General features: G+C 41.6%; 2 protein-coding genes across 4 annotated transcripts; both read left to right on the top strand.

The window, feature by feature from the left end:
• Window positions 1–19,051: 19,051 nt before the first annotated feature.
• LARP4B (La ribonucleoprotein 4B) lies at window positions 19,052–76,331 on the top strand. Of its 3 annotated transcripts, none has more exons than XM_082319447.1 (17): window positions 19,052–19,328; window positions 37,895–38,029; window positions 51,510–51,657; window positions 51,850–52,011; window positions 54,055–54,136; window positions 55,051–55,187; window positions 55,774–55,877; window positions 57,693–57,803; window positions 58,300–58,353; window positions 58,705–58,914; window positions 62,095–62,201; window positions 62,704–62,958; window positions 64,493–64,538; window positions 67,730–67,894; window positions 71,022–71,146; window positions 71,797–71,908; window positions 72,481–76,331. In XM_082319447.1, exons 2-17 carry the CDS (start codon window positions 37,949–37,951, stop codon window positions 72,760–72,762), a joined length of 2,181 nt encoding a protein of 726 aa, XP_082175573.1. In that variant the 5' UTR covers window positions 19,052–19,328; window positions 37,895–37,948; the 3' UTR covers window positions 72,763–76,331. The 3 variants fall into 3 exon arrangements, with proteins under 3 accessions (XP_082175573.1, XP_082175572.1, XP_082175574.1); XM_082319446.1 differs by lacking the exons at window positions 19,052–19,328; window positions 37,895–38,029 and adding exons at window positions 47,852–47,894; window positions 47,984–49,600; XM_082319448.1 differs by lacking the exons at window positions 19,052–19,328; window positions 37,895–38,029 and adding an exon at window positions 50,017–50,126.
• Window positions 76,332–140,139: 63,808 nt separating this feature from the next.
• On the top strand, window positions 140,140–464,898 carry DIP2C (disco interacting protein 2 homolog C; the record flags this gene model as incomplete). Its single annotated transcript, XM_082316598.1, has 37 exons — window positions 140,140–140,224; window positions 317,241–317,312; window positions 329,676–329,786; window positions 347,009–347,134; window positions 347,992–348,201; window positions 354,494–354,625; window positions 355,963–356,082; window positions 357,029–357,226; window positions 367,183–367,274; window positions 371,194–371,304; window positions 381,735–381,858; window positions 382,497–382,606; window positions 383,970–384,072; window positions 384,452–384,516; window positions 386,347–386,440; window positions 386,558–386,677; window positions 387,474–387,588; window positions 392,089–392,228; window positions 393,845–393,981; window positions 396,223–396,431; window positions 397,301–397,415; window positions 401,823–402,024; window positions 404,111–404,220; window positions 404,985–405,065; window positions 408,804–408,927; window positions 410,564–410,685; window positions 413,406–413,517; window positions 413,637–413,746; window positions 416,187–416,317; window positions 426,994–427,162; window positions 428,126–428,296; window positions 437,600–437,661; window positions 454,917–454,974; window positions 456,109–456,183; window positions 457,290–457,464; window positions 459,324–459,447; window positions 464,360–464,898. 37 exons carry the CDS (start codon window positions 140,140–140,142, stop codon window positions 464,610–464,612), a joined length of 4,668 nt encoding a protein of 1,555 aa, XP_082172724.1. The 3' UTR covers window positions 464,613–464,898.
• Window positions 464,899–476,552: the final 11,654 nt, after the last annotated feature.

Genomic DNA, 476,552 nt, shown 5'->3' on the forward strand with positions numbered 1-476,552 from the left:
CAGCTTTCATTTGCCTTGGTAGCTTAAACTATGTCAGGTATATTGATTATCTGACTTTCAGGCTATTAAGGGCACAGTAAATCTATTAAAACATAGACTTCAGTTTTGCATGCATTTTCTGTGCCTTAGAGAACAGTATTTATTGCTTGTATTGTAGCTAATAATATTAGCATAAAGCATATTAGCATGTAACATGATATATTAATAGCTAACTATTAATATATATGGATACAGTGTGTGGCTCTTTTTGCATGCCTTTATGCTGCATCATTTCAACCTTTTCATATTACATATAGAATAAATTAAATTATGTACTAATCCTGGAAACAGGCATATGAAAAATTCACAAGTTTTCATACCTTCTGAGCCTTAGCTATAGCAGGTCTGTGCCTTTCATCTGAAACACAGAGAAATGACCTTTCAGTTATATACAACATGATTTTCAGCTTTTTATGGCCTGTGAGTTTGCTTCTTCATAGCCTTGCTACAGTGAGCTCAGCAGCAGCAGAGATAAAACTTCCAAAAGCGCTTTGTTTCTCTGACCTGCTGACAATACAGTGTTTGATGCACAGTTTCTGTTCAGCTCATACGCAGATGTATCACTGAACATGCATGTCCACCAGCTTGCTAGGTAGGGTGGGATTCAGCTCTCCCCAAACTAGACGCCAACACTGGTCAGCCAACTCGTGCTTTGTGGTCTACTGCCTGTGTTGATTGAACTTCCATTGACTAGAGTGAGTTAAGACACCTGTGGGGTCTTTAGCAAAGGGGAAAGAATAATGAATGCTGAATCATGCATGAATAATGAAACCATAGCCCTCCCCTGGTCTCTTTTAGGTTTTATACAACATAAAAAAGGCAAATGTCCCTTCCAGGTCAATGTCTTAGGGGACTGTTAAATCAGAAGTTCCAAGTTGGCTCAGTGCACATTTCAACCCACTGCAATTTGTGCATGAACGTTCACTCCGTGTTGGAAAAGGAAGTCATCCATGAAAAATTGTGAATGAGCATGTAGAGACTACAAGCTGAAAAACTATCCCCAAAATCTAGCTCACTGTATAGTGGCAGTGAATGTAAAGCAGAGGTGGGTAGCTGAGATGTTCTAGAAACCCTTGTGATGGGTCCTTGGATGGACCTTCCCAGAACATCTCAATGACGATTTGGATTAAAAAAAAAATAAGTTTTCTTGTGAATGGCAGGTAACTCCACTGGCTAAAACTCTCCTCTTGCAATATAATTCATCCAGTGCCTGTATTTGCTAGACTTAGAAAGACCAGGTTTAATTTTTGTTCAGTCCTGTATTGCATGTGAAAAGGTATAAACGGGGATGAGTATACTGAATCTGTGCACAGGAGTCAGGGCCTTATTAAGGCATTAGGCGGGCATTAGATGGGAGATCGCAGCACTCTAATAAAAAGGCAGTATGCAGTTTGGATATATCCCAACTAATCGGTGTTACTCTACATTTCATTTCATACCATCTCCTATAAACCTGAGATGAGCTTGTCCTGAAAGTAGTCACTACTTAATAGCCCTATCATTTCTCTTTACAATCACGCTGTTGCTGTAATGCCTATAAAACTACCTGACAATGGTTAGGCAGCTGGTGTCATCTGATTGACGCTCATTACACTAATTATAGATGTCTCACCAGTGTCTTCTGCATCCCTGCCATCAGCTGGGCCACGGACTTTTGTCTCTGCAAGTTCTTTGGGGAAGGAACTAACTTCTGGGAAAAATAATCCTGGCTTGCACAACAGGACCTTGACCTTCAACTGAAATCCCTGGACACTGCGACTTATTGTCTAAGAACACAAACAGCCTGCATACACCCGGACAAAGCCTTCTGGTAAGAGGGAACATAGAAAAGAGCTCCTTCCTATGTGTCTGAAACCACCCATGGTAAGAACAAACCATGAAGAATCTATGAACATGCAGGACTTGCGCTGCTGCTGTTCATTGACAGTTTTGGATGAATTTATCAAAAAGACAGAAAATCTTTACCCAATAAAGTTAAAATTCACCTAGAAGAGAGGCTTATGGCCCTTCTCCAAAATGAAGAAATCGATAAGTAGGATACTCCAGACAAATCCTCTCCAATTTTGCTGTTTCCTATCCACATATCCTGACCGTTCTAGCAACCACCTCTCCCACTTCCTTCCTCCCTGCCCCACCCCATACATTCCCTCCTCCAGCATTGCTTATATACTTCTGGGTGTATGTGTATATAAGCAATGGCAGCTTTTGCCCTTCTGCTTGCTGAAATCTCTGTGAGGGCTCCTCAGGATCCTCTTGCAACCAGCACAATGCAAGGACTTCCAGCATTCCACCTCCCGTGGCAGCAGGCCTGGGCTGCAGCTCTTCAGGAGAGTTGTATCCCAGTATGATTCATAAAAGGATGTTTTGGTGTGCTGCCATGACGTCAGTAAGCCACGAGTGACAGAGCTGCCTCTGCGCTCAGAGCAGGCAGCCGCACGCGGGCTTGCCCACGCACTGGGCGGCGGGAGCACAACCTGGCTGCACATCAGAAGCTTTGCAGAAGTGACAGGTGACATCCCGCAGGGTCGTGACTCCAAAAGGACACAGTACCAAACAACGTCACAGTTATTAGGCACTAATACTACCTGTAGTGCTAGTAGTACTACCTGTAATACCAGTCATATGTCCTACTCGGCAGTGCTGAGTGTGGCCCCGCTCTGAGCCACCTTGATGGCATGGTTCCTCCCTCTTGCGCTCCTCTGTGGGGACACACAAACTGCCTTTCCCTCCAACCCTTCCTGCTTCCTTACCAGCAGCATTCCTCCCTTTCTTTAATACACAGGAGGAATCAGAGGAGCCCAAAGTGGTCCTGGGTCAGGATGACTGATGGATTCGAGTCCCCGCACAAGGAAGTGGAGAGGGTCAGAAGGCGAGCGGTTCCTCCTGTCCCCTGTGACATCCTGTGCTATGGCTTCCCATGATGAAGTCTCCAAGGCACGGATTGTGTGTCCCAGCAAGATGAGATTACCTGATGACTGGAGGGTTTGGTGAGGAAAGAGAGCTTTCCATCTATGCCCCCAGCCCCAAAGGCTTACTAGCATTGAGCACTATTAGTATCCCTATAATTAAAGATGCATAGCCATAGAGCTGCCACAGCAGCAGCAACCGTGCAGTGCTACCAAGTTCAACTGAAAAGCAGGATGAGCACAGGCACAGTGACAACACAACAATGTCCCAGCTCTTCAGAGCATGAACGGAGCTAGTGCATGACTGCACAAAATTAATGTGCCCCAAGTCCTCTCCTGGTTCAGTTCTGCAGAGGATTTTATACATCTGTCTAGCTGAACTGGAGCAAAACCTGAGCCAATAAACCATGGAACTGAACACTCCCAAACTCTGAGAGGTCCAGATGAATTTGCCCAGCCCAGAAATCCCAAATCCAATCTTCTGTGAATTCTGGATCTAGAGACCAAGTCAGAGCTATACTTCATGGCTTGGTGCCATCTTTAATATACAGAGAAAAAAATATGTCGGACCTTAAAGCAATTCTTTTTTGTCTTGCATGACTGCCTTTCTGATTTCAGGACTTCAGTGATGACTAAAGACATGGTTGTTACCGACTTGACCTCTCCCAGCGGAGGCATCTTCTTACCTATGTGTTTCTTTGGGAGGCAATTATTTTCTTCCTGCTTCTGAGGTTTGCAATTTTGGAGCTAGTGCTTTCTTTCAAGCTCCCACAACCCTCTCAGGAACCTCTCCAGGTAAAAGCAAATGTTATCTCAAAGGGGTACTGAGGCTTTTATTACATCTTGACGTCACTTCTGTAATTTGTTATTTGCTGATCTGCCTGCCATTTCCCTGACGCATTTGCAGCTCACGTTGAACTTCACTGCTGAAACCTGGATTTCTGAGCATTTTGCTTCTTTCCTGAGATAAATTCTCCGATTTCATCCTGGTAAACTGGTGGTTTGAGGCTGAAATTAATTTTCTACTTATCAGCTTTCAATAGGTCATTTGCACTTCTCAACATTTTATCTTCTTGTTACTTCACTTGCTGTGTCTCATCTAGTACTGGTGACAGCCTTCTCCTCCTCAGTTGCTTTTGATCTCTTTCTTCTTTCCAAATCAGTTTTACTGGTGCACATGTTGAAAACTGCCAAAGCCCCATACTGTGAGCAGGCCCCACAGTGACTGAGTGCCCTCACCTGCTGGTTCAGGTTACCCAATGTAGAGTCTGGTAAAGAGGGGGATGGACCAGGACTGGTTCCAGCCTCTTCTTCAATTCTTCTGACATTCTTCTTGCCTCTTCCCTCCTTTCTGTCTTTGTCAGTGGTGAACCTGACACCTGTACAAAAGCCAAGCGCATGGCTTATTTGCCACACAGCTGGTATGATGGACAATTTCTGCTTCAGTTGTCTCCAAAGGCATAGATATATATATAACAGACTGTGAAAGACATAAATGCTAAGTCCATCATATGGATTTTCTAGCAATAGCTGGAGAATCTAAGAAGCCTCATTTGGGGAGACAATACTTGCATAGCTGTTTTGTTGCACACTGAGCTTTGCTACAGGCTAATGAGCAAAGTTTAGAAATGCCTTTCAAAGACTGTAGGTTTCTGTGTAAGCACCATGTATAAGGTCAAAGACTGCCCCTAGTTCCACCTCCGTTGTGCAGGTCCTCTCAAACTGCAAAGGAAAAAGAGCACTTACTTTGGTTTATCTAGGGGGAACAGTCAGGGGAACAGCCACAAAACTGGTGTTGCCTACCTCAGCCCCTCAGCCACGCCGAGACGGTGGGTGCATTTGGTAGTGACCCTTGGCTGGGAGATCCTCCCAGTCGGTGACCAAGGCTGTTCTGAGACTTCCTCTACTCTGCTTCTGGAGGTGAATGGTGATGGGAAATCAGCTGTGCCCTACTTTTTGAGCATGCTGAATTCACTTCAGCTGGGCTTATGGATGATGTAGCTTCTGGAAGGCATTCAAACAGTCCAGATATGTCTGCTGTCGCACATCTCCACCTGAGAAGCAGAGTAATTCCGCTGGCATAGAGCCAGACCCACATTACTCCTGTTGAATGACTTGGGACACATCAGCTCACCCACTGCGACCCAGCAGAGTGTCCCCAGCCTGTGGCACTGGCACTGGGCATGCATTCCAGAGTGCTCAGCATGGTATAAAAACCTAGACGGAGGCAGTGGAAGGGAGTGGGAAATCCCAGGATGCCATTCCTTAAGCAGGCATATCCACACCACTCTTCAAAGAGGCCTGAAGGGCTTCTAGCCGCTGCCCAGAAATGGGGCCCAGAGTAGTCAGACCTGCCATCTGCTCCAACTTGCTAGAATGCTAAATATGAGCATTGGGAAACCACAACAGTTTGCTTCTAACTCTACAGGCATCTGCTTCCCAAGCATAGATCAAAACCACCCGGGCCACTGATTGTGCCTCCCCAGCGCAAACCCATCCTGCGCTTTCTTCCCGCTTGGTTGTGCCTTCATGCATGCGGACGCCCACACCCTCCCTCAGGACTGCACAAACATCTACCTCTGCTTGGTTTGTTTTGCCTCTACCTCCTGATAAATCTTGCCTGCCTCTCCTTTCCTCGCAGAATCCCAGACATCTGATTTCGTTCCTCCTGTCTGGTCCTTGTTGCCAGTGCTGTTGAGTTCTGCCTTTTCCATACTTGCTCCACAAATAGAGGGGCAGCCTGTCCATGGAGACTGCACCAAGCCAGATCTGTGATCTCCAGATCACAGACCTAGAGGCACAAGCAGGGGCATCTCTTCTGCTGCTCCCTAAGAAAAGCCAGGACCACACCACGGCACACGCATCTCCCCTGGCATGCCCTGACAGCCAAGCTGAGAAACTATGCGAGATGATCGTTCTGCACCGGGGGGTTGGCAGGACTCCCCAGCTGTATCTCCAGATTTTGTAACATTTGGATGGCTTACTGAAGACAGTGGAAGTCTGATTTCGAAAGCTGGCTGGATTCCACAGGAAAACACTTTTAAAATTAGCTCTTTTTAACCATGCTTTCACATTTCAATGACTGCTGCATCAGTAGCAGCTGGGCTTTGCACCTAACTCCTGACTTGGTTTGAATAAACGGAATGCTTACTGATCGGTCCACTTCCAGTCTTCACATGGAAGCAAAATACAACAATGAATAGTAAAAGGTATATACAAAAGCTTTTGGGGCTTTGCCTTGATGACAGCAACGAGAGAATCCATTTTTATTAATATTTTCAATTTTTAGCACTTAGGCATAACATTTAAGAAAATATGTAGGTCAGATCTGGGTCTCACTTAAAGACAGGTACAGCTTTTCTACTAGTTTCGAGGAAGAAGTTCGATGCATTATCACTGGTGTATCAGGATCTTCCAATTTGTATCCAGCATTAGCATTGCTAATAATTTTATGGTGAATGTTACGATCTATAAAAGGTTTTTTACATTCAACTACTACCAGAATATGACATTTTAAAATGTTTCTAGCTGATACATGTACAGATAAGTGTGAACCCTCAGTATTTTAATGTAGAATATCAAGAACAACTCAAAGGTAATATTTTCGTATTTCACTCCTTAACCCAGTTTTGGCCTATTTTGGGGTTCCATGCACAATTTTTTAAAGCCCGTTTTTGGCAGAACAGCTGATCCTTGCTGTGAACAATTGGAATAATTATTCCAACACCAGGAAGTCATCGTTCATTACCTCAGACTTCTTTAGTTGATTTTCATTTTTATTTCACGGATCCCTGATATAAACAGCCTTGATGACATATCGGTAGTACCCTAAATTTTAGGCAGGTCTGCCACTCTCCCCCAAAACCAGGCAATTCAAGAAGTCCGACAGTATTGCCCCCAGCTTCTCTTGCCCTTTTGCTGCTAGAGGCCACTTGCACAGCAGACACCTGCATTGGTACTCGCAGCACCAGGTCATCCCTGTGTGCTCTGAGCCAGGCAAGACCCTGGAGGGGTCTGACACAGGCACCTGTGTCATGGAGCAGATTACTAATCCCAACTACTAACAAAGAAAGAAGAAAGCAAACAAGAAATGTAGCCTGGGAAGGAAGCCCCTTGTCACGCTGCAGTTTTTACACCTATTTATGTACCATCTGTTGGTCTTGTACTTGCCTACGAGTACAGACTAGCATTTGATTTGAATGGGCCTGGAAAAGCAGAGCAGAGGGATCGTAAAGCAGTGGTGGAGAACACAAGCATCATTTTTTGCAGTGTGATGCAATAGCGACTTGATATCTTACTGCATTTATTCATTCATTCATTCATTCATTCATTCTAAGGGGAATTTTTCAGCCGCCTTTTCTTTCCTGTCTGCAGTGTGAACCACAGCCCCGTTCCACAGCCATCTAACGAAAGCTATGCAGATCTCTCCATGGATACCCATTTAAATACAGAAGTCACAGGACAGTTGCTATTTGTGTGCCTGAATGGAAGTCTATTGTGTTATTTTTTTTGCTCCAGTGAAGCAGAACAAACCCTTCTTTTTCTTTGTTTATATGAGGTGAAAAAACATACTGGTACTGACTTTCAGATAAAAACTCTTAGTAGTAGTCAGTTCCTGCTCACTTTGAGAACATCTGGGAATACAGACACAGTCAGTCCATCTGTCCTGCTCCTACACTCAGGCAACATACCTGTGATGCTGAATACTCTTCTCATTTCCTTTGTCCAACTACACCTCACGCTGTAGTCCCTTGTGGTCAAGGACTGTTTCTTTTCTCCATTTGCCTGCATCTAGAAAACCCAGCAACTTTCAGGCACTACCCAAATACCAGGTTTTGAGATATATATATATATATATATATAAAATATCATGCATGGAAGTGAAAATTTTTTTAGTTGAGGTATTGAATCAAACCTCAGAAGACCTCAGCCTTGTCTCAGAGGGCCTGTGTCATCTTTGGCGCACAACCTCTCTCTGCACTTTGGCTTTCTATCTGTATTTTTGATTTGTTTTGCCACAGTGTCCTTGTCAGAGACTAGGTGCCCCTTGTGTTTGCGTTGTATAAACATATAAGCGAAAGAGAGTTCTTGCTGCAGTAAATTCACACACTCAGGAGGAGACACCTTCTGAGAAAAAAAGTAAAATTAAGCAGAAGGAAAAAAATACGGAGATGCATAACGTATCTCCAGTAACATCTGAGAAGATGTATTCTCTGTACAGCCCTCTGCACAAGTCAGCGTACAATGCAAGGCCAGTGGTTCTGCACGTGAGCTAATTCTGCCCTGCCTCTCAGCACGACTGGCTAGCCTGCCTGGTATCACACCAGTATCACACCAGCATCACCAGACTGCTTCTGGTGCTGAGCCAGCTCAGGTGTCCCTATCCAATGTGCGCTGGATTCATTCATCTGTTCAGAGGGGGCACGCTTACTCAGAGCAGATCTGAAGCCTACATTCTCACATGCAACTTCGGCTCATTTTAAGACCTCTGATTTTTAAAAAGGAGATTAAAGCACATTCACAATGTTAGCATTAATCAATTTTTTATATATTATCTTAAAGGACACTAAGATAAGTCTTGCCTTGGGGCACATCTTAAAGGACACTAAGATTCACCTTGCAGATTAAGACACCTGGTAGGTATCCACATGTGAATTGGATGTCCAAGCTTTCGTTACAGTCAGTGGAGTCCAGAGATCTGCCCACCTCACCCTAAAGCAGACCTCTCAGCACACAAACCAGTTTGCTAAGCTTAGATGTCTAGTGCCAGCTTTGCCTGTGGTATCCAAGACATTTACATAGAATTGCCAAATATTAAACGTGACCTTTCTCCTTCTGAAGTGGCAGCTGGAAGTTGGGGCCTATCCCAGGGCATCTAAAATGGCACTAGACAAATGTATGTGGGCAACTGAATCAGTCAGCTGGATAGCTCTCCAGGTTTCACTGCCTATGATGGGAGTTTGGATATATCTCACACACAGACATTTAATCCATGAGATAAATGCCCCCCTGAATGTCACATAAGAAGAGGACTGTCTGACAATTTTTTTCCTTCCCACAGGGTGGGAAGTTTGGCTCCAAGTTCCAAATCAGCTTCTCCCCAGAGCATCCTTCCTCCCAGAGGACATCATGGGGCCTACCCAACTCTTCATGGCTTTCCATACCTCCAAGAAATATCCAGCCTGCCTTTAGCCGATGAGCTGACATGGTTTTGTATACTGCTAGAGTTAATTTAACTATAATGTAAGCCGCTGGAAAGGAACAGTGTTTATCCAGGACTCGGCATCTCTCAGGCTTTCTCATTATTCACATAGTGTTTATATTGCTCAGTGGTGCCAATCAGGGTAAGTATTTATTGCTGCAGGGTGTTTACTGCTCCATATCTGAATATAGCTTCTGCCCTGAAGAGCTTACAATTTAATTATAAAACAAGATGCTGGGAGTTTAAAGAAGAAAGTTGATGAGCAAAAGAGGTAACAGTACTAGTCACAAAGTCAGGAGAAGCAAAGTATTTTTTATACCACTCTGTTTATTTTTGAAAATTATATGCTTTTCAATTAAAGAAAAAACTGCATGCTTCATTTCTCTCTTTCCCCTTCCTGGTTCTCAATGCAATTTATATTTCTCAGTAAAAAGACTGCACTTCAAATAATTTTAACTTTCTATTTGATCCTATTCAGGATTCTTTTTCATGTTTATAACCTCCATCTACTTACATACCATTGGTTCAGGTCTGTCTCTCACAAGCTGGATTATCAGCAGGGGCGTACAAGGCCTTTCTTTCCCTGGTGGTCTATGAAGCGAGGCAGTTCACATTCATCCATTTTGCCTCAGTTCCTCTTGGATTATTTGCCGGCGTGTCATCCAGCCTCCAGGCTGGACCATGTATCAACACGTAGGTTTCCTACTGGCCTCTCAGCAAGACCTCCTCTGGATCTCCTGGGACTATCAGTCCTGCTGTGCTGTCTCGGGACATCACCCACCGTTATCCCACACACTCCTCCCCACTGAGCTCCAGCTCATCTCTGTCTGCCACCCACCTCACTTCATAGGATCCAAGGATACACTTCCTCAGACACAAGATCACTTTTACCATTAATTTAAAAAGATAATTTGCATTATCTCTGCAGGATACCCCCATTTATTACTCAATTTGATGAAAATCAGGAACATATGACTGCACATATTATCCATATTACACCAAAATGTGCTATTACTGTGCAACATACAGGAGAAGAGGGGCCAGAAGTGCAAAAGGCATCAAAGGCAGCATTAAGCTTTTTAAAAAATCACTGTCTATTGAAAATCAGGGTTTAGATGTACAGGACATGCACTTGCACAGTTCATGTCCTATTCAAATTTCACAGCCGTACTCTCAGAGCTGTCCTCTCTCCAGACACAGAATAGGCACAGAAGGCTGGAGGGAAACACTTTGCTTCTGTGCTAGGAAGCTAGTTGTGAAGAAAAGATCTCTTAGATGCATAGGTCATATAGCATTTGTCTCACCTGGGCTCATGTTTTTGCTACCAGGCACTGGCCTTTGCCAGGGAGCCTGGCAATAAGGCGGAATATTTTCTGATGCATATATTTGTCCAGTAAACACTGAACCACCCACACATTTCACAGAAGCTACCAGATATGCTCCCAGTCCCACAGACCTAAATCAAAACTGACCTAGCTGTATTGCGGAGAGAAAAAAAACAGTATAAACGTGTTTTTCACTACTGGGTAGTTCTCATGGTGATTTTATCCATCTATTGTAATACCAAAAGGATGAATGATATTAAGTTTGTGTCCAAAGTCAGTGTTAGCTGACGATGCCAGTAACAACAATCACGGCTGCCTGCCACCAGGAGAGAAAAGCTATGTTATTTCTCTGATGCACTGAATTTTCCAGTGTTGCATTTAGCTTAGTAAACAGCCCGCTGGAGCTTGCTATTCATGCTTCCTATAGTATAAACCGGGTTTGCTTTTGCTTTTAAGAGAAATTTCTATTTCCTCTCTTACACTGAAGGGGAAGTTAGAATTGAGACTGCACAAAAACTCTGCTTAAATGATACTGTCTCTATGTGTACCCTGAGGTGCACAGTGATTTCCACACCGACCTAAGCATCCCCAGTTTAGACGTCTAACACATGTCAGTAGGTTACAGTGAGACATCTGTAGCAGTCACCATTTGTGGGGGTTTCCTCCACTCCTTTTACAGGTCATTCCACTCCCAAAGTCTGGCACACTCAGGGGTGGCCACAGCTCTCAGCCTGGTACACCCAGATAGTTGTACTTTCATCTCAGTGTATCTTTTCTGATTTATAGTAGTTCAATTTTGGTTTATCTTGATGCACTGGGCTGAAAACTGTAGTGATACAGAAACTCATTCTCTTATAAGCAGATCAGACATCCTTGTTTCATGGGCACCTATGACTGTTAGGGCAATATGGGCATCAGCATAGCTTCAGCTCCAGAGTTAATCCATCGCCACCAAGTGCTTGGCCCTGCTCAACCTGTGGATGATTTAAAAACCTGCATTTCTCAGCCTGGATGATGCCATTAACCAGGCAGGAGCTACAAATACTAATCAAACAGTGAACACTCCTTTCCGCCTGCTTGGAGCCATGTACTCTGATAAAGCATGACAGAGACTTAGCAAAAAACCTCCTTCTGCCCTATACTAATTCAGATACTTGTGTGTAAATACAGGTTTGAGTAGGATGCACACCCAGCACACATTTAATGACGCACCTATCATCTGAATACATCCACTTCTGTAAAAGACAAGGTGAGGACTCCAATTTCCCTGTCCTTCAACACTGTACAGTCATTTATACAATGAGAATGGAATATCTCTATAACCAATTAGCACTACAGTTTCCAAGCTCAAATGGACATTCAAGAAAAGTGAGCACAGAATCTGATAACTCTTCATTACTAAGTTTTACCATTTTCAGATGTGTTTCTTTATCAATTGAGGAATATATGCCCATGAATAAGAGCTAAAGGATCTTCATTATCCCTATAATTGAACAGATACACTTCTGATGAATTGTCTTTTAAAAACTCTTCTGCATTTCTGTGTCACAGAGAGATAGCTGATGCAGAGTTAAAGCAGAAAACCACATTTGTCCAAGTAAATTGAAGATTTCGGAGAGCTCTGTGATTTAAATTGTGTTCTATGTTAATAACACGCCATAATATTTAGTGATATGACTAACGCTAGATTCAGGGAAGTGTTGCTTTAGAACCACATTTTTTGTAATTAATGTTTCATTTGGCCTGAATAAACTTCAAAAAAGAGACACCTGCCGAGTTATACGTTTGGTCATTTTGTACATAATACTCTGTTACGATGGGCGGGTCATACTAAAAAGTCTATCTGATGCTAAATTGACTAATGGCTAAATAAAATCATAGAATCATAGAATTGTTTAGGTTGGAAAAGACCTTAGATCATCAAGCCCAACCATTAACCCAGCACTGCCAAGTCCACCACTAAACCATGTCCCTAAGCACCACATCTACCCGTCTTTTAAATACCTCCAGGGATGGGGACTCAGCCACTTCCCTGGACAGCCTGTTCCAGTGCCTGACTGCCCTTTCGGTGAAGAAGTTTTTTCCTAATATCCAACCTAAACTTCCCCTGGCGCAGCTTGAGGCTGTTTCCTCTCATCCTATCACTTGTTACTAGGGAGAAGAGACCAACCCCCACCTCGCTACAACCTCCTTTCAGGCAGTTGTAGAGAGCAATAAGGTCTCCCCTCAGCCTCCTCTTCTCCAGGCTAAACAACCCCAGCTCCCTCAGCCGCTCCCCATCAGACTTGTGCTCCAGACCCTTCACCAGCTTTGTTGCCCTTCTCTGGCCACGCTCCAGCACCTCGATGTCCTTCTTGTAGTGAGGGGCCCAAAACTGAACACAGTACTCGAGGTGCGGCCTCACCAGCGCCGAGCACAGGGGCACTATCACCTCCCTGGTCCTGCTGGCCACACTATTCCTGATACAGGCCAGGATGCCATTGGCCCTCTTGGCCACCTGGGCACACTGCTGGCTCATGTTCAGGCAGCTGTTAACCAGTACCCCCAGGTCCTTTTCTGCCAGGCCGCTCTCCAGCCACTCCTCCCCCTGCCTGTAGCGTTGCATGGGGTTGTTGTGACCGAAGTGCAGGACCCGGCACTGAGCCTTGTTGAATGTCATGCACTTGGCCCCGGCCCAACGATCCAGCCTGTCCAGGTCCCTCTGCAGGGCCTTCCTACCCTCCAGCAGATCGACACTTCCACCCAACTTGGTGTCATCTGCAAACTTACTGAGGGTGCACTTGATCCCCTTGTCCAGATCATCAAAATGTTAATATCAGTCAAGGTGTACATTTTTCCCAAAAAAATGGAATCAAAGATGCCACAAATATGTTTCTATAGAGGATATTTGCTTATTTTTCAAGTCTTCAATATTTAAGTTATTATCTTTCAACTTTTATCCCAGCTCACTATTACGCCTTATACAATATATGCCTTGTATAACTAGAAACATTCGATACCCATAGCTTTGCAAATCATTCATCTGGTGGCCTGAAATTTTTCATGTAATTTTCTTCACAGATCTCCAACATAATTGAGGAGAGAATCAAAACTGCATCCAAAAGCAAAAACATATAGAAACAGAAAATTGTTTTATAATCTATGAGAAGAAGAGCAGGAAATACAACTAAAGATGCTCATGTTTGAAATGGGAAGTTTGAGGAATAAAAATAAATGCAGACATGGTCCCCACTGTATCTTAGTATGGGACTCAAGAGGACAGAAGTACAAAATTATAACTGTTTTTCAGAGCAGACACAACTTTTGCACAGGGTCAGTTACAAGACTGAGCTCAAACATCTTCATGCCTTAGTTTGCCACCTGTTGATTGAGGATAAATGCACTCATACTTTACACAGTGGTTACAATGATATTTAAAGAATGTTATGAAGTGCTCAGAAACAATAGTGACACAATAACAAAAATAAGTACAAAAGCAGAAAATTGCTAACATGCTTACTGCTAAGAAAATTTGAGTTGATTTCAGATCCCTTCAGAAAATTCTTACTCAGCCACAAAATTTATATAAATTATATGATTTCTCATTAAATTTTAATTAGCTTTTAAAAATGGGTTCAAGCTAAAGAAACAAATATTGTCACAGATGAACAATAACTAAATTGAAGACAGTATATTATTGCTCAAACCTAGAACATGAGAGATCTGGTTTCAAGTTCTGGCTCTGCTACAGACCTGCTATATATAGACAGAGTAAGGCCTGTATGCTAGTTGGTTTGATGATAGTGTAAACTCCATGAAATGGGATGGTAATTTTCAGACTTGTGATTATGCCCAATTAACAGTAATTATTACCATTAAACCATCTCTTGAAAGTTTGTAACCAGCTGCTGTTAACAATGGTTTTAATATTTATGGTACCATCTACAGCTTAGACTTTTTTACACTGTGTTAATGAAAACCAAGGTTTAACGATAGCTGGCAACTACACCACAACCTTATTTTAAAATGATCTCTATGTCTTAAAGAAATACGACTAACCTGCTGAAGAGACAAGGCTAGAAGGGAAAATCTGCGAAGTGTGGTTTTGTTTGAACTAGTTCTATGGCAGCACTTTACAATGTTTGTTACCAAACACAGCAGCTGATCCAAGAAAGTCAGAAAGTGCACATGTTCACGTTGTCAATCATATGTGTAGGTACTCAGCGTTGCTACCTGTGCATTGGACTATCATTGCAGTCAAACTGAATTTTGGCACTGGATATAACTAAGAAATTGTCTCAGGATAGCCTCGCCACTATGCAATACATGATTCTTCAACTAGAGAAGAAACAGATCCAAATTATCACATCTGTTTTTATCAGGACTGAATGCCCTGTATTTAAACATCTGCACTTAGTTGAGAAAATGAAGATTATGTCATTAAAAATTAAATAAGAAGAAAAGTTATATTGGAACATATCTCTGGGTACCTCGTCTGAATCTGGATCATTTCTACAGTTAGAGATGCGTGAGTAACAGGGATCTATGTGAGCAATAATGGACTTTTATAAGTTTACTTTATAACTAATTTTCATTTAGCTACAAAGGAAGCCTGAACATTTCACTAAACTACAGGAGTCCACATAGAGCTGAGACTCAAATGCAGACAGCTGGTGTAATCTTTTGGCAAGTCACTTAATCTCTCTTACTTTGCCCTCCCTTTGGAAGCAGTATTTAGTTTCTCCTCATCTTTGTCTGCTTTGACCATTGAGATGGTAGTCTGCTTGGAATAGGGACTGTCTTCCACACAGACAGTCAACGATTTACTTGCGACCTATGAAAGATACTGACGTAGAAATAATATATACTTAAAACGCCACTCATCAAGGCGATGCAGTGCAGAGTGATTACTGGATTCTATTTAAGTTGCAGTTTTATGACAGGAATAGCCCATTGCGTGCAATCATGTAGTATCTTACGTTTGAAAAGATCTCTCTCTTCCTGCAAAGCTGGGGAACAGCATCAGGAATTGTAAAATATTACTTGGCTTATAAGATTTCACTAACTGCAAAGTATTGAGTGGTTTGTGGGTTTTGGCAAGTGTTCCAGGTCAGCAATTCTTAAATACTGGTGATTCATGAAGCCTTATCCCATAGATCTGCAGGATAAAATATTTTGAGAATGCAACTACTAGAGTGTGTTTTAAAGGAGTGAAAAGGGGAGGGGAAAAAAAAAAAGGTAGCCCAAACCAGGAACCTCCTTACAAAGCAGAAATCTAGTCCTGTTTCAGTGGAAGTTTTTATCATGCCACTTGAGTGCCTCACAAACTTTAATGAATTAATCCTCTATGCTCTTGTGAGGAAGGAAATATTAACCTTTGTATTATACTTAGAGGAAATCATAAAGACTGTAAAGCTGAAGCGTTCCAGTACATTCAGTGATTTTAAAGGGTTTTTGAGTTTCTGACTGCTCAATTCTAGGTTTAGCTTCCAGGAATACTGTATTTTTTGCAGTTCCTCTTCATAAGGAGTTATCTTCTTAAGTATACTAAATGCCTCATTCTTTTTTGCTGAACTAGGAATCCCGATTACAAAAACCTTATAAAATATAGTTTTAACAATATATCACTAATATATAGTCCCTTCTACATCTACATCTGACAACAGATCAAGAAAGAACCAACTAGTTAGTCTAACCTTGCTTGATTTTTGTGGACGAACAATCCTATTGTTCAAGCACATTGTTCCTTCAGAGATGCATTCTCTCTCCAGACTGCTAAGTTTGAGCTGTATAAGAAATAGAAGTAGTTTCTATTACCACACAGCATCCATTGTTGATTTGTAATATTTTACCTGTATTTGTGCACATATTCCTCAGCTACCAGCATACCAAGGAAAAACTCAAATCTCTCTGATCTCAGCAGTATACCATTAAAAAATGGGAGCATTCAGGGATTAATTTCTGCACACACACCCCCCCCCCCCCACCGAGAACAGGATTAGAAGTGGCCGAGGCAAGCAGAAAACTCTTATTACTTCATGGAAAAAGTGCACCAGTTTGACTGTTACTCAACCACAATAAAACTTAACAATAAGGAAATAAAAATCATAAACCCAACACACATGTATTGACATATCTATCAATACATAGCATTTTTAGAACATTGGGCTTTTAAAAAATTTAGTCTCAGAGTATTTTTCTCCTTTAATAACACAGTTAAGCTGCCTTGGGAAAAAATCCCAAACAAGCAGAACAAGCCCTATCCATTAAAGAAAACCGCGACCTACAATGAGGCTGTCTTCATGTGCTGGTTTTTGACAGGAGTCAAGTCGTTTTCTCTCTCTCACACACTTCTTCAGTTACAGAAAGGGAGAAGATGAGCTCTGCAATGATCATAAACCCTGAGTTAGCAGAAGGAACAATACAGTGCAGTCTTCTCATTGGTCTGATGTGTTTGGTTTTCTGCTCAAGTGTTGCATGGGGGTACGGCCTGGGAGAGACATGAAGACTGTATGTTTAAAGGGGTAAGTATCAGGAATTTTGAGGCCCCTCTAGAACAGGGTTTAAGGGGGCTCATGATGTTTGAGAGCTTAAAATTAGACCTTTCTTTTTTTCCTTTTCTCGATAAGAACTGTAGTCTGCTGAAAAATAGTCTGGCATTAAAGAACATATTGAGCTTCTTTATAAAATAAAAAAGAATTAGGAATAGCAACTGTTTCACTGTTTTAGACTTTTAAGTAATTAATTCTTTATATAGCAGCTGCATGGTGACCACCTAAGGGATCAGTCATACTTCCTGCACTGCTTGAGTTATCTTCTGTCCTTGTAAATAGCTATGCTCAAAGCTAAATTTTATTCCTTTTCCTGATCAGGCTCTACCCTAGCCATCTTCCTTTGCTCAGGGTTTCTTCCTCACAACAATTCTGTAAAACTGAAACAACTTACTAAGGAAAACACCACCTGTCCTCACAGAAGCACTTGTTTGCCCAAGAATGAACGCTGAGACACACTTCCCTGGGATGAACAGTAAAGCCTCGTGTCTGATAAGACCTGACCTCATTTCAGGCACTATGATGTGCTTTATTGCCTCTACTAGCTAGGGATTTGGAACAATACAGCAACCTTGAAAACAGTTCCAAAGGGTACGCTGGTGTCATCAGAAGAGGTCTTCTAAGTTAATTGCAGTATTGTCTCTATGGGAATTTCTAGCAGATACCCTGAAGGCAGGAATATGACTCTTATCAGTAAGGATTAAAAACAGGATCCAGAAAGCCCTATCTGGACTCATTTCTGACATGCAAAGACAGGCAGCAATGCATGGTACAGATAATTATTGCCAGTTGTTTGTGAGGTGGTATAGTTTTGCCACGTTTGAGGTAGATGGCAAGCTGAGGACTGGGAGCAGTCCTGGAAGATGATTCTTTCTAGTGTTTTTTTTTTAAAGTCCTGAGAAGAAACCACATTTTCCATTTGCCTAATTAACTGTAATTAAATCATAATCTGTACGAAATAACTAGAACTGTTTGACAAGACTTGTTTGTTCTTTGGTCAAACAAAGGAAACTCTTGAATCTCTTGGAATTCACTGCAGTTTCATGTAACTGAAGATATCCTCTATTCCCCTACTTGGTAAACTGAGGCCGAGAAGTCAGCAGAGTCCTACTGAGAGAATGCTCTCCTGGCTTTCATAACCCCCGGGAAACAGAAGGCTCTTTCATGGTATATTCTTCTCCTAAAATCCTCCTATTTATGTTATCACTTCCTCTTGAAGCCACAACTACTCAGCCTCACTCGACAGAAGCTGCTATATTAACAGCTGGAATACGCTGTGGTAGGGCCTGTAATTTCGGACAGGCACCTGGATACTCCCACGGCTGCTGTGACGGCGCTTCAGAAGGCGACAACAGGCCCCATGTCAACGGCAGGACCTGACGGCGTTCCCAGACTGAGAGCAAAGGCAAGCAGCGGCCAGGCGCCCTGCCTGGCCCCGCCGCCACGGGCCGCGGCCCGCAGGACCAGCCGTTAAGACCCGTTCCGTCCCTCCTCAGTCCGAAAGGGAAACCCTGCCTGAGCGCCTGCCGCGGCGGGCGGGCCGCGCTCCCCCGGGCGCCGCACTGAAGGGCTGTCAGGGCTCCGCGGGGAGGCCGGGCGCTCCCCCCGGCCACAAGGTGCGCACCGGGCCGGGAGGCGCCACTTTCCCGTCACCGGGGAAGCGACCGGCGCGGCCGGGGGTGCCGCCGGGGAAGGCCCCGGCTGAGGCGCCGGGCCCCGGCCCCGCCCCGGCGGCGGGGCTACGGCGCGTGCGAGGAGACAAACAGCCTCGGGTGGGCGGGCGGCGCCGGCCCGCCTCCGCGCGCTCATTCAGAGCGGGCGACGCCAGGCGCGTCACGTGCTGCCGCGCGTCACGCCGCGCGCGGGGCCCCGTCCGCCAATCCCCGGGCACTGGTGCCGGCCGAGCGCGCCGCTCCGCGCGGCGCCGCCGGCCAATCCCTTCCGCCGGCGGAGGAGGGACTTCCGCCGGGAGCCGGAAGCGGGTCTCTCATGCGAGCGGGTGGTTGAGTCTCGGCTCGGAGACGTTTCGGGCCCCGGAGCCGCCGCCGCCGCCTCCTCCGCCTCCGCGCCCCCCTCCCCGCTGTGCTGCCGCCGCCTGCTCCTCCTCCCGGCCCCCGCCCCGCTCTCCGCTCTCTTCCTCCTGGCATCCGGCGGCGGCGAGGCCCCGGCGGCGGCGGCGGCGCGGCGAGAGGCCCCGGCGCTAGCGGAAAGCCCGGCAGGAGCGAGAGGCCCCGGCGCCGGCGGAGAGCTCCCCCCGCCCCCCGTGCCCGCCCGCCTTCTCCCCGTCGAGGCCCGGCCCGAGGGCGGCGGCGGCTGCTGGTGACAGGTGAGTGCGAGGGGCCGCGGGGGCCCGCGCCCGCCCGGCGGCGGCGGCCGCTTGGGCCGCTCCCCCGCCGCTCCCCCGTCGGCCGGCGCGAGGGGGAATGGCGGAGCTGCAGGCGGGAGGCACCCCCTGTTCCGCCACCCCCCTCGCACCGGGGAGGCGGCCGGAGCCGCCATCTTCCCACCCGAGGCGGTTCCCGGGGGAGAGAGAGGAGGGAGGAGGAGGGATCCCGGCTCGGGGCCGCGATGGTGGCGGGGGGGAGGGCGAGTCGCCGGGCTGGGCCGCCGGGGCCGCTCCCGCACTGCGGCCTCGCCGAGCGGCGGTTGCTGCCCGGGCTCGGGCCCCGGCCCCGGATGGTGGCCGGGCAGCGGCCGAGCGAGCTTTGCCCCCCGCGCCGGTCGGCGTTGCCGGGGATCTCCGTGGGCAGCGGGTGCGAGCGCCTTGGGAGACGGCGGGGAAGGGGAGCGGGGGGCGAGGGCACGCCGGGGGCACCGGCTTCACCGCGCTCGCCGGCTGCCCGCCCTTGGCGGAGGGGGAGCCGTGACCCTCCCGGGGAGCAGGGCGGCGGGCGCGGGCGGTACCGGCCCTGGGCGGGCGCTCCCGGTAGATGCAGGGCAGCTCTGGCCTCTCATGAGAGCGGCGTCCTGAACTGGGGATTGGTTGTGCAGGAGGCGGCGGGGCAGCTGTGCTGGCGGGGTACGAAGCACCAATTGCAAAAGCAGCCGCCACACAAACGGTGTTTGGCCCCTGGGGTTTTGTTGTCGTCGGGCCTTCGCTGGCTGCGGCAGCCAAGTTGTTTTCACTCTCGGTTTCAGTCTGTGCAGATGCTCAAAATTACTACGTAGCCTTGTCCACAGTTTAAACAGATGTGCACGTGCCAAACAATGTTTTACAAGATTTCCGTGTGGCAGATAAGTATAATTATTTTTATTCTGCAGGTGAGGGAATTGAGGCAGAGTGGTTAAGACTTGCCTGTGGCCACAGAGAGAGAGCTGTTTTCAAAACCACTGTTTAAACTTGAGTCACCGTTGGGGTAAAACCATGGGAATTCTGGCTTCCAATCCTGCGTCTTGTCTCTGGCCTAGTTTTGTTGGCCTCCGTCTGAATCCTTAGTAAAATTGGAGTAGGAATCTTTCTTAAGTCATGTCTCAAGATTGCTATTGAAAGGCTTTAATCTTTCATGTGGTTAAAGTTTCATGTCAAACTTATCTGTTTTTTAGGAATTAGATAAATTTTCGAAGGTCAAAGCATGTTGTGTTCTTTTTTTAAACTTGCTGGGATTTCACAACTCTAGCGTTTTGATTCTGATCTGGTAACTGTTTTTATCAGTTGAACTTTCACTTGTTTCCTGCTGACTTGTAAGCATTTCTTCAAGTTCATTCTTGAGATATGAAGCTAATCAGCTTAATCACTCTAGCTATTAGAAGAACATTGGTATTTTCTAATTTTTTTATTATTATTGTTTTTTCCGGGAAGTGAAAGGGAGGAGAAAACTAGGGTGAGGCCTGATAAAGCACATACAGAAAACAGTACGTATTTTATATGTAATGTCCTTAGGGAATTTTATTATTCTAGGTGTGTTGGCATTTATATGTGTATACTATTTATATAGAAGCCGAAATTACTCTTATGTTTAATCGGTCTTACGTTTTGGGGGACAAAAAAAAATCCTTATTGAAACTCAAATAAAAGGTTTGCATAAATGAATTAATACAAAACATGTGACTTCTTGGATGTTCCCAAATAAGTGATTCTATATTTTCATGGTATATAATCAGGTCCTTACGTGCACACAGTGTTCTGGGTTAGATTGAATTGTTTCCTTTGTAATTCTTTCTGTTTTTTCAAGTGTTTACACACAAACACCTTAAGGGAATAGAGGTGTCAGCACAAGTGTGTTCTGCCTTGGTGCTTTTTATGGCTTGCTCTAATGCAAATATACACATAAAAAGGTACGGATAACTGATATGTACATATATTTAGTTTAGATATGTGGCTGGAACTTAAATCTGCTTCAGTACAGAGCAAGATGGAATATTGGGAACTGGAAGCAGTTGTGGAGGCTTTGGGATTTTGTTGTGTTTTTTTTTTTTTCCTTTCTTTCTTTTTGAGACATGCAGTAACCATGTAGACAATTTCTGTCTCTGATGGTTTACTTGATTAGAGTGAAAGTAACTACTTTGTTTATTTTACTGAAATGCAAAATAAATAGAGTCAGGTATGCTACATGTTCTGTGGAGATCTCTTGCTGTGTCTCTTAAGTCTCATATCTGGCAGTGGCTTCGGCTTTAAATCAGTTGTGAGCTTAATTGGCATGGTAATATAAACTCTTTGTTAAATATTTATTACATTACCTCACAAATGCACATGCTAGACACAGAAAAGGCATGTTTGTGGCCATAGTGCGTGACAAATCTAAAGTGACAGCTGAAAAGTAGCAAGAAAGGATTTATAAGGAACAAAGTAATTAGTTGTAGATGTGTTTCATCAGTTTAATTTTTTTAAACTAGGTGCCTTTTTGGCCCTCCAGCGCTATTAATGTTTAATTCCATGGTGCTTGTATATACTCATCAGACATTCACATTCTCGTAAATTAACAGGTAAGGTACACAAATAAGCATGTAGAGCACTTATCTTTTCTTGTGCCTGTGTTGGAAGGAGCAGGTTTTGTCAAGGGCAACAGCCTTATCGATCTTCTTGAAGAAGAGCATTCTTGTCTTGGAGATGCTCTGTGAAGGAAGGTGCAAAGGTGGCTGTAGAGGTAGCTAACAAATGCAGTGTCAAGAAGGCTGTCGCTGGTACAGAGAAAAAGGCAAAAGAGACCAGATGAAGAAAGCAAAGAAACACGGTTTCAAGCCTGGAGAATGTCAAGCTTTGGGAATGTGATTTTTTTGTGTGTGTGTGTGTATGTGCATGTACACATGCGAGGAACTGTTATATGACATAAGACGATGTAAAAAATGTGGTTTACATAGTGTTCTGTGCCTTTAAGCATTTACTAGCAAAAGGACCTTTTTAGACAATGCGTTTGTGTAACTCTTAGAATAACTGCTGAAAATAGTCTTTGACTGCATTTATTCCTGTATGTAATCAGTGATATTAAACTAACGTGAGTATTGCCAGTCTCTCGTATTTGCATTCAGAACGGGCACACAGGTACGAGTAGGAAAGGAAGGATGTTACAAAATAGGACATTGTAAGGAAGAAAATTAACCCCTCCCCCTGCAGTTTTGTAAGAGGCAGTAGTATGTGGAGAGCTGTGTAGAAGATAAGAGTGAAAGCTACATTTGTAGTAAAGGCCCCAGAAAGGTATTTGAACCATATTGTTCCCAAAGCAAGGCATATGCACGCTGGATCTAATGCTATCGTTTTAGTCCATATAAAACAAGATCTAGACAGGTGGATTTCACCACGTAGGCCGGGCATTAAATTAGGGAGGGGAAAGTGATGTAAAACTTAAACTTTGAAATAATGCTCATTTTATGTGATACCTCAAAAGAGAAAACACGCACGCATGCACCCCCTTCTCTCCTGAACTGGTAATATGCTTTATCAAAGGTACCAGTTGAAAATGTTGTAAACACAGTTGTAAGCTAGTGCTTTGAGGAAGTTCTGTTTTCTTTTCCTATTTATTGACTCCTCTGTGTGAAATTCAAGGCAAGCTAATGTATCATAACAGTCAAACACAAATAGAATACCTCTGAGCACTTTCTCTGAATGTAAAACTCAGTGATATTTCACCTGGTTAATAAAAATTAATTTGGTGCTGTAAATACTGGATAATTGAAGACGACCTATTGCTGTTCCAGCAATCTGTTTCTTTCTCTTTAAGGATATGCTGGCTTTGACTGGCTCATGGTAAAAATTTATCTAAAACCAGTAAGTTTGAGGAACTTGTTAGAAGCAGGAGACTAGAAGTTGATTTCTGTACCACCCATTCATTTAAATTAATCTAGCCAAGTTCCACAAAGGGGTGCAAGAGAGAAACGAATTCTATTAATTGGTTTGTAGCTGATATTTCTTAAGTTTTTAGTGATGTGATGGAGCCAAGGATTTATAATCTGTTTTTTCATTGGTCTTTTACATTTGTGTGTTCTGTGTGTGCGTTGCTGTTACATGCTCTTTCTAAAGGGGGGTGTCCCCCCTTCTGTTAGGAAGCAGGCGCTAAGGAGTAATACCTGCAGACAACAGAGGTGCTTTGGAGTACTTAAATTAGGCGTGACTGTAATAGAGCATAATTGTGTGATTAGGATACCATGGCAGTGTTCGTTCTGTGATGTGTGCTGCTGCAGGTATTTTGTGTCTGGCTATGTGTTTCAGGAACAGCAATTAACTCCAAAATTGGAAGCCTGACAGGGGTTACTAATACGCGGCTAGCTACTTGGCCTAGAACATTGCAGGGAATTGGGGAAACGCTGTTTTGACGCCCTGATGAATCACCAATTTCTTTGAGCCTTAATCTTTTCTAACGCTCGTTTACCGTGGAGGGCTGGGCTACGCGTATTCTGGATCCTGTCAGTCCAGCTCCTTAATGGGTAGTTGAATGATGTAATACAGAAAGAATCATTCGTTCATAAGCTGAATGGATTGCCGCCTCTGCACTTCCAGCAGCTCTGTTGTTGTTCGTGTGAGGCTGTTGGCATGTAAGGAGCTGGTGTCCCCAAGAGTATATCCTACAGTAAAGGTTTATTCTGGATTGCCTTTATGGCCATCTAGAGTTCACAGATATCTGGAGGTCAGTGTATGTGTGTTTAAGGTAGTAGTAGCTATACACAACTTTAAGTTCCGGACTGTTGCACATGTAGATAGAAACATAGATATCTATAGGCATCTATCTGGCATGGTAGCTTATGATGAATGAGACCCAGAATTGCTTGATCTGTTAGGGACTCCTTCCTAAAATGCCTATATCACTTCCACTATTGAAAATAGCAAGCAGTGGCAATGTAAAGACTTTGGAAATTACACTTTCAGATGCTATCAGGAGTTCACATGGGACTTGTTCAGGAATATACTGAGTTTTGAGTGCGGTGATAGAACATACAGTTATTTTATCTAAAGCTTGTGCTGGGCTTTTTGCAAGTCTAAATACTGTATCGCTTAACTCTGCTTTTAGATTTCCTGTGTTTTCTTGCACAAGTATCAGAACAGTATTTTCCCTTTGCCTAGATTAATTCTTCCTCAACTTCATACTGGCCCTTCCCTGCTAGCTTCTGGAAATAAGCAACAATGATGTATATTGATACTTTATTGATGGTATTCATAAGTCTGACTTCCGTCTGTCTTGGTAATGGAGTTACAAACTTACTTCAAAAAATTGTATATTTCTGTTATTCTATTAAAGTGTTTCTCCATATTTCTCGGCAGGCCTAACATTCTGCAATCTATTTTCAAGTATTTTATAATCATAGGATGCCAGCGATCTGACAGGGAATCTTGAGAAACACAATATTAGTTAGATAGTAATTAGTTGAGGAAAAAATATTTAACCATTTGATAAATCTCACCTGTCAAAAACTTAATGAAATGCTTGAGAAGCTTTACAGTGAAGTCTTCGCAGCTTTATGGTTTTGGTTTTGGTCAGTGTTGGTATCCATAAGCATATTTTTACAGGTTGTGATGCTGTCACAGGTTGCCCCACAACAGAGTCTGTTGTTCAAACAAGGAACTGATGAATCAACAGGCCAATGTCCAAAGTAGCTTGCTTTTTCATACCCTGGCGCTGAAGGTTTATGCTCAAACGTTTTGATGTATCCAACTGGCTTCTAATTCTTGTTCTAGGAATTAGAAAAATAGAGTAAAAGTGAAGAATGCACTGGGGCGCAGTTACTTGAAGTGCTGAGGACCAAAGCTTATGAAATAGCTACCTATATGTGCAGAATTTGCATCTTATCTCAGAGTTTCATTCCCATTCAACGTTGTTGCTGCCTGGCAGATAGGGACAGAAAATGGTCAACATGTTGCTGTTTAAAGCAGCAAGGCAAACAATTCGGGCAAAATATCATTGCCTACATTGGCATGTCTCCAAGAACTTGGGTTTGTGTCCCTGTTCCTGTTTAAAGTTTGTTGTCCAATTCTTTATAATAGATGTCTAAAGGATTTGTATTATAAAGGGGGGGACACCTTTTTTTAATGAACATGTTGCAGTTTAGCTTATAACCTATTTTGTTATGATTATGATTTTCTGTTTCTTAATTAATGTTGTGTATTTTAACTGCCTGGATTCAAGGAATCAGTGGAATTTTTAGGAGGGTCTGTGCCCAGTTATTTTGACTTTCAAGGAAGAATTATTGTCCTTAAATCCAAGCTCAAATTTTGGAACAGTTCATTGTTTGACAGTGAGTCGAAACCTGAATTACCAGTAGTTTTGATTACAGTGATACTCTAAAAAGGTGGGGTGCTCTGTGAACAAATGTGCACCCAGTAGGTGATAGTCTTTCATACAATGTTTTAAAAGTAAGCAAGAGTTGCTTCTGATTTCGATGAAGCTTGTAATGGAAGATGGTGGCTTTTTTCAAAAGAGGAAGGAATGCTAAATGACTGGATTATTTGGGTTAAATTCTATTTTTGGCAAAGAGGTTAATGAAATAATCATTGGCAAAAACAGTAGCTTCCTTTTCTTATTGCAAAACCTCAAAGTTAAATGACGCTTCTTCTGTAAGTAGTTTAATTTCACTTTAGATCTGGTCCTGAACACGTTTCAAAATTTAAACTAACATATTTTAGGTAAATGAATGCTTTTCAAGTCATCCGAAAAAAAAAAAAACAAACCCCAAAGCCTGAGGGGAGTTCATCCTAGGCTGTTTGTTTTGCAGAACAACTGTTTATTAAAATAAATTTGTGTCGGCAAGGATTATTGTATACGTTCGTGTTGGAAGGAAACTCTTCATTGTACCTTTTCATTCATCACTGTAATTATCAACATTTTATTTGGTTCTGTATCTGCCTCTCGCCTGGACTTTATGTAGGCGTAAGCCCTTTTCTCAGACCTGTTCTGACTGAAGATATATTCTAGGAGCACTGTAACATCTATCCCATCAGTCTGCATCAAATCTTTTCCAGAATCCTAGTTCTGCATGCATTTGAATTTGAGATCCTTGGTGTAAGATTTCTGCTTCCCTGAATTAGGTGTTTATTGTGTGGTCCAAGAATGTGGTGATAAAGAACTTGGAACTTAGCAAATCAGCTGTGAAGCGATGTGTGTGTCTTAAAGAATAATTCAAAGCACTAAAAATATTAAGTGTCCTAGAAGTTCCTAATACAGTTTTTGACCTCTTCTTGCTTAAGCACAGCACTGATTGCAGACTTGAAACATGGAATCCAAATAATAGCAATATTGCAAGATAAGCTTATTAAGACCTGCTAAAGTACGTCAGACTTCTAACCTCACCCTTGGAACTGCCCTAAATATTAACCTTATAGCTTCAAGTGATGTTTTTAGTCTTGCCTTTCATCATAAAATACTGCATCCTCTTCTGCCAACTTCTGAGTTTCTCTGAAGAAGGTGCTGTCCATAAAGCCCTGCCCAGCAGAGCTGGGTTAGTTATTTCCTTTGCGAGCTCTGCTGCCTGGGGTCACAGGCAGCATCGTGAGTGTGCGTTGGCCGCTCGCTGGTTAGCAGTGTAGTGAAGTATGTGGACAACTTAAAGATCGTATTGGTAAATCGGGAGGAGGAACATTGAGTAATTGAAACAAGGAAGTTCGTTGTTCCCAGCGTTGCTAAACTGACACTCTTCATGCACAACATTTAACTTGTTCCCTCCCAGCAAGTGCTAAAGCTGCTGGTACTTTGTCATGCGTTGTATCTTTTGAAGACTTTGTGTTTCTTTGAAGAACTGGGAAAAGCCAAATGGACCATCAATCGCTGCATCTTAGCTTTAAGAGTTTGAATCAGGAAGTGCTTGCAGTTGTTTTGTGAAATAAACATAATTTGTAAAATGACGGGTTCACTTATTGCAGGACTGACACGCTGAGATGCTGGCAAGTCCATTAGCCAGCAAAGTTCAGTATCTTTTCTACTCTTCACTCCAAGTCAGGAATCAGTTTCCGGCTTAGAATGAAAACTGCCTCTCATGATGAAAGTGCAACAGCTTCTGTAAACTTTACTGTTCTGTGTGAGCTGTTGGCATACTTCATTGTTGCTTCCTTCAGCAGTGGCATAGGAAGATTAATCTCTCTGACTTCCCTTCAATAGATACTTTGAAGAAAAGCAAACCCCCAAAAAAGCCTTGGTTAAGTGAAAGCAAGCCAGCTATGTAGGGAGGGAAGGGAAACAAGGAAAATATATTATTGTGCAAGATACTATCCTTGCATAATAATTCCTCATGTGTGCATGAGTTCAGAGAAGATATGATAGAATGAGGCAGACTTAGTATCCGGAGTGCCAGAGTAAACTCATTTGCTGGAAATAAGGTGTGTGTCAAAATGCAGAACTATAGTTTATAGGAAAAAAGATCTGAGAAGTCTTTCATGTGGCTTTTACTGATAGCCATGTTAATCTCTTCATGTGGTGTCTTGGTTGGCTATAGGAAGGAATAATATAGGCTGAAGATACGTGGAAGTTTTTGAAAAGTTTCCCTTATTTCAAGTAAATTGGAGTTTAAGAGTTTAAGTTACCATCTAGTGTTCTGAAAATGCCTATTTACAAATAGTACAGGAATGAACAATATTTTGTGAAATCCATAGTCATCAGTACCAATAGGTATCACCTCCTGCCTTATCCACTGCAGGGCAAACTTTAATTTTCTTTCCAATTCAGTTTACTACTTCTAGTCAATTGTGTGTGCAGAGGTGGTGTGCAATTTTTAACTCATGTGACCTCAGTGCAGACAAGAAACATGGATGATGATAGTTGATGAATTACATGAGGTTTTGCATTTGATAGTGCTAAAATTCAGAAGCAGATTTTTCTCATGCTTTCCTAATGTTTGCATTAAGTGAAAAAAATTAATTTCTGCATCAGTGAAGAGTATTTTACATTAAATATTGGTATTACATTAAAAGCCTGGAATAGTCTCCCAGCTAATTTGTAGGCATAAAGATATCTGAAGTTATTGAGAAGCTTTGACTTTCAGAGAAAAGTGCAGTTAGCTTATCAAAGATCACACCAAAGTGTCTAGAGTTAATATTTGTGTAGTAGGTAAATAATTTTAGCGGTTAAAAAGATGTATATTAGTAAAAATACCAACACTTTTATTTGCATTACCTCAGCTGTGACTTGTCTTTGCAGATCTGAATCCCACTGCACTGGACACTGTGCAAGCACAGACTGTCGCCTCGTAGCTTAGTCAAGCGTAACAGGTAATTGCAGGTGGATGGCAGCGTTGCAAGAAATTAATGTGAGCAGTGGGTTAGTATAATGTATGATGCCTGTGCTCTGATGAAAAGCTCATCATTTTTTAAAATATATTAATTTTAAAAAATCTTGTGGAAGGAGGGAGCTTCCATCACATTCTACAGGTTCTGTTAACCCATGTTAGGCATAAACTTGGGGGTTTTTTTATACTTGGCCATTATTGAGGCTGACTGTTTTTAGAAGATTATATGAAAAATCAGTCTCCCTCTATGGTTAGGCTCATTTAACAGATGTATTCTCTGTTACACAGCTTGGAAGCGGAGGCAGATGTGAAATACTGTGCAGTGTGGGGTCTGGAACTCCAAGCTTGTCCTTCTGTAGGTACTTTGAAGCATTGTTGCCCTGTGTTCAGGCTTAATTGGTTTTCTGTTTTTTTTTCAACGCAAAAGAGCGGTGGTTTGCATTGACCTGTTCTTTCACTCTTTAATTCAGTACAGGCATTCTGCTGGGATGTCTCTTGTGAAAGCCCTGCAGGTATGTTACTGTCGTCTTTTCTTTCTTTTTTTTTTTTCCTTTCTGTTGTAGTAGGAGCTACCTGTGATGTTTTGTGGGCAGGGGTAATAGCAGCAGCAGCAGTGACGTGGACTTGACCTGTTACGTTTCACTCAGAACTGCAGTACTTGGTTTGCAGTGTCTGCTGCTGCTGGTTTCCTAGAGAACAGGAAGAAAGGAAGGATTAATGGCATCAGTTGTTCAGCTTGGGTCCTCTCTCCTCTACTACTCTTCTGGTGGTCCCAGAACTGAAGTGTGTGTGCAAGCATCTACTGTGTAGTTCTCTATTTAACTGTTTGTAGAAAAGGGGGATCGTTCAAATTTGTTCCAATTCTTTTCTTGCTGGTGATGTTTTCTGTCCTGGAAAAATAAAAACCCCACCAGGGTTGGGAGGTAGGGAGGAGGTCAAATGCTCATGAACGTAATTGAGGGCAAGTGGTAGAGTATTTTAGTGGAAAAACATCATACTTTGAGGTACTTGTCTAACGTGCTTGAGTGGCAAATTCCTGATCTCTTTCCTGAGAAAGATAAAAGACCTTTTTCCTCCAGTGTGAGATGTTTTTTGCTTTTTGTAGGCCCTGGCGATGAATGTAGAATTTGTGATTCTGTGTTCAATTAGATAAAACAACTTTTCAAGAGAGGATGGGGTTATGGAGAATTATGATCATAGATGCTTTATATTAAGGTAGCATCCCACCGTTGATTTCAGAATTATCATGGTTTGGCTGAGCTGCTAACAACTTTAACTCTGCCATTTGAGGGGTTGCTCAGGATAATGCACAAATGGAAGAGTGAAGGGTTTATTTTAATTACCAGTTTGGTACTTTTTGAAATCATCGTCTGATAGAAGAATATCTTATCTGACATGATAGTTAAATAGAAATTAAATATGCGTCTTTATGGATAACCTGCAGGGTGTGTGCTGTTAGTCCACTTACAGCAAGGAAAACAAGCTTGTGGCTTTGTGATGGATGTGCTACATGAAGCAAGCCCAGTTAATTAATGAGTTGGGTTTCTTAGTGTTATGTGCTTCAGCCTGCAGTCAGGAGAGTGCTGCTTCAGATTTGAAAACTGGGTTCAAGCCATAAGCAAACTGAAAACTCTTCAAGGCACATGATACCCTTATCAGGCACAAAAATTTCTTCCCAGTGAGTTATTCCTGTCTTGGTAGGCACTCCTAGCATTCTTAAATGGTAAGTTTTTTTAGATTATATACTATTAAACACCTGGTGCATTACATTACTGAGGAGGATGTAATCCACAAGCTTATTAGTCCATTTCTTGAGTGATATTTGAGTGTGCATCAGATAGTACCTGTGTGTAAAACTTACCTTCTTGGTGTGCAAGAGGACTGTGGAAATCATGTGAGACCTTTCAATACAGTGAAAAGATTTCCTTTTATTTTAATCATATATATTTAAAACACAATGCATAAAAGGCTAGACATAAAAAAGATAATCAGGATTATTTGTTGGTAGGGGTCATCCTGTTATCTTCTGTGTACTGTCAAGATGTTTCTCCCTGTTGTTTGAGATTAGGTGAGTGAATAAGGTTGTAACTTTACGCCCTTCCCATTTTTCTTGCTCTTCACTGAAAGAGTTTTTCTGTATACAGTCTGTGTAGAGTACTTATCATTTACCACTATCAGGTTTCTTTGGTATTTATCACCTTTGTTTAGTAACTTATTGCTTGGTATCTCTTGGACAACTAATTACTGTAACGATCTGGATTTCTAGACTTGCGGAGTAATCAGTTCTGGTGTGTGGTTCCATCGTGTGGGTTTGTGTGCGAGTTAGAAAGCTCAGTAAATGATGGAGTTGCAAATTGCTTGTGAAGCCTAGTGCAGAAGTGTTTCATAGATCTTTAAATAAGGAAATGCAGCGTTCCCTTTAAATAGCAAGGCTTGCTGTTTCTCTTGAAATCTCAGCCATTCTTCGAGGAGAGACTATGTTTGAAGAGATAATTAATAGAATTGCAGGACAGTTTTGGAGGCTATCAACCTTATAAAGAACAGACTTGTTTTTAAAAAAACTTCTGAAGTAGATGCAGCAGCAGCTCTAAACAATTTGAACTGGTGTTTTCTATTGCAGAATGTTAAAAAAGTACAGTATTAAGGTTTAGGTGGTCTTCTGACACAGTGCATTTCTTGCTAACACCCAGTTGCCATGTGGATTTTAAAATGCCTTGCACTTGTCAAGTGTCCAATTGCAGGTTCACTCCCCGTGCTTATGTCCGTGTTCCTCTTTAAGAACCAAAAAGTTGTGTCGTTCTGGGTGCTGCCTGGGGGTGCCCAGGCATAAGCAATTTTCTTGGCAGGAAGGAAAACTGAAACAAATCAGGTGGTACTTTTCTTGTTTGTTTGTTTTTTTTTAATCTAACTTTCCAGCCACCATGCTGGCATGTACACTGGACACATGTACATTTTGAAGCCTTCATCTAGTAGACTTTGATAAATGTCTGGGTGACACTAAGCTCCAGAGGTGAAAATTTCAACTTTTCCCCCCAACTACTTAGCTAAGTAGGAGTTAAACAAATTCACAGCCTTGTGATGATTATTAAAATAGTGGTGTATTCAGTATTTAACTTCTGTAGACAAATGCTGTGACTAAATATTTGTCATGTCAGCTTTTAAATTGCTGTTGTGTAATACAGAGTTTACAACTGACACAGGCACAATGATGATTGCAGAGATTGCCACTGACAAATGTGCTTTTTGGGGTTGTTAGATTTTTTTTTTTCGCAGCTATTTTGTCCACTATGGTAATGTAACCACTTCACAGTATATTTTCTTTTAAATAATGCCATCCTTTGAATGATAGAGTGCTTGTCACGTCTGCTCTGTAAAAAGAATGATTTCCTGCTTTGAAAGGAAAGGTGGAAGCCCCTGAGTTTTGTCACAGGCTTTCTGTATCAGAACAATACAGCTTTGTAGGGTTATTCACCTACAGAATGGTAACGTGCCCCGTGCAGTGGGATGATGGTGCAACTCGTACATTAACAGCTGAAATCTTTCTTTGAAAGTCTTTTAAAACAGCCATCTGATTAAAATTGCAAGCTCCAGTTTGTATCACTGCTCATAATGCTAAGACAGAGGGAAACTTGCAGCCTTTCAGGATTAGGATTTGTCAGTTTTTCTTGATGATAAGCTTAACTATCTTGTATCTGAGTTAGCAGCTTTACCTGGACTGAGAACATGAATGACTCGACATATTACATGTGCCTTGGGTATTGTGAAAGTAATAAAAAAAAAAGAAAGGTAAACTTTGTTTAAACAGGAGTTAATGTATTAAATTAATAGCGTACTTCTGGAAGAGGCTTCTGTTGTTTCTCATATCAGCTAGGTGATGTATTCAGCAGGTGTTAAAACTCTTTCCAAAGCTGAAGTCAGTGGTAGTTCTGATTACTTCTGCTGCTGTGTCGTGATCCTCGTGGATACATAAGGGTGTGAAAGATGGTGAGAAAATATGTTACCTCTGACAGTACAAGAGGGTTTCTGGCCTGCTACTGGAAGTTTGTTATGAGGCTTAAGTCAAGCAGTGCACTTCTGTTTTGAAAACATTGTAGGCTTTCTCATGTTACTGGAAGTGTATTTCTGTATTAGCCTTGTGAAAAGTTTATCTTAATCTGTGTTTAAAGTTTCTGAAATGTTTGCTAGGAAGAGTTCTGCACAAAGCCAAACTCAAATCTATTTTTGTTTGTGCTTGCTGGAAGAGCAATGAAAAGATCTTTTATTCTAGTGAGCTTTTTTGTTTTATGGCGTTGCTGTTTGCAGCGTGAAAGTTAGTTGTCAGCACTTGCATTTGTAAATCTCTTTTTAAGGGCTGATTACTCTGGGCTGAAAGTTGGCAGGCAAGATCTCAGCCCTAAAGCATTGTTTGGGGTTTTGCATGTTTTTAAATAACAGATCTATCTGACTGGTTTGATTGAGAGAACCGCATGCTGGTACTCATACTCTTGTAACTCTAGACAGCAAAACAGACTGCATAAAAGCACACTTTGAATATTAATTAGAAAAATTAGAGACTACTACTTGCTTTCTAATGAAAGCAGAGGTGGGAGGATTGGGGGGCTACACTCGAGGGAGGTTTTGGGGGGCTGTCGGGGGCAGTAGTGGTTTTCGTTGGCTATATAACAATTGAGTAGATGTCTCTTACCAGCTGTTTGTGAGGTTGTGGTGTATGTGGATGCAGTGTGTATATAAATATCCTCAGACAGTTGAACATTAACTCTGCCAGTATTATAAGATACCTAAACCTGAACTAAAATGCAGCGTAAAGGTTAGCCTGATGTTGGCACCACAGTAACGCACACGTGTGGCTTTTGGATGAGCGCGGTCCCAGCTCTGCTTGGCTTGGCACCCAGACAAGAGTGATCATGTGGTTGCGTGCACTTATCTGTATAGTCATCCTGTGGACCATTGCTGGTTTGTATCTAGTATCTTCTGAAATGATGGAATTCTTATAACAAGGTGCATTTGAAAATATTTGTCAGTAAAGAACCATGTTGTCAACTTCAAAAAAAACCCCAACCAAACAAAAAACCAAAACACAACAACAACAACAAAAAGCCTCAACCAACCAAAAAAAAAACAAAACCAAACCCACAAGTTCTTATTTGTGAAGGTGGTTGTGGAAGTTGCAGAGGGAAAAGAGTAGACTGTGTCACTTGCCAGGTGGTCTCAGTCCCTCCTGAGAATACTCTTGTAACTCTTCAGGTTAACCACTGCTGACCAGGTGCCCACAGGGGCAGATCTGTATGAGTAAAGAGTTACTGCCCACATTGTCCTCTTTCTGTAATAAGGCGCTCTTCCCCTTCCTGTTGCAATTACTAATTTAGCAGACTGAGCAGTGTATTACAGTTCGAACTGCTTCTGATAAGCTGCAGTAAAATCCATGCAGTTTCTCTTGGATTAGGTAGTTCTGGAAATAAGTATTTGCATGTCTCGATAGTAACGTTGCTCTTGACATAATGTATCTGAAGTAGTTGAACTTGACTAATTAGTCTGTGGTGACTGAATGGCAAGCCAGAAGGAAAAATAAAGATTTACTATATGCATTTGCAGAATTGAAATTATAAATAGTATTAAAAAATTATAATTGTGTACTTCTAAATCAATTCATAAATGTAGGCCATTCTGTAGACTATATGACTAGACATAATTTGTGGAAGACATGGGTTTTCTTATGAATCTGTTTGCTGTAGACTAGAAATATTATTTAAAAGCTTATTTAAGAGATTGCATGCCTCTGAAGGTTTTTCTTGTGGGTTTGGTTTTTTTAATAACTTGAATGAAAAAAAATTGCAGTCCACATTTGATAGGTCAATGTTCTACCATAGGTATTGCTATCTCTATCCCAAATGGGTCTACCGACTTGCATTTTTCTCTTGAATGTCTCCTACTTATTGCAGCAGCCTCTATTTATGCAAAGGTATGGTTTACCAATCAGCAATTCAGTGTATCTTTTAAAGTGATGGGCATTAACTCTTCAGTGGGATGATGATTTTTATTGCTGCATTAAAATGCCACATGTAACTTGCTTGCTAATTTGACTATTAAACTAGCATGAGAAGAGGATAGACTGTCTTCCAAAATATCAATCCTGATCTGTAGTTCCTAGTACTACCAGATATTGATTGTGGTTCTTGTAAATAAGCTTGTGTATGAAAATATGTATCAATACTAATGAAAAACATGCTAAAACACGTCCTGTGAAGAGCCTTTAACATTTTGTGATTTTTATTGTTTTTCTCCCTGAAGTAGTGCTGCCTTTTGCACAAACACTGTACACTTTGACATGATAGTCATGGAAGCCTGCAGTCATATAAGTTTTATGCTTTAAGAGACTGGTAAGTGGCAACTCCAGGGTGGAAAAGTTGATGGCACTAACTTTCCAGAACAGCCCTGCACATGAAGTTGTTTTGAACTGTATCATAACAGATGGGATTTTGCAGCAGAGCGCTTGATGTCCTGGGGACTTGTAGCAGCGTGACATACTAAACGAAGAAAATTGCAGAGGAAACTCCTTCATTTGGGGTCTTTCCGTATGGCTTACCCATTTGCAGAAAGGTATAGCTGATTGTTGTTGAAAGCACAGGACTTAGAAGGCAGGTTGAATATCCTCTTTAAACAGATTATAATAGTATCGCATTTGTTTTGGGAGCCATTTTGATCCTTAATGATCAAAATGCGACTTAAATATATGGGTTTGGCATTGTAGCTATTAAAAATAATTTGTTCACAAGGTGAGTGGATTTAGTGTGGTGTGTATCACAACAGATCTATGTAACTAATGAGAATATGATTATTAGTCTGAGTAATCCAAAGAAAGTTACCTAGAGCTTCAATCTGGACCTAGCCTGAGATAAACGTCTTGTGTAATCTCATCAAAAGGACTTCTGAAAAGGAGCAGAATGATGTGCTGCTCTGATTGCTGGTGGCTTGCCTAAGAAATTTGAAGTTGCAACGTGCACATTACAGTCATGTGTTATCTATCAAGTTGGCTGACAACTTGTCTACCCTCAGCCGAAATTAATGATTTAGCTGAATATTTTGTGCTTGATGGCCAGTCAGCAAATGCTTTAAAGGACGTATGTGTAGTGGAACTTTACTCTTGTTTGTTAGACTCACATGATCTTAGCTGTTTTCCTTCCACAATCCATAGATTTACAAAGTACTGGTGCTAAGACTACATTCCAGAGGATGGAAGAGATTGCAGCATGACTGGGGACGGGCTGATCCTAGAACGGAATGGGAATGGGAATGTGTGAGATAAGCAGGTGACACAGAGGGATGCAAAGAAGTACCTTGGCAATGATTTGGGGATCAAAATGCTGAGTAGATAACATCATTGCTGACTGAAACACATTTGTCTTTCTTTAAAGTAGACTTGAGCTTGTGAATCTGGACTAATGTGCATGCTCAAGGTTAGCATGAACAGCAATGGAGATTATATACAACGAACAAGAAGTGTGTAATAAGTGTTGTGCTCTTAGAAAAATATTAATCCAAAATTTTAAAAGGCTAAAACCAATTTCTTTAAAGAATATTAACAGAATATTCTCAAAGAAGCTTAGACACCTTCCGCAGTGTTAATGTGCATAGAGCTTCCCATGCGTGGGTTTGAGCAACACAGAGTTTAGCTATTTAATGCTTGCTTTTGAGAAATTGCTTTCATCCCGAGCATGATTTCTGATTATTTCATAAAACATAATATCTTGAATGAATTCCAGACTTTCTGCCATGTAGACTCTGTATGTTCATGTGTGTGTAACACTGTATGTGAGGGGCAGTATAACTTTATTTCTTTTTTTGTGTGATTTTTTTTTTTCTGTGTCATTTCTCCTTTACTTAAATAGTTTCTATTCCAAGATGAGAGGCAGGGTGTTAGGAAATAAAACTTCCGAGAATATAAAAGTGACACAGTGCATGTGTTTCTTTCAAAAGCACGTTTTTCATGCTGACTTTACATCAATAGCATGAAGTGATAAGCAACTAAGCTGAATGTTTCATCCTGTTGGGGATGTCAGTATATTTGTTTCTTCAACTGTGTGTGCAAAATATCTGATCTTCTGCATAATACCCTAATACAGACACTTGAATCAGTTCATAGGTGAATGTCATAATTTTAGTTGAAAACTTTGGAATGTATTCAATCAGTTGTATGAAAGGCTTTTGCTTTTGTCCATTTCAAAATATAGTGTAGAGGCGATTCCGTGGAAGGCCATAATGCCATAGACTGAAAGAAACACTTTTTAACTCCAGTCTTTTGAAGTCAAGGTACCCTAAAAGGAGCTTATGCTGCTAAAGAATGGAATCATACTGTTACCTTCCATGCGCTGCGAATCATGACTTTTTTTTTTTTTTTTAAAGAGATCATAGAGAATCTCACCCTGAAATTTGGTGTCACCAACTTGAAGGCAATAAATTTCTCTCACACGTTGTTACAGATGCAGTACTGGAATTTCCGTGTGAATAAGTGACTCAAAAAGCATATTACAACTTGCTCATACTCCTTTTAGAAAAGAAAAATTAAAAAATTACCCTGATTTTACACCCCAGTATTTACTTTCTGAGACTTCATGCTTTAAATGAGCTTTCCTGTTTTTTAAAGACTATTTTTTTAAATAACAGTGTTAAATAATAGCATCAAATTTCAAAGTGAAGTCGTCAGACTTTCAACTCTACTCAGTTTTCTACTTGTCTAATCAAATAAAATAACATTTTAGGATGATGGAGCAGAGCAACTTGTTGAGCGTTACTAATCTAGCGGAACTGTTCTAACATGCTGCTTAAAACTTGCAGAGATTAAATGACTATCAGAGTAGTTGTAGAAGACAAAGGTTGGTTTGTGACTAAATGCTTCTTACTAAGTTAAGTAAGTCTGCCAGGTGGTATGAAGAAGTCCTGATTTGAAAACCAATCTGAATAATTAAGGTGAGAATCAAGTGAAATTTTCCCAGTGGAATTTCCCTGCCCGGTGCTATAGCAAGTGTTCATCTGCACTCCTGAGGCAGCCAGCGACTGGGAGCTGAGCGTATCTGCAAGATCGCTTTCTCCTCGCCTTCTGCCATAACGTTTTCTCTGAATGCGTAATCCTGACCGTGTTGTGTGGAAGTTCTTCGGACTTTTGGTCTGAATCGGCATGGCACGTCTGGAATGGCTGTGAGTTCTCAGGAATTCCAACAACCACTTACAGAATCTTTTGTCTTCCTATTTCCGCAGCTTACAAAGGTGACCAGTAAAGTTCTCTCTGAGCAGCCAAAAAGCAGACAGCTCATGACTTCTGATCAGGACACTAAAGTTGTGGCTGAACCGCAGGTGCAGCAAGTACAAGAAGTTAAAGACGGTTCTCATCTAGTAAGTATTATAATTACATATTCCCCTGGTATAAGTGTTGCATGAAACAGGTTTTTTTTCTATGTCTTAATCAAAATTGTATATTGGAACATTTTAGAAGACAGTTTGGTGATAACATTGCAACATAAAATGCTGGAACACAGCTGTTGAAGGTGGCTAATTCTCCGTACCAAGTGGGAGCTTCAACGTGACTTTTCTTCATCCCTACAGGGGATTTAAATAAACTCCAGATTACAACAGTTTGCACTCATTTAAGGTACAGGGCTTTTTAGGTTATGCAGGAATTGTACTACCAATCTTGAGTTAGGTTCTAGCTCACACATTAACATGTGAGGAAAATGCAGGAAATGCACTTGGCAAGTATCTGTAATTGAAAAATGTACAAACCCATACAAATAGGAAATTTTATTCTGTAACAGGAATTTTGCTCAGTCAGTTCTGCCAAATGGCACGTGTTGCTGCTTCTGTACTACTGTGTGGCATCCAGTAAGTTGCTTTATGGGATGCTTTTGGCAGATCATACAGCAGATAGTACTGTGTGTATATATGAGTTGCAGTAAATGTTACCTACGTCTTAAAGAAGACTGAATACTTGTGTGTAAGCTCTACTCATTGTATTTTCATCTTTGAATGTTAACTATATATTGGGAGGAATGTTTTGTCTTGGGACATCTTGAAGGGTTTGGTTTCAGTGTGTGTTCTGCTAGGCACTTAGCCTGTGCTACGCTAAGCAGCAAATGCTTGCTGCTTCAACTTACCTTGCAACAAGCACTAAGGAGCATTTTGAAAAACACTGTAAACTTGTACTTTGCTTTGCTAAGCAAACTGGTGGGGTTTTTGTTTGTTGTTCCCCCTCCCCCTCTTTTTTTTTTAAATTGGTTTTCTGGGTTCTCTTCTGCTCTGTTTTACCTTTCTCAGATGTGAATTTTGTCTATTTGACAGTAGAGGAAAAGGTTGAACCCACTTACATGCCATACTTTTGAAAGTTGAGCTTTTGTGATTTTTTTTATTTTTCCCCTATACTCAAGGTGTTAATTCCAAGAAACCAGTGTGCAGGCTTGAGTAAGAGACTCTTGCAGATTTGCTTCAAAAACTTGGAACTGTCAGTGCACTTTCAACAGGTGCATTAGTATTAAAGGTTGTTTGATTAGTTGTCACATTGATGCTAGTTCTTTTAATTTGGCATACTAAAATTTTTATAAAGCTTCATGTAAACTTGGATCTAAATCTTAATTTCTGTTCTTTCATACTTACTTGGAGAAAGAGAATAATAATTTGTTTTGAATTCAGAAAATCTGTCTGCTCTTTTCCTTAGTAGAGGAGACTAATGTCAGTTTGGATATCTTGGAATGTATCCATAGTGCTGTAATGGTGCATTTCCAATAACTAATTATTTTGAGATTAAAGCTTTTCCTTTGCTGAATATTTTATTCCAAAAAGCTGAGACCTGTAGCTGATTAACCTTTTTTAAGTTATACCAGTATCATACTTTTATATGCACAGCATCAGAAGGTCATTTTATTGTATGAGAACCATTGCCAATATATGCTGTTAAAGATGTTGTTTTCAGGATGGTCCCTTCCGTAATGGCATGCTTGCATGAGTATGTTTTGCCAGGGCTTCAGGGCTTCATTTGCCAGTTTTGGGAACAAGACTATAGTTTGAGGAAAAACTTCATGGAGTACAGGAAGAAGTTAGCAAACTAAAATCATTAAGACATTTTGATCCTTCCAAAAAAGTGACAGGAAGAAGAAAAACTTCTGAAGTCCTGACTTGATTGCATTTAGCAAGTACATGCTTCAGGTTAACTGAAAACCACCTGCTGTTGCTTGTGTGTTTTAATTATTTTGAGATCAGAGGGACAGACTGCATAAAGGTATAGATTCATGTCTGTGGTGATCCCTGCTTCAGTGTGTATTTGATGTGGGGCCATACTGCCACGGTATCTAGTGAGATTTCGAGAAGTCTTTTTTCATAGACGTAAAGGAAATTTGCTGAATTACATTCCCTAGCTATTTTGGCTGTGCTGTACTGCGAGGATCTGGTGATACCTAGTCAGAGTGCTTTTGTGGCAATTCAGGAGGAAAGTTGTAGAATTTCTACTGAAAATTTTGATATGCTGTATCAATACTGATACTCTGTAGATCCTGGAAGGATAACTCCCTGAATGCTAGTCTTAATTGTGAAGTGATTATATAAAGTATTTTTTGTTATATCTTTAAATATTAACAATAAATAAATTTTCCTAATAATGACTTCAGTCAGTCTGGGGTTTTTTGGCAGGAATGAAACTTAACACGTGTTCTACTGTTAGTAATGTTGAACAGGTAGTCAGTAGTGATAAAACTAGAGTAGCTATAAAACTGAATGCTATTTAATGCCTGATGTAGATTGATTGCAAGCCTAGTATAGTTCCGTGAACAGCTCCTCTTGAATTTGTCTGATTATAGTAATATTTAACAGCAGAATTTCAGTAGTTTGGCTTGCCATTCAATTGAAGAAAATTAGCAACTTGAGGATCCTCATCATTTTTTGTGTAAGTGTAAGCTAATAGTAGCTTACACTTAGGAGTTGGAGGTAGATAATTTAGAGGATACTAGCAAATTCTTAGCTTTGATAAATTTGGGAGTTAAATATGCTGATATTTCTGGCTTTTTTTTAACCTAGAGGCAGGCTTTGTCACTTCAGGTGACATCTGTCATTGGATTTTTTTGTATCCTGATTGACAATTACTCTTTCTGAGAAAGCCGTTGTCAGACTGGACCCAGGAATTCAGTGTTTAAGAAACATTTTGTTCCCTTTTGACTCACTTCTCTGTTTCCTTTTTGATCAGTAATACTTTACTGCTAGAAATTCAAGGTTACTCTCTGAGGGAAGAGGCCAAGACCCAAATCCCATGGTGGAGGTAATTTATATGGCCTGTCTCTGCCAGGCAGGACTTAACTAACCTTTAGTGCTAAAGGCACGGTCCTTTTTTCTTGCTCATGGATCCTAAACTCTTCCCCTGCCATGCCCACATTTGAGTGTGTGGCCTCTCAGAGCACTTTCCAAGGACAAAAGAATTTTCTTTCCTTGGTTGGCTGAATCGAAGACCTGATCTGGGAATTTGGAATTAACTTTAGAAGGGATTCTTCTCATCAAGTGGCAACAGGTTCTGCAAACATTGGTATGTTCCAGTGAAGGATATTACCATGGGGCCATTTAAACTTGCTGTCTGATGGCGATACGAGCATCGCTCTTTCTCTAGTTGAATAATTATCAGATGCTGCCATGGGCTTCTGTTAATGGGAATTCAAACCGACGTGGTGTTCTGGTTTTTGTCAATGCTTATAGGTATTGTAAAGACTAGTTCAATCACATTGTTGGTTCTAAGCGTAAGAAAAATAGCTATCAAGTCAGACAACTTCAGGTGGGACTTAATTGTACTTCCTAAAATGTTTTTTGTAGGAGGTAGTGTGGAAGGATGTCTCGGGTTTAGAGCTGCTAGGTTATGTTGTTCAAAAAACTCATTCAAGAATAAGCCTCATAGAATAAAAAGGGACTGAGGAAATGAGATTTACTAGTTTAATATAGGACCCTGTGTAACAGTTTATTGAAAATTCAGCATAGCATATAATCCTCAGATCATTTGGCACAATACACAGTATTACATACAGTATGTGCCAATTAAGAATTAAGTAGCAGTTTCTATAACAGGTAGGTGATATTTAATAATTTGAGAGATCATGAATAGTTTTAAATGAGAGATGGGAGGATTAGACCTTAAACTGAACATGGACGGTATCAGCATTATGAAGGATCAATACTGCTCAGTGTTTGCTCTTTCTGTCACATTATTATAGATTTAGACGATAAGAAAAGTGCTGAATAGTTCTGCACCTGTAGATGACTTCTAATGCTAATGTTTAATTGCTTTAATGTGTGAAATGTGTATTTAAACTCTTAACAGTCCCTTTAACCTTGATATATTGGAGGGAAAGTTAAGCAATCTGTCCAGCTGTTTCCAAAAGCCTGTGGTACTGATGCTGTGATGTCTGTTGTGATGCTGCTTGTCTCTTTGCCCTTAACTGGCAGTGGGCATGACATCAGGTATGGCCTGGGAGTGCAGGACAATCACAGTTTCTTCAGGCCTAGTTATGATTGCATGACTTCTTTATAGAAAAAGGATAAATAAAGTTACATGTCAGAAGGTTGTAAGGACTGTTTTAACATGTGCTATTGTAACTTTAAAGCCAGACTGTATTTTAAAACTTAAGTCTATAAGATTATATATGGGATAAACCCTTATTCCTTGACAAGGAATAGGTACATGTAGAAATGAAAGTAGATGGGTAGGTATATTCCTGTTAATAAGCATGTTGACTTTTTGCCTTCTGTGTAGGTGTGTGCAGGACATAAGGCTAAAATACTTATTAAAAAAAAAATTTTTCAAGTTATGAAACTGCTGCTTCAGAGCAGTTTTGTTTCATGTAGAGGGAAAACTTAGGCTTTGAGTAGCTGAGAAATACACCAGAGCGAAAGTGTATATATATATATAAAGGAAAAAACCAAAATAAACAAAACCTACCCCCCCCAGCCGAGCTGGGCTCTGAAGTGGCAGAGCACAAATTCTGTTAGTGTTTTTCATGTCAGGTGGTGGTGTTTAGCTTAGCCAGAAGGCTTTTAAGACTTATGGAGTCTTTGAAGTTAAACAACCAACCTCAGGTAATGTAGCATAACAGTGTGGCATTTTCTGCTTACATTTACATTGCTGTTGGTTTGGGGTGGTTTTGTTTGTTTGTTTGTTTAATGGTGATCCCACAGTAAACAGTTTTGAGAAATGTGACTTAATCAATGTTCACTATAGGTGCTTAAAAATAGAAATTATCCCTGGAACCCTTAGATAAAACCAAAGGAACAAGTACAAAATGTGCCTTTGCACATAAGGAAGAAGGGTTTGGGAAAACTGGAAGTAGTTTCTACTTGCCTGAACTGCGTCACCCTTTTTCTCCCCATTAGTTGATAGCAGAAGTGCTTGTTAAGGCACTGGAAAAGTGGACTTTGCCCTGGTCCGTCTCTTGAAGGCACTTAGTTCCTCTCTAGAAAGCACGTTGTTACTAACAGCTAAATCACAGAGGGGAAAAATCTTGCTATTTGTTTACCTGATGAGGGTGTTTTCTGAATAGTTGTAAACTTTGCAAGTAGTATTATGACTTTATCCTGACATTAAAACCGGTTGAATTGTTTGCTCATGGCATTTCTTCAAAAAAACTATTCTAAGTAACTCCCTCCCCCTTTCCCTGTACTTGGTTCCAGGGAATGCTAAAGAGAGGAGTGACTTGGCATAGTTTTAAGTCTGGATCCAAGCATGTTGAATAACTTTGTCCCACGGGAGAATTAAAAAAAATGCAGCAGATGGCAGCAATGATGCATCAGACTTCCTATCCTTAAGAACAATGTATCTGCAGGCACTTTGAGGCTTCACGTATTGGATGAGCTGGGGGGGCAGGGTAGTCTTCCTCTTTTCTTACTTTGCAGTTTCAAAGCAGACTTGCTGAGGAGGGGATGTGTTCCCTAGCCAATTCAGCAATCTTTTTTATGGTCAGAGGATTAGCGGTGAATAGGAGGTTTCCCCTGAAAGTTAGCCAATATGGTTCTTTCATGTATACAAATCTGAGTCTGCCTATGGCATTTAAATTTATATGGCATTTAAATATATGGTAACCTGTGTTTAAGAATCTAAAGCACGTTATTTTTTTGTGATTTATTTGTCCTATGAGCAGAACATTTGTCTGGGGAGAAAAAGCTACATTGGCAGCTATATTACAGCTTTGTAGTTTTTTGTGTTACACGGACTATTTATAAAGAGAAGTAGGATAAGAAATGACTGAAAATAAATATTCTAATACCTTGCAAAAGCTTCAGGGAATAGAAGCACTTTGTGCTGTATAAGGAAGAGGTTCACCTCTAGTCTGTGTTATGCTGCTAAATATGAACTCTACCACTATTACAGCAGGAGTGCTTCATAGCGACTGCAGTGCAGACTAAAGTGAAATATTTTAATTTCTAGAGTGCTTCTGCACTTGCTCAGTGCTACCGTGTACTTGCAAGTTAATATCATAAGATTGTGAACAGTTAGGGATAGCAAGAGGTTTTGTTTTTTTTATATTCTCTTCTACCTGATTTTAATCCAGCCTGGTTCTGGTTACTGTGGTTCAGTGCAGCATCATTTTTTCCTCAATCTTCAGGTGACAACAGGAAACAAAATAGGCTTGCTTCTCTTTTGGTTCATTACTCTAAACAGATGTGAACTTAGTTTACCAACTAGATATGAATGAGTAAAAGAGGAACTGATGCTTAATTTATTTCTATGTTGTTTCTAAGATTTTCTGTAAAGTAAGCGCAGGAGATTGAAAGGAAAAAGTGACTGTGGGCTTCTCTGGTAAAGATGGTTTGGGTTTTTTTTTGCCTTGGAATTTTGGAAACCAAGCAGAAATCTTGTGGTCTGGCGGTGACAGCATATAGACAACATAGATAAGACTGAATCGTGTCTTAAGCCTTATGTAGGCTATGAGACTAGCCGTGAAAGCAGCTGTAAAATAAGTCAGAATGAGAATCATGCAAAAAAAAAAAAAAAGTAATGATAGTAGAATATTAGAGCATGGATCCCTGTGTGGTAAGCAGCCTTTACCCTACAAGTATAGTTTACAGTAGAAGTTAAAATAGATCTCTTACTAGTTAGTTGAAAGGCAACTGCTTTATTTAGCCTTAATACCCCTATACACTGCTATATGAATACAATGAAGTCGCCTTAAAACTCTAGCTCAAGTACATTGATTAAACTTGGCATAAGGTGCACAACCAATTGAAAAATAGCACTCAGTTCAATGTACAGCTGAAAGAACACTTGAAATAGAGTGCACGGGTCTGTCTTCTCTTACTTTCATCTGTGTTTTCAGTATCTTTTCACAGAGTAGAGTGGTGCCGTAGTAGTACAGTCTGCAAGCTCTCTGAAGGATGGGGTCCAAATTTGAAATAATAGCAATGGATTTGAGGGGAGGTCTGAGTGATATAAGTTTATGTAAAGGTGAATAAGAACAACTGTTTAGAGCAGAAAAGATAGCCGGGTACTTACAGCTTTTTTACTGGGTCTTTATTTTGAAGAAACAGAACTTCAGTAGTGGAAGTCTTCCAATATGTAAATGCATGTGTAGAAAGATGTTCTTTCTGTCATAAAGTCAGAAAGAAGTCTGTTTACATACAAAAAAAGCAAACCTACGCTGGGGACAGACTTTTGGAAGAAGTATCATTTAGTGAAACTACCTTTTAAATCCGTCCCAGTTTTGTAAAAGAATACACACAAATTTTTTGGAGGTTAAGTATAATTAATCCTGCCATAGTACCATGAGATGGCTAGATGATCGTGAGGCCCCTTCCAGTGCTGTAAGTCACTGAGGGATTATGTATTCTTTTTTTTCATGCAGATAACGAATGAAAAAAAAAAAAAAAACAACCGCTTGGAACAAAATTAGCTTCTGATAACGTACAATGACTGTTCAATGGAATACATGAGGTCTTATCTATCTTTAGCCTGTTTTTCCTAAAGAAGTAATCTTGGTGTAGGTTCAGCTCTGGGGGAAGGGAGGAGAAGGAGAAATTGGTCCAAAATGTGTTTGATCTAATAGCTTCCACTAGTTTAATCTCCAAATCAGATTTAAACATGTGAAGCCAGACTGCATTTATCCTTTTATAGAAAGCAGGAGTTATGTTAAATATGAAGGCAAGCAGTTTTTTGGCACACATGGACATTGTGAAAGACGTCATTTAAATATTCTAATGATTTGGATGAAGGAAACTCTTCAGGAAATTAAACAATGGAAGTTCATAAGACTTGGTAATACTTGTAAACAGACTGTAATCTCATTAGGAGAATTATTTGGCTTGAATATTACTGTGCATATGATGAAATCCTAAAACATTGCTCAGCAACTGGGATTTGGACTTTGAGTGGCAATGACATATGAACCCCTGCATGGTTTTAAAGTGTGCTATTTTTGGCAGCTGGGTGTTGGCTTGTCTCCTCAGTACCAGCAGAAAGTTAGTTTAGTGTATAGAGGAACGTGATTTGCAATGAGAAGACTCCTCTGACACTACTTATTAAACATGGGCTGCTGCTTCAGTAAAGAATTGAGTAACAGCACGAATGAGGAGAAAACCGGCTTGTTACAAAAATCTGTGGAAGAGGAAGCACCAGAGTCAAGGATAAGTAAAACTTTATCTTCAATTTTAGGAACTGTGGAAAGCCAGGATCTGCATACAGTGGGAAGGACAGTTAATGGGGCAGCTGCAATAGTTGGCATTGAACGTGTTCATAGCGATGATTGCATAGCGTCAAATTCTAAATCTGGGTTCTGGGATAGAAAAGCAAAATATCCGTCATACAAAAGCGTGGAGCATACTCCCCGTGAGAGCTCTAGGAGAACGTATGACAGACCCTTTAGCTTCTTTAATTCCTTTAGTCACCTCCTGAACGTCTCTGGTACATACAGAAATCTGCAGAAAAGTGAAGAAAAGAAAGATAGGGTTATTAAAAAAAGAGCACCTAAAAAATCTAGTAGTAATGGTCAGCACATGAACAATACAGAAAATATTAATAGTAATATTAATAATGAAAATGTAGCTGCAGAAGAGCATTGCTTGTTTGATCGTATTTCTACTTCACATGTACCAGACATAGCAGACAAAGGCTTACGGGGTGAAATTTCCTTAAATAGAAATTTTCTGGAGGATTATGCAGTTACATGTGACCATTCAAGGCAGAATGGAACAACAGTAAACATTGAAGACAGCAAGAGTGACAGCCTCCAAAAAGTTTCAAGTTCACATAGAGAGATGTTTCCAACATTTTCCTATCTTGATGTAGACAACAGACAAAATACAAAAGACAGGGAGTTTTACAGTATTTGTGTTGTAGATGCTGAAGATCTGAAAGGGGATGAAGAGGTGCCAGCTACTGTGCGTGAAGAGACTGCAGCAGACGTAGATAACTCAGCTGTTACTGATGAAGGAATGTGCAGCATGGCACGACCTCTAGACACTGGGGAGGAATTTCCAATGCAGCAATCGGCACAAGTGGAAGCTATTAATTCACAGAAAGAACTGTTTGAGTATAAAAAAGAGGATAGGTCAAACATGCAGAAAAAGGAAACAAAGGAATATGGTAGCATAGACATCCAGTCTTCTTATGATAACTTACTGGCTAACACGTGTCAGGTGCATAGGTTAAATACTGACAATACGGTAACAGATGGCTTAAGAGCAAAAGCGTGCAATGAAGTCATGCCTGAGAATCGAAAAGAGGAGGTATATACCATAGGTAATGCTGACAGTTGGAGTGAATCACTTCATGGAGGTTGTGATTCTGTAAAATTTGCGGATGCTGCTGAAGAGGACCGATACAGCCCTAATTCAGAAAACATGAAACACAATGATTGTGTTTCCAGTGTATTGTTAAACACTGGAGTATGTAATTCAGGAAAAATTGAGGGAAGTCATGGTTCTGAGGTTGTACCGTTTGGTTTAAGTAGGCATCCTTCCAGTGTTGTAAGGGAAATCAATACTGAACAGGGGGCAGAGAACATGAAGGGTAACTTTAAATTATTATTAGAGTTACATGAAATGGACAATGATTCTTTTTTGGTGAGTCAACATGTAGAAAAACTTGCTGAAGAAGGCTACTTCCTAAAGCCAGAAAGTGAAGTAAACTCAAGTGTGGAAAAGAGAACATTTCAAAGAGTGTATGGTGATAGCCAAACGTTTGCACCTGGCTCTAGTGAACATCACAGTGTTTCGGAAGAACTCTTGAAAGACAAAGAGAAATGCACAGGTACAGTTTTGCATAGCTGTGAAGCTTTGAATATGACTGAAATGCATGAAAACTTGGAAGAAAGTTCTGATTTTCAAACTCAAATTAAGGGTTACACTGAAAACAAGACATCAACTGAAGTTGCAAACCATAGTTGCATGGAGGAAGAAGATGTCTGTGTGAGTATCACTGAGCTAAAAGGCGACGTGGTTGAGGAAGCTGGTAGCTTGAGCAGAACTCGATTATGGGTAAGTGATGGCACTTTGACATCTCATGAACTACATAATGCAAGTGCAGATGAAATGTTCCTAAAGAAAAGCAGCCTAGAATCTGAGATTTCACGGGAGTCACCGGGGAATAAAGGTAAAGTGTGCAAATATTCAAATTCACATAACAAAAACAGTGTTTCTTCTGTGTCTGTGGAACATGAGGATATGAATAAAATGGACATGAACTGTAGACAAGATGAGCGACAGGTTGTATGTTCCTTCCAGGCAGTGGAAAATCAATGGAATGTGGGGACTGACTCAGCCAAAATAGCTGGGGATGTAGCAGAATCTGTAAAACAGACAAAATTTGAAGTTCACCTAAATGAGACAATTGATAACAAGGCAGAAAATATAAAACAGAATTTGGATGCTAACACTGTTGATCCTGATAAAAACATCTTAAATTGCAATAAAGGCTTGACTCACGGTCAGAATACTTACTCTAGCTCCACTGTACCTGTAGCTTTGGACAATTGTATGTACAAGAGCGTAAAATTGATAGATGACACTAAAAATCTGGAAGATGCCAGTAATCTCCTACATAAAGGCCATAATTGTTTACCTTCAGTGTGTCAAAATTCATATTCTCATGTGCGTGATAAACCAGTGGAAGAGCCTGAATTATGTCACTGTGCCAGTCCAGAGGCAGAGGTCGGGAGCACCCAAGTTTCTGTTGTGTCTTTTACTGAAGTAGGATCAGAAACTCATGAAAAAAGTGTGTGTGATGTAAACGAATATAGTCTTCAGGATGGTGAAGTAAATCAGTGTGTCAGCATCCACTCAAAGGAGGAGAACCTCCCTGGTTTTAGTACGTCAACTGGGAGTCTAGAAGCTTTCCCCATGGGGAATTTAAAGCAGTTAGAAGCCGAAACTACTGAACTGCAAAACACCAGTTACATATTAAATACACCAATGAATGACTTAACTACAAGTTGGGAACAGATGCAGTCAGATCACAAGATTTTCTTAAACAAAGAGCTTGGAGTTTTTGTTGACCCAAAGCAGGTAGACAAATACGCTGCTACTCCTTCCTATGAAATACACAGTGCCTCTCCTGGTGCCGCAGGATTTCAGCGAGGCAGTGAACAGTGTGTATTAGACCTGATGGAAGATGTATCAAGTGACCAAGAGCACTCCTATGAACTGGACAGACAAAATCCCCAAGTTGAAATATGGTCACATTTCATCAGTCTTCAGACTGGCAGTGCTGATTGGACAAATCAGCTGTTTTCTGACACTGTTACTGCTGGTAACGGTGAATATCTGATGGGCTTTTTATGGAATAATACAATGTCTAACAATACCATGAAGAATGACAGACTATGCATAGTTAGTGAAAACCTCCAGAACGAACCTGAAGATTTAACAGGTGCTTCATATGCAGTGGAAAGATACCCGTATCAGCTGCTAGCACCAGAAAATGTTGGTGCTTGGGGATGGCAAGATAAAGACGAATTTGTAAGTATTTTGCAGAAGTGATTTGATGTTAAAGCTGAAGCTAGGAATTGGATAAGCCAAAACAAACTGTGATTTCATTAGATAGTTAAATATATCATGTTATTTAGTCCTGAAGCTGACCACTCTCTCTTTCTTTTTCAGAACCGAGTGCTATAGAGAATGTAGTAGTTCAAAATGTTGCTGAATATTGATATGCGTTTGTTTTTTTTTCTTTTGGTTATGTTTACCTTGTGTGAAAGTTTAAACATTGTGCAAAGTATCTTGATTGCAGATTCTTAGTTCTAGATGAACTTGAGATGAACATTTCAGTATGTGGAAGGGAAACTTTCTACAGACTGTCAATAGTGCTCTTTACCTTCATATAGGAAGAAATGTTTGTGGATTTCCTGAAATCTTAAAGTTCTTGCTTGGTAGCAATTAGGAAACCTTTTGCTCGCTTCTGGAGATGATCTTCTGAAGTGCTGTAGAAAGGAGTGGCTGCAGGAGAAGCGTGGGGATGAGCTAGACTGGATCTTGGCTAGCTGGGGTAAGAAAGAAAGAAAGCCGCCTGCGGCAGCTGCTGCTCCTCTTCCTTCCTGCTGAGCAGAGCCAGGGCGAAGTATTGTTCTCCGCACCGACCGCGTTACAGCAGCTGCTCCGACCTTGCCCAGCAGTTGCAGTGTTGGCAGTGGATTCTACAAGAGGCTACATTTGCCATCTCCTGGGGGAACTTTTTGTATTAAAAATGGAAACTAATGGAACTTGCTGTCATCTTTGAATCTTTACTATTCAAGTAGTTATGTCGACCACTTCCACTTTTTATAAGTCTTTTCTCTGTCATTCAGTACATGTCTTTAAGTTGAGATTCCTTAGATCTTTTTACCTTCTGGATGTGTTTTCTATGCACTACAATAATGACTGAGTGCACATGTTTCAGAGTAACTAAAGCTTTGCAGGGTTTTGAAGTGCCTGTCTTAAACTCTGTAATGTTCCTAGCATCCTTAAATTCACAAAACAAATTTTAATAAGTTTTTTTAGTATGTGTTATCACACAATACTCTTTCCCAGTATCATCATCATATTAAAACACACCAAAGATATTCTGGGTATGGAATAACTTAATATGTTTTGCTCAAACATTAGCAAAACAAGACAAAACTGTCTCATGTTACTACCAAAGAAGTATTGTAGATGTTGGCACTGCAGAGAGCAATCTCTCCAAAGCACAAACATAACCATTTATATAATGGTTATAAACAACCATATATGATCATTAAATGTATCCGTTTCCAATGCAGGTTAAAGGAGATTGGTCTAAGATGATTTAACTGGATCTGGTAATTCATTCTTTTTATCCTGCCTAGGGGAAAACTACCCTAATTTTTTTGTTAATGCTGTGTTTTTTTCTCTTGAAGTAATGACAGTAGTTGTCATGCACAACTCATTGCCTTCAATTTTCCATAATGCTTCCTTAAAACTATTACTCTTTTATATAAGTCCAAAAAAAAAGAGAAAACTCCTGTGTTTTTGTATTTTCTCATTTTTTTAATGTGATTTTGCAGAAACAGATACAATAACAATATAATCAACATCGAGTTAACATGTATATTAGAGAACTGCCTGAAGTCTAGGGCAAGTACAGGTTGAGTTTGTCTGTCAGAGGCGAAGAATGAAATCTTTGTTGTAGTTTGCTCTGCTTGGCTAGCCTTTTCTGGTGATTCTTAATCAGGGAAATGAATTCTGTGCTGCACAATTCAGTCGTTTTTGTACCTGAAATGATTATGGGATGGCAAGTCAGTTAATATATTCAGATGTGAAAAAAAACTTGACAATACAATCTAGAGTTGTACATCTGATACTGTACATATATACGCACAGATACGCGCTGTGCATCCACAAAGTGCATAATCAAAGAAATTTCTTTTTGTAGGAGTCAACCAAGGTTTCTGAGTTAAATCCTAATGCAAAGGTGTGGGGAAATCATATGTTACACTTGGAAGCAAGTGGTGCCACTGATGGTAGCGTGAGCAAAACGTGGGAAGAAATACCTGACCAACCTCCAGATTCTTGTAAAGAAGGTACGAGTAAGAATTTCTAGCTGTTGCTCAAGCAAAAGGTAAAATTCAGTGCAGAGCTTTCTCAATTTTAATTTTCTGTTAAAAAAATGAATGCAAATTTGTAAGCAACTTTACTTCAGGTTTAGTTTTAACTCTGATGTTACTGTGATTAGAATGAATGCTTTTTGAGTGTGTTTGTCATCTCTGCTGCAGGCCTGGATGCCAATGGTGATGGCGACAAAAAGCATCAGAATGCAGTGCTGACAGAGCTGCAGGAGCCGTCACCAGCTGTTTCGGTGTCAGACCAGACAGATATGAACCCTTTGGCTCTCGATCATTCTGAGTATGAGTCTATGCATGAAACCACCCAGACAGGTAAGAGAAAGCTGATATTTGCTTGACATATTTGGAAACCAGTCTCCTGTTTGAGTATAGGCCTTATGAGATACTGCACAGAAATGATCATAAGTTCTGGATATAACTGAGTATTATTTTCTGAAATGTTATTCTGAATGCAAATCCCTAGTGTAGATGTTTACATTTAGATATCTACTTGTCTAAGCTGCATATTTGTAGTTGGGTCAGGTACCGAGGTGAAATTCACATACCATTTGTGCCTCAAGTAGTAATGTCGATGTGTTGAAACATAAGTCTTGTACTTAAAATGCCAAAATAAGCAACAATTTAGTCTAACTTGTTTGCATTCTTTTTTAATGAACTCTCATGATTTTTTTTCAGTGCGACTGTTAGTAGCTGTAGTCTATACCAGATGGCGTGTTTTAAGAAACTTCTGTAAACTAGCATAGAGATTCAGCCATGCTTATATTTCACTGAAAGGGACAGAAGGTCTGCAAGATGGATGTAGGATTACTACTTGAACTGAGATGAGGGATGGGAAAGAGTACGTGCTGGGTGTTTCTTGAGATTCCCGAGAGGTCTGCTCCTTGTTCATTGTGCTTAGCTGATTTTATAACATGTATTTTAAAATGACCAGTATAGCATCCATAATAGTTGGAAATCAAGACAACTGAAATCAGACACAGTTGTGGCATCGTCCTTGCTTGTGTCAAAAACTGAAAGTTCTCTTTGACTCTTCTACTTAAGGGCAATATTGGGGAATATTAAATGATAACTAACTGGCAAATAGAAAATGACATTAATGGTGCCTAGCACCCTAGAAGGGAACAGTATTCCTCAGGTTAGTGTTAGAACTTGTCAGCATGTCCTTTACGTGCTCAAAATTGTTAACTTTTAACAGGAGTCAAGTAGTGTTGCAAAGCAGCTGAACAGCAGGTCAGATCTATTCCACTTGATGAATAGTAGCATAGGTGGTCCCAACTCTGAAATCTGATTTTTATTTTTTTTTAATTATTATTTTTTAAAAATGAATAAAATTTTGGTCTCTGCTAGGTTTTGGGCAAGGAAGAAAGAGGAGATGGGGAAGGGAAATAGTGGTTAGTACATGATATGTGTATTTCTCAGGTTGGCATTATCTACATCAGAATAGAACACGTGAAGGACAAAACAGTGGGAGGAAATTAGAAGTTGCTTTAGGAAGAAGAAAGGTTAAGGAGAGCTGAAGAAAAGGATGAAAGTTACTGAAGAAGGGAAGGGTATAGAGGGTAATAGCTGGTGTGAAATACTTTTTAAAAAAACTAATTATATTTATGTAACACGTTACTAAATGTTTTGTAAATCTCTAAAAGCCACACTAAACTTGTGATCTTTAAACAGTTCTCCCACTGACACAATTAGTTTACCCTCAACTGACTGTAGTATATTGGGTCTAAACTAAAATGAACATGAAATTAGTGTTTTCCATGTGATAATTTTGAAAATTCCAGGTATAAAAAAAATTCATTTCTCCTTCTTAACCAAGAGTTTAATTGATCACACATCTGTTGTTAATTGATTGGATATCTGCTGATATTTCATAACTATGTTCTGAAACTCTCTTTTCTGAATTAGTGTGTTGGGAATTTAGAGTGAGGCCAGAAGTACAAAGTGCCTCCGTTACATTGCTCGCTTGCTGTGTTACTCAGCTGCATTAGTCAGGGTTTAGTCAGCTAGAAATTAGTTCGTTTCCTAAGATGGGAAGACAGATATATGAGCTAAATCAGTTCCGTATTTACTTTGAGATGTGTTTGTAGCTGCACTTCTAAAACGGCTTCAAGTTTTTCTGTATTTGGAGAACAGAGGTTAACAAGTGAAGTCAGATAGGTTTTTCTTTTTTTCTCTTAAATAAAAAGTGTTTCCATGCAATTTTGGTGGGTGGTGAACTAATACACAATGAACACTTATTGAATTGGAAAATTTGTTACTAGCTATACAGTCAGTAACAGATATGATGGCTTCATTAAAATATCTATTGTGTAATATAGCAGAACTATATTTAAACTTAAGTATTTTAATTATTAGGTGGAAACGAACTGTTGCAGCCAGAAGGTCAGGAAGATTTACGTGAATTACTGAAAAAAACACTGGAATTCTGCTTATCTAGGTATGTATATACCAAAATGTAGCAAAGTGGAGGATAACTAATGAGATCCACTACCTAACTTGGGATGTATGTTAATATATTTCACAGCTGTCACTTAAAACTGAATGGAAGGGATGAGAGTTTGGGGGAAGTAACACACAAATTCCAAAATATCATATTGATGTACTTGTTAAAGCTTACCTGAAACTGCTGGGCCTAAAACATAAACTAGCAAATACATTGTTTTGAAGTGAGAGTAGTTACAAGCAATTACAGATCAGGTGAATTTTTGACTGTTACTGGATTTTTGCAAATTAAAACTGAGTAGCTTAAGCCATTTGGTAAGCTTTGTTTAAGCTAATAATTTTTAAATTTCCATTGATACAAACTAGGATTTTTGTATGTGCATCTGTAGATCCCTTTATATTTCAAGTTAAGGATCAATTTAAAAAGAAAAAAAAATAAAGGTCTCTGAATCGTACACATTCCAGTATAGACTGATGCAAGATCATCAAAGCAGTTTACTTGTACTTAATTATTCTCAGTGCTTGTGTCTAGATAAAAACACCCTAAACACATGTCTTAATAACCTAGAACAATTCCTAATCTGTATACTCCTGCATAACCAGTTGCAGTCAGTGGTCATTTGAAGTAATAAACTCCTGACAATATTACATGTTTGTGGGGGTGATGTGCTGCCTGAACAGGAAGATGCCAATACTGTTGCATGAAGGGGGGGAAAAAAAAACCAACACATTTTCATGTTTTCTAGGAAGTGACATATAGGAAGTGAATGGAGTGGGGAGTTGGTGAAAATGCTGAAAACAAAATTTAGTGTAGGAGTCTGCCTTCTACTATGTGATGAGTTTTTGTCTCAAGTTTATTGGCAAAAGTTACATCCGTGACATTTTCCCATTCTTTTTCTCTCCCAACAGAGAAAATCTTGCCAGTGACATGTACCTTATATCACAGATGGACAGTGATCAGTATGTGCCAATAATGACAGTAGCAAACCTTGATCATGTCAAGAAACTCAGTACTGATATGGATTTGATTGTTGAAGTGCTGAGATGTAAGTAAAAATCCCTCAATGCTAGAAAGCATTTTGGTTATTGCTGTAGGACTATTAATCCAGATTTTCAATCTCTCTTCCTTTTTTTTGTTATGTATTGCAATAAAATGCCTTCCTTTTTCTGTAAAGCAATAAATAGAGCAAGCAGCTTCCAGTTTAGACCATCACAATTATAAGACTGCACTTTTATCAAAGCCACTTCACATTTGAAATATTGAGTAATGATCTGTGTAAATGAGGATAATGTAAGTTTAAATTCTCAGAAGAGGCTACTGGACATTACCACTACGGTAAGAATCAAAAAAGAACATGACTCAATGTGTGTCTTAGAAGAAAAAGCTAATGAATTGCGATTTTTCTAGGCTGGAAGAGTAGGAAGAGTGTAGCGATTTTAAGGAACATGTCTACTCAGTTTCATGTGTCTGAAAGTATCCTCAGTTGTATCTGCTAGTTTCTTAATGATCAAAAATACTTTCAACTTAACACAAAAAGCTTTACCTTGTAAAACTGTCCACAGCATCTTTCAGTATGCAAAGCTGTTATGATTGCTGACAGCTAAAATACGTTTTTGTCTTTTCTCTCTTAGCGTTGCCTTTAGTTCAAGTGGATGAGAAGGGAGAAAAAGTTAGGCCAAATCAGAATCGCTGTATTGTGATTTTACGTGAAGTACCTGAATCTACCCCCATTGAAGTAAGTGTTTAATTGTTCAGTAAAGAATGCTTTTCCCTTAGGATTTGGAAGTTAGATTTCTTCCAGATTTGAATAAGCATATCACATTTCTTACTACGTTGTTAGTTAGTTTCTAACAATGCTTTTACACCTTAGTTTATTGTGTGTGTTTGGATAATAAATACATGTGATAGAAGCATGTTGCTCATAGGAAGACTGTGGTAAAACCTGTAGCACTGCAGAGAGCTGAAAAAACTGATAATGCTGTGTTTGGTAGAGATACTACAATTTTCTTGGATTCTGGTTTATCCATATGCACTTAGCGCTCAGCTCCTTGGATAAATATCAGATGAAGATGAGGGAAGGTAAGTCTTAGAATGGAAAATGCCACTGCTGCACCTTGAAGCTTGTTAGGATGAAGTACTTAAAGCTTTGCAAACTTGCGTAGTGCTGAGGGTAGAGGTGTCCACAAGTCGCTAAGGATCTCTGCTGGCTTGTGGAATGAGTGCGAGAGTGGAGAACTTGATTCTTTGAAAGACATTCAATGCAACTCCAGTGTAGCTGGGACTATGACTAGTGGAAGGACTAGAAAAAAATGTTTGGGCCATAGAGTAAACCATCTTGAATTTTTAAAAAGGAGGAGAAGGCACAGATTCTTGATAATGGGGAGATATTTTAATTTCCCCTCTGTTTAATTTTACAAGGAAGAATAAAGATTCTGAAAGAGTTGCTCTTCTTGGTAGTCTTCGTACAAAAATAAAAAGTACTGCAGATTAAAAGTTATAATAAAGAAGTGGCCTTAGTAAACAGGAGTGTGAAACAAAATGCTAAAGGGAATTGGAGGGACAAGATAGATATGCTAAACACATAGCTTAAAAATATCAGGTGCTTTTAGCTTTCTAAATGAAACGTAACCTTTTAAAGACTGCCTAGCTTTTAATATTACAGATTTTTTTTTTTTTTCTGTTTTCAGTTTGTCAGGTTGGATATATTAGCACTGGGTGGTCGCTCTTAAATGCTTAACAACAACAAAGTTCTGAGGAGTCTTTATTTTCAAAAGAGATGGTCCGAAGTGAAGTGTTTTATACATTATGTGTTTAAATTTGCCAGACTGGCAAATCTATACTTAACCTGACAGATTCAATAGGATACACTTTCTGGTGTAGCATGGTCAGGCTTTATTTAAGCAGCAAAGTTCCAAAAGGCCTCCCGAGTTGCATTGCTTTTTGATGCTGCTCACCTCAACTTTGTGATGAAAATAAATGATATGCAATTGGGTTAAAAGAAATCTAAAGTCCAAGGTGTGTGTTTTCTGTAGAAACTAGCTGATTGTTTTTAAGGTAAGATAAACCCTGTTTGAAATGTATTCATCTGTAGACACTTGAGTTAAAGTGTATCTCCAGGTTTCTGTTGAAAGGGTGGGGTTGGTCTGTCCCATGCAGTATGCAGAGGCTTTGGTGTGGCTCCATGGTTTTGGGGACGGGAGAAATAGACATTTTTCTGCACTTCATGCCAAATTTAAGTGTCTTTCTATGGCCTGAATAGCTTATCTGTGCGGATTGAAAGGGAGCAGGCAACTTCTACTTGCAGTATGGCCTTAGATGGTGCTTGTTTGAATTCCTTTTAGCTAGTGGGGAGACTGGAGAGAGCTAACACTACTGCAGGTGCTCTGAAGTTCTCAGTTCTGTTTTGTAAGCCTGAAAGTGCTTTTTATCTTTCTTACCTGGAGTTTCCAGAGTTTTGCACTTTAAATTGATGTTTTCTTCTGTCCATCCATTTTTTTTTTTTCTTCTCCCACCCTTTTTTCTCCCTTCTTATCAAAACCACTTTCCTTAGGAGGTGGAAGCACTTTTCAAAGGAGATAATTTACCTAAGTTTATCAACTGTGAGTTTGCCTATAATGACAATTGGTTCATCACATTTGAATCAGAAGCCGATGCACAGCAGGTAACACTATTTTTTGATGCATTTTAGAATATAACAGTAAACAAGGCTGGGATGAAGGTGGATTGATGGGTTGTAAACTGTATTACAAATGTGTAACAATTTAAAAAGAAAAATACCCAAACCCCTAATGCAGTAATGCTTCCCCTTAGCTAATATCCAGTTATCAGTACTGTAAAACTCTTACAGTGTTATGTTTAAACTTTTTCACATATCCTGGCTTCCTGGCCAAAGCTATAATTTTTTTGTACTAAGAACATTGATATTTTGGATGACACACTGAAATGCTTCAATTGTAAGAATTAAAATCTTGTTTTAATGCTACTGAAGCATTTCTGCAACGATAACTTAAATCTTGCCAAATGCGCATTACATATGAGGGTTTTCTGTAGTCTAATATTAGCAGACACTTCAAGAATTATTGTTAGGCTTAGCCTGTCAAAACGTAAGTTCCTTTGTTTAAATTATATTTGACAAATTTTGTAATTACTTTTTAAAGGCTTACAGATACCTTAGAGAAGAAGTGAAAACTTTCCAAGGAAAACCGATTAAGGTAAATAGAGCTTTATGGTTTTGGGGGGGCATGTGTGTATATGTTCTGGGTTTTGTGGGGCTCAATGTTTTCTAATATAAATTTAAGTGGTCCACTCTCAGCAGCCACTTGACCTGCAGATGGGTTTTGAAATGTAGCACATGCCATTTGATTTCTCCTTTTCCTCTTTCTGGCAGCAATATATCCATCCCGGCATCAGGCCAGCAGGGAAGCATTCAGCTGTTCCTGCCTTCCCTGAAAAAGAAAGCAGTGACTGACAAGTGTCCAGTAAAAGTTTGAGAGCTGCTAGTTTGAACCATCCTGATTTAATTTGAAAGGCTGCTGTAATAAATAATCTAATCTCCTTTGCAGGCAAGAATAAAAGCAAAGGCAATAGCTATAAACACATTTTTGCCAAAGAATGGATATAGACCTCTGGATATGAACCTCTACACGCAGCAGCGTTACACAACATCCTTTTACTTACCTCCAGTATACAGTCCCCATCAGCAGTTTCCATTGTACAGCTTAATTGGCCCACAGACCTGGTCAGCCACACACAGCTACCTTGACCCTTCGTTGGTAAGTCTCTTGATAACGAAACAGTTGCATTCTTTTCAAAGTTGGTATTTTTTTCTTATAAGTCTTGAGGTGTAGGAAGCATATGTATCCTGAAGAGGGGAGTTTAAGATACTGATTCTTCTACAAAAACAGTTCTTCAGAATTCTTCCCATGGTATACATGATTAATTATTTGAAAATTGCATCTAGTCTCAGACTGCGGTGTGATTTTCTTCTTGACCTTTTAGTTTTTGAGGCAGTTCTTTACTAAAGGTTATTAATTAACCATTAACAAAAGAAATCTTTAGTAAAGACTTCTTTTAGTAATGGTTAAAAGCCTTTTTAGAAACTATCTTCAGAATATGTACGTGAATACCAGAAAAAGCAATTCTGATATGTACTGAATAAACTTAATGGAATCAGATAAATAAGGATAACTTAGCATCTTGATCTTCCAGCAAGAAAATAAGTTCTAGGTTAACATGCTGAATTGCCCTATTTGGCATGTTCTTAACACAGAATATTTTCTGTGCATAAGTAACATCTTTTTTGGCAATAAAAAATAGAAATACTTTTGCTAATAAAAAAAAAATTCACTTTTAAATTGCTTAGTTTTTCAGAATTTTTTTAAAGGGGCTATCGGTAAGCCTTAGAGCTAGGGTGGTAGCAGTAAGTCCTTACATACTCTAATGGGACATGCGCTGCATCCTGCAATGCTGCTTCCATCTTATCCTCCGTTGTGACAGTCCCATCAGAATTACCTTGGCCCCTTTTAGTCTGCCTTTGTTATCCTACAAAAACTAATGTGAATATAGTTTTCTGTAATGACCGGGAGACTAAGGTTGTCCTATGTGGAACCTTTTTTTCCGCTCTGTAAAAATGCCTCTCTGCTTGCGGCTAAAAGAAACTAGGGTAGCAATACTCAAAATTAGAAGCTTTTTAGAGGTTTTTTGGCAGAGGATTAAAGTGTCCTTGAACAAACTTGAGCAAACTTCCTGTGTACTGAACAGCGAGCTAATTAAAAAGTTGGTGTGCTAAACACTTCACACACAGGGAAGGTAGCCAGAGGCCTTGCAGGGGAAGGCTTTTTAAGGGGGATGAAGAATGCGGAGGAGACAAGGTAGTGTAGTGAACAATGTTATTGCAGGAGAAAGCCACCTTATTAAGCAGCAACGAATGTGATTCTTCCTCTAGATAAACTGACTATTGCACTGTCTTGCTGTAGGACAGTGAAGTATTTGCATGGCACTGGTGTAGCTGATGTAGATTAATTTGCCACAGGTTCAAGCACAGCATAGTGTGTATCTGCCTTATGTCATCCTGGAACTTTATGTATTCCAGAAAGCTTACTAGTCCTGGCCTTTGGGGGAAGACATTACAAGTTTGCCAGCATTAAAGATCTCATACCTTTCTTAGTAAAAACAGAAAATTAACTGGCAGAGCTTTGCCTCCTGCTGTTTTCCAGCATATTGTGATTAGTTAGCTGCATTTTGTGTACGTTAATGTAATACGATGTTTCTTGAACCTTTTCTAGGAAGAGCTATATTTGAATAGAAATTACTTGTGAGGAGAACAGGGACCATGAGGAACAATGACACGGGAATAATTTTCATGAGACAGGGTTGCATTTTGTACGTTGAGACTTGTGTGCAAGTATAGCAGAAGTTTCTCTCTTCTGCTTCAGCATAAACACTAACAGTGCTTTGTCTCATCTCTAATTTGAGATTATGCCCACAGTACTGGGTGTACTTACAGTTTTAGTTCTGAAACTAGAATATAGCAATATATCCTCAAAATTCTAAAACTACCTACTTCTTCATCAAGTACTTAATAGTATTTGAGGAAAGATCTAGTTTGTCCTGCTCGTGGGGGGAAAAAAAAGTGTACTTTTGATGAGCCAGATGACTTCTGTGGAGAAAGCAAATTGATGCTTTTGATATTATTGGAAAATGACATTTTTTTCACTCTAAAAAGATTACCTATCCTTATAAAGAAAGAAAGGGGGGAATATTGCTAGTGCTTTAAGCAATGAGTTAAACTGGTTTTCCTTTATGTTAAATGTTTTCTCGTTATTCAGGTTCAGTAGTTGCTTACTAGCTTTGACTGAATTTTACAGTGTTCAAGTTGTAACTATTAAAGCAGAAAACACTTCAAAGCAGTATTTTGATGAAAATTTGTTCCTACAAGAGCTTTATTAAACTCCAGATGGCCTGTTTTGAGGTAACATTTGCTGTCATGTGTGCTAGGTTAGGCTAAGAGTAGTTTGGCATGACAGCTTTGGTGTTAAATTTTATTTTTCATTGATCGGTGATTTGCTTTAACTTTTGCAAGAAAGGTTAGACAAGCTTAAAGATACCTTTATAGGAAACAGTCTTAATCCCAGATGTTTCTCATCATTTAATTAAGTGTAGAATGAGTGCTACCTAGAAGTCATACTGTTCTGCATTTTAATTGTTTTAGGGGGAGAAGACAAGCAAGTATTTGCTGTTGCTAATAATAACATTTCCTAAATTAAACTCATTCATGCATTTTAAAAAAAAAAAAGTGTGCTAGTGAGGTTGGAGAAATTACTATGAACATGCTTCAAATTTTGATATCTTGTTAATACAAGACATTGATATGCATCCACCCCAAAAAATCCTTTGCTAATATTGCTGCTTTGGGCAACAAGACAGTAATTCACATGTAGAATAAGGTGGTAAGATGTGAAAAGAATCGGAGGTCCACGTAACATCCACTTATTCTCTATACTTTTATTTAGGTGTCACATGGAAGATAAGTAGAATGAGGAACTAAAAAGAATTTTTTTTCTTTTTGGGGAGGGATTCACATATAAATTATAAGAAAAACAATTACATGCTATGTAGGTTAGAGACTCTCTGATGAAGAAGTATCTCTGTACTCTGAAATGTAAAAAATACACTGTGAAATAGAAGGAGCATTACTTAACTTACAGCCAAGAATTTTAGCTCGATGTTTTTCAATCCTCTTAACAAATTATCAGAACTTGAATATGTGTAGTGGCTCTCTTCTCAAAAGATTGGCTCAAACAGTGATAGAGCATTTGTCCAGTGCCTTGTAAGAAACTTAACAAAACACTGTTTTTTAAGTACTGCCCTGCATAGAATGACATAAAATACAGGGTTAACAAAAAGTAGTACTCAGTTTATTTATAATTATGAGCATGCAATATATTCTTTAGGTAACACCATTTCCAAATACTGGATTTATCAATGGGTTCACATCCCCAACCTTCAAGCCTGCTGCTTCTCCATTGACTACACTCAGACAATATCCTCCCAGGAACAGGCAAGTTCAACCATCTTTTAACAATATACATACTATTTTATTACCTGGCATGTGGGGTTTTAATCTGCTTATTTTAGTAACATCAGCAAACTTGAAAATACTTGTGAAATTGAACTTGGTGCAAGGTTAAGGGAGGCCAAAGGGCAGATGGTGCTGCTGCTGTTAGTGGATGAACTGTTTCTAAATGTAAATGGACTGTCTGAAAGCTGAGAACTTGTCTGTTCCATGATTTAGCATATTCAGAATGATGGCATGTGATCAGCAGGATTATTCATATAGTATTTTCAGTTTCAAGTAGTTTTTAGTAAAGCCATAGTTGAAAATAGACAGTGAAAAGGTTAATTTTGATAATTCACATGACCTGCTAAAATGAATATCATTCTTATAAATGAAAAATGCAAAAAAGGACTAAAGATCTTGCTTCTTCTGAATTCTGTGTGTAGACTTAGGCCTCAGAAGATCTCTCATAGTACGTATGTTGAAATGACTTTTGAATTTGTAGGAATCCTAGCAAGTCTCATATACGACATACAATACCCAGTGCAGAAAGGGGACCTGGGCTTCTAGACAGTCCTACAATATTCAACTTTTCTGCTGATCGTTTAATCAATGGCGTCAGGAGTCCACAGACGCGGCAGCCGGGACAAAACAGGACACGGATGCAGAATGCTACTACGAGTTACACCAAGAGGGAAGTAGGAACTGGACGGATGGAACAGACCAGCGTTGACTCGTCTCCTGGATTAGGTAGAGGAAGGTGAGTGTACTCTGGAGTTGCCCTATGAACAACCTGGTATTGCTGCTTCTAAACTACTTCTTTTAGTAAAGAGATATGGTACTAGTACAGTTCTCATTACTATTTTAAACTGAGACTCTCTCCTCAAAACTAAAATCTTTGAAAGTACTTTAGAAAAAGTGCTAAATATAGAGCAAATGCAAAGTAGACTTGCATACTTTCCTACCAAATGAAAATCATTAATGGCAACCGATGAACAATTTACAGCCATAAGATCTAATCCTCTATCCTTTCTTCATCTAAGAAAGTTTTTTTGCATATTATTTGTTTGACTTTAATGAAGCAGTTCTGCCCATCCCATTGTTGAGCAGTGTAGATTGTGCACCTGAACCTGTATTAGCAGTGCTCATTGTTAATTTTTTCAGTTGAAAGATCAGAATTTTGCCCAAATTAAACATTTACAACAACAAAGATGATGGATTGGTATAGAGAAAGGAAAAAGGATTACATGCAATGAATAAAACTACTGTTATGCAGTTAAAAAAAAAACAAAACAAAACAAAAAAAAAACCACAAACCAAAAAAACCAACCCAGACAGAAACCCCACCTGGGGAGCTGAAAATTGGTGGCACCAATATTAATGTGAGAATTTAGCAGGCTAATCTTAGAATTTTTTAAATACAGTACAGTTCTAATAAGTGCTTTATAAAAGTACTGTGCAGCTTTGTTTAATGATGGCTGTGTTTGTGAGTCCAAGTAAATTACATTTTGTGACCTACTGAATTGGAAGATAACTTGAGTCTTTTGCAGATGATCCTAGATTAGACCTGTATTTTATCATTGCAAAATTAAGTGGGAATTTTGTGCGAGGATTATACTACTTTTCTAAATCTAATTTGCCAAATTGTGTTATAACTAGTGGATGAAAGTATGATTAAGGACATAGGAAACAAGATTGCTTAAACTGTAGATGATAAAAATGTACAGGAATAGTCAGTATTTAGGTTTATATTCTGATGTTTTGGTATTGAATACATTTAGAATATTAAAAGTCAAACAGAAAACTTAGAAAATATATTGAAACCAAGTTAGAATGCATTGCAAATTTTAAACTGCTGCTTGGAGGGGCTTTACCTGAAAGCAGGGCTGGGGGAGAAGCACTGAAAATGTTTTGGAGGCGCTTTACCTGAATTGAAAAAAATAGTTAGCCATATTTCAAAAGTTACATAGGTATTAAAAAAAAAAAAAAAAAGACTAAAACCTTTACTTTGGATACTGAAAGGTTTTGTTGAAGCCTTGTATGTGATTGGCACTGAGATGCTTTTAATGCAGGAGTTATTTGTAACCAGTGTATTCTTATGCTGACTTGTATAAGATCCATACCTTTATTTTAATGAGAGCTTGCTAGAAGTTTTTCCCCAAAACATCTTTTTTAATAACTTGTCTAGAATGAAGATGGATGAAATAGCAATTTGAATTCATTTCTCCTGTTTTCACCAACTGCCTTCCATTCATTTATAGGCAAGGTTCTGATAACTGCTTTCTTTCCCTTAGGAAAAACTCATATGGCTACCGAAAGAAAAGGGAGGACAAGTTTACAGTGAGTGTTCATGATTGTATTCATCTATAATAAAAGTAGGGTAACAAGGCAATAGTATGGATATTATGTGGAGTAGCAGGTGAGATAAGTTATTGCACAAGCGATTGTATGTCACAGTTGACTGAAGACAGCAGCTCATTAGTCACAGGAGTTTACTGCATTTGGTTGTCAGAGAAGATTGTCCATTAATGCAGAAGCCAGGAAAAAGTTAAAATTACTCTTTTATAGTAGCAAAAAATTTCCATCTTAGTGTTACTTTGTCAGCATGCCAGTGTTCAAGTTCAGGGAGAGCTAAATAGCTAAGCTAAAGTTCAAAACACTTGATACTTGATTATCGTTCATGTAGCCGTTGAAAAACATTTTATAGATCCATGTGTCATAACGTATAGCTAGAATGTTACTTATTAAGCGGTCAGTTCTGTTTCTTAAATGCCTTTCCAAGTACCACTTGGTAAGGGTGCACTAACCCTACTGAAACATTACAGTTTTGAAATTCAAGGTGAATACCTAAATAGACTTGATACTTGAAAGGGCTGGACTAGACATTGCGTAGAAGAAAAAAATGTAGTTTTTTTGTAGGACTTAAGGTTTGAGTTGGTAAAACCAGGCACTTCTCTGCCGTTCATTTTTGCCATATATGGCATGTTCATGAAGTTGAACCGCATTATTTCCTTATTCATGTTACAATTGCAAAGTAACCCCACTGCATAAGCCATAAAACTTTTCTAAAGGTCTGGAATTGTTGCATTTGTGTATTTGTGGCTCCTGCTGTTGGGGAGTCTTAGGGGACTTGGCTAAAAGGAGCATCAAGGTTTGGAAAGCATAGAACGACAAGTGGTTCCTTCCCTTTGGTTGCTTTTAGTTCTTTTCAAACTTCTCAAAGCTCAGTGAGATCAGATTACATGTAGGATTCTCAATACTTTTTTCTTTTGCCCTTTCAAAGCTGCTTGAATTTTTAGATTGATGTTTTCCTATCAACATCTTTTTCTGTCTTTGAAAGAACAAGGAAGCGGTACAGGTTAGGCATATAAGTGAGTGGCTGGAGTGAAAGGATTACCTTGGACACTTACTCAGCAGAGAGGCTCTTCTGACTCAGCTGACTTTAAAGGTTATTTTAACTTTGAATGTAAAACTGATAGACGTGACTTCTTTGGAGACCCATGGTTCCCTTCTCTCAGCACCAGGCTTTAATTGCAGCCTGTGCAGCCAGGTTCCTTCTAGTCTCTTCTGGCCAGTGAATCTTCAGTCTGTGCTGTCCAGTGATGCAACTTCAGCAGAGGCGAGAGCTGCTGCACACCCACAACTGTGTACGCTGGGAAGGAGCGTACTCTGAAGTGAAAGATTAAAATTTCACCCCTTTAGGCTGTGGAAATAATTAGGATCCTGGCTTAATTTCTTGTGTGATGCTGTAGTGATCAGATAGCGTACACAGGACATCACTACAACCAGTTGTATTTGAATGGAGTGATGCCTTATTTCGATTTTTTTTTTTTTTTAAAAGGAAAAATTACAGAGAGTATGCATGCTTGCATGAGAAAGAGCACGAACCTTTTTGATCAGATTGTATCTGAGGCTATAGACAGAAGCCAATTACTCAACTTGTTATGACAAGTTGACTTGAGAAATTTTATGCAGTTGGCAGCTTAAAATCCATTGAAGTCCTCCCTGGTGTCACTAATTTAAGATGTTCATGCTACTTGTCTCTTAGTATGTTGGATTTTTTAGGACTCATCTGTATAACTTAAAATGTTTGTAACAAATACAATAGCATAATCTATATTGCAGGACTTCAGTCCTCTTTAAGAAAACTATGTGCTGTTATTTGAAGAACTGTTCTAAAAAAAAAACAAACAAAACAACCCAAACCCACGATGTTCCTCTTGCAGTTTGAGCTGGCTAAGTGTAGTTGCTCTCCATGACCCTTTGACAGGTCATCGGACTTCTGGTTTTGGAGGTTTGCAGCCTCCATTGGTGTAGCACTGTTAAACTGTGTTCTGAGGAGTAATGCTGGGTCAGTAGCAGTTCTAGGAGTTGCAGTTGTTCTCACCTCTGTATTTATTCTTTCCCTACTTCCCTCCTGACATGCACTTCTTTTGACATAAACTGTGGTTTGTGAAAAGACCTCAAGGGTAGTTTTGTATCTGTTGCTCTTCATGAGAAGGAAGGGGAAAAAACAGTAAGTAATGCAACACCTTTTTATCCAGAAGCATTGTTCTCTCATTCAGACCATCTTGGCTATATACCCATAAATATTTTCCTTTTCAAAATGGGAATCGTCTCAAAGATTGCTTTGCATTTGGTATTCTGCAGCAGAGATCGTCTTAGCACAGGCCTGAGCACAGTCATGAGCCAGTTACTTCTTTGTTCACGTGCTGTAGATGAAGTTAATGGGTAACTTCAGTTACAGCATATTACAAAAGGAATTTTATTTTTTCAGTGTAAATAGAATTTAGCTTTACAAATCCTTACAAGCAGTCCTCACAAGTGATCTTTAACTGTGGTACTCTTAACTCCTGAACTGCTGACTGTAGTGCACAATAGTTGCATTTAGCCCGTTGATGTTTTCTTGCCTGGGACATTGTTTTTCTTCTTAGATTTAGTTAGAAAAATTCTCCCTGTTTCAGAAATAGCTTTGACATCTATCTTTGCATTTTTACAAAGTGACCATATAAATTCATATTAATTAGATGAAAATTGCCATTATCTACACTACATGCAAGGCATGCTGTCTTACAATTTCTCAATATATCTGAACATGATATAAGATTCTTGTCGACTCCTGTCTTTCATTTAGAATGTTATCAACTGCACATAGATGGGCTTTATATTTTCACTATACTGTGATACCTAAACCAGTCTGTTTTCCTTTCTATGTCAGTCTAAGTGTCCAGCCTGAAGGAAGGGTCAGCAAGAAGACTTTTCTCACTATACTAGTATCACTAAAGCTTATGCATATGAAATTTTTAAGGATGCTTATGCCATCCCATTTAAATAATAGTTAAATATTTTAAGGGCAACAGTGGAAAATGAAAGCATCTATTCCTTAGTACCCTGTGGTTTTCTTGGGAGGTGGGATGGGGGAGGCCTTTCTAGGGCTTCACAGATATAAATTAAATGCAAAATACAGTTGAGAGTCCCATGTCTTTTTTGTCATCCAGTGCAGTAACCTCAACATGTTATTTCTATTCCAGAGAGGCCAAACACAGTCTCCACCACCCCCAAAACCTCCATCTCCTAGCTTTGAATTGGGTTTATCCAGCTTTCCTCCATTACCTGGGGCTGCTGGCAATTTAAAGACTGAAGACCTTTTTGAAAACAGACTGTCCAGTGTGGTAATAGGAACGTCAAAAGAAAGAGTGAGTAGCCAGTGTTCATTTTTGTTGGGAAAACAAAGAATTGCATACCTCTTTTTTTCAGATTTGGTGGCTTATACGTAGAAAAAACTTGTGGTTTTACATGAGTCATAAGAAATGCCTTTAAAAAACAGCTGTCAAATGATGTGCCGCTGCCTTCTTCACTTATATCTTAGAATTTGTCGGGTATTCTCTTTGAAATAGTGTGGAATATGAGCACCAGTGTAAGTAGATGTTAATAGCAGAGATTAGAAAAATATGCTCTTAGCTGTTCATAATTGCCTCAGGCTTTCTGATACTCAGGTGAAAAACCAGTGATAAATTTTCCTCCTGTTTGAAAGTCAGACTTCTGAGTTGTATATACAACACTTTAAAGTGACAGAGACAAACTTTTACGCACTGAAATATAAAGAAGCTGCCTACGTAATCTCAGTACGCTAGGCATCATAGCTGGAATGAGAACTGTTACCAAAACCAGCTGAATCGCAGCATTGTCTTGTCATATTGCTTGGAAAGATTAAAAATATACCAGAATGACTTGGGAACCACTGCTTTCTCAATGCAGAGATGCAATTAATGTTCAGTAGTTGTTCATAGATTTCATTCTTAGAACTGTCTCTGCCATGCCATCTGTGAGTGACGGTATGTTCTCCTCCATCAAGACTCATAACCCCGTGCACTGTGGAACAGCCTAGGTTATGGAAGTCTGTATTGGCTTTTATTGCTAGCTCTAATTTAACTTGTGTTTTTCTAGCTGTCCACAACTGAAGAAGTTAACCCCTGGATATAGCAGTGCAAAGCAAACTGACGAAACACCAAAAATCTCTCTTGGGTCTCATCTCTACAACCCGTCTATTGCAGAAGTGATTTCTTTGGTGCCCATGTATCAGGGTGGATAGGGAGGGTATTTAATCATAGAATCATTAAGGTTGGAAAAGACCTCTGAGATCATCAAGTCCAACCGTAAACCATTTGTTGGTAAAGGAAAGAGGAAGCAGCAGGGCAGCCTGCACCCGAAGCAGTGATTGCGCAGACAAGCCATCTATTCTGTCTCCTGCAAGTGGTAATAGGGACAACTGCATTCCCGGGTTGCGTTTAGGGGGAACGTGCAGGACAGTGCTGTGATAAGAGCAGTATTTAACTTACTGTTAGCCAGTACTCCAGACTGTAGTCTGTTCTTGGCCAAGATCTATTTTTAAAGTATTTTACCTCTATTATTTCCGAAGTGAATTATTTTTTGACTATTGTATTTCAGGTTTTAAATATAATTCCAGCACTTGCTATTGCTACTGCAGCTGAAAACCCATTGCTCCTCCCATTACAAATCTAGTAGTTGCTTTGCACTGTACTTACTGTAAAGAACTTATACTTCTGCCCTATAGAGGCAGTCTTAATATCAGTCAGGCACTGAGGTTTTATGATAGTGCAATGCACTGTCACATTAAAAAGCTTCCTTTGATTGCCCAGTTTCTTTTTCTGGCTTGCATGAGTTAGTCTGTACCATTGTGTGGAAGAAAGGGATTGCGCTGCCTTTCCTTGTTGGCAGTAATAAGGAATAAGATAACAGCAACTGGCTCCAAAGAGCAATTGTGTTCTATTACAAAGGTGTTTGAGTTAACATTAGAATCTTGCCAATGTATACAGGCTGCTTTTCACCTTGATCTCGGCATTTTTTCATGTCACCTGATGTAGAGTTATGAAGTGCTGAAGTAGAGTTACACAGCGCTACTCTTGTCTTATCGATGGGCAAGTCCAGTGTACAGAGGCTGAGTGAACTTAGGTTGTATAATTTCCAACAGTTGTTATCCAGGCATCGTATCTTTATGCTCTTTACTTTGTGGTGCCCTTCTAGATGTAGCTCCAGGGAATGGCAGGTGTTAATCATCCCACATTTTCTAGCTAGGAAACTGCAGTGCTGTCAGATCAGGGGCTGAGTGTTTTGGCCTAGGAACAGCACTTGCTTGTCTGCTTGGCTTCAAGCTATTCACACTTAACCATGTACCTACAAGTTTTGATGAATTTGGGCCAGAATGCTCAGCAATGTGCAATTTCAAGCCTTTGCACACACTATTATAGTGAGTAAAACTGTAGAAGCCATTCTTTTATTTCTAAACATCCACCTTTTATGGTTTTACTTTTACTTTGAGTAAAACTAGGCTTAGATCTACTGCAGTAATCTGTGCTGCCTGACTTAACACAGTGTCATCAAATACCATTTTCCTTTCTAACAGTGACCACAGGAGTCTCATGTTTTATGACCTTTGAATGGCGGCTGGGCTAGGGAAAAGGGGTGGCTACGTTGTTCTTTCTGTGCTTGTGTTCTCCCATTGCTCTCCCTTCTGCTTACCAGAATCTGTTCTGATTCTAGAGTCAGATGGGTCAGAAGCAATATGAAGAACACAGCACTTTTTAAAACAAACAAAATGGTCATAAATGTCAGAAATATTTTTCAATATAGAAAGTCTTCTTTCTCTTCTTATTTTGTGACAATTTAAATTCATGCATGCATCTTGTACCTATTTGGCCTTTATCTGGAAGCACAGTATCACTTGACACTAGCAGAATCTTTTGAGGGCTATGGAAAAAGCCTCTTTTGCTTGGTAGCAAATCATGCTATAGCATAAGAAAGGGACTTCTAAATGATGGTCATATCCTAGTTTGCGAGAACTATTTTTTTTTAAGGTAAGGGGTTTTTAGCACAGCTGTTGGGATGATGTAGAGTTAGAGCTTTGAAGAAGACATCTCCTAGAGTTATGCACTAAGAACTTTTTGTCTTAATAGGCTAACTATGGTTATGTGAACAGGCACAAAGCCTACTTTGTCACCAGCAGGTGCAAAATTCACAGGTTGAAAGAAGTGATTTTTGTCATCCAGATATGTCCCAAAGGGAACTAAGCTTCCAGCTTTTTGGGAAAGAGCCACAGTGTGTGATTTATTTGTGTTTCTAAATAATTGTAAAGGAAAAAACTTGTTTGTTACAATACATATATTGGATCCTTCTTTATCTTCCTATAGTTAATTTACCCTTATAAATCAAGTTGTAAACTGTTTCCTGATTATGTTAATTTTCAGGCAAACCATATTAATTGCATATTATGATTGCCCTTCTGTGCCTTTTTTCCTCCTTCAGAACATTAATGTGGATGCAAGTACAAACACTATTCCATCAGGAATTCCTCGAGAGCCGTTGTTGCCAGTTTCTTCTACATTGCCCAGGACGTTTGAAAGGTCTCCTTCGCCATCCCAGTCTTCTGAGTAAGCACTTAGTTACATGGCTATAATTATTCAGCTCTGCATCACATTTGCATTTTCTTTTATCAGAAGGCTAGGTGGAACACTAAATAGCTATTAAAATCTTAATCAGTGAAAGAAATAATATTTTGTTTTATGTTGTACTTGTAGTAAAGGCAATAATGCTTAATTTCTGAACAATATCATAATAGTTATCCAGCAGACAAAAGTTTAGTCTTGTGTTTTAGCCTCTGCAAGTATTTAAAAGTTAATAAATACCTTACTGTCTCGTATTTAAATAGTTTTGAAGCATAGAGCGTAAACCCATGATCTTGTGGGCAGTACCATTGTCCATACAATAAAGAAAGTTTTCAGTAAGACTTTATTTGGAACCTGCAGGTCAAACTGAGGTGTTTCAGTAGGAGGAATAAGGTAACTGAATAACCAAATGCTATGAGAATGTCACAAATTACAGGTAGTGTCAAGTTCCACGGGAATATCTTTTTTTAATATTTGATAGCATTTTTAAATGCAATTCTAGTCATAATGTACTAGGCAAATTATAGCTGTAATTTCTTATAGTCATACTCAAAGTTTTAGACCCACTATTAGATCATTCATTTATCCTGAAGTTTCACTTCTCATGAGCTTTGCTTCCTGCTGGATGCTTACAGGGACTCCAAGGTTGTGGATAAACAGCAGAGAGAGACACAGAGTACAGAAAGGCTTTCTTCTTCCACACTCAGTACTGCATGTAAATCGGTACAAGTCAATGGGGCTGCCATAGTAAGTGACCTTATTACTTCACTTTCTCTTAATGATCCAGTTTGATGCATTTAACAGAATATTGCTTCCGTTGCTACCCAGTGTTGCTTAATCATGTAAGCCCAGCATCCTTAAATTTGCACAGCATCCTTAAATTGGCGTGTTGGTGGCCTCATGATTACTTGCATGATACAATTATGCAATTAACAGTGCAAAAGTGTTGAAGATAACTTGGTGAATGATAGCTCTTTATCTGAATTCTCCTCTTGGTAGTATCCTTGAGGTAGAAGTATTAATACATATGTTGATATTTACACCAGAGTACGTCTTTCAGCTGTTTTAGAGTTCGCTTGGATCAGAAGTATTTTGCGCTATCACAGTATCCCATTTTTCTGGCATGCTGTTTTGCATTTTACCATGTCTTGAACCTTATTGTCTGTACAGTAAACTTCATACTCAAGCCCTCATCTGCTTATTTTAGTGCAGCAGTCTTCTGGGACAAAGACTGTACCTTTTTTGTTCATAAAAGCAAATTATTTTTTCTCGGGACACCTTGTTTAACTCAGCTGTCCTGTTTGCTTTCAATTTCACAGGAACTGCGAAAACCTAGTTATGCAGAAATTTGCCAGAGAACAACTAAGGATCCTCCTACATTGCAACCCCAGAAAGAACAGAAGCCAAACACTGTAGCATGTGGGAAAGAAGAAAGAAAGCCCACAGAAACAATAGAGAAAAACAGAGAACCTCCTCCTGCAAAGTCACATCCTGGACAACCCAAAGACCAGAGGAGACAGTCAGGACGCAGATCGTCCCCTCCAGCCGTTGGCAAACGCTTAAATAAAGAACAGAATACCCCTCCAAAATCTCCTCAGTGAAACTAACACCTGGGAGGGATTTGAAAAGAGGTCTGCTTCCCACAAATTAAACCCATGTTCCCACTGAGACACCTGAGAATGAGTTGCTGGTTAGGAGCTTGCAGTGATACTAGGCATACAACAATGCCTGCAAGTTATTTTTCTGTGAAATACTTTTTCCCCTCTTGAACAAACATTCTATTTTTCTGAATATTTCTGGATAGTTGTTCTAAACCTTACATTTAGGTTGGTGCTTAATTGGAGGTGAAGCTTAGTGTGATTATTTTTTTTCAAGATGTAAAATATTTGTCTTTAAAAAAAAAATCAACTTTTTATTAAGCCTCTCTGTGGCTGTGTGAGTGCAAGCTCTGTATAGTGAGTTTTTTCTAAACTGTTAAGCAGAAATGTGCTGCTGCAATATTTTTAATAAACTGGTCTGCAAGTACATATCTAAAGTGTCCAAAAGACTGATAACGGCAGCTAGTGTGTAGAGTGCAAGGAAGTAGATATATTTTACGAATTAGTATGTGACCTTGAAGATTTTTTTTTTATTGGGCTGCTGTACTAAGTGTCAGCAAATGAACTTGCACTTTTAGGTTAAATGAGTAGTTGTTTCTAGTGTTTTTAAAAATTTAATCTTTTTTTGATGTTTTGCACACACAAAATGAATCCTACGGAGCACCATAGCAGTCTTTCTAAAACGTTTCCTTTTTTTTGACTTACTGCAAGCAAGTAACCATCTTCTCACTCCAGAATAAAACTGATGTTATAATTTGCAAATACAAAGCACATTGTGAATAGAAAGAATTAAGTCTGTGAGCTTCTATGGTGGTGAAGCCTGTTAGTGGATGTTATCAGGAGAAAGCCCTGTAGCCTTCTTGTGATAACCTTAGCTTCCCTGTGCTTGTAAGGGAGTTAACTGAGTCAGCGCTGTATGTTCTGGTTACCCCTGTGCTCTGTGTAGACTTTTTTTTAAACTCTGCCCCAAGTGCTCTTTGAAAGAGTTCATATCTTAGTCAGCCTTGTGTTGACGTCTTCCTGTAACTACAAGCATTGGCATACGGATTTAAATTTTTCAAGACGTGAGATAATGGTGTTTGTTTTGTGTGGTGGAGGAAGAGATCCCTGATATTTACCTCTGGGATGAGGTTTCTCACACTTATTTACTTTAGAAGTGATGCGCTTTCTGAAGGACAAGGATGCACTAAATTAGCAAGTTTCTAATAAAGTTAAATATAAATTATTTTTGTTTTAAAATGCCTAAAGTTTTTCTTTAAGTGTTTAAACTGCAGGAAGTTCAGACAAAACTCATTCCTGCTGACTATGACAGTACAGTTTATTCCACAAAAATGTTTATTTAAACAACTGATTTTTTTAAAGAATTATTTCCATCCAATATTTAAAGACTTGAATTTTATTTAAACTTGAAAATGACTTTGCCTTAACTTTTGTACAAGACAGCTTAGAGTTAATGAGGTCTGACCCTGTGGAGGGTTAGCATGAGTGGAATACAGAATTACTCAGTTACAGTATGTATCTATTGTCACTGGTCTTACTGGGTAAACATACTGTAGTACAGGAACTAGCAGCAGTTTTTGTAATATACCTTAAAGATCTTAAACAGTTGATCTTTTTCAGATTGTTGAAAAACCTGTAAATGCAAATAGTCAATACTGTATTAAATATGTGCACTTGGAAGTGTGTGCTTTGCTTGTACAGTTGTAAATAATCAGAACATATAAAAAGGTACCCTAAAGAAAAAATCTGATAAAAATTATTGATATTATAAATGTTGCTGTTGAGCTGGATGTAGATAAACTAAATGTTGTGGTTTGAATATTACTTTAATTTGTTGTTTTTTCTTTTTCTTATTTTATTCTGGTGTGCTGAACTGACTCTGCCTCTTCACTGCAAAAGGGAAATGGAACGAAAGTCTTATTTGAAAGCCCTCAAATGTTTTCCGAAGTCCCTCTAAAAACAAGCGATTTAACCAATTCAAAAGTGTTCTGCAATGTAAATAGTGAATTTCAGCAGTCAAACTGTAATTACAAGTCATTAATAAAATCAAATTTAATTGGAAAAACTTGACTGCTGCAGAAATATACACTGAAGCTTACTTGTCTGCTTTCAAGAGTATCAGTGCTTTCCTTAGTGTGTTATTCATAGAACTGTAAAGTAACTATAGAAGTTGACTCCTGATAAATTTCCTATTACAAGCACCAATTGGTAACTAGTTGACCTTTTAAATCCAGCCTGTTGTATGCTGCAGAATTGGTCAAAATAGGGCACGCTGGAATCTGTTGACTTTTCTTGTTTAAAAAGCGCACTTTGTGAATGCTGTGGGAGGAGGTAGGACTCTCAGAACATCACCGAAACTGCTCAACTAGTTCTGTCATTGGATTTTTAACACGCTTCTCCTTTCCCCAGCGGCAGTGAAAACGGTAGCTAGAGTTGTGTATGGTTTAGGCCAGCTGTATGATTCCTTTTGTTTGTCTGCTGCAAGTGAAAGGCTTACCAGCTGCAAACAATCACAAGTGGTTCCTTACAGCGGCTGTGTACAGCTAGTCATAATACTCACCTGGTACCTAAGGTAATATATCGAGACCAGCGGGATGTGTTGTGCTGTTCTAATGTATTCTGCTGCCATTTGTGTTAGGTCGATACACTGTAATTACTGCTTACCCAGCAACAGTCTGTTGCATTGAAAGTTTAAACCTTCTTCTGATGTGGTTTTATAGCTTTTTTTTTAAAAAAGAAAAAAAAGTGACATGCCAAATAGCTGTGTAATATACAACTTATCCTTACTGCATTTTACTTTGAGGTTTTTTTTTCCACTCAGTGACAAAATGGAGTTTTCGGAGTAGAGTTGTGAAGTTGCATGCAGACTGTTGCTACGATACATAGAGAGATTAAAATGTGGCTTTTAAAATGAAAAATCTCCCAAAAGCAGTAGCTGAGTTACAGGTTCAGGGATACAGTAATTAAAATTGGCATTTTACCTTGTAGGATGGTGTGGTAATGCTTTTCATTTTGAAAACAAGTCAAAATGGGATCTGAGACTCTTCTTCCAGGAATTAAAAAAAACCCCAAAGGTTGCTTTTAAAACTTAATGTTGTTTCGGATCAGTCCCCCACCGTAACACTGTTATTTGCCACTTAAAAATCAGTGAACAGTGGCAGTTTTTTTGTGTTGCTGCATAATCCTTCAAAGACTTCAGGAGCTGGCATGGAAAGGTCTGTGTCTGAGCGTGGTGCAGTGTATCACGAGCAACAGCTGACTGTAATGGTGCATACCTATCTCTGTATCTCCTCCAGCTAGCTATGGTTAGGGATTTGTATGTGCTTTGTAACCTATTACACTAATAGCAGCAGACAATCGAAGATTTCTAAGGAGACCTAACAGCTGCCAATTCATGAAATAGAAGTGTAATATGGGAGCCTTCTTGAGGGTTTTTGTTTTTGTTCTTCTTCCATTAAGACTGGAATCAAGCTTACATGTAAACTATCAGTAATTTAAGTTTCCTTTTGTGTCATAAAATGTAAAACTGTCTAATTTGAAAAAAAAAAATATGTAGGTTATGAAAAATAAAGATTTAGGCACTGTTGAATTCCTGATTTTTTTAATTAAACCTTTCTTCAGCAGTATTTTTCATTACCTTTTGTCTTTTGCTCCCATTTTTGGAAATGGTATATTTCTAATTTTGGGAAAAAAAAAATAATCTTTACTGTTCAGCACAGCTGTCATAACCATCACCTAAGGCTGTGTAGCAGCAGCCAGAACACCTATAATATAACTGAAAGCAGCAATGTCTGTCTCTATTAGGTAACTATGACTGGTTAACTTTTTTAAAACAAACGAAAAAAGCTGATGTGATGTTTTGTTTACTAGAGGTTCTCACCTTCATTAGTGGTTTCCTTAAATTATTAGATAAGGACTTGACTTGGTCTTAAACATGGATTTTTAAAGTTTGGGGTAGTGCTCTGATTGCATGGCTCTTGAATCTGGAGATGTCCTGGCATTATTTTTGGCTTTGGCTGGTTTTAGAGGTTATTCTGGTCATGCCTCTAGGAAAGAAGAGCTGCAATATCTTCCCTCTAAGTAAAAGATCTATTTTGGAAATACTTGAAACCCTTTTCCTTTTTTTTTTTTTTTTTGTTTGTTTGTTTGTCTCTCATTCAGCTATATCTGGTCAAGTTTATCAACATGTAAGCATGGAAATATTAACAATTACTGTGTTTTATAAGCATCTTGGGAAGTATTGCAGTATTTTTCTTCAGGCTGGGTGTTCCGTAAGCTTCTGGACAGGTTAGGCTGCTTGCCGCTTTATTTCCCCCCACTGTCTGCTCAACAGCATATGGCAACGCAGGCATGCCAGCGTACACTGGGCACTGCAGGTCTCTCCATGTTGGAAAAGCTTGGTGTATCAGTTAAACATTAGGCTTTGGTGGCAACGTGGACTACAAGCGATTGAAGACAACCAATTTTCACTTCAGCATGGAGCATCCTATTCTGCCCTTGGAACTCAGTTTTCTATTACTTAACGTGTAAAAATGCATGGAAATTTGTCGGCAATATTGCCTTGATCCTAGTGTGGCTCTTCAGGACCACCTCAGCTTTGGCAGAAATCAGGGATTTATTTCTTCACGCAACAAAATCGGGCAGCGTCCCCTTTGTGCTAGTTTTTCCCAATAGGAGGTGATGTTCGATGGTGGCTGCACCAATGCTCGTGCTGAGCAAATTGTTTCGTTTCCTCTCGGGCACGGGGAGAACGGGTGAATAGGGAAGATTACATGCGACTGAGTATCCAGAGATTACTTACTGTCACAGAAACTGACTCACTGCATTTTCACCCTAAGGCTTCTTTAGAAAAAAAGATTTTATGAAGTTTTAAGTTTTCTAACGTGCTTTTACTTCACAAACATCTGGAAGTTAGAACCTCCTATTCTGTTGATGATCATGGCTGGGCTTTTATGAGTGCACCTGCTTAAGCCGGGGAAGTGATTGAATTTCAAGTTTTGCTGGTTTATAGGTGGAAGTAATGTTACCCACTTCATCTCTGCATTTGAGAGAATAAGCTGTGTGTAGCTGTGTAGAGCCCTGGTGCCACCCGGTTACAGTAGCTCAGTTACTGCAACATCCACTCTCAGCATGGATATACATCTTATATTCATATAATTCAATGTTCAACTTAAGTAGATCAAATAGAAATTTGCTCCTATTGAAGTGGTGCATGGAATATTCTTACTGAACTGCTAGGCCACATAAGCACAAAAATGCTGTGAAGAGGCTGGCCTACCCGAGCTGTGCCACGACCTTCCCTTCTGTCAGCTCCCGCACATCAGCACGCTGGCCTGTCTGAGAAGTAACCAAGACAGGTTTGTGTGTGTGTGTTTGTTTTTAATAGGTCAGAAGCTGTTGTCATATCAGCAGAATGGAGGAAGGGGCAGGAATACACCGTTGGCGCCCAGAGGAGACTGGTGTGGTAACGGCCCTGGCAGGGACAGCGTCTTACGTGAGCTGAAGCAAACTGAGTATTTGTACAACTAGCTTATGATGAATGGAAGGTAAAAGGTCTTGGCTTAAGCACAGCCTTGCTTGTGCTTAAGTGTGTTTGTGTTATCCTAGCTCAGGTGAACGTGGCTCAACCCATTAAGCTAGCTTGGTCATTTTTGAGCCTTATTTTCACAATGGAGAGAAGAAGGGTCTGGTTTTTGCTTTAGCCATCTTGGTTAGTCTTATGTATGAGCTGTAAATGTGCTAAATCTTAAATCTGTCTCATGTTGATAGACTATCAGAAGTCTTTGTGCATCGTCCTGTCACAACTGGTTTGGGAGCCGTTCACTGTTTTGCAAAATGGAGGGCGAGATGTGTATGTGCTGGGGGAAGGGAGTCTGAGATAAAATCGCCCCCTAATCCCTCTTAAATTCTCCTCAGTTTGAAGAGCAAATTGCTTTGGATGCTTGTGTTACACACATACGGTGTGGAAACCATCCTGCAGTCTGATAGCTTTACATCCCATTTACTGTAGGCAGACGGTTGTCTGCAGAGTAGTAAATCTACCATGGCTAAGGATGCTCTGAGGAAGGAGGGATAAATGGCTGAATTTAGCATTGTAAAACATACCGAGGCTGGAAAGCTCTATGAAATCCACATGGATGGAATTACTGTTACCTAATAAAATGTCTCCAATGCTTTCCAAAGCTGGAGCCGAAGTCGTATGTACGCTCTCCGTGCAGTGTGAGATGTCGGCCCAGGCAGAACAAGCGCATGAGGTTCAGCAGGTCTAACCTATCCGACTGCCTCACCTCCAAGGCCAAGAGCCTTTTCCAGGAACTGCAGTTCATAGGCTGTAGCACACGTGAGAAACCTTTGTCACTCTTGCTTTTTGCCTCTGACTTCAATTTACTGGGCTTGGGACGTCGGCGCGCCGCAGAGCCGGCTCTGCGTGCGGCAGGGGCTCGCGGCTCCCACCAGCCAGCCCTGCGCGGTGTGGGCGGGAGGGCGGCAGGACGGCTGCCTGCTGGGAACAGAGGTTTGGAGACGGGCGGTTACACAGGCTCTCCGGGGGAGAAGGTCTCTTTCCTACATGACACTCCTCGGGGATCCACGGTATCTGTGGCTAGCCTTGCCTACGCAGTCTCTTACTCCTCTGCAAGGAGGAGTGTGATTTCTATCTTGTTTCCCTTTAGAAATAGGATGTGTAAGATTTTTAGTCATTTTCCCTCTCCTGGTATGTTCTCCCTCTTCCTAGTGATTCATTGGTCTCATTCTTGAGAGCTGCATCGCTTGTGGAAGCTGGCAGCTGTTGATCCCTGCTCCTATTTTCAGAAATGCAATAGGCTCAGCATTTTGATACATTTCAGTTTGCGGGAGTTTTATTTTTTTGTCCCACTTGTTAAAGGAAATTTGGTACTCAGAGGAGGATTATCTTGATATGCGCCAATTCCTAGGCTCTAGGTTCCCAAACTATAATGTATACAATAAATTCAAAAAAGTATGCTCTATCTTTGAACATTTATAGCTGTTGCTGGGTTTACGGTGTTTGTCTGATACTAAGTTCTTCATTTCTGTTTGCTGGAATCTGTGTCCTTCCTACATACTGGCAAATGCTAGCTCCATCTTCTCTAGTATGACTCATGGTGGTACTGAGGGAAGATGCCTGCCTTGAAGCTGTGGCAAATAAGCGCTGGAGAGACGTGTTGATTCAGACAGTAGACACTGAAGTGACCCATTTGCTAGAGTGATTTTCTTAGGGGATTTGATTGCTTGGACTGGCAATAAATGCTTCCTTGGTAGCAAATCCTGTTTCAGATAAACCTTTGTATTTTACTTTTTGTTTGAATGAGCTCTTCCCATGGAGACCTAAGCTCAGGCATGCTGGCTGCCCCCCGGCGTGCTGATGCACGCTTTCATCCTAGCCTAGAAAATCTGAAGGCAGCCGCGCTGGGTTGGAAACATGGAAGTTGGGTGCCAGGTTTAATGTACATTGAGCCTGAAAATAAAAAAAACTAGAGATGCCCTTTGGAACTGGTTTTTAGTTCTGACACAGAAAAGGGGATGTAGGTACCACAAGTGGTTCCGGAATGGGAAGGTAGGGAGGTACAGCGGAGCTGGACTGAGCAAGTCACGCAAACAGCACACCGCGTGCTTCACCATTCAGCCGTGGCAGGTGCTGCTGCTGCGTCAGTGGCTCTGACAGCCCAGGGCGCAGCAGACATTAGCATTGTTTTGGTGTGAAAAGCCTCTACTTTGTTTCTACATCAAATGATGTAGAATTGTCTGAAACCAGATGTACTAACCCTTTTTCCTGTAACTTCAAGCTGTAGTTTCTGTTGAGGGTTGCTCTTCCATGGCTATCTATGTTGCCGTCAACAAGTGTATGATAAAGGTGAAATCTTCTAAAGAACATATTATTAGATAGCTTGTTTTAAAAACATCTAAATTGAATGACCAAATCTGAATAAGAACTTGTATTTCTATGGAAAATTGCAATATTTCCCAATAATATTTCCTCAAATTCCATCCAACTGTTCCACTTGCCTGTTGAAATGGAAGCTGAGTTACTTGCATAACTAGTCCAAATTCTGACTACTGACCACTTTACAGCACTTACCATCATTGTCCGTTTAGGAACAAAGGTCACATAAAAGAATGCCCTGGATAGGTAGGGCCAAGGACTGATGGAAGATGCTGGTATTTTATGGCAGCATGTGGGACCTGCCGCTGTCATTACCGAATAAATACCAAGCAGCTGGAGAGTCTTGCTCGTGTGATGTGATGCTTGCATGCAGAGGGGATCTCCCTGTGCCTTCCAAGTTCTCCAAGCATGTCGTGAGACGGGACACGTTTGTCTGTGGGCCCTCAGGCCGTGGGCAATCCTGGTGATTCAGCAGCACGAATGGTGTGCGCCACAACCACCTTTGGGTGTTTGGCAGCATTTCCAGGGACATCTAAATGTTTTCTGGCTTGATTCCAGTTCTGTAAGAACTGGTGGTTTAAAAATAAATAAAAGGTACTGTCTAGTAAACAGAAACAAAGCAGAGTGCAGGGGAAATGACATGCTTTGCACCAGGAAGAGAATGGCAGGCCTAGCCAGGTGACTGTAGGGTCTTCTCATGCTCTATGGAGACACGAGCACCACGACTACAAGACAATTCTCCATTGAGATGTATAGAAAGTTTTGTTGGTCTCCTCTGCTTCTTACAATGTCTTCCCATTCTTTACCCACAGCTGCCAAGTCACTGAGCTTAGCATTGTAAAAACTCGCAAGCAAATGACACTAGAATTGCCTCATAAGCAGCTAAATGGGAGATTGTCTTAGGCTGTTGTCTGCTAATACAGCATAAAAGAGCAAGGAATGTGTATATAATATGCAGAAATTAAGTTATAAACTACTAGGCAGTGGTTGGGACTCAGCTTGCAGATGTACATAAATTTAATTGTCTGCTTAGTCTGTGGAGATTGAATCAATAGGCAATGGAGCCTGGGGAGCTGTTCATCTGCATCTTGGTCAGCTGAATTTTGATCCTGCATCTTGAGTAGCTCTTCAGGCTCCACTGAAATATGAGAACATGCAGATATGCATGTATAGACACCTATACCTGGATGTCTTGATCTGTGAACTCAATTCCATACATGAATATGGCTAAGTGATACACTTCTTATATATATATTTCTTATATATATATAGTTCTTAATATAAAGATACATGGCACATTTTCAGTGGTCTGAGTGACAGTTAATTGATAGTCTTTGTTTGGAAGTGGCTGCAACTCAGAGCATGTTTTCGGATTTGCTATTAAATCTTTTCCTAGATGCAGATACAGTAAAACTACAGAATAGTAGAGTAACTCTGGTCTGAAGGGATCTCATGATGTCTTCGGTCCAACATCTTGCTCAAAGCAGGATCAGAGCAGGTTTCTCAGGCCATTATCCAGTTGGGTCTTGAACACCTCCCAGGATGGAGACTGCACAGCCTCTCTGGGCAGTCTGCTCCAATGTTTGACTGTCCTCACGGAGAATGTCCTCCTCCTTAAGTGTCCTTGTCCTCCTCCTTAAATCTTATGCCTGTTCCCTCTCATCCTCCCCCTGCCCAGCTGTACAGAGCCCAGCTCTGTTTTCCTAATGGCTCTCCATACAGAGGGCTGCAGGTGGGTTTCCCCAAAGCCATCCCACCTCCAGGCTGACAAGGCCCAGCTCCCTCAGCCTCTCTGCCCAGGGCGAGTGCCCAGCCTCACCACCCCTCTGGTGATCCCCTCTGAACTGGCTTCAGTTTGAACTGTCTCCAGTTTGCTGATGTTTTTATTTTATTGGGAGCTCAAAACTGGACCCAATACTCTAGCTGCAGTCTACCTTCTAGCACTTCTCTACACAAAGGAGAATAATCCCAGATGTCCTTTGCCTTTGCATAACTGGAGATTTAGAACATTTCTTAAGTCCGCTTCTTTTAAGAGGTGGTGTAATACTTGACAAAGTCTAGTAAGGCGTGGTGGCCACTTATAACCCTGATCACCACTTCTCAGAGTTGGTAAGTACTTGGGTTTTTTTTTTTTTTTCTTGTACCCAGTGGCTCCTATTATGAGAGAGTAAATTTTTGAAAGTACGAATTGCCATCTTGGTGTAATAGGGGAAAAAAACTCTAGAAGGGCCTTCAGGAAATGAGTCTATTGCCTTGCTTTTGTTCCCTCCATGCCAGGCAGATTATTTGTTATGTTTACTTTGTTTCTGTGATGGAAACTACCTTCCCAAGCAATTTAGTTCAGTGTTGTCCTGTCCTTACCCTGCTCCCAGCCTCCTCCCCTATCCCCCTTCAGCCAGCCACCCTGGCCCTTCTCCCTGCTCCTCTGGGACACAGTGAAGGAGTCTGAACCAGGCACGAGCAGGGGCAAGGAAGGGACAAACAGGGAAAAGCTGAAGAAAATTGCAGTTCTGAAGAAGGAGGAGGCTTTTTGCTCCTCTTGCTGTGAGGAGAGTTTCAATTCACCGTACAGCCCTGTGTGCCAGCAGTAGCGGAGAGCCATGGCCAGCGGTGGAGGGAGGCTGCACAGGCTGGCTGATCGTGCTGACCTGCTGCCCCGCCAGCCCCGCAAAAATGGGTGAAAAATGTGTGGGTGTGGTGCTTAGGGACATGGTTTAGAGGCGGACCTGGCAGTTAGGCTAACGGTTGCACTCGATGATCTCAGAGGTCTTTTCCAACCTTAACGCTTTTATGATTCTATGATTTTGTTCAATGTCTCTCCCAGCCAGAGCTGGCTCAAGTGAGATGCCTTGCTGACACTGAAGTAAGAGGATCATTCCCTGTTGAAATTTTAAAATCCAGTTTATAGAAAATATTGTAGTAGTAGTAGTGCTGGTTTGCATTTTAGCTGCTATTTAAGCTGGTGAAAGAGAAGCAGCAGAGAACTTGTACAACATGATTTATGACATCTTCAGGGTTTTGGCACTTATTTCAGCTGGATGTATTATAAAACCCAAAGACCGTATCTCTTCAGCCTTAAGAGTGACTTTTGGCCAAAGATGTATCATAGTAAACTAATGCTCTGAATGCCTTTTTCACTGCATCTGAGAATACTTTGCTAGATGGAGCAGTTGCTTTCTCAAAGTATTCTTCTTCAAGGACTAGGAAATTAGCCCTGCGTTATAAATACACTTCTAGTGTATTAAACCATTGACAAATGCAGCGTAGCCATTCTAAACTAATTTGTCTTAAGTGGGCATCTGATGACTCAATTTATCTGAACTTAGTCATTTGGATGTGGCTCGGCTACTGTGTTCAAAGGATGCATCTGCTGTTTCTTGCTCTCAGCACTGGCCTAGGACTGTGCGAAAGAGGGCTGTGCTAACTCAAATAAGCTTGTATTTGACAAAGAGCACACAGGGGGTCAATTACTGCACATTGCCTCTTCCCTGGTGGTAACCGTGAGTCCAAGCCCAGAGGCCTGGAGAGAAAGCAGTATTCTTTTAGGAGAGTGTCTTTCAAAAGAAATAGCCACCAATATTGCTAAATCAACTAAGTGTCTCTCAACTACTCTACTTTTAGTTAAGGTCATCCTTAAAAAAAGGGATTTGCCAGAGCTAACAAATTGCCATGCTATTTAGAGTATATTGATTCTTAAAATTACTAAAATGTGGCATTAAATACTAAATTATCAGTGTCAATGCTCTTTGACCATGGGCAATGTGTTTTTTACTAAGCAAGAAATCTGCAGATAAAGATTTGTAGGATCCTTTTTATGTTTTATAGTACTTAAGAGATTGTGTATTTGGACAAATATTCTTGGACATAAATTGCATAGCAGCCTGGCATACCAGCCTTCTCCCACCGGCCTCCAGTGGAGAGCACTACGTGTCGCTTCTCGATGTTCTTCTCCGTGGGAGGCCCAAGTGAACTATCCGCAAGATGTCAGCTGCTACCCAGAGAGATGCCGAAGCCGTTTGTTGCTAGTGATACAAAAAGTCATTTTATGAAGCACTTCACAGAGATGCCTGCAGTATGTTCTCAAGCATAGATATCTAAACGAACACCATGTATCACACTCTCTTTTTTAGAGACTTAGCCTGTACTGGGGAAGCTTTAGTGACATTTTAAGAAGGAAACACCAATTCTTTGACTAAAAGACTGTTTTTATAAGAACAAAAAAATTAATACTTTCATGCACGTTTTTAATGAGTTTGCATTAGCTTCTCTTGCCCTTTATTTAGGGAGACAACTGGCTGATTAAATCACCCCCTCAGCCCCACTGCAGGCTCTGAGTAGAGATTAGACCCGTGCTGCCGGGCTTCTGCTTTGGATATTTTCTGACACCAAGGAAGGAATTTCCAGACCTCTCCAGGCTAATGTTATTTTTGGTGATCTGGGCTATAATTAGGCTTTTGAGAAGCCTTGCTGGGAGATGTGACTTGAGCTAGTAAGAGCTAGCTTATTGCCAGGGCCAAATAAGAGTCTACTAGCTATGGCTGTGGGGTGAGGAGGCTTTAGTCTTCCCCATGTCTGGCAGTGTTACTGGAAGGCAGGATTAAAATGGAGACATGTAGGACACCTAGTAGAGCCAGGATTGGGCAAATATCCCTCGGCTGGGAATAGAGCATAGCGGACTTCCACCTAGGTTAAGGTTTTTTAGGTTCTTCAGTCAGCTGAGGCTAAGGAATGCTGATCATCTTTCCAGGTTAGGTGAGCTGAAATGACAGCTTTTTGGTGGCTGGGAGCAAAGCTGGATCTGTGCTTGCGGGCGTGCAGCTACCCAGCACCAGCAGCTGCAGAGAGCTCTTTGGGGTAACCTTAGTCATGGGGCCTGAAGGGCTTGTGAGCCACGGGCTGGATGGCAAGGTGGCATTCGTTCCTGCTCCGGTGGGTATCATTAGGGCTTCTCCCAACAGTGTTTGGGCTGGCGGGAATAGGAGGTTCCTGTTACACCGCCTTGGGTTTGTGCAAGGGATTACCTTCAGCATGGCACCAGCTCCTGGCCTTGTGGCTCTCCCTGAGGAGATGGGTATCATTATTTGTTGGAACAAAACATTTAGGAATTTCAACATGTTTTATGGGATAGAATTATTTTTTAATTAAACTGTGCAAGCTTAAAATGCTAGGTCTGTGTGTACATGTACCTGAATAACTGCTCCTCTCCTGAGACTTTACAGTCTTCCCAAATCTGATCATTAAGATTTCCAAACCTTAGCTGTCCTCTCCCTGTAAAGTTATATATTTTCATAGCACAAAAAATATTTTAATTAATGCCATAAAAAAAAAAAAGGCAGGAAGGTTGAGTCTTCCGTGGTTAGGGAGAGTGCACTGAGTGATGAAGGACTTGCTGTGGGAACTGCTGCCTGGTTGTCTACAACATTTATTAGGCATCTGATCTAGATCATGCTGGTTCCTTCTGGCCTTCAGTCTACAAATCTCTGCAGAAACACCCCCTGCCCCGCGCTCTCTCAAGCAGATGGTTAGGCAGATGAAGAGCAGAGATGTGCTACTTCAGCAAGCGCCTTGTTGGTGCCAGAAATTTTAAAAAGCAAGTTGGAGGAAGGAAAATGTGCAAGAGAAGTGCAACAGAATGGGCTGAAACTTCCCGGCGAGGAGCTCTGTGCTGGAAGGATGCGCAGGATGGTGACTGGGGAGGAGCGAGGTCTGTGGATCAGTGAATTGACTCTAACTGAAAGAAAAATAGGAAAGGAGGGAAAAGAGTGACACTGAGGTGTGAAGGGCTGGGATGGTCTCTGCTGGGCTGGGCATGTTGCTCATCACCCACTGGCATGGGAGATGGGGAGTTTGCACTGCTTCCCTATGTTAGATGAGGATAAAAACACCAGTTGGGAGTCCCTTTAAATACTGTGGCACAAAGGACACATAAATATCTCAGACAAGTGTGAATTTTGATACGTCAGGTGGGAAAATTAAAATGACAGAGAAAGCAGCTGAGAAGAGGGATGGTAGCTAGGATCACAGTGATTTTAGCGATGTCTAGCAGAGAGGAAAGGATACTGAGAGGTCAGAGAACAATTGAGGATACAGAAAGTGGTTTATCAGCTGAGACAGAGGAAAGCCCTCTCTAAGTGCTGTAGCTCTGGGATTTGTCACGGATTTGGGAGGACAGTGACTTATAGCTGGTCCTCGAGCTCTGAGCAGCAGGAGAGATGATGTCTTGTGCAAGACACCTTCAGCACTTTAAACCAAAGTCCATTAATAAATACCACAGCGCTGAATGTATTTTGCTGTTTATTGGCACGAGGAGAGAAGTGACCTTTTTGCTTTCTTCCCCTCTCCCTGGGAGCCTGATGGGCTGCGATAACCCACTTAGCGGGCGCGTGGGCGGCGGGTGATGGCGTCAGAGTGACGAGAGGGAAGCGGCTCATGCCATAGCCTTAGTGCTACGGCACTCTAAAAATAAATGCCTTCTCACGTCGGGAGCCTCTGGCTGTGCCTCGGCTCTTCTCGGCTGTTCCTCTCCCCGGCCTGTCTGTCAGTGCTGCTCTGCGGCAGCTGATGCACTGCGCTGCCTCTGAAGCATCTGAGTCACCGGGGACCAGGCTACAGGGAATCGGATGTTTTTGCACAGCAGGGGACATAGAGGAGCCGTGGAGCCGTCATCAGGCCCCACTGCTGAAATTTCAGGGATTAGGACACCCACAGCAAGCAGATCCGCTGGGTGCCAAGGTGGGAAGCAGAGATTTGGCCTCATCCCAAATCGGCACCAGTGGCAATGAATGGTAGAGTGGGTTTAACTCAACGCATCTGGCACAGGTCAGCAAAACCGTGCTGCACGAAGGGAGCATCTTTGCTGCGGAGCTGGGGCAGGCACGCAGCTGAGCCAGCTCAGGTAGGAGGAGGTCCTAGGCAGGGCCTGACCAAGGACAGTGCCAGAGGTGGCGGAAGGTGGCTACCTCCATGGGCCAGGTCGGGTCCCTGCTGTACTTGCCACTCAATGCTCTCAGCACGTGCAAACAGGGGCTGTGGCAGCACGGTCCCCGCTGTGCAGCTCTAACTGTCAGCACGCGTAAACCCCTCCCCATGGGGTGCAGCAGCAGAGGGCACGACACGGGGCTTGGGGGCATCTGGCGCGTTCAGCCTGGGACAGGAAGGCTTATCTGGAGAGGCAACACTTCAACAGGTGACTTCTTATTTACACATAGCAACTGTAGGATGCTTTCTGCAAACACAAACATGAGGTGTGAAAGAGAACAAAACAGAAAATAAAACCCAGAAGGACAACATTGCTATAAGAAAAACATATGCACCGTCACTGTAAGAAAAGCACACACAGCATCGTCTCCCTTTCTCCCTTGCTTTCCTTGCATTTCAGCAATGGGCCCAGTGCCTCAGCCACCCAGAGCACTCCAGCCCCAGTGCCTATGGGCGACCACTGGGGCAGACTGGGCTGGGCTGGGAAGAGGCTGCATTTGGGCTACGGTGCTCACGCCATCAGTGAGACTAGCAGCCGCTCAGTGGGACCTGCTGCTGCTGAGACCCTCCTCACCCTGCCCGTGGAGTTGTTGCTGTCTCTTTACTCATCACCTACATGGTTCCTGCTGCATCCTTTCTCCAGTCCTGAGCTGGGACTGTTCAGCCTGGAGAAGAGAAACTGAGGGGGATCTTATCTCTGTGTATAATACCCGCTGGGGGAGCAGAGAAGACAGAGCCAGGATCTCCTCAGGGTATCAAGAGAATGGACAAGAGGCAATGGACACAAATTGAAACACAGGAAATTACACTGAAACATAAGAAAAAGCTTTTCTTATGGTGAGGATGGTCAAGCACTAGAGCAGGTTGCCCAGAGAGGTTGTGGAGGCTGTGTCCTTGGAGATATTCAAACCTGATCAGACGCAGCCCTAAGCAACCTGCTCCTGCTGACCCTGCTTGAGCGGGGGGTTGGACTGGATGATCTCAAGAGGTCCCTGATGTTCCCAGCCAATGTGTGGTTGTGTGGCCCTGATCCCTTATCCTCCCCCAGCTCCTGCTGACCATCTGACCTGCTGGCACAGCCATGCAGAGTTTTCAGCAAGCTGTTTCTGGTGTGGTCTTTTTCCCTGTGAAGGCCCTGGGTCCTCCCCTTATTGAGCAATGTCAAGTGAGATGGATGCCTCACCTTCACTAAAGTGCAATAGACTGGCACATTATCTTGGGACTGAGGGAGATTGAGTGGTAGGTGAGGGAGAAAGGATCTCATGTGACATGAAGGCAAAGCTTATGACTTCCAGCACTGCTCTCCCTGAGCTGCCCTATCTCAGAGTTTGTCCCTAAGAAGATAACTAGAAGAGGCTTGGTGTTTTAAATAAAATTAAAAAGGCTTTAACTGGTAGCAGGTCAGAGATTTTAACATCATTTCAGGCTGAGATGGCATTGGAATATACCAACTTGCTGAGGAGAAAGACATCAGTCTCAGTTAGGAAACTTCCCTTGGCTGCTGTGGTACTCGTTTGGCCAGGCAGGTTAATGATGGATGGGAACCGGCACTGCCGGTCAGTGTGGGCAGGCTGTCGTGCCTGTGGACCTGGTACAGCACCGGTGGAGCTGGGACTCCATCTCGTGGGGCAGGGAACAGGGTGCTGACTTAACCCTCAGTGTCGTCCAGCGTGCTGCTGTGACCATTGCCGTTCCTGGCGAAGGCAGCGGCACATCGCCCGAACCACATCTGAAATGTTCTTGTGTGGGTGCGAGTGCAAGGAGCACACACGCATGTGTACGTGTATTACTCTTTATGTGACCTGAGAGTTGTCCAACCATCCTGAGAACTGTTTCCATAAAAAGGAGAAAATTATGTCGGAAAGCTCATTTCCGATGATGCTACCCTGTTTATTCACAAAGAGCATGTAATGCTTTCCTGCATCACAACAGTAACTGAAGTGAAGGTAAGCTCCAACCTCTGGCAGGCAAAGATGAACCTCAGAAGTGCTCTTCCTCAGCTTTTCCATCCAAGCTTGCTTGTACAAGATGCTTTTTCTCTGTCCTCTTCCATTTTTTCCCCCATGTTTCACAATCTTCAGAGAACCCCCCCGTACCTTGCCTGTGCCATGTTTCGGGTGAATACAGGTCTTGGCATTTTGCTGCGGAATAGTGACTATTTCCACAACCTGATACTGTAAGAGAAGGCTGGGGTTTCCCACAACTAGCTGGAAAAAGGAGCAATGAGCATGTACTGTGCTTACAGCACAGCTTGGGGGGGGTGGTATTTGAAGGCATCACTAACATCCCTGAAATGTCCTCCTGTTCCAGCCTGCAGAAGCAGCTGCCACAAGCAGTTCTCATATGTGGTGGGTTGACCCTGGCTGGATGCCAGGTGCCCACCAAAGCCGCTCTATCACTCCCCCTCCTCAGCTGGACAGGGGAGAGAAAATGTAATGAAAGGACAGGGAGAGATCACTCACCAATTACCATCATGGGCAAAACAGACTCAACCTGGGGAAATTAGTTTAATTTATTACCAATCAAATCAGAGTAGGGTAATGAGAAAATAAAAATGAAATCTTAAAACACCTTCCCTCACCCCTTCCTTCTTCCCAGGCTTAACTTCACTCCTGATTACCTCCTCCCCGCTGAGTGGCACGCAGGGACAGGGAATGGGGGTTGTGGTCAGTTCATCACACGTTGTCTCTGCCGCTCCTTCCTCCTCAGGGGAGGACTCCTCACACTCTGCCCCTGCTCCAGCGTGGGGTCCCTCCCACGGCAGACAGTCCTCCATGAACTTCCCCAGCATGGGTCCTTCCCACAGGCTGCAGTTCTTCACAAACTGCTCCAGCGTGGGTCCCTTCCATGGGGTGTAGTCCTTCAGGAACAGACTGCTCCAGCGTGGGTCCCCCACAGGGTCACAAGCCCTGCCAGCAAACCTGCTCCAGCCTGGGCTTCCCACAGGGTCACAGCCTCCTTTTGGGCATCCACCTGCTCAGGCATGGGGTCCTCCAAGGGCTGCAGGTGGATCTCTGCTCCAGCATGGACCTCCATGGGCTGCAGGGGGACAGCCTGCCTCACCATGGTCTTCCCCAGGAGCTGCAGGGGAATCTCTGCTCCAGCGCCTGGAGCACCTCCTCCCCCTCCTTCTTCACTGACCTTGGTGTCTGCACAGTTGTTCCTCTCACATATTCTCACGCTTCTCTCCGGCTGCAATTGTGCGGGGTTTTTTTTTTCCCCCTTCTTAAATATGTTATCCCAGAGGTGCTACCACCATTGCTGATGGGCTCGGCCTTGGCCAGCGGTGGGTCCATCTTGGAGCCAGCTGGCGTTGGCTCTATTGGACATAGGGGAAGCTTCTAGCATCTTCTTACAGAAGCCACCCCTGGAGCCCCCCTGCTACAAAAACCTTGCCATGCAAACCCAATATACCATATTTCACAGTTTCTTTTCACAGTGTGTAAGTCCCTGAGAACAGTAGAGAGCAGAAGAAAAAAGACAGAAAATGAGCATCCTCCTCAAACTCCAATTTCGATGTTGGAGAAAGGACCTCAGCAGACCCGTGACTAAACTGGGGTGTTTGTATTGTTATCTTTTGTCCAGTAGCAACGCCATAGCCAACTCCTTGCATCTTAGCTGAAGCTGCACTGCTGTGTCCTCTCCTCTCCTGCATCATGCAGTTGCAGACCGCCATGGATCCTGGTTTTGGCAGGGCCGTAGGCACCCCAAAATGGCAGTGACTTCCCTGGAGAGCTTCCCCAGCACCTTGCACTGCCTGTGCCCTGCGCGGGCAGGAGTCCTGTTTGTAGGAGGATGTGAGCAACCAACTGAACAAATAAACAGACTGAGAGAAGCAGAAATTTAAACCTGAATGTCTCATCGTGTGACACTGAACAGCTCATCACCTTGCAGGGCTTGGAGTCGAGAGGGTAACACGCTGGAAAATTCATGCCAAAGTTTCAAAACATGCTGATTAGGGTACACAAGAGAAATAGATCAAAAACAAGAATAAGCATTTTGAAATTGAAATTGAGTAGTTAGGCAAAACGTACGTCATCACAACTTGGTTTTTCAAAGGGAGGATGTGGCCTAAAGCTTTTGTTTTGTCAAGCAACAAAGACAAGAGGGAAGACTTGGTTCTGGTCACTCCTCCTAATTGCTTCCTCTGTGACTGCAAGATGTGCACAGAGGAGGAAAAGGGAGAGGATGTGAAAAGACTGGGGGGACACAGCATTTTTGGGATGTTGTTGGTACCTGTGGCAGCTCCACGGGAGCCATCGGTGGCGGCCAGGCCCCTGGGCTGGACAGGATGGGTCAGGGTCTCACCTTGCTGGCCCAGGTGAAAGGCAAAGCAGCAGGAGAGGAAGGCAGGAGAAAAACAGTTGGGTATGGAACAAATGCAAGAAGGAAGAGTTCATGTGTCCCAGGGCAGCGCCTTTTCAGAGGGACGAGCGGTTAGTCAGGAACCCCGATCCAGTGTGTTGCCTTGAGCATCAGAAGGACGTTAGAGCTTCAGAACTGCAGCCTGATGGGAGTTGAAGCTGGTGCAACGCTGCTCCGTGGCTCCAGGAGTGCTGCCTGTCCTCCCACGGGCCCCTTGTCCATTTGGTGGCCAAGCCTGCTCAGCCACGTTAGTCCTCATTAGGCTTGCTTGGTATCAGTCACCTTGGGGCAATTGATTTCCAGGCCCACGCACTGGCTTACCAGGTCCTCAGCATCATCCTTGGGCTGCATCAGTCCACCCTGTTGTTCAGATTGAGCCAGTCCTTTATCTCCCTTTCATGTCTTCTCCTGTCGATGTTTGTACTTGGGATGTCCTGGAGCTCTCATCTACTTTTGGCAGCTGAATATGCAGGTGACGGCTCCCGTTTTACAGAAGCTGCTGAAATTATAGCAGTGTGGCTTTTCCTTTACACCTTTGGTGAGCAAAAAGACGTCAAGTACGGAAGCACACAAAAGCAAATGCTGGCACTGTGAGCGCTCCCCAGCACAGCCACCTTTCCCACCGCGCTTTTTGGAAGAGAGCAGTCAGGGTAACAGGTCTGACTCAGCCCGATGAGGTGGTGTTCAGAGGCAGAGATTAAGAACAAGTGTGAATTAAATGAGGTTCAAAGTGTTAAACAGCAGGCACTTCCCTAGTGTAAATATTTTGGCACAGAGCTTTGTCAGGGTTTTAATCTAAAGGAAGCAGCGAGACCGGAACAGACACATCTTCGGGCAGTTCCGGAGCTACACCCGCCCCGACCCGCGGCACGAAGCGGTGAGCACCTGCCTTGCTTGGGAGCCTCCATCGCTTTTGGCAGGCTTGGGTCCAGTTCAACAGCAGGAGCAATACCACCGTGTCCTGTCCCCAGCACGCCCTTTGCAGCGGCACGGCTGCCTCCCAAACGGCACCATAAACCCTGCCTGACAGTGGCCCCCATGACATTACTTTTTCTGGCATGTTTTACCTTAACCGGAATCAAAGCATGCAGCTACGAATAATGTTTTCTCCCTCCTCTTCTATTTATCTAGTGCATTGCAAGAAGAAAATTGCAGTCTCCTTTCTTTACATTTAATTTTTCTATCTGGCACTAGAGGGCAGATGGACGGACGGTGGAGCCTTGCAACCCAGACCTGCCTCTTCTCAGCAGCTCTCCGAGGGTGCAGAAATAAATCTGGCTTGAAAAGCTTCTCCCTTTGCCCATTACGAATGCGCATCAAGGGTTTCATGCCCCAGCCTCTTTAGTGCTATTAAAGTTTAATAGTTCAATGTTGCATTTCAGAGGTAACACAATGCGAAGCAACTCTACGTGCTCCTCGGCAGGCACGGTGCCGAAGCGGCACCCCCGTTTGCTCTGGATGTAAAGTGGGCGTTTGTGGTTTCTGCAAGTTGGGAAATGACTTTTTGTGATGGAGAACTTGCTTTCTCCCTTGCGGCAAGGCTGTCTGCCGGCCCTTAGCATCCCCTTACTTTGCAAGCCTTGTTCCCCCAGCCCAGCGCCTGCGAGAGCGTGTTTCGCAGCTCCACAGCAGGGTAGGGGGGAGGTAAGTGGGACGTACAGGGTGTCATTTGCCCGGAGGCGGTGATGGAGCCAGGTTATGAGCCAGGAAATACCAGCTCTTCACAGGCTCGAGGGGGTTCTCATTAAAATGAATGAAGATAGAGGCATTTTCATGGTGCACACAGCTGGATGCCTCATCACATGTTTCTTCTCTCTGCCAGAGAAACGCTGTCTGGGAGCCACCAGGGCTGTGGCCCAGAGGATTAAACCCCGCCGTGATGCCCCGGTTCCCAGACCGCCTTTGTCGGGAGGAGAAAAGAGCATGTGAGCCTGCAGGCTGAGCACCGCGTGCCCTGGTCAGGAGGCCCCGCGGCCACCGGGGCGTTTGCTGCCGTCTGTAGATAGGGAGGGGTCACCATGGGAAAGCCACAGCGGGTTTAACGCCAGTTCTGCTCTGGGATGAGGAGAAGCAGAAACCAACAGACCCAGCTCTTACGTGTCCAGCTGCCACTATTTGATGGCTAAAGTGCGAGGGGCAGATGGCAGCAGATAGCAACTCACTGGTTTTACGCCCCTGTTGCACTAATTCATTTTATTTTTCTGCTGATTTTTGCAACGTCTGTAATTAACACGCATGATATAAGTAGTTATTTAATTGACAAATAAGACTAAAAATATTCTTCCTTTTTATTTTTCATTCGTCTCATCTCTTCAGTGTATCACTTACTAGGATGAAACGATCTGAGAGTTGTGGGTAGTGGAGAGAAACTAAACTTCTTAGATTCAAATGAAACTGTGCTGAAAAGGGTTTTCACAGTCTGCCACACTTCTTGAGGTTATGAATTTTATTCTGTTTTCCACAGAGGAAAAGGAATCTTTCATATGGTGACAGCAAAAAGGACACCAAAAGAGCTAGTAAATAGTCCACTGGTCAGGACACTTAATTTGTTGAAGAGCTGACATTGGGTTTATTGTCTACTCATTTTGACCACTTCTGCACAGTTTTTCAAGAAAAGCACTATTTTTTTCAACCAAATTTTCGTTTCAGCTGATCAGCATTTCCTGAGTGGAGAAAACAACTGTCAAAACTCCTGACCACATCCTACCGCAGGAGCACTGAATGCTGAGAGAAGCGGGACCGAATCCAGCACTCTTTTCTCTCACCACGCACGGCAGCAGCACCTGGGAAAGAGTGATGTCCTAGGTCCCAGCTGTGCTAAAGCTCTGTACAGACCCATCGCAATAGTGGTCTTTTCCTGAATTACCTGGCAATGTCAGTATGCTGATATTTGCGTCCGGAAGCTAATTTAGCAGCTCGGTTTTATTCATGGTCTAATGCGTAGTTCTTCATTCCTGGACTGGCAGGGCCCATGCTGCTGGCCCTCAGGAGCCACTGCAGTGTCCAGCTCCTTCTCCTGGCCCTAGGGAAGATGAACGGAAGGACAGTATCAAGGACGAGGTGTGCGTTATACCTGAACGCTTCTTCATGTTTGAACAGCCGACACTTCTGCAGTGAGGCCTGATTGTTGAATTAGACTTTGCTTAACTCAAAGACTATTGTCTTTCTGAAAGTGGTTGACAAATGATCGACACTCATACACAGATTTTCAGGTGAACAAGTAATCCATTGGCTGAAATGGATTCGTAAGGGTTGTTCAGCACATAATGCATATCTTGATGGGAATTAGGATTATTTCTCAAATAACATGAAAAAAAATTGTCATAAACTGTGAATAGAGAGTAATCCAAAGCGTAATGTGTGCAAGGGACATCCAGGCTGGGGTTTCTGTGTAACGTCAGCAAACATTCAGGAGGCTGAGTAAGTCATTGAGTGTTTTATCCAGGATAATATTTGGAAGATATCAGGAACATGTGAACATAAACAAAGAGATGTGGGACAGGCATAGGAAATGATCCTTACTCAGAGGGAACGAGACTTATTCCTTCTCCAGTGGAAATAACCAATTTCAGGCAGAAGGTGTTTGTGTTCAGTCCTGTTGGCCTTAAACAACCACTGAGCACTCTATGTTGGCTCTGCTCCTTAGCAAATGTGTTAGACATATGGGTCCTGTGGACAAGAAACATCAATTTTACCTCTAACAGTATTTATACATAGCATAAAAAATACCAACTAACTCAAAATCGCTACAGGGAAACACCTAACAGCGTGACCGTCTCGTGAGATCACTCTATGGGACAGACGCACATCCTTCCTAAAATTTCTAGAGTCTGAGAGTCACCAGCTCCTCTTACTGTTGGTCAGAATAAACCAGTGCTTCACTGGTCATAAACTTCTCCATGAAATATTGTGGTTAATAGAACATTTGCACATTTCTGTCCTATCTTTTTCCTTCAGCTGGAAGCTCTTTAGGACAGACTTTATTCGCTTTACTCCTTCATCTTCAGCTCAGGGGACTCCTAATAAGGTGGAAACATGAAGGAGGATGGCACAGGCTGCTTTGATTTGTATCGCCTATGGAACTGGTAGCTCCCCAAATCGTTTTGTGGTGCAGTAAGTGTCTCACAGAAACCATGCCAAAGGACAAGCATAGCCCTGGCTTACCAGGGCTTCCTCCAGCCCCGCATGTTAGCCTAGGGCTCCGTCTAACCCAGCTGTGGCATCTCTAGCACATAAAAGCCATCATCGTGGTTCATAGTGCGACAGTGCACTCAAGACAGCTAGAGAAATGCAAGCTGGGTAACTACTGCATGTTTGCTGGGGAAAGTCATAAAGGAGAGTAAAGAGGACTTCTGCGAGTTTCCCTCACGTGGGGTGCGATACCACAGCTCTGTTGTTCTGACCAGTTTTTTGGAAATGAGAACACCACCTCCAGTGTCATTCACAATGGCAGCTGGGGGCACAGAGTGACTGTTGGCCTGGCTCCAGCTACCCCAGGGCACGGGAGGCCCCCCAGCCTGTCCCACCACCTCTCTCGCACTATTGCGGCAGAGGGTCACCTCCGCAGACCTGTACGTGCCACTGTTCCACCTGCCCCTTCTGCTCCCAAACCCCACCTGTTAAAGCCTCTGCTGAAAATATTCAAGTCAAAAAAGTGCTTAACTTTAATGGACTGGTGAGAGTTAGGGATCAGCTGCAATCCCTGCCATGCCGGCAGTCCCAGTGGTGGTACTCCCCAGAGAGGAGACGTAGCTCTCGGCAGCCCAACCCAGCCTGGCCCCGCCGCAGCTGACAGCTCGGTCATATAGGCCTGAGGAGATGCTAAGAAACCTTTCCAGGTGTCTATCACCTTCATGTGTTTCAGAGACTGGCATGGCTGTCAGTGGAGCAGCTGGGTGCTGGTGGGCCAAATGGGCTCCTCTACACGATGCAGCTCAGCACCATTATGTTGGGGGCTCCTTCTGTGCAAGATGGCAAGGGGAGGAAAATCTGTATCTATCTCTGAGCAACCGTCACTGTTTCTTTTTTTTTAAAGGCTAAAGATAGACTCCATATGGGCTGTGCGCAGTGCAGTCTGACCATACCTACCGTGGATCTTTTCTCCCGGCCTTTTTTCAGGCAGCAGTAAGCCTATGGTGAGAGGTATCCCAGTGGTTGACCTACTCCTCCAACAGCCTTGACAATGAGTGCATCGGATGGCTTTTCAGTCAGGTCAGGGCAATAAATACACTTTTATTTTATCAACTATACCTTACAAATATGACCTGATACTGCTCTCACCAGTCTGGAGAGGAGAGATGCACACAGGAAGGGAAAGCAGGAAGGGTTTTTTTCCCGCAGCACATGGGATGGATGCAGGGGAGGACATCAAATCCAGGACTGCCTGCTGCCTGGCAGGATGCGGCCGGGCTCACCCAGGCAGCCCCAGTCTCTTGCACAATGCAGCAGCACAGTCAGCTTCTTTCCTCTTCTTCTTCTTCCTCTTCTTCTTCTTCTTCTTCTTCTTCTTCTTCTTCTTCTTCTTCTTCTTCTTCTTCTTCAGGAGAGAGCCAAAGCTGAGGGAGGTATGGGGCTCATGGGTGGGGAAGGGGACCCTAAGGTCTGATGGCATTTACCCCTACACGGGGGAGATACGAGAAGGTGACGCTGGTGCTCAGCACCACTGCCCTGCCTCTCCTGCAGCACCACGCTGCAGCCGCCCATGCAAGCACAGTCCCTCAGATTTGTGCTCTGGATATTTGCAGCAGACGGCATCCCTGTGCAGAAGAGAGACCGTGCTGCTCCTCGTGGTCTAACCCCAGCCGGCAACTGAGCACCACACAGCTGCTCGCTCACCCTCCCCCCCCAGCCCCAGTGGGACGGGGGAGAGAATCGGGGAAAAAAAAGTAAAACCCATAGGTTGAGATAAAGACAGTTTAATAGGACCGCAGAGGAAGAGAAAATAATAATAGCAATAGCAATAGCAATAACAATAACAATAACACAATAATAATGATAAATGAATATACAAAACAAGTGATGCACAATGCAATTGCTCACCACCCACTGACCGATGCCCAGCCCGTCCCCAAACAGCGATCGCTGCCCCCCAGCCAACTCCCTCCAGTTTACATACTGGCCATGACGCCATACGGTATGGCATAGCCCTTTGGCCAGTCGGGGTCAGCTGTCCTGGCTGTGCTCCCTCCCAGCTTGTCGCTGGCAGAGCATGGGAAGCTGAAAAGTCCTTGACCAGTGTAAGCACTACTTAGCAACGACTAAAACATCAGTGCGTTATCAACATTGTTCTCATCCTAAACCCAAAACACAGCACTATACCAGCTACTAGGAAGAAAATTAACTCTATCCCAGCCTAAACCAGGACACTGCTGCTGAGGGCTGCGATACCCAGCAGGGTGGCTTGTGTCTGGTGTATTCATCAGCCACAGCCCCTGCTGCACCCATTTCGGGGTTGCTTACCCCAAACCACACAGTCACCATGTGATGGAAATGCAGAGCTTCCTCTGTGGGGAGATGAAAGCGGGGATTGCTGAGTAACTCTCATCCCAGTTTGAAAAGCCAAAAGAGAAAAATAAAAAGAGATCTCTTTCATGTGTTTTCGCTGACCTGGTTCTGTTAGCAGGGCTTGTATTATTGGTACTGTCCAGTTACAGAAAATAAACAATTCCCACCTGACTGTTACTGTTTCCACTACAATTTTTTCAGCAGTCTTTGACATCTTCAGCGTCCTGCTGAAATGATTTCTGCAGTGATGGAGAGAGGAAGACTGTTGCAGGGAATGAGAGACTGTTTCTGCTTCTGTTTTGTCTTGTTTTACCTTGACATTTCTGTACCTCAGATATGCAGGCAGCAAGCAGACCTACGGAAAGGTGCTCTCCAGCTTCTAAGTCCTGTTAATAACCGGGGACCCAACACCGTGAAGGTTTTTGCATGTTCCAGGCATGGAAATTGGAGCAAACCCTGGGGCTGAAGGAGGCAGCTTTGCCTGCAAACAGCGTTTGCAGGCCTGGTTCTCCCACCGCTGCTGCTTGGTGTCTCTTGGTTGCACTCCCGGCTCAGCACGGAGCTGGCCTTCTGCATGTGCAGGCACCGGGCAGGAGGGGGAAACCTGGTCCCAGGCAGAAACACGGGACAAACACGCAAGGCAGCAGGAAATTGCAAAATTCAAAATCCAAGTGTGGAGACTTCCTCCTCTGATCATGCATAGCACGACATGGCATTTTTTACGGAAATAACCGGTCATGGACTACATGTACCTGGAGACATGACAGTTCCAAGACATACCTTCGTTTTTCCCTGTGTATCTGTAGTATCTGTGGGTTTGGATCTCAAAGACCCTCTTCCAAGGGGAACCACTACTCAGTACAGGAGAGTTTCTCAGTGGCCGCAGTGCACCAGCAGGATGTTTCCTCCTGTCGCATGTCTGATGCGCATATAAAGGTACATGTTCTGGAGACAGCCACCTGCACGCAGCCATTTTCCACTGCTCATTTTCTTTTCCCCTACCTACTGAGCTGTGAATTCCCTTATGCACTGGTGGAGCTACTGCTCATTAAAACTAATCAGCTGAGCAGATGCTGAAGGAAATAACGGGATGGGAATAAAGAGGATGTTGGTCATACATCGCCAAAAATGTCTGCAACAGGCTTTTGTAGTACAGTGAGTTTTCATTCTATTCCAAATCAACATGCAAACCAGCTCCACCGGGAGGAGAGCAGTTCAACGAGGAAAGGGAACTTCAAATTATGAAGGATTGATTGCCAAATGATACAGAAGGAACCCATCATATAAAATATTCTGCACTGAACAAAACTTGCAACACAGTAATGGATGTAAGTGCAAGTCAATCTCATCCTACTGCCACCGCAGCCATAATTGGCAAAATGAAAACTCTCTCCCTGCCCGTGCCCTGAATGCGTACCTGTGATACGGAAAGCTAAAGATGTTCTTGCTTTCAGCAAATTGATATATGTTGCAGAGAGGAACCAAGCTCAGAAAATGGCCTACATTAAGTTACTATCCGAGTATACAAATAACTTAGGGCCAAAATTACCCTTCAGTTGCATTAGTGTAAATGCAGCATAGCATCACTGGGTGGATGGACATTCTGGACTGTAAGTGGAGGGTGGATTTGGCCCTTAGAAGACTGTAACGGGAAGAAGAGAGAGTGAATCCCATTATCTGGCTTTGCAGGGGAATTGATAGCGGTTTCTGTACGAGCGTGCTGCTCCAGATGGCACGCTGGTGAGAGCCCTAACGCGCATCAAAGGCAAGGCTCAGGTATCAGCCTGCAATGCAGGAGCACACCGATGAGACTGGAAAAAATACAGCAACAAAAGCTGTGTTTGCTAAGGTCATTTTTTCTAACGATTCCAATTAAAAGTCAACATACTGGTGGCACATTTTTAGCATGTCAAACATAGCCGCTGCTTTTCTGGCAGGGATGTAGAAGGGGATTTCATATTTCATCTGTTTACCTCGGTGATGCTGCCTGATGCTCTTGCACATCAGATGCCCAGAAAAACACATTTTCAAGCCTAACAAAATTCTGTCCTTTTGCTTTATAACTTTAATTTTTAATAAAAATCATGGAGTTTCTTTCGATTGTGATTCACATCGGCAACTTTTTGAAATGTTGTATTTCTCATCAGTATTTTATTTAGTTACTGAACAGAAAGAATTTTTGGTGAGGTTTTATGTGAAGACAGCAAAAATTTCTGGTGACATTTTTACCAAACTAGCTCAAACAGCTTCAGGAATGAATCTCCTCTTTCTGTCTTTTCTTGGTTTTTGTTGCATGTTCCTGATTTTTTATTTCTCTTTGTTCTTTTTTGCATGTTTTAAAAATCATTTTTTATAGCCAAGAACACAAATGATTCACAATCAGAGCTGTGCAAAATAGCAAGTTTTCCAGTTTAGTGGCCAAGCTGGAAAACAAAGGGTTGGTGAACTACATGCATTTGGAGCTGAGCTGAAACACAGTATTTCATCAGAAGCTAATTTTTACCCCCTTTAAGAAATCAGCTTGGCATCAAACGAGAGCAAACATTTTATTTTGCAAGGTCATGAATCCACCTCGCCTGATTTTTTTTTTGTTGTCTGAAACACTTTGCTGGGCTTTGTTCCCCAAAACCGCGCTCCGTGGAGGTGAATGCAAGACTGCTAGGAGGAGAGATGATAATAGCACAGGATAAGGAAGAAGACGCTTTCTTGGAAACAGATTTCCTGGGGCTGTAAATTGGGAGTGAGGCCAGACTGGAGGATTAAGGTCTGAGTGTCCTCGTGCATTTTGTGAGTTCATCCAGATTTCCACATTGGGGATCTGTCCTTCTGTAATTAATGGGCCTGAAGCTCAAGTCTGAATGGGAAGCTTGTGAACAACCTTTCCTGGAGCCAAACTTTCATAACCCCGGGGCTCAACTCTACTCTGTCTCAGTGTTGCTTAAAGCAAGTTTTTCTTTTTGTGGAGCTGCCAAGAGGAAGCACGCGGGACTGCTGGGAGAATTGAGTCCCCAGTGCAATCTTAGAACAAAGACTTTGAATCCCCAAATCCCCGAATTCCCTGAATTCCACATGTCCTCTTCTTTCTGCTTCCCATCTCCCTCTACACGTTCCTCTCTCTGCCTCTTCTCATTTCCTTCTTTTGCCCATGAGAGGCTTGGTTTACTCCCTCAAGCTAGGTGTGGATGGAGCAGCCCCTTCCTTCCTCTGCAGCCAGAAACGGGGGGTGGCATGGGCCCCCTTTGCTTTTTATATGAGAAGTATGAGGGTCATATAGGAACAGCTGTTTCCCAAATAATTATTATTCCCAACGAGGCTCAAATATACCAGGCCTTTTTGCACATATGCTGCAGGTCTTAGTGGCTTCCTGGTGCCTCCTGAAGGAGACCACAGAGAGGTCAGATGGCTGGCACGTAGATGGCTTAAGAAGACAGGACCTGATTCTCATACCCTACAGATCCCTTTTCCTCATTCATAATACCACGCCTGGGCTTTTTTTCACCACCCCATTCACTGTCATATCCCGTGTCTACAGCATCTCTCTTTCTTCCATCAGCAACTCTGTTTTCTTTTCTAAGCCTGTTTCTTTCTGTTTACTTCACTCCATCATCCCTGCTTCTCTTTACAATATTTTTTTTAATGTTTTGCCACCTTTTCTCTGTTTGCATTTTCAGTAACCTCGATCTTGGGGTGGGGGAGAAGGAATAAAAATAACAACAAAATCCCTTACTCTTTTCATTTTTTAGATCAAAGATGACTGAGCAACCGAGGGGGAGAATTCAGGGCAGCCTTTGATGCACAGTATTGATGTTGGCTTAGCATGAAAATCTCCTTGTGCTATATTTGGGCCAATTACCAGAGGTCCACACAATTAACCTGAGACACACTAGCCCCATGTGAAGCAATGAAATTTAAGGCCTCGGGAGGTTAATTCAAATCTTAGATGTTTCTATGATAGGAGATTGCTTACCCCGTTCCTTTGTATTTGCCAGGAATCTTTGTGCTGAAGATGTTGATATTCTGTTGAAGTTGTGCTCTGGCGGCATGCCTCTCTCTGTGATACATGATTGCTTGCCTGCGCTGCTGGACTCTCAGCACTGTAACTGGGTTGTTTCTATACGAGAGGTGCTTTTGCTCTCACACCTTCCAGCTTCCCATGACAAACGCTTCCCAGACTCCTGAAATGGCCTCTGAGCTTCTGCGGCACTCTTCATAGCAACCCCTCTTCATCATCCCAGTTCTGCTGGATTTTCGCTTTTTCTTCTTTGTACAGAGTTTCTGCTGACCAAGTTTTGGTCAAGACAAGATGTCACACAGCAGATAGCAATCTCTGAGACCCATCTGCAGACTGACGCAGCTTCATCTCCGGTGGGTGCCAGGGTTTTCTGACTCCAGCCGAGTGGAGTCAGAAAAAACTCAGTATTTGCTGTAGCTATGAATGTAATTCTTCTGTAAATGAAAATGGCCTTTATTTCTCACCTGCCCTAGAATGAAGTAGTACCAGTCCCGGCACCCCCTGTACTACATGATCTATACAAAAGGAAAAGCTTCTGGTTTGGACAGGAACTCTTGACTGAGCTCCAAAGCAGCAAGGGACTGCAAAGAAGGTGGAAACAGGGACAGGCTGATATTACTGGGTTGTGTCTGAGTTGCATTACAGAAAGCGCAGCCAGCAGGTCGAGGGAGGTGGTTTTCACAAGTCCTCCATGCGGGACTTGTGAAACTGCACTGATGTCCAGTCTGGGGCTCCCCAGTACAAGAGAGCAGCAGACTGGAGTAGAAAGCTACCAAGTCAGTCAGGGAGACTTTTTTTTTTTTAATTCTCAGGCCTCAGTGTGTAATTTGATTCTGTAGGACATCATGGCTCAGATCCACAAAATCATGTATCCAGCTGCCTGAGTCTCTTTGGGACCATTGATTCAGAGCTGCTGTGAGAAAAGACCCCTCTGGGACTTGCCTACTTGGAGCTGGCTGGTGTTTCCACAAGACCAGGTATGTGAACACCTGGAAGATGGCTCCCCCTCCTCTCTTGGTGCTTACTTCTTTACAGCTGTCTCTCCCCATGCTCGGAGGCAGGATGGCCAACCTCTTGCCTCTCCCTCACCTCATCTTTGAGAACAGAGCTGGTCACATTCATCCGTGCTCTGGCACTGGTTCAGTGCTAAAAGCCAGCCCCAAGTATGCTACTCAGCCTCCAGAGGAGGGGACTGGAGTTACAGTCCAGCAAGAATACTTGCCTTTGCAGGTGTCCTGAGACTCCTCCTAGAAGAGCACAGACAAGGTCTGGACTGCATCAGAGCAAGATCCTTACACACATTCCCTCTCAAGGGGCTTAAGAAACTCCTTTTATTGCTTGTAGTCTGGCATGGAGCCTGCTGGCACACACAACCCTCCTCCTCTTTCGTGGGCTCTGAGGCAACTGGCAATGCTTTTATCTCCATCTGACAGGCCTACGGTCAGACCTCGGCTGGACAGCTGATGTGGTTTCTTACGAGGACTTTCTCAGGACCTGAAACTTGTTTCTGCCATCAGGTTTCTTCTGCTGGAGAAGGAAACATTCCTCTCGAGCCCCTGGAGCATAATCCCATATATCAGTCATGGACACACCTTTTGTGGGCTGGAGGCTCCTTATCTCTTATTCCTTTCATGCACTACTAGGCTATGATGAAAGCTTTGTCAGCACTTTGACTTTTTGTCCTTCTTTTTTCCTATTTGTACAGTCAGTTGCTTAATAAGCGGTGTGATCCCACTCTGGCTTGAAGAGAGCAACCTGTGTTTTAGGTGGACTCAGTTCACTTTTGAGATTTCAGATTGCCATTTGCATCACTGAATTAAGCAGCGGTGATGTGTTGTCCTTAGTCCCTAGACTAAAGATAATACAGTCGCAGTTTAGACTTTTGCTGCACTTATGCTAACAAAATCACCTCAAATTGAACAGGTTTGCCTTCTGTCTTGGTCCTGTGTAAAAAAAAAAAAATGCATAAAGAAAATTTTTACCTGTTTGTGCCTTGGCATATGGTAGCCATGGATTTCCTTAGCCCTTCTCTTGTTTATTGTATCATTTTTTGTTATATGTTTGACTTTGACCATATGGACAGAGACTCATCAGCTTATTTAGCTGCAAAGCACATACACGGACTGGGCTTTACAAATCTGAAGTGTTTCAGAAGACTGGATGGCTCATTACTTACAGGATCATTAAAGCTGGGAGACAGATAATAAATAATCCATTAAATCATCCAGCCCCACCCCTGGCAACAGGCGATCTCTTTTTTTACTGATCACTGGACATTTCACCTTGTTGAACCAGTTCAAACCCACGGCTGATCCACTGTCACGTTTATCAGCAACCTGCCAGCAGAACATGCGAAGGACGAGCACGCATCAGCCCTTCTGCCGGAGGAGAGCTGGGTCTCTGCCTCGTCTCTCACACCACGCATCGCCCTCATCACGCGTTGCAGCAGGAACACCCAGGGCTGCACGGGCAGGGTGGCAAAGCAAACCTGTCCCCCTCGGGGGCAAGAGCTCCAGCTCAGGGATCAGGCAGTCGCAGGAGCTGCCTGTAAAAGGAGCTTGGCAAATTTGTCACTTTTTATTCTATGGCAGTTTTGCAGATAAAAAGAAGACTTGAGTCCCCAAGGCTCTCCATCTGGCACCTTTCATGAGCACTAAATAATTTAGTAAAGAAAGTCTTTACATGTTCAGTGCTCCCTTCCTATATCTGACATCGTTCACCCAAAACCCTCTTGAAAATAAAAAAGCCTGCAAATAATGCTTTCTCAAAATAGTCTGAACCCCAAATATTTTTAGAGTTAACATCTTCAGACCTTTGGTCACCCTTCTTTATTAATGGCAAATCTATATAGTATTAAAACCAGAATTATACCTGTTGTAATAAACTTGTCTTTTTGTTAATTGCCTATGCAGCAATTTGGATGTCTTCGCAGGTACAGTGAAAGTAATTTTCTTTGTGAATAAGTTCTTTATTTCTTTTTATATTCTGCATTTTTCTTAAGCATAGCTTGTAACTGCCATTTTTCTATGCAAAATAGTTTCTTTTTTTCCCCCATTCATCATGTTCTTTCAGTTTTATATAGAGAAGGAACAGGCTGCCTGAATTTCACATCCTAAATGCTCAAAAAAATGATTGGTATGTCTGGACAGCCAATTTGAGAAGTCTTCAGAGAAACCTGATTTGAAAACTGGGGGTGCTCAGTACTTTGAAAAGAACCCTGAAAACCAGAAAACAAAAGACACGCCACTGTCAAGGTATTTCAAGCAGGGAATCTATCGCCATCGGTGTTTCTGAAAGCTTTTATCCACTTTCCTTATGTCTTCTCCAGACACAAAAGATACAAAGAAAAAAAATGACTGCTACTTTTAAATACTCATAAATTTCCAGTGTACGTGCAACAATGGTGTCTGGATTGTGGGAACCAGTGATGGGATGCCCAATTTTTAGGGCTTGCCAAGAGGTGTGAGGCCGTTCATCCTGGAAGCCAGAGGAGGGTCCATTCTCTGGGGAGGGAGGTTGCCGCGCAGGAGGGATGTGAAGCCCTACTGAGAGGGGCCCTTCGTGGTGAAGTGGACCTTCTCCCAGATAAAACCACATTTATATTCCAGGAAAGGATTCGGACAGACTGTATTGAGATTGTGTGGGAGAAAGAGACAGCATTGACTGCAGATGTTCAGAGGAGCCTTGTGGAAAACCATTTTTAATGAGCCACAAGATGTATTTTTTGAACCTGAAAGAGCTTATTATTTCTCTGTCCAAGTTTAATCCACGTGTATTTACCCCAGTCAGAAGCCCTATTCAGCATGTCCTTACAGCCCACTGAAGTCTATAGGAGTTGAACACATGCTTCAATGCCTTCAAAGCCATAGTCTTTCATTTTTTTTTCCAGTTTCTGTGTTCCTCACACACTAGTCCATACATGTACCAAAGCAACACAAACAAGTCAGTAGAGCTGCCTGCAGATCATAGCGCTTCATCCCCCGCTTGTTTGAAACCCGCGGCCCGTGCCAACTCCAATCTCACCAAAAGTCGCAAGGAAATATTATGCGACGCACTTTGCCTGTGACAGACACACAAAACAGGTCTTCAAAGGTTTGGTGGTGCGTTAAGTCAGCAGACACTCACTCAAAATGTGTCTGGGGAAGGTCACAGGCTGGGAGAACCAGGCAGAAAGAGTGCCGCGGGAGCGGAGGCGCGTGCTGAGGTGCACGGGAAAGGCTTCAAGGCGCCACGCGCCCCGTTGGTGTGACCCTATGCAAGGCTGGTGGGAGCAGTCACCTTGCATGTGACCTGTCCCACGTCCAAATTCTGACCTTGTCAGCTGCCCTTCTCTTCTCACAAGTACTAACTGCTCTCCAAGAATTGTCCCCGTCCCCAAGACAAAAATTTTAAGGAGTCATCATTTTGCCCCTCCATCCATCTATGCATTTCATGGTAGAACTGGCTTATCTACAGCCTAAAGATTTGGGTCTCTTGGAAATCATCTGCCCAGTCTCTTTGATAGGGGATGTGCTGGATAAGTGCTGCCATGCCCTAGTCCGGGTTAGGAAATTGTATCTGTTTGGCACAGGAACCACCTCTTAATTGAACTCTCTGCCCCACCACGAGCAGTTGCATTTAGAAACCAAGAAACATGTATGGTGCTACAGTTATCAGAGCACAATGTGGGTGAACTAGGCCGCACAGTGAATATGAGGTATATTTATACTGCTCATCTCCCCACGGTTCAAATTCCCTCTTGGAATGAGAAGCTCCAGCTTTCTGTCACACAGACCATTTCAGAGATGTTGCTAGGAATATTGGAGGCTTACCAGGAGACACTCTGCTCCAAGCCCTTCCCAAGCTCATCAGAGAGCAAATGAAAAACAACAGCTTCTGGAAATGCACCTTTCGGGAGCCGGGAGCAGCGGAGCAGCGTAGGTAAAGTGCAGGAGCTTTGCAGGGGTTTGCGGGAGCCTAGCCTAAAAGCTGCGAGATCGCAAGATGGCCCGAAACAGAATGCTCTTGTAAATTAACATAATTTAACATAATTACACCTTTGATCTTGCCCATATTTATGAAATAGTGAATGTGGAACCCTGAAGGAATTCAGGGAAGAACTGACTTTATACAAACCCTCCCCGTAAACTGAGGTCCATTGTAAATCGCCTTTCTCAGCTGCCAGTACCTCACCAGAAGGGCTGAACCTGCCCTCAGTGCTCCCAGCCCCGTTAACGTCAGCTCTGCAATGAGCTCTGCCAGGCCAGTGCTGGCCAGGCTACATGCTGAAAAATCACAGGAAAAGCAGCCTAAAATGACTACTTAGACTGCGTGGGTCTGGGGACAGGGGCTAAATTTTTCTCGTGTCTCAGCACCCCACAGTGCCATGATACTAATCCCTAACTACCATCTACCTAGGATCCCAGACACTGCTCTACTAGCTATTCTTGCAATTATAACTACAAAAATTAAGAGAAACCCACATCATTCAGGTATTTAAAAATAAGGCCTTTTAATTTTAACCTTAATTTCCTTGAGAGCTGGAAGGTTATGTGTATATGCTTGTATAACCCTCTTACTGCAGTGCAAAATGTTTATTATCCCGATATGTGTTTTGAGAACACCAGAGGTAGTTTTGCTGCACAAATAAACAAGCAGAGGAATGAATGGAAATACTGTTCAATCAGGAGTCCCTCATTGATAAAATACCTGTCACATACCTCTGCCTAAAGCACACAGACACACTTCTATAGCAATGTGGCAAGTGGCCCACTAATCATATTCCAAGTAAGCCCTAAAAAGGAAAATTTTTACAGTCTTCAAATCTATAGAGGAGCAGATGGATGATGGTAAACTCTAAGTGCTTTACTGGCTGCCTGCCTGCCATCCTCTGAACAAGGGCTAATAATAATATCACTTAAAAGAGCCGCTGAAAGGTTAGATTAGTTTCACTGCTGCAATTTGCAAATAATCCAATATCTGAGTTTACTACATCCCTTGCTATGACCACGGTCAACAAATTCCTGGGTGCAGTATGTTTACCCACTGATACGAGCTTGTGCTTACCTTTCAGGAGGAAGAAATCAATAGAGTGGATCTGGGTCCTATTGAAGTCACTGGCAAAATACAAAGTTTCACCAACCATTTCTTTTTACAACAGCTCCACAGTCTCTTCAGTCAAGGGGCAGGGAGGAAAGCATGCTCCCACTCACCTTATGGCTTTTTCTGCAGCTTTTTAAGTCTTTCTTGGTGGGAGTTCAGAGCCATTGGTGTTGCACGTGAATCAAGGGAAGCACAGTCTCACCTTGAACTCCTGGGCAGGCACGTGGTTAATCCTGGAGTGGTTGGCACAGCTCTGCCATAATGCAGAGCTCTGCCACGATGCACAGCTCTGCCACGGCCAGGGACTACGGGGACCTGCTCTGCAACCTCCCTCCACCCATGTGCCTTGGGGCTTCGTGCTGCTGCTGGCCTGGCCTTGTGCACAGCCTGGTCAGTGCACAGCCAAAATATTGCAGCTACTTTCATCCCCAGCAGAAAGTCCTGCTCCGAAGGAGGCAAGCACGGTGTCAGCAATAAAGGCGATGAACTCTCTCATTGGACACCAAGCTGACACAGGGCTCAGAAGTGCTACTGAAATGAAATAGCTGGCAAATAACTCTGGATATATGGGTTCCCAAATTAAGAGGTTTGATTCCCCTCTTTTTTCTCTTCCTTCATTTCTTACATGATGAGGTCTGTGAATGTTTGAGGTCAGAGCCATGAGCCCCCACTTTGCCCTCCCTCCCTCTGAGGGTTAATAAACTCAGATGTTGATTTTACTAACTGGGTGAAACACAGAAGGCCAGGTTTTTACATGAAACAGTCATCATAGAAGCTACATCAGGGAATAAAATGATCTTGGAATGACTTAATTCCAAATATCTTCAGAAAACATCTGAACAAAAGAATAAGGAGGCTTGGCACCTAGAAAAATGACCGTGGTGCTTGGATCTGTTCAAATTGACTAGTGTAATATGGAAAACACTTTCCTGAACCTGAGATCTGAATAAGGCTAAATGGCCCATCCTGCTCATTCTGTTTATTTCTTTACTTGTTTTCCTCTCTCTAATCAGCTCTTTAGAAATAGTTATTGCTTCCATTTTAATTGTGACTAAACAGGAGCCATGCCAGCTGCACCCTCCTTATCAGTTCGCACTCAGACCGTTGGCTTTCTTGGTGAGAGGAGCAGGTTTGGTCCATTCGCCAGGAGTTTGGTCACCGTGTGACTCCTACAATCTCCTGGGCAGGCCAGGCAGGCTGTGATGCTCTTGTCACCAGATGATGTTACCAGCAGATTTTCAATCCTCTAGATCATCTTACTTTTTGATACCGATATGACATTTCTGCCTGTTGCCAAGCAATCCCAACACCACAGGCAGGGTAGGCATTTGCTGTACAAGGGCTTTCTTATACTGTTGTTTAATACCAAATGGAAACAAAATAAATCACAAAACCCACCCATAATGCCACACTGACCCACATTTTGCAGAGTCAATGAATATTTTCTTTCCCCCTGCAGCAAGAGCTGCCAGCACTCCCTCGGGAAGAGCATCAGACCGACACACCCCACCGCATTCGGTTTCCACAGCAGAGCAGGCCGATGCAGAGGGGACACACACCCCAGCACCCAGTGACACCCAGTGACACCCACGTGCACAAAGCACGAAGAAGCTCAGCAATCTCACACTAACCTAGGGACTGATTACAGCAACATCCAAACGGACTGGTGCAGGACTGTGTTGTTACCACTGCTGTCAATACTAACCCATCTATTTTGATCATTTAATACTTTCTGTTGCTGAGAGTTCTGCATTGCTGGTGTTTGCAGACGGCCTTTGAAATGTTGCAGAAGGAATCCCTGGAGCTATTGAAATGCATTTTCTTTTTCCATAAAAATTCATCTAGAGTTTGCTGAGTTATGAACTTTGAAAACAGCAATTTCTTTTCTGTCCTTTCACTTTTCCCCTAGAAAAAGTTACTTGTGGATTTTCAAACCGATTGATTATGCCTGTTCTTGTGTCCCAAAGCACGTCTGTGTCTATGCAAGGGCTGCGAGCACCAGCTCCAGCCCCACCGATAGGACACGCTCCTTCAGCGAGGGCATTGCTGGGGCCTCCAAGTTAGCAGAGCAAGGGTGGGTTGGAGTGGCCTTAGCTGCCAAGTGAGGCCCTTACAAGTCTGATGACCAGTTCTGACTTGATCAGATGTTGGGGAAATGGCAAGAAATAGAGACTGGGGTTCTTCAATCCTCCCCTCTCCTCCTGTCTCCTGGTGGGCCACCCCTCAGCCCGTCAGCAGCACCCTACATGGCAGCCTTGTACAAGCACCACCAGGTGTAGACAGACACTGGCAGAGGTGGTAGAGGTGGTAGCAATGCCAAGTAGTCAGCATGCCCTTTCTAGTAATACTGTATAAAGAATGCATATAAAAAAAGACATAACAGTTAGACATAAATCAATTGAGTTTTTACCTCTTTATTTAAAATTACATAGAAAGTGACGTTTAGCAATACATTAAAAAAGAATTCTATTTAGGCTTCAAAGCCAAGCATTGGAGATAACAGAAAGAGGTGATTAGTGTGCAACCTTAATTCTGTCCCCTATCTACATTATGTTACAGAATTTAATTGTCGAATCACTTGTGCCTCAGGGAGAGTCCAAAATGGAAGTTCAAGAGGCACAATCAAGACAATTTTAATGCAGTATTAATTTCCCAACTTTGCAGTATGCATAGCTTTTTTTGAATACAATTTATAAGACAAAGCAAAAGAAAATCTGCAGGAACGGAAGAACAATTGTTTATGAATGGGAAACTGAGACATGGAGCAATTAAGGAACCTGTTCAGCATCACACAAAAAACAATGGCAGTGGAGAGGGAATTGAACCTAGTTTCCCAGCAGAGTTTTTGATCACAGGAAGCTGACCCATGGTGGAATACTTCTGTGCAACTGTTGTTTAAATTAAGATGATTTTTATAAACAACTTTTAGCTATAATGCCTGTATTTTTATAGAGTGTTGGACTGTCACTTTCACTTTCTTCTGTACTTTAAAAGAAAAAAAGCCCATGTCCTAATTCATGTGTAATGATGACTAGAGTAATATAGGTACCTCCTTTCTATATTTTCTATTCTCCAGTTTATTGCCCATCCAGGATTTTACTTGCATTCATTTTCTTTACTGAAAGATGAGTTAAGAAAACGATGGTGCTGGGACAAGCCTTTCCTGCAGGCCAGCCTTTCCTCCACACCGCCCTCGTGACTGTGGGGGCCCTGTGTGATGTGGAAGGCTTTCTGCGCTTCTGGTAAGTGATGCTCAGCACCATTTTCCAGGAAAAGTAATTGCCCATTAGTTTTCCATCTTTGCACGTGTGCACACAGAGAAGGAGGGCCTGGCAGGCATGAGCTGGACGTGGTGAAGAACAAGGTGCTGCAATTCAGCTACTTGCAGCCCGTACCAGGACCCCACTGGCTCCCCTGTCTGGCATGGATGGACATGACCAATGAAACAAGCATGTCTGGAAAGCTGTTGTGAGGTCTGGTTGTCTCAAAAATCCTGCTCAGTAGATAAAGGCTTTTGTGTTGTGCTGGGTGTCCTCACTGAGACCTTTCTGGGGCCAGGAGCTGCTGTGAAGCTGCTCTGACCACTGAGTGTGAAGCCTTGGCGTCGCGCAGGAGGCTCAATGGTGGGGTCTCAGCAGCTTCAGCAGAAATGTCGTTGCGGCTACATCCCTCTTTCGTCCTTCTCCTGCTCATTTGCAAAATGCCCCATCCAGGAGCTCTGTGGCCAGCACAGCACCTGCAGCCTCCAGGGAAGGACAGGGTAGGAGGGCCAACAAAAGTATTGGAGGGGACATGAGGCATATTGCTCCCATCACTCTTACCCCACTCTGTGTTCCCAGCTCACAGAAGGAGCAGAACTGCATTTCTCTGCAGTTAAGGAGCTTCTTCTCCTTCCCTTCTTCTGCTGAGTACCCAGCCCTGACCTCTTCGTGTACGGCAGACCCTGGCTAACCCTGCCCCTATAGGCACCACGTACGTGAGCGCCCTTCAGTGATGAGACCCCTCGTGCACGCAGCTGGGAGCCAGGGCAGGGCAGCACCGAGGGGATCCCCTCAAGCAACAGAAACCTCCCAGCCATTAAATCCAACCTCCTCCAGGACCACAGCCCTGTACTTCGTTCCAGCTTTCTCTAAGAAATAGCTGCGAGCTTTGGGGATTTTGTTCCATCCAGGGATGCAGTTACGCAGCCTCTGTTTGTTTGCACAGATTTGTTCTGCCGTTAGCATTGTGCTTTGTACAAACAGCAGGGAAGCACAGCTGACGGCAGGCACGGAGGTTCCTGATGCTTGGGCAGAGATACTACACTGTGCTCACAAGGACTAACGCTAGAAGGGTTAAGATGGATGCCTGAGCCAGCAGGGATAAATCAAAAAAATCTTCTCCCTTCTTTATCTACATATATGGCCTTCAGCTCTGCTTCCCACCAGATTACAAACACATCCCCGCAGCTCCCTGTGAAAGAGCCAGGGCTTGACTGAATCTCTCAGAATACTTTAGGTACAAGATCATCCTCCCCTTAGCCTGAACTCTGAATGAAACTGTCCCGATGCTTGGAAAGCATCACTTAACCAGTGTTTTTATTTTCTGCATGCCTCAGTTCTGCCATCGGGATACCTGGTACACACTAAAGCCTTTATTTACTGCATGGGATTTATGACAGTCAGAAATGGAAGGGAAATGCTGCTCGATGCCTTGAGATCACTTTGCAGCTCCCACCCCACACAACTACCTTGGAAACTATTAACTGCTTTGTGACCCCTTTTGCAGAAAAAAATCCATCTTTCCTAGTCTTTCCCAGTCTTTCCAGGTCGCCTCTCTCTTCCTTTGCCTGCCCTGAGGATGCAGCTATATTTCCTTTATATGCACAGATGAGTAACTCTGCAGAAAGCTGGAGGCCCTGCTCAGTATTGTTGGGTAAATGAGAAGTGAGGAAAGCTGGGTGACCATTTCATGCCATGAAGATCTCTGCTGTGGCACAGGTGTTTTCCTGGAGCCCAGTACAACTCACTGAAGCGACTGGGACACTTGCCAGCACAAGAGGATCAGCTCTTTTATTTACTCCTAGAGTTGCTGTGTCTCCCTTCTGGTGAGGTGCTGATCGTGGATTTTTCCTGCAACAGGCAAGGGGTTGGACAGCTGACGCAACACACGCTGGGACCAGACACAGAGCTTCGAAGTGGGTAACAACCTAATTCAGGCATTTACACTGCAGCTCATCCCAGGGGGAGCCAGGGGCTCCTGCATATGGTGAGGATCAGCCATGTGCTCACACCCAGAACAAGAAGCTGGACTCAGTCACCCCAACGTGGCTCCCATTGGGATGGACCCCAGCGATGTGTCAGCCGACTCGGGTATGCGGAAGATGTAGGTTCCAGCTACCTCCGTTTGACACTGCAGATGTATGTCCAGATGGCTCCATTCTAAAGCAGTAGCAAAGGCACTGCTGAACTTCCTTGTGTGTTTTAGGTTGCTACCTTTACATGACCAAATGGAAGTTGGACAGTTTGGTCATAAACTCCTGGGAATGTGTGGAAATTAATGACAAATTCCACCCAGTTCATAACTTAACTAATGAGCAGTTAATTATCTTGGATGGGAAAGTCTAGCTACAGGACTGCAGCATGGAGAGACACTGTGCACTGTAAAAATAGAAAAAAGAGAAAACTGTGATATTAAAAAAGCTAGTTTTCAATGAAACAGATGCTAAAGTATTACAAACAGCCTGACAGACTAAGCAAAGCTACAAGCTGAAAAGGAATCATGTTTGTTAAAAAGAGGCTTTGACACATCGTTCTGGACTGTTTCTTCATCAACTCTCTTTCCTCAGCAGCAGGGTGTCTGGGTTGGGCTACAGTCTCTCCAAGGATGTAGTGCAGCCTGTGACACAGGCAAAATTAATTCCTACCCAACACTGAGCCCAGACAGTGCTTTCTGCTTTTGCAACAGTGTCCCGCACTGATTGCAGCAGGGCACCAGTGTAGCCCCAGGCTGGGAACCCATCACCTGCACTAATGCTCACCCAGGTGGCTGGTGATGCTCCAGCTCCAATATCGACCCAGGGGCATCTCTGCCCTCGTCTGGGGGCCAAATCCAACTCTTGGGCTAAGTCATCTTGGGATTTATAATACAGTGCTTGGGTTGGAGGCTGGAGGTTGGAGGGGCGCCTCAAGGTGTGGGGAGGACCACTGCCTTCTCCTGACCAAGCTGCCCTGTGGGCACAACCTGCTATTTTTATTTTCATAACCCCCATGGCAGGGCCCTCTGTGGTTTGCATGTGTGAAATGGCTGCTGAAGCACAGCTCGGTCTTGTTGTCTGTCTCCTGGGCCTGCCTCAAGGGCTGGATGTGGTGACATTTCCATGTTATCTAAATTAGACCCAACTTCATCAGACCCCGACTGCTTCCAAGAAAGTGCAGCATCACGTCCGCTCCCTGTGATCTCCTGGGCACACACCACTGGAGGGGTTTCTTCTTACCACAGCTGACAAAATCTGGTTCTCACTGCACTTTATCCCAGGCATGTTTACTGTTTTATTTTCTCCCTGGCTTTTAAAGGGCTCCTCACCTTACCGCCTGTATTTATGACTGGCTCATAGGAGTGATTGCTGGGCATGCCGTGGTACATCCACCTCAAGTCTGCGATGCAGGCGGCTTCACTCTTCCCATTGTTTCATTGCTAAGTCACTAATTCATTATACATTAAAATGTCAGACAAGATTCTGAAAGCCTTACTCACAAACAGGAGCATTTATTTATATGAATAAGCTTCCTTATGTTATGGGTGTGCTTCTATGCCCACTGAATGAATTAAAGAGTATGACCTCTCAGTCATGCTATTAGGAGGCAGATCTAGCTCTAATTTTGGTTTTACCCATTCCTTATTCTCCCAAGACTTCCAGAAAGTCATGTCTACAGGTGATTCTTCCTGAGACAGGCTGGAGGCATGTAGAAACACAGGCAAGGAGCTCAGCACCAAGGTACAAAGCTCTCATGCAATCTTGCCAGTACACACATAAGGAAAAAGGGAATGTGGTATGTTGTTGGGCCAAATTTTTCCTTCACATCAGCTACGGCGTAGATTTAACCGTAACCACTTACCACTTCTGAGTGCCATGCAGAGCACAATTTATGCTGCTTGACTCTAATTTGAAGAAAGGACATAATCTTTTCTTAGGACTTTCTCAAAGTCTGAGGAAGCGTAGAATAACTATAAGGTTAAAAACAGGGGGCAAAGCAATTATGGCTAACTTGCAGTCTCATAATTCTATGGAAGATCAAAGTAACCTATGTATTCCAGGAAAGACTAATTCCCAGTGTAATGTTTCTTACCATTTCCGCAAATGCTACTCTGTCCTTGATTTAAATTAGATTTTTCTATGGGAATCATTCTTCCAGCATCTTATATTCACATGTGTTTTTGTCTCCCATATATATGTATTTTTTTTTTTAATTCCAGCTGCATCAGTCCCATCTCCTCTTCATTTTTTAGAAGTTGCTCTTGCTTACACAGAAGTAACTGCATCTTTGGGAAACGGTCCTAACTTGGCAGGTATTTTATTAGGAACATGGTGGGTTTTGACCATCTGAAGAGACATTACTTATAATGAACACTATTGCTCTAACTCATTCAAGATGATTCTGGAGATTTAAGAAGCTAAGAAGCATCATCTTAGAGTAAAAAAAAAAAATCTCAATATTTAAAATGGTGCTGGATTAGTGTCAAAGACGTGATACGTTAGCCATAAGAGCAGGAAACTCAGCTGAATTCAGTAACCCAAGTAGGCCTGTCTATCCACCTCCAGTGGTCTATAAACCATCCCTCCTCCATAGCCAGGCAACCAATAGCTGTGACTAAGGCTGAGATTACACACAGTGAAGCAATGACTAAATAAATCTATTTATTTGGAGTACAGATGATGGCTATGGATCCATAGTGTTGAGGAACAAGTCAGTAACATTCTGTATTTAATATTGATCTTAGTTTATGACCTCAGGTAATTTGCAAGAGGAGTATGGATTGTAGCTCTGAGCTTCTTGTTTTGATTGTAAGTTCACAAGAAACGAAATTAAAATTTCTTTAAAAGATTGTTTCAGTCATTAAAAAGACGGTACTTCTTTCCACAGCACATTTCGCTAGCCATGACGTTTATACATTGTACCAGCATACATGTCCCATTCAGATTTATTAGTGTGGGGTGCTAAATAAATTTGCTCTAGCAACTGAGCTGGAAAGTGGGCAGACTTCAGCCTTAAACTCTTAAGTCTGACACTCCCTCTCTTTTCTATGTTTGAGCAACTTGAACAACTTTATTTTAATACAGTTTGCATACACAACACCTATTCATGTTGTCATTTTAACTACAGTTACATTTTGGCAGCAGGGTGATACAGTGAATGAGATGCGATAAAAACAAAGAGTCGTTGGTTAGGCTCTAAATAACTGACTAAGGCTTAGATTTTATGTCCCCTTTTAACTTTCACTGGCTTGAAGTAACAGAACGGGTCAATTAATCCTCATAACAGGAAGTAATTGCATTGCTGTTCCAATCCAGTCTGCAGAGAAAAAAGACCGTGCTGTTTCCAAAGAAAGCAACTGCTGTACCAAGCCAGGGTCCTGGACAATTTATTTAGTGTCAATTGGTGACAGCCTCCAAGATCTGTGCTGCCACGTCTGTGCATTTAATGTCATGGACCTGGACATAATTGCTTGTCATGAGCGTTGCAAAGTCCATTAAAGACCTTATTCCCCCCAGGAGGGAACCAAACCTGCACCTGTGATCTGTGTGGCAAGGGCTTTGTCTGCATAGACCTCATGCAGGACTTGCACATCATTTGTTCTACGGCCCATCAGATATCATGGGATATTCCTATCAGCTTAAGCAGCTGACAGATTTCTCCTGATGACTTGTTGAGGAGCGTGCTCATACAGGGTGCAGCTATTTCGTGATGCATTATCTGTATTGCAAGAACGGTCCTATGCATTAGGTACTACAAATTGTTTATACTCTGCTCTAAAGAAAAAAGATTATTGGATAGGAATTTAGCCTTCCTACTATGCTCACCACAATAGTATCTGAGGTCTATATCTAAATAAGGAGGCGTGAACACACTGAGTGTGGTGGTGCCTGGCTTCTAGAGAACTAACAGACTGAAGATGTTTCCTACTTGCAGGTAGGAGCTGGGTAACACCTGGGCACATAAAACAGGAGGTACCAACACTAAGGTGAGATAAAGGTGTAATTTAAATTTTTTTGCACCTTCCTCAGGTTATTGTGCCTTCTAGTCTTGAGTCCCCTCCCGGAAAAAGTGAGGACTAAACACTGTAAGAAGAAGATTGCTACATATGCTTTTATTTTCCTGAAGAGGAGGCAGTTCTCATTACAGCCAGTAATGCAATGTATGGAGCATTCGCCCAGGATGTAGGTCACAGATTAAACTCCTTTTTCTTACTGTGGAAATGTCCCACTAATTTCACATATATTCTCAGTTCTTTGATCCAGTGAATGTACATGGAGATAAAATCATAGAGTCATAGAATCATAGAATGTCCTGAGTTGGAAGGGACCCACAAGGATCATCGAGTCCAACTCCTGTCCCTGCATAGGACAAACCCAAAATTCACACCCTAGGTCTGAGGGTGTTGTCCAAATGCTTCTTGAATGTTGTCAGGCTTGGCGCCGTGACTGCCCCCCGGGGAGCCTGTCCCAGTGCTCCACCACCCTCTGGGTGAAGAACCTTTTCCTAATGTCCAACCTACACCTCCCCTGGGATATCTTCCTGCCGCTCCCTCGGGTCCTATCACTGGTCGCCAGGGAGAAGAGATCAGCACCTGCCCCTCCTCCTTCCCCTGTGAGGAAGCTGTAGACCGCAATGAGGTCTCCCCTCAGTCTCCTCTTCTCCAGGCTGAACAGACCGAGTGACTTCAGCCGCTCCTCACCCTCTGAACCCTTCACCATCTTTGTGGCTCTCCTCTGGACACTCTCTCGTAGCTTCGTATCCTTTTTGTACTGTGGCACCCAAAGCTGCACACAGCACTCAAGGTGAGGCCGCACCAGTGCAGAGCAGAGCGGGACAACCACCTCCCTCGACCAGCTGGCAATGCAGTGCTTGATGCACCCCAGGACACGGTTGGCCCTCCTGGCTGCCAGGGCACACTGTTGGCTCATGTTCAACTTGCTGTCAACCAGAACCCCCAGATCCCTCTCCGCGGGGCTGCTCTCCAGCCTCTCGCTCCCCAGTCTGTACGTACATCCAGGGTTGCCATGTCCCAGGTGCAAAATCCGGCACTTGCCCCTGTTAAACTTCATACGGTTGGTGATTGCCCAGCTCTCTAATTTGTCCAGATCTCTCTGCAGGGCCTCTCTGAAGGTCTGATAAGACAGAAAGGTCTGATACCATACAGTTTGGGGCAACCCCCAGTATCAGTAGAGGCCGGGGGATGAAGGGACTGAGAGCAGCCCGGCTGAGAGAAGCACCTGGGAGTACGGGTGGATGAAAAGCTGGACACAAGCCTGCAATGTGCACTCTCAACCCAGAAGGCCAAACGTATCCTGGGCGGCATCAAAAGAAGCATGGCCAGCAGGTCGCAGGAGGTGATTCTGCCCCTCTGCTCTGCTCTGGTGAGACCCCACCTGCAGTACTGCCTCCAGCTCTGGGGTCCTCAGCACAGGAAGGACATGGACCTGTTGGAGCAGGTCCAGAGGAGGGCCACAAAAATGATCAGAGGGATGGAACAACTCTGCTATGAGGAAAGGCTGAGAGGGTTGGGGTTGTTCAGCCTGGAGAAGAGAAGGCTGCGGGGAGACCTTATTGCAGCCTTTCAGTACTTAAAGGGGGTTTATAAGAAAGATGAGGACAGAGCGTTTAGCAGGGCCTGTTGAGATAGGACAAGGGATAATGATTTTAAATTAAAAGAGGGCAGATTTAGACTAGAATCATAGAATTGTTAAGGTTGGAAAAGACCCTTAAGATCATCAAGTCCAACCGTTAACCTAGCACTGCCAAGTCCACCACTAAACCGTGTCCTCAAGCACCACGTCTACCTGTCTTTTAAATACCTCCAGGGATGGGGACTCAACCACTTCCCTGGGCAGCCTGTTCCAATGCCTGACTGCCCTTTTGGTGAAGAAGTTTTTCCTAATATCCAATCTAAACTTCCCCTGGCACAGCTTGAGGCCGCCTCCTCTCATCCTATCGCTTGTTACTTGGGAGAAGAGACCGACCCCCACCTCGCTACAGCCTCCTTTCAGGTAGTTGTAGAGAGCAATAAGGTCTCCCCTCAGCTCCCTCAGTATCCTTGGGTGGATCCCGTCTGGCCCCATGGACTTGTGAGCATCCAGGTGGAGGAGCGGGTCGGTGACTGCCACCTCTTCGACGACTGGGGCTTCATTCTGCTTCCTGTCTCCATCTCCCAGCTCAGGGGCCTGAAAACCCCGAGGATGACCAGTCTGACCATTAAAGACTGAGGCAAAGAAGGCATTAAGTACCTCAGCCTTCTCCTCATCCTTCGTGGCAATGTTTCCCTCCGCATCCAACAAAGGAGGGAGATTCTCCCTGGCCCTCCTTTTGTCGCTGATGTATTTGTAAAAACATCTTTTGTTATCTTTAACGGCGGTGGCCAGTTTAAGTTCTAGCTGGGCCTTCGCCTTTCTAATCTTCTCCCTGCATAACCTCAAATCAAATTCTGTGTGCTCCTTACAAACTGTCCATGTTTGCTGGCTTTACCTCCTTCTTCCCACATAGACTTTGCATCATGCCTTGTCTTTTCTGAAAGTATTAATACTGTCTTTGCCATACCTTGATGCTGGGAGCCAGCAGTAGACCCAAACATAAATCTTGTCAGAATTTATTTAGACCATAGCTTGTTTAATTTTCTGTTTTATAATTTAAATAAGCCATCTTTCATATACATCTGTTGCTCTGCATGAAACTTTACGTATGTGGGCCTGCGAGTAGTGCTCCAGCAGAATATAAGTCCCTGAGGTTTGTTTCCCAGCGTCTTTCCCTGTTACAGGCAAGAGTAGATGGTCACTGGGCAGCATTAGAGAAATGAGAGAGAAATTCCCATGACAGCTGCCTGCAGAGAGGAAAGAGGGCTCGTGGCTGATGTTTTATCGATTGCAATGCAGACATACACTTTCCTATGAACCGATGCAGTGTCACTATAGAGCAACATGGGAGAGTTTTTCTGCCGGGCTCTGATGCAGGCTCAGAAGGTAGGATGGCCATCTACCTGCTGAACATCAAGTATCTTGCTTTAGTGAGTATGCAACTGGAAAGCTAAAGGTGCAAAGTTTAGGCGATTACTTTTGAGGAATGGGCTGCCTTCCACAGATTCAGCACTTTCATAAGCATTTCACCTATGTAAAGAGTCTTATGTCCCTTTGCAGGACCGACAGCTTTTGACTGATGTGCGAAGCAGCAGCAAACAAGGCGGCTCAGGATTTGTCTCAATAAGAACTCTTAGTTTTGCTGGAATTTCCATGGATTGCCAGTTACATCTAATTAGCCAGCACAGTTACCAATGCTCGTCCAGATGAGAGTGAACTGGAGGAAAGCTGGTGTTTCTAACTCATCATTTGCAACTGTATGAGGGAAGATTCAGATGTCCTTTTATGAATATGACTGACAAAGTCTAATAATTAATGTCTCTAAAAAATGAGCTGATGAGACGAACAATGCTTGTTTCCTTCAACGAAAAATCAGCCTTTGTGGTATGAGCTAATTCATAATCATCTGCCTTGAATTGCAACACAACAAAAATTATTTCTTCCAGTCTTCTATGTAGAAATAGGAAAAAAAATAATTAGCACAGGATGACACAACTGCAAAGGGTGTATTTAGTTCAACCAGTCTGCTACACTAGCCACATGTGGAATTCAATATTTTGATGACAAATGAGAGCACTTACTACACTCCTCATGTATAAATGACTCTGCAGCCATTGGTAAATAGGGTTACGTAAAGGCCTGACTCATGGGATGCTATATTAAAAAGAATAAATTGATGGGGAAGATCCCATGAAAGGCTTCAACATTTCTGCAGACTGAATAAAATTATCAAGGAATTTGAATCACAAGTTTTGCTAGAATATTTTCCTTTTAATACTGGATGACAGACTCCCTTAAAGTAACATGAAAAGAGAAAATAACAAGGAAAAGAGTCTATTATCCTAAATTGATTCTTAAAGCATGAAACAGTTTAGGAAAAAAATAGGAGGAGGAAAGGAAAAATTGGGCTGCCAGGAAAACATTCTTCTCAATTTCCTAACTAGAAATTGTATGAAGAGTGATACACAATAATCTCTTAGACTGGCTCTCTAAAATTATACATCCAGTTCTCATCAAGAGTGGTTCAGAAGAAAAGACTTTATGCAAAGCTGATACTGCTACTTGACAAATCCAAGATCTGAATGGGACACATCATTGCTTTCTGAGTACTATGAAATGAAGGAGAAAAGCTGCTGTTGGTGTTCCTGCTTCTTCTATTATCCTTTATAATGAAAGAATGACATCCTACTCAAATACACTTTAGTTCAATCACTGATGAATCAGGAGTCCCTCCCATACTTCCATCAAAGATTCTTGAACATCTGCAGAACCTGAGCTTTGATTTTGAAACAAAATCATTTCTAGTCTCTGTGTTTGAAGAGAAAAAAAACTTTCAAGTGTGAACTGAGTGCAAACTGGTGCTATTCTCTGCTACGAGCTGAGCTAGTAAATCGATAGTGGTATGAAAGATGAACTCCCTCCCCATCTCCCACCTTTCATCTCAGTAGGCTGAAGACTCTGAAGATTGTCTCTGAAGGGTGATTTTAGTGTCAATGTTGTTATCAATTCATTTTTCTGACAAAGACTGTGAGGAACGTGGAAATAGGACTGAGCAATCCTTCTGGGTCACTGAACTGACTCCCTTGCCATGGCAGTACTGCTACATACAACTCTCCCTGTAAATACATAGTACTCTTTTTTTTTTTTAATCTAATGCTATTTTTTGGCCCCCACTATTCTGATTAAAGGCTTCACTGCTCCAGGGTAGCAGGCACTTTCTTCTAAAACCAAGGTCAAATATATTCACAAGCAGTTTATACCCATTTGATCGTGTGCCAGTATCACTCTTCAGTGTAAATAGCTTTTCTCCTTTCTTGATGTTAACCCCACAAGGTATTTAACAGTAATCATACCCCTCTCAGCCTTCATTTGCCAGACTAAACAAGCAAAGCTCTGTGAGTCTCCTCGAAGCTGGCCCCACTTCCCTGATCCTGATAGAATGGTACAGGCCATTTCCAATGCAGACTTACCAGTATATTGCATAAGTGGCAATAATATTTTCCTAGTTTTGTTGGGAAAAGCCTCCTGAGAGTCTTTCTTTTCTTAATTCTGGCAGGTCTGAGAACAAGAAACTGATGAGAATTACCCAGACTGTTGAGGCTATTTAAAATACGCTTATGGGCACCAGGCTGATGGAGTGGCAACCCTTTCGACTGCCAAGAGAGAAATGGTGAGGCTGAGGTCCCCAGGCATCACAGCCCACACACAGTCTGGAAAGAAAAAGGGAAACAAGAAGCCTTAGTTACTATTTCTTAAGTAATTGTTTTTGTAATATATATTTTTTTAAAGTCCAAATGTTCTTATCATATTCCTTTTCCCTGCCCTGCTGCTTCACAACAGAAACCAGTAAGGAAAACCAGGAACTGGGCAGGGCAAGGAGGAGGCTGGGCACAAAGGGACCTGGCGAGCCTGGCAGGGGGGACAGGGAGCTGGCAGAGAGGTCCATCCCGAGGACATTCCTTGTCCCAGCAGTGCGACCGTGGGTGCTCCTGTCAGCCCAGTGCTGTGTATCACCTATCCGAATGGTTGCCTTATGCCATCAATATTAGTTTCCCTGATGTCTCCACCATGATGGGAATTTTCAGAAAATATACATTATAATAAAATGCAAATAGCATATTATCTCTGAAAATGCTCATAGCTGAGTGGGCAGCATAATGGTATTAATTCAAGCTTCTAAACAACATCACTGCTATTGTTATTGATCTGACACCCATAATTGATATTAATGGGTTGTATATTCAGTTTAGTTACTCCCTTCTAAAATATCACCTTGAAATTTTCCACTGCTGATAGTACACAGCGGTGAGTCCCTTTCCAGAAGAGGTAACTGAAATGTGGTCAGAGACAGAGAAGTGAAAAGCAACAGAGATAGAGATAGAACGGCTATGGAAGAGTGTCCTTGAAAAGAGAGGGGAGGAAAGGCAGAGGAGAAAAAGGAACTAAAATGGGCCATACTATAGATTGGCTATATTTATATATAATGGTCATATCTCTTGCTGGGGATCTCTCAGTGACGCAGATAGAGGATACCAGCCTGCTTTTGCTATTAGCTTGGCCCAGGAGAAGAGCACTGGCCCTCTCACTAAGGCAAAGCTCCAATAGAAGAAAAAGGAGCCAAGCATGGTTGGTGCCCCATCTCACGCAGACCTGACCACTACCAAAGAGCTTTTGTCAGGCTGCGGTAACGTCACTGTTGGAGCTCTCTCACGCGCTGCACCGCTTGGAGCACCAAGTCACCACCAGAGAGAGCACTTCCAGATCTTTCAGTCAGACAACACACAGCTTGGATTCTAGAACTGAAGTGAGTACTTACACTTGTGACCTATGCAGGCCCGCTTCACGAGTGAACAGTTTAAGTATAACTGATGTGTAATGCATGCCATCCGCTGGAGTGTGCTGGTGGAGGTGCAACTCAAACTCCATTATGGCCAAGTCCATAAAGACACCTCAGCCTGAATTCAAAAGCACTTTAATAAATCTTCCATCCCTAGGTATGAATTCTAGATTAGGCTTAAAACACAAGTTGTGTGGTTTGATCTCCGAGAGTGAGCACTCAGGACCTCTTTCCCAACGTTTCATATTGGTCTAGGGGCAGATAGAAGTACCAAGACTTGATCTTGGGAAAGTGAGTGCTGGAAGCTAAGCTCAAGTAAAGAAACAGTTCCATTGCAATATCTTCCCCAACCTTATGATGAAGCAAATTCACAAGCTTGCTTCCACGGGTTTTCCACAGTTGTTTCACACCCCCCTCCCCTTTTTTCTGGCTCAATATTTATTTTCTCCACCTGTACTAGCTTGAAACTATAATTGCAAAGGTTATAGTCTTCCAGTGCCCGCTTTCCATAATTATTGACCCTGTTGAGGATGACAAGGGAAACCAAGGGTTTGCTGTCCTCATATACCTCCCAAAATGTGTCTAAATGTGTCTAATGGAGATATAGCACTCTGGAAAATTTGCTGATCACTTGTAATCTTCAAGAATCCCATATAAAAAATAATCCATGTAACCAGAAATAAGAAGGAAAGATGCATGTTATCTGCATGCAGTTCCAGTGTCCTCAGAACTAATTGCTTGAAGTGCTTGAAAGAAATCTGATGGAGTATAATAGTTGTTGAGATGTTTGCCCACTGCCCAGGAAACACAGTGCTGATTTTACTGGGCTTTGCATGTCAATTATGTACACTATTACTGATAACACTCAGAAACCTCCTGCTGTGTGGGTAGGATTAATGCAAGACGGCACTGATGCAAATATAGCTTGCTTGCTGAAAGCGAACTGGAAAATTGTTTCGCATGTTTGCTAAGCTACACCCTGTTAGGCACATATGAAAATGTGTTCAGAAGTTGATGTTATTTCTGTGCATCAAGAACATAAGTTAGAATCCAGATTTCATAAAGACAGCAGAAGACATATCTACCAGAATGGGAGAGGATATAGCTTAAGGCACACAATTGAGTTTCCCCGGTTTAATGAGTCACCACAGACCACCTGAGCCACTGCAGCTAACCAGGTACATGCCCTTCACCTGTGGCAAATGGGAAGTAAAACCCTGTGCAGAACTGATTTGCAAGCTTGCAGGAGTGAGTGTATGCTCCAAGACAGTGGCCCAGCTGATGTTTAGTCCAACCAGGAGTCACAGTCCATGGAAGGTAGGAACGGACATCCACCTTGCTTCTCTGCAAGGCGGATGCTTCCCAGTTTTCTGGTTTAGACTCAGTGAAAATAGGCTGCTACCAGCACTCTCAACCTCCAGTTCTGGGAAAAAAGGAGTGCCCGGCAGCATTCACTGAAGGGCTGTCAGCCCCTTTGCTGGTAGCTCTGTTGCGTGTTTGAGACATGGATCTCCAAAGGTTTTTAAAGATTGCTTTGATCTCTAGTTGTGCTGAATACAGCATCTTGCTGTGAATTTAATGGGATCCAGGAAAGCTCAGCACTCCTGGAAAATGGTCTGCTTGAATCTATTGATGTTAAATATATTCAAGGTTTTTTCCTTGTACTAATTACTTAGGATGTTGAGTCAGCATCTTCATATCAGGGATAACAGACAACCTTCTGAAAGCAGTTCTACCTCTGCACTGAACCAGTCATCCTTTACATGAAGTGATTAGGGCATATAAACAGCAGAGACAAGAGCTAAACTGATGCCATACAAACCTTATCTGAAAGGATAATCACAGTTAGGGTACCTAACTGATACCACTGTTGCTAGCTTACAAATACAGCACTGGATATCTCACGAGCTGTCGTTACCTTTTCACTGGATGATAAATTGATTTTTGTTCTTCAAAGAGAGATGTGTAACTTGCTAGCTGGATGCTCCTGTGGATTTGGAAATACCCTGGAGTACCAGCAACCCCAGCTGCTGAAGAGCGCTCAGGCTTCAGGGCTTCCTCCGTGACCTTTTGTACATTACTGAGCATGGCTTGACTTTTGTATGAAAAAAATCATACTAAATAATAGTCTACATCCACTTTTTGTAAGAGACATGGCCAAGTATCAAGGTAATTTACATACTGAACTCTGTATTAAGGTTTGTGATGAGCTCTATCCCATGGTCTCTTTTTAACCATTATCTCCATTTGCCGACCCTGCCCCTCCTGTGCTATCTCCCAACATGAACTGCACAGGGTCCGATTTCATTACACTCATTAAAGACAGAAACCATCTTGTTACATATCTTAAAGACAGTTCTGAACTAAGAACTATATTTGGTGTTTCTCTCTGAAGGAATTCCTACTCGATGTATGTAAGTCTTGATGAATGTATATATATATCTGATGCAAGAGCAGTACCAAATATTCTTCACTGTAGCCTTTTACAGCATGATTTTTCTACAATATGTCTTTGAATATTCAGTGTATTTAGAAAGCCTATTTAATGGTTACAGTTTGGAAACATTTTAAACTGATGAGATGATGATTTTTCCACAAACCAATAGCTTTTAATCATGTGTTAACCTTTTTTGGCATTGGATATCGTCTTTTAGCTTTTTGATTGCAACTGACCCACAAAGAGAAGAAAAACCTTAAGCTTCTTTTTGTTTCTGTTCAATTTTCTTAAGAAACCTGTCTTCTTGCCTTTATCCCTTTCTGCTGAATTTGGCAGTGGAGGGAAAGACACTGGAGTCCTCCAGACTTCATGGAAATGGATAGTGGGCAGAGGACGGAGACCCAAATGACGGTCTGTCCCAGAGAGAAGGGCTGTGGGTCAAGCCCACGGGTGCTAAGGCGAAGAAGTGCCCCGCGATGGGGACTGGACACTGAGGAGGAACTGGGGTTGAAACTCCCACTCCTTTACTAGGGTAGGAAGGCAGTGAAAAGGTGTCTCTCTCTCAAGCCCTCCAGCAGGGAAAGCCAAACGTAACAATTCTGATATAAATTTACCATATGAAAACAACCAGAGGAAAAAACATTGTACATTTTTTATCTTATATCGAAACAAAAAGGATATAAATCCAAGCCAAGCAAAAATCCCAGTAGTCATCTAGTTCATCATCCCACAATATATTTAACTCCAGTTGAAAACAGTAGGTATTTACTTTGTCTCCCTAAGAAAAACTCAGGCCCTTAATATACTACCAATTACTGTTAGAATTATGTATGGATTATTTGAATGGTTTATTGACATGCTAGCGAACCAAGTACCTTGTTGCATTAGTATCATTTAAGTCTGCATTAGAAAAAACATTATAGAATTTCACTCCTAATAACAATAATAATATAGATTTTTGAAGGAAAGGCAAAACTGTCTATATGTCATTTCCACGATACAGCCACATAACAAGACATGATCCTAACAGCATATGAATTCTGAGCTGATCACAGAATTGATAGCGGAGTAATTCAAGAGTTTTTAAATGCCACTTTGTTCACAGTGGTAATTTACCCTTCATGTGATATCCCTATAATAATCAGTCATATCTGCATTGCACAGATAATTTTTTCTGATGTATGCCTTTCCACAAATTTATCCATCGTAATTGTGCTCCAGAAACTACCTCTTTCCCTAAATTGCACTGTTTTTGAAGTAGTTTCTGATAAAAAAAATTAAAATTGTCCATGAATGGATATACTGTAATGTACAAAAAGAAAGGCTATTTCACTGAAGAGTATCCATTACATACAGTAACAGTGATTTGTTTTGCAACATCTATTTTATGCTTTCAAGCTACATAAAAAGCACTCTTGTCCTGTGGTAATTAAAAACAAGACAACACAGACAAGCGTTTCTACTCCCCTCTCTGTAACAGAAATGAGCCTGAAGGGACAAAAGTTTCGTTCATCCTTTTACGTGCCTGGGAAAATGGCAGTTCCAATACTGGGGCTGGTGGTGAGCGACTCAGCTGCCACTAGGAAAGGGTGAACTGATGCCACCAGATCTTGCCATTAATATTATCTGGGAAGGTGAGTAAATGGCAGTTCCTAGGAGCAGGAGCATTTGACAGCCCTTGCTTTGTCCGAGACCGAGAGCCGGCAGCTCTCCCGCTGCAGACCTCCTCACCCACCAGCAGCTCCTTCAGCATCAGTCCCGAGGGACCGGGCCCCTGAGGGCTCAGGGCTATCTCCTGCTGGCCACTTGAAGGTCCTAGACTATTCAGACCTCACAGCCCAGGCTGATCCCTCGTTCAGGCCATGCAGAAGGTGCAAAAAAACCCCTGGGGCTGGAGATGCGCCCTGCCCAAGGCTTCGTGTCAAAGAGCAGGGGCTCTTCAGAAGCAAAGTCAGGAGGACCACAAGGTCCCCAACCCAGCGGCAGGGCCCCAGGGCACAAGGGGGCTGTGGGAAGTGGGGATTATGAGTGGCAGTGAAGATGAAGACATCTGGCTGAAGTACTGACTGAAAAATGAAGTCGGGGATCTGGGAGAAACAAAACTGCCTGTGAGTTGTCTATTGTGCATTCAGAAAACACGGTCTTTGCTAAATGAAAACATTACACGAAAGAATATATCAAATTCATGTAATCTGTATTTTCATCCTGCAAATGCACTCAAGCAAAATATCGACCGACTACTGCGGCTAAAGAGGCGGGAATATCCTCTTCCCCTGTACGTGTGAAATTGTCCTGTCAGGATTTTTTTCAGATGGACTCCCAGAAAGCATTATAAACAATCTGGAGTTACCTCACCAGTGCTGAATCAACAGCACCACTCGGAGAGAGGTGAAACCTTGGAAAAACTGTGAATCAAATGCTTTCCTGCAATACAAACTGTTTTTTTTTTTTTCAGAGGAATTACTTCTAAGAAACCCGAGAACACAATTTAACTCCAATGGGAAGAAATTTTTCTTACCAATAACAAAAAAAGTGACAAAGCATCAGGACATTTAGCAAACTGTCTGTGCAAAGAAGTTGGGGAAAATGAAGAAATTACTTGAATCCTTCCCCTGGGCAGAATTTCATCTGAATAAATCATTTCAAGAGTGCATGACACTAAGCCTTCTCTATTAAAGACAGTCACACCAATTAAACTGGTGTAACCACTTGTATTTTGGATTAAGAGTACTTTTACTTCATCTTAGTTTTGATTTGTTCCAAACTGATGCAAGCTAACTGATACAACTCCAGTTTAATTTGAAATAAAAGTTTAGATAAGTTTTGACTAAAACTGCTTAGAAGCAGCCTGTAAGTTACTCCCGTGTGACCTGGAGACCTCACATCAAAATAAAGGTGTTCAGATACCGACTTGCACCAAAAATATCCAAAGGTTTGAATTTCAGCCCATCTAGTTACTTGCCTTCTTGTTATCACCCAGACAAACCTGTGGTCATATACGCAGTTATTCTCAGTGGTTTGGCACTACGTACATCTGATAACGTTGCAAGTCAAGGCAAGAGTCCTCCTGAAGTGATGCAGGAGAGTTTTCTAAAGGTCAGTAAATAAATCAGTTAAAAATCAGACCAAGAAACAGTAAAAACAGAGCAAGAAAAGAGAATGAAGCAAGATCAAAGCATGTGACTGAAAGATTACTGGTTCTTGGGATGCAGCGTTGCCCTACTTGGAGAATACTAAGCTCTCCTGCTTTCTCCAAAAGCCAAGGTTTAAATCCCAGAAATTGAAATGCTTTCCCTCTTGATTATGTTGAAAGGGCATTTTTGTAAAATCTCAAGGACATTCTTCTTGAAAACAGAAGAAAATACTGCAGGCATTTAATGCATAGAATTGTCTTCGTTTTCAAAAACACAGAGTCAAACTGCATCAAATAGAATAAAATAGAATAGAATATTTCAGTTGGAAGGGACCTACAATGATCATCTAGTCCAACCGCCTGACCACTTCAGGGCTGACCAAAACTTAAAGCATGGTATTAAGGGCATTGTCCAAATGCCTCTTAAACACTGACAGGCCTGGAGCATCGATACCTCTCTAGGAAGCCTGTTGCAGTGTTTGACCACCCTCTCGCTAAAGAAATGCTTCCTAAAGAACTGCTTTCTTATATTGCTAAAGATGTTTGTCATTAGATAAACATGGCATCTGTGGCATTCATGGCATTTCCTACAGAAATGCACAAGTACTATTAAATAACTGGTCCTCACAACACCTGATGAGGTAAGTAAATATTATCCTGTTTCTATGTGACTAGATGTTACCCCGTTCTCTGGATGATGATGACCCAGAGAAATTAAGTGATTTCACTGTCAGCTCCAATGTCCCTGGAAGCCAACAGAACTTAGATGGGTGCCTGTACTTAAAAGCATTAAGAAGATGAAGAAGAAAGTAATTTTAAACTTGGAAACTGAAGTTCCTAGCTGTCAATCCTGACCTGAATTTCCCAGACTATTTAAAACACAAATGTAAAAGCTTGTCACTGGAAGTTAAACAGTATAGGGATGATTAATCTGAGCCGCTGACATGGGGTTGTAGGCCAGTGATGTTGTGTTTGTGGAGTTTCAGCCTTTTCTGGTAAGAATAGCTCCCAGGGCCAGAGAGAAGAGGGGGCAGGAAGCACTGTCTACTGTTATTAAAATGGTCCACTGATCTCATGCCTTTAAGGAGGCTCAGACGAATAAATAGTCAAACATTAACCTTTTAACTTAGAAAGGGAAAAAAAACGTCCACGCACAATGAAAAGCAGTAATGCGGTGAGCCATCCTCTGTCTGCGGCTCTGACCGGTGCTGCCCAGCTGCTTGGTACCCTGCCGCTGCCAGATGTGACTGCTCACAGCGGCGCCCACCGTAGGGTGCGTTTGTCCACATGTCAGGGACACCAAGCACCAGTTTCTCATTTGAAGGGTACACTTTAATTCATTAATCTGCTGTGTAAACGAGGTGAAGACTAAATTAATGACTTAAGCATTTGCAGAAAGCACACAGAAATCAAAAGAACTGCTGGTTAATCTTGTTTCCAGCACTGAATTCAACATCCGTCTAATCAATTAGCAAAAAAAAAAATGACACGAAGGTCCTCTTCTGTGCTGCCTTGAGGTACTGCTAAATCACGCACCTGAAATAAAAATTGGGGATGTGGCTTCATGTTGGAGTCAGCTCCTGCAAGACCATGGTCGTATGCCACCCCTGGTTTTGCACTCATAAACCAAGTAAGGAAATGGCATGCAAAGAAGAAAACTTCGGGGCTGTTTTGTTAATGGCTATGTAAACAGCAAACACTTGCCACTTAAGCCCTGGCAGGATTTTTCTGCAAAGGGTCAGTAAGAATAGTTTTTGTAGGGTAAAGTTTTAAAAGACAGTAGCAAGCCAGCTCTTTCAGGAAAGCATTTCTACAGAGACGCTTTAGTACAGTTTTCTGCAAATTTTCTCCTGGACTCAGAAAGCCCTAAAGGACTTCAGCTTGTAGAGAAGCTGGTGCTGCAAACTTGAATAGAGAGAAATGCTACAAGACATCCTTCAGAGCCTCACGGTAACAGTGGAAGGAAGAAAAGGCTCCTTCTGAGACAAAAATAAGGGTGGGAGTTTCAGGACAGGATAAAATCAGACGAATTTCTCAAAAAAACTATGAGCTTCCCTACGGAGACAGCTCAGAGGTGAAGATCCTGGCCAGAATGAGGCAAGGATCTCAGGACAACTGAGAGGAATATCGTGAGCGTTGACTTCCCAGAGAGCGTCCTTGAGTCCGCACTACGTTTGCCGAAGGCTGACCAAAATGTGTACTTGCTTTTTGGAACAAGGATCTGGATCTGTTGAGCCAGTACCAAGGTGCACACACTAGACCGTGATAAAGACCAAAGAACGAGTCTAAGTATTATTTATTCCGATTTAGCAGAGTTACATTCTTACATGGATTGCGACACTGCAAGTGACGGTGACGGCAATATTTTCTCAAATGTCAAGTTACTGCCTCAGAAAAGAAAGGGCTTTCTAGCTTCCAGAAAGACAGAAGAAATTACTTCATGCAGTTAAATAGTGATCAGTAATTGTCATATGTTTACTGCCATTTGTGCAAAATTGCTAATGGTAGACGTCCGATGTAAGATAGTGTGCAATTGGAGCAGACTAAAGACAGTTCAGTTTGTTCAGATGTTCAGTTTTAGACTCAACACAAGGAAAAAATTTTTCATGATGAGGGTGGTGAACCACTGGAACGGGTTGCCCAGAGAGGTGGTAGATGCCCCATCCTTGGAAATGTTCAAGGCCAGGTTGGACGGGGCTCTGAACAACCCGATCTGGTTGAAGATGTCCCTGCTCACTGCAGGGGGGTTGGACTAGGTGACCTTTAAAGGTCCCTTCCATTCCAAAGCATTTGATGATTCTATGATAATTATAACACAGCTTCTCAGAACAAAATTCAAGCATTTTTTTTGGTTGCCAAGTAAGAAAAAAAATGAAAATGTAAAGGTGGTGCCACAGACATTGGGAAAATGTTCCAGAATATTTCCACTATTGTTCAGATGGGTCATTTGGATGTGGCAGCAGGGAACTATTTTTGCTTCCAAGAGTCATTGATAATTCAAATTCTACACCTTGGTGGCATAAATGCTGCAAGTCTTACCAATAGTAAACCACCTCCCATGTCAGCTGGGAAAATAATTCAAATAAGATTGAGAAGAGTGTATTTTTTCTGTGATAACTGATACTTCAAATTACAGAATTATTCAAATGTTTTGGATATATATATGTTACTCTGCACTAACAGAGAGTAACATATCATCTCCTTGATTATCTTTAAGAAAGCATGAAACTCTTAGGACTATCTCAAAACATCAAAAACATTCAAAAGTGGAATGTTTTGAATTTTTACAATTCATCATTATTGTAGACGGTGACCTTAATCCTAACTTTGGGTGACAACAATCGAGCTGAAATGGATTTAACCTATCCCAGATAGTGCAAATTGGGCAAAATGCTCAATAGTTAAAATATCCTTTTGTTTGTAATAAAAAATTGTAGTAATTTTTCCTCATTTCCCAAAGAATTTCACATTTGTAAAGGACATTTTATGTTGTATGCTGTGAATCTATGAAAATATTAAGGCATGTCCAATGAGGAGTTTATCCATGTTGTAGTAGAAAGAATCTTAAGATGTTTTCCAGGTATTAAAAGTTATTTTTGTACATTAATTGAGCATTGACCTTTTGCAATTTTAATGTTCTTTAGGAAAGGTGAAGGTGGGGATCACAGGGAGGCATATTAAGTGACAGAATATTACTTATATTGCTTTTACAGTGTGTCAACAGTTTTGTATGACAACATCTTAAAGCAACAATCTGATTCTTTGTTGCTAAAAATATGATATAATGCATTAACTGGAGGGCAAGCTATTAAAAATTTTTAGTTCTTTTTCCATACTTGTATGTTTTATTTAAAAAAAACATTACAGGAAAACAGAAAAATGGAAAAGAATTTACTCCAGGAAATTTGCTCTCAAATACTCAGTTTCACATTTTAATTTCAGTAGATTGAAAAATTCACTAAATCTAGTTTAAGAAATTTCGTTGAAGAAAAACTGCTGACTTTTCAGAAAACTGTAAGCATCACTGAAGTTTCAAACCCTGATGAAAGGGCTGACAACCATTATTCCTGTAAGATGCATGGTGCAGTGAGAGACCGGCTGTGCGTGTGCATGTGTTGGGATCTTGTAGGAGAATATTGGGACATTTCCTATCTTCAGATGCTGGGTCCCTCAAGTTCTCTGAGCTTGTGAAATGTGCTATCAATTCCTACCTCAAATGCAGCAGTGGAGAGGATCTTTTTTTCTGTGTAAACAGGCTTTGCCAGACTGCAGGAGCCTAATAAACACTTCTTATGTGAGACTAACTTTCAAACCAAAGTTCATTTAAGCTGTGCCAATAAAGGCTTTTTATCAGATTTTTGCTTTTAATAAAAAGATGGATGTATGAAAATTATTAAAATGCACAAAATACCATTGTAAAAAAAATACTTTTAAATTCATAATAATCAAATTGGCCCTCTAAGAACAATGGAAATGCAAAGTGGAGAGAGAAGTATCTAATATATTCAGGGAAATTATATTTCCCAAGGTTTCCTTTTCTTTCTTTTTCCTGTGTGGTACCTCACTTCTAGCCAAGAAAGCTCCCTTTTATGCATCTTAGCTCAAATCCAGTTTCATCAGCATGTGAACTAATATGCCAAACTATGTGCAGAAGGAGCTCAGGCATGAATTTATGCTCCCTGCTGCCAGCTGCGCTACGAGGCCAGTAAGGTCTGGCGCAGGGACAGACGGGAAAGGAACTTCTCAGTTCCCCCATGACCAGAGCTCATCTGCAACGATGTTAAGGAAGAGAATGACTGAAGGTCATAGTTCCTCTCAGCTGTCCAGGATTTGCTCACACACTTTTCTGTACACCGAGGTAGGTCAGTCTGTCTACAGTCTTCATTTGACTTCCCTCGGCTTCACTTCCATAAACCGTAGTGAATTAAGAGAGGGACATCTACATTATTTTAAGGTATTAAAGCAGAGAAACAGATGCCAAGATATGCAGCAATTTACATCTGTCACATACCCATGGTAATTAAAGGGATCTAAGGTGTCTAAACAGCTTGGAGAAATGGGCCTTGGTATTTGCCTGGGTAGCCGAACAGAGAATGAAAATCATATGTGAGAAGTGCTGCGTGCCTCATCCTTCCCCTTCCCATCCCCTTCCCCTTCCCCTTCCCCTTCCTCTTCCTCTTCCCCTTTTCCTCCCCTTTCCCCTTTCCCCTTTCCCCATTCCCCTTCCCCTTGCCCTTCCCTTCCCCAGGAGAGGAATTGGAAGATGAGATTGGCTTTAATTTTTAAGTGTTAAAAGAAATTAGAACCCAACTTGGAAATAGTTATGGAACCATTTGCATTCCATTCGGAGGTAACTTGATTAATGCATCTAATAAATTATTTTTTGCTATTTGCGGTATGGCAGCAGGTAGCCATCCAGCCACATTTGTGGTAGATACTATAAAAGAATAATACATTTCATGACCTGCATATGAGACACAAGCAGACAGATGCAAATAGAGGGAGTGGAAGTGGAGAGGTGAAGGGGTTGAGTTCAACAGGAAAAAAAAAAAAGCAGTACATTTTCGCATAAGCAGTGCCAGACAAGCATGTTCATCCCATCCCACAGTAGGATTATTTCCTACAGCATATTCATGATGGCTTTGTCTATTCTGGTTTTAGTGTTTCAAATTATGGGGATTCCATCATCTCCTTTGAGAGCCTCTTCTGCAGTCTAATGCTGCTCATCCCTTGGAAGCTTTCCCTGATACGTGTTTCGGCTCCCTTTCTTATTTCCATCCAATTATTCAAAGTTGTATCGTCTTCTCCCCACTTTTTTTCCCCCTTCAACTTCCTCGGTGCTTCCACCTTCCAAACAATCATGGGCAGCTATCTGGCCCATCCCTTGGTGTTGCTTAGCAAGCTCAGCAAGCACTCTTGTAATCTCTCTTTATAACTCAGTCCCTCCAGGTAGCAGATTATTTTTGTTGGTTTTCTGTGAATGGTGTCCAGAACACACACACATAATTTTAGGTACTTTAGGTCAAGGTAACAGTGTCTACACAAGAGTTTTTTCTTTTTTCTAAATGTCCTTAGTGCCTTGCACCCTTCCTGAAGTTATGATGCTGGGAATGTTTTCTAGTATAGACCTGGCTTCAGGCTAAATCTCTGCAAAACTGGATACATCTTTTGCTGTGAGAGAGCTAGGAAAGACAATTTTTATCTCGTCAAGGTCATTTCTATGTGGTCCTTCAGAGGTTTCACTCTGCTACTGACACCATAAGGTCATCTGTAGGGAGCATAGTCTCCAGTAGGATTTGACCACTAAAATAGGTATTGTTAAGTAAAAATACACTTTTTTTCTTTCTTCCATGAAGATACACGTGTTCAAACAGGTCATTGCATGTAAATAATCCAAATCATTGTAACGAAAGCATTTGTGTACAAAGTCACTCGTAAGCTGTGTTGACCAGGGCCGCTGTTGCAAAGGCATAACCAACTCGTTTCTTCTCTTGGAAGCCGATGAAACCGTATGCAATGCAACTATCACCATGCCAGTCGAAAAGCATGTCTTGATAGAAAAGCATTCTACAAATCCTGACCATGCTAGTTAATCACTACATTCAAAATACAAATAACATCCTGCTTTTCTTGGAGTCAGGACCATTTCTACCCCTCATTCCAGGGGATGATAAGGATGCAGCCTCTTATCTATAAATCTGAAAGGATCCATGAATTAAGACCAGCTAGGTCAAATCTCCTGACTTGCTTCTTTTTCATTGGAATTTGAGCTTTTCATCAAAATGATCATGCAAATTTATATGCTTGAGATTTCATTCCTGGAGCCTGGGCCCTGATACTTTGTGTAAGTAAGAAATCTCTCCTCTTGAGATCTGCCCTAAGGGAAAGAATGGGCCTTCCAAGGGAGGCTGCCACGGCCCCGTGCGCATCCCCGTGCCGGGGCTTGGCTGATGGAGCCCCAGGTCAAGGTTCCCAGAGCGCTCGCCCCTGTCTGCACCCAGCCCCAGGTGGTGGGATGGCCCTGCCTACCCGGGGGGCCCCCGCAGCCCCCCAGACTCCCTCCACAGGAGCCACCACCCAGCACATCGTCCTGGCAGACAGTTTGCTGAATTCAGCCATTTCCATTTCTGTCGGATAAGTTCCAACCCCAAATGATTGCTCTTCCTTTAAAAGCACCCAATGCCTGAAACACAGGGCTTGTCGTGGAAGCACGAGGAACATTCCAGGTGCAATGATGTGAATGTTCAAATATTTCTCTTTGGGTCCCTTTATGTAACTTCACAAAAAGAAAAATTTGGAAAATGGGGTGGACACCTCTGGTACAGATGCTGTAATGATCAGATAACGAGTAAAATAATCAGCTCCTATCAGGACTGGACAAGTAAAGGTGCAACTCAGAGATAGGCATTAGCGAAGGAAGCTGGATCACCGCAAAGCCTCCCCTTGCCTCCCTCTTGGCTGCCTCCACCATACTTGAAAAAGCCGCTCCTGCAGAAGGCTGATACTTTCAGCCTATTTCATCCCACGTAACACAACTAACAAACAAAACTCAAACACTCAGGTAGGAACCCTGGAGCACATTTGGATTTAATTGCTTTTCATTGTTTAGGTCTTGACATAAAGAACAAGAAAGACCTGGATAATTTGTTGAATGTCTGTATTTGAAACATGCAGTCCTCAACAAAAGGTAAAAATCTTACCCCTGTGTAGCACAGCGCCGCGGGAGAGGCATCTGTATAGCCCTAAATGGCACGCAAGTTGCCACGCTGCTAAAAGTTATGGCCCTGCTAAAGAGAGGCTAACCAGATGGCTTTCATCTTGCAGTGCATTAAAGAGGAACCCAGGAGTGGCTACTAGAAATCAACATATAGGACAATAAAACAAATAACAGCACCATAAAACTAAGGGACTTTGTGTGTTCAAGCCTTATTTATGGCAGGCAACCTCGCTGAAGTATCCCAACCAGTTCTACCACTGGGCTGGCTGAAGTAATGCTGGCATCGGCCACGATCTGGGTGTAAACAGCTCTCCCATGTCTGGGGCTGGTAACCAGCGAAAACAGGAGAAACCACCGGCCCTACACACGCTGCAGGAATCGCTCCAGTGTTGACGCCGGTTCAGCACAGCTGGTAATATGATGTAATTTGTTTTTGTTCCACAACGTATTAAAAAATTACATTGTTTAGTATAGTTGCAGCCTAAGCTTTATCTTTTGAAGAAACTCCTACATCCTTGCTTTTCTTCCACTGACTGAAACGGTAAGCCAGTAAGGCAAAGTTGGCCTGGGGATGATTACGCCTTTTTCTTTCTGCTAACGTTGTGCCCCACTGAGACCTGTTCTACCATTGGGACTCCCAAGGATTTTTCAAACGATAGGTGCTGTGGTATCTTGCTCCTTCCTTCTTGTGAGAGATTTACAAAAAACCTCCACCAAAACCCAACCCAGCCTAAACAAAAAAAGGAAGACAATATGTTCAGGCAGAAAAAGACAGAAAGGAAGATGTTCCTTGTGAAACATAGTGGTTGATCTGAAAGGGAGTTTTATCAAATGTTTTCAAAACAGTTCCTTCTTATGTTGGGGCAGTGTAACTAAGAGTACTGGTGGGTCAGTCCTTTTTACCATGTTCTCCAGATATGGGCTCAGTGTCACCTGGTGCACGCTGGTGCTGAGCATGGACACACCACCGCGTCAACGCTTTTTCTATGATATCAAGATTATGTTACTCTTTCATGGAAACGTGCACCACGGGTTTAGTGATACACAGACCAGAACTGCCACGGCTTGTTTGGAATAGAATAGAATAGAATAGAATAGAATAGAATAGAATAGAATAGAATAGAATAGAATAGAATAGAATAGAATAGAATAGAAAATAGATAGAATCACAGAATCATCATAGAATGCTTTGGGATGGAAGGGACCTTTGAAGGTCAGCTATTCCATCCCCCCTGCAATGGGCAGGGACATCTACAACCAGATCAGGTTGCTCAGAGCCCCATCCAGCCTGGCCTTGAATGTTTCCAAGGATGGGGCATCTACCACCTCTCTGGGCAACCCGTTCCAGTGGTTCATCACCCTCATCGTAAAAAATGTCTTCCTTATATCCAGTCTGAATCTGCCCTCTTTTAGTTTTAAACCATTACCCCTTGTCCTATTGCAACAGGCCCTGCTAAAAAGTCTGTCCCCATCTTTCTTATAAGTCCCCTTTAAGCACTGAGAGGCTAAGAATCAAATCGAATCGAATCATTCAGGTTGGAAAAGACCCGTAAGAGCATCGAGCCCAACACTGCCAACTCCACTGCTGGCTGAATGCAGAGAATGTGGGCGAACACAGGGGTACGCTGGAAGGTGCTCAGCAGGTGGGGAAGGAAAAGGGGTGTCGGGGCGCGGCTGGCCCTGGTGTTGAGCTGCCGCCTGCCTCCAGCACACGCTCCCGCCCCCGTCCTCGGGCGCGCAGGCCCACTTGCAGGGCGTGCCGGGGGGCGAGCAAACGACGAAGCGCTCTACCAGCCTCGCCCTGGCGCCGCGGTGCACGTGCAAAGCGCCGGAGCGCGGTCGCCCGGGGCCAGCCCGCGGGGGCGGGCGGAGGCGCCCGCAGGGCCGCCGCCGGGGGGCACCACCCCGGGGCGGGCAGGGCCGGGGCCCGGCGGGGGCGGGCAGGGAGCGCCCCGCGCAGCGGCGCCGGGGCTGTGGCGCCCCCTGGGGGCCGGTGGCGGGGGCGCGGGGCGGCGCGGTCACGTGGCTGTGACAGCGGCGCCGTGCCCGGCCAGCGGCAGTCGCGGCAGCGGCACCGCAGCGCCAGGCGCCGCCGCCAGCCCCAGCCGGGCGGGGAGGAGCGGGCCGGGGCCGGGGCCGGGGCCGGGGCCGGGGCCGGGGCCGGGGCCGGGGCGCGGCGGGGCGAGGCGAGGCGAGGCGGGGCGGGAGCCGCCGCCGCGGTCGCGGTGCCGGGCGGCGGGGGGTGGGGGGTGGGCCGGGCCGGGCGCGGCGGGGAGCCGATGCGGAGCGATCGCGGGCGGGCGGCGGCGGCGGGAGCGGCCATGGCGGGGCCCCGCTGAAGGAGGCGGCGAAGGAGGAGGAGGAGGAGAGGGGAGGAGAGGAGAAAACCTCCGCATTCCCTCCCTCCGCGCCCCGTCCCCCCGCGCGGACCGCCCGCCCGCCTACCCCCTGCATGCCCGGCTGAGACCGCGGGGAGGACCCAGCCACCCGCCGCGGCCCCGCCGCCTTCCCTCTCCCGGTGCCGCCGCGGACAAAGGGGGAGAGCGGGGCAGCCAGAGGAGGGGAGAGCCCGTCCCCGCCGCGCGAGCATGGCGGACCGCAGCCTGGAGAGCGTGTCCCTGCCCCTGGAGGTGAGGGCCCGGCTGGCCGAGCTGGAGCTGGAGCTCTCCGAAGGTAAAGGGGCGGCGGGGCGGGCCCGGCCCTGGCGCGGGCGGCGGGCGGCGGTCGGGGCGGGCGGCGGTTGGCGCGGACGCGCGGCGGCGGAGCGGCGGCCCCCGGCCCGCTCCCCCCTCACACACCCTCCGCCCTGCGGCCCTGCTGCCCGCCGGGTGCCGCGCTGCGCGCCCCGGCGCCGCGGGCTCCCCTGACGGCCCCTGGCCCCGCCGGGCCGCCGGCGGGCTGGCGGCCGGTACCGGCGCGGCCGTTTTGTTCTACCTGTGCGTGGCCGCTCCGCCGCGGCGCTGGCGGGGGCGGGCGAGGGGCTCCGGCGGCGGGGCTGGCCGCCCCAGCCCGGCACGCTGCGGTGCGGGAGGTGGAAAAATCCGTGGGGCTGGCTCGGAGGGGAGCCTGCCCCGCCACGCAAATGCAGCTTCACGGGAGGCTGCCGTGTACCTGCCTGCAAAAATCCCCCCTTCGGCCGCGCCGAGGGACTCGCCACGGAGTCCGGGCAGCGTGTGTCTCGGTTGCAACAAATACCCCGGGGTAGGGTCGATTTGGACAATACTAGTTAGGTCGCTTAGAGGAAACGATTTTTTTTTTTTTATTATTATTATTAATTTTTCCCAATATGTGTAATGGAGGGCTTGTGGCGATCTCCTTGGCGTGGGTGATCGTGACGCTCCGCCGGTTGCCGGCTCGGGAAGGCTCGCCCGCCGCCCGCCGCCGCGGCTGAGCGGAGCCCCAGCCCGCCGCCCCCCCCCCCCCGCCCGCCCCCGGCTCCCCGCGTCCCCGCCTGTCAGCTCCGCATCAGGAACGGGGGGCAGGCAGCGATCGGTGCCGGTCGGGGTCCCTCGCTGGTGGGGACGGAGCGCCCAGGGTGCCATCGGTCTTGGAGGCGATTGTAGTGTATCAGATGTAATCTGTTCCTCCCAGAGGAAGAGTGTGGGGAGTATTTATATATACTGATGCTAGGGTTGGCTCTTTCCTGAAATGCAAATCTGCTGTTAGCTGCCCCCCCCCCCTTTTTTTTTTAATAAACCCCCCCAAATATCAGGGTTTGTTCACCACCGAGAGGCTACAGCACTTAACAGAAGGGGCAAACGACCCAGCGTGTCCCAAATTAGTTATTGGAAGTGGTCGATATATTGAGCCGTCTGTTTGTCTTTCTGTCTTTTTGTAACGGTTTGTAAGGGCTCCAAGCCAGAAAGTAAAATGCGCTCGAGCCAGTTTCATCAGCAGGGAGGAGCTGATGTTGACATTGTATTTTTCTTTTAACGCTTTGAGGGTGAAGAGGAGAATGAGCTACTGGGATTGCTTGTGGCTCTCATTTCTGTGCCTCCCCCTCCCCAAGGGTGCCCTGAAAACCTGAAATAAGAGGAGTTAAATACAATATTGCCTTTCCGTGATGCACTGCCCGTCGATTGGCCCTTATCTGTGGTAGTAAGGGTGGGAGGAAGGACTGATTATATCACGGTATACGTAACGTTCTCGCTTTATGCAGAAAATGCTTCTTGGTGTGTATCGCATCATTGTCTACACACCAACAAGATACTAATTAAACCAGCTGTTAGTAAATGCTTGCAGAAGACCAAAATCAAGCTGGCATAGACCTTCAATAAGAAATATGCTAATTCCGTGTGCTAAAGTTGTAATACAGTTTTACGGCGCAGTTTCTGTTGCTGTAAGCATAATCCAAGACGGCTCTGAGGAAGTGGGACGTGGTTTGCAATTGGACATCTGTATCTGCACTGCTGTAACTTCCCTGCAGCTAAAGCTGGAATGAATTTAGCCCACTGACAATTATCTTTCCTTCTGTGCCACTGATGTTACACCCGGTAAATGGCATGGCTCCTGTTTTCTGACACTGGCAGCCTAAATGAAGATCGGTTGGAATTGGGAGGCAGGTGGAGAAAGGGTCAGTGTCCCGGGTTCAGTGTCTTCTCCGAAGCTGCTCTTGATGTGCTCTTAGTCGAGTACATGACAGTGCTCAGTGCCTGAGAAAATGAAATAATTCATTGCTTAAAGCTCTAGTTTTAGGCATCCGTGTTGCCGCTCCTGGTCTGTTCCCAAAACTAATCCCCACATATAGTGGGATCGCTGACTGGTACAGTTTGATGGTGCTACAGAAGACTGGTCGTACTCTGGCCAGGCTAACTCTCAGTTAAATGGTTTTCAAGGCAACTTTGTGCTTCTTTACACCCTGAATGTGCAGCGCCTTACGTATGTGCTTAACGTAGCCATTACGAGCCAGCCCACTGGCTTCAGCAGAGTACATTCGCTGTGATACGCTTACGCACGTACACGAATATTCACAAGGCTGAGGTTTTAACACGCGTTACGCTCGTGACGTGTTAGGGTGTCTCTGCTGCCTTCGTGAAGCAGGAAGCTGTTGAAGGCAATGGGCACCTGCATGCCTCAACATGTGTTTGCATCCCATTGATACCATTGGGAGCTGACTGCCTGCTGTAAATTGTGCCCCTTTTTAAAGTGCTTTCCTGAGTCAGACTTGCTAGGAAAATGTTTTTCAAATGCTGGATGCCTGAAACGGTTGCTGTATTGTTCATGAGCGTGAGTTTTTCAGTTCTGGTGCCGCTGGACGCTGTGGGTTGTGAATTGCTGCCGCTTGTACCCAAGCAACCCAGTTCTCCGGTGCCAAACCCCGTTACGGACAGTGCAGCCTTAGGAGCAGCTTCTGAAAGCAAGCTGCTGCTTTGTGGAGAAGAGAGAGGGGCACCGGCAGGATTATTGCAAGATCGTTTCTTGGCTGTGAGCTAAAGCTGTCTCCTTCTGGTTCTTGGAAGCGTCTTGTGTGTTAGCGTGTCCTACCCACGCAATGCGCCTCAAAACCTAAGATAAAATAGCTGGTGTCCGTGTGACCAGACCGCTAGTTACTGTGTCACTAGCACAGCCGGCACTGTGCAGATGTTGTAATTACAGTCTTCACTGGTAGTCATCATGCATTTAAATTTGGCCATGGTATTTCCCCCCCCCCTTGTAGCCAAAATCTGAGCTCCTTGTTGAGCTGCGCACTAGGCATAGCCTCACTGGCGGCAGGAATGCTGGCAGGAGAGCCTCTGGAAGCAGCTGCCGGACAGGTAGCACCTACCTTTTAGATGATAGGGCAAAGTGCCTTTTTTTGTGCGAGCGTGTCGGCAGTTGGGCGCTGCTTGTTGGTTGAGAGGGAGGAGCAGTTCATCAGGAAGGTGTTTACCTGGTGTTCTGCTAAGATCAGTCTCAGTGGCAATCCTAACCCCTTGGTTATTGTGGGCAAGCCACATGCCTTCTACCTCCCTTTGTTGTGGTCCGAATGGGCTTTTTTGTTTTGAACATAGCTATTTAAAAGGTACTATGGATGCAAATTAGGGTAACCATTTTAGATTTCGTTCGTTTCATTATTATGGTTTAGAAGGTGAAGATCAGTCAGAGCCCGACACGCTTCCCAGTGTCCTCAGCTGGTGGCCTGCCCCGCGCAGGGAGAGCGTGGCGGAGGTGGCCTGGCACGCCGATGAGTGCTGAGAATGACTTTGCGTTGATGGGTTGGCATGTAACGTTATGTTCAGCTTAAGGCATCAATGGCACGCTTCTTGACGGTGTTTTTGCATCCTTTTGGGAGGGGGAAAATGCTTGTGTGTTTCTCAGAACGTAGGGGCGCGGCAGTGGTTTAAATTTTATGAGTATTAGAAGTTGTGGAATCATCCTTATCCCACCAGATATTCTGAAGACATTTGTTCTGCTGTGTTTGAGTGAATGTGCCTGATGCTGGCATGTTACATACGTGTTCTTTGACACTCCGTAGTAGTTTCCGCTGAGTGTACTAAAGCTTGCATTGCTGAAAACTGTAGCCCTTCTAGGCTGATGCAATCAACATGTCACTCTGCAGTAGTTGTTCTTTAGGACTGCTTAGAATTTTACGAGGCTTTAGTTTTCTAGTGATGTATAAAATTGTACTGGGTGGAAATAGATGAATCATCTTGTTTTTTAGAATAGCTTGGGGGTTGTTAACTGAAGAACTGATTTAATAAAACCAGGAGTCCTGAAATGGGCTGTCTTATTTAAAAAAATGTAATTCTACAACCCCTCCATTCTTAAAAGCACTTAAAAATTTAAAGAAAAAAGCCCCCCAAATACTTTTATCATTTTCCCCTCAATTTAAGGGTGTACATGTTTATATTGCCCTTCCAATTATTTATTGAACCAAAATTAATTGGGAAAAGATGCTCTATAGTTCCTCCAGTATTTTATCCAAGTGTCAGATAACATAGCAGAAACACTTAAAGAACCACAGACGCCACATGGAAAATGTGAAAACCATCCTGTTCAGAAACTATTCTCCCTATATTCCATACTATACTTCCAGTCCTCTTTCATTTTAAACATTTGAGGCATAGCAGGTTTTGTTGGGTTTTTTTTTTTTTTTTGAAAGGCTGAACTTTTCTCCAGAGCACTTTCAAAACAGTGTCAGCAGATCTTTAATGACTGGTTACTTATTCCCAAAGGCACTGGACACTCACTCAGCTGATTAATTTGGTCCTCAGCTTTCGTTGCATTGACTGCCTCGATTATTTTTGGTAATATTGTTTGGGGTGATTGGGTCATTGTCTGGCCAGGTTTATTATTTTATTAGGTATAAGTTCTGTCTTTTGTTGTCTGCCTGTAGTCACTTGGTTGGGGTCAGAGAACTGTAGTTAGCTCCTCTAGTTATTATTTCTCCGTAACGTTTGCCATCTGACTCTTCACCCGTGGAGAGGTTTCAAAGTGTGAAAATTTCAATAACTACCACACCTCTGTGATTTGGGACACAAAGTCATCCTTTTAATTTGCTCCTTGAGAGATAGTGCTCTGCTTAGCAAGTGGGTATCACCTGTGCAATGACAAAGTGTTAATACTCTCTGAGTTTAGGTGAGAAATGAACTAAGAAATTCAATACTCACATTTGCTTCTTGTTGTTTTTTGAGCTGTCAGGGTGCAGTTGGCTCATGTTTTCAGTTCTTTTTCTGGCAAAGAGAGGACTAATTTACTCAAAATATATATAGCTGAAATTTTCACCTAAGTTACGTACAAGATCTAAGGCTTTAAGAAAATATACCAAATACCATGGGAATTACAATAAAATCAAGAGCGCTGGCAACAGAAACCTTTCTTTGCAAGACGAAGCTTCTCTCATCAGCTGTTTTGTTTCTTGGGTGGTGCTCAAGTTGGAGAGGGACAGTAACTGGATTATTTTAAAACCAGGTTAAATTCACTCAAGAGTTAATAACCATTTGCATTTTAAGGCACTGGAATTTGAAGTATTTTTCTTTTTTTTTTTTTTTTCATACCTACCTACTTCACTTTACTGTGATACTTGGACTTAAGGGCTTTTAATGGGTGGTGGTGTGTCGAAAGGATTCTCTGCCGCTCATTCAGCTGAAGTGCATTGTAATGCCTTGTAAAATAGACTATGCAAATCTCCAGGATGTTCCCAGAACAGCTGTCCCGAAGGCATGCTGTAAATATACCTTTATTGCCAGCTGATGTTGAGCAGCATTGATGCCCAAGGGTTACACTTAATAGATCATTCATATGATCTTTACTGTATTACACAACAGACATACTCGAAAAACTTTTCCCAAGGACGTGTGAAAATTGCCAATGGGGCGTCAGTTTTATAGGCAAAACAGGCAGTAAGCAATGTATTTATAACGAGAACACGCGTTGTACGGAGCTGCCTGTCGCAGCTTCACGGTACGTCTGCCTGATTCGGCTGCTCAGTGCAGGGAGCAGAAGCCGGGGCTGCTTCCCCTTGCCAAACCGACAGCACGACGTACACCTATGGTTGTTGAATGTCAACATGCTGCTTTTCTCCAGAAGGGTACTGACCTGCCTTTGTTACTCCATTATAAGGGGAATGCTGTCATTTTGATTCAAATAGTCTTTATTCTAGCAAACTAAATATCCTTTGGTATTAAAGGAATTCAGATTTAGCACCCCTCTTTCCTTTGTGTTTAATTTTTCTCAGGGAAAAATATTTTCGTGCTGTATAAAAGGCAGATATAATAAACTAATTTTTGATGCAGAATTTGGATTGGGAGCAGCAGAAAGATCAATGTTTCTCTGAAGGGACATCAATAGACTCCTTTAGGTTTTCATAGCTCAGAATGGATGTTTGTGGTGTGGTACAGAGAATCCTAAATGTGCCATAGCTCTTCTATACTTAAAAATGCATTGACTGCATTTTAATTTTTTAAGAGGCTATTTGTATAACGCGTCAAGCAGGACATATAATTTTTTAAAAATAACTGCTTTAATTCCCCGGCAACTGTCAGACAAGATGACTCACTGCAGTATAAAAATTCACCACAGCACATCATAGATTTGACACAAACTCTTAATCCGTGTAAAATTATGCATGTATATTCCCCTACCTTCCCGGTGGGTGAGCTTCATTTTTCCAAACTCCTGATGATCCCATTCTGCCTGCTCTCCTCCCCCGCCTCCTTTTTTTCCCTTTCTTCTTGAGAACCTCCTTGCAGTCAGTAGCCCCAGCCATGGGATCTGGATGCAGCAGTCTTTTTCCTGGCTTGTTCAGAGCCTTTCCTGATCCTTAACAACGGGCTCCGATTCTCTCCTTGAGTGTGGTGGTGTGGGGGGCATTTCCAAAACGTGATTGCTCTCTGCAGGGTTATTTCTGGTCTTTCCTTGCATTACTAGGGCAAACATACACTAAAAAACTGGAACTGGTTTCATTTAACTCTACTTGGTGGAATGCATCAGGGAACTGCTCATTTCAGGCCTGTGTCAATCAATCAAGTAATCTTAGCTAGGCTTCTAATTGCTAGCCAGGATTATTTATCGCTAGGATTAAGTATAACTTTAAAACATGTATAAAACATATTGGGGACATTGTGATCTTTTGCAGTAAAAAAGCAAATATAGGAATGGGAATACTGAAAGCAATTCAGCTTGAGACAGGTGCTGGGGAGACCATGGCCGCGGCTTCGGCTGGAGCCCCTGGCTGCAGAAGAGGAGGCTTCTGCCCCAAAGCCTTGTGGAGTCCCAGCAGAGCAGCCTGTGCACGGCTCTCGGGGGACGGACGGAGGCATGCCATCGTCCTTCTTGTAGTCCCTCTTCTGGGAACAGTCAGGTGCTGGTTCTTGGCAGTTTGCTGGGCATAGTCTATTTGACACATAACCTGCAGTGCTCAGAGCAGCACTAAGTGCCAGCGTGTGGATAATTGTCACATTATTTTACAGCAGATGTTAACATTGAAAAGTATATGATGTCTGGTCTCAATGACCTCTTTTAAGAGTATTGTGTTAAATGGTTGGATGACTAGAGAAAGGAAGAACTCTTATAAAGTATCTTGATAACTTGGAAGGGAAGGAGGTGTTTCCTATGATTTTAGAAGGGGCTGTTTGATTTCCGAAGACTGAACTGGACCATTAATAGGCCATCTTTTAGGATGCTTGAGGTGGTGATTGCTTTTATGTGTACAGCTGGGTCTACAGCATGGTGGCAGTTGAGGGAAGAAGGGATTCTTCAACTTTTGTCTGCTTATTGTGGAAATAAAAATGGGTATTAGGACCTGTGTTTGGTCCTATTGCTCTCCGGATCCAGAAATCATGCCTCCACACTAACCATGGCATCTGCAGTTTTTTCATTGGAATCTTGGCTTGATCTGTATGTAAGATTAAAATATCAAAAAAAGATCTTGTAAGTATGGTCTGGTAGGAGCTGTTCAGAAGCCAGGAAAATGTTTCTTAACAAACTCTGTGACAAATACTGAAGTGCAAGTAATGGAGCCTGCTGTTTCACTGGTAGGCTGGTGGTTGAAAGTCTGCCTAGACTAGCAAAAGTTTAGAGACTTTTGGTCGGCTTAGAGACCCAGATGAAGTGTGCTGACACTCTTTTTTCCTAGTGTGTGGATGTCCATGTGTCCATAAACAGCCTGGCAAAATAAAGAGGCCCTAGCAACAATCTCTTCACGGAAAGTAGGCCTGGACTGTCCCTTCTGTGTGGCCTCTCCAGTTACACAGTATTAGCGGGATGATTACAGGGCTATTGCGTCTATTACCATTTAATGAGAAAATAGACCAAATTGATCTTTGGGATTCTAGTATCTCATTATGAAACAGTTCTGAAATAGTACAGAAAGTTTCCGTCCAAAATCCATATACTCTATAACTACAGTCTCACACAGCTACATGCCTCAAGGTCATAGCAAATACTGAAACGTCACCTCTTTTCTGTTTTTAGGGGATACCCTTACTTATATTAACTCATATTTCTCATTGTTACAATTGCAAGGAGAATGAGCAAAATCTAGACTTTTGCGTGCCATGCCTCTTTTATCCTTGTTGAAAGAAATGGTATTCAAATAACGGGATATTTTTGATGAATGCCTGAACAAATAAAATGATGGTATTGTGGTGACATGCGAACAGTTCAACTTTGGTAAATACTCTTAAAATGGAAATTGTGTTTCAAATGCTAGACTACTTTGACAGATGCCTGAGGATGGACAAACAACAGTTACCTAGTGAAACAGCAAAATTTGGAAACGTCCCTGTTCTTTCCTGAATGATGACAATGGCAAACCCCTCTGCTGAATTTGCTGGAAGAGCCCAGTTTCATTTGCTATATTTTTAGGCTAAAAAAAAAAAAAAAAAGAAAATACATTGTTTAGAAGATGGAGTAAGTTTTTCTAAGTGTTGTGAAATGAGGGGTTAACTTTTATTAGGAAAAAATGAAAAAATACTGTTGGACTGTAGAGTGATTTTTACTTCTAAGAGGGAAAATAACAGATTGGCAATACTTTTGATTGGCTCTACTTTTAATCAGCTCCATGTTGTAATGGAGAAAGTTGGTTTGTTGTGTTGAGCAACAACAATCGGACTAGCAGGAATTAAATTTAATGGTTTTTTTATGATGATGAAAAAAAAGTCTTGCATTTTATGTTTATGAATTTTATGCTGCTAAAGCATTTGGCACATTCCAGTCACAAGGCCTTATCTGTGTCTCTTACAAACTCTTACTTTAGTTGTACGAGCATCCATACCATAGACTAGGGAGAATTTGAAAAAACAGTTCAGAAGGGATCTTGAAGAGTGACCAAGAGTAGAGACTTGGACATTGGGGATTAAAGCAGTCCTAATAAACATTTTCAACCAGGAGAATGTTGGAGTTTATTTTGATTATTTGACAAACATTGTGTTGGGGAAGGAAGAATACTTTCTCATAGTGCAAAGTTAGTGCAATGTTAGCAGTCAAAAACACGAGAACATCCAATTCCTAGGAATGGAAATTAGACAAATAAAGATTGGAGATAAGACAGAAAATACTGATAAGGCTAGATAAACACTGAAACACTTGCATAGACAAGAAGACTCAACAACTTTCTAAAAAAAATCTACCCACTAGTAGACTTGATAGAAGGCTCCTTTCTAAGAAATAATGTAAGAAGTTTGTGTATGTAGATAGATACGTAAACCACTGAATCCACCCTTGACCAGAAATACACCAGTTTAAGTGTGATAAGTACTTTTGTAGTGGCATTTTATAGATGTTTTAGTCCAGCATTGTCATATATATTTTCCTGGTGACTTCAAAAAGCACTGCAGCAGTTGAGAATTTCAGGTTTAGTATGTTTTCAGTAGTTTACTAGTGATGACTTGACATTTACTTGCAGTAGTAATTTGCTTTAAATCAATATTGAACACTGTAAGGATGTGCATACATTACAGTTTGAGAGGATATCAAATGCAGCCGCTCTGATAATACTTGCTTAAATACTGACTACTCATATATTTACCTGTAGCTCAGAGGACTTCTGTATAAGCATGAAGTGGCAGAACAATAACATTTTTAAAAGCTCCTTTAAAATTTATTATATGTAGCTTCATCATTGGCTTTTACATAAAGGTATTGTCCTTTTTAATCATTTGGATAAAGAATAAGAAAGCACTTATTTCCTCTGAAGATTAATCCTTCCTGCATCCTATTCCCTGATACTTCAGGGAGGTGAGGTCTGCACTCAACAACGAAATGAGTTGCAGTAAGGCAGGTAATGGATGATTTTCCTGCTTTAGTTGTATATTTCCTTTTAGCTTTCATACAGTAGGTATATATTGTGGTGTATATTTTTAGTTACAGATCTGTGAATATTGTTTCTTTCTTTCCCCTCTAGTGTTTCTTGAATTTTTTATTATTATTTGTAATTCCATATGTGATTTTAATGCACCTTGAATCCCTGCTTTTTCAGCATACTGAGTTGCAGCTAGTGAGAAGCCCCTTCCTACTTTGAAGGCAAACCCATTCTCATGGGAAGGTGTCGTCAGGATGGCTGCTTTTTGCTCTGATGTCTTTGCTTTTGCCTCACTGGCCAGTCGTGGTAGCTTGCATTTGCCCTTCATGTTGTGGGGAGAGGTGAAGGGTACAGGAGCAGTAAAAGTGTCTCTGTGCCTTTGGGCTGCCTTCAGAAGGTCTGTGAAAACTGTTCTGTTTATTAGGAGTTTCACAAAGCTGGTATCTTTGACCTCCAGAGGAAACCACTTCTGGAGCACGGTGGAACGCAGAGAGGACATACTCCTTTGTCTGCGGTGGGAGAAGTAAGATATTTCTTTTTGCTTAGCCCAGACGCTGTTTTTTACAGCCTTGGCTGGTATTGTCTGCTGATGGTACTTCTGAGGAAGACCAGGGCTCCTGGCAAGTCCGATACTTCTTCAGCTTTGAAGGTCAGCCTCCTATCTGTTTTTTGTTCCACAAAGGATGCTGTGCGGCCGAGCGAGGTGACTGGAAAAAGTGGAAGAAGTGAAGAAGCTGTGTGGGGAACGCGTTGAGCCAGAAGTAGGCATAGTGATGTTAAATTTCACCTTTGACTGCTGGACCTTTTAGAGAGATTTGCTAACTTCTGGTAACCTAGTCTGTAACAATTTTCCCCCCATATGGTATACTTTTGGAACAACAAGTATAGGAAGCTTGGGCTCTTTCTCGTCACTGCCAGTTTCTGTGTCCTTCTGAGAGGAATCTAGGCTGGTTCATGCACCAGCTCTTTGTACTGTTCAAGAAATAGGCTGGGCTCTTTTCTATCCCAAAGATCATACAAAGACCACAGCATCTCTGAAGCTTAAGGAATTTCAATCTGAAGTCCTCGTGTTGTATAATGCTGTTTGTCATTCCTAGGTGGTGGTCTGGCTTTGGCTGACCTGCAGAATGCTTTTCTGTGTATTTTGATTGGAAAATATCACCTGCAGTGTTAGGTCTATTACACATCATTCAAAATGTCAAATTGCATATGTATGTTGCTTCAGATGCACTCTGGCTGTTCATGACTGTAATTGGTTACTTCTGGTAAATAATAAATGTAGTTTCAGATTTAACTGCCTTTATGAGCCATTCTGCTTCAGGATGTACTAGAAGTAACTCCAGGCCTTACGTGCCAACTTGTTCCTCTCTACTTTTTTAGGACTGAAGCAAATTGAGTATCTAGGACTATGTTAGAAATTGGGAAGAAAGAAGCCATCTCTTCTTCGGAGTTGGCTTTTTTAACATGAGCAGCTTCGTGATCTGAATTTTACACGGTCTTTTTACTTCTGTTGTAAATCTGCTCTAACTCAGACACCCAAAGAAGTCTCCCCTGACTTCTCTTTAGACAGAAGGTTGTTTTGCTAGTGTGGACCTTGTGAAAAGTAATAGCTTGAAAATGGTAGCTGATAGATGCTACCTAAATGTCATACTTAAATAATAATAAAACATGTTATGTATGCTTTTTCATCAGAAGTTGCTGACATGGATATGTTAGGGTTAAGAGAGAGAGAATAAAGCGTCTGAGTAACCATATCCTTTTGAAATACTGTGGCATCTGTTTTCCTCCAGGCTCCTTTTGAAAATATTGTATGACTGTTGTCATGGACTGGGTCAGCCCCCTCATCGGTTTCTGCATTCCACCCCAGAGCCCCGCAAGGACGATGAAGCAGTCCCACCTCCCAGAGCTGGGCTCCTGGGAGTGTACAGTGGGAATTACAACAAAATGACAACAGTCTCGCCAAAACAGAAGTATGGGAGTACTCTCAATGTAAAAGCTGAAGCTTCATTTCCCGGGGCTTAAATAAGGAGGGAGTATAAGTTTTGCCAGAATATATTCTTGTATTTATTTTTTCACTCCGAATGAAGCCCAGTTCACCTAAAAATAAATGGCAAAAACTATGTTGGCATCAGGGCTGCACTACTGGGTGTACTTCTACTTAAAGCTATGTCTGTGAATAGTCAGAAACAATCTGAGATATTTAAGGATCTATGCCAGGGTGTGTGGTAGAAAGAAACAGATACTTTTTCTTCTCTTCTTCTCTTCATGTCTAGTCATTTCTGGCACTAAGAGAACATTTTGCATTTCAGACAGAGCCTTTACATATACAGAACATCAGGCCAAGATGTACTAGTCCCAGTGGAAAGATACGGACCCCATTCAGGAGTGGGAAACCAGTCCATATTTAGAGAAGTTACTACCACTTTGCTGGAAGCAACTAGCGATCGCAAAAGCTCTGTAGCATTTCTGGTCCTTTGTGAAAGGTAACATGTGGTTGGTATCACCTCTTCCTATGTGACAGAGAAAGAGAAAACCAGCGTATGTTCCTTTCGTTTTCATTTTTTCCTTTTCCTTACCCCCTCTCTGTTTTTTTCCTATTGTTTCATTGTAAACTCTGACCATCAGGGCTTCTCTCCGAAGGCATCTGGCCCTGGTATGGCAGGCCAGGGTCAGTCCGCCATCCTGCCCCATGTGTTTCCATTCCTTGGCCATCTGTCTTTCCACCAGTCCTCTTAAACAGCAGGCTTGCGTGCCGGATCACAGTGTAGATAGTTCATGTGATGCCTCCTTTTGCAATAGTTTTTTTTTTTTTCCCCCACGTGTGAAAGAGTGCTCATGAGACATGTCAGGACCAATGTGCTGAAAATTGAAATCTTATTCTTAAGTTGATTTAAAACAAATTCTTGTCTTGGAGTAACTAACTTGTTAACTACTGAAACTCAAAGACTGTAGAGACACTAGCTGAGGTATATGCGTTCTGCTGATCATGCTTGATGTTTGCTTTTTTGGTTCTTTATCATGTCTGCTTAGAGCTAGATTAGGATATTCTCCATGCAGTGTGAGGCATTTATGGAGAAATGTGCATCTTAAATTTCTTGAAATCTGATCTGGAGATAAGTCATGACATTTATTTTCCATCTAAAAATGCATTTCTCTTAATACTACCCCCATTCAGTGTGGTGTTGTTTTTTTTAAATTCACGTGAAACCCACACTAAACAAAAATACAGCTTATAGAGCCTAAAATTGTGAAGGAACTACTTGCAAAGAGCCGGCAATGCTGCCTACATGATGAAAGCCATTTAAATTGTTCAGGCATAAAGCATGGATTAGAAACTCTATCTTCAAATCATCTTTGCATATTTATGAGTACACCTGTTATATAAGCAGTGGAAAGTGCTGAGATTCATCCTGCCCCGTGCCACGGTTAGCAGGGTGAAGAAAAACAAGACTGTTTGTCAGTTTTAAGTCTTTTAAATCCGAAGTGGAGCCTTATCTGCCTAATAGCCTAATACTGCAGAAAGATACTGTTTGTGTTTGGCAGGGCTGTGTTCCTGTGACAGTGGCTGAATTACTGCTCTCAGTTCTATATAAAGATTCCTGCTCCCACCCTGCCCCTCCCCAGTGCTGTCATTTAGCACAATGTGCAGCATGCAGTATGGCTATAAAACATCCCCGAAATACTGAAGTATGTCTGCTTTCACACTTGTAAAAGAAGAAACAAATAAAGTGCCTTCTTCTTGGCTTATGTGAACTTCCCAGCTCTGTTGGGTTCAGCGCCAGTTGAGGCCGAGTCATGGTACTTGCACATATATTCATGCATGGCTTATATTCAGGGGAAGAGTTGGGGGGTTGTATGATTGCTGTGTGCTGCACCTCTTTTCTGCTCAGTGCAAGTGTTATGCTCAGTTTAGACTTCGGTGTTAATCTGAGTACCCACGAAGTACAGCTCCCTGGGGAGCCCAGCTTGCGCCAACAGTACTGAGGGTGCTACACGATGTGGGATGAAGCTGGCTTTTGAAAGTCCTATCCAATGTCCCTGCTGCCATGCTGCTCTTTGCAGGTGGGTCATGATTCCAGTGATGCCTGGGTTTACACACAAAAAACCAAAACCACAAGAGAAACAAGACGAGGAAGAAAATCTTGTGGGTTTTTTTTTTTCTTTTCTTGTTTTTCCCCTGAGGAAATTCTTTTTGTAGCTTTCTAAAGTTGGATCAAGTCAGCAATTGGCTACATAGTACAGCTTCATAAATAACTGTTCCCTACTGAGAACCGGGATCTGAACAGCATGGATGGAGGAAAAGATGGACGCATTGGGAAGAAATGTGTGTATGGAAACATCTTAAGCCAGTTTTGCTACTGAATAAAATATTTTATATAACTACACTGTCTGAATATAAGGAAAGATTTTTTTACTGTGAGGCACTGGCACAGGTTGCCCGGGGAGGCTGTGGACTCTATATACCTGGTGATACTCAAAAGCTGTCTGGACATGGTTCTGGGCAACCTGTTCTAGGTGGCCCTGCTTGAGCAGGGGGGGTTGGACAAGATGGCCTCTAGAGGCTCCTTCCAGCCTCAGCCATTCTGTGATACACCCTTAAATTACCACCCTTTCACTGGTACGTAATTTTGTGCTTCCCAATACATTTCTCCTGGATTTCACACTGTATTTGGTTCTTGGAATGACGTGCTCAGCCTCTCCTGCAGTATGTTCATAGCTGCTATCAGTGGCTCCCCAGGTGAGATCTTTCGTAACACCAAGTTTTTAAATTTCAGTTGTAATTATGTCACATGCACATTCATGATAGTGAACAAAAATATGCAACATGGGAGGTGAAGCACAACGCATTAAACAGATATTTGATTTTGAAACCGTTTACTTAAAATAATGTTACTGGGTTTTGTATGCAAAACTTGATAATGGCAGTAAATTTACATCTTAGGTAAATGATCTAGAATTCAAGCATGGGTAAGGTTGCTTGTGATGAGTTTAATGCTGTCATTATGATCATCACTCAGGTATATGACTGTCAATTAAACAATTCCTAGGTTTTTTTCCTGTATGATAGAAGTGTATGCCTGTTTATCTCTGTGGAAAAGTAATTCCTTTGGTTCTGTCAGGAACAGGGAAATGAGCAGAACTGAATGGCTTTGAAGATCAGTTTGTTCGATTGCTTATTAACATCAATTTTAGATACGAAAATATCTTGAATGTTGATGAGATCTTTTATTATTTTTATTGAAACCTGTTTTGAGAGTTGCATGCAGCTGTAATCATGCACTTAAATATCACATATTTTTTAGAAGTTTCATGTCAGTAATGCAATAATGAATCCTCCTGACTGAGCTAGAAGGCAGTCACCAGATACCTTGGCACGTTACCCACAGTAAGATCTTCTTAGGAAAGCTGTTTGGTGGCTGTGGTCCTCAGTTGAATGTTTGGCCTCACGCTGTTAATTCTTTCCTAGCTACCAGGCTTTCTCTTCCTCTCTATAAAAAGGGAAGTCCAAAGAGCTGGACTGTATTTTTTTGGGTATGAACACAGGTTTTAAATATGGAAGAACTTCCATATCCACATTGTCTCCTGACTATTCAGTGAGCAGCTGGACATAGCTTTTGCAAGAGAAAGTTATGTAGAGTATGGTCCCAGTTCAGCAAAGCATTTTAAGCATGTGCTTAAGTCTCATTGATGCTGCCAGTTTAACTTAAACCAAATTGTCACATATGGAGGCAGCATATCTGTCTCCTGCATGGAAAACCCAAATCTTTGGCATCGTCATTGCTTGCTTAAAAAAGAGTCAGTATTAATCAAGGGATCAACAGTTTCTTCTGGATTACTGTGTGAAAGGTTAGGGATCTTAAAAGCATTATTTTTTTTAAATGATGCTCCACTATTATTTAACAATGTCAGGACGTTAGATAAAGAAAAACAGAACTGCCATATCTCGTTCTCATTTTGTGTGCTTTCTCTGTGCTTTATTGAATTTGTAGATTTACAAGATTACGGGTGATGACATTCTTCATTTCTGTTGTATGAGGTTGGAGGTCCTCCAACTTGTCTTGCTTCTGTACCACAGCCTCAGAAACAGAATTGTATCATCACCCACATTCTATCTGAAGAAGTGTCTTTGGTTGCCTTCAGGGTAAAGACAGTGATCGCAGGTGTCAGGATGGCAGCATTGGGTTCCAAGACCTGAAATCAGTCTGACGCAAGTCAGTCAAAATCTGGTGCTGCAGGGTACAGTGGTAACCCCAGTTCTCAGATGGGCAGGAAAGTGTGAAGTCTTGCGATATTTGAGAATCTGCTTTAAAAATCAGACTAACCAGACAACAAGGAGAGAAGCCACTTTTATTTCCATGAGATAGTGCACGTCAGCAGAAGAATACAATATAGCAGATGTTTTCGTGAAGGATGCGCTCGATATGCTTGCAGTGGGTTGTCAGAAGCCACGTGCCATGAAGAGGGGCCTCCTGTCTGCAGCCGTACCTTAAAAGCCCAAGGCAGGTCCTTGCGTTCGATACACCTGGTGCTTCTGAGTGACAGTGAGGAAATGGGGGATTGCAGCCATTGCCGTTCCTCCTAAGGACAAGGAGATCTAGGCACCCGTTTTCTGGAGAACGTTTTGAGTCTGTTTCTCTGTACCTTGTGCTGCAAGGCAGGAAGAGGGAAGAAGCAAGGAGGAAAGAGCAAGGCTGGAGCCGTTCTTTTTTTTTCTAGTATTGCCTTAACAAAAGTGCTTCATAGGCCAATTCTTGTCATCACCAGCCAAAGACAAAAATGCCTATGTCCTGTTTTCCAGGGCCAAGTTTGCAACTCAGGCATATGGAAAATCTAGATCCAACTGGGTATTTTTCCAAAGACTGTAATGAAGCCATTCTTTTATGGGAAAAGGAGGCAGTTGAGGGATGGGTGAAAAGATCTTTTTTTTTTTTCTTTTCTGGATTTTCAAAATGTCAAAAAGATTGGGAGAGGCCAAGTGATAGTTATCTCTGTCCTTTGACACTGTATGGCAAAGGCATAAATTTTATCAGTTTTATAGTGTATTACTGTGATCAAGACATGAAATAGAAGATTCTGTTCAGGATCATGGAATATGATTATGACTTGTTTTGCATTTTTATTTTCATCTTCCTTTTACCATCCATCATGGTGTTTTCCTCAGCGTACCTGTGGTCTACTGAACTCGGTCTGAAGGAACACTGTTTTCCCACTGAGTTTGTTTTGCTTCATTAAGCTGTATGAAAATGTAGTGGCTGCAAGGAGCTTGGTCCTCTTGTAATATCTCACGTTTATGATGGTTTAGTCCTCTGTTACTGTGTTTCATAAGATCTGAATAACGAAAGAAACTTTTTGATTGATTGATTGTGCAGTAAAAGGAATGGTCTACAAAGCCTAGTACAGAGTTCTTGGTTGTACCCACTGCTACAGGGTGAGGAGGCTGAGAAGTTACTCTGTCACTGTGATGGAATAACTACATTTAGGCATAAAAATATATTTGGACAAGGACTGCATATTCCATTAAAGGCTAAATGTGACACGTTAGAGAATGTAAGAATTTAGCTGTGGAAACATCTCTTGAGGCAATGATTTTTTTTTTTATTATGTTTAAGGAAGTAGCTTTTTAAATTGCAAAAATCCGTACACAGACGTCATTATTTTTACGTGCAGTGTGTGTGTGCATAGGCATATTTAAAGATGTAAAGGAATATACATGCAGAGAAGATGGGGAAGGAACCTCACACGCTGACTCCTCAAATGAACAAATCTTCCCACTTAAGGGAATGCTATGGGAAGCAGCAGCTCCCTTAGGGATAGGCATGCACAAGTTACCCCCGTTCTGAGTCACGGATTTTTCCTCAGCTTTGTGGCTCAGATGTGCAAGCCCCTTCCCCACCACGCTCCCAATTCCTTAAATAACAGCTGAGGGCAAGAAGGAGAGGGGATAGATCACTGTCACTAGGAGGCCTTCTAAATCACAGCAGGGTACGTGGGGTTTCTCAATGCTCAGTCTCAACTGTCTGGTACAAGAAGATAATTTTAATCCTATTTTATTTATCGCTTCTCAGTAGTGTTTTGGCTTTTATACTGACTCACACCCTTTCTAATGAGTCACCGATGCTTTGTTGTGAAACGGACTTAACAAATATCTTTATTCCAGTTAGTTTTGTGATGTGTATGTTTCTACTTGATCACATGAACTGAATTACACACTGCTGTTCCTTACAACGATGTCTTTTGGCTTGGAACAATTAACCATAATAACCCTTGGTACCTCAAAATACACAGTGAATAAAGTAAAACTCTATTGTATATATCTTGAGGCTTATTTTAACACATTGCCCCTTTCCAATTGCAGTATCTGGTGATCTCTGTAGGGGCATTTTGTTACAAAATGCTTTGGCTCCCACTGAACCAAATTTAAAACTGGAGCAAATTCAGACCCATGTAATTGGTTGGGAAAATAATGAGAGAGGGAAGATTGATTTGGCAGATGGGGACGCAGACATACAGAAAGTCTTTGGATGGAAGCAAAAAAGCTTTGAAATCCAAAGCTGGCTCAAAGACTTCTCAGCAGCATTAGGCAGAATTGAACCGTAGGAGAGGTGAATGCTGCTTCTGAACAAGAGCCCGTCCTCTGTCCTTGCGGTGGTGGCTGAATGTATGTGCTCAAACCTCCCCATCAGTGACAGAAGCCGTGTTTGCTTCTCAGAGCCTTAGCATAGGCAGAGCAGGCAGCCAGGCTGCAGTGGTTTCACCATCTGAAATAGTGGCTCCACCGACAGCAGCTCAATTTGCCGATGTCCAGGACCAGTTCTCCCGAAATGTCTCTAGATGAACACGTGCCCTTGAACTTGTGTCTCCAACCAGCATGTCAATAAGTGCTTCAACATATAAATAATGACATATCAGTAGCTCAAGACATGAGCAGTGATTTTTTTTTTTTTCTTTTCTTTTTTTTCTGTGATATTTCAGAGATTCATAAGTTGATAGCTATTTTGTTTGAGTTTTTCTTTCAGGTCAGAAGAAATTCATATGTCTGCTGATCTCACACACACACACACACACACGAAAAGGTTCTCCCAGTAATTCCTACCTCAGGTCTAATATCCTATGGATGAACTACAGTCCTTGTTAGATGACCATCCTTTCCTGTGCTGGGCAAAAAATTGTACTTTGCTGCCACCTTAAAGTTTTCCAGTGGTGATTCATCCTCAGGTCTTAGAAAAGGCTCTGATGTTTAGGAAACTAATACTGTATATGGCTTCTTTAAAAAGTATTAGCTTTGGACATGAAGTTTTGTATTATTGACAAACCTGAGGTTGATATAACCTACTATATTGGACTCCATTATACTTTAAGAAACGGAATTGCTACTGTGGGAGCACTGTGCTACCACTTAAAAGACAAGAGCAAGTATTTACACCTTTCTTTACAGTCTATTATAAAAGGCTGTGGGGCATTTCATTGTGAACTGTCCTGTGAAAAACTGACTGGACTGGACGTTGCAGTGTGACATTCACATAGAAGAAATTTATATCGGAATAGTGTTGTGAAGTGGTGCAACTATGAATTATATTATTTGCTTATGGAAGTGTGTAGGTACAAACATAGTTGCATGGGGCATACTGGTTTTATTGTGGGCTTAAGTCATATTGAAACCAATTAGAACTGAAACACATGGTTAAAAGTGGGCATATACTTAGGGCTTGCATGGTTAAGGACTCTGCTGTCTAGGGATGGATTACAGAACTAGAGCTAGGAGAAGAAAGCATCCACAAGGGCACGTAAAAAAAAAAAGATACCTGGAAAATCCTAAAAGAGTTCAACTGTTGATACAAGGGATTCAGTACGAGGAAGACCAAGACTATATGAGGCATCTCAGCCATTTGGGGAGACTGCATTGTATCCAGCACTTTTAGTTCCAGTAGTACTGAAGTGAACACAAAACCTGCTTCTGCAACTATTTTTTAAGCACCATGATCTTTCCAGCATTGACATGGTATTGGGTTCTTCAGCCTCAAAGACCTTCACATCTGGAATAATTTTATTCATTTTTTTTTAATCATCTAAACAGTATTTCATTATAATACTGTAGTAGTCTACACTGCAAGTCCTAAAGAAGGAATAAGCCTGAAGGTCCTCTTAATTTTTTCTTTTCCTGGACTAAATGCTTCTACTTTTAAAGCTGGATAAATAGTATTCTGCATGTCGCTGTAACTTTTTTAAAATGTTCTTTTAATAGGCAGGAACTGCAGTCTTGGAAACACATGGTTCTTATTCCCTCTTGCCCTTTTTTGTATCTGGCTCAGACAATGAAGGAAAAACAGTAATAGTGTCCAGTGGGCAACAGGAAAAAATACAACGTTGGAACATTTTAGCAGTGAAGCAACAAGCATCTCTTCTTCAGCACCAAGGCTTAGTTTACCTTCAGACATGTTCTGTTGTTGAGGTGGGAATCCCTCGGGGTAGCATTGCCCCCGGCGGTCTGCACCGTCCCTTCACGTGTGAGTGAAGCTGAGGCAGCTGAGGATGTGTTCTGGTACCCAACTGCGCCGCTGCTCAGTTCTGTACATTCACTAATACCACGGTTAAGATACCGGACTGTGAATTGAAGGACCTGGTGGCACACATTCACTTCTGCCACGTTTGCCGTGGCTTTCGTGGCTGCATTCAGAGGGAAATGGTGACAGTTGAATCCCAGCAAGAATGAGAGCATGTCTCTGCAATTAACTTTACCAAAAAAGATGCAGCAGGATTGGAAATGTTTAGGTTGGTGTTCCAAGAGGCTTATTTGACTCTCCCACTCTGTTCTTCAGGGATTTTAAAGCCCATCTCTAGTTTAAATATGATTTTGGGAGTTATTTTTCATGCTGGGTATAATACTGAAAAAAATATGGTTGATTTTTCAGAGTTAATCATGGTAGTTTATCACAAGATTTTTTCATGGCTCAAAAACATTTAGTGTTCTTGTAGCTTTTAGATTTTCTTCTGTTAATAAAAAAACCTCATCTGAGTTTGGAGCATACTGAAGAGGATGATGAAGGATAGTCCAGACCTCTGGAGGCAGCCAGTTTAGGTAGAATCTCAGTGCTCTGTTGTCTATTTTTGAATGAGATGTCCAGATCATTCAGCTGTGAAAGATTAGTATCCAAAAATTAGGCAACAGTTTACCCAAACAGCATTTGGTTTCTGTTCCAGAGCTCAGGTTTGCATGAGCTTCCTAAGTGCAATATATACCTGAGTAAGAATTCCTTAGACCATTTTCTCCACAGTTTCTCATAGTTAAGATTTGTAAAATAAGATTTGTAAAATTTGTAAAATACGAGTTCCATCAATCTGTTGTCTTTCCTACATAGAATATATTTTTTTTGTGTGAATTGTAAAAGTAGCACCCGAAACCCTAAGCCCTCATCGGTCAGTACGAGCACTGAGAATCACCCAGGGCCAGGGACGGTTCTCTGGCCCTGTGACTGAGTGGCCCAGCCTGGCTCATATGTCGGTGTCTAAACCTTTTCGCAACATACGGTCGTATCCAAGCTGCCTACTGTGAACAGTCTGTGATACGTGCTATGCCCTGAGCTGTGTCTGGGCATTATCTGGGACAGTGCTGGCTGTCACGGGCCAAAACTGTGTCAGTGAGAGCACTAACTACCAAACAGAAGCGTGGGTCAGTGCTTGACCCCGTGCCCTGGCCCGGCTGTATTTCCTGGGTATCATCTCAGCCACGAATGAAAACCTTTGTTTTTAAGAAGATAACATGACAACAGCCTCAACACTGAAGCTCTTCCCAAAGAAAAGAAAGTCAATGGAAGAATGCAAGCCAGCCTGAATACTGTCCCACAGCAGCCCCGTGCGGGGCTTTTGCCATCGCATTTGCCTTGCTTGTTTCCCAAGGAGTGAGTAAGTAGAGCATTCACATTTCCTAGAAATTATCTATTTAACGGAAGGATAAGACACTGATAAAATAACCTTGCCTTGAGATGTGGAGGTTTCTGGTGTTGGCATTCACACCTTTTGTTGGCAGAAGAGGAGGGAACATCGCACAGAGGGTTACTGCAGTCTCTGCTGAGCGCTGCGTGGTGCCAGTTCAGCGCCCCTCAGGTGGCAGCTGGTCACTTGGCGTGAAGGTGGCCGCTTGGCTTCCTTACGAGGAGAGGTCGTTACTGAGAAGCCGGAGGAAGAAAATGGAACTGACAGAAAAAGTTTCCAAATTGGAAGCATTTGCTTTTAATCAGAGATGCTAGTAAATACTTTTTCTAAGTTTTGACATCCTGTATTTTGGTCAAATCTCTTTTTTTCTCTTGCCATTTTTTTCCATGAGCTGATGTCATCACTGGATCCACCGTGCAGTTTCAGAACTGTTGCTTTCGATTGCATCATAGCGTTAAAACTTCTCAGTTTTAACCCAGAATGTCTGTCTTAGAACAGTAAGCAGATGACCCTTTTTAACCAAATCATGACAATTTTAAGCATTATAAACTGTAGAACCAAAAGCAAGCTGAACCAGGCTGTTTGCGACTTCAGTGCATACTTTTTTTGGAAACTGCCATTTTATGCTGGTATTTAGTGTGAGTATTTCCAAAGGCTTGGGAATATGGGGAGGGAAGGGTGTGGTATGGAAAAGTATTGATTAAAAAATGCTGTCTTCTCTTCTTGATTTGTATTTCCCATTTTCCCCCCTTGTTGCATCTCTGAAAATACGTAAGTCCTTTCAGTCCATATTCTTGCATGTTATTGTCTTTTTCAATTTGATTAGGATTTAGAGTATATTACTAAAACAAGGATAGCTTATAGTAAATATTAAGAGCCAGCCAAATGCTTGTGGGTAGTTTGAAATTGTCACGTTAAAAAAAAATGTCACAAAAAGCCTAAGACAATTCAGCTGTTGCGATATTGTTTGCAAAATAGAAAGCAAACTGGGGATTATTATGGTATGAAATAATGAGACAATACACAACTGAATACATGCTTGGAGTCGGGAAAAAAAGTAGCAATTGTAACTACAGATCCTTGGGCTTAATTCTGAAAACAAATAAGTGCAGTGTATCTGAAGAAAAGACTTCTGCTGCATTTGTTCCTGCTGGTTTTTACACCCATCTCATTGTCGTGCTGATTTCAGAGTGGCAGCAGCAGTTCTGCCATAGTGTCCCAGCGTTTTGAAGTCTAAGCCCCTTTTGTTTTAGAATTTTCTCGAGTAGGGAAGTGAGCGGAGCACAAAAATGTAATTTAGGAAGTTATTAAAGTGCTCTTCTAGATAGGGACAGTCTTGATACTGAGGCATAATACTTCCACCCTAGGCTATTGAAGTACCTCACTGACAGAGATGCACAAACATTCTTTCGAATATATAGGCATTTCTATTATGTGGTGGTTTTTGGTTTGTGTTTTTTTTTTTTTTTTTTAAATTTATTTTATGAGACTTCTGTCCAGGTTCCTCACCTGGATACCAGACTGCTTGTATACTTATCTCTAAGAGGGTGCGGTTATGCTCAGAGGGAAAGGATTGACTCCAATACGTGATTAACAATGTAGGTTTGCCATCAAGAAGGTGTAAAGTCTTACTTACAACTGTTTTAAATTAAATGACCATTAAATTCATAACCAGAATTATCAGTAAATGACAGTAATGACTGTCATAGAAAGGTGCAGTAATTTCAGATTTGAGAAATTATTTATTATAATCTTTTAATCTAAGAAGTTATAATATTGACATTTGTGGATATTTAAAATATTTCTCTTGCCTCATAACACTGGTACATTCTTTTGTCTTAGTTTGTGTCCCATCTTAAACTGAAAGAAGTGAGGTTGACTGTCCCTTTGCTTCAGAATAACTGGACTCCAGGAAAGAGAATTTGTAACATCTGAAACTACTCTGGGGCTAGCATTTTTAGTTTTGCTGTATTTTCAGTAAGACCAAAAAATGAAGCAGCAAAGACAGCTTTAGAAGCCAAGATAGTTGGGAGATCTCCTGCGAGAGAGGGTATTACTATGATGAGTATTACCAGACACCATTTCTACTGTCCCTTGACTGTGACACGATTAAAGAAAATGCTCCATTATAAGCTTACATTCACCCCTAATAAGGGCAGTATTTAAACGTGTTTAAAAGTTGTCCTGTATATGAATGCTTTTTCTTAATCAAAACATTTCTGTCACACCAAACACAGGTTGGACTCCTTTTGCTGTAGGGCAGCGTTCATTGGGGATCAGGGTGTTTTGAGGAGCATGAATAACAGCACAGAATTGTTCGGTATTGTTATTGACTTGTTTGTGTTTAGATTCATAAATCTTCTCTGTTTGTCTTAGCAAAAGGAAAAAAAAACAATGGAAAAACATGCATGGTTTCCATTCTTATCCTGGATTTATATGAATTTGCTGTATTAATCTGGCTCCATTTGCTCATGTTGGATCTCAACATAGAAGACTGTGGTTTTGGCTCTCTTTCGTCTTCTAAATGGGTGCCACTTACTGCAACAATGTGCCTAATGGAGTCTAATTCTGTGATCTGCAGTTTTGGGGTTTTATTTTTATTAATGTGTGGTTTTGGATATTCTGGATATTTGTTTTTATGAATTGTTACAGCTTGCTTTGTAAAATGATAAATAAAGTTAATAATTAACTGCGTTCTGCCAAGAATTCATGTGTTTTTTGGTTTTGGTTGAGTGACAAACTAAGCAGTCCATAAGTATATCCCTGAATTTTAATGTTCGCAGCCCTAGATGGGTGGGGTTGCCTCTCATGCATTTTGGTGGTATCATGCCACACCTGTGAATATCCTTGTTCCACATCTATTTGCATGAACTGGCAAAAATTTATTCTAGGTGTACAAAAATGATGCAACATTACAAAATATCTTTGAAGCAGTGGCACCTTTAACAACAGTGTGTACCCTGATACCTGTTTAGTGTTTCCCATTAATTCTTAGCACATCCACGTGTGCATAACAAGCTGGAATAAAAATGTAGGCCTGTCTGTGATGCTGGAAATGCAAGTTAGTTAATTTGCCTTAAAGCCCATAGAAACAGTATGGTCAGATGACATAATCCCAAATCTCATTGTTAAATCACTTACGTCTTGCAGAGGAATGTTCCTACCACATGTTAATTTTCAGTGGACAGTGTTTCTTTTTGTGTATGAAATAGTGCATTGTGTTGCAGAAAACAGTGCCATACAGTATCAGGCCAGAAATACAGATGGAAAAAAATTCTTATCAACATTCATGTTTTCTGCACTTGTTCTGGGCAACATTATCTTCTATTGGGTTACTATATAAAGATCTGATGTGACAAGATTTCATATCATCTCCTTCCTATTTCAGTACATCTTCCAAATCTTAATGGTGTTATACCTTCTACCTTCTATGTTACTATTTTGCCTTCCTGTATAGATTACTGCTTATCCACAAAGTAAATTTAGCTGTGTCCTAGCTCCGCTGACAGCCACAAGATTAAATGTCTGTGTTCTAACTGGTGGTGTTTTGATGCAGAAACTATCAAAGATATTCTTGAATTCTTTGGAAGAGCATTCTGCCTGCACCCCGAGCACCCGTGAGAATCTCCATACCTGCTGCATCTGCTCATGTTTTAACTGCAAGTTTTAAAGGAATGATCCTTAAAGATTTGGGATTAGCTGGCATTCATTGGAGCTTCCTTTAAATCTTTATTAGTCAAAGAGGATTGACTTGTAGAAAGCGTGAATCTGCCTGTTTATCAAAAGAAGTCATGTTGTTAAAATTTTTAACGGCACACATGTCCGTTTTATCAGTTTCATCTCAAAAAAGCAACCTAGAAAGTTAATGTGATTTGAACATTTTGGACAGTGAATATGAAAGGTCCCTAATGGCTTTGTAGTCACCTGGCTGAGACCAGTCAGAAGAGTGATACCCTGGATGCATGACTGTGCCTCTGAGCATGAGAGAGGTTGCTGAAGGCATGAGGATGTCCTGACGTTAACTCTAGACCGTTTGTCCTGGGTTTCACTTGACTCTCTCCTTGTGAAAGCCTGCTGCTGTAGAAGCACACCTTGGCCATCCACAGAGGGCAGTTAGGTATAGAGAAGTTGGAACGCCTGTACTTGTTTGCCATCTTACGTGGAGTATTGGAAAGGTCTTCAGAAATGGTCAACTGGGAGAACAAGGGTTTGAGATTGAATATTTAGATCAGATATTACAAAAAATAGTCTTCTGTTAAGTTATTGTTCCCTGTATCCTTTTCACCAAAAGACTAATCTTTCATTTTCATTTTATTGTTAGGTAAAACTGCTTTTACCTAGGAGAGAAATACCAAGAAATACTGAGGAGCCATTACTGGAAAATTCTGACTCTTACTATGTTTCTCAGAGAATATTTCAAGTACACTCTTATTTTTCCTGGGCATATATTCTGTTGCTGACTATTTTTTTTTTTTTTAAATCTTTTTTTTTTTGAGTGCATGTTTTAACTGGCTTCAAAAATGCTTTATGTGACAATGCTACAAATAATTTCATCCCATCCTCAAAACAAAGCCAGGCAGTTTCCTGCACAAAGTGTGGGGGGACCCGTGTTTGACATTGCTCATTAGAGCCGTTATTCTTGATCTGGCATGGTGCCTTATGGAGTTGTCTGCAGCCTGAATAACCACTGCAGTTACTTGTAGTCTAGAGATGCAAAAATCCCTTCATAGTGCAAAGGTAAACTGGCCTACATTGCTGGGAAATTGCTTACAGTGTGAAATGCTATATTTGTGTCACCCAGGCTGAAGATTTGAGGCTTTTTATAAGGTTGCAATCAGCTTATATGTCTTAGTGATTTTATATGCCTTCTATGACTCTGTTGGCTTAAAATGTTTTGTAAAAAATGTGTTTGACCTTCAGATATTATATCTAGCTCACATTTGTGAATTTTGCTAGAAGAATAGAGAAGTATGGGGAAATCTTAATTGTATTTTTAAACTATATCATATTTATATTTTTAATCCAGGTGTGTTGGACACTAACAAAGTAATATTGTGGAAAAATGGTAACTTATTGCTGCATACATTATAGCAGCGACACGCTTCTTATGCAAACTACTTCTAAGTAGATTGAATATCAATGTCTGTGTTCAGTCTTATTGCAAAAATATTATGGTCTGATGACTTGAGAAATGGAGACTTAAAGGTGATTGTGTCCAATATTGTAAACCACTTGTATCAACAGGAAGCTTAAGAAGATGCTAGTTTTGTCCAGTGTGAAACAAAGTTAGAGGTACACTTGTCATAGTCCTAGGTATTACCTCTGGATACTTGCGGAGATGGTGTGGATGCTGTTTTCTCATTCTTTGGGTGATAGCTCAACATGGAGCTTTCAAGATTTGTGAAATGGAGACTGAACTATTTTTCTTTCTTTATTCTTGTTGGGAGCATCCTTGCTTTTGGTGAGTGCAAGGCTCAGTCGCTCATGGGATGGAATTATGTAAATGTCCTGTCTCCCTTCCAGACAAGGTTTATAGACCACATTTTTCCCCAGCTGAAACTTCTGAGTGAAGCTTAGCCCAAACAAAGTCAAGGCAAAGCTTCCATCCATTCCTGTGGAGCCAGGGTTTAATCCCGGTGGTTTGTTGGGTAATGGTAGAGAGGAATTAGACTAGACTAGACTAGACTAGACTATTTCAGTTGGAAGGGACCTAGAACGATCATGTATTCCAACTGCCTGACCACTTCAGGGCTGACCAAGTTAAAGCATGTTATTAAGGGCATTGTCCAAATGCCTTTTAAACACTGACAGGCTTGGGGCATTGACCACCTCTCTAGGAAGCCTCTTCCAGTGTTTGACCACCTTCTTGCTAAAGAAATGCTTCCTAATGTCCAGTCTAAACCTACCCTGGCGCAGCTTTGAACCATTCCCACATGTCCTAACACTGGATCCCAGGGAGAAGAGATCAGTAACTCAACTGATGCGAGCGAACCACGTCAGGTTTACTGCAGCTCGCACAGACGTTTCTCGCTAGCTGCCTGGGAGCCATGCAGGGTACCGTATGCGCCATCATGTATACAGCAGAAGTGTGGTTCAAATGCAAAAGCATTTTCTCAAGCTAGAATATGAGTATTACAAAATCTCAACTGAGTAGCGTAGAGAAGTGAATGTTCATTTAACAAAATGCCAAAATTTTTTGACACTCGGACACTCGAGCAAGTCGTTACTTGTTTTACTATCAATTTTTTAATCAACTAAAAAAAATAGTCAAAATCACAGGAGCAAATCAATGTGAGAATATCACTGAATGCATTATTATTCCAGAGATGTTTTTCCTGCTGTCTTATCACATGGACAGAATTATATTGCATTTGTTTTTGAAGACGAATACATTAACACCATTGGTATGTCTCTCTCTGCTTGCTTGTTCTATATTTGTACTCCAGGGTTTGGACTGCAGGGGAGACGTAAGGAAGTATCATTACAAGCAGTTTGTAGATCTCAGTCTCTAAACATCGGTTACAGTAAATGTCTGCTACTGTGGTTGAAGACCAAGGCTTGCAAATCTGCTTTTCTGTTTTTTCTTTACTTAAAATTACTAGATCTATAAAAATCTGCCCGTCCCTGGATTGGCTGCCCGGTTGCTGGTGTGGCCTTTTCTGTGAGAGAAGACTGGAACTGTATCAGTGGGTAACTTGTGCCTTCACTGATAAGTAGCGTAACGACTCCTAACAAGTGCCTATTAGCAGGCAGATTGACTGATGTGAATAAAATGATACTGAAAGGTACAATAAAAGCACTTGAAATATGCAATAAAAGTAGTTACGCAATGTGTGTTTGATACAGCTGATGATGTTATTGGTGTTAAAAATTCCTGCTAAGACGATTTTGGAAAGTGCTAAACACATATATATGGAAAAAAAAGGTGAAGTAGAACTCCACAGTAGAAGTTCCAGCTGTTACTTTTTGTTATGACATGCTTTTTGGCCAGATGGAGGTTTATGATCTTACTGTTTGTTAAGTAGTACGTAGCTCTTCTTTTTTATGTTAAGTGTGACTACTTTTTTTAATACTGTGGGTTTTTAGCAGTGATCTTTGAAGTGGTGGTGGGTATAACGTGCATATGTGCTGCATAAATACATATGGTCAATTAATTATGAGTGCAGAATCTTTTGTAGAGAGAAAGGAAATACTAAGTAAAATGAAAGGTAAAATTGTATTAACATGCCATAAACTTGTATCTGTTACACTACACAACGAAGTACGCTGCTTCAGTATAGTGTTGTAGCCTGATAGTATTTTCTGTCTGTAGTTGCAAAAGCAAATGCAGATGCTGTGTTGCATAGAGCAATATTTCACGTACTGTGTACCATGAAAGTATGTGAACAATACAACACAATATTGTACAATGGAAATATAAACAATATAAAATGAGTCATGTTAAGATAATAGGAGCAGAGCTCTAATAAAAGGGCAAACTTGTAAAGTAGGCTGTACTTGAGATTAAAACTGTATCCATAGTCAAAATGGGAATGGGAAGCTAATCCTGTTTAATTGTGCAAGGCTTTACTTGACACTGAAGTTGTCACAGGAAGCTCAAGATACATTTATAGGGTAGTTTATAGCTTGCACTGCTTTTAAAACCAGCAGGGGAGAAAAGAGTTAATGTCTTGAACAGTTATTTGTGGCCTTTTTTTATTTGTTAGTTTCTCAGATCCAGGAAACAAAGCTTTAAACAAAGAAAAGCTGTTTAAGAAACACTCTAGATCCTCGCTAGTAACAAGGGCCCTGGTATTGCTACTTAACAAATAAACTAATTCTAACATCAGAGCATTCTCGCTCTCTTCTCCTTGCTTCATTGCCATCATTGAACTTGACAAAGACTGATTCATCATTGCTACAGTAAGGTGTGGGGGGCAGCTACGATCGGGGTGCCATTGTGCAAGGGTTGTGCAAGTCCACAACCCTGCTCTGGAAGGCTCCAGAGCAAACGGGCAGAGAGCGGCGGGGTGCTGCGGTGGGTAACAGAAACCAAAATCACAGACGGATTTCCTTACTGACCCTGGTGCCCTGGACGCGCTGCTCGCTGGTTGCCAGTTTCTCTGCTGATCCCGCATCGCAGCTCCGAGGCTCTCTTTGGGAATCATGTGTTTGCAATGCACAACCCGCCTGGCTCCTTCTGTCGTAGCCCTTCTCACAGGATTCAGCTAGCGCTGGTACCGAGCTAACATCCCTCCTCTTCCCACATTCCTCTTATTTTCATCTGGCAGCCTGCACAGAAGCACCGTGGGTTAGGTCTTGGGAAGGCTCTTACTAGCAACAGACCCAGGCTGTAGCTGTGAAGAATGAAAGAACTGCTTAGCAATCTCCCTGGGCATCATTTGGTAAGAAAGCCAATGCTGCTTCGCGCTTACTGCCGAGCTTTATCCTGAAGGGTTTCTTCTTCCCAACTTGTGCCAGTGAGGGTACTTTGTACCTTTTTTCCCTCACCGACCTTCCACACTGCAGTTAGATGCTTGCGTATCTTTCACATAAGCTATTCTGCTTTCATTTGCTGTTGGTCGGAGACCTCCCCCAGGAGATCTAGCAGTACTCTGTGCGAGGGTAGTAGATTGAAAGTTCCATGTCTGTAAGCAGTCGCTCATCAGAGGGAGGATTCTGCAGTATCTGTTAAACTAGGGGGTTTTCTCCCTTTTCAGTCTAAAGACCTTAACTATAATTTTGTTGAGAAAATTGTTCAGCTCTTTCACAAATAGTTTTTATTGATACAGCTATTTTTCTTTACAGAAAGCGCTCTCTCTGCCCTTGTTTCCATATTAACCAGATCAAAGAATGCCCTTTCTAGCTCTTGGATGCTGCAGAAATGCAGAAATGCTGATAGCAAATAGTCAGACTAGCAGTCATCTTTCAATTTAAAAAGGTCATAATAGCTGAAAATTATTCCAAAGGAAAATCTCAAACTTCAATGGAGTTTATGCATTCTGAGGTAGACTGTAGTTCTCTTGTGGTGTGCTCTAACTTCAGCTCATTTGTTTCCACTCCTGTTTTGAATGCTTCCCAAAACGAGCTTAACTAGAGGAGCTCATGAAAATGCCACTCTTGGATATATTTAAGCCATATAAATACCTACTAATATGTTGAAGAAACTTGCTAAATGTTCAGACCAATTCTAAGATACTGCCAGGACTAATGAAGGACTTACCATGAAATCCTTTTCAGCCCTACTTGCTGCTCTCCTAATACATTTAATTCTGCAACCTGCAGGTCTGTGACTGTGAGACCTTATCCTGTTTCCAAAGTCACGCACAAATCTGTTGATTCTTATGGTATACTTCTTTGAAGTAATATCTTGTTCTGTCTAGAAGATCAGTTTGTTTTTCAAAACATATGCATTCTGCACAAGGACAGTTTTACCCGGTATTCTGGCAAAGTAAAAAGCCTGGTTTGAAATGCATGGAAATAGTATGCATTAATATGAAGGAACCATTTAGAGACATGGTTTTTAATATAGCCCAACTTCTTTTTCCTAATCAAAGCCTGAATTCTTAGAGGAAGACTTTAGATTACATCATAATGACATCTTTGGTACTTCATCAGATAGCAGCAGGTGAAGCGTCTGCCACCCAAATTCTAACAAGCACAACCACCTGTATTACTATTATTATTGTTGTTGTTGTTATTATTATTATTGTGACAAGAAATTACTGTAGTGATCACACTGTGGGAAAATGCTGTGACAGTGGTTTGTTTTTTTTTCAGTTTTGCAGTGACGAAATGTATTTAGTTAATGTTCAAAACATAGTACCCTAGCTGGGAAGTGACAGCATGACATTCTGGAGACTGTGCTCAGGTATTCTGAGGTCATATGATTTCATTTTGTGGGTTTCTATGAAAATGGGCAAGCATCCTGAAAATACTGTATACTTGCATGTGTGGCTTCATAGTGGGATGTACTCTTACAGAGTGGCAGTTTGCCTTTTTTATATTCTGTTGATGTAGCCAGCAAACAGTGGCTTACTGTTTAGAAACCCGTGATATTGTAATTTCAAGTCTGCAGAGGGAATTTAATCTTTTGAAAGACTAGAAGTTTTTTTGAACCTTTAATGGATTTTTTTACAGAAGGGAGAAAACCATAGGCTGTGCCTGAAATGCATTGCTGAAAAATTATCTCTCTTGAAAACTTTTTCTTTGAGTTAGGTATTTGGGATACCACCTTAGCTCACTGCTCTCAAGAGATGTCAATAGAAAAGCCCCCTGAGGCTCTGCACAGCAACTTAAGTTTCATTTCCATTTGTTCTCCTTCAGAGTGTCCTTGGGGCCTCGGAAACTTACGGGACGAGGGAAGAGAGATGCATCTGATACAAAGCAGTAATTCGCATGACATTTAGGGATATAGTTCCGCAAGACTCTAGCAAAGAAAATCTGCCCAAATTGGATCCATACTATCTCATCATCCTTATTGAGTAGTATAGATTAAAATCTAAGACAATATTTCGTTAACACATTTCAAATTTAAACTCGGGTAAGCTATAAAAAAAAGAAAGGCAATTGAATCTAAATCCACCAAAGGGAAAAGATTAAACTTTGGAAAAAATTAGGTATTTCTGTGTGGTAGAGCACATAGAGAATGTCACACTATTTATTAAGTGCAGTGCATTTGGTTTCCATGATGTCTTATCCTAGCAACACATTTTCACGTTTTGTTATTTTCTGTTCTGCCTTCCTTTTGCTGCAGAAGGTACAGAACGCAGCGTGTCAGTTGAGGTCTCTGGGTGATACTATTGTAGGAGGATTAGGTAATTTTAACAACAAAATATGTAGCTAGGATGCTACCTTCCACTTTGATGTTTAGACTTCTTTAAAGTGAGAGTGCGACAGTGTTACATATATTGAATCTTAAGATATTGCAACTTATCCCATAGAGTAAATTTAATTCCAATTTATGTAGAGTATCGGCAGAATTTTTGTATATGTTGTAGTGAGTTTGGGACAAGGTTTCCCATGATCTGATGTTGCCAGGCATCACTGACTTTTGGGAGACATAAGATTTGCGCAGCTTCTGTGGAGGTGAACTTTGAAAGTGGAATTAGAGTTGTACGGTGGGAGGTATGAATTTGTCTAAGTGTCTGGTATTGTGTGCTGAAGCGCATGAAATTAGATGGCAGTACCCCTTCTGTTCTTAGTCATTCCAAGTAACGATTGCAGAAATACATACTACTTCAACAGACAAAAGAGAGGTCAAATACTCGGTGCTGTATAGCCTGGATGACGTTGCTGGGGCCCGAAGCCATGCTATGTAATTGGAGTCATTTGTAGCCCCTTCTTTCTGCTTTTCTTCCCCCCAGGCTGCCGGCGCACGATGAGTAGGCTCAAATGGGACCCTGCGTTCATGAGCTTAATCCAAAGCCTTTGGAAGTGTTTCTGAATCTTTCCACTGATTTCAATGGCACTTGAACCAGGGCCTATGTTATTATCTGAAATTTGAATGCAAGCCCACTGCCTTGAGGGTAAAGTTTAATTTAAACTAATAATTTAAGTTACCTTATAGGACAGGGATCTACTCCATTCAGCATGTTGAATCAGTATGTCATGCATTTTCTGTAAGAATAACTGCTACCACACTATGATTCATGGCCCTTGCAATGCTTAGCATCGCAGTTTTGTCATCGAGCAGTGTGAACGAGACTGGAGAGGTTATAAAAGCAGCCTCCATGGACTTCAGCAAGATATTTGAAACCACCTATTTAGAGAGTATCAGCTTTGCCCCTCTGGAAGAGGCCTTGCTGGGGTCAGACCCCATTTCAGTTGAAGTTATAGAATCATAGAATCATTAAGGTTGGAAAAGACCCTTAAGATCATCAAGTCCAACCATTAACCTGTTACTGCCAAGTCCACCACTGAACCATGTCCCCAAGCACCACATCTCCCCGCCTTTTAAATACCTCCAGGGACGGGGACTCAACCACTTCCCTGGGCAGCCTGTTCCAGTGCCTGACTGCCCTTTCGGTGAAGAAGTTTTTCCTAATATCCAACCTAAACTTCCCCTGGCGCAGCTTGGGGCCGTTTCCTCTCATCCTATCACTTGTTACTAGGGAGAAGAGACCGACCCCCACCTCGCTACAGCCTCCTTTCAGGTAGTTGTAGAGAGCAATAAGGTCTCCCCTCAGCCTCCTCTTCTCCAGGCTAAACAACCCCAGCTCCCTCAGCCGCTCCCCATAAGACTTGTGCTCCAGACCCTTCACCAGCTTCGTTGCCCTTCTCTGGCCACGCTCCAGCACCTCGATGTCCTTCTTGTAGTGAGGGGCCCAAAACTGAACACAGCACTCGAGGTGCGGCCTCACCAATGCCGAGTACAGGGGCACCATCACCTCCCTGGTCCTGCTGGCCACATGCCTGATGCAAAGTTATGCGTGTGAATAAATAAAAGTTGTTGCAAAGATTTGTACATCTTTGAAATGCCTCGGAGCAGGCTGAAGCTTTTTTGACGCCTTTTGACACCAGAATCTCTCGATTTCTTGCTTTCTTACTCTTCAGCTGTAAATTCTGGTGTAGGACATGTTGGGCCGGTGTAAGTGTTAGGGCAGTGGTGTGACTGAGGTCAGGTTTAATCCGGTGGAGTTCCTGCTCCCTCTGTTTTGAATGGAATTTGAGTTTTTCTATTTAGCTTCATCAGGAAAAAGTAAATAAAATGAGCTTTTTAAATATCCACCCAGGGCTGATTGGCCCTGGTGCTTGTATGTTGTGGCACAGCAGTGATCGGTAGCAGCTTTGCATTTGGGATGTGGGTGTAACCAGTGAAGTTTTAGCTGAGGTCCTGGTCATCCCATTTCACAAAACGGGCTCTGGGCTTTGCTGTTAACATCTGGGATCTCTCCGAACTCTGCCCACATTCAAATATGTGCAGCAGCATCCCAAGTCAAAATTCCAACTCTGATGTTAGTATTGAGACTTTTTTCTTCTCTCTTGTCCTCAAAAGTAGTACTGTACTGCCTTAGAGGTGACCGGGTTTTATTTATAAAATAAAACCTGCTAAGTGTATTTGGTTTATAAAATGCTCTATAATGTTTTCTGAGATTGCTGTGTGGATTATGCTATGCAGCAAAGAAGGTTTGTTGACAGTTTGATTAACCTGTACTACTAGATTTCTAGTTCCTTTCTTTTCTGTAAATACATAATAACATACCAGTTAGTTTTAGCTCCAAGTAATATCATTAAATCAATATGGCTCAAAATTATTGAGTCAGACTGTATAATGGCTTAGTAAGTTGGAAATTTTTCACTAGTTCATTTTTTAATAGGAATTTAAAAAAAAATGACCACATTCTTCTCATCCTTCATCAATTTACATATGCCTAGAAATAAATGATGGTTTATATATATATGATATATATATATGATATATATATGATATATGCTAGTGTGAATAACATGAAAGTATGCCTATCCAGATTGCATCTAAGTATATTTTCAGTTCCATCTCATTAATGAACAAAATGTGGGAGTTAAAAAGCTTTAAAATACAGTATTTGAGCCACAGCATTCTGATAGGAGTTCCTGGAGCAGAGATTTGAGCTGGGGTGCCCTGCACATGTCACTGCTGGGAAAGTGCTGAGCGAAACATGTTTAGGCCATGGAGGATGAGGAGCTCCTGGTGAGAGCTCCCGGTGCTGCCAGGTGGGGGGTGATGGTCGCGGCAAGAACACTGGGAGGGCGGGAGTAGGGACAGAGCGGCTTAAGGCTGCGGTTCGATGGTAGGCTTGATTTCTGCAGTGATCCCCGCTGTTCCCTTCTCCCAAGCACTCACTGCTGTGCATCCCTGCCTCTCTGTGCCAGGGAACTGATATGGCTTGAAAACTTCGCAAAAGTGTTTTGTAGCTGGATCAGCTGTTGATCCACTTCCAGCATGGCTCTATGGCGGGAGTGTCAACGCCGTAAAGGGCACAGGGTGAGCCACAGGAGTGGCGGAGGTACAAAGTCCTTGTTGAACCATGGCTAACCATGAGTGCAGAAACACAAGCTACTGGTGAAACTGGGGACACATTAACAGCAAGAGGAGGAAGAAGGAAAGAGAAATGGGAGCCTTCGATGAATGCAAGACAGAAGTGAAAAGGGAGAGTAGCATCCGGGGGAGGTAAATGGGATCATAGGCTCCAACTGTGAGGTTAATATACATGGTCAGTTGGTAAGTGGCTAGTAAAATACTTTGCTCCATCTTCTATCGCATTAAGACAACGTACTTGTCTGTGTTCTGCATCTGGCTGGAATGGAAGTGTGAGAAACACAGAGACGTCTATTGTATACGTGAAAGTATCCACAGGAGGTGCAAAGCCTTTTCACTTCACTTTGAGGAGGCTTTGTTTTACTCTTGGAATTGAGAAATAAAAACCAGAGCACACAAGTAGTAGAGAAACTGGATATTGGTTGCTGGGTTTGGCCTTCAATGGAGTATGCATGCATTGATCTGATCTTTAACTTCCAACCTGCAAAGATATTCTAAGGTAAATATTGTCTATTTCTGAACATTGTTCCACTTTCCGTCTCTTTGAGACCACAGTCTTTTAAAAGACTATTTTATTTTATCTTATCTTATTTTTATTTATCTTTATTTCATGTTATTTACAAATATGTTTATCAATATCATTGGCAATCTCCAGCTCTGTATTCTCTTGAATTTTTGTAATACCTTGTTGCTCTATGAAAGAACACAAGCTGTAATTTAGCGTATGTATTATTTAATATTCCAGGTTTCTGGAAAGACGATTGAGAGTTGTCAAGGTAGACTAATTAACTCCTGAAACACATTTAGCAGTTGCTTTGTAAGATTAGTATCAAGATCAGTGCTGATTCCTCCATCCCTTGCTGTACTGTCCTTTTGTTTCTCTGGAGATGCGTTTCAGTGGGTGTGGAGAGATCTGAATTCATGCACATGCACTTTGTATTGCATTCCTGCCTTAATTTAGAACCTCTTGGAGACCAGCTGCAGCCGTATTTAAAAAAGAGGAGAGGGTGGGTGGTTAGCTGTGGAAGTGTCCTGCAGAGTAGGAACAGTCAGTTACAGTTGTGAATGGAGGTGCTGGTTATCTTGTCTTCAAACTGTAGGGTGTATATCTTACTTTTTTCAAGTTCAAACACTCTTTTGTTTTTTTGGAAAACTAAAGCTACCATTTCCGCAGAATTATAGTAAACAAGAAACCTAAAATGAGATAAAATAGATGGAGATGGATGCCAGTTGCCAGATTTATTAGAATTTTACAACTGTCTGTGAAATTGAATAGCCTGTTCAGTAGGAGTAGAGATAGTTATTAAAATGGCAGATGTTAAGTAGAGTGTTTGGCTACTGATTCTATTGGAACTGCCCTGCCAATATTTAATATGAAGAAACTATTTCTGTAATGTACTTACTACAAAGAAACAGAATTTACAGGATGTATCAGTTGTGCATTTTTTTCCTGAAAACAGTGAGGAAGGGGTTTAATGAGGTTGTGCTGGCAACTTGCTCATCCTTTGAAAACAACCTTTTAGTCAAAACACGGGAAGCATGTAAGGGCAGATCAGAGAGGTCACTGTATTTGCCAGTTTGTGTCTAAACAAACTTTTTGGTTGCGGTAAAGCTGAGCCTGGAGCCTGGAGCCCATGCCTTTGCCTGCTGCTTTTACCCTCTGAATTCTCTCGCTGGCTGCTAGCATTTTATGAAACCACCCTGATTTATTTAGAACTGTTCATTGTTGTTTGTATCCATTTATTTTTTTTTTTTACCTTCTCCAGTGTTATTTCCTGGTGTGTGACTAACAAGTTCAAATGAAATAGTGCAGAAATCCTTCTCCCAGCAAGAAGGAAATAGAGTTGGCTTTTAGTACCGAATTTAAGATTTATTTCCGCTGAGTTGGAGCTGATTTTATTGGGCAGATCTTCAGGTGGTTTAAACTTTTTTGTAGCTGCAGTCTCCTGTAAGGATGGGGTGCCTCTCCCGCCCTGGCAGAGCTCTCTGCGGGGGCTGCTGGCCGGGGGCTGGAGCCCCGTCCTGCCCTCCCCGCTTGCAAACCTCCGCAGTTGTCAACCTCCGGCCCCCCTGCAGCCTAAACCAGTCCGGTGTTGCTACTGAGACTGCCCTAGTGCCAAGCATATCTTCAGGCAAAGATCAAAATTACAGGCCTATGTATTTCTGCAGCTAAGGCGGCAAGCTGGTGATTAAAAGTGATTTTCCTTTCTTAAGTAATGGGCTTACTTTGCACCTGTCCTCATCCTCAGGCTCGTGGCTTGGCGAGGGTTCTTGTAAGAACAAGTGAAGGCAAATACATTTGAGGAAGCTGATTAGCTGTAGGATGAAGTGACAACTTGGTTAAAATTACAGGATTTCAGATACACTGTCAGGTTCCATACCGTGCGTTGGCTGTAAGCCGCAGCACTGCCTTACCAGTAACTTAAAACACTTAATTCACGTGCTTAAAAACAACGGTGTAATATGTCTGATGTTTAGTATTTAAACCTGGTGCTTCAGAATTGGTTTTCTTATAAGCATGGCATAACTAAAGGACTGTTTGTTGTATTTCAAGTAGGAAGATGCCATGAAATGTAATTTTGAAGCTGCCACTTCCCGTAAAAATTGATTGGCGTTTTGCTGTAGTCAGACTTGAAGGGCCAGATTGTGGCTACTGTGTAAAAGGAGGTGGGTGCAGAAGATTAGTCCTCTCTGGATGCCCTGCAAAGAGCCAGACACATTCAGACTGTAATTAATGCATTTTTGTTAAAACAAACTGGGATTTCGGTCAATAATAAACTCTAATCAGTTCCTGTGGCTAGGGTCTTATACCTTGTCTTCCATTTTCTCCGCTTTTCTCTTGATTCCTCTCAAACCCATTTTAAATTCTATCTTCCTTTCCATTCCTTTTTGGATAACTTTGTTTTAAATGATAACTTAGTCATTTGATCTATTTAATCTTAAATTAGGTCTTTTTGGCTACTCTTGCCAGGTTTTCTGTTTTCTTGGTGACTTATTGGTCCTCAATTAGAACCTTGTTTCATTTTTAAGGGCAGGTGAATAGACAGGTGTTTTTTGGTAGGATTCTGTGATTTTTTTGCTAATGTTTACGAAAAGACCTAGAACAATATTTGCATTCATAGAACAATTTCCATCCTAATTCCCAGGCTGCAAGCCTATTGCTTTTCTGAATTGCAGCCACCTCAGAGGACTGCAGCAGCGAAGGACAACAAGGCAGGAATCTGTTTTTTTTTCCCAAAAAGCCTCAAGCTACCTTCTTTGTCCAAGGCAGGCACACAGGGTATGGATATTTAAGGTCTCATCTGAAGATGTGAATGCACAGACCGCCGTGAGTTAGAAGTAATTAAAACCACATATTGAGATAATCGGCCAATTCAATTCTTGCTTTATTGCAGTCTATTTTCTAATGTGAGGGATATATTTTTACAGTGTTAAATTGTCTATATGCTCACCAATGCACCGAAAAGGTAGCTGCATGTAGCCTGTGTGTGCCAGCAGAAAAGAAATGTGTTTGCAAGCACGAATGATTGGCATGCCATCATTTGTAGGGTGCATGTGTGGAGCTGTGTATGGACAAATGGGGAATGTGTGAGAATTTGCTCTGAGATATTTTGTTCCTCATGAAATACAGAGCAGAGCTGAGCCTGTAGAGTCTTTGGTCACTTGGAAATGACCAGGGAGAGGATGCTTTATACTGAAACTGTAATACCATGTTGTCTTTCTTATGCCCAAGCCAGCGAGTCATTTTCAGTGGCTGGTAGTAATGAGTGTAATTATCTTCTTGAGAGGTGGGATGGTAACAACTAGCTTTTCCAACAGTCAGGCTGTATAGAGCGGTTCCTATAACGTCCATGTTCCTGTGTCTGTTGTAGTTTTAAACTAGTGTTTTTCATGGGACTGGAGAACATTTTCATAGGTAGTGTAGGATGGACTGGTTTTAATTTTCATCTCTGGAAAATTTGGCCATTTTTTTCTAGACGTCTCTTCGAGTCTTTGACAGTGACTTTCGCATCCTACTACAGCATGCAGATGTCATGGGCTGTGAACACCTCTTGCCTGGGGAAGGGCTTTCAGAGCAGCAGCTCCGGTCCCAGCCTTCCCCTGCGATCCAGGTTTGGTACCAGTGCTCGGCCACACACCCTTCCCTCTGCAAGGGTGGAGGTAGCAAGCTGCACTTGGCATTTTCCAACACGGTCAGCAACTGCTGCCAGGATGAGTCCTGAGCGGTTGTCTATTGCATTCCTATTTTGAAGCTCCTTCTGTTATTTCATTCACTACAGACGATGTGGTCCAAATGCTGCTCTGTGCTTCATTTGTGTTTACCTTGTGAATGAAGTCCCTTTTGCTTTGTCTGAATTTCTTTAATGAATGGCTGCTTTTAAGAAAGCTGGACCTTGGGTCTGAGAGAAATTAACCCAGAAGCGAGAACAGTAGCAATAATTGATACCACTGTTAATGGCTTGGCCTGATGTGGGTAGCACTTCAGTACTCCCTCTTCCAGGGCTGAGGAAATGAAGGTGAAGTGAGTTAGAACAGTATGATTTCAGTCTTGTGAATAATGAAAGATAATGTGATAGCCACACACAAAGGATTAATTTTTGCTCAGTAAGTTTAATTAATAACTTGCAGGAAGTCAATTTCTGCCTTCAGTCAAACGGATGAAGGACAGAAGATCAATTTTCCATCTGCATCTAGTTTCTGGCAGGTTTAGGACCACAGGGTCCTTTTTCACCTTGCTACGTTTGGAGGCAGCTTTTTCTAAATGTGTGTTTGAGCCATGGCGGGGCAACAGTTGGAGCTGATACTGTCAAATCTTATCTCTATTCATTAATCTCAAATAGTATTATGCCAAAGTGTCTGTATAAAAGCAATTATCATAACTTGTCTTTCTAAGTCAGTATGCCATGGCTAATGTTTTGGCCTCCTTCCCTCTGATGCTGTCATGCTCCGGTGCATCCTACATTTCTGCCTGTAAGACTTCATCCCAGAAGAAAACGCTTGAGGGTATTTTGTTTTCTTCTTATTCTGCGTCCCCCCCAATGGATTAATTCTATTTAGCTGGGGTAATTGGTGTTAGCTAGGAAATAAATCTGTTCTGGCAAAGGGATTGAATTGCACACTGAAGTGACCTGTATTACCTACAGATCTTAACCCTCAGATAACATGGTGCAAGAAACTTCGCATATTGTTGTAACAGGTCTCCTTAACAAGGAGGGATTTTCTGTGCACAGTAAGTTAACCTGGGCTGTAGAAAACCTCAGGGTGCGTTTCTGTTGCAGACAGGTCTGACACCGAGTTCCCTGTGTGCAGGATGGGGCTGGGGGTACTGCTCTGGCCCTCAGCAGCATTGCCAGGTGCTTGCAGTAACGGTGTGACTTGTCCCTCAGCAAGAGAGGAAGATCTCGGTATGGGAGGACCTTGGATAGGAAATGGGTCAGTTGCTCATTGAATGCATGGGAATATCTTATCTTTATCACGAAGCTTAATTTTCCTCCTAACTAACTCTTCACGAATCTCAGCTTTGATATCTCTCTGTACTGTAAGGAGAAATTACTGCTTTCTCTATGATTCCTTTTCTTATTTTCAGACTGAACCTGAGTCACTAGTTTACTCTTTAGCATTTCCTACAGAGATAACTGATAATATTGACTTATGATCTGACAGAATGAAAGGTCTCGGAGTTGCATTTTAATGCTTAAAATTATTATTACTGGTGAAGCCTAGTTCAGGTTTGAGCTCTCCATTTTCCCACCTTGATACTTTCACAGAAGAGCAAAGGACATAATGTGATTTCTTTTCTTAAGAGGCTGTTCTTTACAAATAAGATGAGTGAGACTGGCACTATTTTAGTTAATTTTAAGCTTGCCATAAGAATCCTCTGCCTTGTGTTTAGGAAATACATTGCAATTCCTGATTGCTTCATCTTTGTGGCCTTGGGCTTGTGCATGGCGTTACTGTGGATTATTAATGAAACTTAACTCCTTCAGCAAAATTTATATGGAAGTTAAGTTACAGAGACTAGTGCCTTGAAGCTACCACCATATAGCTAGTTTGGTTATCTCTGATGACTGCAAAAGCATACTGGGTTTGTTTAAGCACAGTACCTTTTGTGAATAAATCAAATCAATCAGTAAATAAAGGGTAGACTCTAGGCTGAATTTAATTTTTGTTTATGGTAAAAAAACACAGGATGCATTTGTAATTCAGGGATGGTAAAACTACTCTCTTCTCATACTCTTCCCCTTGCTTTTTGTACTGTTTTACAACTTATTAATTTAGTTAACGGCTTTGCTGTTTGTGCAGTCAAGCAAACAAATGGCTCTAGTGTGTGATTACAAAGAGTATAACAGATACTTGAGTTTCAACATAACAAAAATCTGGTAACCTGTGGAGTATCTCCTGCAAAATATTGTTTTGTCCAGTTAAGAATTAAGCACTTTGTTTACCTGGCCCGTAGCACCGTTACCCATGTGTGCCCTCGTAGTGCTCTCTGTTGTAGGGAAATGCCGGTGTCTTTGCTTTGCTGGTGGACATAGCCTTAGGAACAAATCAAGAGAGAAACCTCCGGAGGTCTGCGGGCACGGCAGCCCGCACGTGTGGGTGTGTGACCCCGGTAGCTGCCTGCAGAACCAGAGCTGCCCACCTTCACACGCAGCTGGGTTGTGCATGAGACAAAGCTGCCTTTCCATGTGAGCTAAGAAGAAATGCAGAAATCCTCTATACTGATTATTTGGGTTTTATCTTACCCCACAGACAGTGTTCTTTATCGAATAAATAATAAATAGTGTTTGTTATTGGTTAAACAAAACAGTGTGTCTGAAATTCCAGCTCCTCTGTAGAGCTGGTTTCTGCAGTCATGGGGTTACAAAGGTGCCTCACTCCTGCTGGATCCACATCCTACTTCCCTTCTTGAGTCGTCTGCAGCTCTTACTTCCACAAGGTGTTTGGCCTTGCTCTCTGAAGGCGTACAATGGAAGTAGCAGGTGGTGATCCTCTATCCCTTTTGCATTCGCTTTCCTCCACTCCCCGCAGTTGGCACTGCAGGTCTGCACTGCCGTGATGGTTTTGGAGTTCCGGTCTGTGGCTTGATGAACTCCCAATCCACCCTAGTGCATACGGGAGTAAAACACTGTGGAGTGTGCTACACAGCCAGGGTAGAGCTGCTGCAACGAAGAGGGCAGAGAACAGGCTTGCAGAGCAGTTCGCCTCCTTTTATGATCTTCTTCATAGTGATGAATTAGCTTACTATGCAGTTCTAGTTTTCTGCCTCCAAAAATATCTTACTTGAAACATAAGATTAGACCGTGAATTCACTTGTCTTAAAATAAGTTAACGACAAAGTTTTGGAATTCCGCAGATACTTTACTTTTTATGCAGAACAGGAGGAGAAGGTAGAACATACAGTCTTTTTCCAGATACATATAGTTCTGTTAGTATGTATATAGAATTTCAGTGTCTGCAGCTCAATGGTGCTGTCTGTACTAATGTTTCATTTTAAAATTCAATCTGTTCTCTTCTCACCTAAGAGCAAATATTAAACCAGGAGAAATATGTCAAGTCTTAATGCCGTTTGGATAGTACTCTTCAGAACTGGCATGGTCCTGGTAATTCCTAGCAACACCAACTGCGCTAACGTGGGTTCAGTCTCTGGCAGTCTGAGTGTCACTGGAGGAAATGGAAATACTCCAAGCCAAATCTGTGTGTGTAGCTAATACTAAGGGTGATATGGCTGTTCCACCAGGCTGCAACTCTGAAATAGTTCCTTTTCCTTTCCTGTAAATAGGAGACTGTAATAATAACTTCGGTCTGTAATCTTTTTTTTTTTCCCCTAACATCAGTGAGGGACTGTTGTATACGCTGTTACCTACCACATTTGTTGGTACAAATGCTACCAAAGGATGGATGTTCAATGACTCTACCCAAATCAGTCAGCAATGAACAGGGGGTTTCTGTATAGCATGAGGTGTAGCAGTTAGGAAAAACTGTAAGTCTGTTATTTACCAACAGGCGTTGAAGCCATTACTGATTGCATGCAGATTCCCAGTTACAGACTTTCTAAAGGGATAATACAATTCTGTAATGGTTCCAAATAAAAATTCCAGGGATTATTCTGTAAAAGGTCCTTAGCCCAATGAGGTGTGAAAATTCCTTCAGTTTGTTACCTTAATTAGTTATTAAGTACGATAGAATTTTTTTGTCTTGATTTTTTTCCTATGGAAAATGTACATGGCTTCTACTTAAAAATAACTTCAGAATGACAAAATGCCATGCATCTTAGGAACTCTAAGCAGATCAAAACAGGCAGGCAGAAAGAGCTCTTGGATTTCTCTTGCTGTACCTTACTGAAGCTACCATTTCTTTCTGAAGATGGCATCCTCGTTGAATGTAGAGCATAAACAGGAATCACGTATTTCATAAAAGGATTACGTTCCTGGAAAGGTACGTGGATAGAGGGTCTTCATAAACATGTTCTTAATTCTTGCCTGAGCTGTAGACTTCCTTCAGGAGCAGGACTTGTTTGTTTGTGGTATTTTTTTCCATTCGCTAGCTCAGTATAATATTGCAAGTAGAAATGCCACTAATGACTACTCTTCTCAGATACTGTGGTGGTGAAGATTTGGTAACTAGTTCATTGGTAAAGTATTTACGATACTTTCTGAAGTTAGTAGCGGAATGCTCTGAGATGTTTGTTCAGGATCACGGTGCAGTAAGAAACTCCTCATGGAAATTTTAAATTGAAGCTTTTCCTGTCAGAGTGGGAAGATTCTTGTCCGTAGTTCATAGATGCTCATATATTCACATCCAGATGTGAAGGCGAAGCGATTGAAGTAAGATCTGGGCAATGTCAACTGCGTATTTCTTTGTCAAGTTGTTAGGATCTGTATCATGATGTGTGTTATTGCCGTAAACCTTTCCAGTTAACAGAAATCAAAAGCCTGAAAAAGCACCGTTTCTGAATCGTATAATCGAAGTGGTTGGATTGGGTGGAACCAAGGGGATTCAGTTGTTGCTTTGCCTCTTCTGTGGATGCAGTAAGACAGTTTCAGTTACTCTAAATCAGACACCAGTCACAAACGTTTAAGTATTTCTACTTACTGCCCTTAGAAAGCTGTCGGTGCTAGTCCAGAAGAAGCCTTTAAATTGACAGCAGCTATGCCTTCTGCTTGGGAGCACAAGAGGAATCCCAGATCACCACTTTGTGGCAGAAACACCCTGACAGCAGCGTGGTCATCGCCGCTGTTGGAAGGCAGGACTGCTGTGGCTCAGGCCCAGACCCGTGTGCGCGCGGAAGAGGCGCTTCTTGCAGTGCCAGTGGGACACTCAAACCGGACTGATACGGGGTTGGAAGCTCCTTGAGGCTTCTTTGAGAGGACATTGATTGATGTCGTGTATTACTTCTTCCATAAAAAGTAGTAAGGCAACAACATTTCCCTCTCCTCATTTCATTAGTTTTAGGAGCCCTAGCTGGTAGCAAATCTGAAGGCAAATGGGAATAGCAAATCTGGCAGTGATTTTTTTATAAAGTAAGATACATTTCTGTGGAGAATTGGTTATATTGTGTTTTTTCACCTTTTTTATGAACCTGATTAATTATGTTCCACAGTTTAAGTCATATTTTCCCTGTTTCATCTTTTCTTTCTTTTAAAAAATAAAAAAGGCTGTATTTTTGTCTCCTTACACCTACACTTCAAATACATTTTGGCAGGAGGTATGAATTTGAAATGTGAAGCAAAGTTTTGTGAACTGTGATGCTAGCTAATAGCAATGCAAATTGGTTACCTAACGAGAAAAAGACATCAGAAGATTTTTGTTGAAGGGTCTACTGAAAGAATAGCATCGTCCTAAATCTAAGCAATGTCTGCCTAAATTCAGCTTACAGAATGGTTCTTCTGTGCAGTATCTTGGGTTATTTAGCTCAAGAGATCGGGGAAAATTTTTTGAGTTTTTATTTTTGCTCTCTTGTTTGTTTTCTTTATGTACTTGACACCACATTAGGTTTAATTTTATGAATGGCTTGGAAAGGCAGGCCTTGTTGGTTTGCTGTGGTGATTGAGCTCGTAAAACATTAGGCCTTTTTGGAAATCTTCCCTGTCGGTGGGGCGTCCGTAGCGCTTCCCCAGCAGTTAGCCGTGCTCTGCCTCCGCGGGGAGGCTTCCTGCGGCTGGGGGCTCCCCCTGCCTTGTGCTGGGGAGACGCTGCTTTGATTCGTGCCCTCCAAGGCATGGCAGGGGACCAGGCTGCAGCGTCGGCAGCTCGCTCTGCTGGATTCTGCCCTCCACACCGTGCTGTGCCGCTTCTCTGCTTTCTCCTGAAATGCCCGAAACACAGTTGAAAGAATCAGTACATTGATAATTACGTAGGCTCACATCTTGGTATTGCTCTCAGCTGAGAAGGCTCATCGGCTGCTCTTTCAGGACCAGTTTTAAGGTGATCATTAATATAACACGGGATTTTTTGCTGTGTTAAGAGGCCATGCTATCTTGGGGTGAGGCAGTTTCACCCCAACTATAAGTTTCTCAAGGGAAGAGCAGTTGTCTCAGGGGACAACAAACTATACTACTGCCAAGATACTGCCTCCTCACCTCCATGGCTTCAGTGCAAGTTCTTGGGAAGCCCAGCGCTGGGTTGGAGTCGCAGGCTGTCCTTCCCACGTCATCTGAGATGTGGCAAGGAGAAGAAATGTGGCAGGGCTCCTCCCTCCTGCCACGGAAAGCAAGCATCTTGCCAAGTTTGTGGAAATCCAGTACCTCTCCATCTTAGGTGCGTGCTAGGAGAAAAAGACACTCTGTAGACTTAATTACATTTATTTTTTAGCTTCTTCCTTACCAGTGTAAGCTTGGTGTTTTCCTCCTAAAAGTGATATTGATTTATCTGTCCCTTAGCGAGTCGTCTTGTGTTCCCAACTCCAGAGGTAGGAGAGACAAGTTCTAATCTTGTATCTTTAATCTACCAGTCCAGGAATACATCTCCATTTGTTCCTTAAATACAAACAAATAGTTATTTATACATTTCTCTAAGGCTGGTATCTTCAAGGTATTTCCATCCACTGGCTAAGATAAAACCTGTAGTGCACTTGTGATAAGCTGTGATGAGCAGTCTGAGATGTAAGCCCCTCCAAAATATAAACTTCAAGTATTAAATATTTCATCTTGTGTTTACCGTGAAAAACTTACTTGCAAAAGGTCAGGTTGAGACGCTCTTAGGCATTTCTAATAGCACTTCATGTCAGCACTAACGTATGCACGCATGCTAAATATAGAATGCAAATTACCTGTTCTGTGCTGCAGTCATTTTTCTAGGTATTGTATTCATAGAGCTTCATTTATCGTAGTTTCTAGGCAATCAAGTGCAGCAAAATAAGAGCTAGGACTTGGAAGAAACGTGGCTTTCAGTGCTCCTTTTTGACGCATTTATATTTGCCTGTTATTTTATGTCTGCATCAAATTAGATGCAAACCTACCCTTTTTATTTTGGTGCGTTTGCATTTCTGGTTCTTGTTGGATCTTATTAAAAGGGAAGGGCTGTTTAACAGCAGAGCAGGTTTTAATGTATGACTCAAATGGAGTGTGTGAGCCCAGAGAAGCCAGTTGCTTCTAAGAAATGCAAATCCCATGTAAAATGGGAAGGAATAGAAATGCACCATTGGAAATGTGTTACTTTAAAATTAAAATGTGATTAGAGACAGTGTGAAATTGTGTTAACGATGACAGCTGTAGGTATGTTCTAACGAACACAGTCACTGCAGCTTGGAGGGCTGCTTGTTTCAATCTGCCGCGGTCCTTGCTGAGGGCCCATTGCTGCCCGTGGCCGTGGCTTTTGTAGCCAAGCGACAAAGCGGTGAGACTTGCAACGCTTCCACATCCCGCGTCGTCTCCTGCATAAGCCAGTCTTCCTTCATGGGCCAGTTGTAACCATTTGGCTTACTGCGGTTCCAGACTTGGAGACTGGAATTTCTTACGGATGCCCTTAGACTGAGCATCCACTGTGGCAAGCGGACGGGCAGAGTTCCTGAGGTGTAAGGCAAGGTTGCCGTTCTCTGAGTCCTGTGCTGCTTCTCTCTGACCCCGCAGTATCTGAGCCCCATGCTTTTAGCAAATTGGAAGAAATCCCACTGGAATCAGTGTGGCTGGACTAGCCGTGTTTGGACATTTGGGACTGTCCCCATTTGGGACAAAAGATATGCATAAAAAGGTAAACAAAAGTAGGCTCGTGACGAAGTAAAGACAAATACCCATTTATATCAAGGGTTTGAGTTACCTACCTGGTTTGCTTGCTTTTGTTTTTCAGACAGAGATGAAAAATGTTGCAGTCGGGAATAAGCCAGCTACGCGATTCATAATGGTGTCAAGCAGTCATAAGTTTGATTCCCCATATGATAGACTGAATGCATTTTACTGAGCGAGTTTCTGATGAAAACGTGCACTTCTCTCGTGTTTAATGTCCTTGAAATAACCTCTATGCTTGAAGGATGAAGTTAGTTTGTGCTCATTTTTTCTTTCTGATGTGAATAAAGGAGAATCTAATGAATGTTAGTGGTTCCTTACTGCTATAATCATGAACTTCCTTTTGGCACAATCTCCTAAAATAAACACATACCTGTTTGTGAGATGTAAACAGCAAGGTTCATTTCTTAGTCCGCATTACGTCGGAATAAGACGTCATCTTAAAGATTCATGATGGGATTTGTATATTTTTTCATTTTGCATAATTATCCAAGCCTTATAACCTTTTCATTTAGTTAAAATAAATCACTTAAGTAGCGATATTGTTGCAATGGTCTAAAATGTGTTTATTATATATAAGAATTAAATATCAAAGTTGCGGAATGTCTTTAAAGAACAGATGCCTAATACGTTTTTCTTCTTACTATTTTCTTTTCCTCTGATATAAATTATTCTTTTGGTTGCAGGCTGAAAATGCTTGTACTTAACAGCAACAAAACGAAAAACTGTAAAAATTGTGTGCCTTTGTTTCTGACTCCTTTTTCCACTTCAGCAATTTATAATGGCAGCGGGTATTTTACTGAATGGAAAAAGTGTTTTGAACGAGATAATGAATTAGTTCCACACTAAGATTCACACTTTGTTTCTAATGCTAAGTATCATGATTTTGATTTTTTGTGATGAATAGATTTGTTTATGCAAAGTAACCAAAGCTTAATCTGGTGATAGCTTTTGTGCAAAGCCTGGTTGTTGCCTCTGGAAGAGGATTCCTTTTAGAGAAAACTTTTGTTATCCACTGTGGTTGTTTCTCTTAAGTTTCCTTTTCTTGTGTGCTTCGAATACTGTGTTTATGGAAAAACCATTGAAGAAATCAGCTAGTCCCTGTGACTGCCCACTGTACTGGAAGCGGGTGAAAGACAGATGGAGGTTACTGGGGGGCCCCAGTACGCAGCACTGTGCTTCCGTACAGCTCCGACAGAACGTCAGCCTTCCTTATAAACGATGTTAAACCCCAGTATCTTAAAACAGGCAGAACAGCTCTTGTGTGGCCACTGAATTGCTGGAAGAGTAGAACAGCATAAGATAATCTGCTATAAAGATCTCTTGAAATCATTTCAGCGTATTCACTGTTGGTTGCTCTTTCTAAACCAATCCTGTTACCATGATGCAAATTTGATGTGTGGACAAGGCTCAAATTAGGTTCAGGATTGAATTTTTGCCTCTTTCACCACATAGTTTAGATGTTCAGACCGTGCTTTATCAGTCAGGGTTTTATGAAAGTGAAAATTACTTATTCATTGTTTTCTTTAAGGGTGTTAATTTTTACTACCTGACCAGACCTCGGCTTGCCACATCACCCGTTAATATTAATTTCCTTTTTAGATGGATCCAGGCAAGTCACTGTTTTAGACTCACAAATAGCTCTGTATTAACTTCTTCAGTAAATCTACTGCATTGTCTTCTGTGTAAAATAGTGGTATTGATCACTAAAAAGATTAAGTAGATCTTTATGTTTTCAGACACATTCAAAAATTATTTGTGCAAGTTAAGGGGATTTAAACTGTAGTACAGTTTATCATCTAAAATGGCAAAAAATCATTTAGAGTTAAGGATGTAACATCACTGGATGTGTTTTATGAGATTCTTTTAATCAGTGGCTGTGCCGGTGACTTCCTGTGGGTCAGCAGTGATTTCATATCGTGACAGGCTTTAGCTCTTTAAAAACAAACAAAAAAATTGTTGCCAATCTGCATTACCCTTCTGGCTTTAAAAAGGCGGTGATTCATATTATCCACTTCTAAGATATCTCTTAGGATTTGCTGTGACTCTAGAAGTTCAGCTGAGAGAGTCCTGCAGACAAAAACTGCTGAAGCTTGCTACTTTAATCATTATTCCAAGTGCAAGTTACAGGCTTAAGCCTATTATTAGCTTGCATTAAAAAAAAAAAAAAAAATATAATTTGACAACTAACTCCTACAAATTACCCATTATCCCTTTCTTTAAAAACTGTGAGCACTTCTGTATTCGGGCCAGTTTCCATGCTTGCTCTTAGTCACTGTCATGGGGCTCTGTGTTAATTTGGCTGGAGCTGGCAGATGCAGGGCCTGCTGCTTAACGTGCTAGCCAGAACCCAATCGGTGGTTAGTTTGCAAAGAAATAATACAGGATTTTTTTTCAGAGAAGCAGACTTTGGGTTCGTGTGTTTTCCTTTCTTCACATTCATCCAGTGGCCAGCTGCACAAGTGCCTTTCCAATTTTAGGGCTGTACTTCTGTTTGGCTATCCAGGTTTAAACCTGAGTCTGCAAGCTACAATGCCTGACTGTGATTTCAAAACCCACTAAAAAACAAGAATAAGTTTTTTCTTTGTTTTTCCTTTCTTAAATACAGCCTATTCTGTCAGTAGTTCGTGTGTGGTATGGGGTGGCTGTGTTTTCAGAAAGTGCCTATCTGACAGAATTGAATGGAGCCTGGGGACAAAGTGAGTTACTTTTCTCTGTCCAAGGAAAGTGAAGGAATACTTTCAAGTGTTTTCTTCTTTTCTTTCCCTACATAATGGTATAAAGGCTTTCTTTTACAACCCATGGATTGAATTCAGGGCTTCTCAAGAACATGTCTGGCTCTGGCCTTTCATGTTTTTGAACACAGATCCAAAAAGGAAAGGAGAAGGGAGCAAGGGATGCTTCCTTCCGCAAGTCACTCCAAACCCGAGAGCTGGATGCTCAGAGTCCAGCAGGCTGATGCGAGAGACCCCAGGTGACAAGGCTATGCCGTTTCATGCCGGGACAGGTCACGGTGAAAGGGACCATGACTCAGTGGTACGGCTAAAGGGTGAAGTCTCTTTCCATGTAAAGCTCTCCTAGGAGAGGCACTTTTGGGTTCATGGCAATTCTCTCTCAGCACAGGCTGGCTGGCTGTGTCTGACATGCTGATGTCTGATGTCTGATGACGGAGCGAGGTTGAGATCCTGGAGCTACATCGCTCGTCCGCATGGGGAGCACGAGGTGGGGACCACTGGATGAGCTTCGTGGTCACACGGCAGAGACTCGCTGAAAAACAAGTGTTAAAAATGCGGTGAATAGTGGAGTGTATCAGGGAAGCATGAAAAGGTTCAGTTGTGGGGCAGAAAGTTAGATGCCCATGTTCTGGAGAAAGGAAAGATATAAACAAGCTCACTGTACTGGAAGTAACTGGTGCGTGACTGAACTGGCCAGAGGTAAGGAAAGAGTGGCCAGAGGTGAAGGGGATGGCAAGCCTTTAGCAAAGGTTGAAAGATACAAAATGTCATGGTAGCACTTCCTCGCTTGAAAGGACAAGATTGAGTCCAGAGATTCACACTGGCTCTTTCTGGATCACTGAAAACATCGAACGAGGTTTGAGTGTATGATGTGTGCCGATGCCACCTGCTTTAAGAGGGATTTTTTGTGTCCCTTACTTAGGCAACGTTGCCATTTATTTCACATGAAGTGCTGACTGTAATGGCTGAGAAAGCCATCGAAAATTTGGGCCTAACAGAGCAAATAATTGCATAAGGAACAAGCCTGTAATCATTCCAAATAAGAACTGGAACATTTGAACTTGAAAACACAGATTGCTGTGTGCAAAATCTCTCCTTGCATGATGATCATTGACATTACCATTGGATTAAGAAGACTGCAACATTTCTCTCTGATAATATTTTGTGCCCTTCTGTGCTGCAGAAGTAATGGATAGAATCAAGTAATGCAAAGAGCAAGAATTGACCAGCAAAGTCCCTTTTCAACATGTATTCCTAATGGAAGATAGTGGTTTCCAGAACCAGTCTTGAATGATTTCTAGAAATCTGCTTCAGGCTTTCTGTGGATTTGAACCAAATTAAGAAAAAATTTCATTCCAGGCATCACCATCAAGATTGTAAAGGGAGACTCATATTGAGTTTAATCAAGTGAATGACCTAGGCTTTTATTTCTTCCCTGATTAAAAGGCTCTGAGCTTGTGATGTTGATTTTGGCCTTTTTTTTAGCAGGAAAGGTAAAGTAGAGTGGAAGGAAAACTGAAAAGTGAAAGCATGGTTGATGCAGATATTCTAGTGTCCATCCCAGGCTCTGCCAAGCAGCAGCTGCATCCTCGCTTTGTGTAGCAGGGGCCATAGTCAGACATCGCCTTTGGAAACAGCAAAGTAAGTTAGATGTAGACTTGCAAAACTTTGAATGTATTTAGTTGGAAAGCAGTAATGAGGTGAGAAAGGATAAACAGTAGCGCAGAGACTGCAGAGATATTGCCTCTTTGTACTGAATTATTCAAGTGCCATAGCGAGAAGAAGTCGCTTGGTCTGTTGTGGAGTACTTCACATCTGGTGCAGCGTGCTGGTCGCTTTCCCGTGCCATGCCCAACGTGTTGTTCTTAGTCCTGGCCTTTGTGTGGGGAAGTAGTATCTGTTGAAGCAATTTTGTAAAAACAATCTGTTAAAGTGGTTGAGAATTACAGTGAAGTTTTTATAATCCATTTACACTTGATTTATAACTTTATTAAGCCAAACGTAACCCAGCACATCATCTCCTCAAGAGCTTTGTCATCAAAGCCCGAATAAAATGGTTAAATTTCAAAGCATTTGAGAGTTTTTTTTCCCTAATTACATTAGTTACTGGCCCTAATAGAAAAAGTGAAAGCCGAATGCAAGACATTCAGGCATTTTTTTGAGGAGGAATCATACTCTATTTTATGTTGCAAAATGAACTGGTGACAGCTTATACTGTATTCGGGGAGGAACTGGGATTAGAGTATGGCTTTAGACTGAGTCAGTGGAGTCTTGCGCCGTCTTGTAATGGCCATCATCAACTAGAGCACTCTCGTCTCATTTTAATTTTACTGAAAAACAGATTGTGAATAAAAGGCTGGAATCTTTCAGTTTGACCTTTTTTGATCTTTATCTTCAACAGATTCATAGAAAAATGGAAAGCAAAACTATAAATTAGAGTGAACCTTGTTAATGAGATCTGGTTAATTACTTTCATTTGCATGCCTTCAATGCTGAGGTGAAATTTACTTAAATGCTGAATTCTTCCCTTACATAGAGGTTTTTCATTTTATCTTTCATATCCAATGCCACAGCATGGATCATGGGTTGACAATTTTAATAGTTTGTAAAGAAATTATTATGATTTTTGGTATTATCCTAATTTGTGTTCACTTGCTTTGGAAGGCTCGGTTCACAAGTAAGCAAAGCAGAGTCACACTCTCTAGGTATTTTTGTTCTTACCTTGTTTTGTTTAATGCAAAGAAGCTCCAGCGTATCTGACTTTCCCAGTTTGTGTGTGAAAATCTTTTTTTAATGTACTGCTTGCACTGGGTACAAGTTAGAAAATGTGTTTTGGATATTTCGAAACTAGAGGCGTCCTTTCCACGCAAATTGAAGAGCGGTGTATCTTATTCACAAAACCCCATGCCATGAAAGGATCGCGTTCAATATTGTTCACTCATATGACTTACATGTCGTCAATTGTTTTGCAGCCTCAAGGCCATTTTATACATGGTTGGACAGTTGAGCGTTTAAAATGATTTTGGGAAGGGCCAAGAGCTAGGAGTCATTGAATTTCTTACTATTGTGTTTGAAATGTTATAAGCCGCAGTTGTGTTCTGTGCATCTAAGAAATGTGGGTAGGTCAGCTAATCCAGCCACGGGCTGCTGGGCGGTTTGCAGTTCATCTGTGACAAGACCTCATTAGCAGTACATAGTTCGGCCGTTGGTTAAGCCTGCTGGCAAATGTGCCATCTGCTTGCACACAGACTTGGATCCTGCCAGACCGTCGTTCGATGGCATCCCTTAGATCTGTCTGAGCATCCAAGTCCTGAGAGCGCGCTCCTAGAGGTGTCAGTTGTGATCAGCGGGAGCATCACACAGGGATCACCGAGGTGTGTACAGCCTCAACAAAAAAGCAACAAAAACTGCACTGAAATTACATTGTGAGTTCTGGGAAGTTATTCCAAGAAAACATATATACTGAGCTCAGTGGAAATAACACTCAGGTGAAGTCAGCAAAAAGAAGCTTCAATTATAGCAAGTAAAATAAGTGGTGGAGATTATGGATATAAACTCTCATGCCTGGGGGCTAAGACTAGTTGTAAGTGAATGAGTAGCATGGAGAAATTTCCACAAGGGCAGATTATTGCATAGTGGTTTCCTGAACCTTCGCTACAGCGTTAGTAAGTCCCTGTTGTCAGGGATAGGGTATTGAACCAAACAGCTGACTGGTCTGATCTGATATTCCAGATCTATTTAAAAAAAAGAAAAAAAGGGCTGAGCAGAAAGATTCTGCAGTGTGAATTGTGATAGCAGAAAATTGCTTTTAATGAAAAAGTTATTTAGGGCTCATACAGGAAGAACATGGAATGAAGCATTTTTATTGCAGATAAGAAAATGCATAAAGCAAAAAAAGCATTGTTTAACTGTGTGGAAGATTGAAGTTGAGCAATTTGAGATTTTAATGACTCAGGAATATGGAGTACAAATACACTGATATTTCAGCTTAGAAATATTTTGCTGCTTTCCTTTTTTGGCTGAGATGCTGTAGCGTATGTGAATTCTAAAAATACCGCTCTCGAGTCCCCCTGTCAGAATAGATTTCTCTCCCTTTAAAACTGCGTGTTACAGAACAGTATTTTCAATATCCAAAACTATGTTCATGTGTAGGTATGCACATTAAGCTACGCAATTGAACTTATGTAAAAAAACACAAAAAAATAGGTTTGCACAGTGAAGTCTGTATGCAAGGCATTGCTTAGCTCTGGTCACCGGCCTTGCCAGTTAGGAAGGGCTTCTGCCCCGCGAGGTGACGTTGCGCTCTGAGGGGTGGTCATCTGCCTAACGCTAGGGACGGAAATAGGAGTGAAGTTGGCAAATTTAGAACTCGTGATATTTTAGGGTGGGTTTTTTGTTTTACTTGCGGTTATTTCGTGTGTGGAAACTTTGAAAACTCCTGTGGTGTCACTGATGGTGGTGGTTTGGGGTGTGTACGTGGAAGGTTGGTTGTCCCCCACCCTCCCATTTGGTGCAGAACTGCGACCCTATATGTAAATCCTTGATTTTCCTGACCAGTGACCGAGGCACTGTGCGCTCCGGAGAGGTCAGGGACGTGTTGTGGGTTTACAGGAGTGAGCTTTTATGCCAGTGGGTTCTGACCAGAGGGAGAATATTTCCACCCAATTATTCTTCAACAATGAATTTCTTACAAAAATATCAACAGACGTGATTTTGTCCTTACCTGTGTATGTGTAAAGAAAATCTACCTGTATGTATGAAAAGATGTGTTTATAAGGAAAAAATCCCTCTCTGTTCCTGGAAGGTTTTTAGGTGAGAAACTGTAACCCCTCTTTTTTGTTTCGGGTCCAGTTATTTCTTTCTCTTCCTTTTCAAATTGAGTAATGTGCGTTGTCGCTCCTAATTCTGTACAACAATACAGGTCCCGTTTCAATCCCGTTCAGAACAATAAGATATCCAATTTGCCGCTAAATGGCTTGACAGACTGTTTAGTTCTCCACGAGCTCCGAGCGAGCGTGAGATCTTCCAACGCGGTATTCGTCTGTCAGCTGCAATTTTACAGATACTCTTTACGGCTGTAAGTATATAAGGACATTAGATGGCAAGGAGAAAGTGTTTGTTGGTATTGTCTTTTGGAAAAAAAAGCAATTCAATGTTTACAAAACTTGCACGTCAATGAGACAGAGTTATTAATGTTTTATTTTTGCTACGAGAGACTTGAAATTGTTTCGGTTCCAGAATAGAAGAATTACATAATAAAATCCTGACACTAAATTAGGAAAGGATTATTACGAAGAGAAAGCCCCATTCATTACTCAGAAATCCTATCATAGACAGAGGGAGAGGATCTTTACTGTTGGCTGAACGGACTGGAGATTTTGCACATGATGTATTGCGCCACTGTATGACAGATGCTCGTTGTTTAATGACTTTTATACTTCGGCAAAATTCATACAGCTTACTTTGCTAACAAAGACTAATTATTAGAGTTAATGTGCTGTCAGCAATGCACATTATAGGCTTACTGGATTTGAGAGCTTCTTTAACATTCTTAAGAAAACAAAGGCCTTTTGTCGAAGGAGGTGTATTTTCCTTTATCCACCGTCAAAATAATAAACAAAAAAAATCTCAAAATGCATCAGAAAGAGAGAAATTGGCAAACTCATCCTTCGAAAAGAAATCAGATTGTTTACCACTTTGTACGGATACTGTCTAGCACTGTGCCTGACGAGCATAATTGGTCTTTCAAACAATATATACAAATTAATTGACATTTCTATCTGGCATTCATCTAAGATGTAAATATGGGCTATGATTGCAATTCAAATTAGTCTGAAATTTAATATCTGGTTATAATCAGAATCGCTAAAGATGTCTGGCTAATTTAATTGACATAATTGTTATAACGTCTCTAATTTTATGTTGAAGTCTGAGGTAATGACTGCTGAGTCACCTCTGCTTTGGGAGGCTTTTAAAATAAAAATGAGGGGTACATAGGACTGGGTTGAAAACCTGTAGAAGAAAAGAGTTTATATCAGTTTTTCTCTCTCCTTTGGTAGGTTGCTGGAGGGGAATGAATGAAATCTGGAGGTGTACAGCAGAATACCAGTCCTATCATTCTCTAGTAAAGATCGGCATGAAAAAGCAAAAGGCTCATTTATTGGACTGAATCATTGTTACTTATTTACAGGACCAAAATAGTTTCCTTCATATAAAAAGCCTTCAGCAAGTTCTCCTCGGATAGGAGGATTTATTTATGAAGTCTCTCTGGGATAATGTAGGGTGATTCACTGTTTCTGCTACTTGCCAAAAATGACTCCAGCAGATTAGTAGAATTTAAGCTATTGAAGTATTGGGTAACTTGTAAAAGTAAGCCAGGGACCTAACTCTGCTTAAAGTGTCATGGGACAATTAAAACTCCACCTGAGGTCGAGGGCATGCTGGTGGTGGGGCTTGCTGGCGGGCTGCTGCCATCCCTGTGTGGCTGCAGCCAGTCCCAGCTACTCGGTCCGGGAGTGACTTTCCAGTGCGGAAATGAGGACACTGACTTTCCCCGGCCTTCCGGCTATGCAAAAGCTTAAAAATGTTCTTAAGTCAGCCGGACTAGAGCTGAACATCAGTTTATGAGCTAAAATTATCTTCATTACTTGACCGTGGAGATCAGTCTCCTGACTTTGACTTCACCCCGTGTCTCCAGCTGAAGACAAACGCGTGATTGTGTGTGGAAGACGAGATACCAAACTGACTGCTTAATTCAGTACGTGCTGTTCATAATTTGGGGGGGGGAGTGGGGGGAAGCTGGAGGAGCGATAGGAAGAGGGAAGCTGTCGGCGGTCACGCAGCCGAGCGGCTCTGGGGGATGTGGGCACCGCAGGCTCTGCTGGTGGGCGGCTGAGGCGCACAGGCCAGCGTGCTGCTCGGGAGGCAGGCACCTATCTGACTAAAGCCAGGGGCATTATTGCTTTCAGTTCTCAGAACATATCATATTTTTCCCCTTGAAAAGTAAAGATTCAGTACACAGGTAATGATTGCCAAGATTTACTTGATCTGTGCTCTGTGCAAAAGAAAAATGCATGTGTCGTGATCTGTCTGGGTTCCATTTTCAGAGGGTTTCTCATTTCTAATAGACTACCTGAGTTTGGGTTTTTTGTGTGCTGTTCTCGAAATTCAGATGGTCTGTATCAACATAATGATTGCCTAACAAACTGTCCATCCTGCTGCTCTTGGATTTTCAGTAAGCTTTTCAAGTGTCTGAGAAGATCAAGCTCTTCCTCCTAGAACAGAAATTATCTTTCCTCTCTCTAGTCAGGCTTTTTGTTTTCCTAATTTGGCAAATGTCAGCAGATGGTGCCAAATGTGAGAAGGTGCATCCACTGCCTTCTTTGCGAAGAGGAGGATGTATCCAGGCTACCCTGCAGCGGTGGTTTGGATCACCTGCGGCCATGTCGGAGGGGACGATCCCAGCGTTTGTGGGCAGACCATCCTACCTCCATGGTTCTGTAGGTACCACAGAGGGGCGCGATGCCATCTATTATTTGAATATTGTTTTAAAATGGGAAGAGTGGATTATTATTCCCCAGGGGACAGCAGGGTGGTCTGCTCATGTCTGCATCTGCTCTTGTCCCTCCCTGCAGTGACTGAGAGATGAACTTTCAGAAGAACCTCATAGCGTTTGGGAGCAGTATTTGCACGGAGGTATCCGTCATTACTCTGACATCAGATGTCTAATAATAACTTCCTAGCAAGTCATCCGCTCTCCTCTGCTTCACCCACTCTTAGTCACTGTACCAGTTTCTGTAGGCTACAAGTAGTAGGCTATTTATTAAAAGCGGTAGCTAGTGAAAATGGTTTTCTTAATCAGGTTTCTCCTGCCAAGAATGTAAAATCAGTGAGACCAATTTTAGGTGCCTTGAATCCTGTCCAAGTCAGATTACTCGGCAACTCGTGTTACCTCAGCTGCTTCCATACCTTCCGTTCACATTCCAGTTGCGGACGGCTGGAGGACTATTTGAAAATTTGTGGTTATTAAAAATACTGCCTTAAAATTCTTTGTAAGGGAATAAAAGTATTTGGCTAGTGTTCTTCCTGCATGCCATCCAAATCTGGCACTTCATTGCATGATACAGAGTCTTCATTTACTCTGAAGGAGAGGATCAAGGTTATCTGAGAATAAATCTGCTTCTGTATCCCTCTCACCTAAGCGTGACCCATGGGGTCATGCCTGGAAATGCCAAGGGGAAGCATGAGGCTGTGGAAACTCTGGCTGTAGGCAAAGGGCTTTGTACTTTCTGTGACCTTGTTGGCTTAACACTCCAGGAGCTATGCCTATGCCAGTGTTCTAGGTAAACTCTTTTGTCTGCAAGTCCTTGCAGGAATGTGACATTTCACTTCTTTTTTTTTTATAATCAATCACTGGTTGACAAGTTCTTTGCATGTGGGAGCTATTCTTATGGTTGGGGAGCAGAAAAGCCAAGCACCCCCTCCCTCCCGCACAGGCACAGACCCATCCTGCTTGCCGGAGAGGATGGAGACCTGGGAATGCTCCGGAGAGCTGCCTTGAATGGGATGCAGAAGTTTGGGGTTGTGGCAAAAAGTACCTTTCTTATTTAGTTCATTCAATTTATAAGTCAATATGTGCAAACAGAAAAAGAATTTTATAGATTGGAAGTTTCCCATGGAAGATTATTTCTGAATAAAAAGCTTATGCTAGTGTAACTCATTGCTCAGAAGTTACGACAATTTTTGGCACCACGTGACAATTTAGAGTGGAGGCTGTAGTGGTACAGGGGAGGGCACTGGAGCCTCCACCACACCGTCATTTTACTGCATCTTAGCTACATAGGCTTGTCAGCGTGCTAGTTTACGGAAATCTTCCTCTTCAGTTTTTGCGCCATCTTTTTTCTGTATTCAATTTTCTATTTTCAGTATGAATTAGTGCTTTTATGGTGCATAGTTTGGGAGAGGGAGCACAAATAAAAAAATTTAAATTTTAGAGTTTTTCCTCCAAGTTGAGTTATGTCCTGTGTTTCTGGGCCAACTTCTTAGCTCCCTGTGTTGTAAAACTGAAGAGTAAACTTGCCACTCTCATGAGGGTCATCATTTTATTGTTTTTTCTGGAGGTAAATGACATTTTAAAAATAATTGTATTACCAAACTTTTCTTATTTCTGGAATATTCCTCTTTTTGTCAGGGCATTTTATGTCTCAGTGCCCAGTTTTACTTTTGCTTTTTTCTTTCAACTATCCATTTTTTGTTCATTCCTACTATCTATTGCTAAAGTATTTCTGCCCACAAATTAAAAGTAAGAGGTATCATTAAGTAGTCTTAATAAATCCTGTTTTTGAGTTTTCAGATAGTCTTACACTACTGGAAAAATACAGATACTCGGCTGAAGTTGGTGATGAGGGTGGCTGGAGTTCAGGGTTTGAATAGCTTTTTGGCCACCCGCCTTCTTTCAGCCACCTTTTGTATCTCTGAGATTCAGGGCTGCTCTTTGGTACAGAAAGGGTGTGTTTGACTGCCGAGCTGGCTGGTTAAGGGAGCTTGGTTTTAAAAAACTATCTGCACTGAAACAGCTGGAAACCATCTTTCCTAGTCCAGCCTCAAGAAAGAGTAATAGATCTGTTTGACAACACTGATACTTCACTACCAATTGCCATTCATCATTAGAATTAAAGCAAAAAAAGGTGCAGGGAAGCACCGGGACACAGACGGGACTTGGCTACGTGTCCGAGCTCCCAGAGCCGGTCTCTAAGCTCAAAGGGTGCTGTGCTTGTGGTTGCGTGAGCGTGCTTTGGTAAAGGACCGCGATGGAGAATCTGGGTCTCCTCTTGTGAGTGTCTGGAGGGTACTGAGTTGGTTTATATTTTATTTATTTAATTGCTTTTGTGAAAAGGCCGGTGTATTTTTATATTGTGTGGTATTGTAGGACTACATTATAAATAGTTTATGGGAGGAGTAAAGTATCATATAGCAGTAATTCTGTCTTTCTGTGCTGAATAGTGTGTCTTCTGGGGATGTTAAAAGTTGTTGCTGGTGTTTGGTTTTTTACCTTAATATATTGCCTGGAGTTTTAAATATCTTATGAGATCTGCTGTACGCTTTCAGCCTTAGAAGGAGTTTGCTGCTCCCTTCCTCCTTTGCAACCGTGCTGCTTTGCAGCTGCTCAGTCTCAGTAGTACTTGCTGGTGAATGAGATGGCCATACAAACTGGTAAGACATCCGAGGCAGACACCTAAGACCACTGGTTTTTTGGCCCAGGATCAGGCAGTGAAGCTGTATTTTTACATTCCATTAGGTTTTCTGAATTTTGGCTTCTATCGGTGAAACGAGGGAGGTGGGGCTGTATTAGGAAGAGGGCGCCCACGGCGCCCTGGGCTGCCTTAGGGGGAGCATCACGAGCAGGTCGAGGGAGTGGGGGGTGCTGGCTCCAGCGCTGGGCTCCCCAGTGCAAAAAGGACATGGGCGTGCATGAAGGACCATGAAGATGATCAAGTAATTTGGAGCATCTGTCATGTAAGAAGGGGCTAAGAGAGCTGGGGCTCAGGGGGATCTTACTGGTATGTATAAATCACTGATGGGGGGGGGTAAAGAAGCTGGAGCCAGGCTCTTCTTGGGGTGTCCTGTGGTAGGACAAGAGGCACAAACTGAAATGCAGGAAGTTCTGCTAAGACACAATAAACAAGGCTGAGGAGTCTCCATCCTTGGAGGTATTCAAAACCCAACGGGTCATGGCTCTGAGCAGCCTGCTCTAGGTGGCCCTGCTTTGGGTGGGGGTTTGGACTAGATGATCTCCAGAGGTCCCTGCTGACCACGACTACTTTGTGATTCTGTGAATTGGTAAGAAGAGCTGATGTGGAGGGTACTAGATGCTGGTACATGTGAATGTAGCATTCACTTAGATACTGTCCAAGCAAAACAGTTGCAAGGGTATTGGTGTCAGTTGGCAGCTTAGGCTGATCCAGCCTTTTTGTACGGACACCCCTAAAATACTTTGAGGGATGTCCATACAAGTTTGATAAAGTCAAGGGAAGTAGGTGTAGGGAAAATTCTTTCCTGTGTTTCAGGATGTGAATTGTCTTTCACTGCCCAAAATTAGGAAGACGCTCCACCCATAGAAATATTTTTTAATATATATCCATTACGGGGTTTTGTACTTAAACAAATAGATTGAATGAAGAGCCTTGTGAAAGACCAAATAGGCCTTTCTAACCCCTTTGGTTGCCCACACATTACCATACAGGCTAACGTTATCTATTAAGAACTTGGGGGAAAAAATCGTGGCCCAGGACTGTATAAAATGAAACTGGGTTTCAGTCCTTTGAGATGCAGACTCCTTGTTGCTGTTTTCAGTCATAGGAACAGCTATATTGGATCGGATGAGGCCAGCAGGTTCCCGGCCAGTAACAGATAGCATTAGGAAGGGGTAAACACAGGGCAGCGCTTTCCCCGGTGAATCCCCTGAGCCTCCTGCAGTTGGCCAGCCGGAGACTTTCCGAGCTACGCTGTTAGCTTGGTCGTCTTGTTCAATAGTCAGCAGTGAACTTATTTCCCCTGAATTTTTTCCATAAAACCATTTATACTTTTGGCCTCTGCAGCATAGAGTTACACAATTTAATGATTTTGTTTGTGTGGAAAGGTCCTTCCTTTTGTTTTAGTTTGATTTTTTTTAAAAAAAAACCTGCTGAGTGATAATTTCTGTGAGTCCTCATGAGTTTTCTGTGTTTCCAAGAGAGGGAATAATAATTCCAAAAGTTAGATAAAATATGAAACTGCTGGAGAAAATATTCTCAATCAGATGGACCTTTGGCTTCGTCCAGTGTGGCAGTTCATTTGTTCCTGTAAACGATGAGGTGAAATTCCTGTAAAGTCCTGTAAGTGGTTCTTAAGGAAAGCGATGCTCAGACAGCTGGGCAGCTCCAGTCTCTACGTGGACTTCGTATCCCCCTGGGAGTACTGTCGTGTTCATTTGGGTTTTGCCTTTAACTCATCTTCAGCATTCAAATGAAGTAGCTCAGTTGGCAACAGTATCTAGGAACGTGGAAAAATCAGTCCGTAGCCAGGAGAGCTATGCATTTTGAGAATCTCAGTATGTGTATCGGAGGTACCCAAGCTTCATTTGAACAATAGAAAATTAAAATGTTCCTGTTTTTCTGTGTATTGTTTCTCTCTTCAGCTTTCTGCAGTGACTTTGAGATGTGAAGAGGTGGAGTGAGAAATTAATGCAGTTAGAAAATATCTCAAAGGTTAAAAAATCAGGATACGTACTCTTAGCTATTTCTGTTCTGACTCCAGAATGACTGAATAAAATGAGAACAGAAATTAGGAAATGGCATTTAAGAGCAGATTCATCTGAAAAGGGGAGTTGAAAATTTTACACTTTGCTTTCTCTTTGCTGGGATGTATTTCAGCAGAGAATACGCATTCCTCTCCCCACGCTTTTAACAGTCATTTTATTACTGTACTTTTTACAGGGGTCTTACAGATTTAAGAAGAAAATTGCTGTATGAAAACTGATGAGATCTTCTAAGTGTCGCACTCAGAACATGCTTTAATAACCAGATACCAGGTGGAGTTCGGCAGCAATGACAGCAGGAAGGGAATTTGTTTGGGTCCTACTGCAACCTGTTTTGAAGCAGATTATTTTATTTCTTATTAAAAAACACCCAGGCTTATTTGGAGAGGGATATTTTGGTGGTAGGGGTTTGAAAAAGTTGAAAATCTATCCACGATCTTGACAAAACAAAGAAACTTCAACATTTGATGGAATAGCTCTGTTATACCAAAACAGTCTTAGTTTATGGTTATCTGATCATAAACAAATATAACTGTCCTAGTTTTTGTTTTTGACTTGGGGATGGAAAAACTGATGAAAGTTTGGGAGAGGAAACATAACTCTCCTTTTCCTGCCTCTTATCATCCTCCCACCCCCAGCCCCCCAAATATGATTTTGTCAGGATTAACTGAGTCTATTGGTTTGTGTAGTACTTGTGTTTACCTTACTGTAGAACGGTAAGAGAAAGAAATAAACAGTATTTGAACTGTATCTGATGTCTTTTCAGATTTGATTATACTTTGTAATTTCATTCAGCTAGCCAGTTTTTTAATGACGACTACATGTGGAGTTATTTACAGCTGTGATACAGATGGATGTTTAAAATGGCATTCTCCTACATTGAAAGATTTGACTTGGTGGTGGATTTCATATGGCTCAGCTGTTGCAACGTACACACTTCTAGTGATGTGTACATTGTCATAGGTATGTTTTCCCGGTGGTCACTGGACCTTATTTTTTTTATTTAACACTGCAGCTACTTTCTCCTAAAGAATAACCAATATTTATGCTGCAACTGGTTCTGGTATAATTAATTGTAGGGTTTTTGTATTGATGCCAGAGAGTCCAAATGGCACAACGGGATACTAAAAGGAAAAGCATCCTTCGTTGCCAGGGATGGAATTACACTATTGTTATTAGCGTAAAAATAGTGTAAGAAGAGTTTGATCTTGTCAATGCATGAACAAGCAGGAGAACCTTTTTTCTGAGATAACCTTGGTTATCACTTCCATATAGCACGGAAATAAGGTATCCAGAAAATGAACTGTTACGTTTTCAAGATTGTTTTGAAGCATGGGATTAAGCGGCAAGATTAATTCTGTATGGGATCAGTTCACAAGGTTAACATGAGCCAACTGGGTTTTCTAAAACACATTTATTTATCCATAACATGCAGTTGCAGGCTTGTGTATTTTCACAGACCCTTTACATTTAGAGTTTTAACTTCTAATTGCACTGCTTTTCCATACAGCTTGTCACCAAGACTTCAAAATGTGTCACAAGAAAGATCTGAACTAAATATAGCATGTCCTCTTCATTTGAAAATGAAGGCACAGGAACAGAAATGTGTAAATGATTTCTGTGATGTGGAGCTGGAGGATTACTGAATGGCTGCTCTCTCCCACTCCTCTCTCCCTTTCGGAGCTGTCTTGCTGCCTCTTCAGCTTGTGCGCTGTGAGTCACGCTGATGTCATTCCCCGCGTTGGCAAAGCAAAACTCGGCAGATCCGTGGCTCTTTCTATTTTGGGATTTACAGGTTTGGGTTTTGGTAGCATTGTAAACATCTGAATATAGGAGTAACAGTTTTAATGCCCCCCCCGCACCTCGGCTTCATGTGTCATACATGTGATCGCTTTCCTACTCAGTAACACCTGAACGGTACCATTTTCTCCAAGTTTTATCTCTTTCTCTTCCTACCCTCATTAATACCTTTCATTAGAGGTGTTAAAACTTTATCAACTGAATATTGTCAATACAACAGAGCAGTCCGAAGGCTGGAGGTTGCTGTTTCGGGCTCCTGCGCAGTGTAAGAATGCCAACCCCTGCCGTGTTTCTCCCTGCAAGGATCATTCCTTTATTGAAGTGGTGATGGTCCTAATGCAGCTAAAGATTTCTGTTTCAAATAACTTGTCTGTGGAGGTTCATCATATTGTGCTGCTTTTTGAAAGTAAAATTGGACATATTACTCAATATGTTGAAAGTGGGGATGCAAGTTGCTGAAGCCTAAAATTGCTCATCATGATGAAAATGAATTTTCATTATAGGAAAGCCATGCTGTCTCTTTTGTGGTGTGCAAGGTTTAATGACTGACACATCATCTACCAAACACCTTCAGTTTTCAGGTCTGCTGGAAAAACTGGCACATTGCGGTTGGACTAGATGATCCTTGTAGGTCCCTTCCAACTGAACTGTTCTGTTCTGTTCTGTTCCTCCTCTTCTGTAGCTATAACCAAAGATACTGCTAACTAGTTTTTACATTGAACTAACTTCTCATTTTAAACTAGCGCTGGGTTGCCATAGTTTAATTGTTTATTTTTTCCTAAGTGTTAGGAATGTAGTCTGTACGTGCAAGCAAATCCTGTGTAGCGTTCCCATAGGAGGAATGTCTCCTCTTTTTCCATCCTGGATTTTGATGAAGTGCTGGGTGTCTGTCAAGCTCACTTTGGCTTAATGTCTAAAGTTCTTTGAGCCCTCTGCTTTACTCTGTGTAAGCCTGACTTCAAGAGGACGCCTCAGGGGTTAGTTTACTGACAACACACAATGAAGTAGGTTGCGAGTACACCTGAATGTTAATAGCAGCTGTAATAAAACAAATGTTCTTTCTGTTTTTCATTATCGTTGTACATATTGCATTCTCACTAGAAAATTATGTTCCAATTCTTTCTGAATGGCATTTCACACTTAATAAAGACCTTTTCAATAGGTTGGGGGTGTAAATAATTGTGTTTTACTAGTGGCATGTATGCTATATTAAAAATACTGCTGCCTTCTTACTTTTTAATCCTATAATAGATGTCATGAGACAGAAATCAGAAGCTACAACCAAACGTAATATAACTGAATAGTTCTTGCATTTTAAGGTCATAATTTATGGAGGCATAAACAATTTAGTCTTTTGAATTACTTGTTATCGCTCATTGGAAATGGAAAAATTTACTGAAGATAATGTTGCTAAAATTGCCTAAAAGCATTTGGTGTGCACTGCAAAAGAAAAGGAGTTAACCAGAAGATTTCAACAGGGTCTAAAAAGCAGTAGAGTAGAGAAAAGCTCTGAATTTTGGATGCTGTTTAGTGTGTGGCTAATTCATTTTCATTCAGTGAAGGTAAAATTCAATGCAGAAAAGCTTATTGCAGTAGTCTTTTAATAAGACCATAACTACAGGCAGAACCCATCAGTATTTAAGGAATACACTCTTTTAAGTTTTGTAGGTTGAAAGAATGAGACTGGGTTGGAAAGAAAGAGTCAATAACGCAGGTAGCAGAATGCTTCCTGATCGCCGCCTTGTTTTTGGTATTAGTTACACTTTTGAAATTAGGTTGTCTTTTAAAATTTAGATTAATGACAGGAAAACAAGGAAAGATAAATGGTGATGATTTTAAATAGACCTCACATATTGCTCCACAGGCACGTTAATACTGCAGCAAACTGATGGGCAAACTTGGCCTTGTGTTTTTGGCACTGTCTTGTGTATGGTGCATCGCTGTGGCCAAAGCAGAGCCATGCAGTCTTTTCTATGGAGAAATGCAGAAATGTGGCCATTCTTTCCTTATTTATGTATGTACAGGACCACACGTTTACTTGGGATTATGCAAGTGTAGCTGGCTGTAATGAGAATTGGATTCTCTGTGGTTTGCAAAGCAGAATAATTGGTGCAGTGAGACGTAATGGTGTCAAAAGTCTCCTTCTTATCCAGAGTAAATGAAATGGATTTTCTTGTTAAGAATTTAAACATCAGCATTAGAACTAAAATATTTACTGTGCGATTAAGAAGTTTCTCAACAAAACTTTTGTTCTTCACAGAGAACTTCTCAGTGGATTAATAGCATTGAAACTAAGGCTGTGGAAAATAGTTTTAATACCAAAATAATTGTTTAAATAGAGTCTTAATTACAGTGATTAGTGTAGTTCTTATTGAGTGATAATATATTCCAACTCAAAATCTTATCTGGGTGTTAAGTATTACTGTATAACTATGCACTGAAGAGTTATTTTATTTAAAACCAAAACAAGAACAGTTTGTAGTAAGAAAGTAAAAGACAAGTTTGAGTCAAATGCGTCTAGCATTTTTGTTTCATAGAAGTTACCTCGAGAATGGGGTGCCCAGATGTGTTCACAGGGGCACTTCCCTGGTGGTCCAGAATTGAAAGAAAAATGTATTTCCCCTTATTTCAGTTTCTAACTCCTGCTCACTCAGTGCTTTCTGGGGAGCGTTCCTGTTCTGCTTTCCCTGGGACAGGTGGTTCTCCAGAACGGGGGGGGCTTTTAGGTGCTCCTTAGCAGGTCACTTTTTTTTGCATATTGCGTGGCAGAGGATCAGGGTTTGAGCACGTCCTTCCTTACGCGCGTTGTGTATCTGCTGTTAATAAATGCTGTGGCAGCAGTGCTGGAGACCGAGGTGTCCCTTCGGTCAGAAGTGCCAGGGTGTTCCCAAATGGGGTGGTTTGTTACGCTCCATCTTTTCTACGCCAGTTTTTAAACGCTTCTTAAATTTCTTGGCTAGTCACTCCTGACTTTGTTAACAGAGTGGGTCCGTGTAATCAGCCTTAAGAACATGTTCACCATAGGGTTTAAATAACAATATTCGGAAGGCAAACATTGCCTTTTTCTTCCTGCAACATGCTGGAATCATTTTGTGCATCTGAAACAAGTCTTGGCCCTAAAAGCGATTGTATCTGGCACAGGTTAGGTTCAAGGCTGTGGCCTGCAGGCTGCAATGATGATAACCAATTTTGGCAGAAGTAAAAAATTTAACAGGAATTTTTTAGTGTGATCTGATTTATGTTCTATTACACGGGAACAGCTAAGCTGTGAGCCTGCTTGAATTTAAACATGTGAGTATTCCCACTGGCTGAAATGAGGCTGCCTGTGCTTAAGTTAAATGTGGGCATCGGAGTTTGCAGGGCTGGAAGACAACGGAAAATGCCCTCCTGCATTTACTGTTTTATGCTTAAAAGGGGGTATGGTCTCTCAAAAATGTAACCAGTGCACTAACAGCTGCAGTATATTTAATTTTAGAACGAACGTAAACTATCTTGATCAAGGAATACTGTCTATTTAATTAAGTTGATTGCAACAATTTATGACACAAACTATAACCGTTGCACACATCAGATTAAATGCTGCATTTTTAGAACAGGGCATTTAATAATTATTCGGAGTCCTTTGTTGTAAATATTAATGAAGTTTCTGGTTATATATATATATTTAGTTTATAAGTGTGTATGCTTTAATCTCCCATCTTTTACTTTATGCTGGGCATAAATTAAATGGTTTGGACTGTATGCATCAGGAAGTATGCTTATCCTCCTTTGGTTTCACACTATTTAAAGAAAGAATTGGCTTATTGTATTATGTTAAACTCTAGAAAGAATTCAAAATTTAGTAATAACATTTTGGATGCATTCTCAGGGAAACGGTTTCAAAAGAAAGCTTGGAAAACTTTGATTCAGTAAAGCTCAAATATGAAAGAAGCAGGAGATCTGTGAAGTGATTGATCTTGGCAATACTTTTTCTAAGAACCGTGTTTTGCAAAACCCAATTAGTAACCTGGAAAATAGGTAGTAATTAAGAAAGGCCAGAATGGTCAGAGCTCCTCAAGCAGAGGCATGAAAATTTGTATTACAGCAATTGAGTAAAACCGAATGGAGACGTGGCTGGGGTTGCTGCTGCTTTTCCTGAGTAATGTCTGAAGGAAGCAGATGAGGCAGCACAGCTCACAAATTCACATGCAATTTTAGGTTGAGTTTCCATAGCTGGGCAAAGAAGTTTTTAGCTAAAGGCAATCAGAAAGCATTCAAATGAAGAACAAGTCAGAAAATATACCCTGAGATCAGAGATGCTTTATCCTGATAGATAATTTTAGTAGTAGGACCTAGGTATGTCTTTCTCTTTTTTCATGGATGTTGTAGTTGTGAGATGAAGAAACATTTAATACCATAAATGGTGGTAAAAGTTCTTCAGAGAATCGTTTACCTTCTCCAATATACAGCTTGCTTATAGTTGTATTTTATTTAAATAAACCCAGGAACTGTCATTACGTATGTTTTTATTAAAACCTATTTTAATAAGAACTGTATTTGAGGAGTGCAAATAACCTCATTTTCATGTAAGACAGATGACAGCTTATGTCCCAATGTATTTTTTCAGACCTGCCAACGATACAAAGAGAAGTATCTCAAAAACCTAATATGCAGTTGCCAGTGTGTGGCGGGGTAACAATGCATACTGTGCCAGTGTATTAATGTATATAGTTCAAATTCTCTTTATTGTTAACTTGCCAGTTAGCATTTATATAGCATTAGTGATGGGACAGTCGATTTGCATATTGGCACTGAGGGTACGCTCTTGGGCCAGACTTTACAGCTGAGAAGCTAGTCTGGTCTCTGTGGCATTAGTAACTGAGACATTACAGATTTTCACAGATAATACCTGTCCGTGTGTAACAGAACCTGAAATATGTTTTCTAAAGAGTAATTTTTACCTCTTTGATCATTGGGGCAATTAAATCCCTGATTTTACATTCACGTATAGTTAACTGTGCCATTTTTACCATCTGTATTACGTCCACAGTTGCAAGGGCCCCTTATGTTTTAGCTAGCTTGTTTGACTGTGTCCTCGTCATGAAAACTGATGTCTCTTAAATTTAAAGGTGGCTGAGCAGTAGGCCTTGATGCACGTGACCCAGCCTCTTCTCCCTTCTCTTCGACCACCCAACAAGCTGCCTTGCCTTGCCTTGCCTTGCCTTGCCTTGCCTTGCCTTGCCTTGCCTTGCCTTGCCTTGCCTACCCTACCCTACCCTACCCTACCCTACCCTACCCTACCTTACCCTGCCCATGGCAGGTGGTTTCAGGACTTTACACCCACTCAGGCAAGGGTGGCCTCAGCTCCCTCCACTCCTCTTTACATCAGGCCGAGGGCCTCCAAGAGCAGAGGAGGTTCGGTTCCTCATGCGCTGTTTGCATCCCAGCCATTAGTCCTGGCTCCCCTGAGGACGAGGGCAAAACGTCGTGCAGCCCGTGTCCTTGCACAGGGTGAGCCCTCGGGCTCCAAGGTGGGACGCGCTTCCTCAGCCTGCCATTCCTCAGTGCCGATTCTTTGTTACATTCAAATCCTGTTGTTTATAAAGGTTTACTAAACACTTAAAATCTATTTACTATGTGGTAAGACACATTTTCCTTCTTGCCTGGCTTTCACCGCATAGATTAGTGTTTTGCCAGGGGTATTACGGCACTTCATTATTTAAGTGGAGCTGTTACTTTTATAATGTATTCAAGCCAGCGCAAGACCCGTTGTTTTAATGCTATCAAATCCCGATGCGTGGTGATGATGTTCCTAGCCAACAGAAGAAATCTTCCAATTTCCTGAAGTTTTATGTGCAATCTGAGAATTTAACATAAAAAAATGTGTTGGCTTCCTAGCACCTCTGTCAGGGATTTTGGAGCAGAGTGGTATTTGTTATCACCAGTGTCAATAGTTAAGCTTCAGGGGACTTTCAGGTTGACTGGTTACTGCATTGGCACCCTCCTTCCTTCCCCCCTCCAGTCTTTTTGGTACATCTTTTATGGTTTTATCTAGGCCGTTTTCTCTGTTGGAGTATACTGCCATAGGCATCTAGTCTTGTGGAGCCATCTTGGGCATTCTTCTGGTCTGGAGGTAATAAATGGTGTAGATTCTTTCTTAATTAATTTAGTAGCGTGTAGTTCAAGCCACTGTTGTTGTGTGTTGTGGAAAGTAAGACTAAGAGGCAATAGCTGTCATAGGAGTTTACAATATAAATAGACATGAGAAATGAAAGCTGGTACATGAGATGCATTATTATCTCCCCCAGGTATGAACAGGTAGGGTAGAAAATAAAATTATATATCTAGTTTGAGCCACCTTTGTGACATTTGAGGTGAGACAGAAGGAGACATTTAGAGCCCTGTCATAATATGAATTGTTCTAATTAATCTTTCCTGAAGGAGCCATATAAATCTGCAGTGCTGATATTTATTTCAGTTTAATACAGTCAGCATCAGGCCCAGTTACTCCAGTTTGTTATACAAATGTATAAAAAGAAACAATTTTTACCCGAAGGACTTTACAGTCCAGCTTCAGAGAAAGTGCGGGTGAGCAGACATTGCAAGAGGGGAAGCAGGGAAGGGAGGGCGTGTGTATCGCAGTGTTGACAGATCTCATGGCTACACAAGAGTCACTTTCAAACCCCAGGAAGCACTTGGCATCTTGGAGGATAAGGCCTCTTCAGGTCATCACGCAAAGAATATACTCCTTATTCCACCAGGTGATAAATGTCTTTTGAGAGCACTCTAGCTCCACTGCTGTTGATAAGAAATGCAGATGCTCGGCATCTTTCAAGTATTAATTTAGAAAGAATGAAAGGGAGAATTATGCCTATGGTTTTTGTTGAACTGTTTAGTTTTTCTCACCTGTGTGCATCCTTTCACCTGTTTCTTAGAAGTATGCGGAAATATGCCGTATGCTGACTACCCTGTTGGCTGTTGAGACATTGCAGAAGCATAATTGTGTAAGCTTCTGGAGCGAATATTCTCCATATAGATATGTCCAGAAGCACTGCCTGATAAGAATAGCTAGCGCTTCTATATGAAGCTATCTGTGTGAAAGCAAACTGCATCAATTATGTAATCATTTTGCATTTAGACTTGAAAGTCAGTAAAAGCTCATGGTAACACCGTGTAATGAATTGATAAGAAGAGCGAAATACGTATATTAATCCTGCTGATGAAACGAACCCAGTGTTTAGGATTCTGCTATCCCCAGGTTGGTTCCATTAATCAGCATCATGCCGGACTTGATTAGAGTTCATCACTGTATCCTGTATTTATTTCACTGGCTCCGTGTCTCCTGTCTCTTGATCATGTGTATTCCTGCCTGCTGTACTAGGGCTGTATGCCGGGTTTAATCCTGCATGGTTTTGCTCAGGGCCAGTGGCACACCTTTATTTCAGAATGAGATGAGAGTACTTAGCTATAGGACTCTTACCAACCAACCAAAGAAGAGAGACTTTTTAGGAAATGTAGAAAAAACCCAAAGGTAACCAGGAGACCTCATTGTGTAGGTTCTGATGAGTCTCTTGAGCAAAATGTAGGCAAGCTGCTTTAACTTTGGAGGTAACCTGCTTGCCTGTCTTGTGAAAGGCAGCCTGCCTGTGTTGCTATGCTGTAGGATCACCCAGATCACACGGAGGAAGAGACCACAGTGTGGTTTGTCACAAGCTGGGGTTTTCATGCATTTGTGCTACTTGGCCAGAAATTTTCACTCCAAGACATTAGAACTTGGATTCCATGTAGAATTTAATTTTAAAAAATTATATTTGAAACAAAATGTTTCTGTCTTGGCATTTTTCTTCTGTATAACATTTTGAAATGTTTTTTTTTAATATAGAACACAAAAGAGACTTCCCATAGGACAAAGGGCTGTGGTTCCTACCTGGTTGTGATAGTTCTGCCCTGACATAGCAGTAGAACTGAAAGAGTACATTTAGTTGTTATTCTGCCAGGCAGCAGGATGGTCAGCTGTGATGGGTCCTGGCAATTCAGTGGAGAATATTGGTTTATTTTGGCTAAGGGCTGCACAGAGGTGTTGGAGTAGAGTCTGTCAAAGCTACTGAAGCTGTGAATCATCTTGCGTAACGTTAGATGGCAGTTTAGGTGTCTACCTCTGATCAAATCGTACTAGGATCCTTATGTAATCAAGGGAGAAGTATATGTTTTTCTTGGACAAAATTCATCATGTTTTAGACATCTGAGGGCCAAGTGAATTGTAGCCCAGGAGTGCCTTTCTCTATCCATTGTCTAGAAGTGGAAACCAGATTAATGAGACGGATTCATTTGACAAAACTGAGACATCCTAACCAGAGAATCTCACTTTTGATTTTAATAAGGTTTCTGATCAGGCCCCAGATGGATTGACTCGGTGACTCTTTCTATTGCCAGACAATGGAAAAATGGGACACGAATTCTGACTAGAACTTTTATGTGTTCTAGAAATTCAAGTAACTTGATAAGTGGATTTTAGTTAGAAGTTATTTTAAGTACTCATAGAATCACAGAATCATAGAATGTCCTGAGTTGGAAGGGACCCACAAGGATCATCGAGTCCAACTCCTGTCCCTGCATAGGACAACCCCAAAATTCACACCCTAGGTCTGAGGGCGTTGTCCAAATGCTTCTTGAATGTTGTCAGGCTTGGCGCCGTGACTGCCCCCCTGGGGAGCCTGTTCCAGTGCTCCACCACCCTCTGGGTGAAGAACCTTTTCCTAATGTCCAACCTACACCTCCCCTGGGATATCTTCCTGCCGCTCCCTCGGGTCCTATCACTGGTCACCAGGGAGAAGAGATCAGCGCCTGCCCCTCGTCTCCCCCTTGTGAGGAAGCTGTAGACCGCGATGAGGTCTCCCCTCAGCCTCCTCTTCTCCAGGCTGAAACAGACCAAGGGTCTTCAGCCGCTCCTCATACAGCTTCACCTCTAATCCCTTCACCATCTTTGTGGCTCTCCTCTAGACACTCTCTCGTAGCTTTGTATCCTTTTTGTACTGTGACGCCCCAAACTGCACACAGTACTCAAGGTGAGGTATACATAACTGTATATATAACCACTGAAGTAGAGGAGAAGGATTTCTTTTTTAAATATATGGCTTTTTATGCAAGAAAGAATGGATTCCTTTGTTAGAGTTGGAGTAAGATTTGTTTGTTACAGTCAGAATAAGTCCTTTTACTTCAGACTTCAGGGACCTTTCAGTTCCAAAAGCTGCTTTACAGATTTTACAGCTATCCAACTTCAGACTGATAGTCTGTGGATAGATGCAGCACAGGGATGCATCATAGCTGATTCTCTTACAAGACTTGCTTCCTAGAAGTGAAAATAACAAAACCCAGAGTATTTGTTCATGGCTGGCCTGCATCTGGGATCATTGCTGGGTATATTCTTTTATTCCTGGGTTCCTAACATGTCCAGAAAAGAAGAAGAAAGAACCAGCATGTTCCCAGTTCCAAACTTGCTGGGAGCTGTTTTGGTCAGCGTGCAGCTCGAAAGCCCCATTCATCCCAGACGCCACCCAAGGTGCGCCAGGTCGGGGTGCTCCCGGCAGGCCGGCGGGGTTGGCAGTGCCAATGCCGTGGACAGGGACTGCTCCGCCGGCCACCGCCGCCTTGCCCGCAGCGGGGGTATCTGGGGAACCCTTCCTCTCAACCCAGGGGGGCTTCAGTCTGATGTCTGTTCCAGTCCCACATCCAAAGGCCTTTGACCACGTATGGTGTTAAGAGGGCAGTCTTGGCTTTAGTGTGATTAAAGTTCATTTCACAGCCCTTGCAGCTTGTGGGGTCATATTTTGTTGTTGTAGGAACAGAAGTTTCATACAAGGTATTTACATACTTGCATGCTGGTCAGAGGGAAACTCATAAGGCCTGCTCTGGAACTGTTCTGTGTGTTGCCCAGAAATACATGAAACTTTAGGCACTGAGTTAAACATCGCTATACAGGGACAAGGTCTGAGATACGGCTAGAGTTCATTGCTGTGTGCAAGTTAAGTGGCCTGCCCCTCCGCTTTCTGAGGGCACACTTATCCCTTGGCAATAAAGGAATTGCTGGACATACCCAAGGTACTACTTCATTTTGCCACACGGACCACACTGCCTGTACCGTCACTGCGTTCAGCTGTAGTCGGACGTCTCAGCACGGAAGATACTGGAAGGAATAACAGAGTGCCACTCGCCAAATGAACAGCTCTCCCACTGGATATCAAGGTTGCTTTCAGCACAGTGCAGACAATATTCTCTCTCTGCTTCAGGATTGGCACTGGATCACAAATTTGTATAACGAGGGCCCACTGTCCAGCATGCTGCCCTCCTCTTAGCTGCTGATTTCAATGGCCAATTTGGGAAAGCAACCCTGTAATCAATATTCTATAAATACAGCAGAAACTCTTTATCTCTGTCATCCTAAAGGGTACTGTTGGCCTGTCACTGCAGGGGCGATGCATGCTGACAGGGGCTAGAAGGCAAAAAGAGGGCTACTTGCCCTGCAGAAGCTGTACTGCCCACAGGTCCTGTGTGTTCATCCTGAGAGCTGGCATCTGTCGCTGCTTTTCCGAGACCCCCACTGTCACCGCAGTGTGTGGTGGGGAGCTGAGGGAGGGTCACAGGCGTTTCACCTTCCGCGCCCTCTTGGGGCGATAAGAGGAGACCCGGAGAACATGTAAGACCTTGATGCTGCTGCTGCCATTGAAAGAAAAGGTACTGTTTTGGATAGGTGCTTGTAAGGATGTACCTGAAGGCTGCTGCAGCATCTGCACTGCCTACAGTGTCTTGAAGTACCAGTTACTCACTGGGTAAGTCATACTGGTACTTTGGTATTGTATTTTCTCAAATCTACAAAAGGCATCCTGGCTTCTTGGCATTCAAAATGAAATCTGCCTCGGTTCTCTTCATTTAAACTACATGGCAGGCACCAGCCCACTGCTTAATTTACATTTTGATGTGATATTTAAAGAAAAAAGTGTTTTTCCCTGGATGGAGAGAAGTTATCAGTTAACATAGAGCTGAATTATTTTTATTTTATTACAAAAATATTTTTATTGACTTCATTGGGACAATTTTGTATTGATGAGGCACACAGTGTTTGGCTTGTAAGCAGCTGAATTGCACATGCTATGCAATTTAAACAAAAATGCAGATTCTTAGATCCATTTGTCCTTTTGAGCTCTAGAATATGCTAATTTAACTAGTGTTGTGTCTTGTATTGATTATAGTGCCTTTAGATTTTAATGAACATTTGCATCTTTAGCATTTCAGCTTTGGAAAGCTAAATGCATTTACTCACTGGCAAACAAAGTCATTTAAGGGTTATTGGTTTATTTGTTTATCAAGATGTTTTTAAGTCAGTCTTTCAGTCATTCACAATTGTTCTCTGAGCTGGCATCCCTTGAACACAAGAAAACACTGAAGGCCATCTCTATCTCTTCCTGACTTGAAAGGGACTGTTGTAAAGTAACTAGATCCTTTTTAAGAGCTTCTGGCCCATCTCCTAAAAAATGAGATGGGAAGGACTGGAACAGGGGAAATCAAAAAAGACCAGATTATAATTGGTACTTTATGAGCACTTGCGAGGTTTGTGTAAACTCTATAGTCCCAGTGGGCTGGGCATGGTTAGGTGGAAAAGGAGTAGAAGAATATGTTTTGGATGAAGAAACGTTACATAATTCCCTGCAAAGAAAGGTTTGGAATCAGAGATGCTGCAGCACAGTGGATTGCTTGTGCCTGGATTGTAGCGGTTGTACACAGTTTAGACTTTTTGGACTTGAGTTTGTATTTGTCTTGTATGTTTGCACTTTCCAACCATGCTGTTGAAATACTAGTAAAAATACTGGGTTCAGAATGCCTTTTAGGTTCCAAATTACACTAAAATTTGCCCTGGATTTGCCCTAGGTGAATCAAACTAAGCTGTTGAAACCAGAGAGGCTTAGGGGGTTGCCTTAACGGAGAGTACAGAAATTAAATCATCGTGACAGCAAAATTTCTCAAGTTAATGCTAATTTTGACCAGTTGAAAAAACCTTACTGAATTTAAAATAATTATGTAAATTATTTACATAATTGAAAACATATTAAGGGGCTGGTTGAGAGAAGGGTGTATAGGAAGTTATAATGTGCCAATCTGCAGCTTTTAGTGGTCAAAACCATTCATTTTAGGTTTTGTGCTGATATTGTTTTGTTTTGAAGATACTTCCAAGGTCTCGCCTGTGGGTCAGGAGGGAGAGAAAAGGGATTTGGTGACTGTGAAATATGTTCTCCCACTGGTAGCTCTTTTTGTCCCTTCAGATGCCTGTGGGAATTCATTCAAGTGAGTAGTAATTGGTTAATAGCACCCCTAAAGTTTTGGTGAGGAAGACTTAGATCCCATTGGGTTTATAAGATAGGATTCTAGGATGTACTTGTGTAGGATTCATGAACGTGTTATGATGGAGGAAGAGGGAGATTTATTATGGAGATACATTGGCAGGTTTGGCATTTGTTCCTTTGGCACAGTGTAAACATAGGCACTATTCAACCTTAGCTGTGTACCTTTCCTTGGAGATACCTGTTGTCCTCCATCTTGGGTGTGTTTCAGCAGCGGGAACGGATGAAGGCAGTGCGTGGGATCTTCACGCATGCCTTGTCTTCAGAATAGAGACTGTGTTGTGTGTCCAGCTTGGCAGTCAGTTGGAGACCTGAAACTGGTGGTATTTTCTGAGCTGGCAAAGGCTGGGAACATGGCATTGAGCTCAGCTGCTGGAGGAGAGAAACATCTTATTTTCTTCAGTAGCAATGCCTCTGCCTAATGATCCAAATTAGATTTTTTGGCCTCAGAGGGAGTTGTGTTTACTCAACCAGAAGAAGGGCCGTACAATTGGGTCTCTTGGTCTCAGTAAAAGCAGGAAAGCCTGCAGAAAGTCTTCTCAGATTTTTCCCATTCACCCCAGTGCAGGGGCAGGTGATGGGAACGCAGAACCAGTAAGCTTTTCAGACAAGTTCTCCAAGCTTTATCTGGTAGCGTCTAAAGGTGAGCAGCCTCTCATGAAGAAAATTTTTGTTGTTGATATTGGAAGGTACTTTTATTGCAGCACACCAGTGCAACTTGCTAGCAGGAATGCCATTTTAGCCCGTTCTGACACTTTAAAAGGAGCTAACAGAAACTTGCCCTAAAAAAATCCTGTGTGTTGAGACTGATCATTTCAATGGTAAAAGTCACCTCTTATTTCTGTGATAAAATGAATACATGAAGTAAATACAAAGTCTGAAGAAGGCCAGAAGAGGGGTTTGTAACAGGGCCAGCAGCCTTCCTCTCAGAGTTAAGTTCTGAACAGTACTCATATGTGAATGTTTGTTTTTTCGTGCTGCTTCGCTCTCTTTGTTTAGACACAGAGGGGCTTGTATCCCTGGGATGGGAGGATGTAGTGATTCTGGCTTGCTGTTGCAGAACTCTCGAAGCAGCAGTAAACTTGTGGTTTCTGCACCTGTCTTTGTGGATTAGTGCCCAGAACCTGTAATTAATGTGAGTCCTTGTGTGTCTAATCTGCCTTGAAAAATTAGACTTTCACCCCAGAATGCACTTGGTGCAGCATTCAAAACAGCCCATGCAGGCTACGGCACTTGATGGGGCGACATGAATACGTGATGTGAGATGGCGGCACCGACTCCGCGCTGTTGTGTAGAGTGGTACTGGCTCCCTGGGTGGCTTCTCGGCCTGTCTTTGTGAGCTTGTGCTGCTCTGTCAAACAGCGCTGGTTGTATGTCCACTGGGAAGTCCCAGGTACGCGTATTTGCTCTGTGGTAGGTCCCCATCTCCAGCCATCCCATGTGTCCCTGTGGTGACAGCGTGAGGCAGAAACAATGAAAGAAGTCTGTTTTGGCAGTTGTCCTAAAATCTTTCCTAGAAAGAATGTGGAATCGCTCGTCAAAGAGACAGATGGGATTTGCAGGCAGCTGGGCGCAGGTAGCGCGTGGGCTCTCCCTGAGCGTGGGCATCAGGTCCCAGCCACGGCTGGGAGCTGGGGCAGCTCCCCGAAGGTGGCAGGGACGCTGTGGGTCTGCGTGCCGGTTCCTGGGAGGTGCCTTGAGGTGCCTGTCAGCTTTTAAGCTGGTGTGTCCTTTCAGGCCTCTGAAGAGCACGTGTATAGCAATGTCACTCTAAATTGCAGTAACCAGCTTTGGCAGCCTGTTCTTGCAAGTGGCTTTGGCCCACCGAGCGCCCTCGTTCCTTGCGTGGCTCACGCGACGGGTGATGAATATGGGTATGGACAAGGAAGGGATAAGGGATATGGAAGATGCTGAAGAGGTGGAGCCTGATTTCCCAGTGAGAACTATTGTTGCCATTGCTTACACTGTATAATTGGTATGAATTAATGAATACTGTGAACTTATTCAGCAACAGATTACCAAATTAAGAAATAGTAGAAAGTATGATGCACACAAACCAGAACAAATTGGCAGGACAGATGATTAAAAAATATCAGATTTCAATCTTGTATTTTAGTTTTAAACACAAATTTTTAAGAGCTAGGCAGCAATAGCTATGCAATACTCGAACAACAGCTTTGTCTCTGCGTAGCTGACACTAAATGCCAGCTGAACACTGTTGATTGTGATTTTATGCTCTCTGGGAAGAGCTGAATTGTGAGACTGCCAGCCCCTGAAGACTACGTTGGTAGGATTTGTTTTCCGGAACCAATTTCTGGAAACAATAGTCAGGAAAAAAAATGTGGCAAGTCGTATGTGTTCATCATAATTTTGTAATAAACGGACTCTGTTTTAACAGGATTTGTGGAGTCTTTTTAGGAGAATTAAAGGTCACCATGGCCTCAAGGTAATGAGGTATTGCTCTTGGTTTCTTTTCAGCTGGGATTTCACCATGCGAGATAATTATTGTATTTGGTGAGGACGAAATGGTGCACACAAGTACCAACTACCTTGAGCTTGTTATTTTAACCAGGGATCGTTTCAATGCTGAGGTAACTCTGACTGCCAAACCCATTTATTCCTTGCCCGAAGTGGCTGATGAGACTAAGTTTACGAAATGACTGAAGTGAAACTACTGCAAAATAATACAGCAGGCGGTTCTCCTGATTTTTCCCAACATATTTTTCTCTGTCTCTGTGCTATAAGGTAGACTTCAAAAGTGGCGTGAATTTGAGTTTTCCCTGTATCACCTGGAGCTGCCAAGTGGAGCTTATGTAACAGACAGAGGCAGGATAATTGAACCAGCAGCACCACTGCTGAGATACACAGTGCTTGATGTCGTTTGTGATAAATGTAGCTAATTATTTTGCTTTTAGTGGTGAAATTAATATAATCTGTCTGCAGTGTTGATCTAGACAAATGCAGCTGTAGAACTAATGTTTTGTTCAACTCAAACCTTACCATTAGCAGACGACTTCTGCATATCGTCGAGGAGGAAAACCAGCTTCCCTGGTCTAAGATGTAATGGATTCATGCTGCAAGTTTGGGTCGGTCATTGATTCTGCTCAAGCAGGAGACAGACATTTGGGCTGCGAAATAATGTTTTCACCAGCTTGCACACACATGAGCAATATATTAGATTGCAGAAATGGTATTGCCACTGTTAAACTTAAAAAGTTAACTGAGTGTTAAGGTTGTTGGCCTGCACCTAATGCCATTCTGAGTTTAATTTTCTAATCCAGGGTGACACACATGTATGGGCCCCATAGCAGGGAGAGAAAACACGCTCTCGTGTGTTGGCACATTTCTGCTTTGGAGGAGGGCTTCAGCACTGCTTCGCAGCAGGTTGGGTGTTGAGCCCTCCTCCGCGGCTCCCGGGTTGTCATGGGGATGTGTTTTCAGCTGGTGAGCTGAAGCAGAAGGGGGTTGCACTTGGAATCAGTGAATCACATCTTGCAAATACTTCAACAATATCGCATAAAGGTTTGGAGGCTTTGTAATTTTAGGACAGCTCTTAAGCATCGTTTTGTTATCAGACGCGTTGTCTGATATGAGACCTCAGGATGGTATTTCCCTTCTGGAGGTCGGCTACCTGTAAAAACATTGCCTCCTCTACCTCGCATTTCTCCCTTTTTACAGTACTGATCATATCTTATTTAAACATGCTTTTGTTTGCATGATCAAGATAGTCTTCTGCCTTTCTCTGCTACTCATTCCAACTCAGAAGCCGATGGCTACTATAGCTGAAGCTACTCGGCTGTGTAGGGACAAAAGAACGTGTAATTCTAAACAGGTTCAAAGTGTATCAGCATCAATCCATCAGAAAGGAAATCTCAAATCCATGAAACCTTTGTAGAAGCTGGCCCCTGGTTCTTGGCTAATTTCCTTCCTTCAGTCCCACTGAAATAATTTCTTCAGTGTTTCTTGAATATGCAGTCAAACTGAAAATAAATCTCAGTGCTAAGAGAAAAAGGAAAAAAAAGTCCTACCATTTTTACAGATCAGTACTATTTTACTGGAACAGAAATATTACTTTCATTTGTTTCGTTAGAAAGAGGAACAGGTTTTAAATTTTCCACAAATAAGGCCAGAAGAGATTTTTTTATATGTTATGTGTATATTATAATATCCACTTTAATTACAAATTAAATTGAGAAGAACAGGATTTATAAGTGAAACAGTATCATTTTTATTTACTAGAATCTTTTATCTTAAATAACTTAAGCCTTTTTGATGCCTTTGGAAGCATCAGCCAATCCATTTACAAAATAACTCTTGATTACTGTCTTTGTCAAGTCATCTTTTCCTTTCAGAGAAAGAATCTTACTTGATTTCCCCTCTCTTCCTGTGACCACTAAGCTGATTGCGTCTTGCTAACAATATACCGTGTTATTACTGTGCCATAAAACAAATTCCTTAAGTCTTGATATCATAATGATATAGTCAACTTCCCAGGATTGTCAGGATTTATTTTTTTATTTTGAAGATAGATATTTGGTAATACAGCAAGCTCGTTTGTTAGTGCCATCTAAGAACAACACCTGAAAAATGCAGGTAGGTAGTTGGGCTGTCTATGCCAATGAAGCGTTAGAACACCACCACACGTAGATAAATAGTATACCCAAATCTCTATTGGTATCTAAGGCAGAAAAAATATTTCATACTAATCTCTGGACCAGTCCCTTGAACAGGGTAAGAAGAATCTTAATAAAATATTAAAATCTTAAACTCAGGTTTGGCTTCTCTAGAGCAGCATTGAACTAAAAATGCTGTCTGTCACGTCTCAGCTTTGTAGCTGAATTTCGAATCCCCATAGGCAAATGGAAAGCGAGATGTGTTGAGCATGCTGTGGAGGTTAATCGTTTGCTCCAAACTGCATGGGAGGTGAGGAGCAGAACCCTGGAGTCGCCTGTGCTAGACCTTCCCCCCATCCTTCTGGTTGTGAGTGCATGATTAAGTATTATTTTAAAACAAGTTTCTTTTCAAAACAAACACAGCTGGAATGGTTCTTCATGGCTCTTTGCTGTGTTTGTAAAATTTGTATTTCTGGCTGTTTGAATGCTATAGAAAAATGGCCAAAATTCCTTTGCTTATTTTCTGGCAGTATCTTTATACAGCTTAGGAACTTGTGTGTTTTCCTATCAGTGTAGGAGCCATTAAATACTGGGTTTGTAATAATTCAGATTACCTTCTTTCTGAAGTAGATACAGGTTTCATAGAGTAGGATTAGAAAGCTGGAGAGTAGACATAATAACTGAAGGTCATATTTGATCTGTCACTGTTTTCTGAAAACAGATCTGTTCTGGGCCAAACCATCTGATTGCATGGATGCATTGGGTGCTCTTGGTGCTTTCTTTTGCAGAGGTTTTTATTACCTTGGCAAAGGAGATTTTGCTTGTGTGATACATATAGACTGCTCTAGGACTCTGAGATGAACAGATTTGATATGCACATTTAAAATATAATTTCATTGAATAAATGACTATAATTTATATGTATTAGGGAAAAGATGAAGTCAGTACTGTATCAACAAAGTTTCAGAATACAGCACTTCATACTTTAGCATGTATTTGACTGTGGGACCAGGGGTACCATCAGTAATTTACAGTTTTGCTGGACTGTTGACCGGTCTTGTGTACCGGTGAAAGTATCTTCGTCTAAGATTGAGCACAAAATGTAAGTAGCTTGGAGGAATGTATCACGCATTTTTTTCTCATTCCACACGATAATAATTTCATTGATTTCAGTAACCATAACTTTGCATAAGGCTGACATGGAATCATGATTTCCTCTTTTGCTGTGTTTCCTCTAATTGCTCATATTTAACCAAAAATTGCATGCTTACAAAATGATGATTCAGTGCAGGGAGGAAATGCGGTAGAGATAGTGCTGGGATTTGTAGAAAAATGCTTTGAAATCTGTAAATTTTCTAAAGTATTTGATTAAAACAGAGCCTCTTCTATGTAGATGGGAAGGGACTTTTTCACCTCTTTCTCAGCGAACTAAGCAGTGATTGGAAGGAAGTGAGAAAACTGTTCTTTACTATGGACTTTCCTCCTTTTCTCTCGTCTTGTTTTCTAGCCAATTGAAACAAGGTTTTATCAGTGCATGGTACCAATTGGAAACTTCTGAAGCTTTTTATATGTCTTGCAAATGTCCTCCCACATCTCTTTCTTCCCCCGCAAGCATACAGGAGAAAGGGAAAAAAGTGAGCAACACGTTTAGGTAGAGGATGATTAAACAACCATGTCTCTGAATAAAAGCAACATTTCTTTCACAGCAACTGACTTTAGTATCATTCTCTGTAATACTATTAAAAGTACAAAATAATGTGCTCCTCATTTAAGCTAAAAGAACCCCACCACCAGACTGGTTAACAGATCAAGGCAGTCAGCTGACGAGCCACATATGGTAGAAACTGCTGCATATGAATTGTTAATGATCTTCACTGAGGAAAATAACCTTCTTCCTGTTGGTATGGAGCCCAACTGGAGTGTGGAAAAATCCATTAAATGTATGAAGATTACAGTGAGTCAGACTTTATATCCTCTTTCAATAGGCTGTTGTGTGAAACGGTGATTTAGAAATACTTTCCGTTTTTTATTATATTCCCTGGCATCATCTGACCTTGATATACCACTAGTTGAAACGCCATACCGAAGGCTAGATGTTCATCTGTTTGAGGCAAAACCCAAAAACTGGATTGTCTCAAGACGGGCATTTGCACTTAAGCATTTGACTTACTGTTGCCAGTGCTGAGCGAAGGATGGGTGTTTGATCCCTCTGAGTCAAATGCTGTTCCACCTGAAGGCAAAAACCAGAAGGGTTTGGGCATACACGTCGCCATTTAGGGTAGGTCATGGAGAGCAGCCTGGAAGTTCTGTCTGGTAGGCAAGCAAATCATGGTGGTTTAACAACACCGTTGAGGTTTAAATGAGATTTTTTGGAGATAAATGAGATTTTTTTGAGAGATAATTAGAACTACTCTTACAGTTGAGGATTGGAGCATCCCCTCTCCTCTGCTGGTAACATCTATGGCTTTGCAGGGGGAGGTGGACGTGGCCAGCAAATCCTGTGGGTCCCTACAGAGCTCCCAAGAACAGCATCTGGGGTCCTGTGGTTTGGGCAGGTTTTTCTGCTGTGAGCCCTTGCCTGGCTGCTTGCCCTGGTCCCTTACTGTATGGAGGTAGAAGAAATAAAGGGGAAAGTTAATGGTGAGGGGTCTTGTTTCTGTTTTCACCTGGCTTGGGAGACTGTTTCCACCTGTGCCATTGAACACGTCTTCTGTGCTGGTGGGAAACTGTGTGGGTGGGGAAAAACTTCCCTGTGCTCTGAGAAAAATGAATTGTACCATGGAGTTACTATTGATAACTTTCTTTCCGCTGGCTTTGGATATATTCTGCTATTATTATTACTATAGTAAAGAAATTGCAGTATGCTTGGTTGTAGGCCTAAAAGCAAGGGCTGTCTTCATTTAAGAATAAAATGTGGTATACAAGAGCAACCTGCTGTTTTGTTGTCTGTGCCACTGACGTTACTGTGCCTGAATATGCAGGATAAAGTCAAGAGTTTCTTTTAGCAGCCTGGGGAGCTGGGAGCGCGGGACCCCAGGCAGGCAGGCAGGCAGGAGGACGGGCAGCCGGCAGAAACGCCTGACCCAGCTCGTCTCCCTTCCGTGTCGGCAGATCACTCATCCATTATACTTACCAAAATATTTCAAGTACTGTAACTCTTTTCGATGAAATTAAATGACAATGATATAAGTATTTCAGAGAGATTTTAATTCATCATCTTTGAAGAATATTTCAGTTAAATCTGCCCTTCTATAATTTTTGGTTGAGTTTATAGCAAAACCTTTTTTAGGCGAGGGAGGGAAGACTGGCATAAAGGGGCCGCAATTGCCAGTTTTCATTCCAGCTCATCATCATCAGATACTAGAGATTTCTGGGTACCGTTTGAAGAGAAAAATATCAGTGCAAATTTATCAATTTAAGAAACTGAGAAAAAAAGTGGAATGCATGCGAATGGAACATATTATTTCTAGAGCTGTATTATCAGCCCCATTTAGTGCTCCGCTCTGCCGTCCTTTCTTGCATAATGCCGCTGGGTAACTTCAGCTTTGCAGAATTTGGCCTTCAGTAAATATTTTTAAATCTATTTATAGTCTGTTAAAATGACAGCATAAAATTGTTACAACAGAAATGCTTTCTCTCTGCAGCTTCAAGTATCAGCTACTTATTTTTGTCACCAAAGCAATTTTTAGCATGACTTTTACTTCTCTTAGGATTGCAAAGCTAATGCGGCGTTAGCAATGGGGCTGACGGTGCTGGGTAAACCAGGGAGATGGCAGCTCTGGTGCCTTGATGGAGGTTTCAGCCCTGGCAGTCAAATTAAATGATAGTTTTATTTTTATCACTGAGGAGCAATAAACATATCCCTACAATATAATTTTAAAGTTAATTTTCAGTGGAGATCTGCACTCCCATTAAAACATACGGTTATCCGGCAGTAATTGTTTTCCTCGCATGGCTTCTTTTTCGAAGGCCTAAGGGCTATTTATGATAATACTGTCAAGTTTTGTATCCCCCATTTTACAGATCGCTCTGGGCCAGGATGTAATTTTAAGTCCTGCCTGTGGGTGTTACATGGTTGTGCAGCCTCAGGTGAAAAACTGGGGAGGAACCGTGACTCAGAGGTGCCGAGTAGGATTCATCCACCTTCACTCAGATGTCCAACTTTGAGGTGACTCTGCCTGAACCGGTCGTTCTGGCTCTATTTATGGTCACTGGAGGGAAGTAGGTGCTTGCCAAGGTTGACTCACCTCCGCCTCGGTGCGCGGTGTGGGACAGGGGGTTGCACTGGGGGGGGACCTGGCTCCTCCGCGTTGCAGCGGGGTGCACAGCTCCGGTGTGGATGGCCAGCAGTAGCCAAGGCGAGCGTGCTTCTGACCTCGCAGACATTCCAAGACTCGTTACATTTGCGTAGAGCGTTGCAGAAGAAACTGGCAGCTGCGCGTTGTCGGAGGCCACCTTTGGCGCTGGAGTCCAGGGTTCACGCGTTGCCTCTGCCCACCTGTTTGCAGCAGAGGCTGGAGCCTGCCTTGATCTTTAATCCTCATTTCCTATGGCTGTAGCTTGGATTTGAGAAGGTTAGAGAGGGAAATGTGCGTGCACGTAGCTGGTTGGATTATGTACCCTTTTAAGACTCCATTAGAGCTACGAAAATCTAACTTTTGAGTGAATGGTACTGCCTCCAGAAGAGGCACCATGTATTTTATCCTTGATGCTTTCATATATTACACAGCACATATATTTGTAAGATAAAAGTAGCTAATGGAAACATCGGATGTTACAAATTTTTACATCTGTCTGTGTTTTTGTTATGTGGCAATACAGGTATGTGCAGATACGCTTCCAAGTGTTTAATCTCCATAACAGATTGTGTTGAGCTGTTCTGCCAAGTTGGAAATTGTTTACTGTTATCTTTATACCCATCATCAAAACTTTAGCAGCTCTTCATGATACTTTTAAATGTTTTGTTTCTAATTCTGAATTCTGATACGGTTGCAGTTTGTTGTGCACCTTCATTGTCTACATAATGCTAAAAATGAGGGCTTTTTGAACAGTCAGTTGCAAATTTATGGCTAGTTCAGATTAAATTAAAATCTGTTACTCACAACTAGTTTTTTTATTTGTACTTTTTAGTTACAGTATTGAAATTTTTATAATAACATGTATTTTAAAGAGTTTCTGCTGTCTCCACGGCTTTAATAGAACATCACGAGATGTAACACTAAATCCTTGATTCTGCAAAGAACGATTAGTGCAGAGGAATTACTCCAACGGGGCTGTGCAAGTGGTTTGCTTTGCTTTGTTTTTTCCCTACTTGGGGATTAATCTTTGCAGTGTATCAGAAGTATCTCAAAGAAGTTGTTCATAATGTTTATTAGGTCATTTCTCCAAATAAGTTATTTTTGGTAATTATTATTTAAACCATTTTTGTAATTATTATTTGAACCATTAACACTAAACTTGAGATGAGAAACTGCATAGAAGTGCTGCAACTGATAAAATTGCACAATAACTTGTACAGTAAATATTTTAATTAGAAGTTTGAATACTGTTGTGCTCCAGCTTGGTCCCATTAAGGACACTTTTGATGCCACGTCACCTGAAGTGCAAGCAGGCTTTCTGATAGTTTCAACCCTGAAATGAGGAGATCTCGAGTGGTGTGAAGTTCTGCATTGCCCTGCGGCAGGCCTGTTAGTTTAAGGCCGGTTGTACAAAGCTGACTTGCTACCGAAATCGCATTTTATGTAAATAATGCTAATTAACAAAGACATGTGGCTCTCTCATGGGTATAATGGTGTGAATGCGATTTTCTTCATTTACAGGCAAGCGCATCCCGTTGTTACTCTGAGGAAAGCTTTTGTACTGTCACGCTGTGGTGTAGAGAGGCAGGAGGAAAATCCTGCCCTCCGATCCAAACAAAACTCGGAGCAGCCCTGGCGTTGGGGCTTGGAGCTGCACGGTCTTGGCAATAATAAAAGTTTTACAAGAATATTTTTCACTAGGCACTTTTCCGTGGAAAGGGAGATGCTGCGCCGCAGAGTTGGTGCAGTTCCCTGGTGTTGTGTGTCTTGGGCTGAAGAGGAGAGAGGATTTCGATTCGGCATTTTCTCTTAAGGCTAATTCCTCACCTTCTTCTGGGTGTTTGCGCTTCAGTATCCCATCGTTTCCCTCCAGGCTCTTCACTCCCGCCTAGTTTCGGGCGATACTGTCCCTGTGCCAGGGTGCTTCTGGGTGAAAGACACCCCATTTCTGCTGGGCTCTGTTGCACTCATGTGCTCCAGAGGCTCCCGCTGGCGAAAGGCCACCGAAATCTCGCCGGTCCCACTGGAGCTGGTGCGGGAGCGGAGGGCCACCCGGTGGCACTGTGCTCTGGACTTGCCCAACGCCTGGATTTGCCCTTGGATTTGCCCTGGGCAGCCCCACGCTCCGGTGGGCTGTCGGGTTCTCAGCGTAGCCCTGACTGTTCAAAGTCAGGATTGCCCTCCATGCAGCGTGCAACTACTGATGCACTGAATTTGTTCAGTTAACAGCTGTGCTTCATTATAAAGTTGACTGATGTCTTACCTCACTAAAGAATGTATGAGGTACCATATTGTTAATTGTTATAGCGACAACGTAAAATATAGGAAACACAGCAGCATGTGTAATACTGCTCATGTGTGTTCTTTGCACCCTATTTTAATGGTTATTGCTGTTGGAAATAAACGTCTATTTGAATGATTAATTTTTTTCAGGCTGCAAAAAGTGATGTATTGAATGGCTTGTCGTTAAAATGTAATTACTGGTGTTTGAGAAGAAGCCTGAAAAGTCAGCCGTGTTGGAGCCATGGCTAAATAGTACCTTGAAACGTACTTCACATGTGTAATCTTCTGGTACTAGCAATGTCATCTCCAGTCAAAGCTGCACTAATTAACCATTGCAGTGTCTTCGTGAATCAAGTTTGTCCTTAATGTCTTTCTGTAAAATTGAATTGTTCTGGTTCCAGGCTTTACCAGTAATCACGTCGGGGATCATTAAATGGGAGCTATGGGTGAACCTCGGTGAACTCCACAGAGTGGCTGTGGGATGTTTTTGTGGGGCTTCTTTTGCTCTCTAATTATTCTTTGCAAGTGAAATTAAAAGAGATCTGTAATTAAAATGTTCTATTTTTGAGCTTTTGTCATCTTGAGGTGGTGGGCAGCACTGATGTATCTCCTTTGGTGACGGAAGTATGGCATGCAGAACCAGGTTAACTACGGAGGCTGCGAGGGAGACGGCTGGGAGAAGTCATTTTCTGCAGTGGAAAAAGAGAGTGATTTCTGTACTGTGTGCAGAAGCAATGTAATGGATCTAAGTTAGCGTCTGGGTTTTGCTTTTCTAATTTGGGGGACTAAAACCTTTCCCCCCGCCCCAATCCTACTGCTTATCTGGACATTCAGGGCGGGTTCTACAACTGAACACGCTGGCCGTCTCCTTTCTTTATTTATTCGCTGTAGAAATTAAGTGGAGCGAGTGCTCGCTGTTTTCCGCCGCGCCAGTTCAGCCTGGTGAGATTAAGCGGGGGAGGATCGGCTGGGCAGAGATTTCCGTCGGCGGGGTCTGGATTGCCGGTTATTAGATGACCCACATACATCGGGCCCCTGTTGTGACATGTGATTTTTCAGCTCTTCGGTGGAAACCGATGGTGCACAAAGCCCCCTTTGAGATGTGGATAGATGAAAGGAGATGAAACAGCTGGTTTGGTTTTATCCCATTCAGGTCAGATTTTTTTGTAGTCAATGTGCAGCATTAATAATAATAAAACCAGCTGTTGTATACCAGAAAACGTGCCATAAAAGGGACATAATTACTGAGGGGGGCCGATACTGTCATTTAACCTATCGCCACTTCAAAGCAGAGATCTTAGTTTTAAGATCAGGAATGATGAATGGCTATGGCGTTACTACTAAAGTATTTGCATTGATTATTTCTGTGTTTGAAAGGGGGAGGCAGAGATCATCCTTGATCCTGGAGTGTCCTACAGACATACTTGAATGCATACATAAAATACCCCTAATGTCACGGAGATAAATGGTTGATAATTAACTTTTAGCTCTTGAGGTTTTAGTAGGAAAAGGAGAAGCCTTGAGTAGTTAGGAATCGGCAAAACCAGGAAGGTGTGAAGCCCATAGCGGAGCGAGACAGACAGACCTGGTGGGTAGAAGGAGGAGGGGTTGGCTGTGGAATAAAATCACAACCCCAAGGCAGTGCAATGGCCGGACGCTGCTTTCCGCCCAGCTCTCCAGCTAGTACCCTTCTGCAGCTGGTAACAAAAATATGAAGGGTCACTGCTGCTGCCTGCGCCGGGGGTAATTTTTTTTATGGAAAGCATAATAAATTCGGCAGTTGAGGGCAGTTACTTAGAGTGCACAGAGGAATCTGGATTCATGTGAGCCAGTTAGTGGAAATCAGTGGGATTTTGTCCAGAGATGGTGATTTCAGGAATGATTTCTACAGCAGTTTCTCAGAAGTGAAGACTGATGCAAATGAAGATTTGATGGTAGATATTTTTTAAACCAATATTAGATATATTTAGCCTAATCCTGGCCTGAGTTATGTCTGTGCAGGCTTACCGAACTTACTCTTTTCTTCTGGATTATGAATAGATGTCCTTCTGCAGTAGGCTATTTAGGATAAGTCCTTCAACTGAAGCCTGGGAATTTTACATTGAGTCACAAAAATCATTATTATCACTGACTCTGTGTATAAGCTTCATAGCCATCTGATTCCTTCAAATATGTCTAATTTCCAGTTCTTTGACTTCAGTAAATTTCTGTTATAGCCTGTGCATTCTTATTCGGGAATCCAGTAAGTATCCAAGAATTCAGGAAGAGACGACAGTCATACCTGACCTTGCTCACAAATGAATATTGAGATCACCTATAAAGTTTTCTGAGCCAGTTGCCTACGTGTATACACTGACGCATCCTACAGATAAACTTCAGCTTCCTCAAATGCTGTTCTGCCACAGAAAAGAAAGGAAAAAGAAACAGCTTCAGGGAAGCTCACCAAAAGTCACAGTTAAGGAATTAACTTGATGAGATTTTGACTCTCACCTTTTTTTTTTTTTTTTTTGCCTGTGAAGAACTTAATACGGACTGTAACGTCTTAGTATTTTCTTATTCCTAAAATTTTGAGGTAATTTCATTTTGTGTAGCCAAGCATGGAGACAAAGGTCTACTTTTACTTGAGATAGGAAGTTGTAAGGGCAGCCAGAAATCCAGAGAGCTTTTGAGATCCATCTGTGCTTTCATGTTATTTTAGGGGCATCTTGAACTCTGGTTCACATTGTCTGTAATCCCCACCTGCCTTGTGCCAGGTGATGGCAGAGCTCCTTGAAGAAAGGTGTTGAGCTGCTTTTCTTGTCTGATGTTAGTCAAGTGGAATTGAAAACAATATGACGTTTTAAAAAAGATTATAATCTGTTATCACCTAAACAACACCAGAGAGGTATTTGATGTAGATTTTAAACTTAATTTAAAATGACGCTTGGCCTTGCCTGAGTCTTGTTTGTATTTTTGATCACAGGGTGAGCAGTAATTGCAAGAGATTTTAAAAGCTTTTTAACATGAAGTATGCAAAAGATATATTAAAACTATTTCTGTATTATTTGTCTTGAATGCATGTGATGATTGATATAAAACACAAATTGAATGTTATTTGTACCTTACATTTGTTATCTGACTCATGTGTTAACTCCGTCGATGTTTTGCGGCTATCGTGAGCCTTCTGCGCTTAATTGGGTGGCAGCGGTAATGAAACCCCGGGGGTTTCATCCCGAGCAGCTCGGGGGCGTGCGGCTGGAGGGAGAGGGGCGGCTGAGCTGAGGCAGGGAGGGATGCGCACGGCAGTGGGAGAACAAGAGGCGTTTGCTGCTTAAATGTGGGAAACGTGCCTAAATATGCTGTTCCCATATTGATGAAGCAAACCTGAGATTGTAAATAATCTGTAAATTATGCAAAGCAAGATATTAGCTGAGGGTATGGCTGTTTTCTACGTAGCTTCAGTGCCAGCTGATGTTTCATGTCGTTGGTTTCCTACATCTGCTAATAGAAATTTCAAGTTATAAGTTGAAAAATCCCTTTATTTGTAGATGGGTAATATGAGCTATGTAGCTACATAATGGTCACAAGGGTGTGTGTGGAGAAGGTGTATGTGTGTTTATGGATATAAAGTAAATATTTATGCTAGCAACACCAACTCAGTTTCAAGTAAAACAGAGAAAGTTTACTGGCGTTTTAGTATTGACTGTGAAATTATCGTGGAAAGACTTTGTCATACATGACCTATCAACCTAAATATAAACCAGTCAGCTTATTATGTACCAAGGGAGGAAAGAGGGAAAGATGAGTACAGTTAGGTTTCTTGGGCTTTGGGAATGAAGAAGCAAAATCTTTCACCGGCTGGGGAAAGGCTGCATTGCAAAATTGGCTGCAAATAGGTCCCAGCCATGGTTGGGAGTAAAAGAATAGATTTTGACCTACACTGATTGTACAGTTTGCTACTCTGAATTAAGAGTAATGTTTTCCATCTTTTTTTCCTTAGGCTTTCCTCCACTTACATTTTTTAAATCTCCATGTCCCTTAATCCTTGCTGAGTATAAATTGTCTTCTAATACCAGAACAATGAACAAATAAACTTAGTTTTGCCTGATTTTTTAAAAAATCATATTATTTCTTTCTCCTGCACAAGCACTAATGTGTATCCCATTTGGTGACTGAACATTATAATCACTGCATAGTGCTTAAGAGCTGGTCTAACCTCTAGAGGGATTTAAACAAAAAGTGGTTTAAATACAGGGTTTTTTTAGGAAGGAAAAAAAAAAAACAACAGCAGTAACATAGAGTAAGATTAAGAAACCACAAGGCTGTTCTCATCAACTTTAATATTCAAAGTTTGGAATTTTTAACACTTTCTACTCCATGGGAATTCTTTTCAGCTGGATAGGTTTCTGAAAATGGTTTCAGGGAAATACCTGTCCAAAACACCAAGTGAGTAGACTGCAATAGAAGAGCAATCTGTAAACACGTATTGGTAATGCTGTGGGATCAGTGACTGTTAAGAATGTGTAATTACTTTCATTAGTAAAAATTCCTCAAAAAGTGCACATTTTTGTTTTAGTCAGCCATATGACTTGAGTTTGTTTGCTAATGGGATCATTAGCAAGGCACACAAGCAAAACTTGTTCATCTGGTCATTTATTCAATTGCACATCTTTTGAATCTTTGTATATTTGCAGCTGAGTGGTGATTTGAAGTCTGTTGGTTTGATGGAGAAGACAATGTACTCATCCAGAGGTCAGGCTGCTGACTTTGAATGTCTTGGAAACTTGGAAAACTGTGCATTAACTTCTTAGGAGAATGTACACAACGGGCTTCTGATCCAATGAAAGCAAAGAGCTGCATCAGTGCTCCTCTAAAGAAAAAGAAAATCATAGTAGTATTCTGTGTGTCATTAGATCTGACCACATTTGCTGGACACCTCTTCATTTAACAAAAGGATCGCTCCTTACCTTTCTACTTTGTTTTTCTGCTATCCATTGATTCGTTTTATTTATGTTGGAAAGTTGCATGGGTAACACCAGTAAGACTGTTTTCTAAGCATCAGCCGTGTTCTTGGTTTTCTTGGACTGCTAAGTAAAACCCTGAGCCACACCTTAGCAACAGTTACCTGCATCCCTCTGAGCCTTAATTACCAGAGGGAAGCAGGAGGACTCGTATTCCTGGGTACCCAGCGTGTGCTGCAGATTCCTGCTGACGTCTGTGTTGTCTGGGGTGATCACGTTACCCTGACAACCGAGAGCATCCCTCTTGTCAGGGCTGGTCCCTCCACCTCTTTGGGTTTTACAAACATAACTATTTTTGTTAGATGTGCACCAATTCTGTCTTGCACGCCCTGCAAGCTGGACATCTACAAACGGCCCCAGCAGAACAACAAAGAGATCTCCATCTAGGAAGATGGATGACAGGCTGCCTCACCACATGTGTATCACATTTGCCTGCCAGATCCTGACTCCTTTGTACTTTCCTCTTGAGCCGTTTCTTCTATTATAGCCTTCCTTCAGTTCTGCCGAACGTAGTGATCCCAATTAAAGCCAGTTCCTGTGTTCTTTCTTCCTCGTTAAATCTTTGGTTATTTATTAATTTTGGTCCGTCTAATGGTGTCACACGGCTGGAGCAATGAGCAAAGTCACCTGTTTATTCTCTTGGAGCAGTCAAAAATAATGGAAACTAGAACCAGTCGGGGGGAATAATTTAACATTTCAAGTCCTTAAGGAAATCACAAGTCTTTGTAACTGTAATAAGCACGTAAATTTTCTACAGGAACTATTTATTTGAAAAAGTCCCTGCAGACATCAGTCCGGATTTGATTTCTTACGGAGTCTCTTTTTACTAGTGCAGAGTAAGAAGTTTAATTATCTGATAAAGTATTTCTTTCATGTAACAGATTACTTTAGATTCACAGAACTGTATACTGCAGACCAGTGTCTAGAGAGCTGTGCATTCAGTTTCTTATTTTAACAGTTACTGGTTTATTGTCAAAATAGTGCATTTTGGCCAACATGCTTTCTTGGTTGCTCTTTTCTAGAAATTGAATGTACGACTGTAAAAAAAAACAAAACACTTTTAGGGAAATTTTGTAGGTTAAAGGAATGCCTAATATGTGACAAAAATCTGAATACTGGTTCTTTGAAAATGGCATTCCTTATTCAAGGCCATTTAATGACTTCTAGCTGAAATATACATCATCTAGGAACAATTTTCCCTGTCTCCAGACGCCAAAGTGCCAACCCTATAAATTGAATGTCAGGCCATGTTTTTCATGGCTCACGCATTCCAACACGGAATAGCAGCTCTGCGACTGGAGTTTAACTAACAGGTCTAATGATGTATGAGCCAGAAACAGTCCAGTTCCTGCTTCAGTTTGTGTTGGATTTTGCATTGCAAAGAGCTGCAAATGAGTAGAAAAGTAATTTTAATCCCTAAAGCAACCAGAGCTAATATGGATGTTCACATGCAGAGCGTGTCTATTAAGAAAGGGTGGTTTTCTCATAGCTGGTTTTCTGAACATCAGCACACTGTTAAGACCACGAGACTGGTTTTCCTGTGGCTAGGAGCAAACCTTCACAAATAAAGTAGGACTTTGCTAACTATGAATTTAAGAAATAGTTCTTTTTCTCCCCAGAATATATTAAAATAGTTCCTTCTTCTGTTTTCTGAGGTGGAACTGCTTGTCGAAAGATGTTCAGATGTCAGCAATCATCTCACTCCTTACATGGATATAAAATGTTACTGGAGCCATCGCTATTTGTCTTTGCAGTTCTGTATTTTATCTCATATGCAATGTGGTAATTCCTCATTTTGAGAAGCTGGGCTTAGCAACTGCTTGGTGTACAGCTGTATTGCTGAGATCTATAGGCAGGTATAGTGCAATGGCCATTGAATTTATAGTAGTAATAGAAAAAGTGTTTTTTGTTGAGGTTTAAAGCCCTTAGATCAAAACCAGTTCGCCTGGGATTGCAGAAAGGGACTAGAGTGTTCATGTTCTTAGGAAACGGGGTTTGGATTGACCTAGAGAGGTGGTCCAGTCCGGTCCTCTGTCTCGGCTGGCATCAGCTGCGTATGTATCTTTTGGTTGATTTATATGGACTTTACCTGGACACTAAATAGGGCACAGATGAAGCTTTCTGGACCTCTGCTGTTCCTTGTTGAGTAACTCCAGGCTTCTTAATAGGTGCTGAGTTCACGTTCAGTGCCCAGAGCTGATTGCCAGGTTTCACATGAGGTCTTGCAAAGCTGAACATGGAAGGATTATTCGGGTACTTTGCAGGCTAAATACCTGTTTGTATTTCTAAAATGTGGTGATTAGCCGTTGTGCAGTTGCATGAAATTAGTAATACGTGTCCTGCAGAAAACCAGTTGTTGCCCATTCTGTATTTTTGTGTGTGTGATTGCTTCTTTTCATACTGAACCACTGAGAAAACAAGTAACAGAACAAGGTAAGAATGGATAAAATACCACAAATTTTAGGATACAAGCGACCCCTTATGTCCATTAAATTTCCCGTTCGCTGAAAGCAGATTAATAGAGATCTCTTTCAGAATCAGTTTTTTTCATCAGAAAGACCATGCTCTATGCAGTTTTCCTGTGGGGTCAGAAATATTCGGTTTTTTTCATTTATCCATGAAAACATATGGAAAAATAAAGAGTATAATTCTGAATTTGAATTTACATTTGTGAATATTCCTCATGTTTTCTGCCATTACTCATTCTTCTCCTCCTTTCCTCTCCTTCATTTTGTCTGTGAAACAAGCAATCATAAGTAATTTTTTTCTTCTATGACAGGGGCACTTAAGCCCCAGTAAATTCATTGGGTTTTGCACAGGGCTGTTTATTCTTACTGGCATAAACAGGGAATGCACTTGTGTGTCTTAGGAGATTAGATCTCTCTGTTTTTTTATGACAGCTCTCCATCATGTTTTATTCATCATAAATAAATGAATCATTTTAAGACTACTACTGTTAGTTATAATTATTTTGCTGTTTACTTGTGCATTTACTTGTCCATAGATGGCATGCTCGAGAACATGGGAAAGATTTCTTTCTTTTTCAATAGAAAGAAAGTAGAAATCTTCTGCCTTTTTTTTGTTTATTCACTATGCCATATCACATCAGAGCTAGTGGGCAGAAATTAAATACAGCTCAGCATCAGAACCCCATCTACATTCTTGAATTTGCAAGTGTATAATTTTAAGTTCGTTTCGCAGCTGTGCAGGTTTTGTGGCTTAATGGTTTTAAATCTAGAACCAAAGGGGAAAAAAACCCTTCATATTTTCTCATTTGTTTTCAGAGCTGTCTGAAGTCTGATGTGATTTGGCTCTTACTGTTGTGAGACTAACTGTACCAGCTCACCATACTGAGTGTCTTGTAGCTTTGGCCATCACACTGAAGTTACAGTTGCCACATCTTTGGTCCACTATCCAGACTACTCAAATAAACCTGAATGCAAGACGGCTTACAAGTCTTGTTAGCGAGTGTGGGAGTTAGTAGGCTCTTGCCTTGTAGCAGGAATGGAGACCAAGATACAAGGCCAGTTGTCCGTGAATGGCACTTTCATTTCAATACAGGCATTGGAGAGTCAAGGCTTTTTTCTTGATTTTCATGACCCCCTCTTACTGTAAGACAAGTTACATCAGCGATTCAGAAATCACTGCTTGCTTTTCTGGGGAGCTGGTGTGTTGTGGTGATGGTGGGTGACCTGGGAAAAAGAAAAAAGGAGAGCGATAGCTTTCAAATCTCCAGTGACACCAAAGGTTTAATTTGAGGTCTCTGTTTCTAAGTGCAGTCCTTGTGCTAAAGGCTAGGAAATTAAGGAAGGTTCTCTCCCCCCCCCCCCCCCTCCCCAAGCATTAAGTTTTACTTTGATAATTAACTCTCCCTGCAGTTCTCTGTAAGGAAACAATTGAGCTATTATTGGCAAGATTAGCTGAAAAATGCAAACATGTGGGAGTTTGGTTCCTGGTTCTGTTCCGTTTTCTTTGTTCCTATGACTGTACCTTCATGAGTCGCAGGCTTTTGCATATATTGGTCTATGTAGGCACAGCATAGGCAATGGCTTCTGTGGTACTTGCTTTTAATTGCTATACAGTGAGCTGCACAATAATAATCCTAAAGGTTTGATTTAATAAAAAGCTGTGTTGATTTTATTGTGTATTTTGGGCAATTTCTGAAGTATTACGTTTGCTACTTTATGTAGGACTGGCTATGGCAAACCTTGCAGCTGGAGACTTGTACTGTGGTAGGTGGTGTAGGAAATCAGCAGGAACTTCATGGAGGAAGACTTGGTGCTAGAGATTTCGTAGTGAGGTGGGTTACTCAGAGGGAATACCAGAGCTCTCTGGTGAAAGCAGCTGGGTTTTCACATCACCATAGTTGTACTGTGGTGATTTACTTGGGCCGCCCTTGGTGTACAGTTCTGGTGTTGGGTCTTCTTCAGTCTTAGCCCTACAGGAGCATCTCTTACGGGTGTAGGAGCATGCTTTCCAAAAAGCCTGAGTCTTTGTTATATGAATACGTCTGCTGTAGTTGTCACTGAAGCCAGCAGCAAAATAGCTTTGTAAGCGTTGCTTTGCATGCAGTATTTCTTTTTAACGTCAAAGATAAATTTCCTCATAATGTGTGATAAACATACTGAGTTGAGGGGTACCAGCAGTGACAGTTCATACTCGTGTAGCAGTTTTCGTGTCCAAACTCTCCAGAGAAGTGTCCAGTGCTCCTCTCTGGTTTACGTAACGCAACGAAGCTGGTTGCTGCTGTTACGGTGAAGCTGGCTGTGATTTTGTTAGAAATCCTGATCTTTATCTTCCCCGTTACATTTTTCTTTGTTTATTGAGAAATGCTGGCTGCCCAACCTGTGCCAGCTGTCCCTGGATCCCAAGGGAGTATCCAGCAGCTGTGAATAGCTGGAACAACTTGGTCTTGGGCCAGCCCTTGCCTTGGCGGTGGCCGGCTCTTGCACACCCTGTGCGCTGCGGAGCGAGGCTGAGGCTGCTGAGGAAGATACCGCCGAAAGTCCAAGGAACTGGACTGGGCTGTCCCCTTGCTGTCACTATCCGGACAGGGCTGAAGACCCACCATGGCTGAGGATTTCCCTATTTCACATGGTGTAAGTTTGTTGGCACTTGTGAAACCATTCCCTTGGGACCCAGTGTATCCTTTTGTGTTGGATTTTTTCCTGCCAAATTATACGTTAAATCCATAAGTACTGATGTGGGTAGTGGAGAACAGAGCATGTATATGCATATGTCAGACATGTTTTCTTACTATTTTTGGCAATATGTTTTCTCTGCCTGAAATAACAAATTTTGCATAGCTCGCTCTCCGTTGCTACCATTCCAGCTTCTTTCCTTTTCTGTTCATAGGTTTTTAGATTTTAAAGCTGGAAAGCAACCTTAGATCCTCTAGTCTGCTCACTTGTATCACACAGGTCATAGAATTTCTTCCAATTATTTCTTACTTCATTAAAATGTAACTATTCAAAATGTCTCCAGTCCCGTTTAAAGAATTCTGGATAATCTTTCTGCTTCCCTCTTTCTTGCTTTCTTCTCTCTGACATTCAGTAGATTTATGTTCTGGTTAAAATTTTTGCTTCTTTATGTCACGTCTCCTTTTTTGTCTCCTTGTGATTTCTCATTTAATATTAATTTCTCTCTGGTTTTGTGTCTGCTCTCCAATGGGATTGGTTATGGATCAGGAGAAAGGTTTTCGCATTGTTCCCAAAAACAAACTCCCAACTGCTAATGTTGCTGCTCCCAGTAGTTAATGGCTGCTTGGCTGAAGTATATTACTATGGCTGTGCTTGATTACCTAATTGTGCTTAAAGTATACTAAGGAATTCATATTTAGGGCATGTAAATGTTACCTTGAAATCCCAGGTAGAAAAAAATTGACCTAAATGGGCAGTTCACGCATCTAAGAGCTGTTATAGGACTGACTGCAAACAGGGACTGCTGAGTTAGTCATTCTGAGCTCCTGGAACAACAAACAAACAAACAAACAAACAAACAAGCAAACGAAAAACCAGCTTCCAAGCGGTGCTGGGGTTGTGCATGTGAATGCTGCCTCCGGCCGTGACCCCAGACACAGTGCACGGTGGTTCTGTGGGATCGCAGTGCTCAGGCACAATTTCTGAAGTCGCTTGACTTGCATATGCCACCCAGCTACTGCAGTAATTCAATGTCAGGTATCAGGTGTTTTCTGTACGTGGTACCTCTGTCTGCTTCTGAGGGTAATGGGAACCCTGCCCCGAAATAAGACGTCTCCTGCCCTTTCTTATAAGCACAGCACTGACAGAAATTTATGGGCTCTACTCCTACTTGGCTGCGTGTGTTCAGGTGCTCGTCACCGCTCTCAGGAATACCAAATGGTGACTAAAGTGTATTTCCCATTCCGTGCTTTGTATAAGATGACTCAGCACTTAGGAAAATTCATTCATAGTTGGGTGTTGTGTGGAAGAACTGGGAACCATTATCACTAGTGCACTGGTGAAGGCAGGCACGGGGAGGGGAGCCGGCAGCCGAGCGGAGCCTCCGGAGAGCCAGGTCAGCAGCAGCCTTACGTTAAGTTTTATGAGGACTTTGCACGGAACAGAGTCCATAGGACTCAACACGTAAGTCTGACTGTAGATGAATGCAGTCTGTTGTTGGTTGTGTGCATTAGACCCTCATGATGTATATCACGTGAACGTATAGATTATAACTGATAGAAGGATGCAGCCCAGAGCCGCAGTCTGAATGTTGCTGAAGTTCAGCAGCTTCTGGTATAAAAGCGTGGCCATTTGGGAAGAAACACATGTCTTGGTCTTAATTCTCCAAGAAGGGAGACTTCAGGCATGTGAATAATCTTCTCTGGACTGAAATGTTAGTAATTTGGCTGAGGTTTTATTTTAATGCCACATTTTGTACAGGGAGATTGTACAAATAGTTGGTTGTTACCAGGGAGTATAATAAATACTACTGAACAGCTGCTGGAAACTTTGGGCTTTTTTGGTGGTTTTTATTTTTCTTTTTTTTTTTTAAAAAAACATGCACTATCAATTTGGGTCTGGATTGGAACCAGTGACCAAGTGGTGAAATGCTCTGTATCTGATTAACCGCTCCCCTGCGTCATTCAATCACCTGTGAAAATGTCTTTCAGGGTGGCAGATGTTTACAGGTTAGAAAATAGAAAACATTTGACTTCAGTTATTTTCATAGTTGCTGAGTTCTGCTAGGAGTGGGAGTGGAAGGGATACCCATGAAATGAATCCAAAAGGATATTAGGGGCACTGACTTTTTATTCTAATATTACTCTAGTGGGAACAAAAAAATGTATTAGTACTTGTTACTCTGTGTGTAACGATGAAGCTCTGTTTAGCTGATGTGGGTTTTTTTAAAAAGACTAATGTTCTTTTGCCAATTGTTTGACTCTCCAGTTGCAGCTCAGGATATTGGTGACTGCAGTAGTCAAAGCTGAAGATTTTGCCTCTTGTAAATTTGTTGTGTAGGCTTAAAAATTACTATGTATTAAGGAAGTCAAACCTTTGCTAAAATGTTTTTAGAAGTACATTTTTCCAGTGTAATCAACCATTGTGTATCCTGTTATTTCACTTAGAGGGTACTGAAAAGATGAATTCCCATATAGCTCTGTAGTCCTGGTCCTCAGCTTCAGACCTGGAGGTCAGTCTCACAAATTCGCTGATGCTGGGTGCTGTCGCAAGCTGCTGCCACCCTTTGGAATGACTGACCGGCGTCCTCAGTTTGCAGCCAGGGCTTCACTCTCTTAAGAAAATGTGAGACGCCAGATCCAGAACTAAGTTTAGTCCGAGTGACCGTAATGCGGCTCAGAGCACATGTAGGTCAGGCTTTTTTCACAGGAACCTGGGAGGCATAAGTAGTGCCATTTCAATAAGGTTGTCACGGGTCAATGCAGTTTTTGAATATAGTTAAATTCCACACCAAGCTGTCAAGAAGAGTTAACTGTGAAGTTTTGGAACATTTTTCTCAACACCTAGCCAGCCTGGTAAATTGTGAGATTGCATTTGTTTCCATTAAAACCAAAACAAAGTTATTTTTGCATTAAAACTTTTGAAAACATGACTCAAGTGTATAGGTAACAGTTCAAAACCACAAGAGAAATAATCCAACTGGATTTTTTTTTTTTTAAAACCTTCATAATTTTGTGACCTAAATTTAAGATTTTTGGGGTTAACTTGTCATTTCTAGATTCTCAAAATGGCAAACCCCTCAGACCGATAATTTTATTGTTACTCTTTCTACATGTACGTCAAGTGAGCTCATTCAAGAACAAGCATGTTTCTAGAGTGGACTGAGTGATATTTGAACTCGGTTCTTTCAATATCTGAATGCAACTCAATATCAATGAAATATCTTAATATTTTAATAAGATTATCTTTGTTTAGTTTATGGTGCATCTTCAGAGGGAAGTTTATTCTGTGAAAGGCAGTAAGAGGATGTCTCTGATCCCTCAGTTCTTTCATACCAAAGAGTCGTCTGGGACTTTTCTTTAAAATAGTTTATTCTCTGTGAATCAGCCATGGCTCTGTCTCAAATGCGTGAACATTTACATTTCAGGATTTTTAAATTTTGGACTTTTTAATCCAAAGCTTGCTTCCTAAAGCCTGCTCTGCTAAGTCTAAAAGAAAATTTCATTTTAGCTATCATTTATCACTCCAAAGCGTTTGGGGAAAAAATGTCACACCGCTTCTTCGCCAAGTACAGTAGCTTCAGTGAAGAGGAAACAATCCTTTGGGATGGTTATGAAATATATTTATTACTCTTGAAAATGAACCTTTAAATATTTCAGAGAGTTGCTGACAGGAATAAGTGTGTTTCTTAGATACCTGGAAAATACTGCATTCTCTGAGGCCTTCCCAACTTACAGTGTCTTCTGGGATCCACTGCAGAAGAGGACTGGATTTTCTTGGATCCCCAGTTTTTGATCATACATGATGGAAGCGTTGCTGGCTGCTTGGCTCCTTCTCATGGGAGGCCTCCAGCCTTATGTGATAATTATCGATGATCACTGAAGGCTGCAGCACCAGCTTTCCCGTGATACCTCAGTGAGAGAGTAGGAAAGTGTACCTTGCCACACATAGCTAGTACGCATCTCAGTACTGGGGTTACAAATAAAATAATAGGACTTGATGTATAGCATCGGGCTTGTCTTTGCTTTAAGGGACGGGCATTCAACGTCCCGGCCTGCCCAGTCAGGTGGGCAGTGCTTGTCACGGCAGCACTGCTGGGAGTGCTTCCATGATGGAGCATCTTTCAGCTCCCCATTTTCAGGGTGGGTTTAAAGTAACTGTGTATGCATGCACATTCATAATGTGTCTGCTTCCTTGTAAAACCGAACTCCAGCTTCAGTCTCAGGCAAGGAACTCCATTGCAGTTGCCTTTTGTTTTAACTAAGCCTCTCCTGGGGTGCAGCCCAAGCAGGTAGACCGAGCAGTTTCTACTGTAACAGAAAAAAAATAATAATTTCTTCTGGTCTCGTGCTAAATGGTCTTTGTTCTGGCAACAGCTCAGGCCCCTGTGTCGGATAGATGTCGTACTCTCTGCTGGACCTCTGTGGTCTGAGCCGTATCTCAATGGAGGGCAAGAAAAATGAGGCTCAAGCAGACACATTTGTTTAACCCAAGACATCACAGACAGCATGGCACAAACTTACAGGACACGCTATCTTGATTTTATCTTTTCTCTAGGTATTTGCTTTCTGTTTCTAATAGACATAGCATGCAGTGGCTAGAGACTTTCACTGAGCCTTTTTGCAGTGGAGTTTGTCTTCTGAGGATCTGCATGTTAGTAGACAGGAGAATTTCAGGTGCCTCAGCCAGTGTGCATGGCTGCTCATCCCCCATACTGAATTTCATCCACCGTCATCCCTGCAACTCCCATCTCCCCGAGCGCTGAGGCTGGTCAGAAGTAATGCACAGTCATTTGCAGCTCCCTTTGTGCATTTCCTTTTCTTGAAAGAGCTCTGTGACACTGAGCTGAAAAGCTTCTATCAGAGAAAATAAATACTTCCAAGTGACTTCTGAGCACATAATCAACCTATGTAATATTATGACTGTATTAATGATGCCTGCTTCTTTCAATTATTTGTGATAATCATTAGTTTCTTTGATTTTTTTTTTTTTACTATTTCCTAGAATAACTCAACCTGATTGAGATCTCTGATGGTTATTGCATTGCAAATAACCTTAAAATACTGTGTAGACCTGATCTAATAGAGGGCATCGGAGAGTAGGCACAAGGCTGCGCCTCTGCTGTGGGAGTTTTCAAAGGATCTGCGGTTCCTCCAGACTTTTAAAGTGATTATACTGTGTCACACTTATGAATGGGGTGCAAAGGCTTCTGCGGGGGGGAAGGGGTTTGCTTCCTAAATGAGTATGTTTTCAAAGAAAAATTACATTTCCTTGTCACATGAAAGAAAGAAATGTGTACACAAATGCTAGCCATTATTTGGGAAATGGCTCAAGCTCAAAAATTCTGGCTGGAAACCATTAGGAAGAAAAACGTTCTCCACCATCAATTAATGCATTGTTTTTCTTTTCCTTTCATGTTGCTAAGCAGGCCAAGAGATAAGGGGCCAGCTGTAATCCATCTTGTCAGATGAGTTACAAGTCAGTTCGTGTTATACCAGTCATCTGGAAGATAAAAACTCCATTTCACTCTGAGTTTGATTTTTAGATCATATTTTTCAAATTATCTTTGCTTTTACTTAATGTTCTTGTCTTCTACTTGTATTGATTGAGCGTTCTGATCCAAAAATATATAATATAGTGCTGCCTTTTACACTGCGTAGTGTCAAAGAAAAGGTGTTAGTACGTTTGGTGTGATACTTAAAACCAGCAAAGTAGATTCTGGTAATTAATTGCCCTCTCTGTCTTGAGAGCTGCATCTTCATCACTGACTCTAATGACAGAGGGTGGGTTTCGGCAGGAGATACCCAGCTCTGCTTGAAACCCGCTAGATCAGGCACCGCCAGCACTGCAGCCCCGGAGGAGGGAAGCCAGTGTCGGATGCTCTGCGGAGCTAAGAAAGGCTGTTGGCAGCCGAGCTCTGGTGAAGGACGCGGGGACGGTTTGAGATACTGGTACCTCGGCTGGGGCGCACGCCCCGTTGGTTTTGCCACCTCCAGCTGAAGGGCTAAACGAAGGCTTTGGGAAACGATGGGAAGACTTGGCAGTAATACCTTCAACTTTTGCATCTCATCTGTCATAAACCAGAATACCCCGGTGCTTGTCCTGCGGCCTGAGTCTGCACAGTTACACCACTCACAATATTCGAGCTAGTCAGCTGAAATGCCGGTCTTTTCCTGACTGTCTGTGGTACCACCAGTGCTCAGCTAGTCCAGTCCAAAGGGAGGGAAACACAGGCTGAATGTGGATTTTACACCTTCACCTACTGTATCTAAGGTCCCTGTGTCTGTGGCTTCCCCCTCTGTCCTTCACTCCAGCTGCTAAGGAAAATGATGGCAGAAATTAGTGTTAAAACTGGACCTACTGGAAGCTTCTCCGGAGTTAGCTTTTGTAGACACCTGACCACGGGAGATGGATGAGAGACCTAGGAGTGATACAGGTTTGAGTCCTGCAAGGTCCAGGACATGGAGCATTGGCTGGTGAGGAGAGTAACGCCCTCCGGTTGCTTGCCTTGCTCTCTTGACGTTTGTATTTTATTGAAACAATAGAATCAAATCCAGTAGCACATTTAAAGGCATGTCTGAGCTTTCCTACATACAGCAAAGTATTTTGGGGTGCAGAAAGGCATAGAAATGAGCTTCATTTGTCATTTTAAAGAGTTATAATCCAGGCATTTTTGAATGGGTCCTGCTGCTCGGTGCAGCTGTAGAAGGCAGCCGTACTTACAGCCTGTGTTCTGCGTTCATAAAGTCCCCTTTAAATAATGGTTTACTTTTATATCACTCAGACTTGTGTGCTAACTAACGGAAATAGAATACATTTCCCAGAGTTAAACTTACGGGGTTTTTAAAGCTACCGAGTTGATTACAGATATTTTTCCCTGGATCACAGGAGATCACTCGCCAATGTTACAGTGCATCATCTCTGCTGGAAATGCTGACAGTGATTTGTGTCCGTAGTCAGGGGAGAAGCTAACTTGTGGGGACCACGTACTGTTGGAGCTGGTTCTGCTCTCCAGCAGTGGTACATTAGACTGTTAAAGGCACCTAAATGTAAACCAGTTGGCGATCCAAGGCTGGCACACCCTGCGTGATGCTGGTGGTCTGCTGTAGGGATTTGTTGGTGCACGAAAACGCTGCGGCTGCTCTGGCAGTGGGGCCAGCTGGCACGGAGGAGCCCCAGCCAGCACCGCTGAATCTCTTACACTCCAAAACGGGTTGGTCTCATCCCAACTGATGGGTGGGCAGAGCTCCCTCCGGAGCTGGGCCAGAGACTGGCTTGGGAGAGCGCCGCTTGGTTTGGGGCCAGGCGCTGCCGGGGACCATCTCCCTCCGTGAAAGTGTAGACGATCAGGTTCCTTCTCCCGGGAACATTCCCTGGCACTGCTTAATGTGCCGGGATAGATGGAGCCTGCGATCCTCGAAGAGTGATTCCATTAATATAAACCTTACGTAGGAGGACAGCTCTCATTTATGAAATAGGTTCGGTCTTGTGTGGGAAGCTGAGGAGAGGAGGAAGATGAGAAGAGGGATTTAACCCCTTGATTGCTGACGAGCTTTCTTTATTCAAAGAGGAGACTGAATAAGCTATTGCTAAGTAACACCAGGGATAAGTCTGCATGGGTCATTCATCGGGTGGGACACACGGTTACTGTTCCGCTGCCTCTGAAGCACATGTTCAGTAGTTTGTTTGGTTCTCTGTAGTCCAGGAAGAAATGCACTTTGTCCTTCTGTCTGACCATATTTTTTCAACTGAAATGTCAAATGTTAATTTTAAAATAATTCCTCCTTTTCTGTCAAAGATGCTCTTATTTTTATTTGGTTTTACTTTATTATCCCACAGCCATAGGGTAGGTACAGGACACAGCCTGTTGCAGTTTCGTTGTTTAGACAAAGATGCCTCCATGTTTCTCCTACAGTGAAGTTGTCCTGTACTGCTCTGAAAACGAAAAAACATAAAGGGCTGTTTATGTGATTCCTGAGTAATTGAAAAAGACAGAAACAAGCTCAACCCTCCCTCTCTGCCCAGCAACTTGGGAGTAGATTTGTATTCCTTTTGCTTTACTTGGGCTTTATAGTATCAGTTTTTAAGAATAAGTTAAATAAAAAGCCTGTTCTGTTTGCTTTTAGACACATGGTCAGAGTGTCTAAGAGCAAACTTAGAATCAAGAGCAGACTTAATAGTCTTGGATCCCATCTGCAAAGTATTTTAGTTATTGCTGTGTTTCATTCCAGTCTAAACAATTACATAATTTTATTAATATCTATGGACTTGCTTGGCAGTCCCGGCAATATAATATAATGGGAGTAAATTGTTTATTATTGGGTTTTGAAGTGGTGAGCTTTTTCTCGTATATATGTATGAGTCATTTGTTGAATGCCTTCATTCCTCTTTTTATCCCTCTTCATTGAGTGTATAAATTATATCTAAGGTTGTATAATCCTTTTCTTGTGGTGAACCCATTTTAGTACGTTTCTCTCTTTGAATTCTGTCTTCTTCAGTTGTCTGAAACAAGAGACCACAGTCAGCATGTGTTTCTGTCACACGAACTCCATGGCCGAGACGCAGGCAAGGAGGAGTCTTCCTTAGCAGAAATTCATTCTCTACAGAAGCTGGCTAACTTCTTAGCAGATGCAGTTAATGACGCTATTCATTTTAATTCTGTTTCAGAATAAATATAGTGTCATTTACTTTGTGGCTGGCAGGTTTCTTTTTTGTAAATCACATCTTCTGAGGCTATTTACATGAGATTTCCTTTTTTCTTTTTTTCCTTCTCGTCATCTTTTTTTCCCTCTTGTCATCTTTTTTTGGCTACAATCTGGAGAAAGAAATCTCCGTCAAATAGATAATACCTCCCACAGCAGCTTCCAAAGGCTAAATCAAAGAAGCTCTGTGGAGCTGAAAACCATCAGAATCAGACAAGCTCTGGATGTTCAGTTCCCTGCCTCGGAGGATACTTTCTTTGCATTCTGCAGTTGTGCATTTCTTGTACTACTTCTTTGCTGTGTTTCCTAAAGATTTATAATATGTGACTGTGAATCTAGGAAGAGAAATTGGTAATATATCCGAACAACTTTATAAAGCTGTCAATGTAAACTGGATTTCTTGGTTTAGTTTTTGTTTGGTTTTTTTTTTAACTAGAAAAGGAAGAAGATTTCAAATACTTCTGTTTAAGTCAGAGTATTATATATCTAGTAGAGGTATTGTAGTTGAATTTCTTCTTGTATGATGGAGAGAAGAGTGTGCCAGATTATGTTATGTTTCACAGAAAATGTCATTACATCGATGTTATGTATTTCATCTCAAATTTCTGCCAGATATGTGCCAAAATATTTTAACAAAGCAACTTAATAAACATACCCTTCCAATATTAAAAAGTGAAATCAACCTTTGATGCTCTTGTGTGAATGTACCAAAACATCATATTTCGTGCTATTAACCAATTTATGCTCCGAGAAAACTGCACTTACTTTGTTCAGTCTACAAGCCTGAAGGTTAAAAATAATTCTTACCAATTAATGAAATTTGCCATGTTGGGGGCAAGTTACAGAGCCTGAGCAATATATGATGTAATCAGTGTAAAGAGAATTTCTGTTCTTGTGCAATATGTGTCAGTAAGAAGATTTCCAAATTTTGTAGACCTTGTAAATTAATGTGCAAATGTTTTACTCGGGAGCATGCAAACCCGCCTGTCTGTTGGGCATCGCAAGATCACAGATTCTGAACAGGGTGATTTTTGTGAACAGGGTGATTTTTGTGATTGATTAGCCATTTTTGAAGCGAGCTGAAAAACAAGCACGCAAGTTAGAAATGTCAGCAAAGCATTCATCTGAAACTCAGAAGAATAAAAGGAATTGTGTTTGCAGAATTAGCTCTTTTGTAATGCATCTTGAAACCATTGGATTGACCTTGAAATGTTTTTTTCTGAGAAGATAAACTCATTTTGTTTATGTCGCGTCTGTACCATTACAAATCAGTTTTAGGCATTAGTGTAGAGCAAATTTCTGTGGAGAGATTTCTGTCAAGAAAAGGAAATCATTGTGGTTAATATGTGGTACGTGCTGGCACAGGCTGACTTGTTATTAGCAGCCAATGTATTTGAAAGGTTTTCCGTTAGCGTGTGATGCTGCTTTAATGCAGTCGTTAGGCCTCACAGTAATGATTTTCACAGGTAATAGCAGTAACGTTTTTTGTGATCCAGTTTCTTTCATGAATGCATTATGAAATAGTTTCAAAGTTCCAGTAGTACTGCATTTTTGGCATACCGGCATCATTTTGAAGTGGTGTGTTAGGTACATTATTCGTAACAAAAATGCCTGTAAAACCTGTACGCGTGTCTGTTGAGTAGAGTGGGATTCTCTTGAAAATCCTAACAACAAACCTGAAATAAAATAGAAAACTTCACTAGAGAGAAATAGCAATATAATTTTCTGCTGTTCACAGAGGTGCTAAATGGCACCTGTTAGATTCAGAGTTGCTTCAAGGTGTAATTTAAAAAAAAGAAGGAATTGTTTAAAAAAAAAAAAAGTAAAGTTGGATGAGGTCAGAAAATAAACAAATTCTTGTTAATGATTTACACTGGAAGGAACCAAGAGGTGAAAAAGTAATTTTTCTGAAATCAGCGTTCAGTGGAGAGATAATGGCAAACGATAAGCATGGGATATAGCAAGTGTTGTCAAGATGATGGGAGAGTTGGTCCGGCCACGTGGAAACGGGATGCTGCTGCCTTCGTGTTCGGGACGGCGGTTTGCCGCGGGACGTTGGGGCAGGGCAGGGAGGCACCGCCGGCTGCAAAGCGCAAAACCCTCAAAAGAGGGAGGGTTAAGGAACATGATAAAAATATTCCAGTTGAATCTTTCAGTGTTGTTCGTTTAAAGATAACTCCTCCACGATAGCTGGAGTTTGAATGTGGCCTTTCAGGCTGACCTACTGCTCTGCTGCGCTATGCCTGCAACAAAAAGTCCTGTATTTTGATTCTGAAGCAGCGGGGTGTGACAGGTTTTTGGTTATTAATTTGTACTGTTGGTGCCTAGATGCTGTGCAGTAGGACAACTCCATGCCTTTAGTAGTTGTGCAATACTTTTTTTTCCGAATTCAGGTATTTTCAGATAGGCAATTACCTTTTCTTTAGATTCATGTGTGCTGCTTGGGGCGGGGAGGAGGGTTGGAGGAGAGGCTGATTTTTTATTTTTCTCTGTCCCAGAATGACAGAAGAAATACAGAATTATTTTATTTTTACAGCAAATGGTATTCAGTTACACTCCTAAAGCCTAAGGGGAAAGAGAAAATCAAATGTTTTGGGAACTGGCAATTCTCATTTCAACAACAGCTTCCTTTGTCTTGTTTTTGTATGTGGTGTTTGGGTTTTTTTTTTTTTTCATGGAGCATAGTTCACTTCCCTCCTTTGTATACATATTTCTCTGGTAATTATGAGAGCCTGTCTGTTTAAACTTATCGCGTTTTTGGCAACCAACATTCATCTGCAGACACTGTTTCTGTAAAGAAATGGCGTACGTGAAGCACGAGGAGGGAACTAAGGCTCTTTTGCTTCTGAGCATGCTTCTGAGCCCAGACCCAGGCGCTGCATGGAGCAGGACAGGCATCTCCATCTGCCTGGGGACACTGCTCCCCATAGCCACCAGTTGCTCCCCATAGCCACCCCAAAGCCCCCTTTAATACACGTGAGAGCATATACTAATAGCAGACACTCAGTGGTCCAGCTATCAAACCCCATTACCCCAAAAGCATCCTCCTCCACCAAACCCTTCCCTTTTCTTCACCCCAGGCTTTGTTCATGAGGCTAAAAACACTGATTATAACAGAAGTAAAAAAAAAAATTTATACATCTAAGGGGAAAATAGCAATTTCTCAGGCTACTGAGAGAAAGCTGTGCAGAGCTGTGCCATGATGGGTGCCTCTGTCTCCTCTCTGACTGCCAGGCATCACCAGGGAGAGGGAGAGGGCGAAGGAGAGGGAGAGGGAGAGGGAGAAGGAGAGGGAAAAGGAGAGGGACAGGGAGAGGCTCCCTGCCCTCCCCCGGGTACCTAATGAGAGCTTCAGTCTCCAGCCCGGTGCCGAGCATTCACATTGCTGTGCGAAGCCTGGGCAGACTTCTGCTTGCAAGGCATCCCAGGACGCAGTATGTGGAAAGGGCAGGGATACCTCTGCCATAGCTCACTTCATCTTTCTCCTCCTTTAATTTCAATTCAATTTCAATTCAGTTTCAATTTTGGAATTAATTAGGAAAAAAAAAGAGATCACCATAGGTTTTCCAGTCGCTTTCTGTCACAGCAAGAGAAATGAGCAAAATCACAAGTGTAGTAGCTTGGTGGTCTGACAACCTAACCATTTTCTCTGCTCTGGTTGTGAAATAAATAGTCCAGCAGGTAAGGGAGAGGTTTGGGATAGTTTGATTTTCTTTTCTTTTTGAAAAGCTGTTTTCCTCTGTGCCTTGTTACAATCTGCTGTGTCAAAATACTCTTGATCTACTTAGAAAAAAAGTTGGAGCTATACTTCAGAAAAAAAAAACATTCAAGTTATTTTTCAACAGTTTAATTTTATTTATGTATTTCATGCAAAATTCTGCTGTCTCAGGATGCTGATTGTGTTGTTCTTACCAGTTCGAATACATGGCTAGACGACAGGAATTACTAAAAAAGTAGAAGACCTAAGATATATCCTGAAGTTCTGTGACCAGATTACATTTCATTTTTGAAATGCATGTTACTGCAGCCATCGTGTTAATTTTCTTCACGTGAAGGTTTGCAAACTTTGTTTTTTTTCCAGGGAGATGCTGTTCAGTGAAGCTGAGTGAGGCTTCCAGTTAAGTAAAACCAATCTGTTGACAACCGCTAATGGGTGGAAACAACTCTGGCAGTAGTTATTGAGGTTGGAGTGATCTGAGGCTTGTCTTCCTCTGATAACCATTTAGAAACAAATAATAACTTTTTTTTCAGGTCCTTAGCAGCTCTCATTTCTAACAGTTCAGAAAGCAGAGCGAATTAGGCTTAGAAAATGTAAACATGGGTCATCCCCAGCTGCCTTGTGTTATGTGTAGTGAGAAACGTCGAGGGTGTTGATTAGAAGGCAGACTAAGCGGTTGTCAAATTATAATGAGATGTCCAAAGTGTCATTTTGGTTAAAGAAATTCTTTTTGGTTAATGTTGCGTGCTTCCTTACTCAGAGAAGGAAATTAGAGGCATTTTAGTGTTTTTAATGATTTTTAAGGGCGTTGTGTTAGGTGGAGATAGGGGTAATAAAACTAATGGAAATACCATTGGAAGCTGTAGCAGAGCTTCCTTTAATTTTGGCTACCCCAAAATTTCCACTGGTAACAGCTGCCAGTGCAAAAACTGCTTCCAAAGCTGTTCAAGCTAGTTCTGAAATAAAGAGCAAGGAAGAATGTCTTTTTGCCCATTAAAACCATGCTTTTTGACATACCAGTAACCCATAACAGGGTTCTACACCCCCCCCCCCCCCCGTGAAAGTATATCCCAATTTTTGCCAAGTTTTTAAACCTCTAAAGAGGTACCTTTCTGGGAGGGAGTATGGAGCCTGCACAAAGCAAACACTGGGACTGTTTGGATAAGGTAGGAGATGGGGGGTGGGAAGGACAGATGGAACCTGCCTGGAGAAAAGGCTCGGACAGAACGCAAGCCTGTACCTGCTACCAGGTTTGCAGCCACGCCAGGCAGTCTCAACTTTGCCTTGATTCATGGGAAGCTGCGGATGAATATACAGAGTTAAACCTGGGAAAAAACCCAGTATGAAGTGTCCTGGCCTCTCTCCTTCAGCTCTCTGTAAGACACGGTCTCGCTGAGTGGCTTTTCTGGCCCCTGAATCGAGCCAAGGGGAACCGGCACCCCGTCAGGCTCCGGTCTCCCTTCCTCCACTCGGCAGAAGTCACCTTCGTGCCTGGATTATGAAAATGCATTTTCAGGGTAGCTGTTTGAGGGAGGAAATGCCGGGCGAAGTTTGGGACAGTACCGTTAGCTGAAATATTAATCAGCTCACATCGGGAAACCATTCATGAGAATGGTGCTATTTTTTAGGGAAATACTGCAGAGCAGCTGCACACCTTCTAATGAAAATACTCGTATTGAGTCTTTTTAGAAGTTGCCTGCGTTAGGGTTTCATTGCAGGAAAGATTTCCAGATCAGATGAGCGTCAGCAAGGAATTTGGGGGTAAAGTATCTACTCTCTAACATTTAATGTCATGGCCTATAGAAACAGCACACCTTTTGATGTGAACTCTTGACTTTTCTAGTTGGCCTCTTACACGTGAAATGCTTTGTATCTAATTAAAAAAATTCTCCCGTGAAGAACATCAGTAACACCTGATTCCTTATATGCTACATTTTCCTCAATTAGAGCCTGTCAGAGCTGCAAGGTCACACGGCCATCTTCCCGCTTAGAAATCCCTGCTAACTATTTAACCTTGATCTTCACTTTGCAGTGCTCCCGCGAGTGTGTGACTTGTGATGGAATAACTTAGCATGCTGAATCCGTAGTCATCGCTGCAACTGGCAAAGAGGGGACGTGGTTATTTATAAAGCCTTAGGCCGTCACACAGTTTTAATAGACATTCGTTTCCATTCAGATACTAAAATATTAATCTCAGCTGCAATATAATCTGATTTTTGGATAATGATAAGCAAAACTGCCTTTTAGAGATACCTTTAATTATTTAAGAGATCTAATTCTGTTTTCTACATAGGTACAAGCTCTAATTAGTTTCCTCTTACTATGCATTTTTTGACACTTGCTTTTTTCTGAAATGATGAAGGATCACCAGAATAAAATGTTGCCATTGTGAAGAGGAAAAAGTGCAAATTTTGAGCATATTTTTCTACGTTGCTTTCTATGCACAGGGTAGTGAAACAGCCACATAAGGCATCTGCTTCGTCGCTGATCTTTTAGTGTCTGCAACATTAGGCTTGAATTACACTGCATTGTATCACTTTGAATTTTTTTTGTTTGTTTATATGCTTTATGAAGGGGTTTGAATTGTACTTAAATGAGAGTATATTTTGTAAACTTCTGCCTTTCTAGAATGTCAGCTCCTTTGGCTTTATTCTCTCCATTTTTTCCTATGTGTCTATGTTTTGTTATTCCACATAAAATAAATTTGTTAGTTGTATCAAATTTGTGTGCTGCAGTGCACTGTAGCCGAGCTTCTTTTCCTCTGAACATAGGAGGCAAGCGCTGAAGGAAGCAGGAGTGATGCGGTGAAATGCAGGGGCTGGATAGGCAGCCTGAACCACTGAAATGGTGTTGGAAGGCAGGAGACACACGCCTGCCTGCCTTTGCAGTCATCGGGGGAAAAACATACTGGTCGTTGTTAAGGGGAACAAAGAGGGGAAAAGGATTTACGGTGAGAGTAGTACTCCAGTAGTGTAGAGCAGCATGGCATGCTGCCCTTCAGATATTTTTTTTTATTATTGTTTTATATGGTGTTCCTTTGATAAGTAGTTTGGTTTTCAGATGTCATTGAGCATCTGCAGCCCTCCTTCAGGTGGAGGGTGGTGTCTGTGTGTGCAGACCATAATTATAAAAATCAGACCTTTGGTATTTAGATGGGAAGGGGCAAATAGAGCAACTGGGTGTTTTTTAACCTCATAGTCCGTATATTCAGTGAATTGCCATGTTGTAATTGAAGATTTTAACCTAGTTTCAGCTACTCTTTTGAAGAGGCCAGGATGCCAGAGGGCCTTTGGACTTGCAGGTGAAGCCCTACTTTTACTGCCTTTTTCCTGTATGACTGAGGATGCCATCATTTCTGGAAACAGCAGTTGACTGAATATCCAGATGACTTTTTCTGTGATTTTGTAAGCGACTACTTCTGCCATATGGTGGAAACATTTCTTGAAAGAAGGACAGAGTTGGTGGAGTAAAAAGAAATGCTCCAACATCCCCATCCAAAATAGTACCTTGGCAGAGCATGACAGAAATAGGATGTTGTTCAAATTCTTCTTTCTTTCCAAGAAGCTGTTAACGTTGAGCATCGTAGACGGAGAGCCTCACCTGGTGTTCTGCATCCTGCTGGGCGTCCTCCTCTGCTGCTCGTTCCTACTGTCCAACTCTTTCAAAGGAAGGCAGCAGAAGAGGCTGAAGCTGAACAGTGTATCTCACAGCGTCACCCCGAATCATCCGCACTTTATCCCCAGCAAATCTGACGTAGGCTAAACCTGAACTGAATCAATTTATCCAGAGGACTTCCAGCGTAAAAGGATAAAACATATGTCCAGTGAAGAGCTCTCTAGAGCCTATTACTAGTCAAAAACATTTTTTTCTTGCGTTACAGTATTTTCCAGTCAATTCACCCATTATGCAGCTTTTTATGTGTGCATAATGGGAAACAATTAGCTATCAGTGAAAATCCCAATAGCCCTTTGGTAATTGAAATTTCAGATACCTCTTGTGGCAAACGTAAGCCACGGATCTGTTGAGAAAGGCTGAACTTTGCCATCCTCTTCGTAATGGGCTGTGGTGCAACCAAAATAGTTGCTGCAGCTTTCCAGTGCTGGAGTGCCCTGCTGGCACACTGTTCCTGTGCTCAGGATGGAATTAGCCTTATTAATACAACGATTTTATGAAGCAAGGATTCCTTGTCGTAGCCCTTGTGGCCTACTGACGAGTTTATAACTTTGTTTTGCTCCTCTAATTTACAAAGGGCTAGTATAATTTCTGTGCATCTCTCCATATGTGTGTGCATGATAAGGTCCTTTGGAATAGTTGCAGGCCACTACCCCAGCTTCATCTTCCCCTCTCCAAACAGGGCCAGCTCCCTCCATTTGCTGATGAAGTGCCTCAGGTCCCAGTTATTTTCTGGACCCTCTTCCCCTCTTCCTCATGCCTGTTGAACTGGGAGAGGCCTGAAAATGGTCACAGTGTGGCCCAAGTGGGATGAGTCAGCGGGGATCGTCCCGTGGTCTGCTGGCCGTGCTCCTCCTGATGTAGCCCAAAGCGTGGTTTGCTTTATTCACGCCGAGACCATGCTGGTGACCTTGCTTTTGCCAGGGCCTGTTGCAAACACGCTGTGCTGTTGGGTTGCTTCTGTGTCTTCTCCAGTTGAAAAACATGTTTGCATGACTACAGGCCTAGTTGGGGTGCTGAGAGCTCTAGATCTACTATAATCTAAACTCGTGATCATAAAAAGACTGTGTGTTTGTAGAAGAACAAACCTTTCTTGTGGAATATTTCTATAAAACTGTATAAGCAATGGTTAGCAAATTCATCTATTTGAAAAGACAGTATCTTAAATCATATATAAAAATCACCAAAATGGTCAAATACTCCTAATGTTAAATCTTCATTATTTTAACTCCTGATCTGGCTCAAACTTGTTTTTTTTCCCATCTCTACCATATATCATTGATCATTGTAAGTGAGTATGTGCTTCAGAAAACTACGTAACTGTGGCTTATGTAGCAGTACTTTTGCTAATGCAGTTTTTTGTCAGGGTGAACAGTATCCTTTCAAGATAAAACTTCTTTCTTTTGAGGTTTTCAATTCTGGTGAGTGGAAAGATTGAATTAAGCATATCTTTGTTTTATAGCTAGCAGGGCATGAAAATTACAAGCTGAGGGAAGGAGAAGGAGCAGTTTCTAAAATGGACCACTGGCAAAACCTCCCTGAAAGAAGATTTTATTAGAGTTGTAATTTCTCTGTCATTATCAGGTGTTACTTTGAACACTAGTGATATCAAGTAGTAATAAAGAGAGGTAAAATTTAAAGATTTTGAAAACATTTACAGTACGGTGAAGTATTTGGTGTAATTTGCATACTGCTAACAGCCACTATTAAGGAACACAGAGCTTTACAGTAGCTTTGGAGAAGAGTTGCAAAACATTAAAGTTAAAAAAAGTTCCCCTTGATACCTTCTGCCTGTGTTTATGAAGCAGACAGTACCAAGCTCCAGAAGTTGCAACCCAGGCCTCTGCTGTCACAAAGTAAGGGCAACCCCTACAGCTTGCTTACAATAATTTTTAATAGGTTTAAAAGTGAGCATTCACTAATTAAGTCTCATTTTGTTTCTTTGAAGACTACTAGGGTTTGTCTAGGTGTTCATAACTGATATTGAAGATTGTGTGTCTGGGACAGAAAGGGAGTATTTTCATTCCATGATGTCAGATCATCATCAGGTTGGAGGGAAGAGCTGACCTGGTATCTTTTCAGTGACAGAAAATTTCTACAGGGCTGCAAAGTAGCTCAGTTTAAACTGATAACAATTTTCTTTACTGAAAAGTGGTTACTAGGCCAGAAACAAAATCTTCCCCAGCCTTTGGTGGCTATTCCTTCAGGAACCTGTGTTTAGGAGAAGGAAGAGGTTTTCTCCAGCAGCTGGCATTTGAGTCAGTTTTGGGAGGTTGGGATGGCAGGTGAATTTAGGGATCTGGTGTCTAGATGAATCCTGGAATACTTCCTCTGGGAATGTGTTACTTGTGCGTCGGCACCCTGTATCTCAATATTCTCGTCTTTGGTGATGTGTCACAAGGATCAGCTGGATGTGTTACAGAAATACATCTGTCTGGGTTTTGTTAATATGAGGAATTGCTGAGCTGTTTCCATACCGTGTACTTTGTAGGGCTTCATTTACTCAGTAATTCATCTCCCCATGTCTTATTCTAGAGTTTTAAATCCTTGGTCAGGTCCTGCCAGCTTCTATTTAGAAAAAAGGAGGAAGTTTGCAGTACGTGGGTTATTTTCACCATTAACCTTAAGCCCAAACACAAAACAGGAATGCTAAGTGGGCATGGAGGACTTCCACAGAGGTAGCCAGGAATACTGAATGGCCGTAACACGCAGCTTGATGTACCTACAGGTCAGCTCGTAGCAACAGAGGAAGAAGAAAAACTCACAAACCGGGCATTCTCTGGAGCAGGAAGGCAGTGATTAAAAGCAGCCCCATCGCCCTGGGAGACACAATCCCATCGTTCCTTACTGACACGGGGATGGCTCTGCCCCTCCGTCGGTTCTCGCCTGCCCCAGGCGCCGGGGCTGCGTGTTTGCCCACTGCTGTCAGGACAGAGAGGGGACTCCGTTTCTGTGCCATGAGCATGGCAGCTGAGGACGAGACAGAGGCCTTGGTTTTTCCATACCAAACCCTTCCTTGCAAACCAGAACTGGGTGCGGGAGTAGAATGGGAGGAGTGAAGATCTGGTAGGAGTCCTCTGGCAGCCAGCCAGGGTCCCCGCGGGAGACCTTGTTTTGTTTCTCCCTCTTTCATGGGAGGTCCCATTGGAAGGATCCTCCTTAAAACTCTGCTGGTTCACCTGTGTTCTGCAATTGTCTAAGTGTCACGCTACGAATACTTGATTTAATAAGTAACCAGAATTTTAAGCAGATTATACAGACAGTTGAAAAACACAAAAAAGTCCAAAGCCTCAAAATAGCTGTTTTCAATTTTCATTGCTTGAATAGAGTTTCAGAAGGATTTAACCTTTGTTCTTTGATCATGGCACAAAAGAATATATACATGCAAATGAGGAGGCTGAGGTAATGATTATATGCAAAGATGCTGCTAAGTATATAATTAAAAACTGCCCCGTGAGACACCCCCAAATTTTATATCCTAATTTTATTTTATACTGCCATTGAGGGGAGGGATGAATTCACCTCTCCCACGCACTCTTTGCACCTGTTTTGTATAATGGGCAGATTCAAAATCTATCTTTGCAGGAAGTCTGCTCCATATTATTCGGATAATATTATGCAGTATTTGTTAACCTAAATTTTGCCCCCCTCAGATACTTCAGTCTAGACTAATTGGCTGCAGTACTTAGCATTTAAATTATCAAGCAATGGGGTCTGTGAAAATTGATCTCCCAACGTTTGATACTAATTCTTTGTTTTCTACTTCTTCACTGAGAAAATTGCAGCAATTGTTCTGCAAAGCTTGAAGCGAAGGAAATAAACATACACTTACGGCCATGCTTACAAACATCAGGAATAGATTTTTATTTTAGGGCATCATTATTTTATGTGATGGGATGCTGAAACCAGGAATTCTCTAACCTTAGAATTACAAAATATCACATTGTTACACACATCACATATAGTTTTATGCCAGTGAAGTATGTAAAGATGAAAATATTGATGAACCAAGGCAATTCTGCAGTAGTCCTTGTAGCTTCTGTCCTGTCACCAATGTTTTTCTCCTATTCAAAACTTCTACAATTTTTTTTCCCTAACCCAACTTGATGTCTGTTTACATTTATACATCCCGCAGAGTAGGGCCTTGATACCAGCTGAGACGTCTGCGGCAATGGAAGACTAATAATAGAATTTCAGAATATAATGCCAGAAACTCCACAGACAGTGTTGCGATGAAATGCAACAGCCAGTTTTTTCTACTGACAAAAGTGGGAAATTTACTTTTGCAGGGATTTTCTTTTTCCTAATCCACAAGTTGCTGCATTCTTTTGAAGTTAACTTCCCCGGTAAAATGTATTTTTCCTATAGAATCTGACCAACAGAAAGCACTTTTGTGTGCTTGAGATACTGCAGCATCCATTGCTGTTCTTCGCAGGCAGAAGCATTTGTCAGAGCTATTAGCGATAGCACTTGTAGTGCATGTGTTCCTGGCTTCTCCATCTCATGTACCCATTTTCAGGAAGGGGAGGTAGGGTTGAGGGGTACCAGGCACACTTACTGATCATCAGTGTCTAAGATTATGTCTAGCTATCACAGTGCTTCTGTGACCCTTGCTGTAGTTGCACAGGTTCCAGCAATGAATGCATCTTAACAAAATGGCTATTTGCACTGATAAACTCAGACAGGGAAATAAAAAATTTGCCTACTGTAGTTATGGCATTTAGCAGGTACTCTGCTGATGGTAGTCAGAGCAGATTTCCAGGTGAGATTAGGTCTGAGCCATGAGCTTTGTATTTGGGAAGGGGATTCCTCCAAATGTTTTGGCAGCTCTAGCAGAAAAGCAAAGGGGCCAGCTGCCGAGCCAGGAGTCGCAGAAGAGGAGGAGAGGCTGTTGCGCTGTCTGCAGTTACCTGCTAGGTAACTCAAATTATTGCTCTTCAAGTTGAAGTATCCTGAAGGAGCCGTGCTTCTGCGCTAGGTACTGTATGTTACAAAACCCAGTTTTATTTCTAGCCCTTTATGACTGAGTAAATGTCTCCCTTTATCAGGTCAATACTTCTAGTGTTTTGTGCCATAAGTTATATACTTGCATTTCATTAATGCTGCTGGCAATTAATCTAAGTGGAAGAGCTGCGTTCCATCATTGCTGCATCTCAGATGTCTGGTCAAAATGCTTTCGTGCTCCCTATTTGCTGTATTCTCAGCCGGCACAAGATCACTGTGGCTGCAGTACACTGTTGGCATTGGGCTGCCCCATAATAACGAAGGATTTGATCACTTGAAATAACAGGCCGTCTTCTTGCACGGCACTGGATTTTCAGGAACACGGTCTCTGTGAGGAGCCAGCCCTGTGCTGTCCCCGGAGCTTTCGCAGGGCATGGGGGAGGCTGTGGGAGGGATGCAAGGACCGGCCGGGCACTGGGCAAGGAGGCAGGAGCCAAAGCGGGGCATCTCGGCGCTGGTCCCCGAAGGCTCTGGGTGCCCTGTCGCGTACGCAGCGCGTGGCTGGGGCTTTGTGGGCTCTGGAGGAAGCGGCCAGCTGCAGGACAAGCTTTAGCTTGTGAATACAGAAAATAGAAGGCAAAGGAGTGTGGGTGTTTCATGCACCGGGTAGCTGTAATTACGGATTTGGATTCCTGGCAGCATTGAATGCACTGGAGTAGCTGGGGCCAGATGGGCAGAGTCTCCTAATGTTTACCAGGAATTGTTTCAATGCATTTTCCCAATACCAGTCACCAATTTGTGCGACTTTTTTTTTCTAAATAGGAGCAAATAAATATCAAACTCATTTGCCTCACACAGCATCTCTTCATTACTGTTAAAACAGTGGCATATGAACAGAAATTGAAATGAGGCCTCAGTCTATCTGTGACGACCGCTGTTTATTTCTTGGGGTAAGAGGGGGCGTCTTCCTTCGTAAATATTTCAGCTGTCTCCCCAAATGTAATGCTTTTCTGGCCCACGGCTCTGTAGCATGTGAGCGTCTTGCAAATGATAATGTAATTACTGTTGTAATGGAGCTCAGGTAATAGGTAATGGAAAAATGCCATTATTCACAGTCAGAGAGCAAAATCCAAAGGAGAGGTGATGTGATTTCTTAAGGTTGTACAGGATGTTCATGCAAGGAAAAGGGTTTGAACTAGCTTTGATAATTTTTTACCAGCCTTTTATGGATCAGTTGTGAGAAGAAGGCTTAATCCGGTCCATTCTCAAGGAAAGCTTTGCCATCCATTTCAGGATACACTAGGAATGGTCTTCATTTAATTCAGTTTTATTTATTACATGTAAGGTTTGGGCACACGCTGTGGAAGGTAAGCTGGGGTGTAGACCACCAATGTGTGGATGAACTGCCTGAGAACATGCTCTGCCCTATGAGAAATGCGAGTTTTCTTGTTCCGCCTGCGTTCTGGTTTCTGCCACGCCGTGCAATGTATTCAAGTGTTGCTGAGCTCAGGAGTTCAATGCAACAAATCCTGTACTAATGTACGTGCATTCACTCAAACAGAAACACAGTTTTAATCACATTTTTAAACTAGAGCAGAAAAAGTAATTTTTAGAGTATGTTATTTGTGGTTTTTATGGAAGACGGTTTTGCTTTTTTGTCATTACTGAAGACCGCTTTTTTTTTACACAGCAGTGACTGAAACAGAGTATTAACTGATGTTTTGGCAAAATTCTCAGTGAGCCCCAGCAAATTAATTATTTCCTCTTCTTGAGTTTTAGGTACTGATGCTCACTGCCATTGAACAGTTACTGTAGATCAGTGTGTAACAGAAGGATTGAGTATACATGTGAGCACTCGATAGGTAATGGAGGATCTTCCTTGATGAAGGCTGCTTCTGTATTTAACTGCCACGTTGGCAACCTTCCTGATCTTCCTTGCAGTGCAATCCTTGCAGCAAATAACCGGCGACTTGGACCCTGTGCCTTTTCCTTTTTGGTTTACTTCCCTGTGCGCCGGTGGTTATGTGAGAATCCCCCCACCCCCCACCCCCACCCCCCCCTTTTAAGTAAATCAATAACCCTCAAGGTGTGGAGAAAATTTTGAAAATAGGACTTTGGCATACGCTAGAAGTTAAGAAGTAAGGGAGGAGGAACTTGAGCATGTTGTATATCAATCTCATCATTTGGAGGATGAAGCCAAGATTATTTTTTAATGCTGACAGTAGCAGTATCACAGCACATAAAATAAAGTAATGGCTTTCTTATTACTGATGTTAGGGAAATTTAAAAAATTGAGTTTCTCGATAAAAAATGTGGAAATCCTCATTCAGCTTTGGCTATACTGCCTGTGCTTCTGATGCTGGCGGGGCGGCCAAGATAAATAGAGCTGTGCTGTTATGTGAATGACCTGTTTGTGGCTGAAAGATTTGGCAACAGTGTTATGAATCAATTTGCATGAAGGAATTACTGTGAACATCTAATTAATAGAATTCAGGCCATTTTAGTGTTCAGAAATAGTATAGGAACAAAATATTTTCATTGTTTTCCCGTCCTGCCTTGTAATTGTTTTTCACATGGTTTCGTACACAGTTTAAATCCTGGGAATAACTCAGGAATAATTCATTACACCTGTTCCATAGGATGGTTAATCTTTATAATTCAGAGAGACTGGTTATATGGTTGATTGCATAAATAACATGTTATTTCTCTTTTCTTGATCAGATGATTGTTCTGCAACACCTTATGGTCCATGATTGGAGAAGCCATAGCCATCAGCTCAACTTTTGCTTTGTGCAAACATTTGAATAGAATACTTTTGGATACAAACAGATGGAAGAAGTAAATAGAAGTGTTGCAGAAATCAAAACAAAAATTCCAAATTCTCTAAAAGATTTTCCTTAATACTATCTTGAGGAATCAGTACCAAACTCGCTATTTTCTGAGTGTTCCATAGAGCCGCCTTCTTCCTGATGCGGGTCTGTAGGCTGGAATATCATTAATTGATGCAGTGAAGCTGATCAGATTAAAACATCAGACTCAGTCTGGCTTTCTGTGGCACTCCTCTTACAGTCTTGTTTGAGACTGGGCGCAATATTCTAGAAAAATTGTCAGAAATGCCAGATAGAGGGAAATAATAATTTCCGTAAGCCTGCTGGCTACACTTGCTAATACAGTCCGTGCGCAGTCATCCTTCTTTGCCACAAGGCCATACAGCTGACTCGTGTTTCCCACTTCAGTTCACCAAAACCCTCAGGGTTTTTTTGGCAAAGCTGCTTGCTTGCCAGTCAGTCCCCACTCCATATATTTGCATAGGGTTATTCCATATGGGATGCAGGACTTTATACTTGTCATTACTGCACTGCAGGAGGCTCCTATCAGACCATTCCTCCAGCCTCTTGAGGTCCTGCTGAATAACAGCCCTGCCCTCCAGCATATTGACAGCCAACTTGGTGCCATCCACTAACTTGCTGAGGGCATGCGTACTCTGTCCCACTGTTCAGGTTATTCATGAAGACATTCAACAGTATTGGCCCCAATGTCAGTCCCTCAGAGACACTGCTAGAAACTGGCCACTAGTTGGACTTTGTACCACTGGTCACCATCCTTTGAGTCAAGGATACAGGCAATTTTCCACCCACCATGCCCACTTTTCTAGTCCCTGTCTCTCCAGTTTGGCCATCTGACTTAAAGAAAAGATCTGTGTCTCAAATAAGGGACTCAATCCTCTGCCGTTCTCCTCCCACCCCAAAAACCTAATCCAAACAGTATGAAAAAGTCCTAGTTCAAGTTCATGAGAAAGATAACTCTAGAGAAATAATTCCTTTTGTAGTCATGTTACATGCTTGATGATGAGTGCTCCAAATATGGCATGTACCACCGTGGTCACCGTACTGTCTGGTTGAGAGTCAGGTCCAGGGTCTTCATCAGAGGCCCCAACTCTGCAGCTCAGGTATGCGGACACACTCACCCCAGTTTGATCTCTCTCTTTCTGGGGTGAATACTAATTTACATGTCATCTAGCAAATGGAGATTATTTTGGCAGTCATTAATCAGCAGATCTGATTCGTCGCTAACATGACATCTTTGAGTTTATGTGTCCATCCTGTTGGTGACAGGGACCGGGCTCCTGTTGCCATCGCTCCTTCGCTTTAGCAGCTGTTCCCAGGGCTGAGGCTCATCACTAATCTCTTTTGCTGAAATGAATGGGCAGGATTGTGTCTAAAAGTAGGTGTGATTGCTCAACACCGGGGGGGGGGGGGGCAAAGCTTTGAGACCAACACCCACGTGGACACATTTAACACTATATGCTAGAATGATGATCATACAAATATTTTGTGCAACGTATGTGAATTACAGGTACAGAGCAAGAAATTTTGGCCAAGTGGAGGAAAAAAGAAGTAATGTGAGTGTTTTCTTTCAGTCTGTTTAAAAAGTATTGCCCGTAATTACCTTTATCTGCTTACATTTTATTTTTTCTGGTCACTTTGACTCCCCTTCTCCACTTTCTTTCCATTATTCTTTACTTCTGCCATCAGGTTGTACTCCTCCTGTTAGGGACAGGGTGTGTGTTTTTAAATACAGATTATTCTGTTAACATATGGGTGAAAGGGTTGCAGCTGTTCGCCATTTAGGTATTCGAACCATGGAGATAGTCCAAGGGCAGGTATCTACATTTCTTGTTAGTAGTCTACTCAAGACCTAATTTAGGATAGCATGAACACTTTGGTTGAATCGGACTGCAGATCAGGGCTTGCTGGAGCAATTTCGGTCAATTCTAGCAAAATTAAAATGCTGTTGCAGTTTATGATGTCAAATAGTTCTTGCTTACTATGGTAACTTGGTAACTATGTGGCAGAGCTCAAGTTTATAATAGAGCAAAAGCTCTCTGGAATGTTAACAGTCAGAAATAGATACCTCTGGACACTTGGACATGCCTGTAATTACCCAAATTGTGTTTCATGCTTCAAGAAGGTAACTCCCTGGGTGTGTCGCTTCGGGATTTAACTGAAAGGTTCAAGGAGAGACATCTGACATTTTTTCTTTTTTTTATATAAAAGTGCGGTGTGTAAAATTTAAGCATCAAACATTGAAATAGTGAAATTTCTTTAAGAAATGCTTTTAGATTGTCAACCTAACAGCAAAGAATTTACAGGAAAATTAAGGTTGGGTAGGCATGAAGAGCTTTTAGATTCACAATCAATTTGGAAAGTGTTTTATTTGAAAGAAAAGGAAAAAATTAGCAAAAAAAAGTGTATTTTTAAAGACAACATATTTGAATGCAGTGGGATATAGACAAATATAGACCAGGCTGTAAATTAGACCAATGTGGCTGCTTTTCCCTCAGATGGAGCTGGAGCTCTGGTCCAGGCTGCTGAGGTGGAGTTTCCCAGTAGGAGTACATGAGTGGTGCCCCAAACACATGATTTAGGGAGAAAGAAGCTGTGTTTGGGAAGGCTGTCATAAATAGTTTTCATTAGTACCTACACATTTGGGTCATCTTTGTATGTATTGAAGAGCACAAGTATGTTAAGTATTTAATAAATACATTTTAGAAGTTGGAGAGATGGGTTTGGACATGCTGCATTTCAACGCAAACAAAACAAAGCTCCCGAAGAATCCTGTGCATGCTTCATCCTTAAATCTAAGCACTGTTCTCTTTGAGTCAAATAATTACAGTTTCCTTGGTGATCTTCATGTGTCAAGCACTGAAGATTTAACTTTTTGTTAATCCTTTTCTCTCTTAAAGAAAGTATTTTTAACAAGAATCAACAGTGTGTGCCAAAGGCATGTTATTAAATAATGGGTGGTCCAAGGGTAGACTTCCGAGTTAGGATATCCAGATTTTTTTGCTTAAACAGGCATTTACTGGACTTACTATATTTACATAGAGGTATTAGAAGTTAACTAGAAATTCTGTGTTTCCATTTTATTATTAAAATAAGGAAAATTTCCATATACTGGTCCGTGAGATTGTGACTGATTTTCAAAGTTAGGAATCTGCAGATAGTTGCATATACCTAAAAAGTGAAAATAGGGGAGCTAAAAATTTGTATATGTGTATGTAATTTCTAAACCCCATGTCTTTTGTTTATTAAGAAGTTTTACTCTATAGAATTGCTACTTAGGAATTCTGAGTTTTTTCTATTTATCTGCAAGTAGACTTGAGTCCTCAGCTATTCATGTGTGACTCTATTCTCTTTTAACCCCAGGAACACCATAGTAATCCTATTAAAAACCCTTAGTGCTGTGTATACGTCCAAGTGCAACCGGAGGGATATTCTGTGCAGGTAGTACTGTTCTTGACATACGAGAGAGGACCAAGTTAAGTTTGAGTACAGGCAGAGGCCTAGGTTCTGGCTGTTGGGTGAAAATACATTTTATTTTGCAAAGGAAGCAACCGCAATACGGTAGTATCTGAAATCCTTCAAGTACAAATCCAGTAACGTTAATCTTATAAAGTACTTTTTTAGTGCAGATACTCCTTTACTTTCACTGTGGTGTTTGTCCTTATCCCTCACAAAAAAAAATGTGGCCAGAAATGGCGTTAATCAAGCTGTTGGCAGCGACATGTACATGGAGAGTATGCAAAGAGGAAGAAAGGTACGTGAACGTGCAAAGCAGGACAGAAATAAGTTTGTCTCCCAGACATGACAAGACATGCTATCTGGACTGAAGGGCCTGCAGTCTAAATTTAGGTAATGAGAAGCAGCAGTCGAGAGAAGAGGAAAAGAGAGGGCAACGATGCAAAAGTCATGCAGTGTGCGTATGCTCACACCTCCATGGGATATGAAGGTGTGGACTCTGAAGCAAAGTTGCAATCATGGCGCTTTTTTGAAATATTTTCCCTTAAATACAAGGAATTTAGAGTAAGATTTAGAGCCAGAGCGAGGGAAAGGGAGGAGGAAGGTCCAAGGGTCGGAGGTGGTAGAGCAGACAGCCGAAGGCCGGGAAGGGTTGTCTGTGTTGTCTCCAGGGAAGCTGAAGCTCCCTGCCGGCGAGGCCGGCTGCAGCCGTGGCTGGAGGGCCGGGGAGCGGGCGGCGCGGGTCCAGCTTGCCCTGCGGCTGCCCTGCATGGCAGAGACTGGAGACCCGGGCAGGCCAGGCGGGCCCGGTACTTGCCTCGCGCTCAGCCCGCAGGATTTCTTATTTTCATCATCCTCACAACTGGGGAGGCCACCTGAAACATTGGATGGAATGAAATATGGGACTTCTCATATGGATGCTCATCACATCAAAGCAGAGAAGGAGAAATCAGAGCTGATCTGATTTTGTCATCACATTCAGTACTGGAATGCATGCCAAAATGGACCATAAATATGGTCACATTCATGTTCCAATATGCTAAAAGCAGAGATAGTTTTAATGGACTTGAGGGATCTGTAGGATATTCTAAGTTCAGAGAAATTTGATCTCATAAATTTAGTTTGAAGGCAACTCTGTTGTGTTGCGGCTCACCCCTGGGTGGGGAGGGGGAAGATGCAGAGACCTTTTGGTTTTTCCCCCCCTGCCTTTCTTCCTTTGCCGTGTTGGACATCCAGATGCTGTATCCCAAAGGACACCCCCCCCAGCTGATTTTTCAACCAGTTTGGAGCCCAGACACCGGCTCTTCCCCACTTCGTTCCTTTAGACAGAGCTCGTGAGCAGGTTTCTGCTAGGAACTGGGATTGGGCGAGTAGTGGAAAAGATGCTGATCATAGTTTAATTTTGTGAAGCTCAGGCTAAGAGGTGGCATGTAATTAAATCGCCATTATCTTGCATAAACTATGTTGGTTGTTAATGGAAGCATAGTTAAGTATAACAGGATTTCTTTTGTTAAGTATTCTGAGTATTTATGTGGCCTTGGAAAGACAATAAAAACTGCTGGACATTTTCCCCATCCTGTGAAGTAAGGCTTTCTTAGCTATCTACCCTCAGATCATCTGTATCACAGGACTTCTTTTACTTTTTTTGTTCTGTCAGCCAAACACAATTCAGCTTTTAACGCTGTCTTGCAGTCGGAATTGCTCCTCTCTCCTATTTCCTGTCTCTTTGCTAAGCCATCAGATGGCAGCAACTCCATCATTAATTATCAGAGGTGGAGGAGCAAGTTTACTTTAATATCTTCTTTGAAGCTCACCCAAGAGGAACAGAGTAGAGGCTGGGGCAGGTCCACGGGTGGCACTTGCTGCCCCGAGGTGCAGAGCCAGCTCCCTGCCTGCAGCCAGCGACGCCGGTCGCGCGCTTGCGTAGCCCTTGGCTGCAGAAGGGAGGCTGGCGGCTCCCGCCTCGCTAGCAGATCCCTTTGGAAACGTCCCCTGTGAGAACACCTTCCTAGCAGCCAGACGAGGAGCTCCTGGCAGAAGGATGATCTGCGTGTGGCGCGGGGAGGTGTGGCGCTTTGTGTGCCGTGCTGTAGGTAAAGGTCTTCTGTAATCACCTCTTAATTATATTGTATTTAGCTCCCGGCCTATTTTCTTGGTGCCTCTAGCCAGAATTTGATGTTCACTTTCCCATATCCATCTGATAAATGGCGACATAGATTTTTTTTGCTAGAGACATTGGCTGATTCCTTCAGTCTTCTCCTGCTGCAATTACTGATTTCTTAATGATGAGAAATGCTTGACTGATACGTGGTTGGCAATCTGATAGTCGGTTGTAATCATGAACTGACACGATTATGCTTCCTTAACATTCGTGATCTTTAAAAGAATAATCTCCCAGTCATCTTCTCAATTAGAAATAAAAGCGAAATAGTGGCAGGATTGAGGAAAGGTTGTTCCAAAAAGCATTGCCCTGGGGGATCTGGAGGAGCTCTTGTACTGGGAGCTGCTTTTCTTCTTCCATCTCCAGTGGTGGCATTCAGAAGCACATAGTTTAGCACATTAATGTTTTCCTTAGGTATATATTTCATGAAATAGTGGAGGCCCTAGCTAAATTCTTAACTTTCTGCTATGGTTTTCAAGATCAGTATACAACACCTCATGTAATTTGAGACCTTACAAGTTCCCACATACCATGAGAGTATGTCTGTGTAGGTAGACAGGCAAGCAAACATAGCAGTAGATTAATTGCTCTGGGTTTTCTTTAAAATATCATCCACAATTCCTTAAAGCTGCTGTGCGCTTACAACAGCCCTTGCCCGAAGTGCTCTCCAGCTGCGCTGGTGGAGCTCCCGGCCGTCCCGGGGCAGAGCCCCCTCCCCTCCTGGCTGCAGGTCTCACAGGCTCTATGCAGCAAAGCGGCCCGAAGAAGATGCAGGTCACCTCACCGCTGTTAACCCGTGCACTTTTCACACCTCCGGCAGCGTGGATATAATCCGTGGTGCAATAGATTTGCTTCTCCAAGTCATATTTTTAAGAAACCCTCAAGCTGAGCCCAAAAGAATGAATGTACCTCTATGGCCAGGGACTGTGGCAGGCAGAAAATCATATTTGGTTGTTATAATGGACAACATTTAGCTCCTTTCATCGTGGGAAAACCCAACTGCGTTCAATGTTTCCTAAGTCATCTGTCCTCAAACTGATAGTGCAGGTCAAGGCTGCAGCCTGGAAGCCTGTCTTTGCGAAATGTGGTTACCCTGTGGAGCTTGCAAAAAATAGGCAAACTTGCATTGTGGGGCTTTTTCATTTTTTTGTGGACACCTAATTATTTTAATAGATCTGAACTAGAAAGGGCAATATATATAAAATATATATATTGTATATATAATACATATATATTCCCTGTCCCTGTTAAGTAGGAACAGAATATTGCAGTTCTGTAGAAGCACTGAAATAAGAAATGGGTCTACTTGTTTACTAGTTCAACTGTTTGTTAATTTACTGTTTTCCATGGAATAAAATAGATTTCCAGTTTTAGAAACAGATAGGAAAGGTGGTCCTCACCTTTCTGTGTTGGTATTGCTGACGATCCCATCAATCTGCATTTAGCTGCATTTTATTTCTTGTCAGAACAGTGTCTGTGGTGACACATGCCGGTTCAGAATATTAAACTTCTCCAGGCTAGAGGCGGGGAATGAGTTATTAGTCTGAAAAATGCTTCGGAGTAGCAAGGCAGTTGGGAAGCGCTCTGCCTCTTGCTAGCAAGGAGCTGCCGGAGGAGCTGCCGATTGACTTGAAAGGTGCGGTTCACCTGCAGTGCAATCAAGAAGCTGGAACTCGGTGGATGGGAGCTGTGCCGCTCACTGCTAGGCTTCGCTTTTCAACACGGTTGCGTTCCCAGTGGGGGATGAATGGTGTAAAGCGTTTCTTCAGTGGTACTGTGATGCAGGAGTATGAAAAGATGCCTCGTCTAAAGCATGGCGCAAAAGAAGGGGGAATGTCAGGCCATTTACCTTCATCCAGCCTTGATTAACTTAGAGACATGGATTTATTCATAAGCATGTTAAATAAAACTAAAATCAAATACAGCATTGTGAAAACTTGAACAGAGTACAATAATACAAAAAAACCCCATATATAAAATGTAATATATTTGTGTATGTTAAAAAAAAAGAAAAATGATCAGTACACAATTAAGAACAAATACTGTGCCACAGAAATATTTGTTTTAACCAGATGGTCTTAAGTAATGCAGTCAGAGCTGTGGTCACAGTACATTAGTTTTGTTTCCATAGTAACACTAGTTTGGCAGACTGAGTTATTTAGATCTGCACTGCAGTGTTCATAACACTCTAATCCTTATATACATGCTTTTATTGAAATTGAAAATGATACTTAGGCGATCGTGCACACCTAAAAGTGTGCAGACATCACGAGAAGTCAAGTTGCACCAAGGCAAGAACTGGGCAGAGAAGGGTGTATTTGCTTGACCAGGCGATGACTCCAAAACCATCTGTAAAACTATTCATCAGGTTTTGATTTGTATCACTAAATAATATTCTTTTAACTTGGCACTTTGGAAGTTGCTGTTGTTCTAGGATCTGAGAAGAACAGCAGGCGTAGTTGTGTATGTGCAGTCCACGTGTGCACATGGTGTTTATTGTTTAATGTTGGTATTAAATTTTTATTAAATATAGTGTAATTGTAAATATATAAATACAAATGTAAATATAGACATAGAATATGTGGAAGCAGCACTGGGCTGCACTGTATGCTAGCAAGTGTGCTCTTGAGTGGTAAGGGATGAAGCTTAGCTCCAACCTTTCTGTTCCTGTGAAACTTTAAAAGAAGCTGAAGGGAAAATAACCGTAAGCAGTTAGTACAGAAAACATGTTTATCAGCTCATCTAAGTTATGACATGCATACTGACTTGCGTTAAAGACCTGAATTGTGCAGTGACTTCCAAGATTTCTCAGCGAAATGAATCTAATTTAGATACAGTAAATCATATTATTAGCTCTGGTAACTTGTATGCTTACAGAATATGCCCCAAATAATTGAGTGATGGTGATTTATGAAATTTAGACTCAAACAGTTTTGCCAGATGGCAACAGCCAGAATTGTAATATATTGTTTATTGGAGCAACGCGGACAGATACCGCAGCACTTCGGGACACAGATTGGATGTCCAGGTCCCTCTGCAGTTGGAAATCCCAGTTTACAGCACAATAGAACTAACTTTTTTTCTTTTCTAGGCTAATTAAAGTTTGGACTCTTTCAGACATTTATGAAAGTATTATTTCCTTGAAACGTGGATAGCAAGTAAGATGATGGATTTTCTGCACACTGCCACCAAAAGGGACCTTGGCTATGGGTGCTCTAAACCAGCAATTTTCCTTTTGCCCCTCAGCACGCCAGCAGTACCCTAATTACAGAGGGCCTCGAGGCGTTCTGAAACAGGAAAGGATTCAGAATTGGTTTAGCAAGTTTTGACAAAGGCCAATAATCTAATGAAAACCAAATGTGCTTTCCTCTTCAGCTACAAGTGAACAAATCAAAATTATATTTTACCTCTTATTGATCATTAAAAAAGAAAAAGAAAAATATTACCTTAAGATAATCTTAATGGGTCTGAAGTAGATAAACAGAAAAATTCATATTTTTAGCAATAGGGTATTGAACACTTCTACAGAAAGAGAGCACATATTTTGCTGTATCAAATTATGGGCCTGTGTATTTTTTCCAGGGTCATTGGCTTGCATTTCATTCAAATTATAAGTGTCCAGTTATTTTTAAAGTTGTTTTAGCAAAAATAGGCTCGTGAGGGGAACAGTTTAATACTCGATGCGTCATTTCCCTCTGCCGCAGCAGAGATGCTGGTCACAGTCGTTATTTAACGTCGAGAGCCCTGGACGAGGCATCATGTGCCCTGCGGAGGGGGAGTCCTACAGCCCCTATGAACCGAGGTTTCCATTCCTCTTTGGAAGTGCCTCTGACGCTGAGATTCTGGGCAGGCAAAGGACTTGCCTGAGGAAGGTGAAGGAATGTTTAGTTCTGCCATGTCAAATCTGTTGTATGCAGAACAGTGGTTTCTTCACCTATTTTGATTGTTTTCCATAAAATTAGTATTATTTTGTAAACACTAGCCTAGTGGCTGTTTGCTTCGCATTTTGAAAGCTTCTCCCTGGAGTTTGTGTTGCAAAATTGTGGAGCTGTGGATACATCCATGAACAGCATCCTATAATAGAAAAATGTATAAAGTAATGTTAAACCAAAATGAAGTAAAGATGTAATAAAGGAAAGCATACATACCATTTTTAATACACCACACTTTGCCTGAGTGTTGCAGCATATACAGAAAATATCATGACACTTTGGAGTTACCTTGAATACGTAAGGTATGATTAGTTTAAATCATCAACATCAGTTGCAAAATGACGCACATCATAGAAATATTTTTATTTCCACTAGAAGAAACACCTAGGAAGTCAGTGACTGAAGTAGGTTAGGGGAAATTATTTTGTACTGTTTTTCATGGGCTTTTTGCTATGCCTTTGATGTAACATTCAGTAGTGTTTACAGAAATAGCTAGGCTCACAAATAATTTATGTCCCATTGATCTTTTAGGTGATCCTGAATTAAGAAAAAATGTTTGTGGTCAGTTTTTCTGCTCCCCATATGGTTCCATTGTTGGGGTTTTTTTTGCTAAAACTTTGCTTAGCAGTGGAAGAGAAGAAATTTGTTTTCATTTTTGAGTAGGAAGTGTAAGCTAAGGAATGCATTTCCAGAGCAATAACAATTAGTTTTTAGTTGAGAAGTGCTTCAGGGGGTATGTTGGCGGTGCAGGATCGGACTCTGCTGACCGTACACCCTGCCTGCTGGGCAGCTGGAGGAGTTCTGCGACGCACGGCGTTAACGTGGCTACCCCATCTGCAGGTAGAGTTGCCTGACGTCTGGCCAGCTCAGGGCAGCAGACTCGGCCAGCCCGCCTTCATCTTCAAAAGATCTCCGTAGAAGTGCGCTAGGCGTTTGCAAATCTGAGCTCTTAAGCGGTTTTCATATTTATTCCAGGCAAAAAGCAATCACAAGTTGTAAAAGAAATGCCCACGCAAGGATTGCTTTAGAAACGTAACTTAAAGTAGAGCTCGGACAAGGTGTGATTATATTTTATTGGTGTAGTGTGTGATAGTATTACAGCAAAATACAATTGTAATAAACAATTCTAAATACAATTTTTCACTTAAATAGGATTTTTCATTGGAAAAAAACTTTTTTCTAGTAAAATTTATGAAACTAAAATACATAAAATACAACAAAAACAAAACCAGTTTCTTACGAAGTGAGCACACACTTGAGTATTCTACTATGTTCTAAGTTAGAAAAACAGAAAAAAAATCTTTTGCGGGGTTTAGAAAGCACATAAAATGACCTGAATATATGTGCGCACCACCAGGTCGTGCGCAGCCCTAACACAGCCAGCTCGCCAGTGTGCTCTGATGCAATTTCACCCCTATTCCAGTAGCAATGAACTGCTGCTAGCACCTTGAAATCCTGTTGTTCAGATTCAGTGTGTTTTGATGAAATACATTTTAATCAGGGAAGTGAAGAAGCCGTGATTTTTGGTTTGTTGCCCCTTCAGGAAGGAAAGGGCCGGGTCCTACAGGAGGTTAAACTCGAAGCGTGCGGGTTTTGTGACTGATGGCGTTTCATTCCTGATCCGCTGCTAGCAGCAATCATGAGCTCTGATTTAGACTATACTTATCTCCCCCTCCAACAGGCATCTGTGTCTTCTGAACTTGCAGGAATAAATTTACACAGGCGTGAACACTAACTTGTAGGAATTTAGACCGTGCCAAGGTAAAAACCAGAACTTTAAACCAAGCCACTTTTTAGGCAAGATGGCTTTACAAGAGCTAAGCCAGCCAAAGAGACCACCACGTGATATTTGACAAATGTATTAACTTTTAACACCTCTAAATGTACTGACTTGTCCTATCTAACCACGTGAGGTGTAACAGTGCCGCGCAATACATACCATCCATAGCAGCACGCAAGAACATTTTCTGTGGTGCCTTGATATCTGCTATCAGTTTGGCTGGCAGATACGCTCAGACTCAGTTGACAGCAACTATCTGAAATAGTGAGAACTGGTAAATGCATCGAAATTGTTCATAACATTTTGGCAATTTAAACCGTCTTCCTGCTATATTTTTAGGAACAGACGAATAAGTTGTGACAGTCGTTTAGACCTTCTTTGGTGCTCAGAAATACCTATGACCTGAGCAACACGGTGATTTAATTAAACGATGAGATGGGATATGGAACCAATACCTCGAAGCACTTGAGCAGGACTAATTTTAAGCATGTGAATATTGTGCTTGTACTTGGCTGTTGTCAGCTGAGTTGGAATGGCAGACTGTCAAACTGATAAACCGTAGCGACTGGGGTCAGCTGAGGGCTTAAAGTTAAGCATGAGCTTAAGCATCTTTCTCTGCTGGTGCCAGTGGTGGAGCAGGCATACTGTCCCGGAGCATTATGGCCTCTGTCAGGATGGCTGTCTTGCAGTTCATGTGTGCTTTTTTAAAGCACCGCAGATTTAACTCTTTTTCACTTGGCCTTCTGCTTCTTCATCTCATATTATTTTTCCAGTATTGTTATTTTAAAGTAAACTGCAGCCAGTTTCCTGTTAGCTGAATGTAGGCATACACCATTTTGCTGCAGATATATTAGAATACTCATAAAATCTGTCTTATTTTTATTTCCAAACATCTTTTCACCTGCAGTCTGTATCGAGCATTCTTTGTCTGCTTTTAGCTTTTTATCAGTAGATAGTGTTAAGTTGCTTCCAGAAGGAAGAGATGCACTACTGAGTAAGTAGGTCATGGGAACAGCCAAATGATGGCGTTTCTGCAAAGAAAGGAAGAGGACAGTTAAGACTGGAAGTGGAAAGCTGCTCGGAAGAAAGGCGGGTATCCCCTGGGATGGGGGAATGTGCGCTGCCCGCGGCGTTCGGCTCCGCAGAGTGCTGCGTTGCCAGTCAATGCTCGCTGAGATGATCTACTCCATCAGTTTACTACTGATGTCCGGTTTAGAGATTTGCTCCCATCGATTGCCTTTCCTAAAGATTATACTTTTATCTACATTTAAATGTACAAAACCTGTTAATGCACAGTAACGGAGGAAAAATTGACTGTGGGAATTAGTCTTTCCCCACCCAAGGGAGCCTCAGTCGCTTTTGCAAATTAGTCATGAAAGTGGAGATAACTCACCTGAACGCACAAGGTGTAACTGCTGGAGGTTTCTGGGAGCTGGAAGTGTAATAGTTGCTGTAATACTACTTTCGCTGATTTTCTTTTCTTTCAGAACTCAGGTTACAGCTTAGAGCTTTATTCTCAAAGCCATTGGCCAAGCATTGCGTTCTTGATACGCATTATATTTGGAGTGAAATCATTTTTGTTTGAACTATTTAAAATCTTTTTGATAAATATGTATACAGTGATTGTCAAAAAACGTGTGAACTCAAGTTATTATGATGCTAGGCAAATTTTTCCCTTCATTTTTCTTAAAATTTTCTTCCTTGTTACCCTACTTAGAAAAAGGTTCACTTTGTTCCTAAAATAAATGAATGCATGAATAAATAAATAAATACAATAAAGACGAATGATGTTACCTTGGTGATTCAAGAATGGAAGAATGGAATGATACTTAGACTAAGTCTGTATACTTTAGAAAGCATGGAACGGCATTGCAAAATTTGCAAGCATATTGGTTTTTGGGAAGCTTCATTTCTGTGCTTTATACCAGTTACAACAATCATCCGTATCTGTGGGATGGGGGAATTCTAAACTGCTGACTATACCTGCAGAAAAGAGGTTTGCAGTTGGCTTAGTTCATACATTTTTCAAACAGAGGCTACAGATGGAAGAATACAATACTGTAGGCCAGATGTGGCTGAATATGTATGTATGACTAAATGTACTTAAACGGTCAACAGATAACTTATATGGTCATAGATTTTAATATATTTTATAATGAGGCAATAGCATTTAGACCGTTCCCACTATTGGAAAGTTTTCTTTAACTTAGCCAATGAGTTAAATTGCGCCGCAACAGAAGAAATGCAAAAAGTTTTATGAAAATTTGAAAACTCCTTGACTGGAAGTCAGTGGCGTGCAAAATTTGTGCCAAGGCTTTCTGCGCGGGGCTGAGATGGCTGCAGGATCGGTGACCCAGGGAGAGCCGATCATGGGGATCTGAAAAACATACCACGTTGTGACTATATTTTAGGAATCTGTTCACCTGATGTTATGAAAAATAGTAATCCGTAAAGAGCCTGTGGGGAAGAGAAATGGTCTTTTTTCAATGTTATCCCATTTTTTCCTCTTGTTTCACATTTAAATTTCAAATACATTTAACATTTCAAGAGTTCGTGTCAGAGATTTTAAATAATTACTACATTGAGCTAAAAAAGAATTTTTAACCTCTTTTCTTCGGAAGCGAGGAACATGTAAATTTACAGTTATTTTCCTGGCCCAGTGCCGAAACATCTCTTTTGTTATCGTGAAGGAAAATGGAGAGGTTTGATTAAAACCTTGCTCAGTAATTAAATGTCTGTAGTTTTTCTCTTGTAGACATTGTTCCATTTTGGTGCTACTTGTTGTAAGGCTTGTTTTAATAAATCCCTCAAATGAACCCCCAGACAGTTTTCAGGATTTTTATACTACATTAGCAATTACAGAAATACACTGCAAAAATAATAAACGCCTGTTAATTGCAAGCATTTAATTGTGTAGATTATTAATTTAGCATGAAGAGCAAATGACGGGCTATATTCTGCTGTTTGTTGCAGAAGTCTTGCACATATTTTTAAGTTCTGTGAGTAATTTCATTTGGAGTAATGAATGATGCATCTGGTACTTGGATCTTAAACTGAACATTTGCTGAACAAATTTATTAATACGCAGCCCTGCTCAGCGCTACCTACTCAACATTGCTACTGCAAACCGTAAGTCTGAGAAACCGACGGTAGGGAAAGCTCTCTCTTGAGTTTAATGACATTTTAAGCTACGTGATGTGTAAAGGTTGTAGAATAACGTGTATTTAATGGGGCATTCAGGAAGTGTGGGGGATTAAGGCTACTTTTGTGCAGAGGGAACTGGAAAAAAATGTGAGTACTGGGAGAGGAAAGGCTGTAGAGGAGCACATGATTGCTTTGGGGTTGAAGTTGTCTCTTTTGAGCTAAAATTAACTAGACCTTTTACAAGTTTTGCTTACACTTGGATACCCTGTTAAATATCTATAGGATGTTTTTTGATGGTGAAAAAACCATGGCCAGTATTGTGTTTGCTATATTCAGAGCTTGCAGGCAGCAGTGCTTCAGGCTCAGTTTTTAATTTGCTCCAAAGAAAAAACATTACTGCTGGGCAGAGAGTTGTCTGGGAAGGGCTTTAGAGACGATGGTCCATGGGACCTGCATCAGGGGGAGAGAGTTGATGCTTTCTTTCTTGGGGCCTTCCATTCTTCCCAGTTTTAACTTACAAGAGAGAATTATTTTTTAATCCTTCTTCTCGTTCGCCCCAGGCAGCACCCCAGCGGCTGCCACCTTCTCCCTCAGCTTCCTTTCTGTCATTGCGTGGTGCTGGCTGTCATTTCTGGGACCCCTCTCTCCGGCTTCTGCCTTTCCTGGCACAAAATCACTCTTCGTTTTCTCTTCTCTTTTGTACGTTTTCCCCGGCTCACGTTAGGCTGCTGAAGGACTGCATAATTTTTACAGGTTTACACGCGGTACGTAGTATCCTCCACCCATTTTGCTGCAGACGCGACCCATGTGATGAGCCTCTGGGTTTATACACACAGGTTTCCTTGAGCTTCAAGTGGAGAAAAACCCTTTGCTTCCCAGTTCTCCTTTAAGGAAACAACTGAGAACTGAATTATTTAAAGCAAAAACCAAGCCCTGGCATGCAACCCATGGCTTGTGAAGGAGACTGGAAAACTGTTTGCACAGGCAGGAGCAAATGGAGTTGCTGGGCAGAGTGAGCTCTTGCAAGGGTGACGGCGAAGTGCTGCACGGCAAGTGCATGGAAATAAAGCGTCAGCGAAGTGAGCAGCTACAGAAAATTGATTAATCTGTGAAAGTATACAAATCTCCTCTCTGCATTGACTTCTGGGGTGCTTCGCCAAAATACGTGACTGTGATTATGATATATTTTAACAAAGGCTATGTAATTGCCAAGGACATCGAGGTTCGGTCAGCTGGCGTAGTTAGATATAACAAGCTGTTCTTCAGGGTGCAAAAGTGTTTCTGCATAGACATCTCCGTAATTTAATAAAGCAGAGACAAGTGCTTGCTAAATCAAGATGGTAGCTTCTTTTATTTTAGGCAGAATTGCTTGTACGCTAACATTCAATCAGGAGTAGTTTTGTTCTGTTTGCAACACTTCTGTCTGAATGTGTATTAATATGCTAAAATCCTGCAGTTTGAGGTTTAGTATTTAAAAAAAAAAAAAGAATATTTGTTGGATTTTCTATCAACAGTTGTTTCTAACTTACATAGAAAAAAATAAAGTTGGGAGATGTTTTGTGGTATGACGTTAACAGCTTGTACCAGGCCAAAATACTTGCAAGGAACCAAGAAGTTGTTTGGACCCACAAGTCTCACGTGAAGCAGGTATGCTTCTGGTGAGCTCGGCCTCTGCCTGCCGCCGCTCTTTGACATTTTTCTTCCTTCCTTTTTGATGGTGCCGGCAAGAAAACAGAGCTGTGCTGCCTTTTGAATTTCCCTTTCATCTAAGTGTGCTGTCTTCTACGTCATAGGGGAGTGCTTTGTGCGGCTGGGGCCTGCGTGACAGGAGGACTTATTTCTCCCTTAATTAGGGACAGGCCGTGGGCGTGAAGGCTCCTTTCGTAGCTTCAAGGTTGTCATACACTCCTCCAAACAAATCCGCCAGTCACCTGCTACAAAACATCTTCTCTATTTTTATATAAAAATGGATATTTAAGGCTCGGGGCGGGGGGGGGGTATGGTGTTTATTATCCCACTTTGAAGGATTGTACTTGACATAGCATAAGCATCCTCAGCCATAGACCGCGCTGGGGGGCTGGAGAGTCTTTGGTGGTCAGCAAAGCTGCAGGAGGGGAGAAGGAGCTCTGGCGAGTTGGAAATGGCAGAAGGGTTTTCATTTTTGCAGGCTGGACAGTGTACGGTTGCTGTCTGAGAAAGCCTCCGGTGGCTGCCCGGCGCGGCTGCTCTGCTATTTATGGACAGCCAAACTGCAAGTGCGAGCTGCAGCTCTAATTCAGCAGAATACTGCCAATCCTTTGCAACGTTATGATGTTTTTTTCCCAAGGCTCAGCCCTTAGCTATGCATTTTATGCTTTTTTTCCAACGCGATTCGTATCTGACACGTCACACTGTTGACTGCAGTGGTGTCAGCGTAGCCCTGGTGAAGCCAGAGCACGACCAGCCTGTTGAAGCAGAGGAGGAATGTAAAACTCCTGGTAATAAAAATAGCCTGTTTTATATTTTACATGTAAACTAAACTTTGCTGTTGGTATGGGACTTTGCCGGTATGCATACCGTCTGCTTCGTGACCTCTGTAGGACTAATGCAAATAGCAGTTGACTTCAGATAATTTGATGTTATTTAGCTCATTAATTTATGTCAGTCAAAAGACAGGAGGACTTTTCTGCCAGCAATAAATTAGTTTCTGGTATTGATTTACTGGTAGTGACATGGAAGAATGAGGAATGACATCTAGTATGGCTGTGTCAAAAACTATTATCTTAATATCACAGTGGTCAAATTTTAATAACAGCTGCCATGTTACTTCCCTGAATAGGGAATACTTTCCAAAGTGTAGAAAAAATACGTGGTATTACAGGGTAATAACGGGTGGGAAGTGCTTTTTTTGTACTCAGCAGCACCATTTCTCTCTGGATCAGTTGAGATCGCTGTGTACTACTCAGAAGAGGTTATTTTTCTGGTTCCAGCAGAGTTGTTGGGTCCTAGACATGCGTTCAAGCCATCTGGCCACATCTCATTGCATTTGAAGAACGCTGCTGGGGACGGTTAGCGAGGTCCCCAGGCCAGGCTGCTCTGGCTGGGGGTGCTCCCGGGGGGCTCGGGAGGATGGATGCTTCCCTACCGCTGGGTGCAGCTTTGCCTCAGAAGCATGTACTGGCTTCAGTTTATATACATATTTTACTGCCTTGTAATCTTTCTGTCAGAGGTTGTTTTTCTTTTCTTATGTATATCTGGCTTTCTTTTTGGAGATGCTGAATTTTCAGCACATTTTCAAACGGTTTGTTTCGTGGCATTTTGAAGAAACATGCCTACAGTGTATTCTGTAAAACATTTTATGCATATTAAAAGAAAAAATCCGTGAAGGTCTTGTCTGCCAGAGATTATACAATGAGATCTTTGAGTTTGTATCATGTGTCTTGTTTGTGGAAGGAAGATCCTTTGCTGTGATACTCAGCCTTTGCAGCCGAGAGGTCTGTGCAAGGCCCATTAATTTTCCATCAGTGCAGTGTTAGTAGGTCCCAGGAGTTCATTTATTGATGGTGGATGTTTACCATTGCCAGTATCGGGTGGAACAATCTCTCACTTCACGATTTGTTGACTGTTTCTTCTCTTTTGATGATACTTAATGCTTCCTTTTATTTTGCTTAATCTGTTAATCTTTCAGCCTTCTTATATTTCAGAAAATACAGTTTGTTATATGCAAAGCTGTTTGTTTTTTTTTTTAAAGAAGAAAAAAATGCACAAAAAAAATCCTGTCTCACCTAAAGTTACGTAAAGAAAGAGAAATATAGAGGTTTGTGTTGCTTTGCATGTAGGCCTGACTTTTGCATGGACATCTGTAGAGAAGAAGTCCCCTGAAATGAAGTAGTTGGTTACATTCTTCGGTATTTTCATTTTAGTTCCATAGAAGTAAGTTATGTATTCGTAAAAGTTTTATGACTTTGTTTCTAATTCTATATCCCTAGAAATTTAGAATAGATATTGTGTTATGAGTGATCTGATTGTATTACTTATTTTCTTATCTTTCCTATGGCCTTTTACATATTGTGTGATTAAAGAGTTAGCTTTCCAAGAGGAAATGAATGCTAATTGTATGTAATAAACCTTCTTAATGAAATGTTCTACCCTGGCACATAAAATGAAGAGAGTCATTGTTGAGTTGGGTACCTGTAGTCAAATATAGTCTACTTTTAGTAATACATTTTAATATTTTTGTAATTTCTTTAAAATGCATTTATTCTGCCACTGTAATTTATCAGAAGTTTGACTAGCGGACTTAAACAGACATCTTCACATTTGTGCATTGGGAGGCATTAGGCTGAGTGCACGTTGGGTTTTTTTTTTAAGGTTTCCCAAGGAAGGGGGAATCTGTATAGTTTCTTCCAAGGTTAGGAGGACAGCACACACTTGCCAGATCAACCTAGATCTGGGAAGAAAAAGTAGTAAGCAATATGACATCTTCTTTAGGAATTGGTTGCTTTTTGAGAAGGAAGACTGGATGTGTAGGCAGTTTATCAGAACAGAAATCAGATGGTTGTTCTACATGGAGTGTAGCTACATGACTCAAAAAATCCCAAGTATTACCCAATGAAACATGCCCCAAAATGAAGCTTTTTCACTATACCTCCTTTCCTTGGCTTTATCTCTTATTCTCTGGTTGGCAGATATTCTTGTGCTGCAATTGGTAAGTTCAAATGGGATTTATTTCATTTAACTTTAGCTGCTAAGTTCAGTCCTAGTCAGTGGATGTGGATTGAATCATCCCTGGAGATTCCTGTTTTATAACCTATTTTAGGATCCAGTGAATCACCAGCTGAAAGTGCCTGTCTCTTACTGCTGATTCTAGAGGAAGCATCAGTCATTACTGCAGAACAAATGTCAAGCGTATATACGGCTAAAATTAAGTATCATGAATCCGATCTCAGGACCAAATTACAAAAGCTCCACACCTTCGTTTCTGAAGTGCAGCAGAGGGGAAATTTAGAGTTACTTGAAAATTGAAACCTGTAAAATCCCATCTACTAACGTAGGTGTCGGAGAGGCCGTGGGTGCGAAGCCTCCAGGAGCTCCGGTGGCTGCGGTCCCATGGCCCGAAGTGCCTCCCGCCCCTCCTTCCAGCAGCGGAGCTCTGCCTTTCTCCCTTTGAATACACATCTCACCAGGCTTTTATACTCATTCTTTAATGTGTTTGTGGTCCACGTAACCATGAACTGGCAAATAAGGTGGCATTGCCGCTTACTGGTGATCGTGTTGCTTTTGTGTTTACAGGCAACCTTTGCCTTCCAGAGTTTCAGAAAACATCTAACTTGCTTAGTTCACTACCAGTTAATCTATCTACTCGCTTCTTTCCTAAGGTGTTTCTTTTGGTGAGATTTTAATTTTTGTGGTACTGTGTCACCTAATTTTTGATATTGTATAGAACTGAAAGGGCCGCTTGAATGGCTATTTAAATGCCTTTAATAGTTTCGTAAGCACTACATCTTTTTCTTCTTCCCTGTTGGCTGCTTTCCATTTCCACCACAGGTATTTCTGTTTCTGTGAGACACCAAAGACGTCGGCGCCCGCAGTGGATTGCCACCAGGAGCTTGCGCAGAGGGGATTATCTTGGCAAACTTTAAAGTTCAAACTCTTCCATTTAGTACCGGTGGGCAAATGCCTTCTCTTGGTCCCTGCTGCCATATTGCATTAAATAAGCAGTGATAGGTGACAGCATCTCCTTCAAATCTTTCTGCTGTCCAGACAATGCATTGTAATTTGAGGCCCTAAGCATATAAAACCCAATTTTACTCTCTGATTACAAATGCCGAAACCATTAAATGAAATCTGTGTAAAGAAAACAAGTCAACAGCCCTTTCACCTGAACCCAAATTAATTTCTTTTAGTTTTCCAGTGAAGCTGACTAATATATCTTGACTAAAAAAATGTAGCCTGAAAAATGACCAAAGCTTGTTAGAATTGCACCTCTGATGCACCTAGCATGCCTTCCGCCTGAGAAATGCAGTTACTTGACTTGCTTTGGGTTTCTGTGTCTCCCAGAGCAGGCTTCTGTATGGAATAAATAACGTGGGAGAGAGAAGAACAAAGTGGCACATTAGGACATACTATTCAAGGGAGAGATGGGGCAAAGCAACGTTTGGGTTGAATTAAAATTATTAGTTACATTTTCTAGGTGCCTGGTGGCTTGCTCTGCCGGGAGTCCGGCAGCGAGCAGGCAGAGCTGGGGGCGGCTGCTGCCCCGGACCGAGCTCTCAGAAGTGAAACCCCCAGTGGGAATGAAGTCTTGGGACATGCATAAAATACCTTGATTCACAGTCTTAAAAGTAAAATATGCGATTTCTTTTCATGACGGACTGTGAATGATTTTGATAACAGATCTATAAAGAGTTTGATCCACGTTTTAAATTTTGTTCTTCTGGAATAAACCCAGGGTAAGTCACAATGCATCGATTCCTGCCGCTGTGCTGCAGTCGGAGGTGTTGCGAGCGAGGGCCCGCACAGCGGTGGCCGGAGGCAGTCCCTTGACGCACCAGTTCTGCCTGCAAGTGCTCTGGTCGCGTATCTGGCAGCGGAGAGGTTAAATCCCTTCAGCCGGCTACCAGCGATCTGCTGGCAGGGAAATGAGTTTTCCAAAGTTTTGCATAACGGGGCCGTTGAACAAGTATGTTTTGAAGCTGGTGAGGCAGAAAAGCTTTCTGCTTTAGCATTTCTGTTCTTTCAAAGACAAAATGACAGCAGGGTAAAGCCTGGAAGGTTAGACACCTGCATGGTGAAGCGAAACGTTGGTATTTCGATTGAAATCCGAATGTTTCTGCTCTTAATTCCAGTGATTGTGGTGTTTATTGTACCAACATCTGGCTTTTGTCTGTGCGTCCACAATACTGAAGTAAGTTTATAGTTTGTTTTCACTGCTTAATGCTTTCACCGGCCAACTGATAACTTCTTTTTCCTCATCCTCTTGGGGTCATTAGATATTGCTGGGTTACTCTTTTTGGTGGCCTTTTTTTGTGCACATAAGAGAAGCTTACGTATTACTAGGGTTTTTATCAGACTTCACAGATAATTGAACTGTAATTGTTACAGATCAGCAGACGGCTGCCTTTAAATGCACAGACCTACAAGAAGAAGGTTGGGTTGAACTAAAGAAATCCAGCAGATAAAATACGGTGCTGGCCGGGGCCTGGCTGCTTCTGGGGCAGGGTTTCTCTTCTCTCTGCAAGCATATGCATCCTCCCGTCAGAGAATATAGAATCGATCCATTGAAGAGGCTGTACAGCCAGCCTGCCTTGCCGAACCACAGGCTTTGTGAGCAGCCTCTCTCCCCACGGGGGCTGCAGGGCCGCTGGCCCAAGGCGGGGGATTTTTCCTGGGTTTCATCCATCGCTTTCCAGGCTATCCCATCCGCAGTGGGGCTGGAGCCCAGGCTATCTCCTCTTCATGCTTTGTTCCATTCCTCTCAATTAGTTTAGCGCTTCAAGAAAGAAACTCACTGGAAAGAAGGGTCTTATTTGAATGTCCAACATAAAAAAAATACTGGGATGTGCCGGCTGCTTGTCCCACGTCTGCCTCTGTGACTGCCCCGTGGCCAGCCGGCACTTGTCTCATCAGGCCATCCCAGCCACGGTGGCTCCTAATTCTTCTTGCTTTCTAATTACATACAGACAAAGAAAAAATGTACAGGAGTATATCTTACAAGTTTTGCTTGGAATTGTGTCATTTGGCACCAGATGTGTTACAAGGAGTATGCAGAGATACCGATTCCAGAACTTACTGAAAAATAGGAAAGAGTTAAATGGATGTGGAAAACCTAAATGAGATAGAATTACAAAAAAGACTAAGAAAAATACTATTATTGACCATATGATGGCTATAATAGAGAATAATATCAATAGAAAATGCATAATGGAAAAAAAATGTTTTCAAAAGGACAAAGATAAATGACAGAGTAAACAATATTAGCTGCTTCTTTGGGAAAAAATACCGAGCTGTCCCAGCAGATAAAGCCACCCTACGGGAAATAGCGATGGAAAGAATAAGAGAGATGGGTGTTGGCATTTCAGAGTCCGCTATCTAAAGGCTACAGTGTGACAGGGAGACCTGTCTGATGACTACTGGGCTTATGCCACTGGAAAGAGTATTTTGTGTTTCAGGCACGCATGTCTGGTAATCTAGCAGCGTGAAAATATAGCAATGCGTCCGGTGTTTTATGATCAGAAGAGCCCAGGCACCATTCCACATCAGGAATGATGAAATGGGGCTGAGCTGAAGTATTTAGTTTGCCTGTATTTCTTTTGCCAAGCTATGAAAGCTATTTCTGTAGCTTTAGTTATCGATGTCACCTTCCACTGTTCGGATACGGTAATGGCTTTCGGGGGGGGGGCTAATCGTACAAAGGACTGCGCTTTTTGCATAAGTGCATACACTGTAGAGGGAAATGCGGGAATACAGGGGAGCGGAGCGCTGAGGGAGAGCTCTTATTGATTTTCTCTCACAAACTGCTGAACGCTGTGTGCAGGGCTGAGCCCTGGAGAAACCTGTCCTGCTACATATATATCACCGGCTTTGACATCCCAGTGTGGGGTAGACAAAATCAGGGAGCGCTTGGAAAGGGCAAAGCGTTCGCTCCTCCTCCCCTCCCACATAGAGGTGCTCCCACTCCCCTCCGTCCCCTTAAATGGCGACAATGAAAAGAAAAACGTAGAAAAAACTTGCAAATGGGTTTTTGCTTTTCAAAATGATGTATGCTGGGGGAGGAAAATGCGTTTAAATTTGAGTGTTAAGCTTTAAATAGAGGCTGGTGGTGGAAAGGCTGGGGTGGTGTGCCTGAGCAGCAGGGGTGATGCCTCCCATCGGCTCTGCCTTCTCCTCCCGCTGCAGCAGGGTCCGGCCCCGCTCCCAGAGCCTCCCTCCATTGCCTGGGAGGAGAAGTCTGGTGGCCAGGTGGACATTGCCCTTGCGGAGGGTCTGGCCCCCTCTTGGAGTTTATTCACACCAGCCAAAGGGTGAGGGAGAAAAAACAAACCTCCAGCTGAACTTCTTTGTGGGCTTCCCTTCCCATCACGGCTTAGGTGCTAGAGCGTGTCCAAAGAAGGGCAACGAAGCTGGTGAAGGGTCTGGAGCACAAGTCTTATGGGGAGCGGCTGAGGGAGCTGGGGTTGTTTAGCCTGGAGAAGAGGAGGCTGAGGGGAGACCTTATTGCTCTCTACAGCTACCTGAAAGGAGGCTGTAGCGAGGTGGGGGTCGGTCTCTTCTCCCTAATAAGGAGTGATAGGACGAGAGGAAACGGCCTCAAGCTGCGCCAGGGGAGGTTTAGGTTGGATATTAGGAAAAACTTCTTCACCGAGAGGGTGGTCAAGCATTGGACCAGGCTGCCCAGGGAAGTGGTTGAGTCCCCATCCCTGGGGGTATTTAAAAGAAAGGTAGATGTGGTGCTCGAGGACATGGTTTAGTGGTGGACTTGGCAGTGCTGGGTTAACAGTTGGACTCGATGATCTTAAGGGTCTTTTCCAACCTTAATGATTCTATGATTAGGAGGGAAGACCGCCTGATGGCTTTCTTCTGGTTTTAAACGTGGAGCTCTCCGCTTGGGAGTTTGCTGTGGCACTCCAAGGCTGTCACAGCATACTGTGTACTACGGAGAGCATGCCTGTGCATAGGCTTTCCAGCCTATGGCACATGCAAAGCTGAATAAAAACAAAAAAAAAAGGTTGTTTTTTTTTTTTTTTCCCAGATAAACATTTCTTAGGCTTTCTGTTTTCAAATGAAAATAAAAGGGTTTTGGTTTTGTTTTTCCCGGCTGGCAGAACACTCTCTGTCCAGCTGTACACTTTACACTAGATTGAGTAACATCAGAGTCTTGCCGAATTGGACTGAAACAAAAGTGGCTGGCTCTGGAGCACTGCTCGGTCTGACTTTGAAGCACAAGGGTAAATGTAAAGGTTTCTTCACTGACGCCTATACTGTATTTAATTTCCTGAGGAAGTTTGCTGCTTTTAAAGCTACTTAAAAACCATGAGAGGCTACAATTTTAAATATCGGTGCACCAGTCAAATGTGCAGCTGTGTGAACATTTATTTTTATTTTCAAATTTATTTGGAAATTGGATGATGGAAGCAACCTTTGATGCATAATAAGCCTGTATTTTTGCAAATACGCAAAGAATTTTGAACCAAGCTTTGTACGTATTTTGAAGTGGGAGTGACTCTTGGGGGGAAAATGGGCCAGAAGACTCTATCCGTACAACCTGTGTATAGGCCAGATCAGAAACCCTCAGCTTGCAAGTGTTGCTTTGGCTGTGGAGAGTTGTCGGAGCCTCTGGATCTACACCTAGTTATCGCTGCCAGCTCTCAGCGAGGAGCACTTGGTGCTTCTTTACACAATTAATGCGTCCGTTCCATAAAACATGCTTCCTAGCCTTGGGGAAGGTGCTTTTTCTTGCTTGCAAACCTCATGAATGAGGGGCAGCCTTTTAATTACCCATACTCTCCTTTTTTTTTTTTTAATTCACCCTGATGCCTTTAGTAATAACATCTACTTTTTAATAGCTTAAAGACTGTGTTTTCATGGGTTTTCTACTGTTGTGTAAGCCTTGTCTGTTCCATGACGGAAAATAGCTACCGTCCTCTGCCAGTGCTGTTGCAGAAAGTACAGGGCAAAAAGGGGCGCGGATGCTCGAACACCACAGGGAAATGGGTCTGAAGAGTCCCTTGACCCCCGTGGTCACCTGGCTTCCTTCCTAAGAGGACATTTCCTCTAAAAAAAAAGTATTAAGAATGGTTTCTTTATGTTTGAACCATGTGAGGTATAAGAGAAGACGTGGTAGTGTTATAGAGGTATTGAGGGGAAAGATCTGCTTTGACTTGTGTTTCTCATTGCTGAAGCTCCTGTAGGATTGTTTGGAAGGATGTTTGAAGGGGACGTTTCTGAACAGGCCAAACAGGTTAAAAAGCGTAGAGGAGAGTGATGGACAGAGGAGGAGTGGAGTAAGTATTTTCTAGACTCTTCTCATTAAACATCTCTGGTGTAGATACTTCAGTCTGTGGGATACTGTACATGATTGCCCGTGTTGTTCTTCCAGCCCTGGTATGCCTATGTTTTTTTCCTTTCTAATAAAACAGGAAGACTTAATATAATAACTACATTGTAATTTCTTATCATTCATTTATTTTTAAATGGACAGAAGATTTGGAGCACAAATGTCTTAGTGGTTAGTGGGAAGAGAAACATTAAATTTCACAAGCTGTGCTCGGTAGAGGGGAGAATAAATTCAATATTCATGTTACTGTAAATGTAATTTTCAATAATATACTTGCTTGCCATATGTACAGACCAAGGCAGACATAAACTGAGCAATGCTATGCAACACCCAACATAATAAACATGCACACAAAAAAGTGGTCTGAAAAGAGGGTAGAAATTTGAGAGAGGTGATATATATGCAGATATAACAGCATTGTCCTGCTGTAATGAAGTATTGTCATATAGAGTGAAGAAATACATTGCTACCACTTTCCCAAGAATCTTCTTTCTTAACCAGTCTAAAGACATCTATGCAGCTGCCAACTCGATGAAATAAAGAGCTGTATTGCTTTTATATTGTTACTCTAAGGAAAAGCTATTTATTGCAATATGGGGAAGGGAAGGCAATAAGTTCTGAGCCACCATTTTAATAATTTTATTTTTCAGCATAGAAAGCTGTGGATAAATTTTACACTGTTGCTACCTAAAAAATGCAAACTTCTGCTTTTGAGTGTCACCGGGAAAGCAGTAGGGTGAAGGGAACAAAGAAGATCAAAGAGAAGTAAGAGAGTTTATTTCAAAGACATGCATAAAAATAGTGGGGCTTTAAAATTTTATTAGCAATGACCTGAACTAAGCTTAACTAATTTGGGTCCCGATCTTGAAAATAATTTCCTGCATGCTTAACTTCAATCATGCTTGTTGTCAACTAATTACCTCTGTTTACAAACTATTAAGCAAGCGTAGAATGTTTGCAAAATGAGCACAATAGAAAAATTGATAAAACCCACAGATATGCTAATGTGGAAAATCAGGCAGATACACAAAGCATAAATGTTATTTCACCTTTTAGCACTTGGAAGTTCAAGAGACGTTAATTCCGTGTCTTTTCAGCCACGGTTGAATTTGATGAAACCTCCTTTGCACCTGAAGGAACAAATTAAAAAAAACCCAAACGACCCAACTGTAAGTTGGTGGAAGAACACTGAACTTAAATGAACGTTGCAGTAAATTATGGAGACCAAGTAGATTTTTGGCTCAAGGCCAAAAGTTGTTTGGTTTGGCATAAGTCTTACAGGTGCTTGGCTTATCACTGGCTATTCAAATATATATTACATTGAAGTCATTAAAACAGTTCAAGTACCACACACAAAAAGAGTAAGTAGCAACATGGCAATTAACTGTTATAAAGAATTCATTGCAATGCCCAGTAAATAAATCAAAGCACTGGGATGTAAAATCTAAAGCAGAAATCTTAATCTGTGACTTCTAAAATAGTATTTAGTTCAATCATCAGGCTTACACATACGAAGTTTTAAAATTGCAAAGATAGGTGACCCAGGTTGAAGACAGGACCAAAGGCTGCGGTTCTCTTGCGTGCATCTTCTTCTTGCTAATAGAGAACAAATTCTTTTGGGGATGGGATTGATAGTGGGCTATATGTAAATGCTCTAAAGCCAAACAATAACTGAAGAACAGAGGCACTGTACATTTTGCTTTTGAATAATTGACCTCTGTGGAAGTCATGCATGTTAAACTGCAGATGCGAGCATGTAATGGATGTCAAGGTCACTGTTTGGTGGCACTGCTGGCACTGCTGCGCGACTTTGACAAACACCCAGGTTTGTATTCTCTCTAAATTTGTTTCCTGCAAGTTAATTTGTTTTCTGTCGGTTTGTTTGGTGGACAAGAGCTGTACTGAAAGGACCTTTCATTGGACATGAGTTGGAAGTACTGTTTTAGGGAGACTGTGAGTGATGCAGGCTGTGTCGTGTATCGGGACTTCTGTCATGTTCCCGAGGGCTTCTGAGCTGAGCCAGCTGGAGGGGTGAGTGGCCTTTGCAGGGATGTTTGGAAATGAATCATTTCCACTGCATATATGCTCATCTACTCTGCTTCGCTCTGGAATTGAATGAACGCAAATTTAAATTCTCCCAAATTTGCAGCTTTTGTATGATTTCGGTACAGAAACCGGACATAGCACAGATTGAATAAATCAGGTTCAGGTTTGTCTGAAAAGGACTGCAGACCTTTGGTTAGCCTCGCTTCAATTTTGAGTTCATCAGTATTGACCAGTATTGATCCTGTTTTTGGAAGGGAAGATGTTGAGGGTTCTTCCTACTCTTCTCCTCACCTAGGCTCTAAACAATACTGCAGGGAGCAGCTCCGGTCCTAGTTTGCTTCAGTACGCGACTCCTCCATGCGCTTTTATTCTATGGCGCAACTCCCCAGAGCTGCAGCGGGGAGGGTCCGGCACTGGCCAGACCCCACCGGTGACATCAGGCACTCACAGCGGGGCTGCGAGCTGGCGTTTTCCTTGTTCTCCCCGTGCCCTCAGCAAAGGCAGCTGACCCAGAGACTCCGCAAGTTGACTGGGCTTCTGTTTGGGAAAGGTCGTGCTAATAGCGGGCACACTGGGGCTCTGTCTCGTGTGACAGAGGGAGAAACCTGCGCTGGGTCACAGGGAGCCATCAGTTTTGGGGTGATGAAGGCAGCATTGTTCCCAAGCAGAAGCTATTGTTTGTCTGGCCTGTGGTTCAAGGTTGTCCCCTGTGTGTGATGGAGGGAGCTGTGCATTCCTGCTGGGGCTGTTGTATCCCCCAGTTATCATGCCCTCAGTTAAACACAGGCTCTGGAGAAAGGACCATCCTTTCTGGTTGCAGAAAGCTGCAAATTACACCTCGCCTTTGCTAAAGAGGTCCATTGTGTTCCAAGCTGGCAAATCACCCAGCTGAAATAAGCTTTAATTTCTCATAGGACCCTATTGTTACCCTGTGGTAAAAGCTACTGTGGGAAATTTCCATGATAACAACTGTAAATTCTTGCCTGCTCTTTTCTGGTGCTGCCTGCGTGGCAGCCGGCAGCCGGAGCAGGGACTGTCCTGCTGGAGCCGGCTGGCCATCTCCTGCCCCATAGCGCTTGGTGCTTGGGCTCCTTGGTCCTGCCTGGCCCAACGGCAGGATTATTTGTGTACCTCTCTGTGTTGCTGGTCTTGCCCCGGTTCGAAGGGCTGGAACGTGAGGGCTGCATTGAAGCTCAGTAAGGAAGGATTTTGCATATGTGTTTGGTACCCTGAAGAAGGCACAAGGCAGGTGAGGGTGCTGGGTAGTGCTGAAGGAGTAAAACTGAGTGAGTGCCTTGTCCCCGATGCCTGGTGCAAGTGAGCCCTGTTGCGTGCTGTCATCCCACCCGTCCCTGCCACCGCGCCGGAGCCTGCCAGCTGGCACCCGCAGCAGCCCCGTGCCGGAGCTCGTGCCCCGGCCCTGTACGCGCAGCGCTGCAAACGCCGCCGGAGACTGCTGTGCTGCAGCCACTGCTGAATTTGCTGGAGGCTTCACAGGCAGAATGCACTAAACTTCTTACTTGATTTACATTCCCAGCACAATAACCACATGTGCGTGCACAAGCATACAGCAAGAGCACACATCAATATTTTCCTGGCTCCCCTGAAAGACTTTGTGTCAGGCTCTGGCGTGGGCTTTTGCAAGACCCTGGTTGTCACTGTGGGGAGGGGTACCCAGACCTGCTCCCGGTGCGGCGCTTGAAGGGGGAAGGTGAAATTGCAGTTTTGAACAATCATTGAAGAAATTTTAGAGCTTTAGATGTTGTGGAAACACATGGACACCACACGAACTAGTATCCAGTGGGTACTAGTTGAGTTTTCCCCCTGCAAAGTTCCTGGGCTTCATTTTGCCTCCATGGTCCTCTCTGCCTGCAGAAGGTGCTGGCAGGTGGGCAGTTCTTCACCGTGTAAAATTGCATCATGCCTTCCTATTTTAACATTTTATTGTGGTGAACCACTTGTAAGAAGGGTTAGTGACTATCTGAAATACTTCTGCACCTTTTTTCTATATTAGATAAGGGTTTTTTTTAATTGCATTGCAATAAAAAGGCAAAAACTGTGTAGGCAAAATAATGTTTCTGAGACAACTCTGAAACCGTAAGCTTCTATTTTAGTCTCTCACAGAAATGGGGGAGGTCAAACAATTTCTGAAGTGTCATTTAACTTCACGTTTCTGAAACCATTGACTCAAAAAAAGTTTATCTAAAACATTTATTTTAATTGCTTACTTATCCAAATGTCTTTCTGTAATAACTCCCCATTTTTCTTGATCTAGAGATGCAGAGAGATAGGATATCCCTTTGCATGGTTTCACCTTTTGTTTCTTGGTAGAGCTAGTTGTGAGACATTTTAGAAATGCTTTACCATTTCGTTTCTGAAATGTAGGCTGGAAATCATGCTTCAGTGTCTGATAAATGCATGCTCTCCATTTTAAACCTTCTAGACAAATATTTTGGTAATGGTTTATAGCTTTCTTTTGCTTGCTTAAAAACTTTAATGTTCCTGACTGTAACCTTGTTATTGCTGTCTGGCGTATTTTTGTTAAAATCTTAAATCCAGTGCAGCCTGGAAAATCACTCACTTTCTTAACAAGAAAACCCAGGACTGGGCTTTTAGGTTTCTCTCTTTATTTTTCAAAATCAAACTCTCTTGAACTTGGCAGTAGTTGTAGTTTTCGTTTTACTTAAGTTGCCCGCTCCGCTGTGGCTTGTATTTTATGTTTTCAAGTAAAATGTAAAAGGGGTTGGCAAACTATATCAAACGAATCTATATATTCTAGAAATATTCCAAATCCCATGGATTTTAAGTTTGTGAGGTGCACCATTTTTAAGTTCTGTAATGCGGAAAAATCCTGATCCAACAGCATCTATCCTACATACAGGAAGGAGATGTAATTTTTTTTTTAAAGTGCTCTAATACCAGTGAAATCAGCTCCACTTCATTTCTAACTCCTTTTAGTTCTAGTATTTCCAGTCTCAGATAACTCTGAGCGCACATTTATGCTTCCTAAACATGCTCACTCCAAACTATACCATGTAATGCAGTCAAGTTATATTCAACTATTTCCCTTTTTCGAATAGTTCTGCCCCCAACAACTCTCATGATGGTTATGTGGGCACTGGCATGGCAGCCAGCTGCAGAGATACTTGAACTTGTGCTTCACATGCAGGAATAGAGTACGTTTGCATGTGGGTGTGAAGACTTGTGGATCTCCAGAAAATTAAAAAGCCATGTCAGTGGACTGCATAAAGCAACAAGGGAAGGATTTCCTTTCCTTGTGGGAGCTTTATTCTAAATCAGTGGTACCCAAGAAGCCCCTTCTGCACACATTGCAGGCCTCCATATGCCTGCTTAAGATAATTATACCTTCCTCAATGTTGCCTGCTCAAAAAACGGTATAAATTCTTATCGGTTTGCTAGGTTTTTTGTTTTAAGCAGAGGTTTTACAGCAGAAAAAGGCGTTCCCAGGCCTCTCTTGTTTTTGGAAAGAGCGAGGAGGTTTGCTCATGGATGCCTGTGTCAGACGTGGGACTTCCTTTACTGGTGATCCTGTGCCTGAGCATTTCAGAGGTGGCAGGGGATTTATCCTGACCCGTCTCGTCACTCAGCAGTGAGGGAGAGGGGCTTCCAGACTGGCTACCCACTGTATTTAACCACTTTTTTTTCTTTTTCTTCCAACCTTCTGACCAGTTCCTTGGGTGATCTTCCCGCAGAGCAGTCACGCTCCCTGTCCGCAGGCGTGCTTTCAGAGGCGCTGCCGTGGAGGCTCCGGAGACTTCCTCCGCAGACTTCAAAGGGCCTTTTAGAAGCCTCTTGTAATTTAAGCACTTGGACCGTTTTCCAACAGCCTTGAAATCCTTTATAATTGACTCAGCTGATTTTTTTGTTTTTTTTTTTATTTTTAGTGGGAGGGAAGAAAGGCATGGACAGAGTAAATATGTAGCAGTAATAAAACCCACAGATGATCCAGCTTCCATTACTGTCCCACCAGTCTATTCGTGCACTCAGCAGAGGTTGTGAAAGTGTTAAAGAAAGACGCTTATTGCATTGAAGTTTTTGAGTGTCCTCACAGCTTTGGTCATGCATGGAGAGTGCAACCACCTCCGTTTCATGCTGATGAAGTCTTCACATCAACCTGTGTTTTATATATATGCAAATACCTACAATCAAGCCAATTATATACGAGTTGCACATTGAACATCCTTTGCGGGGTGACCTGTCACAGCTGCCACACTGATACTGGCTGAAGCTGTCATGTGCTTTAGCGACTGATGAGAGTCACACGGGAAATGTTGTTTTTTAATTGAAAACTCATTTCTCAGAATTAGTACTGCAGTTCAAAAGATTTCTCATGATTACTGGTGCATGCATCTCACCATCACAAGTCTTTGTTTCATGGATTAAATCAACTTCCTTCTGTTGACAGTTGCATAGGAAATATTTTTTTCCTGGAATATCTATTTTTAAATTGGAAACTCAAAATAAGTAGGTCATACACAGCTTACTGTTTAGAATGCTTATATATATATTTAAAAATACACTAAATTATTTAGTTATGAGGTAAGATGAAACACAAGATGCCAGGGGAAAAAAATCTCATTACCTGCAGTGTCAACCAAGGAAGCTTTGAATTGCTTGTCTTTTAAATTAGTATCCTGCAGCTTCAGGAATATGTTCATATATAAAATGAACATACCTGTTAGTTTAGATTGCAGGTACAATGTGTGATTAACATGTACTTTAATTTATATTCTCCTTCATTTGCCAAAAGTACCCATGCTACTGCTTTACATGCATCAAGACAAATCATACAAATGTAGCAGGAATTGCTGTGCCTAATTCATATGATTTGTCTTCTTGCTTAAGGAAACGTTTGTGCCCAGAATGACATGAATATCCACATGTCCCTCCAACTCTCCACTTTTTGGGAGACTGAAAGCTTGAATTACGTCATCTCCAAGGGAAGGGGAGAAATTATTCCTTTGTGGAGACAACGTGGAGAAAACAGGCTGCTCTTTGTTGCTGCTCCTTCTTAAACTGAGTCCTGGCAGTTTGACATTGCTGTCCATGTAGCCACGTGACTCATTTCTTTTCGCCATTGACCTCACACACACTGATGAGGAGAGATGATGGAGGAGGCCCCAGGTGACAACCTTCTCGTGCACTCCAAACAGTCCCCGAGATCCACTACAGTGGTTCTTCTAAACTGGGATCTGCTGGGGGCTGCAGGCTTCTTGATGAGACTCCCTGGTTGATGACAGTTGATCTTTATCCATTTTAAGGAGAAGACAAGCCAGTGCAAACAGCAGCTTCTGCACTGTGCCATGGCTGAAAGCAGGTTCAGTAGAGGAGAGGAGCCAGGAGATCTGACAACTCCACTGCAACAGCTGTGCTGCATTGCTGAAATCGTTCATCTCATCAGTAGCCTGTCTCTGCTCCATCACCCACCAGTTATGGATGATTAGGGGAAAAATATAGCATATTTCAGGTATAATGTGATTCTGCCCCTCATAGAGCCTCCTAGTTTCTGAAAATGAGAGGCATAAGTCATTTTATGTCCGGTCCAACATATGTCTGGACCTCCTTTTTCTATAGATGTGAGTATTCCTTTTTGTAACTAATCTTACTGTTGTCCTTTACAACATGCTGGAGCAATCAGTTCCATATGGGAGTTACGTGCTATGTAGAAAAGCACTTATTTTTTAAAAATTTCTTTTACATCTGCTTCTTGATACTTTCCTTGGGGTACCTATATTTCCTATTTTGCTAAATGGGAAACCGTTGTATCGCCAAGTATCTGCTGTTCATGATTTTAAAGAAATCTGTCATATTTCCTGGAGGAAACTTGTCTTCATAGACTTTCAGTTTACAGAAATGTTTCCACAGGTCTGTTCATCCTCACTGTTATTATCTCCTTGATATGTCCTCTCAGAGGTGAGGTGACTGCCCCTAAGTACACCGCAGGATGGGGCTTACCACGAATTTGTATGATGTTGTAGGTATGAGGTTCCCCATTATCTCCTAATAATTCCTAGTATCTGTTTGGTGTTAGCTTCTGGTTACTTCTAATTATATTTCATAGGCTTAATCCCAACAATTCACTCTTCTTGAATTGCAGTGGGTACATTATTATATAAAAGAGATGAGTAGAGGTAATTTTTCATGTTTTAATGTTCTTTTGCCAGACTATGGTGTTTAGCACAGCTCAGTATTTAATGTCATTCTCTATGGAGGAGAGGTTTGAATGCAACCTCTTGGGACAGGCCCTTTCTTCCTTTCTTCAGAGAAGATGTGAATCTCTATCATGAATGGATTTGCTCTTCACCCTATAGCTTTTCCCCAACAAAAGCATGGGTGAGCTTGTAATGATATGCAACCAACCTTGCCAGGACTGCAGAAGAGCAGTGTCAGATACTAATCAAAAAGACCATGTAGGTCAGAAAGAAAATCAGTGAGGCCCAAGCAATTGTCAGCCTCTATACTTGAAAAAGATGTACAATCTCAGTCCAGCCAAACTCAACAGGCGTTTTCTAAGCTGTCTTTTTTGCTCATGTGGAACAAGCTGATTGCATAGCCTCGTGACCTGTGAAAGCAAGAAAGAGGGAACACAGGATCCATTAAATCATCAGAAAGGAGATCATGTTCTTAGGAATCTTCTACTTTTTTTAAAAGGGTAATTTAATAGAATGGGTAACACGCTACCTGGAGATCTACCTTCAGTTCTTTTCACTGCCATGGACTGCCTACATGACTTTTGGCAAGTCACACTTATTTTATTTCCTCATGTACTAAAATAAGTATAACAAGAAGATATGGTGCTATGATGTTGTTGATAATCACTCACTACTTTAGGTGAAAACATTAGAAATGGGATATTGCCACTGTCATATACAGAAAAGTAATGAAAATCATCCTGCACTCTGGCCTCAAACTGAAGGAGACAAGGGCTACTGCATATCAAACACCTCATCGAAATGATAGATGGGTAGATGGATGTGTTGAGCTGATAATTTCCATGGCTTTTGCAATATGTGGGCGGTATGTGCTTTGAGAAAGAATTTCATCAAAACTCCATCCCTGTGCCACTTAACAGGACCTATGTATGCGTGCAAATAAAAAAAGGTGAAATATTTTCTGTATTAGTTGCTTTAGGAAGGCGTACCGTTGCTTCTATCAAATTATTCGTAGTGTAGTTCCTTCCTTTAAAGAATGATTTCCCCCCCCCCCCGAATTTCCCTGTTCTTTCTCTGGAGCGACTAAAGGAAGATTTATGTAAAATGGTGATTTGCCATCGGTTTGCCTGTGGTTGGGTGCCAAGGAGGTAGGAGTTTGGGGATAAATCATCTTCCTTGTTTTTCTTCTTATGAGATAAAATTGTGATGAGTAACATGTCAAAGCCTTCTGCACCTATGACCAAGAGCTTCTTATGTGGGTTTGTGAAGTATGCAGAAATGTCTTTTCACTATCTAGAGTTTCATTTACTTTTTATTTAACATTTATTAAGTGCATCCATCTTATCCATGCTGAGTGTAACGTGGTCAAAAGACTTCTGTTGTTAGTAAAACTGGGAGGGGAAGTTAGAGGGGTTGCTTTGTGTCACGCCGTGGTAAAATTTGGAGTATAAATCTCAGTATTCACTCTGGAACTGGAACTAGAATGCAGTAGTAGTTTCTATTTTTTAGGAAGAAGAACATATAAATTGTATAGAGAGATTTACATAGGAAAACTCATTCACATCACAAAATTAAGTCACATTTTTCTAGGACATTAGCATTTATTTCTGTGGGAGCAAATTACAGATGCAAGTAACTACACAGCAGTACACAGAAAGCTGAGCTTTCAGAGGCTTTTTTTAAAGTCCGTACTGGGATTGCTGCTTGCAAGAAACAGAGGCTGTAGCTGAAAGATGAAATGTAATACTAAATTAGGTTTGTATAAACGAGAACGCAGCCAACCTCCATGTTGTCCAACGTAACATTGTTCGTGAAGCTTTGCAACCTTTTGAATTTTCATGAACAAAAGAGGAAAAGCGTTGTTTGCTGAGGTTTACAGATCTGCAGTCCATCTCCATCGCTCTCCTGAACTCTCTACCCATGCAGCTCATTTTTCTCAGCCAGAACCAAAGAATTCATCCTGTGTCTTGCTTTTAAATTTAAGAAGGGAGCAGCAGCAGAGCTCTGCTTTTAATGTCTTTCAGATCGGCCAGCTCAGCAGTGCCTGGAGTACAGCAGGAGCAGACTGAAGGTTATCTGCTTGTAGCTGAAAGAGAACAGGTTGAGGTTAAAAGGAGGAGCTGTACGTGGTTTAAATGCCATTTGGGTCCCAAGGTTACATCTGGGTTACGTCTAGGTTCCCCCTGTTCCTCCTTTCCTCGCTGTCCTAGAACATAAAGTAGTTTTGCTCTATTTCTGAGTTCACTATGGCTCTGTATTTTAGGCTTCCTCAATGTCTGACAACTGTAACGGGAATTTCCATTACTAATTTACTTATTTCAGTTTATTATGTTTAATGCATTAATTTATTATTTATTTATCTCTTTATTTTTGATATCTAATAAATATATAATGGAATGTATGTATTTATATTCCATTATTATATTACTTTCCACTCTTATCAGATAGCCAACGCAGCCCATATAGCTTTGCAGGAGGCTGCAGCCCAAGTTTTACCCGATTGTATTAGTCCTGTGTTGGTGGGGTACCCAGGTAAGGATCCTTCTAGGATTTACCACAGTTAGCAGATTTGCTGGAAACTGTGCAGGCACACTGTGTGGGAGCAATACGTAGTGAATCCATCTCTGAAGATCCACCAAGTAGATTAGCCATGCCCTGCGGTTGCTGCATGAGGAGGGAGCACTGCCAGGGTTCCTGCTTCAGGAGGATGATGAAGGGGAGAAAGGGTCACAAGGCAGACAGGTCACCGAGGTTCGGCTTCGTGTGGAACCTCGCGGTTTAAAGCAGTGCCTGCCTGCAGGTTTGGATGTGGAAGTTCAGCTCCTGTGTAATCCCGAGTAATAACATCACTGCGACCCAGGGGAGGCTCCAGCAGGGACCTGGCAAATTCTGAGATAAAAGCAAGCAGTGCCATTTTCTGTACGACAAAGAGATAAGGTCGAGAAGAGAGGACTCTGGAGAGTTGTGGGTGCGCTCTGGTATAGTCCTGAAGAAAGTACATTGAATTGATTCTTAAGGGGAAGAATAATTCATAAAGCAACAAGGAAGGTATCACACACTAAGTTTTGGAGGAGAGAAGGGGGTAGTGAGGCTTGGGACAGACCTATGGTAGTCTTGTGGTCAAAAAAATTACTGAGTTGAATTTCAGGGATGCATGTTGGGTTTTTATGTATTTTAACTAAGGTCTGTGTCCCACCCTGTAATCTTCACATGTAGCATTAAATACTTTGGCCTTATCAGGGCAGTGACTTCCCTTGGGAAATGAAGGATACCTTGTTATATCTCCTAATCGTGCATAGCAGGCATCCTTCTTATCTCACCCCTTTATATACTCTGAGAGCGGAAAGAGAGCGAGCGCTACTGGAATACATCTAGTATTCCCTACATATATGAGCAGAAGTGAACCCTGGCCTTGGTGTACCTGGGAGAAACATGGGCTTGTCTTTCATTACTTTTGAGTCCATGGTGAAGGTCATTCATCTGTCACATGGGAAAAAAAAAGTGATTGCTCTCCAGTGACTTCATTGATAAGGTAAAAATGAATTCAATCACCTTTTTGATTAGGTGACCAAAAGACAAATAAGATGAGCTGCTTTTTTCTGTAATTTCTTCATACATATGTATGCAGAGTGTAACTTGTGAAGTAAGCCATTATGCAGTGCCTGACTTTGCAAAAATGTGTGATTTTTAAGGGGTTATTTGACATACAGCTTGCAGAGGTTAAAGAGTAAAAGTGTATACACAGCCTGGTTTATAAAATTCAGGGCAAGTGTTTTTTCATAGTGGAGGTACAAATGTGCTGTTTGTTATTCTGCATTCTTTATATTACAGCGGTGCTCAGAAGCTGCAGAGTAAAGTGCTCTCCTGGGCTCTGTGTGACCCAACACGGCTCTGACAGCGCACCTGAAACTACAGAATAGGTCAGCGCTGAAACATGGTGGTTTCTCCATCTGAAGAAGTCAGAGTCTCAGTTTTGTAAATTAATATAATTTAACAGAAAGACATTCCAATGTTTGTTCCTAGGAGCTGTTAGCTTTACAGAAGCTCTTTTGGCAGGCGGGAACTTAACCCAATAAAAACATAGTAGTCAGTATATATTTTTTTTAAATTTGGACTTCCTTGTTGTTCATGCTCCTTCCCCTAGTCCGCCATTACCAGCAGTGGCCCACTGGTAGGTAAAGGTACCTACAGAGCCAAATTCACCCAGATTTTTCAAGGCATCAGCCAGTCTTACCTGGACATGCCTGCAGTATACATGACCCTAGTTGCTCTCGTATTTTGAGCCCTTTCAGCATTTACGAGTCCAAAGAGTTAGTGATTTTATGTTGTAGCATAATTTTGTGCAAAAGGAGGCTCAGAAACCTTTACATAAGACAAATACTTAAATACCAGTGCACATGCAAGTTGAAAAATGAAGGCCTTCAGGAATTTATTCCTCCAGTTTATTGAGATGGGTACTAGTTTCACATTGGTGCTCATTGATCTAACATTTGCATTTGACTTTTTAAAGTAATCCTGGATTTGTGCAGAACTCTTGCATAGGAGTACCATGTCTAAGGAAACCAGCACATATTTTGGATGTAGAGGCTTGGCTGCATTGCTTTTTAGATTTAAATGGAAGCTGTTCTGGGATTGTTTCTTCCAGCTTCTTAAATAAGAAATAAACTGATACTCACTGGGGAGAAGACGTGCTGTTGGTCTGTTTTGGACTGCTACATTGCTCTCTCTAGTTTCAGCTCTCGGGCCTCTCTAGTTTCAGTCCCCTGTTTTATATACAGTATGTGTATATATATATGTATTGCATTTCAGAGAAATAAAGAAACGGAAACCGTATATGCTTACCAGATTTAAAATCACAGAATACTAAGATATTTAGAAATATTTGTACATTAGCCACTACATTAACCACTTCTTGAAGAGAAATTGTAGGGAAGGAGTTAGTAAGAGTGTGGTGCATGTAATGTTATTTTTGCTGTTGAAAGATTTGGAACAGAATCCTAACAAGAACAAGAGAAAAAGGGATTCTTTCTTTTATTAGCTAAAGTCTTCTTTCTAACTTGACGAAGCAAAAATATGTCTTTGTCTTTGCAATCTCTTCAACTCTCTCATTCTTCTGGTTTTAATATTTTCAAACGAGATGATAGGCTTAGACTGAAATGGATGTTCAAACCACTCTGCTTCAATCCAGAGAGCGTTTTAGGGTAGCATAATGTTTGAAAAGAACCAAAGAGGTTGTGCTGTCCTAAAGAAAATGTGGTTTTTACATGAGAGCCCTTCAAAGTCTGAACGAGGTAGCCAAGGCAAACAGAAGGGGAATGTAAAGCAGAAAAAAACAAGCGACCAACAGAATAACTCAGTCCTAATGACGACATAATGATTGATGGTACTAAAATCGCAAGCATCATAAGGGAAGCTTTTATTAATATAGAAGTGTATGTAATATAGATTTAAAGAATACATACAATATTATAAATTTTAAAGAAGTTTTGTTTGTATTCTGATGTATGCAGTACTCCAAACATGTTCTGTGTGAGATCTGTGTGTCAGGATGAATAATTTTTGTTTTTCTTTTAAACCTCTGGCCTTGGACTGCCTCAGTGCTTAACCTTACTGTAAATTCAGATCGTCAGGTTTTCTCAGTTAAATGTTACTTATCTCTGCTTTTGGGAGCTGATAATATGTTGTGTAAAACTCACTGTGGGATAAAGGTTCGTATTTAGGGTTTTTTAGATGGAAGCAGTCACCTCAGTAGAGAGACGTGAACATGGGTGTCAGTAGTTGGGGTGAGTGGGCAGCGCTGTGCAGGGCTGGTGGCTGGGAGCTGCAGACTGGGAGCACTGGGAAGCCATGGGCTGGAGCATCATGCTGAGTGCTTCTCCCTGCGCTACCCAGCGCCTTGCCTTACCCGCGAGGGAACCGGCCTGTCGCTGTGATAGCGGGATGAGAATGATGAATGGTGTGGAAAAAATCTGTATCTGAAGTGTGTTGAAAATCTGGAATTAATTACCTTGCAAGGAGCCAAATGAGGAGGAACTGACAGAAGTGTGTCAAATAATGAATGCTGCAGAGAAGGTATGTTATGAATTTTTTATGGCAGAGGGTAGGGGGATATTTAATTAACTTAAAAGTTGGCAAATTCACACCAAGTGTAATTACATTGTGGAATTAATTCTTCATAGAAAGTTATTGAGGCCAAGACTTCAGCCAAGACTTGAGCAAGATTCAAAATGGGATTCCAGGTTTATTTGGGCAGCAAAAGATCCTCTGAGTTGTAGCAGTGAATGCCAGAAGGTTTTTGCGATGTCGTGCTCTGAGGTTTCGGTGAGTCTCTAATAGCTTTTGATCAAGTGACACGGTGAGGAGAAGGAGGATAGATTATTTACATTTTCCACTTCAACCTTTTTACCTTACTCTGTCCTCTAAGTAGCAACAACCTTAAGGGCTGAAAGATATGAAAGAGCATTGGAAGGGATCCAGTGTGACCATTCCTCTGTTTCTGACACTGGACGGGATCCAGTGTGATCATTCCTGCATTTCTTACACTCTTCCAGCAGTAAAAATTAGTAACTACCTCTTCAGACATCCAAAGCATGACGTTATTAGAGATGTGGCAAAAGCCATTATTTGTTTTCTGGAATACACAAAGATGCTGTATTTTCCCATCTTGCACATAAAGGTTTTCAGATGCCTCTCACTATTTTAATCATATAAGTAGGGTGGGAATCACCTTTTACTTAATGAAAGCATCTGATTCTAGTTGTGCTGTCCATGTTTGAATTATAAAAATGAAGATCGTAGTGAAAATGGAAACGTTCAGATGGGGAAATGGGCTTTGCAGTGCTACCATGATAAGAAATCATACAGCAGTGGTGACATCAGATGAAAACCACGAGGCATTCCCATGGGGGCCAGATGGTGAAACTTCCCAGATTGTGTGCAGAAGGGAGCAGTTGCAAGGTCTGATGTCGGCCTCGGCCCTGGAAAGCCTTTCCTGAACAGCAGCTGATCCATGAGGATGTTAGGATGAGCAATAGCTGAGATTGCAGATGATTAATAAAGGTAAATTAAAAAAGGATGATAAGCCTTGTGAGCGTTAAACAGCAAAGGGGTGATTAAAGACCTTTGCAATGCAGCTCTAGGGTCATCAGTTCTGAGTGTGGCCAGCCAGGGCCCAAGTGGTGCGTGGCCACCCGGACACGGCCACCCACGACCTGAAGCAGAGGCGAGAAAAGAATGAAGATCAGTGAAAATGTGATTCTGACACAGCCTGACTGCATCAGAGCCCACTGGAAAGAAGGGAGGAATGAGTAAAATACCAAGTCTGGATAAGAAATAAGCAGAAGGAAATAAAAGCAATGCTTGTGCCTAGTATTTCAGGATTATCAAGTTATTTCTTAAGCATTACCTGGGCCACCAGCTGATCTGAGTGGGTGTATTCCTTTGCTGATGTGGACTTACAGTCAGAGGAGGTCTGTTTGGACGTATGGGTCTGCCGGCACAGGACAGCAAGCAAAGGTGCAACTTCAGCTGCTACTTCAGCCATGGCTTTGTCAGGTTTAAGTGGATAGTTGCCCGCCCAGTCTGGACACTCGGATCAGCAGTTTTGGCAGCTAAATAGGTGCTTGAAGACACAACTGCAGGACTGAGGATCTTGGATTTCAGTGTACAAGTTGGAAGGCTGATAGCTGCTGTGTGCATGTGGTCACATGCATTTCTGTCCAAAATAATCTACGTGTACATGCTATCTGAATTATGCTGAAAGTGTTTTGTGTATATTTACAAGAGGTTGTAAATCCTACCTTAATTCTTACATTCTTAATTTCTTTAAAATGGCTACCTTCCCAGGCTCGGCTAGTCCTATTTCCTAGCTAGGACTTAATAACAAAGTATTAAATGAGGTCTCTTGTTTCTTTTCTGCATGTTAAGTAATCTTTATTGGCACTTCTAAAGTATAGCTGTATTGTGATCATAAAAACAAATAGTCTGATAGCTTTTGTAAGGTACGTTATTGGTGTTCCTTCGGTCCTCAGGCTGGCATGTTTGCCGATTTGCCTACTGATTCACAAAACGAAGTAAGCCACAACGGGAGTTCCTGCAAACCAGTGAATTAAGAAACATTTGCGATAGTAATTAGCTACCTGTCAGCTTGTGACAATTGAAGAACAAGAGTAGAACGATATCTGTTTTGACATACCGATGCATTCACGGGCTTTCTCAAAAACTTCTGCTTCCAAACCACCAGCCCTTTCCGTGAAAGCCAAACTCAAGTGCTGAACTTCATCATCTTGGAAAATGACCTTTACTAACGCCTGCGTGTTAGAAAGGCATTGCTAGTTTCGGCTTCATAGATGAAAATGAGGACCACTCAGTAAAAGTGTGCTTGCTTTTATTTTATTAAGTATAGCTATGATTTAATTCCAGCTTTCTTTTTTTTTTAAAGAACTCTATGTTGCATGAAAGAACATAACAAAGATGTGAAAGCAGTGGCTTCTTTCGTGTTTGAAATATTTTGTCATTCTTGAAATCTGAGGGAAAAAGCTACAGAAATCACAGAATAACCTTATTAACATATGAAATAAATCATGAACTGAGGACGAAAAGACACATCTGCTTGCCACAGCATATTTCTATATCTTTATCAAGAGTAGTTGTAAGCTGGAAATGGAGAAAAATAAGAAGGATGAGAGTACGGAGATCTGCTTTTCCAGCTGCATAGAAGTGTGTGGCTCGGACCTAGCGGGAGCATGCAGATTTCCAAGAGCCATATTTCACAGGCACTGGAGGGTAATGCCTCCTATGAGAACAGCTGCTGTGTGCTAACATCAGTATGAGCTGTCACATTAGGTCTATAATAATGTCACAGACCTTTAGGAGCCTTCAGAGGTGCTACAGCAGGGAAAAAATAGAATTCTCAAATATTGTGAAAGCTGTGGAGAACAGGGACATCGATTGTGTCTTGAGGTAATTGAAGGTATGCAACTATTTTTCCTTTCGAGTTGTTTTGCAGGCTTAAGAGAGTTAGGATCTGAGTCAGCCTTTGGGTAATAGAAGTCCTTGAGTCAAAGGATGCATATTTTCAGTGCTTCATAAATACTTTGCCCACATAACAGGAGAACAGCGAGCTGCTTTTGGGCTTTTCTGTTCTTTGAGTAACACGCTTGGAATCGAGTTGAGTAACCAGATGATGTTAATTCATCTTGCTTTTTGAGGTCCTTCTGGAACAAAATGGGGAAATGGCATGAATACATTTTAAGTTATTTCTTTTAAGAGTGGAATTTCAGTACTTTGGTTCATGCAGAAATTATGCTAGTGACAGTTTTGAAATATAGTTTTTTACATAGAAAAGATGAAGTGATCTTGCACCTTATTAACATGTATTGCGGTTTGTGTATTGCAGATGCCTTTAAACAGCTGTTTGTTTTATCGTATCTGGCTGTTGGATCAAATAGGCTGTCAACAAAATGTATTTTAAAATATCAGCCTAAATTGCATTTGCAAGCTGTGAAATAAGGATTAATTTTTTTGATTTCTTGAGACCAGAGACAGATTTCATTTACTCTGTATTACCAGGACAGGCATTTTCTAATATTTATAATTGGAGATAGGTCAATTTGTTCTGCATACATCTTCCTTAGTTTTGAGGCCCAGATCTGGTTAAAAATCAGAACTGGGTTTTCTTTGAATTGCAAATTAATTGCAGTGAATATTTAGTTATCTCAGGTCAGTAGGAAAACAAATACTTCCAGGAACTGTGCAGTTTGGGAAGCCTTTATCTTTTCAGAAACAGTTTGGATAGTCGTTATTATGTATTAATAACAACAGAAGAAAAAAAGTTTAATTTGCTGGAGTAGGCAACTAGATAATATCAGCACTAGAATACTAAAAGCAAAAGTACTGGTGGGGGAAAGTCCAGTGGCAAGAATTTGTAATTCTCAAACAATAAGTGGCATTATGAGACCTACGAGTAGTGACTAGTAATGAAGTTTAGGAATGGGAAGAAAAGGTGATCTGAGCCACATGTCTAATTTTAATGGAATGGGATACTTCAGGTGCATTTTGAAAGAAATTTAGTGAAAGACAGGAAGGTAAATGGAAAACTTGATAAAATACGACCTGAGTTATCTTTGATAAGATAGGCTGTACAAGACTGGCCTGATCTCTTGCTTTGTTAAGGTAGCTCACTTTTTTAGACAAATGAAGTTTGTCTACCTGGAGGCCAGGAAAGCCTGTGGTACAGGGTTAAATGGAAAAGAATTGTTTCAAGTTGAAAAGATGCAGAGCAGTGGAAAAATTGCAAAAAAGGTAAAGAGAATGCTGTGACAGCTTGGAATAAAAATAGGAAACCAGATGAATTTGGTTCCAGATGGAGCTAAATTGTTTTCTGAAGGCATTTGACATGCTCTTCTGCAATACAGGGGACTGGACTCAGTGACCCAGAAGTTGCCATGTACCTGTCTGACACCTTTTAAGATCTCCTGAAGGATAAGTTTAGTAAAATGGGAGGTCAGTTTTTCTTCAAATGAAAGAGAGCAGTAAGGTTTATGAATAAAAGTATAGTCCTTCCCTCCACAATGCTGCTTTAGTGAAGGCATCACTTTCAGGTTGCTCCTCTTATTCCGCGTGCAGCCTCCGTGTTGTGTCTCCCCGGTCAGCAGTTCGCCACCGACCCGCTGCGGGACAGAAGCAGTACTTAGGTGATCTGCTTTGGAGCTGGTGTCTAATGTTGTGCTAAAGTGATGTTCTGAGGTACGAAATTATGAACGAACTTCCTTGGAACGACAGCATCAATATGTATGTACTATGGTGTTACAGTTCAGAAATTTCTGAGTGTGGTGTTTTCTGTTTCTAGCAGTAATACCAGAATTACTTTTCAACTGTGTGAGAGAGAGAAGAGTAACACCATTTTATACCTGTTTTGGGTTTTTTGCACTGTGGGATATGGGTGAGAGAATGTTGATTAGATCCATAAGGTGCACCTGAATGCTAACTCTTGCTGTGTCTAAGTTGTAACTGCTCTTCCGCTTAGTGAAACCTATGTTCCCAGGTAAAATAACATTAGGGTCCATCACAGCCATCCTAGCAAGAACGTAATTGAAAGCCAAGAAGAAATACTGCAGAAAGAGGTGTGGTTTTGGGAAATTTAGGTGGCTTACTCTATGCTGTGGACCATCTCCAGCCAGTCTCACAAAAATACAACTGGAGAAGATGCCTTCATTTGATGCACATGTTAGAGCTAAACTAAACTCCCTTTCTCCTCCAGAGGAGATTTGAAGCAACATCTCACCTCTTAAGTAAATCCATAGATAACCATCTTTCAGAGGACATTCTAAGAAGGGAACTCTAAATAAAGTAATTTTATTTTGCACAGAATAGTTAGAAATCTGCTGAGACAGAGAAGATGTAAGCAACTGTTTAATGTTGTCGCTGGAGCGCTCATCACTCAAGAGGAAGGGTGTTCACTTTGATCTGCTGTTCTTGCATAGCAGGATGTTGGACTGGGTGTCTGAGGAGGTCATGCCCTTTTGTATGCTTTTAAAATGAATATGTTTGTATATTTATATTTTCTTTTAAAGAAACTAAAGTTATTTTACTCTTGTTTGGACGCTTGAATAAAGAACGAGAGTTACTGGTGCCTGGATGGAGGTAACAGGGGTGTGGGTTAGGTTGTTGGGAGAATTGCTGATCAGAACTTGTAGATGTCTGAAGGCTTCCTCGAGCACCACATAACATGGTTCACATTAAGTACGCTTGAGCACTCAGCTTATGGTAGGGTTGCATCTCAACTGGTGGAGATACGAAAGCAGATGATGGGTATATCAGGCATTTATGGGCAATAAGCATTTATGATTCTTGAACGCTGGAGTTTGTGATGGAGGGGGTTGAATTAAAGAGTAGTAGGAAGTAACTTATTAACTGGACTTAGTAAAAGTACTATCATTCAACAGAAAAATGTGAATATTGTCATGGAAGACACTTATGTTCCCTTCATAAATGATTACTTTTTTTTTAATTCTTCAAAATCATATGTGTCATGTAACAAAACATGGTGTACTAAAATGGTAGACCAGATTATTGAGCTCGATGATCTCCCAAGTGATGCATTTTTAAAGACATTATGGTCACTCAGCATAGTCATTATGGTAATTCAAGTCCCTGTTCACAACTACTTACAATTCCCCAATATTCTTCCACAACCATTAGCGGTCTTCTGATTGTTTGAACAGGAGTATTCCTGCTTCAGTTTCCCTGGTGGTAGTTAAGAAATCTGGGCTTTTCTGCGTTTGCATCCAGCTGACAAAGTATGTGGAAATTTGCATTTGCCTGAAGGGTTTTATTTTTGCCCAGAAGAGGTTCTATTTTTACAAAAACTGTGGGAAGAGATTTGGACATTTTGGCATTCTAATACTATAGTACAACTGCTCTAAATACCTATTTTTTAAATCAACGTAATGTCTTTAACCCACATTAAGGTAAAATAAAATTATTTTAGATAGTGCTGAAACACTTCTACTATTGACTAGCTTAACTAATCTCAAACACAAAAGCTTTATGGTGAACCCAAGTCAAAAGGGAAGAAGTTGCAATGTATCAGGTAAAAGCTGTTCTTTTATTTTTTTTCTGGCATATGAAAATAGCAGTTCCAGATTTCTGTTCTAAATTGAAATTTGGGAAGAGCTCTGCAGTCATACTGTGGTGCATCAAAAGACTGGAAGCAAAATTATGGATGACGGATTTAGAAATCTGTAGCTTTTTAGAAGATTTGCATTCTCTTCCAAGAAGATTAACCCATTTGGACTTTTTTAGTTAAAATTAGTAATAGTCGAAGTAGTGAAAAAATAAGTAGTTAAAAATACAAGGTCACAAGCAAGAGAGTTTTTTTCATAGGCTGCTTCCTAGAGAAGTGGCAAAATAAGAAATTTCCCTATTAATCAATTTTATCATTTTACTTAGGTATTGCAGGTTTTTCCTTTTGGAAAGCCTGGGTATATTCTTCGGCCCAGAGGAGGAAATATGCTTACAGACTGGTTCAGATGATGTATTTTCGATTTTGTTTTATACATCTACTGTACATTCCTCCTTCAGGATTCCTTCTCCTCCCATTTTTTTTTCTCCAAAACATTTTCAAGGGCTGGGAAAATCGGGACACAAATTTGTGCAGTACCCAGTGCAGCGCAGCATTTGTGGAAATGTCTTATTTGCTCTGAACTGTAAATTCTAAATAATGATAAGTGGAATTACTGCTGTAATTATCTTTCTTTAGGGAACATTTCTAACTTGAAATATAAAGCCTGTCTATTAAATAACATTTATCAGGAATGTTTCCTTAGGCATACTTTTCAGAATTGTATTTTATTTTTATCTTGAGCAAGATCTGACTCTGCACAGTTTGTGTTGGAGACAGGGAGAATAACTAGAACAGGCAAATGCCTCATAGGCAACAGGAAAGCGAGTGGAGAGATGAAAAATGAGCTTCCAGCAGCTGCAAAAAGGATATACACTTCAAGGGTGCCCTATAAGCCTTATAAAGCAATAAAGGAAGGAAAACAACATTATGAAGGGTCCTAACAGCCATAAAATTCCAAAAATGGCAAGGATTGCTTTCATTATATAAAGTGTTCGTTAAAGCTTTAAATAATGAAATAAACTCTTGACACTGAGAATGGAAACCTTCACTGTTCAACCAGCCTCTGTTTACTTTACAATAATCCAAGCCATAAAAGTAGTGCGGCACAAACACTGCATTCTGGGGGAGCTCCGGGATGCCCGAGGACCACACAGTTCTCCGGCTTCAAAGGCGCGGGGTCTCCAGCAGCACGCCCGGCCCCTGGCCTGCCGCCACGCCGCTGGCCGCCGCCGCTGGTCCTCAGCTCGGCCCAACGGGAGAAAGTCTGAGTCAGAAAATCCCCAGGATTGTTGTCATTGGCTTAAATTAGGTGTTTGGGGGTTCTTTGGGGGGGGAGGGGTTTTGGTTGGGTTTTTTTTTTTTGGCTTTCTTCTTTCTTTTGAAGCCCAGGAGGATTTTGGGTATTGGAAAAATGTGCTGAAGACTTTGGGACCAGAAAGTAAGTGGGGAAAGTCATGAAGGGGTCTTCTGGGATTCGAGGTGGAGATACTCAAGAATGTCTTCTATGTAAAATAATTTACTACTCACTTAATTGTTTTAAAATGTAGAATTTGAATTAAAACTAAGAACTTAGCAGATTATACAACAGATATTTGTCTAGCAAAGAATGGGAAGAAAGTATTTGTTTTGAACAGGAATACTTTTAAAATTCAAAAGACCTTGTATCTGTTATTTTAGCAGTGCTAATATAGTTTATCTTATCTGTTAATAGCATAATCTGTTTAAATATTTTTTCCTGAATTAGAAGCCACTTCAGAAAACATTATAAGCTGTAAAGTACACATGGAGCCCTCTTCCTTGTCTGTCATTGAAAGTCAGCCATTTTCTGCTTTGCTTGCAAAATACAGGAACAAAATGTATCCTTGGGGGAAAAAAAAAGAATTCAGCTATATGTGGGTAAAATTATCATTGAAACCTTCAAGCTACAGTATACTCCCCTTAAAGGCACTTGAGCTGTACTGTAATTTATGATACTGTTTGCAGTAGAAGTGTGGGATCCCATTAATTTTTCTGCCCAGTGCCATAGTTTACCATTTGTTTCTTCGTCATAGCTCTGAGTAGTTTTCTAAGCTGCTCATGAGGTTAAACATCTTTTTTAAAAGACAATAGAAAAGAAAATGGCTCCTGATATATATTTTTGTGTTCACGTACGTGTTACATGAGATATATTTGTGCAGTTTTGATGTCTCTGTACTTGCACTATCCAAAATGAAATCCTTTGTCTCTTGGCATATTTTTGGGAGACCAGACAGGGAGACTGTCTGCATCATGAGTGGGAGAAGTAAATGAGTCACAGTTCTCTTTATGAGGAGCTTTGTTTCATTCAAATCCCTCTTGCCAAGATGCTGACACTGAATTTGAGTCATCAGCAATAAACAAGTCATACAGAAAATTGAATCTTTAGAGGGCAGAAAATCATGGGCAAAGGAAAGGCACTCACCGGTGAGCTCTCTGTTAGTCTGTGTTTGAGAGGAGTTATTGATTGCATTATTTCCCGTGGCAGATTTTTCCATAAGTGCCTTAAACTAATTCAAAGTCCCAGTCTGAAATTTCATTTCGAAACATGCGTGTGTAGTGAAAACCAGCAGCATCAGTCAGGCTTCTAGATCACTGAAAATGAAATTGAGTTTTCACCGCACTGAACAAGGTGATTGTAGTCCCTGGTTTTGTCATTAGCTTTTCACCTGTGCTGTGTCCTAAAAGACTGAGAGCAGTAAGAAGTACTGGCATCTTCCAGGAAAAAGGAAAGATTTGGTGAAATTTATCTTGGGTTGGGTTTGGTTTAGTTCCCCCCCCGTATAATGCAATTATCCTTTGCTTGAATAAATTTACATTGTATATCATGGTAGCAGTCCATGAGGACTGGACATGTTTGTGTTCAGGAAGTGATAATAGATCAGCTAATATATATTTCAATTGAAAAGGAAACTTTTATACTGTATTGACTTTAGCAGTTTACTTTCATGAAGGTAGCACAGCACCTTACTTGTCTATGGTACGAGCGTTTCTAACCACTCTCAGCTTTTGAAGTTTAAGTGCTTTAAAGAAGGGTGGTAATGGACAGATTTTTCATGTGGAAGTATTTTGACATTTAATAACCCTCCCACTAACAAAATGCTAAAAAGTCAATATTTTGCTGATTACCTAAAATGTGCCTTTTTATTATTTTCATTTTAAGGTGTAATTCTGTAATCAGTCTAGGACGTGACATATAAATGGATGGAGCTCACTCATGGAAGGGCCAGGAGAGGGGATAGGATAAGAGGAATGACTTCAACATTTACAGGAATTTCTTCCTCCTCAAAATGTCTTGTACAACGTGGGGTGTCCCAAGGGGCTCTCTGTTACCTGGAGGTCCTTCCTCGCTGGCGATGAGCGTGTGTGCTGTGCTTGCCTTGCTCTGACCCGCCTCCCCCGGCTTCGCCACATCGTCTTTGTAAAGAGGCAGAAATCCAACACTGTTGAAGGAAAGAGAAAAATAGGGTAAATTTTCAAAGAAAACGGAGGGTATAATGCAAACAGCAGCAGTTGTGGTGAGCAGAGTCGAATGAACTTACACTACAGCGGGGCTTTGCTAATATAGCTACAAAATACTTGTTGTCTTTGAGCGCCGATGTAGGAGAGCATTGACATCTGCAACTCGGGAAGTTGCAGGAACAGGGGCACAAATCACAAATATAGAGGTGGGAATAGGATTATGGAGTGCCAGAGCCCTGGTCCGGTACTCACTCAACCGGGCAGCCTTCATCCTTGGAGGGTTGGATGGTCTTTCGTTTGTCCTCTCCTTTTCATTGCAAAAGTGGCATTTTCCCTCTTGTGCCTGAAGAGACTCCGGAAAAGTAGAAATAAGAAATGAACTTGTTTTGCAGCAAGAGGATCAGTGTACTGCATGCCTGTTGTTCAGCAGTCCTTGACAGTCGATTTTAAATATAGATGGGGAAAAAATCAGGGTAAAATTCGCTCACTCTTGGTGACTTCAGATCTCTCAGGCTCATGCTTTGCTCTTCCCTGCTGACACCCCTCCGGGGTATACATCTGTGGCCCTCCGATGGTGGAAACCTGACAAATCACCAGTGGAGATGAGGAGAAAAAGAGCAACATGTCCAGAGGAAAAAAACCTGGAGAATGCTGATGCAAATAGGAGGCTGAAAACCTTGAGTGCAGTGAAGTGAATGCAGCCTGGGAGGAAGGGAGTGAGGAGGAGGAGGAGAAGGGCCTGGGGACCAGCTGTGGGATGACGCTGAGAAGCAGCGAAGCAGGGCAGAGTGCTCCAGAGCAGAGCCAGGGCTAGGGGATGGGGCAAGAGCCAAGGAAGGAGACAGGCAAACAGAGCACAGGGCTGCAGGGAGCTGCTAAACTGAGGTGCCACCTTTCAGCTGCCTGACGTTATGTGGTGGTGTCTTGTCCCAGGGACACCCGTCCCCGAAGCTCCCTGCAGCCATGTGCTCCCTCTGCTCCTGCATGTCCTTAGTGCTGGAGTCTTTCCATCATCCCTCCATCCACGGCCTGGCCTTTTTTCCTATAATCCCCTGCCAGCTTTGTCCCCTGCTTATACCGGCTTACCTCCCGGAGCTGTGCTGTGCAGCATTGCAGCGTGGCTTGGAAATGCCACACAACAGTAGGCAAAGGTGTCATGAGAAGAAAGCTAGAGAGAGATGCAACGAGGAGGTCGAAATGTCCAGGGGCTTTGAAGAGTTTGTTCTTGTAGGAAATAGAAAAGCCAACACGTACTGTCTGCTCAAAAGACGTTGTGGGTGAGACCCTTTTCCCTCCTGTCTTTTGAGTTGGACTTTGAATGCATGCAGCAAAGTCCTGAGAGTCTGCTGGCTTCTCAAGAGAGGAAGGTTAATTAAAAAGGGAAATGTAGCATAAATCCTGTATTCTCATGGCAAGGAAGTATAGTTTAGGTAATCCTGTTGATATTCTCCAAAAGCCAAACTTAAATTCAATATTGTACTGTGGAAGAGCATGAGTTAGGTGGACCTAACTGAAAAGAGGTTTGTTCCTCATAGGATACTTGTAAAATTATTGCATTAATTTGCAAAGGAATGAAGGACGCAGACCAAAGGTCTTAATGCTGTGTTTAAAAAAATGAGTGAACGGTAATGGATGATGAGAGCAGAGTTTAAGCTCACTTAACTTTTGGTGAGCTGTGTTTAGCATATATAAGGAGCTTATACAATGAGTTCAACATAGCTTTGAAATGCCATAGTTTTGCATATATTGTAATAATATTTTAATGGTAATTCAGCTATTGTTCATATTCTGAAGTCAGTCTACCTGAAAAAATACAAATTAATACAAACAAACACCATTAATCCTGATAAATAAAGGGCTTTTGTGCACTTCCGCAGACTATATGATACAGTTAACTTCCTTCCACCTCAGAATGGTAATAGTGATGATACAATGAACATTTTGGTGATTTTATATTTTGCTTTTACATGTTTTTTAGATTTCATTACCAGGGCAATGGTGGACATGATTATAGAAAGATTACTGATAATTCTAAATGATTTTGCTGTTTGCTGCTGGGAGTTGAAATATTTTCATATTAAATTGTCTCAAAAAACCATTTTATTGGTGATTTTTTGGTGGAGACAGTGGGCTTGGGAAGCAGTCATCATTGTTCCTTCTCAGAATAATCCTTAACATGGTGAACTTCAAAAGAGTGAGTCTGGATGCTGATTTGAATGAAAACTTATTATTGACAGGAGATAACACTTGGTCGTTATCTTTCCCACTTCGGTATCAAAGAAATGGCTTGTCCTCTGCATTTCTTCCCATTAAGGACACTGTAGGTTTAGCAACTAGTGGAAGAAACTTATATTGCAAGAATGGGCGCAGGTTTCATGAGCAATGTCTGGAATGTATAGCTTGCGATATGGATTTCCATGTGTATGTACTGCCATGCGTGTGGAAGAATAACCAATAGTTAACCACCTATTGTTAATAGTTTTATATTTACAATGGCATTGCCAGCTCGCACATACCACAGGGGAGCTGTGGTTCTCCATAGGAGATTCCTGTTTTCCTTTAAGAGCAATAGTAAACTAATAAAATGAAATTTTTATTGAAATCGAGATGTGTCTGGAATGCATAAGAATTTGGTATTGATGAGCACAGTAAATTAATGGCATTTTGTTTAGCAAAACTTTAAAAGAAAAATTTGTTCATATTTTATAATTTTCAAAGAGAAATAAACACATTTTTTCATTAAAACATTTTAATGAAGTGGTATCTAGAGTTACTGTCTGGTTTGTGAGAAGCTGGTGATTACAATGGAGAGGGAGCTTGTTTCACTAGTTTGAACACATGCCAGAAGTATTCAAAATGGGAAGACATGTGCTTGAAGAGTCAGTGGGTTTGAACTTTAAAGGCTTAGGTCCTCTTGCCAAGTCTGCCACTTCTTCCCTGGGTAAATATGGGACAGTTATCATTTGAAGTGCTTCACTCTCACTTTCCTCGTTTAAAAACACAGATATTTTAGTTGACTTCTTTTGTAGAGCAGTTTGAGATATGGTAGTGAAGAGGATAGGTGTTATTTTAAGCACTGTTTTTAACCAGGGGCGAGAGGTTGGCTGAGGACACTGGCAGAGAGGCTTGGAGAATTTTGCCTCCTTATTGCTTATTGGAACCATCCCCAAGAAAAGGTCTTTCATCAAGGAACAGCATCCAAAGGTGTTTTCATGTAGTTACTGATTTCAGACTAACCCACAGGAAGCTCTGTCTATACATTGGTGATGATTTAGCATCCATTCACCAGAGCAGCTGGGATTGAAATGAGTATGTAGTTCTCTTGGCAAATGGTCTCCTTAGGTTAAGGTTGAACATAGGGATGGAAGAGCATGAACAGACGCGCATTGCAGTATCTAGCTGGACATTACCGCCAAAGCTCCACTTCTTTCTGCGGTTTATGCCCTCCTAAGCCATCAACCTTTTACAAGCATACAAGTCCAGTGTTGCAACTCAACTTTAACTGCATGATGAGTCTCACAATAGCAGATATGCTTATTGGAAGGGCAGGGAATATGGTGTTATTTCAAAAATATTATAATTGTAAAATCTATCACTCTTTTTAGCATCTGAAGTAGCTTGTATTGAATTTAATACACACGTATATATGTATGCATCTGTGTTCACACATTTGGAAGGAAGAATCTGGATATTTTAATTATACATGAATGAGTATTTTAATCATTAAAGGTAGATCTAGAGCTCCAGAGCTAGGACTGTATCACAACTTCAGTGCCAAACCTCTCCTGAACTCTAACAAGACTAAAAGTATATATTTTGTTTTACATACCTAATTATCTATCTAATAACTTTCTTGTAGGAAACTTTTACAGAAAAAATATTTTTTATCCTTTCATTAAAAAAAAGTTATCTGAGGAAACTGCAGACACAGTGAAGAGTCTTGAATTGAATTTATGAAATTCAAACATTTGTCTCCAAAATTTTTTTTTAGATTTAGTCGGAAAATCAGACAAAGAGTCTTTATGCTACTATTTTCTAGTGGATCTGTGGTAGATTTGGTTTGGTTTGGTTTTGTTCCTCTCAGTACTGCTTAGAAATCAGCTAAAACATTTATATTGCGGAAATGATATAGCAGCAGTTTCCAGTCTTTTGTGCCTTACATGCTTGATTAGAAAAATCCCATTAATGATAGAAAATGCTAATCAGCGATGTGTTTTGCCAGCCACCACAGGCCCACGCACTCCATATAATCCATTGTTTATTAACCTAATGAAGGTCATTGTAGCTTTTGAAAGCTTGTGTGACAGCATCTCAAAATGGTTTTAAAACTCTGTGCTGCTGGACTCTGGTGCTGGAATAAATCAAGGCTGGGTATTTACTTGTCAGGATGGCTCTGGCGTAAATGAGTTTTTTCTGGGTGGAATGATCATACTGTGCTTTTCATTTGTTCATTATAATTGTCAAGACAGACAAACAGTGCAGTGGTGGCTAAGCTGATGGTGCTGCCATTAAGCAGCTAGACATTGACTTTATCCACGTCTTATTGATTTCCCTTTTCTTTTCTTGGCAGGTGACATCACACAGAAGGGATATGAAAAGAAGAGATCAAAATTAATTGGGGCCTACCTGCCACAGCCTCCCGGTACGTGTATCTGTGCTTGCGATAGATGAAGATGTCAAGTGTACTGATAGTTGCCACAGTAAAAATCTGCATCTCTGAAGAAATATATGTGGCAGAAACAAAGCTATTGTTATGCAGAAAAAGCTTATTCTATCCATTTTATGTATATTTTTATATATATGTCCGCTTTGATGTGTGTGTACATTTTTTACATACGTTGCTGTGGGTTTGGCAGTCATGTCTGGAAAATAAAATCAGCCTAGGCTCGTTAGAGGGGCATTGTTTGTTAGAAGTAATGCAAAAATACAGAGGAAAACGTGATGTCCTAACTCGTTGAGACCTCAGCCAAGTAAAGCTTTCTGAACAGAGGTATACACAAGAGTGGAAGAGAACCTTGGAGTTTGTACCTTCCTCCATTCCTGGGTTTTCTGTCCAGATCTCCCTTTTGAAGACCCTAGAGAGACCAGCAACATCCCTATAGTTCAGCTTGTCCTATACTGCATGGGCAACCAATCCTTTATAGATACCTGGTCTCAGCGTGGAGGGATGGCTTGCACGTACTTGCCCAAAAGGTGTAAAAATATCTTCAAACTAAATTTAATAATGTATTGGTTCATTGAAATTATTTCCTCTCTCTAAGAACTCTTCAGAGTTCTTTCACTCTTCTGAGGCACTGGATCGTGAAGTTGAATATGTAGTTGTAGGTATTGGTGTAGGCCTCCATTTTGTGTTGGCCTCAGAGGAGCGTACCCCACACACTCGTGGCATCTCACTCACCTTACGGAGGCTCCACTTGGGCTTGGCTGTCCTCTGAGCCCTGTTTTTGTTGCCGGCCTGGGAACTAGCTTCCTCCTTCTTTTACAAAATCCTACCTTTATGGTGGAGTTGATGGTTTTCTGTTTAAACTGTTCATGTGCGGAGGCACTGCCTTGTTCTCTCTTCTTAAGGTGTGTATATATATGTTAGCTAGCTCCATAGCAGAATGGTATTTTTGTGCCTTTGGATTTCACTTGGTCTGCTCTGCTGGTGGGAGCTCCACAAAAGAGATCAGTGTTACAGACACTTCCATTTTTTCAAGTGATACAGCCTGATTTGAGGGTGTCTGTGACATTTCCTAACCATTTGGAGACATTAGAGAATGAAACAAATGAAATCAACAGAATTACAATACCAGAGGTGCAGTTATTAAATTTCTGGGTATTTATTGGTCTGACCAGACTATCAGACATACAGTAGTCTTCACAGTATGTTCTCATGAGACTTACTTAGTTTTACTGAGGTTTTTTTTTTTTTACTGAGACTGTTGCCTCACAGTAATCCTCAACACAGCGGTGCGGTTGGTACCAGTATTTGTTTATACAGTTAGTTGTGCCTTTTTTTTCTTCACACAAGAAAATACAGCTCTTTCTCCAGAAAGCTCATAGTCTTCTGGTCAAGCTGTATCTGTGGCTGAAACTGCTGGAGATTCATCATGCACATAATGATGAAAGAGAGAAGGTGGAGAACCCTCCGAGGTTTATCTTTGAAGGTCTCTGTTGTGATATTAAAGTTTTCTGGTGTAAGGAGAAGCAGAGGGATCTCTGTAAGCCAGTCCTATAGTGGGGTCCGTTCAATAATGCGAAGAGGTCATGACTGAAGATGTAGCTGATTTAGGGCTGTTTTAAAGATGGGAAGAAATGGAGTGAATGTTTTCTGCTCTACCACTTCCCGGAAAATCCTGCACTGGGAATGTGGGATGTGGATGAGTGAAGGAAGATTACAATAGGATGAAGGGGAAAAGTACTGAGATATTGTCCACCGTTTTCTTGTACGTACATCAAGCTCAATCGTTTAGCTGATGGCTAAATGAATTATTTTATTATAGTGGAAGACACTGCTTCTACTGTTTTGAAGTATTTTCCTCCAGAAACTGATCTTATTTGTGCTTGGGTCTTTGCTGTCTTTGTACTTTTTGTTTGTTTTGTTGTGTTACCTTTTGGACAAAACTTGAAACAGGTCAATTTGATATTCTCCTTCTGAGACTTCACTCATCTGAACGGCTTGAGGTCCCTGCTCACTAGGAAGGGGGAGATGAATCCTTTCCAGGAAGAAATAGGATATCAAAACAGATGCTGCCTTTTGTAAACCTCTGTTAATATCTGAACAATCACATACGTGACCAAATTAGTCATTTTTTTGATTGTAATCTGTTTTGATGGGGAACTGCAAGAATTTATAAGCTTTGGTGGTCTTGGATCTTGCTGTTAAAAGGGAATAGATGTTTTAGAGATATTTTAAAACAGTATGGAAATGGACATGGCTCTTCCGCTGGGATTGGAGGCATTGGGGAAGGGCAGGGATTTGCATTCTGTGACGGCGTTCAACAAACTAAAGGCAATCCAAAGGCAGTTCCCCTCTGTTGGGACATCCAGTCCTCTCGCTGCACCTTTGCTAACATTACTAACGCCCATGTTGGCAGAGTGGAACATTGACCCGCGTTGGCTCCGTGAGTGTCCTGTGGTGTCTGTGCGTGCGTGTGCGTGTGTGCTCTACTGCATGGGGGCAGCAGCTCCATTCGTTGCTGTAACAAATGTAAAAAAACTAAACGTGAATTAATTAGTTTTTTTCAACTTGTTACAGCAGCGAATGGAGCTGCCGCGGTACGGTGTAGACTGCAACACAGTGAAGGAGCTGCCAGAAGAATGCTCCGCACTGCCAACATTGGTGTCTGTGACATCCGGGAAGCGGCCGCTAGAGAGAGAGCAGCCAGCACGGCAGGAAACCGGCCTCTCTTTTATTTTCGTTTTGGTGAGCACAATGAATGTATCTTTTCCAGTCCATATCTGTCTGTAACTGTGCCTCATCTGGAAGCCTCTGGCAGACACCTACATCCATATGATAGACTAGGAGCTGCCAGTGACAAGGCAGGACAACCAAAGGACAACATCTGGAAGGCCGTTACTGACTTTTATCTGCCTAAGAGTGCAGTGATGGGAAGGGAGAAGGAATGCTCCTTAGTAACATTTGAACATGTTAACGTCTCTCTGGCTTCCATACCATGGATACTTTGGAGAAGGTTTCATACAATAAGCTGGTGAAACACAGGAAGGCATGTGTTTCTAATTCCCTTTTTGGCACTGCCTTTTTACAGAGCTCTGGACAGGTCCAAGCCCACCAGAATCCGGAGGAAGCTGTAAAAAATCTAAGCACCCCTAATTCTGTGCTATTTTCCAGTAGAGATCTCTGCCTGAGCTCCGCTCTCATCCAAACCATTCAGAAGCAGACTGACTTTTAGGAGCAGGCATCGGGCTGGTAGAGCAGACCGGAGGAAGAGCATTCTGCAGGGCTACGTGTCTGCAGTGTGGACAGGCAAGGCATGGCCCAGCCGTGTCTGCATAGTTGTGCAGATACCTGTCCTGCTTACGGGGGCTGACCTGCGGCTGGTAACAGGCAGTCTGCTCCTACTCCCTGGCTTTGTAGCAAGGCTGCAGATGATTCACAGCCTCTCCAGACAAGAGATTTTCTCTTGTCAACCATGTGGGCCCATGGAGGGCATCGCACTCTTGCCTGTGCGCTTGTCCACGCTCCCACAAGGCAGTCCAGACACGGTGTAGGAGATGGCTAGAGAGAAGATTGGATTTGCAGTTCTGTCAGGACAAGACATACCTGTAAAAAGATGATCCCTTTGAGATACCCTTCCCTGCTCATTTTCAAACCAATTTGCCATAATACTATAGAGGAGATGCATATTGGATTCCAGCTGTGGTAGTTGTATTTGTCCTCTTACGTGGGGCTGCTCTAAGTCAGGTTCTCTCAGTCTGACATGATTAACTTCCTCTGCCCAAGATTTTAGCAAAATGAGAATGATTAAATTTAAATTGCAATTTCAGGTTTAACAGAATTAATGATATAAAATCATGTAAGTGCTAAATGTAGGCAGTAGAAGGGTTGGCTATATACATGTATAAACACACATATATGTATATATAGATATATACCAGAATTCTTTTTGTTGTGCTCATTGGGATACCGTCATTTTAGAAAAGGAGAGCTGTTACTTTTCAGGAATGGGTATAATCCTAATCCGAAAGGGGAAGCTGGGCAGCCATGTGGTTGATACTGTACCAGGTGATCTGGGAGTTCACTGTTAGGCTCCCCATTTTTGACAGGACAATCCCAGAGAGTATATTGTCACATATGCTGTACAGCAAACGTACAGTGTCTGACACACGGGGGAACGTGCTGGATCTGCTGCACATCTGCAAGTTGACTCCGCAGTGCATGCACAATGGGTCTGATGCATCCAGATGCTGCACAGACTGCACATATGCAAAGGACATTTGGACTGTTCCAGCCAGGCTGTCGAACATCCAGAAATCCGGAACGGATATGCTGCATTTGGCAGTGTTAATGGGAGAAGGGATAGGGCGAGCCCCCTTTTTCTTTCCCATTAAATCCCCACCTGCTTTAACTTAGGGAGACAAAAATACAGCTTTGTTTCCTCAAAACGCTTTCTCAGGATGTCAGTTTGTAGCTGGAGAGGTTCTGTGCACAGACTAGTTTTTCTTTTCGTAGCATGCCCGTATGTCAGACATCTAAAACTGATAGTGAATCCGGACCTTTATATCTGCACGTATATCCCAGTCTCTCTTGTGCTGTGACCTTTCTCTTACTGCCTCTGTAGAGGCGCCCTGACAGCCAAGAGCTGAAAGAATAACCACTTAAACAGGCATTTATTTCAGAATATCTTTCTGAAGATTATCTTGATTAGATCAGTCAGTTCTGGGTAAGATAACATGTGGACAACTGCGTGCACGCTATTAAGAGAAAAACCCTCCCTAGAAGAAAAATACCTAAATTACCTGCATCCCCCATAAGCTGTGTTTTTGCCCAATTTGCTTCCAGTCTTGTGCCAGGAAATTTGATTATTCATTCACAGAACAGAGACGATGTTGTTATCAATTAAGCTTTGCTTCTGACAGCTTAGACATGGGTGGTTCCTTCTCTCTTAATCAAGTGCTGTGTCTACACTAGATTACTTTCTGTAATTTCCCATCATTGGTACCACCAGTGTAGCTCTATTTGTAGTGTAACCATGTAGACCAGTCACGAGTGCTTTATTTATTACGGCTAATAAACCTGTGAGATGCGGTGTTTAAAAGGCACCTGCTGCTCCTTTCACAGGCCTGGAGCCAGATCACTGCCTCTCCCGCTGCTGGAGCCCCAACAGCACCAGCACGGGGAGATATCAAGCTACGCAGTGCAGAGAAGATAATGCATTCGCACAGACGATCCCTTTACCTTATGAAGGAACAATTTTCTGTTGAATTACAGGAACCAATTTCCGTAGCCTCTGTTATTAACATGACATATATTTATATATCTCTCTCTCTGTAATGTGTGCATACATTTGCATACTTTTCTATGTGTATGTGTGCATACATTTGCTTTCAACTATTCCTGCTGCTAGCCCTTTGGGCACTCAAAGTAAACTTGGCGATTACAATTTCATTTTCTTTTCCGCAGACATTATTTGGATTGCAACATTATTTGGATTGCAAAGATTACAAGGAAATGTTTAAACAAAGCTTGATTCTGGAATCGAAAAAAAACCCTCGAGTATTCACTTTATTAATAATAAGTATTCCTGTCACATCTGCCTTCCTAATTCTTAAAGATCTTATCAAGAGATAACCATGATGGAGCATTTCAAAGCATGTATGTGTGTTCAGAACATGGGTCTCATTGAAAAGCATATGCATTGCATAACTCATGGACACATTTCTGAAGACAACGTGACAGATCTTTCACAGATGAGAAACTGGCACTAGATGAATGCTTAGTAAGTCTTGTTTTTCAAAAAGAGTTTTGGATTCAATTGGTGGATGCCTTGCAGAGCCTAGTTTGGTTAAAAAGCAAGGTTCTGAAAGCATCTGAGAACCACCCCTTGATGCCATCACTTAAAGCGTGATGCTTACTGCTTCACTTTTGCCGTGCTGACTGGGAGCCCAGTTATCGTTTTATTGTTTTATGCATTCTTTATTTTGTGATGGCACCTCTGTTTCCTATCCTGTAGTAAGACCTCATAATATTAAACCTTGTTCAAACACAGAGCAAAAAATACCTTCCTTCAAAGACTTTACACCCTAATAGTAAGGCCAAAAAATGAGTGTCAGGGAAGAAATGAGTACATGATGAAATCAGTTAGTAATGCGGGTAGTGGTTTCAGCACTCAGCGTGATTGTTTTTTTGGGGAGGATATTTTTAGTACACATCAGAGTCAGGGTGTTTTTCAAAGAATTTGAAGAATTTCAATGAAATATCTGTTGATGTTCATGAAGACCATCTGTGAAACATAAGAGCATAGGAGGGAACATGAAGATGTTTGTCTAAAAATGGGACAAATGGGTGAGAAAAGATGGCTCAGTCAGAGGCGAGCAATGCTGGGTAGAAAGGGGAGATACCACTGAGGGCCTTGAAACAAAGCTTGCTTGTGCTGGAGCAGAGGAATTGGAGCCAGTGGAGGCATGTGAAGAGCTGGGTGCCACTGTCAAAATCAGAAACTGCTGGAATTCACAATACTGCCCGAATTTGTCTGCAGCAAATTTGTGAAGGATGGATGTTAAACTGCTGGCAGTGTAAGCGGACCAGCACATTGGTGAATGTGTTTGCGATGTGGATAGGTAGCCTTTTTCTACATACTCCCCTAAAAGAATCTTCAAATACACTGAGGTACACTGAGGCTGTGGGGACTATCTAAGAGAAATGCAAATCAAACATCACATGTGAATTGGAGCTGTAATGTGATGTCCACCATCTCTGAGATAATGGGGAGAGAAAAGAAGCCCACGATAGCCATGCTAAGCTTGAACTGAAAGCTAGAGCTTGCAAGGAAATGCTGGAAGGCAAGATGAAGATTGTAATAAGGAAAGAAGAAGATCAATTTGAAGTATGTGCACTGATTGAAATCAGAACCAAGTGCAGAAATGAGTGTGGAAGCTCACCTGTGAAGGAAAGATTGTTAATTAAACATACCTAATCAGAAATTCCATTTTCTCCATATTTATCTAGCAGAAAGAGGCTCTACTTTCCTGGATGTCTTTGGTTGGGAGTATCACATTTTAAATCTCCTTTGGCTTCTACAGTGAATCCATTGCTTAGATGTACATTTGATGGGAAGAGTGAAATGCCAGGCTAAGTAACAAGTTCCCTGGGGGTGGTGTGAAATTTAACCTGTTTACAAAATACACGGTGTGTTCATCACCTGGCTTTGCTTTTAAAGCTGAGCCACCAGCCATTGCTAGAAGCTCAGGAAATACTTTGAACTGAATGTAAATACTGTTTCTTAAAACTGCACTGCAAACACTGCCTTCCTTCCCACAGCCCTGGAGTTGCTGAGTTTATCCTACAGCTCTCTCTCCTGGGGTCACACACTGGAAGTTAGTTTTAGAACAATAAATGTAGCCTGTGTCTAAGAATGCCTTCTATTTCTTGTCAATTAGACATTTCGGCTTTTAAATATTTTTAGAGTCAAAAATTTGACACAGACATAGGAATAAGAGATACACCAAAGCAACTTGTCAGCTGTCATTAAGGAAACAATTGTCCTCTGTTGGAGAGGGCAGTGCAGCTATTGCCACATTATCAGCACATAACACTGCAATTTAGCTACAAAAAGAAGTAATAAGTAAGGGAGGAACAAAGAGGTGAAGGGGGGAAAAAAAAAAAAAAAGAAGGAAAGAGGTGAAGCCTGCTTCCAGCTGACAGTTTTGTGCCTTCCATGCACTTAAAAATAAAACTATCCAGCTTGCAATGATATTGCTTAAATAGCCTTACTGAGGCTGTTGCATTTTTAGCTAAATACAGTCAAGTCAGGAACCAGCTTGCAGATTAGGATTTGTAGACTGAGATATCTGCATTAAGTTGTCTGCCTATGAATCTGGTATTTAAGCTCCCATTCTTAAGTGAAGAGACACCATTAATTCAGTTGATGAAACCCAGAGAGCTTTTCAGCTTATTCCAAAAGCAGATACCTCCACTGACCACCTGCGTAGCTCTCGAGGCTTCACAGGGCTCATGGAGTTGCCTGAAGATGGGTGTCTAATACTGTTCAGGATTTCCTACAGCATCAGAGACATCTGCACAGAGCGAGCATGTATAAAACAGGGCTTAGAGGGGTCGCGTGCCATCCTGGTCAAGCCAGGTACCATCGTCCACAACATCTGAAAAGACATTGGGCACCTCTGTTTAGACTCCTGAGTCCTGGCCTCTGTTTTTCATAATGAGTAGGCACCTAAATATAGGTATCTTAATCTGCAAGCTGAATCCCACATTAGCAGCATTAGATAAACCAACTAACGCTTGTACTAAGAAGGTGGCTGTTTGCTCCAGTGCACCTAGTAATGCTTATGTGTAATGTGATGAGCACAAAGCACTGATTTCTCTGCCTTTTATATAAAATAACTGTGTTCCAGGCATATATATTTTGCTAAAATTCTTCATGACGTATAACGAGACAGTCATTAGTGCTAATTATGCTTGGCTTTTAAAGCCCTGCTTTAGCCGCAAGACTGGGGTGGACTATGGTTTTACTAAGAATGATGCCAGCCTGACAGTGACTGTGATTGTGTCTGCGCACAGGGCGCTGGCGTGACACCGTCCTTTCTTTTATGAAAGCCATTCATTGCTCTGCCGCCTCCTTAAATTTAGGAATCAATCCAAGTATGAATTCTCAAAGCCCATTATGCCACCACTTCCACCGATTCACAAATGCATCTGGAGGAAGCTGCACTTGAACAAGCATTAGCACTTAACTCACGGACCCTGTGTGCTGGCTGTGAAAGCTATCAATTTTGGGGGTTTAGTTATGTTCAGAAGTAGAAGTGGAAAAAAAAAAAAAGATGCTTGTTACTGCACTGTATTGCTAGAGCCTTCATGGAGGTGAACAGTTCTGCTGTTAACACCGCTTCGCTATTTATGGCAACACTTCACTGATTTCATGGTATTCGTTATTCTGTATGGCTTTTACTCCTACCCATCACTCAGGAATGGCAGCGTGTAGGTTCTCGCTATTGTGTACTTTGTCTCACACCATCGCTGGTGCTGTGCGAGGGAGCGGGTGCACGGGAAGAGACGGGGTGAGTCCAGGCGGTGCCAGCTACCTCCTGCTCCAGCCCCTTCTGTCAGGAGCCGTCGTCAGGTTTCTTACGCTCTCTCCAAAGCGGGGCGATGCCTTGCGTTTTCTCACGTTAAAGGAACTTAGTACGGAGAGAGGTCTCCGCACAGATGGCTGATGGAGAGCTTCTCCTCTGTATTTTAGTGCAGAATTAACTTCCGCATGTAAATCCGTGCTCTCGGCGAGCCAAATTCACACGTCCTGCTCCGTACTTGGGTAGAGATTTATTCACTGTTTTTATGTTTATGGGAAAGTGGGAAGTAAAGCCATGAAATGATCCCCAGAGCTCATAAAAGCAGAAGATATTTTGATACTCTCATTTAGTTTGCTATGGCCTGAAATGACTACCAGTGTAGGATGTCGGGGCTGCCTCTTTCCTGACTGTAAGAAAAAACTGCGTATTACCCATTGTGTCAGAACAAACACACACGTACAAAGTAGGAGGGAGGTAAACTACTTAAAATGTCTCAATTTTAAGATCAGAGGAGAGGCTTCTGTATCTGTAGTAAGAACAAGTAGCAGTGTATTCTCCATAGTGAACCGGAGGAGGGACGAGCTGTGCCGGGGGCAGCAGTGCTGCCCACCCAGCTGGGCGTCCTGCTGTCTTCTGCAACGGCAGGGTCAGGGTTTGAGGCTACCTTACCTGCACTGTCTTTTTTACACCTGGAAAAAGAGCTTTGTGCGCTGCCCACAGCTGCAGAAGTAGAGACTGAGAGACCTGAGGTGTCTCATAGCCAAGTGGCCAGCAGAAGGAAACCACGGGCTTGAAGGCATTTTGTCCAACAGCTTTCAGGTCTGCCTGGGAGGTCTCCTTCCTACAGCAGCTGCGCACCCTTTTGTAACTGATGCTTTTCCTCACAATTTCATTTCCCCTCCGTGTTTCAAAAGCCTATTGCTTGTGGTTTCGTTGTTGGAAGGACGTGTTTAATCCCCTTTTCCATGACATTGTACTTCAATAGCAACACTTAAATTATCTTTGTTTGTTCTTTTCCACGTGCCGTTGCCCTACAGAAGTTATCGTCCATGGAAAGCTACGGCACTGCTTTCTTCACAAAACCTCTGTGCCACAGCAGCAATTTTAGGTGCACATTTTTTGGGTGTGTTTTTTTAGGATTTTTGTAAATATATGTCATTTCCAGAAAGTATCTCATTCCAGACAATATGGATAGGGACTGAGATGAGTAATGGTGGTTAGCATCTTGTACAGACTGAAACATAACTTTTTGAAGATTTTCAATCAAAATTAATTTTATTGTTAACTTTATATTGCTGGTTCTCAGGGTGACCTGATAAAGAAAGAAAAAAGTCTAAATATACAAATGAGGCAAAAATATTTCTTGGGATCATTTCAATGATTCAGAAGTTAGGTTTGGTTCACCTGCCTTAAAGAATATAAAGGCTTGAGGGCAAGTGAAATTATACAGTACTGAAAGAGCCTTTAAATGAAGACATTTTATTTGATTTAAGAGTATGAATTACTAATCACAGTCTGAGTAGAAGAAAATTTATGGATTCACTCTGTCTTTTATATGCCTATGATATTGTACTCCAAGTATGTTTTTTAGGCAACCAGCCACTTCTCCACAGAATCAAAGCAGACTTGACATTGCTGATATTCCAAAGATTTAAGAGAGAAGCTGTATTTTGAGTTCAGTTTTTTTCACAAAGAAATAAGTGTACAATGCCAACTTTTTTAAAAAGATGCTTTTTAAAGAGTCCATTGAAACGTAATTGAGACTGATGGATCTCAACATAGCATTTTCAGTTGGTCTCTATTCTACATAAAAATTCTTGTTTCCACAAAAATAAACTCTTATCCCTCTCCAATAAGCAGTCATTGCATAGTTCAGAAATAGTAGTGGAGAGTTTTTACATTGTGTTTTAATCGAAAAATATGAACATATTTCCAAGCACTGTTTTGCTGAATCCAATTGCAATTTATTAGTCATTCATTTGAATACTTAATTATTAATCATTTAATTAAGTAATTTTAACAGATCTTTCTTACCGTCAACCCTAACTGCAAGAGGCCAGTTTTACTTCTGTCCTTACAGTTACACATAGCATGTAACTACTTTTTAAAGGTGCCAGTTTTACTTCTGTCCCTACAGTTACACATAGCGCGTAACTACTTTTTAAAGGCAAAAAATAATAGGAAAGAATTAATTCCATTTCTTTAGGTACTCCTGGGTTTTTGGCCCCGCGCATCACAGTGCCTAACGCCCTGTGCTTTGTTGGCTCTGAGCTGAACGCATCTCTTACTGGGCCTGTCTGCTCAGGTTCTTCTCTGGAAGAGAGCAGGGCAGCATATTATGCCACTATTAACAGATGCAGGTTTGCTTTCTTTTCCTATTGTTTGTTTGAATTTTCCTGCGTAAGTAATTCACTTCAGTCTTCTCTGGAAGTTGTCAAGGCACATTAGTTTCTAGAAGTGTTTATATACAATGCTGCTGTTATACCACTACTGTCACTGAAGGAGCCTTCAAGAAAATACCTATTTTTTTGAAAAAGCAAATTCGCTATGAGAGAGGGATGAATACAAGGCTTGAATCTTAAATACTGGATGTTTAGGCCCGGCATATTGAGATGCTGCAGGTATATAAGGCTGAGTTATTTTTATTTTTTTGCTGGAACAGATTACTATTTTCAGCCTGGTTTGGTGCAGTTATTGTTTACTTTCTGGCCCTTGGTAGCTGAAAATGCCTATAGATATTAATGTAGTTCCCTTCCCACAGGGTATCTCATTTCCATAGGTTAGTGTTGTGTTGTCACCAGCCCATATCTTCCAGCCGCATGAGGTTTTAGATAATGCCCACTGGCTAAGTCTTCTTAGGAACTGTTTTTTAACAAATTTGCAGGAAAGCTTCAAGATCCATTGCAATGGTGTCCGCCTTTTATTAGCACATTAAAATATTTCCTGAATACTACTTTATGAAAGGTCACCTGTTTGGGGAAAAAAAAAAAAAATGCCACCAAGCTTGCTGTCTGTATGCCCTTTTTATGTAGTCTATGATCCTGGAAAAAGGTTGTCTTAGAGAGAACCAGGAAAATAACCATACCAGAAAAGCTCACCAGAGGCAAGTACTGTGTAACCAGTTGACATGACATGGTTTAGCCACTGAATGTTCATTTTCTACTTCTAGTGTAGGCTGAACTCCACCTCTCTATTAACTTCTGGAATTCAGTCAGAATGAGCTTGGGTTTTGTTTTTTTTTTTTTTATTAATGCAGGGGTGGACCAGGCATTACCACAAGAACGTCGAACTCCTGTTACTCCGTCCTCTTCCTCTCGATACCACCGTCGCAGGTCCTCAGGGTCACGGGATGAGCGCTATAGATCGGGTAAGTAGAACTGAAGACCACAGAATTGGAATGAAAATTTGAAATGGCTGGTTCTGTTCTTTGTTTTTTTAAGAAGAATTTTGTTGTAAACTCATGTAGTAGCTATACATGGGAAATACTCATTGTATGAATACAGAGACACCATCCAAGCATGCAGGGGTGGAGTTACAAAGCCAAAGTCCATGTGGAATTGCATCTGGCAATGAATGTGAGGGGCAACAAGGAGGGCTGCTACAGCCACATCGGCAGCAAAAGGAAGACTAGGGAAAATGTGGGCCCACTGCTGAATGGGGCAGGGGACTGGGTGTCAAGGGGCATGGAAAAGGCCAAGATACTTAATGTCTTCTTTGCCTTGGTCTTTACTGGTGAGACTTTCCTTCAGGAATCCAAGGCCCCTGAGACCAGTGGGAAAGTCTTGAGCAATGAAAACCTATCCTCCGTGAAGGAGGATGAGGACAGGGAACATTTGAACAAACTGGACATGTACAAGCCTCACCTTGATCTCTGAGAAGGTGGTGGAGCAAATAATCCTGGAAACTGTTTCTAAATATATGAAGGACAAGGAGGTGATTGGGAGTAGTCAGCATGGATTTATGAAGTTCCCGTATTAGGCTGGTCAGTCCATGCTTGACCAACCAAATAGCCTTCTACAATGAGATGACTGCCTTGGAGGTTGAGGGAAGAGCAGTGAATGTTGTATACCTTGACTTTAGTAAGGCTTTTGACAGTGTCTCTCGTAACATCCTCATTGACAAACTGGTGAGCTATGGATTAGATAAATGGACAGTGAGGTAGACTGAAAACTGGCTGAAGTGTTGAGTTCAGAGGGTTAGGATTAGCAGCACAAAGTCCAGCTGGACACCAGGCTCTAGTGGTGTATTCTAGGAGTAAATACTGGCTCCAGTACTGCTTAATAGCTTTATTAGTGGCCTTGCTGGTGAAACAGAGTGCACCTTTCACACATTTGCAGATACCAAATTGGGAGGAGTGGTTGATACACCAGATGGGTGTACTGCCATTTAGAGGGATCTGGACATTCAAAGGCTGGAGGAGTGGGCAAACAGGAATCTAGTGAAGTTTGTCAAAGGGAAATGCAAAGTCCTGCCCCTGGGGAGGAATAACCCCACGCACTTGGACAGGCTGGGGGCCCACTGGCTGGAAAGCAGCTTGGCAGCAAAGTCCTCGTGGTCAACAAGGTAAACATGAGCCAGCAAGGCACTCTTATGGCAAAGAAAGCCAACAGCCTCCTGGGCCGCACTAGGAGGAATGCTGCCAGCAGGTCGAGGGAGGTGATCCTTCCCCTCTGCTCAGCACTGGTGCGGCACACCTGGAGCGCTGGGTCTGGTGCTGGGCTCCCCAGTACAAGAGAGAGATGGATGTACTGGAGTGAGTCCAGCAAAAGACCACAAAGATGATTAAGGAACAGAGCCTCTGATACGTGAGGAGAGGCTGTGAAAGCTGAGGTTGTGCAGCCTGGAGAAGAGAAGGCTTGGGGGATCTTATCCATGTGTATAAGTACCTAATGGGGGAAGTAAAGAAGATGGAGACAGACTTTTCTCAGTGGTGCTCAGTGACAGGACAAGAGACAGTAGGCACAAAATGAAAAATTCCATTTAAGCATAAGAAAACACTTTTTTACTCTAAGAGTGGTTAAGCACTGGCACAGGCTGCCCAGAGAGGTTGTGGTGTCTCCATCCTTGGAGCTAATCAAAACTCCACTGGACATGGCTCCAAGCAGTCTGCTGTAGGTGACCCTGCTTTGAGCAGGGAGTTGGGCTGGATGATCTCCAGAGGTTCCTGCTGTCCTCCACCAGTCTGTGGTTCTGTGACACAGCTGGGTTTTATTGTACCGATTCTAGTTTGGTGAATACCATAAGAAAAATATTTAATTTGAAGTATAGCAAGTTGGGAACATCATTATGCCCTAAATAGAAGCACTGATAAAGGGAAGATAAAATTAATTTCGGAGCTGAACAAAAGGGTAAAATCTCATTTCCAAATCAATGGGATCCAAATCTCTTCACGATGCTGCTCCAGATACAACACAAAGTGAAGGAAGTGGTTGTTTTATAACTGAAGGAAAAGTGAGCTCTGAAACTTCTTTACTCTTACCTTTGAAGGCGTAAACTGCATGTACTACACCTTTACTGGATGAAGGGTAGGTATGCTCAGTTGTTGTTTCGACTGCTGCAGGCACTGCTGCAGTACAAGCGCCCTTCTCAGATGACAGCCAGAGGCTACGGGCTGGTTTGTCTGCCGCTGCCTCTCTTGCAGCTGCAGAGTAAGGGAGTTACAGACAGCAGCACCCATCAGCCGTTGTGGCAGAGAGACACTTGTGAGCTGAGAGTCAGGAGCCAGGGGCTGATGGTTGTGGAGAGCACAGAGGAGCCAACCGTGGAAGTTCTGGATTGCGTTTGAGAGATGCATCTTGCTGGACACAGTCAGATGCACTGTGCTGACACAACTGGAAAATTATAGAGAACTCCTTATTAAACCTTTTGTAACATACCTCTGATTCATTCCATTAGTCAAAGAGCTTGCTGATACCATTTAAAGGAAAATGAAACAATAAATGTTGGCAGAGAAAGTTCATGTGTGTCCAGACCATTCTGATAAATTTGAAAGACTCCCCTCTCCCCTCAGAAACCTTGGGTTCACACTGTAGATGCTGCCAGTTTTTTGCTGAATAATGGTTGTGGGATCTGCATAATAATTCCTTGATATATAAGCTCCTAGAAGCTTCTCCCACATTACACTAAAAATTGTCTGATTTCTACCCAGGGTTTTTAAACAGGTAAAAATACTGTACCTGAAGTTGTCTAGTTTGTGGGTGTGCAACGCATGGTCCTAAAACCTTCAAGCTGTGATTCTCCAGAGCAGTTCTGTTAAAAACATGTGTATACGACTGTGCATTGAAAGTCGTCTGCTTGAGCTATGCTTGCCATTTGTAAACTAAGGTGTTGAGTCGGTTTGGGGATGGGTGAAAGGAGACATAACGCACATCTTCCCTGTGTGCCTCTCCTGATACCCCAGGAGTGCTCTGAGTTGGTGTTGCTGCTTCTTGGTTTCAGTCGTTGCCTGCTGCCTTAAAGGGAAGGCGTTTGTTCAGTGAAGTGGTGCATAAGGTCATGCCTTAGGAATGGGGCGAAGTGTTGTAATGAGAGAGATATATATATGTATATAATAAAGACACAACTGTGTTGCTGAGAGGAAAAGTAAGGAATTGAGTGCAAAGAGTTGCTTGTTACTAGTGCAAGAGTCTCATCTTAGGAGTGTCAGGACTGTGGTGTAAATTCGGATCTCTTTTGCTGCTCTGAAAATGTCCTTGGTGCTAAAACTGGAAAGCTTGACAGTATTTTGGGGGCTTATGGCAGGGCTTTGAGTTCCTACCTTGATTGCTGTATAGCATGACTCCTCAACAAGTCACCGAGCTCTCCAACAAATGGGTTTGAACAGCTACCGCATCTTCACTCACTCAAAAGGAGAGTGTGTGTAGCAAATGCCAATGAAGGTAAATGTAAACTTCCATTTCAATTTTGAAAAGTTATCAGATCATCTTCTGTAGATCTAGTTTCAGAGGAGCTTTGCTAAGTTGCAGCACAATGTTCCTATCCTGAATTATGTTCTCCCCTTCAATGCCTTGCCCCTGTGAGATCAGAAGTCTATTTCTTTCTTGGTCCCATGACTCGTACTCTCTGTTACTGCAGGTTACAAACTTGCAGGTCAGATTTCTTTCTGGTTATCTTGTCTTCAGATTCAGATTTGCTTCAGGTAGAAGCCTTTGTTTCGCTTCTTGTTTTGCTGTGCTTAATACTTCAGCATCTCTGCTCTGATTATATTGTGATTATTAGATCCTAGCTGTTACCCAGTTTCAGTGCTTGTTATCGTATTTGGCACATCTTCTTGGAAAAGGCCCAAAACAAAATGAATTCACAGTCTTTAACCAATAAGTAATTCACTTCTAGGAAAACATTTCCCTTCCTTAGTTTTTTTTGCACAATTTATTTCAATTAACATCTCCAAACAAATCCTCTACTCCAACTCTGATCAAAGTCCTTTTCTGTCTCTTTTTGGTAAGGTTTTCCTAATTGGAAGTCTGACATCTGAAAGTCATCCAACTCTCCTTCCATGCCTTTGCTTTTTACATAAATTTAGATGTCAGCGAAGATTGTTTAATGAACTCTCTTTGGAGACTCAAAATCATTGCTGCCACTAATATCACCTTCAACTTATGCTCTTTTATTATGGGAAATGTCAGACTGTGACATTTTAAATCCCTACCTATTTTCTCACTTCAGTCTTTTTTATTATTATCATTTCATTAATGTTGTAACAGAATTTTTCAGCACTATAATTTTGAAAACCTGGTTTCTATGATTTTTATATTCTAAATAAAATTGTACATTTTGTGTTTTAAGATAATTTGATTTTAGAATTGAGCCTACATTGGTAATTTAGTCTAATTCTTTAAAACCAAAAAGGTTTAAAATTTTCTGCCTGCTTCTTTCTATACAGGAAGGGATCCTGAAATCATTATGTTTCAAAATGTCAACTTCTTTGATCATTTTTTGGATGTCTAAAGAAATAGATAATGCTATAAGTGTAGTAATTGAATCAGTGCAGGCTTAAACTATATTATTTACTTCATACAAATGTGGCAGCTAATTTGGCTGATATTAATTCAAAAGCATTTTTTTTGTTTGTTTACTGCTGAATATAAAAATTCTCCTAGTATTTACTCACTTAGAAACAGGATTTGGAAAGGTTTGCCAAATGTAGACCACGGCAATGTTTTTCTCTTAGCAGCTGCCATTCCTTAGCCTGTGCCTGTACTATAACATTATCTGGGGGCTCAAGATGATGCTGAAGCCAAATGTTGCTGTAGGCTGGATCAGTAACTGTTGCCAAGAGGCTTTTCTGGCCAGTGGCTTTTCAGGCAAGAAAACCCAGTCAAAGGAAAACTGGCTTGCACTTCAGTTCTGCCTCTGCATGCAGAATAGGCGTCAGCATCTGACTTGATGTGGCTCGAGTGATGTGACTGCAAAATCAGGCACAGGCTTGAGTATGAAGTTAGTAATGGTCGCGTAGATGTAGCTGCAGTTGAACATACAGCTTTGTTTCCTTAGTGCAGTTTAGAAAGTAGGTTTCTCAGGTACTTTTGGAAGCTGCAAATCCATGGATTTGGTATCATGTGTTGAGATAAGGAGACAGGAATTACGTGGTGGAGTAAACAAGTAGGTAACCTGAGTGCCTTAGCTTTCACAGTCTTACCATGCTGTCTAAATGAACTAATTCAGTTGAATACTGAGATTTTTGGAGGATGTTGGTCCTACATGTCTTTCATACAGTCATTGGGGACCTCTTCGCTCCCTCGTTAGCATTGGCTACATTCTGCTCTTGCTAACATTGCAATCCCTCGTAGAAGGACTTGAACCTTCTGCCATCATTATTTAAAATACCAATATATAGGCTGTCTTGCTTTTGGAAGAACGGTCTTACTGATTTGGTGCTTAAAATGGTGATCTGTAACCTCTCCACAGTGTAGCCCTGAAGTGATACTGCTCCTGGAGTTTGGCCCCTTGCCTGTGGCTGTCTGTCCTGGTGTCCTGAAGCAGAGCTGGGCTCTACTGCCACATAAAGGCTGCAGCACAATACAGCAGCCTCTGCTGCTGTGGCAGTTCCGAATGAAATACCCCATGGGTAAAATGGGCAGATCCTCGTGATCAGAAATTGTTTTCTTGATCATGATAAATCTCCCCCAGATCTGCGTTTCTCAGCCAGTCATGGCCTGCAGGGTTCAGAGAGCAACTCTTCTTCAGAGACCTTTGGCATCTGTTTTAACTCCTCTCCAGAGAACAAGTATATTATCCTCCTTCAGCTGGGTGTTCAACACATGGCAAAATGAAACGTCAGACCCTTACCAACTTCTTTTTTCCAAAGGGACACCCCTGTGGCCTTTAGATTATGCCAGAACAAAAAGCTTCAGTTCTCCAGACCAATGCTGAAAACCAGAGCACCTTCTGATGTGCCAGGACCTGGCTTCTACTGTTTCCATACCCATCAGTTAAAAAAGAAAAAAAAGGATGACGTAAATATACAAAAAGTATGCACCAATAAAAATTAAAATCTAAAAAAATCAACATTAAATGATAGGGAATGTGGTGTAATATGTTCAAGTGCACATGCATGTATTAGGAATGAGATAGCAGCTCTTGGCTCTATGATTTCTGCTGTAGAATTCTCCACTGATGAGATGAGGATATGACAGATGGGTTGGGCCAAGTATTAAGTCCCTTGTTTCTCGTGAGGTCTCTAAGAGGACTTGGAGATGACCAGTGTTCTGCACTGCCTGGAGCAAGTGTTATGCTTAAGAAAAATGAGACCAGTGAGCTCTAAAAACTGGGTTTTCCAGATGTCAGAAATGATGTGGGAAGTAGCAGCTCAAGTGAAATTGCACTGCCTCTATCTCTAAGGGTTCATGGTGTCCTAGAGGAAAGACCAGCAGATGAGAGCACATGTGCTACATGAACTATGTAGACAGATTTTGAAAGGCACAGCAGTGGATGAGCACAGAGCTGGGAGCTGAGGAATGGAGTATTTTGAGAAATACCATATGTGGGCTCAGCATCTCTCAGCTGGTAGCATGGAGGAAGGGTACTGCTGGTAAGGTGGCTGTGGTACCCGGGCTCTCGGGAGGGAGTACCTCCTGTCTCCCACTTACTCTTGCTGAATTTTTTCACATGCATTTAACTTCTGAAGATGAGAAAGAAAAAAATCAGTCTGGTACACCATTCTTGGAGGGCTGCCAACCCCTGCCCCAGAGATCCCACCGCTGCAGAGAACAGCTCGTTTTCTAGGCGCACTCAGCACTTCTTTTAAAAGACATCTTAATATAGGAGATTTTTGGAGATACTGCCAAAACAAACGCATCCTAACTATGACTCTCCTGGCTCAAATTCCTGATCCACCTTTCCCACACTGTGGTTCAATAGGGAAAAGACTGAACAGCTCATACTGAGCATGAAATCATTAAACTTCAAAACAAATCATCCCAGGCTAGGCTTTTGAAATAAGGGAGTTAGCAATAAAAGAACATTCCCTGTAGACCCAAATCCTCAAGGAGACGTTGGCACGAGACCCTAGGTAGCTGAGCCGCTCTGCTCTAGCAGCTTCGGTACCTGCCTTACCATGTATTTGTTCTCATTTACCATGAGGTAAGTGGGTGTATGAACCGTAGCAAAGGTTGCTGACATGTTGCATGTTTACAGCTTCCCTCATAGTGATTTTTAAATATATGGGTAGCTTATATTTTGCATTTTTGAGAGGACATTCAAGATTTCATTCTGCAATCTTGCCAGAACTGACAAAAAAGAATTACGCAATGAGAATATAAGAGTTGTAGTGCATGGTAGAGGAAAGGATGGAACAGGAAGATTTGAGGAATCATTTTTAATGAACCCTTATCATCTAATGTTACACTAGAGAACAAGGAGAAAGAAAAACATGATGAATGTGCTATGTATCAAGACAAGACTATACATATATATTAAGGTGGCTCATCATAAAACAAAGAATTTATTAACCCTTCAGGTGAGTGACGGATACTTGGAAACATTAATCTGAATTAATTAACCTGGCTGCAGACACACTTATTGAGAAATTAATTAATCTCCTATTTGATTTAGCTTACTTACAAACTTAATTTCAAGCTACAACTCAATCAGGACAAAAAAAGAGGTTGAAGAAAAACTTTTGCAAAGATGTAATTTATATGACCACATCCTTACTTTTGACCCAGCAGAAAAATTTGTAAGGATAATTGCAGAACTCTTGAGGAAAATTACTCAAGGATCTCCAGAGAGAAACAAATACAAAGTTGATTTACTTCAGATCGCATAATAAGGGGGCCTGAGATGAAGTCACTATGTGAAGCTGACTTCCAGATTGCATTACAAATGAGATAATAAATAAATGGAGGGATGGGAATTATTAGTGGGAGGCCTGCATGTTGTTTTTTTATTTCACGTATGAGTAGAGTTAATATAGTTTTAAACCTCAGAGTTTCGAGAAAAACATTTAAAAATCAACTTTATTATAATAGCTGAAGAATCCAAAGCAAAGCAAAAACTGTGCCTTTCAGCAAAACTAGCAGTGGAGTCACGAAGAGTTCAGTCTCCTGTTTTGGTCCTCTGTTTCCATCACATCACCTCTGTGTTTCACAGCCTGCCCATACAGCTTTCCCAACTGCATGTTCAGCTTTTACCTTCCTTCCACCCAGAATTATGGATTATCGCCACTGCCATCCAAAGTGGGAGATGACAGCCATGCTTTTCTTCCGTAGAGTTAAGCTTCCTTGCCACATGAGAACATGCAAAGCTTCTAGCTTCTTCACGTGTGCACCAGGAGGTGGACATAAGATGCCCGGGAGGGACTCGGCAGCAGCTGAGTGATGGCACAGCACAGCCCTTTGCGGCACGCACCGAGCGCAGTTTCCTGCACCAGTGGAGTTTGTTGGCTGCAGCATCCTAGAGGAGCCAGGCCTTTTTCGGTGGCACGTTCATGGGAGTGCAGATGTTTTCTAAATGCTGACTTTTCATTGTCAAAAGTTGTGCAGGTCAACAAAATTTGGCCCCGAATTCATGAAAAGACAGCAGAACTTTCCCCTGCATATCCATGTATCCCCAGTTCCCAGTAAAATCAGAGGCCCAGTATATATAGTTTAAACATCCCAAAGACTGAAACTTAGACACTTAAATTGTTTTTTGAAATGTAAGCAACAGTTTATTTCTGTTAGTAACCTCCACATCCCTTGTATAAATGAGTGTCGTCTTAGAGCAGATGTTCTTGCATTCAGTCGAGCATTCACTGTGTTGGGAATGCCATATTTCAGAATTAATAGCACACCTGCTTGCAGCTGGAGAGAAATTAGGTGTCACAGTGTTCGGGCTATGTGCTTTCCCATCTTAATACCCAGAGCGATTGTGGAAGTATTCTGAGACGGCTTCATTACAGCATCACCCACAGCAAAGATCCGTTGTTATATGGACTCACTTACTTTCACGTTCCCAGGGGTGAGATGATTTTCCAAGGACTGATCTGTGTTGGATGAACACAGCAATTTTTATGAAATCACTTGCCCTGTATCTGCCTGAAAATAAGTCAGTGCTGTCAGCCCAGGACAATCAAAAGACAAAGCCTAACTATAATCTGTTCTGATGATACCACATTTACCATGTCTCACCCTATTTAATACATCCTGATTGCATTTCCAATAGATGTAGCTACCAAATTATCTCTACTCAGAGTATTTACAGGCCACGTATTAGGAAATGAATTCTCAGTATATCCTTCGTTTCCATGGTAGCTACAACAAAGGTCTGATTAAACGCGTAAGAGACTTTCATGCTTTCAACTACTAGTTTCCTGTAAGACAGCAATTGCCAGCCTTTCCTTTGTATAATTGCTTAGCATACTATTGCTATACTTAGCATTGTCTTATCTAGAATTTTCAGCCAAAATTCACCTTTGATAGTGCTGGTTTGATAGTGCTGTTTTCCCACAGTATCACTTGCCTCCCTGTAATAACTCAGAAGCTGTTAGGATTCTCCTGTTGCACTGTGTGTCGATGCAGCAGTAACTGCCCTTGCTCCTGTTGCCTCCTGCAAGCCGCCTCTCTGCCTCTTCTTCCAGCTGCTTTCCTTGATGCCACCCCAGATGCTGGCTTCCCTGAGACAGAGACTTATTTGTGGTTTTACTTATTTGTTAAATGTCTGACTTCAGGGCTGATCCTCTACTGCAATATAAATAAGACATAAATATGTATTATATGTACATTAATAACCTCTTATTAAAAATCATTTGGCATTCTCAATTCATTAGTGCAGAGCATCAACCTTCTTGATCTATTATCTGCCATTCTGCTAGTGAATCAGTTGTGTTTGTGGACTATCCTGTAAAAAGCAAGGATGCTAAACCTTCTCGGAGTCCTTGGGCCGGTCCTGCTCCCAGTCGTATCGTCGTGTTACCAGGACTTGGCTACTAAAGCAAAGGAAGAAAGATTGTTTCCAAAGGCTAAATCAAAAAAAGACAAAAATAGCTCAGGGGAGAGGAATTACACGAGGCAAAAGGAACAAACAGATGAAATGGATGAATTCAGATCACATCTAGGTATGTCTCCAAGCAGTTTGATTCTTCCAGGGATAAGTCCCCTGAAGGGAGGGATGGAAGTACCATTACTTCAGAACTGGAAAACCAGGCTGCAGAGGATGGTAGGGACTCTTAGATAATTCTGCATCTGTACAGCAAAAATGAGGCAGCAGCTTGCTTTTCCATATTTGTTTCTTAAACAGCTGGTGATTGGGTATCAAGGCTTTATAATTACTGGGAAACTGATGACTTGAGCAAAAACAACAGAAGTAATATATTTTTTCTGAAATATAGGTAGAAACAGACCTCTGCTATCTTGATTCTAGCAATGCGTGACTCCTATCTACAGCAAGTCTGATTTCTTATCTTACAAAGAAACAGGGCTGCGTGATAAATTAAGATGCAAGAGAACTACTTGACACACAACTGCAAGACCTGATTTAAGTACAAAAGAAGACGCTGTTTTTCTTTTGTGTGCTGAAGCATTTTATGCAAGGGGTGCGAGGAACAGTTTATATTATAACGTGGAAAATTTTAATGTAGCTGATGTTTACCATGGGAGGAGTGCCCTGTTTCGTGATCCATGCAGAACTAACACCCAGATCCCTGATCCGTGAGGAGGTATCACTTGGCTTACAGTATGCTGAATGTTTGACATGCCTATGGAGCGAATGCAGCTAATACAGAATAAAGGAAGCCACTGAGGCTCATATAGGAAAAAAAATTTAACAATCCCTTCATGTCGAGGAAGAACGCAACTGTAATACGTTGAATAGGTTTTTGTTTTTTAAAAAAGAGCTGAACAAAAAGGAGCAAGCTCAGTCTCCTGCTAAAAGCTGCAAAAGTCTGCGGGAGGACTAGAAGTATGCAGCATATTTCAAATGTCTCAGCTACAGTTCAGCTTTCAAGGACACTGTATCTGGCCCAAGTAAGGAATGGACATCCCTGTTCATGGGGTGTCAGGGGAAGGGCGAGTCGGGATTATGCTCCATGCCAAACGAGGATGCCCACTCAGAAGAGTGCTCTTCTGGCAGCTGTGGAGAAACACGAGATTCCGCAGCATGGCTCCACCTGCGGACCAGGAGATGGCTGACCCTGTTCATCACACAGCGATTGCTTCCTTGCTTCAGGAAAGGAAGGCTGATTTGCTTGTGGAGCTCATCTGAGCCTAGAAGGATCGTACATACTGCCTTCCCCAAAGTAAAGCGCTAGGAGAGGGTAGCTTGCCACAGAGGAAAGTCACCACTTGTTCTAAGTATGCATACGTTTGTGCAGGGAGGAGAGAAAGCATGTTCTGCAGAAAAGACTTCAGTAAAAGTTCAGAAGAGACTTTTCTTATCCCAGAGCCAATACAAACCAGACGAAAAATCCTGGCCAGGCTCTCTTCTATGTGCCAACCTAACTTCTGACTAAAGAAAAAATTGCCTCCCCAAACAAAAAAGATATTATGTGCCACATCATCAAAAAAGCAGGGAATAAATGGTTAAAGAACACGGTGAAAAAGGGGTCAACAGTATCAGCAATCTGTAATTAACAGTGTTTGCTTCTATTTTTCTGGGCATTATTATTTAAGCTTTGAACGCATGTATCCAGTCACACTGCCCACCTATCAGCAGTTAATAGAGTTATCTCCCTCAGGTCTTGTCACCCAGTTCTCCCTCTTGAGAACAGGTCGCTCCCTGCCCCATCGCCATGCATTTAAAATGAGCAGTCTGAGCACAGGCTCGTCCCTCCGGCTGGGCTCTGTGCCAGCCACCGGCTCTCCGGTCTCCCGCTGGTTTGTTGTGCCCGGGGGATCCCCTCGGAGCAGCATGCCGGCGCAGGTAGGATGTCACTGTGTGCCACAGAAGCAGAGAGGTGGGCTTGTTCCCTTTTCCATGGACAATCAGCAAATGCACTGATGTGTTGAACGTGCAGCCATTAGATCACACTGAGGGATAAAGCTGGGAAAGACCATGGAGAACACGGTGTCCATATCAAGCTGGTGCTATGTAGTAATGTGTGTTAGTGGGTTGGTTTTTTTCCTAAGCCATTTCAGTTAAACAAGGAGCACAATATTGTGCCAAGTTACGAGATAAACCAGATGAAAAGAGTGACTGCGCGAAGCAGAGCACCTCCTGGGAAAGCTGGGCAATTTGTCCTGCTGATGGAATGAGGAGTTTACCTCTATTTGCAATAGATGAGCATTTCTGACTATGGAGCACAGTGGCCAAAACCATGGGCCATCACTCTGGGAGTCTGAGCTTATGGACTCTCATTCTTTATGCCAGTTTTAATTTCTCTGCCCTTTGTTTTGAGGCCTCATCTCTTGTTTAATAGATCGTTAGCTCTTTGAAGGGAAACTTTCTCCCTGCCACGTGCTTGTTTTTACAGTTCCACTTCCTTTGTATTTCACTTACTGACTTTGCTCCCAGAAGTATACTTGCCCTCTCTATCCTGTGATAGAAAGTAAAGGGAGAGAATAAACAAATAAAAATGCTTGAATGCAACAGAGAAAAGACTGGGGACAGAGCTGTTTTGTCTGAAGTTTTCTAAGTATTATCGGGCAGCCTGTAAGAAATGTGTGTCAGGTTGAATACTGAACACCGGGTTGATTGCAAAAGCACAAGTTAAACAATTAGCTTTCCCAACCATGTCGCTTTTCTCTTTCCCATCTACTGATTTCTTGAGTACAAACTCAGAAATTGAATTCAACATATGGTTGGCCAACCTAAAACAGTGGAGGACAACAGCAGATAAGGAACTGCACATTGGTTCCTACTACTGTAGATAGTGATGATATTTTACTCTGTGCTCTAGATTTTCCGTTGAGACTTTCTTGTGGAAAAGCCAGGTGGGAAGAGTATAAAGATTTTGTTACCTATAGGAGTGCTTTGATGGGTCAGGACCTGGAGTCGTTTTATCAGCTCTAACAGTGTAGTTAGAATGTCACAGACTTCTACATGAAAGAACATTTTGCCTAAAAGCATTTTCTTTCCACTTAGACCCAGGACTTTTTCAGAAGGCTTGAGTGCACCTACATCAAGGTGTATCTGTGTTTGAAACTCTGTCAGAAGTTTATAGTAGGTGAGAACTTGTAGCATGTCACACTATGAGGAAAGAGAGGTAGGGGTTTTGTTGATTTTTTTTTTTTTTTAAATGAAAGCTCCTAACTGTGTAGTGTTTCTGCACAAAATCTTCATACTTGGAACAATTTTTTTCAGGAAAATTTAACAGGAAATCCATGTTTTAAAGCGATGCTCGATCACAATATGATGAATTCAGTTAGCCTGAGCGTGCCAGGGTAGATAGAGAAGACAGTTCAGACACTTCTGTCAGACCTGCAAGACAAGGGGCATCACCCTGCCAGAGTCAGTTTGAAATTCTAATGTGATGTTCTCTGCTGATGCTCTGTGTGGTATGTGGAGAATACAGACTGCTTCGTGCTGATGGGATTCAGGGGGATAAGCAGTATCCTGTCCCGAGGGAACTTGGATATGTGTTCTTACCCTCATTGTGCTTTGTCCCAGTGTGTATCACAAATGTGGTTTCCTTCCTTTAGTGAACAAGGAGCTTCCAATTACTATAGTATAAATTCCTTTTACAAGTCTCCTTGTATTTTTTCAGTAGCTGCTAGGGACAGATTGTGGGCAAGCAGTGGGAGAGAATGGGTCACATACAATATGATGGACACCATAGCCCATCTTTCACCAAGATAAAGGCAAAGAGCTGCCACACTCTTGCTCGAATTGATGAGAAGCAAATCACCAGGGTCACACTTTGGCGAGGAATGTACGTTTCAGTTTAGGTTTGAATCCATGCTTCATAAAATTATGAGAAGAGATTATTAGTTGTATTTTGGTTAACATTCCTTGTGATACATCATCAAAGTTGGCTTGTAGAGCAGAAAAGCAAAGCAAAAGCATGTGTATGGGAAGTGCATACCTGAAGCTGGTATTTGATGGGAACAAACCTACTTACTGTCGTGCTGTGGTTACAGGATAGATGTTGTAACCTGTGAGTTGTCCTCAAGTGTAATTCTTAATTATCAGTCTGGCTTTCCCTCACCTCTCTGATTTCTCAATACTTTGGGACTTCGTCTCTAGGTATGAAGGGCTTGAATGCTGTTCATTAGGTTAACAAGTCCAACTCTATACTGTATAAAGACTGTCAAAACAGGTTGAAGAGCATCTTCAGAACCCATCTGCAGGCTTTCATTCAAAAAGAAGACCATACAAACTATATAGGCTGTTATTCGTTCTTTAGCTAATCCTTAACCTTTCTTTATATGCTTAGAGACACTTTGTTTAGCCAAGAGTTTTATTGCTGGGAGAGAATGTTGTGAAAAGATTTTTCATCCAAGCTTGGCTGTTCCTGCTGCCTGTAAGCTCTTGCTGATAGTCCCTGGACCATATCTGGACTGGCTGTCCTCAGCCATTTCTAGGCATGTGTCTTGTTTTTCTTAGTAGCCCCCCTACTCTGAGTGATGCCTTCAGAACAGTTGACCTTGCAGGCCGGGCTGGGAGCAGGTGTGCGTGTTCCTTCTCCCCAGTCAGCTTCCCTCGTGTTTATTCAGAGTTTCTTATCTTTTCCATTGTTTTGGCTTTCCTGTGGGGTTTTGGGGTTTTCTTTTTTTAGTAATCTGTAATTTGGTTTATTCCACAGTAACCCATTACAAATAAACATATCAGGCATGTGCTTTATTAAGAAAACAATTCAATTCCTGGACTCCCGTGGACTCATTTGAAAATCAAAACCCTGCAGAGTGTTTTTTAATTAAGCTGATGAGTTTACTTTCTTACATCAAAAAAGCATCAAAAAAGAAATCAAAGAATTCGCAAGTTCTGATTCAGTGTCCAGCTGTCACTAAGCATTTTAATAGTGATTTTCTGTTGGCTATCCTCCATTAAAAAACTTTTGAAGAATTTGAGTTACACTTCATTTCCCTCCTAATACTTACAGTAAAAAACAAACCTAAAACCAATAATACACAAATAATTCTTCCTGTCTTGATCAGCAAAATTTATTCTCTTCCAAAAATTGCTGTAGAGTTTTGTTTTTTTAAAAAAGGGAAAGCTCATTTTTTTACTGCTTGATATCTAATTGCTATCCTTTGAAGGAAAACCAAGAATTTTCCCTGTTTGTTGGATAAGAAACGCAAACTATTAGTGAGCATGTTCAGTCTTGTATACGTTATTGGCATTGGTGTGGAGAGAGCAGGTAGGAATTTATCTTGGGGACATGCTGTTAGGTAAAGACTTACATTGTTTATTTTCTTAGCCTGATACTTTTCACATAAACTTTTCATCAGGTTTTAATTATAAGAAAGTCCGTAAACTTTCTACTTTAAAATAAGGACTTGACAGAAGAGAAATTGTTTTCTGGTTCGATGTTAGCATTGCAATCTTCCTCTGTTTTGGTCCTGCAGCCACACGGCTCGCTTATCTTTTGAGTATGCTTTTCTAGCTTTGCCGTTTGCTTTTCTTGCTTTGCTTTTGCTGACGTGCTCATCCTCTTCATGATTTAAAACAAAAGCAAAACATAACTCACAGAAGCAGCTGATAACATTATTTTTCTTAGACTTATTCTTCTCTGCAGTCTTTCCACTGAGAGGTGCTTAAACCCTGGCAGAAGATAGGGAACACTATTATTAAAAATGAGACATAGCAGCTTATCAGCAGAGCGTATCATCTAATGCTTCTAGTCATCCTTCCCAGTTGTGACTTAAAACAAGTTACTTATACTGATGTGATTGATCCAACAGCTCTTTAAATAAAAATATATATACTCTTCTCTTCCCCGTTGCTTTTCTTGGGGAACATTGCCTGTTCAGAGCTGCCACCACGTCGACACAGGAGTAGGAAAGAGGCTGTGCACTGCCAAACCAGCCTACAAGGGTGGTCTTCAAACAGATTCAGCAGCAGAAGTGGGATCACTCTGGATTAAACCTGCTTCACTACGCTCCGTCTTGACAAATGGAACAGCTAAATAGCGCGCACAACTTGCTGCCTTTTCTACAGCTGACTAACGGCAACTGGTGAAAAGGCAACGTCTAACGTGCTTCCAGTTGTGTGCCAGACGGTCGGCCTGTGGCAACTTCCTTAACCATAAGTGACTTGTGTTGGCTGCCCTGTGTTTTGCATACAGTCTCCTCATGTTCATCTTGTCCCAAAAGCACAGAAATACACAGACCAACAGTGCAAGGTAGTAAACTAAAGGCAGACTTATTTCAATGTATAGTTATGGTAGTAAGTAAAAGAGTTGTACAAAACAAAGTAATTAATCAAAACATGTCGCTAGTGTCCTTTAGACATGATAAATGGCCGTTTTCAGAATTGGGGAGGCAGACAGCTATATGTACACATGAAGGGTAGAGAAACTCCTCACTGGGTATGTCCCCATGGAGAAGGGATCTGTTGGGTGGTTTGGAGCGGGCTGGTGTGAGCTGTGTGTAGCACGTGCCTGCGAAGCACGAGGCCTGTGCTCAGAAAAAGCACAAGGCCTTGTGCTTTTTTTTTCATTCCACCTCAGGCCAACCCTACGTAATTCTTACTTTTCTGAAAATAAAGCCAAGTGAAGGAGGCAGGAGGAGGATTTGGGAAACGGGGACCTACTGCCATTTCTGTTGTGACATTTCACATACCTCTTACCTTTCAAGCACATGTTCCTGTTCACTTAGTCTGTGTGACTTTTGTGTAAATTGGAAACCTCATTCATTTAAAAAATGGGCTATGTTAATACACTACACTTTCACCGAAAACAGTAATGGTTGCTGAAGTAACAGCTCTTGGTGAAACAGCAGTTTGCTCTGGGGAAGCAGAGTTGCTACTCTTCAAATACTGCAACACTATTCTGGGAATATCATACAGCTCAAAGGACTTGTTTGTTGGTACGGCACTTTTCACTATAGCTTCTTTTTCTACAGTGAAGAGAACTCACACAGTCTCTCTGAGATCCCGTGTGTTCCTGGCCTTTCATCATTCCATACGCGTTGTCAGCCTAGCTGGCGTATAGATGAACCTGCGCGCAGGTGCACCGAATGCACAAACAGCTCGCTTCTGTCTGAATGCTAGCTTGAAATCTCTCTTTCCTTCCAGATGTCCACACAGAAGCAGTTCAGGCAGCCCTTGCTAAACATAAAGAAAGGAAAATGGCAGTCCCCATGCCCTCAAAACGACGTTCATTGGTGGTCCAAACATCAATGGATGCCTACACACCTCCAGGTGAGCATCTCTGTGTATTTTATGAGAATGTTAAAAATGGTTCTCTGTGCTGCTATGAACTAATAATCTGCCTGCCTAGATAGTAATGGAAATGTCGTTTGAAGCACACTGAGGTATGAAGCACACATTGAGGTATGTTTGAAGAGGAGAAGGTAAACTGAATGGCTGGAAAGTCAACTGGGGCAGTTTGCATGATTGCTTTGCCTTTGGTGGTACCTCAACTTGCATTGGTCCTTTTGGTCTTATGAGGACCTAACTATGGCCAGCTTGTCTTATTTTCTATGACTCGAAGTTCCTTTCAAGTTTCTAGTTTATTCAATGCTATAATGGAACATCATTGTCTTTACAATGAGTCATGCATTCCTTTTTGAATTTATCTGCTCTTTTACCTGCTAGACTGTGAAAATACCCCACGTCTCATGCATTCTCATACTCGCTGAATCCAGCTGGGATTCCGTTTCTCACTGAGGGGTGGGCTTTCTACAACTGGAGAAGTTTTTCACAGACTTTGTGGAGTGAGCTTGGGAAAGTATTTTGGGTATTCTGTACTGTTAATAAATGGTTGGATATCTTCAGAACATTCTCAAGCCACATTATAAAGGAAGCCTCTTTTATTACCCTTATTTTTGTACAATAATACACAAGCCATGGCCTTAGAGCAGGAAAGCTCTCTCAGTGTGCAGTTAGCAATTGACTTTGCTTCAGGGCTTTCAGTATTACAGCCTTTTGTTACTATGTTTGCCTTCCTTCATGAGTTTCTCTTAATGGCAGTTATGGATTTGTAATATGAACATGCCTTATTTCTATTAAGAAAACCCAAAAGCACTGCAAGTTAACAGGCCGTTTTTAATTACTAGATACTTCTTCTGGTTCAGAAGATGAAGGCTCCGTACAGGGCGACTCCCAGGGAACTCCCACCTCAAGTCAGGGGAGTATAAACATGGAACATTGGATCAGTCAAGCGATCCACGGCTCTACCACGTCAACCACTTCCTCCTCCTCGACACAAAGTGGAGGCAGTGGTGCTGCACACAGACTAGCTGATGTTATGGCTCAAACGCATATAGGTTAGTATACGGACATGTCGAATATGTCCAGTTTAACATGAGTTTTGTCTCTGACATTCAGCTGATACTGCTATATGAAGTGTTATAAAAGTCTTTCCTGTGCTTTTTCTTCTTTCCTTTTTGCTATTTACATATATTATATAGAGTGATTGTCCTATGTTCTTATTTCATGAGAAAATAAAAAAAAAAGTAGCTATTTAGATTTGGGGGTAAATTTATGTTGTGGCAAACAGGGTCTAGGTGTTGGCTCCCAGATATCTTAAAATGTGCAGTTGCATGACTTCCATTGCTTAGCACTAAAAAACTTCTCCGTAGGATCCATCAGTAAGGAAAATCAGTGCATACAGCATTAGGAATTGCTTGCGCATGAGTTTCCCCTACTGCCACACCACTTTAATTACATAGTTTGAGTGATTTTTGATAATTCTGTTAACAGTAGGTCCTCTTAAACATATTTTTTCTGCCCTTAATTGAATATAGAATACTTGGGCTGGGATATCTAGCTATTATAGTCCTTGGGAAAGTCTGTTATATACCTTTGGAGAAGAGATCTGTTGGTATTATTATTAGTAGCTTGTTTATATCCTTTTGAAAGATCCTAGGAAGTCAAAGCTTTCTTTCCATTAGGGCTAAGCTTCACAGACATTAATTAGTTCTGAATATTGTGCCATTGACATTAGTCTTCATTAAAATAAGGCAGCTATTTGATTAGGCATGTGGAAAGCAAGGCTCGTTTTCCCTTCATTCTCCAGTAACTGCTGTTTATCATACGAGGCATCTGCCTTGGGTGCATTCTTGCTGGGGCTGTGTATTTTGGGTTGTCTCACTGAAAATCTGTTGGAATCTATACTGGAACAGGTAAAGCAACCTTGCTACTGTTCTGCTACACATATGAAATGCTGTTTCGTGTGACTGTTCCTCAACTGATCCTTCCTTTTCAAGTATATGTAATGAGATACATGAAAGCATCTTAAATGTTTCTGATTTTATGTGCTGGAACAGTAGTCCATATCCCTTTTTTTTTTCTCTTAGTATACCTTGATGCAACACCTGTATTTTCAGATAACTAATCCTCTCACTATGGTCTGGAATTGCTGAATTGCAGTCAGGGGAAGAATTTCTATTGTATTCTTAAATTCATGCTAAATAAATAGCTTAGAACCTTGTTTTAGAAACACATGCACTTCTGAACACATTAATCATTGCATTTGGTTATTTTCTGTGACTTCATCTTGAAATGCTAGAGGAAATTATAGCATAGAGAATTAAATTTATCCAAACTCTAAAAGGTTGCATTACTCACACACCAAGTCTTAATGTGTCTTTAAATATAGCTTCTTTATAATGTGACATTTCAGTAATTTTAAATCTGGCACAGTAAGTCTTCTTTTATAATCACTGAGTTTGTGGTAAATAATACAGCATTTATAGAGCTAATTTAAGATGGCAGTATTCTGCAGAAGAGGAAACATACTGCTTCTTGTTTTATTTTGCCTTGTTGTTGTTGACTGGAAAGATCCCTCCTTTGAAGGAAGCAGTTAAGCTTACCTCAGTGTACACATATTTTTATTCATTCTGATAATAATATACCTTAAATTGCATTTCTAGTTGGACAGTAGTTGTGATGTAGTAATGTAAAGGTCATTTGGATACAAAATGTAAGTGATATCTGCTAACAGATTGAGACTGTGATCTCAAAGTTACCATCAGTCATTGCTAAGATCACTGGAAATGTAAGAGAAGCTGTACAAATGATAACTATAAGATGTATTTCTTCATGGTGAGCTGCTTTCTGTAAGAATTCAAAATTAAATGACTCTTCTGTTTTTTTAAAATCCGAGGAGGTGGATTTTGCATTTAAATGTATTCTAAGAGGTAATAGATGTGAAGTATTACCACAGATAGCCTTGCTCTTTCAGAGGCAGCGTGCCAGTGATTGTAGATGAATAATCCTCTTCGGTAGGAGAGAAGGTGAGAGAGAAGAATAATCCTGTTCTCTGAAGCTCCTCAGCTACTGGAGACAATTTGTTCTTGATTATAAAGAACATATATTCCTATGGCTTGATATTTGTTTGGTCCAGGGAGTTGTTCTCCAGAGACAGATCAGCCTGCAAGAGAGTACTCATCTGTAAATATGTAAGGACATACTGCCGTACTCTGAAGATGCCAATTTTGATAAATACAAATTTAAGGGGCAACAGGAAAGACCTTTAATGATAACCAAAAAAAGCCCTCCATTCTAATATCCACTAGGATTTGACCTCCAGAGTGCATCACAGAATCAAAGGGAGATTTTTCCAGTTTAAGTACTGTAATGCAGTCCTCAGAAGGGATTTGATAAAAAGCTTTGGCTATAATATAATCAGAGTTCAGCTTTGTGGATCATTTAGATAATTTGCATAAGATATTACATGCTTTTAATGTTATACCGTTCATTTAATTTGACTGCTGCTGCTCTATTATGGCCAAAGTTCTAGTTTAGGACAGATACCCTTTAAATATTTATTCTCAGCTTTAAGACACTCAGGTGTCTGTACTAAGCTACAGGAAGGATCTCTAGTTTGGCATAGGTATCACAGTTGTGTTGGGTAGTTCTTGAACTTAGAGGTCAAACCAGTGAAATCTGTAAAAAAATATGTAATGTTCTGACCCATCTTTGGGTCAGTACTGTATATATTTCTAAGGTCTTTAAGCTTTCATTTGACTGTATTACGTTTTTTGGATCTGTATGTATATAAACGTCAAGGAGAGAAAGCACATCCCAAAGCTCAAAAAGTTCATGTAATGAAAACCACACAGCGCTTACCTATGATTGTAAATTTATATAAAAAGTTAAACATCTCACTACAAGATTTTGATCCTGTAGGCTCATTTAATGTTTCTTTTATATGCTTCAAATATGTCTCTGTTTGAAAATCAAAGACCTCTATCCAAATTAAAGGCTACATAGATTTCTAATAAAGTAAATATAAAAAGCATGTGCGATAAGGCATGACTGATAGTTCTCTGACAACCTTAAAATTCTTATGTATTCTGAGGGTGATTATTAACTTATAATACAGGAGACTAGTTTAAAATGCTCTCTGTCACCTGGACATCAATATGGCAGAAACCCAGCTAATGGAAAAAGCCACAGATCTGACTCTGGATTTCTCTTCCCTGACAACCAGAACAGCCAGCTTGTTCGGGAGATAACGCTACATTTTCTTTAAGTATAGTATTGCAGGGATGCTTTTTGAGTTCCCGGAGACTTTTCAAATACACGGTGCTTGTGAGTGCTTCCAAATGTCCACTGGAAAGTATTCCTCCACCTCTTTGCTTCTTCTCAAACATGGGGCTCTGTCAATGCACACACTCTGTCCCTATGTGAATGTGCTCTGCATTGTTAGTCCTTTACGATTTTCATGAAATGGGGTAAATTATATCACTCCAGTGGCAGAAATGAAGAGAGCCTTAACTGGAAACAGCTGTTCTGTCTGTGATCTTCTAGTGCAAGAATACTGGAAGAGATGGGAAGAGGAGGTGACGCAAATATGTATGTTTGATGGAGGAAATGCTTTGAAGTCATGCAGCTGTCACAGTTTCTACTTTTTAGTCAACAGATGTGTCAGGATCATTATTCTTAACTAAACCTCAAACAGTGCTTCAAGTTACCTGACATAAGACCAAACAGCTCTATACAGATTGTGTCCACAGTCTAAGCCTGGATTGACTGTTCTATACGAAAAAGGGTACATTTCACATAACATAACGATTATCTTTATCTTTAGAAGTCATTCAGACCAAATTTTTGTCTGCATGACTTCATTTCTCCAAGCCTGACTCTGAGACGGGAACCAACTGAGGATTTGTAAATCTAATGGATGAAACCTACAGCTGTAGATATTGCCATGGTAAGACATCTGTTAAGCAGATACTATAAAGGAACACGGCAAGACAAACCTTAATGTTCCTCTTCTGCTACATAAGGGTTCTCCTTAATGGAAATGTAACTAGCAGATGGGCAGCCAGGGTGCTAAAACCTCACTCTTTGGCCAGCCAGTGGTGGCTGCCTTAGGAAGAGAGTTTCTTTTAGGTAATTTCAAGTGCCAGTGCTGCTTGTTCAAAAGGAAACCCTTTTACAAAAGAGCAAGAAGCTTCTTTCTCATGTTATTTCATGCTACTCAGCACCATGTGGTACAAAGAAGTATTTGGTTTCAAGTTTATAGATCTGAAGGGAGAGCATCTCTGCTCTGTGGTGCTTTGGATCACGTATCTTCTTTCCCATGCATTAAAAAAAAATTCATCTCAGTGCTAAAACCTGAAAAGACATACTTTAACTCCAATTCAGTTTGCCTTGTAAAGTCTGAAACATGGAAATACTTCACTGGAAAGATGTAAACAATTACAGCTAACTTTAAAAATACTTTCTCATGTTACTAATAGCTGACTAAGTACAATTATTTTCTTAGTCATGATCTCCTATTTGCATAGCAGAACTGCATTATAAGTAAAAGATAAAAAGATAAACATCAGCATTTTTTAATTGACTTAGTTATTGGGTAATTCAATCATGATCTATAAAAAGCTCTCGCCGCTTAGCAAGAAAGGGCAAAAATTGTGCTGAGTCTAAAATAGTTGATAATGACAAGACATCTAAAATGAAGACATTATTCAAACAATTACCAGCATAAGCTTCGTTGTCTGAGCTATTACACTTCAGCTGGTCACTTATAGCATAATATAAGGTGTTTGTTTCAGTAAAATTATAACAATGGATGTGATCAGACTCAAAAGGCTCGACTGGACATGTGTAGGATGCAAGATGTTTTTGAGTTGCACGATAAAAGCCATCTCATGTTTTCCTCAACCAGATACTGTGGTTGAGTGATAAGGTTGAGTCCTTATGATGTTCATGAATAAACATTAAATAACAACTACAGACATTAATATAATGTCTTGATTTTTCATGATGATTGTCCTTAAAATGCTACCTTCAAATGAGAAGTATGCAAAATAGGCATCTAATATAGCATCCTGTTAGTGTATGCGTAGCCATAAAAATTAGTTATTTGTGTTGATGGTGCGTGAATTTGGGATTGAATGCACAAGAATTACAATGATCCAAAGTTCAAGACTCATGAAAATGCTTTATAATTACATGTGAGGTGAAATTTACTGTAGAAGTTGGTGTTACAGTAGAGTTACGGCACCATAATTCTTATAGGACAGATTTAATAAAAAGCATGACTTGAAAATAGTATTGGAACAAGATGAAGTTTTTACAGAATTTTTGCATTTTTAAAGACTCTTACCCTATTGTAAAATGGAATGCATTCCTCTTCACTTCAGCGGCAACAGAATGGAGACCTGCCTTCTTTTGTATCTCAGAGGCTGCTGGGGATCATTTATGTCAATCGAGAGAGAAGTTGTTATTTGCTCGTGGTATTTATCTCCATCTACTCTAATGCTGATAAAAACCTGGAAAAAAATTATGAGACAATCCATAAAAATAGTACAAATACATAGGTAATACAGACGCAGACTTGAAAACATGGGAAAACAAACTGTGGTAGCCTGCTGAGTTATCAGGCTATGAAAGAGAAAGATTAGCTCTGTGGAACTGTTTGGCGTTGCTGGCATGAGTCAGACCAAATTGTGTTTGCCTTCTGGAAGACAAGTCTTTGTTATGCGGAAGAATTGAAATAGCTCTGTCTAAAAATAGTAGACAAGCAAGTGTCCATGCAGAATGCAAAGTTCATGTTTCTTTACCTTTTATTTCTTTCCCCTGGATTCCAACCCTGCTATGATTGATTTTTTTACTAATATACGAACAAATTCCTTTCTTAACTAAAATTGGCCTATTCAAAATACAGATGTTATAAAAGGGATATGCATTAGCACTTGCAAGTGATTGACAATATGCTGTATTCTTTTTATTTAGAAAAACTGATGCAATAATCTATCAGAAGTATATTTGTCTGGGTCTTTTCTTTTTGAGACTGTTCACAAGCTTTAACTTAGTATAAAATTAAATGTCAGTGGAGAACCTACAACCTAATTGTATCATTTTTTTAGCCTATTGCTTATATGATTGCAGATATACAGCCCCTGTTTTAATCAGTCGAAACTTTATTTATTAAAATCATGCTGTACATTATAGTTGTATACATTCATTTTGTGCATTAACTTTAACGCCTGTTTACATGTTGGGGAAAAAAAAAATCAAATGGTATCCTTTCCTCTCCCCTTTGCTTTTCTGCCCTTCAACACTAGAGGTACACGGTTAAACCTTTTAACTTATTTTTCACAGAAAATCATTCTGCCCCTCCAGATGTTACCACTTACACCTCAGAACACTCAATACAAGTAGAAAGACCGCAAGGATCAACAGCACGGGTGGCACCGAAGTATGGAAACGCTGAACTTATGGAGACTGGTGATGGTATGTCACAAAGCAAAACTGGGTTTTTTTCGAGTATCGTAACCCTTTTAGTGGCTACTGTATGCATCTGCTCTTTGTTTCTTCTGAGCACTTTTCACTTATAAACATGTACCAAATTGCAGCATCTTTACAGTCCTAAAATAAACTGGTATAAATGAAGCCGACATAGAGAAATATTTCTTAATCAGCAGAGCTGATTCCCTGTAGAAATTGTTTGGCAAAAGAAAGCAGTGACTCTCTTTAGATCTGCTTTTATCATGCTGCCTGGTTACAGCTAGTCTGGTTTTTAAATGGCAAAGAAAGTGACATGCTAGGATGGCTACATCTTGAAAAGTGACATGTTTGAAGTTTTATTTTCTGACTGTATTTTTTTTTGAAAAACAGTTATTTGTAAACCCTTTCTTATTTACTGCTCCTCTTTTCTAAAACTTACTAAACGATATTTCAGCAAGGTGTGGAATTGTTGACCAAGTGAATCGCATCTAAACTTAGCAGCTTCAGCTCTAAAAAACACTTGGTAAAAGTTTTGGAGCCAAACTTATGGAAGGGTAGGAAGGTGAAATTCCTGCAATGCAGTGACAGGAAGCTATTAGTTCAGGAACAGATGACATGAACATTGCAGAGGCTTTGCACTCGACTGGGGAAAGGGAAGGGGGAGGTGATTGATGGGATTATATTATAAAAGTGCCCCTTGCCCCACGCTCCTGTTCAGAATTGTGTTTTTTAAAGTCCTGTATGGGCAAGCATGCTCCCTTTGGAGATCGCTGGCTGGTGGGATTGGCTGTAGGGTTGTTCAGGGTCATGCTGAAGTAATACAAAGATGTGAACCATGTTTAAGATGGATACTGGACAGATGTCCACTACAGTGTAAACCCAGAATAAATGATGGGGCAGAGCCTATGAGCCACACTCCTTGCTGAGCTGCAGCCTAGTCAGACAACGTTGGTATGACCAGTGATCGTGGGGAGAGCCAACGCCTGTCTTCTCACTGACCATTGCCAGTGCCACCTGGAAGAGTTCTCTAAGGTTACTGACATGTGCTGTAGGGAGGGTTTTTTCACTGTGCTTCTCTCCCTCAGTCTATGTGCTGTTTCGCCTCCAATTTTGCAAGCTCACTCTGACATTGTTGTATTGTTTGTATTTAAACTAGGCGTCATCATTGTTCCTTTTTGCTGAAATGATCTTAATGTCTTAATGTTGCATACTTGAGTCACGGTATGGCATGAAACTGTAGTTGTGGTGGCCTTGCAGTCCTAGACTTTTTCTTACCCCACTTAACGTCTGGTGGCGTTCAGCGTAGCGGTCGACTGATGTCTCCATTGATCCCTGTCCTGCAGGAGTACCAGTGAGCAGCAGAGTGTCAGCAAAGATTCAGCAGCTGGTCAATACACTAAAACGGCCCAAACGACCACCATTACGAGAGTTCTTTGTAGATGACTTTGAGGAATTGTTAGAAGGTAAAATGACTGTTTTTCAAAAGGTTTGGGGATCTCTTATTAAAAGTCTGTAAAATGTTTGTCTGGCACATTGACTTTCGCGAAAGCTAAGTGAGCCCTCCCTGTACTGGCAAGTACCAAAAAGCATCGGTATTCAGTGGAATCTGCTTGTAGTGAGCTTGAACGTAGTGCTGTAGAGTCAAAAGTCTCTCTTGTTTGCTCAGCTCCTGGTTCTGCTTGCAGAGAAACAACAGAAGAGAGTGGAGGGAAGCTTTGCTTTTTTTTCACATTCAGGTGTGGGTTACAGCCATTGCTTTTGAACACCAATATGAGAAAAACTGTCAGTGAGGGAGCATGTGAAATGTTTTACACATCCTTGGTAACAGAAACATCGAAAAAATGAACTAAATGTAAGATAGAAAAAAGGATAAAGTCAATAAATGGATTTTGTTTTTTGAGGAAGCCAGTGCTTTGAGAATTAAGATTTGCCAGGATGTGGAGATTTACATAGTCTTCATAGTAGTTTGTAAGAAAGCACTGTAACAGAACATGACTTAAATCAATCTGTTACTGATGACTTGTTAAAGTACATTTTTTCAGTAGTTCTGCAGTTCATCTCATTACTGCATTTTTGCCAGGAAAAAGTATTCTCCATGTCTCCTTAGGAGTAAAGAAAGGTTGATTATTTCAAAGATAAATATATGCATGCTGCCTCAGCAGTTTCTTTCCCTGCATGTAGAGCTAGTGTAAGGATAAGCACGTGCGTTCCTGAGATGTTTCAGTTGCTTCATCTCTGGTAAAGTTAAAAGTTAATTATTCTGTTCTATTTCTCTGTTGCTTCTCAATACCTTCCAGCATGTTATTATTTCCAAGATATTTTGCAAAGGTAACTTATTCTCTTGGTTACACAGGTGTATACAAGGTATAGAATTTACATGGTAACTGTATATCTTTTCATAATCATAAGTTCAACAGCCAGATCCAAACCAGCCAAAGCCAGAAGGAGCTCAGATGTTGGCTATGCGTGGGGAACAATTAGGTGTGGTTACAAATTGGCCGCCTTCTCTGGAAGCAGCTTTGCAGCGATGGGGGACCATCTCACCTAAAGCTCCTTGCCTAACCACTATGGATACCAATGGAAAACCACTGTATATTCTCACTTACGGTGAGCACTCTTCAAACTCCTTGTGCTATTATATATTCTATACAGCATCTATGTGTATAGTAAATGCATAACTATAATGAAAAAAGCCCTCTGATGCAAAAATATAATGAAAAACGCCCTCCAATGATGCATCTGTTCCATTTCTGAGTAGGGTAAGACAATTCTGAAGCTTTTGGTGCCTGAGTATGGATTGCTGAGATGTTATAGTATGATTTGTTTCACAAAAAGGAAAAAAGCTGAGTAGATACACCCATGGAATCACAGATCATAAATTAAAACTACCTTTTAAATAGAAATACATCCTAGGGCAGATTTTTCTGAAGATTAATGTCTAAATCAATTGCCTTTGGATATTGCCTAGGCTTTGTTCTGCAAAAGCAGAATCTGGTATACAAAAATTCACCAGCTTCCTGAAGAAGTCAAAATAGGATTTTTTCCCATGTTCTGCCGACATTGTAGTAAGTGTGATTTGAATTATTCCTCCTGATACGTAGCTGTACAGCTAGCAAATATACCCCCTTGAAATAGATTTGCCAGGATATATTTCAGAGTGATCTTTGGTATGTTGATATAATTCAATGTGTACTGCCTGACAATCTACTGCAACCAAGAAAGGACAAATAAAAATAAACATAAGGCTATCTCTGACAAGTAACTCCCATATAGCTTATAATTTTGAGATGTTCAGGGGACATTTGGGAGATGTTCAAAGGAATTATTATGAATAATGGTCAAACTTTGAAAGCAAGTTGGAACATTTCTGTATGCTATTGATACGGATATAAAAAATTATTTTGCTTTTTTTATTTCTGCCTTCTCAGGGACCTAGAGTTCTGTGCAGAGAATGTTTTTACATGCTGTGTTATAGAGGTCTGTCTGTTCGGTTCAGTGCTGAATGTTCCTTTCCATTCAGGAGTCAGACTGAGTGATGGTCCCTGGCCGAAAACATGCCTGCTGCAAGTTTGGCATTGCAAATATAGTTAAAGGCTTTTAAAGCCTAACGGAACCTTTGCAACTGAAGGTCATACATGAAATATTTTCCCTTCAGGTATCTTAGAGTTAAGAAGTTCCTTAAATTAGGAGGTAAACATATGATTCACCATTGATCAATGTTTTTCTTCCTTAAGGACATTTACTTGGAACTAGAGAAGAATTTTAAAGTTTGCAATTACATGCTTGCAGAAGAGCAATTCCTATCATCTACTGAATGCCCTAAATAAATTGGACAGGAAAGAAAATTAAGATGTTAGTGAGAATCAGACCATTCTTCTGAATATGGGATTCTGTCCAGAGAGTCTGAGCATATGTCCTGCTTCGCCTGAAGGGCTGGAGGCTGAGCAAATCAACCTGAGGAACTCATCCACGTGGCTCGCAGAGCCACCTAGCCTGCTTCTCTATCCTAAGCTAACTCTTTCCAAACACCTCTTCTACATTGTCCAAATCCTGAGAAAAATGGGACTAAAATTCATGTTTTCATTACTTTCATTTGGCAGCACTCTAGGATATGGTTTTTGCTGTTGCCTTTCAGTAGTTTCCTGAGGTCAGAAAAAATCAATTATTTTTTTCCTTTTTTTTTCTTTTTATAGATAAAAGAAATTACAAACCAAAACATTTCATAAGAGATTTAGTGAATTCTTCTCTGCCAGCTAGATTTCAAGCTGACATTCTTCTTCATGGGAAATGTCCATTCACTTTTGAAAAATCATTAACATTACAGCCACCTGCCATTTTACTGGTGACTTTCTGAATGATTTTGCTGTAGCTATTCTACCTTTTGTGTCTGTAGTATTTTCTAGCAGCTGTGGGCATGGCATTTTTTAAAGTTGAACATTAATAGACATTAAGCCTTGAACTCAGCAAAGACACTCTTATTCATTAATTTTTATCCCTGTGTAATTTTTATCCCATAGTTCCACTGGCCCTGGTGGTAATAAACTTTTGAAAGATGAGCTTAACCCACAGTCCTACCACATGGTATCAATGTGACACTTCATTTCCTTGTGTGCATGCTATGATCAGATGACTAAAACTTTAAAATATCAACATTGAGGACTTTCAGTAGCCTCTGAGTTTGTACCTCACGGTTTTATTCAGGTTCTTTGCCAATTTAAGGAAACACCATTACCAGGATCTTTCATGTGTTCACAATTTTGACAAATATTCCAAGAGTTTTAAGAATAATCCTGTTTCTAGAAGTTCAGTCTTTAACATGTTACCAACATGGTCACTATGCACCTCTTCTTGACTATTTTACCTCTGTTTACTGTTTCTGCATCAGCCTTTTCTCACACCCTCTTGCGTCTTCATGGAAATCCTCTTCATTCATCCTCCAGCTTTCCGGTTAAGAGGAGGCTTCTACATGATGTCGTTTGATCCCTACTTTTTTCATACACAGCATCTTCTTCAATTTCTGGCCTCTGCATGGATGAATTGCAGGTTTGGCTGCTTATTCCAGGCTTCTTTCCATCTTTCCAAACTGGATTCCAGGAGTGTCTCTGTAGCTATCCGCTAGGTCATAGCCCATCTGAGCAGGAGTACTTATTCCCTTAACACCAAGCATGTTTATCTCCTCCTTTGTGGATCATTGCAGACAATATTGCCACCCTGCCCGCCACTCGGGCTGTAACTCATCATACATGACCTGGACATGTCTTTAGTTTTGTACAGCTGTTCTGTGTCTAAACCTTGCAGGTTATTTTGGGAGCAAATCTTTTCAAATGCAGACCTGCTGCTGCATCTACATGGTTAAGTCTCATCCCATCTGTCACCTTAGTCTTGATTCTTACAGCAGGCTATCTCTGGCCCTGAAAAATGCAGTGTTGGCCTCTTGCATCTCTCCAGGATGCTTTCATACTTCCCCTTGGTGCCCTTGCATGCTGAAAAGGGGCTCTCTGAGAGTCCACAAAATTGTCCTTCTCCAAAGCCTTCCTCACAACTCTTTTGCTGTCCTGTCCAGAGACAGGACATCCAGACCGATGGCCAAGCTATGCTATGCTGTGGCAGACAGCAGCAGATTGGTGCAATAAGACCTCGTGTGATTTACTGGAATGAATTTCCCCACCTAACAGTGGCTGATGTGGATATGATACAGTTAGTGGGGATTTAAGTGGTGAGTGCTCTAGATCATGATGTGCTGTTGTGCCATAAGGGGGACTAGTTTAAAGAAGTTATTCTTTCAGCTGTTTCTTAAAATCATCTCTGCCTTCCCATTTCTCTGCAGGAATTCATCTGATTTGTAATGCCTTATATCTCCTGTGTCTTTTTCGGCATGTTTTTGAGCTTTTTGTCTTCATAGCACATCAGGACTTTTTTCCTCCATGTGTCTCAGATTACTGTGGATAGATAGAAGAAATGAAAAACTGCACTCGTAGACTTGATCTTTTTTCAACCAAGTTTTTGAAGCGGATTGCCTCAGTTCTTGAAGTTCTCAGTGCCCCAGCTGTAATCTTTATTTAATGTGCTCAAAACTCTTATACTCTTTCTAGTGAGTGAAAAACTATGAATATTACTTATTTCTCAAATATTTTGTTCCTCTGGGAACTTGGTTAAGTGGAGAACATCTAAGTTAAGTTATTCACAATCCCTTTATAAATCAAATCACTGAATATGCATAAATTGAAATGTCTGAGATATGGGAAGGAAAGATGTCTTTATCAGGTTTTATGTAAGTCTGAACTCTGACTAGAAATCTAATATGTTCTTTGAGGAAAAGGAAGACAATTTCTGGCTCAGACAAAGTTAATCAGAGTAGTCAGGCATCTGCTTTTGGTATTGTTGGTATTAATAATGAAGTGCTTAGTGATTTCTTAGAGGAGAAATGTGAATAAAGGACAATTAAATCCTATATAGTACTTATGCTATCACACTTACTTTTCTTAATTAAAATGATTATTCTAAGAAGAATCAGAAAGGCTGAGGAAAAAGTAAAAAGTGGAAAGTAATTTGGGAATGAGCAAGTTTTGAGCTTTCTTATTGTAACCATTATTAAAAACAACAAAACGAGTACCAGTTAACTACATCTGATTCAAAGAATCTCATTTCCTTTATCTAACACTTTCTGAATCAGATTTTTTAAAAACGATTCTCAGTAGCTCCGATGTATTGTTACGCACATCAGAGGCCTGTTGAAGACAGCAAGCCTAGCAAAAAAGAGCAGAGAAGGCTCTCTGGGTAGAGAAGTATTTTTTCTTTATCCATTTGGATTCTGTGGAGAAAGAAATGCCTGAAAAATGGCATTGTTTTCAAATGAATTGTCCATAAAAAAATACTCAATGCAACTGTAAACACTTGGAGGCCAAAGACATGCTGCCGTAGCAGAGGTGATGTAGCTTATACTAGAGATACCCTGAGATGGCTGAAACTTCACAACAGACCGAAAACAGCCAACCCCAAGCCGTGCTGCACCTGGCGTGCGACCCGGCCCCCCGCGTCCTCCTGCGGCCAGCATCTCCTAGGCCAGGAATTTCACAATCAGGAGGAGAGAGAGGGAGTCGGGACTCTTCTAACCAAGTAGCTACATAACCAGACTGTCCTGATCTCTGCAATAACTCAGCGCTTGCAGAAGTATGGATAGTCATAGTTCAAGTCCCTAGACAGATAGCAATTTTATGATTGTTTAATACTTCAATCCTTTTTTTCTTTAATAAAAAGACAGAAAATAACTTTAAAAAAAATCTGTATTACAATCTATGATTAAGACTGGAGTATCAAGCACTGTAATAGCAAGGTTACCTCTATTCCGAGTATGTTTGGAGTCTTTTATTCTCTGCAACAGAACATTTTTGTTCTTTTTCTTTGGATTTTTTCTCCCAAAAGACAACAACTTCATTTGCTGCTCAGGATGGATCTAAAGAGCTTATGAAGAAAAGGTTAACAGAGCAGCAGAACTGCGACTGTTGTTTTGCAAAGCCGAAAAAGTGCCCCTTTACCTGCGTAGCATTAGGAAGTTTGCCATTTACACCAGATTTAATCAATACTCTTGTTTCTGTTTAATATAAGAAATGTCATACTGTGATATTGAGAAAATGAATATTTGACAAAATTATTTGCAGTTAAACTTTGGCAGTCTCACAGTTGCTGTGCACGGAGATTGGTAAGCGACCACTGGTTTGGCTGTGTTGAGCTAGTGCTGTGTGATTCTGAAAAGCGTCCTGAAGACGATAAGGACATTGAGTGTGGTTTGTTTTCTGTCTGAGTCTTCTCCTGATACAGCTTTTCTCTTATAACCTTCTTTACATTCAACACAAACGTATAGTCCTTTTACAGATTTACGAAGGAAGTGGAAGGGGATTTACTTCAATGTCATGTGGAAAGGATCTAATTTTTGTTAACTGATCCCTTTTTGTGTGGTTTTTAAGACCTGGTGGTTTCCTTTACCCTCATAATGTGTTGCTTAACCAGATGGGACTGGCTATTAACTCACGCCGGCTTGCTAAATTTTAGTTGGTAAAAGATATGGCCCTCTGCATAGGCTGTTAAGAAAAGAACAAGACTGAATACAAGTGAAATGTAAAATATGTGGTTGCTGGTGTAGATTTGCTACAATTCAACTAAATCAAAATTCCAGCAGCAAAAGAAAAGGGACTTGCCCCACACAGGTGTTAACAGTGTTTGTCACAGCTGCCAGAAAGCGAGATGCTGTTTTCCATCCCGTCCCACCGAGAGTATCTGCGTACGCCATCTCTGCTGGGTGTGGCTCGGCTTCAGAGGCGTAGCGGTGCTTGCTGATACTTGCTGGGCAGCGGGAACACTCAGCTTAGTTTGCAAGTGTGTGAAGAGCATTAAAGGTGACTTCGCCTCCCTGCGTAAACACACTGCTAGGGCAGTGACAGAAGTGGCTAAGGAATATGCAATCCTCTTTAGAAGAAGAAGATTTATTTCAGTGCTTTCAGTAAGCAATTATAAGTTAGGCAATGATAGATGCAGAGGAAAGCTTAATTGCTTACCATCTTGTGGAGTTATGCAAGATTTTGGAAAGCAGCACCACAATTAGCGGCTTGATGGGAGGTAGGAACAAGGTTATAATTTGCAGTAGTGGTGAGGTGTGTGTTAACTGGATGTTGTTGGGCTTTTGTTTTCCAAAATCAACTTGGGAAACACTTCTGTGGACACCTACTAGTTTGCTTTGTTTGGGAAATAGTTTTGTGACCTGAAAACTGAGGGGTAATTCAGGTGCTTAAACATTGAGTGCCCCACGTTACCACGATGTGTGTGTGTGACTGGCAGGCACGGCACGGGGTCTGCAGAGCCCGGGCCCCTGCTGGAGAGTACCCTCATGCCTCAAACACCCCTGGACACTCAAATCTCTCGCTACTGACTTATCTCTGTAGATGACTTAGCAATTCTTCATTTTTAAATGCAAGAAAGTAGCTGCTCACGTATGGCTGGTGAGCAGATCAGAGCCTGGCAGGGACAAATCCTGTGGCTGGCGAGGCAGGTGGGAGCGTCGTTCGAAAGGACCCCGCTGCAGCGGGGATGCGGGCAGGAAGGTGAAGAAGAGGAGGGCTCATGGGCTCTGGTCTTCACCTGGAGAAACGGCGGGGAGGGCAGCTGTCCGCTGCAGCGAAAGGAGCTCTGGCACTGAGCTGGCACACGGGCTGGTCCGCTCGCTACTAAATAAAACTGTTGCTTGAGTTTCCTACATCTGCCCTCCTGTCTTCGAGCCAAATGCAAGAACTTCAAGAAGATTAACGGCACTGTGTTTATCCGAGGAGGACCGGTGCTTCATTGCACTCTGGCTGAGGACAACGGGACGTATCCTCAGCGGCCCCAAACAGCCAGATGTTGGCCGCAGCCCGCGCGAGGAAGCCTGCGTACCCCGCAGGAGGGCCAGCCCGGCGGCGTAAGCCCTGCCGGAGGGCGAAAGCCATGGGTGAAGCACAGCTGGCCACCTCGCCACGGCACTGCGTGGAAGTCGCGGCAAGGTCACAGCATTGGGGTTGTGGGAGAGGTTCTGGCAATCGGCTTTTTCCCAGCCACGTCTAATCTCTCGAGTTTGCAAAGGAAGAATTACACTGAATTGCAACCTAGGCAGAACCAAGGAAGGAAGTACTTCAAAGATTTCCTTCTTTATAGTGTCCTCTGTTACTGAGGGCTTTTAGCCTGCGGTTGTGGAGTCCTTTGTATTTCTTAGTGACGTTTCAGGGGCCAAACAGCGAAGGTGGCAAAATAAACACACGGTTCTGTTCACCTCTGGGCTTGCACCCCATCCAGCAGCCACGGATCGGGCCCTGATGATTCACACATTCCTGGCTCCAGCTTCTGGATTACTACTCCCTTTGTAGCCCTTTTTTTTATTTATTTTTTGGAACGTAGCTATATACCCTGGAAGAAAAATTATGGGCTTCCTGTTGAACACGATCCAGTTGAAGATCTGCATGGACTTTGCCTGCTTGCGAGGGTGCCCTGCGGGCTCGGCCTGCGCCGGCTGCCGCTGCCGGTGCTGGCGCAGAGGCGGCAGCAGCCAGGGGCAGGCAGCAGCCAGGGGCAGGCAGCAGCCAGGGGCAGGCAGCAGCCAGGGGCAGGCAGAGCCTGCAAGGGTGAGAGCCAAGTGCTGGAGCTTTTAAGGGCCACAGGAGAGACCGTGCACTCCAGCTCCTTCCCAGCTGAATGCAAACAAGCGGCTTTGTTCCAGTTTTGCAGTTTCATACCCAATACGCACATGCAGTTATCTCGGCTAATTAATGTAGTTTGGTGTTGCACCAGTGAACAGAGCGGGAAAGGGCTGTGGTGACAGAAAATTCAAGTCTTTTCTGGCCGTTAGAAAATGTTACGGACATTTTTTGTGTAGTTCAAAGTGTATTTAAACAGAAAGGTGAGGAATTAGGGAGGCAGCCTTATATGCTCTATGTTTCAGAAGCTGACATAGAATTTTGACAATAAAACAGCATCATGAAAAAATGTATTTAAAGGCTTAATTATTTAAAACTTTACTAGAAAGTACTCCTTTAAATTTTCTTAGTCTTTGAGAAAACTTAATTTCTGCATTTACTCGGATCACTTACATGGAGATGGTTGTACTGAGTACTCAGGTACTTCTGAAAGAAGGCATCTTAATATAAATAGCCCTTAGATTTTGAAGAAAATATTGTAAGATGGCACATTTGATAGATGAAAAATTAGGGTGAATGTGCCACAAATGCAAATGTAAGACTTGTAACAAATTTAATCTCCATAGCTCAGACAGAACTTTTCACAGCAGCCCCTTATGTCTCTCAGAAAAGAGACTAAAAACGCAATGTTCATTCCAGGCTTGAAAGTGTTTTGTGTAAAGATGGTTCTTTCTTGCAATTCAGAACTTCTGCTAGGCTTTTGATTTCCATTCTCTGATTTTCTGTATCATTACTAATTGCTCTTTTAAGTTTGTTGTCACTGAAACTTCAATGTTGGAAACTTTTAAGAAAAAGAATATTTGCTTTCTTAAGGCATCCTTGTTTTTATCCTACTCGCTTGTCAAGTTTAATTGTTGACTGTAGCAGCAGGGATGCTTTTAAAGACTTTCTTTCCATCAAATGCAGGTGGTTCTGCCATAGTGCTGTGAGGGTTAACCCTGCAGATGCTCTCCTGTATCCACGCTGAGTTTCTAGTGGAAGAGAATTGAGTCATGTTTATTTCTGAGCATTGAGGCAGTTCAGCATGCAAATACAGGAGTAATTTTAAATAAATTTAAAACTTCGCAAAACATAGTTTGATGATACAATATTACCATTTTCATAAGAAGTAATTGCATTTAGTACTTTCTTAGTAACAAGCAGCAGTGATCCTTCCAATTTTCCTTAAGAGGAAAAAAAGAAAATCTGGCCTTCTCATCGTATGTTACATTTACATCAGATTTGCACTTAAAAATAATTGAATAGTGTTGCATTTTATAACCAGGATGTGGGGGAACTTACTTATTATAACAACTACTTGCCTTAGTTATAAATAGCAATACTGCCTGTTTGGGAGCCTGAACTGCTGAACCCCATAGGTAATCTCTTGTCAGAACCTATTATCGTTTAAGTTATTGGTGGGCATGAATTAAAGATTTGTTACTGTCAGACTGAATACTGCTTAAAGACAGTACCCAGGGGCCAGCCAGGAACAAGGGCTGTTACGCTTGGTATTGTTCAAATGGAAGTAACGAGGTCTCTAAACAAAGGCAATCTGAAAGAGCTTGCATAGCTGGAAGATGCCGATCACTTGAAGGATTAATGAAAGGCATGTAACGTGGCCAACGAGGTCTTCTGATGAGAGACTTTTTTCTTTACAGAATATTGTGGTAAGGTCTTGATGAGGATTAGCTAAGTGCAGAGATGGAAAGGTGAAGCAAGGGAGAAGAGAGGTGGTTAAATGGAAGGGTACCTGGGGCGAGTGAAATGAAACTGAGGGAAGGGAGGATATTGGAGGGGGTGAGAAGAAAAAGCCAAGTTAAATGGAAGAAGGCCCAGAATTAAAAGTGAATGCAGCCTACGGGTGTGCTAAGGATGAGAGGGTCCCTGCTGCTTCAGTGTGCCCCTTTTGCGGCGGGGTGTTTTCTGTTTGTTGGGTTTTTTTCCTTGTCTCTGCTTCTTGGGACTCCTTTCCTTTTCCCCTTGGTGACTTGGGGTGGGAGAAGTGCCATCATGAAACCCAAGTCTTGCCCTCGGAGGTCAGCCTGGGCTGAAACGTGGCCTGCCCAGCTTGCTACAGCTAAGGGTGTTACAGTGATCTGTCTGGACTTGATGATGTTCCATTCTTACTTTTTATTTTCTTCTTAAAAATGCTGCTGTCCTGAAAAAAAGAAGTTCAAAGAAAGCTTCTGATGGGTATTTAAATATTTCCACTAGTCCTGGTAGTGTTGTCATGTTTAGTTGGAAAACTAATAATGTTCCTACTTTTTTTTTTTTTTTTCACTGCATAGGTATTCTTTCCTTTGAATAATCTTGTAAAACATAAGAAGAACTTTAAAATTAATTTCACAAATTTTGTGTTAATAGGCAAACTTTGGACCAGAAGTATGAAGGTTGCTTACAATATACTACATAAATTAGGCACAAAACAAGAACCAATGGTACGACCTGGAGACAGGGTGAGTATCTATCATCTCAATGATTTTTAATTACTAATAATTCAGATCCCATGTTGACAGAGAGAGAATGAGGTATTTGTGGTGCTCAGAGGAAATTAATGAAGTAAAATGTTGGGAGGGTGAAATCTGCCTTTTGCTCAGAAAAAGACTGATCATTCAGACAGATGTTTTGAATTGCATAATAAATAAGCTGAGCTGGTACTCACTGAATGGTAACTTGAAGTCGTGGCAACATCAACAATAAACATTCCCATGGAAAGTGATTTTTGGACATAGAACAGCAGTCTGTTTAGCAAAAGCTTGCTTTTGGAGCCTGGAGGTGTCGTGTGGGTAAAAAACTTACTTACTAATGACTTTGTAGTTGTTGAGATGGTAGAAGCAAGAGAAGCATTGTGGAGGACAAAGACAAGCAAAGTAAGCACATTTTGGCAGCCAGTTAAATAAATAAATTGCGCTGAGCGGTAACATGGAGAATATTTCCCTTCCTGGTTCCTGACTCTGATGCAGCTACTGCTAGAGGCTGAATCTAGGTGAGTGGATAAAGTCCACAGAGAGCAAGGGTTATAGAGGTAACCCTTGAAGTTCTTAAATGAAAACAAGAACATCCTATGGTTTTGCTACTGACGTACTTACAAACCTACCGCTTCCTCTGTCAAGGCTGGCCAAGCCTGCTACCCCTTTTCTCTGCCAGAGCGTGTATAGAAATTTCCACAGGTCCCATTCCAGGTTGGCTTTAAGCCGTGGGATGGACATTCCAGAACAAATTTGTCAGAAATGCAAATTTTAGTCCTGCCTTAGTGCTTAGAGTTGTGAGGGTGGGATTAAGTCTTCCTCCCCCAGGGTCTGATAGCAGTTCTCAAACTGTTGGTTCACTTGGTCCTCTTGTGCCACACGTGAGAAACATGTCTGTTTGCATTGCACGTTTCTTAGGGCTTCAAAAATGAGAGCATGCAATAACGCTTCCCAAAAGAAAAAAAGAAGAAAAAAAAATTTAAAAAATGAAACCTGACAGTCTTTCCTATGTCTCTTTTTGAAATAAATCATAAAGAATTTAACTAAAGGATCTCTAGATCCTTAATCTAAATTACTTCCTACAATGGCGTTCAGCCAGGAGTAGGATCTGAAGAATCTCTTTTGCTTGATATACAAGTGTGTCTCTAAGCAACAGCAGAAGAAACAAGTTGTTCAAGTGTACACATCAAAACAATCCACCCAGAAAGCTCCAAAAGGAATAAAGTTCACATATGGGCAGCGTGCATCTCTCCCTATCTGTTGTGTGCTAACCGTCCATCTTCGTATTCGTTCACTGCAGCAGCCACTGGCATCTCCTAGCATTAAGAAAGGATTTGTGGATAATTCAGGCTGAAAGCTGGAAGTTTAGCTAGTGCAGGACACACAAAAAACAAATTGCGGCTTTTCTAAAATAAGTCCACCTAGATTACAGTGAAACAAACATTTATAGCCGAGTGCTGAAAGCATATGCTTTGCATTGTAAAAACATCTTGCCTAGCATCCCTGTGTAACAGAAACATGATCATTGGAAGCCACTTCATGTTGAAGATGAGGTGTTAGTGTACATCTGATGTTCTAGGCTGTTATTCTGGCTGTTATCCCCCTGTTGTAATAACATAAAAGCTTTCTGACCTCTTTGAAGATGGCTTTTTATTCTAAGTAATGTATTTTGTGTGACAACAGTTAAAGGTAGTTTTTAAATACTAAATGAAATACAGACATGTATTTCTGGTCTTTTCTAAATGAGAGTGTAATTGTTTCCTTATGTTAATATTATATAAAATTCAGAAAGGCCTTTTTCCCTTTAAAAGCATCTTCTATCAATACAATCTCTATTTTTCATAACTACCATTACATCACTCTTGTGCTTTGTCTGAGCCAAAAAGTAGGTGAATGTGTCTGCATTTGATTCCCTGTTTCTGATATTATTACAGTACACGACGAACTGCATTTGCATTCTATAGTCACTTCAGAAATTTAACCTTGTGTCACCCCAGACAGCTGCCTGGAAATTAAGCTTGCCCTCTGAAATATCTACTAGATAACCAGATTCTTGTCTGGTAATATAGACTCTATGTTTTGTTTTCCTTCAGCCTTACCCCTTTTTGCTTTTACACACGTTATTTATTTATTTGGTAGGGTCTGTTAGTGATTAATGTTTTTTGGAGGGGAAGTTAATGCCTCATTCCCACTGGACTTCAGTGAGATTTTTTCACCTCTGTCAGCTCCTTTGCAAAGATTCCCAGCCAAACCTTCACTGCATGTATGTAAACAAAGGCCAACACAAAAACCAACAGTCCTCAAAGTATCTTTTGGGATCTTTCAACATCTTTCAGATGTTTGCTGGCCTCAGCAAACTCTACCATCCTCTCAGTGCACCTAGCAAAATCCCTTCCTTTCCGTTTCCCTTGAGGCCGTTTATGGTACGTGCATGGGGAAGACATACGGTAAGCTCTGCACAGCCACCTCCAGCAGTTGGATTGTTTCATGTGCAAGCGTACAGATAAAGTAGCAATGTATTTTCTCTGAAGTTTCTCTAAACAATTCTGAAGTTACAGGCTTCAGGCTTCAGCTTAAAAACAGAGATATTTTGGACCTACTTGGACAAGGCTGGTTAGATTTCTTCTAGTTCGAAGAAATCAAGTTAATCTATGGGAGGCAACTATCTTTGAAGCCATATGAAATAACTGGAAACACTATCTCCGGTAACTGAACCTTGGAGCATATATGAAAACATGATGATTTTCTGTCAAGAGACTGAAACACAGAACTCCTATGGATGTCAGAGCAGTCAAAACTCAAGAGTTATTAAGTAGTTTCAGCAAATTTTAAGATGCTGTAATAATACACTCTCAACCTATGTGCAAGCCCAAAGGAATTAAGTTCGAAGTCATTCACCATGCGTTTTGCATGCCACTTCAGTTGACCGTGCAAGATAGTTACCAGCTGCATTACACCTGTTTTAAGACATGAGCTGCAAACGTGCATCTGACTGAAGCAAAACAAAAATGTAGACAGGATCTAGTGACTGAGGTCGTTCACCAGTAAGTGAGAGCAGTAGTCTTCCCTGCCCTTGCAAGGAGAGTCGTGGACTCTCGAAGTTGCTGGATCCTCAGCGAGACTGTGCGCTCTCGCCTCTCCTTCCCCTTTGCCCCTGGAGGATCTTTGTCTGCAGTGCCCGCAGCAGTCAGCTGCACAGTTCGTCACATTGGGGGAGGAAGGGCACCCAGCGAGCATACAGGTGATTTGCTATGATATTTCATCTTTTCTTGGCATTCTTTTATCAAAATAGTTCCCTAGCACTAAAGCTGTGAAGTTTAACAAATCCAGGCCTAGGTTGGCATGCTACCTGGCCAGGTCTGGATGTGACGTTGCCTTCTCTAGGTATCAGCTATTTGTGTTCTCCAAGTACACAGAAACTTCTGCACTTGGACAACAGTCCAATCCTAAAATGAGGCAAAACAGGGAGACAAAACATGTGTTAATGATTGACATAATGGCATAGTAAGTCTGCGTGATCTGAATTGGTCACAGATCCACCTTGTTTTCAGTAACTACAAGCAAATTATTAAATTAGAATGTAAAATTCTGTTAATTCCATTTACATGGTTATTTAACATCTGTAAAGCAATCAGTAAATTGAGAACCAGATGAAAGGTATTTTCAATGTAGGAAACAATGCAGCATGAAAATATTTAACTCCATCATAAGGGAAAATGTTCACAAAAGGAATATCTATCACAATAAATTCCTTCTGATTCTTCATTCCTCTTTCATTATGTATTTAAATAGTTATCATAGAAATGGTTCGGTAATCATTTGTCTCCAAAAGGAAGCATGGAAACTCCAGTTATCATTATCTGAAAGCTGGTATAAAACAGTTTTAACATATGTCTTTTTGTTTCAGGTAACACTTGTATTTCCTAACAACGATCCTGCTGCTTTCATGGTGGCATTTTATGGCTGCCTGCTTGCAGAAGTTGTCCCCGTCCCTATTGAAGTGCCACTTACAAGAAAGGTAGGAAACTGAATTTCTTCTCTATATTGCATTTTAAAACTTATGTTAGAACAAATCACAACTGAACATAGCTTTTGAGTACATTTTTGAGGTTAACTAGCTCTGAATCTGAGGATACAAAGATAGTGCTGTGTGGTGAGTTATATATAGTTCCTTCTTTTCTGTGATGGAAAATCTGAAGATGTGCTTGCAATTTCAGCAGATGCAGGTCCGTCTGGAAAATGAGAGGAAAATTTTCCAAGAGAACAGCTCTGCCAGTCCTAGATGGATTATCTTTGTAGCCTCTCAAAGCATTCTGGTGTGGGCCACTGACAAAGAATCATTGGCAACAACTGCTGGTTTTCCACCTGTCCCTGCAACCCAAGCTATGTTATAATGCCACTAGTGCTGTGTATGCTACTTCAAAGCAGTTATGGAAATGCCTTCTCCTGTGTCTATATGTGCATATGTATCCCGAAGCTTCTGTCACCACGGTCATCTCCGCCAAGGGTGGCACTTGAACTAATTAAGTTTGGGAATTCTTGCCGCAGAACATATATTCATAGAGAAAACTGACCATTGCTAATCAAAAGCCTTTCACATCCAGTGTTCGTTCAGAGATTCAGCCATGTGTCCTAGGGAAGTGTTAGTAGCCAGGTACAGCAGTTCCAGCCAGAAAGGATGCCTGGGGGCAATGAGGGGAGGGGGCTCGGTGGTGTAGGTGAGCCACAGCTGGGGAGCTTACACTGACGCTGCTGAACTTGCATTTTTTTCTGAGCATGTATGCCTTGAAGGCTGTAAATACAGCAAAATGTCTTTATTCATTGCAAGTTACTTGGTCATATCCCCTCAGTTTTACCACGGCTGGCCACAATGCCTGTTGTCAGGTTCTCCCAAATATCCCCTTATATAATCCCTTTTTTATTAGCTAGCACTAATAATGCCTTACTTCACTTTAATTATTTGGTCTGGAATTGTCCACACAAAGTGTGTCCTTTAATCCTTACAAGCTTTCTTTTTTAAACTGAATTCTTTTGGAAAATGTTGAGTGAAGCCATGAGGTGTTTCCAAGGAAAGGGCTGGGGAAATTTATTGCTTTGCTCACATTTTCAATTTTTCAATTGTCAAGGGCTTTTCTTTGAAATGCTCTGGTGTCACAGCACCCTGGAGCAGAAGCCCAAATCTTTGTTTCATGGGCAAGTACCCTGCCTTTCAAATGAAAACCCATGAAAACAAGTCTCTAAGCCCTCATAAAGGCTTTGCAGTTTGCACATCTCACAAAGCAATTTAACAGCTAGAAATACGTGGAGATTCCTTCCAAGCTGAACATGTTTGATCCTTCCTCATCTCTGAGGAGCAGAGTTGATCTCGTCATTTCTCCATTATGTTCCCACATGCCCTGGCCAACATCTGTGGTGGGCCCTTGCCATGATGAAACCAGAAGCTGGCAGGGAGATAAGGGGTGGTGGCTGGAGGAAGGTGCTGAACTGGTGGAGTAGAGAGAGATGGGGGAATGTGAGTGGATCAGACAACAAAAGGCCATGATCCAGCTGAGCAGACGTGAGCAGCTGAGCAGAAGGAGGGGCACTGGGAACCGAGGGAAAGAGGAGACAGGAGGTGCCCCAGCTTAACTGGCTAAGACTGGAGGAAAGCTGCAGGTGAGCTAGAAAGGCCATGCAAGGAGAGAGGATGGGACCTCAACTAGTCTACCTGCTTTGGGGAATAAGGTTATGCTATTTTATTTGTAAAATATTGTATTTGAGAGCACTGAGAGGTGGACATGACTACAGAATGAGGATAATGATTTTAGTAGAAATACAGCGTGTTTGCGTCAAGCTATCACCGTGCTTTCACATGTGAGTGCAGTACCTTAAGATAGTTTGAGGCAGTTGCATAACATGGTGCATTATTTCAATATAAAACATAGATTTTAAATGCATCAACAAAAATACGCGAGCAGACCGTGTACATTTTAAGATCATACGGAGTGTTCACATGAGTACGTCTGCTTTCATTCTACAAAAGAAAGAAGCAACATGGATTTGAGGGATAAAATTCTAATATGTCTTTCCCTGTTACTATTTTCCAAGGTTTAATGACATTTTAAAGTACAGGGATAGCTGTAAATTTGATTTATTTTGGAACATCTGATACCACATCCATCCAGTAAACTATAAAATCCAGCTGTCCAAGTAAATACTCTATGTCAAATTAATAACTTACCCTAATTTGGCTGAACGTCTTGTGTGATTTTTTTTTTAAAATATGTGTGTATATATGGATATATAAATACACACTTACATATGCATATATATATTTATATAAAGGAATATCTACAGACTTAGGCTGTTAACTATTGCCAAGATTATTCCATAATGTTTAAATATCAGATTAATAAAACAATAACAGAGATGTCAGTAGTAGAGTTAGAAAAGCAACATGACCTATAATCTATGAATAACACTATGCAATCTCACAGCATATACTATTGCAAATATTTTTGCATTTGTTTATATGCAATGGGAACTGGGGTGGAAACAATGAGATGAAAATCGTGTTCTGGGTCATCCCAGAAGGAACACCTCTGCTTGGTCAAACGGCAGCGGATTGCTTCTGGCATCCGTGGGAAGATGTCATTCGTGTCATCACACAATGGCCTAGACTGTTCTTTTATGCTTTTCCATTATTTGTTCTCTTTTCTCCATGCTTCAGTACTTTCTGGCAGTGGACATTTTTTGGTTTGCTTTTTGGAAGACAGAGATGCAAACTAACAAATAGACGGACAATTATATTATAGGCTAATACAGACTTAAAGAATAATAAGCTGATACAGGATGAGCTATTTCAGGGAGTTATATTATAAGCACATTTTTAGTATTAAATTAATATTAGCAGCTTTAATACTGTTCTGCATTTTCATAAAGAAGAGTTTTTCACAGCTCTATGCAAATTTTTTGTGCCTGGCAGTTTAAAATTGAACAGTAATGTTTGCAGCCAGATAGCCTTTCGGCTTACATATTACTCTGCAGACATCTATATCCATATGGAAGTAAAGGCTTTGTGTTACCAGCCCGTAGATTTTGTGTGCATTACCTTTTCTTCGTAGCATGACTGGGGTTTTTTTAAGATTTTGGCAGGGTTTTTTTCTGGTTCATTATTAGGTGAGGGTCCATCTCTCCTTGCTCTTTTCTTCTGTATCCCAACTTTGTGTTGGCAGAACACCTAGCATTAGTTGTACTTCCCCCAAGGACTTCAGGAGACCTGTCTGACATGGCATCTGGGATGGATTGCCTGAATACCCAGCAACCACGCAGCATTCTCTAGTTTAGGTTTATATCCAGAATTCTCTCTGGTGTTCAGCAAAGACCTGGAAATTGGCATTCACGTCAGCATGGTTTTGGCTCTTTAGACTTGGGAAATCAGATCTAAAATTAAAAACTGAAATCCCAGGCTTTTTTTTAAGTACGTCAAAACTAACTCTTTATTCTAGAAGCAGCAGTCAGGGGTTCCATGGTCATTGTAATGACAGAACAAGCTGTGTGTTGTATTTCTTCTTCTTTCCCTGCATTAATACCACTGAAATGCCTGTATCATGAACACTCCCCAAAATTTTTATAACTAATCCTCATCCCTTGGATTATGGGCTATGTTCTTCCAGAATAGTGTCCCTCTTTCCAAATATTCTCTGTTTCCCAAACATTAGAAACTAGTATGTTCCCTCCAACGTCTCTTCCTTCTGAGCTGCCACTTTTGTTAATCTTGTCTGAAGCTGGAGTATTCCAAATTGTTTCGTTGTATGTGTGATATGATGTGAATTGCAAACTATATATCATAGAATATGCCATCAAAGTAGATGATACAGGATTTTTGACATGTTAAGTTCTAGTTCAAATAGCGATTTATTATTTCCCTTATGAAAAGATTTTAAAATATGGTTTTGATTTCTTTTTCTTTAGATTTGTTAGGTTAATGTTTTTTTCCATTTGATGGGTGCCATGAAAATTATTATTATCCTGCTCTGATACAGTCAGGGGAGCTAATAAGTTTTAATCTTAGAATAACATTTTTGTCCTCCAAGCACATTCGTAGTTATGCTCAATCACATGCTGTGAACATACGAACAAAGCGATCCCACATAGATCTTCATGGCCTCCTTATCATAGGCGGTGAGTATTTGTAGCAGGGTATGACATGAAAGCATGTAAAAATCTATTTCTCAGTCAAAACACTATTTCCTAGCCTGTTAGATTTAATGCTGTGTGTGCTTCCAGCAGGCATTTCTGTGCTCTTCCAGATGCTGGCTCTGACAGGGTGACTGGGAGAATGTGCCTGTGTATCGTCATAGGAAATCGGGGGATACCCACTCCAGGACACTTTGGTTTTTTTAAAGGATGCCTCATACAGGGTAAAAACTGTTTTTCAGGAGCTCTTTTTATTAAATCCTGAGAAGTTAGGTTATTAAAGCTTTAACAGTAGCCAGAGAGATATGTCTCTTTAAAGACAGTGAAATTGTCCCAGTCTTGTCTTCCATTTGAAGGCAGAATTGTATTCCAAAGGAAATACAACTTGACGCCTTTCCTAGTGTTTCAGGGCCTGAGATAAAATGAGCTTTGTTTCCTCTCAGCTTTAGTCATCGTTGGGCTGTAGTGTGCCAGAAACACTGGAGCTCTACATACTTTTGAAGGTCTTTTGACAATGCATCTCTTTCTCCGCTGGATTTAAATATGCATAAAATGTTAGTATTTTCTTTTCGGTGACATAGTTTTCCAGTCCCTCCAAAGAATACAAGTTCCCTCAGCCCCACTGAGCCCCTGGTGCACACCCCTGGACCCCTGTAAGCCCTATGCCCATCCTTCCCTCTTCATCTACTTTGGCAGCTAGGCACTCAGCAGAGGTCTTTGCTGAGTTGGCCACAGTGAATCTCAGATCCTTTAAAGTCTACATTTTCTTTTTATGTTTTTGAGTTTAGGCAATGGTAGTTTCCTAGAGAGCATATCACATTTCATGCAGCGTCCCCTGTCAAAAATAACCATTGTCTTGCTTTCATTAAGACTTTTGGACATTAAGACTGCTCGTAGTTGCAGATTTCACGTGCAAATTACAGACAGATACCAAAGCTCTGTCTGAGGAGACAGCTGGTTTCTTCATCTTAAAGTTGGTTATGAAAATTGCATCTGCTTTGTGTTTAATTTTTATTAAGGTCTTTGATATTTGTGTTTTAAAAATAGAGGGTTTCCTTGATGCCTTTTCACTTTTGGTTCAGAACTGGTGATGCTTGGCCTTTACATCTGATGGTTGCCCTATTTGTTCTTTACCAGCAAAATTTTGTTAGGGCAAATGGAGCTCAAAGAAGCATTGTAACAGAAAACAAGATTACTTCAGTCTGCCATGCTTCCCCACATAATTCTCATTTTGAAAGGAGTCTGGGATTTGCAAGTGGACAGGAGTAACCTTTATCAGGCCAACCTTTGCACAGGCTGTCTCTTCCTTCCTTCCTTATTAGATAAGGACATGCAGTCTCGCTTACAGAGAAAGGATCATAATTGTTTTCCTTCACACAGATACTCTCACAAAGCATTACAGAAATGACATTAACAGCATGCTGAAATGCAACCACACGTGGGATTTTTTTATCCTGACAATGAATTATCACTCTCTGCAGCAGGAAGAAGACGATTTGCCTCCAAGTACTAGCGAAAACCTTTAGGGAACCTTTAATAAAAGTCTTTAGAGAACCTTGAATGGTTACCTACAGCAGAGAGGATTTCCGGCTCGCTTCATCTGAAAGATTGATCTCTCTAGGTGTGTGCAGACATAGTCTAAAGCTATGCAGACCTCATTTTTCGTACCTCAGCAAGTGCTGTGCCTTCAAGAAATGTAAAATGATAGTTCCAAAGTCAGCAATTGGTCTCAAACCTCATGGTACAATACCTCAGCTCTGTCTTTTGCCTTCCACCTGCATTACGTGTCATTTCAAACTGTGAATTGTGGAGGATTTGACAATGAGCATCGCTGGCAGGTCTATCCCCATCTGCGGCTGGGACTGCGTTGGTTGAGTTGTTTCACCTGGTCTCCACTGGCTCCCTGAGGTTTTTTCTACCCCCACAAAATTCAGCAAAATAAAGTGTGGCAAGTGGGGGGTTGCCAAAGTAGCAGATTAGCATGAATTACCAAAATAGCAAATAAAACTGCTGACAAAACAGTGTATCCTGAAAATCTATTCCCTTTACGGGCAGGAGAGTGATTTTATTTAAGGGGGGAGGAAGATCTTTTTTTTTTGGCAGCAGATGATTTGGTTTCTTTTTTTTTCTACTTACAAAGCAGTTTTCAGCATTGCAGACATTCATTTTACGGTACTCAAAAGGGATGCTGATAACTTGTCTCTGAAATCTGAAATAGTCAATGCCTTTAAAGTTAGTAGTCTTTTTTCCTGGCCCACATGGAAGCTTTGACTGCTTCATGCAAATGACTGCGTTTTCAACTCAAATTTCATTTTTCAAACTTACAAGTTTTACCCAAGGTCCTCACTGCTCTGGGCCTGTCATGTTGAGGTATGAGGAACAAGCAAAGACTATTATATTTACATGCTTGAGTGTGTAGGTAAGGTTGTGGTGTGTCTGTGGGATGTATAAGGCTCTCGGCTTGAGGTGGTTTCAGATCTTCCACCTCCTGGCTGTCAGTCCAGTAGCTCAGCACCACTTGAGTAGTTAGAAACAATTGCTTCTGTGGGGCAGCAGGTATCACAGGGGCACTTGCATGGGGCAAGGGATGTCGACCCCTTCTTCATGTCTCTGTTCTCTGCAGTACTCTTTGCTTCTAAGACAGGATGAAGCCATGAGCAGCAGGCAGGAGGTGGTGGTAACTAGTTAGGAGGTGTGAGACTGAGACTGAAAGTGGGAATGATGGACACAGACCAGCAGACTGCCAGAAAGCTTTGTTGTGTTCGTACTGTAAGATCCTCAACTGGAGCTCCCATGGCCATTGAGAACAGTGTCTATCACAGTACCTCTACTTCAGCATCTTGATTTGTTTTTTTCTTGCAAGGCAGGATTTAGTGTGGACACCAAGGGCAGGGCATAGGATTTGAAAGTCTGTAAAACACACTGGATATTGTCTATGTATGGTGAAATTCTTCCAATCTCCTGTGGTAGTGTTGCGTCACATAATTGTTTAGCCATGTTGTACTTTCAAACGAAAGACTTAAAAGTACAGAAAAGATTGGGGTGAAGATTTTAATGCTATTTGAGATGGGGATGTCCTGATGTAAAAGAGTCTGTTATTAGAAACTGTGACATGTGAGTAGATTGTATTAAGTAATCTGGTCATTATTCTCCCTGCTTGTGTGTGAACTACTACAAATGAATGAGTAATATTTATGGGGACATGCTCTAAACCAGTTGATAAGGTACTAAGTGGAAGCATAGTCATTCTTTCTTGTGATATCTAAAAAACTCAAACTGTTAATACAAGTTTCCTTTTCCTGCTGTTTTGTTTTGCTATGAGAAGAGCTTGACACATCATTTTGTAACTGATGCATCCCCCAGGGCCATGATAGGCTGATGCTCTAAGGTCCACACTTTTAACTGGTTTACGTATGTTAGATTTCTTAATGGAATTTATTAGGTTAGTTTCTGCTTATAAAGTCCTGCATTAAATGGAGTTTGATTGCTTGAGAATCAGCATTTTCTTGCTACAGTTGTGAAACAGTTCACTAGCAGTCTTTTATAGGGCATACAGTTATAACAACATTTTATTTTTAATTGAAAATTGAGGGTGATGCAGTAGCTGCATTCAGTTATGAAATTTATGTGCAAAATTTGTTTTAATTGGTAGTTAGAAATTCATACATATACATACATTGGTAACCATTTTTTAGATTGAATTTAGTGAGAAATTTTGGGTAATGGTAGTACGGATCTGATATTTTAAGAAACCGATGACCTCCCTTTATACATGATAGAGTAGCAGGTCTCAGAGGCTATGTCTTGCCAAAGGAGTGGTGTTCTCCATGGAGCACTCCAGCCCTCATCTTCCTGCCATTCCTTCTGAGGGCCCTCCAAGGAGAGCCATCTCTCTCCTGCACTGGTCAGGCACTCACATTTCCTTCTGTTGAGCGCACTCCAAGAGTGGAGACACCAGGTCTCATCCTAATGCGGAACCAGGATCCAATCTGGCTAAGCACTTGTCCTAGGGGTTTGACAACGTAGATATGGACCAGCTAACACAAGAGTCAGTGAGTACAGTAATACTTGACAAAGCCCTTTTTGTCCTGGAAGCCCCCCTGGTGCAGGTACGGTGGGGTTGACAACATGCTCCCCAAAATGTTGTTCATGGATACACCAGTATTATTAGCTGCTGTTCAAAGGGTACTTTCCTTGTCTGGTTTTTTATTGGAAAAGATGATGCACAAGCTTAATTTTAAAAAGCCTTCCTGAAAAAGTACTCATCATTTTTTCCTGGTTTCATCTGCATTCTGGTTATAGTAAGCAAAAGCAAATGCAGTAATTCTGGGTGGTAGGAGTTACATAGCATAGTTTTGACAGATCAGTTTATTGTCTCACACTGTTTGTTCAAAGTTCTGATAATTGGTGCCATATACATATTTTGAGGTGGTATGGAAAACAAATAAGCTTTTGTTTTTCCTCTGATCTCATTGCTTCCCCATTTTAGATGGCTTTATTTGACTACATAAAAATTGCATTAAAAATTAGTCAGATAGGCTTTGGGGCTTTCTTTCCATCATACAGTTTTGCTTTGCATAAATCAATAGATTAAGGCAACTGTTCTGTATTTCTGGTTGCTCCCATGGTTAAGTGTGCTTTATGGTTGATTTGAAAGATATTTTAACTTGATCTTTTAAGACTCCGTAGGCTATTTTCTGTAGAATCATTCTGTGAAGAAAGGGTTAATACTTCTATGTGCATTTACATCTAGAGCTTTGCTCTGTTGTAGACCCTAGTGGATAGATGTAAAGTTCATGAAAGAATCATGACAAGACACTATACGTAAAGCAGACATAATGCTGTAGAAGCACAGCATCTCTTAAAGAACAGCTATGGTCTAGACTTGAAAATCATTACATGACTTTTTAGCCTCACTGCCTATATCCCCTTGATGAAAGTAAAATATAATGTGCTTTCTCTAATGGGCACTTGACTATTTGTAGTGCTCCTGAAATGTGTCCGTAACTACTCAATGAAATGGTTATTGACAGATCAGGTTAGATCAGCATAAACAGTGATACTGTCACCACTGTATGCCCATCATAACATCTTAAGAGTTGAAAGCTTTCTCCAGGTGGAAGCATCTATAATCCGTATTATTTCCTGGAATCATCACAGAATCACAGAATGGTTGAGGTTGGCAGAGACCTCTGAAGGTCGTCTGGTCCAGCTCCCCTGCTTAAGCAGGGCCACCTAGAGGAGGTTGTCCAGGACTATGTCCAGGTGGCTTTTGAATATCTCCAAGGATGGAAACTCCACAACCTCTCTGGGCAACCTGTGCCAGTCACCCTCACAGTAGAAAAGTGTTTCCTGATGTTCAGAGAGAACCTCCTCTGTTTCAGTTTCTGCTCACTGCCTCTGGTCCTATCACTGGGCACCACTGGAAAGAGCCTGGCTCGCTCTTCTTTACACCCTCCCTTCAGATGTTTGTAGGCATTGATGAGATCCCCCCCCGAGCCTTCTCTTCTCGAGGCGGAGCAGTCCCAGCTCTTTCAGTCTTTCCTCATAGGAGAGATGCTCCAGTCCCTTAATTATCACAGTGGCCCTTTACTGGACTCTGTCCAGTAGCTCCATGTTTTGTACTTGGAAGCCCAGAACTGGACCGAGCACTTGAGATGTGCCTCACCAGCGCTGAGCAGAGGGGAAGGATCACCTCCCTCAGCCTACCGGCAATACTTTGCCTAACACAGCCCAGGATACCATTTGCCTTCCTTGTGCAAGGGCACATTGCTGACTCACGTTCAACTTGGTGTCCACCAGGACCCCCAGGTGTTTTACTACAAAGCTGCTTTCCAGCCAGTCAGCCCCCAGCCCGTGCTGGTGCAGGGGGTTGTTCCTCCCTAGCTGCAGGACTTTGCATTTGCCTTTGTCAAACTTTGTGAGATTCCTGTCAGCCCATTTCTCCAGGGGTCCCTCTGGATGGCACAACCCTCTGGCGTTATCAGCCGCTCCTCCCAGCCCCTCATCATCATTTCTGTAGAGATGTGAGAGCTGGCACCATCTGATGGCTTCAGTTCTCTTTACGATTTATGTTGTTACAAATGAGAGGATATCTAGGTTGTGGGATTCCTTTGTCAATGCACAAATGAGTTTTGCTAATCAGCTAAGTTGCTTAAAGGAAAGAAACTGTTTTCCTCTCAAGATAATGTGCCAAAGGACGATAACGTTTTCAGCCTGTAATCACTTCTAATCAATTCTGTGTATTGCTTTTATTTTGTCATCTCTTAGGATGCAGGAAGTCAACAAATAGGCTTTTTGCTTGGAAGCTGTGGAGTTACTGTGGCCTTGACTAGCGACGCATGCCATAAAGGACTGCCTAAAAGCCCCACAGGGGAGATACCACAGTTCAAAGGTAAGCTAACCCTTGCTTATCATGCATATCATGGATCATTTACTACAATAACAGTCGTTGCACTTGTTCAGTTGTAGTGGGTGAGGATCAGGCCCGTGATGAAACACTTGCCACAGGAGCAGCCGTGGCTGCTGGGACGCGATTGCCCCGGCTGCGTGTCGCTGGCTGGTAGAGATCGCTGCTCCCGCCTCATGGCTGCCGAGCAGTGCGAGTGCTCCTCATCTGCTTCTCCGCTGGCTCAGCTGGGCTGCTGAGATCATCTGTGGCCACAAGCGAAATTAAACCAACAGACATTATGACTGTAGTAGATGAGAAGTATGTGTACGGTTCAGTCCTGTAGCTAAGTGGTAGGGACAGTAACCTCTGACACCAGAGTGGTAATAAACTATTTGGGTCAATAACAGTTTAAACTGCCCAGCCATTTCTTCAGGGATTGTCTGAGAACGTCACGATAGCCGTGTTAAGAAAGCAGTTCTGGAAAATCTTCTTTTCCATGCTACTCTGAGGTTTAAAAGAAGCAATGTTTAGGTAATGGTGACACAGGCATTTGGGAAAAAAAAAAACGCTGGCAGAGAAGAGTTTTGTCTTGTCTTATCCGGCAGAAACGAGGCAAAAGCTGACTTTTCTTTGTACCTCAGGCTGGCCAAAGCTGCTGTGGTTTGTCACAGAGTCTAAACACCTCTCCAAGCCGCCTCGTGACTGGTTCCCACACATCAAGGATGCAAACAATGACACAGCTTACATTGAGGTGAGTTAATGAAGATGCATCTTCTCCTCGAATCATTGCATATGGCACTTCTGGATTAGGTAAACATCATTATTCATTCACTAGTCACAGAAGCAAAGAACATCCTGTTTTCGCCTGTTAATAAGTAATATTTTCTAATAAATTATACTGCATATTGATTTCAGGAAAGTTAATGAAATGTTAAATTGCATTTTGGGGGTTTCTAACGTTAATGTTTTTATGTCATCTCTGTGGCTGCCACAATATTATATTAAACTTGCCTTAACCAATCTCGGTCTCGTTCACAGTGTGGGCTTGCCCACTAGTCTTGAGATGGATAGACGGCAAGTTTCACAGTGAAGCTTCAGTTCTCATATCACTACCTTCAGACCCTTTGAAAGAGAAGGAACTTCTTGTTCAAATGCTTCCCTGTGACTTACTGCTTTGTGAGTCACACTCCCCCCAAAAGATCAGCTTCAGGAAGGGAAAATTAGCAAAGCTGTTAAGTTTAATTTTTCTCTTTTATTTTTTTCCCCATTCTTTTTTCCCCACTTCTGCATAGACAAACTTAAATGCCTCAAATTCAGTGATGTTAGTATTGAATTTAAATGACTATTCAAAGGGAGTAAGTTCAAATGAATGGAGCAAAGGTATTTCCTATCTGCGCAGTCAGAACACTGGACTAGGGAAGGAGAGATACCTTCATTTTCAATCTTGCTGATTATCATCATCACGGAGCAAGATAAATGTTTAATTTACTTTAATTGCCACTGATAGTTTTCAGACTCTTGCATAAAGTTGCAAAAATTACTGCAATCATCAGCAATGATCTCCCACCTCTTTTTTATGCTGCTTTCTCATGACTCTTTCATATTCTTCTGATCAAATAGCTTGTGTCTTTCAGACTGTATACTTATAGATTACTATAACAGCACCCAGCAAGGATGCTGCGGTCAGCTCTTATCCCATGCCTTGTGAGACACAGAAGGGAGAAGCTCAGGTTTATTGGTTGGCCTATAAAATCTAATGTGAACACTGAGCAGACTGAACTAGGTTATTATCTGCTAAATCTGGCCAGTTCTTTAGTCATTAATGTGATCAGAATTGTTAGAATTATTTTTCCATAATGCCTGTATTCAAACAGCAGATGTATTTCTGATATCAAACCTGGGAAGCTTCACTCAAAAAGAGAAAGCCTATGTGGAAAAAGTGTCTTTTAACAAAAAAATGCCTCACAAACTCCTCACTACTGTTGCCCTCTTAAAATAGAGTCATTAGATGTGTCCATCATTCACCTACATAGGAAACACTTTAAACGTAGCTATTGAATAATGGAAATAGGACAACTATTGCACATTGACTTTCCCTGCTTATTTCTTTTCAGTACAAAACATGTAAAGATGGAAGCGTGCTTGGGGTGACTGTGACAAGGATTGCACTGCTGACGCACTGCCAAGCTCTGACCCAGGCATGTGGATACACAGAAGGTACAGAGTACACTTCCCTTGCTTCATACATAAAATCGAGTGTGAATTGTAATGTGTTTCTCATCAGGCTCCTGTCTTATGTTTTACATAGATCTGTGTCAAAGGCTTCTAGATTTGAAAACCTGTTTTTTTTCATTTTAGAAAATGGTTTCTAATTTTTCTAAATGGTTTTAGAAAATATGTACCCGTTTAAAATATTTTTGTGAGAGGTACAAATAATGTCCTAGCCAGTAGAAATCCTGCAGTGGAGACTTACTATGAAAGTTAAGCTTTGAGGTCATCAGTCATGTTATACTGAAGCTTCCTTCCTTTGAGTGGGTTTGCTTTGGGTCAATGCCATGTTCTAAAAAATAAGCTCTGTTTTGTTTTTGTTGGACAGCTGAAACAATTGTGAATGTATTAGATTTCAAGAAGGATGTTGGTTTATGGCATGGGATTCTTACAGTAAGTATGTTTTTCTATTTTGTATGAGTATTGAAAATAAACTAACTTAATAGGCTTATTACTGTCACAAACTGGGATGTCCTACAGTTTCTTCTAATACAAATTTTTCTGCTTTGAAAGCAAAAGATAAGTGACTTAAACCCATGATCTTCTGCTAGTGCACATTACTCACAATGAGCACGGTAAAGATGCAAATGTATTTTTATGCATCATGTCAAGTACTCTGGCCCCATTCTTACCATGTTACTCTGATCTTACTGATGCATGATTTTGAGATCAGACTTTATAGCAGAAACAATTTAAATTAGTACCTGCCTCTGTAAGGATATGATCCAGTGGCATAGCTATATTGTCACTGACTAGCTTCTCTATCCAAACTTCCAGCAACACGTGGTTTTGCTAACATTAAAGCATTTCTGATACTTTAAATTGCATAAATTGTCTACTTGCTGTTTGAATGTCTTCCTCGATTGACATGGGAGGCAACTGACATATTTTTAAGGATTGCTTCTAAAGGTGCTGCTGCAATCAGTGACTGACAAAATACTATTCACTGATCATTTTAAGAACAGATAGCAAGTTTTGAAGGGCACTGTTTTGGGGTCCCAGGATTTACATGCTATGATTCCCAGGGATCCGATATACTTTTCCCATGCTCTGTTATACTGTTCTTAATATCAAAGGGCAGTAATAACACATCTGAAGCAGAAACGATCTATTAGGCTTAACGCCCATAAGTATCTCATGTTAAAAAAACATCTTTATTGCTGAAGTTGAAAGCAACCATCTAATAGAGCTTTTCTATGCCTTCCTTTGCTATTAATCTTGGTATGAACTTTATGTTTTTCATGACTTGCCTGTACGTGCTTTTCCTGTACCTACGCTTGTGCCAGACTGAAAGGAGAACTATCTTTTGCACTTCTACAAGTGTTTAGATGACTAATCCACTTGTACACTCAATCTTCCTTAAGCCTAGGTTTTCCAAAACAAATACTGTATTTAACCTGTGCTGCTATGAGTGGAGACACGTTGCTCTCAGAAGATGTTTCCAAACGGTAACAGAAGTAAAGCAGCAGCTCATTTACAGGCTGTTTGTTTAGTAGTAACACTGAGAAATCACTAAAGCAATTGACTGCCTCAGACTGAGAGGTCGGTTTTGGATGTCATTGGTTTCACTCAGCTGCTTTTTCTACACTTCCTGCAACTTTTCATGACTTTGTTGAAAATACTGGAATTAGCCCACCTGGAGAATGACTAGCAACAACTTCATTTATTTTCTGTTAAAATAAATTGATCCCTGCTTAATCTGTGACTCCAGTTTCTCTGTCTACTGTCTTTTAAATAATTTGTGCCCCGCTACTATTAGTAGTTTTTCAGTCTTCACAGAGATGGATTTCTTTAGACAGATACGTTGCTGTTACTTGTCCTTTTGAGTAAAGAGTCTTTCTATATACTGAAGTTTAGCAGGCTTAGGGATAATATTAACCTACATAGCAAACATGCAGACATTGTTCATCCAATGTTTTTTTATTTTTTCTATTTAAAGTGAATCACTTTTAGAGTATAAATAGAAAGAAAATCTGTTTCTTTTTTTTCAGTACCGCTTCAAAATTATGATCTGATTAGTCTAAATCCTTAATCCTTAATTAAAGCATTAGAAAATGCGTGTCTGTTTCATCTTAATGTAGATAGCCAGCTAGGAAAAGATAAATGCCAGCATTGACAATAAAACAAGCATAGAGTGATTTGTATAGATGCCCCTGCCCATAACACAATATAAATAATTACCACGATTGTTGTATAAAACTCATTTATCTTATTTGATTACAGAGTGTCATGAACATGATGCATGTTATAAGTATTCCATACTCCTTAATGAAAGTGAATCCACTGTCATGGATACAAAAAGTCTGTCAATACAAAGGTAAGGAACAAGAATATACAAAAGTATGCTTGATAGTCAAAATCAAAAGTACAAATTGATAATACAGCTGTACAGCTTTTATATGGTGTATTAGTAATCTTCCCATTCTTATTGCAGCAAAAGTTGCCTGTGTAAAATCCAGAGACATGCACTGGGCATTGGTGGCACATCGGGATCAGAGAGACATCAACCTTTCCTCACTGCGTATGCTGATAGTGGCTGATGGTGCAAACCCATGTAAGTTTTGCTTCTGCAGTCCAGTAGAGCATAGGAAATGTTTTCTGTCTTGCATTTAAAGTTTCAATCTTCAGTCATCTTAGCTAAAATATTTACAAAGTATAGGCTTTGTCTACTGCAAACTATATGATACTTATGGAAACAGTAATTAATTTTGGATGTTTTTAAAATACATTTTTCTTTAGCTAATCCTGAAGCAAACTTGATATTCCACATAACGTAAGTTGCAGTAAATCCAGTTTTGTTTAACATGACAGTCATGTATAAAGACTGAGGTAAATAACGTTAAGCTATAGAAAGGACCAGAACGTTTCTTCTGAATGATGGTGCTCAGATGCAGAAGTAACTGAGAATTTTAGAGGAATACTTATACTACTTTAGAGAACCACATCTGGATCACTTCATGACAATTAATCGCATGAACTGTTTCTCTATATTATTTAATGTACCAACACATAGGTGTTCTGCTTGTTTGTAGTAGTTTGCTTTGAGTTTCTGAATTAAATCTTTAATTTGCCTCATCCTAAAAAAGAAAACTGCAATAGCTTTTCCACGTAAGCATAGTAAAAGGACTTTAGGCTTGAAAATTAGTCTTTATTCTCTGTATGCATACACAACTGTATATACATATGTATAGCTGTAGCAGCTATGACTTCTTTCCCAGTGGACACGGGTCCTTTTTAATTTTTTTTTCCTGAAAAGCCTGTATATCCAATAGTAAGTTTGCAGTTTGATCAGCATCACTTCAGAAATCAGATTCTTTTTCTCCTCTCATTTTTTTTTTTCTTTACCCCAGGGTCTATTTCTTCCTGTGATGCATTTCTCAATGTCTTCCAAAGTAAAGGTCTAAGACAGGAGGTCATTTGTCCCTGTGCTAGTTCACCGGAAGCTCTCACTGTGGCTATTCGAAGGTACTGTGTTACACCAGTGGAAATAGACCCACTGTAGAATATATGTGGTAATTTGAAAAGAAAAGAAAAAATTATTCAAGTATGAATCTGCATACTTAAGTTCTGAATAACATTTTTAGTTTTCATTTTGTTTATGTCCAAAGCAGACGTACAAAAAGAATTTGTAGAGTAATACTTTAACTTCAGAGTGCTTTATAATATAGTTCCCATTTCTGTAATTTTATCTAATTTTAAATGAAACAGACTGAAATGCAAAAGCTAATTCTGTAAAAAGAAGTGGAAAAATGCCACCGTAAGCATAAAATTAATTAAAATGTGGGAATTTAAATGGAATTGCTATCGAGGAGAATCATGCTTTAAAGTAGTCTGTTTAAAGAATTATGACATTCTGCAGGTTGTTTTTGGCTGACTGGCGCTTTTTAACCATTCATAGACTCTCAGTAATCGTCTGGAAATGCCCTTTGAGTCTGGGAGATTTGGGTATAGAAATAAAATTGATAAATTCTAATAGAACTGTTAAGCCTTATGTATGTGAATGTCAGTATGCAGCAGTCAGCTGTCATGAGTGTTGTATCATACAGTAAATGGCATAACTGTTGTCTGTTTTGGCAGAGTTTTCCAAAAGTTATACCTTGAACAGTAGGCACTTTGTTTTTAAGTTCAGATGTCTGCAGCTATTTATAATTGTTTCACATGTTAAAACATGCAGCATAAAAGTGTAAAGCATTGTAATAGCATAAAGTAAAATACTTCCTGCCACAAAGTTTAAAATACACTGTCCAAGTGAAATTTAACTAGATTTTCAATTAGCTTTCCAACAAAACATCACAGGAAGAAAGACATGAGGCCAAGAGTGTGGTTAACTTTCAGCCACCTCATTATTAGCTTAAAACATCTGAAAGCTATCCATCAGGGACTTACCCTGTCCAGGTTAGTTGCCTTTCTGTGAACTACAGGATCTCAGAGAGCCCTTCATTTAGCTCCACTGGCCTGTTCTCAGCTTTATACCAAGGAGTACATTGTTTTTCCCTTGCGATGAGTTTCCCTGCCGTAGGCTGTGCAGACCTTCGCTCCCTTGGAATGAGCTCTTGCTTGTAAGTGCAGAGAGGAGGTGGATGGGCAGCAGACGTTGCTTGTGCTGAGCACTGATTAACGGGAGAGGGTTTTCATTTCCTGTGCTAGCCCTGGCAAATCTGCCCCGGATCACAGGTGATGAAGTGGGAGAACTCACTGTATCTCAACATGCGATGGCTGGCGTGCCCTTTCTAGGCTTAAACTCTATGCTTGTAGCCATCTGAAGCACGAGAGATTCATTTTCAAATTAACTAGCATTGAGAGCTTACATAAAAAAAAATTATTAGCACATAAAATAGCGGATAATTCAAAAAAAAAAGGCATTTTTATCTTCAGTGCCTCGCTGTGTAATTACAGAGCAGTTCTTACTACAGTGAATGTTACTGAACACGTACCACTTTTTTTTGAAGTCTGTTTAATGGTAGGATAATACCAGCTGAACTTGGGAGCTTTAGTATTTTTCATTTTATTCAAGCCATCTCCACTGACAGTAAAGTCATTATCATACAAGTTCCAAAGAGTTACAGCTGAAGTATGCATTAAAATGACTCCCTGCAGAGCACAGATCCAGAGAGCTCCCTGGTAATGCTCCGACTCTTTCAAAATCTATGGTGTATTTTTACTGATCTTCCTACAAGGAAGAGTAACAAAACCAGTTCGCAGTTGAAATACCCCTATAGTTTAGAAAAGGCAGTCAGCAATAGATTAATAGATACTTTAGCCTTAGAGCTGAATCATGAAGCCTAATATTTAAAGGAATGTGTCATGCAAATAATTCTTTATGGTATTTCCTTTTAGTTTATTGCATATTAGTCTGCACCCACTTGCTTAAGGGAGTGCAAAACTTTAAGGTCTTTTCCCATTCAAACGACTGGCAAAATATAGTGGTAAAATAGATTGTATCTGTAAATGGTAGTAGCAACTGTTCTCAAAATGCTCTACAGATACTCAGTATGAACAAATTAGCTTTGAAGTAGATGTACATTGTCCCTCTTTCATGGTTAAGGAAACTAAAGGGGTAGGTTTGTCTGGTGGTTTAAGCTACGTTTACTGAGTATATGAAGTAGGTGGAATTATACCTTTGTTTAGTTGCTCCTACTTTAATCAAAGGATTTGTCTTTGTCTAGCAAGCAATCTTACAGAATTCCAAATTCAGTATTAGAAATATTGAATGTGTAAAGAAAATTAAAAATGTGAACTTTAAAATAAATTATAAATACACTGGAATGGGGTTATTTATATCTCACCTTCTTTCCAAGTGATTTCTCTCCTTCTGCGTGGCCGAGATACTTGTTTTAGGGTTGTTCCCATGTGGATACCACGCACAGAACAAAATAAGATACCATATATTGCAGGATTATTGCTGACAAGATACTTTCTAAGAGGATGTATAGGCGCTGTCGGGTGCTTAGCTCCCCACCTCACCCCTCCGTCCTGGTCCTCTGCATTCCCGTTCGGTGTCGGACAGCTAGTTGCCCGCAGGAGGAGACTCGAGCGTGGTTGTCTGGTGTCTCATTCAAGGATCCACCTCAGACTACCAGGATACCAGAAGTACTCTGAAATAGCAGCTCTGAAATGCCTGCTCTGTGGACCCCAGTTCCTCGGCACCGACTCTTTCCTTCTGCACACCTGCTTCCATTGCACGGCACTTCTTGCTAACCCAGGCAAAGCTGTTCTCTCAACCAGGCCACACAAGCGTAGCTCTATTGAGAAGTCCGCCGCCATGATCCTGGCAGGCCCCGTGCCTCCAGCTTCCCTCCCTGCCACCCCCGCCCTGGACACAGCCGGCGTCTTTCAACCCTGCGCCCGCTCTTCTTTTTAGTAGTCTTTGGATGTGCTAAGTAATGCAAGAAAATGTGTGTGATGGGAGTCTAGATGGCCTCTACTGCTAGAGGTTGTGAGAAGCTGCGTGTGCCTGCGGGAGACCTTTCTTCTCATGAGCAGTAAAATGTGTGTTTTGGGGAGCAAGGGTGAGAGGCAGTTGATCAATACTGTTGCTGAAAGTTCCTTTTGCAGGATGGGAATGTTATTTATCACAGCTGCTTGTTTACTAGCACCATTTGTTATGCTCTAATGCGTTTTCAAGCGTGCCCACATCCTTCTTTGTTGACAATGTCACTTGAGAAATATGCCTCGTAAAACCTATTAATTGAAATTTATAGTGCCGATCACTGCAAGGCTTACGTGAGCATGATTGGCTAAGGCCCATCTAGTATTTCAAGCACAGTAGAGGAGAAATGTCATATAAAAGGACATTAGCTGTTAAAAAATAGTTGTGTTATGAGGGACTATTTAGGGAAAATGCAGAATCTTGAACTAAATATTGGGTGTTTATCCATCTTGAAAATGGCTGGAGTCTGGCTGCTCTACATGGGTGCATTATCCACACTCAAATCAGCATCACGTTACCTTCTGGTTTTGCATTTTAAAATGCAGGACAGTATAAGAATCTTGCCTGACATGAAAAGCCCTGACGTATTCCCTTCACTTAATAACTTGCATAGATCAACATTCGTTTGCTCAAGCCACACTCTACTTACGTATAATTGTATCCACTGATACAGCAGGCGGTTTTATATTGAAACAAGTTGACAGACAGCTTGTGCTGATGCTGTGGAATTGTACAGCGTGTCAGCAGTGAATCTGAGCAAACTGAGGCGTTACAAAGAGCCTGCATCCACAACATTTTGACCATGACTGATTAAGGTGTAATTTGTTTTAATTTTCGTGGTGTAAATTAGAATAGGAAGAATTCAATTATATGCACTAAACTAAAGATGGTAAAGTCCTTGCAGCTTCCACAGATACTTGGCAGTGAATCTATTACAACCTAATTTCTTCTGTTTAGTAATTTTCAATGCTTAATTATTGGGAGTGGGAAGTCATATCTGTGATGTAAACACAGCGTACTTGTATTCTCATCTTGGCTTTGATACCAGTGTGCTAGAGTTAGGCTTTTAGTCTGGCAGGTGAGTTTGGTTTCTTAGGTTGCTCCAAAGTAGGTAACATACAGAGAGTTTATCAAGTTATTTACTGATCCGTTCCAAATATTTAGAGTGTAGTTTCCCTCCACATCGTTTGCACTGCCTTTCAGTATCTTTAAAACAAGACAAAAGGCCTTTACTTGGGTAATCAAACAATCTCTATAAATCTATCTGAAAATTAAATACAAGTTGTTTTGGGTAAACGTTAGGTGTTACTTTCATCTCTGCAGCCCCATATATGTGGGTGGCTACTGAATGGGAGAGCTGACAGAAATAATTACTCAGAAATGACTGAAAAACAGGATTCTGTCAGGTCTAGTAGGGGAAAAAAGAAGGTGAAATTTTAAACTCAAATGGAGTATTTGCAATAGTAGTCCATTAAAAATAAGTAAATGCTTCTGTCTGCCTGATGGTGCACTGATGTTACAACCGATGGTTGCAGGCCAACAGATGACAGCAATCAGCCACCAGGCAGAGGAGTTCTCTCCATGCATGGTCTCACTTATGGAGTGATTCGAGTGGACTCTGAAGAAAAGCTTTCTGTTCTGACTGTCCAGGATGTTGGTTTAGTGATGCCAGGAGGTAAGGAACTTTCTTTGAAATTTACTATGATTCATCAGTTTAAGTAATTAGCTGTAAAAAGTCATAGGTGAGCTTACTTTGCTGTTAGACAACAAGCTTTGGGATTAGAAGATGTGTACTTGAAAACATTTTAGTGCAAAAGCATTACCTTGTAAAACTTGATAGTTTGGAAATCCCTAGATTTCTTCTCTCTGTTTACCTCTGTGGCTGTCTTTACTCACGTTAGCGGTGTGCTTTAAACAACCTGTCATCACATCAGAACATCCATTCCTTAACTGTGAGATACTCGTACAGAAAATAAGAAAGTTGGATTCTGATGTCTGGAGGCTATAAATATCCATAAACCTGACCCAGATGAGACTCGATAGTGGAAGTTTTCATAACCTGTGCTAAGGACCAACAAAATTGCTATCTGAAGGCTTGCAGAATGTTTTTCCAAAGATCTTGTGCTATCACCCAGTTATTAGAAAGAGGAGGTATGACTGAACAGTTCATTTGATAAATTCAAACTGAAGTCAGTGCTTCTAAATATGAAGATAAGATTTTTCATAAGAGCTAGATTTTAAATGAGATGTTACAGAGACTAGAAAAGGATAATACTGTAGTTTTTCATAAGAGGATGTCTCTTATGCACCAAAGGAATAAAACATAATGATGCATCTTACAGAATTTCAGTTGAACTACTTAAAAGAAAGGAAGATAAGATTGGTTGTTGTCTAATAGTTATCATATACGGTATTATTATAGACATGCCATCTTGCAGTTCGTACTACATTCTGATCCTTTTAATAGAAGTACATGCTCCTGTTTATCCTCAGAGTGAGAGAAAGGTCATTAAAGATTCTTTACACTTGTATTTAAAAGACATGCTGATTCATTTTTGGTCTCCCTTGTTCATCATATCCTCTTTTCAACTGCAAAATCTACACATGTTGGACTTCTACTCCAGGGATTGCAGCTAAAGCAGCATACTTGATTCTTATTCACATGGCTCACACATAAAATAGTGCTTCTTCCTCAGACCAGTGATTCCTAATCCCTCCCATTTAGCTCTTGCTGTCTCTGCAGTCCCGTAAGACCAGTGAGAGGGAGTCTGAGCTCTGATAAATTCTTAGCAAAACAACCATACTAGTCTCCTAGAGTGTCTTGATCTTTCATATGGTGTTACTTGCTACTTTGTGAGAGGTAGATTTCCTGGTTGCCTGCCTCCCTGGCAGTATGATTATTATCAAGAACTCCATTAGGTTATTTCATTTTGCACTGACTGCGGCAAATCCGGGCTTCAGTATGCAGAATTGGGAACACAGTCACGTCACAGCAATATTATAGATCAACTGAAATTTTGGAGCGCAAGGCTAATTAGGTTTTGTTACCAGTGTGAAGACTAAGTTTACATAAAGATCTTTGCATTCTTTGTGTAAGTATTATTTATAATATAAATAACATTTGATAATGTAATGCTGAACACCTTAATGTTTGAGAAACCAATTGTTAGACACTAGAGTCTACGTACAATTTGTTTATGTCAACTCCACCATGATGTGTTTCTCACAGCATTTATATTATTCTGTAGTTCATTTTATAATATTTTTTAAAGTCCTTTGCTCTCCCTCTAGCTATAATGTGTTCAGTGAAGCCAGATGGAATTCCTCAGCTCTGTAAAACAGATGAGATAGGAGAACTTTGTGTATGTGCTATTGCAACGGGTACATCATATTACGGACTCTCGGGCATGACCAAAAATACTTTTGAGGTAAGCTGTCCAAAAAATGCTATATAAAATCCTTCCTTTTTAACTTTTTCTATTTCAGGATAATATTTCACATAAAGTATTGATAGTAATAATATCAGAATAGCAGTAATAATCAAGGCCTGTGGCTTGGGACCTTAGGTACTCTAGCCAGATAATCTGCACTGAAGCCCATTTCATTAAGTGCAATAGCAGATCTTTATGTGGGTTTAGTTTTGGTGCTGAAGAGCTTTTACTTTCATTTTGAAAGAAGATGCCAGGGGCTGAAACAATGAGAAGGAAAGCAGGAAGAAAGGCAAAGTTCCAAAGGTAATACCGTACAAGTCTACAAGCTAGCTACGTGCAGAATTTGATTGTTGCAACAGTGGTAAGGCTGCTGGGTATCTTTAAAAAGCAGTTTCCAACATTGCCACAACGCAGCCGGCATTAAAGGCTTGCATTTATACGGAATCCTGACAGATGTAGTCTTCAAGAGGTATCTGAATAGCAAAGATACCTTTTCCTAATTAGTCCCCACCTGCTTTTGTTTGAATTGCCTTAGGTGAAAGCCTTTTTGCTTTGTGGAATCTGTTTTCCGGTAGGTTTCAGCTCCAGTGCAGAGAGCTGTATTGATAGCTTTGTTGTACCTGCTCACTTGTTATCATTAACTTCTGCTGACGCCAGTATGAAAGGCTGAACAAATCAGAGAAATACTGAAAAACATTGAGCTCTTTATTAAGTTCTGATCCTTTTTTAACACTTGAGAAAAAAGTTAAGAAAAATGCATTTACATTTCCCTTAACAAATGCTCTGATATTACCATTTTTAATAGACCAAACGTGACTAATATCTCCTGCAAAATGCAGATCTGAATGTTGTAAACACTGTACATTAAATAATTAATGGAGACTAGTGGATACAGTTGGCCATCCTGCTATTGAAGCCAGGAATCCTACTATGCTATTGTGACCTGAAATTTGTTCATAGCTGATTACTGTGCTACAAGTACAATTGGCAATACTCAGTGTGAATGGTAATCCTGGATCTGACATATTTCAGGCTAGAAAGGTACTTACGTTCATTTTGTAGTACTTGCTGTAATTGTAAAATCATTCATAATTCATAACTGGGTCTGCAGTTTAACAGCATATTTAGACTGATTTAGACTTACTCCTAATGGTAAGCAAATAAATTGCCATTGAGTGAGCAGGACCACTCGTTTTTAAAGTTAAGCATGTTCTTAGGAGCCCTCTCCAAGTGGGCCTCTTTTCTGTTTTACTGTGTAGTTCATGTTGCAGGTATTAGAGAGTCAGAGAATTTTGCGTTCCTGAAGTGAATTATGGCTGAGGTTTTATAAGCATTAAATCTGTTCAGTAACAATCACCCCTGGGCATCTGGCAGCAGAATTTGACCTTTCTTTTTAGATGAGCCTTGAAGGACACCATATAGCCATGGTCTTCCACTTGCCATTGTATTACATAACTTGCCTTTAGACTGGTTTAGGTTAAAGAAGCAACGGTAGGAAAGTGTGGTTGTGTCAGAATGCAGCTCAAAGTAGCTCATGTGCCAGAAGGATAACACTGTGCTAGTTAGGATAGGAAAAGCGGTAGAAATCTATCCTGTGGAAGTCATGTATGTGTCTGATGTTCAGACATTTAGAGAGGCTCTGTATAGGGCTGTATTTTCACTTTTAGACATGCTACAGAAGGCATTATCATTGGTATTGTGAGGACTTAATTGGCCTTAGATAAAAATGTGGTCAGCTGCAAGAGTCATTAATGTACAGTACCTTAAAATAGCTTCACTTCTAGCCTTCTTATTTCTGTATACTGTGCTGGAAATGAGCACGAGGTACTGAAAAGAACCTCTACTGTAATGTTTACAATTTAATCTCTCAGGTACCTATACATAGCATCTCAGGTTAGCTGCAGGCTGCACACTGTTTTGTTTTTTTTTTTGCTGTTCAATACTGTTTATGTTGATTTATATATTTTTTAAGGTCATAAATGATTTACAGAGCCATGGTTTGGGAAAACGTGTGGTAAACAGAGTGGGATTGCACTTGCTGGAACTCAGGCACTGAAAATTACGCAGACTAGTCTAGGCGTTTCTTGACACTCCCTTCATGGTCAGTGAAGAGTAAAGAGCATCACCAGTGACCTATTTACTTCATTCCAGCAGAGCCATCTGAGAGAGCATGCCTGAAATATTTCACAGCATGATATCTGTGTACAGAACTGAAGACTGTGTTTCTCTCTCTTACAGGTGTTTCCTATGACCAGTTCTGGTGGCCCTATCACTGAATATCCTTTCATAAGGACTGGACTACTAGGCTTTATAGGACCAGGTGGACTTGTCTTTGTAATTGGCAAAATGGATGGTTTGATGGTTGTCAGTGGAAGAAGACATAATGCTGATGACATTGTAGCAACAGCACTGGCTGTGGAACCAATGAAATTTGTCTACAGGGGAAGGTTTGATCCTTTCTTTTCTTATATTATGTAGAAGTCCTTATTTTGCTTAGAACAGGTGTAAGTGACCCAAAATGCTTTCAGAAGGCAGTGCTTAATCTGCACTGGGCTTCCTGAAAGCTGCTGGTATCAGTAAAGTAGCAATGATACGAAACTTCTTTGTGGTTTCCCTACATTGCTATTTATATGGCTAGAACCAGGAGAGAGCAGAGGGAAACCTAAGACAGTGTGGAGGCAGATACTATGGTTTGGAACTGTGATTATTAAAATTTCCTGTTGAACAGTTGGTTAATTCTGAAGGTGTTGACTCAACAGAATCCTAGTTCTCCGAGTGGAACATTTCCAATGTGCCTAACACTGAAGTTCTTGAATACGACAGTGGTTCCTTGTGTGACCTTCCTAAGGTGCTGAAACTGAGCAGGAGACATCTAAAACTTCTGAAGAGCCCAATGCAGTAACATGCACTCACACGTGATCACATAGCAGACCTCTCACAAAATGATGTTGCAATTATTTTCTTCTAAGATGGGGCCAAAGAAGGTGCTTATGCTGGCTGTTATACAACAGTGTAACAGCAGCCTCGGTGTGACCCAAATGTAGTGCTTTTCTTATCTCAAGAAGGTTCACTTCTCCAACCCTGCTGTGACATGATGCCTATATTTACATGATTCTAGAAGAAACCCCCCCTATTTCTCCTCCAGAAGTTACCCAAAACTGCTCTTGTTGCTTTTTCCCCATAAATAAAATACTAATCGATGCAGCAGTTGTCTGGGTAATAAATAACAAAATCATAGTTATGGAGGGTTAACTTAGAAGACAGGTTTTTCCATGTGTCCTGGCACTAAATACTCTTCTCTCCTTCTCTTCTATAGAATAGCAGTGTTTTCAGTGAGCGTGCTGCATGATGAAAGGATAGTTATTGTTGCTGAGCAAAGGCCAGATTCCACAGAGGAAGACAGTTTTCAATGGATGAGTAGAGTTCTCCAGGTAATGCTCTTTATGTATGTTTGGAAGCTATTTTTTCCTGCTTTATATTCTTTTTATTGATCTTTCAGGCCTCCAAGGTAACTGACATTTGTCTTTGAATAATTGTAAGTCCACCTTCAGTTGCACTTGCACCTAATGAGCACAAAATTAGATTCTTCTGAGTGACAGTGCCTATTTAGGCCACACGTATCCAAAGAGTGAGCCTTTTTCTAATCAAAATGCTGTAAGAAAACAGGGATGAATTGAAGTAAGTAATAGCAAGGAGAGAGTAGTGTATAGTTCATAAGGATATAGTCATTCATTACTTCAAAAGAGGAATGAATGAATGTATTATATACTCGTACTGTCAAAAGTCTCTTACTAACAGTTATTGACACTGGTATGGAGTTGACCTAATCAAAAGTAGATATACGTATCTGAGCTATATCTCCAGATTTTTTTTTTTAAACAGTGGGAGAGAATAATGTATTTCTAGTGCACCATGTTGATAGCTAAAATAAACTGAATGAAACACAGCCTAAAAATGCCGATTTCTCTTCACTGAAATGAAAGGAAGTGATTGATCAGCTCAGATTTATGTATCTACAGTGAGGCTATCTGCATAAAGGACACCTATTGCAAGGATTCCCATTCCAGCTGTCTGGTGGATCACGCAAGGCACATACCGCTGTGATAAAACCCACCTCAGTGGTGTTGTGGACACTTTGACCGGAAGACAGAAGCTACTGAATACTAAAACATTCTGACCTTCTCCTTACATATAGCAGTCCAAGTTAAGACAATATCATTACCATACTCAAAGTTTTTTCAACTTGAGTGTCCACACACAAAAAATTAAATACTTTAGATAGCAGTCATCTTCCACCTCTTCCATCTCCATGGTTAAGCTAATTCTCACTCAAAAGCAATAGGTTTAATGGAGATGTAGTCAAATGAAGTCAGTCTGTTGCTACCTTGTGAAGTCATCTCAGCTCTATCTACAGCTGGTCACTTGTTAGTTCCACTTCCCCTGCTTACCTTCCTTTCTGTCCTTCCTCAAGGACACTTCTCAGGTAAATATATTGCAAACATCTTTTTTGCTTTACCCAAGAGCCAAAGAAAAAGATCTCACACAATTCAGAGAAGATGTTTTTATTCATTATTGCTTTGTACTGAATAAGAAAGGGAATCTGTCTACCGTATCCTTGAAGAGATTGAACAAATAAGCTTTCATCCACCTCAAGACAGGTTTGTCTGCTCTCTTGATTTAGAAGATAACTACATTTCATACAGCTAGAGGCATCTCATATTCACAGTAGATCTAAATTATTACCAAGAAAAGCTAGAACCTTTAGCTTGTCCATCACACAGAAAGCTTTTGAAGCACCTAGTAACACCTAGGACAACCTGTTTTAGAAGGAGAGGCTTTCAGATTGCCCATGCTTTGGTAATTTTTATCAAGTAACAAGCTCCTAAAGAAAAGGTTGGAATTCTGGACTTAATGCTTCTCCAGTTTTGTCAGCTGAGCATTTTTGTGACTTTTACAGAAATCGTCTTACACCATCACAGCCAGTAGAATTCAGTACTGAACACTGTGGGAGTCTGGTGTCAAGTTGCTCCTGCCAAAAGTCAGTCCTATTCTTCTGAGTATGATCAAGCCACAGCAGTGTCTGGGGGTGGTAGGCCATATATCAAAGTACACATATGTGTGGCTGCTTTTATCACCCATGTGTGAAGTCTGCAACTCTGGCGTGCATCACTATGTGACAAGAAGTTTCTGGTTCCACTTCAGCTGAGAGCGGAGATGGAGGACAGAAGCCAGGAACATGCAGGATGCATTGTACCTCCTTCCCAATCAGATTTTTAATGACAGATGTCAGGAAGTGGTAACCAGTTGTATCTGAATCATCTGCTAGTGATGAGCAACATAACAATACCACACTTGTGTCATGACTCTCAGTGATGTCCATGATAACAAACTACCAAATTCCTACTCATTTCTGATGATATTTGTGAGACTCGTCTGACGTCCTGCGCGTGCTGCCCTGGGCCAGCCCTGCCCTACGCTGCCTGCTTCTGCTGTGCCTTGCTGTGTCCCTGCATCTCTTCCCTAGAGTTGAGCTGCATCGATTTGCTGGACTTGTTTCCAGTGGGTTGCACCTTGTTCTGGCTCAGCAGAGGGGTGAAGGATAGTAGAGCTGCTCTGTGTATGGGACTATGTTGGACTGCATCTATGGGTTTTAGCAGAGCCACGGTTGGGAGGGAGTGGTCAGGCTGGGTAGAGAGTGTCTTGAGAGTAGTGGAGGAGTATGGTTTTTTAGTGAGTGTGTGAGTGAAGATCCCAGGTCACCCAGCAGTTCAGTCAGATGGATCCTAGATGCTCATTCATCCCCCAGACTGCTGCAAACTGATCTGACTCTTCAGGCAGAGTTGGAGTTCCTCTACCCGGCAGCCTGGATGCTCGTTTTACCAGTGCCAGTGCACCGGCAGGACTTGACAGGACTAGGCAAAGCTGGGAGATCTACTGCGGAACTGGAGAATGTCTGCCTGGAGAATTTTGTCAGAATCGGATGTTTTCTTAGCTTGAACAGTGTAGTAATCTGGACTCTGCAAGTCCTGGTATCTCTAATCCATTTTCTCAATGAAACAGAGGGATAAAGATTGCAGATACTGTGTTTACTTCTGGCTGGACAGAGTAATTTCAAAAACCAAGCCATCTCATCAAGAGACATAAATGACAGCAGTATTAAAATTGACTGGTACTCTTCTCTCACAAAATGTTACAGCTCACTTCATTAAGACTCATGCTTGTGAAACAGTCATGTCCTGCCTCCATGCCAAATTCCAAAGTGTGAAAGGTGACAGTTTTGAATGACCCAAGACATTTTATCAAGCCTTGTGCTGCAGAGGTAGCTATCAAAGGATGCAGTTCGGAAGTCACAGGGGAATCATTACATATAACAGCCCTCATCCTACCCCAGCTGAGTATTGCTTTCCAGTCACCAACTCTCAGAGCCACACTGTCGTACGTTTGAATAAGGGTGGTTACTTGCTCCGTAACAGTTTTCCTTCAAGCTGATGTCAGGTGAGGATCCCATGATTTATCACTGCTTTTCAGAACCTACAAATAACATTATGATTAGGAGGCTATGATGGTTTTTGCCAGAAACATGAGACGTTGTGTGTTGGCTGTCATATATATCTTGCTATTGCTGATCTTTCAGGTAAGGTCTATGTAGACCATCAGTGAGGTCTTCCAATGCTACCGTGAGATCTGCCACTACTAAAACTGCAATGTTTGTGAAATGAGTAACTGCTTTATTATTCTTTCTTATGAAATTTTGCAATCAAATAAAAAATGAAGCAAACAGAAGCCAAAAGCAAAGCATTACTTAGAGGCTCTGTAGAAGTAATCAGTAATTTATTGGTCTACACTTAAGTACATAACTATAAATGATTATTTGATTCTCAGAATATAGATTGTATCTTCAAGGTAACAGATGTATGCCTTCACTTTTCTCACAGTTAAAAATTCAAATGCAGGTTAAGTAAATTATATTTTTGAACATTTAACTACTCATTAGAGATGCTGTCTGTAAGTTGTTTCTCAGTGTGCTTGGATGTCTGAAGTTGTTTTTCTAACTCACTTGCTGCAATTTTTGTTACCAATGTAAGGAAAATAACCAGTTAAAATGTGCATGGAATTAAAATCTTAAGTGCATGGATATTAATGTTTAACAAAATGAATTACATAGATACTGTACATTATAGATTTTTTGGAGGTGATGCAGTTTACTCCACTTGTCAGACAATGAACAAGGTTATTATAAGATTCAAAGAGGCTTATTTTTCAGGTTTTCATTAAACAAGTATTTTTTCAAGTGGATAGTTTCATAGTTTTCCCTTATATTGTACCAATTCCCATTCCTGCCTGTGGATCTTTTACACAGTAATCAGGGAGTGAAACAGTTATTATCTTAGAAAAATTTAAAAAATTTATAAACTACATACATCAGTAGGTACATGGTGATATACATTCAACTTTTGAAATTTTTCTTTGCTCTGCAAGATGGACTGGATGTTAAGTTGATAGGAATCCTTTGAACTTTAATTCTGAGAAGTACGCCAGTTAAAGTCTAAGGGATGCCTAGGTAGCATTTCTTAATAGATTTCTATGTATGCATCACCAGGGTTTTTTTTTTTTTTTGCTTTTTTATCTTCTGGAATGAGTGTAATAACATGAGTGTTACATTTCCATCCACCTGTTCCCACTGAAAAGAACCTCCTTATCACTGACATTGCTGAAGTGTCTTTCCATTGCCAGTTAATTATTAGGGTTGTTTTATGCAGTTACTCAGAACAACATGTGCTTATTAGAATGATGAAAAATTAGCCTTTCATTAAAATCGACTTCCTGCTTTTTTTTAGGCTATTGACAGTATTCATCAAGTGGGAGTCTACTGCTTAGCACTCGTACCAGCAAACACGCTTCCCAAGACGCCGCTGGGAGGAATACACCTGTCAGAAACCAAACAGCTCTTCTTGGAAGGATCACTGCATCCTTGTAATGTGCTGATGTGTCCCCACACGTGTGTAACAAACCTGCCTAAACCAAGGCAAAAACAACCAGGTAAGATGAGTGAAGGCAAAGGGACCGTGACTTAATGCTGTGTGTTCATGGTACTGTATGGAGCAAAATCAAGTAGCTGTTAATGCAGGTGAGAATCAGCTCTGTCAGCTGTTCCTGTTAAATATTCCAGGTGTGTTAAGGACATTGTTGGTTTTGGCAGAAGCTTCACAAAGACTGCAAGGAAAAATGCTCCAAAAACCTAAGTTCAGTAAAGATGAAGACATTTTTATCACTCCACAAGGCACTGCTGAGACCACACCTTCTTTGTAAATTCCTGGTCAGTTATGTTTAAAGAGGATGGACTGAGATCAAAACAGAGAAAGATAAAATCTTGGCTTATTTGAAGGCTGAGTTTGTAAAGTAGAAGTAGAGAGGAAGAGGACTGTTGACACTAAACAACAAGTGTTGGAAGAAGAGCAAATACTTAAAAACTGGTCATGAATGAGGATAAAGGTATTCACCTGAGTAGGGAGGTTCTGGATTATTCTTACAGCAAGTATATTTGAGGGAAAACTCTAACTAGTACTGAGATGGTTCTTCAAAAGTTCTGCCACACTTTATGAAGAATATTAGATGAAATGGTACAGCAAGGCACTGACTCAAATGACCAAGAAAACCCTCATAGCCTGCTGTAGTCCAGTTGCTGCTTATTCAATGCCCAATGAATGAGAACCTTTTTAACAGATTTTTTACTTCGAATCCAATTGCAGATTTTAGTACTCAGATTAATTTCAAGTATTTCTGGATCTGTAGCCTCAGGCTTAAGACCTGAATTCAGCTACGTTAGGCTAAGTGTTGGTTGCTTTCCACTTTGAAAACCAGCTTGGAATATGAAGTGTTTTTACCCTCTGGATCTTGAATATGGGGACTGTCCATCATGAATTCAGTGCAAATTTGCCAAAACCGTCAGCTTGTTTATTTATTTAAAACCCTTGGAGATATGTCTCAGAAATCAAAACCATAATCTTAGTTTGTGGATACTGGGACTGTCAGAGGCCAACAGCGACTTCCACTAACTTAACAAAAGCAATGAAGCCTTCAACTGCAGTGCTCACTTTGGTATTTCCTTGTTGCAAAGTAATCACAGAATTAGGATCAGTGCAATGGAGAAACTTACAGATAGATTGTGTACATTATATATCACTATGGTAAAAGCAATGCCAGGAGCAGAGAAACCAAACTGATAGCATCACATTCTCCTGTTTTGCGTAGTTCTGACATACCCGGAAGATATATTGCTTTCATCTTTTTAAAGCAGGGTAGTCTGTAGATGTTATTTATTGTACATTATCTGATTACTTAGACATCTTGTATTTTGACACTTATACCACTTACCGTCACTGAGACAAAGCTTGGACATCATAGACTAGAAGTAAAGTCTGGTATCAGTTGCAGTTAATAGTAATCCACGTTGGAGAAGCAGAAAACAAATGATAACGTGAGCATAAACGGTGTCTGTGAGACAGGTATTTTTCCCTAATGGCAGCAACAAAACACCAGTGAAATCCACCTCACGGAGAAGCATCAGCCTTGACATCTTCCTTTCTTCCAAAGTTAAATTATTTTTCTTCAATCTCTACCTTGTGCTAAAGGGCTTGCATGTATTTTATCATGTGCACCATCTGCCTTCCTAATCCTTGTCACTTCACGTCTATAGCATTACAGAACTGCTAATACAGATGCAACTTAGCCTAGGGAACAGAAGAGAGAAATAGGAACATTGTCCCTGAAGCCTGGGTACATCTCATCTGGTTTTACGCACCTGAATGGACAAGCCTAGATTAAGAGCTGAATTTTCCAAAGATTCCCTATATCAAGGCAGGCAGGATGTGTTTCTAGCTGTAGAGAGCCCATGCTAAATGGGCTTCTCGGTTAGATATGTTTAGAGAGAATTAATCCAGGCCTACATATCTTCCAGCTACTTCTGGTCCATCAGACAAAGTTTGTATCAACACAGATGCACTGAAGGTTTGGTGTTGTGGATAGCAATGAGAAAAATATCATGTAATACAAAAGACATAAAAATAATTTTTCATCCACAAGCAAAGGATTTTTATTGCACTTAGCACATTTCTATTTATTCTAGAAATTGGCCCTGCCTCTGTGATGGTGGGGAACTTGGTCTCTGGAAAAAGAATTGCACAGGCCAGTGGTAGAGATCTGGGGCAAATAGAAGATAATGACCAAGCCAGAAAGGTAAGCTAAACTTTTCCAGTATGGCTTATATTTAGCTAGTTAGCATCAGGACACTTAGCAGTACATAGTAGTAGTATTATTGCAGAATTTGTTGATTGCTTTTTCTAATTCTCACTAAAATATTTCAGAACCCCCTTTTCAGATAAATATAAAATAGACGTGAGGGAGGATCACTGCATTTCATCTGTATGGATTTTTTTTAATAAGTGTACATGGGACAACAGAACAAACATGGTGGAAACTGTTAATGCTTCTACCAGAAATCACCCTCTATTATATCTTTTTTACTAGTTCAAGTGGAGTCCAGGGAATTTTGTTTGCATATATGGTCCTGATTTTGATCCTGTAAAATTAACTTGAAATTCAGCTCTTTAGGGGGCTTATGTGAGTAATTAAATTAGTACGTTCTAAGCTGTATAAATATTTATATATTTGTAGTAAGAAAAAGCTAAAGAATTAAAATTGTGCTTAAATTCAGAGAGATCGGTAAGAACCAGTTTATTGCTTTGAAAGTATATGTAGCAATATATCATAATCTCAGCCATGGTTTCACTTCCAGAGAGGCTGCTGCTACCGTGCAAAAGCACCTTGCTATAAATATGTGTGCTGACAAGAAAATTAATTCATGCTTAGTGCTTCTGGGTATTGATGTAAAATGTAGCATATAAATAAGAAAGACATAGCTAAACTAGCAAAAATAGTTATCTGGGTTTTAAACCCAAAAAGTTATTTAGTGTCATGACTATCACTCTGCTTTATTTTAGTTCCTCTTCCTCTCCGAAGTGTTACAGTGGAGAGCTCAGACCACTCCTGACCATGTGCTTTACACTCTACTCAACTGCAGGGTAAGAAGCTCAGACCGTTACTCCGACAGGCTGCGGTATGGAAAATGGCACACTGGTATTTCAGCTGCACCTGCTCATGCTGTGGCAGAACGCGACCTTTCTGTTTCTTTTCCCATTAATACTCAGCTGCTATATTTAATGTTCACTGAGGCAGAGAGGAAAAGAGAATAATCATTGCCAGTTGTCAAAATATAGATTGCTTTTGTATAAGACAGCGCGCCTTACACGTTTCTCATTTCTTTTTCCACCACATATATGTTGTGGGTGAGCTGACACTGCAAATCTGTTTCAACGCTGATCATTCCTGTACTGAAGCGTAGTATTTAATACTGCTCACCATCCTGATTTCCAATTCGAAAAGCACAGGCTTGGCAAAATCAAAGCATTTTCCCTAAATAAAACAATGATTGTTGGTTTTGAGAGCGGACCATCTCGGGGAGGTGTGAGAATGGGGAAAGAAGGTGAAGAGGAGGAGAGGTATGTCCAGAATCCAACCAGGTCTGTCGAGGATCACTAATAAATCTCTCTGCATAGCCTACATGAGGTGCCAGCTTTGCACAGCATTTCATTGCTTATCAAAAATTAATTAATACGTCTCAGGTGGTATAGAACTTGGCTTTACTAAGAGTGTAGTTTTTCCTAGATGACTGTAGATGACAAACCAGTAAATCCCAAGACCACTGTAGAGAATGAAAGTCTGATTTCAAACCATCCCACCGCAGTGCATCTAGACACATCTGTCAAAACTGGGAAACATGCATAGTGTGTCAGGGTCTCCAAGAGAGGAGGGGCCTGGAATAGTGCTATTCCCCTGGGCCACCTGGAGTAGCTGGTGTTGTCTCAGCCCATGTGGTCCCTACGCAACTTGGATGGGTTCTTAAACCACCAGTAATTTGTGAACCTCTTGGAAATGACCACTTACTGTGGTCAGGATATGCTTCCCCCGCCCATATTACCATTCTGGTACCAAAGTTCAGTTTGAGGCTACCGGTAAGTCATTAAATGACCTTTTTTTAAATTCAGGTTAATAGCTAATATTCTGTGAACATGTGCAACTTGACAGATAATAGTGAAGTAGTAATGTAGTTGTCTGTTGCAAAGTAGAAAACTTGAGAGGCAATGCTGTTTAGAGAGTCAATATTGCACCATTAAAATTGTGCATTGTTCGGTCCTGTAAGTTAGGAGCAACGATGCTGCAAGAAAGAGACAGTGATATCCACACAGGCTGTTGCTTTTGAGCTTTAAATAAAGCCAGACTTCCCATGCTGGCAGAAGGGTTCAAACAGTGGGAGGGAAGGACACAATGTGGAAAACAAAGATGAACAAAATAATTTATCATTCCATAGAAGTGAAAAATAGTTGAATTTTGAAATTCAGTTTCTCTGCTCCTTTAATACTCTCTTTGTGGAGTATCTTATATGAAATTTGTTTGAGAGATGTAATGCTTTGTGGAGAGATTTAATGTTTTATGGAAAGGAGTGACACGTTTGGTGGGTTTTAGCCTGGGGAAGCTTTATTGCCCGTCTTGAATTTTAGTTCTGGTTTGTAACTTCTCCCGTTTTGTCTTCCTTGCACATTGTCTGTACACTTTGTTCTAAAACATCGAGGCATCTTGCAGTGGATGACTAATAGAAATCCACTGAGATTAGTTTTTTCCTGTAACCAACCCAAGCTTTTTGAGAATTTGGAATATTTCTAAAATTAGAGCAGTGCATTGTTTTTAGTGTGTGTCATGAAGGATTGCAACACCTTTACTCTGCAGGACACCTTGTATAAAAGACCCGAAGGGAATAGTTGCCTGGTGCTTGCCAATGATTCTGGTCCAACAGCAGGATTCTCCTTCCCTGCACTTCACATAAACACTGTCTTTCCTCTGGTTCACGTGCAGCAAGTGCCAGAAGTCTTAAACGTAAACAAGTTTTGCACAAATTCACATGATTTGCAGCAATTCCCTTTCTGTGTCAGTGGGGCCTGTGCTTCTGATGTACCTGGGGATATAAAAGGTCCTTCTTCCCATGACTATGCAAACAGGCAATTTCTTGAAAGAAGGAATGAAGAGTTTAAGCACATTCCTACTGGCAGGTCTACAGTGACAAGGACACCAAGACCTCAGGTCACTTTAGCCATATTTAGGGCTGGACAGATAGAAGCCATCTCTAGTCCAGCATCCATATAGTTGCTTGTATCTTTAGAGGAAGCTTTCGTAGTGAAATGATCTCCGCATTGTTCAGAAGACTGATTAAAATTGCCTGAAGTGCATTGCAGTAAGTGTGGTTGCTGAAGATTGTGAAGAGGAATGCTAAGCCCTGACTTTGCCCTTTTTATTTTCAGTTAGGTTTGTCCTCTTTGTTGGCAGTGTTTGAGTTTGTGTATAGTTTATTAGAAAGTTTGTAAATGCCAAGTGATGCCTGGTAACATGCCACTACTTCCAACACTAGACCTTTATCAAACTGCTGTCTCCTCTCTGAAGCTTGTGGTCAATAAATACTGCAGTGGTGCGTGGGGTGGTGATGGTGGATAGAAACCAGCAATCAAGCCAAACACTATTTTTTGCCTTGTTAAAATACAGTGTAAAGAATATTTATTTAAAACAGAAGACCCTATTGCTTTCTCTCTTAATAAGGACAGTGATACAATATTTTTGATTGCATTGCATTGCATTTTTGGTACATTGTTCTTTTTAAGTGTATGTATTTTCTTACTTTTTTTTTTCCCCGATTTCTTCGGCTTCTCTGATTTTAAGTGAACTTAGTGCTTGTGATAGGTGCCAGGTATATCATAGCAGTACTGGAGACTGAAGTCCTCTTTTTCCGCAGAACAGGTACACAGGCAGAGAGGTGCAGCCCTTCCCATACTGCCCTGTCCCTTTATCTCAGCCCAGACCTTGCCAGACCAGCTCTAGGCAGTCAGTCTGTCCTGCATGTTCACTTTTAGACTTCTCTTCTGAGGTGTCAACTGTGGTAGTGAATTTTATGATACAGATGTATTTATTTCTCTAAAAGTGTATTTGTGTGTCTGCATATATACACACGTACATATTTTTAGGGAATGCAAGAACCATAACATTCATCCAATTTAAAACACTATAGCACTATTTGAATTGCCAAACTGTAGCGTATTGTCACTTCCCCTTTTTTTTTTTCATGCTGACCAGAGTTACTCAAATTCAACAAATGCCTTTCTTTTCTATTTCATTTATACGCATGTGCTTAGCTTTTGTTCCAGACTAATTCTTTTCCCCATCACAAAGTATTGTTTTCTCCTCTGTCTTTCATCTCTTGTCTTTTAAAGTCTTTCTGCTGTGCCATTTGGCTTCCTTCCAGCGTGCAGACGACGAAGTGCAATTTTCAGGGTTGCTCTCCACAGATTCTCCAGATTGCTGCAGAGACCATAAAGGCACTTCCCTGGCTGTAGCAGGAATGCTGCCTGTATAGCAAGGGAAGGAGTACAGGTTACATGGGCAGGATATTAGCATACTACTGTACTCCTTTGGCTAGAGAGAAAACACTGTTGAGGGCAGAAGGTACAGAGAGGGGAATGGAAAACGTTCCTCTGCTTGACAAACATCTTTTTTCTTTCCAACTACAGTTTGGCGTAAGGCCGAAGGTTTCCATATTTAAGTTGATTGCATGACTTATTGTGGCTGCACCTCATCCAGTAACTTCTAACATGCAGCGGAAAATAGAGTTTCAGCGCATTGCATTATCTTCTGTGACATTTACCTTTCTTCCTGTGCAGGGAACAATAGCCAACTCGCTAACATGTGTCCAGCTACATAAGCGAGCTGAGAAGATAGCTGTCATGTTGATGGAAAGGGGACATTTACAAGATGGAGACCATGTGGCTTTGGTTTACCCACCAGGTAAAGAACTGCCATGTTTGGTACCTTGGTAGTCCCAAATGTTTATCAAGATCCTTTAGAACGGTGCTGCACTGGGGGTCTTACCAACGGTAAACCATGTTAATTGGCAAAACACAAAATATTTGCCTTATGCACATTTCTTTGAACTTAGCTGAACATACTTAAAAGAATTTCTCTTTGCATATGCTCATAGATTTTATTTCTTTGGGTTCAGATTAAGATTAACCTCTGTTTTTAAAACCTGTCTCTTATAAGCAGTCAAATTTAGTTACTGCTTTTCTTTTCATTTGCTGGAGATACAGTATTTTATGAGCATACAATTCTGCTAAAATATTCCATCTGCTGAGTGTTCTTAGGTGCACCTGTTGAATTCCCTCTTGGAAGTGCTGCGTTTCATGAGGGTAAAGCAGCAATACCTAGGAAGTAATTCATGTTTTTTTAGAGTAGGAATATGATGAATAAATAGGAGATGATTAAGAATTAGCAAATTATAATCACTATTTTGTCTATGCTTCTTTAACCTAGACAGCTCTCTGTAGCTTGAGTTTTCAACCTTTGACATAAGGGCTTTTAAGCTTGTGTTAACCGGTACCATGCTTGACATTTGCTTGAAATTATTTCTGATCTAGTGCTGCTTTTTTATCTTTAAAATTTCTTGCCCGTTGGTGAAATAAACAGTCTGATTTAAGGCCTGTATTGTGATATTTGGTTTTTAAGGGCTGCAAGATACTGGTTAAATCTTTATAGGAGTAATTTTTCAACGGTTAATATGAGAAAACCTTTTCCACAATAGAAGACTAGTATTTTAAACTTCAGGTTTTATTTTCTGTATTTCATTTCCCAAGAATAAAGCATTTTATTGAAGGAACAATAACCTGTCAGTACTCCAGATCCTTTTCCACTGAAAGAATAAAACGGCCCCCATTGTCATCTTATCACGGCCTGTGTACAGCACCAGGGAGCTATCAAACCGCAGTATTCATGGGATCTTTGTGCTGTCATCTGTTCAGCCTCCTTAGATAGCCTGAAGTGTGCTGTCCACAATCTGTCACCTGCAGTCAATTTTTATATAGAACAACACCTATTTTTATGTTAGAAGCAGGATTTCAAAATCATGACTCCCTTTTTTACTGTAAAATTTCAAGTAGGTAAGTCAAAGCTCCATATCTGAGGTTAAAAATAGCACGAGAAAGACAGTATTTAACGAAGTCTCCAGTTCCTTCTGCAGCTGATAGGAACAGACATCGTCCTACTTCGTCCTTTTGCTGGGGCATCCCTTTTCTTGTAGACTCATTTGTCTATGAATGTAAATTTAGGAAGATAATTAATCTGTAGAAATCAGTCTTTTTAACAGGTTACTTCCTGATCATAAAAGTGAAGTTCACCTAAATGATGATATCTGGCTGCAGCTTTGTGTGTCGCCTTTAGTTTTTCATGCTCAGAAGAACAGTACAATTGAAAGGAGTCAGTGAAGCTGAACAAATACTGACAAGGGGCTGAAAAAGAAGTCTGTTAAAGGGCTTAGTCGCTCATTTAACCTTCTGAGTTGAGTTCCAAGTAATATTTATGCTGACATAAGTGTCTGTGATTAAATTATTTGATTTTCAGGGGAGGATTTTTGTTTTTCTTCATGCAGGAATAGACCTGATTGCCGCATTTTACGGATGCCTGTATGCAGGCTGTGTGCCAATAACAGTTCGACCTCCACATCCCCAGAACATAGCTACCACGTTACCTACAGTGAAGATGATTGTGGAGGTGAGCAGGCACCTGAAAGTGCACAAGTAGATTAAATGGACAGTGGATTTGCGTAGTCTTTAGGAGCGGTAACTTAAGTGAGTGGTGGTGTAGGTTGAAGAGTTGTATTCCTTCCAAAGATTCAGGACTGCAGTGTGTTGCAGGGTCAACACTGCTTGACAGCAAACAACCTTCTGACTTCCACTGTCACATTTTGCCACAGTTATGCTGCTCCTTTCAGGAAATACATTTGAAGTGCATTCTTCTATTTAGCTATATGCCAAGAATGGTAGGATTCCTCACCTGGCAACGCTACACTGACTATTGAGAAAAATCCCAATGGAAGGCTTAGCTTGACCTAATGGTGATTTGTGCTCAGCTCCGTACATAAAATTGTTTTGCAGTTTGAAGCAATTTCAAAGTTCTGTTGTGAAGATGTTGGTCAGTATTTTGTTTCATCCGTAGAAGTGTTACTCAGACTTTTTCATTCAATGCTTTCTTTTTGCTATTTTGACTTTATCTAATAATGTTTAGTCTTTGTTGCATATAAATAACTGCATTGTGCTTGTTACTGAGGGAAATAAAATGATTGCAAAGGCTTAGCCTTTTACATCTGGCAGTTTCTAATCTATTGAATGGAATTCTGAGTCTCTGAAAAAACAAGTTGAAACAAATGTGATTTTAACATTTCTAATTAATGTTGATATTTTCAAGTAATAAGTACTAGAGATGGTTATAATTTGTGGCTTCCTTATGGCATCAGATGCCACAAAGTATCAGTAGATACTGAGAAAATGTCCTATTGTCTTCAGGGTTCTCATTCTTTAATACTTTGGCACTCACAGTTTTTAAACATCAGTTGTTAAAATTATAGAAGTGATGTGAAATGTGTTATTTTATTTTTCCTTTGATGTTTAATAGCCAAACTAGATCTGTTTGGTTTAATGATGGAAAACTAGGACAGGTCTAAGTTGACTTGTAGTCGTCCCTTCAATAGAGCAACTTTAAATAAAATGTTGAAATTTATTAGCCGTATTAGTGCCAGTTTGACTTAAAAGCCTCTCAGCTCTGTTTTACACAGGATTTTCTTTCATTTTGGAGAGGGATGACCTTGTAGAAATTAAAATATTGAGGCTGTTCCTTCATTGCCAATGCAATCATATAAATTTCCCGGTGTGATGGGGTCAAAGCCTGCTCTGACACGCTGTATGTCGTCTACACAGCACCTTTTGAAGTCAGTAAGAATGACGTCTGAGAAAAATTTGGCCTACATAATTGTGTTTTGGTGATGAGCTCGTAGTAGTAAAATATAACTGAACATTACTGAGTCACATCTCGAGCAGTTGCTAACATAGCTAAGAGGTCTTCTTTCTCCTTCCCACTGTCCCTACGTGTTTACCTCAGATTTGCTATTCTCCAGGCATGGACATTCTGTATTTTAATAAACCTCCTGATCTTCCAGATAATATAATTCCTGAGAGGGCTAATAACCACCAACTCTTGAAATTCCTTTTGGTTTATGGCTGTACTATGTCCCAAATGAAGATTTTCATAGATTAAAGTTAGCTATGTAAGAATTACCTTGTCTTGCCATGGCAGTGACATGATTGGATTGAGGGATGCTGCGGTGGCTTCATTTATCTTCACTTTTCGCTTGAAATATTTGGATTGGCCATGCAGGGAAATCATGGGGTTAGAGAAGTAGGGCTTGGATCAGTGCTTGTATGCTCCTGATTTCCTCATGTGCTCTGTAAAGTTGACCTATAAAGTTGACCTCCATGAGATTACTGTCAACAGAAGCTGATCTCTTGCTCAGTGGTATAATTTAGTGTCCATATGGTTACTGATTTCCTTAGGTTGAACATTGGAAATTCAGTGTGCAATGAAATGTCTCAGATTCCTTAAAGAAAAAAATGCTCTTAGCAATATTTGCACAGATTCTCAAAGTTTGAGGAAAAGAAGAATGATGCTGCCTTTTCAGTTTTTCCTCTGTACTGTCTTCAGTGATTAACAGTGTTCATATTTATGTTTGTCTGAATATTTCCTTAAATATATTAATTTTTATAATCAGTAAGAAATATTCTTGTAGGTGCTACTTATGTGTTTTTAAAAATAGCAAATCTGAAAGGAGAATACCTTCAGCATATGTCATCTAAAATTCTGTGCAGATGGTATTTGCAGTAAACTCACCATTTCATTTCTTAGTGCCACCTGCACAATTTTTGGTCTAGAGCTATTTTGCTGGTATCAGAAGAGTTCCCAGTGGTTTATCACTAGCACAGGAATCAGGAATATATGGCTAACATAAAATTGACTTAAGATAGTAAAATTACTCATATAAATGTCAGGCTAGTTTTGGTTTATGTGAAAATATTGTTAATAAACCAAGATATATTACCATCACATAGGAAATATTTTGGTTACAGTCTTCTGTACTGGCATTCTGGGTTGATAACTGATATAATGTGTTGGAAAAGTCACGTTCTCACTATTAAGGTGCCTTTAGTTTCATTACAACACTCTTCTCCAAGTGTAATTTTCATGTAATTTGTAAAACTCACATGACTTTGTCTGCTTTGTGAGCTGCATTTTTTGTGCATCCTTCCACCTCCTAATTGGAAAACATAAGACTAATATACCTGTGTCCTGTTCTGGCAGAAAATAAATCATGGTCTTGCTCATTTTCATGGGAGAATTAATCAGTATCCCATTGCATTATTATTTATTTCTTAAATTCCTAGGTAAGCCGCTCTGCCTGCTTAATGACTACACAATTAATATGTAAATTGTTACGGTCGCGAGAGGCGGCAGCAGCAGTGGATGTCAGAACGTGGCCTCCGGTACTAGATACAGGTGAGTACTAAGGCTAGGGGACCTCTGTGTCATCTTTTGTCATGGTATTTGTCAAGCACTCAGAGGTCTATCTGTCATGGGAGTAAGATACACACGTTTTCTTTCTGTATTTTCGCTAGACGATTTGCCAAAGAAGCGGCCTGCACAGATCTACAAACCTTCTAACCCTGAAACGCTTGCTTACCTTGACTTCAGTGTCTCCACAACTGGCATGCTAGCAGGGGTAAAGGTAGGGACTTCTTGTTAAAGCTGGCATTCCTGCTGTCTCGCCTGGCTGGCAGGTGGTACGTTGCTCCTGATTTGTAACTCCTCTTGATTTTTGGTAATAGATTGAATTGCTTCCTCCCTTGCAGTCATTATTTGATTCCATTAACATGAAATTAGTTCTTCTATACTCACTACGGTACTGTGTGTGGCGAGTTTAGCCCTGCTCCTCCTTCTCAGACTAAAAATTTAATTCCGATACCCCTGCAGATAGCCCAGTAGCTTGTCTGCCTGAAGCGTTCTTCAACTGAAGCATCTATTCTTTCCTTTTTATGAAGAAAATGAGACCTGGTCATCCCTTTTCTACTTGTTCCAGTGCCCATCCCTGTTTGCTCTTTATTGCAACTCAACTGCTGCCCATTGTTTTTCAGTATATTCTCTTCTTCATGCTATTAAGGGAACTGCTGATGTCTCTGATATATTCACCTGGTACAATACTAATCAGCAAAAAAAATTCATTGATGGATTTGTTTGATAAACTTAGACATCTTGAGCTCTTTAAATCTCTATTCTGGCATTTTCTCCAACCCTCTAGCCGCAATTTATCAAAGCTGTCTTTTCTAGCTGCTAACATACATATTATTCCAGTGTTGGTTTCACCAGCACACAGGCAGAGGTAAAATCAATCTCTTACTCTTACCTATTACTTCCTTACTCCTATCTGTTGCATATCTAAGGATTATGATTACTTCAGCAATTTTTGCTGATGTATCACACTTATAGCCTGTATTGAATCCCTCATACTCTTTGGCATCATGCATCTGTTTTCAGAAGCTGTCAGCATAATTTATGAACAAAGAAAACATCATTTTCCCAGTTTTCAGGTGGAGAATCTGAAGCACAGATCAGTGAAGTGACCAGCCCAAGGTTGACTGATGGTTAAATGTCTGAGCTTGCGGAAGGTCACATATTGGACACTCCTGGAAGATTCATTTCATCTAACTTTAAATAGCTACGATGCCTACAGATGTGCACTAGTCATTGGGCTCCTCAAGAATCAACAGAAAGAAGCAGGGACTTTTAGGGTGTAATTTATCTGACTTAAGTGAAACATCTGTAAATTAAATGCTAAATTAATCTGTAAATTAAATGCTAAATTAAAAAAATGGCTAAACAACTTATGTGGCTTCTGAAAAGTTGGTAAATGCTTTGTAATCACTTTGGAAGTAATAGATTCCACTTATGTTTACTCTCAACTTTTTCACTAGCTTGCACCCAGTATGGTGTCAAATTCACAGAATAACATCAGTTCTGGCCCTACAGAGTTCAGTTTAATCCTGTGTGAAAAAGCTGTCTTGATTCAGCTAGAGTAGAATTAATCTTTGCAAACTGCAGATGATCACCATGTGGACACCTGTTTTGAGCTGGTCTTTGTGCATCACTTGGAACATATCCAGCTTCAGTTATGGCTCTCATTGGCGATAGAGAAAAAGTCACTTCTGGAGCTTCGTTCCTCTGTTTACCTTAAGATCAAATAAATTTTACCTTCTAAGTGCCTGTTCCCCTCCACTGACTCTAACAGTATATAAGGCAACTAGCTCAGTATGTGGCAGGTATCAAAGGTTAGATGAGTTAAATCCTGTCCAGGCTGTCTTTCTAACATGGGTATCTTTCTTGTTATTAACAGAGAGGACAAAGATTAAAAGATGTAATTCTGTTCCCACTCTAGTTAGAACTTCTAAGGCAGGATGGGTGAGTGTGGGAAACATCCTAACACTAGAAAAAGAAATCAGGAGAATTTCCTTTTGATCAGGTTTTTTGTTTCTATTTTCTGCTTGTTTTATCTCAGAGAGCTTTCTTACCAAGATTTTTAAGAGCCTGTTTCTCGCAGAGGAGATAACATGAAGACATGAAGAACCTTTACTAAGTTTATTGGGGATCTTTATCACCAAATGATTAGGTCCTTAATACCATTTTGCATGCAAAATCCTCTTCAATTTAAAAAGTGCATTGGCATTTTTTATTTATTATTAAATATATTGTTAAATATATTATTAAATATGTACTTAGAAATATGTTACCAATGATCAACAGAATACTTCAAATTACATTCAGATCCTGCAGTCATTCATTCCTTTGTTCTTCCAGAAAGTTTAGCTTGTTATCGTTAGGTTTGCATACAGCTTGGAGCACATCTTTAAACCACTCACAGCTTTCTCCCTGAATCACTTCAAACTTATCATTCATTCTGTCTCCCCTCCCCTTTCACGGTTATTTGGATGCCCTCTTGAAGGAAAATTATGTTTTCTTAGATATAAATTACAAATGTGTTTACACTGAGCAGAAAGTCAATATTTATTTGTTTTCTTTATCCTGTAACTGATTTAAGCACTTGGCACAGTTTGGGAATGAGCCTTCCGAATGACATAGTTGATCATTTTAACTACTTTGCTGTTGTCTTTCAGATGTCTCATGCAGCCACTAGTGCCTTTTGTCGTTCTATTAAGCTGCAGTGTGAGCTTTATCCCTCCAGAGAAGTCGCTATCTGTTTGGACCCCTACTGTGGACTTGGGTTTGTCCTCTGGTGCCTCTGCAGGTGAGGTTTCTCCTCAACCTTTTAAAATACCGTTTCCGTTGTACTATAACACAACAAACCAGATGATGTGAGTGATAAAAGGATGGTAAGAACAGACAGTACCTCTAGGACTGACATAGGCAATTGTAATTGCTGGAAGCTATATGGAGAGGGCTGTACGGAAAATACGCTTTGTTTGAGCTGGGCATGGCCATAGGTATTTAGACTTAGGAGTGCAGAGCGTCAACACAGCTGCTTATGGACTTCCAGCTGCTTTACTGTGGTCTCTGCAGAGTCTGGCTAGTTTTCTTTAATGAAGGCAGTGCTCTACCAGTATTACCTTAAGGAAGTGGTTTCCTGGTGTCCTCATTTTCATTCTCTAATCTGAAAGCACGAGTGGATATCAGGGACTTCCTCATTTGTGGGACTTATGGATGTGATTTTTGCAGAGACATGAAAGTGTGTTTTCTTGCAGAAGGATACTTCTATGGCAGTAGCAAAGCTATCAGAAAAAAAAATCTGGTGAAATGAGAATCAGCTTTTTTTGTTAATCAGAAGTTTAGAAATTTAACAATCGTGTCAATCTCTATACTCCAGGGAAGTTACAGTTCAGCACTGAAAGCAGTTCCATCGATTTTTTTTCTTTCCTTTTTTTTTTTTTTTAAGTTAGCTGGTTTGATGCAGAGGTAAAGGGGAAGAGCTATGAGAGTGTTAATGGAGCACATTTTCATGAGGGCATCTTAGAATCACAGTAGTCCGACATCTTTGCTCCCTCCATAGAACGTTCTTTGGTGTTGGCAGTACTGCTATTTTTGATTGCTAAAATGAAGATAACCCAGGGCAATAAAAATACTCTGGATAAACTTTTTACCAGTTTACTAAATACCTGAGGGAAGCATTATTTGGTAACAACCGCAACAATTTGTTTTCAGCAAGTGTTGTTTATTTAAAAGTAGGCTATTGGCCTGTTTTGTTGCCCTTTTAAAATATTTGTTATTAAATATTAAATGGGCCAAAGATTTACAGTATTATCTTATTCATTCTTGATCAGTCTTTCTTGATTTAAACTATACTTGCCCTAATATTATTTCAGATTTTACATAGGGATTAGAGATTTCTTTGTTTCGAAAGATCTTTTTTTTTCAACATCTTATTTCCCCAACACAAAAATAAAAATATTGAGGCTGCAAGAAAACTCAGAAAACCTTTCAGAAACTTTGAGATTTTAATTAAATCACTCTTTTTAAGTTAAATTTTTAAAATGTTGATTTTTTAAGTCAGTTGAGTATTTCTTATATAGACTTATGTGTTCCAGCATGCCCTGATGTCAACACTGTTAGGGCTTCGCTCTGCTGGGGGCTAATCCAAATCTGCCATGATGCATTTCAGTGAGACCAGGGAAGGACTGTAGAGCAGCATAGGAGAGTTCAGCTAAGGAGTGTATTATTGTATGGGATGATGTTGGGACATGGAGCATCCACGAATAACTTCTATGTGACATCATGATAGAGCTGTAAAATACAGATAGATAAATGTTGACCTGTCCAAAACCCAAGTAATTTGTGATGCACATGACTCTCCTGAATACAGAAATTTTTGTTTCTTCCAGAACCATATTTGCAACAAATAAGCATTTGCTGCCCCTAGCTCCTTCCCAGTACTGATAGTATTCAGCCTTTTAGGAGGAGAAGATTGTTTATGACTGGCAAGTGAATAAAGCGGCAAGCCTTTGGGAGAAAGCAATCAAGGTCTGTGCCCCTCTGTAGCTCATAGAAGGAATAGAAAATGTTATACTGTTTTCAAAGAAGAGAAAGGAAACGAGGGAGTTGAAGGAACTGAGATCAGTCCAGCAACACTAATCTTATGAACCATCGTGTCAATCTCTTCTTTGCCACTGATCTCCTGTTCCTATAAAACCAGAAAGATTGCAGGCTGCTTGAATTGCGACTGTCATTTAGGGAAAGCTGACATCAGATACATCCTCATTAATTCCACTTACAAACTTAATTTCCATTTCATTACTATTTTAGCAATGAGTATTATTTGATGTGATAGCAAAAAATACATCCTGGAGGTTATTAGACTCTTACTCTTCATAACTTAAAACTTTGCAATTTTGCATTTTACTCTGTGTTGTTTAGCATACCCAAATCCTCCTCAACATTTTACAGCCCAGGTTTCTACCTCAGAGGATTCTACTGTAAAGTTATGATTGTCTGTCACCACTCTCATTAACTAAATTAATACTTCTAGTGGCATATGGAAATGAAGTTAGATCTTCAATTTTTGATCAGCTAGGGGGTTTTGAGAGTCAAATAGGAACTCTTCGTTTTAGGAGCCCAGCAGGCAGAGAAAGCAACCTTCTGTGCTGGGTGCAGTTAAAATGACAAGTACATTTTAATCCCTTTATTAACTAGACCAAAGAGTCATTAACTGAGGAATGAAAGAAAAACTAACCTTTTATCCCCGTTGTAGGTGCTTAGACGTTGTGCTGGCCTGCTCCACTGCGGTGCCCCAGAATGCCCCATTCTGTGAGGTCAAAGCTACTTAGGAAAGCTGCTGGAGCATGGAGCCAGCCCTTTGGTAAGTTCGGAATATATTGCATAGTTTTGCAAAGTTTTTATTTTTAAAAAATTTATTATTTTATGGCCTAAATGGTATAAAATAATAAAGAAAAGAAACCTTGCAAAGCAGAGCAATACATTAAAAAAATGGGATTTACCACGTTCCCTCTAAACTGGCTGCATGCTCCAGCAGGGTTTCCTTGGAACCTTTGTCATTGAACAGCACGTCCTGCGTGTGGCGGCAGTCATCAGCCCCACGTGAGTTCACAAACCCCAGACTTTCTAATTTTAACAGGTTCTTACTAATGACTCAATAAAAGAATACATCATTTTTGCGTTTTTCTCTTTAATAATCTCATTCATCCATTCTGAGAGGGTAATCCTAGTATTCTGACTTTCATTGCATTACATTTTAAAATGTATTACAGAGTTTGAAAGAAAAAAAAAATTAAGTGTCCTCCAATGTAAAACAATCAATACTAAATCCTATTGTTCATAAATGCTTCCTGAAATTAAGATGTCCCTATCTTAATGCTGCTCACTCTGGGGCAGAATAGAGCATTCTACAGTTCGTTAGTGAGGATTTACTTAATTGATAGTTGCTGAGTGATACAATAGAATAAGAATTTTCCTTCCAGTTTAGCCCAGCTAAGCCAGCCCATATTGCAGTTCTGCTTTTACTACAGGAAGATAGAATTGTCCTTGCTGAAATTAAAATTAAGTACATTAATAATTTTAAATAAATTATATATATATTCTCAGAAACTGAGATTGTAATAGTACAAGTCAGTAAGACTCAAACTGAACCAGGGGAACTGAATTTTCCGGTCCACAGTGGCCACATAAATAATAAATAAATAAATAGTGTGAATGCTATAAAATGGTCCTGGGAAGGCTTTCCGGGTAAGGTGCAAAGAAGTGGCTTTCTCCTGTCCTGCTCCTGCTGTCTCTGTTCAACAGCCACAAGCTGAAATCCCCAGTGGTGCTGCTGGGTAGCTTCTGCAGCAAGAGGCTGCAAGGTTTCTTATTAACCAAACAGGTGGAACTATGCAAGAAGTAACTAAGGAGTTGCAGCATTAACACGAGAACTGCATTTTGGAAAACTTAAGTCTGCTAGGACTCATTAACTATTGTTAGATTTTTTAGGCTAACTTGAAGATACCTGGCAGGCATGAGCATTGGGGAGGAGCGGCTGGAGAGCTGCCTGGCAGAAAAGGACCTGGGGGTGTTGGTTGACAGCCACCTGAACATGAGCCAGCAGTGTGCCCAGGTGGCCAAGAGGGCCAATGGCATCTTGGCTTGTACCAGGAATAGTGTGGCCAGGAGGACCAGGGAGGTGATGGTGCCCCTGTACTCGGCATTGGTGAGGCCGCACCTCGGGTACTGTGTTCAGTTTTGGGCCCCTCACTACAAGAAGGACATCGAGGTGCTGGAGCGTGGCCAGAGAAGGGCAACGAAGCTGGTGAAGGGTCTGGAGCACAAGTCTTATGAGGAGCGGCTGAGAGAGCTGGGGTTGTTTAGCCTGGAGAAGAGGAGGCTGAGGGGAGACCTTATTGCTCTCTACAACTACCTGAAAGGAGGCTGTAGCGAGGTGGGGGTCGGTCTCTTCTCCCAAGTAACAAGCGATAGGACGAGAGGAAACGGCCTCAAGCTGCGCCAGGGGAAGTTTAGGTTGGATATTAGGAAAAACTTCTTCACCGAAAGGGCTGTCAGGCACTGGCACAGGCTGCCCAGGGAAGCGGTTGAGTCCCCATCCCTGGAGGTATTTAAAAGACGGGGAGATGTGGTGCTTAGGGACATGGTTTAGCAGTGGACTTGGCAGTGCTGGGTTAACGGTTGGACTCGATGATCTTAAGGGTCTTTTCCAACCTTAATGATTCTATGATTCTATGATTTCACCTAATCTCCAGCCCATTTACAGCAAATTAAAGGCAAGACTGCATAAAGAACCCTAAATGCCACATCAGAAAAGGGTAATTCTGGCATGGGAAGTGAAGGATATGAACATAGCCATCTCTCATATGTGTTGCAAAGTGCATAACAGGGGCAGGAGGAACATAAAGGTGCCTCTGCCCACACACTGCCGTGTGCATGTTTCCCTCGAAGTCTTTAGCCAGTGGCAATTTGTGGAAGAGGCAATTTGCATTTCTTCCACATTACAATAGGTATGTTAAACCCGCCTCAAGTCTAGAAGGTTCAACAACAGCTGAAAGCCCTGACTTACCTTGATAGGCGAGTTCTGCAATGTGTTGACAGACCGACTCCACCGGCTCTGTAGACCTGCCCTCACATGGGGGAGTAACTGGGGCAGGAGAGGTGATGCTAAGGCACCACCTGAGTGGTGCTCACGTCTGAGCAATGGCTTATAAATACAAACTGTACTGTAATCAACTGAGCTGGACATGTTTAGCCTCTGCCTGCCTTAGGATGTCTAATGCCAATGCCAACAGAAATGACACTGCCATCTATATCGTCTAATTAACCTTAGGCTGTGGTTTCTGTGTGCAGGGCAAGATGGCCATCTCTCTTTTCTCTTCAATACAAAAAGGAAACAGTGGCCAAACGTTTAGAATTTGCTTGCCTGCTTTGAAGTATTTAGATAAAGGGACTTTGTGTTGGAATGGCACTGAGCACCCCAAGTTCTGTCCAGTATGATTTCCACTGCTGGTGCTGCTGGGTCATGTGTGTGTGCTCAGGAGCCGTCAGCAACACACTTCCCAGTGACAAGTTACACATCAGTTCAGAGGTGCCCAGTAGCAGCCCAGAGCCATGTTAGAAAGCTTCTCTTGCGAGGCTCAGAGATTTCTGAAATGCTCCTCTGAAAGGAGGAGGGTAAAGCGTTTGGAGGACATGCCAGTATCAAGGAGTTCGAGTCACCTCTGGCTCTCATCCTGGGCAGACAGCACGGTCCCAGCAGGCAGTGCAGGCACTACAGGAACAAAATACTGGGATTTCAATGTTGACCAAAGACTTCGGGGTATCTGACTGGGGTACCAGCACCAGAGCTTGGGTTAAAGCAGGGTGCTGGGTTATGGCACCACTCTCACTGGTTCCCAGTACTCTGATGTGGAAGATGTAAAGATGTTTAAGTTGCACCTATTCTCAGCACTAGAAGCCTATCAAGGTGTATGGTTGAGGTCTTTTCCTTTCTGGGAAAATTTGCGTGCCCTACACAATGATCCTTTTTGCTGTACATTAGTTAAACTTCTTTGTGAGATATCTCTGTCTCTCCAGTACTGATTGCTTATCTGCTTACCGTGTGCAGCCGTGCTCTTAGTGCACTGTCTACCAGCTGGGCATCTTTGGACTCTGCAGGTGGTGTGAAGTCCTTTACTTGTTTTCCAGAAGCCCCTTTTTTGTGCATGTAATGGGTCTCCAGGAGAACTGAAGATTTTATTTTGGCCCAAGTCCTATGAAGCCTAGGTCAGACATATGCCCAAACACTCTCCTCTGTGGTCTGTACCTTCCTTGCTACAGGCTGTGGTCTAGATGATTGTGAAGGCTTTTGCTCCGTCCAATTCAGGTTCCCTCAGCAAGCAGACTCTTTTCACAGACTTTGAATTATGTGCGTGGCAATTCAGTTATTTCAGGCTTTACCAAATGCCCAATTCCCATACCTGTCCCTCATCACCAAACACCAAATATCATCTGCAGAAATGCAGAAAGAAATTGCATATACTTATAAGACTCAGCAGTACCTACCTGCCTGCTGCAGTTAAGTGGGAAAGCAGCTCATATCACCTGAGAAGGACGCCAGAAGTAAGGGCAACGGCGGGTCAGTAGCCTGCCAGAATACAATTCCAAATTGCAGTTGCCATTTGTCAGCATTTGTTGCCCTGCTGAAGTTTCTGGAACTATAATAAAACCTCAGACTTTACTGTTAATCTGCCTCAGTACAACATGGGGTAAATCTCTGATTCAGTGGAACAGTTAATTGCCAAGATGTCCTTCCAGGCATCTCGGTCTGCTGCCAAAACAGCCTGCCAGGCAGTGGAACCGGTGGTGTGATCAGATGGCGCTGTCATACCAAAATACATCCTGGTGCATTTAACTGGAGTATTCCTGTCCTTGGGCAGCCCTTGCTCAGTGCAGGCAGACAAGGATTTTCACTTACTGCCAAAATCCAAGGCAGTCCACCACGTCAATACTTTTTTTTTCCCCCAGATTGCTTCCCTAAAGGAAGACAGCATTTCTAAAAGGTGGTCTCCCACCTCAGCTACCCCTGCATTTCACTCTGCGTCTGCATCCCAAAAGTCATTGTGACAAGATGATGGGGGGGTGCTCTATAGTCACTCTCCTTTTTTTGTCTTCTTTCTTGCCCACTCCTTTTGCATTTTCTAAAAATGGTGGAGACTGATAAACAGATGTCCAGGTCTGTCAGGTAGTCTCTGCAGTTCTGCACTGTGTCTACTCCTGTTAAAAGACTTATATCAGGAGATGGAGTTACTTGTGTGACAACAGATTTCTACAGCAGTGGAAGAAACAATCTTGCTTCAGTTCCTTCCCGGTATTTATATAACTAAATTCTTGCACCTGCTCCAATATACCATATATTGTTGCTATTTCAGAATGGTAATTTTAGCTTCCACAATTTATATTTAAACCCCCAACTTTTCCTAATATCCCATCTGATCCCCCTGATACCACAGTGTTCATCACGATTGCGTTGCTTCCAGTATGAGAATAGCAAAGCTGACAGAGTAACCATCTCTTGATGACTATCTAATGTTTCAAGAAGGTGAGATGGAACTATTTGTTCAGTGCCTCAGTTTCAGGATTAACTCTGCCATATCTAGAAGGTACCATGCCTAGATGTATCAACCATACATCTCTACCATACCTAGAATTACATAGAGGCAGCATTGACACAACTTCCTATAGGTTTGGGAACATATCTAGCTTTATCCAGCATCTCCAAAGCAGCCTTCCACAACTGCAGTCCTTTCAAGCACGTGGTCCTCTGCTTGATTGTCGTCATCCATACTAAGCAAACACCTTCTAACATCTCACAGTGATTTGAAATCACCAAAGTTGTCGAAATGCTTCAACCAGCTGTACAAGGGAGTGTCTCTCTTTTCTCAGCTTCTCTCCACCAAAACATTGGTGACGTACAGCTTCTCAGGGGTTAACATGGAAGTATAAAGTCTGCAAGTTTGTAAGGATATGTGGCTATGAGGAACGTTTTGTTGCTTGGAGTCTTTCACAAAACCTACGTAATGTTTCTGAGATTGATTCAGGGAGGTGAGCCAAGTTATGTCTGACATCGTGGTGGCCAGGTGCTGCATAAACCACTTCAGCTGTGGAACTGGCACATTCACCCCAGAAATATGTCTTTGTAGTCCTTCTCCTAGCTCCACCAACTGCTCTAGCAAATCAGATGATATGCATGGGTTACTGAACCACAGCTCGGTAGGGAAAGCCTGTGTTGGTCATCAAGTTTCCAGGCACGGTATCATCTTTCTGTAGGTTTATGTACTGTCGACAGGAGCAGCACACGTCTGAGGTTCTGCACCACAGAAAGTTTCCTTCCTGTTAGATATTTCCTGCTGCTCTGCAGTTTAATTCTGAGCTCCTCAGCATTTCTGAGGGATTCGGAAACTCAGAAAAGGTACTAGCAACATCTTCATTTGTTTCTGTCTAATTGGAGTGATTGTTTTAGTCCAAGTCTGATCATAAGAGTGTTTGTTTCCCTCAATATGGAGAAGCTGGGGTTATTTTCCATCCAAATCTTCATGCTTTGCTGCATGGCTGTTGGCGGGAGGTTAAGAGCAAACACAAGTATCTTTCTTACTCGTCCAGCATAAGTTGATCAAGAGAGGGAGACAGTTCACCCCCACTCATTAGTGTTGCTGAGATTTGTTTGAGTTTGCAAAGATTTGTCTTTGGTGTAAATTTGTATTCCCAAATGCCACCATTTTGGACTATTTCCTGGTAAAGTGCACTTGGAATCAATTTTCTGTTCTTCTAGTGAAAGCAATGCGGCTTTTTCCTCCCTTATTACTGTGGAGTTTGTGTGGGCACTTTTCAGTACAGGGATAAAGTTCGTTCTTTTGATTTTGTTTTTATTTTGGGATGGTCTGCCCAGTTGAATAAGTGACACTTAAGGGATTTAATGTGGTTCTGAATAATAATAATTCTCCCACGTTTGACCCCCTGGCAGCTTGTTTATTATTGTGCAGATTTTTTTTTTTTCTCCTAATAGTGGTTGCATCAACTAGAGGAGTTCAGGGATGGAGGGAAGGGTTTGATGCTGAGTCTCTGTATCCCATATTTGGACAGTTTGGAGCCCATCCCATGTTCTTACTTGAGTGGTTACAGCTTCCCGTTTGTAAGAATTATTTATTTACCAGACAGATCATACACGTTGATTGTTTGTGGGGCCCTAACCTTAAATTTGTGAAGAACTAAGACCTTTTGGTCTTCTTTGAAAAACTTCATAGAATTGGCTGAAAAAGAAAGAGTGAAGTAATATTTATAGTAAAAACTGTTATTACTCCCTCGCTGGGTTTGATCTGTCACTTGAGCTCAGGGCATACTCCTTTGAGGCTTGGGTAACTTTGCCAGCATCTCTTTTCACTTGTTTATGAAGCACATGGTCAAGGTTCAGTCATACTTTATTCTGATTCCACAAGAGCAACATATAAGCATAATGCTTCATTTGACCATCCTGTGCTATAGTTGTTATGTCAACCATATCCGAGAACACATCGCTTCTTGGCAAGTCACTGGTCATGAATCATCAAGAGTGGCATAAATGTGGACAAGCAGTCAAAAATAAAATTTTTACTGTATGATAAATGAAATTATTTGAACTGTAGTTCATACATATTCCATGACATTCTCTAGCTCATACTCCAGCAGAGACTTAAACTATTTGGATTATTAACTGCTATTGTGGCTGGACTTCTACACGTTTTATGCCTTTGTCATACCAAGTGAAGATGTCCAGGTCACACAAACCTGGTTCTACATTGCACAGCTTTTGAAAGCACTCTCCTCTGGGTTTGGGGGAAGTGGGGGCACTCACTCACCAAGGAGGGAGGCTGTGTGAGCAGCCCATCTTCAAGAACTGCAAAGGTGTGTATCATCTTCTTCCTAATGTCGAATGTTAGAGAGATGCTAATATTCCTGAAAACAAAGCTCCATTCGTGTCTTACCTCGGGCGCTTGGATTCGAAAGCGTCAGCTTTACTTTACCAAGCTGGAATTTCAAGTTTTCAAGTCACAAATGAATTTCTCTCATGTGCATCATAAATCTCTGGGGCTTTATGGTCCTTTCTCAGAACTTCTGTGATTTGGGGGTTTTATGCTATGACCGATCTACAAATCACAAATTAAGATGTAAGGGGGACTGTAAAATTGATGGTAAATCTGCCTGTCTGAGATGAGTGAACAACACAGGACCCACGGGAAATAAAGACATCAAATTGGGAATATTTTTTTCCCTTGGGGAGAATCTTGGGTACCAGAGAAATTAGGTCTGACATAAATTTTTCCTTCAGGGACCCTGATAAGTGTCTTTTCTCAATACTTATGCTCACTGGGTATCCAGTAAAGAAGAGATGCAGTGTATTTGGGTTTTAAAAGTTCATAAAACTTTCACAGAAGAAATTTAAAGCCACAAGGATTGTTAAATTGGGGCCAGATTTACTCCCTTGAAAATGGTTGCAAACCTCTTGCTTGACTCAGCAGGAGAGAGGTTATTTCCATATTAAGCAATCAAGTACTCTTTTAATCAAGGTGTCTTAAAATGGTAATTACTCAATCTTAATTATTTGTCAGCAACACATAATTTTTGTTGATATTATAATACTGTTTATTAGCACCATTAATAACCAAGCTATTTTGCTCTCTTAGGTACAGTTCTAATAGCAAAGTCCACAGGCATTTTGAGTAAATTAGTATTTCAGGAGCATGTTCTGCCAGCATTCCTCATGATTCCTCATAGACTCTGAAGGTATAGCAAATAACAGAGTTAAACTTCATGTTAAACTACTGGACCTGTAGAGCACTGTAAGACATTACATGGTTCATCCAGCGCTGTGATAAACTTTATATTCTAGTACCCCATAGCTTATAAACATTTGTGGACACAGACGTTTAGCATGCGTTAATGAATCTTGTGTCTTTACAGCGTTTATTCAGGACACCAGTCTATTTTGATTCCTCCCTCAGAACTGGAGACCAATCCTGCCCTGTGGCTTCTTGCCGTGAGTCAGTACAAAGTGAGAGACACTTTTTGTTCCTATTCGGTCATGGAGCTTTGTACTAAGGGACTCGGTTCGCAAACAGAGTCGCTGAAGGTGAGTAATTCTGTCGTCCTGCACAACCTGCCATCTGCACGGTGGTGGTTGAGAGCCTTCCCTGCCCTGAACGGCTGCGCTAAATGTCTGCTGCGAGGAGAAAATCATCAGAGGGCAAGGGCAGCTTCCACAGAACCCGTGTTATTCCTTGCCAGAGGCTATATATGAATATCAGCCATTCTCTTTCAGAACACAAGGCTTTTAAACATCAAGGAAAGGCTTTTATTTACCTAAGCTTTCTGATCTGTGTTGCAGCCTGTGTTGATAGGGAAGTGTTGGAAAACAGAGGTGTAAACGTCCGAGAGCCCCAAGGAGTATTTTATTGTATATTATGTTTTATGAATTCTCTGATTATATGCAGTAATAGTTTGGTTTTGGCCCCTGTAGTTAAATAATCACGTACTTAAAAGTACCATATTGTTTTAACTGGATTGTCCTCATTGTATGGGGAGGAGGGGAGGTGTGTATCTTCTTCTTTTTTTCCCCAGAATTAAAAGCCAGGTAGCCAGTTACATTTCCATCTAGAATTTCCACTATGCTACTGGAATTAATTAGATCTTGGGATACTGATATTTATGATGTCTCCAGCCCTTACCATCCTCGCTTAATAATTTCCTAATCAGTTTTTCCAAGGCCAGACACTGCTTCCTCTCTGCTATTTTTCACTGGCTTTCTGAATTAATATTGGGAAATAGCATTCCCCCCCTTCAGAACTAGCATACCCATCTCTTCCTATGTGCTAATGTTGAGATGACAAGCGAGTATGTCTGCAATTCTACAGCTATTAGACTGTCATCTGGCCATCCAGCCTCCAGGAAAGATGGAAATTATATGGCCACCTTAGCCTTTATTCCACTATTCCTCTTGAATCATAATACCTACATAATACACTTAAGTACTGCTAACTGTTTTTCATTAAATCTGCCCATTTGTGGCCTTTGTTACATTTTAACTTCTTTTTAGGCAAGGGGACTGGACCTTTCACGTGTACGGACATGTGTAGTAGTGGCTGAAGAACGACCTCGGATAGCTCTTACTCAGTCTTTTTCAAAATTATTTAAAGACCTTGGTCTCCATCCACGGGCTGTCAGCACATCACTCGGCTGTAGAGTTAACCTGGCGATATGTTTACAGGTAAGATTTTTCACTCCTTAAGCTTGTTTTAAGAAAATGTTTTTCAATAGGAAGCATTCATTTTATTTCCTTTGACTGCTTGGTTGTAGACATATTAAGAAAATGCATGTGGTACTTAATGTTCCTGCATATACAGGTAGTAAATTTCTGTTACTTTGTCAACTATTCATCCCTCTCATGTTGCAATCATAGCATTTATTCTGCCCATGAATACAGTAATGCAGAAAAGCGCATGGTAGTGACAGAATGTACTCCAACAATAGTATTTAGTCATGTAATGTAAAATGCAGTTTCCTAGTGCTTACTTTAGTACGTTACAAAATGGATTCCTTCAGTTTATAAAATAATTCTAACCATTACTTAATTAACAAGATAGATATTTTCTGCACACAGTTTATTGCTTACAATGGGAAATTATTTTGCTACATCTCTTTCATTCTGTTTTGATCCACTAATCAGAAGAAAGTACCCAGGGATAATGTAGGATTTAACTTGTATTCTCCAGGATTCTTTATTGAGTCATGATTTTAAGGCCAGGTGGAGCACTGTAGCTATCTGTTCTGAATTTCTGAATAGCCTCTAGGTTTTCACTCAATAACTACACCGAGCAAATAGTTTTAGGCTGATCTACAGTATATTATTTTATCTTTCAGGACTTCAAGTGATGAAAGCTAACTTTTTATAAGGTGTTCAATTTTTAATTAATTTTGCCTTATTTCTAGTTTAAATTTATCTAGCATTAGATTCAGCCATTTTTTATTTTATTACATTTTTCTAATCTAAAGAATCATATTTCTGTCATGACTCTAATACACATCTTAGTCTTTGATAAATAGATGAAGAACCCTAAGACATGCTTTCCTGATCTGTGTCTCATTTTTATGACTCCTGATCTCTTTCTGTCCTTCCAAATCTGGTATCAGAACTTCACATATTATTCCTGTAATAATGCCACAGGTGTCCTACTCAGATGTAATATGATTTCTGACTTAATAGTCTTTTTAAATAATACATGAGTCATCTTCTGCATTGGCAGCTGCATTGGCTGGGAAGTTCCATATCCATTTGGTCACCTACCATGTCTCTAACCTCTTCAAAGTCACTGTCTTCCCGGTATAACTTGCCTGTATGCTATATGGCACATCCCACATTTCAAATCTGGCAGTTACCTCTAGTTTACATTAAAGGATTTCTCATGACTGTAACACGTGTAATTGCTTAGGAGTGGAAGCCGTAACAGATCTTCTCAGTGACGCTATAAATAAGGAATTTGCTATTCTTTTCCTGATTGTCAATGTAAAGATTTTTTTATTTTATCCAAAAAATGTCACAAATACGGATGATGGGTTCAGCACAGACCTATATGTCTGTGTATTATGCCTGCATTAGCCTCTTGCCCTTTTCAGCATCACTAAAGACTCCTGGCTTTCATCAGGCCTTGGCTAAAAGTGGCCTTGTAGTTCAGCATGTCACCAGAATATGAATGCAGGAGGTATGCCATGTCTCCAGTACTGCTTGCTTTCTCTCTGACTACCAGCAGAGTATCCCTTCAGCCCAGGGTTACTTTAATTATTATTATTATCAAACATATGACAAGGCAAAGCTGAGCAGGGTTAAAAGTCATTCTGTGTCCCAGAGGTGGATTTCTTTAGTTTGACATTCTGTAATTGCTGCCATAAATATTCTTCAGGAATAAAAGTTTAAGAAAATCTCCTGTAGTCTCAAAACCACCGCTGGAGTCCTTCAAAACAGTTTTACCCTAATAAAACCTAATAAATAGTCTTGAGAGAAAAATACATCTGGTAGGTTAGAAATGTCTATGAACTCAAGCAGCATCTTCCCCCATATTTCTGTCATGGATTTGATACAAAAAGTACTGACTGATGTTTTGAAATCTCTTCTAGTGAATGTTTCTTTGCAAGAACACAGGCCTCTTCATTTCTTTCTCCATATCTGGAGTCCTGGGTGATGACAAGGCAGAGAGGACAACTAAGAAAACATCTAGGAAATCTTTAGGCACTCCCACCTGAGGCAGCAGAATTTGGACGGTACCAGTTTAGGCCAGTTAGCAGGTGCAGGTTGGTGTGCTTGCCCAGTGAGCAACCCAACCAAGCTTAAACACTTGGCTGGGAGGGGCACAGCAGGCAACAAGGACACTGGCAGCTTTCCCTCAAGTAGAAAGGGAAAACAGAGGAGAAAGAGGTGAGCTGGTTACTTGGTAACAATAGTTTTCTAATTTGCTCCTGTATCTTTAGCCATTTTGAAGTGCCCATGGGGTGTCTTTTACAGATGAGGGGGAGGAGGGAAGTGATGGCACACCTTCATGGCCGACTGCTCTGACTTTCCCGACAGATCAGGATGGGGCCCGTCAGCTCTCCCCTGCAGCTGTAGTGGAGCTACTTCTGAAAAATAACTGAACTTCTCTGGCTTCTGGTCCATGGAGGGACCAGACCTGAAGGATGCTGTAGATAACAAGGACAGATTAGCTGCAGAAGTTTGCTTGCCACTAATGAAAATCTCCATTTAAGACTTGCAGTGATCTCTGAACTGTTTGTGGTGGCTGTTTCACTTACGAGATAAGTCATTTGTTCAGGACATAATAGAACCAGGGAATGACACTAAGCAGCAATAAGCCAGGTTCAATGCCCAAGTATGCCTTGTTGGAAGTAATATTGTACTGGGTCTGCCTGGGATGGAGTTAACTTTTTTCATAGCAGCTCGTATGGAGCTGTGTTTTGGATTTGTGACTGAAACAATGTTGATGGCACACCAGTGGTGTAGCTATTGCTGAGCAGTGCTGCACAGCATCCAGGCTCTCCCCATTTCTCACTCTGCCCACCGCACCACCACCCCACTGCCCCCAGCGAGCAGGCTGGGGGAGAGCAGGAGGCTGGGAGGGGACACGGCTGGGACAGCTGACCCCAGCTGACCTGGGATATCCCATACCATATAATGTCATGCTCAGCATTAAAAAAGGAGGGAGTGATCTTGCAAAGTAGCCATTGCTCAGAGACTGGCTGGGCATTGTTCTGCTTGTGGGAGGTGGTGAGTGATTGGTTTTGCATGACTTGGGGTTTTTTTCTCTTTTCTTCACTTATTAAACTATCTTAATCTCAACCCACTGTTTTTCTCACTTTTGTTTTTCCTGTTCTCTCCCCTATCCCACTGGGAGGGGAGCGAGCGAGCAGCTGGGTTGGTGCGTAGCTGCTGTCTGGGTCAACCCGCTATAAACGTGCAGGAAAGCTGAACACACTCAGAGAAACTGGAAGTCCTAATCAGCATGGAGTTAGGCTGGATTTTTGCTTGACTATGTCTATCTGCCTTTTGAATGTGTTAACTCCTTAGCTGAAGTTTGCTTCTTAGATGGTTCTTTATAGAAATTCTTGAAAGAGTTATTGAATCAAACTGTAAAAGCGGGTAACTCTCTAAAGGAATATTATTAATGATACTATGACTTTAAGAACAGCACAGAATGAGAGCCTTGAGTGAGGTGATTAGCAGCCTGGCTGATCATATGGCTTAGCATCAGGCTTCACTGAGTTCTACTAAGATGTTGTATCTCAGTCCATAGGACAGACTAAAAGCCATACACTGTCTAGTGTGGAATGAAGAAAAGCCATTTCAGAACAGGCTATATTTAGTAATGTTACCATTCCAAGTGGAATGGGTTTTGAAGCATTTAAGCCAAGGGTAGTTTGGCAAATTTTAAAGGGGCTTGAAAAATTACTGAAGATGTTACTTACAAGCATCACCGCAAAACATGTCATTTTGATAGAGAATGTAAAGATACAGGATTGCATCCTTTGAAGCATCTGGTAGTAGACACTGCCAAAGACTGGATACTGAATTAAACTGAATGCTCTTTCCAAACTGTCTGGAAGTTTATGGCTAGTGATATTCTGGAATAGCTTGTGGGCTGTTCTGTTTTTTGGGCTGAGGAACAGAATGAATTTTAATCCTTGGTCAATAATGTTCCTGAAATTAGCATTGTCTCCAGTATGTTCCAGAAATGGGTCATGATTTCTGGATTCTTCACACTGCATAAAAATACTTCTAAAGATGTTGGAGTCAATAGCATCTGCCTTTGCTTTTTTTCTTCCAAGTTGTGTCATCCTTGAGATCAGTGTGTGGTTCCTGGAACAACATCTTCCACACAGATAACTGTGATCCAGCCTACTCTACAGTCTTTCTAAAATATGTATTTGCTAATCACCTTTCTAAACATATCTCAGTATTCAGCTATTGACCCTTACCAGCAAAAAACATATCCAGGCTTTCTTCTCTATGGGCTGCCCCTAACACAGCTTGGATACGATCTTTGATACCTTCTTCACTTCATTTCCAATTTTTTGGACAAATTTAAGACTCAAGTGTTTCAAGGGGAAGGTATCCTGATTTTTCCAAAAAGCTTTTACTGTTGTTGCCCCCTCCAAAAAGAAAAGGGGGCGGGGGCGGGGGGGGGGGGGGGCGTGTGAATGTACATGTGTATGTGTGTCTGTGTGTGTGTATATAAAAACTTGATAGCAGAATTTGAACTTTTATTAAAGATCACTTTAAAAAGGAAACCATTGTGATAATCCCGTTGGTACAAAAGAGCCTTAGTCTACCAAATGGATCTTAATTTCAGGATTAAGCCACTGACAGACTAATGCATTGTCATTTGTATTCATTTCCTCTCAAATTTAGAGCAGATTTACTGTTTCTTTTGATGTAATCATTTTGGACTAGATTTTTAGAGGTATGCTTTTGAAAACAAATAATTCTCTCCACCTTTAGGCACTTAAATACCATTAATATCTGACCTTTTATGGCTGTATAGGCACAGATTAGTCCAGGGATTTCTGAGATGAAAAGATTGCATCCAGCATATTTTAATTCTCATTAACTAGCATCTTAGCATTCTCAAGAGAGAGAAAAATAGATACGAAAAGTAGCCTGTTTCTTACAACAGCACAGATGGTTCCCTAGGATTTTAGCTAATTTCCATTTAAACACTTGAAATAAATATTTTCATTTTATTCAACATGCTACTCAATTTCAGTTGAGGAAAAACTTCTAGAAGTTGTTCATTTTCCTTAGCTGACCCTGAAAATGTACTAACAAATCTGCCCAAGCTAGGATAGGAGAGCAGAATTCATCTTGCTTCTTTTACGTCACCTTTAAATTAGTTGGCAAGGTTAAGTGAGTTATTCAATATTCATCTATAGTCAGCAGAACCAAAGAAATACTTCCAGGGAGAGCGTCATTCAGCCTATCTCAGGAGATGCTTCCTACCCTATACTGCACACTTTCTTCTTTGATGGCTGGTTATATGAAATGAATCCTTCCTTCACTGTCTAGCAAAGGGAACTTCGTTAGTAAATTTAGGGGTTAAAGCTAATGTTTCTTTTTACTTAGTGATAGATCACACTTTTTGAGGATCTTCCATATCAAAAGTAATAAGGGATAGCTCTGTGAAGAGTGTGACAGGAGACCATGCAATTTATCAGAGGTATGATTCACACTTAGCAATGTAGTACAGCTCTGGGTGAGTTCCCTCAGATTCTGTGTTTTCCCACCTTTACTATGAGTCATGCCGTGAAGTTCTTTTCACAGATCCAGCTGCTGTGCTTGTGTACGTGAGATTGTTAAGTGTACATCAAAACTTCATTTCTGAGCATCACTGGAGCAGAAGCAGACTCAGAGTAAACATTGAGGCCACATCCTTAGACAGCAAAACAAAACAAAACCCAAAACAACAGTTATTTTTAAATTCTTAGGACTTTCAATTGCCTAGTTCCTAGTTTTTAACTCTAGGGAGGAAAGCAGGGGAGAGCATGCAGCTTGGCCTTTGACTTCAGTGGAATTCAGGTACAAGCTGAGTGCTGGCACATGGTCATCCCTGCTGCTGACTTGTTGGGTCCTCTCTGCAGTTTTGACCAGCAATGTTTTCCCAGAGAATAAAAGCCTGGCAGGTTGCAGAGGTTTGCACAGACCAGGGATGGTTCACTGGTGGCAGCCCATGCATGGCCGGAAGATGTATTTTTAGTACAAGGGATGTGACTTGTGATATACCCATTTTCAGACAGAAAATGACTTTTGGCCCATTTTATTTCCTTCAACACTATCTAACCTGTCCTTAGTAAGTAACAGATAAAACAGAAGTCATGTTGTTTTTTTCCGGTGACCAGCATTACAGGTGCTCTCTATCTCTCTCTCACAAAATAAGACAAATTGAGTCAGTCACTCTGGTCTTGGCTAAGATTCTGCTTCTTTTGAAACACTTTCAGAGTATCTCGGCTGCAGCTGGCCGCAGAAGGACGGTGCTGAGACTTCAGCTGCTGTTTCTCAAGCCCTTCCTTAGTTAAAAGCCATATGAGGCTCTGGTACTCTCAAAGTCCTCTCGGGACCTGCAGTATAGTCACAAGCAATGAATTATATAACGGAGGGATTTCAGCAGTTCTCCTGCTTTCTTGCAGTTACACTGCAGTGTTCAACCTGGATTATTAGTAATATTTCTATTTTGGGGCAGCAATGTAATAAGCAGATCCATCCTATTTTTTTAAATGCTTCATCTTCCCCCGCATCCAAAATAAACCTATTTTAAGATGCTGCTGTGGCAGCTTCCTGTAGTCTTTTAACTTTGCTGGAATTCAGAAGTTCGATGAGGGGGATGTGGGATGCCAGCTCAGAGCTGTTTATTGTCACAAGCTGTAGGGCAAGTCCCACTGCAGCCATCTGGTGTTAGATGCTCCACGTGACAGTGGCAGCTTAGGACTAGTCACCACTGTGTTTTGTCTCTTTGCTGTGTTATCGATGGTGGTGGAGAACTGATGGGTTTTTATCGGCTTTTAATTTTACTGTTCTTTATACGTATTACACTGTTTATCATGGCAAATAGACTAAGAATGAAGAATTGTTGAACTATGAAGTTCCTCCATTTAGTTATGGTCTTCTAGTAATTAGGCTGTGCACGAAGCCTTGATTTTATTTCACTTTAGGAGCTCGTTAATCTGTATGAAACAAGGTGTAAGTATCTTTCTCCGTTGTATACTAATTTTTTTTTTCCAAAAAGAGAGCTTGCTTTTGATTTCCAGAGGACATCGCTTACAAACTTCTTTTAGTAGTGAAATGGCAGACCTGGAACCCCTGTCTCAATGGATGCACATTAAAATAGCAGGGCCATAACGTTTACTGACTTCTTCACAAAAAAAAAGAAAAAAAAAACAAACAAAAAAAACCAAAAAAAATCCATGTTCTAGACACATGTTTTCCACTAACAACGTTGTCTGTAGTGTCCTAAAACCATTTAAGTCTGTTTGTCCAAGGTTAGCAGTCTACAGCTGTCTCTTCTGTTGCTCTACTAAAATGTTGACACCTCATTTTTTACTTTTTTTAACCTTTAATGGTATAATGGTTAATTTGTAAGATTCCTGTATTTGACATTGTTTTTCTTTTTATTTTACTCCCTGCTTTTTGCATTCTCCTCTTTTTTTTTCCTCCCACCCTTCATTCCCATTTTTTTATTATTATTTTCGTCTTGTGTTACCTTCTTTCCTTCTCTCCCTCATCCCTGCTATTCCTGCTGCTATAGCCTCACAGGCTGGGGAAGCTGGCCGAGCAGGTAGGGGATTTTCATGTTCCCTCAATACCCACCTATCAGCTTCCAACAGTGGGACAGACTAGAAATTGAGTCTGGAGATTTGGGGATTTTCAGATCCTTCTATGAAATTATGAACAAGTCCAGTATAGCTTATCTGGATGCAGGTTTCATCAAATATTAGCTGTCTGTTGTAACTATTTCATTCACACTGAAAATAACAAATACCATAGTGATTGTCTTTGATTTTCAAACTTGACTGTTTCCATTATTTTATAAATCAATTCAGGTTTAGTTTTGTTTTTAAAGATAACCAATTTTTCCTTGGTTTTGTTTTTTTTTTTTTAACATTGCATATATTTCAAATAAGTTCTCCACTCAGCACTAGTCTGTTACACTGCTGAGTTTACTAGTAGACTGAAAATCGTGTCGTTAATAGCTAGAGAGGATATTGTATCTTGTATTGTGTATAACAAGCTAAAGAGGCTAACATGCATGTGCAGCTCTATTACTCTTTTTCTCCTCTGGTGGTGGGTCACTATGAGTATCTGTACAGTAAGTATCAATTGGTAGTGATAACTCTTTCCCCCTCTAGATACAAAAATTATCTATTTGTGGAACTCCATTGCAGTTTTTAGTGCTCCACAACTTGTGGAACTACCAGCCAGCATTGCAGAAATGCAAAATTCAGCCCTAGACATTCCTAGCGTGAAGAATTGTACTCTATAATATATCCAAAAAGGGACAGAAATCATTGGGAGTTGATGCTGTCTGCTGTTTTAAGTAGTAAACATCTAAATAACTGATAAAGGAGTTCCTGTATCTGTAGATTGCCAGGGTTAGGTGAATTTATCTGATGGAAAAAAAAAATTTCCAAAGTTCCAGTGTGTCAAAATGAAGTAGTGCTTTTCTTTTATCTTTCTGCTTAGCAGTGACGTGAGGTATGCAGCAGAGAAACGAGCCCTAGACTAGAGCATTGACAATTCACATGATGTTCAGTGGTGATGAGTTTGATGTTTCGGATAAGGGAAGATCATAGCAGGTTACAAAACTGCAGCAAAGCTGTGGGTGGAAGGGCCTAAAAGACTGTATCATCTCTGTATGAAAGGAAACTAAAATTAGTCTACTGCTTTTCAAGTAACTAAATATTGTGACATAAAGCAAGGATTTAAATTATGTAGTGGAAGACTGAAAAGAAACAGAATAATTGCTTACAGACCTTCAATCCACGTTGGTTCATGTCATGCGTGCTACCTTTACTATCTTTAGCTTCAAGTATGTTCTCTGTTGCATGTATGGAAGACTCTCAGTAAACCATGCTTCACATTCCTGACCATGTGCTTCTGCCATTAAACTGTGTCTCCTCAGCAATTTCCGCGTTCCTTTATATGGCAAAACGTGTTTAACATTTTTTGTATGTATCCACGTGCTGATTACTTGGCCTTTCGTAGCAAATAAAACCTATGTTGACATGTGTTTGGTTAAGTAGTATGGCCGCTTGATGTTTTTCCGAACCCAGGGTAACAAGTACCTGACGGTAGGTATGTTTTCCAGTGCTCTTTCTGATTCTGTAAAGCTGAGCTTTGTTTGATGAATAGCTTAAATATAACTTGTCATTTGATTAGCATAATTAGCAGTGAAATGAACGTTCGGTTATTTGGGGGGTAAAGCTCTTTTCTCCTCCCAGCCTTCAGGTTCTGATTAGCTGATGTTGTTGTTTACAGGGAACATCTGGACCAGATCCCACCACAGTGTATGTTGATATGAGGGCACTGAGGCATGACAGGTCGGAACCACCTTTTTCTTTTTCTCTACACACAATTAACAGAGTTTCTAGAAAGAGAGCTACTTGAGCACACCTCCCAGTCCCTGAAAACCTTTGTTATCCTCATAAATAATTTGTGCTAGCTCCTACCAGCGAGCAGACATAGATTTTTTTACTAGCTGGTTAGTTAATTTTACCATTGATAAAACTGAAGCATCTGACATAGCCATTGCAAAGAATAACAAAATTCCCTGCTTTTATTGCATTCAGGGTTTCATGACACTTGTTTCAGGTGGTGCAGCCTAGCCGGTCCCTAAGAAATGGGGTCCCTTTGGGCCTCTTAGCTTCACGGAGATGTTTCTCCTGGGTTGGCAACAGTTAGCCAGTGGGGAGACCATGGGGGCATTTTGCTGTAATTCTTAATGCTGCAGGACTACGAGGCAATGGATTATTGACTTTAGCCATTGTGAGCAACCACATTCTGTAACTGTGGGCATTTTCTAGTTCTGTCTGTAATGTTAGACACATACACAAAAAGCGAGAATTAAAATTTACCACTAGTGGTATTAAGGAGATGTCTGAAATCTTCTAGTTGGAGGGAAACTTGTGATTTTATGTGTAACTTTAGAAAATACCCATGCACATATGTTTCAGTTTTCCAATACTCTGGTCAAAAGGCTAGCAGGTAATCTCTTTACAAAATTTTAACAAAGCCAAAAGTTTTCTGTTAACTCTGGAAAAGATGAACATTTAATTCACAGCGTACACCAGCCCTGGTACCTTAAAAAATTATTATCCAAATAGGGCTTTTTTTTCTTTTTTTTTTTTTTTCTTTTTTTTTTTCTTTTTTTTTTTTTTTTTTTTTTTGTTCTTTTTCTTTCATCCTTCCTAAAAGCTTAACAGAGAATTTGTTCCCCTTAGGTGAATACCAACTTTGGCTATATCAAAGTGAACGACTCAGCTTGCAGAGTGCAGACCTCAGGGCACTGCAGGCCCAAATTATCCTCTGGGTAGTTAAGTCAGATACACATATAGATATTTTCGTGTAGCCTGTGGAGTTTGGCAGGTGGAAGAAAGGAACTGCAGGATACTTGACTCTCTCACCATTTCTTTATTCCTTTTGCACACAAGTTACCAACGATAATGATCATGTCTGATCCATCCTTTGGGATACTACTGTCTGCATGACCAAGCCATAGAAAACTTGGTCTTCCTGGCCCAGCAACTGCGGTAGTGTAGGCACAGTCCATGCTCATACCCAACCCAGTGAAAAAAAAGGCCTTTTTTTTTAAAAGGTGTTATTGTTATGTGAGCTTACCGTCTCTGCATTGCACTTTCAAAAGGAGATTTACTTGAGAAGTTGAATGCTTTATGTTGTAAAAAAGGAATGAGAAGTGGAGCATTTCTTTGCCTAAGAGCAGAGCAAACACTGTGACCAGGACAGATCTCCTCCAGCCTAAAGTGGTCTCCCAGGCTCCTTCTGCGGTCACTGGAAAGGCACGCACACCACCAGTGTATCGCAACTATCTCAGACGTGCACCAGCATGGGATGAATTGACCTTTGAGGTACCTTTATTTCTGTATTGATGAGGAAGAAAGCTTATATGACTAATTTGGGAAAGCAGATGTTTATTTTTTAATGGAAACAGTAAACTGAGACTTATGTACGATAAGTGTTTGCTCTAGTCTCAGAGCTCTGAAATAGTTGAAGTTCAACACAATGTAGATAGATACATGTAAGCATTATTCAAGTGCAGGAGAAAGAGCTAAGGAATCATTGAAAATAAAGTTGTAGCTATAGAAGGGAAAGAAAAAAGCAAACATATAGGTTAATTCCTTATTTGGAATTATTTTTTCTGAGAGGAGAAAGAAATTCATAGAATATTCATTGGAATGGAAGTATATAGAAACAACTATATATAGAAAGAGAACATAATATTCACAGTTGTTAATAAAAATTATAAACAATAAAAATAAATTTGTGTATATTTATATAGAGGAAATAAGATTTACTGTTCATAAAAACTGCGTAAACCATGGATATTCTATTTCCCTGCCTTAGCATGTCATTAAGAAGTAGGCATCATTATTGAGATCAGACTTTGCAGTGTATTGATTTATATCTAGTGACTAGTTCTACAGAACATGAAAGATGATCTTAGGAGTTGGCTTCTCAGATTGTGGTAATGTAGATTTTAATTTGATGGATTAAAGCTGTGCCTCATTTACTCAATCCTGTGGAATTTAGAATTAGAATCATGGGTCATAAATTAGGGGAGAAAACAACTTTATTTGGCATAGTCTCTTCACACTTGCTGTTTCTAACCATTTTAGTGGAACTGAATGTCACTATTGCTTAACAGTAACTGAAAGATTGCTGTAGATAGCTGTGAGACTGTATAGTAACAACCCACCGAGTCTTTGCAGGTCAGCCAGTCCCCTAACAATATGAAAAATTTACACTGTACACTTAATGTGAGAAATTTTTTTTTCATATTTTATATTTTAGAAGATATTTTCTAGAATTTGAAAAAGACTTAACATCTTTTTTTTTTTCTTGGCATGATAACACTTTCTAGTTGCTGCAAATAAAAATTAATAATCAGTTTGAATACAACTATTTCAAGCTCATCCGGTAATTATGTGTTTACATACTTCACAGCTTATGAAAATGTCGTTGTTTGATAGGAGTTTAGATCAAAATACCTGTGCTATGTGCAATTTGGGTAGAGATCATGGGGTGGTCGTTCAACCAAACTAGACATTTCCTCCCAGCTCTCGCTGGATTTGGATGGTTTGCTTCTTAGGTCAAGTTGGAGGTTCTCAAACACCTTTTTGTGTGTGCCTCTGTATGGTTTTGAGCCGCCAGCCCACTGGTTTAGCTGCTGGGACTCTGCAACTCTGGCCATAGTTGCCAGCTGAGGGAAATGGCTGGGACTGGGCTCACCTGGAGGTTCAGCAAACTTGTGCCAAGGCATGCAACCACTCGGTCAGTGGCTGGCATCAGTTACGATACTGGAAAAAGGCTTGATTGCCTAGCTGTGAGCATCTAGTGCAGGTTTAGATGCTACAGGTCTCCCATAGAGCTCATGTTGTATTTACTAATGTGACGTCCCAGGCACCCTGTGCTGTCTCAAATGGCATTAGACACCTCTGTTGGGAAACTGAGCAACATTGTAATAGCAAGAGTATACAGCTCTGGCTTGCTCTTGGTGACAATACGTCAGTATTGTTGTACTCGGCATCTCATTGATTTTCTAAAAATCAGAGTGTCCCCAGGATGGCCACAAAAGAGTGAGCAAAGACAGGCAAGTCCCACCTGGGCTGTTTAATGAAAAAACAGGAGAAGACCCCTGAGTTAGCACCAAGTGGCTGATATGCCCCTGCACTGCAGTGCAATGCAGTGTAGAGAGGTTAACTCACATCCAAAAGGCAAAATAGGTGGATTAATGCTTTGCAGCAGGCTGCGCTGGCACAGCATGGCTGGTCCCTGTTGCTGACTCACTGTGCAACGCGGGTCACGTAAGTGTGCCCGCATGCATCTGCCGGGAGGGCAAATGCACCAAAACTCCAGGCGTGAGCACCCCGTTGGGTCGTTGGCTGCATTTCTCTGCCACTGCTTCTGGGAAAACAACTTTATCCTCCCCTCCTCCCAAAAAAAGAAAAAGAAGTAGAATAAATACATTCATATTCTTGTCCCACTGTCTAAACTGCTGGTTTTCAGATCACTCCATCATCATTTTAGACCAGTTATGTTCTCCTCAGAAAGCTTTTCAGGTGGTTAAGCACAAGATACCTAAATATGCTAAAAGCTGAGAAGTGCTTGGAAAATAAAAAAAGACAGAGAGAGACCTTTTTCTCATCATACCAAAACACCATATATTTGAAAGACGTTGGCTTTTGTAATACTTACATGCTTTCGTAGCAGTAAAGATGTAAATGTAAAGCCCGAGCATCCCTTTTATCCAGGATGTTCTAAAACAATATGTACATGTGTTTATAAAATTTAAAATGTCCAACAAAAAATACATCTCTGATATTAGCATAAAAATTTCACAGCATCCTCAACCTTAACATCAGGTTAGTTCTTGGTAGAAAAATTATTAATTGGCAAAACAAGCCACTTCATCACACTGAGAATAGACCTCATGTGTATTCCAAAGTAAATCTTCCTTTCACATAGACAGGGCAAAAATATTTTTAAGTGTTCTTCAGGAGGTCAGGCTGGATTCTCAAATGTTTCAATATATTTGCAAATATGAAAAAACTTTTTTTTTTTAGAATCATTCAAAACAGTTTTCGAAATGTTACTGTTTTAACCTGCTAGTTTAAATTTTGAAACTACCTTAAATTTGAAACTAACCTGGTATGCATAAGAAATAAAATATCATGAAAAATGTTGAAATATTTTGACTGCTTTGGATTTTTGCTCAAATTTTTCACATGGGAATTTTTTTTCTGCGTTTCTGTATCTTTCATATTTAAAATGTTGTATAGAGGATTCCCTCAGAAGTTTTAACTAGTGAGCTGAAGGATCCATCTGGTGATGGCTGAGGGAGACCATTGATCTTCTCCTAAAGTTGAAACTTGCTGCAAATCCTGTAAAGACAAACATCCCCTTGTATCCTGATATTCTCTTCTATAGCAAAACCTTATCCATAAAGAAAAAAAGATGATGAAAATCACTGTCCTGCCCTAAGTGGGGCAAGGAAAGATCTACTTTGATATCAGAATTTATTTTAAAAGGACAAAAAAGTAAAAGGAAACAAATTCAGTGCAATCTGTCTACCTCCAAAAGCAATTAAAAATGTCACCAGTCTTCTTGTTCAGTAGCAGATAGTGATGGCTTATGAGCTCTGATGGAGTGGAGGCTTAGACTTCTAGAGGGAGAGAGCCACTAATCAAGTCACATAGGTATTGATGAAGATTTTTGTATCATTTTGCATTCATTTGTAATAGACAGTTTCCCCTTATTTTGACTACAAATTGTATTTAAGCTGATTATTTAACTACATCCACATTTTGTACCAAACAAGGCAAGAATGAAGACTTTCAACCAGTCTTGGTAAACACTATTCTCAGCTTTATTTGATACCATCTCTAGTTTCATATATGCAGGCATCCTTACCCCTCATATCCTTCTGATCCTGCCTTAAAATTCCAGTATTCCCTTTGGTGAAATAATAGGTGCATTAAATGATCATTTAAATTATTCAGTTTCATCTAGTTAAGTCTGTATTTTTTTCAGTAGGATTAGAAAAATGGAGGATTTCATTTATTAAACCCTTTTGTGGTTTACTAGATTTCTTTTTGAGCTACATGTAATGGTGAGCTGCTTGGATAGTTTCTTGGTCACAGACATGGTGAGGCAGCTGGCACCAAAGAGGGAGCCAAATCCAGATGTAGGTAGGATATTGCCAAATAGACTAGAAGCACCAGGATGTATTTGGGTTCAAGTTATTAAGTTTTTAGTCTGGCTGTCATTCAATGTGTGGCTTGTGTTATTCATAGTCTCTCATTGAAATACTCCCTCTCCATCATTAGAACAATCATTTTAATCTGATTACCCTCTGTACAAGCAGTTTGTGGAGCTGTACAAATAGGTGTCTTCTCTTCTTTATGTGGTCACTGACATCTTCTTGGAGTGATGCAAATTAGTGTATCTCTTAAAAAGAAGTGACCTTTGTATATACTTCTGTCATTAGCAGACTTGATTTCTTAGGAAGTCATTCGTATGTTGTGCTACATCATATTTTTTGTTTTGGACTTCGGGGGTATTCAGAGTTCTCCGAACTTCCGTCAGACTTGCTCAGGCATTGTCTTCTTGACAAAGGTGATTTCAGAGGGTGGAAATTCTGAATCTCATTCCCCAAGAAAAGAAGGGAACACTTGTAGCGTTCCAAAGATATTTGAAAACAGTTACTTAGGGTTTATTTTTGTAAATTGCTTATATGCTGAGCCCAGTCTCAAATGCAGGCTCTGTCAAAAGCAATCAGTTAAGGCTTTGGCTTCATTTTAATATATTCCAGCATTTCAGACTTCATGCAGGAAAAGAAAAATAGCCTTTTATTCTGGCTGTCAATTGTTTATCCTTCTCCTCCATATTTTACTGAAACTTTCATGTTGTGTATACATTGTTTTGGTTAATACCAAGCAACAAAGCCACGGGAGTTTTTTTCCTAATTCTCAAACACTTCTACTCCATCTACCTTGAAAAAGACCCTTATTATAGGGTTACCAGACAAAAGAACTACTTAGCTAAATTATTATCTAAGCTATAGCTGCAGCAGTGCTCGGTAGCACAGTCACGGCATGGAGGATAACCATTATAGTCACGTAGTAGGGAAAAGGGACTGGAGGGGAGATATGTCAGAAGGAGGCACGCTAATGGCAAGTGACAGTAAAATAGTTACCTTTTCTGAAACTTTAATTGATTAATCATACTTGAAAGCCATTTGCCAATGGTAGCAAAAGAGAAACTTTGAAGAGCACTCCCTGATGCACTGGGCAGCAGTGCTTTTTCCAGCTCTTGTAATGGGTTACAGCGTACAGAGCCCAGTCACAGGTTACAGAAAATTCCAGCCCTCAATTATTCACTCTGTGTGGCGTACAAAGGAGTAGTTAAAATCTATTATTGCCCCCTTTTACACCCAGCCACCTTTTCCCTTGCTGTGAGATTTGGTAGGTAAAGTGTGTAAAGTATTTTGAGGTTTGAAGTGCTATATACCTGGTGAACTGTTCAAAACAGAGACCTCACAAGTCATGGGCCTCAGAAAGCCAGCAGTGCTTTATACACATTTAAGCTCATTTACAAATTGAATTGTCAAGTACTACCTCCAGCAGTGCCGTTCCGGTCATCCCGAGCTTCTAGGATCTTCTCATATGGGTGGCCCCAATTCCAAGTTGTTTTTTTTTTTTTTAGATTGGCTGTTGCTTTAGCAGTTTGGGTTTTTTTCCGTTATCACAGAAACAGTTTTTTCCTGGCAAAATGAAGAGACCCTTGTGAAGTCAGTAGAAGAGGTAACTCAGTTGAGAGGAGGAGGGGTTGAGGTCTTCAAAATAAAACCTAAGTCCCTCAAAGTTTTACGTATGATAAGTAACGATGCAGTTGGATTTTGAGGAGTCTTTGTAGAAACGTCTGGCTTTTAGGCAGTTTGCCCATTAACTTGCAGAATCTCATTAGTGAGTTTAAGCTGTCTGTCGTGGTACTGGCAAAACCCTCCTCGTTCTTCATGTTTTTGACCAGGAGAAGATACAGCCTTGGCCTTTTAGCAGCATTGTGGTTTATTTCTGCCATGCAGACGCTGCTGTCTCAGAAATCCTCTTCGCACTGTTTCTGATCTATGGGAAACAAATCTCCCAGAAAGAAAAGTTAATTCGGGCTGATAAGCATCATAACAACACTTCCAATTCTGACTTAGAGGAGAAGTCCCAGTCTGTCCATAGTGGAGGAAGGGTTCTCTCTTGCTGTTCCTGCCTGCGTCGGGGGACGAACCAAGAGGCTTGTTCAGCCTTTGTGTGCTGGATAGTCAGTCAGTGATTAGGAATAAAGCTGACGACCTGGGAAACAGAAGAGCAAATATTGTCTAAGGGATTGCACTGTTTACGTATGAGGATCCAGAGTTACAACAAAATTTGTAAGTGTACCTATTTTAAGAGCTTTGAAAGATGCTTCATGTTTCCAGGCATAAAGCAACTTCTGTTGCAGGGCAGGAGAAAGGGACAAACATCCAATAACTTTCAGATGGGAAGTCACCCCCTCTTGTCCCGATCAGTCTGAGCTGTGAGACTAACCTAGGGGGATGGGAGCCCTACAAAGCAATTTCTGCGCTTTCTAAGGCAAGATTACTAGCTCTTGAAGTATTCCTCCCTTGAAACACATCTATTTCTTCCTTGATAAAGTCATCTTCAAGGGATCAGACCATTATGATTTTAGTGGAACAGGACAATAAGAGTTGGCGCTAAATGTGGCTTTTGAAAGAGGATGTGGTTTAGCATACTTTAACTACAAATCAAGAAATTCCAGTTATATTTCCCTGGAGGGCTTAGGGGAAAGAGAATACTGTCATGTGTACCAAGTAAGATGAAGACAAAGGGAAAACAAAAAGCCGTAGCTTTCCAGGAAAGTAGGTGCACTGCAGTTGTACGTTTGTGTAATTGTTTGCAAGTGCCATTTGCATGTGATTCTTCAAACGTGAGTAAAAGAACTAGGTGGAAAACAGTTCCATTTTTGTTTGTTTTTACAAACCAGTTATGAATTTCCAAATAATATTGCAGCTTATTAAAATACACCAGCATTTTTGATGATTGAAGAATCTCTGATGCTGTTAAAAAAAAAAAGGATTTCCCATTTCAGAGTATACTAAACTGCTTTGGTGTTACAGGTCCTTCTCTTTCAATCATGCTCCTTACAGAAGCTGGGAATTGATAAAGCAAGCTGGCCGCCCACATTTCTGAGGAAGATGTATTAAAAATTCTTCCTTTTTTTCCCCTACGAGCCATACTTCTTTCTTTCTCTCTCCCAGAATTTGCCATGAGTCTAACCATACAGTTACTGGAATGTCTTAAAAAAATGGAATTTTCATTCTTCCATTTTCTTTACAGATAAAATGTATTATGTATTTTATTTTTACAGTAGTGTATTCTGAAGCATAATTTGCTTTTTTCCCCTCATTTTGGTATATGCTACTAATGGAGCACTAAACAGTGATTCTTTAAAAATGCCAAGAGTGATCAACATAGAGTACCTTTACTGTTTCAGTAGTGGAGGACAAAGTGCTGCTTTCCCATACTGCTACCTTAGAGTGCATTTCACAATAGAGACATCTGCTTTGGAAGGAAAAATACTTAATGAATACATGTAAAATTTGGAGTGAGCCTTTGTAGCTTCTGCAGACCTAGCCACAGCCTGTGGTGTGCTGTAAGAGATGGAGCTTCCTAAGTGCTTTCCATCCCTCTTTCCTTTCGCCTCTTCTCTTGCCAGCCTTTGGGGGAGGACAGGGCCTTTGCTATCCCACACGCTCACAGTTTTTTGCGACAAATAATTCAGCAGAGGGTGCTGTGCTGGTGGTTACCCCTGGGAAATGGGCTCCGGCACCTTTGGGACCCACTCCAGCTTTGCTAGCCTCAGGCACTCGTTTGGCTCCTATCGTCATGGAGTCTCTGGCTGTAGGAATACTGAATGGTTAGGATTGGGAAGGAGAGCTCTGAAAAACAGTAAAAGCATCCTATATTTATATAAGGATCCATCACTAACTTGGTTAGAGATGTAATATCCTTTTAAATAGCTCTCTTCAATAGCTCTTAATATGTTCATTCAAGCCTCACATATCCTTCTTAATCTTGCATATACTAGAAATGTCTGTTTGCAGAAGATGAGCTTACTTATGTGAAGAGTCTTGTGAAGCTCAGCCAGGGTTCCCAATAAGTCTCCTGTGAAAAGGAGAGTCCCATTTCAGTGCCTTCAGGTGTACAAGGCACTGCTACTCGTGGCACCACTGACCTTTTCTTCAGAGTGGTAATCTGCGGTTTTAATGCAACTGAAAAAATAGCTCCGTGTGTTGAAGTTTTCCATGCACAGGAAATGTCCCTGGTGGTTGTGAAGGAGAGGGAACTTTCTGCAAGTTCTTCCCCAAAAATGCAGGGTGAGTCAGCTGGTGGCGTGAATTTTGAAGGTTGTAGCAAGATAAGGGGGAAGGTGAAAGAGAGTGACTTGATTTCAGAAATTCCACCTTTGATTACATTGTATGAATGTAGAATATTAATATTGCATTGGGGAAGCTGAAATTATTTCCATCATTTGTTAACAACAAATAAGCTAATTGGATTAGATGAGGAAGTTTTCAGATCCCAAGTTTGTTATAATGAAAGTTTTCCCTATGTGTGGAGTCTCTTTTTCTCAATTAGAACTGGGAAGATAAAGCGTTACAAAATAGAGAAAGCATATGGCATTAAATGGAATCATCAGATCACAACTGTGATTATGACAAGTGCTGTAAAAACAATTAGTAATAAACACCGTGTCCTGGGAGGCTTGTAATCTAAATAAAAAGATAACAGCTGAGAGCAGCTTTATGCCTGTTTTTGCAAATATGAACCTGAGGCACAGAGAAAGGTGATGCTGTGCCTGATGGGGCAGGGTAGGTGTGAGGGAGGGCCAAGAGGGAGACCAAATTCTGCGGAGTCCCTGCCCATTGCATTCATTTGAAATAGTTGTGCGTTGTGCTTTACACAGTGTGCAAAGTTAATTTAAACAAACTTAATGTAGTTCACGTAGAACAAAAGCTGGACATTTTAAAGTATTCCAAGGTTGAAAACAGACATAAACATGGCTTAGTTTTTTTACATATTTCCATAGTCTTATATGATCAGATTGCTATTACTTTTTTAATCTCTGAAGCTTTGAATATTCGCTTCCTGAACCAGAGTTCCTGCCTCATTTCTATCCCTTTGCAACTTTCTGAACTGTCTTCAATCCTTGTGTAACCTTTTCTGCTTCTTTGTTCAGCCATCTGAAGGATTGGAGGCTGTTTGCTTTTGACCTCAGGGAATTTGGGACATGAAGTGTAATTTAGGTTTATATTGAAGAAAAGCCTTTACATTAAAAGAAGTGATTTAGTGCTAATTCTTTAACTGAACTTGTTGATTATCGAATTAACAGGATTAAAATATGTCCTAGACATACAGAAGATTTAATGGTCATTCATTTTGTTGGCTAAAGTTTGCCTCAATCCAAAACTCCCTTTTTCAGTCTCAGTCGTATGTATCCATTATCTGAATTTGTCATGTGATGGGCGGAAAACTGCTCTGAGGAGACGAGGTTGATGCAGGGACACTCATCTTCATTATCTAGATTTTCCCTTCAGCCTAACCGTTCAGCTATGCCATTTTCCTACTTTTCTGATCTGGCTATTTGAACTAGGTATGTGATTTTGGAAGGCAGAGCTTATGTTCTTTGATCTGTATTTCCATTTTTGGTAGAATGAGCTCATTGACTTGTAAATTCTGGAATAGTTTATGTAGAAATATTTGAGTAAAGAGAAGATGCACTGAAAGTCTTGAGTGTCAAAGAGCCCTGACCCCAGTCCAGGATCCCACTGTTACCTCCAGTGCCCATCTTTCCGTTAACTATAGAAAATTGGAACAGGCTGCATCAGCCCTTTTCCACCATCAGTCTTACCCAGGCACCATCTCAATATCAGACAGCGATGTATAGCTGAAAGGTGTTGATGATAGCAATGGTTCATGGCAATAGTTCCTAGCTATTTGAGGTGGAACTGGGAAATCACTGTGCTGTGGATATTGCTACACGAAAGCATATGATGTGCTCTCTGGCATTAAATGCCTTGCAATCAGATTTTGGTTAAAATTTCTAATGAATTAGGTGGTTGTCTTTTTTCACCAGAAAAGACTGTTGTGTTGAAATCAGAAGAGTCAGTTTTGACAGACCTTTTTCAGCTTAAGGAGAAAGATAGGATTCTCAAGGTGGTCAAAACACCCTACTTTAACTTTTGAACTTTTGCTCGTGACGGTGGTTAAAGCATTTTCAGTTTGGAGAGTTAATTAACTTACTTACATTTCAAAACAGAACAAAAACCCTGAAACACTAAACATAAATAACCTCTTTTTCTGACCTGCAACATTTTTTTTCAGATTCCATTTACAGCTTCTTTCCATATTTCCCTTTTTTGTTCCAGTATAATACACAAAAATTTTCAAAACATCAATTTCTTGCAGGATAAGAAAATATCCACTTTTTCCCCACAAGCTCAACATCTAATGTAAGATGACAATCAGCAGGAAAACTTAAGAAATAGGGCTGGAATGAAACCAGAGGGACCATCAGCTGCTTCTTTCTGCCACAGAAAGGCTATGGGCAAGGAGGGGACTTACATACAGTGTATTTTCGATATATATTAGGTTGTCTATGCATTACGTCCCATTTGGTTTCCTCTAGGTTTTGTTGCGGAAAGTTTTCAAGAGTGGCAGCATCCCAAAACAGCTACTGAAAGAAACTGGTGTGCAAAATAGCTAGTATTAAAGAAACCAGAAAGCTGGACTTGCAAGCTGGCATGACTGCAAAGTGACATGGTGTGAGAACAGATCGCTCAAGACAGGGGGAAGGGTTGGTAGGGTAGACCGGGAAACGAGAGCTTGAGAGGATGGAAGGTGCAGCGCTTCAGTGCCCAAGCCTGGCTAACAGCAGGAGATGCTGGCAAGGAGGAGGAGGGCAGTTACCATGGCTCAGCTTGTAGGAATAGCTCTAAAGGGAAGAAAGAAGTTCAAGATGTGGGGTTTGGCCAAGTGTTAGGGTAAAAGGCAAATTCTTTAGCTGACTTTTATATTTAAAAAGAAAGGGGACAGTGGGAAAAACTCCTTTGAATTGGACGTGGAGAGCTAGTTAGAAATAACAAGAGGAAGCTAAGAACAGTTCATGCCAAGCATCACAGAGTAAAAAGCTTCCTGACTATGAAATACATTCAGCTGAGAAATAAACTCTGGAGGGAAGTGGAAGAAGCCCCATCATGCGGAATACTGTAACAGGAGTACACAAAGCACTCAAAAGTGCACGGCAGGGAACAGTCTTTTTTTGGCAGGGAGCGAGACTTGGATGACCTCACAGCTTCTTTCCATCTCTGTTAGAATCACAGAATCCAAAGTCTTCCTCAGAGCAACAGCACAGCCAGATTTGAAGGTTTGCCCAGTTTGACATTGTAACATCGGTTAGTACCACTCTGCACGCTCCAGCCCCTGCAGGTTCCCAAAGCAATAGTTAATAGCTCTGCTGACAAACTCTCTGATTAGTGTGAAATACTAGCAAGCTGTGGAATATATTTTGGTGAGTTTTAATCACCGAACAGACCAGATCTAAAAAGGAGCATAAACAAAATTTACAGTTTCATATAAGATAGTTGGGCAGAAACACGTTGTTACTGTATTTTGATACCCCCTTTGTTGCACAGTGATTACAGTGCCCAGTTAGTTATTGCTTGCCAGTTTTCATTCTAAAGTCAGATTTAACTCCTACTTTTCTATAGTAAGTGTTTGATTTAAAGGAGATGAAATCTGTCCAATGTATTAAATTGTAACAAAAAAAGAAGTTTAGCACATACTGGTGTTATAGCTGCATTCCTTATTAAATCCCAGTAGCCAGACTTTGAAACGTAGGCAGCTTTCTCAACTGTACAGCTCCAGCTAGAGATTTTTTTTAAGAAAAAAGATTAATTCTTAGGATCCAGTGAAAAACATTCTAAAAATTATACTCTCCTATACTATACTACGTAAATATTACAGATTTGTTGTGTATCATCATTGCTTATAGCTTTGTAACAGCGCAACAATTCTTAAACACCTTCTGCCTCTCCCCTCCAGGGAGACATTTTGGTGGGAGAGAAACTCTGTGTCTGCCCTGGATTGGGTCACTCATTTATGTTTTCCCTCTCAGCTTGGCTGCAAACCACCGGAAGGTGCAAAAGTAGCTTTCACGCCCAAGGGCAGCATTTTTCTCCCATCCACTTGACTTTCAGGCTCTTTGCCCAGGCTGGCTCTACTGCCGTGTTCTCCTCTGCCCTTCCCAGCAGGACGCGAAGGCAGCAGCAAGCAGCGGGAAGGCTCTGTACTCACTTCGTAAGAGATTGTTTTTCCTCCCAACAAAGAATGGCTGGAGCACTGCAGAGAAACAGGACTTGCCTTTTCTAGACCTCTGCTGTCTGGGAGCACGTTATGATTATTTGTGAATTTGGAGAAGGTTTACTACCTTTGTCCTGAGAAGGCTGCAAGGAGCCGTGGGTTTCTTTGGCAGCATCACCTGGGTAATTCAGAGGCGTCGTTTTTCAAGGGTCTGGTGGGCCCTGTGCTCTGCCTTTTTCCCTTGCCTGCCAGCCCAGCCTTCATAGTGATGCTGCTCACTCGAGAGGGAAAGCGAAGAAGTTCTCAGTCGTGTCTGCTGTCTGTGTTTGTCAGTGGAAAAATGGAAATCTCTTGGGGAAGAGTGGGAACAATTGAATTATTTTATGCTGAGGCACAGTAAGACTCATTTTAAAAATTATTGCCTAATGTCCATAATTTATTCACAGTACTAGTCCCAGTAGAGTTAATAAGACTATTACGCACTTAAAATTAAGTATGCACATAGGAGTCGGTAACATCAGAATCTGATGTTTTACTTCTATTTTTTTGAAATCTCTTTGTGGCAAAATATCTTTTATTATTTCAGAGTTGTTAGAGGTTTAACAGTATGTTCCCAAATGGATTGTGAGCTTAGCAGAAACTTTTTAAAAAGGAGTCCCAAGTTTTTGAGCTCTAGCAGGGCCCTCGCAGAAAACCTCCAGGAGATGCCATTTCTATGTTTAATGCGCTGCCATGATAACTCTGTAGGGACGCGACGCGGAAAGCACGGAGTGGGAGAGGTTTAACAGAATTGGAAACTGAGAAATCGCACCTTCTGGATCGTCATGTGCTAAAAAATCAGACGAGGTTAAAGGAAATAGTGGAGAAGGGAACTAGAAGAATATGCTAGTGCTAATAAGAACAAGGTGGGAAGCACAGATGCTGAAAGCAAAGAGATGGTCGGATTTATGAATGTTGATTCGTATCCAGTAGTCACTTCATTGACTATTGAATGCATAGCTTTATTATATGTGATTTCTGCTGGGCCTGGAGTTCAGCAACACTTCACTGAGGCATGTCTTAGTAGGGGGAAGGGAGCAGAGGCCAGCAGTACCTCGGGGCAGCTGGACACCTCTCACATAGGCTTTTCCTGCCCCAGAGGTGTTTTGCTACTGTTACCCAGATCGAATTCTTTTTTAAACCAATCTTAAATTCAAATAAAGTACTTCCTGACTATTCCTGTATTTCTGCTTTTTTAAGATTTTCTGTATTTGACAAATGTTGGTAAATAATAAATAAGATAACTCTGTTAAAGGAGATACCAAGTAGTTGAGATGATGACTAGTTCTTCTAAGAACAGCTACCTGTCTGCAAATACATGGCTAAAGATTGGAGATGTCAGTTGTTTGGAAGAACTCAGTTAAAGGCATTTTCTATTTCTACACTAACGTGGATTTTACAGAACAAAGATATATATAAAAAGGCAGAAATATAGGTATAGTTAACAACTGTTTTTTGCAATATTTGATTTTGTTTCCATATTCACAGAGTTATTTTTAAAGCCTTTGCTGCATACTCCTAAATACCTATGATTTGGCTTGCCATTTGAACAGCAACGCAAGTGTGACTTATCTAGACATACCCTTTCCAGACTAACATTAATTTAGCCTTGCATGTACACCTTATAGTGAAGCTTCTGTGGCCTGGGTTTCTGTTGCCCCGTCTCTGTGTCCCTGGTTGAACAGATGGATGTTGTAGCTTCACTGCATTTGCTGTGAATCCAGTGGTGGCCCTACTGCTCTTCAGCTGGTGGGAGGTTCAACAGAAAATGTTGTAGAAAACACGGGCACGTGTGCACACCTGTAACACAGCAGAGGTTTAAGAGAGCAATGCAGTGTAAAACAAGGGCAGTATAGCATTAAAGGTAGCACACAGAAGTGGTAATTAGTGCTTCAGGCTCTGTTCTGGGAGTTTTGTGGCAGTTGAACAGATGTTGGAAGGTGGTTCCTGTTGGGCACCTTGCAGGAGAGCAGGTCAGGCTGCAGCTGCCTAACCGAGCCTGCTCCAGGCAGTGCCCCTTGTAGGGCACTTTACATCCTTTTCGTCTCAAAATGACTTGGAAAAGCAGTCTGAAATTGCTGGGTATTTGGGTTGTATCTCTTTCTGTTAGTGCGAGGAACTGTTCACACTGATGTGCAATGCCTCAGGGCTTAGCCCTGCCCCATCCATCAAGGTTGAGAGACTTCCCAGAACTGCAGATAAAACGCTATTGACTATTCCTGCCTTGACCTCGACAGTCCCAGCTTTTATAGAAGACTTTTGGAGCAAAAAAATAGGAAGGGGGAAAAAAAAAAAAAGATGATCTTTTTCCATCTCCTTTATGTTTTGGGGCTGAACTTGCCAAAGCTTTGTTCTTCTCCAAAGGGACCTCTAGCTGAGGTCTCTCTGTGTCTCATCTCTCCTTTCCCAAACGGAGCACTGCGGTACTCTGTCTTTAAAAAGACGTCAAAACAGTCCGAAAATGATCTGTCGTGACTGCTCCTAACAAGACTGCAGTTTTATGATCAGTTTAACTAGATCCAGTTCTCCACCCATCCACTCCTAGCTATGTCTTCCTCTCTTCTGATGTTTCATCTTTACCTTTTACAGAGTTGGTTTTAGGCATCTTGTGTTGTTTTTTTTTCTTTCTAATCACAGGGCTGAGGGAAGGAAAGAGGTAAGAACAGCTCTTTTGACAGAAGTCCAGATTTAGCTTGGTTAAGTGGATTGTGAAAAATGTTCAGGAGTGGAAGTTTAAGGTTTTCATGGGCTGTTAGAACTTCTAAGTTATCTCACTTAGGATACAGGAATGCCTAGATGTTACCAAATTTTCTTCACCATCTACTGGCTGAGATCATCAGCTATTTTAGGACTTTAAAGTCTCTTTCATTCTAACCTGCGGAGTACTTTTCTAAGGTTAAATGAGGAATTTCCTTCCAGACCATCACACCACTGAAGGAGAGCTGCCATTTCTGTTTCTTTATTGGGAAAATAAGGTATCTAAGAAAGGAAGAGAGAGGACCAGAAAGCCACACTCAGAGAAGGGGTCTGACCTCAGCAGTAATAACATTTTTCACTAAATGATTTTTTTTTTATATTAAACTGTTTATCAGCCACTGTCCATTGAAAATAATTAAAAGATTGCAAATGCAGATTTGAAGTTAAGGCCAGGTTCTGAGTTATTATGACTTCAATTTTAACTGTTAGCTACTCCTGGAATGTGGTTGCTCACTCAGCTCACATGCTTTTGTGTCTGTGCCCTGGCATTTATGATGTTCTTGGGGGAAATCAGTATTTTAGATCCCTCTTGTTGCGAATAAATTTGTGCATGGAATTCCATTTACCAAAGTCTTATCAAAAACAAATAAAAGGCACTAAATACATTTGAAGAATTTAATATTGAAGAAAACGTTCACACACATCTTTTTTTCATTATTTTCCCAGCCGTAAGTCTTGACTAAGATTAAATATTGGGCCCAATTATGTTCTACAGGATATAAGCTTCATCTGTTCCAAAAATAACATTAATCTCTGTGACCATTAACCATTCCTTTTAGAAATAAATGTTAACAAAAAGCGAATAAACACAACCATGTATTATGCATATTATTTTTACATGTATTTTACAGAGTTCGTTTAGTCGAAAGAGGATCTCCACATAGTTTGCCCCTCATGGAGTCAGGAAAAGTAAGTACTGAAAGAAGATTTAAATGTACCTTTTATGGTAAATATTTTCAGTAAATTTCCATTTCTGTTCATTTTTACATGAATGTAGTGTTGAGGAAGGCTTTATCAGCCGTGCAGACTGAAGACCTTTCTTTACTGTTGAGGTTACAGCACGATGGCAGTAACTGATGCATTACTGCGCTCTCAGAAGCTGTACCTCCCTCTCTTAGGCAAAAAGCATTTCCTTCTTTCATGCAAAAAGAAGGTACTTCATCCTCCACATCTCACTTTGAACAGCTAACAGATGTGCCACTATTGAAGGCAGTTTTATCGATGTAGACCCACCTCCGCTGAGAACTGGTCTGAGGTTACCAACGCTGTACTCAGAGGTGACTGATTCCTGCAGAGGGACCGTCCCTGGTGGGCGGCTTCGCTGTGGGGACAGGGTGAGGACACGGGACCCGCACACAGAGATAGGGGTGCTGCTCTCAGCTCTGTGCGCTGGTGACTGAGGCCTGCTGCTGAGCGTGCTCTGCCTTTGGGAGAAAGGAGAGGTGCCATCACTGCGGCGCGGAGCCACCGAGGCGCTCCCTGCTCACTGACTGCCCTTGACGCTGTGGATGCTCGTGTCAAGCTTTCTAACCATAACTTTGCAAACACTTACGGGCAGAGGATGCTCCTTTTTCTATTTTAGGGTTGAACATCTGCCCACCTCTGTAGTGTTGAATGTCCATTACATGAAGTCATTGGCAGGGCCTCATTCTGGGGAGATTGCATGGTGCCTCTGGCTTGCTATTTGTTTCAGGCCAAAGTTTCATGTGGCTAGTGTGGGGGTTTTTTTCTATTCTAGTATATACTCTCAGAGAGACTTGAGCCATTTGGTAGGATTTTTGTATTGTATTGAACACTTGATTTCTGAGGAGTTTTTAATGATGGAACAGCTTTCACAAAGAGAAGAGGTTTTGTAGCATTTCCCAGTTATCTCAGAATTTATTACATCTATGGGCTATTTTAATTTTTTATGTTATAAGTCTACTTTAACTTTTCAAGGATTTCTTCTAGTTTCTAATGAAGGTTTTTTGGGGACAAAGAGTCAGCATATGATTGCATAAGCTGGTATCTGCTTTCTTACTGCCTCATGTTTTCTTTCAATAGATCCTCCCAGGCGTACGTATCATTATTGCTAATCCAGAAACAAAGGGACCCTTAGGAGATTCTCATCTTGGTGAGGTGAGTCATGAAAACTTAACCTCTGTACGCTCTGAACTAAATTGCAGAGATAAAGCTATCATCGTGTATGCCAGTGGTTTCCTCTAATACATCTTATCAAATGCCCAGTCGAGAAAATTGTGAATTCTACAGATCTTAGTGTGTAGCATGATATTTGTATCATTATTGAAATTGTTAGTAACATACTTGATAAATACTAAAAATAGCTCGAGTTTGTTAAAAAATTCAAAAAAATCTGCTTTTTCTAACTGTATTTTCTACTTGGTGCTTCACTAATTCTGATGGAAACGTACAGGAAAAAATAAGTTTATTGATTAGTCTAATTTCAGCTAGATGGTTTTCTAGTGCTATTCTCTTTATAATCATTGTGCTTCAACGCACTGAAGTACTCTCATTAGCTGAGTTGAGCAAGGCTATATGTTTTTCCAATTTATTTTATGTTTCTAGAGAGAGAAAAAAAAAGTTATTTTCAATGAGCAATTAAAGATCTAATTAACAAAATGAAGAATTTGCTTAGTCATAATTAAAACTACAATCTAATTTGTGAGATTCATCTCTAAGATTTCATTACTATGAAATCGTAAAAATTTCCATGATGCCTTGAGTTAGATGAAATGAATCCTTCTCCATAGGTGAAGGTCCCTGGTCTGAACCTTTAAAATAATCTGTCTGTCTGGTGTTCACAGAGGATGCCCTGCTGATACACTGAACCGTGAGCGGGGGACTATGGAAAGAGCACTGGTGTATAGGCTCTTCTGAAAATTGCCATAACCAAGCAGACCTCAGAGCTAGCGGAGCCGTTCAGGGAGGCTGTGCAGGTCTTCGGCTCACCTGGGGCCGGAGGGCTGCAAGGCAGGTGTCCCCGCAGCCGTGAGTCCAGCGTCCCTCTGCCCCAGGCATAGCTCAGATCTGCACTCCGACTTCAGCGAGGTTAGATTGGGGTCTCTGTGCCTAAAACTGGGTCAGTCACAGGTTCAGAAACAGCGTTAAAAGGCATTATAGTATTATCTAGCTATGACTAAAAATATTTACATCAAGAATTTTCGATAATGCTTCATTCTGGAAAGCTACTTTAATTAATACCAGTATAATTGCTTTTAACTTAGATATGGGTTCACAGCACTCACAATGCCAGTGGATATTTTACCATCTATGGAGATGAATCTTTGCAATCAGATCATTTTAATTCAAGACTCAGCTTTGGAGACACACAGACTATTTGGGCTCGAACTGGCTATCTGGGGTTCCTGAGAAGAACAGAACTCACAGATGCAAACGGAGGTAAGAGGGTTCTCATCATCTAGGCCATTGCATGTAATTTGGATTATTTTGAGGCTGGCACCGTGTCTCTTGGCCTGCACTACCTGACATGTTCAATCTGTGAAACCTGTAGAATGGCAAAAAAGCCTTAGTTAAAATAATCAGAAAATAAAACAGAGGGCGAGATTTCCCTGCTGAAGCAGTCACTTTTCCTTTGCTGTACCTCAGGTGCTATAAATCCTCTCCACCAGTGGCTTGTTGGCACTGTTAATGTGCCAAGTGCTTCAGCTTGAAAAATATGAAATGCAGCTTAAAATGCCATCATTTGCTCTTGCAGTCATATCTGCAGGAATGCATTCGTGCAGACAGATAAAGCCTTGTCGTGAGTCTCAGCCCTGTCCCTCCTGTGATGACCACCACCTTTGATAATTCCTCTGTTACAAACTTATTTACAGAAGCTGTCAAAATTCCTCAAATTTCCCTGTCTTGAAACCTGCTGGGATGGTTACTGAAATGTAAAACAAGCAGTAGCCTGCAGGAGAAGCTACGGGGTGTTTAGATTTCTGTCGGGAAGGTACAGGATTTCATTACTTGTTTTTATGACATTCCTTATCTCGTGTACACATGTAAGCAAACCAGCACTGCCAGGCACACGGAGTCTCTGCTTGGGAAAACGTTACTTTCCTGTGATTTTTGCAGAGCACGTGCCATGAGCGGCGGCTGGCTGAGGTGGCAGTCGAGGCTGTTGGCAAAGTATGGTTTCTAGCAATGCTGGGAGCACCTCCAGGAGTGATCTCAGGGCCCCGGTGTCAGTGCAATTAGAAGAGCCACTATTCAGCCGAAGAGTGAATTCATCAAATCTGAAAGCATTTTAGTAATCACTGTGGATTACAACTGCTGCTCATGTCCTTATGTTAGCATCTTCCTGAAGAGATTTACTTGCGGTTGCGCAGGCTTTTTTCATTTCATAATGATAGCCCAGCCTGGAGAAAATTCAGGATTCTCTGAGGATATTGCAACTTAAGCATCCAAATAGCTTAAATCTTCTCCTGGCAAAGAGTTGCTAAGTCTCCGTTCTCTTCCCACTTTTAGCTCCCAGTGCAGAAAGTTCTCTGCCCTTTATTACTGGTAGAGGCTACATTGCCATTACATTACCACTGTGCCACTATCTAAATTAATGTAAAAAGAGCCAGTTATCTGCTCTTAAGTCTGTTAAGGAATATTATTTCTTCATGGATAACATGCAGTCATTTATTATCAGCCTAATATCTTTTTAAAAGTGTCATTTCAGCTTCATTTATTTCTTTAGCCAGTAAAAATTAGTACTATAAGAGCATTATGCTCCAGAGCTTACCATTTGTCTGAATGAGCAATTTGCTATCGGGCACATAGCACATATTTCTAGTTTATTGATAAACACCTTTCTAATACACCTTAAGCATCAGTACTGACCATCTCAAAGCTACTGGAAGAAAATCATCCATACTGTTAGGGTCAGATTCATCCTTTCTCTTTCAAAAGAAAGAGAGAAAAACAAGGAGCTTATTGTCTATTTAGGGCGCCTTAGAAAAGAATGAGTCTATTCTGCATCAGCCTGGGAGAAAAACAGGAATTTATGCTGCTGTCTTTGGATAAAGACTTCTACCTTTCTCTTCTTCAAATGGGAATAGTGTTCCTGCCTTCCTTTCTTCTGCTTTCTGCTCTGCATTGCACTCCAGTAATGGAAAATTCTTATTAGTTCGGAAATCGCTTTAGTGTTTCAGAAATTCAAGGATAACATATAAGTGTTGTACTTATTTTACTTATTTATTAATGTGAACATTTTTGTAATTTAATGTGCTGGAGAATAGGATCATTAATATTTTTTTCCTTACAACCAGAACGCCATGATGCACTTTATGTTGTGGGTGCATTAGATGAAGCCATGGAGTTACGAGGGATGAGATACCATCCGATCGATATTGAAACCTCTGTAATTAGAGCACACAAGAGCATCACAGAATGGTAAGGATTATATAACACCGGGGCCCTTATATAAAGCTGAAATATCTATAATGTCTGGGTTTTTTTCTTGGATATTGCAATTGATCGAGGAAATGGCCTGTCAGGATGGTCACAGGATTTATAACCCAGCTGTAAATATGTCCTTAGGATGAAACTTTCCACAAACAGATTTAATCAGGAAGGACTGTTTTCTGCTAAGATCATTCAATATGTTTCTTTTTTTCTGTGTGGTTTTAAGTACAAGTGAAAGATTAAACTTTTAATTTGAGAAAGCCAAGCAGCTCTCAGGTAGGTCAGCAGCTGTATCTTGGAGTTTGAGATTTATATTCTAACCAGGAAAAGCAAACTGGTATGAGTGTGAGCTTTAGGAGTATTATTAGAAGGAGTAAGCGAGCAAACATTTCAAATAAATGGACACACTAATAAACTTTATTAGTGAACACACTGTTAATAAATCAAGCAGTGATCAAATCAAGGTCACAATGGAAATTGAAGCAGTACATCAAGGAGTTAATAATGATGTTGTCTTAATCAATGTATCACATCATCAAATGCACACAGCAGGTAATCATTTCTTGAGGCCGACATGAGAACAAATTGCTTTTCATTATTCTTGCATCAGGAGACTGAGTCAGGTAGCTGGTTTGTTTTGATATAACCTCAGCGCAGCTCTTCTCCTTTCAACCAAAACGAACCTGTCTCAACAGCCAGAGCAATTTAGTGAGTATAAGACGTGACTCTCCATTTTTCTTTTCAGTCCTGGCTGCAAAGGTGTGGCCTGGAGCAGTAAACTTAATAATGAAGCACAGCAACCAGACTGGTTTCTTTAGTCAAAACACCCTGCTTTTTTCTTAAGTATCTGTTAAAATTAAGGCAGTTAATTGCTTCGTTGACTGTAACTGAGGTTTTGCCTTATTGCCTCCTCCCTAGAGCATCGCCCCTGCTGGTATGGTCTTGTGCCAGCTAGCCATTACACAGGCTGGCAGATTCTGTGTCCTCATACAGACCAGCGTGAACACTTTAAGGATGCTGTGAAATTCTCCTTGAAAATGTGTCAGATCAGTATCAGCAGTGGATGGAAAGTTTTCAGATCAAGCTATTTAGGGACAGCTCTATTATAGGATGGCCACAGATTCATGAATCGATGTGTTCAGCAGTACCTGTTTGTCAGAGATTTGTGTGTCCTGAAAGTGTGAGCTCATGGGCAGTGAATGAAGTAGCCACATCACACTGCAGAAATGGTCATCATGGGTTTCAGTGGCCAAAAATGCTTAAATTATGTTCCTTTTTTCAAGACCACTGAAAGCACTTTGAGGATCCTTTTCTTTCCATTATCATGGAAATCCTGAGTGGGATAATGGCAACTGAAAAACAGTTAGGGTAAGCCGGGAGGACTGAAGGAAAAGGCCACTGAATTTCTGCAAGAAGGCAGAAGTACATGCAAATAATTCTCAGTGCTTTAACTCTTCCCAGTAGTTGGGTGATAATGTACAAGGCACATGAGCAAGATACCAGAAAACATGCTGTACTATTCCTACCCTTTGCCCGAAGGCCAAAATTGAAAGTCTTCAGGGTTGTTTTTTCCTCAAAGAAGAGAGATCGGTGATGAGTTAAACGTTTCTCTGATGTGGTCCCTGCAGAAAATGGACACACAGCAGATCAGAGCAACGTCGTCTGGTTTGCTCAGAGTTCCCAGCACCTTCCTAACCAGTGCTCTGCCTAATAGTGCTCTCAAGCCACCATCATGGAGTTTTCATTCATAGTCCTAGTCCTGACTGTCCTTGACTTTTCTCACTTAACTTCTCTTTCAGTTTCTCTTAGAGATCCTCCTCTTGTCTTTGTGAAACACCCCTTGACTATGCAATAGCCAGTTAAATCTTTCTTTTTATATATACTTTGTATATGCCTGCCTTTGGACGGAGGCATGAGCCTCTGTTCTTGTTGGAGGCCGCTGTTGTTTTGGTTGCAGTGACCCATTAAGGATTTAACTGCATTGATACCTATTGCAAACCAAAGGTACTGGGTATGTCCAGTCAATAGATTGTAAAAATAGCCTCAGCTTCCAAGAAACACGTGCTCATTTTGTAACGTTTGACACTATTGAGGAAAGTGGTGACTTGTTGATTGACATGTGATCCTGCTGTGCAACTTCTGTCATTGAGGATCAGATCTAAAAGGTCATTTAAATTATTCTTGTCTTTTTTAAGAAATTTTAGCACAAAATCAACAACCTCTGACTCTGGGCCTCCTGTGTCTCAATACGTAACAAGCAAGAGAGTGGCATAGTCTGTTTTTACTGTGACGTGTAACTATACCAGGCATTTTTGAAAGTGTTTTTAATACTGCAGAATGTCTTGAGAAATAATGTATGTGTATGTGTTTTAATTAAAGCACATTGTTGACTCATTTAAACTTCAAACCCTTGAAAGAGGAACAGAACATAGCTGCCTGGAATTTGCTAAGAAGTGGTTTTCTCTTTCTGCATAGTGACAAATAGGTAAAGCTACACAAGATATGTGGAGAAGAAAACCATTATGGGCCTCTTTTGCTGGAGGCATTTCAACAGCTTCCTTGCTTTTCCTGAAGCGTTTGGTGGGATGGAAGCAGCAGGAGGGGCCGTTCCCAGCTCAGTGCATTGGCCATGTTGCATCTGTTGGGTGTGGCTCTGTAATTTCTTGAGAAAGTGCAGCCTTCCTGGGTCCCTAGGTTTTTGTTTGTTGGGTTTTTTTTGGTTCATCAGGGCTAGAAAGTTAGTGTGTTCATAAGTGATACATGCTGGCCAATATATCTTCATCTCAACAGATGAGAACATAAAGGGCAATATTTCCTTTTACTTAACAGCAGTCACCAGTGAGTTAGAATCACATGAAACTAGTTTTAAATTAAATTGAAACCCTCTTAGGAGTGCCAGTGGCTCTAGGACCTAAAAGAAACTTCATGAAGGTTTTGGAAATCAGTCTTCTGAACTCAGACAAACTAACTTCTTCTAAGCCATGTTTTGGGGACCTGCTCCTGAATCTTGCCATTAATTGCTTTCCCAAGTAACAAGCTAACAGTAGGTTTAAGGCATGGTTTCAAGTGCTAACTTATATTTTAATAAAACCTCCTCAGGCTTTTTTGTTAAAATATATATAATACTAAGAGAGATGGTTGTACAGCAATCCATAAAAATTCTAGGGCCTCTCTGGAGATGGTCACCTGTGCAGACTGATACTTCACTTTATTAATATTCAACATCAATCAAAACTTACTAGAATGTCTGTGAAAACATAATGACAAATTAAAATTAATTTCATAGCAGTACTCAGTCAAAAGGAGCCTGCACAGCCTTGCTTTGGCTGCCCATTAGTTTTCCAGATCAATAAGCACATAAGAATTAAATCAAATTGTACTTTGGCAGGATCTGAAAATGATTTTTTTTTTAAATAGTAAGTGCTTTTCTCCTAAAATCCATTCTGTTAAGCATCAACATAGAGCACATTTTCATAGCTAACTTTTGGGCAAAGTAAGACATGTTTCCAAAGTACAGGGATTTTCAGAATTGTCTTAGTAGACTAAAACAGTGCACTTCTGTCTCAATCCAACATTGACCTTAGGGTAAGTAGCTCTTTTTGAAGTTGGCTTATGTACATAATATATTCTAGCTTTCAGATGGTTATGCTCGAGACAGTTCTGAGAAATTATCCCCTGATTTTATAAGGTAAAGGAGGGTAAAGTACAGGGCTTGATGTATGAGTTACACATGTAGAATATTATTATTTATGCTATGGAATAAGTTAGAGGATGAAATAACCATCGTCTGTGTCTTAAACACCTGCAAGGAAGAAAGAGATTGCTCTTTGTGGAGCCTCAATCCTGCTGACCTCCTGGGAGACTTCAGAGGCTTTGGAGACATTTGAGAGGTGGGGAGGAGGATGGAGGGAAGCACACACCAGACTTTCATACCCTCCCAGCCTCCGTTTGGAAGGATAAATGCATTATCCTTAGCCAGAAAAGATGTACAATAGCAGAAACCAAAATTTACCTGCTTTGGCTCAAGGGCTTAACCAAAATTTTGGGGTCTTACAAAGTTCTTTTAGTAAAGAAGAGATACTGGTGGTAATGGTGTTCCCCTGACCATCTCACCTGTTAAAAAGGAATGTAAAAACTCCTGTCCCCTTAAACCCAACAGAAATAAAACACAGCCGAAATAAACCAGATGGAGACACTGCTTATTTCTGTATAAACCAATTGGTCCAGAAGAATCGCAGCTCTTTTGTGCTGAGCTCTGACCTGCCTGGACAGCAGCCAGCCCAGTCCAGAAGGCACGTAGCCATGTTAGCCTCACACCGTGCAAGTGAGGAACCCCCTCCCCGGCCGCCCGGGGACCTCTGTGCAGCCTGCAGTATGCCATGCAAACGTCCCCAGGGCTCCCACCCCTTCACTAGGCGAGTTTATCCCTAAGATCTTTCAGCTCAGACTATGTTCCTGCTGTTCCTTTTGGTGCCTTTTCTTTTAACCTCCTTTGCTCTTCTGGGCTGCTCTTCAAAAAAGCCCAGAGAAGACACCTCCACCCACACATCGCTCATGCATGCTTTCATGAACACAGCAGTGCTGTGACAGTTCTCTGGCTTCAGAAGGAGCCGCACGTTGTCTTACCACCTCCTTCCATCATGGGCAAGGATTAGACTCGAGTTTCTGTAAAGTTTAGCCCAATACTTGGTATTGCAGCAATATTAAAGTGAGAGCTAGCGGGGCTGTTCTTCTGCCCCTGCCTGCAGACTTGTTCTCTCTTGCTACTTAGGCTTTGCGGTGAGCATACAGAAGGAGCCCTAGGAGTTGAAACAAAAGGTAACCAAGGTGGAATGAAAAGAGTGAAAAATAAAATGGGTAAAAAAACCCATCACTAATATTATTTTTTGTTTCATTCCAGTGCGGTGTTTACCTGGACAAATTTATTGGTCGTTGTAGTTGAGCTGGATGGATCAGAGCAAGAAGCTTTGGACCTGGTTCCTTTGGTCACCAACGTGGTCCTGGAGGAACACTATCTGATTGTAGGGGTGGTGGTGGTTGTGGACATTGGTGTAATTCCTATCAACTCCCGTGGAGAGAAACAACGTATGCACCTACGAGATGGATTTTTGGCAGACCAGCTAGATCCCATCTATGTGGCCTACAACATGTAGTCTTGTACCTTAAAGCTTCCATGGACTTTACTATAGATGTATAAAATTTTTTGGTGTCCACTAAAAAAGTGTGCAGATAAGATGCTGACACTCATCAGAATGGAACTGTTTCTATTACGACTTTTCAAAGCAGTCACGATTGGCAGGAAATAAAATGTGAAATGTTTTCTTTTACCACTAAATTTTAGAAAAGAAGGACTATGGGGTGAGGCCCTTCAGTGTGTTGGAAAAGCCCATTTTAAACTTTTTTTTTTTTTGCTTATTGGACAATACTGCTTTTTGAGTAAATGTGGCTTGTATTTTACATTAAGTAAGCTGAAGTAGATTTTTTTTTTATTCTGCCCTCCAAATGGATTCTTTTAAAACAATTTGCATACTAATACAAATAATTGTTTTCTTCATTTGTTTTAATATGTCATAAAAGCTGATGAATACAGATCCGTTACTAACGTAAGCCATTTTAGATCCCACATCTTAGGAAACTATGTAGTGGTACGAGGAGAATACCCAAAGTAGCACCTTTCAATTAGAAATCTTGCAGCTTTCTGTCGGAGATGCTGAAAGCCCAAAGGCCAGAGAGCCTTTGCTGTTAGCGTTAGAATGGAAGAAATTTATAAATAAGGTGTATTTCGGCAATGAACTTGCAAATATCTTTGTACTAAACTAAAAAGATAAAATAAGTTAACTACTTCTTCTGTAATTATGTACAAAACGTTTAATTTATTTTGATCTCTTTAGAAGTATAAAAGAGAAAAAACATTCAAGAATATTAAAGTCTTGAAATGTTTGCTAATATAAAAACAAAGTGTTGTATTATCTTGAGTGGATAGTATCACATCAAATATATATATATGAAATATAAATTCACTAATGACAAAAGATTTTAAAGTTTAAAATGCAGTACTTGTCACTTGCATGGTGTCTCCCACTGTAGATAATCAAATGTTACTCACAAATTTTTGGAAAAAGAAAGCAATCCTGGATTGCTAAGTATCCCTGTCGAAAAGAATCCTCTAGATACCAGCAAGTGGAATTATTGCTGCCTTTAAGGCAGTGAATGAATTTAAGACTAAAAATGCACTACAATAATTTTCTTTTCTTTGCCATGGAGGCAACAATAAATATTCGTGCTGGCATGTGCATACACTTGTTAGACGTAGAAAAGGCAGGTTGAGGAATAGCACTGTTGTCTAGCTGCAGAACTTTGTTGCACAATTTTTTTCATTGTTTTAGTTGGTGTTTTTATTGCTATAAGGAAAAGTTTTGGGGTTATTTGCACAGAGTTATCGGTTTGCCTCTCAGCTAGGACACGTAGCTCGGTGGCCAATGCATCCAGTTTACATTTACAGGAAACGATTGTTTCGATGGTCTTTAATTTATTCCTTAACAGAGCGGAGCGTACAGTCACTACAACCGATTCGGCACGAATCGTGCATCTGCTAACTAGTCCCTGAACGCATTAAAACATCAGAGGAACCCATCTGCCTGTTCAAAGAACGGAGGAGTCCCGCGGCCTCCGATCCGAGGCCGCCGCGGGAGAAGAGTAGGAAAACATGCATCACAGCTGCCTTCATTTTACTACCTTTGGATACAAGAGAGGTTTGATTCCCCAGTTCTGTTGTCCTCCCTGCAGCCCGTGCCCCTGTTTTTTAAAACCCTCCCCTTCCTTCCTGTGGTTGTAACTGAATTGACCTGTTTGTGATCCAGAGTGGGATTTACCAGCTGCAGTCCAAGAATGCTTTTCTTATTGTCCCAAACGCCGTTCCTGTGCTGGCTCTCATTACCGGATATGCATGACGAAGGTTGTTGCAGGGCAAATGTAATCATGTTTATATCACGTATAAGGGAGTCTCGATGCTGGGTGTTTAAAATCTTTTTAAAAGGTAGGGACGTTGTAGTCTGCATGTACAGTACAGAGCATCTTGCCATGTCAGACGCGTTTTCTTTCAGACCATCCTTTCCGCCTTCACCGTCCTGTGAATAGCCCTGCTCATGCTCTGCAGACCAATCCTATATTTTGTCAGATTCATTTTCTGCTCCCTAAAAAGAATAAAATCTGTTCTTAATGGCAAGTTGTTGTAAGGTTTCAGACAAGATGTTGATTGATTACAAACATAATTGCAGTGTGTGAACTAACTTGTGAAGTCCTGCTATCGCTGATCTCAGTACTGCAAAACAAATCTTGCTGTCGTTCAAAGCATCACTTTAACCTTCACGAAGTCAACTTTGCATTTGTAGAGAATAAAAGAACTGCAATGCAGTTGTGAAACGCAGTTAGTAACAGCTCTCTTCTGCAACCTGTCATCCGTGGTTGTTAAATCCTGAGTTAAGAGAAATGATAAACTGAGTTTCTGGTTTTGTTGTGCAAGCAAAAGGAAGGAAACATTTAAGCACCATCAGACTGAGCAATAAAGAAGGATTGTTCTGTATTAGAAATTGTACTGTAGATAAACCATTCATGAGAATGTATAAAATGTTTGTCTTGTGACCTTGTGCTTTTGGAGTCAGACAAAACCATGTAATCAACTTGATGCACATGCACAAAAAAAGAGGGTACACAATGAACATTTAAACACAAAACTAATCAAACAGGAGCAGATTCCTCATGGTGCTTGTTTATTATATATATTTAATCCTGCTTGACACTTTACCCAAGGGAAGACTGTCCCTTTTATCAGTTGAATGTTAGCAGCGTTATTTCATAGAGTGTGGTGACTGGTTAGAGAAATTCATGTAACTCAGCCAATCACAGTTTCAAACAAAAATTTTTATGTGCAAAGGACAGCAACCTTCTTGTATGTTAAACCACCAGTACGCTTTGTACATCTGTGATAACGCCTGTTTTATATTCAAATGAACAAATAAAAGCTTTTATTTTTGTTGCTCTGAAAATATCGGTTTCTTAATTAGTCATCTAAAATGGAGCTTCCGAGAGCTGTGGACGCTCGGTGGAGGAACACGGAGAGCTATACTGTAATTTTATTTTGTTTACCTCTCTTGTTGCATAATTTATTAGTACAAATCATTATACTTTTAACAATGTTTAAATACTGGTGTGGGCATTTATTGCTGAAAGACTTTCATATGGCAACAAATGTTTTTTGTGAAATGTTTTTTTAATTCTTTTTAATATATTCAAATATACTGTTCACATTTTTGCTGAAAGTGTAAAGATTATTGTAAGCTTGGTAACATTTTGTGAGAAGCAATAACAAGCATTAGTACTGTAAAACTCCTCAAATTTGTCACTTATCACTTTTGTTGCAAGGTCTTGCTGCCGGCACACTGCTCCTCAGTCGCTTAAGTTACTGACCCAGGTGTTCCCGTCTCTGCTGGAGCGTTCTGCCAGTGGAGATGCACGGCTCACTGCTTGGTCACACGTGGGGCCAGAACCCCCGCAGCAATTCAGAAGCCGTGGGCGACCGGATGAAACCCCTAGGAGAGGTGATCTGCCTGTTTCCATTGGCCCTTGCCAAAACCACCCTGACGGCAGAGCCGGCTCCCGGCCGCTGAGCAGCAGCGGCCTCGGAGAAGGGCTTTGGCTCTTTTGGCTCTGATTTTCCAAATGTGATTTCAGAGGGTGAAATTCTGAGTCCTTGTTTCTTTGGTGGCCCAGCTGAGAAGTTCAAGGTACAAATGCCGTCTCCAATGGCTCCGACTTCAGGTTGCTCATCACAAGAGGTGGGTGCAGGTCAGAGGACCCACAATTTTCCAGAGCAGAGAGCACAACCCAGAAATCGTGGGAGGGCGAGGGCGAGTTACGGGCGGCAGAAGGAAGAGGACAACAGAACAGCAAGTAGTTCTTGATGCAATTTTACGAATCATTTTATAAAAAAGGAAAGGGTTTTGATGTTTTGTGCTAATGATGAGGAAGATTTTTAAAAGGTCAAAAGTACACATCTTAAAAATTATTTTGCCAAATGGTGGCTATAGCGCTGAAAAGCTGGTGGGGAAGCTCAACAAAAAAATTTGTAGTAGGGATAGAGGAATAATTTCATGCATAATAAGAACAGTATAATTTATTCATTATCAGGTTGATGCTAACAAGGTAAGAACTGGAAAAAAGCTTGATAAAAGACCTTGCAGCTTTTTGTGTGTGGTTTTCAACACAAAAATTTGCTTTATGCAGCATTAGCATTACGGAGGGAGGGAGGGACATGCACAGAGATCAACAACAAATTCTCACCCGTCACCTCGCGAACGGAATTGCAGGAGAGACGGGTTTGGGGGAACGTCTGGCTTTCTCCACCACCGCTTTTTGCCGTCAGCCTGAGCGGTCGCAGAGCCCTCCCTGCAACCCTGGGTATGCGAATCCTGCTGCGGCTTCTGCGCGGGGCGAGCCGCTGGTGTGGGGGCCGGGCTGGGCGCCGGCGGGGGGAGAGGGGAAGCCGGGGAAGGTCATCCCAGCGGGGATGGGCCCCGCGGTCCCCAGGGCGAGCGCCAACCCTGAATTTGCATTTTTTGTTTGTTTTAATAGAAGAACTTTTTGCTTAAAACTGGCTGAGATTTGAAGAGGGAAAAAAATAATGTAACGAGATCCTGAATGTAGAAATGAATCACTTCATTTGGGGATAAAATTTAAAAGTTTAACCTGAGCTATTTTTTGGTACCGGGAGTGCTTCATTTGGCAGCCCGCCTTCCCAAAAGCTCTCACCGTGCCATGATTTAGATAAACGGGCTTTCCTTCCCAGGGTTTTCCTGTTTTCTTTTGAGGGGTATCACTTTAAAGCTGGTCCAAAAATCCTCTGAAATCTTGCCTCATTTGTGCGGTGCCTCACTGAGGTCACCATCTTGGAAACAGCAGCTCTCCCCTTCTGACCCAACAAACCAGCATCAGCCCATTTCCATACATTTCTGGCGTGCGTCCTGACGCTGGAAACTGCACGGCATTGAAGGTCAGCCATAGACCGATGGCCTAAGCAGGTCGTACTGTGTCACACCAGTCAAAATCAGTACAGGAGCACTCTTGTACCTCTTTCTGGTCTTCATGGCCAAGACTTCTTAAATGCCAAAGCCCTGTTGTCTTCTGTATGATCCACCCGGGGAAAGAAACCAGTCTTTGCCCCAGGGATCCCACAACACAACTAAAAATAATTTTTAAAATTATTGCAAAATTTTATACATCTATGGCCAGTTAATGGGCTGATCCTAAAGGCACAAAGTTGATCTTGCTTTGATTTCATGCTTTGGTAGATTAACGATGAGAGGCTTCACGGCAGGGAGTGTCCTGTGGCGGGGCTGAAGGAGGGGACGAAGCCGGTGGAAGCAGCACGACAGGGAAGGGCCTTCCCATGAGAGTGGCAGCGTCTGGGAAAGGTTTGGCCGTGGTGGGGAGAGGCACTGAGAGAAGAGCTGTGCTGAGCCATCGCTGCTGAAGAGGACACCGGTGGAGGAAGCCATCAATGAGGGGCAGGTTTAGGAAGAGCATTTGGCGTAGAAGGGAGGTAAGGCCAGAAAAGAGAAGATTGTGTGTCTGGAGGTAAGGGTCAAGCAATTGAGACTATCTATCTAACCCAGTGCTATCAGGCACCAAATTTTAGGGGCCTGCATTTTAATTTTCTGACCTAGGTGAGCCCATTTCAAATCAGGGAGCTCCAGGTGCCGGGACACACAGCCCTGCATTGGGGGGGCTACTGCAGGGCTTAGCCTTAGCCCCCCATGCCATCCGGGGGCTTGGATGAACTGCCGACCACCTGCTGAACTCGGCCAAGGGGCTCCAGGGTAAGACCCAAGAGAAGAAATGTATGGAGGCAGGAGCACAGACGTGGTGCAAGACAAGGACAGAGGTTATCCCAACCTGAAAAGGGTCAGGAAACGAAAAAAAAAAGCCCAGGTCTGTATGAGGGAAAAGGCAGGACTGAAGCAGAGAAGTGCTGAGAGAAGACGAGGGTAAGAAAAGCAGCTGCTTGCAAGAAGAAAACAGTATTTCCCTGAAGCAAGGTCAGGAGGGGAGTATGGCATGGCCAGCATTCACCGAGCAGAGGAAGACGAGAATTTGAGCCAACAACTGCCAAAGGAAACCAGTGGCCAAGGAGATAGAAAGGAATTAAACTTTCCATTGCAGACACGTGTGCTCATTAACATTTCTAGGATGCCTCTCACAAACGTTTGGTTTCGGATACTTTCCTGAAATCCACAGGAGGATTATTTCTTTGTGTGCCCCGTTCTCTCCCCCCCAGAGAGGGGTGAGGATGCACGCTCGCCTGCGTGCGCAGGGTCTCAGCCCTGCGCGTGGCCGCGCCGCAGCGGCGCAGCCGGGGGCAGCTGCCTGCACGGGGCAGCGAGCACGGCCCGAGGGTGCCGGGGTGCTGCAGGGGTGGGCGCTGGGCGGGGAAACCCGCAGCCCAGCTGCCAGCCCGGGGTGCTGGGCCAGCACAACATGAATGGGGAATGTTCAAGTTCCTCCCTTCCCTCCTCTTACAGCTCTCTGGTTAGTAAAGAGAAAGAAAAAAGCAAATGAAGTGTGGTCTCAGCTATAATTATTTTTTCGTTCAAAGGATGGAAGTATTTTTTCATCTCGGGGCAAAGCCTTTTAAGAGAACAAGAGGCTTTTAACTGCTGTTTTAAGCCGTAATATATTGACTATTAGAGATCACTCAATTATTTTGAAAATTTTCTAACAAAACCCAGATTTTCTTAAATGAAAAACTTCCCTTAAAATGCTCCCGTTTCCAGTGGATGACATAACAGGGCTGTAACCTCACTGCCCAAACAGCGCGACTGCATTTTTGCTGTGCACTTGCATTGCACGTTACTTACAACTAACAGCACCATTTATTTCTCCAGCAGAAGAAAGCCAGCGCCTCTGCAGGAGGGAGACAAAGTCAGGGTGCAGTGCATCAGTCCGAGACGTGACAAAGTGTGAGTGTCAGAGGAAGCAACCAGAAATGCAGGTTACAATAGGTCTCGTTGGCAGTTTGACTTAATTTTAGGTAAAATATATTTATTCTCTTTATCCTGTTTTGATTTGGAAATGCTGAGCCCCAGGAAGGATAATAATCAGAGGACATGTTGAGAGCACTTGCTCGGTGCAGACCTGCACTTCAAGTCATACTTTTTAAAAAAACAAACAGACAAAAAAAAAATCCCTGAGCCCACCTTTGGCTTTGGTTTTGAATAAGGACTGACTCTATCTCAAAGGGAGAGCATTTTCATTAGGGTCCTTGAAGAGCGGCAGGAGTTCCGCCGCTTCCTCGCCGTGCCCGTACGGTTCCCCTTAGGAAGTACGCGGGCATCTCGGAGGGCTGTTCCGAAGCTGGGCACGATCAGTCCCGCTCGGCTGACGCGGAGCTGATACCCTGCACCCCAGTGCATGGGGCAAGGCCGGGCTGGAGGAGCACCCCCATCCCGCGGCGAGCGAGGCGAGGAGCCCCGCTTTGCGGCACCAATGGAGTCGCCCGTGACCTTTGAGGTCTTAGGGGTGTGATCGTGAGATGAACTTCAGTAAATGGTAAGAAATTTGGCTGAAAATCCCTTCAGGGCAGTGCTTGCTCCACAGAAAACCTTCGGGGAACTTCCCCTGCCCTTTCTGAGTGCCTTTGCACAAGCGCGTTCCTGCTCCGAACACAGGATCAAGCCAACCAAACCATGGATTAAAAGGTTGCTAAGAAAAATTAAAAAGTAGAGGATAAAAGAAAGTCAAAGCAAAAAAAGTCCCTCCCCTGCCCCTAATCCCATGGTTACTCCCTTCTGCACTTCTTTTATCCAGTCAGCCCTAGTGAAGTCATGGTAATAGAGATTACAGAGCTGGCCCGTGTGACAGGCGCTCAGGAATGTCCTGATGGGTGTCTCGAAGCCTGCAGCTGAGCCACGCGTCCCGCGCAAGCGGCGTCCCCAGGGACTGCCGTTGTGTCGTAAAGCGACTTTGTTACAAAGCTCTACGGTGCCGACATGCAGAAGGACAGATCTCACCCACGTACCAAACTGCCACCCCGTCTTCCTGCTGCAGCTTCTGGATGGGCAACTGAAAATGGCCCTCCTCCTCCTCCTCCTCCTCCTCCTCTGGCTGCTCTGCCTCCTCCTCCTCCAAGCACTGCTGACACATTGCTTTGAATTTCAGCCATAGCAGCTGCCGTTTAGCAAAGTTCCTCCAAGCTGCAGGAGCTCTCAAGGCTTGGGTACTCAATCAGTCAACAAGCTGGAGGACCTCAAACCATCATAAAAATGTCACGACAATTTCTGCTCTGAGGCGCTGAGCACTAGTGTGTAGAAACGAGTTTCTAAATCAAAACTCAGCCTTTTTTTTTTTAAAAAAACAAGGGTTGTTGTGGGACAGGGAACTCCGGACACTGCTTTGCTGCGCCAAATGGTGATTGCGGTAGGTGGGCGAGATGGAAACGCTCCCTCTGCCCAGGGAGGCCCTGACCAGAGATCAAGATTAGGTGAAGAATCAGCGAATTCTGACCAAGCTGTTACCAGAAAAGCCTGTAAATAGGTTGTATCTCTGCAGCTGATTCTGTACAGAGAATGTACTCCTGGGAGCCTTCTGCTCAATAGAAAGGCTTTGGGCACGGGTGTCGAGAAACCCCTGCCGAGGACGGAGCTCACCCCGAGGGGTCTGTGTGGGCACCGTGGTTAAGCTTTCCCTACGGCCTGCCACGCAAAGGCAGTGAGCAGGGATCTCGGGGGGGTGGCACTGATCGTTTTCGAGGTGCGGGCAGGTGTAATTCCTCACTGGATCCCGGGACTGCCGCGCCAGCAGCCGTGCTGTGCCGTGCCGTGCCGTGCCGGTGGTCAGGGAGGGCTGGCTGCAGGCGCAGGCTGGGCCGTACCAGGCAGCTTGCACGGGCGGAGGGCTGGCAGGCTGCGTTGTGGCAGGCTGCGTTGTGGCAGGCTGGGGGCTGGCAGGCTGGCGAGGAGTTTGGGGAGCTCTGCAGCTCCTGAGCATGAAGTCCTGGCTGCTCGTTCCCTGCCGGGCCTTTCCTGCAGCGGTTGATGCTTGTTGTTGTCAATAGCTTTCGAAAGGAGGCTCCTGCACTGGGCCAAGCTTGAGGTGGCTCAGGCCTTTCTCGGCGGGAGCTGGTGGCAGCGCTGTCACGTCGGCATGGCACTGCAGAACTGGTCCAGCGCCCCATGGCAGGGACCGGCTGCATGGGCTGCCTCCTGCTCCCCTTCCCAGCTCCGAAAACCCATCGTCACCCCACCGGCTAGAGTGAAATACAAACTCCAAGGCTTGGGGTCTTTTTTTGCACATGTTGCACCCATCCGAATATCGCACAGAGACGCAGCGGCCGTGCAGCTGGTGGGAAGGGGTGAGCGGTCCTGGGCTCTGGCTCAGCATCCCGCACCGACCCCCGAGGGCTCGGCTGGCACGGAGCAGCTTGCTCGCTGCCGCGGTGGCTGCTGACATTAGAGAGCCCAGAATCAAAATGTTGCTGGCTCCAGCATCCACAGGAAAAAATAAGCAATTGCATTCCTGAGTTGCACATCTTTCATTTCTTCAGGGGAAAAAGAAAAGGCTTTCCTGCATTCATGGTCTTTACAGACTGGTGAAAAAGCAGGGAATGGCTCTGTCACCCGGTTAAGTATTGTGTCAGCCAAACAAATTCTCTCCCTAGTGCACAAGACGTGCGGCAGAGCTCCTGGCCGTGCTTTTTCTTCAGGAAGGAGCCAGCGTTGCTCCTTGGCGGGGGCTGAGCTGCAGCAGGCAGCAGAGGAGCTCCCTGCCCGCACCGCGCTGCCCGTGCCGCTGGGGTTTGGACGCCTCGTTTTGCTCCCTCCCGGGAGCGCGCAGACCCGCACAGCTCTCGCATGGAAACGGCTCTTATTCCTCCTGCCGGGGACAGCTAACGGGGTGCCCTGAGCAGCCGAGGTGTGTGTGGGTGGCCCACGCCAGGCAAAACCCTCTTTCGTGATGGCAGGGCCTTCGAGAGCTGCTGTGTGCAAGGCACCGATTCCCTTTTTGCTTTTAACGAAGCCATTTTTCACCTTGAAAGCCCTGTTACAAGGGACAAAAGCGCATTGCTGCGGCCAAGCGGGGTGGGGTGGTGGCTCAGCGCTGGCTCCCACGCGCCCTTCCCGTGGGAGCACGAGGGAGGAGAGGCAGAGACCCCCCGCGGCGGCCAGCGGGGCCCGGAGCACCTGCAGCGGCTGGCCGCAAAAGATACTTCTGCCATTAACAAAGCAGTTAAAAATAAAATAGTGCTCTGGCTTTATTAAGAAACATTGTTTTCTGCTGCAGAAGTCTGTTTCCAAACAGTAGTAAAGCATTTTGTATAACCAGCTTCACAGTGTCTTCTCCATGCAGAACTCAAGTCTATTTTTAGGTACCTCCCTGGGGCAAATCCTATTTCCATTGAAGCTTTACGCCAGCTTAATTTTCACTTCCAGGGAGTTAACAGAAACTGGCCGGTGGCTTCGTAAACAAACGCATCACTCTGCCTTTTAGCATGGCCTGTTCTCGCTCTCCCGGCCTTTCTTCTGTGTGATCTTCAATTATTAGTCCCATTCTATGTAAAAGTTATCTGCAAAGCAGATGCTGTATTTCATTTCAGCCCCTCCATCGCTGTTTGCCATGCCTGAAGGCATCTTTCCGCACTTCCAGGGCCGTGGGGCTGGAGAGGTCCTGGGGCAGCAGGAGGGGCAATTTAACTTTCTCTGGGTTCTCTTTCTAATTTTACAATTTTGAACCTTTAGGAACCCAGCATTTCTTTTTTTTAAAGACCATTACTTAGAGTCTAACATACTTTTGAGCCTTTTGATGTCTGGAAATAGGTTTTATTAAGATAAAATATGACTTTTTTTCAGGGTTTCAGAAGGTCCAAAATAGTTGTTTTTTTCCTTTTACAGTAGCTATAAACATCTCCCACTTAAAAGCAAAACCACTCTATTATTCTCACAAATGGAGGGACCTTTCCACTTGCAATTGAATTTCCTTAACATGAAACAATGCAAGAAGGGCCCTTCTGGTTTTGATACCCCCCCGCCCCAGTTAGATTTATGAAAGCATTTGGGAAGCATACGCACAGATCGCACATGTGCTCTCAGTCAGTGAGGCTAAAATTGGCTGGGTAGCCCCTAACTACCGGCAACAAATCCCAAACATAGTTCACCTACTCGGTCATGTAAGATCTGGAAAGGCAAACGAGCCCTCAGCTGGGCGGCTCACTCCACCTAAAGGAGGCAGGAGGCAGAAGCCACTGCTGCTCCTTATCAAAATAAAGTAATAGCCAGAGTAATAATAATAACAACAATAACAATAACAATAACAACAACGACAAAAAATAGGAAATGCCAACAATAAAAACCCAAATAATGCCTTTAAGACTGATGCTTTAGGAGCACTAAGATACAGCCCTGTCTGCAGAGGTGAAGGCGCAGCGGCTCCGAGCAAACCCTGCTCATACTCAGATTCCTGGTGGCAGGAGATGTGCAGATTGGGGGCAGGGCAAGGACAAATCTGCTCTGCTCTGCAGGGCTGGCGGCGACAGGGCCCAGCGTGGGACGCGTGCTGGGGTGCGGCAGGCCACACAGCACCCGCGTTAAGCAGCGGGGTTGGGAAGCTGCCGTGGCACTTCCAAAGGATTTAACGTGTTTGGTGCCGCCGCCGGCCCCACCGGTGACACCTGCACCGGCAAACGCGCGTGGGGAGGGCGGGGGGAGCGTTTCTGCCAGTGGGGTGCTGGTGAGCGGGGCTGTGCTGGGGGCTGCCTGCGGTCGTGGAAGGGGGCGGAGGGGGACGCTCCTGCCGCGCTGCCTGGCTGCGGCACGAATGACTCCGTGCGACACGGGCGCTATGCTGGTTCCTTGTGTTTACTCGCCTTCCATCATGATGAATGAATAAAGTTTGCACTCTTGGGTAAAACACTATGACTCATGTAAGAGCAGAAAAGTTTGGCTAGTAGAATAATAAAAGAGACTTTTGAGGGATCTTTAAGTAGTTAAAATATAATTTTTTATCTGCCCCCTCCGGGACTAGCAGGTCTTGCCAGGTCTTAATTC

This window comes from Platalea leucorodia, assembly GCF_965183815.1.
Source record: "Platalea leucorodia genome assembly, chromosome: 1".
In the NCBI taxonomy this organism is placed as follows: domain Eukaryota; kingdom Metazoa; phylum Chordata; class Aves; order Pelecaniformes; family Threskiornithidae; genus Platalea; species Platalea leucorodia.

What these genes read in the sequence shown, in the direction of transcription:
- LARP4B (XM_082319446.1), top strand. Translation starts at nt 48,032, where the DNA reads ATGGAGGAAGAAGATGTCTGTGTGAGTATCACTGAGCTAAAAGGCGAC. An exon ending in CTGAATCTACCCCCATTGAA is followed by an intron (nt 55,878 to 57,692) that starts GTAAGTGTTTAA and finishes CACTTTCCTTAG; the next exon opens with GAGGTGGAAGCACTTTTCAA. An exon ending in CAATATCCTCCCAGGAACAG is followed by an intron (nt 62,202 to 62,703) that starts GCAAGTTCAACC and finishes TTGAATTTGTAG; the next exon opens with GAATCCTAGCAAGTCTCATA.